This window comes from Bubalus bubalis, chromosome 23 (assembly GCF_019923935.1).
Source record: "Bubalus bubalis isolate 160015118507 breed Murrah chromosome 23, NDDB_SH_1, whole genome shotgun sequence".
In the NCBI taxonomy this organism is placed as follows: Eukaryota; Metazoa; Chordata; class Mammalia; order Artiodactyla; family Bovidae; genus Bubalus; species Bubalus bubalis.
The window spans coordinates 34,891,516-35,454,268 of NC_059179.1; the positions used below are offsets into that span (position 1 = coordinate 34,891,516).

At 41.8% G+C, this 562,753-nt stretch overlaps 3 protein-coding genes, 1 long non-coding RNA gene and 1 pseudogene across 29 annotated transcripts; 4 read left to right on the forward strand and 1 right to left on the reverse strand.

Annotated features, from left to right (window-relative positions):
* Positions 1–1,391: 1,391 nt before the first annotated feature.
* Positions 1,392–330,719, reverse strand: ABLIM1 (actin binding LIM protein 1). Of its 22 annotated transcripts, none has more exons than XM_044935300.2 (25): positions 330,501–330,719; positions 160,803–160,937; positions 136,083–136,266; positions 131,258–131,367; positions 107,724–107,850; positions 105,986–106,079; positions 55,812–55,899; positions 52,420–52,478; positions 48,840–48,923; positions 39,469–39,546; positions 38,292–38,447; positions 35,688–35,723; positions 33,200–33,329; positions 30,844–30,960; positions 21,791–21,895; positions 20,075–20,122; positions 16,931–17,077; positions 14,656–14,747; positions 13,325–13,436; positions 11,538–11,602; positions 10,543–10,603; positions 9,973–9,980; positions 9,073–9,147; positions 8,062–8,142; positions 1,392–6,530 (listed from the first exon to the last, which is right to left on the reverse strand). In XM_044935300.2, exons 1-25 carry the CDS (start codon positions 330,511–330,513, stop codon positions 6,417–6,419), a joined length of 2,319 nt encoding a protein of 772 aa, XP_044791235.1. In that variant the 5' UTR covers positions 330,514–330,719; the 3' UTR covers positions 1,392–6,416. The 22 variants fall into 22 exon arrangements, with proteins under 22 accessions (XP_044791235.1, XP_044791231.1, XP_044791233.1 ...); XM_044935296.2 differs by lacking the exon at positions 330,501–330,719 and adding an exon at positions 240,949–244,710; XM_044935298.2 differs by lacking the exon at positions 330,501–330,719 and adding an exon at positions 192,351–192,666.
* On the forward strand, positions 244,058–245,216 carry LOC102406692 (annotated as a pseudogene).
* Positions 330,720–375,877: 45,158 nt separating the features above from the next.
* Positions 375,878–413,421, forward strand: FHIP2A (FHF complex subunit HOOK interacting protein 2A). Of its 3 annotated transcripts, none has more exons than XM_006076968.4 (17): positions 375,878–376,208; positions 382,470–382,548; positions 389,579–389,748; positions 391,515–391,619; positions 392,069–392,191; positions 396,520–396,813; positions 396,991–397,187; positions 398,377–398,491; positions 399,103–399,179; positions 399,485–399,677; positions 399,851–400,020; positions 400,416–400,559; positions 401,787–401,877; positions 404,154–404,297; positions 409,226–409,366; positions 409,946–410,049; positions 410,150–413,421. In XM_006076968.4, exons 1-17 carry the CDS (start codon positions 376,164–376,166, stop codon positions 410,253–410,255), a joined length of 2,298 nt encoding a protein of 765 aa, XP_006077030.1. In that variant the 5' UTR covers positions 375,878–376,163; the 3' UTR covers positions 410,256–413,421. The 3 variants fall into 3 exon arrangements, with proteins under 3 accessions (XP_006077030.1, XP_044791423.1, XP_044791424.1); XM_044935488.2 differs by lacking the exon at positions 375,878–376,208 and adding an exon at positions 376,333–379,095; XM_044935489.2 differs by lacking the exon at positions 375,878–376,208 and adding an exon at positions 379,132–380,100.
* Positions 413,422–469,090: 55,669 nt separating this feature from the next.
* Positions 469,091–473,413, forward strand: LOC123331312. 2 transcript variants are annotated; one of them, XR_006547867.2, is made up of 2 exons: positions 469,091–469,343; positions 471,946–473,413. It is a non-coding gene; the product is annotated as an uncharacterized LOC123331312 (long non-coding RNA). The 2 variants fall into 2 exon arrangements; XR_006547868.2 differs by lacking the exon at positions 469,091–469,343 and adding an exon at positions 470,681–470,811.
* A 12,451-nt stretch (positions 473,414–485,864) lies between these two features.
* On the forward strand, positions 485,865–518,776 carry TRUB1 (TruB pseudouridine synthase family member 1). Of its 2 annotated transcripts, none has more exons than XM_025273889.3 (8): positions 485,865–486,204; positions 490,112–490,210; positions 496,419–496,474; positions 502,284–502,365; positions 510,674–510,746; positions 512,077–512,297; positions 515,449–515,505; positions 516,269–518,776. In XM_025273889.3, the coding sequence occupies exons 1-8, from the start codon at positions 485,916–485,918 to the stop codon at positions 516,526–516,528; spliced, it is 1,137 nt and encodes a 378-aa protein (XP_025129674.2). In that variant the 5' UTR covers positions 485,865–485,915; the 3' UTR covers positions 516,529–518,776. The 2 variants fall into 2 exon arrangements, with proteins under 2 accessions (XP_025129674.2, XP_006077031.3); XM_006076969.3 differs by having other exon boundaries at positions 485,866–486,204; positions 512,158–512,297.
* Positions 518,777–562,753: the final 43,977 nt, after the last annotated feature.

The window sequence follows — 562,753 nt, forward strand, 5'->3', positions numbered from 1 at the left end:
AGTGAGCAGAACACAGACCTTGAGCCCAGGCCTCCTGACCCGTGTTCCACAGTAGCCAACTAACCTGCCAACCGCCTTGAGAATAACCCATTTCCAGCTTCCAGGTGAGGATCCACATGAATGCTAGGGCAACGGGCCCCTGGGCCTGTGTTACAGACTGGGGACTGCATGTTTGTGTGCTCCCCAAATCCTTAGATTGAAGTCCTAACACCCAAGGGAATGGTATTAGGAGGCAGGGCCTTTGGGAGGTAATTCCATCACAAGGGTGGAGCCACCTGGTGGAATTAGTTCTCTTATAAGAAGAGATGTCAGAGAGATTGCTTCCTGTCTGCTCCTTACCATGTGAAGATGCAACTAAAGGATGGCTGTTTACAAAACCAAGAGGGTCCTGGCACAACCCTGGATCAGCCACCACCTTGATCTTGGACTTCCAGATTCTACAACGGTGAGATATAACTGCTGTTCAAGCCACCCTGTGTCTTGTGGTCTGTTACAGCAGCTGACGTGGAGTAAGACACCAGGCTTGTTAGACACATAGGAGGGAGGCTATAGTTGGAGAGGCCGTTGTGAGTATACATATATCCTTATGTCTTCCGGCAAGCCCCAAATCTTGGCAGTGAAGATAACTATCGAAATCCTGAAGATTTTCTTGGATAATGCAGTGGCGGTCAAAGATGTTTTGAACAATGTTTCCTTCCCACTGCACTCTAACTTCTTAGCAACGTGGTCAATTCCTGGAGGAACGTAAGCGCTTGTCCTCCAACCTCAAATCCCCAGCCTTTCTTCAGTGATGAGACCACTGCTGCTCTGTGTCTCAAGCAAAACTAAACAACAGCTAGACCAGCACAGAGCAGCAGCTCTATTACCTTCTTTTTTTCCTTTAGTTGACATGGTCAATATGGTCTGGGTTATTGGGCAAACATTCCTGTAACATACCACTGCTACTTCATGCATTTTCCCCTCTAACCTGCCTGCCTAGATGATAAAATTGCACTCCCAGGACTTTGATTCTGATTTTGTTTTGGTTTTGAGAAGTTGGAATGGCACTTTAAAAAAAAATTTTCTTGGTCAAAGGATATTAATTTTTGTTTATTTATGGCTGCACAACTTAGACGCTGAACTAGCTTTCTCTAGTTGCAGCAAGCAGGGGCTGCTTTCCAGCTGTGGTGTGAGGGATTCCCACTGCGGTGGCTTCTCTTGTTGCAGAGCATGGGCTTAGTTGTCTTGGCATGTCAGATCTTCCCGGACCAGGGACTGAACCCATGTCCCCTGCACCGGCACATGGATTCCTAACCACTGGGTCACCAGGGAAGTCCTTTGGCACTTTCTCAAATGGGACAGACCTTTAAAGGGAGCAAGGGAACCAGAAAGGAAACATGGCGTGGAGGCAGTTACGAATAAAGCACACACTTTATTCACTGAGTTGTGAGGATAACAGTGAGGCCAGACAGCGGCAGGGGAGGCAGGTGCTGATTTCAACAGGAGCGCGGAGCAGGTCAGCATCACAAGCATAGCAGCTCGGGCCCAGGGCCACCCCCGCCTCTGCGCACTGGCGCGCGGCACTCAGGACACCGACAGACACCCACACACTTTCACGGGGGACACGATACATCTTTTAAACAGCAGTTCTTCCAAATATTTGCTTTCATATTTCTGGAAGGGGAGGGGAGGCAGGAAGAACAGTATGCCTTCCAACACTTGAAAAAAAACTCCATTAAACCCAACTTCAAAATGAAAGAACTGCAAAAGCTTCAATGCAGGATTGTCGGCAACTCACAGAAACCACACATTTATTACTGGACAGGTCTGTACAGAACATCCCAAACGAACACCAACCCCTTGGACACTCCTCTTCTGTAGAGTAAAGAAACATACACGTATACGATCACTAAGTAGCTCCCTGCCTTTCTGAATGTTAGTGGATGCGGGCTTCTCCTCTACCTTTGCCAAAGGGGCTCGGAGAGCGACTCAGGGCTTGGGAGAGACTCTTTGGGGAAGAATTTTATTTAATGAGAGCAATTGCCACTCCATTACACTAAGCATCAGAAAAGATTGGCTTTAATTTTGCTGTGTACAAGCAGATTGTTTAGAGAGCTTTCCAGCTTAAACCGACCACTTCCCCCTTTCGAGTCTGTCATAAATGAAACTTGTCCCAAATGAAAAACACAAAGATTCACATGCAAAGTGTGTCAGTCACCATCTCCCCACTGCTTCTTGGCAGCAAACAGAAAGTGATTTTTTTTTTTTTTAATACCAAAGTTTCTCTTTCTTTCATTAAAACATAATTGGGAGGGGTATCCGGGAGGGAGGAGACATGGTTGTACCTATGGCTAGTTCTTGTTGATGTATGACAGAAAACCACAAAATTCTGAAAAGCAATTATCCTTTAAAAAAAAAAAAGCATAATTGGGTAGTGCCCTTAATGCACGTCAGCACTATAAGGTGTCATTGCAAATCTCAAGCCTGAAATAATCTGGTGTTTTTTTTTTTTATAGAACGTACTTCAAAAGGGAGTACTAATGAGTGAGTTTTAGGGCATCCTGACAAACACTTGTTTTATCAAAGGGAAATAATCTTAATAAGTCAGATAAAATCAAGTCTGGCCTAGGAAGTACAGATTAAACAGTGACTGGAAATACAGACAAGATGATTTGTAAAAACTGAGCTTCCTGCAGAGGACACAGAAGGGCTGATGGCACAAAGTTCATCTTCCTTCCACCGTCTTTCCCGGCGGTCAGAAAGAAGGCTCTGGGAGCCTACAGACAGGAGGGTCCCCTGCCCCTCAACACACAGGAGAACGCTAACACCAAGTTTGCCTTAAAGAGTTTTTAGAAAGACCTATCTAGTCAAAAGTGAATTTGAATTTTTAAACTTGCAAAAGCATATATATTTTATATAATCATCTGAGAAGCAGTTCTTTAGAAAAAGGTGTTTGCTTTAAAGTGTAAAGAAATTAGGTGAAAGTTTAAGAAACATTTCCAGCAAGACTTTTCCCAGTGGAGCTGATTGACATCACAGATGGAGGGGATGGAAGTTGAAAAAGGCATAGTTCTAGCCTCACCCTGGAAGAGGAAACTCAGCTTGGACACAACAGAACTGGAAGAAGAGGGGAGACTGAGGACTCGACAGGGAGAAGTTTTTTTTTTCTTTGCACCTTATTACCCACTGACGCTAGCTTTTCTGTTCAAGGTTTCTGAGAACAGGCAGTTTCTCTTTAGTGATTAAAGAAGTCACATTAAGAACATTTAGTAATGAACCCAAACCAAGAGATAGATGCCCAGCAAGATGGACAAATTTCCAAATGCTCTTTGTGTCTCGACATAAATCACACCCAAAGACTAAATGGTAACCTGGCTTTTCTGGAAGAAACTCTAAAGGAAGCGCTGACTTTCATGTAACTATAGAGGCCTCTTCATGCAATCAGCCTATGCTTCAAGAATCACTAGTCAGTCCAATGCTCAAAAATGTAGCCCTTTCTGTATGTACTAGGGAAGCTTGCCATGCATATACTTCCTTTTCCTAGAGTAAACAATTCTCATTAATTTGACAGTGTTAAGAACTGGAATTTTTTATGCAGGGCGGGATTCAGGCAGAGAACACTGATTTCCTGTGCAGTGACCTGGACGTTCTGGGGACAAGCATGCTGAGCTCAGTTCAACGAAACAGATAGGATGTTGTAGCCCCTTGATTTGATTTGATTCGGCAGTTGGGAGAACCCGGTTGTGCTGTGACCCATCACTCTGCCTGGAGCTTTCTGCTGGGGAGCGGGGCTGGGGAGCCCCCACTTCAGAAAGCAGCACTTCTCTGCTTACAGACAGGAAGCCATTGGCATTTCTGGCAAGGCAGTTTTTTGCATGGTATAGTTTAAATTAGCTAATACATTTGATATGGAAAGAAGCATTCCCCTTACCCAAGGAGGATGCTGAACTGAATTCAAAAGTAAGAAGAAAAGTAAAGTTTCATTAGTGGGGGCAAACTTAGGGCTCAGTTCTTTAACTATCATTGGGGTTTTTCTTCCACTGACATTTGATCTGCAAGTATGTGGGTTTTAACTCATTTGCCAGTGAAAAACACTGAGGGCCCTTCTTATCTCCACCATGAAAATCTCTCTCCTCCAGCTGAGCCCTGGGATCCATTCGGCCATCTGTGTCTTTGGTCAAGGCAGGGAAACACTGGGCCTACACTGTGGTCTCCCCACTCATACTTTGCCAAAGTGAAGCGAGGATCAGGACACACAGGTGCTGAGGGCTGCCCATGCAGGAGAGGTTAGAGAGAAGATGGGCCAGTGGATGTACTGAATGAAGCAAAAGGCAACAAACCAAACAGATGAAGGGACAGAACTGAAGGAGCCGTGGTCTGCCTTCAGTCCAAGGAGGAGCTGGTTTCCTCACATCAACCTCATCAGAACCATTTGCTAAATACATTAGTAGGTCCAGCACATGTTCACACACACACACAGTCCTTAAACATTCAGTGTCTAGCAAAGGTCAGGAAGAGCCCAGAATGCAATAATTAAGCAACTGTCATGTTCATTAAGACACCCAGTCTCTAGAGTGTGTCACAAGTTAGCTCTTCAGCACAAGGTCAGAAAGAATATTCTTGCTTTTTGCCACTGGTATCAGCTACTAACTCATTCTAATATTTGGCGCCAGCAGGAAGAACTTCTAAGCTTTTATAATTAGTGGCATATACAGGTTCTCTCCTTTGGCTTTAAAATCGAGTTTACAAATTCTGAAACAGAGCCCTCAAAGCATGAGGATTTATGTGACAACCTCCTATGCTTTCTCCTTTGGCTTTAAATAAGAGTTTAAATTCTTAAACAGCTCTCCAAAGCATGCAAATAAATGTGACAACCTCCTACGTGTATCTGACATCACCTTCAAGTCTCAGCCAGAGGCTTTCAGGAACCATGGTGGCGTCTTAAATGCAAGTTTGGGTGTAATCCTTGGCCCCAATGTGAATCTTGTGTTGCTGAGTTTGAGGACTCTGGTGGGATGTTCTGCTGTTGTCTCCTCCCAGCCTGATCCAAAGCTTCGGTCTTCAGTCTGATGCTGACTTGAGCTACATCTGTCATGGAATATGTTGGCTTCTAACCACCAGCATCTTTCCATGAGGGACCTGATGACCAGGATGCAGTTAGCCTCACTCTTGACCTTTGAGTCACATGCACCTGTGCAAATGTCCCCTAGAAACTGCAGCTGAGTAGGACAAACCTTCAAGCAGGAGTGAAATTTAAAAGCACATGCAGACTCCCCCAACTGTCATGGGTGAGTGAAAACACGAACACACACATACACACACACACGTATCAGGAAGTCAACAGAGCTAGGCAAGAAAGCTGAAAAGACCAAACTAAATCAGTTGGGGGCCGTCGCCCTTGAGTTTCAGAGCTTTCAAAGAGAAAAACATGCCTTTCCTTGGCCTACTACTGAAAAGACCTTAAAGAACTCAAAATCATCGAGGGCTTGGTGTGATATATAGGATGCTGGATAGAAAGAAGAGGAAGCTGGGCTGGGAAACTTGCATTGGGAAGACACAGAATTTTTTTTTTTTGGTCAAGAGGGCTATGGCCTTTGGACCAAACTCATCTAACAGTATCCAACTGGGCCAATCAGGAGACAATCTTTCCCTTTCCTTTCTTTGTGAGAGTGGAGGGCTGGGGGCTGAGACAGCTCTTGTCCTTGGTGGGGAGGAACATACTTCCTGAAGTAGAAAAGGGTTCAAGGAGAATTTTCATCCATTCCTTTTTCCTCTTAATTTTTTTTTTTTTTTTTTTAGCAACAGCTAAGTAACTTGCCAAGTTGGGTCCTAGCAAACAGTAGGGAATAAGGAGCTTGTTAAAAATGCCTTTGGTGGCTACTGAAACAGAGCTCCTGGGGAGCCTGACCCTGCTGTCCATCCCGCGGAGGACCAGGCAGCACTGCAGGAGGCCAGTGAGGAAAGAGGCAAAGGCTGCTGCCACGTGGACCTGTCCCCGGGCTCTTGCTTCTCAGCCAAGGCGCTACAAGATAAATATATTCATACTTTGGAATTATTACAACTGCTTGCCCATGCGGCATCTTAAGGGCACTTGCTGGCTCTTATTCATACAGACGCACTACTGTTGGATAACAGTTGAAAGAAAATGAAAGAAGTAGCTCCTGTTGTGGACACAAGGTGATGGAAAAAGGTCACAGGTGAACGCTAATGTCGAGCGTGGAAACACAGACATTTCTACCCCACTGCTTCTGGGCGAGTGTGGCCATGGGCTGGCCCCATATTTGGCTCATGGGTGTTTTAATCAGATTTTTCCCTTTCGGCTGTTGCTGAGGGACTATAGTTTGCAAATGCTCCAATCAAGTTTGGGCCTTAATTCAACATCCTATGTGTCCCCGCCGTGGTCAGGCCTTCTCCTAATGGCTGTCTACGTGTGGGACTCAGAAGAGTTTTGCTTTTTTCTTCATGTCGTTGCGTCTCCAAAGAGGTAACTTGTCAAACTCCTGGATGGACATTCCAAAGATTTCCCGAAACACTTCTGGGGCTAAGTGGCGCTGTGATGGGAGAAAAGAACAGTGGTCAGTCCTGCTGGCCACCTGGGTGGCCTCAAGAGCTGTTCTTCAGTTAACAAGTAATTGTTTTCAAGAGCAAGGCAGAGTGATGGAAGAGGAGTTTATCTCTGAGGCCTCCTAGCGGGCACTGGACCCAGCAGTTCTTACCTGGATGGGTCAGGTGAGGCACCCCTCCTACCAAAAAGAAGAGCTAGTGGAGTACTACTGATGATTATCATAACACTGAAAGCTGATGGGGCACGGAAAGCTAATTCATTATGCTGGAGGCGACTCTGTTTCAGGTCAGTGGAATGCTGAGTAGATGTGGAGAAAATGGACCAGAGCAATAAGAAAGTCAGAGAGAGACAGCCAGGGTGGTCCTTTGGGAGCCCTGGGGCTTTTTCCTGACTCAGCAACAGGAGTTCATGTGGATGCTTGGTCAACTGATAATGAAGATGTGTGTCTTCTGTCACGTCTGACTCTTTGTGACACCATGGGATTGTAACCCGCGAGACACTTCTGTCCATGGGGTTTTCCAGGCAAGAATACTGGAGTGGGTAGCCATTTCCTTCTCCAGGGGAATCTTCCCGACCCAGGGATCAAACCCATGGCCCCTGCTGCATCTCCTGCATTGCAGGCGGATTCTTTACCACTGAGCCACCGGGGAAGCCCTGGTTTATGGACTTCAATCTCTTGTGCCGTCTAGAAAAGTTCTCTTGGGATAGTGGATCCAGCCTTTCTCCTCTGTGCTAGCCTGAGCTCACATACAAAGGTACAACCTTTTGTCAGGGAAAATTAACGATACTTTATGAGACTGGCAGCCAGAGTTTTTCTTAAAAACCATTCAGATGGAAAAGTACAAAGATCAGTCTCCCATATCTAAGGAGGGCGGCTTAGGTATGTGTACCCTGCTTAGCCTTCATCCAGGAATGTGGAAACAGTCAAGATAGACACTTGTCTAGTACACATCTCTGTATCAAATGCTCCCTCCCTAATCTCAGCACTCAACTCAGGCTCAGGGAAAGATAAGGATTTGGGGGTATCTGAAATGTGGTGGAGACGCCATTCTACACCACCCACTAAATTCTGGCAACATTACATTTCTAAGGAAAGCGAACATGAAAGTCGCTCAGTCGTGTCCAACTCTTTGCAACCCCATGGACTATATACAGTCCATGGAATTCTCCAGGCCAGAATACTGGAGTGGGTAGCCTTTTCCTTCTCCAGGGGATCTTCCCAACCCAAGGATCAAACCCAGGTCTCCCGCACTGAAGGTGGATTCTTTACAGCTGAGCCACCAGGGAAGCCCACATTTCTAAGCAAAATGACTAAAATCATATTGCATTTCTTGGGCTGTTTTTCTGTATTTTACCATTTTTATGCTGATCTCCTAAATACAAATCTGGGTTTTCATCCAAAGTTAGTTTTACCTAGGTTGATCCTTTCTCATTTTTGCCTTAACTGGAACAATTCTTAGCAGAGAGTCACAGGAAATGCACAGGAATATACAGTTGGGACAAGTTTTGTTTTTTACCTCCAGCCTGGTTCTGTCCACATCTCTTAGGATTTTGTTGCGCCCCCTGTTGGTCACCATCAGCATTTCATATGGGAATATCTGCAAAGAAAAACACCTCTTCTAGAACACAGCTGTCTCTTTTATTAACAAGCAGAAGCTACCTAAAACCTAGGACTCCCTAAACAGAGCTTCTGAGACACTATGATTAGAGCATTGGAGTGATGGGTGTTCCTTGCTCGAGTTTCCAGTGGACAGGGACAGGTTCTTACACATTCCCAATCCCCACCAGTGTCTCTGTGGCATTGGGCCTCTGGAGGGCGTGGTTGAGTGAAAGGACCCCACTTTCTATATACTGGGTATGAAGGTAGAGATTAGAAGAGAATTGAAATGACAGGTACACGTTTGTATATGGCAGGACACCTTTGCTGGGCTCAACAATCTTGTTCCATGACCAGCTCGTGAAACCAGGGAGCCATGCAGCCCCAGCAGCGGTGATTTAGTGGGTGACATACTGAAATAACTCCCAGTTATGGTCACCAGGGGGCACAGCCCTTGGACACCTCTAGAGTCACAGAATGTTCTAGAGCTGGGGCGACCAATGATCCCAGTTTGCTGGGGATTGTGGAGGATCCCAGGATGCAAGACTTTCGGTGCTATAACCAGGAGAGTCCTGGGCAAGTTGGGACATGCTGGTCATCTTATCTGGGGTGGGCTGCAGCTGCTCCACGTGGTACTGGGCAGGCTTTGCTGTGCTCGTGGCAGGGGCTGAGTGAGTACCAAGGTCACAGGAGGGAAGTGCTGGCACCTCACTGTGAACATAGCACCAAACCCAGGGAGGGTTTAACCCTGCTGGCTTGGTGAGACAAAACCAAGGGGACAGAAGGATGCTTTATGATACAGCTTGACTAATGGACAAGGCTGGAGCCAGGCGGGTCTCAGCACTGAAAAAGATAGAAAATCAAGTCTTTCGGGGGTTTCGTATCAGTTTCATCTCCAGGTGAGAGGAAAGAGAAGAAGAGCCACGCTTGCCTTTGGTTCCAACATGTTGGGCATGGAAACCCCCCGGTCCATCCTCATTCCAGGCATGTGGCCATCTGGGAGGGTCTGCAACAGAGAAGCAGGTTTCAGGAGGAGCCCATGGCAGTGTGGGGAGCTGGGGGAGAGCTCGGCGGGCTCCCAGACCTCCCTGTCTGGGTCTCAAATCCTCACCGCCATTTTACAGCTGTGTCATCTTAATTACCATGGAGTTTTCCAAATGAGCTCCTTGCTGAACAAAAACAAGGATACTGGGAATACTGCCCTCTTATACTCCAGTTGATGAAAGATCCTGGCTTAATAACTATTCACTAATCCCTGAATGTAGACTGCATGCATGAAAGTATATGGTACATCAAAGAATTGCCAAGTCTATGACTATTTTTTTTTTTTAGTTTTAGTTTTCTTTGCACTTTTCCCCTTTTCTCACACTCCATCATCATTTTAGGTTTAGGTTCTAAGGGAAAACTACACACAGCAGCTCTTTCCTATTGGCCAAGACAGGGGTTTCATTTGTGACCACAAAGAGGAGGAGAGGGCCTCAAGGAGTGAGTGGTTATGATTAAAAGAAAAAACAGCTGTACATGTGTGAACCCTTGATGCTGGGCCACTTCCACCCTGGAGAAGACTCTCCAAGGCAGAGTGAGAGAGTCCTCAACATCTGGCCTGGTTCATGCCCTGTCCACAAAGCCTGCAGGACTGGCTTGATGTGGGTGCCAGGCATGCCTGCTGCTCATGGCTCCTCACATCTGTGGACTAATGATGAGATGGATCAACCAAAAATCAGGGTCTTCTCAAAAGAAACTCTTCTCTGGAGTAGCAGAAGAGCACGTCTGGATGGGAAAAAGGCTGTTTTGCCCATGTAGCCAACTTGAGAAACACAGGGGTCCATACCTGGTAGTCTGGAAAGGAAAGACAAAGAAAATCTCAGAAGGGGCAGAACCACAGAAAAATACAGAAACATAAACAGAGATTACATCCGATTGCAATTCTCCAAACATGCCCCCATGAGCCATGCTCTCCCCGGGCTCTGGGTCTCTGCCCATACTGCCCGGTTGCTCCCTAAAGCCAGGAAATGCCTGTCCCAGTTTTAGCTATCAGTTTAAATACCCTTTCTCATGGAAGCTGACACCCTGAAGATGTGGCTCCCTTTTCTTTGCATGTCCAATCATAGCATCTATCTCAGAGTTTCTCTTTCTCTCTCTGTCTCTGCAACATGCATTCTGAAGACAGACCCACGGCTTGCCTATCACTTTACTTCCAGTGCTCAGCACATAGTAGGGCCAGTGAATTCCTTCCTACACACTTGCTTCGTGTCGTCTCATGTCTGTAGAGATACTGACATGTTGGCTCACGAACAGACGTGGTCTGACTGCAGGATGTCACCCAGTCCAGCCCGTGCGCTGCGACAGCACGGCCCACCCCACCGGGGCGTGGTCAGCGGCACCCGCGCTGGGGCCTCACCTCGCGCTCCCCCGCTGACGTCCCCGTAGCTGTTGTACTGAGCGAAGTCTGTAGAAACGGGCTGAAAGGAGGGGAAACACACCATGAGAAAACCCGCTTCACAGTCCTCATTTTGGGGTCAGGTGAAAGGGAAGAAAGGATTTACAAAATCCTAAGAATTCCTTCCAAGCTGAGTTGCTGGACTGCCATTACTTTCCCTACATATTTCTTCTATGAAATCCTTGGGCTCTGTTGTGTATGTTCAATGCTACTGCTCAGACCCTCGGTAAGCAAGTATCTCTTGCTGATAAATAAAAACACATTTCTCCGCATCAGAGCTACACAATTTACACTTGTTCTATGCTTTGTGGGGAGCGAGGCTGAGACAAACTTTCCTGTATCATTTTATAGCAGAGATGGGGGCTCCAGTATATAATTACTTTTTACTTGATTGTAGAAATTTGCCACACAATCCAGTTTTCCCACAAGCTTCTATAGGCTATTTTAAAAAATTTTTAATATATTTTCCTGAAACCAAGGCTTCCAAAATATTATCATTCTAACATGCAATCAATATAAAAACTATTGGTGAGATTTACTTGTAAGAAGGTTTCTGTACTTCTGATATGTTTTGTCCTTACAGCATATCTTAATTCAGATGTTAAATTGTCATGGGATATACTTATCTCATAAAATACAAAGTTAAAAACATAGATTCACATGCATAAGTTGTTCCAAACATACTTAAAATTGGTGCCAATAACTTAACAAACCATCAAAAAGAATAATTTGTATAGCCTATTGTTTTATCTAAAGTCAATCTCCCTTTCTCTCAAAAGAAATATTTTATTTTGCCTGTAACTCAAAGTGATTTACCAGGAGACCAGAGAGATTACAATTTTCATTATATTCCAACGCTGAGATCATATTGTCAGATATATTCAGACAGTACGTCAACATTTCAACCAGAACTGAAGAGGGAAGAAACTCAGAAACGAGTCATTGAGAAATCTTACCCGGTGAAGCCCATTTCTTCCATAGCCAGGGAGAGATGCGGTTTTGGACGATAGAACATGTGAAGCTGAATAAGAGAAAGATTTAAAAAAGCAATTGTTAGGAACTGAAACTGTAATTCTTTCATGAAATTGCCAGTGTGTCTTCTACTCTGCAGAACAGAAGATTTAGACAAGGAAAAAAAAACAAAGACCCTCATCTCTTCTGTCTCTGCATCAGCAGGTGGGTTCTTTAACCCTACCACCACCTGAGAAGCCTCATATTGGGCTCAAATGTTGGCAAACCACCACCAGATTTGGGTGATACAGGGAATGGGCGGGCAGTGACATTATTAAGGAGGGGTTGGGAAGAAAGACATGCTTGGCACGCTTTATCTCTGACTCCTCAACACAATCCTAATAATGCTGATATTATTTCCATTTTACAGGAGAAGAAATAGGGACCAAGAGAAGTTAAGTACTTGCCTGAGATTGCTCAGCTTGTAAAGATCTGAGCAATGATTTGAACCCAGGGCTACTGGGATGCATAGACCCAAGCCCTGGCTGGTATGACAGTGAAAACTGATCTGGAGGCCAACATGTAAGTTACCAGGATCTACTGGGCAGCCACTGCTAGACACCTGGAAGGCCTGTGAAAAAAGGTGTCCCACCGATCAGCAGCATGGATGCCTCATACTGCTGGGTTTTGGAGGGAGCGGACCTGGGCTTGAATTCTGGCTCTGTGACTTAACACCACTGCATCTTCGGGCCTGGTATTCCATCTTTTAAGGTCTTCACTGCTTGACCCATGTAGATGCAGTGCTATTTACTCTTAGAGAACAGATCTGCAGAATTAGAAGGATTTACTCTAAAGATTAGAAAGCTACCTAATCTAAGATCAATACCAGTCAGCATCTATGAGAGGTAGGAGGGCATTCCAGCTAAGAGTGTGGGCTCTGGGGTTATAACACTTGGACTCCTAATCTTAGTTTTGTAGTTATCAGCAATGTGACACTGAGTAAGTAACTAAAACTTCCTGAATTTGTTTCCTGATCTACAAATTGGGGATGATAATATCATGTACTTCTTGGTATGTTGTGACAATTACATGAAGTAATGTTTAGCAGAAGTATTTGCATAGGAAAATACTAAACACATGTTTAAAGGAATCCTCAGGAGAGAAAATTACGCACTAGTTTAGAACATGAGAGAAGAAATTTTACAGCTTGAAAGAGATTTGGCTTATGATAAGTGTAAGCATGGGAAAATTACTGATAGACTATTTCAGCCCAGCAGATGAGTAATCTCTTTCAAAAGTATCAAAAAATCACTGTTAGCCCTCAGCTCTTACACTGAATATATTAGAAAATATAGAAAATATTTAGAAAATAGTGTTCATGCTCTCTACAGTTAGAAAGCACTCTGTGCTCAGACTTCTCTGGGACTCCAGTGGTTGAGACTCTGCACTCCCAAGGCAGGAGACATGGGTTTGATCCCTGGTCAGGGAATTAAAATCCTGCATGTTGCAGAGTGTGGACAAAAACATTGGGGAAAAAAAAAAAAAAGAATTCTGTTCTCTAAGAACTTCCTTTTGGCCACTTCCCTCTGAGATGGATTGAGATGTATGTTCTAGAAGGTAGACTCAGCACAAGGAACCTGACCCCTCCTGGTTCGTGACACCCTCCAAGGGTTCCTCCCCAAAGGACTGTCATGCTTCCTTTGCTGGAGCAGCGCTGGAACAGTCAAGATAGGTTCCCCACAGGCAGGTGGCCGGCTCCCAGCTCAGGGAAGGCAGTGGGTCTGCTGCTCACCTGAGTTGATGGGGGAATCATAGCGACTGGCGGCCAGGGAGGCCCTCTCCCGGCTCTCCCTCTCCTTCTCCATCTCTTCTTTCAGGATCAACTGGCCAAGGCCCGAGTTGAGCTATTCATGGAGAAAAAAAAATGAAAGTGGAGCCTGCAGTCACTTTCCGGGAGATGTAGTTTCTTTTTAGTGGATCCTGCAAGAAGGTCCTGACTCTAAAGAGGCCTGAAGCATAGTGTCCCCAAGCCTGGGGGTTCCCCCAAAAGTCAGCCAGGTTTTGGACCTTGAACCCCACTTGGCGTCTTCAATGTCAAGGCTTGGTTGTCCTCAGCCAGGCTCCACATCAGAAGAGTGTTCTCGTTTCTCTGCACCCTCCCCTTACCTCCAAAGTGCCATCAGGGAAACTCAAGAGGCAGTGTGCGAGGGTGTACATATTTTTGACGTGGGAAGGGAAGCTTAGGGATAGCAGCCTTTAAAAAGAAATTATACTGATTTGTTTAAAAAATAGGGGAAAAATAATGCATGCTCATTGTACAGATTCTAGAAAATCTGGAAGGAAAAAAGAACAGGCCATAATCCACCAGGGATAACCACTATTGCCATTTTGATCTACCCCATGCAATCTTTTCCTATGCACATAACATACAAAACAGGGATCACATAATACATGCAACTTTGTATCCCCATACAACTAGTGTATGTGCTTTCCCCAGATGATTAAGTATCTTTGGAAAATAATCTTTGTTGGTAGGAGTTTACAATTTCTCAGCTCCCCCAACCCCCGGCTACAACTGACTACCCTTCCTTTGGTCTTCTGGGATGCTGCAGGCCTATGCTAGAGACAGAGGCTATCATGAGGGTGCTTTGGTGAGAGTCCACTTTATCTCTCTCTCCTGGCCCAGATACACACACAAGGTCCTATGAGTCCAAAGAAAGACTTGGAGAAATGCTCTGTTCCAAGGGAATTCCTTCAGCACAGCTTGCGTGAGGGAAGGAAGGTTTTGTACCGCCTTGAAGTACACTTGGGCTGTGCCTGGCCTTTTAGCATCCTTTTAACACAGGTACCATACCCACACACCCCACACAGAGTCTCGTTCTCCTTGAAGAAGCACTAGTATTTATTCTATGCCCATCTGACCTCCAACCTCCACATGCTCTCTTCCAGAACCCACTAAATGTTCTGCCTTAAAGTCACTACGTGCCCATCTCGTCTCTCCTACCGGACAGCAAGAGGTCTGGGACTACCTCTTGCTCATCTTGGTGGCTCGCCCACAGTCATCATTCCGTAACAAGGATCCGCAGAACCGAAGGCTTCAGCAAAGTCGTTTAAGGGACAAACCTTCATTAACTGCTCCTCTTGAAGCTGCCGGCGTCTCAGAAGCTCTTCATCCTCTTCCTCTCGGCCACTAGATCTGCGTCTGGTGTCAGCTCCTAGTTCCACAGCAAACACAACTTCTCACGTTAGCCCCAGGGACGGGGGGTTGGGTCTCAAGGGATTAGGGCACCTGTGCTCAACTTGTCAGGTGAGCAAAGTCAGCAGTGGTCGTCAGCATTCGTGAACAACACGAGGGAAAAAAAAAAAAAAAAAGAGCCTGCCACCAATTCAGCACCCCTGCCTGGCTTCTTGAGACAGGGAGCCCTATTTGACAAGCCAGTGCAATGTGTGATTCAGTAAGGTGCGAATTTTGGCCTGGAACAAATCCGATCTGCTCACTTAGAACCTGGTTTGCGATTATGATTGGGTCTAAGTCATCCCATTGGCCAACGGCCAGAGTGTCCATAATAGGTGGGAGGGACATCGACAGTTATTATTTTGATGTCCCTGGGGTCCGTGTTCAAACACAGAGGAATCCAAATTCATCTAGCTACCATCAAATAGGTAAGATACTCACTTTCTTGTGAGGAGTTTGACAATCTTACAGTTTTCCCTTTTTCTGAATATTTACATTTGTCACCACACTATCACCCTGCCCTCTACTTTCAATAAATTTATTAAAAAGCATGCTTTATTTTTTCTTTTAAGGGATGGGTCTCTAATGTTTCCTTGCCTTCTATCTCTTAGAAAATGGTCCAAAAAAGTTTTATAAGAATGGATCCATAAAAAGGGTTACTGCAGCTATGAAGTTACTTATTTCAGTATAATATAGCAGATAATGTACAAATTTTAAGCTTCCTGGAAAGAAGGAGCTGGGGTAGAAAGGAGGAATCTGTCTGAATGGTTGGAAAAGTAAGATAATTACTGTTTTCCTACGTTGCCTGGATTAATCTGGCTGTGGGAGGAAACAGGAAAGCTTGCTAATCTAATCAAAATAAACTTTAATAGTTTGTCTTCATCCTTTTGATTAATGGACCAGAAGTTTTCTTCATTTTGGAAACCCAAAGAGCTTTAAACTATTTACTGATGACAGTTGATAACAATAAAATGTTAATTCTTCCCCAAAGTTTAGCTGTTTAATGTCCCCACTAAGCAACGTGACTGAACCAGGAATCTCAGTAGCCCTAAGAACTGCCTGAAGGATGTGGACTAGCAGAAAAAAGCTGATGATCGTTTTAGTTTTTAAATGGCAATGTGAATTTTCTCTCTTTCATCTACACTAGTAAAAGTCAGCAAGAACTAGCAATAGAGACACCTTAAGCCAACATAATGTATAAAATACATGTGAATAATGAACCAAGGAGGTAGATTTTTCCTTCAACCATTTCTATAACTATCAATTGCTTTAAAGTCCACTTATATTGCTTGTAAAAGTTATTCTAAAAATAACTTGATAACAAAATAGGATGAGGAAAATTTGGGAGTTTTGGAAAATTGAAGGCCTTTAGGTTGTCAACAGAAATATGATAATACAGTCATATCTTTGTAAAGTTGACTCACTAAATTTTCAGTAGCAGCTTATGAGTTTGCCGACACCATTTTTTAGGGTCAAGTGATGTAACTAATGACAAAACAGTAAAGACAGAGACACAACTTTAAAGCATAAATGTGCGGTTCAAAGCAAAGAATGAAACAGCTCAAATGTGACATTAGCACAGAAGTCATGGAAATGACAGATGTGAAATCATGTCACTTTGCACGAGCAATATTCCAGAACACCTGCTACTCCGTAACAGCCCTTCTTAGTAATGGAGAACGTGATCAGGCAAGAAAAATGAAAGTGCTTCAGTGTTACGACTGGTTGTTAAGAACTTTAATTACAACCCAGAAATCGTCTAAAACAAATTTAATTCAAAGAAGTCATGCTTCTGTGGACACTCAGTAAATTCACTCACTATAACTATAGAGAATAAAGTTCAAGGCAGGAGGCTTTGATTCAGCTACATTCAAAAGAGTTACTGATTTTACAACAACCACTGAGAGTCCACACAAAACACCTGTTTTAGACCAGTTCTGCCCCTTGCTGGGTTTGGTTAGCGTAAGGCTCTGGTGGTTGGGTTTTTGTAACTTGGAAGTATTCTGCACACATCTTAATACTACATTAGTTGTTTTCACTCTTCTACCTCTTGGTCATACTTTTCTTAAAATCTTTACACATTTCCCTGCATACTTTTTAAGCATTTCATTTTGAAATCTCCTAGCAATCCGTCCATTTGGCTTAGCTGCAACAGTGGCATACCTACGGCAGCAAGTGAGGGGGGACCAGGCCAGTGGTCCGTCTCAATCTTTGGAATCTCGCTGGGGTCTGGAGCCTGGGCTGCTGGGAACTTGGAAAACTTGATGATGTCTTCCGAAGATTTGCTCTGGGCTGCCAAGGCAGCTGCATCTGGATGGGAATCAGGGGCAGCTTAGCTCTCAGTCTGCAAGGCCACAGTGGTACAACCCTCTGACATTGCTTTTTTGTGCTCTGGCCAAAGTGTCAACTCCAGATAGCTGCTTATCACCATTATCAATCGCCCAGTCACTAACAGTGCCTAGGTGACAACTGATCTTCCTTGTGTTCTGCCAGAAGCAAAGCGTCACTCCACATCTATTCTACATCTGAGAAAACCTTGTTCTAGAGCTGTGCTGTCCAATACTAGCTTGAGCTACGTGTGGCTATTTACATTTAAATTAATGCAATTAAATAAACCAAATGATTCATAAAATTAAAATTCAGTTCCTCAGCTACACTAGCAACATTTTATGTGATCAACCTGTGATTAGTGGCCACTGTATTGGACAGCAAAATTAAAGAACATTTCCCATCATCACAGAATGTTCCATTGGACAGTACTCTTCTAGAGCAATTAGAAACTTGAATTAGTAATTTGAAATTAAAGAGGTAAGTAAAATGCCTGACACTGTCATTTGACTGTAGGTGTTGATTGTAAGAGAGTTGGTTTTGGATCTTTGTGGCTTCTTAGCCATAAAAAAATTGATCCGGTTCATTTTAATCCTTGCATATTATATATGTGTCCTTGAGTACCAGGTGAAATGGCAGCAGGAAGTTCACTATCAGTTTGCAGGAATTAGCCTTGAGACCTAGGTTTGCCATACCCATTTGGTCATTCTGTTCAAGGGTCTGCATATACAAGTGAGTCATCCAACTTTAAAACAACAAAGTCAGACTAGGAGCACCATTGGTTCACAGTGTGCTTAATGGCTGTGCTTACAGGACGGGTCACTGGCTTAGAGCCCCAAATGTAATCGCAGAAACAAGCCAGGCTAAATGGTCAGTCTCTGACTCTGGCTAATTTTGCAAACTGATCTGGGATGTTACTAAACATTTCTAAATGTATTAATAATATGTATTTATATACCATAGATACAACTGGGCCCCCTCCCGGAGCTTAAAGGTTTTTAAATCTGGAAGTAACTTTTTAAATTTTCAGCTCCAATTGGTCATTTTTAAAGTAACCTCTGAGTCTCATTTTGGTTAAGTAACTTGATCGAGGTTGCCATATATTAAAACGGGGTAAATTCTCAGTCAGGGATGGAACAGTGTTTTTCTTAATCTCTAATCTTATGAGGAAAAAAAATAAAATCAGCTTGGAAAACACTACCTTGTATATCCTCTTCTTAAAGAAGGATAATAGGTGTTAGCGTGTTAAAGAATGAGAAGTGTGACTTTATTTAAATCTAGCATTTTCGAAATGCACAGAGCACAGACATCAGCTTTTGGTGTGGTATGACATCTTTTTCTATCACACAGAACTGCTCTCTTGCAGAAAGTCCTTTGGATGTACCCCTCTGCTTGTGTTACTCTTAATTCCAATAGACTGATAGAAAGTAAAGCATAAAGTCAATGTCACAAAAAGAAGTCAATTCCTTCCAAATAAATAACCTAACATTATCCAATCTCTTTAAATCTTATTTGATTATTTTTGTCTGGAGAGGCAGGGTCTTAGAGATTTTAGTATTTAAAGAAAAAATCTCTAAATAAATGAAGTTTCTGATAAATCAAACTGGGAATCTTATTCTTAAATTAAAAAAAAAAAAAAAACAAAAAACCCAGACTTCAAACAGTACTTACGCATTAGAATTGGTGAAGTCAGTAAACATTCACATGTTAATGAGTGGGTGAGAAGACATTAAACCATAAAAAAGCAAACAAAAACAATGTTAACAAACTTAAAAAAGCAAGCACAAGGTGTAAACTCCTAAAAAAGAAAAACACAGATGAAGAAAAAAAAACCTAGTCCTAGAGTCATTACAATACCTATTTTCTCTTTTTTCCCCTATAATGCTGCCCTGAATTTTTTTTCCTCTTTGCATTTCAACTTTATTTGCTTTTCATGTCATCCTAAACCTTCAGGATACATTAATGTCAACTGGATTCTAAAGGCAGCCTTCAAATTTCCAGGCACAATTTGGGTACAATTTTCTGAAATCACCCAAAGTCTTGGCTTTCTACCTATTCATGAAGATTTACAGCAGCGGAATCCATAGAGACCTAAAAATGGTCGAGGGAATAGTGACTTGCAAAGGGTAATACTATTTCCTGGGTTTAAAAATTCTATATTCCCAGAAAAGGGAAACACAGTTCTAGATCCACGTCTGTGGTTCTTAGTTTGCAAGAATTTCAGAGACAAGCTGGCCTCATGCACTGGCTTTTGCAGATGAGGAGACTGAGGGACAGAAATTTCATCTGTGATATCTCGGAACGGTTTACATGACGAGCTGGGACCAAGGCCAGGGCCTGTGTCTCAGCGTGAGGCCGGTCCACTCTACCACAGGGTGCAGATGTCTGCATGCCCTATCAGAAACTGGGGAACTGGACAGTCAGGCTGATGGGGGCTTGGTCAAATTAATTAATTCATTTTCTCTCTTTTTTTTTTTTTTGGCTGTGAAGCTTGTGGGATCTTAGTTCCCCGACCAGGGACTGAGTCCATGCCCCCTGGAGCAGAAGCGTGGAATCCTAACCACTGGAACACCAGGGAGTTCCCTTGGTCAAATGAATTTTTTACATAGCTAGTGTTCACTAATTTTAATTAGTTAAACTGCAAGCTCATCAAAATTATCAGAGAGGTTGGTTAAGCTCTTTGATCCCCCACTCCCCCCAAAAAAGTCTTGTGAGGGTGTTTGTGAATGACTGTGTGACCATCCTTCCCCTCCTATATGAGTGAAATGATACATGTTGATGGGCTCAGAAAAAGGCTGTGTTTTCTGTCTAGGAAAACCAACTTTACAGTATTTGCATCTTAGCAGACCGTAAAAGCATAACATGCTGGACACCCCAATTTGATTCTCAAAAGCAACAGCAGATGAGCGTTTCAGAGGACAGCAAAGAGTTGAGCCGACGTTGCTACTTAAAAGCTACGTGGAGGAAAGTGGGTTTTACCATGCTGTTTGTAGATGGGTGGTTTTCGGTAAATGTTGATCCCTTGATCTGTGGAAATGAAAAGCAAAGGTGAGTGATTATGGGAACCTGTTCAGTGATGGGAAAAACAGATCAACCCAGAGGCAAACCGAACTGAAGACTCTTGAACAAAAATAACCCAGAAGGTTGACTTTTGTATTACAAAGATTGAGGTTACCAAAGAAGAAATTACAGAAATGAGTGAATTACTATAGGCATGTGACATGGAATCCTTTGTAATACATCTTAGGATACAGAGAGATGTCACTCACTCATGAGCCATTTATTTCAAATACACACTTCAGTAAAAGTGGAGTTAAAATGGGGAGAAATGCAAGCAGCGGAGATACTGTGATGGTGAGGAAGACATAACCAGTTTGGGGAAAATCCCCAAATTGCTACTGTCTAGAAATTGAGCTCCCAGTAGAGACTAGCAGCTCAATTTACTTTTCAACTAATGAGTGGAACAGTGGAAAGCGATGAAGTAAAATTAAGAGTACCTTTTTGTAAAACACAGAAACAGTTTTTACGTGCAAGGCTAATCTGATGTATTGACAAGATGTTGGACAAAATCCTAACGTGCACAGGCCAAATTTAAAAAAAAAAAGAAAGGAAAAGAGATGCCATATATTATTCACATTTTTATACAGAGCCACATTTGATTATACAACCATTTCACTTTGACTGCAAATACTTGGGAGGTTTCAAAAGGTTTCCCCAGGACCTTGGGTACTGGATTCTTGTGAAAAAGCCACAAATGTACAACACTGATTTTCAAGGTTTGATGAAGCTTTTTCTTTTTTAAAAAGGCAGTCGTATCTCAGTGGTATGAATCCTATTGAACTTTGTTTATTAAGTTTTTAAGTTTATTAAGTTTTTCTCAAAAGAGAAAAACTAATACGGATTTCAAATATGTATGCTAACATTAACATAGCGGTCATTTATTAGACTACTTTCAGTAGCTAAAAGAAGCAAAACAATATACTTGGGATGGAAAAATAATAACATGACCTCTGATGGCCAATCTTGCCTTCACAAATTGAGCTGACCCGAAACATGAAGATATTGATATGGGTTCTAACTTTTCCAGTTCCTGGTGGCAAATTACTGTTTGCATCATGACACTAAAGCTGAGTGCCAAGCCTAAATTGCAAGATCTCTCTGCGGGCTATGGAGGGTTAGTTAATTATACATTGCAGAAAGACCCTCCAAATGACTCAATTGTACAGCTCTCTGAAAAGCCCATAGAAAGAATCTTCACACTGAAGACAAACAGATAAAATAAAAGTACTTTCAAGAACGCTGTGGTTCAATGTTTACAATGAGAAGATAACCAGATTGCCATCGTGATAGTCAATGACAGTGAGCCACAGAGTGGTAGCTTAGAAGGTTCCAATATAAGGGTAAAATTAACATTTTAGTCACAACAAAATAAAGCGATTCAACCCTCCTTCCTTTACCTTCTGCCTCCCACCCTACTTTACAAATTTTAGAGAAAACTGAAACTTTCAATACAATCCTGGCATTTCCCATACACAGCTCCTGAAAGGCCCTCTAGGTCAGACACTGCAATTTAGCGGTTATCAGCTGTGTGCATCTCAATGAACAGAGCATGAGAGATGGAGACGAGACAGAAGCGACAAGGCTACATTCTACACCGTGACAGGACACCAAGACACAGACCGTGTCAGCTCCTACCTGGAACATGGAAATGTTTAGGGGCCTGAGCGTAAGTTGGAGTGAGAGGGCGGCTGTCTGGCCGGTAAGGGAGAGGGGAGTTCCGGCCGCTGGACGGCTCATTGCCTCCAATGAGAAGAATGGAGAGAACAACATGAGAGAAGGGAGAGCAAGAAAGAAAACAAAGCAAGCATAATAAAAATTCAAAACAACAAACCGGAAGGAGGTTCATCAAAAAGGAGAAATCAAAGCAACAAACTCAATTCATCAATTTGGCTCGCAAAGGTGACTGGAATAAGGTTGAATTTGTCCAAAAGAGAGACTCGAGTTCAAGTGGAACTAGGTTAAAAGCAGCTAGCAGTCAGATGCATCATTCCAATGGCATGCGGTTGAAGGCTGTGAGCTGGCAGCGAACCGATTAGATGGAAAGTACATTGAGGGGGATGGAGAGTCAATTGCTAATGATTTAGGGTCAGTATCAGATGGTTGCATCCCAAGCATGTAAAGGTGTGGGATATGCGAACCCAAATACAATCACTTCCAGGCATGATGGCAGAGGCTGGCAATCGGAATCTATTTCTTTGAAGGGAAGGCTGAGACTGGGAACCTGTGTAGTCACCCGGTCCTTTCCCTGAGCAACACAAAGTGCCTTTACTGCAGCCCACATTTCTGTTGCCTCACTTTGAAATGTACATGATACAGTCAGATCCCTTTCTTCCAGGTACTTTGGGACCACTTTCCCCACCTTTCTCTTAAAGACAAAGCTTCACCCAGTCTAACAGTTCAATCGGTAAGACATTTACTGAGCACCTACTGTGGCTGGGCAATGAGCTTCAGCTGAAGCTAAGGAGGTGAAGGAGATGTGGTGTCTGGCCGTAAGGGGCTCAGGGTCTACCTAAGGAGACAGACTTACAACAAACGAGAATATGTAACGCCATATAGGTGCTGACTCAGGGGTATACGAAAAATTCAAGGCACTCAGATGAAGGTGCCATTGATTTTTCAGAAAGGCTGTGGAAAGACGCTAGAATTGAGATGGTCTCTCTAGGTGGGTGGGTGGCTAGAGGGGTGAGAAGGGCAGAATCTAGGGAGCTGGAACATCGTGGGGAAGGAAGGGCTGCGGAGCATGGGAGCAAGAGGACAGGCCCCTGCGGCTGGGCAGCACAGGGTTCTTGGAGGAGGAGGCTGGAAGGGGCTGCTGGGCATGGCTGCAAAAGCCTAGAGACCCACTCCCATAGCCCCCACCGCTCTCTCTGATGAGAGCTGCAGGGGTGAACTGAGACTTGTGCAAAATCAGAAAGAGGTCAGCTCTTACCCTACTGTCTTCCTTCCACACGGCTGAGCAAACATCCATCCCAAGAAAACACCAAAAAATGTAGGACTATCAAAAGTCAATGAACCAGTAACATAATTACCAAGTGTTAGTTGCTCAGTCGTATCCTACTTGGTGACCTCAATAAACTGTAACCCACCAGGAGCCTCTGTCCATGGGGATTCTCCAGGCAAGAATACTGGAGTGTACTGCCATTTCCTCCTCTAAGGGATCTTCCCAACTTAGGGACTGAACCCAGGTCTCCCATGTTGCAGGCAGATTCTTTACCATCTGAGCCACCAGGGAAGCCCCATAATTATTGGGTTGGCCAAAAAGTTCATTTCGGTTTTTCCCATAAGATTTTATGGAAAAACCCCAAAATGAACTTTTTGGCCAATACAACACTTTTATGATTGAGTTGTAAGGGTTCTTCACATATTCTGGATGCAAGTCTCTTATCAGATACACAATTTGCAAATGTTTTCTTCCATTCTGTGGTTGTCTTTTAGTCTCTTGATAGTGTCCTTTGAAGCACAAAAGTTTTAAATTTTGATAAAGTCCAATTTATCTATCAATTAAGGCTAACAATTTTAAATAAATCACAGATCTTCAGAAAATAGAGCAGGAATAAATTTCTTTTTTTTTTTATCTTAAATTTTTAAGACTGAGATATAACTGACATATAACAGTATATTAGTTTTAGATGTACAAGAACCAATACTTCAAGTAAGTTAAACGGTTTTAAATCTGGCCAGCAACACATGAGAGATGTCAACTGCTGCAGTTTCAGAATAATATGTTTAATAGACTTTTTAGTTTTTCAAAATGTGTAGTTTTAGATAACCAGAGTACAGATCTGTACCAAATGGGCAGTAAGATATTCCAAATGTGAGATCTGAATTTGTTACTTGCTCTAATTTAGATTCCAGGTTTTTGATTACCATGTTCTAAAACTTTTGCCCCCCTCCCCTTTTTTCACCAAGAGTCAGTTGACCATCTAGTTCCCAGTATATTATATGCTGTCTTTACTAAAGTCAGATATTAGCTTTTGAAAATTAGGAAGCTTCACCCCAAATTACCAATATAGTAAAAAGTTCATTTAAAGAAAATGTTATCTCATTTACTATCACTCTCCTAAGGAGAAATAACCATGTCTGAAAAAAATGAGTATGGAAAACTCAGGTAGAGACAAGCAAAGGAAGGAAGGATACATACATTTAGTGGGAAATCTGGCTTCAAACCTGAGGCTGAATCAGAACAAGGTCTCTTTCATATTTGTGTGTTCAGCACAATGCCTGGCCAAGACTAAGCGCTGAATAAACGTCTGCGAATAATGACTGAAGTAGACCAACTAAATAATTCTATAGCAACGAATGACCTAATGTAGTGAGTACCACTCCAGGGTCAACCCCATCTTTCTGTCAATTAAAGGCAGCCAGATGCTAGGGCACAACGGGATCACAATAGCATCTTTTTTTTTTTAAATAGGTTTCCCTAGGGTTGATCCTCAATAACCCCAACTGAATTGTGCCACTTCAGAAGAATCTTTTACTCTTACACACATTAGAAATTACTCACAAGAATAATCCCTAACTGAAAAACAGAATAATTATTTGGGCTGTTCTCAAAGGAAGATGTAGAGAGACTCAACTTCCTTGCTTTGAGTGTTTTTTTGTTTTTTTGAAGACTCTGCATATCCGGAACACTGATGCTACTGCTCTAAATCTACATTGCTCTCTGCCCTTAATCCTGCACCTCTAACCTTCCTGTACCTGTAGAATATCAAATTTTCTGGTGGATATGTTCTCACAGGTTTTGGTTATGATATCCAAACAGATGAAACTCGATTAAGTTTGTTCTGATAGTTAATAGCCAGAGTCATTCACACACAAAAACAGATGCATCTACAGGACATCAAGATTTAAAGTCATTAGAATTGGCATTTTGCCCATGAATTAAGTCTTTCTATTATTAAGATGCTCTGGCCCATAACTTCTATGGCTGATGGCTCTCAAAGTCTACAGGGTGTGTGTGTGTGTGCTCAGTCATGTCGCTCTTTCGCAGCCCTTGGACTGTGGCTGACCAGGCTTCCCTGACCATGGAATTTTCCAGGCAAGGATACTAGAGTGAGTTGTTTTTTCCTTCTCCACGGGATCTTCTCGACCCAGGGATCAGACTCATGTCTCTTGCGTCTCCTGCATTGGCAGGTGGATTCTTTACCACTGTGCCACCTGGGAAGCCCTCAAGAGCGATGGTTTGACTGTCCAAATTCCCTGAATTTAGACAGCTGAATGCTGTCTCCAGTTGGGCAGAGGTTTTTCTGGCAGCGTATCTTCAGCAACCATTGCCCTTTCTAGTCGATAGAAAAAAAAAAAAAAAACAACACTACTCTGTTGAAGTCTCTGTAAGTAGATTTAACTTTATAATCATGTAAAGCCTGCCATAATGACATCTTAACACACTAGGCAAACAGACACTCAGCAACACAGCCACCTAAGTGCTCCTGAACAATATGATTTCTACATGTCACATGGCTTTTTGGGAATAAGGTCTTAGAATATATAACATTGCGAGGTACCAAATTCTTAGTCCTTAAAAGATGAAAGGCATTACAATTTTTGGCATTTTTAAAAGAAAGATATTCTCAAGATGAGGCCTTTTCTAAATCAAACACTCTATCTGTAAGTGATAAAACATTTCACTCTCTCCTGAATGGAAATACATGGTGAAGGCCCCAAAAGGTTATTTTTGTGTGCACTTCATTACTCAGGCATAAGGGATATATGGGGCATCAGATGAAATAATCATATATGGAAGGCATCATCATCAACATCAATCAGCCTGCAGTTAACGCTATTTAAAAACAATAGTATATATATATCATACTCAGCCATTTTGTTCTTTAAATAAGTCCTTATATTGGTTAAGTTGTTAGTGATCTTAGCTACTGGGATGAGGCGCTACCATGTATATAGATTTATATTTTCCTGGTCTTCACTTTTAGCTCTTTCCATGTCAGCTTAATGTGTCAATTTTTCAGTCCTTGAGAGATCATTCTTTGGCAGGATTCCCACCGTGCTTAACAAATTCAAATGCTCTGTCCTACTTCCACTCTTCTTTCTGGAACACTGAGAGCCTCAGTGACAAATCCTAAGACAAGTCAATCTAAACGGCAATGCTTGTGTCTGCTGTGGGAGTCTGCTGGCCTACCACTTAGCTTCCAAACTCTAAGTGCTTATGTCCTAAAATATAAATGCCAAGGGGACCTTAAAAATTGGCAGCTTCTAGAATTTCATGACAGAATTTAAAGATTACTGGTTCTTGTCTAAAGCTTCAGGAAGTGTGAGCGTTTCCTTCAGCAAGTGTCAAATACATATTTGCATCATAGCAACTCATATCTATGGCAAAACAGGGAAGATTCCTTTAAATGAGATTTAATATATGTAGCTCTCCTGTTTGCAAGCCTGATTCACAGACACAGAAAGTAATGTCTAATAGTATTTCAAAGAGAAAGGAAGAGAAACTCTGCAAACAGTATAAAGCCTAAGTGAAAGTGAAAGTCTCTCAGTCGTATCCGACTCTTTGCCACCCCATGAACTATACAGTCCATGGAATTCTCCAGGCCAGAATACTTGAGTGGGTAGCCTTTCCCTTTTCCAGGGCATCTTCCCAACTCAGGGATTAAACGCAGGTCTCTAGCATTGCAGGCAGATTGTTTACCAGCTGAGCCACAGGGGAAGCCCACAAAGCCCCAAACAAGGTGAAAACAGTTTCTCCAAATAGGCAAGCACTTGTCCAGATGGCCCAACAATGACATACTGATATAAAATGAAACTGCAAGGAAGGTCAGAGAACAGAAATAAAAACACAATGAGAAACAAGAAGGGCATTACGGAAAGTAGATGGGGAAGCCAATGAGAGAGAGAGACAGCTGGTGATGTGCATCTAGGCTCTACACCCATGCAGGCGTCCTCAGCTCAGTGGACCCTGGGGGCCTGGGCCACTTAAGTCTGAAATAAGGGCTAAGAATTAAACTAGGGCAGTGGAACGAGGGCTTATGGCTGCCAGAGTGGCAAGAGGACTCCTGCTTTCAGCTACATCTTCCTGAGATGGACATCCTACCCTAGAGTCCTCAAGTGCCTTGGTTTGTATTTGTTTTAAAAATAATTTCCTGGAGATTACAGAACAAACTCCAAGATACAGAGTGAATGTTCAAATGAAGAGCCATGGAAAACGCTGGGAGATTTTGCTCCTTTAAAGATATCTTAGATGTGTTTCTCCATGGTCATAAGTTCCTCTGTGCTGGAGAGGACTTCCATGTAGATACATGTGTTTCAGAATAAGAAAGATATAATTCCTTAGAGAATCTGCATTTAGCTATTCAACTAGACTAAACTTTAAAGCAATATCTTTAATATACAAATTCTGCACGATTGGTTTTGCAGTATAGCAAAAAGCTTTTATAACTAAGCATATACTGTTAGGTACTTCATATTTTATATCTGAAATACATAAACTATTTCACCTGAACAAACTGTAGACATATATCCAGTTTAAAGAAAATGGGAAAGAAACTATCAGATATTTTTAAAGTATAAGTATGAGACAAGCCAAGGCTTTTTAGGATTTAAACCTATACTATTTGACTGTATACTTTGAATTCAGACTGAAAACAGAAAAGAATGCATATCTGTATTTTTAATAAGGCACCATTTAAGTACATTGAAGTACTATAATTTTAATAACTATTTAGTGTTTCTATTGAAAAGCACACATTGTTAATTTTGTAATTTAAATGACTCAAATAACTGTTTTAGCCTCCATAAGAATGAAATTGCAGCATGAAATTAAAAGATGTTTACTCCTTGGAAGAAAAGTTAAGACCAACCTAGACAGCATATTAAAAAGCAGAGACATTACTTTGTCAACAAAGGTCCATCTAGTCAAGGCTATGGTTTTTCCAGTGGTCATGTATGGATGTAAGAGTTGGACTATAAAGAAAGCTGAGCGCAGAAGAATTGATGCTTTTGAACTGTGGTGTTGGAGAAGACTCTTGAGAGTCCCTTGGACTGCAAGGAGATCCAACCAGTCCATCCTAAAGGAGATCTCCTGGGTGTTCATTGGAAGGACTGATGTTGAAGCTGAAACTCCAATACTTTGGCAACCTGATGTGAAGAGCTGACTCATTGGAAAAGACCTTGATGTTGGGAAAGATTGAGGGCAGGAGGAGAAGGGGATGACATAGGATGAGATGGTCAGATGGCATCACCAACTTAATGGACATGGGTTTGGGTGGACTCCGGGAGTTGGTGATGGACCTGGCGTGCTGCAGGTCATGGGGTCGCAAAGAGTCAGATACGACTGAGTGACTGAACTGCACTGAACTGGAGGATGAAATTTTCTAGTTAAAAAGGGAATGGAAAGTAAAAATTTGCTTTAAAAATTATTCAAGTATATTTATACTGAAACACCCCTCTAATAGGAATGAAGGTTGAGAAGGTTGGGGGTCTCTCTAGTCCTGGTGCTGCTGCTTCCGAGCTGCGAGTCCTTGGCCGGGTCACTTAACCACGGCCGCAGCTGTTCATCTACCCCTAAGCCTCCCACCTGCTACTTTAATCACAGGATACTGTGAGGAGTGATGTAACCGGAAGTGTTCAAAGAGCATCATGCTGAGAGGGAAATCACAGATGCACAGAGCGGAGTACTCATTATGAGGAGGCGTGCGTGCTCATTCACGACCAACTCTTTGTGACCACATGGACTGTAGCCCACCAGGCTCCTCTGTCCATGGGATTTTTCAGGTGAGAATACTGGAATAGGTTGCCTTTTCCTTCTCCAAGGGATCTTCCTGACCCAGGGATTGAGCTCGCGTCTCCTGCATTGGCAGGCAAATGTTTTACCACCGTGCCACCTAGGAAGCCCGCCTATAATACACCAGGGCATTTCACCTTGCCAACTACAAACTGGCACTTGCCATCTACCTCTACAAGGATTAAACCATGAGCTGCTGCAGCTGCTGACCTTCAACACCCCCTGAATGGAGCTCAGGGTGGAGAACAGGAATGAGGCCCTCTGTGCTCTGGGAAAAACTGGCACAAATAACCTGTCAAGAATTTTAGAAAGTGCTGTGACTGCTGAAAAAGACAGATGTCTTTGCTAAAGGCAAGTGGTGTGTGTCTTCAATAGGCATATCAGCAATATTATTTTCACAGCCTAGAAAATACAAAAAAATAGCATGTTCACAAAGTAACTACTTACTGATAAGGGCAGGAAATTTATATTTTAGGACTCAACTGAGTTAGACTCAATTCAATTGATGCTTTTGAACTGTGGTGTTGGAGAAGACTCTTGAGAGTCCCTTGCACTGCAAGGAGATCAAACCAGACAATCCTAAAGGAAATCAGTCCTGAGTATTCATTGGAAGGACTGATGCTGAAGCTCAAACTCCAATACTTTGGCCATCTGATGCAAAGAACTGACTCATTTGAAAAGACTCTGATGCTGGGAAAGACTGAAGGCAGGAAGAGAAGGGGACGACAGAGGATGAGATGGTTGGATGGCATCACCCGACTTGGTGGACATGAGTTTGAGCAAACTCCTGGAGCTGGTGATGACAGGGAAGCCTGGCGTGCTGCAGTCCATGGAGTTGCAGAGTTGGACATGACTGAGCGACTGAACTGAACTGACTGAACAACTGAGTCCTAAAAATCCAGATGAGTAAAAAGGTTGGGTAGACTGCAAACAAAATTCAGTCAAAGAGCACAACGCTTAGGCTGTTCAAGAACGTGTTAGTGATGTGAGATCTTGGAGCTCAGGGTTAGAATCCTTCAGGTTTGTCTTAAGATCCATGACAACATCTGTGCTTGCCTGCAACTCTCTCCTTCAGCTCTTGGGTTGGTCAAAAAATTTGTTTGGGTTTTTCCATAACCGTTTATGAAAAATCCAAATGGACTTTTTGGCTAACTCAATATTCTCTTCAGTCACTTTGGTTAAAATCAAGGCTATGGAAGAAGTCAGCATCCTTTTGGGAGCTCCAAAGTATTTTAAATTATGGCCCCTTGGTGATCCCTCTGTGGCTCCTGGCTCCCCCACCAAGTAAGGAGAACTGAGAACTCCGATTGAGGACTGCTACCGAAGCACAATGAGAACAATGGGAACGACACAGAGGGAAGGGCAGAGATGGGCAGGAACAGAAAACAGAAGGCAAAGCCCCTCTTCTCCATCATGCAGACATTAGGACAAGTCAAAGGAAGATCACCCTAAGAGTTGGCTCAAAGAGAGAAATTTCAGTTACGTGGGCCTAGGTCTTTCGTACTGTCCAAACATCTAAGTGGTTACGTGGCTTATCATCATGAAGACAACTTTGGAATCCTTGTTGCTGAATACCGTTGGGTTTTGCTGAGCCATATCACATATCAAAACCAGGAAAATTCCCCAGATATATATTATATTTTGCTTCTAACACAGAGAAAAGCAAAATGATAATATATATTTTTTCCTAAGCAGGAGAGAAGCAATCTTAAGGTCTCCAACGTACTTCCTGTTACTTCATCTAGAGCCCTTAGAAATGACATATTTCTCCCAAGGAGAGATGCTATGCCAGTTCTAAGACATGGCCGGGTGTGAAGTCATGACGCACGCAGGCATGCTGAGAGGTCCAAAGCTGGGGGCTGACTCTTGGAGATGCACCTTATTAGCCTTCCCAGGGCGCTAATAAATCTCCGCTTTGCAGGGTGCTGCCTGGAGAAGCCTGCCTCCTTACCTTTCACATGGGGAAGGAAGTGGTGTCGGAATGGGGAGTTGGGGCGGGAGTCGCTGTGGGCGGAGCTGAGGCTGCTGGTGCGCAGGAAGGACCTCTGCACACCAGGAGACAGCAGCTCTGTGCAGCAAGGACCGGGGGCAGGGCAGGGTGGAGACAGAAAAGAAGAGCAGAAATTAACACAGGAGCAGGGACGCCGCCATCGTTCCAAGGGAGGGAAAAGGAAAAAAAAAAACAAAATAAAGAACATTAATCAGGAGTCTGAAAACGGAGGAAGGAAAAAGGGTTAAGAAGGCGCCTGCGAGGGGTTAGGCACAGTGGGGAGAGTCTGCCAACGGGTCCAGGTTAGTCCAGGGTCACTCTCCGAGGATAAATGGCTTTAGTGGAAGGGAACGGCCACCAGGACATTCTGGCAGGATGACACCCGCGACCGCTGAGTCGGGACCAGGCTTGCCACTTAGAGTCAACCATGGCTGTTTTTAAAAAGGCACCTAACAAAACAGAATCCTCTGACGTGTATGTTTAAAAGTTTCAAGAACCTTGCAAAGAACTATTGGGCTGGCCAAAAAAGTTCATTTGGGTTTTACACTAAGATGACAAACTCAAATGAACTTATTGGCTAACCCAATACCAATATGTCAGAGTCAGATTCTCTTTTTTTTCTGTTTAAGTGGTAAACTTCTACTAGAAGTTTAATTTTACTTTGTCCTTGTCTGTGTCCCCTAGGTGGCCAAGAGCTGCCTATGATGCTGAGAACTGGCCAGTGGAGGCACTGATGAGCTGGAAACTTAGTTACGGACCTTTAAGCTAAAGCAGACCGAGGGACGTGCATGACTCTCTGGCATCTAGAACTTACGGACTGGACACTTCAAGGTGCTCTGTGTTGACCATGACTGTGCTAGCAGACCCCCCACCTTGAAAAAATAATCTTAATAACTGGCATCACACAGTCCATAACGTATCATGGAAGGGGAGGAGAAGTGCTTAGGCTGCACAAAATGTTCTGAAGGTTCTTGGAATCAGAACTATGACGGGAACACAGGAACACTTTCTACTGCCCCATGAGGACATGGCCTTTTTGGGAAACCAAGTCGCTCACTGACCACTCCCTGGCTATCCAGTGGTCTCTCGGACAGTTTCCCGGCAACCCCATGTCATTCTGACAAGGTCATGGCTGCAGCCTCAGTGACCTTAGGGTATGCCCACACGTAGGGATGGTGGTATAAAGGATTTCTCGTCACCCAGGCAGATAAGGGCTTAAATCCAAACCCAGGAATAAAATGGATATAAATGTATATGACAAATAAAAGGAATTCCTTTCCTGAAAATTTTCCTTTAATGGAATTCAACAAATACTGAGTAAATGTTTAGGAGCCTAGAGAAAACTATATATTATTGAAGGATCTAAGAGTAAAAATTTAATCCTCTACAAGCACTAAATTTCTGGCTTTAAAGAGAAGATTGTAGCCTTTTTACATTCAGTTCATCCCTTTGGTTTTATTTTATAAAATAAGTTCCCATATGAATGGGCTTATGAGCCTGCACAAAAGCAAGAGGCTTAAAATGAAGTCTTTGTAGACATGCATTATCACCAAGTTTGTTTAAAAAGCCAAAATCTTCCTTGGTGAATGTATTTCTTCTGTGAATTTATTTATCTGTCTTCTGTGATAAGATTCTTCTTTTTGTATTCCACATAGGAGACACCCTCTAATATGAAAAAGGACTACATTTTGCAGAGATAAAGGTTGAATGAAGATCATTACTCTTAATAGTCTCCATCATAGCTCGTCTCCAGTGCTTGTATGTTTTCCAAGTCTGATTCAAACTTTTAGGTGGGAAGGCACCTTAAAATTGACCAAATACAGCCCATGCTTACATATGAGACTTCCTTCTAGTGGGTTCTTAACCAAGCACCCACAGTAATACCATGTGCCTGGATGGGGGAACATAACAAACCCATCCATAAATGACTGACACTGCATTTTAGATGATACTGGTAAGCCTAAAAGGCACATCACCATATTTTCTTTCAGAGATCTCCATTTTAAGTCTCAACATGCTGAGATTATCTTCAAGTCTTAAAAAAATAAATTCCTTTACTTTTTGTTGTCCACTGTCAAAATGTAACGATTCAGTAAATCACAATAAACATAATCATAAAATGCGTCTTATTTTAAGAAAAGAAATAACACAAACTGTAATGGGATAGGAGTTTTTGATTTTTCTTTTTTCCTGGGAGAAGGGAAGGTAGATTTGGCAGGCAGCCAGATTTTTAAACACACTACCAGTGGTGGGGGAAACGATCACACAGAAACACAGAGGTTTATCCGGAGTGCATCCAGGGAATAGGTGCCCTTACCGGGTCTGTGAAAATGCTGAGGAGAGCGGGATGTGGTTGGAGTGTAGCTGTGACGGCTGTACACCGGGGAGCTGATGGAGCCCTGGCTTGTGGACCGGCGGATCATCCGGTCCCGCCCATCCTGGTACCCCTGGAAGAAAGCGTGAGACGGCGGGTGCACGACACACGGTCAGGCTGTTGTCAGGCTCAAGTGAAGTCAAGCTGCACCCAAGTCCCCCAGGAACTATCCCGGCGACCCGCTCCTGTATACATTTTAGGGGCACGTTCCTTAAGCAGGTACGCAAACGAACACTCCACGGGTAACGCCTTTTGTTCAAAACCTGTAGTCCTTGCCTTTACCAAGATTTTAAGATGTTAAAGTGATAAACTCCAGTGTTGACAGAGGTCTGGGAAAAGAGGGAATAATCCAACGACCATGTTTATACGATGCTTTTCAGTTTTACAAAGTGCGTTCGCATAGGTTGTATCATTAGACCTGCATCAGAAGGAAGGTAGAACATGTGGTGTTCCCTCCCTTCTCCACAAATGCGGGATGTTCCAGAAGGTTCCAGGAAGCTGAGACCTGTGGGCAGGTGTGTAGCTCGTACAGTGGAACCTGTTTCAGAAACAGCCTCCTGACTCTAATCTCACCCCTGGATCCAACCACCTACTCATACCATCTATGCATGTTGATCTGGGGACATTCTAAGTTGATTTTCCCAGAGAATAAGCTTGTGGTGGCCTCAAATCCAATAATTCTATCTCTAAAGGGCAAACCTAAAAATACTTTTTAAAATGATCTTTAAATGGAAAAATTTCCTCAGATATTTATAATGTCACCATTTATAAAGACAAAGTTTTGCATTATGTGCTCAACAAATGGAGGGCACACTTAAGCTATGGCATATCAATTTAATGGAATACAGTAGCATCACACCATGTCCAAATCTAAAGAATACTGTACATATAAAGTTCAAAAAAAAATCATACACACAACCATAACTTAAAACTGTAAAAGAATTAGACGAGTACAGGGAATGTTTCACACTTTAGGAGTTTGCTGTCCTATGAAGTTTTTACTAGCACAATAAAAATAAAAGTTTGAAAAAATGCACAAAAATGATTTAAATTAAAATCTCAATTACCATGGGTATGTGAAATGCAAGAGCAAGAGGCAAAAAAGCTTTGGTTTGATCCTAGTTGGCTCTAACAATAAATTGAAACAACAACAAAACAAAATTCCTGCAAGAGTGTGCCTCAGTCTTGCAAGTGGTCAATTACAGAATGACTGCTTCATAATTTGTTATAAATGCCCATAGAAATTATTCATAGCGCTCAGTATAAACCATCACAATACTACAGAGATTGTACCATCTCAAATTACAGTGATTACCTAAGGTCAGTCCAGTTCTATATAGACTAGCCAGAAAGTTACTTGACTTTAAGACAAGACTACTGATTTTATTTATTATTATTATTATTCGTAGATGGGGATAGACCTAACCCCTGAGGAGTTTGCTCACTGGATGCATAAAGAAACGCAGAAGAAGAAGAAGCATGCTGGAACAAACAATCCCTTTGTTATTATCTGTAACAGCTTACGTGAAAGAAAGTGCTGGGCTGGACCTGGGTGCTGGAGCATGCTCAGATTTGAGTGGGTCTGAGCTTAGGCTGCTAGTTTCAAAGCTACCCTCCAAGAGAAAAATTACACAGGAACAACAGGAAGTACTTCTAAGGCTTCTGGTCACCATGTAGGTAAGTCAATGTGGATGAGGGCAAAACCAAGAATTTCTGGGACCAGGGCTATAGTGTGAAGGTGTTGTTCCATTTTGTAAATCAATATCACCACCTTCCTGAAGAAAGTTTAATAAAATGGGTTGGGAGTATAAATCATTTGGGAGCTGTGTCTTTGGTGTTGGATGCTACAGAAGGGAAGAGTATGTTTGGGTTGACATGGGACCCATAGCTTACTATGGAGCAATCACTGACCACTCTCTGTGATCCAGACACTCAGGAGGTTATTCCCAAGGGAACAGACAGGCTGGTGGACTTGGTAAAAGCTACTATACAGTCTGTCTACCTGAGAAGGGAGACAAGACTATTGATTTTAGACTAAGAAGGCTGGTCTTCCATGAAGATGGCTCTGCTGATAGAAACACCATGGCCACGGTTGGCCATTTCAGATAATCTAGTAGGTTGGGAATCAGATCAATTAATTATGGTTGATGAGAAAGAGCCCAACATAGGGACAAATGGCTCTACTCCCTGCAAACACTTTCCTACTATTCAGAGGTGCAATGTACAACTGGTTTTATTTCCTTGTCTCCATTTAAAAAGAAATGTGCTTCTTTGTCTTAGAGACATATCTTACACTAAGGAGTCCTACATTCATCATAATCCTGTGCAGTTTTTCTGTTCGTTTAATGTCCTTTTGCAAAAATGTGAGTCTAGGAAAGGTCCAAGAAATTCTCCAATTCCACCCATTTAAATTTTCAAAAATGGCACTTACTTCCGCTGATGGAGTAGGAGACAGAGTCCTTGGAGACTGGAAGAATAAGAGAGAAAGTCACAATGTTAACTCGCTTTAATTAGAGTTGCTTATCAGAATCATCTGGAAACACTATTCAAACCACACATGCCAACACCCTTGCCTGTCCTCCACCTTCTGATTTAGAAGATGAGAGTGGGGCTCAGACAGGTACACAATGACAAAGCCCTTGGGGGACTGGGGCGCACATGTCTGCCTGATAACCATGGGTTTTGACAAATATGCTGTAATGCTTTTAGGTAATTAAGTTAGAGAAATTGGAACTATTTCCTGTCTATATTCATGGTTTACCACAATGAGTTACAGTGTCTACTGAAACACAGAATTTGGTAAGCACAGTTGCTGACTAAGTTATAACCACAGTAATTAATCACGTAATATGTTATGGTGACCGCTTCGGTGGCATCTTCCCCAGGAGGCCTTGTCGACCTCATCACCATTCACCTTCCGGCTTCCATCTTTCTAGGATTCCTCGAGGCCGTCAGCCAACCAAGCCCTCTCCCACCTCAGGGCCTTTGCACGTGCTGTGTCACTGCCAGCAGTGCTTTCCACTCCGACACCTGCAGGGCGCACTCCCCATCTTTAGTGAGGCCTCTGCTCAAATGCATTACCACCCAGTCCCTTCTGTGATCCTCCCAGTTAAGGCAGCAACCCAGCACCCCGGACCCCCGTGTACTTTCTCCTTACTCTGTTTCACCTTCTGTCAAAGCAATATCACCCTGTAATATTATGTTCTGTATCTGTCTATTATATGTCTCCCTTTCCACTGCAAGCTCCATGAGGGCAAGAAATCCATTCATTTACAACTAAGTGTTCCCAGCGACTGGAGCAGCTCCTGGCACATATTAGGTACCCAATGAATATTTCCTAAATGAATGAATGAAATGTTCACAATTAAAAGTGCAAAAAAGCTTTCAAATAGAAATGAAATGCAAATGAAGTGTTCTGAAGAACACGGCCAGTGGCGGATTTCTCAGCTTCAGAATCTGCCCTTCTTTCCCAAGTGTACAAGAAGTCGCTGGCTGTCTGTACTCCAGACTTCCTCGAGCCCCGTGGTCTGTCTGATCTGTTTTCTGGAGGCACAGATGGCTACACAGAACTTCAAGCTTACTTCTCCAGTGTTTCTAAAACGGCAGTATATGGATTCTTTGGAAGTGCTAATGATCGAAAGGATAACGAAACAGCTTGCAAACTTGTCTAAGCTGCAAGCTTCATGGGTTGGAGACAGGTTCATGAACACATCTGATTTCTGACTGGAGGGCATCCACCTAGTCCAGACGCTGTGCTCAGAGAAACCTGTAGGCCATCATTCTAGGCTACTGTTGAGTGCTTATGTGCCAGAATCTAAATACTTACTTAATCCTTACAGAAAACACCTACGGTAGGTGTCCCTATTATCTTGAGTTTACAGATAAGGAGATGGAAATACGCAATTTTTCCAAAGTCACATGGAAAGTAAATATCAGATTCTGGTTCCAAACACAGAAATGTTCACTTCAAAGCTCAAACATCTGGGCCCATAACACCATAAAGCTCATAACACCATAAAGCAACTCGCCTCCTCTTGCTTGTACGGCTTGAACATTAGGCAATTCTCATTCACTTCCTGTAGGACCAGCTTCTGTGCATTCTGTTCAGGAACCTTCCTTTGCCCCTTATCCTCTGTGAAACTCTGCCCCACAAAGGCAACTGAACCACCCAAGCCAATCGATCAATCAACCTGCACTTCAAAGGCTGCAGATGCAGTTACAGCTATGTGACCACTAGGTGGCACTACATGTAAACGGACACCACTGACCACCCAAGGGATCATTTCAACCAGGAGCTATGCTCTGGAATACAAACCCAGACTGGAAAAATAAAAAAAATTAAAGATATATATATATATATATATATATATAAATATATACGCACATATGTAGGTATATACATAGATTTTGTCATTATCTGCTTTACAGACAAAGAAGTTAGGATTATAAAGGGTGTCTCATGGTCAAAGTCACATAACTAGTGAGTGGAGTCCCTGGGTTAAGCCCAGGTAACTCAATTCCAGAAGCCCATCTCATACCACTGTGCTGTACTGTGGCCCTATGCATTCTTTTCTTGCATATACTAATTACCTTACGATGCTGGAAGACACAGTTGTCAAAATTTAGGGGGTGTGCTCTCTCTCCTCACGATCCCCATGAATATATTTCAGCTCGCCCCAAGGCTACCCCCTCACCCCAGAGGACCCTTCCCCCGATCCCCTCTGCTCACAGACTCTCCCCGGTTTCGGCTCCCTTCCCAGCAAGTCAGCTCCTCTACCCTCTGGCTTGGTCCTGATACTCACTCCTCCTGCACTGTTGTTTCCTATGGTTGGTCTGCTTCCCCACCTCTCCACACCTGCCACGGGGAGGGGATGGTGCAATAGGCTTCTGACTACCTCAATGCACCTGCTACAGAAGCCTGCGAACAGTGAGCAATGAGAAGGACTCTCTGACTCATCTTGACTCTGATCAGTAGTTTTTATACAGGTGGCAAAAGAGAAAGAAGTGCCGTTCACGACTTCTGGGAATGTATTACCTCTCCCAGGCTCTGCCTCTCCTGCTTGTCATCATAGCCCGAAGAGTAGAAAGGCTCATAGGTAATAAGATCTGGACGTTCAATGTCATAAATTGCCTTGACTTTGGGAATGGCTGCTAAATCCTTGTAATCCAGGATTTCATTGTCCACTTTTGCCTGCCAAAGTTAAACAGAAAGAAAAATCATTCTGCCATCTTATCTTTGGGGAACTGTGGTTAGTGCATCTCATGTCTTATTTAAGACTGAAAATCTTAAAAATAAACAAATCCCAAAATACTTTGCTTAGCATGGTCACACTGTTTATAAAGTTGCCTGTTTAAGACTCACAGACATGGAGAACAGAATTGTGATTGCCTAGAGGGAGGGAGATTGGGGTGGGAAGAATTAGGAGTTTGAGACTAACAGATGCAAAATTTCTTATGTAGAATGGATAAACAAGAAGGTCTTACTGTACAGTATAGGAAACTATATTCAATATCCTGTGAAATAATGGCAAAGAATATGAAAAGTGATATGTGTACATATGTACAACTAAATTATTTTACTATACAGTAGAAATAGATACATTGTACATCAACTATATGTTAATAAAATAAATTTAAAAAATAAAGTTGCCCATTTATACCAGATATTCATATTTTCAAAAAAAGTCACCAAAAGCTTGGGAAAAAGTCTAAGTAGAATTCATCAAATAGAGAAGAATGCAAACCTTCAGGATTTCCTAAATTTATGACAGAGAAGGGAAAGCTCAAACAGATGGTCAAAAAATCCTCCCAGATGGCTAAAAACAAGAACTGCATATTTAATAAACTAAATATTTAAAGACCTTTGTGGCAGAATTTAAGGACACTCAGTACTGGAATTATAAAACATATAATTAATCTCCAAATATCTATATGTAAGTTAGGTGCAATAATTTTTCAAGTCCTGTATCACATTACTGCATTTTATAGGGTTATCTACTCAATCACTCTATACTGATGGTCACATCCAGAGAAACATTCGATTGCCTGGAGGAAAATGGGATTGAGATGGCTGATCTACAAGAATGAAAATTGGACCTCATAACAGAAATAGAAAGCATTCTGAATTATTCCCTTTCAGATTATCCAGTCCACACTTACCATCTGCTACCTTACCTGGCCTGGAAGTATCTCTTCCAGAAGCGGATACTTACATAGATAGTATGACCCGGGGAGCCAGGGATGCTGGAGCCTGGTCGAGAGTAAATGCTTTCAGAGGAAGTCCTGGTAGGCTGTAAAAGAAAGAATGTCATGTAAGATTTCAGACCATGGCTTCCGAATCACGACTGGCTGAAGTCCCTATACTTGCCTAAAGACTTAAGCTGATTAAAAAGAGAAAGACTTGTAACTTTTCTGAATAAGGGAAAATATAACCGAGGAAGAAAGGTCAACGAGAACGAACTGTGCCATCAGCCTTGAAAGTGCACCTGGGGGCTTCTTTTTTCTCCTTGTCCCCGACAACACCATCGAGCACATTCCATCTCCACGGCCACCACCCTAGCAACATCCAGTCACCACCCGTGCTCGCCTGGACTCCTGCCATGGCCTCACCTTTGGGTTTCCTGCCTTCAACCTGCCTTCCTTCGACCATCTTCAAATCCACTGGGCACCCAGTGGCCACAGAGATCTGTGAAGAATACAGTCTGAATGGTCACTACCCTTCTTTTGGCGTCAGCATCTGCAAAGAATGGAGTCACCGCTCCCAGGGCCTCGGGATCTCATCCCTGCCTGCCTTTCCTGCATTACTCACTGTCCGCTGTCACTCACAAGACAGGAACATGTCACTGCCTCAGGATCCTTGTCCTTGCTGCTTCCTTGACCTGAGAAGCGTGCCCTCATCCCCCGTTTCATTTTTCTTCCCTCCTTCAGTCTTGGCTTAAATATCACCTCCTCAAAGAAGTCTTGCCTGTTCTCTTCCTCCAGAGTTGGTGACTTTCTGTTTTCTCTCCTGGCATTAATCCTGCTTTCTCCTTCACGAATAAAAGGAAAAATGCCGTACTTGTTTGTTTCATCATCATGTCGATCTCGCTCATTACCTTTAGTTATGGCCTCTGCCGTCAGAGGGCTTCTTTTTTTACCACATACAGTGCCCACCGTTCTGCACAGGTACAGAGTAGGCATAAATATTTGTTGTGGGAATGAGAATTTATTATTTGCAAGCAACTACTCAGTTTGTGGATACTTGACTCATGTTAATTACATGATTTGAGCTTAACCACATGGAAGGTCACTGAGTTAAGGTCCGTGGTCTGCCACCAGGGAAAGTATAAAGTGGACTTTGTAACACAGACTGAGAGAACCCTGAGAGGGAGGGATGGTGACGGAAGATGGGGGAAATGCATGAACTGGGATTAACGGCCCCCCAACCCCTCCTTGGTATGTTCCGGAAAGCTCTGCAAAGACACCAAAGGCCTGGTCTTAGAAGGCTTCTTCCTTCCATGCTGCTATTTCTTAGAGAAGATGATTTATAGATCTGTGTTAGGAATACTGTTTCTGCTGATATTTCGGGATCCTGATGTGAGTATAACTGAGTCCCTAGAACCCCCTCTAAAAACAAGGATATTGTATCACTATGGACCTCACATCTGAAACAAGGAAAGCAAGCCCACCTGGTCACCTTGAGGCAGGCAGTGCTTGGACCTGCTTTGTCAGTAAGAATCCACTGGAGGGGTGGAATCAGTCATTCTCACCAGGGTCCCTGACATCTCTGAGACATACGGGTGGCAGGGGGTGGAGAAAATGCACAGGGCACAGTGGAGGCGAGCAGGCTTGACCCTTCTGGCCCTCCCTCCTTGTACAAGCACTTTCCTCCTCGAGTGACAATTTTCCAATCACAGGAGTATCTCAAGATGATAGAATCCCCACATCTGAATATATTACCAAAGAAAGGATTCATGTAATAACAGGACTCCCAAAATCCAACTCCTGGATCAATCTGCCAATCAAAACGTACAAGGGACACCACCAAAGTGCAGCCTTCCTATAAAGAGAGATGCGACGGCTTCAGAAAGCTGAGCCAGTAACCCTCTCTGTGGGATAACTGGGCTTTCCTGGTGGCTCAGTGGTAATGAATCTGCCTGCAATGCAGGAGACCCAGGTTCAATCCCTGGGTTGGGAAGACCCCCTGGAGAAGAAAACGGCAACCCACTCCAGTATTCTTGCCTGGAGAATTCCATGGACAGAGAAGACAATCATTTACTATAGGCAGTCCTTCAGCTTCAAGTTGCCAGGACCTAACATTTGCCAAACTCGATATAGTAATGCAGCCTCTTAGGCAACAACATGAGATTAGCAGTACTGAGCATTTCTTACTCACTTACTCTGTGGCAGGCCCTGTGCTGAGCACTCCCCAAGTATGCTCTCGTTTAATCTTCCCAATAACCCCAGGAAGGAGATTCTGCCAACACCCCTGTTTTCTAAATGACGGGAAAGTTGCACAGGTGGGCAAGGGTCAGGATTTGAAACCAGACGCTTTAAAGGCAGAGCTTGAGCTCTTAATCTCCGCGCTAAATTTTCTGCGCACATTGGAGGGCAAGGGTAGCCATGTACTTTTCATCACCATGGCTTTGGGACAAATGAGGTGAAAGTAAAAGAAAAATAAGGAGACGAACTAGCAGGAGAGAGTGCATGCTAACTGAAAGTGTTTTGACTGCCACTTGGAAGCTTCTAAGAAGCCTGTAATAGCTCACTGTTGGGGTGGGGTGGGAAAGGGTGTTCCCCAGGAGAGTCAGATGTTTTGGGTTGCTGGTGTTGCTATGGCAACGGCTTGTTTTCATTAACAAGCCTCACGGTGTGAATAGCCAAAGTGCACGCCGAGCTTCGGGGTCTCTCCCACGTTCCTCATCCTTATTTCTGCCAAAATGTGGGTCAGGTACCCTTTGTGTGTTTCCTGTTAACAATGGACCTGGGGGTGGCTCTGAAGTGTTTCTTTCTCTGATGTACTGTGCACCCTGATAGGAATACAGCTGGGGAAGAAGCCGTGCAGGGATCAGGAAAGGGCCCTGAGTGCTCCCTTCCAGAAATGGAGAAATACTCGGCTGGAAAAGATCTCTTGGCTGAACCAGCCTGTCCCCAGCTCAGTCTCTCTCTCTTCATTCTTCACAGGATTGAGCATCCTGTGAGTGACACAGGCTTTCTCTGAAGCATTTATCTTACTCATTTACTGTCTTAATATTGTTGGGCTAAAGGTATTAACATCCAAAAATTCTTCTCAAGTTCCATTGTTTTCAGATTGAAGTCACCTCCAATTTGCATCCAACTGCCCTGGCTTCTCTGATTGCAAAATAAAGATTTGCGAGTCTCATAGTCAATTTTTGAAGTCAAGCCAACGTTTAACAAATCCACCGCTGCTCTGGCTCTTTTTTGAGATCACCGTGCCCAGTGTATCTTCAGACCACTTGGTGTATTTCAGAAACAGTGACAACATGTTGGAGGTTCAGAACCTGCTGTCTTTCACTGCATTCGCCCCTGTTTGTTTTAGCTTCATTCTGGCCTCCTAACCTTACCGTCAATTTTACTTCCACAGACATCTTGCTTATGGGTTGAGTTACGCCCTTGCTTGCCTATTTTCTCATAGTGGTCCTAAGTTGTTTTCCTGTTTAAAATGAAATAATGGAATAAAATACAGCTCTGTATAGCATAATCTAGAGGGGTTCAAAGGCTGGCTTTGGAGTCTAATACCTTGACGCATATATTGGCTGTATTGATTGTATGACACTTCACGAGTGTCTTTTTTTCCCTTTCCTTCCCTTTCTCACTCTTTCATTGTTTCCCTTTAACTTCCTTAGGCTTCAGTTTATCTATGTATAGAATGGAGGAGAGGGTACATACAACACCTCCTTCCTAGCGAGAAATGAAACAAAACATACAAAGCTTCAAGCACCTTGCCCCGCACATGACGAAGACCCAGCATTTTCCGGACAACTGATGTGAGACTGGAGTTCTTTGCCAGCATCTCAAATAATGAAGGGCAGGACTCACTCTGTTCTGCTCCTCATGACTGGACGCTCATTTTGGATGTGAGCTCCAATGACCAGACTTCCCTCGAGTTCTCACCCTTGGAGACCTTCCCATCAGAACTCAGGTAAGTTAACTGTCTCAATAGTTAACTACTGTGGATGGGGCAGTGGTCCCACCAAGAGCTGACAAATGTCCTTCCCTTTCTTGAGAACTCCATGGAACGAATCTGTACCCTCCCAAGATAACTTCTCCAGCTGGCGTCTAGGCTCTAGTTACTATCACCCTTCCATGATGGATGGCAGAGAGCTTGCTCAAGCCTGTCTAATCTGCCAGGATAATTCCTATCTGCTCCCTTGTGAACTGTGCTCCAAGTTAAATGGTACACAGGGATGGCCCACTTACACCACAGCCCCTAACGGCTCCCCATGCTGGTGTGTTTGCTCAACCAGCAGAGGTTAGCGGTCTCTCTTCTGAAGATAAAAACTCTTACTCCTTAAAGTGGAACTATTATTTCTGAGTTTGAATCTTAAATATTTAGAATTTTACATTTCAATTCTAAACATCTAGCCTTCTAAACATGTTGCATTTCATTTTCTTTTTTTAAAAAGTGTTAATTTAAAAAGAGCCAATTCCTAATATTACATCATATGACAAAAGAAACCCAAACGGTTTAAGACCTAAAGGCAAATGTAATTTGAGAGTAGTTTAAAACAAGAAAGAAAAGAGACATGCTGAATTTTAAATGAACGTCTTATTTATCACTGAAGCCCCCCTTTTCTTCTTCTAGCTGTGTTTGCCCCCTAATTAATATACAACTTGCTAATAGTGTTTGATGGCCTTCAACATCAAAAGGCACAGAGCTGTCTTCTGACATGACAGCTCATATCCACACACTCAGAATTAAGGCTCATCTTAACCTCAAAAGCAACAGCTTCCTGACATGTTTTCCCTCTTTCAAATCCCACTGACAGTTTCTTCCTTATCATTAACTTAATTCTAAGTGTCACCTCTTCGGGTGGTAACAAAGTTACAGATAATCCATATTTCTACAGATGATCTTTACGTGCAATTATTTCATCTAAATTACTGTTTCATCCCATTCAGATAACCAAGTTCACAACAGTGATTCACCAAATTAAATCAAGAACCCAAATGAGTCAACAGGCTTTGTCTGTGGAATTCTCTCTGAGAGCTGTGATAGACACAATTACCTTCTTGCCTATATTATAAATGAAGATAATTCCAAATATTTATCCCCAAAGGTCTTCCCACTTCTGTTCTACAGAGGGAAAAAAAACCAAACCTATAGAGCTGTGATGAAGCTGTTAAAGCAGATACAATCTACTTGTTCTCACTTTTTCCTTCATGCCTTACAGAAAAAAACAACTTGAAAGCTCAGTGGGAAAAATTCAGTTTTTTCTTTTGATGCCATCTTTGGGGGGCGGGGAAGGTAGAGGAAAGCATGGGAAAAGCAAGGTAGATATAAGAAGGATTATAAACAGTCTGTGATCTTTCAAAGGACTTTGCCAACAAGATTAGCCTTTAATCCTCATTTTGGCAACAAGAGAAAAGGATCCTTCAGTAAGAACCTTCTAGTTGTATGTGGCTCATGCAAGAAAAGCACTTTCATAAAGAAAGTGTCTAAATTTACATTTATTTCTCCAGCACACCTTCACATACCTACTTTCAGTTTCAAAAAGGCTTTTTATTTTTCCTCGAAGGAAAGAAAGAAATCAACAAAGAGAGGTCTCACCAGACTAGTAGTTCATTTCAACAAGAAAGAGAAAAAAATGACATTGGATTGCTAATAGTAGATGCTTGAAAAATGCACATCTTTTTGTTTTCTGTACAAAACTTAAAAAACCTCTCTAACTATATTTCACTTGCTATTTCCCTTACCCCTTGACTTTGTCCACCTGTTCTACACTTCAGAAGGCACAATCACAGGATGAAAATTACACTGAAGAAATTCCCCAGTTCTCAAACATCTTTAAATGTTTACCATTAAAAACACTTACCGGAGCTTTGCCTGGAAATTAACCAGAGAAATGACATTTTCGCTTATTTCCAATTGTGGGCCGCCCCACACACGTGGTCCCTTCTTAGAAGCAGAGAGCTGGAGAGCCCTTTTGCCCCAGACCTCCCCTCACCCCACAGGAGCTGGGGAGTAACAGCTATGTTCATCTAGTCTGCATTCATCCTAAGCCATGCTCTAAGAAGGGAGAGAACTACAGGCAACTGGATCCCAGATCAGAGAGGTCGTATGAGGGCCTACGGGACCGCTACTCATATAAGGTAGTTGACACCTTATACGAAGTGCTACTAAGGTTGACAGTACCTGCCTTGGGTTTTTGTCGAAGTTCACCAGACAAGGAGGTGATAACAGCTGCAGAAGAAGGAATACTTTAAAAAATCTTAACACATATTAAATATTCACTGCTAAGTCAAAAGAGGAAATCCTTTCAGTTTTTTTGTTTGTTTTTGCTTTTATTTTTGGTTTAGTTTTGGCTGCACCACCAGCTTGCAGGATCTTAGTTCCCCGATCAGGGATCGAACCTGTGCCCTGAGTAGTGAAGGCACAGTATCTTCTCCAGAACCACGTGTGCAACCACCATTAGCCTTTACTATGGCCAAGAGTCCTCACTGTGCAGGATAAATCTTAACACCTGTACATTCTGATACACCAAAAAGAATAAAATATCTGAACACAGAGAAAGCTGGGAACACAGTGGTATGTCTGGTGGCAACATTAATAAAACAGTAACCAATAGCATAATTTCCTTATTCTAGGTATACTTACAGCCTCTAATTAGCTCCTTTGCAGAAATAGATACACAGTATTTGTTTGGTATATTATGGGTCTGCAAGTGCATACGTTATAATACAGTGTGTGTTAGTTTCAGAAGAGAAAAAAAACTCATGCCCACTTTGGATGGCAGCCATTCATGCTTTAACCTCCAAAGGCACAGCCCAGAAGCCCCTTTTTAGAACAAAAGCAAGTGATCCACTCCAGATTACTACAAACTTGGTCCTGGGAATATGGTGTGGTTTGTTTATAATGAATTACCGACCTTTCCCTGTAGACAAAATTTGCTTTTCTTATAGAACTCTTCCAAGTAAGTGAAACCAGAATATATTTTTCTTAGGTCATTCTATTGGGCTGGCCAAAAACTTTGTTTGGGTTTTTTCCCATAACATCTTGCAGAAAAACTTGAATGAACTTTTTGGCCAAATTAGTAATTTTTTTCCTCACCATTTTCTTTTACCTGTAATTCAGCAAGAGGAAATAAGAGGAGATTTCAGAAAATAAAAAATAAAATGACCTTCCTCCACAATAAAACCAGGCTTATTTCCAGGGCATGAAGTGCTGAAAGTCCCTGCAAGGGGTACAGTTTATCTAACACTAAAGGTACGTGATACTAATCTGGTGAAATGAACTGCTGTGTAGTCAACAGTATTTAAAAGACCAAAATATCTGGGTGGCTTGAGAATTGCTTTGGCATTTTCAGGCTTCTCAAAGATTTTGATAAGCCATGATGGCCAATGGGTGAAGCAAGAGCTTGTCAAATGGCTCATTTTCTCTGCCGGGTCCCAAGTGATTTATACCTTTCTGTGACAGGGTTACAGTTAACTTTACTGATATTTAAGGTTCGACAATGGGAATTAGATACCCATGCTTAACAACAGGGTAGGAAGAGAGAAGGTTTTCCAAAATAGACCTCTTTCTCTCTTTTCTTCTTTTTTCTATCTCTTCTCCAGCCGACCACATCTCTTAAATGTAAGGGTCTGGAGAAGACCAAAAAATTTCACAGTTGATGGTATTTTTCTTAAAGTCATGAAAGTGAATCACTTGGCAATAGCCTTAGGCTAACAAAATAAAACACTATTTGAGTTATAAAGCATACTTTCGGGAAAAGACCAAAAGCTATTGAAAAAGCAATTTCTTGCCAAGTAGGTACTAATTCTAAGAACTCACTTGCAATGGGAATAATTTCTGGCTGTTCCTCTGGATTTATGACACTGTATGTTAACTGTATGTTAAACTCTGCTGTTGGAGCCAAAGGTTTAAGATAGATGAAGATTATATGACAAATATAAGTTGAATGTAACCCAGCTTCACGGGCGAATGCAATACACTCAGGGCCTGGAATCTACAGATAAGTGTTGCTCCTTTTGACCTGCAACACCTTGGACTGACTTCACTCTGTAGGTGGAGAAACTTCAGGGGTTGATGTCTAAAAGGTTTCTTTCCCCTCTGAAACTCTGTACTTCTAACTATCTTTCAAATCATTTAAAGAAGGCAGGTACAGCTTTAATGAAAGTAGACCCAAACCCAAACTCTCCTGGGCCATCGTGCAGTTCTGGCAGGCAGAGAAAACAGGCACAGGCATCAAGCCCAGACAAAGAGCTGTGTCGCAACCCTGAGTGACAACAGAGCTACAGAATGGGTTTCATCTGGACAGAGCTGGGGCCGTGAAAGTCACTTGTACCTTAACAGGCCAAGGTTTCAACTGATTCTAAGAAACCCCGAAAGAAGGTCAAGCGTGTGCAGGGAACACAGTCTCCTGCCTCGCTGCTCATCTGGAGAGCTGGCTGAGGACTCTCCCAGGTTCCAGAGGATGCTCTGGAAAGATGGTGCTGCCCTTACAAACTGTCTCTTCCTTGGGCACCATCAGACTTTGCCAGTATTTCATGCTCTCCTCTTTGTGTCTTCCCAGGTCTCTCTCTCACTCTCACTCTCCCCTTGTAGGACAGTGGAAAGAACATGAGTTACCGGCTCCAATCTCAGCTCTTCCACTTACCGCTGGGAGAACTCTGGGGAAGTTAGTTCACTATGATGGTCTCAGTCTTTCCATCTGTAAGATGGGAATCAGGACAGCTACTTGGCAGGGATTCTTAAGGAGAGCCATTGAGAGAGTATGTCAGTTTCTCGCCTCTGCAGAGCTGTAGCTAGTCTTATTTGTTCTCTTTTCCACGTTGCCACTCCTTCCTCGAGCCAAACCTCTCCTTCCCCAAGTACTGCATTTCCCCAGCTCCACACTTCTGTTGCTCTTTTTGTCAGGCCCACCCCTTTCTCATCATCTCTATGTGTTCAAATCCCATCCATCCTCCAAAACTCAACTCAGAGACCACTTCTCCCAGGAAGCGCCCCTTGAGCCCCTTTCCCTCACCTGACCTGCCTTGATGTTTACGATCCATATGCTGTGATATGTTTCAGTACCTTTTAATAATTAGGTACCTGTCTTTTCTTCCTTACTGTACCTGGGTACTTGGCAAATATTTGTTCAGTGAACAAATGTGTGGGTACAGGACCGAAACAGTGGTGTCCAATGAGCTCGCTGTCCTGAAGACAATGCTTTAGCCACCACTCTAAATGAAAACATTGTCTAGAGCAGGAAACAGCCGGAATCAGAATGTGAGATGCACTCCGTGGGGTGAGAAAAAGCATCTGCCTCTATGGGAGCCCAGAAGTTATGTGGGGAAAGCAGCAAGGGGAGGAAAAGCGACAGAAGCCTGGGGCCCCTAGCACAGCGGCCCCGAGCCTCAGCTCAGACACGGTGCCAACCTGCAGACACGGGGACCGTCCTGTGCGTCGAATCAGACTTTTGGGATAAAAGAAATCAGACGGAGATCGACGGATGTTTGGGGGCTGTCGTGAAACATGAAAAAGGGAAGAGTGAAGAAAGAAATAGCCTCAATTCAGACACACTATCAACAAAAAAACCTTTAGGAAAACTAATTTGATAAGTGATAAGTGACATCAGGTTTTCCCTGGTGGCTCAGTGGCAAAGAACCCACCTGCCAATGCAGGAGACTGGGTCGGGAAGGTCCCCTGGGAAGAGAAAATGGCAGCCCACTCCAGTATTCTTGCCTGGAAAATCCCATGGACAGAGGAGCCTGGTGGGCTAGTGCTTGGGGTCACAAAGAGTTGCACATGACTGAGCAACTAAACAACAGCAACGATGTGGAATCACTTTAGTCGGGGGGGGGGGGGGGGGTGTGTGTGTGTATTTTTAAGGTCCATGTTGAAAGCATAGTAACTGGTCTTCATTTTCTTTCTCTTTTGGCCACCCCACATGGCTTATGGGATCTTAGTTCTCCAATCTGTGATTGAATCCATGCCTTCGGCAGTAAAAGTGCCAAGTCCTAACAATGAGACTTCCAGGGAATTCCCTAACTGGTCTTTACGTTACAGTATATTTACCTATGTTCCAACCTTCCCCACTCCCCATCATTCCTTTCCATTTATTTTGGCTGAAATATTCTTACATATGAAGAGTTAGAAGCCAATGAAGCCATTGACAGATGTTCTTGAGAGTCTGTTATTACAAACACCCCACAAGTTCTTGAAATCTGGAGAATGTGGATTACTCAGTGGGGTTGTTGAAAGATCCTTAAAACATTTTCATTTTGCTATGGTAACTGAACTGATGTGATACCGGGAAAAAGGCCTGAAAATCCTGGCTCAACGCTGTCCTCCATAGACACACCCTTAAGAGAGCACAAGAGTTGCTCCTTCTTCAAAATCTAGCCTCTTTTTTAAATCCCATCAGCATCAAAATGTGCCCCACTTGGGGTGCGTCAGAACCTCATCTCCTTAGAGGTACATCACCCATACTACCGGGTGAGTGAGCTGGGGGCCAGCCCGACCTCCCAAGTGGTAAATGCTGGCTTTAGGAGAAAAAAGTTTCATTAAAGGGAGAAAAAACTACAGCTCCTCTTGGCCAGAATGAGTGGAAGTATCTCACTAGTTGTTTTCATAATCTTATCCAAAGAGTTCCATCAAGATGCGATCAAGAGGGTTGATTTTTTTGAAACCATTTTAGTAGGACAATCTGCAAACTCAAGCAGTCCTTACAGAGAAAGGACACATTCCATTCAGTCTGGCCTCGTTAGCATTCCTCTCTTTGTCTCCCAGAAGACTTCATCAGGGATGGAATAAAAATGATTATTCAACCACCAAGGGCAACACTGTAAAGACAGTGCAGACCACTAGCTACTAGGCTGGTTTGGGGAGAGCATCTACAAGTTACACAGTGAATTCTGCATTCCTGTGATTAAAGTGACAGTAAGTACTATCTTTAAGGTGCCAGCATTTTATAACGATAACCCACTTCAAAGCATCCATGAGTCATCAAAAAGCCCAGAGTCTGGCAACTTCCAGTGTGCACCTGTCTGACTGACAGATGAGAGGGCTAGGTACACACGCTCAAGCTGAAGTTCTATGTTGAAACAGCGATCAAATCATCCTGCTGCTGCTGCTAAGTCACTTCAGTCATGTCTAACTCTGTGCGACCCCATAGATGGCAGCCCACCAGGCTACCCCATTCCTGGGATTAGCCAGGCAAGAACACTGGAGTGGGTTGCCATTTCCTTCTCCAATGCATGAAAGTGAAAAATGAAAGTGAGGTCGCTCAGTCGTGTCCGACTCTTAGCGACCCCATGGACTGCAGCCTACCAGGCTCCCCCGTCCATGGGATTTTCCAGGCAAAAGTACTGGAGGGGGTGCCATCGCCTTCTATGCAAATCATCCTAATATTGGTGAACAAGTTCCTCTCCAGTTTGTCTGGTCTTTACTCCATTATTTTGAGAAAAAGTGATTTTTTTTCCCCCTCCACTTAAAGTCTGCTCATGTTAACTGAATTTTAAGACATCCGTTTTTATTCAGGGTCACAGGCAAGGGACAAGTTTCTAAATTATGCAAATGACAAAATATCTCCATCTGATCTTACAGATGCCAGTTGAAAAAACAAAAGCAGAGGAAATAGAGCTTCTAGGCAGACAAGAGCTTCACTGAGAATAAAGAAAAGATATTGAAAAATGAAAATAAGAGCTGTCATTCCCAGGGGTGGCAGGCCAAAAAAAAATGGGGGGGGTTCTGATAATCATTTCTCTGAAGCCAAGTCACTCCTTCACAAACGACACGTTAGTAATCAGGGCAAAATGATGTAGCAGCTGTGTGACTGCTGGGGATCACATATATAGCTTCTTGCAACTGCTAACAAGCAGATCAAGAAGAAATGATTCCACATTCTAGAATATTGCTGTTCAGTTGCTAAGTTGTGTCCGACTCTTTGTGACCCCATGAATTGCAGCACACCAGGCTTCCCTGTCTTTCACTATCTCCCGCAGCTTGCTCAAACTCATGTCCATTAAGTTGGCCATGCTACCTAACCATCTCATCTATAGCATGGCTTTAAAAAATAAATTTGGTCCATTCTTTTCCCTGAAACACCAGGTGGTGTAGTCCAGCTGTTTCAAAGGGAACCACTAAGGTAGTTAAATGGAGGGACTGTGGACTGGGGTCTAGTCTGATTACTGCTCTGAAAAATACTTCACAGCCCAAGTGAAAGACTAGGGGCATCTGAGTAAGAAACAGATTATGATCACGGCCTTGCAGCTGTGTACAGCTCTTTGCTTCTGAATCAGGTAGAATATTGTCTCCTGGTGGTGATCTGAGAACAGAGTAAGATCAAGAGAAGGCTTTAGAATTGAGAGAAATGCTAAAAAACCAAAGGAAAGAAAGGAAAAACAGGTGAGAGATAGTGTCTATCCTCCGTGTGATCCATGTTCCAGGGAGTTTTGAAAATATTTTGATGCTACCTAAGGTTTCAGTTACAAAAACAATCAAGGACACTTGTTCCCACTGACTCGTCTGAGCTCATCATGATTTTCCCCAAAGGTTTTTTATCTAACAAATCATCAGCTTTTGGAGATGGAGGCTACTTGGTGAACTTGGATTTGAGAGGCCAATCAAATGCAGCAAGAGCTGAGCAATGGCTGCAGAGTTTGGATTGAGTGATGTGATGGATGAAGTACAAAAAACATCCTCCTCTGGTGAGGAAGTCACCAGATATTGGACCTAGAACTTGACTTTGCCCCTTGAATGCTTTCCTAAGAACCTGATTCATGAAGCGAGAGTTATTTTGTCTAACACAAGCACTTGAAACAAGAATCACCATCAATGGACGGTAGGAGGAAACCTCTTTTTCTGGCCAAATGGCCTTTCTACTTGGTCTGTGACAGAAGGGGAAAAAAAAGTCCTAAGAAGCAACTTCACCCAAACTGCAGTCCCAAGAATCAGTGACCACAGACACGATGGACAGCAAGTACCTCTGCGGTCACAGTGCCAAAGCCTTCCTTACCCGCAGCTTTTCCTCAGTCTTGGTTGATTGCTTACAGTCGGGATGCCAAACGGTAGAACCTGGAAAGACAATGCACATCTAAGAGTAAAGGAAATGGAAAGCAGCCACAGTCCTATTATATAGAACTTCTGAGAGAGGCCCTGTGCCCAAGTGAACTATGATAGCTCAAATTCCAGGTGAGTTTTCTGCGTCTAGTCTGAGCTTGTTCTATAACAGTTATAATCCTAGCCCACAGAGGCCCCTCATTTGGCACAAGAGTGTCTTGATGAAAGAGACATTTAGTTCTCAACTGGGCAGTGTTTTTTTTTTTCCAAATGTTATCATTGTCCTTTGGGGACTTCCCTGGTGGCTCAGATGGTAAAGAATCTGCCTGCAATGTGGGAGACCAGGGTTCAATCCCTGGGTTGGGAAGATCCCCTGGAGAAGGTCAGGCTACCCACTCCAGTACCTGGAGAATTCCATGGGCAGAGGAGCCTGGCAGGTACAGTCCATGGGGTCACAAAGAGTCCGTATTGAGCAACTAAGTTTCATTTTTCATTTTCATTATTCTTTAAAAGTAATGTCTGTGTACTTCCCAATATCTACTTTTACTTTCAGAAATATAAGCCATAAGCCATGTTTATATAACATCAAAACAACCAAGCAATTTAGATGAGGGCAATAAAGTCAAACCAGATCATCTATATCCAGAAGCAAAACGCACCAAATTTTTTTTGTTGCTTCAATTATACAGTTACCTACACAGACACAGGAAATCAATGCAACTAGCAGAAAGTTTGAAACTTACATTACAAATCCACAAGTTTTCCTTTAACTTTTTAACCTTTTAGTTAACTTTAAAAGGTCTTTACTTTTAAACTAGTGAAGTTACTACTTAAGTGTTGTTTTCTGGTCCTGGGTCAATGCCTCACTTTATAGGAATTTAAGGTGCTTTCTTAGATGGTACCAGTATCACAGAACTAAGCAAAACACTTATATCCAATAGAAAGCTCTTTTCTTATAAGAATTCAATGCCTGCCTATGCAATTTTTTTTTTTTTTGCCTAGGTATACAATGTATGTAATTCATGGCTAAGGTCTATATGTAAGTTCATGCAAGAATATATTCAAATGTGGGAATGGTGGAAGAATTTGAAGAGGGACTTAAAAAGACTTCAGCAAATAGTTACTAAGCTGAAAGCAGTTTTTTTGCCTAAATTTGTAAATTTATTCTGGCTACATTTAAATTGTTAAAAGAGTCATGAGGTTGTCTGTGCAGGACAATGTCAATGATATAAACTTAATATGAGTCTCTGTATGAATATTTTATGTTTTACATTTCACTGTTGAACTCTTTCTCTCCTGAAAAGCTATCAAATTAAAATAACTCTTGAATTATTTTATACCACTGAGCTAAAAATACTATTAAATTGATGACAGTGTAAATACATTTTATATCAGAATAATACTTTAATCCCTATTTAGCAGTCATTTCTATCTCGCTTAACCCAGGGCCAAAAAATCAAACCAAAGCCAGACAGACACATAGTCCATTCAGCACTGGCTTTTACTCTGAGGCTGGCTTCAAAGCACGGAAATCCTCTTAATGTGGAGAGCCGGGGGGAGGTAGGGTGGGCACAGGGCTGGAAGTGGAGCAGGGTGCACAGCAGAGGTTCTACTGAGTGGACATCCTGGCCCAGAACCCTGGGGGTGCACAAGGCATTGAACTGTCCTCCAGAGGTCCCACACACAGGGAATGCAAGCCAGAGAGAACATGAGATGCTGGGGAAGATGAAGCTGCTCATTGTTCAAGGATGTGCCGAGAGCACAGGCAAAGAACACCAGAGCCCAGCTCCAGCAAAGATTCATGATGCTCAAATGCGGAACATAGCCCAAATTCCCAGGGTTGTTTATCTATAGTATGAATGTGCTGTACTTGTGTACAGCCTGAAATCACCCTCTTTACTCAGCTTGCAGAACTCTGTGAACATACAGAGGTGCACCCAGAGCCCTGAGTCTCAGTTCTTAGCAGACACTCTTGGGGTGATGTACACTCTTGGGTCTTTGATGGTGAGTGCGGTGACTGACACATTAGGATCTAAAACAGAGCCTGGAGACCAACTGAAGAATAAATCTGCTCCATGCTGAACATGTAAAGTGACACCTGTCTATTGCTCCCAAGGATTCACAGTTTGTCCTGGGGGGAAACGTGTCATATCAAGCCCATATGAGACCACAGATTTGGGGCTTGTCACTTGCCTTCATCAGGCCCTTTAAAATTCAGTGAGATTTTCCACTGTAATTTTTTCAGAGAAAGCATTCTAAAGCTAAAAAGGATGTCTGGGTTGTCAATTTCTCATAGAGCTAGCGTTCTTTAAGGGGAGAGCAGCCAAAGCTTTGATCTAATACTCAAGAATCGTTTCTGGAGACTTTTCTTAATTTCGTAAAAACAAAAATCAAGAGCAAAGCAAACCATTCATTAAAACTACACATAGTGTTATGTGCAGAGATGAAGAAATGACATGCAAAGGCCAATGAGAACCAGTAATTAGCAAAATGAACAAGCAATAGCTCTTATATTCTTGCTAATTTTGCTGATCAGCCCTTGTCTATTTAATGACTCTTTCCAGCTAAAAATAGTAAAATGCTTGCACAGATGGTACTGTTTGACTGGAGGAGAATCCTTCCCTAAAACTCTCTGAAAAGCTTCAGAATTTTAGAGGAGATAAAAGCTAATCATAGCTGTACATAGGGAAAATTTCTCAAAATTATTTTCATTAAAAAAAAAATTGAATGGCCCTCTGGTAATGAGCATTTCCTTGGCATCAGAAACCTCTCAACTTCGCTGTCAGGAACTTTGGGTGTGTTCTCTCTCTCTCTCTGTCCTTCTCTCTTTCACTATGACAGCGATCTCATCTTCATGGGATGAAGAACATCTGTGATGTAATTCGCCAAATGTGAGATTTTCTTCTTCCTAAAAGCCTGGATAAGAGCATACTGGGAGGCCCCCCAAAATCCTTCTCCCAGGATAGTAAAGTGAGAAAAACCAAGTATTATAACCATCCAGTATGTAACATTTCTAGACATTCATTTCCTCTTTTGATCTTTGTTTTCCAAGCATATTCCTGGGGGTTGGGGGTTCCTGAGGCCTAGCTGATCTCTCCTCTTGCCTTATCTCCATGGCATCAAGTTCAGTCCATTCATCCATAAGCAATCCACTCGTTTGTTAACAGCCTCAGGGGCTCACCGCCAGCATGTCAATTGCTTGGCTGATTAATACTAACTGATGAGGTCACATTTGGCTACATTCATTTGGGATCTGGGTAGCCTTGCAGCTAATGAAATGCCTCCTTCTCTTCAAAACAAACAAACATAGATAGCCCAGTTTTCTCTCCCCCCTCCAGACCACCTTACCTTGCAGATACATTTCCTCTCCTTCTGTGAACATCTGGTTGCATCTGCTGCATCGTGCACAACTCGGGTGGTAATGTTTGTCACCCGCCTGCAAGAGAAGAGGTAGCAAATGTTCAGTCTATCGCTGGGCACTGTCCCAGCCTCTTCTCTGCACATGGCAATTTGAGGAAAAGAGAAAAAAGCTAAGGTGGGAAAGACAATTGTCTGACTGACCAAACTTCTCATACCAACAGCCCTAGCAGCTGAAGCCGATGGCACTGGCCCCACGAGGGGCTCAAAGATCAGTGCTCGTGTCTGCCACATGGGGCTGCCTTGCCTCTTGGGGTTTCTGGCATGCAGGTGTCTCTTGGCTTAGGCTCTCCTGGATAGTTGCCAATTATACACCACGTGCCTGACATGAGTCTACTCCATCTCCCCAAAAAGTTCACCTCGAAAACATTAACATCCAAATTGACATTGGAGACCAATGTTGGTTTGTACTGCTGCTGCTGCTGCTGCTAAGTTGCTTCAGTCATGTCCGACTCTGTGCGACCCCACAGATGGCAGCCCACCAGGCTACCCCATCCCTGGGATTCTCCAGGCAAGAACACTGGAGTGGGTTGCCATTTCCTTCTCCAATGCATGAAAAGTGAAAGTGAAGTCACTCAGTGGTGTCCGACTCTTAGCGACCCCATGGACTGCAGCCTACCAGGCTCCTCCATCCATGGGAGTTTCCAGGCAAGAGTACTGGAGTAGGGTGCCATTGCCTTCTCTGTGGTTTGTACTAAGCAATAGAAAGAAAGGATGCTATTTAGTAGGTCCTTTTCTAGCTAAGCTGGTTTTAGAAAAGGCAGAGGAACCAGAGATCAAATTGCCAACATCCGCTGGATCATGGAAAAAGCAAGAGAGTTCCAGAAAGGCATCTATTTCTGCTTTATTGACTATGCCAAAGCCTTTGACTGTGTGGATCACAATAAACTGTGGAAAATTCTGAAAGAGATGGGAATACCAGACCACCTGATCTGCCTCTTGAGAAATGTGTATGCAGGTCAGAAAGCAACAGTTAGAATTGGACATGGAACAACAGATTGGTTCCAAATAGGAAAAGGAGTTCGTCAAGGCTGTATATTGTCACCCTGTTTATTTAACTTATAAATGCAGAGTACATCATGAGAAATGCTGGACTGGAAGAAACACAAGCTGGAATCAAGATTGCCGGGAGAAATATCAATAACCTCAGATATGCAGATGACACCACCCTTATGACAGAAAGTGAAGAGGAACTCAAAAGCCTCTTGATGAAAGTGAAAGTGGAGAGTGAAAAAGTCGGCTTAAAGCTCAACATTCAGAAAACGAAGATCATGGCATCCGGTCCCATCACTTCATGGGAAATAGATGGGGAAACAGTGGAAACAGTGTCAGACTTTATTTTTCTGGGCTCCAAAATCACTACAGATGGTGACTGCAGCCATGAAATTAAAAGACACTTACTCCTTGGAAGGAAAGTTATGACCAACCTAGATAGCATATTCAAAAGCAGAGACATTACTTTGCCAACAAAGGTTCGTCTAGTCAAGGCTATGGTTTCTCCTGTGGTCATGTATGGATGTGAGAGTTGGACTGTAAAGAAGGCTGAGTGCTGAAGAATTGATGCTTTTGAACTGTGGTGTTGGAGAAGACTCTTGAGAGTCCCTTGGACTGCAAGGAGATCCAACCAGTCCCTTCTGAAGGAGATCAGCCCTGGGATTTCTTTGGAGGGAATGATGCTAAAGCTGAAACTCCAGTACTTTGGCCACCTCATGGGAAGAGTTGACTCACTGGAAAAGACTCTGATGCTGGGAGGGACTGGGGGCAGGAGGAGAAGGGGATGACAGAGGATGAGATGGCTGGATGGCATCACTGACTCAATGGACGTGAGTTTGAGTGAACTCTGGGAGTTGGTGATGGACAGGGAGGCCTGGCGTGCTGCGATTCATGGGGTGGCAAAGAGTCGGACACGACTGAGCGACTGATCTGATCTGATCTGATCTTTCTAGCTAAAGCAGGCTTCCCTGGTGGCTCAGATGGTAAAGCGTCTGCCCGCAATGCGGGAGACTTGGGTTTGACCCCTGGGTCAGGAAGATCCTCTGGAGAAGAAAATGGCAACCCACTCCAGTACTCTTACCTGAAAAACTCCATGGACTGAGGAGCCTGGTAGGCTACAGTCCACAGGGTCACAAAGAGTCGGACATGATTGAGCGAATTCACTTCACTTTCTAGCTAAACAGTATGAAAATAATGTAATCTGCCTAGCTTACTTCAAGATGAGAAAACCATAGTAAAAGATATCATCCACTGCTTTTTAATTTTGGAAAGAGCCCTAACTTGCCTCTCTGCTGCTTATAATAATCTTCTGCCAATGTCTCATTTTAATTGTTTTCTGAAGAAGGCATTTTATTGAGGCAGCTCTGCATTATTCATGGCCATGTCACTTTCTTAAATATGACAGATGCCACCATAGCAGGTGTTGACTTCCCCAAAGCGAAATGTCACTGGACCCAGGGACAATTCTCTAGACAGGTGCCAAGTCACATTAGAGTCATGCTCCAAATACATGCCTGACAAAATGAAATCCTTTCGTTCATAGTTCAGCAGAAAGTCTCACCACCTAAAAATTATCAAATGTACTCTGCAATTAAATCATGTCATCAGTCAACCGTGAAAACACTTCTTTTGCATTAGCTGTGCGCAAGGCAGTGCTGAGAGCCTCGAGTTAGAAGTGGCTTCACCCTGTGACTGCGTGAAATCTCCACAGGAAGTCAGAGGTCAGGTGGTGATTTCTTTCTCACACCCTCCTGTACAAACTATGAAACCACTTGGCCACTAGAGTGTGAAATGGTGGTCAGCTACTCAAGATAACCCAGTGGGGGAAAAAAAGTTGAAGTTATTTAAAACTAGAAGCCAGGAATGAATTCTTTTCAGTGGTGCCTGCCAGAAAATTCCAGACGTGGAATTTTGTTGTTATCCATACAGCATTATTTATTTATCTGGGTGGGGGAGGGGTATAGGATATGTTAACACAAAGTGGCTCTTTGCCTTAGGCCAGCCAGGGTCCAATGTGAGTGAAGGGAGGAAGACAGCAAATATTACTCAGTGTTCAACGCTGTTGAGTCAGCTGGGAGATTAATGCTGGGAGGTCCCAGGCAGCGAGGACAATCTCTGAATTCTCAAGGAAAATGTAGAGGAAACAGTTAAGGCCCCTTGACAGGAGTCTGGTGTAGTCTGCAGTGAAAGGCACACCCCTCACTAAGCTAGCAATAGAAGTTTCTGCTCGCTGATAAAATGGGTCCACCATACTTAATGCTGCAATGTTACAGACATTCTCATTAAAGACAGGAAGCAGGCAGAGAGGTACACTTTCACCAGTGTTTTCTTTACTGATTTTCCTAGCCAATGTGATAGATCAAGAGCAAGAAATAAGTACAAAGGTCAAGAGTTCAGTCGAGTAGCTAGATAAAAATTTAACACACATGTAAAAACCAATAGTTTTTCTATTCATTAGCAATACAAATTAAGCCTAGGTGATGAGAAAACAGGTCCCCATTTGTAAATAAATATTTCAATGCAAGATCTACACAAGGAAAACAGTTGAATTTAACTGATGGGCATGAAAGACTTAAATAAAGACATATGGTATTTATGGAAGGAAAAAGTAAATATCATGAAGTTGCCAAATTATGTAAAATGAGCCTATGAATGCAACAAATTCTCAATCAAAATATGAACAGGAGTTTCTTTTATGTAAACTGACAAGCCAATTTTATAAGTTTACATGGAAGACAAAAATGCAGAAAAATATAAAAGATTATTATCCAAAATATACAACAAGCATCTACAATGAAAACTAAATGGCAATATAGGCAAAAGGCAATTTCTGGAGGAAATATAGATTACCCTGAAAATAAAGAATTAGCTCAACCCCATCAGGAATCATGGAAACACAATTTAGAAAAAGAGTATTTTTCTTCAACAAATTGGCAAAGATAAAAAGAAGACTAAGGTGAGGGACTTCACTGGTGGTCCAGTGGTTAAGAATCCACCTGCCAATGCAGGGGACACGGGTTCAATCCCTGGTCTGAGAAGATTCCACATGCTATGGGGCAACCAAGCCTGTGCGCTGGAACTACTGAAATCCACGCGCTCTAGAGCCTGCTCTGCAACAAGGGAAGCCACCGCGATGAAAAGCCTGTGCACCCCAACTAGAGAGCAGCCCACACTCGCTGCAACTACAGAAAGTGCCCATAGCAACAAACCCCCAGTGTAGCCAAAAATAAATAAATAATTCAATTTAAAAAGGACTAATGTGAAACAGGCCTTCTCACATACTGTCAGTGAGCAAAATTCTTTTTGGAAAGCAATACTTAAATTTAATGTGTGCACACTACTCCCTGATGAACAATTCCACTTGTAAAAGCCACTCTACAGAAATTCTCACACCTGTGTCCAAAAGTATTAAGGTTATTTGGTGTTGGGTTATTTATAACGGCAAAGAACAAGGAAACAGAAGCCTAGATAAGAAAGTGGTGAAACAAAATAGTGACTCATATGTAGCCATTAAAAGGATGAAGCAAAGCTACATATCTTACATGGAAAGAGTTCAAACTAATAAGAGAAAAAACTCAAACAGAAAAACAATACCTATGATATAGCCACATATAGCTGTGGTCAAAAGTGTGGAGATACTGGGTAAGTCTGGCTGGATTGAAATCCAGTTTCAGCACTATGTGGTCCTATGAAGGCGACAATCTCTCTAACCTTCACTTCCACACCTGTAAAATGGGTAGAATAATAGCATTTATCTCATGGAGCCGATGAGAGAGGACTAGTGTATTTCCTGGCATGCCCCACTCTCGCCAACACTGACCACCAGTCCTGTAAGTCAGGCACAGTTACTATTGTTTAAGCCTAAGAAGACACACACACACACACACACACACACACACACACACATATTGATTTTATGTGTGTGTCCTGCCCAGAGAGAAGGTGGGGAGAAGGCACACCAATTAGTTTTCTGTGGTTCCTTGTGGAGAAAGAGGAATGAGTACAGGTGGGAACCTAACAACTTCCTTTATATGTTTCTGTATTGCTTTGATCTTTTACAAGAATTCATTTTTATGGTACTGTGTAATAAGGAAATAAAAACGAAGAAGAAAAAAGTCCATTGTCTCTTGGAGTCATTACGTGATCTTGGGCAAACCACAGACTCTTGGAAAAGCTGCTGGAGAGATGATGGAGTTGATAGCGGCAGCGACAGTGAAAGGGAACCTTTTTATTGTGATGATTCGGTGTCAGTCGCTGTTCTCCATGCTTCATCAACAGTCAGGCGTTCGTTTCACAAGAACCTACTGAGGTTATTACTCCCCACTCTCCAGATAAGGAAGCTGAGGCTTGGAGAGCTTTAGTAAACCTGTCCCTGGTCACACAACTAGAAAGTGGTAGGGCCAGGGTGCGAACCCAGGTGGTCTGACTCTGGAGCGCGAGTCCCTAAGTAGAATCACAGCTAATCGCCATAGAGTACCTCACGGCTGTATCCACCTCACAGGGATGCTAGGGTGACCGATCGGATGACATTGACAATGCCGTGATTCACTGCATACAACAATAATAGGAAGACAACGTAATGAGCTTCTGAACAGAGGTGGTTCTAGGACCATCCACATAAAGAAGGCTTGCTAGTGTGGTCTGGGATGCTGATAAAAGGCTCTCTGGATGCCACCCTTGCCCAAGGACAGGCACGGGGGAGTAGCTATTACATGAACTGTCACACAAGATGGGTGGAAGGTTCGGCCAGGGCCCCCCGGGCAAGGCTCTGCTCTGCAAATCATTAGTAAAAGCCCTGCTGAGAAACACTGCCAGTTTAACTCCAGGGGCGTCGGTCTAGACCTGTGTACCTGCTTCATCCCAAGATGCTGAACACGTCAGGAAATACAGTGAGCCAGATTCGAAGGGCAGTTGCACAGCTGTTCGAAAGTCTGTCTGTGCCACAGTGCAGGCCTGGGGGGGCAGGGGGAGGGCACAGGGTCGAGGGCTTGAGATAAGGGAGCCCCCCACCCCCGCACATGTTTCACTTCTTACATGACAGCTCTCAGACAAGCCCTGTGTGCAGGGCCAGGGAAAGTACCAGAGCTGAACACAGACAGGGTTATATGCAAACTAACCAGAGAGAAAAAAAAAAAAACGGATGTAGCTGAATCCAAGGCATTTAAATTACAGTCATTTTTAGAAGAAGGAAAAGAATTTCAGATAATGAGCAAAATGAAACTAAACAGCACCCATGGAAGAATGAAGAGGAACACACGATTCATGTGGACAGGAGGCTGTTGATTGCAAACTTTTAAAGCACTATGGGCTTTGTTGTGACAGGTGACTCCATAAATGATGGTTACCAAGTACCTGCCCCCAGACACATCCTGCAACTCCAGCTCTGCCCCAGCCTGACAAACCAGATGTGTCCTTGGGACTTCCTACAGTCCTGTGGTGAATGGTGACTTTTCATCCATCTTTGTACCCTGCTACTTAAAAAACTACAACCTTATTTATTGTCACACATTCAAAATGCATACGTTAAAAAGTCCACATTCGGACTGGCACTTAACTCTAGTTGAGTTTCATTAAAGCACCTGCATATACAAAGTGCTAGAAATTGCTTGCCTTTAATAGCACTGATGAAGTCACGCTTCTGCAGTTATTATTTCTGTTTAGTTGATCTCTAAATTGAAGTATAAACTTTATCACACAGGCGAGAATTCCATCTGGGGAAACACCATCTGCTACAAGGCAGAATTTGGTGCAAGGGACCAAATTTGTGAAACTTACTATCCGGAAGAGGAGAAAGGGGCTCTGAGCTCCTTGTGGACACTGGGTGCAGGAAAAGGGCTACAAGATTCAGAATTAGGAGACTGGGGTATCATTTCTTTATTTCTTATTCATGAGACCTCCATTATGTCACTATTTACCGTCTCCAAGGCCCTGGTTCTTCCTTTGTAGAAAGTGAAGGGCTGCTGCTGCTAAGTCGCTTCAGTCGTGTCTGACTCTGTGCGACCCTGGACTAGACAATTTCAAGTCCCAGCCTGCTGTAAGATTCTATGCTTCTGTGTAAAATCCCATCCCTCTCCAAGCTTACACGGCAGTGTTAACAAAAAAGCAATTTGGGTAGAGAAAGGACATTCTTGCTGGCAGAGATTGGAAATGAACCAAAGACCCCATGGTGTGTGAAAGCCAGGAGGAGTTCTGGTACCCTAAGCCCTGTGCTGGGAGGACAGACCACTGTGAGGAGAACAGAGCACTGCGAGTACAGACCCCATCCTTGGACAGGTAATTCTCGTAGCTCCGGGGTGGCTAACTGTCCTTTTCAGTTTCTCTCCCCCATTCTCCCCTCCACCCTTTCTCTTGTAGTACTTTACTCCTGATACAGCTCAGGAGATATGGAACAGGGTCCTTGAAGTCAGCCTTCAGCCATTTATAGCTCAGACCGCACCTCCTTCCCCAGAGGACTTCCGGATGCTTATCGGAGAAGGCTGTGATCTGAAAACAATGAAACAAAAGCCTCAGAGGAAAAGAAAAATCAAAAGGTTTCACTCTCAGGCCAACATGTTCGCCATGATGCGAGCTTCTCAGTAGATGAGGACAAAAGAGAAAATGGGCCACTTTGGTCTCACTGGGTTAAAAAATGGCCACATACAATTGTCACTAGAGAGGCAAGGTTTCCTGATGCTAAATTAGTCACAGGCTGTGAATCTCAACCATGTGCTGAGGTTCCATATGGGCTTGCTCTGTTTCAGGCGTGGCTCCCAGGGCTCTGAGTGACAGGTCTCACACAGCCCTGTGAGGGACGTGTTCTTTTACAACCGTGTTCCTCAAACAATGAAACGCTCGGAGAAATGAAAACTCAGAGCAAACAATTTCTCCAAAGCTCCCAGTGCTTCCACAAAGCAGTCCTAATTGCCTGACTCCAGGCCTCCTCTTGCATAAACTGCCTCCAAAAAGCCCCAAAGGAATTTTCACAGGGGGAACCTCAGTTCTGGAGCAGCTAACCAACTTCCACACTGATTTCACTAATGGCTGGAAACATCCAAGTAGTTTTTCTTCTATAAAGCCTTGAGAAAAACGGAGGGTGTAGACCAAAGGCCACTGAATGAAGTCATTTTCATAGGGGAAGTTAAACTATCAAGGTCTAGGGTGGTAGACCTTTTTAAAAAAGATCTAACTTGATTCAGAGATGGTGTTCAGAATACCCCAAAAAAGAAACAAAGTGCTTTTCTGTCCCTGCATGCTAAGTCACTTCAGTTTTGCCTAACTCTTTGCGACCCCATGGACTGTAGCCTGCCAGGCTCCTCTGTCCACGGGATTCTCCAGGCAAGAACCCTGGAGTGAGTTGCCATTTCCTCCTCCAGGGAATCTTCCTGACCCAGGGATCAAACCTGTGTCTCTTGCAGATCCTGCAGTGGCAGGCAGGTTACCAGCAGCGCCACCTGGGAAGCCCCCGAGACTGATGCAAACATGGCTCTGGTTGATGCTGCTTTCAGGTTTAAGGACACACAAGCATTTGGAGGCCAGTGTGTTGGCCTAGATCAGGGGTTTTCTAACTTTACTGCACATAAGCAACACCCGAGAGACTTTTAAAAATGGATTCGATGGCCCTAGGGCGGGGCACAGAGATCAGCTGCTTCTTTTATTTTGTAAGCACTGACCTAAGTCTATGCAGATCACCATGAACTGGGGAAACCTGATGGTAGATGAGGAAGCCAAAGGCAGTAACAAGGAGGTTGCTTCCCTGGCAGGTGTATGGGTGGGGAGAGAGGCAGAACCACACTAGCTCCTGGTATTGCTCCTAAGAAAGGCAAGGTGGGGCTAACTCAGCCTTCTTTGCATTTGCTGCGGTTTCCCTTGAAGTGGGAGAGGTTTCCGATGCAACCGGACTAGCTTGATCTCGAAGTTGCCACTCACCTGTTCCGGAAGGTTGTTTTTCCTGATTCAGCATTCTGATTGAGCAGGATAATGAGGGTGTGCCTTGGCCCAAAGTTTGGATCCTGGGCAAAGATGAATAAATCAGTCTGCCCAGGCAGCTTGCACGAAGCCCAGAGGGCTCTCCATAAGTCTGCAAAGCCAGTCTGCACAGAGACTAGCATGCTGCTGCCCCACTCCCTCAACAACTACAACCCCAACAGTGGCCCCTGCTCCAAATATCAGGGAGAGGGTTCCCCAGAAAAGATGCACAAAATGGTGTGAAGAGATATCCACAAGTGCACTCCAATGCTCTGGGTTCCCTTTGACCAGCTCAAAATATAAAAGGATAAAAAAGGCTGCAATATTCCAGTGGAAACGCATATTGGCCTTTGCAAGTGATTGCTGCTGTCTTTATCTCCTTCTAGATATCTCCTTCAAGGATCTTATCTCCTTCAAGGAGATAAAACCAGTCAATCCTAAAGGAAATCAATCCTGAATATTCATTGGAAGGACTGATACTGAAGCTGAATCTCCAATACTTTGGCCACCTGATGCCAAGAACTGACTCATTGGAAAAGATCTTGATGCTGGGTAAGATTGAAGGCAGGAGGAGAAGTGGACGACCAAGGATGACATGGTTGGATGGCATCACTGATTCGATGGATATGAGTTTGAGTAAGCTCTGGGAGCTGGATGGACAGAGAAGCCTGGTATACTGCGGTCTATGGGATTGCAAAGAGTAGAACACAACCGAGTGACTGAACTGAACTGAACTATCTCCTTCTAAGGAACTCAGTACAAAAATTTCTAAGTAGTCTTTGCAGTTTAACAGTACAAGATAAATGTTATCTTTAGATGTGTATATTCCTGTAAGACCTAACCAGTCTCTTTAAATTGATCAACAGGTTCAGTGTAATCGCTGCCAAAATCCCAGCCAGATTATTTGTACTTTGGGAAGCTGATCCTAAAATGTACATGGCAATGCAAAGGACCTTGGAGAGTTAACAATGTTGGAAAAAGAACAGGATAATGGTAGAGGACTTAAACTACCTGATTTCAAAACTTATAAAGCTACAAGTAATCAAAATGGCATGGTATCAGCACTGAGACAGACATGAAAGTCAATGCAATGGGAGAGACAATCCAAAATAAACTCACACATTTATGGTCAACTGATTTCCAATAAAATATCATCAGATCCTTACCTTGCACAATACACAAAAATTAACTTCTACTAGATTACAGACCTATATATAAAAGCTAAAACTATAAAACTACTAGACAAAAACATAAAATCTTTGTGACTGCGGGTCAGGCAAAGATTTCTTAGACATACAATAGCATAATTATAAATCAGATGTTGTCAAGATTAAAACCTTTTTCTCTTCAAAAGACATCAAGAAAATGGAAAGACTTGCCACAGACTGGAAGAAATTTCTGCAAATCATATTTCTAAAAAAGCAACAGCATCCAGAATATATAAAGAACTACTAGAGTGCAATAATAAGAGGCTGCACAACTCCGTTAAAAAGTGGGCAAAAGATTTAAATAACACTTCACCAAAGAAGATATCTGAGTGTGACACATGAAAATATTTTAAACATCATCAGTCAAGCTAATAAAAGTAAAGCTTCAATGAGATACTACAATGCAATGAGCCAACTACAAAGCAATGACTATAATGAAAAGACTTTTCCATAGCACATGTTAGGAGAACATGAAGAAAGCGGAATCCTCATCGATGGAGGTGAGAGTGAAAAGCGGTGCAGCTACTCTGGAAACCTCTTCAGCAGTTTCTCAAACAGCTGAACATAAATCTACCAAGTGATCCAGAACTTCCACTCCTAGGTTTCCAACTAAAAGAAATGGTAACTTAGGCCCACGCAAATTCTTATATGAGAAAGTTCACAGCAGTGTTCTTCATAACAATCCCAAACTGGAAATAATCCAAATGACTCTCAGCTAAACAGATAAACAAAACGTGGAAATTCACAAAAGAGAATACTGCAAAGCTACTGCTTTTAATTAAAAGAAACAAACTGCTGATACATACAACAACATAGATGACCCTCAGTAACATAATGTTCAGTGAAAGACGCCAGACATGGAAGACTACAGATTGCATGATTCCATTTTCTATGAAATTTCCAGAAAAGGCAAAAAGAAAGACATCAAGTAGATTGGTGGTTGCTGGGAAGGAGGATGGAATAAGACAGAGCAAGGTTAACTGTAAAGTCAAACTGAGGTGATGAAAAAGTTGTAAAACTGCATTGTGGTGAGGGCTGCACAAGTGCTTAGATGTAATAAAAATAAACTGTATACTCACAATGGGTCAATTTTATGGTATGTAAACTATTCTTTAATAAAGAATAAAGAGACAGGACAATTAAAAAACAAGAAAACATTGATGGGTTGGGGAAAGACCTAATGGGAAGACCCACTATTCACATCAAGGCGTGAGTGCACTCATTCCTTTGGTGGGGGCACAGATTCCTTTGGAGAGTTATTGAAAAATAAAGATTTTTTTTTTTTTTTTGCAGAGCAAAATACACCTGCATATGTGTGCAGTATTGAACTAAGAGCAGTTGTCCAAAGACTTGAACATTTTCAAAAGGATAAGAAAACAATTGTCTAATCTGCTAATCAAATCATTTCTCTTTCTTCAGAGGGATCACTATTATTCTGTATAAGAAGACAGAACCGCAGAGAGACTGAGTAACTTGCCCAGGACCTCACGAGCAGTCAGGATAAAAACCTGGGCTATGACATTAACCTTAAGTGTCGCTACTGGCTGGCTCTTTGGCTATGTGCTTTTATGCACAGTATTTAATTGCTGTTTTCTCTGAACTTTTGAAGTAGGTGACATCGTTCTTGTTTTATAGCGATGAAACCTAGGCTCAGAGGCCAAACGACTTGCTGTGCCAAAGCCAAGGTCACACAGCTAAGTGTCAGAACTAGGAAATATCCCAGGTCCTTGGACACAAGTTCAGTTCTCTTGTACCAATATCGCCACATCACAGATACACTGCTTCTCTTGTTTCGGAAATCCTAGGCAACTAGAAAAATAACTCATGTATGACACAAAAAGTTGGTCAAGATGATTGAGAATGTTTTGTTAACACGTGTTGTAGAAATTTTGCCAAATTTCAAGGAAGAGCAAATAACACTGGAGGCAAAACATAAATCGGAAACGCAAGGATCTCCGCATTTGAAACTGACCTCTTCTCCCTGGTATTCCTGCAGCCCTGGGCTTGGACTTTCCTACGTTTTTAACTTTGCCTCCCGTTGTTATGACGGGGCTGGCTACCCCATCCCACTGCCCACTATGGAGTGGAAGGAGATGGGCTCTGGAGCCCAGAGAACCCAGGGTCTGCATTCCAATTTTGCAAACGGTGTGGCCTTGGGCTCTTTTGGGGATTTATTTCTCCATCTGTAAAAGCTGGTATAAGAAAACCTGCCATGGAGGATTGTTATGAAAATTAAATGTGTGTATGTACTAAGTCACTTCAGTTGTGTCCAATTCTTTGTGACCCCATGGCCTGTAGCCCGCCAGGCTCCTGTGTCCACGGGAATTTCCAGGCAAGAATACTGGAGTGGGTGGTCAGGCCCTGTTCCAGGGGATCTTTCCGCCCCAGGGATCAAACCCACATCTCCTGCGGCTCCTGCATTGTAGACCCATTCTTTACCACTGAGCCACTGGGGAAGCCCAAAGGCAAGTTCAGTTCATACCAAAGGGAGTATCTGGTAGTCAGTGCAGGGGAGCTTGCTGCTTCTCTTTCACATTAGATTCTACATCCTTTTACAGATGTGGTCTACACCTGTGTCATGAGAACTCTAGGATCTCTCTTGCTTTCCATAGAGCAAGTTCTCTAGGAATGTCAGGTGAATTAACAGGCCAACAGAAGCCCTTACCCCCAAACCTCTAGATGGGTGAACAACTGTTTCCTGAATGATTATGGCCAAAAGAGAATTAGGTGGTGAACTTCTGTGCCCCAGCTCTCATGTCGGTATTTACTTGTTTCCAGACACTATGCTAAGCAAACCACATCCCACCTGACTCTCCCTGCAATCCTGTGAGGGAGGTATTATGTCCATTTAACAGATGAAGTTAAAGCTTCGGAAGATCAATCAATCACCTGAGGTTACTCAGTTGGCAAGGGCTGGAATCCTAGTCTGAACTCTGGTCTGTCCAAGCCCAGACTGCACTCAACCCCACCAGGCCCTCCAGCCTCCCCCGCTTAGCAGCTCCATTCATGAGAGGAGACCCTCACTGAGATCAACTCTAAAGAGGCGTATTTCCTATGACTGTAAGGCCTCATCTTTCAGCTTTTTCTTTTTTTAAAGAATACAAATAAAGACTTATTGCACCAAATCAAAGTCTTCATATTTTACTGTTTGCTAAGGCTTAAGGAAGACTATACCATGTAAGATCTTAACAAAAATTTTACTTTCACGATCCCTTCCACCTCCAACTATTCAAATTGTGTGCTCAAATGTTATGCTATGCTATGCTAAGTCGCTTCAGTCGTGTCCAACTCCGTGCGACCCCATAGTTATAAAACAAAATAAAAAACCCAAACCACAAATAATACCAAGTCCTTCAAAGACAACTCTCCCAAAGTTATTTCTTGACATAGGTGATCTTCGTGGCATGGGTAGTGTGATCCTAAACCCTTGTGAAGCAGCCCTGACAGTTCCAGCCTGCCCGTCATTTTCAAATCCAGTAACAGCCATGTCATGTGTCCCTGGTACTAAATGTACTTCCTTAAAACCAGGAACTGACTGATCCAAGCAGCATGGATTAAAATCATCTGACTAGTCTCTCTGATAAGTTATTAAGGAATACAACACAGTTTAGAGGGTAACCAGGGACCCAAGGATTTGGGGTTGAATTTCCTCTGATAGTAGCTGAACTTGGAATTCCCTGGTTTCATCTCATTACAGGTTCTCCTACAGTTTGGCTTTTGTTAGCAAAAATACCATGCATTTTACACATTGTATCACAACGTTCTCCCTTACAAGGCAGAAAGTCCTGAATGCACTTTCTTCCCTCCTTCTTTGGAGCAGGAAAGAGGTATGCTGTATTTGGAGCAGGAAAGAGGTATGCTGTATTTTTCTTAAGTATACTTCTTTGTTGAGGTAGAACACATACTGAGACAAACACATAAATGATACATTGCCAGCTCAATGAATTGTCATAAATGCAACACAACCCATAACTAGCACCCAAATCAGGTAAGAGAACGTTATCTGTACCCAGAAGCCCCTCCATGCCTTCTTCCAGCCACTGACTTCTCATCACTATGCCAACTTCTAACTTTTACCTCTCTCTGAAATTTACATAAGTGGAAGCAGATACGTCTGGCTCCTCTTACTTGACAAGGGCTTCCCTGGTGGCTTGGATGGTAAAGAATCTGCTTGCTATGGTGGTGACCCAGTTTCGATCCTTGGGTCAGGAAGATCCCCTGGAGAAGGAAATGGCAACCCATTTCAGTATTCTTGTCTGGAGACTTCCATGGACAGAGGAGCCTGGCACGTTATGGTCCAGGGGGGTTGCAAGGAGTCGGACACGACTGAGTGACTAACGCTTTCACTTTTCTCTGAATCAACACCATGAGAATTATTCACAATGCTGTGTGTACTTGTACTTCACCACGTCTCATGACTGCACAGTATTCCTTTGAGTAATTATACTACATCTTATTATCCATTCTTTTTTTTTTGGCCACACCATGTGGCTTGGGGGATCTCAGTTCCCCAACCAGGGATCGAACCCAGGCCTGAACTATTGGAACCACCGGGGAATTTCCTATCCATTCCATTCTTGATGAGCATGCTGGTAGCTTTTAAATATTGGCTGTTTTGAACTGTGTTGCTGTGAAAATTCCTGACTATGTCTTTTGGTGAATTACATACACATTTCAGTTGTACATATACATAAAAGTAGATATATGACAAGGTCATTGGGCATGTTTATGTTCAGATTGAGGCCTGCCAAACAGTTAACCCAAATGGCTTTTGCCTTTTATTACAATTTTAATCTGAGAGGAATTTGAAGGAATTAAATAAGAGGAATCAAATTAAGAGTGCTTTACTGACTAGATTCCCAAAGTGTTTTTCTAACCTCTGTGAAGTGAATGCTTTTTTTTTTTTTTTTAATAAAACGGTTTCTCAGTAAAAGCTCTGCAGTATAATCTCATCAGGTATCCATTATTCTGGGACCTCCAGAGTGCCACTGAAAAATTTCCAATTCTCCTTTTATCCCCATCTTTCTGTTGGTAGAATCCTTTGAACTGATGGATAGACGTGGATGAAATGCAAACAGTCCTCATGTTTAATTCTGAAATTGACTCAGAATCAGCAGGCGATGTCTGACACTGCCTGGATCTCTCTGCATAAGTCTTTGTCATGAAGCTTCAAAAGTGACTTCTAGTTAGGACCAAGGTCCACTGGAAAAGGTCAAAAAAGAATTGGGATTGGAAAGCTGAGAACTTTGGTGGCCACTAAAAGATTTCACTTTTCCTCTCGTGATTAAGCTTAAACATTTCATATCAACTGTTTTTACTGTTATCTTTTGCATTTGCTTTGTAATTGAATGTTAGTACCTTCCCGTTTAATCCCCCCAGAGATTTGGGGGCACACTTCTGCCTATCTATGGGCTAAGAAAAGTCTTCAAGGTTATAGAACTAGAGTTCAATCTAGAGTTTTAATTAAGTCCATTCTCCCTTTCCCCCACATCCAGCTACACGTTAAGGGTCAGAAAGAGTGGAAATTACTTTGGTGACTTGGACAGCTTAAAAATAATAAGCATTGTCTTTCCTTCTTCCATAAATTCTCATGAGGGAGTGCAGCAGCTAACCACCCAGGAAAGATTCAAGGGAATCTCTGAAGACAATCTCTTGTACAACAATAACTCACTTTGGGCAATAATTTTAGAAACTGTAGACAAGAAAAGGATCATCCATTCCTGGGGTTTCATCAGAAGTCAGCTGGGTAGGGTCCATTGGCTTGTTTTAGACTTTGGGTTGCCCCAGTTCATGAATGTGCAATGTCAGGCCTGGTGAAAGGTGGATCTTTGAGAAATCTGTTCAGTTGAACCCTCCACTGAACTTTCAGAATGATTGGATGCATTGGGACCTAACTGTTCATTTCCCCCAATCCTATGCACTTTCTGAAAAGGCTTGTATGTTCTAGAATTTTAAAATGGTGGAGAGGCACTGATTCTGCCTAGTGTACAGGACTGCTATGGAGGTAAGAGAGATATTAATTACAATAAATTCACCTTGAATAATATGATACAGGGAGACAATGAACTAGGTTGCAAAACCCCAGCTGATTCTAGGCCGTAGACCCGAGAAAGACAGATTCTGGGAATCCAAAGAGATATTCCTGTGAATATTGAGTAGAATGCCAGGTCAGCTGTTGCTCTGCAGGTGGTAACAACTATTATCATAACTCCAGGGAAGGAACAATAAGAAACTCTTCATGTTTCTGCTTTAATGCAACCTGTTTTTCGAACACAGACACCATCGTATAGTCAAGGTCAAAGGTTTGACATCTTTTCCTTTCTTAACACCAGGAGATAAATATTTGCCGTCAAGTTCAACATTCTTGAAAGTTCATCCCAATTGGATAATTATCTCTTGTGCAAGGGCAAACACTTACAGTTTCTTATTGCTCATGATCTCGTTCCTGGTCTCCTTACCAACCCAAGAGCATGTTGGAGTCAGAAATGCACAATAACAGCAATCCAACGGTCTCATCACTGCCTGATGCTCCAGGGAAAGCAACGATCAATACATGTCCTGCAGCCAAGTAGCACAAGTGCATGCTTAGGAGAGAGGGGACGGGAAACAGCATGCAGCTCCCATTTATTTATTACCTTAGTAATGACTTTGTAACTTATAGGAAACATATAGAAAGCAGGGCTTTTTAAAATTAAAAATATTTAAGCTTGTTATACAGTGTACAGGAAATGTCTTCCAACTCCATAAGATTCTAGTTTGTCAGCTGCTTTTCTTCATCAAGTTGCTATCTCTAAAGAAAATTCCAGTTCTGTGATTTTTACCCTTCTCCAGCAATTACAAACATTTTTCCATCCCATCTCATTCTTTTTCCTTCCTTGATATTTCTAGTTTAACATAACTCATAAAGGACTTCACAAGAGTCAGAAAAGACACAGGGCCTTGTACATAGCCCTTTCCTTGCTTTGGGGTCTTGGGTGATCCTAACAAGTTATTCCCACTGAAACCATGGCTCTGAGTTATCACCTCTTTTAGAGATGGGTCAGCTCTGGGTTGCCTACAGCCCACTATCAGACTAAAAATATTTTTTCTTCCCCAGGGTTAGAGAAGTCGTCAGGGTGGGAACCAATACCAGAGCAGTCAGAAAAACACAGCTTGCTTTTAAAAACATCCTTGTCTGATTTCCTCTCCCATTGTGGCTGGACTTTACCTCCTTTAACAAACAACTAAGCCTTTCAGCCCAGAACCTGTAAGGCCCAGCCTCTTACCATTTCCCTGGGAGTGGAGGGGAGGGGTGCTCTGGCCATCAATGAGTATCAGGGCTAACAGTCAGTAGGAGAAAGAAACAGAGGGCAAATTAAATTCTAAGACGGAGGGGGAGATATACGAAAGCACGCAGGAGCCCGGGTTTAACAAGACCCAAATCAAAATCCATTTCAAGCAAAGCTCATGCCCTTGGATGACAACCAAAATGTTCCTGTATCCTGCAGAGAGAAATACAATTCACATTCCACACTCTACACCCTGGGTGGGTGCCCGCCCTGTCCCTGGTCCTTTGGATTCCTCTAGAAGGGTAAGCCTCAAGGCTGGAGACAGGATAAGCAGGTGGTGCTGGGAGCCCTGCCAGTCGTATCTGCCACCCCTCCCACCCACCACGTCGGGTCACAGAGGGTCCTGGCAGAGGGGAGCCAATGACCTTGACGGGGCTGGATGCTGGGACCCAAATGACAGCCTGAGCCACAGACATCAAAGTGACTCTGTGCGGCCACACAGCTCTAACCTTCAAAGTACTAGACTGTGCAACCTAAGCCGATGTTAAGCCTGTACTTTTACCCAGGGCAGCAGACCAGCCTGAGTTCTGAGGTCGAGTCATCCAAGTGCTCCTTAGCAAAGCCCACTGAACTCAGTCACAGCCAGCTGGCTCCTTTGACAACAGACAGATGGACAGACAGACAGACAGGAAAAGCCCAGCTGCCTGGCAAAGTGGCCACACTACAGAGAAATGCTGGTCAGTTCTCCTTCCTAACCACCAAGCAGCTGGATCAGAGGTCCTTTACCGAGCGAAGGATGTTTAAATGCCAGGTGCATTTCTATTGAACACCACGTAGATCACAGTCCTCCCTGGACAAGAAGTCTTTAAAGTCATCCCATTACCTACTGATGAAAGGAGATCCAACCAGTCCATCCTAAGAGAGATCAGTCCTGAGTGTTCATTGGAAGGACTGATGTTGAAGCTGAAACTCGAATACTTTGGCCACCTGATGCAAAGAGCTGACTCACTGGAAAAGACCCTAATGCTGGGGAAGACTGAAGGTGGGAGAAGGGGACAGAGGATGAGATGGTTGGATGGGATCACCAACTCAATGGAGATGAGTTTGAGTAAACTCCGGGAGTTGGTGATGGACAGGGAGGCCTGGCGTGTTGCAGTCCGTGGGGGCACGAAGAGTTGGACACGACTGAGCAACTGAACTGTACTGGTGAAAGTTGAATTCCTACCCCTGGCATTCAACAGCCTCCACTATCTGGTCTCAACCTACCTGTTCAGCTTTAAAAAATTATAGGGGTCCCTTGAGAGAGGGGAGGAGTAGGTCTGAGACGGCTGGGGAGCCAGCAGTTTTAACCAGTTCCCCTTGTGATTCTCCACTGCAGCCCAGACTGAGAACTGCTAGACTGGAGTGAGTCTTTTCCAACTCCCCAGATTCAAGCATTCATTCCCTTTGACCTGCGTTTATTTCTTGTCCCAAATATATACTCCTTAAACGTTGATATAAAGTAAGCACCATTTATCCAAAGCAATAAATAACTGTTTGCTCAACAACTTTTCCCACTACACTTCTCATTTCTCAGAAGAAAGAACACTGTCTTACTCATTTTTGTATTCCAGAGTCTCACAGGTGTTGAGGAGATAGGTATTTTTCATAAAAATAGTCTGTTCATACCAACGCTCCAAGCACTGGGCCAAAAGCTGCCTTCTCAAGGGATCTTTTCTGATCATTTTGACCTGGGTAGGACCCAGGCCTCATCTGTACTCTTAAATAGCATTTACTTATCCCATTCATGTAGTGCCTCAAGTTTGTAGATATTTATGTGTTTTCGAACTTCCACTTTTAGATTTTGTGAAGGCAGGGACTGTGTCTCTTATCATTGTATATTATAATGATAATTATATAATCAGCTAGTAAGTATAAGCATTAAATGCTAAATTCTCGTTTAAAGAATGAATTATACATCAAATTAGTAGACGCAAAATATGTTAGTACGTATAGTGCTGAGAAAAATGATAATGCTGTAGAACAATGACAGAATACATTTCTGAGAGCAAATTGACATTAGGATTTTATTCTATCCCAGAGTACATCATGAGAAACGCTGGGCTGGAAGAAGCACAAGCTGGAATCAAGATTGCCGGGAGAAATATCAATAACCTCAGATATGCAGATGACACCACCCTTATGGCAGAAAGTGAAGAGGAACTAAAAAGCCTCTTGATGAAAGTGAAAGAGGAGAGTGAAAAAGTTGGCTTAAAGCTCAACATTCAGAAAATGAAGATCACGGCATCTGGTCCCATCACTTCATGGGAAATAGATGGGGAAACAGTGGAAACAGTGTCAGACTTTATTTTTTGGGCTCCAAAATCACTGCAGATGGTGACTGCAGCCATGAAATTAAAAGATGCTTACTCCTTGGAAGGAAAGGTATAACCAACCTAGATAGCATATTCAAAAGCAGAGACGTTACTTTGCCAACAAAGGTCCGTCTAGTCAAGGCTGTGGTTTTTCCAATAGTCATGTATGGATGTGAGAGTTGGACTGTGAAGGAAGCTGAGAGCCGAAGAATTGATGCTTTTGAACTGTGGTGTTGGAGAAGACTCTTGAGAGTCCCTTGGATTGCAAGGAGATCCAAGCAGTCCATTCTAAAGGAGATCAGTCCTGGGTGTTCCTTGGAAGGAATGATGCTAGAGCTGAAACTTCAGTACTTTGGCCACCTCATGCAAAGAGTTGACTCATTGGAAAAGACTCTGATGCTGGGAGAGATTGGGGGCAGAAGGAGAAGGGGACGACAGAGGATGAGATGGCTGGATGGCATCACCGACTTGATGCACATGAGTTTGGGTGAACTCCAGGAGTTGGTGATGGACAGGGAGGCCTGGCATGCTGTGATTCATGGGGTCGCAAAGAGTCGGACACGACTGAGCAACTGAACTGCATTGGAGCTAAGTTTTCTTTTTTAAAATTCTTTTTTAATCCTTTATTTCCTTCTAGAAGAGTCCTGTTTTTTGAAATTTTGCTCCTAGTACATTTCCTGGCAAAGAGGAATTCTACCTCTTTCAGTATAAAACAAATAAGTTACCTGCAAAAAATACTCCCAACTCTCAACAGAAAAACCAACTGTCTAGATTCTCCAGTATCATAAAGTTTAAAGGCCTCCCTTTCCTAAGGGACCAAACAGTTGTCCCTCTGCCACTCTCTCCAAGGGGAACACAGTGGCATCACTTCCTTATCAACAAGCTAGCTCAGGTGCACAGATGCACTCTCAGCATCCTCCTGGACAGACTGGTCCAGGCATGCCCCATCCAAGACAAGCCAACAGCCTTCTGTCCAACTCGGGCAGGAAAGCTGCTCCCACTTCCTTGCTGCAGGCCAGCCATGATGAGCACAAGATGACTTAGGTTGATAAACCTTGCAGGGGTACTTATTCCAAAAATAATGAGTCTATTAAAGGCTGGAGCCAGAACAAAATGCTGTTTTCTCCTATGCCTAAAGCAGCCCGAATTAGTTTCTGGAGAAAGGAAATCTGTTCCGCCCCAATGTAATGCACACGTGCAGACCACCTGGTATAAAGTGATGTCAGGCTGTGTCTTCCAGGCCCAGAGGCCTGCATGAGGCCAAGAGCTTTTAGGCAGCAGCCTTGGTCATTTCTGCATGCCCGGTTTGTGCAAATAGTAAGTGCTCAAGAAACATTCACTCAATCAAAGACTCTGCCCCGGGATCAAAGGGAGGGGACAGTGGTTAATGATGATTCAAGGAGTCAGAGAAGATGTCACTGAAAATGGCCCTGTAAATGGAGATTAGAAAGATAAGCAGAATCTCCTTTTCTTTTTTACATGTACCAACACTCAAGACTTTTCCCATCACTCACATTGTAGCCAAGAACATATCCACCTGGATCACTCCATTCACCTGCCAATTTCCCCAACACGCAAAAGCAAACCCAGAGAACCAGACATTTCTTTACTTTGAGTTACTTTTCTATGGAACGGCTGTGTATTGGGTTGGCCAAAAAGTTCATTCGGGCCCTTCCACAGCATCTTTTGGACAACCCCGAAAGCACTTTTTGGCCAATCCAACATAATGATCAGCTGAAAGTTCATTTCTTACCTCTTCTACATTTAACTGATAGATGGGATAAATTTAGAGAACAAAAATCGAAGAGGGAATAGAACGAGAAGAGACAAGAATATGGGTTCTTCACTGCAGAAAAGCAGTGATGTTAGAAAAATGTGTTTCAAACATCCCAACCATGTGACACAATGGCTCAGAACAGGAAGAAATTAGCTTTATTTCAGTGACAGCCAGGAGTCTACCACCTCTTAAATCAAGCAAAAATAATTACCATTCATACACACACACACACACACACACACACAGCCACTGGCAGGCAACATCCTACAGTAACGATTTCACACTCAATTTATCCGGAGCTGGCTTATACTACATCACAGCAATTTCACCAGGTCAACTTGCTTTTTGTTCACCTCTTCCTAAAGTAATGACCACCAATAAAATTCCAACTCAGCCTGCAGCACTAGTGGGCTTAGAGTCAATGTGAATGTAAAGTCTTTCACTAATTCTGATGACTGGTGAGAGCAAAGGGCGTCCCTCATTAACCAGAAATGAAAGAACAGCTAAATGATTCTTAGCATTCCTGTCTAGTCCAGAGGGTTGCAGACATAAGTGATTTTTTTCACGAAAGGTGATGAACTCAATGCTACCAAAAATATATCCTTTACCACAGAGATGGCGGGGATTCATACCATGGCGAGTCTAGTCAGAATCTAGTTGGCTACTGAGATCTGCCAAGTTTAGGTCATGTTTCAAATTTCCAAGACAGAAAGATTCTTGAACATGTCATCACAAGGCCGAATCTCCTGCATCACAGGCAGATTCTTTACTACTGTCTGAGCCACCAGGGAAGCCCTCTTTCAAACACTGCTATCCCTCAAATGATGATACTGTGCCTGGCCTCTAGGCTGTATGGGTATCTCTTCTTGGGGCATCTGCAGATTAATTATCTCAAGTGGTTTGCTCTATGCTACACAGTAGACTCAGAAAATACAAAGTTATTTTCCAATGTTAGTTAGAAGAAAACGTAATTAAGACATGAAACAGACATTTTGAATTATGAGCTGTTTGGATAATTTATGCAGTCATTCCCTTGAATTATTTTTATAGTTGAACTAGAATCCTACCTTCTCAGCAGAGACTGCATAAAAACACATACAAAAAGGCATTCAAAGTACAGGAAACAGGCATCCCTTGGGCCATTTAGTGGAGTTTAAAATTGTTTATACATTAGTGAATTTGAGTAAATTCTGGGAGATAGTGGAGGACAGAGGAGCCTGGTGTGCTACAGTTCGTGGGGTCACAAAGAGTTGGACAAGACTTAGTGACTGAACAGCAACAACAACACTAGGGTGATCCTGTTTAAAGAAGTTTAAAAGCATTAGTTTGAAAGCTAAAATAAGAAGCACCAGGCACTTGTCCTTGATAGCTACCGCCAACACATCCTTAGGGACTGAAGATTCAAGCAAGAGTCTCCATGTGCTTTTTGCCTGAATGCAAACACACTGGCCTTTCAGAGAAATGAAAAATCTCAAGCACATCTGAGAACATTGCCCAGGACCTGAAAGTGGGTTAGTCCAGATGACCACGCGGTGGATGTAAAAGAGCAAACTCGTGCATGAGATGTCATCAGTAGCAAGACAACACCAGGGTCACTAAAGAGTAACACGTGGCTGAGGCTACTCCACACTCATGATCCCCTAGTGAGTGTGTCAAGGCCACCCCACTCTGGGGAGCCTCACGCTTCCCGAGTGCAGTCACAGAACTGCCACCGTCTCCACAACCGGCCACTGGCCGTGGTGAACGATCCAGCCTGGACAGGGGACCACCCATGGCACTAGCACCTTCCCCAGGATTTCCTGATGTGAGCAGGGGAGAGAAAAGTCTTCTTCCACTAAGGCTGAGATGCTCAGAGCCCCTGCAGCTGTGCCCTGTTCATGCAGGGAGAGGAGGCTGGTGAGCATGAACATACCCGCAGAGACAAGCTGACAGCCCAGAGCACACCAACTGCATCCGAGGCCCCACTTCGGTCCCTCCAGCCCCTGTGAGCCTGGTCCTGTTAGTCCTGTCCTGCTTCAGCTGGTGTTAGAGGTTGAATTGTGTCCCCTAAGAAGATATGTTACAATTCTGATCCTCAACATCTCTGAATGTGCTCCGGTTTGGAAACGAGGTTGTTGCAGATGTAATTAGTTAAAATGAGGTCAGACCAGAGCTAGGTTGGCTCTTACTCCTGGATGGCTGGTGTTCTCATGAGAGGAGGAAAGGGAAACACACCCATTTAATATGCCAGGTCACAGGGAGGCAGAGACTGTAATTATGCTCCCCATTCCCGATGGCTCAGTGGTAAAGAATCCGCCTGCAATGCAGGAGACGCAAGTTCAATCCCTAGGTTGGCAAGATCCCCTGGAGAAAGAAATGGCAACTTCACTCCAGTAGTCTTCCCTGAAAAATCCCATGTACAGAGGAGCCTGGTGGACTACAGCCCGTGGGATTGAAAGAGCTGGACACGACTTAGTGACTAAACTACTAACCACAGCCAAGCCAAGGAGTGCCTGGGGCTCCCAGAATCTGGACCAGGCAGAAGGACCCTTCTCAGAGGTCTCAGAGAGCGCCTGGCCCTGCCAACACCTTGACTGCAGACGTCTAGCCTCCAGAACTCTGAGAGACTAAACTTCTGCTGTTTTAAAGCCTCCCACTTTGTAGTACTTTGTGACCACTGCCTCAGGGCACTAATTCCACTGGTTTGAGGTGAGTTTCTGTCACTTTTGAGCAAAGGTGCTGTCTCTAAATGTCAAATGGACTGGCCTTATTTTTCAGTTTTAGAAATTAAGACCTTTTTGTATCCAAATGCCTTGAGCAGCACAAATAAGTGCTGTTTCCTCAAACTATTAAGAACAGATGGCCTATCCAGCCATGGTCCTTTAGTTTTGCATTAATATAACTTTCTTCCAAAAAGTATACAAATAGATGGTGTTGGTAATCTGGATCTCACGCTGGATGCAGTCAAAGTTTGAAACTCTAACTCTTAGAGCTGGTTAATCTCAGAGCAAGGCCACCATTCAGCTGGCACCAACAGAACTAAAAACCTTTGGGGATTACAAAAGAGCATTTCCCTTCTGCTTCCTTTTCAATTAAAGTATCGGATATGCAAACACTTTTCTCATTAGCCTCTTATTTTGCTGAAGTCGGCAAGAAAATTCCTAGAAGCCTTGCAGTTCTGTGATTTCTACGACTCATCTTAGACTTGCAAAGAACTCTCAACAGATGCCATTCCTGGGGCTGCCAAGGTTCTCCTCAAAAAGCAGGGCTGCTGATTATGACAAGAATGAGGCAGGAGGGAAAACCTGAGAAGGAAGAAGACTGATGCTTAGACAGAGGACGTAGAGTGAGCTAGACTGAGACCCCTACAAAGTGTGTCTTCAGAATGTAACTGTGCTTGGAATAGTGGTTTTTGCAGATAGAATTAAGGTAAGGATCTTGAGATGAGGTTGTCCTGGGTTGGGGTGGGCCCTAAACCCAATGACAAGTCCTTAAAAGAAAAGAGAAGGGGAACCAGATCCAGAGACACAAAGAGGAAGGCCATGGGAAGATTGGCAAAGATTGGAGTGATGTGTCCACAAGCCAAGGAATGTTTGGGATTACCAGCCACCATACCTGGGACGGGGCTTCCCAGGTGGCACTAGTGCTAAAGAACCTGCCTGCCAGTGCAGGAGATGCACGAGATGCAGGTTTGATCCCTGAGTGGGAAAGATCACCTGGAGAAGAGCATGGCGACCCACTCCAGTTTTCTTGTCTGGATAATCCCAAGGACAGAGGAGCCTAACGGGCTATGGTCCATGCGGTTGCAAAAAGTCAGCCATGACTGCAGCGATTTAGCAGCAGCATACCTGGGATGGGTTCTTTGTCAGAGCCACACAGCCTTCTTGTGTTTTCTAGGTCTCAATGTCCTTAACATTAAGAAGATCAGACCAGATCAAATCTATGGCACTTGCCTGCCATGATATTTCTAGGAGTCTTGAGCAGGAATTACCTTTAACACAAAGAAGCAGGTAGAGAAGAAATCTTTCTGACTGGCACCAGGCCAGGTCCAAGAACAAGCCAACTACGAGGCAGCCCATGTCAGTGGAGTTCAGATTAGGCAAGGCCCCAATTACCAAATGGCTCTGGGCGGGAATAGCATATGTGATCTCAGTCAGAAATTCCTTTCCAATACTCTCATTGCAAAGTCAAATGCAAGCCATGAGACACAGTTATTATGAACACACCCAAGACCATTACGGGGCTTGAGAGTCGTGTTAAAAAGTCAAACACAGCTCCAGTTTTACTCAGGGATGGTTAAAGGGCCAGGAGTGGCTGTGATGAATGGAGAAGCTGGGTTCCATGTTGGGGTTCACGACAGGGCACCTCTCGGTGGTCTCATCCCCAGTGCTGGACAGACTTTTGATGTATCGCATCAATACATAGCACATGGACACCGTCTTCCTGATTATCCTCCCATCAAGGAAAATGGGAACCCGCTGGGTTGGCCCCAAGTCTGGGTGAAACTTGGTTATATGCCAAGGAAAGGTTTGATGGACCAGCCTGACGAGGCTGCAGGCTCTGCCCTGTTAGACTTGTCATCAGGGCTTGTCGCGTGCTAGAAAGTTGACGAGGCCAGACGATGAGGGACCTGCACCCAACACAGGCTGCCAAGTTCCCACCTGAACACTCACATTACCTGGCACACCACAGATATGAACACTCTGGGCATGAGTGCAGTAATCTATTTCCACATCAACTCTATGAAAACTCAGCAGTTTTATCATCTTAGAATGGGCTTAGAGAATTGCATTTATGTGTTAGCAAAGGCTTCTGATCTTGGCTTTCAACTTCAGCAACGAAACATCCTGTAGTCAACCAAAAAGACTGGTGGCAGCGATTCTTCCATATTTTTAATGTAACCAAGTGCTTCCAATTGCCTTCCCCTCCGCTTGGTTAAGGCTTCCCTGGTGGCTCAGTTGGTAAAGAATCCACCTGAAATGCAAGAGACCGTCTGCAATGCAGGAGACCTGGGTGCGAGCCCTGGGTTGGGAAGATCCCTTGGAGAAGCGATTGCAACCCACTCCTGTATTCTTGCCTGGAGAACTCCATGGATAGAGGAGCCTGGAAGGCTACAGTCCATGAGGTCGCAAGAATGAGATACAACTTAGCAACTAAACCACCACTACCACCACTTGGTTATGCTGAAAATATGGAAGAAAGGCTGATACATTTTACGATTTTAGGCTTTTGCCTAGTCTTTCTCACTTAAAACGTTTATGTATGGCTGCCATGGTGATGTTTTTTTTAAGTAGAAGCTTTATGCTTTAAGGAAAATCAAAGTAACACTGGGAGCTGAAGACAGGGAAACTGATTCCTAGGGCTGCCCAGGAACCACCTTGGTTAAAGTTCATTCGGGTGATTCAACAATAGCTGAGCTTTTTACTAATGGATTTGCTTACATGAAAAAAATGAGAGTTTAAAGAATCATTAAGCCCTGTCTGTTTAAAAAAAAAAAAAGTGACTTAAGATATACAAGCTGGTTGTCCTTAGTGATGAGCTTATAGACTCATTTTTATAATATTTATATAATATTGCAAGTAATATTATAAACAATGTTTATAGTATGCTATAAATAATGTTTATGAGCTCAAAGAATAAGGAACAGAGGGAGTACATGGGGTGAGGTCTTAGGTTTCATTCATTTGGCAAAAGCTGACGGCGGGCCTGCGAGTTAGGCGCCAGACACCTGAGGAGGAGACAAAGGCCATAGAATCTGGGTTTTGGAGACAGACATCCTGTATTCAAACCTAGGCTCTACCAGTAACCATTTGTATGCCATTGGGTGGCTGCTCTGAGCCTCAGTTTCCTTTTGTGAAATACAAAGGTGAGAGTTAATACACAGCAACGCACGCTGATGGAAGGACTTTAATGAGAAATGGTTATGAAGTGCAAAGGCAGGAAGAACTTTCAATAACTACAGCCCACACCACCCTTTATTAGATAGTCCTGCCCCAATGCTTAGCCTGCAGAAGTGTGCGTGCATGAAGGGTGGCTAATTCCAAAAGAAGGGCTTACAGCAGGTGACACTGTTCGTGTAATGTGCCAGGTCAGGAGGGGGTGGGGGAGAAAATCATGCAAGACCACTGTGCTGGGGAGCCGGGGGGCACCACAGAGGGGGAACACTTGGTTAGATTTAAAGGGAGTAAGAGATTACTAAGCAGGTAGTCCCCAATGCCTCCCTTCCTTGCTCCTCATGCATTCATCCATCTAGCCATCCACCATCCATTTATCAAGCATCTACCTACCTTCCACGAGATACCATTTCATTTTACTTTACCGAAGTAGAGTTGATTGACAATATGGTGTTAACCTCTGGTATACAGCAAAGTGATCGCTGTGCTAAAGTCGCTTCAGTCTGCGACCCTATGGACAGCAGCCCACCAGGTTCCTCCGTCCGTGGGATTCTCCAGGCAAGAATACTGGAGGGGGTGGCCATGCTCTCCTCCAGGGGATCTTCCCGACTCAGAGACTGAACCACATCTTTTATGTCTCCTGCACTGGCAGGCAGGTTCTTTACCACTAGAGCCGTTCTTCCGATTCTTTTCCGTTATAGGATTATAGGTTATTACAAGATATTCAATTTACTTCCCTGTGCTATGGGCTTCTCAGGTTGCTCAGTGATTAAGAATGTACCTGCCAATACAGGAGACACAGGTTCGATCCCTCGGTCGGGAAGATGCCCTGGAGGAGGAAATGGCAACCCACTCCAGTATTCTTGCCTGGAGAACCCATGGACAGAGGAGCCTAGTGGGCTACAGTTTATGGGGTCACAAAAAGTAGGACATGACTGAGTGACTGAGCATGCATGCCCTGTGCTACACAGTAGGACCTTGGTGTTTCTCTATTTTATATAAGGTAGGGTGTATCTGTTTCCCAAGCTCTTAATGTATCCCTCCCCTCCCCTTTCCCCTATGGTAACTATAAGTTTTCTTTCCTATGTCTGTGCATCTGTTTCTGTTTGTAGATCCAATTGCAGATCCTATTTTAGGTGCTGGAAACATGGCAACACCATCGAGCCACGGGTGACAGACAATGACGTGTATACAAAGAAGAATTTCAAATCATGGGGGGAAAGTGCCATGCAGGGCCAGGGGATACAAGATAACCCTGGGGAAGAATGTTCCAGGCAGAGGGAACAGTGAGTGCAAAGACTCTGAGACTGCAGGAGAGAGTGCCTAAGGGGCAGAAAGCAAGCTAGTGAGCTGGAGTGAATGGGGGAAGAGATGTAGGTCATCAAGAGCAAGGGAGCAAAAGCTTAATTGCAGAGGGCTGGCTAAGCCAAGATAAGGTTTTACAGTAGGTTTTTACAGTTCTGAGGTTAAAAGTCAAAACAAAAAGTCCACTCAGGCACATATTTTTTTTTTCCTTATGCTTTAAAACTCTTTTAAAAACACAAAGAAAGACTGGAAATCTGCACCACCACCACCCCCCTGACCCGGCCCAGTCCTTTGGCCCTAAACTTAGTTATATAAGAACCAACACCTTTTATCTGTTGCCAGAACCAGATACACTTTGCATCCTAAACAAGTTGCCAAAACAAAGCAGAACGCTGGGCTAAAACTCTCTGTTAGAGGATGTTTTAAACTGTTCAAAACACACTTCTCTACCTTTTCAAGTGTGTTTATTTGGACAAGGTATACGGATATAAGCACGGATGCAAGGAGCCAGCTGTGGGGCCCCAAGACAAACCAACACAATTATTATCTAGCAGGAGGGAGAGATAAAAGCAGTCTGAAGTGTAAGCAAGCATTTCTGCTTCATCTAATGTTTATGAGCCAAAAATGACCTCCGTGTGAACCAGCAATGCTGAGAAGGACACAGACACGTATTTGTCAAAGACAGATGGACTTGGTGAACAAGAAAAGCAGTGGGGTTTGTTTTCTCTTTTATTCAGGCCCTCTCGCTGTAAGGTCACAACTTAACCCTGGGCAGCTTAAGACAGTGGCTAGACTCATTCTTGCCCATTTAGACGCATACCAGAGGTTCTGCTTTAAAAAAGGGAGCTGGGCAATATTATGTGGTAGCTAGGGAGGGAAGGGAAAATGGATACATGTGTATGCATGGCTGAGTCTCTCTGCTGTGCATCTGAAACTATCACAACATTGTTAATCCACAATACTCCAATATAAAATAAAAAGTTAAAAAAAGAAAGAAAATGAAGCTGGGGACAGTCCTTGAATCTCAGTATTAAGAATATCTTGGGCTTTTTTACCTACCACCATTTACATCCTGCATATTCCAGACACATTTCAAGTTATTTGCCTCACCTGGACACCCCACAGCCTGATACCTAATTCAAGAAACGTGGGCTCTTTTAAGCAGCATCATTCTAACTTCCCAGTAGATATTTCTAACTCTCTAAGACGTCATGCTCCAACACATAGAGCATATAAGGCTTTTTTTTTTTTTTTTTTTTCATTTGTGATCTACATGCTCATTTGACTGGATAGTTTTCTTGAAAACAAAGAGAATGGCAATGCTTTGCCTTTGGATCAAGTCCTAGGGATAGTAATCTCTTACTGAAACCACAAGGCAGCTTTAGCATGTAGGGCTTTGAATATAAGAGCAGAAGTCTAATTTCTGGGCTTCATGAAGAAAAATTTATTAAGTTCTCCCCTTTAATTTTACAACCCCCAGAACCACTTTTTCTAAATCCTTAAAAGACTTCCTGGTAGTCCTTCAAACAGTAAAGGCTGCTTGGATGGGGACCGGATTTCTCCTTTTGAAAAAAATACATAGACCACTCGGACAGGACCCAGGTTGTAGACATGTGAGCTTTTTGCAGACCAAGCTCCCAGGTGGTCTTTTCAGGAGAATCACTGACATTCACTTGTTTATTCATCATCTACTGAGCAGACAACATTGGTTGGCACTGTTCTGTTAATACATCCTGGTGATAAAACGGGCCTAAATACTAATGTTCTCTGTATTCACAGATCTTAGGTCTAGTGAATGAGGGGGTGGATTTTTCAAATAAGGAAATGCTTTCAAGAGAGTACAAGGTGTTGGCTACATAGGTACCTCCAGGTAGAGCTAAATGAAGCTTTTGTTTTATAATGAAACGCAGACAACACCAGGGGCCGTTCCAACCCCATCACCAAGAATGACTCCAACAAGCAGAGGTGTTTCCTGATAAGCTCAACCAATGTCAGGCTCCACCCTTAGCCCAGACTGCGGGGGAGGTTCCCTCCCAGAGCGGCCTGTGGCAGCTACCTTGTAATGTACTATGGTGTTTAGAGCATCTCATGATGTTCTTAGAGTAATGCCAACAAAATGTGACATTATCACTTGTGTAGCAAAGCTGTTTAATAAGATTATAAAGGTATACTTATAAAATTTAAAACTATAATTGGAGCCTAAGTCCACCAAAAAAAGTGAAGTAGAACTAAGCAAAAATTTTGTTTTGTCCCAGTATTTGTTACAATTTCATTCATTTTTGTAATCTGTTGACTTCTGAGGGCAAACAAACAATAGCATATGCAGAAAGTGTAAGAAAACTTTTAAATGGAAAATGTTCCAGCCATTGACTTTTTTGTTATCTGTAAATTGGAAAAAGGCTGTGACTATTTTATTTCATTGACAAAATGAGACCCAACTCTCAGACAACCATGAAGTTTGAGACTCGCTGGTTCAGGGTGGGAAGAACAAAAGAAAAGGAAGCATTACAGGTTCCAGAAGAAACACCAAATAGGTGTGCCCAGATTTACACAAAGCTCACATATCAAAAAAAACCTGTATTTACAGACCTGATAAGTTCTGGGTAATTATTTGCCTTATAAAATGTGCTATGAGGTTCTTTTTTTTTTAAATAGTACATTCCTGGGATGCACTTTTAGAGAAGTTTGATCAGGAATTGTATCAGATGTATTTTTGTTGTTGTTTAGTCGCTAAGTTGTGTCCTACTCTGCGACCCCATCCATGAACTGCAGCATGCCAGGGTTCCCTGTCCTTCACCATCTCCCAGAGTTTGTTCAAACTCCTGTCCTTTGAATCAGTGATGCCATCCAACCATCTCATCCTCTGTCACTCCCCTCTCCTCCTGCCTTCAGTCTTTCCCAGCATCAAGGTCTTTTCCAGTGAGTCAGCTCTTTGCATGAGGTGGCCAAAGTACTGGAGTTTATGTGTGTGTTAATTGCTCAGTCATGTCTGACTCTTTGCAATCCCATGGACTGTAGCCCCTGTGGCTGATTCATGTTGATGTATAGCAGAAACAACACAATATTGTAAAGCAATTATCCTTCAAGTAAAAATAAATAAATTAAAAAAATAAGGCCTACAAAGGCCCATGAGGGGAGAGGCTGGGAGCAGAAGGATGTATACCCAGAACAGTGCTTACCCCAGCTCCCTGACCCAGCCCAGGATGTGACCTCAAACAAAAAGAAAACAAAGACCAAAATGCAGGACAAAATATTTGTTCTGTTCCTGTTCTTTTGATAAACACCCTCCCTTGGGGTCACGCCTCCCCATCATGGTCCTCCCAGTGGGTCTCAAAAGTGTTTACTTAATGGTTCTCAACTGGGGGGTGATTTTGCCCCACACAGAACATTTGGCAATGTCTGGAGACACTTTCAGTTGTTGAGCTGGGGAGGGAATTGCTACCATCATGGGTACCAGGGACGCTGCCAACAATGGACTCTTCCCCACAACAAAGAATCATCCTATCCAACATGTCAGTGGTGCTGACTTGAGAAACCTGGTACATAGGGGGCAAAATCATGATCGTCCCTCTAGACAGTTGGTGTGTGAGTCCTGAGTATTTTGGACTTTTCCATAAATTAGGCTTCCCTGGTGGCGCAGTGGTAAAGAACCTGCCTGCCAATGCAGGATACATGGGTTCGATTCCTGGGTCGGGAACATCCCCTGGAGGAGGAAATGGCAACTCACTCCAGTATTCTTGCCTGGAGAATCCCATGGACAGGGGAGCCTGCTGGGCTACAGCCCATGGGGTCACAAAGAGTCGGACACGACTTAGCAACTGAACAACAATCCTTTTAAATTAACTACTATTTATTTGGAGGGGAAATCTTGCAGACCTCTGCTGTCATGATATGATATTCCCTGAACCAGTTGGATAAGCCACTGATACAAGGGTTAAACTCAGTGACACAGGAAAACGCTGTAGGAACCCAACTGAAAACAGTCGGTAGAAATGGGCATTTGCATCTTGTTTCAAAGAGGCTGGGGCCAGGCCTCACACTTAGTCTTAAAACAGCCTTCTCAGAAGTAATTTATACCAATGAGCCGTGGCAAATTCACCTCTTCTGTAAGTCCATCATGACTCAACAAGCCTTTTGATCCATTGTAGAATGGCAACAGTATTTTAATTAGTTATTTTCACTTACTTGTCAGAACCTGTTTGGATAATCTAAATAACTTCACATCCTCTTAACATACCTCCAGAGACTGTCTCAGAGAAAACAGGCTCAATTTTCTCTTAAATCCCCAATACCAGTTAAGGGATAGACGAGGTTGCCATGGCAACCCCACTCCTGCTGACTTTTTGGCTAGACTCACTTTTTTTTTTTTTTAACCTTTCCCAAATCATAAATCTATTTCTTTCACGGTTAAGAAGATTCTTCTTGTCTCCTTCCTTCTTGCGCACTTTAAAACAGCTTTTTTTTTTTTTTTCCTCAAAAATAAACTTTGGAGCATGGTTTGATTAATAACTAGGTTTTCAGAAAAACTGTTTGCATTAGAATAAGGCAAGAATCTCTCGATTTCTAACATTTCCTGCCCAAAGATGGTCAAGAGAGACCACAACCAGGCTCTTTCAACCTGTAACAAAATGTGAATAATATCCAAATGTTTTACTTCCTCATATTCATTCATGGGAAATTTCTTAAAGAAAAAAAAAATACACATCTATAGTAACAGATAAATTGACTCAATTCCTCTCACTCCTTAGACCACCGGATCCTCTATGATTCTTAAATTCTTTCATCTCAAATATAAATTTCATGGAGCTCTACAACTACAGACAATCAAACAAAACACTCTGGAAAGCACAAACATTGTTTGTGCCTGAAAAAGCACAAACATTGTTTAAATGGTCAGTAAACTATTCCTCTTATTCAAATAACCCGCCTTTTCCTGCTCTTTATTACTAGATTTTTTTTTAAGCTCCGTAGTTTATTTTGCATCACAAGCAAAAAGTTAAAGCAAAATGTCCTTCAGACCAGTGCAAGTGGTCTCCAGGGCCGGCATCCTGCCCATCCCATCTGGAGGACCCTGGGGGTCTCCGATGTCACCCGGGAAGCCGGGCATTTCACGTCTGCCCTGCAAAGCCAAGGACACCTCCAGCAATGTCGCTTTACCTTAAGCCCGGGCTCCTTTTCTTCTACTTCGGTTCCTGGCTGTTCTGAGCAGGGAACTCCTCTGGGCTTCAAACCCACAACACTGCCAAGAGGCTTGTAAATGCCAGACCTCAGCCCGCGAGACCGGGGCTCCCTGCCCGCCTGGGGGACAGGAGCGAGCTCCCCTCTGAAGGGAGACGAACGAAACCTGTGCGTCTCCGGAGACACACACCGGAAAAAAGAACAGACTAAGCCAGGCGTTCCCACCCTCCCTCTCCCGCTGCACTTACTAGTTAAACACACACAGCCACCACTAACGGACCAGTCCATGTGCCTGAAAAAGGAGGGGGGTAGGTTTTCTTTCTTTTTTTTAAACTGCAGGTGGGGAAAGTACCATTTCTACACATTCACCCACACCTGTCTGCACCACTGATCTGACAGTGATTGTCCCCGAGGCAGAGGCTTGCACTAAAACTAGAGTCTTGTGATTTTTAAGTTTCTTTCTTAGATTTGAGAGGATGGAAAGATACACAACCATCAAAGAGCCTCTTCTCCCAAGTCACCGCAGCGGATACACACTGTATGGCACCCTTTACACAAGTGTAATAAAACACAGTGCAACTTGATTTTGGTTTCCACTTGTTATTCAGAATTTCAGAATGTTCTTTTTTTTTTTTTTTTTCAGAGAAATGTGATCCCTGCCCCCAAACTTCGCTTATCAAGTTTCCATGATTCATGTTGTCGGTACATTTCATCTTGTGTTCCCCATTGCAGCAAAAATTATTAGTACCTACATTCCTGGTACTTTACACACCTTACCTCACTGTCCAAAAAATCTACAGAAATCCCGGGTGAACCCAGCTCTGCATATTTGTAAAGGAACAGGTGGAGCCCGAAGCCTTCTACCAGGCTAGCCCAGCCCCTTTTCTGAAGCCTTTCCTTAGGAGTAAGGCAAGACTTGTTACGACTCTTGTCATTTTTAACAAGACTTAAGTGATTTAGGGGAATTTTTCATAGAGATTATTTGCTCGTAAAGATCAGCTAATAAAAAGACTTTTGCGTGGAATCTAAATTGGTTTGGAAATAATCCCAAACACTGATGAAGAAATGTAAAGATTTCAGCAATAAAACAGTGCTTCTAAAATGAAGAGGAAGCTACTGGGTTACACATTATAATAACTACAGGGGATTAGCTAAATTTCTAGTGCATTTTCCTTCCAAGAAGCCTTCAGGAATGTGCTTTCTCCACACCCTTGTCAGGCCAGTTTCTGTAAGTTTGATCTGTAGCCCCCTGGCCCTACCAGAATCACCAGAGCATGCTAACATGCAGGTTTCCAGCCCCAGCTTGGGCCCCTAGAATCACTGAGTGAGGTCTGGTCATCCATACTTTAAACAAGATATCCAGGTGATTCCAGAACATCAACGCTTGTTTGGGATATTAATAGGCAGTCCACTCTTTGTCAGAGGAGGGAAGGAGTCCTTCCTTACAAAGGAAAAAGGGAAACCCAGCCAGCCCCCCAGGCACAGGACTAGAAATACTGAAACCTAAGAACTGGGGTCACTGCCCCCCAGACTTCATCCTCGTCTACTCTCCCACATTTGGAGTATCATCTCCTCTTTCAGACTCTATTTCTTTAGCCATCTCTACATCTTCCAGGATGGAGAGAAAGAGGATGGTTCATCTGCAAATTGACCAAGCAAATTTCCAATTGAAAAGGGTTCCAAATCACCAGCAGATGGACTCAAAAGTTTCAAGAAGCCTGCCTGATTGGGTAGCCCTTAATGAGCAATAATGAGGTGCCTTTCCTGTCAACCTGACTAATCTACATTCACATGGATGTGATTACGGGAAAGAAAGTGAAGAGTAAAGAACTGAAAGGTGAGCAGAGGGGTCTGCTGGATGGAAATGTTCTCAGACTGGACTGTGATGATGGTTGGGCAACTCTGCGAATTTACTAAAGATGGTTGAATCGCTTCACCAGGGTGAACTGTAAGGGATGAAAACAAACGTGTTGCTAATCAAAGCGGCAGCTGGTTAACATGTGTTCCAAAGGGCCTCCGTTTATATAAAGGAGCTGATATTGGAGCACTTACAATTGCAGAGGCTAAGATGCCTCTTCCTCGTCATCCCAGATACTGTGTAGGGCCCCATCTAGGCAGATGTGCTGGGCATTATACAGAGCAGTTACACAGAAAAGACAAAAACCCCAGGAGGCTACAGACCACACTCAGGTGGATATAATAACCAACACTGACAGGAGAAAGACCGTGGGCATTTATTTCCCACTTGAGGGAAGAGAAACTGGTAATTGGTAAGATGGTGAGGAATGTATGTCCAAAGAGTATGTGAAGGCCACGACAAAAATCAATAACGGGAAAAACAAGCATTCATCAACAAATCTTTATTTCGTAGTTGTTGCTGCTGCTATGGCTAAGTCGCTTCAGTCGTGTCCGACTCTGTGCGACCCCACAGACGGCAGCCGACCAGGCTCCCCTGTCCCTGGGATTCTCCAGGCAAGAACACTGGAGTGGGTTGCCATTTCCTTCTCCAATGCATGAAAGTGAAAAGTGAAGTCGCTCAGTCGATGCTTTAAATGGAGCAGGAAATGGCAACCCACTCCAGTATTAAACAGGAATACAAAATACTTGCTAAAACAGTGGCAGGTTGAATTTACAGGCATGTAGATGTCAATAGGAGATTTAAGAAAATTTCAAAAGAAAGCATCAGCATTAGTATCAACTTGTGCATCTTAAATAATCACAGACTTAACTCCACCAGAGAGTAAATGATGGGGGTGAGCCTGAATCCATTCAGACAGGAAGTTATGAGCTAATTTAACGTACCATGTGTGTGAGTCGCTCAGTCGTGTCCAGTTCTTTGTGACCCCATGGACTGCAGCCCACCAGGCTCCTCTGACCATGGGATTCTCCAGGCAAGAATACTGGAGTGGGTTGCCATTTCCTTCTCCAGAGGATTTTCCTGATCCAGGGTTCGAACCCAGGTCGCCTGCATTGCAGGCAGATTCTCTACCATCTGAGCCACAGGGAAGCCAATTTAATGTTCAAGGCTTTTACAAAAACGTGTTTCTTTATAAAGGAAGAAAACAAGAAAAAATTCTTGAAGCACTGTATGTTAGACACAGGTGACTCATTTATAATCTGATTTAAGTCTTTAAGAGGTAAAGATTATCCATATTTTACAATATGAGCATGCTGAGGCTCAGAGAGTTTAAGCAACTGGCTACCCATTGCTCGGCTCTAAACGTAGGTCCTGTAATCAAATCCTGGTGTGTGTGGCAGTGGCAGTTCTTTCTACTAAGCACACTTCCTCTCTCACCTTACCTAAAGCCACTTCAAGCTCCAGAATTCCTCATCCTATGTTTCCAAGATGCCTCCAGCTTTGCGTTTACCTGCAGGGCCATGAAAAATTTTAGGTGGTTTATAAGCCGTTTTCATTTGCAAGGCCAGTCCAAAGTGTCCTTTTGGGAAAGGGATTAGTGAACCAGTTCATTTCTGCCAGGCTGGAGAGGCACCAGCCCTCACTGTCACTCCTCCTGGCACACTCCAAGCAGGTCCATCTGCTGGAATTGGCACAGCATCCCTCACAAGACAGGAAGCCGTGAGGTCCAGGAAGAAAGCACGTTCAGGTGGAAAACAAGAGAGGAGGAAGCCTGTTCCTAGTAGAACAGGCAGAAGGGCCACGTCACTGCCTGGGCCAAGGGGACTCAAGGCGCCCATCTGCCCTGGAGCACTCTCCATCTCCTGGACCACGTGGACTGTTTCACATCCTCACCTAGAGAGAACGGAAGTTGTCCTAGTGACCTGAAGATGGCACCATGCTTCTTTCTCTCTCTCTCCCTCTCTTTCCCTTCCTCTTTCTCTCTCTCTATAGCTGCTCAGGGTCTTAGTTGCCAGGACCCAGGATACTTAGTTGCAGCATGTGGGATCTAGTTCCCTGACCAGAGATTGAACCCAGACCCCCTGCACCTGGAGCGCAGAGGCTTAGGCACTGGACCACCAGGGAAACTCCAATGGTTCCATGTTTCAATATCTAACCATCCCCCACCTCCAGTTGTACATTTGCTACAAGAGACTAAATGGACAAAATATAAGGACACAATGGAGCCAAGGTAACTCAATATACTACCTTTTGCCTGAGTTTTCATGAATCCAGAAGCTAGTGATCATTTCTTGAGACCTGAAGGGTTGTCACACTCCTCCCCACCCCCACCCCCACACCCCCTAGAGACAAAACCTGGATTTCAGGAGAGGGGCTTGATCTGAGCATAGAAAGCCCATCTACCATCAGCCAGGTGGGTAGATCCAAGAGGGTTACAGGCATTTTCTAATAGGGATGACCTTTCAGATGGAGAAATGGATTCAGGTGAACCCACAAAAGTCAATGTACTTCATAATTAAATTAATAACGCTAGTCACAGATGGAAAAGATATAGTATTTTAATTTTTCAAGCTTACACCCTGACTGAATACAAAATTGATTTGAAGTGGAAAACGGCACACAATAAGGATGCAATTAAACCAAATGGTAACATGAAAATAAAAGAAACAAACAAGGTAGGAAAAAAGTGACCCAAGACGTCAGTCACAAGAGCAAATGGAGATAAACTGCTCGCTCTCACTTGCCTGTACCTACTCATTCCTCAAGATCCAAAGCTGACTTCTAACAATTGACAAGGATCTTTTAAACTCCAGGTCATTTGTGATGTGTGCCTCTTACTAGGCCCTCACACAACTGTGGGCCCCTAGTTATCCTGTGTACTGAGATATGTTGTCAAAGACTGAACTCTCTTGCTGCTCCGCCAAGAAAAGGTCATGACAATTACCTTGGAATTCACTGAAGGTCCCTGTGCAGGGCAGGTGAAGCACCTGGAATCGATCCCTTAGAAGAAGGGGTATAGTGGTGAAGGAGATATGAACAGAGCCAGGGATGGGAACAGGTGGGGAGCAGCAGGAAGGGGAAGGATGGGCGCTCTGAGTCCATGAGAACACAGACACATAAGCTTTCTGCGGCTCAGGATGTGCTGGGTCCTGGAGAGGAAAATGGACAATTCTGAGGGGTCATCACATCTGTGCTCAGAACAGTGGCCAGCCCAGAGACCCTTCCCATCACTGAACTTGCTGGCCACCTGTCTAGGCAGGCTGCCTCTCTGCTGTTGGGTTCTAGCTTTTTTTTTTTTTTTTAATTAGAGTATAATTGCTTTACAGTGTTATTAGTTTCTGCTGTACAATGAAGTGAATCAGCTACATGTATAAATCTATCCCCTCCTTCTTAGACCTCCTTCTCCCGCTCCCCAAGCCCACCCATCTAGGTCATCACAGAGCACCCAGCTGAGTTCCCTGTGCTATACAGCAGGTTCCCACTAGGGTCCTAGCTATTTCTAAAGTTCAATACCACCACTAAGAATTGTCCTCACACTAAAGATGCTGCAATAGCTTTGGGTACTCTTGGGCCCTAGGGGTGCCCTGGACCCTGATTCCTAATTTTGAACTCAGACACCCTATTACTTTTAGAAATGTATGCCTTATCTATCTGAGAATGAGTCCTGAATCTCACATCTTCTGTGGCCCCTAAGGCAGGGCCACCAGCACATGCTCAGTACTTCTTGCTGATTTCTCAGGAAGAGTCACGTTCCCCGACTTGGTTCAGCTGTCACCCCACCCCCACACTTCACCAGCAAGAAGCTAAACTCTCTGAAGTGGAATAACACTGAAAAACAAAACATCTTTTTAATTCAAAACACAAACTCTCTTCAAAATGTCATTTCCGGAGAAGAAAGCCCTTCCGTTTGTGCTGGCAGAAATGGGGTGACTTTTTAAAATAAATATCGAACCTTTACTGCCTGTGAAGAGTCTTCTGTTACCTTGGCAACATATTTCCTCTTATCATTAATGGAGGACAAAGTGGATAACTTTGGGTGAATCAGAGAAATTTTCCTCCAACCATTTGTCATGTCAGCATGCTTCTTGTGCTCTACTGGGCTGATTCCTAATCTATTAATGATGCAGGGAATCAAATATTAGCACCAGGTTATTATCTGCAAATAAGATATTGTGGCCAATGCATCAAAAACCATACTTCGAACTTGAGTTTCCTTTCCCACGCTGGGGAGATTATATGTTAATCAGGTCACACACTATGATCAAGGGCACAGTTCTGTGTAATGACAACCTATAAGCATGTGAAGGAATGAAAGTTTAAAGCCCACAAAGGAAAAAAGCTCACAGACACTCTGGCACGAAGACATTTATTGACTTGAATCTCTGTTCTTGTCCCTTGCACGCGTGTGTGCTAAGTTGCTTCAGTCATGTCTGACTCTTTGCGACCCTATGGACTGTAGCCAGCCAGGCTCCTCTGTCCATGGGATTCTCCAGGCAAGAATACTGGAGTGGGTAGCCATTCCCTTCTCCAGGGGATCTTCCTGACCCTGGAACTGAACCTGGGTCTCCTGCATTGCAGGCAGATTCTTAACTGTCTGAGCCACCAGGGAAGCCCATTCTTGGGCTTTACCCACTTTCTAATAAGTGAAACTATCAAAGACTGGAAGAAAGGACAGAGAGAGAGGAGAAGGGACTAACCTGGCTACTAATTATGCTAAAGATTTTCATGCCTTTATTTTCAAATCCTGCAGCTCTATGAGGGAACAATTAGCAGCCTCATCTTACAGATATGGAAACTGAGAAATACTGGATTCCAACTCTCTATCATCTTGTATATCTCTGCACAGATGGATAGATGTATGTGTATGTATATCTGTCTACTTACCTACCTACCTACACTGAGATATCCACATGCCATAAAATTCACCTTTTTAGAAAAAAGTGTACAATTCAGTAGTTTTTAGTATTGATTGATTCACAGACTTGTGCAACCATCACTACTAAGAACATTTCATCACCTCCAAACAAAACTCCAGACCCATTGACAGTCATTTCCTTCTCCCGCAAGACCCAGGCAACAGCCAGACGACTTTCTGTCTCTACAGATTTTCCCATTCTAGGAATCATCTAATTGGTGATCTTTTATGACTAGCTTCTTTTACTAAGGATATTTTCAAGGTTCATCCATTCTGTAGCAGGTAATCCGGACCTTGTTCTTTTTTATTGCTAAATAATATTCCATTGTATGAATATAGCATATCTTGCTTAACTCATATTTAAGATGAAGCCATTTCTGCAGTTTATTGTTAAGTTCTATTTTAAATTAGGAAAAGTGACCAGTGTTTGCCTATATTGTAATGGCCTCAAAGCTCTTCTTGACTCTCCATGGAGCTCTGGGGCATCCTCAACCAGAGCTCTGTAAACAAAATGTGTTCCCTTGCCTGAGACAGCACCATCCACCTACAATTGTCTCCATGGCCCAAGTTAGGTGCCCTTGTGGAGCCTCCAGCTGAGTAAAGAGGGCAAGACAGAATAAGGCGTGACTATGTAGAAACGCCACAGACTCTGTGCACAGGGTCCCTGACCTTCGGCAACATTTTACACAGGAATAAAGGAAACCAAAGCAGCAGCAAATGTTTACTGCCCTGAAAATAGATATAGCAAGGCCACTCATCAGATAGACTTTCCTCATCTCACCAGGAATTGGTCCTTCTGTAATTTATTTCAGGAGGCAATTTAGTTACTTGTTCTCTGTAATGATTACTGCCACACGGATCATGAATCAATGTGTGTGTACGTGTGTGTATGTGGGTGTGCATATATGTACATATGTGTTTCTATCTTCTGAGAATTGAGGCTTCTAATCATGGTTCAGTTACCAGTCAGCCTCCAGGTCTCCAGCTCAGCAGCCTCATCTGTAGATGGAGGTCAGTAGTAACTGCTTTCATCACTTTACAGGCCTATTGTGAGGATCAAATATTTACGAGATCACTTGTAGATGTTAACTAGTTTTATTATGCAAAAGCATGCTATTGTGGTGGTTCCCTCTCCACCAGGGCAGAGACCATCTGACTCAAAACGTCTAATATTACTTGATTCTTTTCCCTTCCGTGATCCAGAAAAATATTTGGGTCCACAATTAAGGGGAAGGAGGTACAAATTCCTGGGACCACAGTAGGAATGAGAAGAATGCAATTAGTTTTCTGCCTGAACATGGTTTATCAGCCTTGCTTGCATTTAAGGACATGCACAGAACAAGAAAGGAGGGACTTCACCGTTCAGTCTGTCTTTGCAAATTATATGTTCAATGGTGACAAAAAGACCGTCCGCCATGCAAGTGCCCTGGAACAGCTTATGTTTCCTCTCATTAGATAACAGGTGAGCCCAGACCAAGACCTACTCATTTCAGAACATGCTTAAAATACAGCAAAAGGAAGGAAGTGGATGGGACCTCCCGTTTGTAATGTATATTAGTTTTACAGGAACATCATAAACATTTGTCCTTGGGCTTTATGAAAAAGGAGTTTTAGTTGAAAAGTAAACAAAGTAAAAACAAAGCAAGATAAAATAAAGCCACCATTTTTAATCCTTCAGAGAATCAAGGGAAAGGATTTGCTGAATCACGTGGTGAGAACATTCGCTACACTGCCGGGATCCAGCAGGAAGGGTCTAAAGCCAGCCTAAGTCCTGTCCTTTCGTCCATCACTTCCAAGTTAACAGATAAAGACCGTGCTGCCCGTGGGTAGGGATGGAAAGGCACTAAGGACTGGCCACGGGCCACGTGTCAGGGTCTCTTACATCGTGAGACACTCGAATTGTAACAGACCCTGTCACACATTCTTCCCAGGAGAGCACAAGCGGCATAGTAGACACCCCACCCCAGCACAATGTGGGCCACCAGCCCTTCTGAAAAGACAGGAGGATTGATTTCCTGGGTGTGGTGACCTGAGGAAGAAAGCCAGGGAGAGACTCGGAGCCCTGCCCTCCTCTCCTGGGAAGAATGCAGACACACCACTTTCCTTTTGTCTCTGGGGTCTGAGCACAGAAGGCTCCGGTGCAGATGGCCAGGTGCCTGCTCAGGGTGGCCCTGTCTGCAGAGCCAGCCAATCCAGAGAGCACTGGTCTTGAAGGAATGTGAGAGAGCTTGGTAAACACTGAGCTCCCTGGGGGAGGGAGTTGTGCAAAGGGACAGACAAAGGGAACTCAAGACCACCCTCGGTCTGCAGATGGAACAGCCCTGGACAGGGAGGGGGTGGACAGGCTCTTTTCCTTTACCTTCCAGACTTCTGTGTCCAGTTTGACATTTGCTTGTTTTTTTTTTTGTTTTTTTTTTTTCTGTATTGCATTCATTTTGCAATGATTTTGTTGCTGCTTTCTTTCTTGGGAAAGTTGGCAGGTAACAACCTGAACCCAGGAAATGAAGTTTGTCGGAGTCAGAGATCTCCTAGGACCATCCAACAAAAAGATGGAAGGAAATTCACACCAAAGGGATGCCCCTAATGTCTACTGACATCCATGACCCAAGTCTGAAGGCTCACACTGAGTCCTGTTACCTCTGGGCTGCTAGAGCAGAAGCGAGCAGGGTGGGTGTAGGGAAGGGAAGTAGGACCAGGAGGAGGAAGGTTTCTCTGAGAAGAGTTTAGAGATGGAGATGGAGATAGCAGGCTGTTGGCTGTATCTCACGCAAGTCTGCTTTTGGACTTCTTAGTTAGGAGGCAGGTTGTCAGCATTTTCAGAACACGCCTGAATTTATGGGTTAATTAGCATAAGCTCTAAAAGATGTGCCACTTATAGCAAGATGACCCTCAAAAACAGAACTGAAAGCAAGCTAATGAGAAAACTACAGTTTGAGTGTATGCTATATGCTGAGTGTTCTAGAAACTCTCTCCAGAAAAAAAGAACTGCTGGCTCTGACCCCTTAGATCCAAAGACTATATCTAAGACAAGGAGAATTATAGAATTCAGATCCTTAGAACCAAAGGAAATTTAGAGGTCAAGTGGCCCAAGTCTTGGATTTACATATATATTTTAACATTTGTATATTAAAGAAAAAATCAAGGTTCAAAGAAATTGATTTGCCCAAGGTCACACAGCTGTGAATTCCAGAACCAAAAGTAGATCCTTGATTTCCTATCACTGAAGCCCTTTTCATTAAAACACATCAAGGCTCTCCTCCCCATCCCCTCAAGCCCACATCCCGGGAAGGGTTTATCCCAGCAATCCCACTACTGGGCACATGAGAAAACCATAATTCAAAAAGACACATGTACCCCAGTGTTCATAGAAGCACTATTTACAATAGCCAGGACAGGGAAGTAACCTAAGTATCCATCAACAGAGGAATGGGTAAAGGAGATGTCTTACATATACACAATGGAATATTACTCAGCCATTACAACGGAATCAAATAGGGTGGTTTGTAGAGACGTGAATAGACCTCGAGTCTGTCATACAGCGTGAAATAAGTCAGAACGAGAAAAACAAATATCATATTAACACACATATATGGAATCTAGAAAAATGGGACTGATGAACCTATCTGCAGGGCAGGAACAGAGACACAGACATAGACAATGGACTTGTGGACACAGTGGGGGAGGAGACGGTGTGATGCACTGAGAGAGTAGCACTGTCATATATACACGACCACGTGTAGGACAGACAGGTAGTGGGAAGCTGCCGTGCAGCACAGGGAGCTATACTGCTCGGTGCTCCGTGACAACCTAGAGGGGTGCAAGCAGGAGGTGGGAGGGAGGCTCAGGAGGGAGCAGATACATGTAAACATACAGCTGATTCACGTTGTACAGCAGAAACTGACATAACATTGTAAAACAATTACATTCCAAAAAAGAAAAAAATAACAGAGGGAGACAGAATTTTAGAACAGGAGAGGGAAGGGGGCAGCCATGGGACAGGTCCTCTTCCTTTACTTTCCACACTTCTATGTCCGGAAGTCCTTTTACCTATATATGAAGATAGTCTCAAAGAGGCTAAATGACCTGTCCCAAATTCCTCAGGAGTTACTGACATAGCTGAGCCTGGAGCTCCTTGATCACTATTCCAGGACCTTTCTCCTTAAAGCTCCTTCAGGTGTCTGGTGGTATCCTGGACGAAACATGTCCAGAGAAGCGGTCTCAGGACATCTCTGATGCTCAGTGAGGGTTCCATTAAAACCACATCAGAGCTTCAGCCCTCACTGGGATGAGACTTGTGTAAGTTTCCATGTTGACTGAAATGGTGCCCCCCTCCCTACCACCAAAGATATATCCACACAAAATCTCTGGAACCTTGGCATGTCTGAAAAAAGGGGCTTTGCAGATGTAATTAAGCTAAGGATCCTGGGATGAAGGAATCATCTTGGAAGAGCCTATGTGTGTGAAGTCTCTTCAGTCGTGTCTGACTCTTTGTGACCCTATGGACTGTAGCCTGCCAGGCTCCTCTGCCCACGAAACTCTCCAGGCAAGAATACTGAAGTGGGTTGCCATGCCCTCCTCCAGGGGATCCTCCCGACCCAGGGATCAAACCCGCATCTCTTACATCTCCTGCATTGGCAGATGGGTTCTTTATCACCAGCGCCACCTGGGATGCTGATGAACCTTAAATCCAATGACAAGGGACCTTCTAAAGAGAAAGGCAAAAGAGGTTTGACACAGATGGAAGACAGGGCACAGAGGGGAAGGCTCTGTGCAGACCAAGGCAGAGGTCAGGGTTATGTAGCCACAGCCACCCGAGTCTGGAAGAGGCAAAGAAAGATCCTCCCCTAGAGCCTTGTAAAGGAGCCCTGCCAACACTTCAGTTGTGGACTTCTGGCCCCAGAACTGTACGAGCAAGTTTCTGTGGTTCTAGGCCACCACTGTTACAGAAGACACAGGGAACTCACAATACATTCACAATCTCTACGGGTAAAATCAACCAGAAACAACAGCAACAACAAAACCAAACATCACAGACTGGAAAGGCAAAATGTGGTATGTCCATACAATGGAATATTATTCAGCCTGAAAAAGGAAGAAAAAACTGTCACACGCTACCACGTGGATGAAACTTGCGGACATTAGACTAAGTGAAAAAGTGAGAGTGAAAAGTGAAAGTCTCTCAGTCGTGTCCGACTCTTTGCAACCCCTGTATAGTCCACGTATAGTCCATGGAATTCTCCAGGCCAGAATACTGGAGTGGGTAGCTGTTCTCTTCTCCAGGAGATCTTCCCAACCCAGGGATCGAACTCAGGTATCCCACATTTGCAGGTGGATTCTTTACCAGCTGAGCCACCAGGGAAGCCCAAGTGAAAAAGGGCCATCACAAAAACAAACGAACAAACAAGACCCCACAAATACTGTATGACTCCATTTATATGAGATACCCAGAGCAGTCAAATGCAGAGAGACAAAGTGGAATGGTCACTGCCGAGAGCTGTGGGGAGAGGGGGATGGGGAGTTACAGTTTAATAAGCACAGATTTCAGTTTTATAAGACATAAAGGGCTACAGAGCTGGATGCTGGTGACGGTTTCACAACATCATAAATCTATGTAATACATGGAACTGTACTCTGAAGCATGGTTAAGACGTTACATTTTATGTCATGTGGCATATGCTCAGTTGTGTCCAACTCCCTGTGACTCCATGGACTGCAGTCTACCATGCTCCTCTCCATGGGATTCTGCAGGCAAGAATACTGGAGTGGGTTGCCATTTCCTACTCCAGGTATATTATGTGGATTTCACTGTAATTTAAAAAATGAGGAATACCCAAACCAAAACAAGGATTATAGTATTTACAACAAATCAGACCCATCCTGCTGCACCTACAGTGGATCAGAGAACAAAGGTGGAGGGAGGAGCTCAGGGTTTTCTGCTGGGAGCTGGGCCAGGCTGACTCACGAGCTGTCACATGTCGGCGTGCTCACAGCGCAGGATGATTTTCCAGATCACACACCCATCTGAGAGGGACAGCACGCCCACCGGGTGGGTCTTGACTCTGCCCGGAACCCCGCTGCAAACTGCTCCCAGAAGCCCCACCTCTGTGGGTCTGTGCGGAAAGGGTGCAAGGTTTCACCCCCACCATTGGCCCTCACGGAGGCCTGAAGCCAACGTGGTAAGGGGCCCTCACAGCCCCTACAAGCATCGAAGTACTTGGCCTCCAGGGAAAAAGCAGAGCGAGCAGATGTGTCTTCAACACGGCGTGTTCTTGGATCCAGTTTTCTTTTAGAGATTCCTTCCCACAGCAGTTGAACTAAATCTGAAGGTAATCAACACCCGCCCCCCTCAGTCCTTTTGTCTCCCCAACTCTTTTTTGGGGGGACACAGTCCCACATATGGCCTGAGGAGAGAGCTGCCTCCATACACGCTGTCTACAAACGTGGGGCCTCCAAGCTGGGGGCGGCATTCACCGTCTTCCTGCCCCTTTAGCTATAGCCAAACATCTGGGAAATAGTTCTGGTGTTTTATTTATTTGTTACTGAATTAGAATCAACGTACAATATTATATTAGCTTCAGGAGTACAGCATAGTGATTTGGTATTTTCATGCATGGATCACTCCAATAAGTTTAAACCCCATCTTCCTGCTGTTTTAAAATGAAAGTTCCTAACTGCTCCCACCTCAACAGGTTTATTTCAGCCCCATGTAGCAGATCAAACTTGGGAAGCTCAAAAGGAAATGCTGTTGAGTCTCTCACAGGGCTCCTTGCTCTGTGGAGGGATGAGGGACACATTCAGAGGACAGACAAGGACCACTGCACTTGTGTCTTGGGATGAGAGGTCTGGACTTGAAGCGACAACTCTGGATGCATCACACCCATCTTCTCCAATAGCTTTCTTAAGCATGTGCATGACCTTGGGCCCCAAACCCAGCCTTGAAGTATCTTTGGACTCGCAATAAAAGCCTTATTGGAAGGGCCATGAAAAATCCCCCTTACCGCAACTGTGTGTAGGTGGTGGGGTCCACTTCTCAGATGTCACTCCAGCCAGCAGCACCACTGTTTGCTGTCCAAAGCTCTCCTCTACGTGCCCTCCCTGTCTGCCCCCCACTCCATTTCCATCCATTAATGTGTTTCATTTGAGGTGAAATTCACATAACACCAGATACACCATTTTAAAGGGAACAACTCCATGACATCTAGGATATTCACAAGGTTGTGCAACCACTTCCTCTATTTCCGAAGCAGATTCATCACCCTAAGTGGGAACCAATAAGCAGTTACTCCCCACTCTCTCCCTGCCCTCAAGTTCAGGTAACTGCTTTCTCTGTGGATCTACCTGTTCTGGATATTTCATGCAAATAGAATCATGTAGTATGTGGTCTTCTGGGACTGCTTCTGCCACTTGGCATAATGTTTCCAAGGTACACGCATGCTCTAGCGTGTGTCAGAATGCCTTCCTAAGGCTGAGGGACAGGCTACTGTCTCTAAATACTACACTGTGTTTATCCATCCATCCATGTACTCGTGGGTTGTTTTCCCTTCTGCCTGGTGTGAGCAGAGCTGCTGTGAACAGGGGGGGCACACTCATTTGAGGACTCCCTCCCATTCTTCACACAGCAGTCTGATCCTATCACATGACGCTCCAGCTACAATCACTTCAATACTTCCCACCATCCTCAAGGTAAAGCCAAACTCCTGTGATTTCTGAGGTCCTCACACTCGGGCCCCTCCCTTCCTCCAGCATCCTCTCTCTCACCCATAGCCCTGCCCAAATGACTTGGTTTCTTGGGTATGCTGTACTTGTCCTTGCTGCTGAGCCTCTGCCATTGTGGTTTCCTCTTCCCGAAACACTGTTCCTCTGGGTCAGGAACTGCACTGACAACCTGGATCCCAAATCTAATTAGCTGGACTAGGTCCAGCACAGGGCCAGCACTGCCCCCTGCCCTGCATTTCACGGGCAGGAAGGCATCACAGGGCTTGCTGTGGGACTAGGAAGACTACACCCACAGAAGATGCCCAGGGACACCTCGGGTGCCACTCAGATTCATGTCCTGGGTCCCTGGACCACACCCTGCTGGGAAATTTGAATGTGGTGATGTGGATATAGTGACTGGTGTCTACAGAAGCAATGTGACAAGTTGCCCGGTCACGTTCCCAGGGCCCCATTGGGCGTCCTGACTCACCTCTGCTCAGCACACAGCCTCACCCTGAGACTTGGGGTGGGTGCGAGGCAATGCTTACTTTTCCTGTGTGTGTGTGTGCTCGGTGGTGTCCAACTCTTTGTGACCCTGTGGACTGTAGCCCTCCAGGCTCCTCTGTCCATGGAATTCTCCAGGCAAGAATACTGGAGTGGGTTGCCATCTCCTCCTGCAGGGGATCTTCCTGACCCAGGGATCGAACCCAGGTCTCTTGTATCTCCTGCACTAGCAGGCGGATTCTTTACCACTGAGCCACCTGGGAAGCTACCTGGGAAGCCCTTACTTTTTCCATGCGAGTGGGTTAGTATCTCACAGGCCTGTGGGCAGGCGGGCAGTGACTCTCTGACCTCTGGCCCCAAGTCTACAGATGGCACCAACTCAGGAGCTCAGTTCCGCCCAGAGGCAGAAGGTGGTGGGGCGACTGCTGAGAAAGCAGGAACCAAGCTTCCCGGTGCGAGGCAGGCAGTCACACCTGAACTTGACAGCCTTCTGTCAGCCTGGGCCACAGGACGTTCTGGGTCACACAGGATGTGGTTTTCTAAGGGTGAGGAAGCCTACGCCCTCAACTCTAACGACTTTTTTCTCTTAACTTCCATTCAGAGCCTCTGTTCCCTGAGTCTATATGCTCCCATGTGTACACACATGAGCACACACATATGTGCACACACAGATATGCGGGCACATATTGTAGCTCAGTTGGTAAAGAATCTGCCTGCAATGCAGGAAACTGGGGTTCGATCCCTAGGTTGGGAAGATCCCCTGGAGAAGGAAATGGCAACCCCCTCCAGTATCCTTGCCTGGAAAATCTCATGGACAGAGGAGCCTGGTGGGCTGCAGTCCATGGGGTCGCAAAGAGTCGGGTATGACTGAGCAACTAATACTCACTTACTTATACACACATTTGTACACACAGACACATGAGGCTCAAACACAGTCTTCATTTCCTCTTTTCTAACTTCTAAATAAAAAGAACAGTTTAATAAAACCGTTCCTCCTACATAATTCCTCATAGACTCTTTTCCATTCTTTTTTTCCCTCATATTCTCTATCCTTCCATTTCCAGCATGAAGTAGACACTGCCTGAGAAGACAGTGTTAAGATGTTCTCTAAGTGATCTGTCAGCTGCAACTACTTTCTTTCCTCTGCACGTGAGAAAAAGATGGAAAAAGAGATCCTTCCGAGAGCCTTGAGGACCGTGACGGTGGTTCTGAGGAAGGCTGTGCGTCACTTACCTCCAGGACTTTCCCTGTGATGAACTGGTGGCAGGCTTCACATTTTACCCCGAAGAGCCCCTGGTAGTCCTTTTCACAATATGGAGCACCATCCCTGCAGGACAAAGACAGCTCAGCTTCCGAGGGCAGGACAGATGCCCAGACCCCATCTCTCTCCGGCCAGTTGCACAGAAGGGGAGTAGAAGTTATTTCTCGCTCAACTACCATTCACATGCCTGGAGGAGACCTGGTGGGGCAGGGTCAAAACCCACAGGAGCAAACTCTCCAGAGAGTGCTGAGGTCCTCCAAGCCACATGGGATTAACAGCCAAATGGCTGTCGCTGCTCATTCCTCGACTGCCTCAGACCTCACTAGCAAAAACCATGGCGTCCCTCTCTTGCAGCACCAGGCCTGACGGGCTTCAGCTGTAGTCCCATGCTCCTCTTCCTTGTCTCCTCCCCCACACCTTGATTCACACACCAGAGCCTCCTAAGAGCGTGGCGACGCCTTCTCCTTGGCCCTGAGGGAGCCTGGGGGCCCAGGGCCTCTCAACCATCGTCCTGCAACTGCCTTCATTTACCTCTTGCATGTGTACTAAGTCGCTTCAGTCGTGTCAGACTCTTTGTGACCCTATGGACTGTAGCCCACCAGGCTCCTCTGTCCATGGCATTCTCTAGGCAAGAATACTGGAGTGGGTTGCCATGCCCCCCTCCTCCAGGGGATCATCCCCACCCGAGGATCGAACCTGCATCTCTTACGTCTCCTGCGTTGGCAGGCGGGTTCTTTACCACTAGCACCACCTGGGAAGCCCCTCATTTACCTCATGACACAGTTAAAAAATCATGTTCTAGGTGTCCCACCGCATGGGAGAGTTAAAACGTCTCCAGACAGCCCAGTTATCTAGCTCTGCACAGGCATCGGTGTTAAATGCGGAGCAGTTCTCTTTGGCTGTGCCTCAGAATCATCTGTGTGGTTTCTGCCTCCTGAATACCAGGGTTTGCTTTACCCCAGATCTGCAGAATTAGATTTCTAGGGGGTGGGGCCCAAGCTACTTATTTTGTTTCACTGTGTATATTCATACATTAAATTCATTAAAAAAAATTTTTTTTTTAATATATGCTGGTTGGAGAACATTTTTAAAAGTGGATAGGGGAAAATTATCCCTTACTGCCTCTAGGCCCTCTCCCCACCCCATGCTCATTCTTTCCTCAATTTAAAAGGTAACCACTGTAACTAGCTTTTCAAGGTCACATTAAACAAAACTCCCAAAACGTCACCTGCTCTAGCTCTTCTTTACACCAGCCTCTGACTCTAAGGAACCTACTCCAGAGTGGTCCTAATGGGCTCTGTGCCTGGACACTGAGTTTTTTAGGAGGGGGGGGAGGGGAGGGCCAGCAGACATGGCTGAGACCTGGAAGGAGGATAAAGGTTTATTATCAGTAGTTTCAAATGGGGGAGGGGGGATTAGCGAAAGTAAAATTACTAAATGCTTAACTGGTTGCAACATATAGCCTACCATTATGTCAGCTTCGTTAATTGTTACATTAGGCAACGATGAACATTTAATTAAATTTATATTGGGCAACAAGAGATGAATAAAATTCCTTTCCAAAGTTTCATAGCAAAAAGTTCATACGGATTGTGGAATGTCTTTCATTAGGTCTGATGGGCTGGGCTGGGGTGTATTTCGCGAGCGCAGGGCAGCCACGATGCCCCACCCCTGCTGAAGGATCCATCCGCGCCTGCGCCCCAGGCTTACTTGCTGATGTACTCGCCGGTGAGGACTTTTCCGCAGGACTTGCACTTAAAGCAACCCAAGTGCCACTGCTTTTCCAGCGCCAGCAGGGCCTGTCCATTCTTGATGTCTCGTCCGCAGCCAGCGCAATCTGGAAAAGAGCAGCCGCCGGCCCTTACTCCACGTTTGTTAAATCCATAGTTTTGCTAATCCAAGCAGGTGGGCCCCAGCATGCACCCACTACACACTCAATAACTATTTACTTAAGTGCCATTTCATTCCGCATTCTCGCCCTGCATAAAATCTTCCCCAGGAGACTCGCAGACCCCCATCCTCCCTTAGCGTGGGAACATCATGAGCCTCAGCAGATCCAAGGGCCTGGATGTCCTTCTGTTTATTTCCTTGGGGGTGATTTAAATAGCCTCTGAGCTCCAGCTGGCCCAGAGAATATTTAATTATAGTGTCCTGGCTGTGATTTTAAGAAGGCGCTCATCAGCCTTTATTAATTGAGGGCACCTGTGAGTAGCTAAGTACCAGCTCCCCCTCCCCATGCCATGCTGGCTGCCTCCCTAAAACTATATACTCGACTTCTGGAACAATGCCCATAAGTCTCATTTTTGTAAACAGGACTCTACTTCCTTATCACCCTAAACCAGACTTTCTAAAATTTGTGATCATCAATTCAATGGCTCTTAATTCCTCAGCTTTAAATTCTCCGTGGCAGGATCCTGTGAAGAAGATAAAGAAGAAAGTATTTCTTCACAGTCAAGAGTGTAGGCCCTGGAATGGGACACCCTGGTTCTGAACCCCAGCTCGCTGTTGGCTAACCACGTGACCCAGGCTAGTTCCCCCCTTTTCTAGCCTTGGGGTCCTCATATGAAAGCCAGGATGTTGTTAGTGCTTGTCTCAAGTTCTCTGATGAGGATTCAATGGAATAAAGGACTCAGGTCTTGATGAAAGTTTGCTATTATGTTGCTGTTATTCTGATTATTAGAAACATCATTATTAGGGAAGCTGAGTATTTAAAAGAACCCAGAAGAATGTATAGGCATACACCGTTTTATTGTGCTTCAAAGATAATACTTTTTTTTTTTTAAACAAATTCAAGATTTGTGGCAATGCTACCTCAATCAAGTTTATTGGCACCATCTTTTCAAAAACCTTTGCTCACTTCATGTCTCTGTGTCACATTTTGGTAATTCTCCCAATTTTTCAAACTTTTTCATTATTATTATATCTGTTATGGTGATCTGTGATCAGTCATATTTGATGTCACTACTATGACTTACTGAAGGCTCAGATGGTAGCATTTTTTTCAGCAATACTTTCTAATTCAGGTGCATACATTGCTGTTTTAGACATAATGCTATCGTACACTCAGCAGACTACAACATAGAGTAAATATAACTTTCATATGCACTGGGAAAGCAAAACATTTGTGTGGCTCATTTAACTGCTGTATTTGCCTTACTGTGGTGGTCTTGAACCAATCCACTGAGCATGTATTCTCTCTGAGGCTTGCATGTAAACTGGGCAACCTTTCTGGAAAGCAATTTAAATGTCTAGAGACATTTAAAATCAGTGTACCTGAGAAAGGGAAAGAAAGCATTGCTGGCAGCTTGCCCCTGATATCCCCAACTGATCACAAAAATCATTCAGAGAATAAAGAAATGTGCAGATAAGGCCTCTCGGAACACAAAGTGATTCAACACCCCCCTCTTCTGACCACATCTGTGGCTGCTGCTCCTGTACTAATGAGGACATTTCTAGGCCGACTTGAATTCTCTCTTCTTGTAGAAAAACTTCCCTATAGTGCCCGGCACGAGCTCAAGTCCCATAAAAATTCCTTCAAATGTCACCCAGCAGTGACTCACAATTATTCTGGTTTTCTTCCTTGCTGAGGTTTAAGTACACTTGACTTTTATTTTTTGACTGCAGATGTGTTTCTGGTGACCTTGGGTCACTTGGTATTTACATAACCTTTAGATCAGCAATCTCATGGCTAAAATTTCACTCTGCAAATAAATTTTGAAAAGGATGTGCATGTGAATGTATGTGTGTTTATCCCCTGAAAAATATATATTCGCTCCCTACTGCATTTTTGTAACAATAAAACTGAAAACAACATATGTGGACATTAATGAGAAAGTGGTTAAATTAATTATAGTATAGTCATTAATGGGATGCTATACACTGTTAAAAAGAATAAGGTAGATTTGTGTGCAGACATGGAAAGATGTCCAGAATAGATTGGGTAAAAAAATAAGCTGTAAAACAGTATGTACAATATAAGCTCATTTTTCTAAATCATGAGAACGTAAAAAGAATTGAGCAAATAAATATTTAAAAAGTTACAAGTATACTATACAAGTTATGAATATTGAAGATTAGAACTTCTTCAACTATAGCCCATTATAAGCTAGTGTATATTATATGGTCACAAAGCATGAATTTTTTGTTTTTAAGCTGGGATTTACATGATGTCCAGCATCTCACCAAAATCCTTTCAGAGGGAATCACACATCTGTTAGTTTACTATAAAGATAAAAATGGAAGACCATGATATTTGCTCGAATGCAATTTCTAAAGGATAAGAGCACAAGATGAATATAAGATGAATTGGTAGGTTTTAATTTAAGTGAACTGAAAATTTTTTTCATTCTTCTGATTGGATTATGCCCACTAGGTGGCAGTAAAGATTTAAAATAATGCAAGATGCCGGTTGGTTGAATTTTTTCAAGTAGAAAATAAACTTCAGAAATGGCTTTTCATTTCTACAGCAGAGGAGCTCAGGGAGGTAGGCGGGGCTGTTCATATCTCCCCTTCGCAACATTGGGGTCCAGGGAGATCAAAGTTGGGGAGACAGCGACAGGCAGGCTTTAGAATTAGAAAGACTTGGGCACTAACTAGGAAAAGTTACTCTCTCTGAATCCTCCTTTCTTCATCTCTGAAATGCGGGCCCACTTCTCAGGTTGCTGGAGGAAGAAGAAACACTCTGTATTGCGAAGTGTTTCATGTGACTTAGAACACTTGGTACCTGTTGGTTGTTCCACACAGTTCTCCTTTCCTTGATAGGGTCTGAGCTAGGACTAGAAACCAGGTTTCTTGACTCTGTCTTGCACTTTTTCTAAGCACATTAATGCCCAGATACCCAAGACCTCTAACAGCAGCAGAGACACAATCTTAGCACAGAAATGACCTCTCTGATTATTCTGCACCAATGGCTTTGGTAAACCAGGCATATTGTGAGGGCTTCATAGACATACTCTTCAGGAGTTATTCTCCACAATTTATTATTCTTCACAGTAATGGAGACAAAATCCTGGCCAGTTAGCTTGGTTAGAGCATGGTGCTAGTAACACCAAAGTCCCAGGTGTGATCCCCATACGGCCCATAAAGAAGGCTGAGCACTGAAGAACTGACGCTTTTGAACTATGGTGCTGGAGAAGACTCTTGAGAGTCCTTTGGTCAGCAAGAAGATCAAACCAGCCAATCCTAAAGGAAATCAACCCTGAATATTCTTTAGAAGGGCTGATGCTGAAACTGAAGCTCCAATACTGTGGCTACCTGATGCGAAGCGTTGACTCATTGGAAAAGACCCTGATGCTGGGAAAGACTGAGGGCAGGAGAAGAAGGGAGTGACAGAGGATGAGATGGTTGGATGGCATCCCGACTAGAGGACATGAGTTAGAGCAAACTCTGGCAGATAGTGAAGGATAGGGAAGCCTGGCATGCTGCATTCCATGGGGTTGAAGAGTCAGACATGACGTAGAGACTGAACAACAATGGAGTCAAAGTGCCTTGCAGTTTGGAAGCCTCTGACCTCACAGATGATGTCCTGAATCTCTCAGCTCCTCTGTACCCTGCAGTGCCCTGGGGAGGGCACATATTCTACAGCTGATATTTTTTTTAAATATTTATTTATTTGGCTGTGTTGAGCCTTAGTTGTAGCATGTGGGATCTCAGTAGCTGTGGTACACAGGCAAGTTGCTCCAAGGCATGTGGGATCTTATTTCCCTGACCAGGGATCGAACCTGAGTCCCCTGCATTGCAAGGCAGATTCTTAACCACTGGACCCCTAGGCAAATCCCATCTACAGTTGATCTTGATCATGTTTCATAGAGAAGCATTTACCAAATGTGAATGCCTGAGAGCCAGCCATCTGGTGAAACTGGGCGGGAAGGAGAGGTTGGGGATGAGCCTCTTTCATCCCAAACCGCAAGACATAAATTAAGCAAATCAACAAAGACGGCCTTCTGGCCCAGAACACTGGCCAAGCTGATTCAAAATATTCTAGTGTACTCCACAGAGGTTACACATTCGTTCCTCTCTGAACAAAACTGTATTCTCTCCTTAAACCTGACATCACGCTGGGGAAAATAGAAAAGATACAGAGATAAAAAGATTTGTGCTGATGGTTCACGCTTCCTATGCTCATTCCAACCAAGCTCTTTTATAAAGAACAAAATGTCCTCCTCTCTATCTTCATGTTTTTCAGCTGTTGAGAAAATTGTTTGCACGTCACTGGAGCAGCTGCTGATAAATATAGAAAGTCGGTTGATTGGCACTGGAATTATTGCCAAAGTCAGAAGTAGGTGAATATGAGGCAGCATCAAGGAAATCAAACCCTCCAGCAACTCGCTGGTCCTCCCCTGGGGATAAACAATGGCCAAATGCGAAAACAGAAGAAAGCTATAATAAGAAGGGGATGACAGAGGATGAGATGGTTGGATGGCATCATCGACTCAATGGACATGAGTTTGAGCAAGCTCTGAGAGTTGGTGATGGACAGGGAAGCCTGGCATGCTGCAGTCCATGGGGTTGCAAAGAGCTGGACAAAACTGAGCAACTGAACAACGTAATAACCTTAAACACTCCACCCGAAGCATTTCATTCTTGGCACCAGAAGCCAAGAGAAAAATAGGGATTTGGCTACTTACGTCCAAGTTAAACTCACATCCAAGTACACACCTGGCTTCATATTTATACCATTCTGTTCAAAGTCAATAAACATCCTCGAGGATAGGGATCCTGTCTGTCTCCTTTAATATATCTCTCTTTGCTTGGCATAGGGCCATGGACACCTGGGCTTCAAGAGTATTTAAGATGAAAAAGGTGACAAACGGCTCTCTGGAAGGTGACCTGTGTTCCCAAGCTAAGAAAGATGTCATCAGTTGGGCTGCCCTTAAAGTCCCGTCAGCCTAGATACCTATGTTCTTTTTGAGAACAATTTCAGCCTTCCTAGAGTTTCCCGTTTGGGAAGGGTAAGAGCTAAAAAGATATCTTACTCTGTGAAGACGGCTCTAGGAACAGAAGGCTGAGGAATGAAGCTACAGAAAAGGGACTATCATGGGACCTGAATTCCCGATCATCCCCACCTTCCCAGGCTTCTGTCAAGCCCAGAATCATCAGTGGAGGTGGAAGCTGCCACTCACAGTGGCTACCCGTCTGGGACTAAAGCTTCTAGAATATGGAATGTGCCTTTCCCCAGAGTCTTGAAAATTTTGGCTATTGTTTTAGAGCTGAAAACAATGATGATAAATATTCCATCTCCTAGAGCAGGTTGCTAGCAATACCCTGGCTGGACTTAGCAAAGGATTGTAGAATCTACCTGATGAGTCAACCCCTACTGCCTCCCTACATCTGAAATTATCTTATTAACATTTCTAGAATCCTTTAAAAACAAAATTCAAAAAGGCAGAGAGGAGAGTGGGCTGGGAGCTGTCTACACAGCAGGCTTGGGTGTTCGCTCCCCTATATTGTGAGAGGAATTAAAGGACCCTGGGAGAAGCGGGGACTGGCTCCCTGCTCCCCACCTAGATGTTTACCTGAGCACAGCTCAGGCCCTGGTGCTGCTGTGGGTCCATGAGAAGCTTGATGTTAGAGTCTTAGAACAAACTGCCTGGACTGTCCTGGAGCTTGGTGATGTTCATGAACAGAGTCTGGAGCCTGTGGGAGTCTGGAAGGTTTGGAAATTAGGAAGCTGGCTGGACGCCTTTCTGAAGGCAGGCGAAGGAGACACAGAAGGCAGAGAGGTGTGCGTGGCCACTGTTTGGCTCACTGAGGATGCCCGTGTGTCCTATGGCTGGTGCTCACATCCAAGCATCGTGAATGAACCCACCTGAGAAAGCTACCTGCTGAGCATGGGAGATTTCATTAGAAAGAGGCTATGAGGAGCAGGGGCTTCCCAGGTGGTGCTAGTGGTAAAGAACCTGCCTGATGGTGCAGGAGACATAAGAGACATGGGTTTGATCCCCGACTGGGGAAGAGCCCCTGAGAAGGGCATGGCAACCCACTCCAGAGTTCTTGCCTGGAGAATCCCATGGACGGAGGAGCCTGGCAGGCTGCAGTCCATAAGGTCGAAAAGAGTCGGACACAACTGAAGTGACTTAGCGTGCATGAGGAGTAGGACCTGAGGCTGGGGAGGTTGGAGGGGGTTTGTTGAAACAGCTTAGCCAGAAATTGCACACTTCTGTCAAGGAATTCAAAATGGGCCCTATTTTTTTTTTTTTTAATGTCTCCAGCCAGTGTTAGTTGAAAGTCAAGTATGACAATGCGAGTATAACATCTTGTCCCCTGTACCTGTCATTTCCCTCCCCTCTGCCTGGACTCTCAAGGAACCACAAGAAGAATAGGAAGGAGGTAATAAAAAGGGGTAGAAGAGGCTGTACCCCCTCCTTATTGCAGGTCTCCTATTTGGATCTGATCTGAACTGGGAAAAGGGTACAGATCTGATATGGATGTGAGAATAAAGGCTTCGACTGTACTGGACTTTTAAGAGCTGAAAGTGAGCAGAAAGCTATGGAACTGCCTAAGATATTAAGAGTGAGAAAGGGAGCTCTGATAGAGGATAATAAAAGTACCAACAACAAAAAAATAAGACCATTGTTTTGTCCCACGAGTGTTCTGGCCATTCTACATGCTGATTGTGCAACTCACAGGGATGAATAACTTCTGGGCAAAGAGACCCGGGGTCAAATTCCAGCTCTGACACAGAACAAGGGACCCTGCGCAAGCCAGGTAATTCAGGCTTCAGCTTCTTCATTTGTAAAATGGGCAGATGAACAGAACTTACCTTCTGGGGCTGTTGTGAGGATAGACAGAACATGTATAAGCCGCAAGCACGGTGTTGGACACACGGTAAACAATCCAAGTCTATCCTCACACCTGCAGTAACCTCACAAAACCAACACTGCATTTTTCACTTAACAAACAACTGAAGCAAGTTAGACAGAGAAGGAGAATATCCTATGACATCCCTTCTACTGTGGAATCCAAAAGGAAATGATACAAATGAACTTACTTACAAAACAGAGAGACTCAATGACATAGAGAACGACCTTATGGTTGCTGGTGGGAGGGATGGGGTGAAGGGATAATTAGGGAGCTTGGGATAGACATGTATAATCTGCCATATTTAAAACAGATAATCAACAAGGACCTACTGTATAGCAGGTGAAACTCTGCTCACTGTTATGTGGCAGCCTGGATGTGCCGGGAGTTTGGGGGAGAAAGGATACATGTATATGTACGGGTGAGTCCCCTCACTGTTCACCTGAAACCACCACAACATTGTTAATCAGCTCTATCCCAACACAAGGTAAAAGGTTCAAGAAGTAAAAAAAAAACAAAAAACCAAATAACCAAGACCCACTGTGAGCCTCTGGAAAAGGCATTTTGGTTTCTCTGATTCCACAGTCATCTTTCCATTAACATTACTATTGTTGTTATTGTTCACCCCTTAACTTTTATTTATTTATTATTCACCCCTTAACTTTTAAAAGATCTTGCATACTTCCTAAGTCCTCCCTTAGGGCTTCCACTAACCTGGAAGGACGGTGGTTATCCACATTTCACAGTTCACAGAACATCTGAGATCCAGAGAGACTTTGAAGATATTTGATGCAAAAGCTTCACTTTGCACACAGGAAAGTAAGGCCTGGGGTGGGCCAATGCTTTGCACAAGGTCACACAGATAGAGAGTGCCCTATTAACTGCAGAGTGGAAATCTTTATTCTCAAATGCTCTTGAACGTGAACCCAGGCCTTCATAGCTTACAGGGATTTTCTGGGCTTAAAGCTGTAATCATGCATTTGTTCCCTTGGTTATTGCCTCTTTTGCTGTCAACTGGCAAAAACATCCACCATGGAGCTGAAGCATGGTTTCACTTGTGGGTACAGAGAATTATTGTGAAAACAGTGTAAACTGTAAAGACCCTGATGCTGGGAAAATTGAGGGCAGGAGGAGAAGGATTGACGGAGGATGAGATGGTTGGATGGCATCACTGACTTAATGGACATGAGTTTGAGCAAACTCCAGGAGATGGCAAAGGACAGGGAAGCCTGGTGTGTTGCAGTCCATGGGGTCACAAAGAGTCAGACACAACTGAATGACTGAACAATAACGAATGTAAATCATAGAAGGGGCTAGAGAGAGACTTCACTCATTTAACTGATGTTTGCTGGGATGCTGAGAAGTTACGTCGATAGAGATTTTAAGTCAATTCAGAGTATTTCCTTCCTCTATTGTAAAGTCTTTAAAATTAAGAATAAAAAAATCACATTTCAGGATTGATACTGTTGCCTATATAAGTTCCAGAAAATTTAAGCTTTCCCTGGAATCCCTCTTTAAAAATGATAATAAAAAAGAAACTCTAGTTGTCATCAACAGAGATGAGCACAGAAGTTCATGGCTATACACGTGGATGAAGAATAAATAGACACCAAATCATTTCAGATTTAGGTCATTATTAATAGATAGCAGATAAGACTTTGGAAACCCTATAAAATATTCAAGTGGTGTCTTTTTAATAGACTGTTAACTAGGAGCACTTTATCCCTGGCCAGGAGTCAGAATAAGGCGCTTTAAGGAGAACAAACAAGCAAAATCCCCCGATTTAAGTTCTGGGTTTTGGCTAATGTGATTCCTGAATTTAATGACATCATATCTTGTCATTCAATGGCTCCTACAAGATGTGGATTTCCCGTGACCCTGTGTGATAAAATGGTGAATATGCAGAATGCCAGAGAGCAGTCATTCTTTCCAAAAGAGAGAAACCGGAGACAAGAGAAGAGTGACCCAAACACAGGTCAGATGCTGTGAGGTTAACAAGCTGCCTTTGACACAAGCTTTCAACACATCTGATGAGCCTCTGACATGTGGATCCCTCCATGGGAATAACTGTGGGAGGCACGTAGTGGCTGCCTGCTTTATACAGGACAGATATTTTTATTTTGCCAAGGTTTCCATCCTTTCCTAGGGTCGAAATGTCAACTGCCATCTGTCCTCACACTTGAACTGACCACATGCTCCTATGTTATTGGCCTGGCCCTTTTTTGTAGTCTATGAATTAAAAAAAAAAAAAAATCCAGACTTTTTAATGCTATTTTCTTGAAAAGACTTGGCTTACAATTTTAGCATCTTTAAGGTATAAGGGGTTTGGTGTTTGAAAACCTTCCTTTGATTAAAAAGACCACATCATTTAGTAGTGATAAGAGCATCCATCTAGCAGGTAGACAGTTAAATGCTGACCTCTGACCTTCACCTGTCCTGCTCAGTGCTGTCAGGCCCCAACCAGGCGTTTATGAGTCAGCCACTATCGACTGGCCACAGTCCATGTCAAGTCACTGACACGAATCGGCAGTTTCTTTCCTAGTATCTCACGGCAAATACCATGGGTATGAGGTCACCAAAAGAAAGGACACGTAGAGGGCGAAACGCAAATACATTCATGTGAAGCATTTATAAAGATTACTTTCTGGGACTTCCCTGGTGGTCCAGTGGTTAAGATTTCACCTCCCAATGCAAGGGACTCAGGTTGATCCCTGGTTGGGAAGCTAAGATCCTACATGCCTTAAACCAAAACATTAAAAACAGAAGCAATATTGTAACACAGTCAATAAAGATTTTTAAAAAGGCTCACATCAAAAAAAAAAAGGAATTCATTTTTAAAGTACTTTTTCACTTCTGAAATTCTATACTGTATTGGCCAAAAAGTAATTCATGGGGTCATAAGAAAATACTGGTTGGGGCTGAGGGGCAGATTGGAACATTCATATTTATTTATATTCAAATACATTGGTACAGTGTATTTGCCATGGCTCTAAATAATTTACATTCTCAAATTCACTAAGAACAAGGCAGAATTACTTTAAAACATTATGTGTTGCCTGAATACGTAACCTTGAACCAAACTTTGCAGTCACCCATGACCTCGCTTAGGTCAGTTGCTTCCTTTGCTATCTTGATGGCCATGATGGAAACGTCACAAGCCAGAGCAGCCTCTGACCTACTATTTTAGGTGAAGGATCTTGTTGTCTTGGGAAAACAATACTTTACAACAAACAAGTTTTCACGGGCCACAACAGCAGCACATTATCAGCCTCATTGAGAAAGCTGTAAGCAGGCCTGGGAACAGCTATTTTCTGAGACCTCTATTACAGAGTATTTGGCAATCAAGCCCCTTTCCTCCTTTTAAAGTGTATCTCAGGACTTCCTAGGTGGCGCTTCAGTTCAGCTCAGTTCAGTTCAGTCCAGTTGCTCAGTTGCGTCCGGCTCTTTGCAACCCCACGGACTGCAGCTCGCCAGGCCTCCCTGTCTATAACCAACTCCCAGAGTTTATTCAAACTTATGTCCACTGAGTCAGTGATGCCATCCAACTATCTCATCCTCTGTCGTCCCCTTCTCCTGCCTTCAATCTTTCCCAGCATCAGGGTCTTTTCAAATGAGTCAGTTCTTCACATCAGGTGGACAAAGTATTGGAGTTTCAGCTTCAGCATCAGTCCTTCCAATGAATATTCAGGACTGATTTCTTTGAGGATGGACTGGTTGGATCTTCTTGCAGTCCAAGGTACACTTCAGAGTCTTCTCCAACACCAGAGCTCAAAAGCATCAATTCTTCGGCGCTCAGCTTTCTTTATAGTCCAACTCTCACATCCGTACGTGACTACTGGAAAAACCATAACTTTGACTAGATGGACCTTTGTTGGCAAAGTAATGCCTCTGCTTTTTAATATGCTGTCTAGGTTGGTCATAACTTTTCTTCCAAGGAGCAAGCGTCTTTTAATTTCATGGCTGCAGTCACCATCTGCAGTGATTTTGGAGCACCCCAAAATAAAGTCTCTCACTGTTTCTAACGTTTCCCCATCTATTTGCCATGAAGCGATGGGACCAGATGCCATGATCTTAGTTTTATGAATGTTGAGTTTTAAGCCAACTTTTTCACTCTCTTCTTTCACTTTCAGTAAGAGACTCTTTAGTTCTTCTTTGCTTTCTGCCATAAGAGGTGGTATCATCTCCATATCTGAGGTTATTGATATTTCTCCCAGCAATCTTGATTCCAGCTTGTGCTTCATCCAGTCCAGCTTGTCTCTTGATGTACTCTGCATAGAAGTTAAATAAGCAGGGTGACAGTATACAGCCTTGATGTACTCCTTTCCTGATTTGGAACCAGTCTGTTGTTTCATGTCCAGTTCTAACTGTTGCTTCTTGACCTGCATACAGATTTCTCAGGAGGCAGCTCAAGTAGTCTGGTATTCCCATCTCTTGAAGAATTTTCCACAATTTGTTGTGATCCACACAGGCATAGTCAATAAAACAGAAGTAGATGTTTTTCTGGAACTCTCTTGCTTTTTCCATGATCCAGCGGATGTTGGCAATTTGCTCTCTGGCTCCTCTGCCTTTTCTAAATCCAGCTTGAACAGCTGGAAGTTCACATATTGCTGAAGCCTGGCTTGGAGAATTTTGAGCATTACTTTGCTAGTGTGTGAGATGAGTGCAAATGTGCAGTAGTTTGAGCATTCTTTGGCATTGCCTTTCTTTGGGATTGGAATGAAAACTGACCTTTTCTGGTCCTGTGGCCACTGCTGACTTTCCAAATTTGCTGGCATATTGAGTGCAGCACTTTCACAGCATCATCTTTTAGGATTTGAAATAGCTTAACTGGAATTCACCTCCACTAGCTTTGTTCGTAGTGATGCTTCCTAAGGCCCACTTGACTTCGCACTCCAGGATGTCTAACTCTAGGTGAGTGATCACACCATAGTGACTATCTGGGTTATGAAGATCTTTTTTGTATAGTTCTTCTGTGTATTCTTGCCACCTTTTCTTAATATCTTCTGCTTCTGTTAGGTCCATACCATTTCTGTCCTTTATTGTGCCCATCTTTGCATGAAAAGTTCCCTTGGTATCCCAGGTGGCACTAGTGGAAACGAATCCACCTGCCTGCGCAGGAGATACAAGAAAACACAGGTTTGATCCCTGGGTCAGAATACAAAAAGCCACATGTGTATGATTCCACTTATATGAAATGTCCAGAATAGGTAAATAGAAAGCAGATTGGTACTTCCTGGGGGGCGATGGCAACCCACTCCAGTACTCTTGCCTGGCAAATCCCACGGACGGAGGAGCCGGGAGGCTGCAGTCCATGGGGTCGCGAAGAGTCAGACACGACTGAGAGACTTCCCTTTCACTTTTCACTTTCATGCGTTGGAGAAGGAAATGGCAACCCACTCCAGTGTTCTTGCCTGGAGAATCCCAGAGACAGGGGAGCCTGGTGGGCTGCCGTCTATGGGGTCACACAGAGTCGGACACGACTGAAGTGACTTAGCAGCAGCAGCTAGCAGAAGGGGTGAATGTGGAGTAACTGTTTAATGGGTACAGAGTTTTCTTTTGGGGTGATGATAATGTTTTGGAACTATATAGAGGTGATGGTTGGATGATGTTGTGAATGTACTTATCATTTGCTTTAAAATGGTTAATTTTATGAATTTCAATTAAAAAAAAATCTGTACCAACAAGTTTTGTCCTGCACTTAATTAAGCTGTAAACTTTAACCTGGTGAGGAGGTTTATGATAAATCTTTAACTGGCTATGGTCAGCCAGTATACTGGGCTCTTGCCAAAGAGGAAATCATACTTGAGTTTTACGTCAGTTTCTCAGATCCTGTACTCATTAGCCAACATCAGCTCATTGACTCTATTCCAAAGATAGGAAGAAGAAAAGAAGGGGTAGAATGTCAGTTTCAGTCTTTTCATCATGTGACCAGTCACTTAATACACACACAACTGAAGGTCACAGCAAGGGCAAACTGCAAGGAGGCTGCAGTCTGGAATGGGCCTTTTAGTTTTTAAATTTAACATTATGCTATTTTTGAGGTGCTTTTGTTTTAAATAGGTAGTACCTACACATGATTAATTTTTTTTCATACAATAAAAATAATTCCTTTCCTTCTGCATCTCTCAGGGACTCCTGCCTCTCTTCTGGAGAAAAGTACTAAGAGTAATTTCTCAATATCCTTCTGAGAACAGACTATAGGAATATACAACTATACCTATACACAACAATCCTTTGAACAGCTAAATCATTACTGCTGCTGAAAAGTTAAACTGGGGAAAAACCACTCTTCAATCATTAAAATTCTAGTTTTATTGATGAGCTGCCATTTATAAGATGTCTTATTACATAAAAGTCATATCTAATGAAATGAAAATAGCAAATAACACAATACCAGTAACTTTCCAACCCCTGAAACATTTTTTGTACCCATGTTCACTTTTTGTCCTGAGTTGGACCCATTTCCTACAAGTCAGGAACTTTTCTTCTTTTCTTGCAACTGAGATAATCCAGGTTCGGGTTAAATGAAAAAATAATGTCACTCTGGGATCTTTATGTCTGACTCCTAATTCTAAGAGATTTCAGTCTGAAAAATCTAACCATTAATGCTCCGTTTTGCAACATACCTTGTCCTTCTGCAATGAATCTCTGGCTACTATGTAAATGTCCAACTCTCAGTAATACAATCCACACCCAATAGAGCAATACTGGAACTTCCATGCCAGGTTAGCCTCTGTCCCTCGAGGCCAGGGCTGGCACCCTCAGCTCTCAGAGAGGTGAGGCCTGTCTCAACCTCACACTCAAAGTTGGGAAATAATCCCCTGACACTTCTACTTAAAAAAAAACAAACACATGATACCTGCATCAGCCAAATTATCTAAAGCAATAACTCCTTTCCCTTTTATAAAATAAGAGGAAACATTTGTAAACAAGATGAGAAGATGAATGTTTAATTCTGCCAACACCCCTTGCCCTCATGCACCCAGGCTGTACTATGTAATTTTTACAAAACCACAAGAGCCATGTCACCATCATCATTCATGTAGCATGCAGAACTCAACATTGTGGACCTAGGAGCTGAGATTGACTGCCTCAAAGGCTCTCATGGGATGGCAACAATTTACCCACTAAATGAACATTCATGTACTTGCTACATGCACACTGCTATTCATAGGGACAAAAAAAAAAAAAAAAAAAAACAAAATAAAATCAACAGTCCTTGTCATTAGGTAGCTCATAATCTGGTTGGAGAGATAAATGTACAAAGAACCAGTTGGGCTATACAGTAATGACCACCTCAGTAGAAATGCACAGCACAGTTTTGACCAGAACACATGTGAGCTGGCCCTGTAGCCAGGGGCCTAAGCAAATTCAAAGCTTTCAGCCTTGTGTGTGAGACACTCAAAAGAACAAATGATTTTTGACAAGAATACACATGAACAAAATGTTATGGGAAGAATTTATTAGAAATTATACATGTGCCTATAGCACTTAGAGCTAAATCCAGAAGCATGTCACCAAAATGTTAACAGAGGTGATCTCACTGTGATGGGGTTTCAGGTGATTTTTAATCTCCTTTTTTGTATGTTTCTGTAATATTTGTATTGTTTTATGATGAATATTTAAACCCATTCTAGAAGAGAAGATTGTTATTAGCTCTGTTCAGACATTAAGATGGCTTTGATTCAATTTCCAGAATATTTGTCTGGGGCTTTATGTGCTAGACCTTGTATAAAAGAGAAACACAGCAGGGTCCTTATCTTTAATGAGTTCATTATCTTGGTGGTGGAGGTGGGCACACATCTAAATAGTTAAAATGCGACAGACCACACATCAGTGTTTATTTCTTAACTGTGACAAACATATCATCCTAATCCATGGTGCTGGCTGTGTAATGAAGAGTTTGGCTGGTGCCTGAAACACAACAGGTGCGCAAAGAAATGTTCATTGAATAGACGAGTAACATCCATATCTTTCTTTGACATCACCTTTTCATTCATCTTTCTCACCTTTTCTCATAGCCACTGCCACAATCAATGGTCTCCTCAGCTCTGATCACTGAGGCCAAATCACTGGTTTTGCACACCACCATTGCCGTCACTGGCTCAGCGGTAAAAAATCCACCTGCGATGCAGGAGGAGGCTTGGAGACATGGGTTTGATCCTTGGGTCAAGAAGATGCCCTGGAGAAGGAAACGGTAACCCACTCTGGTAAACTTGACTGGAAAATCCCATGGACGAAGGAGCCTGGCAGGCTACAGCCTATGGGGTCACAGAAGAGTTGGGAACGACTGAGTGACTAAGCAACAATTGCCATCACCACCTTAATCTTTCTGAAACATTGCTTTCCGCTGGTCATCCTCCAGGCTAAGCCAAGCTCCACATTGCCAAGCTCCTCAAGGCCTACAGAGGCCTGGTCCCCTCGCTCCAACTTTCCAACTTCTCTTCTCAGAAGGTGGAAGGACAAAGTCTTTGTCTGGGTCCCCCAAGTGCTGTTTTAATAAGTACCCTCCCCACATTAATACTGTTCACCCATGTAGTATCTTATTTAATTCTCATAACAACCCTTAAGAGTAACTATTATCCAATTTTCAGATGCGAACCTGAAGGTTCTGAGACAAAGAGTAACTTGCCCATGACTCCATGTCTAGGAGAAGGCAGGACCAGGAGTCCAAGCCAGGCTCTGGAATACAGAGGCCACATTCTAAACTGTTAGGTTATGCACTCTCTTTCTGTTCCATTCCGATTCTAAATTATCTCCAAGCTCAAGTTCTAGTCTCATAACTTCCTTAAGGGACGATGGTCAACATCTGGATGAGCTTATTAGGTGTCATGCATCTTTTAAGTACTTTCACTTATATAAATCCCCACAACAACCCAATGAGAAAGGAACCATTATTGTTTCCCATTTTATAGACAAAGAAATGCAGGTAGAGATTGAGTTCTCAAGGTCACACAGCATTGTAGAACAGGGATAAACACTATCAATCTGTCCAGAACCATACTCCTTAGCAGTGCCCTGCCAAGCCTCCTCTGCCACCCTATCCTCCAGCAAGAAAGTGTCTCAAGAAAGGGGGGCTGATCTGTTTTGGAGACTCTGCCATAAGACATATCACCATGAGCCAAAATCTAACAATCCATGGATTGTTTGTATGCATGTGTTCCTGCCTTCATTGGTTTCACATATTGATAGAAAATATCAGATGAACAGAAAAGCCAGCCACTGTGAACACAAGAGTGAAAAAAAAAAAGCACAGTCACAAAAAATTGAGACTGTCCTACACAAAAATTCATGTCATTGCCTAACTAGTAGTTCTTGTTTTATAAATATTCAGTACTTTTATCTGTTCACTTATTTAATCGCACAAGGTAGGTCCCTATCGCCATCCCATTGTACAAATGAGAGCCTGAAGGATGGAGAGGTAAGGAGATGACTAGAGTCAGAGCGTGACCCAGGCAGTCAGACGCCAGCATCAGATCATCACCACTCCACCTACAGTCTCAGCAGACAAGCCCGCTCAACCCACAGATGCTTTTTTGAGAAAGAACATAGATAGGAGAAAAATTATAGTGCAACTATTAAAAGCTATTGCACCAAATAGAAAAGTGAAATAATTGAAAAATTCATCCTCCCCTTTGAAAACATGTGCGTGACGGTTTATCTGAAAAGATTTCTATTCAGTCCGAGTAGACCATTGCTCCAATACCTGTGGGAGTTCCAACCACAGTCGGAACCATGACAGCGCTGTACAGGGTGGGTAAAGGGGAGGAAGATGGCTTTGGATGTGTATGTGTGTGGGTGCTCATCGCATCAATCTGCCAAACCCACACACAATCAGACACGAGTCAGCCACCCTCTGAAATGGAAAGGGTGATTGTAGACAGCAACCCACTTCTGCTCGGATGCCTGAAATAGACCGGAGCTGTGCAAGAAGCAACATCCAAACCCAATTCCCTGCCCTCTAGATCGTCACACGTCGACTCTCCCTCACATGGCTCCATAACCCATGAGAACCTGTCCCTCAATTACTGGGAGATACAGGAAAATGGAGTGGAGTTAGGCTTTACAGGAATGTCAATAACCTTCTGGAAGAGTGTCATGCTCTCTGGACATACATTTCCATTTCTAAAGTATGAATCAGCTAGACATGGGCAACTGATTTTTTTCCTTAACAGTAAAAGCAGTCTAATGAATGGTCATCATAACCCTGCGAGGCAACATTTACTATTATCTCCATGATATATAATGTTTGTTGCTTATTGCATTAGATTGTATGAAGCAAAAGTTTTAACTAATTCAAGGGCAATCATCTTTCAATGAAGGTAGTGTGTGTCTAGGAATCACTTCCTGATGGTTTTCATTCACCAAACCTTGCTACACCAGGGAGGCAACCGTGGCACACAGAAAGCGCATAGCCTTTGGAGGCAGACACTCAGGGAAATCTGCGGACAAGTCAGATCACTGCTCCAAAGCTCAGCAACTCATCTTTGGAAGTCAGAGAGATACCACACTGTGAGATAAATATCAGGGATGGTAACGTGGCATCTGGAGCCTGGGTTCATATCCCAGTATCACCATTGTGTGATCTTGGGCAAATTATTTAACCTCTAAAGAAGCTGAAGTTGAATGATTCTATGAAGACCTACAAGACCTTCTAGAACTAACACCCAAAAAAGATGTCCTTTTCATTACAGGGGACTGGAATGAAAAGTAGGAAATCAAGAAATACCTGGAGTAACAGGCAAATTTGGCCTTGGAGTACAGAATGAAGCAGGGCAAAGGCTAATAGAGTTTTGCCAAGAGAACATACTGGTCATAGCAAACACCCTCTTCCAACAGCACAAGAGAAGACTCTACACGTGGACATCACCAGATGGTCAATACTGAAATCAAATTGATTATATTCTTTACAGCCAAAGATGGAAAAGCTCTATACAGTCAGCAAAAAAAAAAAAAAAAAGACTGGGAGCTGACTATGGCTCAGATCATGAATTCCTTATTGCCAAATTCAGACTTAAATTGAAGAAAGTGGGGAAAACCACTAGACCATTCAGGTATGACCTAAATCAAATCCCTTACAATTATACAGTGGATGTGAGAAATAGATCCAAGGGATTAGATCTGATAGACAAGAGCACCTAAAGAACTATGGACGGAGGTTCCTGACATTGTACAGGAGGCAGGGATCAAGACCATCCCCATGGAAAAGAAATGCAAAAAAGCAAAATGGCTGTCTGGGGAGACCTTACAAATACCTGTGAAAAGAAGAGAAGTGAAAAGCAAAGGAGAAAAGGAAAGATATAAGCATCTGAATGCAGAGCTCCAAAGAATAACAAGGAGAGAAAGAAAGCCTTCCTCAGCGATCAATACAAAGAAATAGAGGAAAACAGCAGAATGGGAAAGACTAGAGATCTCTTTAAGAAAATTAGAGATACCAAGGGAACACTTCATGCCAAGATGGGCACAATAAAGGACAGAAATGGCAAGGACCAAACAGAAGCAGAAGATATTAAGAAGAGGTGGCAAGAATACACAGAAGAACTGTACAAAAAAGATCTTCACGACCAAGATAATCACGATGATGTGATCACTCACTCAGAGCCAGACATCCTGGAGTGCGAAGTCGAGTGGGCCTTAGGAAGCATCACTACGAACAAAGCTAGTGGAGGTAATGGAATTCCAGTTGAGCTATTTCAAATCCTAAAAGATGATGCTGTAAAAGTGCTGCATTCAATATGTCAGCAAATTTGGAAAGCTCAGCAGTGGCCACAGGACTGGAAAAGGTCAGTTTCATTCCAATGCCAAAGAAAGCTCAAACTACTGCACAATTGCACCCACCTCACATGCTGATAAAGTAATGCTCAAAATTCTCCAAGCCAGGCTTCAACAGTGTGTGAATCATGAACTTCCAGATGTTCAAGCTGGGTTTAGAAAAGGCAGAGGAACCAGAGATCAAATTGCCAACATCCCTTGGATCATCGAAAAAGCAAGAGAGTTCCAGAAAAACATCTATTTCTGCTTTATTGACTATGCCAAAGCCCTTGACTATGTGGATCACAACAAACTGTGGAAAATTCTGAAAGAGATGGGAATACCAGACCATCTGACCTGCCTCTTGAGAAACCTGTATGCAGGTCAGGAAGCAACAGTTAGAACTGGACATGAAACAACAGACTGGTTCCAAATAGGAAAAGGAGTACGTCAAGGCTGTATACTGTCACCCTGCTTATTTAACTTCTATGCAGAGTACATCACGAGAAATGCTGAGCTGGATAAAGCACAGCTGAAATCAAGATTGCCAGGAGGCATATCAATAACCTCAGATATGCAGATGACACCACCCTTATGGCAGAAAGGGAAGAGGAACTAAAGAGCCTCTTGATGAAAGTGAAAGAAGAGAGTGAAAAAGTTGGCTTAAAACTCAACATTCATAAAACTAAGATCATGGCATCTGGTCCCATCACTTCATGGCAAATAGATGGGGAAACAGTGGAAACAGTGAGAGATTTCATTTTGGGGAGCTCCCAAATCACTGCAGATGGTGACTGCAGCCATGAAATTAAAAGACACTTGCTCCTTGGAAGAAAAGTTATGACCAACCTAGACAGCATATTAAAAAGCAGAGACAGTACTTTGCCAATAAAGGTCCATCTAGTCCAAGCTACGGTTTTCCCAGTAGTCATGTATGGATGTGAGAGTTGGACCATAAAGAAGGCTGAACGCTGAAGAATTGATACTCTTGAACTGTAGTGCTGGAGAAGACTCTTGAGAGTCCCTTGGACAGCAAGGAGATCCAACCAGTCCATCCTAAAGGAAATCGGTCCTGAATATTCACTGGAAGGACTGATGCTGAAGCTGAAACTCCAATACTTTGCCCACCTGATGTGAAGAACTGACTCATTTGAAAAGACCCTGATGCTGGGAAAGATTGAGGGCAGGAGGAGAAGGGGATGACAGAGGATGAGATGGTTGGATGGCATCACTGACTCAATGGACATGAGTTTGAGTAAACTCTGGAAGTTGGTGATGGACAGGGAGGCCTGGCATGTCCATGGGGTTGCAAAGAGTCAGACACGACTGAGTGACTGAACTGAACTGTGGCCCTTTGTTTCTTCATCTGTGAAAAGAAGATAGTGCCAGCCTTTAGGGTGGTCATGAGAATTAAATAAGTTCAAATTTGTAGACCAGCTATGCAATGCCTGATCACATGAGTACTATGTGAATGTTTGAAGAAGACAATAAAATAAATATAAAAGTGAGAAGAATTATTATAATGTGGAAGGAAGCACCAAGCAGGGTGCACAAGATATCATAGGCATCCCACTGGGAGTTCTCCCTAAATCAGAGCAATACAGACATGGCAGCCCCTTACAGAGTAAGCACAAATGGAGGCTGTTTTGTGTAAATTCTCATCACATTATTAACTTGTCTTCTGTTGATCACTCTTTACTTCTTCTCTCCTTCTCTCACTGTCTTCGCCTCCTATTCAGTGACGATGGAAAACCAGCCACAGAATGTGAAATAAAATTTCAGTTCAGAAGTGCAAACATTTTTGAAAGAACATTTCAAAGCAAAAAGAAGACCTTGGCTCTCTAATTTCATCACCACTGTGAACATATCAAAGAAGGGTTTCTTTTTTTTTTTTGCTTTCCTTTAGGAAGCTTTGCCAAGTTAAGAAATTTAAAAAAAAATTAGAATCAAAGTAAAATCAGGATAGTTTTAAGGGCATTTCTTAAAGAATTGCGAAGAACCATGTACTGTAATTATGTTCCAATGAATTTTAGAAACTTGCTGAAAATTCCCTTGCTGTTGTATTTGTGTGCCTGTCTCTTTTGGGTATTTTTGCATGCGTGTATCCATATATAAGAGTTCTCTTTTTGACAGACACTCACACCCACATGTTCCAGAAATGCTATTTGAGTACTTATCTAAATAGATGAGTACTTGTTGAAAATAAAAATGTTCTGACCAAAAGAGCAGCACAGAGAAAAGGATTTCATCCATTGAGAGCAAAGGAGAAAAAAAAAAAAATAGGATTTGGACCAATAATTTGTATGTATACAATAAATGTCAAATATAACATTAGAAATGTAATGAATTTGAGTATGATACATTTTTACACTTAGAATTTTAATTGCTTTTTTATGTGCATAATGACTATTCATATAAAAGAAAATATAGGTAAAGCAAAACCAGGTTTAATAAAAATCAGAATAACCATTGTGGTGGAGTTATGATTAGAAATATGTTCCCAAAAACTACATGAAGGAAAAGGACCAAAAGCCTTCAAAAATATCTTGGTTCTATTTCTTAAACCGAACAAAGAGGAGTCTTGGATGAAACAAAGACAGCCCCAAGCCAGGAGTCAGGAGACCTGGCTCTAACAAGCTACCTATGATTGGGTAACTTGTGTGACTTTGGGCCCGAATTTCCTCACCTACCGGGACATACAGTTGGACTAAAGGACTGCACAGAGTCTGCGGACACAGTCGTCCCTATTCTAAGCCTCTCTTATAGCTGTCATCCGATCCTGGGACTCATGCAACCTTCTTTTTCTTTGCTTTTCTTTTTTAAAGTTTTTTTTTTTTTTTTCCAATGTGGACCATTTTTAAAGCCTTTATTGAATTTGTTACAATATGGCTTGTGTTTATGTTTAGATTCTTGGCCAAGAGGCATGTGGAATCTTAGCTCCCTGACCAGGGATTGAACCTGCACCCCCTGCATTGGAAGGTGAAGTGTTAACCACTGCACTGCCAGGCAAGTCCCAATCCTCTTTTCCTTAACCATACTGAAGAATTCCTTCAATGTTTACGGTAACATACTTTCAAAGCAAGCCCTCTCAATCAAGGGGGTCGGGGTGCCTGTTCTCACCCCAGGTCACCTTCCCGATGACCTTCATAGGCAGAGTAGGTAACAAGAGTGAAGGACCTGAGACTCTCTAGTGGTCTAGGACTGTGCTCTGTTTGGTGGCCCTTATCCTACCCAGGCTGCTGTTATTTAACCAGAGGGCAGATAAATCCACATGCTAAGGATCTGATCATGTGTATTGAATAAGATGCACTAATACATTTCTTTCTTTCTTTTTTCCCAATGGTCAAAATCCAATTTCTATGCAAATGCTTTTGGGTCATAACATTCTTATTTTTAACAGGTATAAATCTACTTTAACAGGAAGATTTGGAATCGCTGTTATAAATGACACAAAATTCCTCCAGAGCAGAAGAGGCTTATCTCATTCTTAGGTGCTGAGACTGGCAGGGCTTCAAGGCATGTGTTTCCAAGGACAGGCACAATCCACAGAAACGGCAAACCTCTAGTCCATGTCCTAATGCCCCAGGAAGGAGTGGGAAGGAGAGCTTGGTGCTCTGAGTTCAGAATCCCTCTCAGTTCATCGTGAAATGACCTACTCAATGTTATTTACTAGAAGAAATACTTCAATTGGCCACTGTTTTTACTTGGAGGGAAGTTGGTTTTCTTTGGATTCCTATAGGTCAGACAAGCCCTTGTCATCAAAAATCACAAATCCCATGGTGTATGGACAGCTTGTCCCCATATTTCTTCAGATCTATCCTTAGGTAACAAGAGAGGTTTCTCAGATTGCCCCATACAAACATAGACCCATTGCCCTGCTTTTTCTCCCTGTGTTAATCTTCTGTGCATACTAGATATATTTGTACCTCTATTTATTGTCTATCTAACCCACTAAAAAATAAACTTCCTAAGGATGTTGAGTACGTTTTGTTCACTCTATATCTCCAGTGCGAGCAACATGCATTGTACGTGCTCAGAAAATTATCCATTTGGTGAATAAATGTCAGAAACCCTCCAGGTGGGAGACTTCCCCAGCAGTCTAGTGGTTAAGACACCGCCTTCCAACGCAGGGGGAGTGGGTTTGATCCCTGGTCAAGGGTGTGGCCAAAAAATTAAAAAATACATAACCAACAAGGACTTACTGTAAATAAATAAATAAATAATTAAAAAAGGGAAAAAAAAATTCTCCAAGGGAATAAAGAATAGTTGAGGATGGCAAGGAATAATTTAAGAGTTAGCATAAACCACCACATTCACTCAAGGCACAGTGGGGATAACTTTTTAACACACAGCAATATCAGTCACATCATCACTAAATGCGCTCACAGTTTAACTTCATGCCCAGAGAGGGGCACTTTTGATGTAACACATTATAATTCTTTTTCCTTCATTTACCATCAAAATGCACAGTTGAATGTCCAATTCTCTTTCTTTTCTTTTGAAAGAAGGGAGACACCTCTCTCTGCATTGCCTTTAGTGAAGGCTTCTCCACACATCACATTTTACAATGAAAATGCCTTAAATAGGCCTACTCTTGACTCCGGCTACCAGAGTTTCTCAGAAGGGAAGGTACCTCCCTAAGCTGCCTTTGAGGAATGAAGGAATTCATGTCAACAGGTGGCTGGGGTACTTACTGCCAGAGCAGGAGGCTTCTTTAGGGCTGGAAGACATCGGCTGTGCGCAGAGCTGGCAAAGGCAGTCTCTCCCATTGAACGTGACTCGGTCTCCGGGTGGAAACGGGCGCCTGGAAAGACATTGCCCTCAAGGTTATTGTGGCAATTTCATCCCTTTCCCTCACTCCTTCTGCTTTGCTGTCCAGTGCCAATTCATTACTTGGAGGAGCACCAGCCAAAACGTCTGAAATGCAGTCTGAACCAAGCCGGCCAGCTGGATCCAGTCCAAACAAACAAACATGCCTCATTTTAAGAGGAAAGAAGAATGCACAGCTTCTACAGGCAACCAGATAGTAAATGAAACCATTTACCTCCACTCCTTAGTGGAGGGACGTTCTGGCAGGTCACCTAGCAGGGCACACACAGTAAAATTTTCCACTTCCAAATTGAAATACTACCATGAAGAAATGTTTGACATGTCATGAATTCCTATTCAAGCTTAAGGTGCCTCCAAGAGAACTGGTAATACAGGGCAAACATTAATTCTTCACATTCCCTAGACCTAAATGATAACGATGCTGAATTAGACATTGTCGTGCAGTGGGCAAAATGAATACCTCACATTGATAGGGACTCAGTCCCTTATAAACCTGGATTAAATATGAAAATGCTGTTAATATCTGTTTAAAAATTAGTATTCACTTCCTTTCAGAGAATATTTCCTTTCACATTAATGAAAGTGAAAGTCGCTCAGTCTTGTCTGACTCTTTGTGACTCCATAGACTATAGAGTCCATGGAATTCTCCAGGCCAGAATACTGGAGTGGGTAGCATTTCCCTTCTCCAGGGGATCTTCCCAACCCAGGAATCGAACTGGGGTCTCCTGCACTGCAGGCGATTCTTTACCAACTGTGCTATCATATTTGTTTAAAAATTAGTATTTGCTTCCTTTCAGAGACTATTTCCTTTCACATAAGACATTCATCAATAAATAACAGCACATTTTTTTCAAAAACATTGCCTTCTGCAGGTATGTTATGTTTCTTCTCCTCCCGGCAGGCAGATAACTTTAAAAAAATAAGTCATTAATTAATAGCCATACGACAGTTTCCATGCCGTCTCACTTGCCATTGGCCAATTTGCCAATGATCTTCAACATGAATTTTCATATGTGTGATTCTGTCAGTTAGGAAATTTAAAATTCATAAACATCCCCACCCATCTGAGTCAGAAGCAAATTCAGGCTTCTGGACATGAATTTTATGTTCACAGGTACTTTAAGTTGCCCTTCATCACCTAACAGTTGGTGATTAATCGTCCTGCACACAGAGGTTGTGAAACTGGGTTTAAAACAACTCCACAAATGTGCTTGGTGCCAGTCATCAAGGAGAGCTTTAAATCACACCCCTAAATTTTAGAAGTGCTGGGTTGAGGCGGTCTCCTGGTGCCATGTTATTTTCCATCGCTCAGATAAAGCCCAGAGAGGGTAAGTGACTAGGGAGAAACATGCCACAGGCAGGGGTGGGAGGTGTCCACCAACCCAGAACTTGCTCTCTCTTCAACAATCAAGGTCACACTCTGGTGGGTGCCAGCCAGCCTATCAATTCACACTCATGGGTTAAAGCCAAACAAACCTCCAGCCTCCTCTGTAACAAGGCCATCAGGAAGCGAAGGGTCTGTCGATATAATAAGCATAGTTTCTTTGCCTCTTCAGGGCCAGGGCCAGAAGGAGGCTAGCAAGGCACTCAGGATACAGCATTTAAAGAGGTCCCCACTCTCAGGAGGACCGCATGACCTGGGAGTGAGCACCCCATTTAAAGTGTGTGCCCAGGCACCTCCCTGGCCTCACCCTAGTCCGGCCCCTGTGTCTGATTTAGGCTTATATTTCTAGACTTGAACCCCATACAGATCCACCATAGAACAAACCAGAGTCCAGTTCTCAACAAGGGGCAAGATGCTCTGAATTTTGAATTCTGTTATTTCATAAAGGATCCCTTTCATTTTCCTAAGTCCTCTGCCTACATGAGTTCACTTCCTCCTGTTATTTGCATGAATGTTTGTGATAGAAAGAGAGTTGGATTTAGAGTCTGAACATGTGAGTTCAAATATTGGCTTTGTGATATGAAGGACTGGGAAAATCCCTTAGACTCTGGGTCTCAAAGTCACTCCTAAGTAGGGATAGGAATTGCTGATTGACCTCACAGAATTGTTGAAAGGGTTAAATTAATTTCTACATGAATGCAATTTGTAAGTTGTAAAGGTGGCCTCCCAAGTAGGAAGAATTGGTGTCATTAGGCAGCACCAGCAACTTAGACCATCAGTAGCAGGCACCTCTCTGTTGGCTCAAACCTCCAGAGACAGGGCTATAGCTGATGACTGTTTGTCCATCATTACCAACCTGAAGCAATGATCTCTCAGGGCCAAGATCAGGAAGGCTCTTAGAGTTTACCTGGGCCAGGGCCTTCTAACCTTTTAAAAAATTTTTTAATTGTAGGATAATTGCTCCATGATTTTGTGCTGGCTTCTGCCACACAATCACACAAATTAGCCACAAGCATACATACATATGTCCCCTCCCTCTTGAACCTCCCCCCACCCGCACCTCATCCCACCCCTCTAGGCTGTCACAGGGTACCCCATTGAGCTCCTTGTGTTAATACATAGAAACAGATATTTTTAAAAGACCCTTCCTAAGCTCCAACCTGGTGATCTGTGACAACCTAGAGGGGTGGGGTGAGCTGGAGTTGGGGAGTAGGAGGGAGGTTTAAGAGGGAGGGGACACATGTATACTTATGCTGGATTTGAGTTGCTGTATGACAGAAATCAATGTGACATTGTAAAGCAATTATCCTCCAATTAAGAAAGGAAAAAAAGAGACCCTCCCTTGGGGATTCCAGTGACCACCCAGGTTTGGGGAATCAGTTTTATCTAATCCACAGCCTCTCATCTTACAGACAAGACAACTGCCATGGAAAAGTTAGCTCACAGAGGTCTCAAACCAGCTCAGAAAAGAGGACCAGAAACAGGGCTTCCTGAATGCCAGCCCAGAGTTCTCAACCAGACTGTGGGCGGCAGCTTGAATAGGGAGAGGTCAAAAGGAAACTTTGCTGTTGATTAAATACAGAAAAAATTCAGCTCATTAACCCAGAATTTTAAAATTATGACTTAAAAATATATAATTGAGAAATGACCTAATAGCTACAAAAAGTTACTAAAGTAATTTGATTATGAATATTTCATCTAAATCTTATTATGATTCATCCAACGAGTATTATCTGGTTAATTAATTGTATAAAATCAAATTTACCATTCTAGAGTTTACATTTCTCTGGCCTAAAAACAGGAAATACTGGAAAATAAAATGAACTGAACTACAGTTTTTACAAAAGCATAGCAAAATTGAACACATATGATCAACATCATACCAAAAGGCATGGAATTACTCGATCAATATGGGTCAACTAGTTAAATTCCCTCTTCTCTCTGATTGACCATTTTAATCAAGCTGCTTTGTGAAATAAAGATTTAACCTTGGTTGATGATAGGTGCTTAGAGAGGAGGGGTTGACAACTTTTCCCCTGAAAGATCAGATTGTAAATATTTTTTTAGACTGTGCAGATCATAAGGTTTCTATCTCAACTACTCTACCACTGTCACTTGGAAGCAGTCATAGACAATATATATAAACACATGGGCATGGCTGTGTTCCAATAAAACTTTATTTACAAAACAGGTCTAATTTGATCCTTAGCTCTCCCTGGCTATAGAGCAAATGAGATAATTTTACACACCCACACCCACACACGTAAGAGCTGATACTTCCAAATAAGCTTCATCTTTCCAAGTATTTATGCCATCTCCTCCCATGTTTCCACTGCTCAAAATGTCTCAACACCTGGGGCTGCTTTCAGATTCGGCTCCCAGCCACTTAAGATCAGTCGCACTATTTAGTGGAGGACATTCCATATAAAGTTTCCTAACTAAATTACTTTTTAACTAAGCCTGATAATACAGTAGGAAAACAAAAACATCTAAAAGTGCATCAGAAAAAAATATATACAGAGAAATATACGATATCACTTATATGTAGAATCTAAAAAAAATGATACAAATGAATTTATTTACAAAAACAGAAACAGGCTCAGACACATACAGAACGAACATGGTTATCAAAGGGGAAAGGAGAGGGGAAAGATAAATTAGGAGTTTGCAATTAGCAGATACAAACTACTATATATAAAATAGATAAACATAAAGGTTCTACCATACAGCACAGGGAACTATATTCAATAACTTATAATAATCTATAATGGAAGAGAACATGAAAAATAATGCATATAATATAAATAATAAATATAGTGTATATATACAACATAAAAAATACATATATAATATAATATATATATATATATATATATATATGAAGAAAGTGTGTTAGTCACTCAGTCATGTCCAACTCTTTGTGACCCCATGGACTGTATGTAGCCTGCCAGGCTTCTCAGTCCATGGAATTCTCCAGGCAAGAATACTGCAGTGGGTTGCCATTTCCTTCTCCAAGGCATCTTCCTGACCCAGGGATTGAACCTGGGTCTCCACATTGCAGGCAGATTCTTTACCACCTGAGCCGCCAGATAAATAACATATATAATATATAGAGATATAACTGAAACATTTTGTTGTATACCTGAAACTAACACAACATTATAAATCAACTATACATCAGTAAACATAATTTTTTTAAAGGAAAAATATTAAGACTAAGTACAACTCAAGACCAAAGCGCAGATTCCATTCCAAGCTCTGAGAGCAGAATCCAACACTTCCCTGTTGGCAGAAGCCACACTTACTTGCAGATCGTGCAGGCAAAGCAGTTGGGATGGTAGGTCTTGCCCAGGGCGGTCACCACCTCTCCTTCCACAAACTCCCCGCAGCCATGGCATCGTGTGCCATACATCCTCTGGTAGTCCAGGGTGCAGAGATACTCCCCGTTCTTTATGAAGAAGCCCCCTTGGGCCAGGTCACAGCCGCACACTGTGGACAGACAAGTTCACATCTGGTCACAAGCTGCCAAGCTACTGGGCAGCATCGCCTTCTACCGCATGCTGCTAACTTACTCTATGATCTCAGCAGTATGGGGTTCGGGGTGGGGAGGACTGGTACAAAGAGCTATTTATTGTTGGGCTCCAAGTTCTCTCTTGCCTCCCTCCCCCTTTGTTTCCCTTCCCTTCGGGAGCTTTGCAATATCTCATGCAAGTAAAATCCATTGGCTAGGTCTCAACAGCCTTTGCGATACATCTAAGATTCAGAGATAATCAGTCTTTGATGGAAAGATACCTTTGGGTCATGCTGTCTCTAATAGGAACAAAACTGTCTCTGGCAGTGCTATTTAGGAAAGATAGACACTGCTTGCCCACACAACTGCTTGGTTTGGCCTAAACTGTTACTGAGCTGAGTAATAAATTCCCACTCTACCAAAAGCAGGAGCTGAAATGTCCAGTGTCTATTTTTTCACACTCTGGAAATACTTTCCCATAGTCGTAAAACATTCAGGCATTTAATTTTCTCTTGGTGCAGCAAATAGGATAAGTCCATTATTTATATATTAAAGACTGAGATAAAAATGAACAAGCCATAGAGGAAAGAAAAGGGAACATGTCCAAGATAAAACTGTCATTCCGGACCTCAGCACATGCAAAAGAGGCTGTTTTGCCATGTCTGGATTTTGGCACCTCTTTCAAACCTGCACAGCTGTGGAGCATGGAGATGGTGTGAAAAAGTAGGTCCTGAAATGCCAGGTCTGCATGTTCAGACAAGACCAGAGCAGGACTCAGCAGCTTGTCCAAGAACAAAGCCAAAGGCGGCTCCTGAGAGTAAAGACTTTCCACTGACAAATGACCGGGAAATAACACCAAAGCTGGAAATCTCTGTTCTTAACCTCTGTATTCCCAGGGTTGGTTGACTCCTATACAATTCAGATCCTTAGGCAAAGAATCCAGGATTCATCTTGATTATTCCTGCCAGCAGCTGGAATAGGCTTTTAGCTGGGGTAAGGATGAACTGAATTCAGTCACTAAATAGTTTTCCTAAGGACCTGCTAGAACATACCCAGGGTTCCTCTGGTAAGTTCCCATGACCCATGAAAGCATCTAGATGAACTAGTGTTGAGCACAGTAAGATTTTGATGCATTCGGATAGAATCTTACACTCCCACCCCAGCTCGCAGTCTCTACTAATTGCAACTACTGAAGATATTCAAGGCGACAGAGAAGTTACAACAAGCTTTCCACTGTGGGTTCATCTGTCTGTTTAGGTCCACACTCCACAGCTATGACCTTCTTCTTTGCAGTTTATAATCAAGTAACCCAAGATGATGGCCTGAGTCCATCATGCTGAAAATGGCCATATAAACTCTGCTGTGATCACATTACCTGGAAACCAGCTCGTTTACCACCTGCTGCCTCCCTAACTTGCCAGTGCCCCCACTGTTTCCATTCCTGCCTTTTCCTACAAAATGAGTCCTGTGGGTCAAGGCAACTGAAGTTAAGACTAACCTCGCTCTAACTGCAAATTCCTTCAACAACAATAAACACAATCCTGAGGGTCACAGGACACCTTAGAGATTTTTCTTCAATATTTTTCTATGTATTTTTTAATTTTCACACAAGACGACAAGGCACTTTATGGGTAAGAGTCTTCAGCTTCACTTCTTTTGATTTGTAGAAACCTCTAACTGAGGAATTTAACGTAAGGCTAGGAACCAATTTTTTAATTAAACTGAATCCACTTCAAATTTGGCAGACTCCTACCAATTTCACTCCTTAGTGGCATGAAGTAGTTCCAATGACTCAGTGGCTCTTCCAAACTCAGGTCTTTGTCAAAACCATGACAGGTGACAATATAATGCATTTGGACTGCTAATAATTTCCTTTAGTTTCTCCTCCAACCCCCTAAGGTAGACAGAATGTCAAAGTTCACAGATCCTTTATAAAAAGCTCTGGTGGCAACAGGGTCATCCTTATGTGCATGCAGATTGTAGGGATGGCTTCAAAGCTAATTCTAAATGTTTTAGACATCCCTGTACTCACCGCTTCCTTAGGGTATCTTTCCAGGCTCTCTAGTTCACAAGGATTTGTGAAATTGACACATGCTCTCCTTTAATAATAAAGTCTTAGTTTATATGAACATAATATAGCCTTAAAAGTGATTTTGTAATTACTGTTGAGAGATTCCAAACTGCAATCAAACTATGCCCTTTGCAATTTGATTTGGCTTGGTCCTTCAATTCAAGGCAGTGGCTCAAATGTGTTTACCAAACTGTACCATTGTTTATGGTGGTTTATACCCGAGGAAACTAGCATTTGAAAACAGACTCACAGAGGCAAGGGTCATGAAGGCATACACAGCGAGTAGTGGGAGGGGAGGTCTATACTGCTCAGACCTAAAAGTTCTTAACAACACATTACATTCCCAAAGAACGGACTAGTTGGGACGTAATCTCAGACCTTTCCCTCTTTCACTTCTCCAGGTATACTCGCCTATTCCTCCTCCTCCTTCTCCTCCTCTGGTCACAACTTCTTAGTCTCCTTGGCCACACCCTTATAGGCAGGTAACTCCCATGGACATTATCTTCTTCCTCTAAAACATAAGGCCTCCCTGGAAACAGGGCTTCCCAGGTGGCACTAGTGGTAAAGAACCCACCTGTCAACGTAGGAGACAAAAGAGATGCAAGTTCGATCCCTGTGTTGGGAAGATCCCCTGGAGAAGGGCATGGCAACCCACTCCAGTATTCTTGCCTAGAGTATCCCAAGGACAGAGGAGCCTGGCGGGCTACAGTCCATGGCGTCACAAAGAGTCAGACACAACTTAAGTGACTTAGCATGCACACACACTTTGGAAACAGATCTCATCCACTCTTAGAGCTTCAACTATGACTGCAAAGGATTCTCAAGTCAATGTCCATGTGACATCTTCCCCAACCTGGGCACAGACAGCACACTTATCTGAACATAGCATCAGCCAAAAATCTCTATTCTCTCAGCTTCTCTGCCATCTCTTTAAACGTTCTACTATTCCCTCTTCCAATAAAATGGTAGCGCTATGCATTCTCCCACTCTTAAACTCAAATTTTCAACTGGCCACTAAATCCGCTGTGTTTTCCCAGGAAAACATTTCTTTGATCCATTCCCTCCTTTGCCTTCTTATCACCTCTACTCTGATCCTGGCCTTTAGTATCTCTTGTACAAAAACAGTTTTGTTATAACAGTGTTTGTACTGGCAGAAAAAAAAGAAACAGACAAACCTGGGAATAACTCAACTTTCCATCAGTAAAGCAAGAGTTGGATAAATTATGATATATCCAGTCTGTGGAGATAGGTCAGATCAATATCTGTAACCTAGAGGTCTGTCCATGATAAATTGTTAAAAGAGAAAGTTTCACAAAGAACTTCAACAATCCCATTTTTCAAAAGTCTACCTATGTTTTTACAAACAAGGAAAAGTGAGTTAACACCAACATAGGATTATTAGTGGGTTATCTCAGCAGGATGAATAACTATTCACTTTTCATTCACATATCTATGTGTCGGCTCACTTTTTAAAGTTATGTAATTTTGCTAAACACACATAGCATAGAATGGACCGTCTCAACCATGTTTAAGTGTACAGTTCAGTGACAGCACATTCACCTGGCTGTGCAGCATCATCCCCATGTATCCACAGGACAGCTTTCATCCTGCAAAACTGAAACTCTAGACCCATAGAACAGTAACTCCCTAGTCTCCCTCCCTCCCCCAAGCCCCTGGAAACTGCCACTCTAGCTTCTATCTCTATGAATTTGACTGCCCTTGGTGTTTCATATAAGGAGAAACTCACTTTATGTTAAGAAAAATTATCAAAACCATGTCCGAAAGGTGGAGGAAAGAAGCATGTTTCTCCAGGGTCATGCTGGAATTCTAACAGCTTACGCAGAATTATTTCATGACCCAAGGCACTGGATCTGTATCTGACAAGATCTTTACCTGGGTTCAATCCATGGGTTGGAAAGATCCCCTGGAGAAGGGAGAGGCTACCCACTCCAGTATTCTGGCCTGGAGAATTTCATGGACTGTATAGTCCATGGGGTCGAAAAGAGTTGGACACGACTGAGTGACTTTCACTTTCATTTTACTACTAATTAAAAGTCCAGACTTTGAAAGTTAACTGTAACTTGTAGGTTCTTGTCCAATAGATGTGCAGATGATTTCAGTCCAGGTTTACTATCCCGTTCCCTGTTAGACTGCTGATCAGTTTTATATTTAACCCTGGCATCTTATCCTACATCCTTTCTTTTTCTTCTCTCTTTTGGCCACATTGCATGGTATATGGGATCTTAGTTCCCCCAGGGATCAAACCCACATACCCTGCATTGGAAGCACAGATCTTTAATCACTGAATCGCTAGAGAAGTCCCTGACATCCTTTCTTGAACACCTTTAAACCCATTCTTTTGGTTCTCCTTTGAGTTGGCTTTACATTCTACTAGTTCCCTCATTAATGAGTTGACTAAATCTCTGGTTAATGTTCATTCTATATTGGTGTGCTACTGCTGCTGCTAAGTCGCTTCAGTGGTGTCCAACTCTGTGCGACCCCATGGATGTCAGCCCACCAGGCTCCCTCGTCCCTGGGATTCTCCAGGCAAGAACACTGGAGTGGGTTGCCATTTCCTTCTCCAATGCATGAAAGTGAAAAGCGAAAGTGAAGTCGCTCAGTGGTGTCCGACTCTTAGCGACCCCATGGACTGCAGCCTACCAGGCTCCTCCGTCCATGGGATTTTCTAGGCAAAAGTACTGGAGTGGGGTGCCATTGCCTTCTCTGATATTGGTGTGAGAGTCATAAATTTAACTTTTTGAAAACTACACTTTGACAAAGTGTAATTAACCAAAAATGAAAACCAAAAATTAACCAAAAATATCTAAAGGTGAATCATATAAAAATTGTAAAAGGTGGGAGGGGTGCTTCCCTGGTGGCTCAGTGGTAAAGAATTCTCCTTCTAATGCAAGAGACACGGGTTCGATCCCTGATCCAGGAAGATTCCACATGCTGAGGAGCAACTAAGCCCATGTGCCACAGCTGTTGAGAATGGGAACCACAGCTCCTAGAGCCTGTGCTCCTCAACAAGAGAAGACACCGCAATGAGAAGCCTGAGCACTGCAACGAGTAGCCCATGCAGCAGTGAAGACCCAGCACAGCCAAAAATAAATTAAAAAACAATTTTTTTTAACTAGAGTTTAAAAATAAAAGTCACTGTAAAAAATGTTTTTAAAGTTCAATCAGTTTATATTAATGACTTAGCAAATACTTTTAACTGGTGGCACAAAGCAAAACTTCAAAACTTCCCACTCAAATGACCACACAATCCCAATTAGATCGAACTTTGGTAGGCTGTCTTTAGGTTTTTACCTTTGGATCTCTATTTGTCTCTCCTTTGATTAAAAGTTAACATATGCCCGGGGAAAAGAATAGATTCCTTTCATTTAAAAATAAAAAGAGCCGCCAGTGAAAGAGAACTAATTGCTTTCTTCTTGATGATCAATTATTTAAAACATGTCCCACTCAAGGCCTGCCTGAATCTTGCCTCCTCTGTTATCACTAAAGCATGGCCACAAACAGTCATATGTCTCATAAAAGTTACACTCTTGAATTCATTCTCTACATACCAATGAATACCATTAAGTATTTAACTAGGAACATGTACATCAAAACAATTTAATATAAAAGTTGTGAAATTAATAACAGCACATTTAAAAATCTTACATGTTAAAAAAAGAAAACTCAACAGGAGCTTGCCTGTGTTGTAAAAATACCACAGAACAGGAAGCGCACCAAGCACGGAGGTGTCAGATTAAGGGGGAAAACAGTGTCGTATTTTAGTGGCACAAACAGGGTTGTAGTAGCAATTATTTCTTCAACTTTCTAAAAACAGAAGTTACATTTTCAGTTCAGTCGCTCAGTCGTGTCTGACTCTTTGCGACCCCATGAAGTACAGCAAGCCAGGTCTCCCTGTCCATCACCAACTCCTGGAGTTCACTCAGACTCACGTCCATCGAGTTAGTAATTCCATCCAGCCATCTCATCCTCTGTCATCCTCTTCTCCTCCTGCCCCCAATCCCTCCCAGCATCAGAGTCTTTTCCAATGAGTCAACTCTTCACATGAGGTGGCCAAAGTACTGGAGTTTCAGCTTTAGCATCATTCCTTCCAAAGAAATCCCAGGGCTGATCTCCTTCAGAATGGACTGGTTGGATCTCCTTGCAGTCCAAGGGACTCTCAAGAGTCTTCTCCAACACCACACTTCAAAAGCATCAATTCTTCGGCACTCAGCCTTCTTCACAGTCCAACTCTCACATCCATACATGACCACAGGAAAAACCATAGCCTTGACTAGATGGACCTTTGTTGGCAAAGTAATGTCTCTGCTTTTGAATATGCTATCTAGGTTGGTCATAACTTTTCTTCCAAGGAGTAAGCGTCTTTTAATTTCATGGCTGCAGTCACCATCTGCAGTGATTTTGGAGCCCAGAAAAATAAAGTCTGACACTGTTTCCACTGTTTCCCCATCTATTTCCCATGAAGTGGTGGGACCGGATGCCATGATCTTCGTTTTCTGAATGTTGAGCTTTAAGCCAACTTTTTCACTCTCCACTTTCACTTTCATCAAGAGGCTCTTCAGTTCCTCTTCACTTTCTGCCATAAGGGTGGTGTCATCTGCATATCTGAGGTTATTGATATTTCTCCCGGCAATCTTGATTCCAGCTTGTGTTTCTTCCAGCCCAGCGTTTCTCATGATGTACTCTGCATGTAAGTTAAATAAGCAGGGTGACAATATACAGCCTTGACGTACTCCTTTTCCTATTTGGAACCAGTCTGTTTTTCCATGTCCAGTTCTAACTGTTGCTTCCTGACCTGCATACAGATTTCTCAAGAGGCAGGTCAGATGGTCTGGTATTCCCATCTCTTTCGGAATTTTCCACAGTTTATTGTGAGCCACACAGTCAAAGGCTTTGGCATAGTCAATAAAGCAGAAATAGATGTTTTTCTGGAACTCTCTTGCCTTTTCCATGATCCAGTGGATGTTGGCAATTTGATCTCTGGTTCCTCTGCCTTTTCTAAAACCAGCTTGAACATCAGGAAGTTCATGGTTCACATTCGAGGTCAGGGGCGATGGCCGAGAGGAGCTACCCCACACCCGAGACCAGGGGCAGCGGCCGGGAGGACCAAACTAGTTACATTTTAGGTTGCAACAAAACTCATTTCAGAGACATTCCGTCTGTCAACTAGTTCATACTGCCAGAAATTTAGGAGCATAGGTAATATTTCAAACTCCACCCAAAGGTTGCTTGGAGGTAAAACATGAGACATCTTCATCTAGATCCGGAGATTGGACATCTCTGCTGGTCTCATTGTTGTTTTAATCCATGAGTGAGAGAGGGAGGGATGTCAACTCAATGTGATCGTTTTCAATTTAGCTTTGAGCAACGTTAAGAATTCTTGCTGGGGGCCAGGAACCTAAGGTGGGTTCCTTCTTGTCTTTTGTAGGGCAGGCGCTGGCTTTGTGGTTTGGCACTTTGCCAGCCGGTCAGCTCATCACAGCTCTTCTGAATCTGCCCCAGGGAAGTGGAGGCCCTGCATGCCAGGACCTGGGTTTCACCCGCTCATTTCAGGCGTTAAGGACCATGTGTTTTCTGCCCCTGCCTTCCTTTCTCCCCCCTTCCCTCTCTCTCTCTCTCTTCTTTCTTATTTTTTACATTATCTTTTTTATTTTTTCTTTCAGTTTTATTGATTCAATTCACACACTCCACTATATAAGTTTAAGGTGTACAGCATAGTGATTTGACTGACATACATCATGAAACGTCTATCACAATAAGTTTAGTGGACATCCTGTATCTTATATAGATATAAAACTAAAGAAAGACATTTTTTTCTTGCGATGAGAACTCTTTACTCTTTTAACAACTTTCATATACAACACACAGCCATGTTGATTATATTTATCATGTTATGTTACATCACTGGGCTTCCCTTGTTATTCAGCAGTGAAGATCCACCTGCTAATGCAGGAGATGTGGGTTTGATCCCTGGGTCGGGAAGATCCCCTGGAGAAGGAAATGGCAACCCACTCCAGCATTCTTGCCTGGGAAATCCCATGGACAGAGAAGCTTGGTGGGCTATAGTCCACAGGGTCACACAGAGTTAGGCATGACTTAGTAACTGAGCCTGCATGCACGCACGAACATTGCATCACTGCTGCTGCTAAGTCGCTTCAGTCGTGTCCGACTCTGTGCGACCCCATAGGCGGCAGCCCACCAGGCTCCCCCGTCCCTGGGATTCTCCAGGCAAGAATACTGGAGTGGGTTGCCATTTCCTTCTCCAATGCATGAAAGTGAAAAGTGAAAGTGAAGTCGCTCGGTCGTGTCCGACTATAGTGACCCCATGGACTGCAGCCCACCAGGCTCCTCCGTCCATGGGATTCTCCAGGCAAGAGTACTGGAGTGGGTTGCAATTGCCTTCTCCAACATTGCATCACTAGTATTTGTCTTATAACTGAGACAATATAACTTGAGTGCCTTTGTCCAATTTCCCCCCATGCCCACCCCTCCCCTCCCCTCTGGTAACCACAAACCTGATCTCTTTCTCTATGAATGTGTTTGTTTCTGAAGCACAACTGACTTACACTATCTTAGTTCCTGGTACACAACACTGCGATTCGATACTTCTATACATTTCAAAACAATCATCACAGTAAGTCTAGTTACAAGCTGTCACCACACAAACGTATTACATAATTTTTGACTATATTCCCCTATACACTATACATTTCATACTGGTGACTCATTTATTTTGCAACTGGAAGTCTGTAATTCAATCTCCTTCACCTATTTATCTTCTCCCCTTCAACCCTCGCCACTAGCAACCACCTGTTTGTTTTCTGTATCTATTTATGACTGTTTCTGTTTTGTTATCTGCTATTTGTTCATTTGTTTTTCGAGTCCATGTAAAAGTGGAGTCATACAATATTTGTTTTCTCTGACTTATTTTGCTTAGCATAATGCTCTCAAAGTCCATCCACATTGTCACAAATGGCAAGATTTCAATCTTTTTATGGCCAAGTAATATTCCACTGTACATATATATACCACAGCTTCCTTATCCATTTATCTATTAATGGGCATTTAGATTACTTCTATATCTTGGCTACTGTAAATGCTGCTGCAATGAAAAGGGTACATGTATCTTTTCTTTTTTTAATTGACGTATAGTTGATTTACAACATTGTGTTAAGTATTGCTATACAGCAAAGTGATTCACTTATGGGTTCATGTATCTTTTCTAATCAGTGTGTTTGTTTCTTTAGATAAATACCCAGGAATAGGATTACTGGATTGTATGGTAGATCTATTGTTAATTTTTTGAGGAACCTCCATATTATTTTCCATCGTAGTCACACAGTGTACATTCCCATCAACAGCGTACAAAGGTTCCCTTTCTCCACATCCTAAAAGGGCTCTGTGCTCTAGAATTTCTACTTTACAGGTGAAAACCCTGCTCTGTGTCCCCTGGGCCGGCACTGCCTCCTCCTAGGCTGCCCTGTGCAGGAGCAGGGGGGTGGGATAGACACAGGGTACGGAATTCTCAAACTCCTCACGGGTGGATTTGCACCATATTCTTCCTCCATCTTCTACTCAAGCTAAATTTTTAAAAAAGATTATTTCACCTAAGATGTTATTCTATTCATGTCCTCAAACCCTTTCTTCATAGAAAATCCAAAGGTAGACTTTGACATAGCATCCTCTCAAGCCACCTCCAATGCTGCCTTACCGGGTGGGGTCTCACTGAATCAGACTTGGCCCTGAAATCCAGAGCAGTGTATTTGAAAGTACCATGCACTGTAGCTCCAAAGTATGACATGCTGTAGCCCAGAGCTCAAAATAGCTGAACAGAGACTCATAAACAATAATAAGAGGGGGCAGCTTCCACCAAAAATAACTATTAGCTAATGCATCATCCTGGAAGCAAATACTAAGCCTCAAAACATATTTAAGAGCTTTTCACACTCATTTCTAAATGTGCATCAAAATCTATGATTTTTCTGGGAAAGAAGATAGTTAGGAGTCCAACTAGATGACAAAATAAGACCCCAAGGTCAGACATTTGAGGTGTGGTATTAATCAGAGCTTGAATTTACAATAATAACTAAAGAGATTTGATTGAAAAGGAATCAATAGGACCCTCTTTTATTAATAAAATCTTTGATTACATAGTAAGTTTATTTTTAATGCTTGTCATAGAAATTCATGTGCAAATGACATTAATTATAACCAGCTCAAGTAACGAAGATATCATCCAGAATAATACCTCTTACTCAATGTATTATTTTGTTTTTGTTTGGGTCCATAACACAAAACAAGTATCAAAGTCTTCTCTGATAGCATAGATTACTTAATAAGCAGGAAGTACCATGTATAAATGCTGAAAATATACAAAAGGAAGAAATGAAAGGCTGGCCAGATTTAATAGGACCTTGCTTATCCCAGGTAAAACTACCTCAGGTAAGCCACTCATTGGAATTCTGGGCCCACAGGTAAATTTTCAGGTCTATATTCTGTCCTTTCCCTTTCCCTGTTCAGTCCCCAGAAAAAGTTGGGTCATGAATCTTTGCCTTTTAAAAGCTCCCAGACCCCAAGGACACAGCCTCAGTGAGAATTCTGAGTGTCTATAAGCTGACCCTCTAGGAAATAGAAAAAGATAAGGATGCATTGCTATTTTTACCAGCAACCACAATAAGTAATTAGCATGGGGTTTATTAATCCTCTTAATGGGCTCTTTTTCTCTGGCTTCTCCTGAATCTATCTGGCTTCTCACTCAATCTATCCTGCTCACATCCTCTAAATTAACATGGTAAACACCCTCCTTCTTCACTCTGCAAATACTTTGATCTTGCATCGAAGGCTCTGGCATCTACCAAACATTCATCTGACTCTTCCTGACCATCAGTGCTTTATTCCAGCCAAACTGACCCTCCCATCCCCCATGCCCGATAGACACCTCCTCCCACCTCCTGCCAATGCCCATGACAACCCCAACCAGCCTCCCTGGCCCCACTCAGGTTCGACCTTGTGATGAAGCTGCTGGCTTCTTCCAGTCCTGTCTGGCTCTGCTTTCTTAAGGCTCTGAACAATGATTAACATTCGATTCTTGATCTGTGTTACCTTATACTGCCACCAGGATTTTCTCCTTATCTCAATTGCAAACTTATTGAAGGCAAAACCCACTTCTTATCACGATACTTAGAGAGATGGAAACTTATTATTGTCCCTTTCCACCTATTCATACCGCTTTAAACCAGGCTGGCATCTGGACCGTGTGGGTGGAGCCAAGTTGTTCTGGCACAGCATAAAGAGAGCCAGTAATCCTGCCTTTGCTTCTGAAAGTACCTAATTGGCATCAAGATAGTGGTGCCAAGGTAGCAACTCTACCCTCTCTCAACTTCTTCAATCTCCTAAGACTCTTCCTTCACAATTGAAATTGACTACAACTCAAAACAACTCTAGAGATCATTTTAATTCGCAAGTGTAGGGTCAGACTATGCTCTGCTTTGTGCTTAGTAATAACCAAAAAGGTCTTGATCACAGAGAATAAGACTGCAGCTGGTTAAGTGCTCCATGATTTGAGGTGCATGAGAAGAAACTAGAATGAGATTACAGGGTAGCAACAAGAGTAATCCTGTCTCTAAGAGAGAGCACCTGAGGGGGGAAAAAAGTAGATGGAATTGGGATTATACCAAAGAGAAAGAAGGCAGGGTAATAACAGTCTTTAAGTGTATGGTAGGTTATTTTAAGGAAATAAGTAATCAGCTCTTTTCCATCTAAAGGAGAAACGGGGAATGTTTGCTTTACATGTATCAAGAGATGTAGGTTAGAGAAGCTTATAGCTATCACTATAGAGGTGATTACAAATGAGAACAAGCTCCTGAAAGACACTATCTTACATCTATGATTAAAAATATTTATGGCAGGTGAGATGAGATGTTAGTCACTCTTTGCGTGTCTGACTCTTTGCAACCCCATGGACTGTAGCCTGCCAGGCTCCTCTGTCCACAGAGTTCCCCAGGCAAGAATACTGGAGTGGGTTGCCATGCTCTTCTCCAGGGGATCTTCCCGATCCAGGCATCGAACCTGGGTCTCCCGCATTGCAGGCAGTTTTTTCTTTCTTTTTTTTTTTTTTTACCATTTGAGCCACCAGGGAAGCTATTTATGGTAGAATAAATGGCTTTTCCATTCAGGACAGAAGGGGACTTATCCTTTTGAATATAGACGAGGTGATAATGTGACATTCCTGACCTGTAAACCTACATCAAATCACAGGGATTACGGTGCAATGAAAAAAAGCATCAAATTTATTATTTTACCAACACCTAAAGTTCCATTTTGGAAATAAGATATAAACATAAAGAGTTAGTTCTTATAGCATATACATTATATAACACAATTTTACTTTTAAAAAACTATCTAAACACAGAAAACTCTTAATCTGTATATTCAACTCACCCACCCCTCAATTTTCATCCATTTTACTCCACAAAATCCTTGCATTTTATAAATACGCATTTTCTATGTAGAATGATCCTGATCTGGTAAACATCCTATAAACCCTAGGATGACAAAACTGGTATGGTTTTTCCCAAGCCCTTTCACAGAACCCAATCTTTAATTCTTGAAAGGTTCATTGTAATTCATTGGCATAAGTAGAAGCTGTAACCTGAATTTTCTAATAATTTTAGATAAACACTAAAAATAATTTTGATGTTCATGGGCTACCTTCATAGATTGAATGTTACAGAGGATAATGGACTTTTAGAAGCTGTCAAAAGATAGCATTTTTGACACCCTTTAAGTATTACAGTCTAACACACGGTTAAGACTCACATTTCAAAGTGGCAACAGTCTCTATTAAGACATAATTCTGTGCAAGGATTTCTGCCAATGCTATTTGGAGAGACGAGCTCACATGATCTGATTTTTAAAAATTTCCACAGACATTATCCAATGTTCAGAAATCTTTTTAAAACTATGTGGCTATAAATAACATATAACACTAGTTCCATTTTTGAAATGAAATAAAGTTACTCTAATGAATGTTTAAAATACCATCCTTCAAATGACAATAGGAATGTTATGGCTCCACTCATTTCTGGCAGGAAACTTGCTTCCCAAATGAAGGCCAGTGTCAACTCCAGCTACATCCCTGTCTCTACCGCTTTGAATAAGGCAGCCCCGACCCCTGACCACAACTAGCGTCCTCTTTTCAGTCCTGGGAAGATTTATTATGTTTTTATTGAGCATCTGTGCTTTATCTACCTTGGCCCCTTCTTGGTAACATCCCCAGACCATTCAGCTCTACGTGTTCTCTGCAGCCTCAGACTCGCTGCGCCTGTGCTCTGGGCCACTCACCGGCAGCATCCTGCTACTAGTCACGGCTCTCCTGTAAGCACATGCTTGCCAGCAGATCACTTGCTCTTCAGGGGTAGATACCATGTTATATATATATATCTTTCAAGCCTCCATAGCCTACCATGGTGAATGGAGAGATGATAGATGCTCTATAGACATTTCACATGGTAAACCTTTGAAGGTCATCAATTGTCCATATTCCCAGGTTGATTTATGCAAACACATTAAGTGACTTTTAGTAAGAAAAGAATATAAATCTGCTCTTAGGAATAATGAAGTCCATTTAGTTGACTTTTCATACAAGGAGAAATTAAGTAGTTATTATATTTTCATCCTTTACAGAATAGAAGAGAAGTTTGAGCTGCCCTCTATTCCCAGAGAGGTGGAGGTGGGGTAGGGAATCATTTCCTGACCACCTGTCCATCTCCCCCCAGCAAACACACCAAGAGATCCTTCTGTTACAAGCTCATTTTCGCTGGGGCAGATCTTTTTATTTTCCCTTCATTGCACCAATGACAGTTGGTAAGTCATAGTGATTTCATATGATTATTTCATTGTCTGACTAATATCCTGTCTTAATGCATTCAGGCTGCTGTAACAAAATACCACAGACTGGGTGGTTTATAAACAATAGAAATTTATTTCTCACAGTTCTAGGGATTGTGAAGTCTAAGATGAAGTTGCCAGCTGATTCAGTGTCTGGTGAGCGCCTGCTTCTTGGTTCAGATGAGATCGGGTACATTGAGGGTGGTATGGCTGTAGACCTGCTTCTTGGTTCAGAGAGCAGTCTTCTCACTGGGTTCTCTTGTGGCACAAGGGATGAGGGAGCTTTTGGGGTCTCTTAAAAAAGCACTAACCCCATTCACAAGGGCTCCACCTTCATGATATATCACTTTCCAAAGGCCATACTTCCTAATACCATTAGGCACTAGGTTTCAAAATATGAATTTGGGGGGAACACAAGCAAACAGTCTATGATCTATCTCTATGAAGGCGGGGATCGTGTCTAACTTATACCTATAGCTTGATTGTGTATGACTTATTCTTGAGTACCATGGCACTTGAAAACAAATATTTGTTGAATAAACAAATGTTACCATTTATCCTCAGAATTTATAGTACACCCTATAGGTTAGCCAGGGTTTTCATTATTCATAATCATTTGACTTCTGTCTTCTGCTTTGCACTTGTGGATGCTGGAAAACTGTGCAACAGGGAATTCTAGACGCTTGCTTCTTTCGCCCCATTCAGAATTTCTAAGACATATCTCAATACCATGACTTTTTCCATCTCCATATTACTAGTCAGGTATGTTTAGAACATACATTTTTATATCTACTTTTTAGTGGAGCACTTCATACCTAAATGAAGCTGCTCTAAAGAAAAGCCCAATTCCTGGGAGCATTATAGGCTGTGAAGGACCATGACCACAGAATCCTTATCTGGATGGTTCCCCACAGGCTACTAATATACTCCTCCCCCTGCCCATCATCACACCCCCAATTCCAAGCCCATGGGCAACAAAGCAGTGGTTATCAAATTTGGTGAGCTGGTTGAAAATGCTAGACCCTGATCACCAACATGCTGATCAGGGAGACTGGGGTGAGACCAGGAAACGGAATCATTCACCAGCATCAGAGCTACTCTGGTAGGTGCTCCTTGGACCACACTTAATCAACTCTGCTTTTATATGTTTAATGCTTTTATAAGTTTAATGCCTAAATGCTTTTATAAGTTTAATGCCTCTCCAGGTAGCTGCGTACCATACACATATCTCCTGAAAATTAATATATCGCAGGAGATTCTCCCTACTTCTCACTAAAGGTTCAATGAATATAGAGAAACTCAGAGTTTTAGAAGCTCCCAGACACAGCAGAAAAGCAATTACTGGCTCTTAGGTCCACTGTAAACACTCTTTCCTGGAGGAAAAGTAGGACCCACTCAGTTGCCCTGCACGGGCTATTCGAGGCAGATGATGGGAACCCCGTGGGGACCTACAGGGAAAGGCTAAGGACAAATTTGAATCACAGAGGACACTTGAAGTCACCTCACAAATGTCACTTCCATCACGGAGAAAGATGACTCAAATCTCTCTGCTTGGGTTTAATGTGGATTAGAAGGTTTCAGGGTACTTATCTCATTTGGGAATTGGTTATAAACCAAGGAAGAATTCCAAAAGGAATCCTGCTTTTTCTCTCCAGCTTTCACTCAGTAGATAATACCTCTCTGGTGTGTGTGCTTAGTCACTCAGTGATGTCTGACTCTTTGCGACCCCAAGGACTGTAGCCTGAGAGGCTCCTCTGTCCATGGGGATCTCCAGGCAAGAATACTGGAGTGGGTTGCCATGCTATCCTCCAGGGGATCTTCCCAACCCAAAGATCGAACTCAGGTCTCCTGCACTGCAGGCAGGTTCTTTACTGTCTGAGCCACCAAGGAAGCCCAATACCTTTCTAGACACTATCAAATCCCTTCTCAGATTAAATCAAAGAAAAAGAAATGACCAAGGTCGAGTCAATTCTTACAGGATACTTTTCAAACTGCAACCAAAATTTACTAATTCAATCTAATTAGTGGCAGGCAAATCTCACCGTAAAAGTTTAAAAGTTGAACTACATTTACCTAAGTGAAGTTTTTCTTCTTGAAGGCAAAAGAAGAAGGGAGTGACAGAGGATGAGATGGTTAGATAGCATCACCAACTCAATGGACGTGAATTTGAGCAAACTCCAGGAGATTGTGAAGGACAGAGAAGCCTGGCATGCCGCAGTCTATGGGGTCTCAAAGAGTTGGACATGACTTAGTGACTGAACAAGTTTTTCTTATTCGGTAAATGGCATGATTATAATATGGTATAACATTTGAGTCCCAAGACCACACTAAAAACAGCCTCATCACTTCAGATGCAATCCAAGCCCACTACCAGAATCAGTGTTTCCCAAACTTTTCCAATTTCACTCATGTTACCACCTTCACTATTTTTTAATTTGGTCGTAGTTTTTGAACTATCTATTCTGTTTCCTTTGTTGTTCTTTAGTCACTAAGTCATGTCCAACTCTTGTGACAAAATAATGTTCCAGAAGGATTTAGGTGATGATAGCAATTGTTTGGTCACTCAACCCCATAGATTGTAGCCTGCCAGGCCCTTTCTGTCCATGAGATTTCCCAGGCAAGAATACTGGAGTGGGTTGCCATTTCCTTTTCCAGGGTACCTTCCTGACCCAGGCATAGAACCTGCATTTCCTACACTGGCATCCAGTTCTTCACCACTGAGCCACTGGATAAGCCCATGACTTTTAAAACCTTCAGCGCTCTCTTAATAACTATAATTATTTTCAAAGGCAAAAACCATAAATCAAAACTTCCAGGGCCACTTCCCCTCTACATAAAGTATCTATAGAAGTAAATAATTAAATAATGCAATTCAGTTTGAGCTTTGATATCATTTCCTGAACAAGGCCCTGGGGCTGACAGCTATTCCCTCTTTGTTGTAAAGATCTTCTGCTTCATGAAATTAGAAGGTTGGAAAAAGGAATGAGAAAGAATAGTTCTTCACTGTGTGAGAGAAATGCTGTGTCTGAACCAAAAATAATTTTCTCCTTCCCACACTTAAAAAGACATTGATTGAAGTCAAGTCTGGGTGACCCGGATTTAATAATTTGGAAATAATAATCTGTAATTAGTATCAATCAATGATAAACATTTCATTCACTCATTCAACAACTATTATTGAGTGCTTAATGTAAGCTAGGTTTTCTCCTAAAGGCTGCTATACAAACCCTGTTGGTGTCTAGCAGAGGGAGACAGGCAACAAATAAACACTACATAATTTAAACCGTATATAAATACATATATATGTAAACACACACAGATACACATATACACATCTATACATGACAGATAGTGTCAAAGATGATCTCAATGATAAGTGACATTTGAGAAGAGACCCCAAGTAAGTTGGGGAGGACACCAGGCACATACCTAGATAAAAAGCTCATCAAGCAAAAGAAACAGGAAGTGGAAAGGTCCGGAGGTTGTTCAATGCTCGGTTTAAGAATGATCAAGCAGGCCAGGGTCGCTCAGCAGAGTGAGCCAGAGAGAAAGTGGTGGGAGATGAGGACAGGGAGTAACAATTGGGAGGGGCTTTGGAGGTCACATTAAGGTTTTTGGACTTCATTCTGAAAGATGAAGGAATCCTTTGGAAAAGGTGACAGGATCTGGCTTTATTTTTAAAGATCACCTTGGCTACTGCATTAAGAACAATCTGCAGCAGGGGTAAAGGCAGATGCCAGGAGGCCTGACACCATTATTAATCCAAGCAAGATATGGTAGCAGCTTGGAGCTGGAGCATTATCTTTGGGATGGTGTAAATGGCCAGATTTTTTATATACTATGAAGATAGGGCTGAAGGGATTTGTTGGTGGAATATTTGTGCCATGTGAAAGAAAAAAAGAAGTCAAAATAACTCTAAAGTTCTCAGCCTAAGCAACTGGGAAGATCCCCTGGAGGAGGGCCTGGCAACCCACTCCAGTATTCTTGCCTGGAGAATCCCCATGGACAGAGGAGCCTGGCAGGCTACGGTCCATAAGGTTGCAAAGAATCGGACACGACTGAAGCAACTTAGCATGCATGCAACTGGGAGGAAGGTCTTGACAATGGCTCAAATGAAAAGACTGGAGAAGGAGTGGGAATGGTGCTAGTAACCAAATAATCCATTACTAGTTAGGTTTGAGAGGCCAACCGGAGATGCTGAGAAGGCTTTTGAAGACACCAGTTTGAACCACAGGGCAGAACTTTGGAGCTGGTCATTTTCAAGGCACAGATGGTACTTCTAAACTATGAGACTGGAGGAAGTCACTAGAAAGCAGACATACAGATGAGGTCTGAGCATGTGGTGCTTCAAGGTTTCAGGGTCAGGATGTAGAAAGAACCAGCAATAGGATAGGTTCAATGCTTGCTTTAAAAATGTTTGAGGAACATTTCAGTTTTCTTTCCTGCTCTGTGCAACCCCATAGACGGCAGCCTACCAGGCTCCCCCATCCCTGGGATTCTCCAGGCAAGAACACTGGAGTGGGTTGCCATTTCCTTCTCCAATGCAGGAAAGTGAAAAGTGAAAGTCAAGTTGCTCAGCCGTTTCTGACTCTTCGCAACCCCATGGACTGCAACCTACCAGGCTCCTCCGTCCATGGGATTTTCTAAGCAAGAGTACTGGAGTGGGGTGCCATTGCCTTCTCCTAAACATTCCTATAACCTTTGCTAAATAAATCATTTTTCTTAGAAAATGTGCTCTTCCTTGATTAAGCTAGGTGAAATTCAGCATTCCCTTTCTCAAAATATAAGCTATCATTGGACTTCCCTGGTGGTCTAATGGTTGAGAATCTGCCCATTGAGCAGGGGACACAGGTTCAATCCCTGGTCTGGAAGGATCCTGCATGCCATGGGGCAACTAAGCCTGTGTGCCACAACTACTGAGTCCAAGCTCTAGAGCCCTCAAGCCACAAAAAGAGAAGCCACCACAGTGAGAAGCCCTAGTGATACAACTAGAGAGTAGCCCCGACTGGTCCCAATTAGAGAAAGAGCACACACCCAACAACAAAGACCCAAGGAAGCCAAAAATAACATTTTTAAAAATACATTTTGAAAAAAGCTTTCACGGACATGAAACTGAGAATTCTCAAGAACTATAAAGAATTGGAGATTTTACCTGAAAGCTGGCAAGTTAGCCTGCCCTGGTTTCATGGATGCTGGCAGAAGACATGAAACTCCAGGGTCAGAGCAAAAGACGGACTCAGGGCAGGTAACATGAGCTGCATATTTGTTATGCATTCCTCATGACCACGCTACATCGCGCAGAGGCAAGAGAAGCAGGTCACCAGGATGCTCCACGTGCAGTGGGTTTCTGTCCCACCAAGGAACCTGACTACGCTTAAGCCTTTCACTGTGTGGATCACAACAAACTGTGGAAAATTCTTAAAGAGATGGGAATATCAGACACCTTATCTGCCTCCTGAAAAACCTGTATGCAGGTCAAGAAGCAACAGTTAGAACTGGACATGAAACAACAAACTGGTTCCAAACTGGGAAAGGAGTACATCAAGGATGTATATTGTCACTCTGCTTATTTAAATTATATGCAGAGTACATCATGAGAAACACGGGACTGGATGAAACACAAGCTGGAATCAAGATTGCCAGGAGTAATCTCAACAACCTCAGATATGCAGATGATACCACCCTTATGGTGGTGAGAGGAACAGAAAGGGAAGAGGAACTAAAGAGCCTCTTGATGAAAGTGAAAGAGCAGAGTGAAAAAGTTGGCTTAAAACTCAACAGTCAGAAAACTAAGATCATGGCATCCGGTCCTATCACTTCATGGCAAATAGATGGGGAAACAATGGAAACAGTGACAGACTTTACTTTGGAGGGATCCAAAATCACTGTGGATGGTGACTGCAGCCATGAAATTAAGTCACTTGCACCTTGGAAGAAAAGCTAGGACAAACCTAGGCAGCATATTAAAAAGCAGAGACATTACTTTGCTGACAAAGGTCCGTCTAGTCAAAGCTATGGTTTTTCCAGTAGTCATGTATGGATGTGAGAGTTGGAGTATAAAGAAGGCTGAGTGCTGAAGAATTGATGCTTTTTAACTGTAGTGCTGGAAAAGATTCTTGAAGAGTCCCTTGGACTTCAAAGAGATGAAAATCAGTCTTGAATATTCATTGGAAGGCCTGATGCTGAAGCTCCAATACTTGGCCACTTGATTCGAAGAGTTGACTCATTGGAAATGATCCTGATGATGGGAAGGATTGAGGGCATGAAGAAAAGAGGGTGACAGAGGGTGAGATGGTTGGATGGCATCATTGACTCAATGGATATGAGCTTAAGCAAACTCTGGGAGATAGGGAAGGACAGGAAAGTCTAGTGTGCTGCAGTCCATGGCGTCGCAATGAGTTGGACACAACTGAACAACTAAACAACAACAAAAGGAACCTAAAGTTTAGAAAACCCCAGTCTTTTATAATGAGCAAATCAATCCAACCTTTGTTCCAGCGGGAGATATTATCTTTATTATACTAGACAGCAAACAAATCCATCCTCTAGTCCAGAGGGAAATGCTGTCTCTGTCTTGAGAATATTCACTATACAAACATCCTTGAAAGATAATGCAGAACAAAAAGTGCCCACACTAACGAGAGACCCGTGGATAATCATCTCCCAACAAAAGTCAAAACGGTGAAGCAGCATATTTTGAAGAATTTCTGAGTCCTTATCCTATTTCACTTTGGAATTCAAAATCTTAAATATTTTTTTAAAAAATATAAATTATATTTATTTAACTAGGTAACACTTTAACATGGCACAAAATTCAAAAGATAAGCTATACAGGATTATCCTTTTATCAGCAAAAGATGGCATCAAAGTGGTTTCTCATTTGCTGTGAGAAGGGAGTACATTTGTATCAGACTCATTTTCTTGCATCCTGTTTATTCTGCCTTGTACTCAATTTCCAAATGAGTCAGATTCTCTAAATAGATATTAAAAGCTGGAGCTCAGCACTTAGGGAATATAAGAAAGTGTTTCCATTTCACTACAGCTTTATCAATGTCCACCTGAACCCCAAATAACCCACATGCAGTGGGTTGTATCTAGTGGGTTAAGTGAAAGCTAAGGGTCTAAACTGGCATAAGGGTCTAAACAGCAGTGAAATCTCACCCAAGTGCTGCCTGACAGGGGCCTTTAGCACAGATTCTCTTATCTGTTCCATCTGCCAGGCAGAGACACCTCCCTCTGTAATCAATGACAGATAGCCTTACTTACACTCTTTTCAGCAGATAATGTTGCTGTCTAGTAAGCATGTGAGGGTATATATCATAGTAAGCACTTGATAAATCTTGTTGGCTAGCTATGCCATTAGAATCACTTACAAATATTCAAGTTCCAAAGAAATACATGGCCACTGTTCATTCATTTGTTCAGTCATCTTTCCCCTTATTGGGCACCTGATGCATCAGGCATTGTTTTAGGTACCAGGTACACAGTGATAAACAAGACAGACAAAAATCCCTGCCCTCAAGGGGAGCTTACTCTCTCGTGGAGGAGAGAGACATGTGAATAAAATATGCTAAATAATAATATATGTTAAGGGAAAAAGATACAGTGGAAAGAGATGTGATATCTGGAGAAGCTGACATCTTACACAGGATAGTCCAGGAAAACCTTAATGCAAACAGAATATTTGGCTAGGCAGCCCTTCTTAATCCTCTGGTCCCTGGTCTTTTCTAAATGCTCTAGAACATTCTGACAGAAAAAGGGATCTAAGGCATTATCCTGAAAAAAATGCTCAAGATAGACAACAATAATTATAATGAACAACATAACGTATCAATAAGATAAACCATATAATCATAATTAACTTAAATATATCAATTATTAAATATTAAATACATAATTATTAAACATCAAATTTTTACTACTTAATTTCTTATTCTCTTATAGAGTATGTATTACAATCATGATATAAACAAAGTGGTACATTAAAAAATGGTCATATCACTGAAACAAAATCTGAATGAACATATAGCATTAAAAAACAACAACAACAACCTTCTTTAAGTTAGTGGAATGGTTGCTGCTAATAGGCAAGAGTGAAAAACAAAGCTGCTGAGTACTGGAGACAAAAAGCAGCTCCATCGGAAGCCTGCAGCCATATTTTATCCCCACTGAGTTATTATAAATTCTTTAAATAGCAGAAGCTTTGGGGATCTCCTTTTCTTTTAATTATAGAATCCACCCAGTAATTAAACCACTTTTCTCATCTCATTACCAGATGGGTACATTTTCAAGGTTACAAATGGAAATCAGGTTCTACTTCCTTCAGATGCTGGCTTTGTTATGACTCAGTTCCTGTCCTTTCCCAGAGGAATTCCACACACAATCATATAGCTTTAGCCATTATCTGGATGCCGAACACTTTCAATCCTTATTCCCAACACAGACCAGTATCTCTTGAGTGCTCAGCCTACGAGACGTTGTATGGATCACGTATGCTCAGCCTCAGTGTATTATCTAAACTGAACTCCTCCCCCGCCTCTCCATAATAGCCTATCTAGTGCTCCTGTATTTTCTTATTTGGTGGCAACCTTATGTTCACCCAGGCAGTCCAGCTGGAACTCTGGATCTTTCTTCATTCCTCACATCCAATCAGTCATCAAATCCTAGCAACCTTAACTGGGTTAAGGTTAAATGTCTTAGGTCAAGGTAAGGTTAAGGTTAAGCTGGTTAAATGTCTCTTAAATCTGTCCCCGAGTCCCTACCACACTTGGTTCTGCGTTCCTTACATTATTTCCACCTGGACTACCATTGCATCCACCCCCTTTCTGGATCTATCTGCCTGCCTCCAGTCTACATCCTGTATTTCTCTCCATCATAGCATTTATTATTCAGTATCCTGTATGCACATGCTCAGTCGCTCAGTCGTGTTTGACTCTTTGAGACCCCATGGACTGTAACCCACCAGGCTCCTCTGTCCCTGAAATTTTCCAGGCAAGAATACCTGAGTGGGTTGCCATTTCCTACTCCAGAGGATCTTCCTGACCCAGGGACTGAACACAGGTCTCCTGCATTGCAGGCAAATTCTTTACCATCTGAGCCAGTATCTCTTGAAATACTCCCACAAGTTCCTTGACACATGGAGTATGTATTCCATTAACATTGACAAATTGGATATATAACTCTTGGACCAGTAGATTCCAAGATGCCAGACATTTTAGGAAGTAACAGAGGTTCACCAACAAAACTCCTGCCCACCAATCCTGATCTTGCTACAGCTAAACCTATGAAGTCCTGGACAGTTTACTGGTTTAAGTTTGTGCTGTGAACTCTAATTCCTCCACTGCAACCCTTTCCCACCTTCATACTTATCTAGCTCTCCTGTAAGATGTTCAGTGTCCTCTTTCTTCCTCCTCTTTCAAAATCCAAGAGTCCATCTCTTCTTTTTATTTCCACAGGCATTTGTATCTTAGGGCTTTCTTTCTAATTGTGGAAAGTCACCTCTGGTCCCATTCAAGGGCTTTGGGACATGGTTACTTTGGGGTCGGAGTCCTCATCACAGTTGAAAAGAAACATAAAGGACAGATAAATAAAGAGGTCCTACCATATAGCACAGGGAACTATACTCAACAGCCTGTGATAAACCGGAATGGAAAAGAAGATGACAAATAATGTATAACTGAATCATTTAGCTGTACAGCAGATATTAACGTCACATTGTAAATCAACTATGTCCTGTCTGAAAGGGACCCTTGAGAGCTCCTTGGACAGCAAGGAGACCAAACCAGTCAATTCTAAAAGAAATCAGTCCTGCATATTCATTGGAAGGACTGATGCTGAAGCTGAAACTCCAATACTTTGGCCCCCTGATGCAAAGAACTGACTCATTGGAAAAGACACCAATGCTGGGAAAGATTGAAGGTAGGAGGAGAAGGGGGCAACAGAGGATGAGATGGCTGGATAGCATCACCAGTTCAGTGGACATGACTTTGAGCAGACTTTGGGATATGGTGAAGGACAGGGACCTGACCCGCTGCAGTCCATGGGGTCGCAAAGAGTCATACACAACGTAGCGACTGAACAACAACATGCCGTGTCATGTCTGTGTCTCAGTCATGAAGTCATGTCAAACTCTTTTGCAACCCCCTGGACTGTAGTCTGCCAGGCTCCCTGTCCATGGAATTTTCCAGGCAATCAAATGTACTTCAGTCATATTTAAATTTTTTCAATTTTTTTAAAGAACTATAAAGCACAAAACACAAAACTTCATTTCATTGCTCTTTCACAGTTAATCTCCCCTCTCAGGATGAGGAACCTCAGTGAACACCCAAAGGCCTGTGTACCCCTGGTCTTGGGGCTGGGGAAAGCTCAGCATTCCCCTTAACTTCAGTCTATTCCTGAATTAGAGAAGGTGAACAACTTCAGGACTTGGGAGCACATTCAATTATCAACTGGTATGGAGTTAGGGAGATGGGGCTGCCTCCAAGACAAGCACTGACCGTGACACGCCACGTCTCCAGGAAGCCAGAGGTGCCTTACCTTTGCAGGTGAAACATTTGATGTGGAAATGCTTGGTCTGGACCCGAAGCACTTCCCCTTTGCACGGCTCTCCACATTTATGGCAGTGAATGACGGGCTTCTCTGATGGGTGGTGAGGGTCCTGAGGGTGGGCCACTGAAAGAAAAACAGGAAAGATCCATGTGAGTAGAAAGCATTCCTACAAAAGGAGTCATTGTGGGTGGGCATAAATATGCCCATAATTTTAGTATCAAATGAGCCACATATTGATTCAACAAGCACCAATGGACCCCTGCCGCCATGTCATAATCATGGGGATACACAAAGCAAAAAGAAAATTGTGGCTGTAACAGTCCACTGTTGGGGAAAATGCTTATTTCTCTGGGAGCCAGCACTCTTCTCTCTTCTTCCCAAACATCTCGAGGACTATGTATTAAATTTTTGAGTCATTAAGTACATAATCTTGCTTGGTTCAATATGGTGTGATATGTACCTATCTTGATTTAGAAAATGCCTTTGAGCCAGGAGTTCACTGCAGACTGTAAGTTCCCTGAGAATGGGGACTAGTTATTAATAAAGTTCATATATTGTTTCTCCCCACTGGGACTCCTCTTCCCTTCTCCTAGCTCCTCAGAACACAGCAGAGCACTCGTGCACCAAAGGGGCTCAGTCAACATTTATTTCCTTCTTAGCAGGCGCTGGCTAGTTCCTCGTCTACCAGACAGTCATTCCTCATCTTCATTTGGCAGCTCATGGAACCTGTTGGAGGTCTATTGTGAGCCTCCCATTGTGTGCACTGGAGAAGGAAATGGCAACCCACTCCAGTACTCTTGCCTGAAAAATCTCATGGACAGAGGAGCCTGGTGAACTAAAGTCCACGGGGTCACAAAGAGTTGAACATGACTAAAGTGACTTAGTACGCATCGTGCGCACGGTTCCCGGTACGCACACTGCAGGTAGTCATTAAAGAAAAAATCAATTAGAAACTGTGTGGACATCTCTGAACCTCAGACTCCTCTCCTGTAAAATAAGGGGGATTGGATCTGAGGCTCTTTCCAGGCTCTACAATCATATGATGGGGTTTACAGGGATTATTCTTTCAGTTTCCAGAGTGTAGCCTTCAGAGAATGGAAGTTGTTGTGACCGCCCCACCCCAGGATAGGATTGCAGGCTCCCCTGACAAAGGACCAAGAGAGAAGACAGCAAGAGGCCACCTGTGAATTGATGCTACCCAAGGGTCTTCACTGAACTTGCAGTTTGTTCAGCCAGAGACTGCAGAGAGGCATTTTTTGCTAGTAAATTCCTTTTCTGATTTGGGTCCTCAGAAGGAGGAATCATGCGATATATAAAAACGTATTGCATAAGTACCGACGTGAGCATGATAGGGGATAAGAAGAGTGAGCCTAAAATTAATCAACCAACACAAAGAACAAAGGTCATTTTTTTTCAAACAGTAAAACCAGGTTGGACGTGGTGAGAGAGGGGGGTGTGGGCAGGTATTGCTGAAACTGAACTGTGAAATCACCTCCCAGCAAGAAGCTCTCTGTAACACACCAAGTATAATAGTTCATTGTTTCTCTCAGACCACTGTAACGTTCACATTTCGCCTGGAAAGAGCTTGAGCAAGACAGTCCAAATAGTCCATTACTAGCTAGATTCTCAGGAACAAGGTTCTTCTTGTGAGACTGAGACTAGGAGCAGCTGTAGCTTCGGGTTCAGCACCTGATCTGAATTTTCTGCACTGGACCCTCAAGTGTTTGGCAAAGGTGCCAACATCATGATACCCCTGCATTTCCCTGCTGGGATCTCTCTTGGAAACCTATATTCACAACAGAAGTCAGTCCTGCCTGAAGGAATTAAGAAGGGACAGGCTTCCAAGATCTCTAAACAACCACTGACTTCTAAAGTGATGTGCAATAAGGCCAAAAATCGATTGATCTGGGCATTAAAAAAAAGTTTCTCATAACACTGTCTGCTTTATGCAAGGTTTTTCATGTGTTTGTTTCAAATTCTTGCTTCCAGTATGAATGGAGGAAAATAATATTTATTTAGCATCTGTGTCCAAGTGCCAGGCTCCCCTGTTGGTGAGGTGCTTACACATAAGTCATTTTATTCCGTCCTCACCACCCTCTCTCAGTAAGGTGGGTAATACTGTTCCCATTTGACAGATGTGGAAACCGAGCCTCAGAGAAGCTGAGCAGCCTGCTCAAAGAACAATAAGTGGAGGCTCAAAGATCCACACCCAGGCCTTTCTGACTCCCAAGTTCATGTTCTTCCTGGGCCATTTGTCTAAATCAGAAATTATTATAAGCCCAGCAATGACTGCTGCAAGTTGGGCAATAATTAATTTCGGAGGGCTCAAGAGCTGTTTCAAAGCCACAGCTAGGACTTGGCTTGTAAAGGCTTATACACTGTGTGTGGTAAAATATTGCTTGCTGGGCATGGTACCCAGATGGTGATCCTCAAGATAGTGCTGCTGAGCCCCTTTAACAGAACCCCCCGTGTCATGTATTAAAAATGCAGATTCCTCCATGCACCCCAGTGTTCGTTGCAGCACTATTTACAATAGGTGTGACATGGAAACAACCCATGTCAATCAACAGATGAATGGTTAAAGATGTGGTACATATACACAATGGAATATTACTCAGCCATTAGAAAGAATGAAATAATGCCATTTGCAGCATCATGAATGGACCTGGAGATTATCATATTAAGTGAAAGAAGTCAGACAGAGAAAGAGAAATAACATATGACATCCCTTACATGTGGAATCTGAACAGAAATGATACAAATGACTCACAGACTTATTTTCCTTAAAGAAACCAACTTATGATTCCCAGTGGGGAAGGATGGGGGAAAGGGATAGTTTGGGATGGACATGTACACACTGCTCTATTTTAAATGGATAACGTATAAAGTCCTGCCTCCCAGGTGGCTCAGTGGTAAAGAATCCACCTGCAATGCAGGAGACTCAGGTTCCATTTCTGAGTTAGGAAGATCCCTTGGAGAAGGAATTGGCAACCCACTCCAGTATTCTTGCCTGGGAAATCCCATGGACAGAGGAGCCTGGTGGGTTATAGTCCATGGGGTCTCAAAAGAGTCAGACATAGTTAGTGACTATGACAACAAGGTCCTACCAAAGGCACAGGGAACTCTGCTCAATGTTATGTGACAGCTGGGATGGAGGGGAGTTTGGGGAAGAATGTAAACATGTATGTGTGGCTGAGTGCCTTTTCTGTCCACGTGAAACTATCACAACATTGTTAATTAGCTATTAATTAGCTAATCAGCTATCACAACATTAATCAGCTATTACCAATATAAAATAAAAAGTTAAAAAATAAATAAAAATAAAAATGCAGATTCCTCAACCCCACTGAACTAGGGGTTAAAGTCAGGAGACCTAGCATTTTAGCAAGCTCCTCAGGTGATTCTACACACTACAGTTAAGAACGACTGTCCCCATAGAATTCAGACAACATTGGGAAGCAAGTTACAGAGTAGAGTTAGAGTGGAAAAAATTAACCCCCAAGACCATCCATCTCAGAAACAATATTAGAACACAGTGGATCTCTTGACCACGAGGGAGAATGCATTTTTGGATGAGAAACTGCAGTGCAGTTTCTCTTGACACTTGATTTTTTTATAACTAAGCAAGCTGGCTAGGCTTGCTGAGTAATGATGAGGGAAGGAAAATATCATTTCACTTCTTGGCTCTCCCCTTTGTCTCAACAAAGGTGCCAGGGCAAAGGCTGGCACCAGTCATAAAGTCAGAATTGGGATCAGCATCTGCATTTTGCAAGCATTTCCCTTTGGAAATATATATTACACTGCGAAATCCTCCATGCCCAGAGATGACCTCTGTTTTCACCCAGGGATGAGTGTAGACGTTATCATTTTACTTACTGCTCCATCCCACATCAGCCTAGGCAGACACATCTTAGAACCACCTACATGTGAAGAAATGGGCTTTGCTTGTTAGAGGACAGAATCCAAAGACCAAAAGAGACTCAGTATTGATTTCATCCCAACCCAAATCAGGGTAGAGAAAAGAATGTCTCTCCTTTTTCAAGCTCAATAAAGAGGCTTTACATAACTTCCTTTGGCAGTTTGGTTAATACCAAATGTATGTTCTTTGGCTCAATTCTACATTTTTGAAATATGCTGAGTCAGCTGCAATATAAAAATGACATTAATTCTGTACTCCTCTTATTTGCCAGCTGGCCCTGTTCCTACTTTTTCCTTGATTGCTTCATCTTTCAGAGCCTGGGTGGTCCCTCCTCACTCTACTGATAGGGAAAATGAGGAGCCAAGAGCTTACATTCCTTGCCCAAAGTCAGCCCCAAATTATCAGCAGAGGTACACTTAGCACTTGGACTTCCCAAATCTTTCTATTGTACCAAGTAGTCAGTGGTTCATCCCAGAATTTGGGCAGACATGGTTAAAATTTTCCATGGCTTATCAGTTTGTTGCTACAAAAAGAATAATACAATGGAAAACCTGAAGCATGGTTGTGGATCTCCTTAACAGTGAGGAAATGTGTATGAAGAACCAAGAGTCTGTTTGTCTGAAAAGGTAAAAGGATTCCTCCACTCCGGTTTGGAGGGATTCTGGAGACTCAGTGAAGGCAGCCTATTGCAAGCCTAACGTAAGTTTCACACTGCCTCTCACAGTCAAGCGAAGCAGGTTAGCCTTATCGCTGAGACTCTAGCATAGAACAGGAACCACAGTTCCATTAGGGGATGTTACTTCGGAAATGCCTACTGGAGATTACAGGCAATGAGACTGGGACAGGAAGTGGAGATCACTAAGGAAAACTGTCGCCTTCAGCGTCGTCAAACAGAGGAAATTACGGCCATAAGAGGAAAGCTAAAATGATTAGGTGGAGTCCTTCCTAATATTCCAGAACCAGCTTCACCTCATCTAAGTTCCTCCTTTTTAGGGGACAGACCATGAAACTAGACCACTAGAATCAGAACATCTGAGAAAGCATATTGGAAATAAAAATCTCTTTAGTGGGTGACTATCATGAGCCTATATGACAGCATTGTCGGTATGCATTATAATTGCCCCAGGCTATCGGAACTATTCACATCCGTTAAGATGGTGGAGTAGAAGGATGTGTGCTCATCTTTTCCTGCAAGAACTCCAAAATTGCAACTAACTGCTGAGAAATGATCGACAGCAGAATGTTGGATCCCACCAATAAAAGATATCCTTTTACTTTGCCCACAGAGGTATGTACGGTCAAAGCTAGGGTTTTTCCAGTAGTCATGTACGGATGTGAGAGTTGGACCATTAAGAAAGCTGAGCACTGAAGAATTGATGCTTCTGAACTGTGGTGTTGGAGAAGAATCTTGAGAGTCCCTTGGACTGCAAGGAGATCCAACCAGTCAATCCTAAAGGAAATGAGTCATGAATATTCATTGGAAGGATTGATGCTAAAGCTGAAGCTTCAGTACTTTGGCCACATGATGTTGACTCATTAGAAAAGACCCTGATGCTGGAAAAGATTGAAGACAGAAGGAGAAGGGGATAACAGAGGATAAGATGATTGGAAGGCATCATCAACTCAACTGACATGAGTTTGAGCAAGCTTCAGGAGCTGGTGATGGACAGGGAAGTCTGGCATGCTGCAATCCATAGGGTTGCAAAGAGTTGGACATAACTGAGCAGCTGAACTGAACTGATTTGAACTATTCAGAGTCTCCCAGGTAATATATTCCCCCTCCCAATTGCCCTTCCCTCTCATTAGCACCATCAGTCTCTCCACCGGCCTTTGAAACCACATCAGGCTTGATGGTTTTCAAAACCCTTCCATCTGCATTATCTCAAGTCACTCTCACAGGAGCCTTATGAGGTAGGAAGAGCAGTAACAGTCAAGCCCATTTTTAAAACAGGCAGACTGAGACTCAGAGGGACAACATGCCTCACCCAAGGTGACACAGCCATGAAACAGAGACTTGGCAATAAACCAATGCAGCGCTCTTTACACCCAAACAAGCCCCTAATCACTGATGCTTGGAACCTCTCAGTCATCCTGAGTCCACCCTCTCATTCATCCCCTATGAAATTCTGTCCACGCTCCCATCCTTTAGTCATCCCTTTGCTCACCACATAAATCCAGCCTTCAACCCCTTTCTCAAGATTGCTGAGAGTTCCCAGCACCTTGGCTCTTTCATCTTCAATGTGGCCTTGGAAGTGTAGGTCACTCAAAGAGGTGGACATCACTCCCTACTCCTTAAGCTCAGGCTGTGCTTGGTGACTTCATTCCAGAGGGGACAGTATGGAAGAGGGGTGGGAGAAAATCTTTACAGTGAACAAATCTGACAAGCACTACCTCACATGGGTGATCAAGGTCAACATCAACATCATGTTGAGAGTGTGTACCTCTGATATGATGTGATGACAGTTGGCACTTTGCCCCCACGACCTTCTTTCCCATAAATTTCATAACCCTAGTCTAATCATGAGAAAATCCCCCAGATGAGGGACTTTGCACAAAAACCTTATTAGTACTCTTCACAATCATCAAGATCATCAAAAACAAGAAGGAAAGTCACATTGTCGCAGCCAGGAGGAGCCAAAAATGATATGATGACTAAAGCAGTATGGTGTCCTGGATGGAATCCCAGAATAGGAAAAAGACATCAGAAAAAACCAAGAAAATACAAATAAAATACAGACTTAACAATGTGTCAATCTTGGTTCATTAACTATTACAAGAGAATTATGTTAATGCAAGATGTTACTCACATGGAAAACTAGTATATGGAAACTATTATTTTCTCAAATTTTCTGTAAGTCTAAGACTTCTCTAAAAATAAAATTTATTAAAATAAAAACAAAATAACTTCCATTATTTCTCTTAGTCCCAATCTATCAAATCTAAAGTTCTTGGTACTATTTCAGAGATCTTCAATAAATGACCCATGATAGCTATTTAGATATCTAAAAAGGGACTACATTTGTTAAGTACTTCTCACTGTGTTGATTGGTTCTGAACACTAAAGTCCTCTGCTGTCCATTTGTATGAATATACAAAGCCTCCTTTAATGGGGTCTCCTGACTACTTCCTGATCTTCATCTTCCTTGCCTTCACTCACATCATATGCCTCACTTAGAATAACTTCTCCTTTCCTCATTTGCTTGCTCCTTGGAAGAAAAGTTATGACCAACCTAGATAGCATATTAAAAAGCAGAGACATTACTTTGTCAACAAAGGTCCGTCTAGTCAAAGCTTTGGTTTTTCCAGTAGTCATGTATGGATGTGAGAGTTAGACCATAAAGAAAGCTGCTACTGAAGAACTGATGCTTTTGAACTGTGGTGTTGGAGAAGAATCTTGCGAGTCCCTTGGACAGCAAGGAGATCAAACCAGTTGTAACTATTCATCTAAAGAACTGATGCCGAAGCTCCAATACTTTGGCCACCTGATGTGAAAAGCTGACTCATTAGAAAAGACTGATGCTGGGAAAGATTGAAGGCAGGAGGAGAAGGGGACAACAGAGGATGCGATGGCTGGATGGCATCACCGACTCAATGGACATGAGTTTGAACAAGCTTCAGGAGATGGTGAAGATCAGGGAAGCCTGGTGTGCTGCAGTCCATGGGGTCACAAAGAATCGGACACGACTGAATGACTGAACAACAACTCATCCGCTCAAATCCAACCTGACACACAAGGCCTAGTCCACATCCTGGCTCTTATCTGAAGCTATCACTGTACTTCATATTCATAAAATATTTCATCCTCCTCCAAGTCCTAAAGCATTAAATACCCACACTGTCGTCCAGCACTTAATTGTCTCTTATTTTGTGTTTGCTTTTGCTTCGCAATGCATCAGTCCTGACCCTATAAAATCCCAAACATAGGGTTCAATTTCTCCAGATTTCTGGGATTCTTCTCATATCAAATAATCTAAGTTGTTCTCTCTGTGCTCAGTTCAATTTTTAGATCAGGGAAAACAAGGTTACCATTCAATACCACTACTGAGATACCTCCCCTATGAAGCTAGAGACTCCTGAACATATGACATTTCAAGGTCACTCTGTAACACTATTCTATTATTGCAACAAGAACAATTTATTGAACACTTACTATGTCTAAGGCCCTGTCACAACTGTTTTATCCCTGCAATCACAGATAATCTTACAACTGCCTTTTGGGGGGAGTTATTTCATTATTCCTGTTTTGCAGAGCAGAATACCAAAGCAAGGAGTTCAAAACCTTGTTCAAGATCACTCAGTGAGGATGTCTTCCGACTCCAAAGCCCAGGCTCTGAAGCACTGAGTAGGGGGTTTCCACAGGAAAGTCTTGTGCAGCCTAGAAGGAAACCACGCTAGTGTGATGTATTAGATTCTGATTACACAGTTCAGAAATGCTGAATACCCAGCTGCATGAGAGTCCCAAAGGTAACACCTGCTAGTAAATAAGCAGATGGGAAATAGCACTTCAAATACCAAAATTTATTCCAGGCTGCAGTGATTTACGGGAAAAGAACACTTGCAGGGGAAGGGGAATAGACTGAGGAAAAGCAACCCAACTTCAGGAGGACACTGCCTGCAGCTTCCGCTCTGAGCAGAGGTCTGGGCTGGAAAATTGTCTCTGGTTAGGACTGGCCTGGATTTGCAATCACAATGATATTCCGCTGGTGAGGTTGGTTTCTGCCTAAAGCCAGGAATTCTGTTCTCCTGGGAGTCTACATTTCAGAGAGACGTCTTTTCTACTAAGAATACTTTATAAGCTTCTACTGCCTTGTTCTGTTTAGTCACTAAGTCATGAAATGAAGTCGCTCAGTCGTGTCCGACTCTTTGCGACCCCCTGGACTGTAGCCCACCAGGCTCCTCGGTCCATGAAATTTTCCAGGCAAGAGTATTGGAGTGGGTTGCCATTTTCTTCTCCAGGGGATCTTCCTGACCCAGGGATCGAACCAAGGTCTCCCGCATTGCAGGCAGACTCTTTACCATCTGAGTCACCAGTTGCATCCGACTCTTTCACGACCCCATGGACTGTAGCCCACCAGGCTCCTCTGCTCATGGGATTTCCCAGGCAAGAATACTGGAGTGGGTTGCCATTTCCTTCTCCAAGGGATCTTCCTGACCCAGGGATCGAACCCGCATCTCCTGCATTGGCAGGTGGATTTTTTACCACTGAGCCACCAGGGAAGCCCTTCTACCCCAGTTCCCACTTAATTGTAAACACGTATCACACAGATGTGTTCTCCCCCTCCTACCACTTCTCTCCACCTCCTACTCCCTTTCTTTATGCTAGATTTCTTTATGCTAGCAATCAAGAAACTCAAGAGTTTAAATAAATGCATAGAGTGCTTAATTCATAGTTTGCCTAAAAGTCTGTTTCCTGCTGTGGCAAGTGGTAGTTATAGGAAGCTACCCGCGGTCACTGTGTCGTTAGTTACCCAAAATGATCCTTCTCTTGAATTGGCTTCCGTGACCTAATTTTCTCCCACCACGTTAGTCTGGTAATCAGGATTATTATTTGGCACAAAGCACAGGGCTGCCTTAGCACAAACACTCCCAGCGAGCAGTCAGACAGCTCTAACTTTCTGCCACTTTGGGCTTTCCACTTGTAAGAGGTCCCAGTATCTGACGTTTCTTTTCTGAGCCAATGCCATAGACCTCTGCTATTCCTCCCAACATAAAAGACACCGTCAGCCATGGGGCAGCTGGGATCCTGATTATAGAAACAGCCCAGGCTCTAATCCAGTTAATCTGATTCCCCTAAGGCAAAGAGGTGCTAGGATAATAAAAATTCAGCTAGAAAATTTCCTCTGTGTAAATCATAGGATGCTTCTACCCTGCCATGCTAGCCCTGCCTTTTACATATAAAGGTTAATCTTAGAAGGGGTTTAACATCAGCTTGGGTGTCTTATCCTCCTGCTTCTAAAAGACTGACTCCCTCGACACACCTTTTGGTTGAGATGACTCACTTAGGCAACACCCTTCTTTGACCTCTCCTAGTCCATCTCTGCGGAGGAGGCAATGGCATCCCACTCCAGTACTCTTGCCTGGAAAATCCCATGGACGGAGGAGCCTGGTGGGCTGCAGTCCATGGGGTCGCCAAGAGTCGGACACGACTGAGCAACTTCACTTTCACTGAGCGACTTCACTTTCACTTTTCACTCTCATGCATTGGAGAAGGAAATGGCAACCCACTCCAGTGTTCTTGCCTGGAGAACCCCAGGGATGGGGGAGCCTGGTGGGCTGCCATCTATGGGGTCGCACAGAGTCTGACACGACTGAAGTGACTTAGCAGCAGCAGCAGTACCAGTCCATCTCTGACAGCGCTGAGTGATTTCACTTTGAAGCACAGTCATGGGTATAAAGCCCCACCTCTCCTCTTGAACAGTAATTAGAAAGGACCTTGGGTTAGCAGTTAGGAGACTCCCAATCCTGCCTCACCTGCCATGTGCCTCCACTGCCCCGAGGCCACACAAAAGGGCTTAAGAATACCTCACAGGGTAGAAATGGAGACATGAGGTCATCTTCTCATGGGAGCCCCCACAGTGCCGGCCTGACACATCGATGCCCAAGTCAGCTGAATGTCGGGAGAGGCAGTCACCAATCCCTATGAGCAGGAATTTCTAAAGTATAATAAAATTCCCTGCTGAAATGTGATACAGCCTTTTAAGGTCACCCAGGGCTCTCAAATTGTCCCTGTACCAGCAATTCCATTTAGAAATGGATCAAGTTGAAAGATTGGGCTGTGACTTCAGCCTGAAGCCTGCTGCCACAACACCACATCTTTCTGGACTGCTGGAAGAGCCACCTCTGTGCTGACTCAGATTGGGATGGATGCTGGCCCCCCTGGGGCCATTGAGGGTACTCAGGTGAAGACTGAGGGTCATAGGCTATCAGCATTTAGGCCTCGGGTCCTGGGATGGGGTTTAACTTTAGGCCTGAAACCACCATGGCCTTCTCCTGCTAATTCCAAATCCAGACACTTAAGAGGGGTTTAAAAAAAACGAAGAACCAAGAAGTTGATTCAAAACCAGGATGCTTGATTTTTGGCTACTTCTACTTATTAGTGCATTCGGAATTACTAATTAATTAAACAGTATTTTAACAGCCACTATGGGGGTGGGACCTTTCTGTCTAGTTAGAAAAACACTTTTTTTGGACTTCCCTGGTGGCTCAGACAGTAAAGCGTCTGCCTACAATGTGGGAGACACGGTTTCAATCCCTGGGTGGGGAAGATGCCCTGGAGAAGGAAATGGCAACCCACTCCAGTATTCTTGCCTGGAAAATCCCATGGACGGGGGAGCCTGGTAGGCTACAGTCCATGGGGTCGCAAAGAGTTGGACACGTAGGGAAAACCACTAGACCATTCAGGTATGACCTAAATCAAATCCCTTATGATTATACAGTGGAAGTGAGAAATAGATTTAAGGGATTAGATCTGATAGACAGAGTGCATGAAGAACTATGGACAGAGGTTCGTGACATTGTACAGGAGGCAGGGATCAAGACCATCCCCAAGAAAAAGAAATGCAAAAAGGCAAAATGGTTGTCTTAGGAGGCCTTACAAATAGCTGTGAAAAGAAGAGAAGTGAAAGGCAAAGGAGAAAAGGAAAGATATAAGCATCTGAATGCAGAGTTCCAAAGAACAGCAAGGAGAGATAAGAAAGCCTTCATCAGCGATCAATGCAAAGAAACAGAGGAAAACAACAGAATGGGAAAGACTAGAAATCTCTTCAATAAAATTAGAGATACCAAGGGAACATTTCATGCAAAGATGGGCTCAATAAAGAACAGAAATGGTAGGGACCTAACAGAAGCAGAAGATATTAAGAAGAGGTAGCAAGAATACACAGAACTGTATGAAAAAGATCTTCATGACCTAAATAATCACGATGGTGTGATCACTCACCTAGAGCCAGACATCCTGGAATGTGAAGTCAAGTGGGTCTTAGGAAGCATCACTACGAACAAAGCTAGTGGAGGTGATAGAATTCCAATTGAGCTATTTCAAACCCTAAAAGATGATGCTGTGAAAGTGCTGCACTCAATATGCCAGCAAATTTGGAAAACTCAGCAGTGGCCACAGGAAAAGGTCAGTTTTCATTCCAATCCCAAAGAAAGGCAATGCCAAAGAATGCTCAAACTACCACACAATTGCACTCATCTCACACGCTAGTAAAGTAATGCTCAAAATTCTCCAAGCCAGGCTTCAGCAATACATGAACCATGAACTTCCAGATGTTCAAACTGGCTTTAGAAAAGGCAGAGAAACCAGAGATCAAATTGCCAACATCTGCTGGATCATTAAAAAAGCAAGAGAGTTCCAGAAAAACATCTATTTCTGCTTTATTGACTATGCCAAAGCCTTTGACTGTGTGGATCACAATAAACTGTGGAAAATTTTGAAAGAGATGGGAATACCAGATCACCTGACCTGCCTCTTGAGAAATCTGTATGCAGGTCAGGAAGCAACAGTTAGAACTCGACATGGATCAACAGACTGGTTCCAAATAGGAAAAGGGCTTCTCTGGTGGCTCAGATGGTAAAGCATCCGCCCGCAATGGGGGAGACCCGGGTTCAATCCCTGGTTTGGGAAGATCCCCTGGAGAAGGAAATGGCAACCCACTCCAGTATTCTTGCCAGGAGAATCCCATGGACAGAGGACCCTGATAGGCTATAGTCCATGGGGTTGCAAAGAGTCGGACACGACTGAGCGACTTTACTTTCTTTCACTTATTTAACTTATATGCGGAGTACATCATGAGAAACGATGGGCTGGGTGAAGCACAAGCTGGAATCAAGATTGCCAGTAGAAATATCAATAACCTCAGATATGCAGATGACATCACCCTTATGACAGAAAGTGAAGAAGAACTAAAGAGCCTCTTGATGAAAGTGAAAGAGCAGATTGAAAAAGTTGGCTTAAAGCTCACATTTGGAAAACTAAGATCATGGCATCTGGTCCCATCACTTCATGGCAAATAGATGGGGAAACAGTGGAAACAGTGGCTGACTTTATTTTTGGGGGGCTCCAAAATCACTGCAGATGGTGACTGCAGCCATGAAATTAAAAGATGCTTACTCCTTGGAAGAAAAGTTATGACCAACCTAGACAGCATATTAAAAAGCAAAGACATTACTTTGCCAACAAAGGTCCGTCTCATCAAGGGTATGGTTTTCCCAGTGGTCATGTATGGATATGAGAGTTGGACTATTATAAAGAAAGCTGAGTGCCAAAGAATTGATGCTTTTGACCTGTGGTGTTGGAGAAGACTCTTGCGAGTCCCTTGGACTGCAAGGAGATCCAACCAGTCTATCCTAAAGGAGATCAGTCCTGGGTGTTCATTGGAAGGACTGATGCTGAAGCTGAAACTCCAATACTTTGTCCACCTGATGCAAAGAACTGACTCATTGGAATAAAACTACCATGTGACCCGGCATTCCCACTACTGGGCATATATCCTGAGACAACCCTAATTGAAAAAGACACTTGTACCCTATTGTTCATTGCAGCACTATTTACAATAGCTGGAACATGGAAGCAACCTAGATGTCCACTGACAGATGAATGGATAAAGAAGCTGTTTTACAAATATACGATAGAACACTACTCAGCCATAAAAAGGAACATATCTGAGTCAGTTCTAATGAGGATGAACCTAGAGCCTATTATACAGAGTGAAGTAAGTCAGAAAGAGAAAAACAAATATCATATATTAATGTATATATATATATGGAATCTAGAAAGATGGTCCTGATGAACTTATTTGCAGGGCAGCAGTGGAAACACACACATAGAGACCAGACTTGTGGACACAGTGGGGAAGGGGAGGGTGGGACAGACTGAGAGAGTAGAATGGAAACATATACATTACCACATGTAAAACGGATAACCAGTGGGAATTTGCTATATGACTCAGGGAGCTCTAACTGGTGCTCCATGACAACCTAGTGGGGTGAGATGGGGTGGGAGGAGGGAGGGAGGTTCAAGAGGGAGGGGACATATGTATACCTGTGACTGACTCATGTTGATGTATGGCAGAGACCAACACAATATTGTAAAGAAATTATTCTCCAATTAAAAATAAATAATTTTTTTAAAATAGAAAAATAGTATTTTAGACAAACTAATGAATGTAGGTAATGTATGCATGCTTAGATTAACCTCACTGAGCCCTTGAGCACCAAGGGTGGTGAGCTGTTTGGCTCCTGCCTGCTGCAGAGAGCTGGGTGCACAAGGCTCTGCCAAGCTGTGTGCTCAGTGACTTCATCTTAGTAGCTTGAAGTCAGCCATGGGGAGGGTATTTACACCCCAGAAATCAGCACACTTAACAAATCAGGGCTTTGCCCTGTGCCCACTCCCAGAGTCTGCTGCTACACGTTTACTAACACAGCACTGTGCCCAAGGTTTACCTGCTAGGAAACAGCAACACGAGGCTTTCAATTCACGTGGCGGTAAATTTCAGAAACAAGATTTGAATCCTCTCTGAAGTGGCCTTCCCACTCCTGCTCTGTGTGAATAAACACACACCGTCACCTTTCCCTGGGTCTCTCGTGGGTCTGCACACCCAAGAGGAGGAGGAAAGCAAAGCACCTGAGTTCACAGCATCCAACGTGCAGAGTTAGACATGATCTTACAAACGCTGGGGCTGCTCTTTAGGTGTTTAGGCTCCTTCCAGAAATGAAGTTCTGACTTGTTCAGGCTTTCTGTACAATATAACTCTGCCCAGTGTTACCTTTGCAAGAAAAGGCAAACAGACATAATCTATACTTGTCACCTTGCCAGGTATTTTCCTAGGCACCCAGGTGACAGAGAACCTGACCCTGAGTGGTTTGATCATTCTCTCATTTAACTTCAGAGATTCATCCACAGGAGTGGGAGAAAAGAGATTATTTCCTGAAGTTTAGCAAAGCTCAGACCTAGTAAAATCTATCACTGGGAGAGAAAGAAATATATCTGAAGTTCAACATGGGACCAGGGAAGAGGACAGAGAGACATTAAATAAATACTTCCATTAAAACTCCTAAATTTCAACACTTGGGAAATAACTTCTTATCTACAGTCAACAAATAATGAGCATGTGAGAGCCGCTGTGTGTGCTGTGCTGTCCCAGGCCTTCTGGGGAACTGTGGAGACAGACCACCCAGGCCCTCCCCAGTGCTGTGCACAGCACACAGGAAGCTGATCAATGCAGAGAGAAAATGCTGTCCTGGGAGGTTAGGACAGCCTTCTGTCCTAGGCTAGGACTTCGGAGGGCTTCCCTGGTGGCTCGGCTGGTAAAGAATCCGTCTGCAGTGCGGGAGACCTGGGTTTGATCCCTGGGTTGGGAAGATCTCCTGGAGAAGGGAATGGCAACCCTCTCCAGTATTCTGGCCTGGAGAATTTCAGGGACTGTATAGTCTATGGGGTCGCAAAGAGTCGGACACGACTGAGGACTTCTGAAGAAAGAAGCATGCAATAGGCTGGGACACATGGTTGGAGTAAGTTTCAGGGAATTTGAGACCATGGTGTGGGCAGAAGGTGAATAGTGACAAGGGAGGATGTTTTAAGGCGGGGGAGAGTGGGAGCCAGGCCTGGAGGTGGGAGAGCCATGGCTTGCTGGGCAGCCTTCTGACCCAGAGGCTTCGTGGGCAAAAGCAATGGAAGGTGAAAATGGCAGCCCTTCTTCCAAGATATTCATGTAAATCCCAGAGACTGGCCTCAAAGAGTTTACAGTTTAATCAGGTAGGGTAGGTGGAAGGAGGTAGAGGAAAGGAGAGACAGACAGACAAGGAGACAGAGAGATGGAGAAAGAGAAAGAATGTGAATGGAAATACAAGGTAGAGAGTAAATCGTGTGCTGCAATAAAAGTGTAAATTGAGAGAGAAACCAGAAAGTATCCTCTCAGCTGGGCCTTTAAGAAAGGGTAGGTGGCAGGATTTGAGTGAGTAGGAAGGAAGAGTAAGGCATCGTAGACAGTGGAGGGGTGGGTTGGGGTACATTTGGGGACCATCAGGACACCTGGTTTGGCTTAAACATAGTGAGCAAAGGGCAACATGGAATAGAAGACAGCGAGCAAGGTCCATCCCGGACATCCTTGCAGGGAAGCTAAGGACCAGACTGCGGCTTCCTCATCTCCCCAGGAAGGAGGCAGAGCTGAGTGATAGTATCAGAGCACAGTTGGCCTGTTTCTTAGGTGCTGAGTTAGGACTATCTCGCAGCTCACAGTGCAGGTAAATTGGGAGCCATGCGCTATGACACGATGGCTCTCAGGGAGGGGTCCCCTCTAGCCGTGAGATGATCACAACCTGGATTCTGGTCAGACAGACCTCATGTGAATCCAGGTTCCATCCCTCTTAGCTCTGTGATCTTGAGACAAGTTACTTTTCTTCCCCAAGCCTTACTTTCCTCATCTGTAAAATGGGGATAAATTCTATTCAGACACTTAGGAGGATAAATGAGTTAATGTCAGGATAAATGAGTTAATGTCTGTAAAGTGCCTGGCACTTTTCCCAACAGACAGTGAGCATACCCCAAAGGGAAGCCATGATGGTTCCTACAGTGTTTCAGTGAGGGAATAAAGTGAGCTGCAGTTCAAGGTCCTTGATCATAAATAGATAACCATGTGCTCCACCTGAAACACAAATACGCTGAACTTCCAACTCTGCTTTTATGACTTTTAGCAACAGACACATGCTCTTCTGCTGGGTAACAACCAGCGAATATTCAGTGCGCTTAATGAATCTTATAACTTTCTGGATCATCATTTCAGTTTAACTTATAAAAACAAAATAGCAGACTTTGTTTTATCAGCATATAATTCACATATCCTAAAATCTAACAGCATATAATTCACATATCCTAAAATCTACCCATTTAAAGTGCACAACTCAATGTCTTTCAGAATATTCACAGTATTATGTGACCATAACCATAAGTCGTAATTTTGGTATTTTGGGGTACATTTTTATCACCCCGAAAAGAGACCCCATACCCATTAGCAGTCACACCCCACCCCTACTCTGCTTGTACATGTGTGCTAGGTCACTTCAGTTGTGTCTGACTATTTGTGACGCTATGACTGTAACCTGCCAGGCTCCTCCATCCATGGGATTCTCCAAGAATTAATACTGGAGTGGGTTGCCATGCCCTTCTCCAGGGAATCTTTCCGACCCAGGGATGGAACCCGCGTCCCTTACGTCTACTGCACTGGCAGGCAGGTTCTTTACCAGTATCACCACCTGGGAAGCCCCTCCCCTGTTCAAACCTGGACAACCACCAATCTATTTTATGTCTCTATCTATTTTAAAAAGCAGGTCTGACTTGCATCTGTTAGTCTCAGCTTCTCAACATTAGCACAGCAATCAGAAGGAAAAACTGTACATGCACAAACAAGGCTTTTCCAATCCCTCCACACACCCCACCCCTTACTGATGCATGGAATCCTCCCCGCTAAAGTATATCTTTGTTTTCCACCAACACATCCCCACTCTGACAAGTGTCCTCATCATCACTTCATTTCTGCTGCCCTCTTGAGAAAGAGCCCATTAGAAGAAAAAAAAAAAAATTGAATGAGATACCATCAGACCCAGTTCACATCTCATGTGGGAGTTTTCACAAACACAACTTGCCTAGAGGTATGTAAACACTGGAGATTTGCCAGAAAACTAGAAACAAGAGGATGTACGTCTGAGTAATTAGTTCCTCACCAAGTAGGGTGCTGCTAGGGGTTTAGGGGACAGTTGGGAAGAACGCACAGAGTCTATGTCTTCCAACAGTGTGGGCTTTTGACTCATGCATTCAATTCCTTTGCTACAGAGCAACTAGAGCGATCTTTTAAGGGCATAATTCAAGCAGATCATACCACCAACTAAGGCCTCTAGGCAGCTTCTGCTGCATTATCCAAGACGCCCTAGGGTAGCCCACAGAGCACTCCCACCAGTCTGGTCTCTTCTCACGCCCTCTTCACACTGCTCCCCAAGCTCCAGTTCCTGCTCCTTCAAGGTCTCCATCTGCCCTCTCCTTTCCCAGAAGGGGCTCGTCCCCCAGGTATTTGCAAACTGGCTCCTCCACTTCTGGTCTCATCTAAAGCAGCTCCCATGCCATCCTTCCGAGAACTCTGCTGGAACCACCCAAGTTGAATCAATCTGCTACTCCTCCCAACTCTTTACTTGCTTTATACTTAGCACTGTCTATACATTCTCATTCTTTCTTTCTTTTCTATCCTCTATTACGAGGTTACTGTCACTGCATTCCCAGGGTCTGGCACAGTTCCTGGCACAAGGTCTGTGCTCTATAAATGTGGGTTCAGTGTGTTCTTTCACGTAACACTAGCCTGGTTTTCTGTCTCTTTTCCATAGTAACAGCCTTTGGGTGACATAGAAATTTGGTTAAATGCCTTGGGTTCGCCAACAGTCTCTATCAATTAGGTAATTTGAAGATGTCAATAAACCCAACTAATGACATTAGAAGATACAAGACTTGCTTAAATTTCTGACTCAGAAAAAAAAAAAAGCTGCAGGAATGAGCTTACTGGTGGGCCAGTTTCAAACCCACGGTGGCCGAGCTTCTCTCTGAATGAGAACTACACAAAGGAGCACAATTTCCAGTTGAACTGACCTGAGGCAGGAGCAGAGGTGGCATCAGAGCCTTGGAAAAGCTAAACAAGGGCCTGTCCCCAGAGCATGACATGACAGGACACGATGATGGGAGGAGCCAGCAGGGGCTGCTGCAGAGCGGGTAAACAGCTTCCTCGGCGAGAATCCTGGGCACACCTGGCTTCGAGCCGCAAACTTTTCAGAACAACTGTTCTTACAAAATCCACACATTCCTGCACCAAATTATTATCAGACTTCTTGTTTCATCCCACAGGGTGAAGATGATCTAGGATGGGCATCTCGCTTGCCCAGAGGGTTTGGGGTTCAAGAACCCAGCTGGGAGAGGTCTTTAGTGATGTTTTATCCCAGGACAGTGGCCACGGGAAGCCACTCATGTGGTCCTGAGCAGGGTCTCATGACAAAGAGTTACAAATTCGTGCTCTGCTTGAGGTGAACTTTGAAGAGACTGCCCAACAGGAATGGGTGGTTCCTCAACTCACCCATCCAGCTTTGTTCACTTGCCTGCATCCTCAAACTAATCTGATCACTGAACTCCATCCCAGGGAAGACACTGGCCCCATCACACACAATTCCACTCAGTCCAGAAGGATAATAATAATAATGGCAGCAAGAGCATGCAACTACTGAGCTCTTGCTGTGGGTTTCCCTGGTGGCTTAGATGGTAAAGAATCTGTCTGCAATGCAGGAGACCTGGGTTCGATTCATGGGCCAGGCAGATCGTCTGTAGTATGAAGTGGCAACCCATCCCAGTATTCTTGCCTGGAGAATTCCATGGACAGAGGAGCCTGGGGAGCTACAGTCTATGGGGTTGCAAAGAGTTGGACACAACTGAGTGACTAACACTTTCACTTTTTAGGGTCCAGGCATTATTTTAAGACTTTTTGATGTGGACCAGTTTTTAAGTCTTTACTAAATTTGTTACAGTATTGCTTCTGTTTTCTTTTTCTATTTTTTGGCTGTGAGGCATGTGATATCTTAGTTCCCCAACCAGGGATCAAACCCACACACCCTGCATTGAAAAGTGAAGTCCAAACCACTGGACCACAGGGAAGTCCCCCTGGGCATTCCTTTATTATTTAATATATATTAATTATATATTAATATATAGAGAATATATATTCCTTTAATATTTAATATAAATATTAACTGATTCAATCCTCACAACACCCTATGAAGTTGGTACTACTGATATCATTATTTTCTGATGAGGAAACTGAGGCATGACGGAGCGGGCAAGGATTCAGTGGCTTGCTCCAGGTCACACAATTAGTAACAGTAGAGTTGGGATCCGAACCCTGGGCAGTGTAGCTGCAGACTCCCGGAAGCAGTCTGCTGCTTCCAGGCAAGCTTATAATATCTCGAAGGCTTTGAGGATAATCTTACAAAGTTATCAAGGTAAATGGAGCAATTGTACTGCAAGGGACAAACAAGAAAGAGATGAACGTATACAGGGAAGGGCTTTACCAGTTCAGCTCCAAACCTGTGTCTCCTGAAAACCCCAGCTGCTGGCAGTTTGACTGCCTCTCCACTCAGCTACAAGTTTAGTTCTCATTGCCTACATTCTAGGTTTATTTTTCTCTGCAAGGAATATTGGGCCATTCCCTTTGGCTCTGGGGTATACACCTACCCTACTATTCTCTACATATCAGTCAGTTCAATTCAGTCGCTCAGTCGTGTCTGACTCTTTGCGACCCCATGAACCACAGCATGCCAGGCCTCCCTGTCCATCACCAACTCCCAGAGTCCACCCAAACCCATCTCCATGGAGTCAGTGATGCCATCCAACCATCTCATCCTCTGTCATCCCCTTCTCTTCCTGCCCTCAATCTTTCCGAGCATCAAGGTCTTTTCCAATGAGTCAGCTCTTCGCATCAGGTGGCCAAAGTATTGGAGTTTCAGCTTCAACATCAGTCCTTCCAATGAACACCCAGGACTGGTCTCCTTTAGGATGGACTGGTTGGCTCTCCTTGCAGTCCAAGGGACTCTCAAGAGTCTTCTCCAACACCACAGTTCAAAAGCATCAATTCTTTGGCGCTTAGCTTTCTTCACAGTCCAACTCTCACATCCATACATGACCACTGGAAAAACCATAGCCTTGACTAGACAGACCTTTGTTGACAAAGTAATGTCTCTGCTTTTGAATATGCTATCTAGGTTGGTCATAACTTTCCTTCCAAGGAGTAAGCGTCTTTTAATTTCATGGCTGCAATCACCATCTGCAGTGATTTTGGAGCCCAGAAAAATAAAGTCAGCCACTGTTTCCACTGTTTCCCCATCTATTTGCCATGAAGTGATGGGACCAGATGCCATGATCTTCGTTTTCTGAATGTTGATCTTTAAGCCAACTTTTTCACTCTCCTCTGATCAACTGATCTTCAATTAGCATTTCTGAGCTTTTAACACATGTTACCTCATTGAAATGAATCTTGACAGTAAAGATACGAGATGGGTAGTCTGAGTTTTCTCCCTTATGTTTTGCTTTTACCGAAGTTTAAGACATTAAGAAGGCTTATATGCATAAAAAGCACAGAGACTGCATGATGGCAATTGCCTGCCTCACTGCACCTCCCAACCCTCCGTGCCCTCTGTAAGAGCATGTGTTCAACTTTAGGTGTTTTTCTTGGACTTCATCACTACATTTCTTGGTCTTAAGAAAGTCTTACTGCTATTCTTATTGCTAGATTCTTATACTAACTTAGCCACTACTTAGTAACATCTTATTCTTACTAATATGGCAAAACCACATTCTCAATTAACTGTGGTCAGTGCTTACACGTTGGGAATGTAATTATCATTGTACTAGAATTTGCAGTGCAATCTGTGAATAGTGTCTTTCTTGTACCTTTTTTTCTTCTTCTTCTAGATTTTATTATTTCCATGGGTAAAGAATCTGCCTGCAGTGCAGGAGACACAGGAGATGTGGGTTTGATCCCTGGGTCAGGAGTATACCCTGGAGAAGGAAATGGCAACCCACTCCAATATTCTTGCCTGAAAAATCCCATGGACAGAGGAACCTGGTGGGCTACAGTCCATAGGGTCTCAAAGAATCAGACATAACTGAGTGACTGAGCATACAGCTCATACTAGCCTAGTTTCTGATGAACAATCCATCACGGGCTTTTTTTTTTTTTTTTTTTTCTTTTGCAGATCTAACCAATAATTCTTTGCAGTGCTCACACTTCTCAGATAACTTATCAAACCTCCACACTCGGAGAGAAAAGTGGGTGTTCTCTGCTATTTTCACTGAAGAAAGAAACAGAATCTCACTCAGGTGAAGAGCTTGGCTCTACATCCTCTGGAAAGTGGGGAGTCGTGATTCAACTGATACCAACCCCAGCATTCGCTCCCTAGCATCACTGCCTCTGGGGAAGGAAGACGTGCAGGCCGTGGGCTGCACAACTCCAGAGGGGGCCGCTCGCCCATGTGAGGATGAGAATGCAGGGAGGCAACCCAGAGGTCCTGTAAAAACAAGGGGACTTCCCATCTCATCTTCAAACCTGCTCCTGATGGTCTGGCACCGCACAGGTAATATTGTATCGGATACTCTCTGGCCTAGCAGACTGCTGCTCTCTGTCTGGCCTTGCTTGTTTCATTCATGCTTGTCAGCTGCCTTTTTTTCTATCTGTCTTGCAAAGCTACCATATCCGTGCTGCCTCCCTATGGTCCTGGGCTTTCATAGTAAGCACGACCTTTCCCTAGGGGTCTCTCCATCATGGCTGCTCCTTTCAATGGCAAGAAGGCACTCTTGCACTCTTGCTTCATAGTCTGCGCTCTTTTTGAGTCCTGTTGGATCTTGCAGGAATGCCTCTGACTCAAGATAGGAGTGATGGCAGACACACTCGGAACTCAAAGGATGACCATCCCTTTCCTGCTGCACAGTAGCCTTGCAATGACAGATCACCTCTCAGATTTTCCAAGAGAGGGGTACATGCGTGCTAAGTCATTCAGTGGTGTCGGACTCTTTGAGACCCTATGGACTGTAGCCCACCAGGCTCCTCTGTCCGTGGGATTTCCCAGGCAAGAAAACCAGAGTGGGTTGTCATTTCCTGCTCCAGGGGATCTTCCCAACCCAGTGATTGAACCCAGATCTCTTAAGTCTCCTGCACTGGCAGGTAGATTCTTTACCACTGAGCCACATAATAAAAAAATAGAAGAGACTAGAAAAGAGCAGAGAGTGAAGGATGAGTATTGCTTCACATGACTTTTTCATTAGCCATCTATATGTGTAAGTGTAGAAGTCTTTAGTCTTTTTGTGTGAAAATGTGTTTCTTATTGTGGGTAGGCTTGGTGAGCACAGACCACAATTAGACCACAATCAGAAGGTCCTTGGGCTGAGTGCTGCCCACAGATATGTTTTGTTTGGCCTACATGAAGATTTTTTGAAGAGAAAGTTGAATCACTTGCCAACTTTAAGCATCTGGAGATTTTTACAGAAAAACCCGTTTCTAGTCACTCTTGAAAACTGGAAGGTCTGGCCCCATGGCCCACATCCCTCTGTTCCTAGTTTTGTGTGAACCAGGATAGAGCAATAGGGTGGCTTTTCCTGTAGAGAAGGCCCTGCCATCCTGTCTGGCCCCATCTCCACTCATCTAGATCATCTGTCTGATTCTTAGAGGCATCTGAATGTACAACCTCTGGTTCTGTCCATCCTCAACTCAACCTGACCTGCAAAGCCCTCCATTTACCCTTCCCCATGGTTACTGCAGTCCCTCATGACTAATGGTAGTTCCTGCCAAACTCAGCTGGCTGCATTTCCTTCTCTGCTTCTGTCTTGCCAATTCGAAACCTTTCTCTCATTTCCCCTTTATTCGTTTGTTGCACTCCTGTTCATCCTTCAAAGCCTAGTCTGCCATGACCTTCCAGGAGAATTAGCCAGCCCCCTGCACCGCAGTCCCACATTAAAGAGTTCCTTGTTGAATACATTTCACATGTATCATAATTATGTATTTTTGTGTTTATGTTTCTTGTTAGAATGTGAGTGCTTTTAGGTCAAGAATTGCATTTTGTTTCTGTACCCAGATTGCTAATCTCTTATTAGACTCTGAATAAACACTTATGAATACCCATCTCTCTACCCATACACATCCTTCATCCACTTTTCAGTTCATTCAACATTCACTGAATACTTACCATGGAGCAGACACTGTATAATGGGTTTGAACTGAATTAAACACCATCCCTAACAGGAAGAAATTAACAGAACCCTTCAAGGCCAATCATAAATGCTCCCTTTTCTGTAAAGCCTTTTCTGATTCATTTGAAACACTAACTCTTCCGTGGAAGCTCAGCAGAATACCATTTATATTCCTTCTGATCACCTTGTATTGCTTCTATTTTCAATCCGCACCCCTGCCACCACTGGTAATTCATTAACCTGCTGAAGGCAGGATCTTTTCCATGTATTAGGTTACCCTCAAAATGCCTTGCAGAGAGTAGACCTTTATAAATTTGTGATGCATTCAAGACACTGGTTGCTATGGGTCACTGCTTCAGGCTGGGCTCTTCACACGCGGCAGGACTGGCAACATCTTCCAGCTGAGCAGGAACAGCATCATTGAACCTAGTCCAGCAGATACCATTCCCACCAGTCAGCCCTAAAACTGTTCCCCAGTAGCTGTCCAGACAGGGCTCCCCCACGTGGCAATCCCCCAACACTCATCTAGCCCCACGTGCCACTTAGGGGACCCTCCACAGACCAGGGAGCCCACAGCGCCTGCCATTTTTCTGAGGGGTGTAGCCTCGCTCTTATGTCCTTCCAGAAACTCCGTGTGAAATAACCTTGCTATCTTTTTCTACCATTCTCTGCTTCTTTTAATTTTTCTTAAATTTCTCCCTTCACAGTGTTTCAAAGAGCACTGTGAATACAGATTGTTGAACAATCTGTGGTTCAACAACAACAGAATATAGACCAACAACAAGAATATAGACAATGCAATGGTCTCTATTAAAACTGCTTGAGGTTTCAATAACACATTTTAGCTCCTGAGACACTAAACAGTTGCAGCTCTTGTGAGCCAAGATAGCTCCTGAAACTGTCTCTAACCAAAGGATTCCAAAGAGGTCTACGACCTGCAGTAAAAATGCTCAACGAACCCTTCGGAATTGGGAGTGATGGTTACAGAATGGCACATTTGTGCCTTGACTCCCCCAAGCCAAGCTGAGCCCCAACTCACTCCCAGGAAAAGGTGCCCTGTAACTCCCCCGCAGCTCCCACCCTGCCCACCCCCTACACGTCCAGTGTCATATACTGACAGCAGCCTCTGGTCACTCAAGTCTCACAGAAGGTTTCCATTCTATGAATCGAAGCTTCATCCTATGCTGCAAGAGAATCAAAATGAAAACAATGCTCTTGACTTTGTCATCTGCATTATAAGCAAGATAAAACTGGCGAGAGAGCAAAGAGGCTACTTATATAAAAGTTCTCTCTTCTCTGCCTAGAACGCTGATCATTTTACGGACAAGAAACCATGATAGTGTCCAAGTATGGTCCCTGAACCGTGAGCATCAATATCACTTGGGAATTGCTAGAAGTGCAAAGTCTCAGGCCCTTTCTCAGATTTACTAAACCAGAACTCTGGGACCAGGGTCCAGAAATCCCCACTCTGACCAAACTCCCGGTGGCCCTCATGTCTGCTAACACTTGAGAACCACTGCCCTAGACAGTAATTTCTCTGAAAGCTTAAGAAAGCCAGCATCTTCACAGTTAAGTCTAAGTATTCAAAAAACTCAGCCTGTTTGATTGCAATGGGACACAGAAACTCACCCCTGGTGCCCCCCAGGGCACACTGGACCGTAATAGCATTAATCATGTCAGTGTGAACACAAATACAATGTTTCAGAGAAAAGAGGTCATGCCTACAAATATTCACCCTCCCCCACAGCTAACAAAATTTGCCCTTGAATACACAGCTCCTGCCAGTTTGGGATAAACATACCTCTCGGTATGAGTCACCATCAGACCAACACACAATGAAATAGGAAGCTGGGCTGGTTTCTACTGTGGTGTGCCCAGGGAAGGCTCAACCACAATGGGAAGAAATCCTGCACCACTCACCCATCACTGCACCTTCTGAAAAGTCTGCTGACGCTCCAATGCTGGCTCAGGAAAAGCCTCCGTGTTTTGGCTTTGGCATATGAGATGCCAGCAGTAAGAGGACCCTCCTGCTTGCCTCCCAGGGGCAGTGAATATGATGATGACATCAAGGGGCCCCTCCTCACAGAGAATCAGTGCCAAGATTTTGCTTTTAGTGGGCTGGGTTTCAGATCAGATCAGTCGCTCAGTCGTGTCCAACTCTGCAACCCCATGAATCGCAGCATGGTCTCACTTAGGACATCTTTTCTGCAGGACTTTGGAAAGTTAATTTCTTGTTCTTTAAAAGAGAGTTTCTATGAAACAGTACTGGGTGTTTCATCCTCCCTGGTCACCTGACCAGGTCATCAGAGAAGCAAGAGGCAGGATCACTTCTAAGTGGCCCAATCAGCTTAAGATTGCTCTCAAGAGCTCTGGGTAAATTTAAGTCAATGTATTCCTTCTCTCTGGATAAGGGAAAGGCTACCCACTCCAGTATTCTGGCCTGGAGAACTTCATGGACTGTATAGTCCATGGGTGACTCACTTCACTTCATTCCTTCTCTCAGATGTCTTTCCATAGTCAGCCGTAACTCTAATTGTGGAAACGAGGTCTTTTTCTTCTCTCTCTCTCTCTAGATAAGCATTTCTTTAGACATTAATGAGTAGGTGGCAGAGGGCAAGGATTTGTTGTGATTTTTTAAAATGTGAAGTTCTTTCCCTTAGCCTTAGAAATCCCATCATCTAGACAGCCCTTTGGTCCTGAAGACAAGTGGGGCAGAGTCATACTTCCTGGTGAGAGTAGTACTATTTCATTTATAAAACAGTAAGAGAAATTCACACTTGGGGTTTTTTTTTTCCCCTCTCCAGTGGAATATGGTGACAAAACTGGATCTCTGCTCCCTCTAAAGATGCAAAGTTCACAACTGAGATGTGTGTGTAAGTCGCTAATCCAGACAATGTATTCTGAAGCTTGTAGCATTGTGGTGTCTCTTTAAATCAATAGTTTTCCTTTAGACTTTACTTAGGAAATGTTCTTGCCATTGGTGTCCCCTTGAAAAACTTGGGGCTTTTCAAGTTAAGGAAAAATGAACAACCTAGACAGTTTCAAGAGCAGGTCAGGGTAGGATATGAAACACCCACCTGGGAAGCAGGGTTGGGAAACTGAATCTCAGAGGAGCTAGTCTACACCAACGGGGGGCCTGGGAGGCGACTCGAATGGATGATGAATTATCACACTGCAGAGAGCAATCTGTTCTCAGACTTCCCCAAGGATGGAACAGAAATGGGTTTCGATTACATTAGGCTGTGTGCATGCTCTTGAGTGGGGAGTGTTTGTGTGGGTGTGGGTGTTTGGGAGGAGTGGGATGGGGTGGAAGGACAGACACCGTTAGAGGCAGCAACACTTGGCAACTCTAAAGCTTGTTTCATAAGATGGTATATGAAGTCAGCAACTCCTGAGGGAGAGGGACACTCTTTCTTAAGTCGTACAAGTGATAGATTGTTGTTTAATTTCTCTGGTGTTGACTTAGGTGCTCAGAGTAATTCGAGAAGAATTTACAGAAGGGATGGGCCTTTGAAAACTATTGTAAGGAAGCAGAATTCTAGTTAGGTCATGGGCAAATATGCAAAAGGAGACAATATGTATTTCTTATGGGGCAGGAGGGGCCGAATGACACCATGATGGAGATGGAAAATATATCCATGATTATTCAAACAGTAAAAATTGGGGGTGGGGGGTAGTTGGAGCATAGGAACAATTAGTGCAGATTCTGCAGCCATAATGGCCTGGGTAGAAAATCAGCTCTTCTACTTTTTAAGTGATCTCTGGCAAGTGGCTGAACTCCCACTAACCTCCTCTTTCTCATTTACTAAAGGGGAGGAGTGCCACTGACCCTGATGGGCTCAAAGATTAGAGGTGATGTATGTAAAGGTGTCAATGCAAAGCCTGCCATTTCAACAACTGGCAGGTTTAATAATAATATTACAAATAAAACAAGACTGGCTTAGATGGGGGTAGGGAGGAGGTAATTTAAGGACTTGGAGAGAATCCTCAATGATTAGCAGGAAGTTGTGAAATTTACCTTGTCACTCATTTAGTGACATTTTTCGCCTGAAAATATGATGACATCAGCATCCTAAGAGGATTACTTTGGTGCCCGTCTGTAGGACACATTTGAGACCCAGTATACCACTGTTCTTAGAAGCTGCTAAGAAACAAGACTGCCCCATATGTGTGTGTCTGTGTCCTATACTCTGTGAGTGTGTGTGTCCCATATTGTGTGTGTGCATGCACGTGTGCATCCCATACACTGGAATGTCAGGTGGACAGTGAACATCTCTCCATCAAGGATGAACTAGAATGAGTCTCACTGGGTCCTGCTCTACTTAAAAGAGCTTCCCTGGTGGCTCAGATGGTAAAGAATCTGCTTACAATACAGGAGATCTGGGTTCAATCCCTGGGTCGGGAAGATCTCCCAGAGAAGGAAATGGCAACCCCCTCCAGTATTCCTGCCTGGAGAATTCCATGGATGGAGGAGCCTGGTGGGTGACAATCCATGGGGTCACAAAGAGTTGGACACAACTGAGCAACTAACACTTTCACTTTTCACTACCTTAAAAGCAAGTTGGGTCATCCAACAGTGGCAGAAAACTTCCGGGAAACACAACAAACAAAAAACGATGTGCTCAACTGTAGAATTGTTTTCTGTGATGTGCCTCCCTCACTGCTGAATTTTCATCCTTCTTACATGAAGGATCAAACCTTTTCCAAACCCTAAGCTCCCTTATTATTTAAACAAATGAATGTTTACATAACTTAATCTCTAATATTTGCTTATACTTGTTTCCTCTAACACTAAGAAATAATAAATCCCCTTCATGTTTATTTTTAAAACTTGCAGTAGGACACACATAAGCTAGAATTAAAGTTTATAATGAGTAGACTAGGCCACTGGAGTTTAGGGAGATGAAAGTGTATTCAGGAAGACAGATATTGACTGATAAACCCACAAAAATCTCTCCTGCTTCTTTGTTACAGGACACAGCAAGGTTAAGATGCCCTTGAAAGCATCAGAGAAACAACTATTTCATGAAGATTCCCAGATCAATAAGGGTCTACAACTGGAAGTGGGTGGGTGCCTGGTTGGGAGAACAGAAGAGGATGAGGGTCAAAGTTGGTTGGCCAATGTCATTCCACACTTGCAGACGTGTGATCTGCCAGCAGGCTTTCTTTCTGTCAGTGTCATGGAAACTTCATCCAGGAGAGAAAATGGCAGCACAGACCAGCGTGACCTAAACCATCTCCAAGTGATGAGCAACAGGGAACCTATGTCACTTCTTCAGAAGACTTCTCGTGCTCCTCAGGATGGATGCTACCATGACGCAAACTCGCTCCCGGCTGATTCGTGTCTGCCCCAAGAGGAAGGAAGAAGCTGGAACTCTCTGGAAGCAAGAGGAAGCAGAGCATACTGGAAAAGTCTAAGGATCAGAAGGGCACAGGTTCCAGATCTAGCTCTGACAATGGGCCAACCGGCCTCAACTCTGAGAATCTATGACGTGAGGTGTCAAGCTATGAACTGAAAAATTAAAGGTAGAGACACAGGGCTGCTTCGGAGAGGTTCACTGTCTAGTGATGGAGCTAGTGGGTGATAAATGCAGACACTGAGCCGTGTCCTCCTGTGATGGAACACAGAGGATGAGTCTCCTCTATGTTCTCCATCCACCCACTAGTATAATAAACCTGAACTTAGTCCAGTTACCTGCTGTGTGATTTTGAGCAATTTACTAACCCTTTCTGAAACCCAGTTTTCTCGGGTCTAGGATGAATGCCTGGACTGCAAGTGCTCCTGTGCCCTTCTGGCTTTAGAAGCTTTAATGAAATTCCTTTCTTTCCACTGAAGCCCTTGTGCACCCACCAAAAACCCTGCCTTTCCCTGCTGTTGACTGAGGTCAATGCAATCAGGGAGCTGGGAGGCAGAAGTGGAGACTGACATGGACCTCAAAATAGAAAAGGAACAGCCTTTAATCAGTGGCTAAGGGCTTAGATAAAACTAGTATGTGACCTCTCGGTGGCCTGTCCAAAGTGTTCTAGTCAGAAAGTGGTTACTGACTTGTAAAGCAAACATGAACCCAGGCAATCCAAGTTTTGGGAAGTCTCTAATGACTTAAGAAGAGTTGCTATTTGGGGACTACTGACCTATAAAACATTCACCACGAACAGCAAGTCCAGGGCTTCCATGGGCCCCTGGGGGATGGAATTGGGAAGTGACCTTTGCAATCCCCTTTCCCATTGCTCATAAATTACTCATATTGGGGAAACAAACTCAAAACCATTAGCAGTAGAGATCAGAGTCAGTTTGTTTCAGCTGTGGGGGAGGTAAAAATGAAGAGACCTGACCTTGATTAAATGTCAACGTCTTTATTTAGGGTTCCTGGTAGCACCCCAAAAAGAGAGGAAATATTATTAGAAGCACCTTTATTCTCACTAAATCATTTCATTCAATTACCCCTTAGTCCGTGTAAAACCAAAGCTAAACTCTGTGATTTATGAAAGATACATAGGAGCAGAATGGACTGACCAGAAGCTGTTTCTCTTTGTGCTAAGGTGCGGCCCTAACACGGTTAGCTGTTGTGATCCTATTCCTCCATCCATCCACTAGTATAATAAACCTGAATTGAGTTTCCAACAATAGGGATCAGCTTGAGTTCAGCACGTTCACCTCACATTTACTCCCTGTAGGGGCTTTAAGAGAAAGTAGACAAAGATAAATCACGGAAATGTTGAAGACAGCACCCAAAGAGCAGACATCTGTGTTTATGGAGAATAGTATGTCCACAGTCAGGAAATGTGGCAGAATACATCCAAGCTTACCAAAATGCAAAATTCAGTGGTGGTTACTCACACTCTCAAATGATGTAGTGAAGGTCCCAAAGACATATTATTAACAGAAAAGAATCGAGTCACGAAAAAATGATCAGAGAATGATCCTTTTTTAACACTTCTATCTATCTATCTTATTCCTTCTATAAGTTCTTGAAGGATACACACTATTAACAATTTTGCCTCAAGAGAAAAGGGGACATGAAAGTGAACCAGGTAAGGGCAAGATTTCATCTTTCACTCTCTAATCTCCTGTGACACTGCACTTTCTTAACATAAGACATATTTATATATGACTTGGATAACTAAAATCAAACATTGTTGTGCTCTTTTACATTTCCCAGACAAATGAATAAGTTAAATAACAATTCAATTCTGAAAAGTTTAACTTCCATTTCGGACCACGCCCAGTGCATAAATATGGTATGCCTGTGCAGAGCGTGACCATCCTCTCCCTTTTCACATTCTTAAGACATGATTTGCCGCCCTTGACATGTAACCCATCTTTTAAGGTGTTTGGAGGAGTGATTAGGGATGTCGCTGAAATGACAGGTTATTAGAGAGGCACACCTGGAATCTTAAAGACCAACCGCTTGGAACTTTGAGCTAAGCTTGGGCAGGTCCCAACACAGCCTAGACCTGGTAGAAGGGCCCTTTCATTACACTGCTTCATTAATTTATTGATTTCGGTGGGGGTGAGTGAGGAAGAGTGAAGGCTAGGATGAAGGCAGGAAGGCAAGTCTCAAACACAACCAAAAATTCCAAATGCAAGAGCGATCAAAAAAGACACACGCCCTGGGAGCTCGGCTGTGCAAACACTCCAGAAATAGGAATGCTCTTGGGACGCGCCGTGGCTAAATGAAAGGTTCTTAATGAAGTAAGTCTCTGCTCTATGCAAACCCGGACTTCACAATACAGATTCTCACACCCAGAACATGTCTGCCTGGCTTTCCATTGATCGTCCCCCATTAGGTGGCCCAGCCCCGCAGCACCAGTGCAACTTCTGCAGCCATGCACAGGGATCGATATTAATAATTACCTTTCTCCTTCACCATGGTAACCGGTGCCTTTGGCGAGCAGCGCGGGAGGAAACGGGAACAAAGTCTAGGAGTGGGAGCGCCGCTGGGCAGACAGATCGGCTGCTGCAGAGGCTGCGAGGAAGCGCCCGGCCATCCACTCGCCGAGTCCCGGCTTCTTTCTAAAATCCCGCCCCCATCTCTAGGGCCAAGCTCGGGTGCCGCCCCAGCGATCGCCGCCAAGTGGTGGCCGCGCCCTGCTAAGGGACGCTGCCCTTCGGCCGGCGCAGCCACTCGCTACAGCTGCTGCTGTAACAAATGCAAAATTCCAGTGTCCTAAGCTCTGGTCACTGACACCACGTAGCATTCCTCGCGCCGGCAGAACCGGCATCAAAATGATCCCCGAGCACCGGCACCTCCCGGGGTCTGATAAATGATTGCCAGGAGAGGGTGGGTGGGCCGGTGAGGGGCAGCCAGGGACTGTTCCAGTAAGTCAAACTAGTCGATTGGTAGCTTATTAGTTTCCTATAACTGCTGCTCTCTCAGATTCAGCTTCTCTCAGACCAACCGAATCAATAAAATTAGCCTTAGTAGAAAAATAATGCAAGTGACGACTTCCAGTTCATTTCCTTCAACTTTTAAGGTCATGGAGGCTCAGTAATAATGAAAAATGAATAATGATGTTTGACTTCCCTTGTCCCCCTTTACCTGAAACAGGGCGGGGGGAGGGGTGGGGAGAGAAGAGGGGAACAGACTGGGACAATGAGGAGCCTGGGAAGAGGCATTTTTCAGGCTTCAGTCCCTCATCCAGGATCAAATCCAGAATCAAAGTAAAAATCTGACTTATCCTGTTAGGTGGGGTTCTGACTTTCCCCTTCTCCCCGATTCTTGAGCATTTTCTAGACAAGCCCCCTTGGTTCCCTATGTGTCAGGGAGGAGCCCTCCCAGCCCACAAAGCAAAGGGTGAACAGTCACACCCACATCCCTCACCAGCCTAACCCTGATCCTGGCTTTCAATTTCTGACCCCCAGAAGCACAGGTCTGTCTGCAGGGAGCAGGTAACTTCCAGTGGGTGGAGTCACCAAGCCGCCTACCCACCCCTTTCCAGCACCTGTCTCCCAAACCCAGATCGTTCACAGGCTCCCCACCGTGTGGGAGAGATGTGATGAGCAAGAGACACAAAGGCAGATGCTGCTGCTCTGGGAGAACAGCAGATGGACCACGCATCTTTCAGAACCAGAACAGGCCAGGATTAGACTGTTTTAGTGCAAATATTGTACCGTGTTGGGTCTAAGACAGCCGCGGTAACAGAAAGGAATGAAGTCAGGCAACCTGCCTCATCGTGGCCTCCGAGCTTGTTTAGAGCTGAGATGACAGCAGGCGGGGCTGGTTTTCCGCGGGGTTAGAGTGGCAGAGCTCAAGCGGCTGTGACATTCCTACATCTGTGATTCAGGGCTTTTCTATTTAAAGCCTGGGCATCTCCGCCTATAAGAAAGGGCGAAGGCCCCTCCAACCCCTGGGTCGTCTTTCCTATGACACAAACTTCTCCCACAGCCCTCCCTGCCCCCATCGCAGCCCCACAGGGTCATGTTTTTCCTAAGTCAGCGGCCAGCTGGAGAGTAAGCGCTGAAGAGCCTTTAAGCGGCTTCTCTAACCTCCATTCATAAAGAAGAGCCTAGCATGAGAGCAGCGCGACCTCAGGGCTGGGCAGGGCTCAGGAGCAGGAAGAGAAGCCCTTTTCAACCCCCCAGATGTTCACGGCCAGCACTGCACAGTCTCCTTCCCCCATCCCTAACCCCGCCAGAGCCCTCGAGGAGATGCTGACAAGCTAAATGAAACTCAGGGAGCTAGAATTAGTTTGGCGCTGTGAGCCTCGCAGGTGAACTTATTTTATTATATTTTGGCGGCATCAATAGATTAGCACCTCACTGAGGCACTTCTCCCCAAGGCTTTCATGTTATTCGGTGCAAAGCTAAGGGAACAGAACTCTCTTTCTCTCCCCCTCTCCCTCCCTCTCTTCCTAATGGAATGCGACAGTAAAACACCGTTGGGTTTCTAGTCCAAACCAAATCATCATATAAATATTCCAGGTACTATGAATGCTGCTGCTGCTAAGTCGCTTCAGTCGTATCCGACTCTGTGTGACCCCATAGACGGTAGCCCACCAGCCTTCCCCCGTCCCTGGGATTCTCCAGGCAAGAACACTGGAGTGGGTTGCCATTTCCTTCTCCAACTATGAATGCAGTGAGTTCAATTTCTCTTTTATTCAGGTGACTGTTTTTAATCCCGAGATTTTAGTTTATTAACCAAACTGATCCCTTATTGTGGCTCTGAGCCTACCTGTATACCTTTGTGGATGAACTGCTCAGAAAGCCCAGTTGAGGAAGACTCTCCAGGAGCTTTGGGGACTAAGCCAGCCGAGTAGCAGCTGGTGCCTATTCATTTTCAGAGGAGCCTTTTCCAAAGGAAAATACTACACAGTGGTTCAGAGAGATTTCTGCCCCCCTCCCTTCTTGTGTTTTCCATGGAAAGAATTTTCCTGTACCACAGTCAGAGTGAATGAGTCACCAGCATTTAGTTGCTAAATAACAGTCATATAGCTAAGGTCCGCCCCCCCCACCCCCCAACAGTCAGACACTGCTACTTTGGGATAAAAGCCTCCACGCTATACTTTTAAGATAACCAAAGAGGATATTACTACAGTTATTTTTGGACTGTGGCAGAGTAAAACCAAATTGTTTTTGTCTCCTTGCCTCAGGGCCAAATAGTTAAGAGCTTTGAGAACAGAAGCAAAGCACAGATATTTTGTGCTTTATAGTTAGTTCAAGCTACAAGAAGCGCCGCAAAATAAATGAAACAAGTTAAAAACTGTACAGCTCATAAGACAACAGGACTTTTCATTATTATTTCTAGAGAAGACTTCCAAAGAGCTTATCTCAATCTCATTCCACTCAGATGAGATAAGACTTCATAATATAGACACCAACCCGTGGGTTCATCTGTTGTTTTATTCTCTCAAACTGACTGACTGCTGCCTTGTCATTCACTCACAAAATGAAGGCAGGGTTGTCCACAAGTGACCAAAGGACAGAAACCATTTTGCTGGAGAGAAAAGCTTGGTGAGCACACAGCCACTCTTGGCAAAACACTCGAGAGTACATCACGTCCACAGTGCCTGCCTGCATGCTGTCGCTTCAGTTGTGTCTGACTCTTTGCAACGCTATGGACTGTTGCCCACCAGGCTCTTCTGTCCTAGGGATTCTCCAGGCAAGAATGCTGGAGCGGGTTGCCATCTCCTCCTCCAGGGGATCTTTCCAACCCAGGGATCAAGCCCCCATCTCTTACGTCTCCTGTATTGACAGGTGGTTTCTTAACCACTGGCACCACCTGGGAAGCCCATGCCAATTAAGAGGGAAATGTGAAGACGAGAAAGCAAGCAGCTGGATGGAGTCCACGCCCTCACTGCTCTCTTCTCTACAGAGTCTTAGGTTTCCTGTGGCTTATGCATCCATAAGGCAGGAATTTCCAGACCCCTCCATCCTGGTCCCCAGGAGCCCAGGCTTCCAGATACCCCCTCAAAAGCTTTGGACTCATTGGCAAAAGAGTGCTCAAAATTCTTTCTAGCAGTATCTGGCTGAAAGAAAACTTGAGAATGAGTTTGTTATTAGCTTTCTACTTAATGTTTGCATCTACCAATCTCACAGCAGACATTTATGGGGCATCGATGGTACACCAGGTCCAGGGCTGGCTGTCCAATGCAGGAAGAGAGACATCACTGCGCAGGAGTTGCTTAACCATCAAGTGAAGGAGCTGCTCATGCACAAGGACTCAACACGATTAGGAAGGTGCTAAGACAGAAGCCGGTACACAGGACGCAGGGCAGCGCTGAGCCCAATCTGGGGGGGTCAGCAGAGGCTTCTAGGAGGAATGAAGGGGCAAGACAGGGCTGCCAAATGAACAAAGCAGGGAAGATCGTTCCAAGTGGAGTCACAGGGCAAGAAGGTATCAAGATCAGTGTTCACAAGGAGTAGGGAGAGCCTCAAGCTAAGGCCTCAGTGGCAGGTCATGGAAGGTTCAGAAGGCCACGGTAAGGAATTTGAGCCTTTGAAGGGATGTGATGAGAGCCTTGGACTGAGCTACCTATTTCTTTACAGATTAGGTTCAAAAGACCGTGGGTACATTTCAAAGTCTGCCATGATGTGTGTCCAATCATACTGCCTCCTTCCTACAAACTGGATTGTGTTGGTGTGGCATGTCCAGTGTTTACCAGATTGTGCCTATGTTTATTCATTTTTTTAAGAAAGAGCCAATTCATTGGAAAAGACTCTGATGTTGAGAAAGATTGAGTGCAGGAAGAGAAGGAGGCAACAGAGGATGAGATGGTTGGTTGGCATCACTAACTCTATGGATATGAGTTTGAGCAAACTCCAGGGGATATGAAGGACAGGGAAGCCTAGCACGCTGCAATCAGGGGGTCACAAAGAGTTGGACATGACTTAATGACTCAACAACAACAAATATTTCCCCGAAAAATAGAATAAAATGACAGTCACACAAATAGCTTTTTGAGTAGCGCAAACCATATGGGATTGACTTATCCTTCTGTAATAATGGCTTGATGTCCACAATGAGGCTGTGAGAGTTTCATACTTTTTCAGACTCCTGAGAGCGCAGTCTGCAGACCTCCAGGGAGAAAAACACTAGGGGTGCTTTAAATGCATACACCTGCTCCCATCCAAGGTCTGAAGATTCAGATTTTCTGGTTAAGACTTGAGCTGTACCACCAGCTCCTTAAGTAATGAAGGACCACTGACTGGCTTAGCACACTGGCCTGTATCATCAAAAGTGACTGAACATGTAATTCACAAACATAGCTATAGCCAATGCTGCCCCATCTAAAAAACAACCCCCATCTTCTCAGTGGGCTGAAATAATAACTGTCATGACATTCACTGTAGTCTTCATGAAAATTTATTGGTAGTGACGATTCCAAAGTTTCCTACTGTCGGACACAAATTCCTAAATGTCTGATCCCTCTTGATCCTGATCCTACTCTTAGGTCTTCAATGGAGAATTCTTAGGATTTTTTCCATGTGAATCTCACAGAATCGGTGCCCAGCAAAGTTCTTTTCCATGAGTTCTTCAAGTAGAATAATTTACATTTGTATCCAAAACTTCTCTGTGGTCTTTCTCAGAAGTCAATTCTGAGTTTGGATCTAAGCAACAGATTGCAGCTTAAGAAAAATCACTAATGCATGTTAGTCACTCAGTTGTGTCCGACTCTTTGCAACCCCATGGACTATAGCTCACCAAGCTTCTCTGTCCACGGGATTCTCCAAGCAAGAATACTGGAGTGGATTGCCATTTCCTTCTCCAGGAGATCTTCCCAATCTAGGGATCGAACCCGGGTCTCCTGCATTGCAGGCAGGTTTTTTAGCATCTGATCCACCAGGCAAGTGTATTTAAAACTTTCCATAAATAATTCACTATAGATATTAACTGCAGGGGAATGTAAAAATCAGTCACTTTCCTACAAGTGTACTGGAAATGATTACTGGAATTCAAAGGATCTTTTGATAGTACAGAGAGTTTCATGGATTTTAGCCTAATTTCAGGCACATGAGAAGCTCACGAGAAGTACAGAAATAGCCCTGAAGTACTTGGGAAAAAGTCTCTTTTTTCCCCAATTTACTAGTGAGTTGGCCAAAAAGTTTGTTCGGGCTTTCCATGCCTTCTTATGGAAAAATCAAAATAAACTTCTTGGCCAATCCAATATTATTAGCTTTTTCTTTTCCCCTAATATGTTCCAGGTAGAAATACAGTACTGGAAAAGAAAAATGGTTATTTACTATCATCTGAAGCTGGGATGCATTTCCTAGCAACACCCTCTTCTTTCTGGTACTTCATGTCACCAGTGGGGCTTCCCAGGTGGCACAACGGTAAAGAATCCACCTGCCAATGCAGCTTTGATCCCTGGGTCAAAAAGATCCACTGGAGTAGGAAATGGCAACCCACTCTAGTTTTCTTGCCTGGAAAAGTCCATGGATAGAGAAGCCTGGCAGACCATAGTAGTGCCTGGGATTACAAATAGTTGGACACGACGGAGACTGAGCATTGCACACGCCTGACATTTGTGTGAGCCTTGCACACGCATGTCATTAGTGCTCCAAATACGATGACACTGCAGTGAAGCAATTATGTGTCTATTTTTGCAAGAGCTGAGCTCTCTGAGGGCCGAGATCGCATGTGAATATCTGGATTCACATAGTGATAGGCGCAAAGTAGGCATGCGACATTTGATCAATTCTAAGGCACAAACGTCACTGACTTGCCACAGTAGGTCAAAATGCTGGCTAAGTGTTCACTTTTATATCAAAAAGACTGATTTTGAAATCTCACTCAAGTAAATTAAAAGTAAATTCAGTCTCATACATAAATCAATTTAGTGGCTGCTTGAAAGTAATTGCCAAGATGCAAACCAGTAATTCACTTTGGGAGAAACAAGTTGAAAGGAACTTAACCAGGTAGCATTTTATGAAATCTCCTTTATAACTACTCCTAAATACCACCTTTCCCCCTCTTTTAACACATTTATTATTGGGGTTAAATTATAGTAATTCCCAAACTCAACCCCCAAGAAACAGTTATCTATGCCAAGCTTACTTCATACTAATTTTCTTTTCTTGCTTTTTTTACAACTTGATTTTTTATTGGTGTATAACTGCTTTACAATGTTGTGTTAGTTTCCGCTGCACAACAACGTGAATCAGCTGTAAGTTAATTACGACTTTTGTTGTCATTTACAGGGAGCTTATTATGTGTCAGCCACCATTCTGGTCTCTTTACAATCATTTATCACCTCATTTAATCCTCCTAACAACTGGATAAAATAATATTTTCTTTACACTTGAGGAAACAGGTTTGTCAGAATCCAAAGCCATGGGCTCTCCCTTTGCTTTGTTGGGTCTTTTTTTCCACAGAGGTCACAAAAGAGTCACCCTTTCCCTATGCCCAGCTACACACACACAGACACACACACACACACACACACAAAAACACACATTTTTTTAGTCAAGATGCACTCAATGTGTATCAACTTCTTTGGCATTTCTAGAAGAAAATGATTTTGCATTTTGCCTCTATAAAATGATCTTCTCTCCTGATATTTTATCCTTCATTGGTGTTTTGACTTCTTATCATAGGGTCTGCAGATGAATGGCTTCATCTTGGCCTGTTGGGCTCATCTTTGGCTGGACAGGGAAAGATGTTGTACTCAGATCCACATTCTCAAGTCTTCTAGGATGCAGTTCCATCATCCACCCTCTCTGATCATCCTTAAGGAATAGCATTCCTGCGTGCATGCTCAGTTACTCAGTCATGTCCTATTCTTTGTGACCCCACAGACTATAGCCTGCCAGGCTTCTCTCTCCATGGGATTTTCCAAGCAAGAATACTAGGGTGGGTTGCCACTCCAGCATGCCCTAGAATGTGCATGCATCCAAACAGTAAAATTTGAGTTGAGTAAAAAACAGTTGAGCTAGTCGAGTGCAAAATTCCCACACTTCTGGAAAGATTAAAATACATATGCCTCTACAATCTATGAAATATAAATTGTGCAATTTCAGTGATTCCACAAATGAGTTCAGCCCTCTTATATTTGCAGTCAAAATGAGTAGGGCATAGCTTAAACACAAAAGCTCCAAATTCATGTCAACAATGTAAAATTTTACTTTATTTAGGACAACATTAGGTAGAATATAAAACACTTTGACAAGGTGAGAAAGAGTCTGCGGAATAATGGAAAAAAACTTGTAGAACTTTTAATGGAAGGGCTTCCCAGATGGCACAATGGTAAAGAATCTACCTACCAATGCAGGAGATGCAAAAGACGTGGGTTCAATCCCTGGGTTGAGAAGATTCCCTTGGAGGAGGAAATGGCAACCCACTCCAGCATTCTTGCCTGGAAAATCCCACAGATAGAGGCGCCTTTGCCCTCACCATTCCTCATCTGTCCCCTCTTTTGAGTGGGCACTGGGCAATATGACTTCATGCCTTGGCCATGGCTCACTGGATCACAGGTGGACACTGGATGAGCCAGGGGGACCCACACCTCAGCTGGCCAAGCACTTGCAAGGTATATCCTATCTTAAGAAAGAGGATCTGAGTCAATTAGGTTTTCACTTCTGAGGATCTGAACTCAGAGTCATATAGAAAAGTCCCAGGCAGGAGCCAGCATTGTATTAAAAAATCAAGTAAGACCAAGCAGCAATAGGCTTCCCAGAGACACGCAGATACCAAAATCCTGAGGGGTTAAAGAGGAAGCCAATGGGGAGGGAGGAGACTGGGACTGAACCGATGGTCCTGGGGCAGCCTAGAATCCTATGCTTCCTGAGGCCTGCCTGCTCGGCACTTTCTGGGTTCCTATGAGTCCTCCCTATGTTCTTACACATATGCATTCCTCCTTCTTTTATTTTTTATTGGGACCATTTTTAAAGTCTCTATTGAATTTGTTACAAAACTTTCTGTTTTACGTTTTGGTGTTTGGGCCACAAGGCATATAGGATCTTAGCTCCCTGACCAGGGATCAAACCTGCATCCCTTGCATTGGAAGGCAAAGTCTTAACCACTGGACCACCAGGGAAGTCCCCGATTCCTCCTTTTGAATGCCCATGTCTCCTTGGCATTCACTTCTAAAAGTCAAACCTGGTTCCTGGAAACATCGCAGTGAGTTAACGCCCCTGGAAGCAGCTTTCCATCAGTGACTGATGGGAAGATGGTAGACAAATACCCCAGCTTCCTTGTCCCTTGGCTGGACATCCATGGGGTGTATCTGCACTGTCTACCAGAGTTCCCAATCAATTAAGCCTTGGCTGCCCACACTGTTAACTAGCTTGATAATTCACCTTTCCCTGGCTTCACTCCCCTGTTATTGCTTCCTGGGATCATCTTTCAAATACATGATTTGTCCTTGAATCCTTGTCTCCAGGTTCGATTGGAGGGGGGAGAGTTTCAACATAAAAGAGAATCTAGGTTATCTATACTTTTATGCTTAAAAAGAGAAAAATTAGTCTTGATCCACTGATTACTTTCTAGTCCTTTGCTTTAAATGGTAGAGACAGATTCTAGAACAATACCCTGAAGAGACCAAATTTGCTCATCAGACAGAATGCATGATTTTTTTCTCAAGAGAACCAGTGATTAATTAGATCATTTTTTGTACAAACACAATGAATTTATATGCACACACACTGTGCTCAAGTGCTTCTTCCTTTAAATATGTAAACAAGGCTACTTGGATTAATTCAGGTTACAGGGATCAGAACTAAGAGCTGCCTCATAAATCAATATGCCCCTAAATGCCTTTTAAGCCTGCAGTTATATTTTACGGTGAAGGATGTGATTTATGAAATTTATCAAGTTCTGTAGGAATGAGTCATTTTATAATATTATTCTACTGTATTTCCATATATACTTGGGCTTTCATTTTAAAAATTTAAATAGTTTCACATTGCTACAATTCCACCAAAGACTGTGCTAGTACTATATGCCATATGCCACATTGGCTGTATTTCCGAAAGCAGTATAGAAGGTAGTTTTATTCCTTTCCTCCCCTCTCACCATCCCCCAGCAAAATAGAAACACTCTGCATATGCATGGGATTTGTTGGGGTTTGGGGAGATTGGAGGGAGGACAGGAAGGGAAATATTTAGAATTTAAATTTCCCTTGGTATTGGATCTGGATCCCACAATATATTTTTCCCTTCCTGAATAAAACATACTAAGAGTGCTGAACATTTGGCAACATGCTTCATTGACTATTGGGCTTCCCTTGTGGCTCAGCTGGTAAAGAATCTGCCTGCAATGCTGGAGACCAGGGTTCAGTCCCCATTGGAAAGATCCCCTAGAGAAGGGAAATGCTACCCTCTCCAGTAATCTGGCCTAGAGAATTCTATGGACTGTATAGTTCACGGGGTCACAAAGAGTCGGTCAGATACGACTGACTTTCATTTTCATTGACTATTAAATTTACACGTGGAAAAAAGTAAGGAAGCTATAAAAACAGTATGAAGTCATAGCATCATACAGTTGAAGGCAAAGCGGGCAAAATTCAGTGAAGAATGAAAAGAAATTATCACTGATTCACTAATTATGCTAAAAATATTTACTGAACATCTACAATACACAAAACTTCATAAAGTTGACAGTGATCAAAGATGACATAGATCAAAGATGCCTAGATTAAGCCCTCATTGAGCTTACATTCTAGTCAGACAAGTAGCGAAAGTACTGAAATAACTTTAAAAGGAGGTAGAAAGGGATGGGAATCAGAAATACTGAGAAAATGCTGTAAAGTTTTGAAAAATGCTTGCCATTTAGCAAAAAAGATAGAAAAAGTTTCAAGTATTAATAGAACGTGATCCTCCCAAAATACAGGAGGAGTTACAGAAAGTTGGTTGAGCCCTGCATCTTTTCACCAGTTGCTACAGATAGAAAATGAACTGGGATGACCCAGAGGGATGGTATGGGGAGGCAGGTAGGAGGGGGGTTCAGGATGGGGAACGCATGTACACCCGTGGTGGATTCATGTCAATGTATGGCAAAACCAATACAATATTGTAAAGTAAAAAAAATAAATAAGTAAATAAGAAGAAGAAAATGAACTGGACTACTCTTGGTATCCAGATAAAAGAGGAAACCAAGAAATTCGTTGAAAGTACCTACTTGCGTCCTCTTTAAACTCTTAAAATAGACCAACCAAACCATGATCTATGCAAGTTCAAGTTCAGTTGAAGTATTACTAAAAAAAAGTAACATCACATAGTATTTCCGCCAATGATAATATTGCAGCAATGGATGACCTCAACAACAGGGCAGTTATTTATTAAGTAGCCAGTATCCCTGCAACGGGGCTAGCTACCAAGCGGTTACAGATTTGCAGTGTTGCTCCGAGGACAAGTCTGGTCCGAGGAAAAGGTAACAGATGAACTTACGCAGCTGCATACTAGGGTCACATGATAGCTCTTCAGGGAAAACAGTGATAGCAAACAGACTGGGAAGTGTCCTGCACAAAGAGCAAAGGTCAACTAGCCTAGAATATTCTAGTGATGCCAAAAATGACCTGACAGCATGATCCGGGGCAGGCCAGGCAGAAAGGGAGAAAGCTGGTTGCTGGCAGTGGCTCTAACGATTTGACTTTCTTCCCATCTTTATCCCCGGGGGCCTCTTTCGTGTCATGAGAATGCTCCCTTTCCACCGCACCACATGCAAACCTCTGTGAGCGGGATGTTTCTGGGCATTGTGAGTCAGAACGTCTCTGACATCCTCTGATTCATTCTGGTTGCTATCTATGGCTACAGAACTTGGATGAGGAAAGATCTTTTAACAGCAACCAAACGCAATTTGGAGGCTATCCTAAGGCACCTGCAGAGGAATAGCAAAACCAGCTAACTAATATCATCGAGTAAAGAGCCTACCTTCCTTTACGTAATGTGTTTGCAGACCTTTGCGTTATAGGGATAGGAACTTAACTGGTGGCCCAGTGGCTAAGACTCTGTGCTCCCAATGCAGGGTCACTGGGGTTCTATCCCTGATCAAGAAGCTAGATCCCACATGCAGCAACTGAGAGTTCTATGACAAACTAAGGATCCTACACGCCACAATTAAGACACAACACAGCCAAATACATAAGTAAACATTTAAACAATTGTAGGGATATACAAGGATTTGAAGATTAAGGTACAGGGTACCAACAGGTATGAATGTAAAAATGAGATTTTTTACTTTAGAGAAAATTGGTTATTTCATATTGGGGGAAAATTCTGACTTAATTTGAAGTTATATTAAGGGCAATTTTAATGCAAAATAGTGTTTTCCCAATGGGGAAAACAGTCTGACAGTTCCTCAAAAAGTTAAACACAGAGTTAACAGGGACTTCCCTGGCGGTCCAGAGGTTAAGACTCTCTGCTCCCAACGCAGGCTGCATGGGTTTGATCCCGTCAGGAAACTAAGATCCTGCATACATATGACATGGCCAAAACAAACAAACAACAACAACAAAAAATAGTGATAACATATGACCCAGCAACCCCACTCTTAGGTATTCCAAGAAAATGGAAAACATACGTCTTATGTCCATACAAAAAGTTGTATACATGTGTTCATACCAGCATTATTCTTAATAGCCTAGAGCAGAAACAACCCAAATGTCCATCAGCTGGTGAATAAATACACTGTGGTGTATCCATACAATGGGATATTACTCATCCATAAAAAGGGATGAAGCAGTGATACACGCTAAACACCAGTGAAGTGTGAAAACATGATGCTAAGCAAAAGCAGCCACATACAAAAGGCCACTTGCTGTGTAATTCCAGTTACAGGAAATGTCCAGAACAGGCAAACCCAGAGCCAGAAAATAGACCAGGAGTTCCCAAGGGCTGGGCAGTGTTGGTAACAGGGGTAACTGCTAATGGTTCAGTTCAGTTCAGGTCAGGTCAGTCACTCAGTCGTGTCCGACTCTTTGCAACCCCATGAATCACAGCATGCTAGGCCTCCCTGTCCATCACCAACTCCCGGAGTTCACTCAGACTCACATCCATCGAGTCGGTGATGCCATCCAGCCATCTCATCCTCTGTTGCTCCCTTTTCCTCCTGCCCCCAATCCCTCCCAGGATCAGGGTCTTTTCCAATGAGTTAACTCTTCGCATGAGGTGGCCAAAGTACTGGAGTTTCAGCTTTAGCATCATTCCTTCCAAAGAACACCCAGGGCTGATCTCCTTTAGAATGTACTGGTTGGATCTCCTTGCAGTCCAAGGGACTCTCAAGAGTCTTCTCCAGAAAGAATGAAGGGATGGAGCTAATGGTTACAGGGTCGTTTTTCAGGGTGATGAACATGCTCTGGAATTAGATGGTGGTGATGTTTGCACAACTTTGTGACTATACTAAAACCCACAGAATTGTACATGATATAATGGTATATTTTTATGGCATGTGAATTATATCAATTTTTTAAATGTATGAAATGTGTTTATTCACCAAGCACAGTATGTATTATATACTAGAGAAACAAAGCCTGTTAAAACAATTTTCTTGCAAATAAGAACCTTACTACTTGGCAAAGAGAGATATGCAGACAGATAGATACAACCAAGCATTATGTTGTTGTTGTTCAGTCGCTAAGTCGTGTACAATTCTTTGTGACCCCATGGATTGTAGCATGGCAGGCTCCTCTCTCCATGGGAATTCCCAGGCAAGGATACTGGAGTGGGTTGCCAAGCATAAGAGTGCATAAATGTGTAAATACTTTTCCATAAATGGGGATTTGTGTGATATTCCCCAAAGAAGGGACGTCTTAAAAAGATTCAAAGGAAAGTTTCACCTGAGGTGAATCTCAAACTAAACTAAAACAATTTTTGATAACCCATTGGTCTTCTCTTTTGTAGTGTTAAGCAGAGAGAAAGAAGGCCAGTTCTTCATGTAATTCCACCACTAATTTATCTAACAGAACTGGCAAAAGTCATTTCACTTCTTTGGACCTCAGTCTTCCACTCCCGGTAGGAAGATGTTGATGTCAAACTTTTATTTCCATATTTACGAAACATCTAGAATTCTAAGGCATACCATAGTCCTTCTAGAGTTCTGACATATTAGTATGAAGGGCCCATGAATTCTGATTCTACAGAGGATTTCTCCAACATGTTGAATGTGGTACCTTCTGGAAGTACAAAAAAAAATCACCACTCTCCTGGCTACATCAAGAATAGTAAGCAGACTATGCAGCTGCCTTCCTATTGGCTGCCTTCATCATGCATCCAAGGGCCATTCCAGATTCATGGCTGATTTACCAAGGTAAAAGACATCTATAATGATAAGCCCTGGGTCATACCCCAGATTCACTAGAATCAAATGATGCTTAATCAGGGTTTCTATGAAGGTAGGCCACTCTTAGGAAGAATCAAATAAAATTTTAAGCCAGGAAAAAATATCTGAATGCTAAACAATAAAACAGATTGCCTTATTCTCTGACTTCCAATAAAATCAGTTTTTAAGTACATATAATTAAAACTAATGGGGGCATTTCAGCATATTCAGTTACTCAAGGAAGAAAATTAGATGGGGACATCTTCCTGTGAAAATAAATTACTCATCCATATTCCTAGACCAAAACTAAATAAATAAAAACAAAGAAACATATCAAAACATTAAGGCTAGACCAAGCAGAGAGAGGCCGTGAATGAAGTGAAAAATGCCTTCTTTTTTCCTTTCAATCTCATTTCACTGGAATATTTCTTTCTGCTCATACTCTGGGTATGTCTTTTCTATTTTGCAGCTCAAATCCTACTTTCTATTTCCCTGGCCACCCCCAGGTCCAGGTTATCTTGCCTTGCTTGGAAAACTAATCGCATTTATTACCTAAGAATTTATTTTGCTTCTCCCACATTTGAGCAGGAGAGAAGAGGAAAGAGGAAAAAAGTTCTTGAGAAGCTACTAATGCTAGTTTATCCTCTTCTTTCATATTTCTATTTTATTTCAGTCCTCACACCATTACAGCCATATGGTAGTATTATCTGCATTTGACAAGTGATAAAACTAAGCGAAGTATTGTATCTAAGTCACAACATCTAAAAGGAATGGTGCTGGGTTTTGAACTTGGCAGGTTAGCCTGACCCCACAGCCCCGGAACCGCGGCCACTGCACCAAACTGCTTCTTCCAACCTCGGCTACTTGAAGGGAGGGGATAATTTAAGCCCATTGTATTCTAACATAGTGATTTGATTTCTACAAGCATCAATTTATTCCTTTACTCATACACTTACAGTCTTTTTCCATGCCAGGTACTATCATAGAGTAAAAATTGAAATTTGACTCCCTCCACACTCTCAGAGAGGACCTCTGCTGCTGCTGCTGCTGCTGCTGCTAAGTCACTTCAGTCGTGTCTGACTCTGTTGTGACCCCATAGATGGCAGCCCACTAGGCTCCTCTGTCCCTGGGATTCTCCAGGCAAAAACACTGGAGTGGGTTGCCATTTCCTTCTCCAATGCATGAAAGTGAAAAGTGAAAGTGAAGTTGCTCAGTCGTGCCCAACTCTTAGTGACCCCATGGACTGCAGCCCACCAGGCTCCTCCATCCATGGGGTTTTCAGGCAAGAGTACTGGAGTGGGGTGCCACTGCCTTCTCCGAGAGAGGACCTCACAGTGTACTAAATAAGACAGGCCTATAAACAGGCAGGTCTAACAGAGTTCTCCCAGAGTTCATACATGGGATACTGTACATCATGGAGAGGATGAGGCAAGAAGTAAGACAAGCCTGCCCAGAGAAGGAAAAGCTTAAAGCAAATTCCACCTGAGAGTCAGAGGAACAAGGAAGGCTACACCAGGCAGCAGAACATAACACAGTGAGACCCATGGGGAAAGGCCCTTGAGACATCTGTGACAAAGACATCTGCTGTGAGTGTTGTTGGGGGTGGGGTAATGGTTGAACATGGTAGAAAGGCAAGGTCTGACCGTCAAGGGCTTGAAATTCTGATTCTGGGAAATATGATTAAACTAATGGAACAGGCAGGAGCTTTCGGAAGTTAACAGGGGTTATAGATAACTATAAATCAATGAAAAAATGCTGGCTGTCTAATGCTTTGCATGCATGCTAAGTCGCTTCAGTCAAGTCCGACCCTTTGCGACCCCATGGACTGTGTTGCCTGCCAGGCTCCTCTGTCCATGGGATCCTCCAGGCAAGAATACTGGAGTGGATTGTCATTTCCTCCTCCAGGGGATCTTCCCAACCCAGGGATCGAACCTGCATTACAGACAGAACTCCTCCAGCCCTAGCATTACAGACAGACTCTTCACCACTGAGCCTCTGTGGAAGCCCTGTCTAATGATTTACCACCTATTAACAGCTGAAAACCTAATCTCTCCTTCCATGCCCTCCCAAGATTTAGAAGAAACCACTCATTATCATTTCCCACCTCAAGAGACTAGGGAACCACTTCCCGTCAACAAACGATGAGGCCCTGGTGGCCGGGTGTGTGGAGGAACGAAGACCATGGCTGAGGGCATCGCCTCGCCAATGCCGGGTGCCTGTCACTGCTTTGTATCCAGCCAGCCACTCATGCAGCTGGCAGGGAAGATGGCAGGGCTGACGGGAGAAACCAGATATTGCTCCTTATCACAGCTTCTGGGAAACATTTTTTATGGCCAGAAGTCAAACACCGCTCTCCGATTTAAGGTGGGGTAGATAGGGGTCTTCACCATTGAGTCTGAGATTTGCCAAGTATTTAAAACATTTTCCAACACAGCATCTCAATAACACCAGGAAGATGCAATAGAAAAGCCCCACAGAGCTTTGGGAGATACACTCCTCAAACTGTGGACAACAGAGTCCCTTTTTAGTCTTTGACAGTGCCCAAGACTTTCCCTTGGAGAAGGCAATGGCACCCCACTCCAGTACTCTTGCCTGGAAAATCCCATGGATGGAGGAGCCTGGTAGGCTGCAGTCCATGGGGTGGCTAAGAGTTGGGCACGACTGAGTGACTTCACTTTCACTTTTCACTTTCATGCATTGGAGAAGGAAATGGCAACCCACTCCAGTGTTCTTGCCTGGAGAATCCCAGGGATAGGGGAGCCTAGTGGGTTGCCATCTATGGGGTCAGAGTCAGGCACGACTGAAGCGACTTAGCAGCAGCAGCAGCAGCAGCAAGACCTTCCCTTGGCCCTTTGACATCAATGTGTGACCCATGGGGATGGGACTGATGACAGCAGATGGGATGAGAAGGGACAGAAAGTTAGAGAACCACATGAGTTACATGCCATGAACATATAACAAAACAGGAAACAACAATGTATTAATCACCTATGATGTTCTCTCAGTTACACGGTAAATCTCAGTATACTGGAGTGGGTAGCCTTTCCCTTCTCCAGGGGATCTTCCCAACCCAGGGACTGAACCCAGGTCTGCTGCATTGCAGGTGGATTCTTTACCAGCTGAGCCACAAGAAAGTCCCTTAGGGAGACAGACCATTCCAAATGAAGACAGACCTAGGAGGGGTACAGACGATAATGGGGGGACACAGCAGGTCCCTGAACCAGAGCAAAATCACCTTCTATTTTAGGGGATATGAACTGCTTTACCAGGGAGGGGACTGTCAATTCTGTTTTGGTCACTGGTATTCAGTCCAGAACTTTCTGCTTTGGGATGTAGACTCAGCTGACAACATAATCATTGAATCCCTTCATTATAACCTTAGGGCTTTTGATAACAGTGCCAGTCTCTTCTTGTTTGTTTGCTGAGAAGGCAATTGCCCTAAATATGCCTCTTTCATTTGTACTGGACCCAAAAGCTCAGGAGGTCAGAGAAACACAGGTTCAGAAACTTACTCTAAGTTTCTACTGGAAGGTGATGAGAAAACCCCATACAGAGAGCTTGTAATCATGAACTAGGAAAAAGAAATGTTTGCTAATTTTCCTTGAAAAACCAATTTATTTGATAAGAGAATCTTCAGATCTGAGTTATTAAAGTACTTCATCAGCACTATTATTTACGAAATTAAAGTGTGCCAAAGATAAGCAATTTCTATGGATGACCTGACCTTAAGCTCCCAGGTTGAGGCCTTACAGCATCATGGTTTAAGACCATGAACTTGGGTGTCAAGCCAACCAGAGTCCAAATCTAGCTCTTTCACTTAGTACCTACATGACTTTTAGCACGTTTCTTAACTGCATATGCCTCACTCTCCTCATCTGTAAAATGAAAATGAAAGTAGGGCTTGCTTTGTTGAGTTTTTAAGAATGTTAAATGGGGGAGCTTATAAAGCACTTCGCACAACGTTGGACACACAGCAGGCCCTCAGTGAATGACCCTGGTTCTAGAATGGTATGGCATCCACGATCAGAGCTAACAATCAGATCCACACGCAGAAACTGTTTTTTATGTTCACTTATCTATTTGCTTTGTCTACACATCCAGTTTCTTGCCAATTCCTTTCCTGTTCTGAAATGGGGAAAACAGTTCCTTCTCTAGTGACTTCCAGGGGTTGTTTTGAGCATGACAAAGGAGAGAGACACATAGGTGCAGCCCTGCACAGCTCAAAACAGGAGTGAGTCCCAGACAAAAACAGGAAGTTGCGGCATCTTGAGGTCCTTCTGGCAGCTGCAGGAGGCCTCTGCCAAATATCTGAGTGTCCTGCCAGGAGCTGCCCCTGAGCACTGTGGGGCTTTGCTCACCCAGGAACACAGATGACTACAGGAGAAGGGGGCTTCCTTCAAGCACCTGTCCTAAAAAGGATACTTTAAGTTCACATAGTGGCTTCCTGGGAACCACACTTCCTGTGCTGTGTGTATACTCCTGGGCCCCGGCAGCCCTGGAAACTGGACTTCTATTGGTTTACAGCCATGGAAGACAAACAATAGAAATCATTGCTTGCAAAATAATGAATGATTTCATCGTACTTTTATTATAGTTAAAATTTAGTGGGTGCTTGTGTGTATCACTATAGCAAACACCTCTGATGCGCATGTTCTTGTTTAATCCTTATAATCAGTGCTGCCCTTAGACTCAAGCAAGCACAGTTCCTGGCCCTAAACCATACCTTCCTCAAAAATGTCTAAGTCCCCATCATGAAGCTGCAGAAACAACACTGGAACTGGAATTATTGTTATATAAACAATAAACATCCTTATGTTTTAAAAAAAACTAAGTCCCCAGAGAATGAACTTATGGTTGCTGGGTTGAGGGGGGAAGATGGAGGAAAGGCATAGCTAGGGACCTTGGGACAGACAAGTACACACCGCTACATTTAAAATGGACAACCAGAAAGAACCTAATGTAGAGCACATGGAACTCTGCTCAGTGTTATGCGGCAACCTGGAAGGGAGAGCAATTTGGGAGAGAATATATAAATGTATGTGTATGGTTTAGTCCCTTCGCTGTTCACCTGAAACTATCACTGCATTGTTAATTGGCTATATCCCAATACAGGGGCTTCCCTGGTGGCTCAGCTGGTAAAGAACCGGCCTGCCAATGCAGGAGAAGCAAAAGACAGGGGTGTGATCCCTGCATTGGGAAGATCCCCTGGAGAAGGAAATGGCAACTCCCTCCAGTATTCTTGCCTGGAAAGTTCCATGGACAGAGGAGCCTGATGGACTACAGTCCATGGGGTCGCAAAGAGCTGGACATGACTTAATGCACATGCACACACATATCCCAATACAAAATAAAAAGGTTTTTTTAAAAAATAAAGAGACAGGAGGAAAAATATATCTAAATCTCTTTCTGGTGCCTGGGCTGGAGCCAGCCGTGCTATCTAGGCCGGGCAGTCCAGCCTCCTCTTTGGAGCTCTCTCTGATGATCCTCTGTGTCCCTCCCATGCTGTGCAGGGGGTTGACCAGATGCCTAGAGGCACTCTAGCCAGCCAGGAGTTGGAGTCAGCTGGAGTCAGCTCAATTCCAGGAGGGGAGTTTGGTGAACAATCACTCTTTGAGGCTGGCATGGTGTTTTTTAACCTTGATTGAGCAGGCTTGCGCTGTTGACACATTGACTTGGAGTGACTAAAACTGTTTATATAAACAGGATCTCCACAAAAACTATTTGCCCAGGAACCCATATGCCCTGGGGATGGACCTGCTCCTAGCAATCATGTGAAGTGTGCATTCTTCTGCATACCTTACAGATGGGGAAATTGTCACTTGGAGACATTAATTTCCCAAAAACAACACATTGAATAAGTTGAAGAGTTGGAACTTAAATTCTGAAATGTCCAACCCCAAAGCCCACACACTGAACTAATTCCCCAGATTTCCTTATCTGCCCCCAATAAGATACCAATACCCTAGAGAAGGTTACATTTTCCTTTACCCAGGCTCTCTTTGATACTTTCTCTTCTCTTGTTCCCCTGTGATTGAAACTACTGACAAGCTATTGTCCAGCACACTCTCCTTCGGCCACAGGTTACCTAGTCTCCTCCTGACTTCCTGCGTTCTCTACTGGCAGACCTTATCTCTTTAATGAGCATCAACAGCTCATTCCAGAAACATTTTATTTGAATCTCTTTTAGTAGAGTCACTGAACAGAAGCACCAAATTCATTCATAATTGTTAGTTCCAGAGGAAAGTTAAATGTTTTGTTTTTACCCCTAATTGATGAATTAACTTTTTTAACTCAATAAAGGGACTTTAGGTATCCACCAGCATGGGAATCCAATATTTAAGAGAGGTGCCTTAAACTCCTGCAATATGCATGGTCAGCTGGCTCTGAACCAATTTCTCCTAGAGTGGCTTGTAAGAGGCCTGAGGGCAGAAGTCTTGGTTTTCCTATCCCTACCCATTGCTCGCCTGAAAAGGATGAGCCTGGAGTAGTGAAATGAAGACTGTTAAAGAGTGAGAGAGTCAAAGAGCTGTCAGCATCTGTCAGATCAGTATCCTGTCCTGCCTTAACACTGATCTCCTAGCCAGCCTCTCGGTGAACTGCATGATATATGAATTGTATCTCAATTTGTTGTTGTTCAGTCACCCAGTCGTGTCTGACTCTTTGCAACCCCATGGACTGCAGCACACCAGGCTTCCCTGTCCTTCACTATCTCCAGGAGTTTACTCAAACTCATGTGCATTAAGTCAATGATGCCATCCAACCATCTCATCCTCTGTTGTCCCTTTCTCCTCCTGACCTCAATCTTTCCCAGCAACAGGGTCTTTTCCAATGAGTCAGTTCTTCACATCAGGTGGCCAAAGTACTGGAGCTTCCGCTTCAGCATCAGTCCTTCCAGTGAATATTCAGGACTGATTTCCTTTAGGATTGATTGGTTTGATTTCCTTGCAGTCCAAGGGGCTTTCAATAGTTTTATCCAGCACTGCAGTTCAAAAACCTCAATTCTTCAGTGCTCAGTCTTCTTTATGGTCCGACTCTCACATCCGTACATGACTACTGGAAAAACCATAGCTTTGACTAGACAGACCTTTGTCAGCAAAGCGATGCCTCTGCTTTTTAATACACTGTCTAGGTTTGTCATAGCTTTCCTTCCAAGGAACAAGAATCTCAATAAAGCATCTCAATATCTCAATAAAGCTGTTCAAAAATTAATTGAAAACAGAACACCCTAGTATAAGTTAACTCCCTTCCCTGACCTAGCCTTAATCCAATCGTGCCATCCTCTCTAGCAAAGAATTATCCGGTATATATTCTGTTTTCTTGCTCTTTGGGGTCATCTTCACATGTTTATAGGGACCATGTCTAATAGCCTTCTGCTTCCTATACGAATTCTAGTACTGATTTTGACAAGGAGTGAGCATCTTCTCAATAAAGAAATCATAATTTCCAAGTCTGAGAACTCTTAAGTGTAATAACTCTTGTCCTCAGACTGGGCTTTCTCAACTTCTTTTCCAGGCTGATAGATAAGTGACCACTTTCTAATAAGCTTCACTGAAAAGAAGCCTCAACAAGTTCTCTCAACATTTTACATCCTTTCTTTTTCTTTTCTTTTTAAATATTTCATAAGTATACCTAAGGCAGTTAACACAATTTAGATCTCAACTTCACTTAGGTCCTTTTTTATTAGTAGCAATCTGTTGCCTTGACTATTTCTTTTCCATTCATCCTATATTATATGAAAGAAAATCATCTATCAATAGAGATCTTTCTTTTCCAACTCTTTGCAACCCCATGGACTGTAGCCTGCCAGTCTCCTCTGTCCATGGAATTTTCCAGGCAAGAATACTAGAGCCGGTTACCATTTCCTACTCCAGGGGATCTTCCCAACCCAAGGGATCGAACCCATATCTCTCACATCTCCTACCTTGGCAGGTGGATTCTATACCACTATGCCACCTGGGAAGCCCTCTTTCCCATCACACTTCCTGTTATAGACTGTTATTAGTACAAAGAGTACAAAGAGCTGACTCATTGGAAAAGACCCTGATGCTGGGAAAGACTGAGGGCAGGAGGAGAAGGGGACAACAGAGGATGAGATGGTTGGATGGCATCGCTGACTCAATGGACGTGAGTTTGAGCAAATTCCGGGAGCTAGTGAAGGACAGGGAAGCCTGGCATGCTGGAGTTCATGGGGTCACAAAGAGTCGGACAGGACTGAGTGACTGACCTACAACAAACTACCAAGTTTGGAAAGAGACATATTTGTTACTGAGATCGTAAAATCATGGACGAAAACACTCTCAGAATTTAGTTCCATGACTGTACTTATGTTACATTCTCCATTCCTCCCACCCTCACCCCATCAATTATGTATCCAGGATAGTGTTTCTTTTGAAGAATACATCATGGAAGAATGGTTCTAGACAGTACTTTATTACTTATGCCAATCACAAAACACAAAGCCGTATCAAGAGTGCGCTCTTTTACTTACCAAGAGGATCCAGGTTGCTCAACAAGTGCTCAAACGTGCAGCAGACATCAGGATGCAGATACAACAAATGAGTGATGGTGGCCCGCCTGCGAGCGGGGGTGGGGCGCCCGGGGAAACTCACATCCTCGACAACCAGTCTCCTTTTGCATGAGCCCCTGGTGCTGGTTTTCGCAGATGAGGTGGCTTTGCCTTTCCCCGAGTTGCACAATTTCCCCAGAGACTTTAAACCAAGGAAGCAAGGCATCTTGGCACAGATTGCAAACAAATGAGAAATAGATACCAGGCTCCCAAGAAGCTGTGCTTCTCCACAACTCTCCTGACTCCTTATTGTTTTTTTTCCTCTCACTGCCCAGCAAAGAAGATTAAGGAAGATGTATTTAAGTGATTACCTTCAAGGGCTTAGGTACAGCTCTGTATACACAGATGATCAGGTTAAAAAAAAAATAACTACCAGGAACTCAAGACTATTTTAGTCTGAAACATGAATGAATAGTTAAAAATCAGATTAATATCCAGAGCAAGAGAAAGGACATAGCTTCAATAGCGAAAAGGATTCACCCACAGACATTCCTAGGATATTCAATATCATCTGGTAAGAGTGCTGTGAATAGGCATATCTATTGATATGAATCTAAAAATGCATATCAGAAAAAATTCAGGATAGTAATTCCAAGTTCTCTAGTGTTTCAGCTCTCATGGAGGAGAGAGCTAAAGAAAAGTTCTTCAGTTACAACTAACAACCAAGCTAGCTCCAGGCCACAGTAAATAATCCTTCTCATTTTCTACCGGGAAACCCCTCCCCTCCCCCTGGTGTCATGAAAATCCTTCAGCCTCCTTCCATTAATCCAATGGCAATAATATTCTTAACATTGTTTCACATGTTTTCTGCTACTGCAGAATCTCTAGCAGAATCACATGATGAGTGAGAATTACCATGAAGGTGGCTGCATGAATTAATAAAGTTATAAGCGAACAGCAGCATCACACAATTAGGCTGCTGATGTACAAAGCAGCCAATGTACAAAGCCTGGTAATGACTTTTTACCCTTGACATCCACTCAGTCAGGTTAATAAGCACATGTGACCGAAATACCACACAAGAGTCACAAGTCAGCGGGAATAAAACCACACTCCTTCTCCTGTCATTGGGATATTATATTCTAATAGCATTTTCTTTTCAATAAAACCCTTACACACTTTAAACAGGATAGAATTATAGAGCTGGAAGGGTCTTCAAAGATAAGCTACTCCAATGGTTTACAAATATCACTGCATGCAAGAATTTTCTCTAGAACTTTTGAAAAATACAGAGACTGGGGCACCAGCTCAGACCTCTAAATGAGATTCTTTGGGGGTGAGGCCCAGTATTACTCAAAGTTCCCCAGATCAGGACCAACATTCAGGAAACAGGGATCTTCTCCAGCCCTTTAATTTTAAGGTGCAGAAGGTAAGCCTTAGGGATACTAACTGGCTTTCCCAGGACAACACAGCACACCCAGGATGGAGTCAGGTCTCCTGACTCATAAGCTATACCTGTTTCTATCACAGGCATCAGGTCTTTCCATAAAGCCATAGAGGGATGAAGCAGAGAAAAGAATTATTTGCTTCTTTTATTGAGGAGAGTGAAAAAGCTGACTTGAAATTCAACATTAAAAAAAAAAAAAAGATCATGGCATCTGGACCCATCACTTCATGGCAAAGATATAAGGAAAAAGTGGAAGCATTGACAGATTTTATTTTCTTGGGCTCCAAAATCACACAGCAGATGGTGACTGCAGCCACAAAATTAAAAGATGCTTGCTCCTTGAAAGGAAACCTATGACAAACCTAGACAGTATAATAAATAGCAGAGACATTACTTTGCTGACAAAGGTCCATATACTGAAAGCTATGGTTTTTCCAGTAGTTATGTACGGATGTGAGAGTTGGACCATAAAGAAGGCTGAGTGCTAAAGAACTGATGTTTTCGAATTGTGGTGCTGGAGAAGGCTCTGAGAGTCCCCTGGCCTGCAAGGAGATCAAACCAGTCAATCCTAAAGGAAATCAACCCCGAATATTCATTGGAAAGACTGATGCTGAAGCTGAAGTTCTAATACTTTGGCTACCTGATGCAGAGAACTGACTCATTGGAAAATCTCCTGATGCTGGGAAAGACTGAAAAGGAGAAGAGGATGGCAGAGGGTGAGATGGTTAGATAGCATCATCAACTCAATGGATATGAATTAGAGCAAACTCCAGGAGACAGCGGAGGATAGAGGAGCCTGGCGTGCTGCAGTCCGTGGGATCTCAAAAAGTTGAACACAACTTAACAACTGAATAACAATCTTTAATGCAGGATTTGGCAACAGAATTCAAGAACCAGAGAATTCAAATTTGCTAGAATGATTCTAAGCCAGTGGGAAGCACAGTGGGAATAGAGATAGACTGCCCCAGAGGCATCCAGATTGGGCCAGGGATACTGAGGGTGCAAGTGTGGAAGCTTCTAGTAGGGTAGTCACATGCTGAAATTTCTCTTCTTAAATTTGGAGGATTAAGTCCTATATCAACATTGCCCCAGAAAAAAATCCTTCCAAGATCTTCCTCTAAAAACAGCATTCGAAGTAGGTAAAACAGGGTGTTCTTCCCTGCTGGCTCAGCGGTAAAGAATCCACCTGTAATGCAGGAGACGTGGATTCAATCCCTGGGTTGGGAAGATCCCCTGGAGAAGGAAATGGCTGGCTACCCATTCCAGTATTCTTGGGCTTCCCTGGAGGCTCAGACAGTAAAGAATCCACCTGCAATACAAAAGACCTGGGTTCGATCCCTGAGTTGGCAAGATCCCCTGGAGGAGGAAATGGCAACCCACTCCAGTATTCTTGCCTGGAGAATCCCATGGACAGGGGAGCCTGGAGGGTTACAGTCCATGGGGTCACAAAGAGTCAGACACGACTGAGTGACTAAATGACAACAACAAAACACGCTGTATGTGTTCTATTTCTTGTTTATTTCAAAGAGCCTTAGGATGTACAATTAAGGTATTTTATCAAATTTTTCCAAAGTGTGGTTCCTAAACCAATCTGTTTAAAACACAGATGCCTGAGGCCCTATAGACTTACTCGGTTCTTTTATGTTTTTCTAATAAACATACTACATGTCAGAACCTCTGCCCTAAACCATTAATTCCTTCTTTCCTATAGGACTGCTCTTTGCAAACTGAGAACCTGAGAAGATCTATCTGCTTACATGTTTGTTCACATGGTCCATTTGTGAAACATATATACTTGCTTATATAGAGAAGCCAGACACAGTCACTCAAAACATAGGCTCTAGGATACACTAATGATTCACAAACACAGACTTTAGACGGATTTTTTTTTAATCCAGCATCTTTCTATAGCAAAAGTATAACTATTCTATAACAAAGCTGTCCTGCCTTCTTGGTCCCTGAATCTGTCAAGCATTGCCCCCTAAAACGAATCCTATAGCGCTGACTCCATCTCAGGGCTCAGCTGTTGTATCAGTAGAATCTAGTCAGCCCACTCCTCAAGTTTTGGACAAGTTTATAGATCCATATTGGAGAAGGCACTGGCACCCCACTCCAGTACTCTTGCCTGGAAAATCCCTTGGACGGAGGAGCCTGGTAGGCTGCAGTCCATGGGGTCGCTAGGAGTCGGACACGACTGAGCGACTTCACTTTGACTTTTCACTTTCATGCATTGGAGGAAATGGCAACCCACTCCAGTGTTCTTGCCTGGAGAATCCCAGGGACGGGGGAGCCTGGTGGGCTGCCATCTATGGGGTTGCACAGAGTTGGACACGACTGAAGCGACTTAGCAGCAGCAGCAGCATAGATCCATATACGTAGTTAAAAAGTGGCTATGTTCTGACAGACTACACAAGGGGAAAAAATTAAATTCTTCTTCAATAAAAGGATTATATATAAGAAGTTTTATCTACTTAATGAATTTTAGATCAGGATGAATCGTAAAGAAGGCTGATGAGAACACCAAAGGTTTTTTTGCTCTTAAAGACAGTCTGATTATATGTAAATGTGAGGCACTGACTTATTTTTCAGGTGGTGAAAAGAGAAGAATTCAGATACTGGCTGCTTGGGGGTTGGGGCCAGCTCTGACAGTGGGCACCCAGGAGCTACATTCTACTTTGTACAGGGCCTAGAGTTCTTAGCTTAACCTCTTCCATGTAGCTCATGGTAAACACCCAGCAGAGGCCACACCTCCAGTATTAAAAATATTTTTTTCAGTGGAACCCACACAACAGCCATGAAAACACAGTATAGAGAAGATCCTTAAAGAAGCGCCAGTGGACCCATGTCTTCCATTGCTGTACCAGCATCAGCCTCTTGCCACAGTTCATGTCAAATTACAGTCACAGCATTTACAAAGGAGTGGAGTGGCTTCTGGGACAGTTCATGCGGTTATAAAAGAAGGTATCACAAACTCTACACTATGAAGCTAATGCTAACTACAAATGCATAATTTGCTTGGGTGGCCTGCATATCTTATCAGATAGGCATTCCTAACACTGCTAGCAACAGTTCCATTGCTTCTAAACAAGCTCGTCTATGATAAGCAATGAAAAGAACTGTCAGTGGCAAAATTAACCAGGAGCTTCAACCCAGCCCTGAGAGACCCTGGGCATTCTGCCTTTACACACTGTAGAACCTCAATAGTGAGATGAACCCCAGCCTCAGAGCCAAGCACTTTGGGGGTTACACAGTGCTTAGAGGACAGATGCCTTAACTACTCTTAATTCACCAGTCACAGGTCAATCCCTGCAATTCTGTGCAAAGGAATTCTGACTTTATTCCATGTAATGATTTAAGTCTTTATATTTTTCCAGACAAATGTCCCTCCTCCACCTTTAAATCATCTGCTAAAATTTATCTGCTTTTTGATAAGAAAAAAAAATTTTAAGAGAGAAAATTACATTGGGAAGGAAATCCAAAGCAGAGAGGATATATGTAAACACGTAGCTGATTCACTTTGCTGTACAGCAGAAATTAACACAACATTGCAAAGCAACTCTACTCCAATAAAAAATTTTTTAAATGCCAATTTTTTTTAATGCTAATTTTTATGGGATTTAGTTTACAATGAATTTACCGCCTGTGGTTTCATCAGTGACAAGGAGGTCACCTGCTTTTCAGTTTGGGGTTTTGTTTTAATCAGAAGTGAGCAAACACAAGAGCTCAGCAAGTCCACTTAAAACACCTGCAGAAGCTCACAGTCTTTGGGATGGTCTTTGCTGCTGAGCAGAACAGAGTAAGCAGACAAACAGCAGTGTTTTAAGCGGGAGTACTCAGAAGAAGGGGCACCATCGAACTTCTAGACGGTGATGTCTCGACCCACGGAGCGTCTCTCGCTCCAGAAGTTACACCTGTTCCCTGCCACCAGCAAGTCTTAAGTTTAGTTCTCCTGCTGGCCTGCAATGTCAACCCTGTGCATCGCCTCCACAAAGCCCCATGCCTCAGGGGTCTTACCCATCCCGCCAAAGCAGGCTGTGATTTTCTGAGCATACTGGCACAGGATCCTGTCTGGGTAGGGCTCCTCTGGAAGACCTGCTTCATCCATCATTCTGCAAGCAGCTGCCTCTCTTCCCGTAATGCCACCCATCCAAGACCTGCTCAAAACAGAACACGCAGCCAAGCCCCCTCTTCCATATCGTGTCCATTAATAATTCAGATACTACATCAAATCTGCTGAGCATTCAGGATTGAGAACACCAAGGCACTCTGTGGACTGAAGCATAATTAGTTTAACAGACAGCAAGTGTCTCAGATTACCCTCTGACAATACACTTCATAGACAAGATTTCCAAACAGCCATGAGAGGCGGGCTTGGAATGCCTTCATGGAAGCAGCCACAGATGGGGATTGGCTTGGGAAGGGTCACACACATCCCCAGAGCTCAAAGCCCATATGGCTGCCGCATGCATCTGTTTCCTAGAACCAGAGCACTACGTTATGACCACAGATCCCAGCCCACCAGCCTGGGGTCTCCTTCAATTGCCAAACCTTCTGCTCTGAATACACCTCATACTCACCAACCTTTAACTATTTCTGTGCTTCTTCTCTTTTCCCAGCATACCTCAACCTTCTCCCACCTGATCTTTCTGAAAATCCACCTGTGCTTAAAAATGCAGCTCAACTGCTACCTTCTCCATCAAGGTTTCCCAAATCCCACCAGCTAGAATCAATTTCTTCCTGTCTTTGCTTCAAAAGCAGCTCTGCCGTGGCATTTTCTATACCCTGCTCTATAACACAATTACCTGTAGACTGTCTTATTCCTGTTAGCTGCTAAGCTTCTGGAGGGCAGGAGTTTTGCCTCTGTCATCCTGTTTCCTTCACACAGGACTCTACACATACTATCTGCTCCACGCGTGCTTAGTCGCTTCGGTAGCGTCCGACTCTGTGACCCTGTGGACTGTAGGCTGCCAGGCTCCTCTGTCCATGGGGTTTTCCAGGCAAGAATACTGGAGTGGGTTTCCATTTCCTTCTCCAGGGGATCAAACCCAGGGACTGAACCTGCGTCTCTTACATCTCCTGCATTGGCAGGCAGGTTCTTACCGTTCATCCCACTAGCTTCTTGGGATCCTATAAATAGAACTGGACAATTCTTGATAAGAAATCACTGTGACATACAAATATACCATACTTGGATAGAAGGCAGATATCTAGGATAAAACACACCATGGTCATCAGTAAGTGCTTTAGTGGTCTGAGAACTCCTGTTTCCACATGTGCGGCTGCAGGATGTGGTTATTTTCCTGCTGGTCAGAGCTTACCTAAGTGCCACTGGACTGGGACGCACTAGGCGACAGGCACATGCCTTAGAGGCAGCTGTCCCAGTGGTTGGTCATTAGGACACAGGCTGTCCTTGCCGGTGGGATAAATAGCTGAGCATAGGAACGAGAGAGCTCACTGTCAGCACTTCCCCGCGGCCCCGCTGACGGAGGTGCTGGCCCTGGAGCAGGTGTGCGGTGCCCACCTGTTTCTGCTTCCCCGCCAGGGCCCTCCCGGGAGGAAAGCTGCAGAGGGGAGTGATCCAGCGGCATGGTCTGAAGTATTCATAATTCATCCGTCTCGACACAGAGTAGCTCCGACTCACTCTGGCAAACCTCATGTTCACTGTCAAGTTACTAGAAAATGTCAATCTATTCCTCCCGAACAGTCTATTGCCTGACTATGTTGTAATCAGTGCCTCTTGCTCACCTCATTTTTTCTAAAGCTTATTCACCTCTGGACTTCAACTTTGACTTCCAAGAGGAACTCCCTGGAGTTCGTGGTCACAAGACAGACATAAGACAGGAGACCTGCTGGTGCAAAGCAGTGTCAGGCTTTTCTGCATCCTTTGTTTAAGGCAGCTATCTTCATTCCACAAACATGTACTGAGTGCCGCCAATGGGACATGCCAGGCGTTGGCTGCCTTAATGATGAGTACCACAGGGGCCTTCAGAGAGCACGTAAATTAGCAGGCGACATGGGTATGTAAATGCCAAACTATCCTGCAACTCGGTAAATCCACCCGAGTGTATGTGAAAAAATGAAAGTTGTTTTAGTTGCTCAGTTGTGTCCGATTCTGCGCAACTGTGGAGCCCACCAGGCTCCTCTGTCCATGGCATTCTCCAGGCAAAAACACTGGAGTGGGTTGCCATTCTATTCTCCAGGAAATCTCCCTGAGCCAATATAGTTTGTGAAATAAAAGATGGAGGAGGGGTTTGGTTTAGATATTTGAAATGCGGTTAGCGGTACCTTTTAATTTTCTGTCTTCAAATAATGTGTTTCAGAAAAAGAAGTGATTTATGGTTCAGGGTTTACACGGACAACTTTATGCATTTCTGTTACATTCCCAACAATAATATACACAAAAAGGCTTTCCCTCTAGGGAGTCCACAGGACGTGTGTGTCAAGCCTGTTCCCTCATCATACACTCAATGCCATGCTCTGAGGTTATGAAAGTGCCTGAGAAGGAAAGATTGAGTCAGCCTGGTGCTTTGGGATTCTGGAGAATAGGATGTTCAATCTGAAACCAACTTATGGCTGCTGGGGGGAAGGGACAGTTAGGGAGCTGGGGGTGGACATGTATACGCTGCTATATTTTAAATGGATCACCAACAAGGACCTACTGCATAGCACATGGAATGCTGCTCGATGTTATGTGGCAGCTTGGATGGGAGGAGAGTTTAGAGGACAATGAATACATTTATATGTATGGCTGAGTCCCTTCGCTATTAACCTAAAACTATCACTACATTGTTAATCAGATATATCCCAATACAAAATATAAAGATCTAAATTTAAAAAAAAAAAAAAAGGAAGGGGATTAGAATAAGACAGAAAAGAACAATCCAAACAGAATGCTCCAGAGAAAAGCTTTATTCAAGTCATACAAGTTGATGGAAAGAAGTTCAGGGAACACAGGTAGGGTCTTAGAAGGTAGAACCTACCCATCCACATATAAACAGCTTTATTCAGAGAAGTAACACGGCTAGCACAAGACTTATCTGCCAAACCCTGCTCATGCCATTCTTTAGTGTCAGAACTCTAAGAAAACTCCTAGAACATACCCACAAACGTACTTCACCCTGACTCATTCTTGCACTGCCTCTCTCAGCACTTGCTTTTCTCCAAGTCCTTTTTAACCACAGTTTTGTTAATCACGGCAGCGGTCCCATGAGACCCAAGGATGGCAAGCTCTCCAAGGAGCCCCCACAGCTCAGGCTGATAAACTGAGACCCGGGAGGGGAATTCCGCTTCTTGAGATTAAACTCACAGTCGCTATTAGAGGTCTGAAAAGAACCCATGCTGCTCAAAGGCCAGTCTGAGACCGTAATAGTAAGAAAAGATGCCACTGGCTATTTTGAAGTTCAGGGCTGTAAAAGGTTTTAGAGCACAGTGGCTACAGACGGACAACTGTTTTTCTAATGAAGGAGAATTTTGTTCTTTCCATAATCTGGACTGATGTGGTGACTGTCAACTGCACCCTTTATCTAGAAGGGACAATTTATTGGATACAAAATTGGGAGTCTCTGACATGAGAGATGTCTTCAGGCAGAATCATGGTCCAGGCATTGCTTCATGTACTGGTCAAAACAGGGTAGGCAATACCTAAGAGATAATTTATTGTGGTGTAGAAAGAAAATTCTTTCTGTATAAATATATACATAACATCTTACTCTTTAACAGTTTAGAAATACATATGCTTTAGACTATATATGATATTAACATAGATCAAAAGAGTATCATTTATTAGTAAATAATAAACATAAATAGGTAAGTTTTTTTTCACTGCTAAGGAGGCAGAATCAAGAGTTTGGAGACAGGGGTTACTCTGAAAACAAATCCTAAGGAAATGTACGAGAACTCAACCAGAGGTAGATACTAAATAATGGATGAAACCAAAGCTAAAAATAAACAAAGGAGAACAACATGATGGCTAAATGCATGGGCTCTGGATTAAGAAAACCTCACTCAGATCCTGGCTCTGCTGCTTCTGGTGGGCAACCTCAGGTAAGTTCTTCACTTATTTAAACCTTGGTTGCCTTGTGTGTAAAATGCATATAATAATAGTATCTCCCTTGTGTATCTGCTAAAGCTGGTAGTAGTCTCCTATACTTAGGAGGGGTTCTATACATGTTAATTCAAAGACTACATATTCAAACACTTACAGGACTGAAAATAGACATTAAAACAACAATTGAGGCAGTAGGTTGGTCCTGAGATATTATACTTGTGATACTTGTAACAATACTTGTGTATAAATTATGTTATCTACCTAAAGAAGGAGCCACAACTCAGATCCAGGCAATTACTGCTGTTTTAGAATGCTAGCTAAGGATTGCCAGGTGTTCAGATTTTTAGGGAGAAGGCAATGGCACCCCACTCCAGTACTCTTGCCTGGAAAATCCCATGGACAGGGAGCCTGGTGGGCTGCCATCTATGGGGTCACAAAGAGTCGGACACGACTGAGCGACTTCACTTTCCCTTTTCACTTTCATGCATCGGAGAAGGAAATGGCAACCCACTCCAGTGTTCTTGCCTGGAGAATCCCAGGGACGGGGGAGCCTGGTGGGCTGCCATCTATGGGGTCGCACAGAGTCAGACATGACTGAAGTGACTTAGCAGCAGCAGTAGCAGCAGATTTTTATGTGAACTCTCCCAATTTCAAACATTTGCAAGTAATTAAAAAAAAAAAAAAACTATCTGTATATCTCTGCCACAACCAAAAAAGAGAAAAAAAAAAAAAAATAGCACATGTTCACAGGCCTGTGGTAGCCTATGGTTACCAGTCTGGGATCTATGTATTAGTTATTACAAGCCTATGATGTAAACCCTCCTACTCACCAAACTTAAACCAAACAGTAACAGTTGCGATTGATTTCAGGTACTGCGGCTGCTGCTGCTGAGTCGCTTCAGTCGTGTCCGATTCTGTGCGACCCCATAGACGGCAGCCCACCAGGCTCCCCCATCCCTGGGATTCTCTAGGCAAGAACGCTGGAGTGGGTTGCCATTTCCTTCTCCAATGCATGAAAGTGAAAGTGAAGTCACTCAGTCGTGTACGACTCTGAGCGACCCCATGGACTGCAGCCCACCAGGCTCCTCCATCCATGGGATTTTCCAGGCAAGAGTACTGGAGTGGGGTGCCATCGCCTTCTCCAGATTTCAGGTACTAGAGAAAGGCAATGGGGCAGAAGACTTTTAGAAGCATCGGAACGTTTCACATACCAGACTCATACTTTCTTGTTTGCAGAACTGGATTTTAGTTATGGAATTTCTGTTATGAACCACCACAAAACAGCCATTATCCTCAGACTACTCAGCGTCTGATGCCAACAGCAGTGCTTCCAGAGCACATCTGACCAGCCTTTTCCTTGCCACAAAGGCAAGAGCGTGCCTTTTCTCTTACATTGCTTTCTTTATACCTACAATATACATTTATTTATCTTTAATCGCTAGTAAGATACTACTATGCATTTTACTCTATATTTTTCCCCTTAATTTTTTGTTTCTTTCATGAAATTAAGATTTATCTACAGTGAAAAGTATAGATCAATGAGTTTTGACAAATGCTTTTGCCCATGTAACTCATATCTCTGTCAACATAGAGAACTCATCCATCTCTTCAGAAAATGCCCTGTGCTCTGCTCCAGTCACTCTCCACCCCCACATCAGAACAACCACTGTTCTGTTTTCTATCACCACTTTTCTCATTCTAGCACTTCATATACATACAACTATCTAGTATGTACCCTTCTTCCCCCAGCTTCTTTGGATCAGCATGTTTTTGAGATTCATCCATGTTTCCCCATTACATTTTGCCTCTCACATTTCCCCCAGTGCAAAAATCATAGCTTCTCTCCAGTATGCTATAAATCATCGTCTGATGTTATTATCACAGGAGTGCTATGCATGCTAAGTTGCTTCAGTCATGTCCAACTCTGAGACCCTGTGGACTGTAGCCCACCAGGCTCCTCTGTCTATGGGATTCTCCAGGCAAGAGTACTGGAGTGGGTTGCATGCCCTCCTCCAGAGCAACTTCCCCATCCAGGGATCAAATCCACATCTTTTATGTCTCTTGCATTGGCAGGCGAATTCTTCACCACTTGTGCCACCTGGGAAGCCCCTATTATCCCACAGTAAACATCAGTTCATGAACTTTTGGAAATGGAAAGCAATGCAAAACTTACTTTTGGAGTCTTAAAACATACTAGTGTTGATATCATGTCACTGATTGGGGCAGGCCACGATCCAGGGGCCGCCTAAGTGGACGGTATTAGAGGATGGGAGAAGTACAGGCTATGCCAAATTGGAAGGGGCAGTGCTTGAGGGAGAGAATCTACTGGAAGAGCTACCTGTCTCTGCAAATACTGAATCAGAAAGAGGAGTGGGAATGGGGAAGTAGTCAATTATGCATGGGCATTTAGGAGGACAAAGGAAAGGGAAAGGACCCAGTCCAGGCTGAGATAAGGAAAACAAGATCGTTCTGCGATCTTCCCACAAATATAGGGTGTCCCACTAAGCCACTGCTCTCTTGCATGGATTCATACACCCAGTCACTCTGAGCATGGGCGTTGTTCACAGGCAGTGACTCCAATGGACAAGTGACCAGAATAAAAGGAGGGGGATGCTTAGTAAGGGGGAAGTAACTCTGTCATGTCAGGGGTTTGGTTAGAACCCCCAAAGATTAGAACTTGGGTGACTGGGAAAAAGTAGAGCCATTGAGAAAAGAGACATGGGGAAGAGAATGAGTTTGGGTGGAAAAGGTGATAATGAACTAATTTCAGATGTAATGAGTTTAAGATGTCATCAGAGCATCCATGGAGTGGTGACCAGTAGGAAACTGGGCATGCTGCTGTGGCTCCCAGGGGAGAAGTCAAAGCCAGAGATGTAGCTTTGCGGCATCCACCAAAGTGAGGGTTAAGGCCACGGGAATGAATGAAAGATGAAAGAACTCACTGGACTGTGAACTCCTTGAGAGCAAAAGTGGTCTCTCTCATTTCTGTGTCTGTTTCAAGGGAGATGCTTCACAGATATTTATGAACATTGGACCTTAAAATGAATACTACCTGGAAGTTACCTGGGAAAAATATTAAAATTCCCCATATATATTCAATTTACTGAAACTGACCCTCTGCACATAAATGCTCAAAACCTCTCAGCTCATTGCATTAACTAAATGATTCAACTCAGCAGTACTTCCCAGCATTCTAATTAAAGTCACATACATTTTATTGACTAAAGTTTCCAGTAAGAGCATAATGCTATTGCTTACCCTGCCAAGAAAAGAAGAGAAGCATATAAAAAAAAACTTAAAAAAGACTTCACTCCATCTTTCAATTCATCAGAGAGAATTTGAAAATGTAGTAATTAAACTCACGTAAGAAGATACAGGTTTGCAGAGAAGAGATTCAGAAAAACATTGGATTCTAAAGAATATGACCCCTTCCACAATCAACTTCATGATTATAAATGTGTACCCATCAGTAAAAATGTGCACGGAAAAACCTACACATGGCATAAACCATGATCTGTAAAAGGGCAATTAAATCAGCACTTACTGAGCATTTCTTTGCACACAGCCCGGCAATAGGTATAAAATAGAAAACCTCAGTGCTTTGTTTTTCATTTTTTGATGGAAACCAAAGTACTCTTTAAAAGATTCCAATATAGGAACTTGCAAGACATAGCAAACAAAAATAGCCTACACCAGGATGAAGTGAGTGGTGGATGTCTTCAGCAGATGGATCATTTGGAGCTCTGTTTGTGTGTGTGTGTGTGTGTGTGTGTGTGTGTGTGTGTGCGCGCGCGCACGTGCGTGCATGCGTTTCTGGGGTTCTTTTATTTATTTATTTTTTACAGAGGAGATAATGCCTTGGCACAATTAATTTTTAAACTTACATTGGCACATGGAGAAGCAGGGGGGAGGGGAGGGTGGGGAAGGGCAGGAAGTCTCAAGATAGAGAACAGAGCAAATGGTAATTCCAGAAGACTATAAAGGATGGGAAATGAGCTTTTTAGGAATAAGAATGACAAATGATGGCTTAAAAGATCAACATGTTAAGCATTAAAAATAAAGCAATTACACACTTGAAAGTGTGAACGTGAACGTCGCTCAGTTGTGTCTGAGTCTTTGCAACGCCATGGACTATACAGTCCATGGAATTCTCCAGGCCAGAATACTAAGGTGGGTAGCTATTCCCTTCTCCAGGGGATCTTCCCAACCCAGGGATCGAACCCAGGTCTCCCGCATAGAAGGTGGATTCTTTACCAGCTGAGCCACCACAGAATCCATGAAGAAGACAGAAACACAGTCAGCCAACACAGACTGAGGAACACAGGCCAAAGGCAACATCACACAAGGTCAGCTGTCCACCCCAACTCCTGCCTCCCACTGTGACCTTCCCTAAATGCTGTCTCAGCCCCTCTGAGGTCTTCTCCATGAAGCTTTCTCTAAGTCTACAACTCCTGAATTTGCCTGTCTCTAAATTGCTATTTTCCTTCCCAAAATATCAAAACGGATTTATGATCGAGGTTCAAGTTATCTCAAATATCTCCTTAGTTATACTTTTTACCACTTCAAGTTTTCTGTTATAGAAGGAATATACTGCATTAGAGAAAATTGGTAAGACAGACACTGAAAACTATTACTAACACAGTTTTACCATTTGGAAATCACTTATTCTTCAGTATACTTTCTTTCAATTTTCTTCCTTTGAATTTATGCCAGATCATATTTCATATACAAGTTATAACTTAGGCTTATCAAAACTTTCCCCATGTTATTCAAATCTATTAGTATGATTTTTAATGTTCAAATTTCAAGCATTCGGCTCAGTCAGTGAATTTTTTCATGTGTCCATGTAACCACCTCCAAGATCAAGGTCTAGATCTGTGCCTCTCTCTGTGTGTGAAAACAACAGTAAGAAAGGAAATTAACCAGAGAAAAGAGAACATCTCAAGAAGATATATATAACAAATTAAAAGACAACATAAGACCCAGAAATCCCACTGCTGAGCTATACCCTGAGAAAACTATAATTCAAAAAGACACATGTACTCCAGTTTTCATTGAAGCACTATTTACAACAGCCAGGGCATGGAAGCAACCTAGATGTCCACTGACAAGGAATGGATAAAGAAGATGTGGTACATTTATACACTGAAATGTTACTCAGCCATAAAAAGGAATGAAATTGAGTCAGTTGTAGTGATGTGGATGAACCTGGAGTCTATCACAGAGAGTGAAGTCAGAAAGAGAAAAACAAATATTGCATAGTAATGCACATATATGGAATCTAGGAAAATGGTACTGTTGAACCAATTTGTAGGGCAGAAATATAAATGCGGATGTAGAGTATGGACTCATGGACACACTGTGGGAAGGTGAGGGTGAGACAAATTGAAAGATTAGCATTGTCATATATATACTGCTGCTGCTGCTGCTGCTTCTGCTAAGTCACTTCAGTCGTGTCCGACTCTGTGCGACCCCAGAGACGGCAGCCCACCAGGCTCCCCTGTCCCTGGGATTCTCCAGGCAAGAATACTGGAGTGGGTTGCCATTTCCTTCTCCAATGCATGAAAGTGAAAAGTGAAAGTGAAGTCACTTAGTCGTGTCCGACTCCTAGCGACCCCATGGACTGCAGCCTACCAGGCTCCTCCGTCTATGGGATTTTCCAGGCAAGAGTACTGGAGTGGGGTGCCATTGCCTTCTCCCATATATACACTACCATGTGTAAAATAGCTAGCTAGTGGAAAGCTGCTGTATAACACAGGGAGCCCAGCTAAGTGCTCTGTGATGACCTAGAGGGGTGGGACGGGAGGGTGGGAGTTTCCAGAGGGAGCAGATATATGTATACATATAACTGATTCACACCATCATACAGCAAAAACTAACACAATATTATAAAGAAATTATACTCCAATTAAAATAAGACAATGTAAGATAATAATAAATAGCCGTGAGAGTGGATTTATATGATTATGCTACCTGGGAAAAAATGCATTTTTCCAAGAAACTCAGGGGACTTCAAATGATGTTCTTAAAACCTACCAGGAATTTGTTTTAATTTTATTGCTACCCTCAGGTATGATAGTCATAAATGCTGATGGTAAATGAATAAACAGGTATTAAAGATTCTAAGCAAAAAAAAATCTTTATTTTCTAATAGTATTCTGGGCTTTGTTCTATCTTCAAATATGAGGGGAGCATAATGATTGCTAAGGAAAATCTAAGTGAAATACAATTGAGGTGGAAAAATATCCACTTGAATCCTGCATATTGTTTCCTTTAAAAAAAGAAAAACCTTTATTTTTATTTTAATTATTTATTTATTTGGCTGTGCTGGGTCTTAGTTGTGGCTTGCAAATTCTTAGTTGTGACATGTGGGATCTAGTTCCTTGATCAGGAATCAAACCCAGGCCCCCTGCTTTGGGAGTTCTGTGTCTTAGCCACTAGACTACCTGGAAAGTTCCTGCAAACTGTTTCTTAAAAGTTAAAAATAAATCATTCATATTAATCCCTCTGGTTCCTTTATACAAATCTAGGTCACATTAGTCAAATGCAACTTTTTTAGTGGCATAAAATCAAATCACTTTAATTAGTTACTTCATTTTCAAATGCTTTCTTCCTCATCCACCAACTAAGCAAAAATATTAACACTCTTAATAAACATGTTTTCAAATAGGCATTCAGAAGCAGAAATCATTTGTAGCAAGTAATACTTTTGAAGAGTGATGAGTTCTCATTCTGACTGGACCACATTAACCTGTGGTAAAATCTACCTTACTTGCTCCTTGGAAGAAAAAAGACGCTTGCTCCTTTGAAAAGCTATGACAAACCTAGAGAGCATATTCAAAAGCAGTTGCATTACTCTGCAAACAAAGGTCCATCTAGTCAAAGCTATGGTTTTTCCAGTGGTCATGTATGGATGTGAGAGCTGGACTATAAAGAAAGCTGAGCACTGAAGCATTGATGCTTTTGAACTGTGGTGTTGGAGAAGACTCTTGAGAGTCCCTTGGACTGCAAGGAGATCAAACCAATCAATCCTAAAGAAATCAGTCCTGAATATTTGTTGGAAAGACAGATGCTGAAGCTGAAACTCCAATATTTTGGCCACCTGATGAGAAGAACTGACTCATTGGAAAAAACCCTGAGGCTGGGAAAGATTGAAGGCGGGAGGAGAAGGGGACGACAGAGGATGAGATGGTTGGATGGCATCACCAACTCAATGGACCTGAGTTTGAGCAAGCTCCAGGAGTTGGTGATGGATAGGGAAGCCTGACGTGCTGCAGTCCAAGAAGTCACAAAGAGTTGGACACTACTGAGTGACTGAACTGAAAATCTACCTGTTGAATGACCACAAGTTTTTTCTTACTTCATATTTAAAACAAATTTTGTTGAGCTAAATTAATCTTCACTGCCTTGGAAACTATTACTCCTTTTTCAACAAGTCTTCCACAACTGATCCTTTCTTATTTCTTTCAATATTCCAGTCCAGTGGTCTTTAAACTAATGCCTGAAGTCTGGTTTTGTATTATAAATAAAGATTTGCTGGGACACAGTCATGTCTATCCATTTGCGTATTGTCTATAGCTTCTTCTGTGCTGTAACTATAGTTGAATAGCTGCAACAGAGACCACTCAGCTGACAAAAGCTAAAATATTTACTATCTTGTCCTCCACAGCAAAAGTTTGCTTTAGGCTGCTGCTGCTGCTGCTGCTAAGTCGCTTCAGTTGTGTCCGACTCTGTGTGACCCCATAGACGGCAGCCCATCAGGCTCCACCGTCCCTGGGATTCTCCAGGAAAGAGTACTGGAATGAGGTGCCATTGCCTTCTCCTTGCTTTAGGCTAGTCACATACAAACTGTTAAAAATCTATTGCTTAGCTTTTTGCTCTATAACCACTTCATTCATTAATTTCATCTGTAGATCATTTTCTCAAGTATGGCTTAGTAAAGTCCTTGAGGGTTAGAATTCTCTTTTCTTAAATCCAAATGAAAGCCTGGCAAGGTTAACTGGACATAAGACTTTTATTTCTGTGAGTCTCAATAAGTGTCCTTTTATGCCGGGGCTGCTGCTACTGCCTAGAAGGCCAGATAGGTTGCCTCAGGGGCCCTAGTTTATCTTCCTCCCTTGTATCAAGCCTTTTGCCGTGTTATTTTGCAGTGCCCTCCCACTTTGACCATGTAACTTGCTCTGGCCTACAGAATAAAGAGGACAAAAGTGACCACGTGCTGGTTCCGAGCTTAGGTTCAAAGAGGTCAAGCATGTCTCTATTTGCTCTTTGTTCTGCTTCAGTGTGATGAGGGCATGATTGGGATAGTCTGCTGGTCCCAAGAGGAGGACGAGCAATGCACAGAGCAGAGCTACCTCCAAACATGTTAGCCTGCCAAACTGCCCCCTGATTCAGCAGAAAGCAGCTGACCCCCTGCCAACCCTGCAGACTCATGGAAAATGATGGATGATTACCGCTTTAAGTTTCCAAATTTTGGAATGGCTTATCAAGCAACAATAGCTAATTGATACAAGAGTATCCTGTCTGATCACGCTTACAGCTAGTACTGATTATTCCTTGGAATCTTAAAACCAAAAAAGAAAAAGTTGCAATATTTTTAGTGGCATGGTTTTCATGGGACCACACTAATAAAGGTAATATATATGATGCCCCTTTTTAGCCAAATATGAAAAGCAATCAACTACTCAACTAGAATTTAGTGACTATAAAGAACTCATGCAACTCAACAACAAAAACAAACAAATGGATTAAAAAATGAACAGAGGATCTGGATAGACATTTTTCCAAAGAAGATATATAAATGGGCAACAGGAAAATGAATCGCTAATCATCAGGGAAATGCAAATCAAAACCAGAAGGAGACATCAATTTACACTCATTAGAAGGGCTATTATCAAAAGACAAGAAATAATAAGTGTCGGAGAGACTGTTGAGAAAAAGAAATCTTCATACACTGTTGATAGGAATGTGAATTGGTACAGCCACTATGGAAAACAGAATGGAGATTTCTCAAAAAATTAAAAATAGAATTATCACACGATCAAAACTATTCCACTTCTGGGCATTTTCCAGAAATATAAAAACACTAATTCAAAATGATATATGCATCCCTATGTTTATCCCAGGATTATTTTTAATAGTCAAGATATGGAAACAACCTAAGTGGCCATCAACAGATGAATGAATAAAAAAGATGTGGTATGGCGGTGCTGGTGGCAAAGAATATGCCTGTCAATGCTAGAAATGGAAGAGACGTGGGTTTGATCCCTGGATTGGGAAGATCCCCTGGAGAAGGGAATGGCAACCCACTCTAGTATTATAGTCTGTAAAATTCCATGGACAGAGGAGCCTGACAGGCTACAGTCCATGGAGCTGCAAAGAGTTGTATGTGACTGAGCACACACACATATATACCATACTATAGTGTATTTGGAAGTCAAATTATAATATTGTACACGTGAAACTTATACAATGTCATATATCAATGTCATCTCAATTAAAAGAATTTAGTGAGCACACACCATGTATTCATTACTGAGATTTCTGAAAGATATAAAAACCACAGTTTCTAATATCAATGAACTCATAATTCTCTTGAAGGAGATTGAATGAAATGTGAGATAATTAGAGTATAAGATATTAACTGAGTGGGAAAATCTATGGAAACTTTGAGCTTCTGGTTAAACATGGTTCTGTGAACATGTGTTTATCTCTGTGTCTTCACAGAACCCCAAAAAGAACAAGAGAGGAGCAACATCAGCAGACAAATATTTGGAAGCTTCCAGTTTGGAAGCTGGAAAGTGAATGGATGACATAAGAAAAGAAGGAGGAGAAGCTGAAACTTAGCCTGGAGTGGGAACAACTCTTGGGGCAATCCAGGAAAGGCTGGTGTCCAAGGTACCAAGTAACGCTGAAGGCCAGGATGAAGAATGAGGATGAGATGAACAAGATGAGGTGAACAGGAAGATGGGATGTTGTCTTTATGAAAGAGTCAACCTCTACACCCCCTCCATTTCTTCTCTCTGCGGGAGACTGACCCTCACTGATAAAGATGAAAAACAAAACAGTCAAAAATCCCACCTCAAAGAGCCACATTCTGTTAATAGAAACGTCAGTTTTGATCACATTAGGAAGTCAGGCCAGAAAAACTCCAGAATCCTAGCCTCTTACTCCTTTGTCTCCAATTCTTGACAGAAGATACTATTTGACTTTCAAAACTAGGAACATGTACTACTTTGGTGAAAATAAAATGAATAAATAAAACTGATGATAGTAGTTACTGCCTAGGTTTGTCTTTCATAAAGTATTTGAAATTTTGACAGTGAAAGCTTACACTTGTATGTTTGTATAATTTAAAATAAATAAAACACACACATAAAAATAAAATAACCAAACTAGAATCAAGGCCTATGGATTCCAAAGCACTATTTAACAATAAAAATAATTTAGAAGCAGCTGAATTACTCAGTTGGTGCCATAATTGCTAATGCTAGAACCCATTCATTATTACAAATTAGACACCATGCCTTGGGTTTTATAAACATCCTCATTTAATCTCACAATCTCATAAAGCAGGTTGCCCTACTAGCTCCATTTTATAGATGAGGAAACTGAGGTTTGGAGAAATGCAGACACTTTCTCACGGTTACTTGGTGAGTAGGCATCAAAGCCATGATGTGAACAAAATCTTGCTGTTTCTAGAGTTCAAGAACTTAACGTTGCGTCCAGAAGGAACACAGTTTGCTTCTACAGGTCCCAAATCATATATTTACATTAGGAAAAAATAACTCTGAAATTCACCAAAGAATAGTCATTTTAGCAAGAGGAAAACAAATCCCCAATCATTGGGGCCCTGGCAGTGCGGGATGGCAGGTAAAGATGATTCCTGAGGACCAGAGGCATACTGATCCAATGCTGGGGCCATGGTGAGAGGTGACCTGTGGTCAGATTGCACCCTGATGAAATCAGTGGGGTCATTTATATCCCAAGGAGCCCTTGGGGGCTTTCCTAACTTTCATCCTAACCACTTTAGGTGACTACATCTTCTTTTTTAAAAAAGCAAAATATACTTGATTATAAAGATGTGTTACTTTCAGGTGTACAGCAAAGTGACTCAGTTACAAACATATATTTCTTCAGATTTTTTCAATTATAGGTTAAGATAATGAAAATAGTTCCCTTTGCTATACAGTAAATCCTTGTTGTTTATCTACTTTATATATAGTAGTGTGTATATGTTAATCTCCTATTCCTAAATTGTCCCTCCCTATGCTTCCCTCTTTGGTAACCATAAGTTTGTTTTCTATGTCTGTGAGTATGTTTTTGTTTTGTAAATAAATTCATTCTGTATCATTTTTTAGATTCCACGTATCAGTGATGTCATATGGTATTTGTCTTTTTCTTTCTGACTTATTTCACTTAGTATGACAATATTTGTGTTTATGCTTAGTCACATCCTTTATGCTTAGTCACATCCTACTCTTTGTGATCCCATGGACTGTAGCCCACCAGGCTCCTCTGTCTGTAGAATTTTCCAGGCAAGAATATTGGAGTGGGTTGCCATTTCCTACTCCAGGGGATCTTCCAGACTCAGGGATTGAACCTGTGTCTCTTGCATCTCCTATACTGGCAGGCAGATTTTTTACCACTGCACCAACTAGGAAGCCCACGATAATCTCTAGGTTCACTCATATTGCTGCATATGGCAAAACTTCATTCTTTTTAATGACTGAGTAATATTTCATTGTGTGTGTGTGTGTGTGTGTGTGTGTGTGTGCGTGTATGTATCAGCTCACTCAGTTGTGTCTGATTCTTTGTGACCCCATGGACTGCAGTACGCCAGGCTTCCCTGTCCATCACCAACTTCCAGAGCTTGTTCAAACTCAAGTCCATCAAGTCAGTGATGCCATCCAACCATCTCATTCTCTGTCTTTTTTATCCATTTATCTATTGATGGACACTTAGGTTGCTTCCAGGTTTTGGCAACTGTAAACAGTGGTGCTATGAACACTGGGGTGCCAGTATCTTTTCAAATTAGAGTTTTCATCATTTCCAGATATATGCCCAGACGTGGGATTGCTGGATCATATGGTAGTGGTATTTTTAGTTTTTTAAGGGCCCTCCATACTCTTTTTCATTCTGGCTACACTAATTTACATCCCTTAGGTAAGTACATCTCCTTACATTTTCTATTCCAATACTGATATTCTTCACCGGGCCCTGGTCCTTACTAACTTCTCATGCTGGTTAGCTGCCCAGCACATCTTTGGCACACACCTGCCAGTGGTACTTCCAAGACTACAAATCCTAAATGACAGAGATTTGTTCTGAACAATACCTAGCACAGTGCCTGCCGCCTGCTGAACGATGCCTAGTAAATTAATGATGACATACAGAAGGTTAATGGGCCACTCTAATGCCAAGGCAGGGGAGGGCTCTAGGACACATCTGCAGTCCTACCTGATGAAACTGCCAGTTAGAGGCAGACTGTTATGGCGAGAGTGCCTTTAAAGTCAGAGAGTAAGTAAAGACGTGGGTGAGGCCGGGAGCCTCCAAAGTGAAGTGACTAATGAAATCCATGAATCTGTATGTACATTTGAACTACACAGTATATATGAAAAACAGACAAAAGGGACCATTTAGACCATTTAAAAATAGTCCATGGAGGAACTTTCCTGGTGGTCCAGTGGCAAGACATCAAGCTCCCAATGTAGAGGGCATGGGTTCAATCCCTGGGTGGAGAACTAAGATCCCCCATCCCAACAGGGCATGGCCAAAAAATAAAAATACAAATGAAAAAATACTTTACAATTAAAAAACAATATAAAAATAATCCATAGAGATGTGTTTCCACTGAATAATACCACTCGCTAACACCCTGAGATTTTCCCAGGAGCACTGTATGTCCCACTTCACCTTGTATTTCTGCCACTTCCATTCATGCCTCACGTGAGGTATGGGTCCCCTGCAAAGTATTATAAAGAAAAGTAATACCAGGCTTGGGGAGATTCTATTCCACTCAGATCTTTGTGGTATGAGGTGTGATCACAAGCCCAGGGAGCCTGTCAACAGTGACTGCGGGGGAGGTGGGACTCAGACAGAAATCCTCAGGGCCCTGCTTGTCACTGAGAGCTTTATACAAACTCAACACTCAGAGCTCCTGGGCCTGCTCCTACTGCTCAGGCACATCTCTGGCAATGTCATGCTCTAATAGACCCACTGGCTAGTGACCTTGACAGAGCTCATTCATTATGGCAGCTATTGATTACCTCTTAAAGCAGAAAATGGGCTTCCCTGTTGGCTCAGATGGTAAAGACTCTGCCTGCAATGCCGGAGGCCTGGGTTCAATCCTTGGGTTGGGAAGATACCCTGGAGAAGGGAATGGCTACCCACTCCAGTATTCTTGCCTGGAGAATTTCATGGACAGAGGAGCCTGGTGGGTTACAGTCCAAGGGGGTCACAAAGAGTCAAATACAACTGAGCGACTAACACTTTCACTTTTTCATGTGACGCAGTAAAACCTGCCCAGCACTCCACTGTCTCAAAGGGAATCTAAAAGGAGGGCCAGTCAACACACTGTGTTTCCCTCCCCCCCCCGCCTTTTTTGGAAATGCATTATATTTAGAGTTGTCTTGTTAAATCTCGATATTCTGAATTAATATCCTTACTCTGACCCCAACCTTTGAAGTAGGTTAGTGATGGAGAGGTATGTGTCAGCAGTCAGATTTTAATATGAAAGAGAGGCTGGGTGGCTCAGATGCCTAAATGACTGTTAATTGTATGCAAACACTAGCTCTCAGCATATCCTTTAGTGCAGAAGATAGTAAATCGCTGTATCAAAGTCTTATATCAACAGTCCTCTAAGTAGTTAATGCTTTCAAGACGTTCCAGGAGAGGCCAGAGTGATGCACTCATTACAGAGGGATGGATGAGGAGTTGAAAACCTGGTTGTTTTAAAGCATCGGAACCCAGCTACCAGGTAAGATACCAAATTTAAGCATAGTCAAACAGGTTTATTAGTTATTCTTTCAAAACACCCTTCTATTTTTAAAAAGAGTCACTAAAAATATTGTCAATATTCTCTATGGAGAGTACTTTTAAAACAAAGCAGAGTAGTGAAACTCCTTGTTAGGAACATAATGTGTGCCTCTTTTTAAGCCTCAGAATAATTTGTCAACTTCCAATTTAATTATGACTGAGATTCAAGTCAACTGTTGAGGGTTCTGGGGATACACTCTCCATAGATTCCAGCCAGTAGCAAGTAGAAAGATTCCAAATGCACTAAAAATATACCATGGAAAGGAGGGGAGCAGGAAAAATGGAAAAAAAGAAAAAATGAAATTCTTTTAAAAGAAAAATTTCTTTTTCTTTCTGGTGACCACTAAATATATAATCTGACATGACTTACTCTGCTATAAACTTATTCTGTTTATAATCTCTCTGTCATGTAAGATTTTCCAAAACCTTCCTTATCTTTCCTGGAAATCAAAATTAAAACCTACCCATTTTACAGTGCAAGGAAAACAGAGGGTTTCAAATTTATTCAAATAGAGAAATATAGACATCTTGAGACAGTCTAGTTTTATCTCTAAGACCCGTTTCAGTTAAGAAAAGCCATCGAATCATAGTTTCCAACTCTAAATATCAGTACTCTGTTAATACTAATTAATATGTACAGTGTTATCATTAACATTCAGATTCTATCTTCAAAGAAAGCCCAGAGAGTGCCAAAGAATCCAGAGGCCTTTTGTAAACATCAGGTGATGTTACACTTTAGAATGAATTGGGGAAGAAAAAGCTGTGACTAAGTTGCTGGCTTCCTGCCCACCCAGGGCCATTGTCAGCTTTCAGTTTAATTATTCTGATGTTTGTCAACTTTTGCCTTCCCAGTAAATGTTGAAGGCGGATCATTAAAGAACATGATGCCACATTTCCAGATTTTTCAGTCAGCATTGTCTTTCAAAATAATATTCATTTACAGGAGGAAATTTTATGGCACAGAAAGCCCTCATGAATTATTCATCAGCTACAGAGCATGCCAACATACAATTTCTTTGTACCTCTCGGTGAGTGTGTACATGTGAAGTGGAGCATGCCTTGGCTGTCTAGTCCTACAGGAAGGCAAACTCGAGCTCACCGGAGGTCCTGGTAAACAGAGAAGAGCAGAGTCTTCAAAAGTAAAGGTGGGAGGTACAAAGTGTTTCTGCCTTACATGGGATTGATTACCTGATAGTCTACTCTCCAGAAACCAAAACAAGTTACGATCACTTGCTCTAAGGTCTAGTATCAAAAGAATCAGCATGAATTGATATGGTCTGCTGGTTTCAATACAGCAGCCTGAAAGATTGCCTTGGGATGCCTCTGAGGCTGTGGCGTTGGCTGTGGGTCCCTGGGGATGCTGAGCAAGGGAGCTGGGTCCCTCCTGAAGCCATTCTCCCCAGGGTACCAACTCTCTCATAAAGCACAACTGTAGGGGATGCATCCTAGGGACAGCATCCCTATGAAAATGGAATATTTCCTGCCACATCAGTAAATAAGGATGTCACAGTCATCAGTGATTATAGCCCTCCAATGTGAGTTGGTGAGCCCTCAGGGCACTCAGGAAGGAGAATACCTGCCATCGAGCAGCCACAAGACTGCAGCCACTCCCTGTGGTGAGCCCCAAGGGAGCTCAGGATGTGATAAACACAGGCTACTGGCCCCAGATAGCTGAGGTGCATATGAAAGGAATAAGTTCAGTGAGCCCAGACTCTTGTACCTTCCCATACAAACAAACGTGCTAAATTCCTTAAGCTGGGATATGTAGTTTTCTTTAATTAGCGATAATTTTTCACGTTCAGACTACCTGCTTTTTGTTGCAAAACTTCTATGTAACTTGGTTCCTCCTCTTGCCTCCTCAGAGACGTTCTCTCAGGGTTACTTGAGATGCTGCCTCCTGGTATTGAAGTCTTAAAATGTCCACTGAATAAACCATAACTCTCAGCTTTTAGGTTGTGAATATTTTTAAGCCAACCCCTAGCTCAAACAAAGTGTCCGTTGTACCCAATCTACGCAGACAAAAACAACATAACATAAGGAGATGGGAGAATTCACCTCAAAGCTATGTTAACACAGATATACTGGCATGGAGATGGGGGATATGAGGGAAAGAGTACATAAGCAAAATGCAGATCACAGATTCTCACTCGCAGTCACTGAGGACCCCCAGTGTGCTCCAACAGACCAACCTACCCAAATTTAACTTAATGGAGCTGGACTCCTGCTACATAATCGCCATATCCATTTTTTAAAACCCCATTCTAATGATATTTATAAATGTTTAAAGAGTAGTAAATAATAATATTTATAAATATGCTTAAATAGTGGTAAAAAACCCACCTGCAGTGGTAAGGAACCTGCCTGCCAATGCAGGAGACATAAAAGACTCAGGTTCGATCCCTGGGTCAGGAAGATCAAGGAAATGGCAACCCACTCCAGTAATCTTATCTGGAGAATCTCACGGACAGAGGAGCCTGGAGGGCTATAGTCCATAGGGGTGCAAAGAGTCGCACATGACTGAAGCAACTTAGCACAGCACATAAGTATGCTAGTATTAACATATGCATATTATACAAGCATGTGTTTGTATTAACTTCAAGGGTTAATATAATAAGTGCACAACTATTTTAACCAATGAAAAGTCCTTGCAGCTCTCCTTATCTTTAAATGCACAGCCCACCCCAGACAGCACACGTGACAAGTTTATGAAAAAGACAGCCAAACCTCGGTGGTCTTCGAGGATGTGATGAGGGTCCATGAGCTCAATGGGTTCCGAGGTCACGTGCACAAAGCTCTAAGGCTTCAGCTTTCCTTCCCGAGGTGGCTGACACACAGAAGTGCAGCATCCACTCCTCAAAGGGGAGGCCTGGGCCCTGGTTCTCCTTCCATGAGTCTGCGGGCTGAGCTGGACTCCAGGGAGGGTGTGCCACCCCGAGGGTGTGTCACAGAAGCTCAGGAAGAATGAGGAGTTTCCTGGAGTCTAGCTCCTTCCTCCAGCACACAGTCCTCATCTCCTGACCCTCCCCACTCTGTCTCCTGTGCTAATTCTAAAGACCACTCCAAACAGCACATCAGTTCACTGACATCACAGCTGCAGAACACCATCCTTGTTGCAAAGACACTATTAAAACATGCCCGGAACGTTCCATGGGTTTTCCGCTGCTCTGAATCCAGATTTATATCTCTGTGATTGCACAATAACTCAAACACAGGAGACAAAGAAAGAAAAGGATCGATTTTCCCAAGCCTTCTGCCTCCTCTTTTCACTTAATGAATTATCATCTCACCAGATGGGCTTTTAGTACTTTTTTTTTTTTGTACTAGGATTTAACAAAAATACTCCAACTTGGGGAGGCTCATTTTACTATCAGCCTGGTTGTTCATCATGGCTTTGGATGTTGTTCCCAGACAAAATGCTGGTCTGAGGCCAGTCATGGACTTTGAGTCCTTTTGTATTAGCTAAAGGCTGTATGAAAACAATGGCCCCATCCGGTAAGGTTCAGGAAAGAGGCCTTTTTTTCCTTTAGTAGTCAGTAATGCCCTGATGCAGGGCTGGATTACCCCCCACCCACAGTCCAATTTTTCTCCCAGTTATTTTTGAACACCAAGGCTTTTGCAAATTAGAAATGTTATGAAGACTGTTTAAATGGGAAAAGATACTTAGGACAAATATCCCCAGCTTCAGATGCATTTATAGGCTAAGACGCAGAAGGAAACTAGCATAACTGTTTTAAACGTGAGAGCAGATCGTTTGATTCCTGCAAGAGACACAAACTCCAGCAGCCATTCTGAAATAGTAATTTAACATAAGGCACATAATTTACCCAATGAAAAGGAAAGACTACATGATCACATTGTTTAAATATAAAGCTTGATTAATTGAACATTCTCAGCTTACTTTCTTCTCCGTCTAGGTGGGTTTTTTGATTTGTTTTGAAATGGCTTTGGGCCATACTCTGGGGTCACCCCACCCTCCCTTTCTTGAGTCCAGGCCACTGCCTGGAACTCTGTATCCCTGATAACATCCGCCTGACTTGGCCAAAGCACCAGGCGCCAGGCAAAAGATCACAACTGGACCACTCGTTGATAAAATGCTTGGCATTTGCAGAGCTGTTGTATGTTAGCTGCTGCCAAAGGCCAGTTGCATTTATTGAAATCTTCTGATTACACCTAATGCCCAACATGCTCACGACTGATTTCAGAGTTTAGCCCTAATGCTTTTTGTGTTAGTGTCTCAGGATTGTTACCATAAGGATAGAACAGAAGTCTTTTATAGTTGCATTTTTTTTCTCATTAGTTTTCATTTCAATTCTAATGGAAGCTAGTTTTTCCTATGTCTTTGAAATCTCATATTATAATCCCTAACTGATTTTAAATGAAAGGGAGGAGAAGAAGCCATGTGTAGTGTTGTAGCACTTTTCTGAGGCTAAAACAGGATTCTAGCTACTTGCCTGGGTTCCCTGCCTTTTATAAGGCAGGACAGCCCCGAGAGGGGGTGGGACATGATTCAACACGGAAACTTTGACTTTTTGATGAGTTAGACAATAAAGTAGTTCCTTCCTGCTTGTGGGCCTCCAAATTTGACTTCTGTTAGCTGAACCAGAGATACTCTGGCAGTTAATCAGAATGCAGACACCTATTGCTTAAAAACTGTTTACACAACTGTCTTCCAATTAAAAAGCAATGGTACACTTACATTGTCATTCTACAATCAGAGACACTGCTGTGTGTTCTTTACCTTACATAACTCAGTCACCTGAGGAAGCTGCAGCAGAAATCTTTCCCAAAAGATGCTCTTCGGAAGTCTTCCCAGGAAACCAAAATTAATCAATAAAAAATTACATATTCACCTATATTGGAGAAATGCTTCATTAAGCATTGTTCAACAGGGAGCTTCTCAGAGACCTTGATAAGCATGTGTGCCTTGTAACTCTTTGAGAGAAAAATAAAGTAAGAAGCATTTTCTAAATTTATTCGATGAGAGAATGCCCAACCCCAACACAAAGATTAACTGACCACAAAACTGAGTTTGGAAACTGTACTAACAAAGCAGAGGGCTAGCAAGGAATGTAAAGATCAAAGAGCAATCTTAGAGCCAGAGGAATTCAGGAACTTGCCAAGGCCACACAGAATGTATAAGGAGGAGAATTCTGACCAGCAACATTCAGTCCTGTTATCTGGATGGCTACCATAGGCCTCAGTGCCTGGTTCTGTTTGCAAGTCAAGTCTGGTCCCCAGTGATGCTAAGCTTGGAACATAGATACTGCGTGTTCCTAGGCAAACAACACATCTTAAGGCAAATTATGTTAAAAGACTGGGCCTAGGAGATGCCGCCTACCATAATACAATTTAACGACAGAGCTGAGAGTAAAAAATAGCAGATATCAATAACAAAACACCCACAGGGCCCTGGCCTCATCTTTTAAACTGAGCAGAAGAGACAGAAACTTGAAGCAAATTTAATTCCCTAAGAAGAATGATTCTATTGGGAAAGATGGAAACTAAATTTCTCAAAAGGTCATATTCAATAAGGATGAAGACCCCTCTAGACCCTAATGAGAAAAGCACAGGAAGGAAAAACGTTAAGACTGATTTGTCATTTCCCTTGAACTTGTGTTCCAATGTTATCTGGTTATACGCCTAGATAATTGCCCCAACCCAAGCTCAGCTACGTGACTCCATGAGAAAGAACAATGTCAAGCACTAAAAGAGGCCCCCTGGTCCCCAGGCAGGCCCTCGGGTGGCAGTAAGGCAGCACTGAAGCCGCGAAGAGAGGGTGATGAGGCCACCACGCAAAGGTGAGCGGGCCGGGCCGGGCCAGGAGACCACTGCCATGAGCAGCTCCTCGGGCACCCTGAACCTGGGCAGCAAGATCAGCATCATCTTCAAGGCGCAGATCCACTATGAGGGCATCCTCTACACCATCGACTGGGACAATGCCACTGTGGTACTCGCCAAAGTGAGGTCCTTTGGTACTGAAGACCATCCCACAGATAGGCCTGCCACCCACCTAGGGAGGAGATTTATGAGTACATCATCTTCTGGAGAAGTGATGTCAAAGATATTACTGTGTGTGAACCTCTGAAAGCTCAGCACGTGCTCCCTCAGGATCCTGCTGTCCTTCAATCTTCCCTGGGCTTGGTTTGGGCTCCTCCTTCCAGCCACAGGTGCCTTACAGCCCCTTCCGAGGGATGCCACCCTACAGCCAGTTGGTGGGCAGCTCCCTGCTTAGCCAGCAGTATGCCGGCCTCCTTGGGTTTAGGAGCTAGATTTCTGTCTGTCTCAGTCGGCAAGAGCCCCATGGTGGAGCAGGCCGTCCAGACTGGATCTCTTGATAACTTGAACTCCAAGAAGCTGTTACCTGGCTAGGGCACCGTGGGCATGCAGCTCAATAGGCACCCAGCCCCACCCACAGCAAGGCTGCCACCAATGTAGCTCAGAGGCAGCTGTGCAAACTCAATGGCAGGTGAACGACAGAGAACAGAAGACCTCAGAGGAGGCGCTCAGGGAACAGATGAACAAGGAACAGCTCCGGAGGGCAAAGCCGTCCAACTAACATCAAGGAAAACACAATCAAGTTTGAAGGCGACTTTGATATTGAGAGGGCAAATGCCCAGTTCAGCCGAGAAGAGCTGGACAAGGAATTTAAGAATAAACTGAATTTTCAAGATGACAAAGCCAAGAAAGGGGAAGAGAAGGACCTGGACGTGGTGACCCAGAGTGAAGAGGCCCCTGCTGAGGAGGACCACTCGGGGCTCTGGTGCTACTACGACAAGTCCAAGTCCTTCTTTGACAACATCTCTTCTGAACTCAAGACCAGTTCTAGGCGGACGATGTGGGCTGAGAAGAGGAAGCTCAACATGCAGACCTGCGGGGAGTCAGGGAGGTTCCTCCGAGTACATAGTTTCTGGGGTAGATTTCGAGGGGGCAGGGGCAACAGTGCAACCCACCATAACCCAACTTCCCACAGAGCTGAGACCGGCAGGGTGTAAGGAGGTGGCCGAAGTTTCTTGCTGAAGCGGCACCGGCGCCAGGCTGTGTCTAAGAGGACGATGGAGAATGAATGCTGCACTTACTGGGGGAGACATGGTCACTTCATTTACTGAATTTGGAAAGTCCATGCTACCACTTACGTTTTGAACGGAACTTGGACGTGGTCTGAGTTAGAACCTCTTGTTTGGGGAAGTGTACATGGGAAACAGCTTTGAGGTAGTCTAACTTATTTTTCCTTTTTGGTTGTGCACAGCCTGATTCTAAGGTTTTGGTGTTCCGCAGAAGGGTTCTAGAGTGAAAGTGTGATCCTCACTTTGTGACCTTTCTTGGACAGCTTTGACTTTGAATGCGGAACCAAATCTCATTTGGCAAATGCAAAAAAAAAAAAAAAAAAAAAAAAAGAACTAAAAGAACTTGCAGTTCACCACCACTTAAACAGAAAGCAATCTGATGGTGGCTTCATCCGGATTTGTATGGTCTTTATGGCATACAATGATCTCTGTGCTACTCGAGCCAGTTTCTGCCGATGATTTCCAAGTGGATCCCATGTCATTATTTTTGTGACTGGAAATGAAGTTTTATAGACTTTACTAAGATAATAACAATGCCTATAACATATGGATGTGATGTATCTCAGCTTCATAAACTGCAAATAGAACAGCCTTATTATAATTCACAGCTCACATTTACATGGGGCTCACTTTGTCTCTGCAAAGGCTGCAGTGAAGGACCACCATCATGGCAAACTGCTCCCCCAACCTCACGCCCACCGTGTACAACAGTTCCATGCTCATACTGGAGTTGCCATCTGACACTTACTTTAGACCCCACTTCTTCTTAACTTTTTATTTTGTATTAGGTTATAGCCAGTTAATAACACTGTAACAGTTGTAGGTGAACAGTGCAGGCATTCAGCCATACATATATATAAATCCATTCTCTCCCAGCATCCCCTCTCATCTAGGCTGCCACATAGCGTTGAGCAGAGTTTCATGTGCTATAAGTAGATCCTTGTTGGTTATCTGTTTTTATATGTCCATCCCAAACTCCTTAACTACCCCTGTCCCCCATCCTTCTGTCCAGCAACCATAAGTTCATTTAGGTCTGTGATAGACCCAACTCCTTTCTTGTTCTGGCCCTATTGTAACTCACCAGTGATCCTAGGCCAATCACCAAACTAACTTCTAAATCTGTTCAATGGGCAACTAATACCTGCTCTATCTACATCAGAAGAGTTAAGAGACAACAGGGCTACCCAAAATTTCTATCTTTTTCTTTTCTTTTTCTTTCTTCTCTTCTTTTTCTTTCTTCCTTCCTTCCTTCATTTTTTTCTTTCTTTTCCTTTCCTCTTTTATTGGTCAATACTTGCCAAAAAGGACTTTAAGTGAAATTTCAATAAACTGGACTCCCCACATCAAACAATAAGCTGGATAGAAATAGGGTAGCTGGTACATGGGAACCCATCACCTGAATTTAAGGTTATCCTCATCGCTGCCAGATGCTGACCCTTAATATTTGCCACCAGCACCCCAAAACTGGACTAATATTTTTCAAGCAGTTATTCTATACCAGGGACTAAGACAAGCATTCTTTTTTTTTTAATTAATTTTATTTTATTTAACTTTACAATATTGTATTGGTTTTGCCATATATCAAAATGAATCCGCCACAGGCATACATGTGTTCCCCATCCTGAATCCTCCTCCCTCCCCATACTATCCCTCTAGGTCGTCCCAGTGCACCAGCCCCAAGCATCCAGTATCGTGCATCGAACCTGGACTGGCGACTCATTTCATATATGATATTATACATATTTCAATGCCATTCTCCAAAATCATCCCACCCTCTCCCTCTCCCACAGAGTCCAAAAGACTGTTCTATACATCAGTGTCTCTTTTGCTGTCTCGTATACGGGGTTATTGTTACCATCTTTCTAAATTCCATATATATGTGTTAGTATACTGTATTGGTGTTTTTCTTTCTGGCTTACTTCACTCTGTATAATAGGCTCCAGTTTCATCCACCCCATTAGAACTGATTCAAATGTATTCTTTTTAATGGCTGAGTAATACTCCATTGTGTATATGTACCATAGCTTTCTTACCCATTCATCTGCTGATGGACATCTAGGTTGCTTCCATGTCCTGGCTATTATAAACAGTGCTGCGATGAACATTGGGGTACACGTGTAAGACAAGCATTCTTAAGTGTTGTGTTTCCTCATAACAGCCTTAGTAGGTAAGTGCTTGGAAGAAGGGTATTATCAACCTTTCTTTAACATATGCAAAGACTAAGCCTAGAGAGAAAGCAATTTTTCTCAAAGTTGCAGCTTGTGGTCAGGGGAACAGGGACTTGAACTCAGGTCTACCTGTTCATTACTGTGTTACAGTGAGGTGTGAATAAAGAGGCTAAACTGCAATATCCTTGAGCCTTCTCCACATCACTCTGTGTGCAATTAAGCAGTATCAATGCTGTTATTTGTGTGAACCTTTTCAAATAAAGAGGAACTAATTCAAAGCAGAATGTGCTTAGTGGTTGTCATCAGACACCTTCTACATCGCCTCTTCCACAGCCAAGAAGCGCACAGCCACGGATTTGCTATTTCCCTCCTCTCGCACTTTTGTCTATTTCATCTGCCCTCATTCTCAGTCTCACCCAGCCTACCGGGCTAGGCTAGAGGGGATTAAAAAATATTCCTTACTCTCTGCCAAAATACTAGGCATTTCTCTTTCCTGTCTCATTTGACACAAACTGCAGGAACTGGGGGATTCCAGTCTTTCTGCACCTTTGAAAAAGTTGCAATGATACAGTCTAAGATGAAAAAAAAAAATTACTGCAGAATGAGGAAATTCTACTTTGTCTCATTATAGGAGCACCAAACATTAAGTTAAATCATGATTGACCATAGTCTGGATTTTTATAATTTTCACATTAATTATCATTTGTCTCACAAGTGACGTATGACCAATGTGATGGCAAAACATTCCACTTGCAGCTTCACCCCTAGAGAAAGAAGGCTATTTACTGACTGTGTTATACACAGCAGACTACATTTTATATGGGATTTTTTGCTGTTAGAGGGTAGGAAAATGGATAAACACCTAGAATACTTGCCCTGGAGATGTTACCACACCATTCTGTATCAAATGCATCTTTCAGGGTGTACCACTAGCAACCGGTTTGAAAGCTGTATTCTCTTTGGAAGCTTTATTCAAAGTTAGTGAGAAGAGAATATGCCACAGTTTAATGAGAATGAGAATACTATTTCAAACCACTGTCTCTGATTCAAATCTCCAGCATAATTTGGGAAACTGTAAATTCAACTTAACATTCTGTACTATCCTGTCTAGTTAACAATTCACTGACAGTAAAACATTCATATCTAATCTTTAAGGAAAGGGATCATTTATTTATGGTCTCATGGAAGCCAATAATTCCAAAGACTTTTCTATTGACTTTTTTTTTTAAGATTTTTTTTTTGATGGAGACTATTTTTAAAGTCTTTATTGAATTTTTTACTGTTTTATGCTTCTGTTTTACATTTTAGTGTTTTGGCCAAGAGTCATGTGGGATCATAGCTCCCTGACCAGGGATTGAATCCACACTCCGTGTGTTGAAAGGCAAAGTCTTAACCATTGGGCCACCAGGGAAGTCCTCCCATTGACATTCGAAAATCTTAATGGTTTGTTTCTGCCCACTTTCAATTTTCATCTCTTCTAAAATCATTTGTTTACTTTGGCAAAGGGAGTTGGACTAGTCTGTAACTACATACATCACACCTCTATGCTGCTGCTGCTGCTAAGTCGCTTCAGTTGTGTCCGACTCTGTGCGACCCCATAGACGGCAGCCCACCAGGCTCCCCCATCCCTGGGATTCTCCAGGCAAGAACACTGGAGTGGGTTGCCATTTCCTTCTCCAATGCATGAAAGTGAAAAGTGAAAGTGAAGTCGCTCAGTCTTGTCTGACTCTTAGCAACCCCACAGACTGCAGCCTACCAGGCTCCTCCGGCCATGGGATTCTCCAAGCAAGAGTACTGGAGTGGGGTGCCTCTAAAAACCTAGTCAAAAATCAAAAGCCAAAAGAAAACAAAAATCTTTCTACTCTGTTCCAAATAAAAGAGGATAAGTCTAGTTTAAGGTATGTTTAATGACAGAGCAAAAAAATAAAACAACATGCATTTAAATCTTTCAAAATAACACTGAGGATGCCTACTTAAACCTTTTTAGGTTTCCTAATAACCAGCCACTTCCACTTTAAGAATGAGATGGCTGATGGCATCACCAGTGCAATGGACATGAACTTGGGCAAACTTTGGCAGATGGTAACTTTCCTTGGAAGGAAAGTTATGACCAACCTAGATAGCATATTCAAAAGCAGAGACATTACTTTGCCAACAAAGGTCCGTCTAGTCAAGGCTATGGTTTTTCCTGTGGTCATGAATGGATGTGAGAATTGGACTGTGAAGAAGGCTGAGCACCAAAGAATTGATGCTTTTGAACTGTGGTGTTGGAGAAGACTCTTGAGAGTCCCTTGGACTGCAAGGAGATCCAACCAGTCCATTCTGAAGGAGATCAGCCCTGGGATTTCTTTGGAAGGAATGATGCAAAAGCTGAAACTCCAGTACTTTGGCCACCTCATGCAAAGAGTTGACTCATTGGAAAAGACTCTGATGCTGGGAGGGATTGGGGGCAAGAGGAGAAGGAGACGACAGAGGATGAGATGGCTGGATGGCATCACTGACTCGATGGACGTGAGTCTCAGTGAACTCCGGGAGTTGGTGATGGACAGGGAGGCCTGGCGTGCTGCGATTCATGGGGTCGCAAAGAGTCAGACACGACTGAGCGACTGACCTGATCTGATCTGGTCTGAAGGGACAGAGGCCTGGCGTGCTGTAGTCCATGGGGTCGCAAAGAGTTGGACACAACTAGGAGACTGCACAATAACACAATAATCAACCATTGGGGTCAAAGACAAAATTGCCTTTAGCAGTCAAATGCTTCTCCCCAATGCCTTCTGATACTCCAAGCCCTATTCCCCTGAGAACTCAGGCACAGACTGTACGGAAGCTAGAGGGAGCCTTCAGATCATCATTAGTCCAGTTGTTTTCAAGTTCATACACAGAAAATTGAGGCTTCTTGGGGACTGGTGAGGGATTAGAAAAATAGGGCTGACTCTGGCTCTGCCCCAACTTCCACCAGAGAAATTTCAGTTCATCTAATTTATTTCCTGGGCTTCCAGACGAACTTTTCTTTGAAAGAGGATTTCATAGCTAAAAACATATGCTTTGAAAAATTCCCATTGTGTCCATTTCTTTCATGTTAGGAAGGAGGTAAATAAAGACCATGAAAATCTATGACTGATCCCAGGTTGCAGAATAAGTGACTGGCCCAGCCAGGGTTACGGCCAACCATGGGCTCTGAGTCACGTTCTCCAGAGTAAGCACTGTCCCCAGATTGCAGAGGACACAGCTCCTAACAGACACTGTCATTCAGGAACGCGCCCGGGTGTGTCTGTTACCACTCTTCAGGGAACTGCCCGCAGTTCTGGGGGCAGGCTCACAGATAAAGTAGTGATCTTACTCTGTTCTCAACATTTTAAAAACACTAAATTGAGAGGCCAGGAACAGGAAAGCAGCCAGAGCCCTGCTAATTAAGATGAAAAATAAAACCTTTCTGAAGTTGAGTGCAAATCCATAGAAAACAATGTTTGCTTGATAAAATTTGAATTTACCCTCAAATTAGCATGGAAGCAGGATCCACCCGGCTTGCTGTGATCTTCATTCTTAAAATCTTGTTACTTAGCCAGCCACAGCTGAGCTCACTGCGTGGGGTCCAGCCCCAGGGCCGCTCTAGTACTCATCAGGATAACAGCCTCTGCAGTCAGCCTGGGAGTGCATCCTGGGTAAATATCGCCGTCACCAGCTCCAGGAAGGTGGGCTCCACTTTTTGTAAAATGTGATGAAACCACAGTGTGAGCAACAAAAACTGATAAGTTAGACTGAACTATTCCAGCTATCCCTAGAGCCTCTGATTTACAAAGAATCCTTCAAATAACATTACATTACATCTTTCGTCACTCAGTCGTGTCTGACTGTTTTTGAGCCCATGGACTATAGCCCGCTATGGGCTTCTCAGTCCATGGAATTCTCCAGGCAAGGATACTGGAGTGGGTTGCCATTCCCTTCTCCAGTATTTAAATAGACTCCTAAAATAATCCTAGTTGCCACGCACTAGGTAAGTATCGAAACAAATTATCTTACCTATATGTTCCCCAGCTTTCTCACCTATAAAATGGAGATAAGTAAAGCATCTACCCTATGAGGTGTCGTAAGAATTGCAGTAAACAGTTCCTGGTGTGTACAGTAACCTCTATATAAACATTAGTCAATGTCATTGTTGTTACTCTTATTCTGTTTTTTTTTTTTTTAAATTAAGTGTTAGCAAGGCCAGGGATGGGAAAGAGGAGCCCCACCAATTTAAGATTAAAAATGAAATTGTTCCAAAGTTTAATGTAAAGCAATAGAAAATAATAATTGGTTGATAAAAGAATTGGAGTTGGAATTGACAGATTGGGGTGATAGTTCCACTGCTTTTCTGCTCAAACCTGACCTGGAGGGGCAGCTTCGCTATCACCTGGGAACTGGTTAGAAATGCAGAATCTATCTCACATCCAACTCTGCTCCCGCTTACTGGATTAGAATCTGTCTTCTAACAAGATCTCTAGGGAATTTATGTGCATGTTAACGTTAGAGAAAGGCTACCTTATGGCACATACTAAGGTTTTAGCACTTGTAGGTTAAAGGAATAAGACCTCATTCTGTAGTCATATGTCCACGTGAAAAGTGAAAGTGTTAGTTGCTCAGTTATGTCCAACTCTTCTGCGACCCCACTGACTATAGCCTACCAGGCTCCTCTTGTCCATGGCATTCTCCAGGCAAGAATACCAGAGTAGGTAGCCATTCCCTTTCCAGGAGATCTTCTCAACCCAGAGATCGAACCCAGGTCTTCCACATTGCAGGCAGGTTCTTTAATGAATGAGCCACCAGAGAAGCCCATACCTTCTCTTAAATCCTATACCTCCCATGTTAGATGGTTTTAACCAACCTAAGTCTTAAGGTAGATGCTCCTTTCATGAGCCAGAATAATAATATGTCAGGAGCGCATCAGAGCAGTGAAATCACCTCTTGTTAGTAATCTCATCATCAAGTCATCATCAGTGGCTAACACTTATCGAACTCTTAAAATATGCAAGGATTAACGCCAGGTGGTTTCTGAATGTTCTCAGTTAATACTCACAATACTCTTTCAAGTATTACTGTGCCCATTTTATAGATGAGGAAACTGAGGTTCAAAGAGGCTACATCACTTTCTCTTATCCAAGTTGAATGGAGGAAAAGGTCTTTCTGAAATTTACTCTCTTTCTCAAAATTGATCCCTAGAACATCATAATCAAGTGAAATGGGGAGCTGTAATTATCTCTCTTTTTAGGTAAAGAAAACTGAGACACAGAGAGGGTGAATGAATGATGTAAAGTCCACAACCTGAAACTTAGGTCAGAACGAGGTCCATCAGGATTCTAGTTTTTCAGATTAAAGAATTCTGCTGCTAGAAATGCCAACAATAATACAATGGCATTGAAGAGAGAGGGGGAACTAAATAAAATTTAAAGAAAGGTTTCCATACATGAAGCTCTGTACAGTCGAACCAAGGAGCTTCCAGTTTTAATACCTGAAGTCAAGGTCTCACTGGGGTGTCAGCCTCTTTGGCAAACCAGCACGTCCAGATTTGTATTGCTGCGGCTTGTGTCAACTAAGCCCTTATCAGCACATCTCAGCTAACGTCCTACACAGTGTTATTCTTACACACCTGTGAAACTCTCCTAATTACAGTCTCTCTGATTTCTTTCACCAGCTCTCCGTCCAAGTTTGATATCCAAAGAGTTCAGAATTCAGCAAGACTAGTCAAAACCGTTCTTAGACAGCAGTCGTGTCATAAAGTCAAATACACAGGTTCAGAATCGAGTGATCAGGACCACTTACCCAGGCCCCAGTGAATGCCTGCTTCCTCTGGCCCTGAGGGCAGCAGGGAAAGAATCAGGATTTATTGACTAAACATTCTGTATTAGTTTCTGAGAGCTGTCACCAAAAAAATACCAGACTAGGGTAACTTCAACAGATATTTATTTTCCCATGGTTCTGGAGGCTGGAAGTTCAAGCTCAAGGTGTTGGCAGGCTTGGCTTTTGAGGCCTCTCTCCTTGGCCTGCAGACAGACACCTTCTTACTGTGCCCCCACAGGGTTAGCTGTGTGTGCGCATGTCTTGTGTGTGTCTTTCTCTCTTTCTCTGTGTCCCAATGTCCTCTTCTTATAAGGACACCATTCATATTAGATGAGGGCCCACCTTAACAACCTCATTTTAATTTAATGACTTTTTTTTTTTTTTTTTTGTGCTGCACTGGTCTTTGTTGCTTTGTAAAGGCTCTTTCATTGAAGTGACTCATTGGAAAAGACCCTAATGCTGGGAAAGATTGAAGGCAGGAGAAGGGGATGACAGAGGATGAAATGGTTTGGATGGCATCACCAACTCAATGGACATGAGTTTGAGCAAGCTCTAGGAGATACTGAAGGACAGGGAAGCCTGGTGTACTGCAGTCCATGGGGTTGCAAAGAGTTGGACACGACTTAGCCACTGAACTGAACTGAACTGAACTGAGGGCTCTCTCTAGTTGCAGCAAGCAAGCAGGGGTGACTCCCTAGTTGTAGTACATGGGATTCTCATTGCGGTGCCTTCTCTTACTACAGCTCCCAGGCTCTAGAGCACAGGCTTCAGTAGCGGTGCACGGGCTTAGCTGCCCCATGGCATGTAAGACCTTCCAGGACCACAAATTGAACCTGTGTCCCCTATATTGGCAGGAGGATTCCTAACCAGTAGACACCAGAGAAGTCCCTAATGACATCTTCAAAGGCCCTATCTCCAAATTCACTTACATTCTGAGGTCCTGTGGGGGTGGAGGTAGGGTATCACAGTGTGAATATGGGGAGAACACAATTCAGTTCACAGCTGATCATGAATAGATCTTTTCCTCCACTGTCACTAAGCCCTAGAGCTGGGCTGAGGCCTTCTCATCCAGTTTGGGTTCAATAAGAAGCAAGAATCTGCAATAATCTGAATCTCTCACACCCGTGACCCAGACCACTCTGGAGGGAGACTGAAGACGAGGGATTCCAGATGAGACCCTTTCTTTTCAGTCTATGTAGCCTAGGTTCTTCCCTGACCCCACTAATCACGAGTTCAGATGGGGTCACTCTGAGGTGGCTTTTTAACAAAATTTAAATGGTACTTCTAAAACCGGCCTGAGTCAGGGACATGAACAATGACTACAGTACTAAAAAGTTAGAACTGGAAAGAACTGGAATCTGGCCGCCTGCGAGGCCTCTTGTGCCCAGAGGCACATGCTCCTGAGCGGTGAGGTGCTGAGTCCTGGGAGCTGGCACTGGACTTCCCAGGCAGCTGTCCTGTGCAGCAGGACCGCCCGGAGGCGAGAGCCAGCCCCGGCCAGCCCATTCAGCCCCCCGAGGCAGCACAGGAAATGTCAGAGACTGGGAGGGAGGGAGGGCAGCACAGAGCGAACACGTCAGGAGGTGCGGGCTTCACACAGGGTGTGTGCGAACGGTCCAAACAGCGAATCAGACATTAAGTTGCTGGGTGTCTAAACCAGGATACCCTAGGAACAGAACAAGACTGAAAGTGAGAGTGCCATTTGCTATGAAAATGAAAACCCACACATCGTCAATCTAATAAACCTCATTAATGTAGACTGCCCTAATTTTCAATTTTAGTAATTCAGCTATTCCTGACATCATTAACTTTTAAACGTAGATCTGAAAACCTTTCCATGTTGATATAAAATTCCATACTCTTTCTAGGGGTTTTAAAAGGTTGTTTTGCCATTTCATTTGGTATATGATACAGACTTGAAAGTAACTGTTATGTTAGATCAGTATATTACTAAATGTATTGAAGACTATAATGTAGAGATCTCTTGCATAGAGGCAATGCAGAATATGAAACTAGAGAAGAAAATGACACCAGCAAGAAAACACAGGGAAAAATTAATTCCCAAATAGAAATGTCCTTATTAATCCTCTATTAATTTATTAATACCTATGAAGAAACAACTAAGAATCACTAGACATTTGAGGAAAATGCACAGCACAAAATAGCACCAAGATGAAAATATAACCACATGATTCTAGAGAATATAAATAATTCATACAACAGACGAGGACCTAAATAAAAATTCAAATTCAATTCATATCCTCTGAGGGATTTGAGAACACACTGTATCCATGAAATAAAAGTGGGAAAAGATTAAAGGAGCAATTGGAAAAAAAGAGAGTTTGGGGAAATTAAAAATGATTGTGACAATAGAAAGAAATTTAATAGGCAGGCGAAGAGAAAACTTTCAGAAGATTTCCAAGAACATAGAACAATATATAAAAGAGATTGAAAATATGAAAGAAGAATTAAGAGAGATGAAGGATGCCCAGTATTCATTTAATAGAAATCTCAGAAAGATAATACAGACAAGAGGGGAAAAAATAATACAAAAAAACTCCCCAGATCCAAAGAAAGACACAGGTCTTCATATGGGCAAACCAGGTTCTGAAAAGAATGAAGAAGACAAATAGCAAGACATATCTCGGTAGAATTTCAAACCTCTGAAGATATAAAGAAGATCCTTAGAGCTATCAGAGTCCAAATCAGGTTACCAAGAAAGGATAAGGACTCAAGCTGCCATCAGACTTGGCAGACATTCTGAATTTCAGAAGACAGAGGAACAAAACCTTTAAAGTTTTGGGGGAAACGTGGCTTTGAATCTGTACATGTATACCAGGTCAATCAAGCATCTGGGCAAAATAAGCATTTTCAGATATGCAAGGATCCCATTTACCTCCCATGCCTCCTAACTGAAGAAAAGTTTAACTCCAAAGGAAAAATTTATCCTCAAACAAAAAACTATAGGTTTCAAGAAAATGTAGAAATCGTTTAAGAATAAAATGATGGTTGTGTTGGTAGGCCAGGGGAGGGCAATGGAATCCCACAATGACAGCTTTGCAATAGATCTAGAAATATGGTTAGAATATGGTCAGGAGTCCAAAAAAACATCTCCAAGAAAGTAAATCTCATTCAACAAGTTAGTGTAAGCAAGAAAATGGGGAATTTTAGTGATGATATTCATTTCACTTAGCAAGAATAAAACAGAATTAAGAGTAAAAGCTTTGTATAAATTAAACATCTGCATAAAAAATCATGGTGCAACTAAAGTAACATAATTTTGAGCAAAAAAAAGGATTATGGAAAAGAAGCCTTTGATGATGCTTGAACATCCTCTTAGAGCAAAACAGAATTGGTGCCCCAAGAATTCCTCCTCTACAGGTCCAATCACATTCCTGCTTTGCAGTGAAGAATATTTACATAATTTCAATGTTATAAATGCTTTCTATTGGTTTTTCAGAATTCAAAATCAACCTATAATAAACAGGAAAGCCTGAAAGTTAGAAGGTTTACAATATTATAAACCTTTACAATGTAAAAAGTAAGGTATAGAGGAGAGTAGTGAGAAGGCAGAAAAAAGTGGGTAAGAGAAGAAAAGTGAGGTGAAGGACTGGGAATTTCCTCCTTTCCCATCATAAGGAGTCAGGAGATAGGATCTAAACTCAGATAAAATATAGCAGTATATAATTTAGAGTTATAAAGACAACCAACTGTAGAATTAAAACTGATAAAACTCTAGAAGTGAGTAATAAGGTTCCTAGTTTAAGAGACATTGTTGAAAGAAATGCAAATGCTAACATATTACTTAGAATTATGCTTCCCTGGTGGCTCAGACAGGAAAGAATCAACCTGCAATGCAGGAGACCTGGGTTTGATCCCCGGCTTGGGAAGGTCCCCTGGAGGAGGGCATGGCAACCCACTTTAGTATTCTTGCCTGGAGAATCCCCATGGACAGAAGAGCCTGGTGGGCTACAGTCCATGGAGTCACAAAGAGTCAGACATGACTGAGCGACTAAGCACAGCACATTATTTAGAATTAAAGTAGTACTCATTAGAAGTAAAAAATAAACTTTAAAAAACAGTTATATCTTATAAAAGGGCAATACAAGAAATCCTTGTGGTAATGAAACTGCTTTATATCTTGGTTGAATCAATGTCAAAAATACTGCTTGTGATGGTGTACTGAAGCAAAAATTTATTTTAGTGATTATATTCTTAATCCTACCAAAGAATCCTATCAAGTTAATACATTTTTTTTCTTTTTCCAGCTTTACTGAGGTATAACTGACAAATAAAATTATAAATGTAAAACTTCAATAGATTTTCTACAAAGGTCCCAAGGCAATGCAACCAGGAAAGGAGACTTTTCAATAACTGGAACAACGGACTACCCATGTGGGAAAAAATTAAACCTCAGTCCCTCCCTCACAGTTTACACAAATTTATTTTGAGTAGAATGGCAGATGTAAACCTAAAACCAAACCTATAAAGCTTTTAAAAGAAAACATAGAATACCTTTCTTCCCTTGGATTAGGCAAAGATTTCTTGAATAGATAGGATACAAAAAAACACAAACCATAACAATTGATAAATTAAACTTCATTGAAATTAAAAATTCTGTTCATTAAAAGGGACTGTTAAAATAAGTAGGCAAATCTCAGGCTAGGGAAAAAAACACTTGCAAAACATAAAGTAGACAAAGAACTTGTATTCAGAATATATTTTTAGAAAGTACTACAACTCAATAAGGAGACAACACAATTTAATAGTGGGGGAAAAAAACTTGGCTGGCACTTCACAAAGAAAGATATGCAAATACCCATTAAGTACATGAAAAAGTTCTTAAATAATTAGCTATCAGGGAAATGCAAACTAAAATCACGATAAGATGCCTCTTTACCAAATTAAAATACTAAATGTTGATGATGTAAAACAACCGAAACTCTTAATAGGTTGCTAGTGAGAATATAACTTGGTACAACAACTTCAGGAAAAGGGTTGTCATTTTCTGATAAAGTTAAACATACACCTCCCCTTGGCCCAGCAATTCCACATCTAGATCCTTATTCAAAGGAAATGGAAAAAAAAAATCCACAAAAAGACTTTTTGGAGTATTTTCATAGAAGATTTAATCATATTAGTGAAAAGTCATAAAAAAAAGTCAAATCTCCTTTGATAGCATGAATAAACAAGTTGTGGTGTAGCTGTATAGTGGAATTCTGTGTTTAGCAGTAAAATGGAATGACTACTTCTACATACAAGGACATGGGTGAATCACATAGACCTTATACTGAGAAAAAAATGCTTTATACAAAAAGAGTACAAATCCTTTACATGAAATTCTAGAAGGGGGCAAATCTATTAGGACTATGGTTGTCTAGGGGTAAGAGAATCACCAACAGAAGACACAAGGGAATACCTGGGGATGTGGATATTGTGATAGAAATTATATGTGATAATATTGTGATAGGAATTATATGGATATATCCATTTAAAAAAATCTTATAGGTAAGATCTCCACATTTCAATGTATGCCAATTACACCTTTAAAAAGTAACTTAAAAAATAATACCGGGGGTGGAAATTTAGATCAAACAAGAATGGCAGAGTGTTGCTAACTGAGACTGGGTATGGACATGTGAGGTTCATTATACGATTTTATTTTTTTTTTATTATGAAATCTTCGAAAACATGCTGAGTAACAAAGGTACAATGAATTTTAACTTTGTATATGGCAACATGATCAGGTAGATGCTTAGAATTCTAATATTTAAGCGTAAACATTCAACTTTTACTACTTTTATTATTTTATTATTAATTTATCTTTTAATGGTAAGCTAAAAAGATAAGATTTCAGCCTGTTATTTCCTAGCTTTTCTCTCTAAATACCACATTATAAGTGAGGAAAATCTTTACTGCTAGTAAGCAAAAAAATAAATTGCAGATAATCATTCATTAATTATCCTTCTAAAACATTGACTTTTGAAACATAGGTAGTCCAGTGATTTACAGCAGAATTTTACTTAGATGAGTGAAATGCATGAACATGGTGAAGATCATAGAGTTTGCAGAATTTAAAAAGGTGTTAATTACAAAAGTGATTCACTTGTATTTTATCATCAATGTTTTCTATGTTTATCTTTACACAAAAGTCTATCATGACTATACATTAAACAATATATGAGTAAGAATAAAAACACTTCATAATGATAAAACATTTAATATCCCTAGAAGTTTTCATATAAATAAGAAGTCAAGTCCACCAATTAAAATTCACTTTCACTTTCTAGGCATTTAGCAACTCTCAAGCCATTTGTTCTTAAAAACAATATTTAATTATTTGTTGATTTTTTAATAGAAATTATATAGATACCATTGCTTTTAAATATATGGATTTCAGGAGTAGCTAAATAAACTAATTTAGATATTTGTAAACACTAACAAACTCTATTATATATAATTTATACTGAATGAAACAATAGTTATCCACAGAATAGCCTTTGTGAAGTACAGTATTATGAGTTTACAAACTTAGAAATAAAATAAAATTATCTATGCTCCTTCTGTTCATCCTTCATACTCCCTGCCTCACAGACATACTTTCCACCCAATGATCAAAAGAATTTTACTTGCCTTCAATGCTCAGCTTAAAGACCACTTCTCCCTTGAAGTTATCCCTTCCAATCCCTGACTACATTCATCACACTACCTTCTGCTGCTACAGCAGGTTGTCTAACCACTTTGCCTTATAGAATTGCTTCTCTATATATGTGTCTTCCAGTAGGTCTGTGTTTTAACTAGTAGTGGATGAAGTGGCAGGTATTATTGTACCCATTTTACGGATGAGAAACCAAGGACTGATCAAGATGAAAAAACTTTCCCTAAGGTTCCGTCACCTACAATGGCAGCCTCAGGATCCCAGTATACACTGTCTTGTCTCTCAAGCTTAAAGACTGCAAGAAACTGTCCTTTGGAACTCCTATGCCATTTAGGGTTTAATCATCTTTTTTGCCTCCAAAGTAACTGGTCTGTGCTTTACACATTACACATGCTATAAGTGCTGGTTGAATTTGATCTTAATTTACATTATGTACTGTGAGAGTAGACTTTATTTTGGGGGCTCCAAAATCACTACAGATAGTGATTGCAGCCATGAAATTAAAAGACGCTTGTTCCTTGGAAGAAAAGCTATGACCAACCTAAATAGCATATTAAAAAGCAGAGACATTACTTTGCCAACAAAGGTCCATCTAGTCAAGGCTATGGTTTTTCCAATGGTCATGTATGGATGTGAGAGTTGGACTATAAAGAAAGCTGAGTGCCAAAGAATTGATGCTTTTGAACTGTGGTGTTGGAGAAGACTCTTGAGAGCCCCTTGGACTGCAAGGAGATCCAACCAGTCCATCCTAAAGGAAATCAGTCCTGAACATTCATTGGAAGGACTGATGCTGAAGCTGAAACTTCATACTTTGGCCAATACTTTGGCCACCTGATGTGAAGAACTGACTCATTGGAAAAGACCCTGATGCTGGAAAAGATTGAAGGCAGGAGGAGAAGGGGACAACAGAGGATGAGATGGTTGGATGATATCACCGACTCAATGGACATGAGTTTGAGCAAGCTCTGGGAGTTGGTGATAGACAGGGAGGCCTGGAGTGCTGCAGTCCATGGGGTTGCAAAGAGTCGGACATGACTGAGCGACTGAACTGAACTGAACTGTGAGAATAAAGTATTGAATTAAAGGAGTTTTATCAGTTCACTCATTCAAACAGAGCGCAGAGGTTCCAAGCAGAGGGGCATGTCCACCGCTGCCCTCTGCTGGAGAGTCAGTTCTTGCACAAGAGTTGCCGGCCTTTTCACTAGAGTGAGCTTGACTCCTTTTCAGAGTCAGCATACCTGCTAAATTTTTACCCCTAGAGAAATCTGTGGATTTTCTTTGTAGAAATAGTAAGCACAGTGTACACTCACATGCCCAGGAATGCCATTTAAAAATATTTGACTTTTGCTCCCGTGAAACACAAACATCTTCTTGGTGTGGTTAGCATCAGCAAGGACCAACTTTTGAATGACATGAGTTCTATCTGTGAGCCTAAATTCAGGCTGCCATATGCCACCTGTACTTGGCTTTTCTGTTGTTTGGCTTTTGTAGTTACTCAGTGATTTAAACAATTTCTCTCTCCTTCCCTGCTTCTTCCTGCCACACATACTCTACCGCTTATAACATTGCATCTCTGGAGTACCTTGGAGTAACAAGAGCTTAAATCATGGCAACATAAACTGTAAAAAAGTACCTTAGAGTTCTCAGTAGAATATTTTCATGAGCAGGGATTATCTGTAAATCTGCTTTGGCCAGCTACTAAGCTAGAATTTAGATTATGCATTACCTACTGGCAGAGCTCTCCTAATGCCCAGTTTCAGGCTTTGCTTTAAATTGCTTCTAGCTCATTTATTTTTCATACCATTTTCAATAAAGTGATTCATAGGCAAAGCCTCCCTTTGGTCATTCTGAAAAGAAAAAAAAGTAGCAAGCAGGGCAAATCAGTCTCTCCCTTCCTGAGTGGGGGCCAGTGTCTTTTTTTTTTCTGGCATGCCTGGGAATGTGAAAGTACACTTTGTTAAAGGCTATTTCCACAAAGAGAATCCACAGATTGTTTCCAAGGATAACGATTTAGTGGATCATTGACCCTAATAAGGAGTCAAGTCCAATTTCAGTGAATTCTGGTTCTCAAAGACACACTCATGAATAGTTCATCTGCTGAAGTGGAAAAGCTGCTTTATAATTCCTTTCATGTATACCAGTCTTAAGGCTTTTTAAAAACACTGGGTAATTGTGCCAAAAATTTGCACCCTCACCAAAATACTTTAAACAAAATGAAATACTTAAACAAGTGAGGCAATAAGAAACAAAAATTTGACATTGCCTTTCTTTTTAATTAGTGTCAGGTCTAGTTCTTAAACTAAACACGTGCAGAATCAGCTGAGAAGTATCTGGTTCATGCCATGACCTCCAGGGAGAGATGCACTTAAACCACTGCAGATAAAAGGGTATGTGTGTGCATGCTTAAGACTTCTAGGTAAAAACATGGGGAATTTTTTTAAATGCTAAAACAAGACAGGCAGAATTCTGACTTGACTAGAACCAACCAGTCTGAGCTGTGTTTTAAAGCAGTTACCACATAAACTATACAATAAAATGAATGCAATTTATTGGTAAATAAATTGACTTTAAATTAGGGACTTCCCTGGTGGCTCAGTGGTAAAGAATCCACCTGCAGGGGAACCGCAGGAGACACAGGTTCAATCCCTGGGTCGGGAAGATCCCCTGGAAAAGGAAATGGCAACCCCCTCCAGTATTCTTGCTTGGAGATTTCCATGGACAGAGGAGCCTGGTGGGCTACCACCCATGGGGTCACAAAGAGTCTGACACGACTAAGCAACTGAGCATGCAAATTAGGATATTCTGGTTCTCAAAGACAACATGTGTACCTGCTGGACATGATCTTATATTCCAAAGTCAGATGTTAATGCCCAGGGTCCCTGAGGGGATGGGTCACCACCAGGAAAGGTATATATTAAGAGGGTAAGACAGACTTTGAGTAGCTGAAATGGGAGGAAATATTCTTTAAAAAAACCCTTTTCTTTTTTGCAGAGGTTGAACCTGTTGAATAAGGATGATGGAAAAGGGGGAGAACTAGAGATGGTTTGGGAAAAGCAAATATAGAAGACAGACAGAAAGAAAATGGAAGAAGTCTCTCAACAAAAATTTACTCAGACTCTGGATGAGAAAGTCTGGGTACAAGATAGGCACAGAAACAAAAGTAACTCCTTTAAGACTCAGTGCCAAGATAAAGCAGAAATGAAGCCACTGTATCTTCCAAAGACAATTATTTAAGACATCGTTGTAATTTATGCAGGGAACCTTAACACCAGCAAGTATAACACGAAGTTTGAAATTTTATGAGATGTTTTATGTGCAGAAATCTTCAGTGCAAGGGCAGGGTTGTGGGTAGAGGGATGGGGGTGCGGATTAATTATTTGTTAATACATTTCATTGGGTATTACCCTGAAACCTCTAATACAAGGCAGTCATCATTCTTATCATGAAGAACTGGATCCATTAAAAATCACCAAGTCAAATTCAAACCTTCAAACCTGAATCTCAAGTACAAGACTACACACCTTCTTGATCTCACCCTCAGAATCTGAAAATCAATCAACTAAAATCTGTTGAGTATCTACTACGTACAAAATAACAATCTATAATTAGATAAGGGGATGGAAAATGACATAAAGGAAGTCCAGCAAATTCAAAGGGTTAGGGAAACTTTGGGAATTGAATTGATTTAGGCACAAGACACTTCTAGGAAAGACCTGATCTTTTTTCTTTCCAAGATTCATTCTGTTGTCCAAGTTACATAAACTCCATTGGATTAGTAGCATCAGTACCAAATGATTGGCAGAGTTTTCTGGTACACCCTTATCAGTGGATAATCCTAACTATGAGTTATTATCACCACAAATGTTTACTGGTGAAAAGTTGACAAGTCAATGCATGTTCCAATGTGCTGGAGCCGAAAACAACAGGCAGTGACAAATCCCAAGGGATCCTTTTCACAGGAGGAGTACACCAAGTGTGGCTTGCCATCTAAAGGAGGAAAAGACTATTCTCTTTCTAGATGCCAATGTGATGAAGCTTGAGGCTAGAGACATACAACACAGTTGCTCACTTACGATAGGGAGAGGTAAGGTTATAAGAGATAACCTTTGGGGGAAATATTCTGTGAAAAGCAGAGAACTTGCTTTGTTGTTGAACTTGCTACATCCCCAAGGGGGTTTCGTTATCCTATTAACTCAATTACTATAAAGAGAATGGCCTACTCCTCTGATTCATTATGTTTCAGCGTTTAGTTCAACTTAAAAAAAAAATAAAAACCCTGCCCAATCCTGTGGGAAGCCAAAACAACCTCTCCCTGGACTTCCAATAAGTCGGTAAGGGACCAGTAATAAATTCTCAGTCACACAGAATGGCCTGTTAGAGAGCAGCATGTCAGTAGAAATACAGTGCGAACCACATGTGCCATTTGAATTTGTTTAGTAACTACATTACAAAAGTAAAAGGGGCTTCCCTGCTGGCTCAGTGGTAAAGAATCCGCCTGTCAATTCAGGAGACATAGGTTCAATCCCTGGTGCAGGAAGATCCTGCATGCCACAGAGCAATTAAGCCCGTGCACCACATCTACTGAGCCTGCTCTCTAGAACCCAGGAACCACAACTACTGAAGCCTGCGTGCCCTGGAGTCCATACTCTGCAACATGAGAAGCCATGGCAATGAGAAGTCTGCACACCACTAGTAAGAGAATAGCCCTTACTCTCTGCAACTAAAGAAAAGCCCACACAGCAACAAAGACCCAGCACACCCAAAAATAAATAAATAAATAAGTAAAATTATTTTTAAATGTAAAAGGAAACAAGTGAAATTAATTGTGATAATTATTTTATTTAAGCCAATATATCAAAATATATTTAGCCCAATATACTACCCCTTCAACAGAGCTCAAGAGCCATGTGCGGCTACCATCTGGACAGTGCAGTCAGAGGCCATAATATCCCACAGGGTTTTCACTGTTTTACTAAACTATTTTGCTAATTGCTACTTTTCAAAGCCTATGTTGGTGGCAGGTCTTTTATAATCAGATAGCAGTGAAGGCAAAATATGGACAACTCAAAAGTCTTGGTGATGGGAAATCTTATTAAAAGCTTCTTAACCATATGGAAAACAGCGTTTTAATAGAGGAACCACCACGAGAAGGATGCCAGGGTAAAGTGCACGCTGAGCTATCTCTAGATAAAGTGGTCCAGCTATTGGCACACATTCTGAAACAAAACCACCCCAACAGGCACTGGCCCAGGACTGTCACGTGACCGTCAAATAGCTACACCCTCTGAAGCCATCACGAAACTTCTTGATCTAACAGGAAGCCTTACCCTGAAAGTGCTTCCTCCTACCTGTCATGTCCTCTGCAGGTACCCTGTGCCACAAAAGGCTCCTTGTCAAGCATGAGGCAATATGGAGAGACCCTCCTTTCATGGGACCCCAAAACCACATGCAACTGGTAATTAGAGGCAGCAGCGACGCATATGAAAATAAATAGTATATTTCTGGAGAAGGAGGAGGTCAAGAAAGGGTAGAGGAACAAGTGGAGAGAATGAAACAAAAGTGAATGAGCTAATTTTAAAAAGAAGTACTTAGTCTCCCTCAACATTTGAAGAAAGGCGGGAGAGAGGGAAGAATGGAAGGAGGGAAGGAGGAAGGAACAAAGGAAGGAACGAAATAAAGGAATAAAATCTACCTATCCTAAAAGTCTACTCTGCTGCTGCTGCTAAGTCGCTTCAGTCGTGTCTGACTCTGTGCGACCCCATAGACGTTAGCCCACCAGGCTCCCCCATCCCTGGGATTCTCCAGGCAAGAACACTGGAGTGGGTTGCCATTTCCTTCTCCAATGCATGAAAGTGAAAAGTGAAAGTGAAGTCACTCAGTAAGTGTCCGACTCTTCGTGACCCCATGGACTGCAGCCTACCAGGCTCCTCCGTCCATGGGATTTTCCAGGCAAGAGTACTGGAGTGGGTTGCCACTGCCTTCTCCATCCTAAAAGTCTACTCTAGTTAGCGATAAAATCCAGCATCAGTGTCTTAATGCTTGAGTGAGGCAGCAGACAAGTTTTCCAATATAATTAACAGGAGTGGATTTACCATGAAGCTAATGACACTTAAGATACAAAGACTCTCACTTGCAGGGACCTTTCAAAGTCCTGGAAAGAACCCTCATATTTTTGGCCATAAGTCTGTTAAACTTCTGCACATGCATGCACACACACACACACACACACACACACACAAAGATATTTCAATCAGAATCTTTGAAGACTCTCTTCTTTCCATTTTGACTTCCCTTCTTGCAGGTCAGTGTTGAAGTGGTACAGAGTATATTTTAAGAATCTGGCTAAGGAGAAGTTGAGTTAGTCAACATTTAGTTTGGGGCTTTGTGGAATATATTGATGGGGTTCACAGTCACCTCTGCGTATTGTTACATTATTGCTAGCTGTCACCCGTAAAATTGACTACCATGGACACTCCTATCACATACAACACTGACTCAGTGTCATGACATAAAGACGTGAGACCAGAGGTCATGTGATAAGAATGTGTCTCACAGCATCCAACACAAGAATTATGCACGCACTAGAGGAGAAACAAGGTTTAAAATGTACAAAGGTCTATGGAAAAAACCTTCCAACCACCAGACATGTAAAATCAGAAGCAGAGATTCAGTTCTCATCAACACCGAAGTTCTCTCCTACCATAAATATACTTGATAATGAAACAGATATAATTACAAATGCACCATACATTTTCAAGTAGACACTATGTGAAATCAAAATTATCAAAATTCTGGTATTTGTAGATCCAAAACTATAGCAGCAAGTATAACTGTGCAAAATTGCTTGTTTCATGTATTCCTGCTAGCAATACAAAAAGTAAATTTTAATAAGCTATGCTAAAAAGAAAAAGCATTTTTCTTTTCCCTATACAGAAAATATTATAAAATTGTTGTTAAGTGAAGAAGCAATCCAAGAATATGCCATCTAAAATGTAGGGGGAGAAGTATTACAAAGTTTTATCATAATATGCTTACTACTTAACTGCCTGTTGCTCTGTATTGCATGATATTTGATATCTGTCACTTTTAAGAAAGAAATTTGACATTTCTTGTGATTTGTTTTCTCTTCCTAAACATTCATCTTTATACCTAACTTTGTAGTCATAATTTTTCATTATTTTACCTAAGGAGGACTCCTAAAATAATACAATCTTCAGGTTCCATAAAACCTTAGCAAAAAGTAACTAGACATACTACCATCCTCACCATGTGCACTCACACATACATGGGGATGCACACACACACATACATGGGGATGCACACACACACATACATGGGGATGCACACACACACACACATTTACTTGAGCAAGAACTGCCATGTTGACCCAGGTCAAGGATACCCACTGGACTTCCCATCCATTCCTCTCACTGGTTCAACTGCCAACATATCCACATCCAGAAGTGGAGTCATTTACAGAGCTTTGTCAACTATCAGAATTGTATTAACATGCAATCTTGACAGAATACACACTTTGGCTTTCCAGAAAGAAATATGTGGATCTACATTTGCATACCAAGTATCTGAATTCTACTATTTCACTAGAATAAGTGAGCCTCTGAATATTTGCTCACCTTTCACTCATTCCTTAAAATTCTAAAGACATTCTGACATGTCCCACTTAAAGTTGATCTATAAGCTCATACTTGCAGGAAAGTAGGTCTGAAAAAGGCCAGCCAATGATTACGATAATATCAAGCTATTCCTATTTCATTTGGTGTCTGTAGTCTCTATAAGGTATCTCTTTCTGCCACAAGGCACCATGAATTCACTTGCCACAAGAACAACTTGTAACAGAAGTCATCTTACTTCCAGTTGTCACAAGCAAGGCAATGAAGACTGCTGTCCAGCCTCTCCTTAGAAACTGGTTTCACTGAGAGTTTTGCAAAATTTTCTTTTGCTGATTGTCTTGCTTGCAGTCACCCCATTTCAACTTACCATGAGCTCTTCTGTTGATATATAATGGCTTTTTATAGGAACTGAGTCTATTCCCTATCTTTTAATGTTCAATTTATATGGTAACAATGTTGTAACCATTGAAAAAGCCACAAGGAAGGCTTAGGGTAGACTCCAGTTTCACAGTTACACATACCACTCTTAGCATCAGGAAAAGCCAGGGTCTTGGCAGGAAATAGGTAGAATATTCAAACCAGATCATTCGAAAAGAGTTGAACAAAGTGTGTATTTACAAAGGTATGGGAAGGGTTTAGGTAAACCTGCAAAGAACATGCCCCGCATGAGGCTAGCTAGTTGTAGAGCTATTATTAGTTATCCTCGGCCAACAGAGGTGAGGAGTAGAGAAGATACTGGAATCTGAAGTGGTTAGCTGAATGGGGAGGGCTACCTGGCAGGCACTGGGCCATTAATAGAGGGACAGACAGCCAACAGTGACCTGGCAGGGGAGGAGTCAGGGGAACAAACCCCCACCACATTCTCCTCCCACTCTCAGATGCCCTGCCAGAGCCCCTCACAGGCGGGACCCAACTCCAGGCAGAAGTCAAATGAGTTATTGATGAAGCTGTAGAGGTGAGCCTAGAGCACAGAACAAGAGCAAAGGGTAAAGAGAGTGGAGTCCAAGGAACATCAGGAAGATTTTCAGTGTGTCCTTGAGAATGAAAGGAAAAAATCTCATTACAAAGCGTACTAATGCTACAGTTAAAAGTTACAGTGGTCCCTTCATAAGACCTAAAAATTACAGCATAGAGGTATACAGTGGTTTTCAAACCACCATGCATGTGTGCTAAGTCGCTTCAGTCGTGTCTGACTCTTTGAGACCCCCTGCAGCCTCACAGGCTCGTCTGTCCATGGGATTCTCCAGGCAAGAATAATGGCGTGTGTTGCCGTACCCTTCTCCGGGGCATCTTCCCAATCCAGGCATTGAACCCATGTCTTTCTGTCTCTTTCATTCGCAGGCGTGTTGTTTAATGCTAGTGTCACTGGGGAAGCCCAAAACCACCATAATAAATGCATAAGATAGGAAATTAAAAAACAGAAAGGCTGCAGTGTATTATGGGCTACACTCAGACTGACTACATTTAGCCAAAGCTACCTTCTATTTGCCAGGCTCCCCAGTGCCATGCTGGCTCTCTTGGTTGAGTTTTCCAGTTTACTGTCAACACGTGGCTGAGACACACATGCTAAGTGGATAAAAGTTAAGTAGATGACAGCTCACACTCAGATGCCACTAGCGTAAAGTCTTAGCGATACATGCAACAAGCTGGTAGGGGCTGGTCAATGGTACAGGAATATTTGGGGCTTCTCAGGGCTAAGTTGAATCTGCTCAACAAAATTGTCATTGATATTATATGGGGTTTTGTTTGTTTTTCTCTAGGTCATGTCCAACTCTTTTGCAACCCCATGGACTATAGCCCACCAGCCTCCTCTGTCCATGGGATTTCTCAGACAAGAATAGTCGAGTGGGTTGCCTTTTCCTCCTCCAGGGGATCTTTTCAACCCAAGGATTGAACCCAAATCTCCTGCATTGGCAGGAGGAGTCATTACCACTGAGCCACCTGGGAAGACTCAGGATTTACTAAGGAAGAGGGGACACTGGTATAAGAAAATGCGGGCGAAGGAGGAAGCCAATTCCTACCGTGCTGGCCTTTTTCTGGGGCACGTGCGATACTTGCCAAGAACGGCAGAAGGGCAGGTTTCCATTCCAGAACTATTGCGTTGGCCAAAAAATTCATTCAGATTCTTGCATAAGATGGTCCAGAAAAACCTGAGTGAATCTTTTGGACAGCCCAGTAATACAGGCTAAGCCCCTTCATATGGAAAGCCCAAGATCCCACTAAAATCCCTGCATTTTGGGAGATGTTACAAAACTGTTACTCTGTTAGGAAGCAACAAGGGAGCTAGGTCCCCAGGGGACAGTGATTTTTAAGTACACAATAATAAGATCTGGCAGTAAACCACACATCCAAAGAAATAAACACGAAGCACAAGATGAAGGGACTGGGAAAATAGAAAACAGGCCTTGTCAAGAAGCCAAACCTCAATGTTTTTCTTACCCAATGAAAGGGATTACAAGGCTCCTAACCCCACATTTCTACCACTGGCATCTACTTAAAGTGCAGCCTTTTCATTTGTGTTAGTCTTTTTTTGGTAACACTAAAGAACTTTCAGCCAGCTTCATTCAACAGGATTGCTTCCCTTTAAGGGGCAGCTTTTAAGAAAACTTCCTCCTTTCGATAAAAGAATAAAAGAAGTGAGGAATTCACACTCATCTTTCTCTCAGTGCAAAGAGAGTAAGTGATAAATATCACTGTTACAGAAAACATGTGTCTTTGTACTTAAAAAACACACACAGTGGATGGAGTGACAGCTTAAAAGCGGCTCAACTGAGACCAAAATGAGACACTGACCTGGATCTACTGTGTGTTAACTGCATTCTGAAGGCGCTGTGTGCACGGGGCCTACACATGGACTTGAACTTGAAAACCATCTCCCAGAAACACCTAGAGAGGAACCTCGATAAATATATCAGACCTCACCAACATTTTACTTTCTGGAATATTCTTCCCCAAACAGCATCCTCTGAAGTGGCCCCCTCTGATGCTATTTAGCCTGGGATTAAGTACCTTCTCTTCCTGTTTACTCATCACAGGGCTGGAGCTGGTTTTTTAATTAGCTTCATCTAGATGGTGAAATCAGCTCTTTGGAACCTCTGACTTCACATCTCACTTTACAGATGAAAAAAAACTAAAGTTCACAGAAGTAAGTTAATTGGTGACCAGTCAGTCCTAAAGGAAATCAACCCTGAATATTCATTGGAAGGATTGATGCTGAGGCTCCAACACCTTGGCCACATGATGCGAAGAGCTGACTCATTGGAAGAGACCCTGATGCTGGGAAAGACTGAAGGCAAAAGGAGAGGGCGAGAGCAGAGAACGAGACGGTTAGATAGCATCATGGACTCAATGGACATGAATCTGAACAAACTCCAGGAGATAGTGGAGGACAGGGAAGCCTGGCGCGCTGCAGTCCTTGGGGTGGCAAAGGATCAAACACAGCTTAGTGACTGAACAACAACAAAAATGACTTACTGCAGATGAGACAACTAATCAAACTAAGCCTAGAATGAAGGTCTTTGGACATGGAGCCCGGGGCTCTTTGTGCTATAACACTTCTGGGTCTCCAGTCAAATGAAGCCTTTCAAAAATGGACTGTCAACCACCCGCATTGAAAGGAACCAGTGCTCCTGACACATCAAGTGGAAGGCTGCACTCGAAAAAGCTTTGGGAACTCTGGAGGGTTGACGTCCTTGTGACTAATGTTACCGAAAGATCCCCAAATCAGACCTGAACACATCCAGGCATGGCTCATGCTGAGCTGTCCTTCGACTGTAACCAAGAAGGCAAAGCCACAGAAGGCTGTAAACGATCCCTCTTGTATCTTGGGATCACACACACTCAGAATGGGTTGGTTTGTTTTGTTTTGCTGCAGCTTGCACACAAGTCCAGAACAGATTATTTCATGTAAACTATTTACAGATTCAGAAAACTAAAGAACTCTTTGCACAGCAGGAGATTCATTTCCCTTCCTGAGTGTACCAGGATATTTTGTCAGGACACTCAGTAGAATTCTACGTTTTAGAAATACAACAATGTGTCCACTCACATGTTGAGCATTGTTTACATTGTGGGGCTATTTTGAATAAAGCAGCTATAGATATTTACATGCAAATCTTCTGGTGGACATATATTCTTTTTTTAAATTTTTTGATTGAAGGATACCTGCTTTACAGAATTTTGTGGTTTTCTGTCATATATCAACAGTCATTAGACACACCCACGTCCCCTCCCTCCTGGACCTCCCTCCCATCTTCCTCCCCATCCCATCCTTCAGCCTGTCACAGAGCCCCTGTTTGAGTTCCCTGGGGCATACAGCAAATTCCCATTGGCTATCTATTTTACATATGGTATTGTAAACTTGGACGTATATTCTTATTTCTCTCAGAATGGGATTCTGGGTCTTAAGGTGAGAGAATGTGTAAACTGTTAAGGAACTGCTAAACTCAATACCAACATGGTTTGTGAATCATTTTTTAAAGTCTCTTATTTTCAAAAAATAAGAAAACTAAGCAAAAGCCTTAAGATAATTATCCATTCACTGTAAAAAGAACTAAATAAACTGACCCCATATTATGTCATTATATATAGAAGGATTGTCATCCTTCTGATTAAAAAAAAAAACAACACTTTATATTTTTCAAAAAAACACTTCGTATTCTCTTCTTCTTCCTTCCCCCACCTCCTTTTCTATTCCCTTTTAATGCCATGAGGACAGTAGTGATTTCAACATCGACTTTTGCATATTCTTAAAAAAAGAAGGAAAAGAAGAGAAAAACACAAAGCCCAAAGCTGATACCACATCTAAACTTTCAACACTTTGAAAAGTTACTTGTGTTTAATATAATATTGTTCTTAATAAACTTACTAGCTTTCATGGAAGCATGGACTTTCTTATTTGATGCAGGGGAAAAAAGGCAAAAAGATTTCCCAAACAGGCTGAGGGCCAAGGGAGTTGGAAGAGAGAGCCAAGAAAGAAAATTCCAGGCATCTTAGTTGCTCTACTTAGGGAGCATTGCCCTTTCCTCCTAATTAGCTAGCCAAACACCATTAGTTTTCGCAAACACACCTAGGATTAGTATTCAACCCTCTTCCTTCAATTCTTTCCCAGCAAAAATCAGCTGCAAGAAAGGGACAAGCCTGGGAATTCAGGAATCTTCTGCTTTTTTCCTAGTAAGAACACATTTAGTAAAACAAAACAAAAATCAAGTTACATTCCTGAAAAGACACGTATTTCCTCATAACACCTCCTCCCTGATAAGCGACCCAGGCTAACCTTGAGGCTGACTTGCTCTCCTTTCACTTAGCCCAGTGGATAAAAGTGCTCAGTGCCCACACACAAGTCAGTCCTCCAAGGAGGACAAAGTGCAGAGGGGTCCTTCCTGACCTCGGCTCTCACCGTGGCCTTTCCTTTCTAGAAGAAACCTACAGTACCATTTATTTTTATTAACAGCTTTATTTTGTATTGGAGTATAGCCAATTAACAGTGTTGTGATGGTTTCAGGGGGTCAGCAAAGGGCCTCATCCATAATATACATGCATCCATTCTCCCCAAATGCCCCTCCCATCCAGGCTGCCACGGAACATTGAGCAGAGTTCCCTATGAATAACAGATTTAAATCCTGGAGTTAGGGGGCTAGTTAAGGTTAAAATTGAAGTTCACTCATCCAAAAGGAAACATTTCTTCTAAACAATAAATTTCAATTTTCAACCAAATAGACTTCTGAATTCTTTCATTTGCATACTAATAAAAAGGAAAATGTGAACAGAGATATTGCATTGATCAAAAAATTAGTTCAGATTTCCCCATAAGATGTCATGGAAAAACTCAAACCCAACTTTTTGACCAACTCAATACAATGTGGAAAAAAGCATACATACAATGAGCATGTTATAGATTGCCCTTGAAATTCATCTTAAGAGCTAGGTACACAAGACAGAGCAGTCACCTTTGACTCCCATCGTGATATCGAGCCACCATCATGGAGCCAGGTCACAAAAGTTCCTATTTCTCCCTCTACTTACCAACCAGACCAATCAAGGATTTCTACAAAAGGGTGGCGTAAGGATAAAGCAGAAAAGCTCTCTGGTCCTATTGGAAGTGCATGTTCCATCCACCCCTGGAGTCACTCTTTCCTGTCTTAGGTTGTCTGCTGGAGACCTCCAGACCAGGAGAATAGCTCTCCAATAAGCAGAGAAAGGGCTTCCCAAGTGGCTCTAGTGGTAAAGAACCCACTTGCCAATGGAGGAGACATAAGAGATGCAGGGTTGATCCTTGGGTTGGGAAGATCCCCTGGAGGAGGGCATGGCAATCCACTCCAGTACTCTTGCCTGGAGAATCCCCTGGACAGAGGAGCCTGGTGGGCTACAGTCCACTGGGTCGCAAAGGGTCGGACACAACTGAAGCAACTTAGCACACAGCAAGCAGAGAAAACATAGAGTCTTTCGTCATCATGTGCCATGTCCCTCCACATAAAGAAAGTGATCCTTCCATCATTTATGCCCGGAATTGAGACCATTTCTCCAGCTCCAGCTGACACTCTTTAGTTAGAGTAACTAAGTAAAGTAGGTGTATATATATATATATATATATATATATATGCAAGTTCTGATGGTTTGCCATAGATAGGGGTCCAAAATTAGTAGAGAGAAAGAAAGAAGAAAAGAAAACACTTCCCCACAGCACCCAAAAGAAAAAAGAAACAAAGTCAATGTAAATATATTTTTCTGAGTTTCTTATGTGGGGACCACCACCTCCTGAACTTATAAGGGATATTTTCTTAAATATAATCACTTGTCTTCCTATTGATGGACTTCATCTTGAACATCAGATCAGATCAGTCGCTCAGTCATGTCCGACTCTTTGCGACCCCATGAATCGCAGCACGCCAGGCCTCCCTGTCCATCACCAACTCCCGGAGTTCACTCAGACTCACGTCCATCGAGTCAGTGATGCCATCCAGCCATCTCATCCTCTGTCGTCTCCTTCTCCTCCTGCCCCCAATCCCTCCCAGCATCAGAGTCTTTTCCAATGAGTCAACTCTTTGCATGAGGTGGCCAAAGTACTGGAGTTTCAGCTTTAGCATCAGTCCTTCCAAAGAAATCCCAGGGCTGATCTCCTTCAGAATGGACTGGTTGGATCTCCTTGCAGTCCCAGGGACTCTCAAGAGTCTTCTCCAACACCACAGTTCAAAAGCATCAATTCTTCGGCGCTCAGCCTTCTTCAGCGTCCAACTCTCACATCCATACATGACCACAGGAAAAACCATAGCCTTGACTAGACGAACCTTTGTTGGCAAAGTAATGTCTCTGCTTTTGAATATGCTATCTAGGTTGGTCATAACTTTCCTTCCAAGGAGTAAGCGTCTTTCATGCTATTAAGATCATGTAAACTTGCCACACCAGAAATCCTCCTATTTCAACGATGTCAATGATTTGGGAATCCAAAGTAAAATTAAGTCCTTTAAAGCTCCAAGAACAAATGATCCTCTGCCTGAGTGGTTTTTATGCAGATCTCCAAGGCTGAGTTCATTACACACTAGCTGTTTCTGCAGATGCCAGATACGTATAAATTTCTTCTGTAATTGCTTGCACTGATTGGAACTGCTCATCACAGGTGCAGCAGGAAAATACAGGGGAAATGGTGAGCTTCGTTAAGGAAAGCTGCCATGTGAACATGGAGCTGTCATGGTAGTCACGGTTACCATGAAGCAAAGTATATGCTGGCACCAGATTTCTGCTCACATCACGGCTGCAGGCTCACCAGCTAATGCCAAAGCATCACAGTATCTCATCCATTCAACTGCTGTCTGTTGAACTGCTACTTCTGGGGAGTAGGACGCTGGGGTTGGGGACACTATGGCAAGTGAGAGGCCTCATCTATGAATACCTGACCAATGGGTTAATTCTTGCCATTAGTGTTTGTTAGGAGCAAGTGAACTGTTCTGCGTGAATACCTTTATCTACTGATCTGAAGAGAGTCTGAGAATCTAACAGCTGGAAGGGATGTTTGAGGTCCTAAGAAATATACAAAAACCAGAAAATTGATATCCTGCAGAGAGTGTGCTGGACTCTAGATGAACCAGCTAGAATTCCTGAACCTCAACATCACTGACATTTGGAGTATAATAATTCTTTTGTCATGGGGGTGTCTATGCCTTGTAGGATGTAAAGCAACAAACATCCCTGGACTCTGCCTCCTGAATGCCAGCAGCATCTGCCCCCGAGATGTGACAACCAAAAATGTCTTCAGGACTCCCAAGTGGTACAGTGGGTAAGAATCTGCCTGCCAATGCAAGGGACACAGGTTTGTTCCCTGGTCTGGGAAGATTCCACTTGCCTCGGGCAACTGAAGCCCATGCTCTGCAAAAAGAGAGGCCACTGCAATGAGAAGCCCAAGCATAGCAACCAGAGAGTATCCCCCGACTCATCGCAACTAGAGAAAGTCCACACACAGCAACGAAGACCCAGTGCAACGAAAAATAAAAATAAATTGTTTAAAAATGTCTTCAGACATTGCCAAATGTTCCCTGGAGGATAAAACTCCCTCCAGTTGAGTACCACTGAAACAGATACCATGAATAAATCTTCAAACTAGGATTTTTTTCCTTCCAGTTTTATTGAGATATAATTGACACACAGCACTGTATAAGTTTAAGGTGTAATGAACTGACTAAGTAGAATTTTATTTAAAGAAGGCAGGACAATGGAAAGAGGGGAAATAAGTAGACACATAGTATCCCTTTGAATAAAACTTCCAAATTATCAACAGATGACCCCAAAGAGTCAAGTGATTTACGCCCTACCCTCAACACATACACACATACATCACACATACTCTTTTCTCCTATTTTACAATAGGAAATGCAGTATGGAAACACCTATATTATCACCTGCTATATGATTCTAAAAGAAATCACATGTGGCTCCATTTTGTAAGAAAATTTTCCTTCTCCTGAAGCTCCTGGTAATGAGGACACGGGATGAAGCATTCTCTCCTGGTTCGGGCTGGATGATTAATTACCTCTGTGGAACAGTGATGTAGCAGCCTGTCTGCCAAGTGTCCCTGGGACCCATAATTAACCCAGAAGGTCCTCCAGGGGGAACAGACAAGAAGCCAAAGGAATATAATTAAATCCCTTGCAGCTTTAAAGGTGCTCAAGTCCTAGATTCTTAAACCAAACACACTCTTGGTCTGGAATCACCAGTTCTCCTCCCATTTTGCCCATGATCTTCCAAATAATCTAGCTCTGTGTTAACCAATATTATGTGACGTCAAGTTATTAAAAAAACAAGGTGTAGAATAATGTGCTTGGGTTGCTCTCATATGAGTAAATAAGACGCATAGGCATGTACATGCAAGAAAAATGTGTGGAAGGAGACAAAAGAAACTTAACATTGGCTACCTCTGCAGAGTGTAAGTGGGGTCACAGGAAGCTCATTTCATTGAATATCCTTGCATGCTGCTTGAATTTTTTGTTCACATGTGTGTGCTATATAATAATGACCAGCCAGCAGGTAGCAAACTCGGCAAGAAAAGTCTGGAATATAATGAAAAGTAGGAAACATAATGAGAAGCCAATAGATTCTACACCTCCCCCTCAAAGAACATAGATTTCCTTGCTTTAAATGGCAGGATTTATGTTTGCTATAGTTTCACAGGGGCTGAAAATTTACTACATAGGCTCTCTCCATTAAAAAGTCCAGTAAACATTTTTTGACTGCCTACAATGCCCAAGATACTGTACAGGGCAGTTTACATCAATGATCTCAGCTGAACCTTCATAACCCTGAGAAGGAGAATCTCTGCTCTCTTATGAGCTGCAGGACATAGCCCAAGGTCACTGAGATAGTGAAAGGGCCATACGAGGCTCGAGCTTGAAACCCAGTCCTGTCCTTACCCTTCACTCCCATCTTCGGAGCCCTGGGTGAAGTGACCTGTCAAGGCCATTGACCTCACCCCTGCTTGGAGGATTGTGAGAGATCAGTGGTCTTCTCATCACCGGTGTCAGGCTCACAGGATAATTCTAGGTACGGCAGCAATAAGGATGTCCATCCTTGTATCAGAGTGTGTGTGGTATGGAAGGCCACAAGAAGCAGAAAAGAGATATTTGTGTCTGTTAGACTCTTATCTTCTGAAAACCCATTGGGCTGGCTGCTCTGGCTGAAGCGTGGGCCTTCTGGTGGCCTCTCTGAACAAATCACTTTTCAATGGTTAGACATTTTTAGAAACTCCATTCTTTAATCAAACATACCTGCCTTTTCTTCCATTCCTTTATAATAATTCTCAATAATTAATCCTATAAACTGCACCATGAAGAAAGACCTTTCTTTAGTAACATGTTTTCATAGGGCTTCTTGGAACCTCAAAGGGCACTCTGTCCAGTGAGCAAGAATGCAGAGACATCTTTAGGAAAGAACGGCTTCCAGTAGCCTTTGAATCACAATACTTATCCATCCTGAAAGTTCCTCAATTATCTCCTTTCTCCCAGGGTCCTTATGGATGTAGCAAGACCAGGGAAAACTCAAATGAAAAACAGCAAGCATGAAAACTTCAATCTTAAAACAAGAAACCAAATCTACTTTCCACACAACATGAACCATGAAACATCATCCCGCCCGCCCCTCCTCCGGCATTTACCTACTGTTTACCTTCAATCTTCACAACTCCAGCCATATAAGCAAACCAACAAGGACAATTAATAGCATGCCTCAATGAAAACCCCTCCCAGCACTGGCTGAAACCCAAACACAGAATGTCTGAGACCCCAATCCCTACTCTGAGCCGGGGCCAGCCCGCCCGATAAATCTGGCTCCCACTGAATGTCAGTTACTCTATAAGAGGTTGCTCTGCGAAGTGATGGGGAATTGTGCTTGGCTAAGATAAAGAGGGTGGCCACACTGTTTATTAATAGATCAAGTAGCTTTTCCAGGTCTGATTTGGTGGTAATGGGGATTAACTGTGCTCTTTTCCAAACACGTTCCTGGCTTGATCAGGGACTCCCTCACAGGTGACCTTCACTTCTCAGGACTGAAGGCAGCACAGGAAAATCTCCTGGACTTCAGAAATAAGCTCTTTTACATTCTTGGGAGGATGGTTTGTGGACTCCTTCCAGCCAGTGGGGCCCCACTGAGCACTTACTTCTAAGCAGATGCCCAGAGATGGCCCCCGGCTTTATGCAGATAGATCAGTCTGGAGGATGTCCTTGACAAACAGGCAGGTGGGCCTGGAGGGTAACTAAGTGCTCTGAGAGGATCATTTTAAACCTTAAAATCAGATCTCAAGGTTCAGTCACATTTTTGTGTGTGTTATAAAATTCCAGAGATCTAAACTTCTAAATCTATCCAATAGCCTAATTAAGAAATTAAAAAAATAATTGTCATTTACTCCCAGTTTCCAACTTATATTTACATACAGGCACACACACATTTTAGGGCTTCCCAAGTGGCACAGTAGTAAAGAATCCGCCTGCCAATGCAGGAGACACAGCAGACGAGAGTTTGATCCCTGGGTTGGGAAGATCCTCTGGAGGAGGAAATGGTAAGCCACTCCAGTATTCTTCCCTGGGAAATCTCATGGACAGAGGAGCCTGGCGGGCTATAGTCAATGGAGTCTCAAAGAGTCAGACACAGTGACTGAACACACACACGCTGTAAGGCACAAGCGGAAGAGGAAATTTTGCTTTCCTGGCATTTCTTTTACCCCAGATGATTTTGCTTACCGGATTTTGCTCCCACTGGTGCCAAAGACACTTTGTCCTTGCCTGGGCAGATGCAGAGCCGAAAGAGCAGAGAGGAAGAGTGGCCTGCTACATGGCTGGCCAGGAGAGGTGGGGGAGGAGGGGGGCAGCTCCCGGGTCAGTCCTTTTCCCCCAGAAAAATCCCGTTCATGCTTCAGACCCAGCTCAAACTGAGCTAACCTCTCCTTCTGTAATCATAGCTTGCGACGCACATACCTCGCCATAGCACTGAGCACATTGTACCGTAATGATTATTTACATGGCTGTCTCGCCAGCAGACCATGAACTCCTACCTAAGCTATTGTGCCTAGCACCTATCACAGTCATAGCCCCAGAGCTGCGGTAATGATGAAAATGCACCCTAATGAGATTTTCCTGTTCAGTCCTTTCTAAGTGTCTGACCGGATTTGGGTGAGGAAGACAAAGTGACAGATCCAAAGGACAGGGATACCCAGGGGAGGCAGGCTCAGAAGAGGACCAGAGCCCCATTGGACAGGGGACAGCTCTGCCGGGAGGGACACACAATGATAAAGACAGGCCCCTGTAAAAATATTCAGACTGTCTAAGAGAACAAAGTATAGCTTGGCCGAATGTGGGGGTCTCGGGAAATGGAATAAGGGGCAGGTAACCTTTAATGACTGAAACAGGAACAAATGAGAGCACAGATTGCGACCTGGGAGGGCAAGTTGGATGGAATTATTCCAGTGGGTTGAGCCAGGCCAGCACGAAAGGACTGCAGAGAAAGGTCAGTGTGCATCTTGACTTTTTCAAAACTTTGAGAAAAACCATTGATCTATCCTGGGCTGACTCTTACCCATCTTCCTCCTTACTACCCACCTACCATGGAGACAGCCTCTCTGCCCTTTCAGCTGGTCTGACAAGCCTACACAAATTGCGTAGAGACGAATTTGTGTTTCAGTGGAAAACTACGCATTGTCTATATACAACACACACTTAAGGGTTATCTGATTTTAGCCCACATTGTCTTTGAATCCTTTGCACCTCTTTGTTTATAGATTAAACTGAGAGATGCCATCGCTGTAGAGTCTGGTAGAGGGTCAATTGCCTTCCTTCCCACTGCGTGCAAAAATCAGTTTGCTTCCATTTACATATTTGTTTCAAAATTCCAGATCTAGAAGCGTATGTGGTTTTGATTCTCTTTTGAACTGGTTATAACACCTGCATGGTTCCTTTGTTGATTAATGAGTAAAACAAAACTGTCAACATGTGCTCATTTTGATACCTGTAGGAGAGCCAAGGTTTTATCTTTTTCTGAAAAGATTACCTTTTAACAATTCCGATTACCTCTTATCCAAACTTTCAATCACCTTTTAAAAGGAAGACCCCTCATTTCACAACTGGAAGGCTACTGTTGGTATTTAAGTTGCGTGTTCTTTATTAGTGTGCAGCGGAGAGAGCCCTTAACAAGAGACTCCTCGTGGCTCCCAGTTCTTACTAGCTGTGTGACTTGAGTACATTACTTGATTTCTTTGGGCTCAGTTTCCTCATCTGTAAAACAGAGTCACTGTGAGCACCCAGGGAAAATGTATACAACAGTACAAGCCTACAGATAAAGCACCTCAAATAGATCTATCGTCTCTGTCATTATCATCTATATGGAAGCAAGGAATTATTTTGTGTGTCTGTGTCTGTTAATCCCAAGCTCCTAATCTATCCCCCACCTTTCCCCTTTGGTAACCACAAATTTGTTTTCCATGTCTGTGAGTCTATTTCTGTTTTGTAAATAAGTTTACTCATATCATTTGTTTAGATTCTACTTACAAGTGATATCGTATAATATCTGTCGTTCTCAGTCTGACTTACTCAGTATGATAATCTCTAGGTCCATGTTGTTGGAAACAGCAAAATTTTATTCTTCTTTATGGCTGAGTACTATTCCACGGTATGTATGTAAGCATGTATGTATATATGTGTATATATACATGCACAATAAATATTTATACCACATCTTCTTTATCTGTTCATCTCTTGATGGACACTTAGGTTGCTTCTGTGTCTATGTTGTTGTAAATAGGGCTGCTATGAACATTGGCTGCATGGATCTTTTTAAATTAGAGTTTTTATCTTTTCCAGATATATGCCCATAGTGGAATTGCTGGATCATATGATAACTGTCTTTTTAGTTTTTTAAGGAATCTCCATACTGTTTTCCACAATGGTTGCACCATTTTACATTCTCATCAACAGTGTAGCAGGGTTTCCTTTTATCCACACTCTCTGCAGCATTTATTAATTGTAGACTTTTTGATGCTGGCCATTCTGACTGGTGTGAAGTGATACTTCACTGTAGTTTCGATTTACATTTCTCTAATAATCAGCGATGTTGAGCACCTTTTCATGCGCCTCTTGGCCATCTGTTTGTTTTCTTTGGAGAAATGTCTATTTAAGTATTCGGTCCATTTTTTGACTCAGTTGTTTGTTTTTGTGTTTTTTGTTTTGTTTTTTTGACATGGAGCTGTATAAGCTCTTTGTATATTTTGGAAGTTAAGCCCTTGTCAGCTGCATCATTTGCAAATATTTTCTCCCATTCTATAAGTTGTCTTTTCATTTTGTTGACGGTTTCCTTCGCTGAGCAAAAGCTTGTAAGTTTAATTAGGTCCTATTTATTTATTTTTGCTTTTATTTCTTTTGCCTTGGGAGACTGACCTAGGAAAGCACTGCTATGATCTATGTCAGAGAATGTTCTGTCTATGTTCTCTTCTAGGACGCTTCTAGGAGTTTTATGGTGTCTTGTCTTACATTGAAGTCTTTAAGCCAGGAATTCTTAAAACTGGAGAAACTCAGTTCCCCTCCTGCTTTCACCTAAACACAAAACAAGCAAAGCTGCCCTGGCAATAGACACTCCCTAGCACCGGACCTGAACTTTTCTCTTCTGTATCCCTTCTCTTACCCATCCTTTTCTAGAAGCTACACTGAAAGGTACTTATTTTGTACTGGCCTTTTCAAGGCCTTCCAAGGTAAAGAGTATCCCCACCCTAATAACAGAACAGGGATTGAGGAGCTCTAAGAAGCCCTGCCTTTCTCTCCTGAGCACAGCAGACACACTTCAGGAAGACGTCCTCGAGCTGGGCCCTCACCTGGACTGTCTAACCCTAAGCAGAGACTCAAGGTGCCAGTGAGGGCGGTCACCTGACCCAGCCCACTGGGTATCAGCCACCAGATCTCCAGTGTCTGCGAGTTAATGAGCCTGTGTGTTCTCTTAGAGCAAAGGAAGCATATTCCATTAAAAACACGCCCCACGTTTCCACATATTTAGATGCACCATGAGTAAAATCAAGTTTCTCTTTTTTCTCTCCACTCCCAGCCACACAAAATAACTCAATACTATTTTTTTGAAAAAAGATGAAATCTTCCTCAACTAGCATCAGGCCTTTACTCCAAAATTAGCATTTAGGAATATATTTTTAAAATCTCCAGTATTAAAACTGAAGAACTTGAAAAGGCACATAACTGGTGAACTCACAAATTGCCCCACTAGCGATTTACCCTACAGATGGTTAGTTAGTGTTAGTCACTCAGTCGTGTCCCACTATTTGCCACCCCATGGACTATAGCCCACCAGGCTCCTCTGCCCATGGAATTCTCCAGGCAAGAATACTCCAGTGGGTTTCCATTCCTTTCTCCAGTGGATTTTCAAAATCCAGGGGAAACCCAGGTTCAATCCCTGGGTCAGGAAGATCCCCTGGAGGAGGGCATGGCAACCCACTCCAGTATTCTTGCCTGGAGAATCCCATGGACAGAGGAGCCCGGTGGGCTACAGCCCATGGGGTCACAAAGAGTGGGACACAACAGAGTGACTAACACCCTATAGATACACCAGAACAAATGGGTCAAAGATACATGTATGAAGGTGTTTCCTATAGCATAACATGGAAAAAGCCAAACCAAAACAGAAATCAAAAAAAGCCTAGAAACATCTAAATACCCATTAATAGAGACTATGGCACTGGATTAAAAAAAAAAAATGCACACCAAGGACTTCCCTGGTGGTCCAGTGGCTAAGATTCCATGCTCCCAATGCAGGGGGCCCAGGCTTGATCCTTAGTCAGGGAACTAGATCCCACATGCCATAACAAAGACCCTGCACAGCCAAATAAATAAAGTATTTTTTAAAATGCAGACCACCCATATGATAAATCAGATACTGCCATTAATAAGGACTCCACATATCTACATGCTCAGGTGTGACAAAACCTCCATGTAGATTGTCAAGTGTAAAAATCTAAAGGGCAAGATGCTGTGTAGAAAATGACCCTTTAGGAGAAATGGAGTGCACTTCTTCTGGAAGAATACAAAGATACTCTTTTGGGGGAGATGTGTTGGGTGTCAGAAAAGTGACAAGTCTCGGCTCTTGGCATGTACTGGGCAGATGGAAGCCCTACTACTGCTGCTGCTGCTGCTAAGTCGCTTCAGTCGTGTCTGACTCTGTGCGACCCCATAGACGGAAGCCCTACATGTTATCACTTTTCTTGCCTATAAATGTCCACAGGCACTACCTGGATTGTAAGAATCGAATTCATTTTCTTTTCGTGCATTTCTACATTGAATCTGTTATTTTTTTACAGCTCCAAGGAATAGGAGTGTGTGATCTATAAAAAGTTTTAGGGATAGGCATAGAGATTTGTTGCTGTTACAAAATGAAATGAAACAGCTGTTGTAAGTATGTGGGAAAGCTATTTTCTGCAGTTTTCATAAAACTGCTTCATTTTGCCAGTGGGCAAAAAGGTTTTGTGACTTATAGCAACACTGTCTACCTTGCAGAAACAATGTTAAACATGAATTCATGTAAATAATAGCAATAAAGCAACCCTTCCAAATTCTCCAGGATCTCAAAAATGTCATCATCAAAGACATTTACCTCCCCTTGGGAGGCTGATGTGCCTCAGGACATAAACAAATCGATCGGCCCATTTCATCTCCTTGCCATCTTCTCTGAAGAGAATCTGCTAGCATACTGAGATAAATATGTGGTGTCACCCACCACAGAAAGCTAACAAATATTTTAAAAGTTTCCACTAAGAAAGAATAGTTTCACCTTAGGAACAAGATAAAACTTCAGGTGCAATTCAGAAGTTTCTATTTGTGTTTTGATACAAGATCAAGAAAGTAGAATACAGAATTGTAGGATACACAGCAAAATATCTTTCCTCTACCCATCTCAGGCTCTTGGTTAGGTCTCTGTAACAAAAGACAGATTAACAAAGGAAAACCATGCAGATGTACTTAATGTCAGTGTATGTGACACGGGAGCCACCATAAGAAAATGAAGACCTAAAGAAATGGCCAAACCTCAGCGTGGTTTTGTTTGTTTTAATTTATTGAAGTACAGTTGATTTAAAATGTTGTGTTAATTTCTCCTGCACAGCAAAGCAATTCAGTTACACACGCACACATACATGCGCGCACACACACACACACACACATACACACACGCACAGTCTCTCTTTTTTTTGGCATGCGGGATCTTAGTTCCCTGACCAGGGACGGAATTCATGTCCCCTGTAGTCGAAGCATGGAGTCCTAACCACTGGATCGCCAGGAATTCCCTATACATTCATACTCTTTTCTATATGGTTTATCATAGAATCTAGACTACGGTTCCGTGTGCTACCCTTGTTTAAATCTGAGGGATTTTTATGCTCGTTTGTTTTTCAGTTGAGATATAATTGATGTATTAGTTTCCAGTGTAGAACACAATGAATCAACATTCATATATGCTATGAAACGATCACTGCAGCAAGTCTAGTTAACATCCATCACCACACTCACAATTTTTTCTTGTGATAAGAACATTTAAAAACTACTCTCAGCAGCTTTCAAATATACAATAAGTATTATTAGCTAGAGTCTCCACGTTGTATATTACATCCTCAGGACCTGTTTTATAACTAGAAGTTTGTACTTTTTGACCCCTTTATGTACCCACTACCCCCCAGTCCCCGCCTCTGGTGACCGCCTGTCTGTTCTCTGAACTGGAGTTTGGTGTTCTCACGAGGTTTAATGAAGACTGGAAAGTTATGGGAAATGTGACAGGAGAGTGTGTGAACTAACTGTGGGAAACAGAGAGATTTGTAAAACTGTGATAGGGAAACAGTTATCCAGAATTTATAAACACCCATAAATCAGTAATACTAATTTTAAAAAGGCATAATAATCCATTGGAAACTGGGCCTCCCCAATGGCTCAGCGATAAATAATCCGCCTGCAATGCAGGAACCACAGAAGATGCAGGTTTGACCCCTGGGTCAGGAAGATCCCCTGGAGGAGGGCATGGCAACCCACTCCAGTATTCTTGCCTGGAGAATCCCATGGACAGAGAAGCCTCGTGGGCTATAGTCCACTGGGTGGCAAAGAGTCAGACACAGCTGAAGTAACTTAGCACGCACACACAAGGATATTGATAGGCAACTTACAACTGAGGAAAAACAAATGATTTTATACAAATGTATAAAAAGGTGCTGTTTATACTCATCAGTAATCAGAAAAATACAAATTAAAACTAAAGTAGGTTATCATTTTCATACTCAAACCTGACAGTGGCAAGCACTGACCAATTAGTGGAGAAATGGGGATGCTCTTACACTGCTGGTAAATTTGGAGAGCAAATTTTTAATAAATTAATAAATTTAATAAATTAATAAAAAAAATTTGGAGAGCAAATTTTTAATAAAATGGAAGATGCACAAGCCCAAAGCCCCAACAGCTCCTCTTCTGTTTATGCACCCTGCATCTGCTGCTGCTGCTAAGTCGCTTCAGTCGTGTCCGACTCTATGCGACCCCATAGAAGGCAGCCCACCAGGCTCCCCCGTCCCTGGGATTCTCCAGGCAAGAACACTGGAGTGGGTTGCCATTTCCTTCTCCAATGCATGAAAGTGAAAAGTCAAAGTGAAGTTGCTCAGTCGTGTCCGACTCTTAGCGACCTCATGGACTGCAGCCCACCAGGCTCCTCCGTCCATGGGGTTTTCCGCATCAGGAGGACATATAAAAATGTTTATTGCATAACTGTTATAATAGCAAGAAACTAGGGGGCACCTAAATATTCATCAATACTGGGAAAGGATAAATCGATATAGTCATAAAATACTTGCCTTAGATCCCCTGGAAAAGGTAATGGCAACCCACTCCAGTATTCTTGCCTGGAGAAGCCCATGAACAGAGGAGCCTGGTGGGCTACAGTCCATGGGGTCACAACGAGTTGAACACGAAGCGACTTGGCATGCATACATCACAAAATGCCTTATAATGCAGGGGGAAGAAAAATGAATGAACTACAGGAACCTGTAGCAACATGAATTAATCTCAAAGATATAATGGTGAGCAAAAAAAAAAAAAAAGCAAGTAGTACATAATGCCTTTATATAAAGATGGAAAGAAGCAAAGTGGTGCTGTATGTTTTTCATTTACATATATACGTGGGAATACTCTAAAAGCAGTGGTAACAGTTCATGATAGCAATTATCTCTGGGGAGAGGAGAGGAAAGAGATTCATGAGGGTTGCATAACGCCATCCCCCTATATTTATGACATTTTATTTCTTAAAAGAGCTGAAGCAAGTATAGCAAAATTGTAGAAGTATATCTGTGTCCATATTATGTTTTCCTCTATTCTTCTCACTTTTTAAAGTGTTCCTAAAGTAATGTTTCCAACCTGCAGTTAGGAGTCTGATCATTCATTCATTCATTCAACAATTAATTACTGAGCCCACGCAAGCACTGGTTCTAGGTACTGCAACACTGTCATTTACTCCGTGTAGCCACTGTAGTCAGCACCTTTAATGTTTTAGCTCCTTTAATCATCAGTCCAGGCTTCCCAAGTGGCACTAGTGGTAAAGAACCTGCCTACCAATGCCAATGCAGGAGATGTAAGAGACACAGGTTCGATCCCCGGGTCAGGAAGATCCCCTGGAGAAGGGTCATGGCAGCCTACTCCAGTATTCTTGCCTGGAGAATCCCATGGACAGAGGAGCCTGGTGGGCTACAGTCCATAGGGTAATCATCACTCCATTCCCCTGCTCCTATGTATATTGCCAGTGAGTAAAATGAGGTTTAGGAAAAGTATTTGAACAAGTTCTTGCAGCTAAAAAGTGGCAGAGTATGAAATCAGGATGACTCCAAAGTCAGTGTTCTTCCCAGGGTACTCACTGTCTGCCTCCAGAGGTTTCAATTTATAGGTATACCCTGAGCTCCAACACACTGGGGCATTCCATTCAACATGGCACCACCACCCTGGTCTCAAAGCTGATCATTCCATCAAACTCTGGGACAGGATCAAGGCCCCAGGGAAATGAGGACCTTTTTCAAAACAGGAAGGGTTTCTGGTCTAATATGTCCAGAGCTAATTATTATGACAGAAAGTGAAGAATAACTAAAGAGCCCCTTGATGAAACTGAAAGAGGAGAGTGAAAAAGTTGGCTTAAAACTCAACGTTCAGAAAACTAAGATCATGGCATCCAGTCCCATCACTTCATGGCAAATAGATGGGGAAACAGTGGAAACAGTGGCTGACTTTATTTTTCTGGGCTCCAAAATCACTGCAGATGGTGATTGCAGCCATGAAATTAAAAGACACTTACTCCTTGGAAGGAAAGTTATGACCAAACTAGACAGCATATTGAAAAGCAGAGACATTATTTTGTCAACAAAGGTCCGTCTAGTCAAGGCTATGGTTTTTCCATGGTCATGTATGGATGTGAGAGTTGGACTATAAAGCTGAGCACCAAAGAATCGATGCTTCTGAACTGTGGTGTTGGAGAAGACTCTTGAGAGTCCCTTGGACTGCAAAGACATCCAACCAGTCCATCCTAAAGGATACCAGTCCTGGGTGTTCATTGGAAGGACTGATATTGAAGCTGAAAGAAACTCCAATACTTTGGCCACCTGATGCAAAGAGCTGACTCATTTGAAAAGACCCTGAATGCTGGGAAAGATTGAGGGCAGGAGGAGAAGGGGACGACAGAGGATGAGATGGTTGGATGGCATCACTGACTCAATGGACATGGGTATGGGTGAACTCCGGGAGTTGGTGATGGACAGGGAGCCCTGGCGTGCTGTGATTCACGGGGTCACAAAGAGTCAGACACGACTGAGCAACTGAACTGAACTAAACTGAAGCATTCATGTGCAGGATTCTGCATTGACATCTGTTTTCAATCCTCTTGGTTCTATAGCTCAGAGTGAAATTTCTAGGTCATATGGTAATTCTATATTGAACTTTTTGATAAACTGCCAAACTGTTCTCCAAAATGACTGTACCATTTTACGTTCTTACTAGCAATGTATTAGAGTTCCAATGTTTCTACATCCTCACCAACACTTCTTACCTTTTTTTATAATAACCATACTAGGGGATGTGAAGTGGTGTCTGGTAATTTTGATTTTTATTTCCCTAATGACTAATGATTTTGAGCACATTTTCATGCACTTATTGTCCATTTATATATCTTCTTTGGAGAAAGATATTCAAACCCTTTGTACATTTTTAAATTAGGTTGTATATTTTTGTTTAGTTGTAAGAGTTATTTATTCTCACTAATAAATCCTTATCAGATATATGATTTGCATATATCTTCTCCCATTTTATTGGTGGTATTGTCACTTTCTCGATAAAGTCCTTTGAAACACAGAAAATTTTACTTTTGATGAAGTCTTTTTATTTATTTTTCTTTGGTTGCTTATGCTTATTGGAATATCTAAGAAATCATTCCCTAATCCAAGGTCATGAAGATGTACACATTTGACTTCTTCTATCTCACCTACTTTAAATTATGCTGCCTTGGCATATTTTATATATCACTATAAACTGCCATAAATTAATTCTAGAAAGAAAGCTAAGTATTAATAAATTAATTTCTTAAAAATTTATAGTCATTAAAAAGAATAGCTAAGCTGATTCCTTTCATACTCAGAAATCCTATAACAAATACACAAACAAAAAACTAAAAATTTGAAACTCAAAATATGAAAGTGAATTTTTTACATTGACCTGAAATTGAAATTCAGATTATATAACCTAGTTTAATGTTCAGATTCCCTAGTCTATATTGCTGTGTTCATTTAGTATAAATAAAATAATTAAAAATATGCTAGAATCATTGATTCCATATTATGAATCCTAAAACTAGATAGGACCATAAAGAAAGCTGAATACTGAAGAACTGATGCTTTCAAACTGTGGTGCTGGAGAGTGCTTTCAAACTGTGGTGCTGGAGAGTATTTTTGAGAGTCCCTTGGACAGCAAGGAGATCAAATCAGTCAATCCTAAAGGAAATCAATCCTGAATATTCATTAGAAGGACTGATGCTGAGGCTGAAACTCCAATACTTTGGCTACCTGATGCAAAGAGCCGACTCATTGAAAAAGACCCTGATTCTGGGAAAGATTGAGAGCAAGATGAGAAGGGGACAACAGAGGATGAGATGGTTGGATTGCATCATCAACTCAACGGACATGAGTTGGAGCAAACTCCAGGACAGAGTGAAGAACAGGGAAGCCTGGCGTGCTGCAGTCCATGGAGCCACAAAAGAGTCTGACACCACTCAGCGACTGAATAACAAAATTAGGATCATAGCATGCAGGACCACGAGTGTAAGGTTATAGAGTTTGGACTTTGCTACATAAACAAAACCACTGAGGAGGTTTTTGAACAAGTGAGGGACACAATCTCAGTGGTATTGGAGGAAGATTTGGTAGGGTGCCAGGTAAGTATGTGAATTAGACAAGTGATGGGATGAGGGTGGGGAATAGAGGAAAGAGAGCCCTAAACAAGGACAACAGGGAAAATTGTAACTATTCTGAATTCTTTGACTGAATGGTCTAGCAACACCAACCTGGTCCAAAAAATCACCCTTTAGAAAAAAAATACTGTAACCCACAGCTCATGTAGCTTGATCATATGTAATTCAGCCACTGTAACAAAGTACCCCAAGCGAAACCATGCCCTTTGAAGATCTAACGTTTAGTCTCTGGAATTAATTTAATCAGCCAAACTAAACAATTTAAAAGTCAGCCTTCTTGTAGCATGCTGGGCTAAAGTTATTTATTTATGTGGCAAATTGAACCCTGCTGAGGAAAAACTTAGAGATGTCACACCCCATTTTCTTCGGTACCCAAAGAGCAAAAGTGATGCGTGGGAAAACTGATTTACGACATCTAAATTCAGTCTCCTTATAATTAGGTAAAAGACTCATTTGTCCCCCGTAAGGAACAGTTATTTCTGCCCAGTACTACCTGTGTCAGAAACAGACTCCCTGCTGCTGTCATATTCAAGTAAAAGATGTTTGGCATCTCTTTCTTCCTTTGTATTTCCATCACTAACTCCCTATTTCAGGACCTTGAGACTTTAATAGGTGGACTCAGTCACCCTAACCGTTTTTTCTTGCCTCTGATCTTTGCCCAACTCCCTCCCAACTAATTTAATTCTTCCTGTACCTGGCTCCCCATCAACTCTTCCAAAACTACCACTGAGATTGTGTCATTCTCCTGCTCAAAAAGCTTCCAAATAGTTTTCTGTTTACGTAGCAAAGTCCAAACTGCATAACCTTACATTCATCATTCTCCACAATATGCTCCTAACCTACTTCCCAGCCTTATCTATAATGATTCGCTCTCTCAAATCACCATTCTAGTCAAACTGGTCTTCTTTGGTTTCTCCCCAAAACTCCCTGTAGTCTCCCCAACTCTCACACTCTGCTCCCCTCATCCTTCCTGAAAGGCCCTCCTCACACCTCTGTTTTCCAAAAGCCATCCAATCCACTGAGATTCAGCTCAGCTTCCCACGGGAGGAAGTCTTCCCCGACCACTGGGCACATAATGGGTAACGTCGTTTCCTGTCCATGACTTGACTTATCATGGCATCAAATCCTCAAAAGATTACTTTACATGGATTGTTGAGTTTTCAAAAGGTGAAGACTTCTCTTTACTACTGATGGGTAAGTTTCCTGAAGGTAAGCTTTCAGTATATCTTTCATCAAGTAAAAACAGTAAATACCTAATGATTATGAAATACACTCAAAAGGTTAAGAAAGTTCTTGCCTGGGATAGTTTTTAAGTGAAGATGAACTGCCTACACTAGTTGGAGAAAGGATTTAAAGCAGTTCACAAGACTGCCTGAAAGGAAGCAAGTTAGCAAGTACAACTTTGAAATCCTTTTTCCCCTACCACGCACACAACTTTCCTGAGGGTTCAGCAGTAAAGAATCTGCCTGCCAATGCAGGAGACATGGATTTGATCCCTGGGTCAAGAAGATCCCCTAGGGGAGGAAATGGCAACCCAGTGCAGTATTCTTGCCTGGGAAAGCTACAGTCCACAGGGTCACAAAGAGTGGGACATAACTTGGTGACTAAATAACAACTACACCGTGTATACAATGCAGTTGTAGGTACTGCAGAGGTTTTCAAAAATAAGATGAATCCTTGAGTCTCTGCCTTTGAGAGGTTCAAAATTTAGGAAGCTCACTCAAGGCCTCCAGTTACTTCCTATTATGTTTCCGGGAAAAGGAATGGTATGAAGAGAGGAAAGCAGGCTCCTACTTGGAATAATGCTGAAGGGTCTCTGTAAACACCAATGATTTCCCCAGGGAGCGAAGATGATTTATTTTGTTATCTGTAGAGCCAGTAAAGCACTGTCTGTAATTTCTTCTGGATGCAGATAAACAAAACAAAACAAATTTCCACTTTCAGTATGTTCCAGGGATTTGGATCCAGTTGGAATCCCATTTATTTTTTTCATTTATATTTTTATTATATTCAGAAATATAAATGATTGGTCTTATGATGGAAAAATGTTTTCGTAAAACTGCTGTTGTGGTCAAGCCCAAGTTGTATTTGCAAAGTTGTATTTGCAAAGTGTCTATTACAAAGAATCCAATAGACAAATATTACAACATAGCGTGTGTGTCTCTGTCCATATGGGGACTAGGTGTAGGAATGTGAATGAGTAATCAGAAATCTCTATAATACTCTCAAAATATCTAACAGCACATCCTTTACCAATGGAAAGCCAGTAGATCTCCCTGCCATGCCATGTGTGGAGCAGTGAGGCATTGAAGCTTGCTGGCAAAGGAATTGTTTTAGATTATGTACCTACAGAGAGAACTAGAGTTTCTGCAAAAGAGATTGTGACAGGTGGTGGTGTTTTTCTAGAACCATTTCCATAATCCTCAACTGTCCCCCCCAGGAACCAGGAGGCACTGGTTTTGAAATCCACTATTATGCCATCTGTCTTCTGTGAGGAGGAGCCTGATGCTGAGATAGGAGGTAAAGTACAGATACTGTTGGTATTAAGCAACAGCCTCATCAATAAGAATGTAATAAGTGAGCCATAGTGACTTAATTCTCACTGCCATTTGGGGTTTGATTATTAAGCCAAACAAAACAGACAGTTAGATGAGCATGTTGGCTGACTGATTTGTGTATTAAAAAACAACCACCCTAAGGTACATTTCAGTCCCTGGTTAAAAAGTAAAAAAACTGACAATTATTTATTGTAATAACTTTGTATGGTGACAGATGGTAACTAGACTTGTGGTCATCATTTAGTAATGTATAAAAATATCAAATCACTCTGCTATACATCAGTAACCAATATAATATAAGTCAATTATGCTTCCATAAAAAATTGACAATTACATATTCTCCTTAACCATTTTTAAATAATAAAGGAGACATTTGTGCTGGGAAAATATCAATAGTGTATCCAGTGACAGGTACCTAAACACGAATCCATGAAGCACGTTGAGATGAGCAGTACACACGACAGGGTTGACTATAACAACATACAATGCTCTGAAACCTAGTGACAGACATGCAGCTAGAAATATTACTTTACGACTTTGGGTGTTTAAAAAGCCAATGTAACACAATGATTTTAATGTGATGCTTAAAATATATTTATCTGAAATAGTTTCAGACTATAATGTTGGTGAAAATTCAGTGAAAACACCGAAAAATGAAGGTGTATTGGCATGTTCCAATGTGGCATGTGGCGTGTTTCACATCTGTGGGACTGTGGCAGCTAGCATCAGCAAGAGAGAAAACAGGCACAAAATAGATAGCACCTGCTCAATTTGGAAAAACCTCTTTTTCAAATCTTCTGATCTGTTGAATTCCAGGCACTGTTCCGCCTTGATCTTTGAAATTTGCATCATTCTTAGTGCTTCCTGACTTCCTGGTTTCAACACAATGGCAGTTATAATTCTAAATCCCCCTATCAGGAATCCTAGGCCTGTTCATCTCTTGCTTCATGCTTATCCAAATTGAAGGAAGATTCTAACCTTGTTTTATCAACAGGTACAAATATCACTAAAAAGTTTTTGTTTTTTTTTTTTTAAGAATTTTTATCACACACTTCAAACACTAAAGTAAAGTTCAAAGCCACCCAATAAAGAAACCTCTAAACTTGCTGCAACACAGCACAGAGAACATTCAGATAGGTCTGAATGATTATGGTCTTCAGAGATAGTGGCTAAAAGTGGAATGATTTCACACTTGCATATCCATGCAATAAAATACTTTGCATTTATAAAGTTAATATACTTCGCATATCTAACATTTCTTCAACATTAGTTCAGTCTCAGGAGCATTCTAGCAAAAAAAGTACCATTATATAAAGAAGATGTTGTGGATATATACAATGGAATATTACTTGGTCATGAAAAAGAAGAAAATTATACCATTTGTTAGCAATGTGGATGGACCTAGAGATTATCTAAGTGAAGTAAGTCAGACTGAGGAACAAATATCATATCACTTATATATGAAATCTAAAAAACAAAAAATGACACAAATGAACTTATTTACAAAATAGAAACAAACTCACAAACATATAGAACAAACTTATGGTTACTAAAGGGTAAAGGGGGAAGAGGGATAAGGTAGGAGTTTGGGATTAATAGATACAGACTACTGCTGCTGCTGCTGCTAAGTCACTTCAGTCGTGTCCGACTCTGTGCGACCCCATAGACAGCAGCCCACCAGGCTCTCACGTCCCTGGGATTCTCCAGGCAAGAACACTGGAGTGGGCTGCCATTTCCTTCTCCAATGCATCAAAGTGAAAAGTGAAAGTGAAGTCGCTCAGTTGTGTCCGACCCGTAGCGACCCCGTGGACTTCAGCCTACCAGGCTCCTCCGTCCATGGGATTTTCCAGGCAGGAGTACTGGAGTGGGGTGCCATTGCCTTCTATACATATATAAAATAGATAGCCAACAAGGACCTACTGTAGAGTATAGGGAACTATATTCAGTAACTCGTAATATCTATAATGGAAGAGAATCTGAAAAGGAAATTATATGTATGTATATTTATACAACATTGTAAATAACTATGCTTCAATTTTAAAAATTAAAAATAAAAATAAAAAATACATTTTTTTAAAGGTGCCATTATAGCCATTCATTCTGGGTAAAAGATACATGGGTTTTCATACTACAATTTTATCTACTTTTGTAGATATTAAAATAGTTTACTAAAAAAATTAAGTTGCACAATCTTTTGATTTTACTAAAAACAACTAAAATCTTCACTTTAAAAAGGTAAATTTTATGGTATGTGAATTATATCCCAATAAGATAAAAATGCAACCATTATGCTTTCCAAATTGGAGATGGAAGAAATTTGAAACAGCCAGGGAAACAGTCATTTGTTCAAAGCCAAATAAGATGTCCTTGGAAAAACACACAAATGTGGGCAAAAGCTAATGCAGCAGTTTATCCCCTCCAGTCATTAAATTAAAGACAGAATAATTACAAAATCCTTTTATTCTCTTGGCTTAAGGAGGGAAATGGCAGAGGAAATAGCCAACAGCTTTTGATGACTTTACATGAAAGATATGGGTCTTCTTTAGTCCAATTACCCTTTACTAGCTGTGTTTTACTTCAAAACTGAAAAGGGAAAAAAAATGACAATTTCAAGCATAAACTCTGAGCTGGATCTATAAGGGACAGAAACTGAAGCACGGCTGGGAAAATGAGGATTTCTGGATGACAAAGGAAAGGATGGTAGGTTTTTTATTTTTTATGGAGTGGTCAGGATGAGCAAGAACATACTCTGTTTAAGACAAACAAGAGGAATAATCCTCTTCAAATGATAGTGTGATTAAGAAGCTAAAAGATCTTTGTAACATGGGGAAAATATTAATGTCTCTTCTCTAATCACAAAAGAGAAAGGCCCCTATAGGTGCCTATTCTTCAGAATGGGCAGAGAAGCTACAATAAAGTCATTATCTGGAAAAATAATTTTAAGGTGATGTGATTGTGAGTAATTGTGGAATGTAAGAAAAGAGAAGCCATTTGACCTTAATGCTTTGAACATTCTCCTTAAAGAAGTACAGGTGTGGTTCTATAGCACTGCACTTCTTTTTCTAGTTTCTAATATTTAGAATAAGTTAACAGACAAAGAAGGGCAAGTTTATAATAACATCATATTGTGATAATAATAATAATGTGATAATAAAGAAACAGTGTGGAACTGACGGAACTCAGGGACTGGAGTGAAGGTGAGGTTGAGGGTAATTAGAGACCTTAGTTTCTCAGCTTACATCTTAGTGAGTCCATAGAGTCCAGAGGTGATAGAACAAGAAGCTGGGGTAAAAGTAAATTTTTAAAATTAAAAGACTTATAATAAAAATAATAAAACATTGGGTAGGACAAACAACTAGGCAGAGATACAGTAAGAATACTAAATCTTTTGTCTTTCATAGTGAACAGTCTAACAGTAATGGATGGAGAAACAGCAATGTAGTTTTTACATACATTTTATATATATATATATGTATATTTATATTATATATATGCATATAATATAATTCCATTCAGTACTGGTTGATTTTTTTTTCTTTTTACATTATAGATGCATTGCTTTTACCATGCTTTCTTGATCCTTTAAATCAAGGTCAAGGGGAAAATAATCTGCTTAACAAATAGGCACAGTAAAGACATTTTGGCTGCCATGAATGCACTGGATTGGCAATTTTTCACTTCAGATGGTCAAATGCCAAGTTAGTTGGCACTCAGGCAATGTCAGGTCCTTGCTTCAACACTAGCAAAACAACTGAATACAGCTAATGGAGGTAAAGGAAGCTCAACCAAGATCCTGTCTGGTTAGTGCACATTTCTACTAGCAAATTATCAAGTAAAAAGAGGGCATAAATGCACTGATCTTCAATCCACTGGATGAACTCCCTATTTTCAGCTAGGATACGGAGAGTCATTTCTGAAATAACAACAAACCTATCAGGGCCAATTTTTTAAGTCTTAAACTGAATATACAATATCCAATTATAGGACACAGAGAAAGAATGGTTACCAAAACAACTTGTGTTTCTAGGCAATCAGTGGAGACTCTCCCACAATGTAGTAGATGGTTGAATACACATTTCCACAGTTCTTCACTAAGTCTGGCACATGTTAGTATGGGTACCTCAAAATTTTATTAATACCCGTTTCGTTAGTTATTAGTAAGAACTCCTTTTAAGAATAGATGTGTTGTTTTTCATACATGTAGTACATACATGTACTGCATATCAGAAAAACAGGAATACTAACACAGACAGTCATAGATCTTTAGCAGAAGTTTTACCCCTTGCCTACATTCTCTTAGGGAAATTTGTTGCCTCTTTGCTTGGGACTGTATGAAAAGAAGTAGTCCTAAGGGACTTCCACTATGTCCCTTGGAAGTCTTTCTTATTCTACTGAGGAGGAAATCTGGGCATCATTAAATCCCAACTACTACACATGCTCCGAGGGGTGAGTGTTAAAATGGAAATTTGAGAGCATGGAAAGGAATAGCTGGGGGCTTCCCTGATACCTCAGTTGGTAAAGAATCCGCCTGCAATGTGGGAGACCCTAGTTCGATCCCTGGGTTGGGGAGATTCTCTGGAGAAGGGAAAGGCTACCCACTCCAGTATTCTGGAATGGAGAATTCCATGGACTGTATAGTCCATGGGGTTGCACAGAGTCAGACACAACTGAGCGACTTTCACTTCACTTCAAAGGAGTAGCTCAAGCCTCAAATTTAAAAGTACAGGCAAATAAATACCGTACCAATTGGAAGTAGTCACTTAGAGCTGATATGAAAACAAATCTTTGAAATAAAAACTTCTGCTTTTCTGAGGTGAAGTATAGACTGAAAATCAATGGCAATGTGGTCTTAGCACTCTGGAAACCACTTGTTAACAGTGATTCATGGCTTGCAAGTCATCGTAAAGAATTCTATTAGACAACAGCTTTGATAGCCTTATTCTTAGCAACAATCCATTAAAATAGTGAAAGTGTACTAGATTTAAAATCAAAAGACCTGTCAATAACTGGGAAGGTATATGTATCACATATATCAGGAAAATGGTTAAATGGCGAAATGGTTCTTTAGGGAAAAAAGTGGAGGGACATTCTTCTATCCACACCCCTCAACCTCCCACCATAAAATATCAGGCAATTCTCAAAAAGCAGCATATGGGAAAAGGTCAGAATCATTCCTAATCAAAAGCATGTAAGTTTGAATAAGATTCTTTTTCTTCCCCACAAATAACTGATAGAGATTATTTGAAATTAAAATCCAGAAACTGTGGGGACAATATTACAAACCGTTAGTAGAAGATTAAAATGATACAGCCTTTCAGGAAACCATATGCCCTCATGTCTTCAGCTTCATTCACTGGAATATTATGAGCTCATGAAGAGAATCCTGGAGAAGTTTTATAGCCACAGAAAGTTGTTTATGCAAAACTCTAACAAAAGAAAAATTACCTTTTTGTCAAACACATGAAACAGAACCTCGTGGACTTTCTATATTTAACAAGAATGTTTAGGGTTACTGGTAGGACAAAGGGCATTGCTTCTACCCTTTTTTTTTTTTTTTAATAATTTTACTTCTTTATTTTAGGCTGTGCTGGGTCTTTGTGGCTGTGTGGCCTTTTTCTCTAGTTGCGGTGACAGGGCTTCTCATTAAGGCAGCTTCTCTGGTTGAGGAGCATGGGCTCTGGCGTGTGAGGGTCTCAGCAGCTGGGGCACGTGGGATCTGTAGTTGTGGCTCCCGGGCTCTAGAGCACAGGCTCATTAGCTGTGACATGTGGGCTTAGTTGTGCTCCAAGGCATGAGGGATCGTCCCAGATCAGGGATCAAATCCGTGTCTCCTGCAATGGCAGGTGGATTTTTTTTTTTTTTACCACTGAGCCACCAGGGAAGTCCACTTCTACCCTTAAGTCTCACAGATCTCTCTAACTTTGGTAGTAAGCTAGCCTATCTTGAACTGATTCTCACCTCAGGAAATAGAAATGGTCTAAGACAAAATAAAACAGTACTTAATTTTTATATTTGGCATTATTTTTTAAAAGGCTTTACTAACAGTTCTTTGAAAGCCCTTGAAAAACGTATGGCTGTGTTTATTTTAAATATTATAAAATCAGTTAATTGCAAAGTGCCACTCAGACTGTTGTTGTTTAATTGCTCAGTTGCGTCTGACTCTTTGAAACCCTATGGACTGTAGCAAGCCAGGCTCCTCTGTCCATGGGATTTCCCAGGCAAGAATACTGGAGTGGGTTGCCATTTCCTTCTCCCAAGCCAGGAATCGAACCCGTGTCTCCTGCATTGGCAACCGGATTCTTTTTTTTTTTAATATAAATTTATTTAATTGGAGGCTAATTACTTTACAATATTGTATGGGTTTTGGCAATCGGATTCTTTACCACTGAGCCACCGGGGTGGCTTACTCAGCCTTACTCAGACTGTACTGTGTTGTTATAGCAGCTTAAACAGATTAAGATATACCTCAAAGATAATGATTAAGATATACCTCGGAGATAATGAATGCACTGATTTGTATAAACACCTTAGAACATTGCTTTGTACACAGTACCTCAACAAACCTTCAGTTCAGTTCAGTCTCTCAGTTATGTCCGACTCTTTGTGACCCCATGAACCGCAGCACGCCAGTCCTCCCTGTCCATCACCAACTCCTGGAATCCACCCAAACCCATGTCCACTGAGTCAGTGATGCCATCCAACCATCTCATCCTCTGTCATCCCCTTCTCCTCCTGCCTTCAGTCTTTCCCAGCATCAGGGTCTTCTCAAATGAGTCAGCTCTTTGCATCAGGTGGCCAAAGTATTGGAGTTTCAGCTTCAACATCAGTCCTTCCAATGAACACCCAGGACTGATCTCCTTGAAGACGGACTGGTTGGATCGAGTTTTTATAATTATTAGCATTACCACTACTACTACTAAAAAGTAATGTACTTAAATTATTATTACTGCTATTATTATATGTGAGGATATAAGCAGTAGCACTAATGTGGATAAATCAGAATTAAAGCAACTAGGAAAAGCAACTTCAAGGTAATTTTGCTGAGAAATGAAGATTTAGAACAGCTTCTAGAATTTAAAATTTCTTTTCTATTGATGTTGACTAGGGCACAATGAAACCTAGGTAGCATTAGGGTTATACCAAGTGTCCTGATGGTCTGTGTAGAAACATCCTCAGAGCAAGTGACTCAATGAGTTATTAAAGGTGTCATATATTTTAGAATGCAGAAAAACTAAAGGTCAGTAGTAGAACCACTTGTACTTTTTGAAGTTCAAATTACCAAATTCAGATACACTGCCAGATCTCTTGAATAAATTAGATATAACCATCTCAGATCTTTCTGTGAAATAATAATTTTTAAACTCAATTTTAAATCAGTACAAATGGTAAGATAGTAAATTTTTAGTTCTTTAGTTCTTTGTTTTCTCTTGACACTTTTTTATTTCCAAAGCATGAGAAAATTTTAAATCTCTAAAAATCGAATGAGTACTTTTCAAAGATATTCTAGGGAAGTAACTGTTCATCAGTAACACACTCGGGCTTCCCAGTGGTGCTAGTAAATAATCCAGCTGCCAATCACTGGCAGGAGAGACGAGAGACTCGAGTTCGATCCCAGGGTCATAAAGAGTCCACCTTCCCATGCAGGAGACATGGGTTCACTCCCTGATCCGGGAAGATCCCACATGCTGTGGGGCAACTAAGCCCCTGTGTCACAATTACTGAGCTTGCGCTCTGCAACAAGAGAAGCCGCCGCGATGAGAAGCCTGAGCACTGCCACAAGTGAGCAACCCCCACTTGCCGCAACTAGAGAAAGCCCATGCAGCGACAAAGACCCAGCATAGCCAAAAATAAATGAATAAATGAAATGGAAAAAAAAAAGATCAGGGCTGGCTGAGCAAGACTGCAGCTGTTTCTGCCTTCTGTTCCCCTATCATGGACCCTTACTCGTGGGGACTGATATGCAGGAAAGAGGATGAATCCTGGGAGATGGGATACAGAATGGCCCTGTTTCTTAGCTCTGCCACATAGGCAGGGTCTGACGTCTATAAAAAGAGGGGCTAATGCCCAAGAAGAAAAGACTGCTTTCTGTAGGGATGTTATAAACTATTTTTTAGAACCCTAATGTATAAATAGAGTTTCTCTGGGGACCCAAGTGACAAAGTGAGATGAGCACTTGAGGCAAAGACCCTTCTCATGCCCCTCCTGGCAACCTAGGTTGACCTCTTGGGAGACTGAAACTTTGTCTAGGATCACAGCTCTGTTGATGTTATATCATGGGCCTTGTGATGGTCACTGCTGAGGGAAGAAGGCAGTAATCATCATGGTGAAGGCCCTGTGCCTTGGAGTCAGATGAGGTTCCAACAAAAGGAAAATCAAAGTGTCCCTTCTACCTCACTGGCCATTTATTCTCAGGCTCTGTTTCCATCTCTTCCTCCCCTGTTTAACCTCTAAACCTCAGATCAGTGTTCCTCAACTGTCTGGGGAAAAGGGTCAGGTGTTTTTGTGTTAATTTGCAATCCCCTGCAGAACGATATTGTTGTAAAATGCAATAACAACATATTACCAAAACAACGGAATCAGAGGCATACAGAGTACAAGCTACTAATCAGGCGTTTGCTGTAACTAAAAGTTCCTGAAACTTACTATTCCATTTTTGTCTCACTGGGACCAGTAACAGGGGATGGGCAGGCACCACACTCAAAGGTGGACCACCTTTGAGCAGCATTGCTTCATCATCTACATCTCTTCCTAGGTGATGTCCCTGCACTTTACACTGAGAAATCCCCAGTGGAAAGTGCTTACCTTGACTGTCCCCTGGAATAGACTCAGATGTCCAGCTGCCTGCTTGTCTGTCCCTCGTGAACATTTCAGAGGCATCTCAAATTAACATGTGCTAACAGAACCCATGATGTTATTCCCACTCCTACACCTGTTCCCTCCATCCCCCCGACCATCTCCCTAAACAGAACCACAGTCCTCATTCCCCTCCAAGGTACTCTCCTTCCCTCACTGACTGACTCCACTCCATCAGTAATTCCTGTCAATCCCTCCTCTAAAATAGCCTGTGAGTCTGCCCACTTGTAACCCCTTCACTGCTCCACCTTCCTCCAAGCCACCATCCTTTCCCCCTACGTCTGTGAAGAGGCATCCCAGTTTCTCTTTTTGATGTCTCTCCTGCCAACTTGTAACTGATCATCTACAAAGCAGCAGAAGGGAAGTTTTAAAATGATCCCATCATGCCTCGGCTTAAAATCCTCCAGTGGGTGTTAGTAACTGTCAGAGTGAAACTAGGATGATTTGAGAGAAGAGCGCTGAAACATGTATATTACCATATGTGAAATAGATGACCAGTGCAAGTTTGATGCACAAAGCAGGGCACTAAATCCGGTGCCCTGGGACAACCCAGAGGGATGGTGTGGGGAGGGAGTTGGGAGCGGGGTTCAGGATGGGAGATGTATGTACACCTGTGGCTGATTCATGTCGATGTATGGCAAAAACCACCACAATATTGTAATTAGCCTCCAATTAAAATAAATTAAGTAATTAAAAACAAAAACAAAACTAAACTGTTACTACAGCGCAGGAGACTCTACCTGGCCAGGGCTTGGTCTCCCCTGCAGCTTCCTCTCTGATTTCATTCCCACTGGTAACTATATGTCAGCCGCACAGACTTTCTTTCTGTTCCTGAAACATACCAAGCTCCTTTTGGCTTCAGGATTTTTACATTTGCTGTTCCTTGTGCCAGTAACACTTGTTCTCCAGATCTGCAGGTGGCTGGCTCCCTTCCACTCTGATCTCAGCTCAAATATTACTTCTCTAAATGGCTTCCTGGGCACCCCCCAAGATGCCCACCCACACTCCAGTCACTCTGATTTCACACAACCCTAGTTTACTGCCATCAGAGCCCATTTGAAATAATCTTGTTTGTTTCTTGTTTTGTTTATTGTCTATCTCCACCTCCCCCAACAGATTACAAGCCTGAGAACAGTGAGCCTTGGGTGCACTGTTCACGGCTGCAGCCTAGCACTTGAACAGCACCTTGGTTGGTTTGCAAAAAAATATTGTAAAAGGCAATAAAAACGCATTATCGAAACAATGAAAGCAAAAGCATACAGAATACAAACTAGTGAGCAGGAGTTTGCTGTCATGACTATAAAAGCTCCTAAAACGTACTCTCAATTCTGTTTTTATCTCACTGGGACCAGGAACAGGGCATGAGCAGGCACCACGCTCAAAGGTGAATTACCTTTGAGCAGCAATTTGTTGATTTAATTAATGAGTGAGTCTGAAAAATGCCATTTAAGATCCCTGTCTTTTAATCTCAGGCCTCTGTTTCTTTGTCTGTAAAACTGGTGTTAATGCCTGTCCTGTCGGGTGGCTGGGAGAGTTCATTCATTCATAAATGAGGATATGTATGTTGAACACTGGACACCGGGCTTGACAGTAGCAATCTGTGAATGGTGGTTAAACAGTAAATGTGTGGAGTGGCCAGTAATAAGGAGCTTACACTGGACATAGTAAGCTCATTTGCAGCACATATGACATCCCTCCTGGGCTCTGCCAGAAAAGGTGGGGAAGAGACTTTCAGGGAGGAAAATGCTGAGGTCTTCCAGTTTTTTAGTTGAAGGTCACTGAGCCAGCAAAATGTGGATACTCACAAGGGTATGCCCTCATTTGTATTCACTGGCTGGTCGGCCCTAGGGAACTTGGTGTGCATTTGCATTTCTACACCTTCTGCACTAAAATACCAACCGAGGCTTGCAGATTTCAGAATAGAACCTGGAAATTTCATTTACTTTTATATTTAGAAGGAACCTTTGCCTGTCAACCCAGCATTTGTCTTAAATAAGCCTGTACAAAACTATGACTCCAGTTTTAGAATCGTTTTCAAAGGAAGCGGGTGATAAACAATCATACTGTTTTGTGTAACATCCAAATTATACTAAATTATGGAGAAAATAGGACATGTGTACTCTAAGCTCAGCATACCATCACTACGTCTAAACCAAGAGTGACAAATTCACTCTCCAGTGTTATTATTAACATTTTCCTCCTCAACCCACCTGATCCTGCATGCCTCTAAAAGTAAATCTGACCACAGGCCAGCCTATTGGATTCAGTGACACTCCAGCCTTAAAAAGATCTGTTTTTCCTTTGTGCTTTGATGTATTTTTATTTCCATCTTGTAAATCTGTGTTTAATCACCAATTTTTGTTGACTGAATAGGATGTTAAACTAGATTAGAAGTCCCTGGCTAATGTGGTTCCTTAAAATACATCAAGGATATTAGACAAGGGATGATAATTATAAACCAAAAATTCCCTGAAGGGCTGAAGCTTCTCCTATTTACCCCATCATTTGATAACTAGGGAGTTACAGTAGCATCAGAACACTCAAGGAAATGGGCATGCACCTGGCTGGGCAAGCTACTGTGTGGATCACAACAAACTGTGGAAAATTCTTAAAAAGATGGGAATACCAGACCACCTTACCTGCCTCCTGAGAAATCTGTATGCCAGTCAAGAAGCAACAGTTAGAACTGAACAGGGAACAACAGACTGGTTCCAAATCTAGAAAGGAGTACGTCAAGGCTGTATATTGTCACCCTGGCTTATTTAGCTTATATGCTGAGTACATCACGTGAAATGCCGGGTTGGATGAACCATGAGCTGGAATCAAGATTTCTGGGAGAAATATCAATAACCTCAGATACACAGATGACACCACACTTATGGCAGAAAGTGAAGAACTAAAGAGCCTCTTGATGCACGTGAAAGAGGAGAGTAAAAAATTTGGCTTAAAACTCAACATTCAGAAAACTAAGATCATGGCATCCAGTCCCATCACTTCATGGCAAATAGATGGGGAAACAATGGAAACAGTGACAGACTTTATATTTTGGGACTCCAAAATCACTGCAGATGGTGACTGCAGCCATGAAATTAAAAGACACTCTCTCCTTGGAAGAAAAGTTATGACCAACCTAGACAGCATATTAAAAAGCAGAGACATTACTTTGCCAACAGAGGTCTGTTCAGTCAAAGCTATGGTTTTTCCAGTAGTCATGTATGGATGTGAGAGTTGAACTATAAAGAAAGCTGAGCGCCAAAGAACTGATGCTTTTGAACTCTGGTATTGGAGAAGACTCTTGAGAGTCCCTTGGACTGCAAGGAGATCCAACCAGTCCATCTTAAAGACGATCAGTCCTGGGTGTTCATTGGAAGAACTGATGCTAAAGCTGAAACTCCAGTACTTTGGCCACCTGATGTGAAGAACTGACTTATTGGAAAAGACCCTGATGCTGGGAAAGATTGAAGGCAGGAGGAAAAGAGGACAACAGAGGATGAAATGGTTGGATGGCATCACCGACTCAATGGACGTGCGTTTGAGCAAGCGCCAAGAATTGGTGATGGACAGGGAAGCCTGGTGTGCTACAGTCCATGAGGTCACAAAGAGTCAGACACAACTGCGCGACTCAACTGAACTGAAAGAAAAGAGGGGCTTCCCAAGTGGCGCTAGTGGTAAAGAATCCTCCTCCCAATGCAGGAGAGGCAAGAGATGCTGGTTCAATCCTAGGGTCAGGAAGATCCCTTGGAATAGGAAATGGCATCCCATTCTAGTATTTTTGCCTGGAAAAGTCCATGGGCAGAGGAGCCTGATGGGGTACAATTCATGGGACCACAAAGTGTTGGATACAAATGAGCACTAGTACCAGCAGTAAATCAAAGAAAAGAGAATGTTAAACTATGAGCATTTGTAAGAATTGTCATTGCAGGGCTTATTATTTCAACAAATTGCATTTTGGCCTCCCAATCCTGGCAGTTAAACAGTTCCGTTCAATTAGATGGAATACTCAGAGAGCCAGGCACTGACCTTCTTTTTGTTTAATCTACAAGCACATCAGAAAGAGGGAAACACTGACTCCAGTGGGTCATGAAAGGTTAGCACTTGACATTTTAAATCAGAAGATATTTAATGAAATTTGAAGATGGGTATAATGCAATAGAATTGTTTACCAAATTCCAAGGAGAATTTGGGTGTATTCCAAGGAGAAGGTAGAAGAAATTGCCTAAACTCTTCCACTGCTATCTATTAGTTTCCTGAGAAGAAAACTGAAGTCTAGACTAAGGCATCAATGTATCATTGACTTCATGGTATGATTTTTTAGAAAGAAGCATAGTTTAATCACAAATACTTTATGATCCTATTATAAGAAGGAAAATTTTCTGTTAAATGGATTTGTCCCTTGAGATTAGGTCCAAGAAGGAAGTTGGTGCTGCTGTCAAATGTTATTTAAGAGTTAATTATCCAATCTGGGGATTGTTCAGACAGTGAATTCTCTCTCGTCTCTCTTACAGGCCCCCAGTTCCATGCTCCTATATGTTACTTAGTTCCTGCTCAAACCTATCTTCATAGTTTAAAAACATGCTTTTTGCTCATGCTTCCTCCTCTAAACCAAAGCTCCTTTTCTGCCCAATGTTGGCTGATTTAAATCAAGTCAGGAGAAAAACAATAAGATTAAACTAACTCATTTATAAGACCTTTCCATAACACTGCATTTTCAAAGAGGATATTGGTTAACACAACCCAATCTGGGATCAATATAGCTTCAGGCAACACAGCACAGTGAAAGTAAAAAGAGATATCTTCAAACTTCTAAATCAAGCGCACTAACATAAAGCTGCTCCCCTCATGGCATTACTAGAATAACAGTGATTAGCATTTTGGGGGGAAAGGTTGATATGGCTATTGTAATCAGAATCATGTCTCTCATAGTATTTTAACTTGGACTAATCCAGTGGTCATGTATGGATTTGAGAGTTGGACTGTAAAGAAGGCTGAGCACCGAAGAATTGATGCTTTTGAACTGTGGTGTTGGAGAAGACTCTTGAGAGTTCCCTTGGACTACAAGGAGATCCAACCAGTCCATCCTAAAGGAGATCAGCCCTAGATGTTCTTTGGAAGGAATGATTCTAAAGCTGAAACTCCACTACTTTGGCCACCTCAGGCAAAGAGTTGACTCATTGGAAAAGACTCTGATGCTGGGAGGGATTGGGGACAGGAGGAGAAGGGGACGACAGAGGATGAGATGGCTGTATGGCATCACCGACTCGATGGACGTGAGTCTGAGTGAACTCCGGGAGTTGGTGATGGACAGGGAGGCCTGGCGTGCTGCGATTCATGGGGTCACAAAGAGTCGGATACGACTGAGCGACTGAACTGAACTGAATACAATGATAATAATTTTAAAATAATAATAATAAGAGAAGTGAGAGAAGGAACTCATACTTATCCAGCACTTTCCATACATTAGGCAGTTGACATGGGTTAGCTCACTCCATCTGTATATTTACTTCCCTACCTCTCTGGCATGGTGATTACTATCATCCTCTTAAAGAAGGAAAATCTGAAGTCTGGAAGATTTAAGGATGTCCTGAAATTCACCAGTAAAAAGCAGAGGCAAAATCAGAACACATAAATGCCTACTTTTTTTATACTCATCATTTCACAAGAAATATGTGTTAAGCTCCTACTGGGTACATGGCACCATGCTAAAATTTTTTAAATAAGCAATACATAGGGCAGTCAAGCAGTGTTAGTCTCTCAGTCATGTCCAACTCTTTGCAACCCATGGACTGTAGCCCACCAGGCTCTTCTGTGCATGGAATTCTCCAGCCAAGAATACTGGAGTGGGTTGCCATTCCCTTCTCCAGGGGATCTTCCTGACCCAGGGCTCAAATCCGGGTCTCCTGCACTGCAGGCAGATTCTTTACATCTGAGCCACCAGTCAAGCCGACCAGGGTTCAAATCTCAGCTCTGCCATTATTAGTTGCACAGCCTTGGGCAAGTTGCTTAATTTCCCTGAGTTTCACTCTCCTCATTTTTAAAAGAGGGCAATTGATAAATCTCAAAGAGTTTTTCTTAGGATGAAATACTATGCTGTTTGCAAATAGTCATTGCCACTATTGAGAGTCTGCTGTGTGCCAAGCTCTGTCCTAAATATTTTTTTTTCTGTATGAACACAGGAAATTCTCTTAACGACCCTATAAGAAACTTGCCACTGATGAGGAAACAGGTAGAGACAGGTGAGGGCCCTTTTCCAGGGTTACATGACTGTAAGTGGCAGAGCTGGGCTTTGAACCCAGGCAATCTGCTTCTATACTCGTCTCAATTAGAGTTCTGTATGCCTCTCACTGCCTGGCACAAAGAAAGGGTTCAATAAATAGCAGCTTTAAAAATGTTTCTTTTCTAAGTACAAGAAATGCAATTCAAACAAGCACTTCAATCTCCATAATGCAAAGAGACTGTTACACAAGATGAGAGACTCCATAAAAGCAGAAGAGCTCGCTCTCTCACACACACAAAAGAAAAATCTTCATAGCATATCAGATGGGGCTTATAGACACAATTTTATCAGAAATTGCTGAAGAGAAGGGTATTCCAGGTGGAAATAGAGTCAAAAGTGTAGTTGTGTTTGGAAAAGATGAATAGTCTAGCTTGATCTAAGCAAAGGTTTCAAAGGCCAGAAAAGTGAAGCGGGACATCCAGTTCATGAAAGTGAAAGTGTTGGTCGCTCAGTCGTGCCAGACTCTTTGGGACCCCACGGACTCTAGCCCGCCAGGCTTCTCTGTCCATGGAAATCTCCAGGCAAGAACACTGGAGTTGGTTGCCATTCCCTTCTTCAGGGGATCTTCCTGACCTAGGGATCGAACTTGGATCTCTTGCATTTCAGGGAGATTCTTTATAATCTGAGCCATCTGAGGATAACCTGTTCATGAGGAGCCTTGAATACCAAATTAATCTGAAGGCAATTCAAGAGTCAACAGTAGCAGGTGGGGTGAGAGGCAGGGAAATTATGAAAGCTTTTGCAATCATGCAATCAAGCTGTAGAAAATTAATTAATTTGGAAGTCATTTCTGCTTTGTGTGCCTGTCTCTTCAGTCCACTCAATGTGTGTGCATGTCCAATGAAGTCATCTCTTCTCTCCAAAAAAATTAAAACATCCTGCTACTTGTCACAAAGGAGCCTTGAATGAAGTGCCAGAAGAATCTGAAGGTAATTCAAGAGACAATGGGGGGTCATGGAAGCTTTTTGAGAAGGGAGCCAGGCAATCAAGACCAAGCCGTAGAAAATTAATTTAGCAGTGATACATAGAAAGAAGTAGAAAGGGGATGTGAGTGGGCTTGATAACAACTGTCCATAAGTATAAATGACCTAGTTCACAATTTTTATTGCTTTCTTTTTTTAGAAACTTGTATTGAAGTATAATTGATTTAGGACGTTATGTTTAATTCCTGCTATACAGCAAAGTAATTCAGTTATACATATATTCTTTTCCATTATGGTTTATGACAGGATATTGAATATAGTTCTCGTGCTGTACAGTAGGATCTTATTGTTTATCTACCCCATATATAATAGTTTTCATCTGCTAATCCCAAACTCCCAATCCTTCCCCCCCATCGCTTTAATATATCCTTGAAATTTAAGAACAGCATTACCCACAATTGCTTGAAAGATTTTAACCAGGACGTGATCTCACTTGAGTGGCTGAATTGCCAAAATGATGGGAAAAAATTACAAACCGTGTAAAGTCCTATGCTTAAGAAATTCTCATTTTAATGGAAATCATGAACAAAGTTTGGAAAATTGGGCTGACCCTATTTTTAGCTATCATTAATCTTTACTAGTTTTCAGTTCTTAAGAAGCATAATAGTAAACAAACATGACATTAGATACTGTCTCAGGTTGCCCAGCTTACAAAATGCAATCTATCCAAAACATATCCAGAAGGAAAAGTGAAGCTCAATTCTGAATTTATATTTCTACTGTCAGATATGCAGAGACAGACACAAAACAACAACGAAAATGTTATCTCTGTGTGTTTTAATACAGCTCCGGGCCTTCAGAAATCATATCTGCTGTGTGTACCTGTCTCTTATTCTGTTCAGGGTGTGTGTCCAATAAATCCATCTCTTCCCTCCATTTTGTCTGCTTTCCAAAAAATAAAATAAAATATCCTGGTGCATATCATAAAAGATCAGGCAAGGATGGCAGCTGAGATTTTTGACAGCAGTCACATCTGCACATAATCTCTGTCCCAGGGGGACCTGCTTCTAGCTTGAATTGCATGCTATCCTTATGACTGCCTAATAACTTAATAGATGTACCATCCCAAAATTCATGGGTATACTTGAGAATATAATGATTTATCATCAGACATCTTGATTTCTAAGCTTGGTCACACCCTTTATGAGGTGGTTATCTGGCTTTACAGCTTTTCCTTTCTGAAACCACAGAAGGAAGGGTTTGCCTTCCTCCCCTGGCTATTCTTCTGGGCTGTATGAAGTGCTCTAAGCCAAATATAAGGCAATGACCATTACCCATTGGCTCCATTTGCTTCTTTCTTGTTCCAACAATGTCAGTGATCTGTGGTACAGGATATATGCTTTGTTTGCTCGCTACAATGGTAACAGTAGCCAGAGGTGAGTTTTATTCATACAGTTATTCACAAACAAAAATAATAAACACACAGGGCAGGACTAAGGTGAGGGGAACAAGGTGATTAGCGTGCAGAAATTAGGAGGCATCACGCTGAGGGTCAAGTCTTACTCCCTTCATCCTAGTCCTGGCCCTATACACACACATCACAAAGCCCAAAGATGATCGAATATTGCACAAATAAGCAAGCCATAGCCACTGGTCAGGGTCTTATGTTTTCTTTAAAGATATGTTTGGTTCAGATCAACATTTAACTGAGTGTGTTTGTCTGCTCAAAAAACTCAGTGGTGCCCATTTCACTCAAAGTCAAAGTCTTTCTGTTGGTTCACAAGGCAGCCCATGACTGGTCCCCAAACTGCTCTCTGACCTCCCTCTTCTACTAACCTCACTGTATCTGAAAAACTCCAAGCATGTTCCTGACTCAGGGTTCCAGTCACTGGTCCCTCCACCTAGAATTCTCTTACTCCAGGTATTACCTTCTCCTGCTTCTGTTTAAATGTCATCTCAAAGAAGCCTTCCTCGATCAAGCTCAACCTGCACTCTCCACTTCCTGCCCCTTCTTCATTTTCTCTAGAGCGTTCATCACCACCTGATATGCTAAATGTTTTACTTATATTTCACAAATGTAATTTTTACATAAATAAAATAACAGTGTATGCTCTCTAGAAAGCACCTACTAGAAAGGATTTTTTTTAGTCTGTTCTGTATACTGCTGCATCTACTGCTCCTAAGACAACAGATTAATAAATATTTTTAGAATGAAAGTACTAGATGCTAGACAGAATGTTAACTAAAATGTTGCTCCTCCTATTCAGATGATAACAGTATCCGTGAATTTTGCTTCTCAAGTAAAGTGAAGCCTATCAAATTATCTACATTAGGGTCCTCATCAGTGTGGTGATGTACCCAGCCTTTTTGAATCATTTCCAAAACTTCTTTCTTTTTTTTCAAAACTTCTTTTTTTAAATTGAAGTATAGTTGATTTAGAACATGATATTATTTTCAGGTATATGACATAGTGATTCACTATCTATTCACTATAGATTAAAATCTATAATCACTATAGATTATACTCCATTAAATGTTATTACAAGATACTGACTATAATTCCCTGTGCTATACAACATATACTTGTTACTTATCTGTTTGATACATGAAAGTGAAAGTGTCTGTTGCTCAGTTGGTTCCAACTCTTTGCAACCCCATGCACTGTAGCCCAACAGGGTCCTCTGTCCATGGAATTCTCCAAGCAAGAATGCTGAAATGGGTAGCCATTCCGTTCTCTAGGGGATCTTCTCAACCCAGGGATCAAACCCAGGCCTTCTGCATTGTGGGCAGTTTCTTTACCATCTGAGCCACCAGGGAAGCCCATGTGATACTTAGCTATTTGTATTTCTTAAACCCATACCCCTGTTACGCCCTTTCCCCCTTCCCTTGCCCTTCTGGTAACCATTAGTTTGCTTCCTATATCTGTGAGTCTGTTTCTGCTTTGCTTTATACATTCATATGTATTTTTTTTTTTTTAGATTCCACATATAAGTGTTATCATAAAGTTTTTGTCCTTTTCTGTCTGACTTATTTCCGTATCATAATATTTTCTAGCTCCATTCATGTTGTTGGAAATGGCAGAATCTCAATTCTTTTATGGCTAAGTAATATTCCATTGTATATTATTTATCCATCTTCTTTATCCATTCATCTGTTAATAAACACTCGAGTTGCTCCATATCTTGGCTACTGTAAATAATGCTGCTATGAATATTGGGATGCATGTATTTTTTCAAATCATTGTTTTCATTTTTTGTATATATTAGAAATGGATATGGTGGAATTTCTGGATCATATGGTAGTTCTATTTTTAATTTTCTGAGGAACCTCTGTACTGTTTTCCATAACAACTGAATCAATTTACATTCCCACCAACAGTGTACCAGGGTTCCCTTTTCTCCACATCCTCTCCAACATTAGACCAAAACTCCTTTAGAGAAGAAAATTTAAACACTCTCCTTAGGAAGTGCACTTACATCTATAGTTTAATTTAGACAGAATAAAAAACTCAAATGATGACTAGGAAATAAACTTGGAAAAAAAGCTTAGGAAAGTAAAAAATGTTGTTGATATTATTCTCAACAAAACCGAAGCCAGATAGAACACATCCCTCTTCTGCCAAAGCTTTATAGCATCAATATTCATAACATCTGAAAGCACTCTACTATATTTTAAACATATATTATATACAACAATTTCCTAGAAAACATTTTTCCTCTAGCATTCTATTAATGAAATATATTTCCACTGAATGTCATTCCTTTTTTATGACCTAGACAATAAGACAGTAAAATTTTTTTTTCAAAATAAAACTTGTCCTGACATTAAAGTCATATTTTATCGATTACATTTAGCATCCCAACTTCAGTTTCCTGTGGAATATTTTCTTCTGTAATGAATAATACTGAAGTAGAAATCATTGTGTATTCTAAAAACAGTCAATTAGTGTGTAAGAGCCTTTTCCCCGACTTTCTTTTCTTAATTGAGAAAGATGTTGCATAATTTGACCATCATGAGTCTAATGACAGAAGCGATTGATGGAGAAGCTACCTTAACAATCAAACTCATTCAAAAAGAGAAAATGAAAACACTCACTGATGCATCGCTGCAAAGCCAAAGAGCCATGTCAGGGAAGCAGGAGCTGCTCTGAACACGTACTCTAGTAGGTAACCCCCACTTCTTAAATTTGCATTTCCTCTTTTGTTGATATTGTTGGTGTTGTTCAGCCGCTAAATTGTCTCTGACTCTTGGTGACCCCATGGACTGTAGCATGCCAGGCTCCCCTGTCTTTCACTAACTCCCAGAGTTTGCTCAAAATTCACATCCATTGAGTCAGTGATGCTATCTAACCATCTCATCCTCTGCCATTCCCTTCTCCTTTTGCCTTTAATCTTTTCCCGCATCAGGGTCTTTTCCAATGAGTCAGTTGCATTTCCTCTTTACCAATAAATATTTGGTATTTTTTGTTTGATTGACTGGTACCAGAAATAACAAAAAGAGGCATGGAAAAAAAGAAGATACTGATATTTTTCTAATTCTTTCTACTCCATACAAAAGTTGGTATTTAAATTCTCTTGTAAGTTAGATATGATATTCTTATATTAAGCCTTATCTGTCAATTCCCAAATAAATTCATCCAACCAACCGAATGAATCACATATGATCATTTCAAAGAGTAAAGTAGGCTTTCTGTTAGTTTTAGGCTCTGGCTCCTTGATCAGAATATGCTATCAGCATCATTAAAAACATTTTACAACAACCAAACTAAAAAAACAATGCTCTCCTTTCACTAGCAAAATTTTCTCTCTCTTTTTTTTTTATTTGTTGGCTTCAGAACACCAAACCCACCACAGGCTTCCTGGAAATTCTGTCAGCTCTCCTAGGAAATCAGCAGTCACAGCTTGCAATGGCAAGAGCAGCCTAAAATTTTAATGCCATGACTTGAGATGGCAGCCAGCCCCTTCCCAACCCATTTGCCCAAGTAGCCTTACATAAGACACTGCTAATCTCTGCTCCTGCCTGCTGAAACTCCAGCCAAGAGTGAAGCCTCACAGGAATTTAATCAAAGCAAAACTGAATCATCTGATCTGGAAATTCATTTCTAATTTCAAGACTTGGTAGCAGAAGAGTCTTCTGAGGTCATGGAAGGAACAGGTGGGAACAGGAAATGGGGCTCCAAGGTCAGGGTCTATTGTATGGTGTGCCCACGACCAGACAGCTGGAGAACCAGAGCTGCAGTACAACTCCAATTTCCCAGCTCCTCCTCCAACTCTTTCCACTAGAATACACTGTCTCCTGTGGAGTGCCTGCCAATTTGATTATCTGTAAGTGGGGAGATTTGGACTCGGTCTTAAAGAGAATTTTCAGGTTTCATTTTTTAACTGAGGGTAACGAGTGATCATGAATAAGGATAAATAATCCAGCCTCTGTGAAATGTATCAGCACTGGACTGTTTTGTGAATATCTTATCCTAAAATCCATGGATCATTCTGGAGAAAATGAATCCTGCAAACAGGCAACAAGGTTGGCTTTAGATGAAGTAAGGAAAAATATATATTCTTATTTTTCCTCTAGGCTAGAAGTGGTCTGTTCCTTTATATAAATAAAGGAGATGTCTGTAACATTTTCTAGTGCTGGAGAAACAAGCTGTTCCTACTGGGCAGAGACTGAACAAGCACAAGGCAAGAGATACACACAGGAGAGAGCCCAGAGGAAGTCAGCCGCACAGGGGACCAGGCTCCCTCGCCATTTCCTCTGAACCATCAGTAAAGCCTCATTAAAAGTTATAGCTAACACCTGTGGCTATCTCCAAACGAATCCCCCTGCAATGCTGGACACCCAGGTTTGATCCCTGGGTCAGGAAGATCTCCTGGAGAAGGAAATGGCAACCCACTCCAGTATTCTTGCCTGGAAAAATCCCATGGATAGAGGAGACTGGCAGGTGATAGCCCACAGGGTCGCAAGAATCAGACACAACTTAGCGACTAAACCATAAACATGCTCTAAAAATCTCAATAAGATATATGCACAAAGATGCTCAGTGCAGCAGCATGTATAAAAGCCAACAAGCTATGTATCTATCAAAAAGGACTATCAAATCAGGTGTGGTACAACCTTCTGCATGAACACTGTGCAGTCATTAAAAAAATAAAAAATGAGCTCTATCTGTAGAAACCAAGGTAGAGCAACTTCAATACATTATGAGAAAAAAGGCAAACTGGGTTGTTGTTGTTTTTTTTTAAGTAAATAAGCAAGTAGATCATTGTTTTATAGGTAACAGGTTGATTTTAATGTCCTAGTACACACAAAACTTTTCTTAAGAAGAGAATCTCAAGAAACTGGTAATGATGGTTACTTCAGAGGATGAGGACCTTTCCATTCTCATTTATGCTACTTAAACTGTTATTTTAAATCTAAGCATATGTGTATGTTGTTAATGCTGTTCAGTCACTAAGTTGTGTCCAAGTCTTTGAACCCCATGGACTGCAGCACGCCAGGCTTCCCTGTCTGTCCTTCACTGTCTCCCAGAGTTTGCTCAAATTCATATCCATTGAGTTAGTGATACTATTTAACCATCTCATCCTCTGCTGCCCTCTTCTCTTGTTGCCTTCAGTCTTTCCCAGCATTAGAGTCTTCTCCAGTTGAGTCTACTCTTCCCATCAGGTGGCCAAAGTATTAGAGCTTCAGCTTCAGCATCAATCCTTCCAAGGAATATTCAGTGTTGATTTCCTTTAGGATTGACTGGTTTGATCTCCTTTCAGTCAAAAGAGTTTCCCTGGACAGTGATGCTATAGCTCTTAGGATTATGAAAGAAGCTTTTACCTTTTTGGTTTTCAGTTAGTTTTCTAAGTTACATCTCGGTCTCAGTTACACTCTGGCAAAGCACCTCTGGCAGTGCTTAGCTCAAACCAGTTCAAGGAAATCATGGCCAAGACTGGATGGGGGAGGAAGAGGCAACCAGAAGCCCCAGCAAAACAGCAGTGCTCAAGGACGTTGTCTACACCAAGGTAGCAGGGTTGCACCCAAGCTTGCTGTCCAAACATAAGACACGTGAGACAAAACCTTAGGAAACTCCTGGAAATAGCTGAAGGACACTTTGGAGGGGACTAATTTGTAGTGAAAGGTACAGTGGGCAACACAATAACATACCCAACCTACACCCCAGTATCCTTGCACATCCCACAGCCTCATGACAGGTGGGAATGAGGAGTAAAGGGAGGAGAGGGTCAGGGTCCCTGGGGTACACATTACCGTGTAGGAATACAAAACGTAGGGGCAAGAGGGGTGAAACTGCCCATCAGAGCAACCACATCAGAGTCTAGCTTCACTCCTCCCAGAACTCAGCCCACTGAAGAACACAAAGGACAGAGTTAGAATGTGCATGCCAAACACTCCTTTTCAAGTAGGAAAAACTGTGTCCTTGATCAGGCTTAAGAACAGAGGCATATGAGGAAATGAACTTTCAAGTCATGTCCAACTTAAGGGTTCAACCAAAAGGACTAAGAAATTCCTCTACCCTGCTTCATATGTCTGAGTATCCCACCAGACTTTGGATCTCATGGACAGTAAGCTTTCTTCTCCCAATCTCTCAGTAACTGTTCATTAAATATCTACTCAGCTTCCAGTTCTGGGGTGGAGCTAGGATCTGGGAATGCACTTACAACACTCGGTCTCTGGCTTCCTAGAATTCACAGCCTAGGAGAAGATACTGGGACCCTGACGCTGGGAAAGACTGAGGGCAGAAGGAGACGGGGGCTACGGGGGCTACAGAGGATGAGACGGTTAGATGGCATCACTGATTCAGTGGACATGAACTTGGGCAAACTCCGGGAGATAGTGAAGGACAGGGACGCCTGGCCTGCTGCAGTCCATGGGGTGGCAAAGAGTCAGACATGACTTGGTGAGTGAACAACACGAGAGGCTACAGCCACTCAGACAACTCTGCACAGTTCAGTGTCACTGGATTAGACACTAAAATGAAACGGTTTGGGGGGAAGAAGTGTAACTGTTAGAAGAAGAGTAGAGTTTACCACCAAGTTCAAAATGTGTTTATTAGCAGAGAAACCAGGGCAAAAGGATGCCTTCCAAGCAAGCGCTGATTTAATCAAAGGGATTCAGAGAAACAGGCCGGCTAATCTCTAAGAACCACTAACAGGAGGCTCACTTAAGTCAAATGTTCAGAACACCAGCAAGTAAATATTCTTTATCACCTTAGGCAGCTTGGCTCTGGGAGGAGAAAAGGCTGAGATAAATGAGTTCATTAGGCGGCCGGTTCTAGCCTGGCTCCGAGGGCTCCTCTGCCCCCTTTTCTGCAGGAGCGCAACCGACCCACCGTGTCCCCTCTTTTCTGTGGTAAGGGTGAGCCAGTGTCACTGGGCAGCCTAGTATTAACCTTCAAGTGGACGGCCACGTAGTGCCTTTCCTACAGCCGCCACTATCCTAAGGAAAGGCAACGTTCTGAAAAGCAGGAAGAGTGGGAGTGGCCGTGGCCTTCCGGTTCCGGTTATCAAGCCGACGTCCAGCATGGCCTCTGTGCGGCGGGGGTCTGCCGTCCGCGTCGCTGCACCCGTACATTTAGTACTGAAAACCCTCCCTCTGTGTTTGTGGAGCGGGGGGTGTCGGCCATCCTCAGAATCTGTCTAGCCTGCATTGTGCAGAGAGTAAAACTTCAGAGAGGTCCCCAGCTGAACCCCGACACTGACACTGTCCCAGCTCTTGGCCACGCTCTCTAAAGGCCCCAGGAGTACCCCCGCCTTGCCCATCTCAGCCTCTTCTTTGGCCCCTTCTGCTGTCTGGACTTCCTCAGTGTAGATGGCCAGGTCAATTCAGCCCTGCAGGGGCCGTGTGATACAAGACAGAAGGCTGGGCTCTTTCATATTTTCATGTAGTTAAATGTATCTATCTTTTCTTTAATGACTTTTAAGCCTTGTATCCTGTAGAAAAGGTCAAGAATCTTCTAACATCCTCGGGCTATAAATTCACCTGTTTTCTTCTAGGACCACTTATTGTTTCATTTACTTTCCACTTAATGATTTAATACATTAGGAATTGTGTGTGCCTGTATGTAAGAATTAAAGGGCCCAGATTTCTTTTTTCTAAATAGCCGGTTGTACCCATAGCATTTATTGAATCTTTCTTCTCACAATGATCTTAAATTGCCACTTTACTATAACTAAATTGCATATGTACATTCAGTGTACTCTATAATCTTTTTCCATTATTCTCTCTCCAATACTTAACTGTTTTAATTATTATAGTTTCATATTACATCTTAAGAGCTGGTAGGGTAGACTCCCTTAATTACACCTCTCTTTCAGAATTTCCTAAATGGTACAGTGGTAAAGAACCCACCTGCCAATGCAAGAGACATGGGTTCGATCCCTGGGTCAGGAAGATCCCCTGGAGGAGGAAGTGGCAACACACTCCAGAATTCTTGCTGGGAAAATCTCATAGACAGAGGAGCCTGGCGAGCTACAGTCTATGGGGTCACAAAGAGTTGGACACGATTGAGTATACACAGGCATCTTGCAAATGGATAATAGTATCACTTTGCCATGTCTCTAAAAAAAGATTCCATAGGCATTTTAATCAGGATTTCATTTCTTTTACAGAGAGATTTAGGGGAAATGCACATGCTTACAATATGGTGTCTTGCTATCCAAGAGCATAGTAGGTCTCTTCAATGACTTAAATCTTTACATCTCTTCTCAGGGTAGTTTTTCAGTTTCCTGATATTGCTCCTTTATGTTACATTTCACCTCAAATGTCTTGTTCTTAATGTTTCATATACTTAACTACTATTTTTAAAATTGTAAAAGCATGCTGTTTCCTATGTTTGAAATGCTTTTCCAGCACCTCTCCCATTTGGCACTCATTGGTTAAGGCCCCATTTCAGCATCACTTGCTTTGTAGTCTACTTTGGCCCCACCTCCAATCAAGATGGAGCCAGCTCCCTCCTCTGTGCTCCTGCAGCACCTTGTACATCCCTCCTTCACCACTGGGCACACAGTGTTGAACATTCTGTTCAGTTCAGTCGCTGAGTCATGTCCAACTCTTTGCAACCCCATGGACTGCAGCACGCCAGTCTTCCCTGTCCATCACCAACTCCCGGAGCTTGCTCAAACTTGTATCCATTGAGTTGGTGATGCCATCTAACCATCTCATCCTCTGTCGCCCCCTTCTCCTCCTGCCTTCAATCTCTCCCAGCAGCAGGGTCTTTTCTGTTGAGTCAGTGACACATGCCTTTAATCTCATTAGTCTGGGAGCTCTGTTAGTGGTTTAATGTTTAAAGTCTCTCAGTTGTGTCGGACTCTTTGCGACCCCGTGGACTCTAGCCCACCAGGCTCCTCCGTCCATGGGATTCTCCAGGCAAGCATACTGGAGTGGGTTGCCATTTCCTTCTCCAGGGGATCTTCCCAACCCAGGGATCGAACCCAGGTCTCCCACACTGCAGGCAGACGCTTTAACCTCTGAGCCACCAGGGAAGCCCCTGGTGGATGAGCCAGTTATTACCCTGAAGTCTGGCTTATCACAAGCACTCAATGATCAGATCAAATGAATGAATGAATGAATGCTGTAATATGCTTTTTCATATTTCAGTAGCATTTTTGCAATGCTAACAATAATAACACTAATAAATAGTAGAATTCAGGATAATGTGACTGATTTTTTTTTCCCCTCTTAAACATAAGCCATGTTTAAAAATGCAGAAAATTATAGAATGAGAAATCATAATTAGGAAGTAAAAACTAGATGCATTATTTTTCTGGCATGTATTTCAGCCTAATGTAAAGAGGCAGCATTGTGGTGGATAATACACACTCTGGCATGAACAAGACCTGAATTTAAATCCTGGATCAACCACTTACCAGCTAGATGGTATCAGGCAATTTCTTTGCTTCTCTAGGTCTCATTTTCTCTCTTTATAAAACGGACACAATAAATATCCTCAGAATACCTAAAAGAAACATCTCAAATTTAAATGTCCAAAATACTTGGTTCTCCCACCCCACAAACCTGCTTGTGTAACACTCTTCCCCATTCTATCCTTCCAGGGGCTGAGAAAAGAGAAGTACTCACAATTCTCCCCCTTCTTTTACTCCAAGCTTCCTCCTATCCACAAGTCCAAAAAGCACTTCCTTAGAAATATTCCCAGAATCCACTGACTTCTCAACAGCCACTTTCCTACCACCTGGTCTAAGTCATTATCTTCTCCTGTTCTGACCATTACAATAAGCTCCTAACTGGTCTTCCTGCATCTATATTTATTCACTGTCATCTATTCTGTATATTGTTGACCGAGTGATCCATTTAAACTATATCAAATCATGTCACAACTTTGCTCAGAACTATCCAAAGACCTCCTAACTCACTCAGTCTCACTCAGGGAAACTCAAGCCCTCACATGGCCTGCAAGGACCAATCTGACATACCACCCCCTGCCCAAATCTGTGACTTCATCTCTCCCCTTCAGTCCCTGATCCAGCCACACTGGCCTCCCTTGGTCCAAGGACACACACACAGTATAGACCTCAACACCTTTGCACTGCTTATCTCACTGCCTAGAAAACCCTTCCACCAGAATCTGCATGACCTCTCACTTCCTTCAGGTCTGCTCACCCATCACTTTATCAAAGATGCCTTCCATTATCATCCCAAATAAAATAGCACCTGCCTTGTCTCTCATCTCCCCAGCTTCCTCTCTCCTCCTTACTACTACTACTAAGTCACTTCAGTCATGTCCGACTCTGTGCGACCACAGAGACAGCAGCCCACCAGGCCCCCCAGTCCCTGGGACTCTCCAGGCAAGAACACTGGAGTGGGTTGCCATTTCCTTCTCCAATGCATGAAAGTGAAAAGTGAAAGGGAAGTCACTCAGTCGTGTCCAACTCTTAGCGACCCTATGGACTGCAACCTACCAGGCTCCTCCATCCATGGGATTTTCCAGGCAAGAGTACTGGAGTGGGGTGCCATTGCCTTCTCCGTCTCTCCTCCTTACTCTTCTTTTTATTTCTTCATGGCACTTTGTTACCACTTGTCCCATTACAGGTTTATTTGGTAAGGGACTATCCCACTCCAACACCTGGAATAACCTGAGCACTTAGCAGGTGTTCAGCTATACAGAAAGACCAGAAAAAATGAATACATTATTTACAACTCCAACTCTATAGTTTATGTAAAGTGTCTAATCACTGAATAGATTCTCCTAAAATAAACAGCAGCTACGGAACTGGTGCAAAAACTAAACCATCACTGGTGTTCATGTTCATTGCTCACCTGAATGCTCAAATGAATCCAAATAAAGATTCCCTTGTTCTACACAGAACAAGAAAAACAAACAAACAAAAAAAAACTCCCTAGAAGCCATTAGAGACTGCCAACCTAAACTTCTTTTCTACATTTTTTTAACTTTGAAAAATGATGGCTTTCCCCCTCCACCCTCCTTTCCCCAGACTCTGGGACTCCTCTCCTTCTGTTCATTCCTATTTGGAGCTAAAAGCCAGAAATAGCTGTTTACTTCATTGTCCTCATTTCCCTTCATTGTTAGCATTCAGTTCTCTGATGGCTACCCTGTTGTGGATGAGTTTTTTTTTTAAAGAATTCTCGATAAGTTGAGAAAGAAAAGCACGGGTAAAGACCTTAGACATGGTTTTAAGCAAAATGTATTAGAGGGTATTTTCTTTAGGAAAAACTATTTATAAATTGACTCCGACATGATTACATATACACCATCAAATATTATTCTCATATGCAATAAAGTTAAAGAGCTGGCGAAAAGAACACACAGCACAGAATAAAGCACTTTGATTTATTAAGATGTGAATAACAATAATTATGCATGTACAGTTCTTCCTCCTGCAAGCCTAAAGAAGAAATTTTCTAACAAAGGACCAAAATCATATGACCTCTAATCAATCAGCAAGTAATTTGGAGGTGCTTGACCCACAATTTCTGCTTCCATTTTTATCCTAATGTAGAACTGAATAATACAAAAGATTTTGTGGGTACATCTACTAAATAAGAACTTGCCCACCCAGTAATTATAAAACAAAATATGGACAATTTCTTTATACTGGAAAATGCATATTAGATAAATTTTCCAATAAAGCAATAGAATGTACTGGGTAAATAGATCTTAAATACATTGACTGAGAGCCATCAAATAGGTAGTGAGTCCAAGAACAACCACAGGTAGAGTTGACTACACATTCTAAAGATGCTTTGAAGTTGCACTAACTAGAAGAAACAGAGCCACTAATTTTACTATTTTTTAAAGATTATTTTTTATGTGAACCATTTTTAAAGTTTTTTATTGAAATTGTTACAATATTTCTTGTTTTATGCTTTGGTTTTTGGCCCTGAGGCATGTGGGATCTTAGCTTCCCAATCAGGGATCGAACCTGCACCCCCTGCATTGGAAGGTGAAGTCTCAACCACTGGACCACCAGGGAAATCCCCAGAGCCACTCATTTTAAATGACTATAGAGGATGAAAGGCACTCAACATTTCCTTCTCTAGATAATTTATCTCAGTAGAAGAAAACTATCATGTGAATTACTCTAAAAATTTGTAAAAATTCATTTGGGTTTAACTTCATACCAAATGTTATTGTTAGTCTATAATGGTAATTATGGACTTCCCTGGTAGCTCAGCTGGTAAAGAATCCACCTGCAATGCAGGAGACCCTGATTTGATTCTTGGGTCAGGAAGTTCCCCTGGAGAAGGGATAGGCTACCCACTCCAGTATCCTTGGGCTTCCCTGGTGGCTCAGATGGTAAGCAATCTACCTGCAATGCAGGAGACCTGGGTTGGGAAGATCCCCTGGAGAAGGGCATGGCAACCCACTCCGGTATTCTTGTCTGAAGAATCCTCATGGACAGAGGAGTCTGGTGGGCTACAGTCCATGGGGTCACAGAGAGTTGGACACCACTGAGTGACTAAGCACAATGGTAATTATACCTGATCATATCAACTTCCCATGAGAGAAAACTGCTCAGAAATGTGCTGGAATGATGGGGAAGAGATAACCAGTCTAGGAGTCAAGTTAAATTTTCATGTAGGTAATATACAACATAGTTAACACTATACACAGATAATCAGATATTGACAAAAATTCTATCCTTTGAGACTGAAGAACATGCTGACACCAAAACACATACTGGCTGGAAACTTTACTAGTTAGAAGGGCACAGGCCCAGTTTGCAGGACAGCAGCAGCAGCAGCCCCACTCTATATCTGTGTCCCAGTACTCCATCAGGTTTAGAATTTGTCTTAGATGGGAGTATCCCAATTTGGATGATAACTTATGTGATACACATACGTTAGATCAAACGTCAGCAACAGATATCTATCAGCCTTATTTGCTCCAGCCTCATTCAATCACAAATTCTAACACCTTGTAATATTTCTCTCCCTCAAACTCATGACAGTCCTCACTCCAGAGTGCTCAATAAATATTTGTTAAATGACTTCATTAATTTATTAGCATCATCAGTTCAGGAATAGATTTAGAATAAATCTGGCTGCTCTAGAAAAGAGGTTCAATAAACATTAACTGATTAAATATCAGTGGAGAAGGTTGAATGGGCATGAGTTAACCCTTCTTGCTTGCTGCCAAGAAATTTTCAGATAAATAGTTGGCATTTCTGTTCTTGGAGGAAGGGAGAGGGAAAAAAGTATGTATTTTCTTAATTGTGGAATCCTGTGTATATCTAACATAAATTTCAACTCCAATAGTTTCTATTTCATTTTCAATAAAGAAAAATGTGATAATTCAACTTACACTAGCAAATATCTGTTTTACTCAAACCTGATATCTCTATTCTCAATTTTTAATACTCTTGTTTAATCTACATCCATCCCCTATTGCTCTCATGTTCTCTGTCCCTCTCTCTCCTTCCCTCCTTCTCCATCTCCCCCTCCTACTCCCCCACTCTTTACTCTCACAGCAATTTCCTCTCCAGTTTGTAAGTGAATTGGTTTTCTCCTCAGGCTGCTGCCTGTGACAGAATGATGATGTTTGTGCTCTAAATCATGAGGTATTTACTAAGGCAGCAAAGAACATTCCCTAACTTGTAGAGGAGGAAACATGAGCTAAAAATGGAAGTGCCCCAGGAGAAGCTAAGGGAAACACAGGGATTGCTCTATCCATGGGGTAGAGTCATAGGAACCTTCTTAACCTTGCCACAATGTCACCAAGATGGGCTGCAGGAGAGGACCACAAAGCTTCAAAAAACATCAAGAAGTCTGTAGGGAAAATGAAGGAAATAGCTGCTATTTGGCATGAGCTGTTATAACTGGTTAGTGTTACACATTTAGAGAGAGAACAACCCCACAACACTAGGATAATGTAGGCAACATGTCAACTCCTAGTGACATCATAAACTTAAAATAGACATACAGCTGTTCATTTGATGATGTTTATAATGAACTCTAAGGAGGTTGAATAGATGTCTATAGGATGGATGGATGATATTCCAAGAGACTGCTGCTTTACCAGGGTGAAATACTAATCACTCACATTCTTTTTCATTTGGCTACTGAACAGTCAGAAACCAGGGATTAAGCAGATAATGGCACCACACAGTTCAGGACTTAAAAAGTAGCTTTCCCTTGTGAATGGAGCAACAAAATGTCTAGTTGTATCGAATGATCAGTACTACCTATGCTAATAGACTTTAAGGGTGAATTAAGTTAGAGAAGAACCTGAATCTACAGGCTCATAAAAAAAGAAACATTTCTCCCATAAAAGATGATGAAGACTAATTTACGATCTCAAAGAGATTATTTCATAAATTTTACAAAATTTCATCTCCCATTTTAAAGGGCACTCTGAATTAGTGCTGTTTTGTTCCCCTCTAGAACTGAGGGAACTAGTAATGTGCGTGTAAAAATAGGATCACTTAAGAATACACACCTCCTGGTCCTGGAAGACGCCACACACTGTGGAGCAACTAAGCCTGCCCATGTGCCACAACTACTGAGCCTGTGCTCCAGAGCCCTTGAGCTGCAACTCCTGAGCCCACGGCCACAGCGGAACCCCACACATCCTAGAACCCATGCTCCACAACAAGAGAAGCTACCGCAATGAGAAGCCTGCACACGGCAACTAGAGAGCAGTCCCTGCTCGCTGCAACTAGAGAAAGCCCATGTGCAGCAATGAAGACCCAGTGCAGCCAAAATAAATTATAAAAAACAAAAAACTAATTCTCTCATGTAAAAAAATATATATATTTATTGAGCTGGAACTCATTTAAGCGTGGAAAATGACTTCCAGAAGTGCAGTGTGCTGTTTTATTTTTTTGAATACCAAAATGTATAATGGCTAAACTTGGCTTTCAAATATATTGTCCTTTTATTTCAGTTCGATAAATTGCTGAGAGTTCTGGAACTCAAAGAGAGGAAAAGCTCTAGCTAATTCAGGCGAGAAAATCAGTCCCCCTATAACACCAAACAAGCCAGTGCACAAATCATCTTAGTGCATTAATCATTGCAACATCACCATGAAAGAAAGTGATAAAGGTTAGAGGGATGCAACTAGAGGTATAACAGAGAGAGAGAGAAACTTACAGAAAGAAGTAAGAGAAAGAAGAAATGCAATGGAAGTCTCCACTTCCATTACGGATTAGCAGATTCATGTTTGTTGAGCCTACTGTAGCGTGGAAGCTGAAGAAGACATCAGCAAAGGTGAGCACAGCTCTGATTCCTGGAGTCCCTCTGTGCCCCAGGCCTATGGAAGAGCCACTGTCCAGCAGAGGGCTTGGCTAGCATGCATACTCAGTCATGCCCGACTCTTTGCGACCCCATGTACTGTAGCCCACCAGGCTCCTCTGTCTGTGGGATTTCCCAGGCAAGAATACTGGAGTGGGCAGCCCTCACCACCTCTCTGCCTTTCAGCCGGGGCTGCCTGGGACTCGGCTCACTCTGCAGCCAGAGCTGCTCATGCCCAAATTAAGACATTTGAGGCCAACCATGCCCAACCATCTCTCTCATTCCCGCAGTCGCAGTTTTGGACAAGACAGAGAAGACTCAGCCTCCCTTATTTCCTCTTCTCCTCACTCCCCCTGCCCCGCACTTCTTCCCTCCTCCTGCACACCCCTCATCCACTGCTGACATCCCTCCACCGTGCTCCCTGGAACCACACTTCCGTAAATGAAAATGTCTTCCTCATCGACCTTTCCACAAAGTGCCCACCGCACCTCCTCACCCCACTGAGACCTGGCTCCCCTCTCCCTAGCAAACATGCCATCCTGCACCTATGTGCTTTCCAGGTTGGCACACATAGAACTGTTTCTTTCATGCTTGAGTCTCCCTGGAAAGACTTTCCCTCCACCCCATCCTTTTTCATCTGGCTATAGCCATTCTCCCAGGAAAATCCCTGCTTTCTTCAGGAAGCCTCACCTGATCTCATGGTCCTCACTATCCATGGCTACGTTTTATGTCACCCCTTCATTATCATCAGAACTCTCTCTCCAGCCCACTTTCTCTCTTTCTCCCTCACGCTCATCACATCCTTTTATAAATAGCGTGTATGTATTTGTCTCCCCCACAGAACTATGAGCTCCTTGAGGGTGCATGCTGTGTCCTAGTCACTGATCGCCTGCACATAACATCTGTTTGTTGAATAAATGAAAGCAGATCTACATCACTGACTTGAATAAATAAATGAATGAATAAATGAAATGAACATTTTTTATTTATTTGATGTTCCTCTCAGTGCTGGGAAAGATTGAGGGCAAGAGGAGAAGGGGGCGACAGAGGATGAGATGATTGGATAGCATCACTGACTCAATCAATAAACATGAGTTTGAGCAAACTCTGGGAGCTGGTGAAGGACAGGGAAGCCTGGCATCCTGAGGTCCATGGGGTTGCAAAGAGGAGGACATGACTTGACAACTGAACAACAGCTCAATCTTTTAAAGTTATATCTACTTGTTATCAAACAACACAAAGACATGTTCAAAGGAAAGCCAACTCTCTCCCCTCCCTCTCCTTGACTAATGTTTTTTATCCTTGACTTTTTTTAACCACTGTTAAATGCTTGGTGTGTACTGCTCTATGATTTTCTCTATGCTCCCGGCACACACTCATAGGCATAGTTAGAGATTTTTCACAATATATAGAACTGAGATCATATATTTTATATATATATATATATATAATCTTAAAACTGCTCTTTTCACTTATAATGTATTACAGCCATCACTTCAGACTGACACAAATGGACCTAACGCACCCTTTCTAATAGTTGCTTAACAGTTTACAATATGAATGAGCCATGATTTAGTCACGCATTCTCTGATGAGTGAGCATCCAGGTTGCTCCTAGTTTTAAGTTCTAAAAACAGATAGCAAAACTGATCTAACATTGCTAGAGCATACATACTGTGAGTTACTTCTCTGCCAGTGCTATGGACTCTGCCCTCACACACCTGGATCTATTTTCTCAAGACTCAAGCTTCTGCAAAACAAATAGACTCATGAGCAATCTCTTCTGTGTATAGTGCCTGCTGTTTGTCATGTGTCTTATACTGAATAAGTATTTCATATTTATCGAACTGAACCAAAATCTAATCAGATAGAAAATGCCAGAAAGGATACATAAGAGGCGCTGTTAGCCATGCTTAATTCTGAGGATTTTGTAGGGAATAAAAATAGTGAATTTTCATTTTTAACTTAATATATTTCTGCTTGAAATTTTACTAAAATACTTTATAATTTAAATACTTAATACATCCATTAATACATTGACATATTTTGATTATACTAATATATTGATAATTTTATTGTATTACTTTCATAACTCAAAAACAGCTTTTTCCAAAACTTGCTGGATGATACAAAACCCTGAGTTAAAAGGAACAAGCTTCAATTCAATAGCCCCCAAGATGGCTGGTACATAAGAATCAACTGGATGTTTGTTTAAAAATTCAGATTTCCAGGCCTGTCTCTGAATATTCCAATTCTGTAGATCTGAAGCAGAACCCTGGTAACAGCATGTTTAACAATAGTATACTCCAGATGATTCTTTGACCCTGTTCTATCTAATGATTTTTAGAATTACCAGGAGAGCTTTTCACATAGTTTATGGATGTTTGGCCTCTACCTCTAGACTTTATAACCCATTAGACCTGGAATGAGGCACGAGAATCTACACTTTTAAAAAAAGTTACCTGGATGATTCTTCCCAAATTTAGAAACACTATTCTAAGTGCTACAATTTTCTCCAGTTTGTCAATTCAAAAATGAAGACGTGATAGCTCCATTTTGGTCTCTAGTAGCAAAAATATGACACCAAGTTAAAAGTCTTTGATGATAATATTCTCAAAGACCACAAGATCTGGAATGTCTTAGCTGGCCTTCCATGGAATTTAGGAATATCTTTTGCTAGCTTAATTTAATGAATCAAATTTTAGTACTCACCTTATATCTTAAAGAGAAAATGAATTAAAAATATTTTTGACTCTTAAATATTTTAATAAAATTATTTATTTATTAGGTTCAATTCGTTTCAGTGTTTTCAATTAAAAAAATTTTTTTACCCTTACTATAACCTACAAGTCTAGATATTAGAAATAAGCTAATATATTTTTTAAATAAGATTTATCTTTCCCACTATCTAAAGACCTTCCTAATGATAAGTTAGGTATTTAAGTGGACATAACAAAACCATAAAAGCTTATCTCTACTTTCAGGATTAGAAATGAGAGCAGATACTGAATTACAAAAGCATAGTGAAATTCGGTTCTGAAAATATTTTTCATAAAAAATAAATGGCAAACAGACATTTTTCCACATGAGCTTAATTCAGTAGCTACTATACTAGACATTCCACTAATCAGAAGTCAGACAGACCTGGATAGAAATCAGGATCCTCCATCAACCAACCGTTTGAGCTCAGGCAAGTTACATAATCTCTCAAAACCTCAGTTTATTTCACCTTGAAATGGAGAGGTATCTCTTGATTATCAAGATTATCTCTTGATTCACTGTTTGAGAGGACTAACTGATGTAATACATGTGAAGCACCTAACACATACTAAGGATGCAGTTACTATAACTTATCATGTTTTTTTCTCCCTGTGCAATATGAGTCATACTTTTAAACTGTTAAGTACAAGATTATCAACATGGAGTTTGAAGTGGAAGCAAGACCGTTGAGTGAAGATTTATGTCCAACTCCAGATCATCATGTTTGAAACCAGGTTCAAAAACAAAATCATGAACCAGGACTCAAGCCAGAGCTCTAGACAGAGAGCTTGTAATAGATGGGGCCAGAGACAAGGTGAAACTGGGGTGTTACCTAATGAACCTGATGCTCTTTCTAGGACGCACCAAGGTTTGCAGTAGTGACTTGGCTCTTCTAGTGTGCAATGTTTTGTACACTAAGGGCTCTGAGTGGTACAAACTGCATCAGAGATGGACTCTGATCACAGAGAGTTTTACAACCTATGAGAACTAATCACATCTTCCTTGTACTTAGGACAGAACTCAGGACCAGAGGCTTCCATCTTAGAACACAATTCAGTGATTATACAGCTGGAATCACTTTGAAGATCCCGCATACACCCAGTCCCCTATAATCATATTTCCTCCACCCTCTTTTTTCCTTCTCTAACACACACAAATTTTAAGACATCACTAGGCAGGTAATTTCTCAGGGTCCCATATCACCTCTGTAGCCTGAGATCTACAAATGTAAATTCTATCACTCCACCCAGCTGGTACCACCCCATTTCCAGATACAGAACCAACCAACCATATTTAGCAAAGACCAGTGTGTTCAAAAAGGAGTTTAAACATCCTGGATAGAATTTATTTTATATATTATATGCCCCAGAATGAACCTTGAAAAACAGCACTGAGTTAAGCAACACATGTTATTAAATACCTAAACTCCCCTCAAAAAGCAAGGTTAACCCTTCAGTGTTTAAAAAAAAAAAAAAATTACCCTTCAACTCCTCTTAAAGCTTCAGGGTATCAAAAGGGGTGATAATTCTTGCTTTGCAAATATACTTTCTAAAAATAATCAGTATTTGCCTTAAAGGCTTACGGCAAAGCGACCGAGTCACTTCGTTTTCATTGCTGGCAAGCTGCACAATGACTTGATCTCTTTAATATTTCACTCATAGTAGCAGCCACTGAGCTATGACTAACCCACTCTCTCAGCATCACCACTGGCTCCAGATGGTAAGGAAGGAATACATTCCCTTCACTCTGGCCTGAAAAGCAATTCTGATTTTTTTTTTTTTTTTTTTTCGCCCAGTTTCACCTGCCATAAGCGTAATGGTTTCACTCCAGGAAGAAACTCTCTGGGGGTGAGGGGAGATGCATGTACAGAGGAGCACAGGTAGGGAATTTACTTTTTTTTAATAGGGTGTAAGCACTGCAGCTTTAAATCGTACTGCATCAAGCCCTGGATACCTTCCATAATCAAGCTGCAAAATGGTAACAAGAAAGGAGGAAAAAAAAAAACCTCTTCCTCCCTCCCGGCTAGCCCTCCAGGCCGCTGCGGGCAGCGGCGAGCCCATCCCCCAAGCCCTGCCAGCCCAGACGTGCAGCTAGTACAGGTGAGCCGGACACCGACCTTGGCCCTCAGACTTCGCCCACATCCGGGGATCAAGGTCAAGTGCGAGGGCTTCCTTCTACCCCCGCTTCACTCTCCCCCTCCCCAACACCCCCCCACCACCACCATCCCCCGCAGCCCAGAACCCAGGGATCCGATGCCAAAGTTTCACGCCGGGTTGGGGCCGGCGCGGCTCTCGCAGCCCCCAGCCCTCCTGCACCTGCTGGGCCCGGCTGTGGGGCTCTGTGGACGGCGCCCACCTGGTCCCCACTCACCCCTGGCGGACATGGTTCAAGCAGCAGGAGCCGGAGCCGGGAGGGCGGCGGAGACACCCACCAGGGGGTGGGGAGGAAAATTTCTCCGAGACGCACGAGGCGCACCCGCGGCCGCTCGCGAGCGGAGGCAGCTGGCCGCGCGGGGACGCCTCCCGCAGGACACCTGGGCGCCGGGCGGCCGGCGGGCGGGGACGCGGCGGACGCGGGGACCCGCGGGGCGCGGCAGCGCTGACAGCCCGCGGCCGGAGCTGGGCGGGGCCCGCCTCCCCGCCTCCCGGGCCCGCCCGGCCCGCCGGGTCCACCGGCCACGGGGACGCGCCGCCCGCTCCGCTGCGCCACCAGCCCGAGCTTTTGTCCCCGAGCGAGCGAGGTGCGGCGGCGTGCGGCGAGGGCTGCGGCTCCCGTCCCCGCCCCGAGCCCTTAGGAAAATAATAGTAGTAATAATAACAGTGTTGCTGTTCCAGTGCCGGTCCAGCCTCCCGCTTCGGTCTTTGAGAAAGCAAGCAGGAAAGAGCTGCTCTGCTCCCTCCCCTAAGTGATGCCCCGGACCAGAGGGGAAGACCACGGTCGCCCGCGGGGCTTGGCCCTCCGTAGGAGTAAGGCCTTGGGCGGTCGCCCTCAAAGCAAGATAAGCCATTAGTGAGCCCCTTCGAAGTCGCCCGGGTGGGATGGGCGGACTTTTCTTCCTGGGACCCTTGAGAGCAGGGCTGACTTAGCGCAAGGGCTTGAGTCAACACACCCAAGGAAGATCTGTACTCAACACATCTGCTTTACTAAACACTTCTGCTTTATTGTGTCAGGGCTGGGCTGGGCTGGGCTGTTTAGTCGCTGAGGGCTGAAGAGTAGGGTGAAACAAATGCACTTTTTCTATTTATCAGAGTACAATTGAAAAAATGCATAATAAAAGAACAATATCCTACTACCTGGAGGTTTATCGACTACAGCTTGATGCTGGTAAGCAACCTTACAACAGCCACCGTATCCAGAAGTTCTGAACTGAAGAAGTGGCTTTCTAAGCCTTGAGGAGAATGAGCACAGCAGCTTATTAGACCTCTGAGACTGATGGAAGAATTCCAAGTTTCAGGAATTCACACTCACTCCCTTATCTCTCTCTTCCTGGGTAAGCTCTCACAAAAGATATTCTAGGTATTTTCTATGGAGGCACTTCCCAAACCTATCCCATAATGGGAATTGTGTAATGGGTCTGATAATTCAGAAATGTTCCAAGAATAGTTGAACAAAATATCTCTATAGAAAAAAAATGATCGATGGATAATTAAGCATCATTGAAAAAAATAACCAAAAATAACCAAGCAAATAACCATGTCAGGAGGGAAATAGTAGGAAAAAGATAAGTAATGAGAGTAGAAATTCCAAAGTTCAGCTACCAACTGCAAAAATTAATCTATTACTTATCCATCTTGACAACATTCCTTTCACTATCTTCTAGGAGGCAAATTTACCAATAAACCACAGTTCAGTTGCTTCAGTTTCAAAACAATTCCTTTCCCAGCATCCTCGGTCTACTGCGAACCCTTCTCACCCAAAGGAGATTCCATGAAAGCTGCTGCTGTCCCAACATTCAGCCTCCACCCACTTTAGTTTGTTTTGCCTATTGCCTTGAGAACAGATTTCCTAAAACACTATTTATAATATGACATCTTCATACTTCATAATTTCCAGTGAATCCCCACCAATCTTTAGACAAAGCCTCAACATTTCAAAATGTCTTCATCCCTGCAGTTAATCCATTCAACAGAATCTTATTGAACATAAACTATATACCAGACTCTATGGTAGGTTTTTGTTGTTGGTACCAGCCTGTCCCCAATATTGCATGGGTCATGTTGTTGTTCAGTCACCAAGTCATGTCCAGTTCTTTGTGACCCCGTGGACTGCAGCTTGCCAGGCTTCCCTGTCCTCCACTATCTCCCGGAGTTTGCTCAAGTTCATGTCTATTGAATCGGTAATGCTATCTAACCATCTCATCCTCTGCCGCCCTCTTCTCCTTTTGCCTTGGTAAGTGCCAGACATAATGATGAACAAGATAGACGTTTTCCATGTCTATCTGGAGAAGGAAATGGCAAACCACTCCAGTGTTCTTGCCTGGAGAATCCCAGGGACGGGGGAGCCTGGTGGGCTGCCGTCTCTGGGGTCGCACAGAGTCGGACACAACTGAAGCGACTTAGTAGTATGGAGCTTAAGGTCTATGAAGATTGTGAGGCCTTCCACAGTCTGTGCTGTCTTACCTCTCCAGCATCATCTCTAGCTACTCCTCTAAGCAAATGCTTTGTTAGAGACAGAATAGCTTCCCCTCTGTTTCTCCATACCATAATATCCACTCTCCCTCTTCCTCGTGGCTCATTCCCACTGCTCTTCCCAAACGCCCTCCTCCTCACCACAATTAGTTTATACACTGCCTCCTCACGCAAAGCTCTCCAGCTACCTCAACTCACATGGATCTCTGCATTCTCTCAACTTGTGTTTTCAGAACCACCTATTTTTACTGAAGACACAGCTTTGTGTTGCCATTTAATGGTTTTGTTGTATGTGTTTCCTGCCTTTCTGGCTGATTTTCAGATCCTTAAAATGAAAGACTTGGATTGTCTTGAATTTTTTCTGGAAGTGTATTGCAAAGCACATACTGTATCAGACTCCATACTAGTAAAACAGGGAGGTCCCAGAATTATGTGGGTTTCTACTTTTATTCTTGTAATTGATGGTCAGCCTTTTCCTCTAACTGCCACAAAGTTCTCATCCTTTATAACCTCACTCCAGAATTATAGGTACAATGCAAAAGCCTAATAATGAACAGAGCTTACTCTTGTCCCTAAGATACTTATAATAGACTACACAGATGCTTATAAAATACAGTCCTATATTTAACTCTAAGTCTGGAATAAGTTAACTTACACAAAACTGTTAAGCACACACTAGTACTTAGTACCTGATTGATTGGCAGTTTAGAAAATGATAAGTTTATTGTCAGATTATTTTTGGCTAAAGAAAGTTTTCTACCAACAGGGACCTATTGTGTAGCACATGGAACTCTGCCCAGTGTTATGTGGCAGCCTGGATGGGAGGGGGTTTGGGGGAGAATGTGTATGTATGGCTGAGTCCCTTCGCTCTTCACCTGAAACTGCCACAGTGTTATTAATTGGCTATACCCCAATACAAAATAAAAAGTTTAAAGTTTGGGGAAAAAAAAGAAAGGTTTCTCCATGAATTTAACTTTAGTCTTCTTCAGCTTAAGTATCAGATTCGATTTTAAAATATATACGATTTGCTTATATTTTGGATTTATGATTAAAATGCCTATTAGGCTCAAACACATCATTCTATAATCTATTCCTATAATCTTACAAATCTAAAACTAATTCTTCCCACCACACAGGAACCAATTTCCTATTTGTAACCTGAGCATCCTAACAAATTCCTCATCTAAGATAACTGAGAATACTTTTGAAATCATCATAAAAGCAAATTGTGAGATGCAAGAATTCTGAGAGAAATGTTAAACGCCACTTTTTAAAGTCAGAAACTAAAGTATAATCTATTGGTTGAAACTATAAATAGCAATTTTATATAGACCAATGGGAAGACACACATTCTGGTCTGTGTTTGAAAAAAGATGTTACTATATGACTCTTGCCAAAAATACCCTTTCAGCTTCTAATAGAAGGAAAGTTAACATGCATTGGTAGTGTTTTCTATTCTTTATTGACTTTTAAAGTGATTAAATATGGATTCATACTCACACAACTTTCAACTGTGGATTTATCATCACTTCAATTCTGCTTTCTCTATACCTTCAAGTTTTAAAAAGGCAGGGGGTGGTAGAAAGGAGCACCAGCTGAGCTACGCAGTAATTTTTCAGCAAATCCTTTTGTAATACCTACTATGTAAGAGACAATGAAGAAGACATAGCAAACCAGTTAGATTAGTTCCTTGCCTTTGTGATATTTATGTTCTAGTAGGAGAAAATTAAACCATGTACAAGCTGGAGAAGCTAAACTTGAGACTCATCATGAAATCAAGCCACTAAAGGTGTCACCAGTATTCCTGGCTCCCTAGAGAAACAAACAAAAATTCTATTCTGATAAAATTTGACAGATGATCAACCAAAAATGAGGTCACAATCAAAGATTACTAAATATACAAGAAAACATGCCACTCTGAATGAGAGTTATCAAAAATAACAAATAGCATACATAAAGTACTTCAGATATTGTAACTCCTGGATTAAAATATAAAATGAGATGAAATATATAAAATATGATAATAAAGTAATATACACATCACACACACACACACAAAAAACCAACAAGGTATTACCAAAAATGACCAAGTAAATTTCTTAAAAATAAAAATTTTAAGCATCAACTGTTAAAAAATTGTTTTAATTCAATGAATAGGTAAAACAGAAATTCTTCTCTTGGAACCAGGGAAGAAATGGAAGGCAGACATTTTAAAAATTGCAAAGAACACAGCTGTTGACACTCCTGAACATACATGAATATGGTCTCAGGTAAACCGTAGCCTTCTATAGCCTGAACCATGAAGGGCTCTAGAACATAAGTCACATTGGGCTTCCCCGGTGGCTCAGTGGTCAAGAACCCGCCTGTCAATTCAAGAGATGCAGGTTCAATTCCTGGGTCAGGAAGATCCTCTGGAAAAGGAAATGGCAACCCACACCAGTACTCTTGCCTGGGAAATCCCATGGACAGGGGAACCTGGTGGGCTACAGTTCATGCTATCACAAATAGTTGGACATGACTTAGTGACTAAGCAACAACCATGAATGCAGCTGTGAAATAGTAGGAGATGGAAATATTTTTGTAAAAAAAAGAGGCTAAGTTATATAAAAGAAATTTTTAATTAGACCTTTGGATGAATGATAAGTATTTACTTGGCTAATAACTGAACGTGAAAGAATTGAGGCTTTTGAACTCTAGTGTTGGAAAAGACTCTTGAGAGTCCCTTGGACTGCAAGGAGATCAAACCAATCAATCCTAAAGGAAATCAGTCCTGAATATTCATTGAAAGGGCTGATGCCTAAGCTGAAACTCCAATACTTTGGCCACCTGATGCAAACATCCGACTCACTGGAAAAGATACTGATTTTGCAAAAGATTAAAGGCAGGAGGAGAAGGGGACGACAGAGGATGAGATGATTGGATAGCATTACCCACCTGGTAGACATGAGTTTGAGCAAGCTCTGAGAGTTGATGATGGATAGGGAAGCCTGGCGTGCTGCATGCAATACGTGGGGTCACAAATAGTTGTGACCTCGGTTGAACATGACCAAGCAACTGAACTGAACTTATCCCTCTAAGTCACCACTAGAGTCCTGCTTTTCATCTCAGGAGCTTCTGAGTTAAGTGTGGAGCCACCAGCCTAATTATCCACCACTTCCATTCTGAAACCTGTATTTAGTTCCTCTCAGCCTCCTAACTGTTCCCACATCTAAAAAATTTAAGTGATTTCACATTTAAAATGGCCATTTGGAAGTGGAGGATTGATATCACTTGGGAGGTTTAATGTCAGTTAACTTCTTGGGAATGATCTACTGAATGGTTTCTATTCTGTCCATTAGTAAATAGTAAATGCTTTACTTATTATTATGTGGAAGCCCTCACATAATGAAACTTAATTCAAAACAGAGGCTTAGAGGCTGGTCATGTAGCATACTGGAAAAGCTACACAGCATTTGGCAGTAACTTGGGGAAACAGAGAAAAATTGGACTGAAAGGGGAGAGAAAAAGTCAAAAACAGAGCAATGAGTAATTGAGACCAGATCCAGGCCAGAATGGGAAATTTTAAGGTTCTCTAATACAGGGCCAGGGGCTTCCCTGGTGGCTCAGAGGTTAAAGTGTCTGCCTGCAATGTGGGAGACCTGGGTTCGATCCCTGGGTCGGGAAGATCCCCTGGAGAAGGAAATGGCAACCCACTCCAGTATTCTTGACCAGAAAATCCCATGGACGGAGAAGCCTGGTGGGCTACAGTCCACAGGGTCGCAAAGAGTCGGACACGACTGAGCGACTTCACTTCACTTCACTTCAATACAGGGCCAGTAGCAGGGTTTGGTAGAACAGCATAGAGATCTTAAATATTTTAGATGTAGGCTTCTTTATTAAAAGAAATCAAGATAGAGTTAAGATCAGATTCTAGCTCCTACAGGAGTCAGGCAAAAATGGTGCCCAGTGGTGCCCAGGCAAGGAACAAGTGCCTGGGAAAGAAAAAGAAAGAAAGAAGGAAGGAAATGGAGGATGGGGGGAGGAGGAAGGAAAGGAAGGAGGGAGGAAAGGAAAAACACAAAGTGTTCAAGGGGCCTGAAAAGAACGTATCTGGATGGTCAATGGAGTGTTTGAGAAATGGGGAGTGGCAACTGGTTAATTCCAGTCATCAAGGATTACTCATCAGCTGCTGGTTGGTGTTGCTTTGGTCAGGAAAGAGGTCAGGCAGCCAAACAGTAAATAACTGGATATTCAAAGACAGGCCAGAGAGGATACATTAGCTAGAGGACATTCTCACTGTCCTGCTCCACTTATGATGAATGTATGAGAGTACTTTTTATTTTAGTATAATTGCTTTACACTGTTGTGTTAGTTTCTGCTGTACAACAGCGTCAATCAGCTATATGTATACCTATATCCCCTCTCCCTTGGACCTCCCTCCCACTTCATCCCCATCCAACCCATCTAGGTCATCATAGAGCACTGAGCTGAGCTCCCTGTGCCATACAGCAGGTCTCCACTAGCTACCTATTTTACACAGGGTAGTATATATATGTCAATACTAACCTCCCTATTCATCCCACCCTGCCCTTCTCCCGCTGTGTCTGCATGTCCATTCTCTACGTCTGAAGACACATATTTTACAAACTCTCTCAGTCATTATTTAGATGTGTTAAATCACACCAGAAGGAACCTCCAGCTCAATGATAGCACTGTTGCTTATATTATTGAACTGTTCCATCTGTCTCCATGCTGTGAATATAGGGAACTCTTAAGTGACATGAATAAAAATGACCTGGCCTATGGTTTGTGATTAAACTCTAAACCTGATGTTTATAATGGCCTTAAAAATGTCCCCAGTCACTGAGATCCAATGTTATATACTAGAAAACTTAGAATAAAAGCTACCAATACAAGCAAGATTCCTAATTTACAGCAGAAAGCTCTCACTAATAAAGTCAAAGCAATTTAAACTCTGTATGAGATTACATGGATGCTATGATTTGATTGCAGAGTCAAGTCAATGGAGCACAAAAGTAAATACCACCTTAAAGAAGTATAAAGCTCCAGTTTACACAAACTGGAATAGGTGATCTTTATGCCACACAATGACAAAGCCCCAATTATGTAAATAATATTAATGGAGTGTGAGGCCACACAACTCAGAGTGCTAAAGAGTGTTGAAAGGATGTAAAACTGGCTGTAGAGAGTTGGACTCTAAAGAGAGCTGAGCACTGAAGAATTGATGCTTTTGAACTGTGGTGTTGGAGAAGACTCTTGACAGTCCCTTGGACTGCAAGGAGATCAAACCAGTCAATCTTAAAGGAAAGCAGTCCCGAATATTCATTGGAAGGACTGATACTAAAGCTGAAACTCTAATACTTTGGCCACCTGTTGCAAAGAACTGACTCCTTGGAAAAGACCCTGATGCTGGGAAAGATTAAAGGCAGGAGGAGAAGGGAACAATAGAGGATGAGATGGTTGGATGGCATCACCAACTTGATGGACAAGAATTTGAGCAAGCTCCGGGAGCTGGTGATGACAGGAAAGCCTGGCATGCTGCAGTCCATGGGGTCACAAAGAGTTGGACATGACTGAGTGACTGAACTGAACCGAACTGATGAGACAGTGAAAAACACATCCATAATTGGTATAGGTAAAACATTTGCAATCAGGGACTTGCCTGGCAGTCCAGTGGTTGAGACTCCCCACTACCACTGCAGGGGGGAAAGGGTTTAATGCCCGGTTGGTGAACTAACATCCCACATACTACTATGTAGCAGAACCAAAATAAATAAATAAATAAACAACAAAGATACCTACATTTTTAAAAGATTGTGATCATTATAAGGTACATAGTTTGGTTTTTTCCCCAGCAATTTAAAGATGCCATTTCATCATCTTTTTCCATAGTTCCTGTTAAAGATTACAACTACTCTTACTTGTTCCTTGAAAGTAAAATGTCTTTTCACTTCTCTATTTTTAAGATTTACTTTTACCTTTGGTTTTCATCAGTTTGTGATATGGCTATGTGTGTGATTTTCATTTATTTAAGCCTGGTTGGAGTTCAGTAGTCATCTTTAAAAAAATATTTGGGTTAATGTTTCCATAAATTTCTTTTGTCCCATACTCTATTCTCTCTCTTTCAAGTAGTAAATAAGTTAAGACTGTGTTTAGACCATTTGTGTTCAGCACGTCTTTTATGTGCTGTTCTTTTTCTTCCATAATATTTCTCTGTCTATTTCAATTTGGATACTTTCTGTTGACCATCTGAAGTTCACTAGCTCTGACTATGCTGTGTTCTGTCAAACTCATCCAAAGTATTTCTAACTTCAGAGAGTATATTTTTTATTTCTAGAATATACACTTGGTTCTTTTTTATAGATTCTGATTCTCTGTTGGACTTTATCCTTTCCTCCATTTTCCCATATTTTCTTTACTATTAATCATATGTTATATTTACAATTTTTATCAGTTACCTGTAATATATAATCATCTGTGGTTTTGCTTGCACTATCTGTTCTTTCTCTTCATTATTGGCCACATTGTCATTTTGTCATTTCTCTTGTATGCCAGACATCATATATAAGAATTCAGAGGCTGCAAACGTGTCATCTTCCATCAAGTAGGCAGATCACTTTAGCACAAACAGGGATCTCTCTTCATCCCTATTTCCCATGTGTGGCCCTCCTGGCTCTTGATTGAGAGCCTGCTGGGTCTTTATGTCTTCAGTTCTTTAGAGTATTTTCTACCTATTAGACATTTTGAGTTTAGTTCTTTGCCTCTTACCCCATGCAGTTTCAATATTTAGCAAATGCCCTGAAGAAGTAACTGGAGATGTATTTGTGCCAGGACCTCTCCTTAGAGTGGGACTTTGTGTCCTAAGTATTGTGAAACAGATATTTCACTCTGCCTTTTTGAAGCTTTTATCTAAGTCTCCTAGTATCTTGCAACACCCAAGAATTAACAAATGGTCATTTGTGTGTGGTCCTATATGAGTTGACAATCTGTCAAGCCAGCCCCACACAACCACCCCAAATTCTGCTTGTATCTCTTTTCCCTAGAGCGGTCCCTCCCTCTTCTTAGTCCTCATTCAGAACTGGCAAATATCTCCAGGGAAGAAAATAGCCAGAGACTGTCAGTGCATCTAGGAAGGGGTCTTCCCTGTCTGGAATTTCAGCTCATAGAGTCTTGTCTCCACAACTCTCTGATAACCTTTTAAACGGTGACTTTTGTAAATTATCCTTTTTTCCCCTAAACGTTGCAGCAGAGCACTCCCATGCCGTGACCTATTACACTCCATATAGAAGCAGAAGTCAGAAATGGCCCTATAATATTTCTTTTCAAAAGGTTGTTTCTCAAAGTTGAGACCTGTTACATAGAATCCCCTGATCTATCAAGGCAGGTTATCTTTAGTAAGCTTTCCCCTATAGTCTTGCTTTCTGCTCTTATTACATCGTGGATACTATATGACTAATGTCGTCTTTGGTGTTACTATCTTTCCAGATTTGTTACTCTTTACTTCCTCCAACTTTTTCTTCGCCTTCCCCTCTATTTGCTACCAAACACACACACACACACACACACACACACACACACACACACATACTATATTTCAGCAATGCTGACCTCCAGTAGTCCCCTCACATAAATCATGATGTTTCCTCTGCCTGGAATGCCCGTTCCTTCCTTGTTGTCATAGCTAACTCTTCTCCATCTTTCCAGTGTCTTCACCTTTTGAGGAGCTTTCCTCATCCCAATCTACTCCTTTCTCTCTGACTATATTTATCATTTCTATTGGAGCCCCACATCGTGCTGAAATGACCTGTACATTGATTTGATTCTTCCCTCCACCACACCTTCCATCACACAATTCCTTAAAAGCAGAAAATTTACCCCACTAGTCTTTTTGCCCCTAGCATTCCAGTGTTTGATATTAATGTTGGTTGGACTGTACACTCCAATTTGCCATCCTGCTTTTTGTTCCAGGATGACTAGATAATAGCAAGACCATTAGAAGCTTCATCCCCAGGGCTTTTTGATATTGATTTTTTAAAGTACATTTCCTGAGGTCCCACTAGTGCCAAAATATAAATAAAAGCAATAATTATTCTGACTAAAGTGGAATCACCCATGATTCCTTCTTCCCTTAATCAATAACACTGCTGCTGCTAAGTCACTTCAGTCGTGTCCGACTCTGTGCAACCCCATAGACGGCAGCCCACCAGGCTCCCCCGTCCCTGGGATTCTCCGGGCAGGAACACTAGCTAACACTTATATAACTTATTCTATGTGCCCAGCACTTTACACATATCGTCTTCTTTCATCTTTCCAGCCATTTTCTGAGATGGGTACTATTGTTACTCCCACGTTACAGGGGAGAAAACTGAAGCACAGAAGGGTTAAATAAGTGGCAAGCTACAACCTGGATATAGGTTGTCTGGTTCCAGGGACCATGAAATTAACCACTCTGCTATATCGCATGTCTTCTTGCTTCCTTTGTTCCTTTGTCTTAAATGTCTAACTGTATAAGCAGTACATTGATACACATGGTAAAAAATTCAGAAACAAACCAAAGCCCAACTTAATCTAACGTCCACCCATATCCACCTTTCTTCCCCAGGGGTAATCATTTCTATTTGTTTGATGGGTAGGCTTCCGAACCTTTTTTCTTTGTTTACATACATGTATACATCATATATGTGTGTATACATATATACAGAGAAACATTTTTCTAAAGATAACTGTTTTCATTTAACAGTTTGTCTTGAAGGAGAGTTTGGGGAGAATGGATACATGTATATGTATGGTCAAGTCCCTTTGCTGTCCACCTGAAGCTATCACAACATTGTTAACTGACTGCATGCTAAGTCGCTTCAGTCGTGTCCAACTCTTTGCGACCCTATGGACTGTAGCCTGCCAGACTGCTCTGTCCATGGGATTTCCCAGCAACAATACTGGGGTAGATTGTCATGTCCTCCCCTAGGGGATCTTCCTGACCCAGGGTTTGAACTCAGATCTAAGTCTCCTGAATTGGCAGGCGGGTTCTTTACCACTCACACCACCTGTTGTTGTTCCATTGATCAGTCATGTCCAACTCTTTGCGACCCCAAGGTCTACAGCACACCAGTCTTCCCCGTCCTTCCTCATCTCCCAGAACTTGCTCAAATTCACATCCATTGAGTCAGTGATGCCGTCCAACCATCTCGTCCTCTGTCATCCTCTTCTCCTCCTGCCTTCAGTCTTTCCCAACATCAGAGTCTTTTTCCAATGAGTCAGCTCTTTGCATCAGGTGGCCATCTGGGAAGCTCAGAAATGGGAGTGTTGTGCTTAGTTGCTCAGCTGTGTCTGACTCTGTAATCCTGTGGGTTGTAGCCCACCAGGTTCCTCTGTCCACGGGGATTCTCCAGGCGAGAATACTGGAGTGGGTAGCCTTTCCCTCCTCCAGGGGATCTTCCCAACCCAGGTCTCCCACATTGCAGGCAGATTCCTTACCATCTGAGACACCAGGGAAGCAATGGCCAGTGCCACCTGGGAAGCCCATTAATCGGCTATACTCTAATATAAAATAAAAAGGGTTTTTTCTAAGAAAGATATCAATTTGTCTTAAGGATCCTTCCATGTATCTATCTATCTATCTATCTATCTATCTATATATATATATATATATAGAGAGAGAGAGAGAGAGAGATCTATTTTATTCTTTGGATGCTGCAATAGTATGGATATAGAGCATTATACTTCAGTTAACCATGTTTCCTTTGTTGGTCATTTATGTTGTCTTTTATTTCACCGTTACAAATGATGTTACACTGAGTATCATTGAACATGTCTCTATGATTATTTGTAAATATACATCTAGGAAAGACACTTAGAAATAAAATTGCTGGGGATGAAGCTTGTGTCCATTTTTTTAACGGTGACTCACAAGCTGAGGCTGTGACTTCTTTTCTTTGTCATTCACAGATTTAAGAAGGTTGAGGCTGTTATGTTTCCAGGAAATCAATTTTGTATTTAAGCACTTGAACACATGAAGGAAAACCAAGATCTTCTCTCTTTACCACTTTATCTTCAGAAAGGAGAAGTTTTGATATAATTTGCAGCACAAACAGAGTCCTTGAGAACACAGAATGGGATTCCCAACAAAAAAGGTGACAGGCCAGAAGGAAGTGAAACTTTCTGTAGGAAAATAATGAAGTGGGTCAAAGCTTTCCTTCTCTCTTGAGTCTCTCTGTTCTGTATGCTGTGACCTAAGAGGAGGAAGGGGGTCCCTGGGAATGTCCCTTTATGCCTGAAAGGAGCACTGGATAGTGTAAGATTCAGCGTCAAGACACCGTGGAGTCAAGAGTTCAGGAGAACTCTGCTTTAATACCTTAAGGAAAGCGAAAGCCGATCAGCCATGTCCTGCTCTTGGTGACCCCATGGACTGCGGTGGGATTCTCCAGGCCAGAGTACTGAAGTGGGTAGCCTTTCCCTTCTCCAGGGGATTCTTCCCAACCTAGGGATTGAACCCAGGTCTCCCACATTGCAGACAGATGGATTCTTTACCGTCTGGGCCACCAGGGAAGCCCAAGATTACCAGAGTGGGTAGCCTATCCCTTCTGCAGGGGATCTTCCCAACCAAGGAATCAAACCGGAGTCTCTTGCATTGCAGACAGATTCTTTACCAGTTGAGCTACCAGGGAGGACCAGTGAACAGAGAGGGTGAGGACTAAAGGTACAGCTAGAAATCCTGTGTAATTGCCTGGGTGTCTCTTGGGCATACATCCCTCCCGATTTCAGAAAGGTCATACTGGTTGTGGCTAGTGGTTCTTAGTGCATCAGAACCATGGTTCATGAGACAGCTAACAAGCATTTGAATAAATTTCTCTCCTTAAATGATTTTCAAGTTTGATCCAGGTACTAGCATTACTTCATATCAGTTATTTGTATCACTTAAAATGTTATTTACTTGTTATTTATAATGTTATTTTAAATATTATCTTACTTGAATGTATTCTTTAGAATAGCAAGTTGATGTTGGTCTCTAAGCCACCCACCTCTCTCTCTCTTTTTTTTTTAATGATAAAATGCAGCTCTACCCTTTCTCTTTCATTGGAAGCTCTAATGATAAATAAGCCGCATTTTTAATATCAGATTAAAATTTCAGAACTTTCTGATATCAAACTCAGTGACAAATTTAAAATCATACAACCAGAATATTATTAGCATCACAGTCTAACCTATTAAATTGTTGAACCAAAGGCAGTCTTTCCGTATGTATTTGATCAGGAAAAAACAAATGGAATGTATTGCTTAATAGGTTTAGTGGTGCTTTTCTTTCTTATTTTATTTGGATTAGCAGAAATATTTCAGTTCCTATTCTAGCTCTTCGTTTTACTAGTACATACTTAGTAATTCAAAGCATAAGTGCTAGAGATGTTCTGCTTAAGTGAAACTACCCATCTGTGAAACTAGAAAGTGAAAAGATACTGGGTTTTAATACTGCCACCTTCAGGGCACAAGTCTTAATTCTGGAACTCTGGAATGCTAAAAGTTAAATTTTAAAATAATTGTCCCCTTCCCCCCAAAGAGTTGCCATTTATTTAACACATTCTCTGTACTACAACTTACGCTGAGAAATTTTAAGTACTTTTTCTTTTGCTATTTATTCCTATACAATACATCCTTATTTATAGATTCATTCTTCATCCAACCAGGAAATAAACAGGGAACTGAGACAAAGAACAATGAAAACATAGACTTAAGTTGATTTGATAATTAAAGGAACAGAAATACCTAACCACAAAACGAAAAGGAAAAGGTCATTTCAGAGAAGGTGTGCCTATACAAAAGCTTTATATGGGGGAGAAATCTTGTCATACTCAAGGACCAAAAAAGCCAGCCACTGTGGGTTTGAGTAGAACATAAACAAGCTTGAATGATCACACTTCAAATTGGACAGATTAGCAGAAACCAGATCAAAAACCTGAAATCTGATTTACAAGCTGAATATAGTGAAAGACTGTTTAAGGGTTTTAAACAGGGAAATGCTGTGACCTGATTTACATTGCATCACTTTTTGCGGCTACATGGAGATGGATTGGAGAGAAGGAAGAATTGATATTCAGAGAGTAGTTTGGGGGCTGTCATAGTAATTGAGTTGAGAGATGATGGCAGTATAAAATGTGATGGCAACAGAAATAGAGAATAAAAATAACAGTCAAGAGGTATTTCAGAAGCATAATTAACAGGATTTGCTGCCAGGTTAGATACAAGGATGCAGGACAAGGAAGAACTGTGGATAATGCTCATGTGTTTGACTTTGGTAATCCAGTAGACTATGGTTCCCTTTACAGAAATGCAGAACATTGGGATGGAGGAGATAAGTAAGGGAAAGGGTTGTGGACTTAAAACTGGAACATTGTTTTGGCTGTTAGTCTGAGATGTCTGTGAGTTTAAATAAGTTTTGCTGCTAAGTCACTTCAGTCGTGTCCGACTCTGTGCGACCCCAGAGACGGCAGCCCACCAGGCTCCTCTGTCCCTGGGATTCTCCAGGCAAGAACACTGGAGTGGGTTGCCATTTCCTTCTCTAATGCATGAAAGTGAAAGTGAAAGTGAAGTCGTTCAGTCGTGCCCAACTCTTAGCGACCCCGGGGACTGCAGCCTACCAGGCTCCTCCATCCATGGGATTTTCCAGGCAAGAATACTGGAGTGGGTTGCCATTGCCTTCTCCAGTTTTAAACAAGTTTAAATAAGTATTTTGATGTTTGATTTTGGTTCTTGGGGCAGAGAAGGCTGCAGACATGAATCTGAAATCAGCATAATGGTAGTATTTAAATACCTGAAAATTAGTGAGATTATTTTTGAAGCCAGTATATAAAAGGAAGAAGAGAAGGCCCAGGACTGAGGAAGAGCCCGCAAAGGAGTAGATGGAGGAGCTACAATGGGAGAAAACCAAGAGAGTATGGGATTGCCTTTAAGAAAAAAGGCGGGGAGAGGGGTAGTTCTGTAAAAGGAAAAATGGTCACCTCTATCCAGCACTGTGTTGGTAAATGTTTGACAAATGGCTATTGGGGAGGTCGGAGGGCTCTGGTTTGTGGCGTTTCCTGATTTCTATGATGCAAATATTCTCACCATGCCTAATTTCAATCTACCAACATGTCTTCACTGAACTTGGAGTTGGAAAAATAATTCACATAATTAGCTGCCAAGTACCATTACCATCAGGCTCCAGAACAACACTGGTGCTGAGAGGGAGTAAGATAAAGACTGGAAAATGTACATTGAATCTGACAATGTGCAGGTCATTAGTGACCTTAATAAGAGTCATTTTTGGACTATGGGGACAGAAGCCAGGTTGAAGTGGGTTGAGTAGTGTAATAAAGGCAAGAAAGGAAAGACAATATACAACCTCCCTGGAGAAGCAGATTGCAGCTAGAGAGAGGAGTCAAGATTTAAAAAAAAAAAAAAAATTCAAACTCAATGTTACTAAGATTTTTGCCCTAAAATACATCAGAAAAGTACAAATGGCAGGGATAGGATTTGAACTCAATTTTCTTTGACCCTAAAGCTTACGCCTTATTCAGAGTTTCCTGAACCATAGAGAAAAAAATTTCATAATCCATCTAAACATAGAATTATAGATGATTTTTCTTTTTACACTTTTCTGGATTTTTCAACTTTTCATTAGAAGAATTTTAAAAGAGAATAAATTACTTTCATAATCATAAAAATATTTATATAAATATAATAGATTTTTTATTTGTCATGTAACGCTGGCATACAGTAAAGTATATGAAAATCATTAGCTAGTCAAGTTCAACATAAAAAGCTTATTACCAAACAGTGCCACCTGGTGCAAAGTTTACTTCTCGGATAAATATTTGAACTTCCTTTCCATTTTACAGCTTATAAGTCAACACACATTTAAATTTCTATGAACTAAACTGCCTTAAGATACTACCTTCAGAACACACAATTTAACAGATTCTAACTCTTAGATGGTTTCACAATATTACATGCAGGAAGGGTCCATGTCCTGCTTTCTGTGGCTCAAAAGACAGTAAATGGTGGTAGGAATCAGATAGTGGTATAACTTTTCTGTAAAAAGTTGAAGGCTCTTATATTGAAATTTAAAAGAAATTGAGGACCTTATTGAATTTTGTGGGTATGCTTTCCTTCCGTTGATAAGAAAACAGATCTTTGTGATGAGAATAAGCCTTCTTAGTAGAATGGGTGGCGATTAGGGGTATGGGTATAGATGCAATAGATAATTGAGGTTCCATTTTTACACACTTTTATATTAAATCATTTATGTGTAAATACAATTTTAAGGTTATGGCTGTATCTTTGGATTATAGTATTAAACTATTATAATGACAATATCTTTGAATGAATACAAAAGTTCATGCTAATGGAAATAATTTTCTTAAGAGCATAAATACAATTAATATATTTTCCTTCTTTATGCCTACATTTAATAGAATTATATTTAGTTTTTCTACATTATAAAAAGGGAGATTTACTGTTATTTTGAAAGAGAGAAATGTATATTATAAGCAGATATTTAATTGTATATTATAAAATTCAGAGTATTTATATTAATACTACTTGAACTATAGAGTATGGTCTAAAACAAAAAGAAACATACAATTAACCTTACAAGTAGTAAGAAGTAGTCTGTTAGAAAATACAAAGGGAAAAAATTACATTTACAATATCATCAAAGGCTACAAATTCTCAAAATACCTTTGGAAGTATAAGGGCACTGTAGTCCTCTAGAATTGGACCACACAGGGTTTCAATCCATTTGATGGTGGGTGTGGGAAAGATGAAGACTCAATCATACTTAGTTTTAAGTACCTTGAAAACTCTCTTTTGTGAACACTTCATTCTCTCCACATTTTTAAATAACTTTTTAAATATATGGATAAAATAGAGTATTAAATCTGGATTTGCTCAGCAGCCCCATAAAATCATTTGATCACACTGCCACCTACAGGTGGTGAAAAAGCAGAGCGGCACTAAAACCTATTTAGCATATCCCTGGTGGTTCAGAGGTTAAAGCGTCTGCCTCCAATGCAGGAGACCGGGGTTCGATCCCTGGGTCTGGAAGATCCCCTGGAGAAGGCGATGGCACCCCACTCCAGTACTCTTGCCTGGAAAATCCATGGACGGAGGAGCCTGGTAGGCTGCAGTCCATGGGGTCGCACAGAGTCGGACACGACTGAGCGACTTCACTTTCACTTTTTACTTTCATGCATTGGAGAAGGAAATGGCAACCCACTCCAGTGTTCTTGCCTGGAGAATCCCAGGGACGGGGAGCCTGGTGGGCTGCCGTCTCTGGGGTCGCACAGAGTCGGACATGACTGAAGTGACTTAGCAGCAGTAGCAGTAGCAGTAGCAGCAGGCAACACTTAAAAATGAAAATAATAATGTTGACCATATCCTGCTGCTTAAAAGGTTTCAATCATCCGTCATTGGCCTCAGGAGAATGGAGGAGCATCTTAACACAGCATCATAAGAATATTCACGTCTCTGCTCCCATCTTGTTCCTCTCTGCCTTAGCGCCAACATCCAGTCAACATCAGAATATTCCCTTTGCTTAGACATTTCTTTTGGCCTAGGTACAGAGGTTACCTTTACAAATTAAAAGTTTGTGTACCTTTTAATATTGTTTATGATAATTTGGGTTTTCCTTGATGGCTCAGCAGGTGAAAAATCTGCCTGCAATTAACCTGGGTTTGATTCCTGGGTCAGGAAGATCCCCTAGAGGAGGACACAGCAACCCACTCCAGTATGCTTGCCTGGAGAATCCCCATGGACAGAGGAGCCTGGGGGGCTACAGACCAAAGGTTCACAAGGAGTTTAACATGCTTGAGTGACTAACACTTTCACTTCATTCTGATAGTTTTATTACATGGTTACATCTTACCACTGGACTTAAGTGAGTATAAAAATTACAATAGCAGATTATAATTAAATTATTATTTCAAAGAGAAAAGACAAAAAAGAACTCATAACTCACATAAAAACATTACTTTGGAAAGACACACTGGAAAATATTTTATTTCCAGAGAATTTTGTGTTCTTATTTAGATGATGAAAGAAAAATCCTAGTGAACTTGAATTGTATGTGTGTGTGTGTCTGATTATACAATTTGCAATTCAGCATGCAATATGAAAACGTGGAACTTCTTGTTCAAAGAATTATTAAGAATTTCAAGATGGTACAGCACAGCATTAACCTGGGAACCTCCTAAGAATAGGATCCTGACTCCACAGTTTCCATGCTCTGTATAAACATTTTTTTTTTCACCAACCGAATTGATTTAGACTTTAAGTCTCTCTGAGAGAAGTTCCTTTTGTTTAAAAATAGAAGTATATGAGTGACTTAAAATTCATGATATTTTGACATCTTACTTGGTGAACCTACTGAACAATCAAGAAGAAAATAAAGTTAATAATATGGATTTTGCAGGCAACTCAAGACCTGGCTTCATGGCTGCATAAAGGGCTCATGGATTGGCTTTAGGAATTCTCAAACTCTCTAATTACAATCAAAAGTGTGTGTGTGTGTTTGCATATGCATTTTTCACAGAAGAGCTTTCACCTTATTCTGAAAGGGATCAATAGTTCCCAAACGCTTAAAACTGCTGTTGTATAAAATAATTCCTCTTTTTTTTGTCTTTGTTTCTCTGCCCAGCTATGCTCTGCTTAAGGAAGCCTCAGCAGGCAACTCATTTTAAAAAATATTAAATACAAGAAGTTGTGCAGATTTTTTAAACTACTTCTATTTCAAAATATTAAGGAGAAAACAAATATGAGGAACAAACAAATACATGAGGATCCCAGTCAGAGAAATGAAATCTGAAAGGATCTTACATCCTGCTGCTGCTGCTGTTGCTAACTCGCTTCAGTCGTGTCCGACTCCGTGCGACCCCATAGACGGCAGCCCATCAGGCTCCTTCATCCATGGGATTTTCCAGGCAAGAGTACTGGAGTGGGGTGCCATCGCCTTCTCCGATCTTACATCCTAGCTGCTGCTAATACTATGCACACTCAGTTGTGTCCAACACTTTGTGACCCGATGGACTGCAGCCCGCCAGGCTCCTCTGTCCATGGGATTTTTCAGGCAAGAATACTGGAGTGGGGTGCCATTTCCTCCTCCAGGGGATCTTCCCAGCCCACCCAAGGATCGAACCCACATCTCTCATGCCTCCTGCATTGCAGGAGAATTCTTTCCCACTGAGTCACCAGGGAACTCGTCCTAGCTGCTACCATCAGAAAACTTGAGAGAGTAAAATCCATCATTAATTGCAATAATTCTTATGTAATGATATACAACATTTATTGAACACTTGAACATGTGTCAGCCACTGTCTCAATAATCATTTACAAGTATTACACCATTCAATCCTCTTCACAACTCGATAATCCCCAGTATAGAAATGAGAAATCAGTAGCAAGAAGAAATTGAGAAGCTTGCCCGAGTGAATGAAGGAGACAGGTTTTGAATTGGTCACAAAGCCCATACTCTTATAAGCTTTATTTTCCTCTTTGTTATTTAGTAGATGCACTTAGAAAGCTATTAATACTTCATAGAACTTTCACTTAACAGATATCAAGATTATAGAAGAAAGTGTATCCTTCCAGAACATTTTCTCACTGGGCTTCCTGGACACCACCCCTCTGTGGGTCTTCTCCTACCTGCTATGGCGGCTCCTTCTTCAGTCTCTCGTGGGATGATCCTCTACTCCATTAGGCCTCCAACCTCTTGTAAAACCAATGCTTTTGGTTTTACCAAAAGCAAAACCAGTCCCATGCTTTTAACTGCTATCCACATGTTGATAATTTTCAAAGTTACATTTCTCGTTTGGAACACTCCTCCGAAATCTAGGTTCATCTATTCAGGTGCTTTTTCAATATCCCCATTTGAGGCTCAACTCAACGTCTCAAATTAAACATGGCCAAAATGAACTTCTGATCCCCCTCCTTCAAGATTTCCATGGTCTTCCCTGTCCCAGTAAATGGCAAGCCGTTTCTCCTGATACTCAGAACAAGAAACCTTGGAGGCATCTTTGTTTGTCTCTTCTCCCCGCCTCACACTCCATATCAAATCTATGGCAAAAGGGGTCAGCTTAACCTTCAACTACGTCCAGATTAATAAACAGCCAATATCCATCTACTTTCTGAACCCAAGCCATCATGATCTTTCATATCTAGACCATAGCAAAAGTCTCTGTGATGGCCATCTCAGATTTCCCAGTCAATGACTGATGGCCCCAGCTAATGTACTCTGAAATCCATCAGTGTTCACCCTGAGGCCATGTTTCCCAAGGCATAAAACATAGGGGAATGCCCACTCCTGGGAGACGGAGGACTTCTACAATGGGTGACTTTGACTCATGGGATCCCCATCAGCTTTGCCAAATATTCCTAGACGTGCACTGCAGTTTCAGACTCTTCCATCTAACCTTCCTGCCCTCCTTCTGTCCTTGACCTGGATCAGATCTGCCTTGCATCCTGAATGCTCTGCTTGTTCTGACACCTCTTTCCTTTTCCTTTCACAGGTGTTTCCTTAAAAAATCTCCTACATATCTAATCCCATCTTGGCTTCTCAGGGTACAGATCATCCTATAGTCTCTTGACACAGTAGCCAGAAGTGATTGCATTATAATCAAACTCTTCACCTTGGTCTGTGGACTTCACGAGGTCTGGCCCTTGCTTCCTCGTGGATCTCATTTCCTCTTTGCTGACTCCGCTATGGCCACACAAGTCTCCTGGTCATTTCTTGACCCACTGGTGAGGTTTGCTTGCCTTTGCACTTGTCTTCCCATCTGGAATGCTTTTGCTCCAGACTACATATTTTGATCGTTGTTCTCGTTCAGATCTGTCACTTTCTATCCTCTTATCCTGCTTTATTTTTTCTTCATAGCATTTAATCACCATTTCACACATTATATATTTATTTTGTTTATTTGCTTATTAGTTCTTCCTTCATTATAAAAACGCATTGTATGTTTTAGTCACTCAAATATTCCCGACACAAATAAAAGTACCTGGCACACAATAAGTACTCAATAGATTTTGTTGAATGAATGAACTCTTACTAAAATCCATGTTTAAGATCATAAAAATTAAAGGAATTTACAAACGTAAGTTTGATTAGAAACATATGGGTTTCCTGAAGAACAAGAACACAACTAGAAAAATTAGTACCATCAGTGATTAGAAACACATATTTTTGCATCCTTATTTTTTTCACTGATTATAAAAAATGATGAGTTTTTACAAAATTCAAAATACATCTTAATCATTAACCTATTACAAAATATGAAATAGTGTTTCTGCTCAAGGAAGCCCAGGCCACTACCTGAGCAAGTAAGCAAGTTAAGTAAGCAAGCTCACTTAACTACCTAACTTGGAACCAGGAAGGTGGTAAAATGTCAAGGGAGTGAAAATTGTCTTTCTACAACTCTCCAGAGAATTAGTGATGCTGGGATATAGCTGGCAAATCTATTTTTTTTTTCAAGCATAGTGAGAAAAAAATACAGGAAAGCATTCAAGAATCTCCAGACTGCTGAGAATATATGACAGCAAATTAACTTGCTGACTGTAATGAGGAGTAATTGGAAATACATCTGAATTTTTGTGAGATTTAATGAAACTGAAGCCTTGAACACACGAGATTTTTTTTTAACCCATGTTCTAGTGAAACCTAAATCTAATTTTCTACTCTGCCCCCATCTTTCTTAGCTATATTCTTAAGGGAGAAAAACATAAAGTAATGATATAAGCATATTTTTAAAAATTGAATTTCAAGCTCTAAGTCAAATGGTCACACAAAATTTCTCTGACATGACAGTCCTGTGCATGCAAATGGAAGGCTCTCATGGAAATAGAAGCCACAAAGTGTCTTTTTGGCAAGCTGCCCTTCTATGACTATGACATTTGGAGACAGAAGAGAAAAATGCAGACACTAGACTCTGAGCCACTGCACAGGAAGGGCAGAATTACTGAATTATTTAAATAAAATAACTAATACTGGTTTCTTTATTTATTCACGTCAAGTGATTAAAAGAAGCCAAGTAGAAACTACCTTTTAGTGGTTTTACCACTAAGCCATTGCACAAGCTTTGAAGAGTCCTTTTAATCTTTTCATAAATTATGGCAAAAAATTATGGGACGTTTTGGAAACGCTTCTGTGTTATACTCTGTATTGAGGACAAAGAAAACTTTACCTTAATGAATCTTATTCTGCATTCCATAAGGAAGCATGGCTCAGTTTTTATTTTATTTTGCCTAAAAAGGAGGAGAACTATGATCCATGAAACATTTTTAGTTATTTACCACTCCTGAGTACGTGTGTTTCAGCACAAAAGATAGTCCAAGATACACCAGAATACAGCATGATCTACAGGAACACTGAATTCAGAGTGAGGCGCCCTGTGTTCTCATTTTAAATTGGCCACTATCTAGCTTTGTGCCTTTGGGTGTGTGCTAAGTCACTTCAGTCGTGTCAGACTCTGTTTGACCCCATGGACTGTAGCCCGCCAGGCTCCTCTGTCCATGGGATTCTCCAGGCGAGAATCCTGGAGTGGATTGCCATTTCCTCCTTCAGGGGATCTTGCCCACCCAGGGATTGAACTCATGTCTCTTGCATCTCCTGCATTGGCATGGGGGTTCTTTTCCACTAGTGCCACCTGGGAAGCCCTGTGCCTTTGGGTAAGTTATCCAAATTCTCAGTGTTATTTATCTCTTGCTATTTGACAAACTACACCAAACCTAATGGCTTAAAACAGCAGACATATATTAATATTATCCCCCAGTTTTTGTAGACTAGGGATTCAGGAGTGACTTAATTGGTTCTGGCTCAGGGATTTTTCATGATGTCAAAATCAAGATGTCAGCGGCAGCTACCGTCATCTAAGGTTTGATGGGGGCTAAAGGATCTGCTTCTGAGCTCGCTCACACGGGTGTTGGCAGGAGGCTCTGAGCCTCACCATGTGGGTGTTTCCATGGTGTTGCTCATGATAAGGCAATTGGCTTCCCCCAAAGTGAGTGCTCCAAGAGTTAAGAGACTAGCCACGGATTCCCCTGGTGGTCTAGTGGTTAACGCTTTGCCTTCTAATACTGGGGGTTGGGTTCCATCCCTTACTGGGGAGCTGAGATCCCACATGCCCTGTGACCAAACAACCAGAACATAAGGGAAACAATACTGTAACAAATTCAATAAAGACTTTAACAATGGTCCACATTAAATATATATATATATATTCTTAAGAAAACAGACGAGTAGCTAGACAGGCTAGAATATTATTGCAAACCTAACCTTAGAAGTGAAAACCCATGTGTTCTCTGTTATATTGTACTATTCACGTGCACTAGCCCTGATGCACTGTGGGAGAGGTCTACACAAGATAGGGCTCCCCAGGGAACATCTTGGAGGCTGGCCACCATGCTCTCTGACCTCAGTTTCTTTATCTATGAAGTGAGATCTTTTAACTATACAAACTTTAATGTCCACGACCTCCTCTTTCCTCAATGCCTCCCAAACGCAACCTTCAGACCTTGCCTTTCACTCTCAAGTAGAAATTCCTATTCCTTTTAGCTTTAAGCCGTATGGTTATACCAAGCTTTCTCCCTCCATGTTGCTGTCATTTATAGACTTCCTGGTCACTGCCCCCCTCATCCCCCCATCACAGTGACTTAGCACCTGGCTTACTGTTGTCCTTCTTGCTCTAAGTCCCGCCATCATCCCAAGACTTCCACATCCCCATGGGTGACCCATCCTTCACCACGGCCTTCAGTTCCTTAACCTCCTCATCTCCAGTGTCCTTCCCATCCAGCCCCATTCAGACACCATTCCATACCAACACCTTGGACTTGTCATCACCAAAATTGTTCCACTTGGTGAAAGTGTTGGTCTTTCGGTTGTGTCCGACTCTTTTTGACCCCATGGCTTCTCTGTCCATTGAATTATCCAGGCAAGAATCCCGGAGTGGGTAACCATTCCCTTCTCCAGGGGATCTTTTGGACCCAGGGATCAAACTCAGGTCACCCACATTGCAGGCACATTCTTTACCGCTGAGCCACCAGGGAACTTGGTAAATAAACCCAGTCCTCTCACTCTCTCACTGCAACTTTCTATTTTTTCAACTCTCTAATCAACAAGCCCTGAGATGAATTCCCCAGACCTGGTTGGAACTTCCAGGAAACTCTCACGTCTACTTTTCCTGTATCGAATCTCTCGTCTTCATTTTCACTTTGAATTAGATTTTAAAGTTCATCCCTTGAATCCCTCTCTGCATAGATTCCTCACCTCCTTTGTCTTAGGCTTTCTTTCTCATCTGCCTGGAAACGCCTTCGTTTTGAGTGATTTCAACTGACAATCTTATACTTTTGCTACCACCTATGACCAGGTTAATGAAGGCTGCTGGAAAAAATAAAATTACAGTATAGACCAGATACATGGTCATGTTCACACTGGTTTCCAACATCGTTCATTAGTTCCATAACAAGTGTTTCCCAAGCCAGTTCTCTCTCTTTCCAGTCCCCATGGAGACTATTTCAAATATTCTCCACTTTTCTCAAAACTTCAAGTTCACCACCACCGCCACCCTCCATCTCTTCTGTCATTCCCATTTGCTTTTTAACTTCCCAATGAAAATACTAAATATCCTGCAATATGCAGGCTATTCCCATAAAAGAAAAAATTGTCTTTTGTCCCATAGAACTTTTGAATTTCTGGATGGATATTCACGCAGATGAAAAATTTGTTTACCACTAGTTGAACATTTAGTATGTAATAAAATTTCCAGGCATGCACTAATTTGTAAATTAAGGGAATGTGGAACATTTTGGGGAGCATTACCAACAGTGGCTCACCACACTGAAGGATCACATTATTCTTGGCAACACTATTTGTTATTTGCTTCACTAGTATAACATGCATGAGTTGATGTATAGACGTAATCTTTATGCTGGTTCCACATATGGATATAAACATCTATTTTATCATGTCCTCTCTGTAACTGAGTCTCTGTATTTATGTGTTAAAACACACAGGTCCAAAGTCACCCTCTTAAATTCCACTTTTCAGTCTGTGTCTGGATCTGTAAACTAGTTTCTCTTTTGAGGGTAACAAATAAATGGGGAAACAATGGAAACAGTGACAGACTTTATTTTGGGGAGCTCCAAAATCACTGCAGAGGGTAACTGCAGCCATGAAATTAAAAGACGCTTACTCCTTGGAAGGAAAGTTATGACCAAGAAGGCAATGGCACCCCACTCCAGTACTCTTGCCTGGAGAATCCCATGGGCAGAGGAGCCTGGTGGGCTGCAGTCCGCGGGGTCGCTAACAGTTGGACGCGACTGAGCGACTTCACTTTCACTTTTCACTTTCATGCATTGGAGAAGGAAATGGCAACCCACTCCAGTGTTCTTGCCTGGAGAATCCCAGGGATGGCGGAGCCTGGTGGGCTGCTGTCTGTGGGGTCGCACAGAGTCAGACATGATTGAAGCAACTTAGCAGCAGCAGACAGCATATTAAAAGCAGAGACATTACTTTGCCAACAAAGGTCCATCTAGTCAAAGCTTTGGTTTTTCCAGTAGTCATGTATGGATGTGAGAGTTAGACTATAAAGAAAGCTGAGCGCCAAAGAATTGATGCTTTTGAATTGTAGTGTTGGAGAGGACTCCTGAGAGTCCCTTGGACAGCGAGGAGATCCAACCAGTCCATCATAGAGGAAATCAGTCCTTAATACTCATTGGAAGGACCAGTGCTAAAGCTGAAACTCTAATATTTTGGCCACCTGATGTGAGAAGCTGACCCATTGGAAAAGATCCTGATGCTGGGAAAGATTGAGGACAGGAGGAGAAGGGGATGACAGAGGATGAGATGGTAGGATGGCATCACCAACTCAATAGACATGAGTTTGGTTATGGACCAGGAAGCCTGGCATACTATAGTCCAGTTCAGTTCAGTTCAGTTCAGTCGCTCAGTCATGTCCGACTCTTTGTGACCCCATGAATTGCAGCATGCTAGGCCTCCCTGTCCATCACCATCTCCTGGAGTTCACTCAAACTCACGTCCATCGAGTCGGTGATGCCATCCAGCCATCTCATCCTCTGTCGTCCCCTTCTCCTCTTGCCCCCAATCCCTCCCAGCATCAGAGTCTTTTCCAATGAGTCAACTCTTCGCATGAGGTGGCCAAAGTACTGGAGTTTCAGCTTTAGCATCATTCCTTCCAAAGAACACCCAGGGCTGATCTCCTTCAGAATGGACTGGTTGGATCTCCTTGCAGTCCAAGGGACTCTCAAGAGTCTTCTCCAACACCACAGTTCAAAAGCATCAATTCTTCGGCGCTCAGCCTTCTTCACAGTCCAACTCTCACATCCATACATGACCACTGGAAAAACCATAGCCTTGACTAGATGGACCTTTGCTGGCAAAGTAATGTCTCTGCTTTTCAATATGCTATCTAAGTTGGTCATAACTTTCCTTCCAAGGAGTAAGCGTCTTTTAATTTCATGGCTGCAGTCACCATCTGCAGTGATTTTGGAGCCCCCCAAAATAAGTCTGTCACTGTTTCCACTGTTTCCCCATCTATTTCCCATGAAGTGATGGGACCAGATGCCATGATCTTCGTTTTCTGAATGTTGAGCTTTAAGCCAACTTTTTCACTCTCCTCTTTCACTTTCATCAAGAGGCTTTTTAGTTCCTCTTCACTTTCTGCCATAAGGGTGGTGTCATCTGCATATCTGAGGTTATTGATATTTCTCCTGGCAATCTTGATTTCAGCTTGTGCTTCTTCCAGCCCAGTATTTCATGGGGTCTCAAATAGTTGGACAGGACTGAGGGACTGAAATGAACTGAACTGATGCAGTTTTGCCAGAAGGGGGTGCTAGAAGGAGCAGTGAAGTGGAAGAAAGCAGCAGAACTGCCTCTTGCCCTTGTGTGTTCTTATTATTATATACCTTGGCAACTGGGCAGCACTTCCCTCTGGTGACAGCAGTTAGTTCTAGTCTTTTTAAGACTTCCAAAATTGGCTTTATAGTGCCCCCTCTGAGGTACTGATATGAGCAAGGCAGCATCTTTATCTCAGGGGTCCAAGTCCTAGCCCTTCATCTCAAGGGTCCAAGTCCTAGCTCTGTGGGGCCCCTCTTCCAAGCCCCTGATTTTTGAAGGCACCAACCTTCTCCCTTTGTTCCACTGGCAGGTCATTATTTCTGGGCAACACATTTTTTATATTAAATTCTCTCTGCTGAAGTGACTGGTGTGGCCCCTGTCTTCCTGACTGCAGCCTAACAAGTACAGTACCTGGTGGCAGAGTGGTTCCAGGAAAAAGAGCCCCAGAGGTGGGATTTGGGATTGTTTGGTTATGTCCTTAACCTTGAAAGCAGTGCTGAGATCTTTGCTAATAGAAAATGGGAATCAAGCAGTCTGGTCATGCAGGTCTTCATGATTAACTAAAATATCTAAATTTTAGATATTCATAAATAACTAAAAATATCTCCTGTAGTTGATCATAAAGAAGTGTCTACTGAAACAAGTAGCCTGGAGGGCCAAGCGGCCTATGCCCTGGGCTGCTATAATAATGAAGTGTATGAGATCTGTGTGGTCATTGGCTGTTTCTGACTGCACTGGAGCGCTTACAGAAAGAAAACAGCAAGATCAAGGTTTTAGGGATTTCCCTAGCAGTCTAGTGGTTAGGACTCTGGTGTTTTCACAGCTGGTGCCCAATTTCAATCTTTGGTTGGGGAACTAAGATCCCACAATTCTCACAGTGTGGCCAAAAAAAGAAAAAACCTCAAGGTTTTAAACTTTCATCTCAAGTCACAAAGAACTAGAAAGTGTCTAGATTAACCCTAAGCTAATTTGCAATTTCTTATAGCTACAAGGCCAAACTCACTGAAAATCATACCCTAAATTTAGTTGTTTGGGGTGGGGGACAAAAACAAAAACCAAACCTTACAGTTGAATTCATAGACTGGCCATGTCTCATGGTAGAGTTACAGCACTGAGAGGGAGTGGACGAGACTTGGAGTGGGGACCTCCGGTGGAACTCAACAAAGATAACTTAGAATGCTCTGCTCTCTCTGAGCCTTTCTTGCCAGCACGAACAGCCTATCCTCCTGTGTCCGAGGAGACTAGATTTGCTTAAAGATCCTGTGTAAGCTCACCTAGGGAAGTTGCCTTGTGAAGAGGGTCATATCCTTCTCAAGACCCACCCTGACCACCTCTGAGTCAGTCTAGACTCGGATCTCAGTGTCCACCTGATAGAGCAGTGAATGGCTTCCTGAGGGCAGTTAGAAAAACGGTGTTAACATAACATTCTGTCCAAAGAAAACCCAGAGACAAAGGCACTCAGAAAAGAAAAATAGCTTGCAAAGGAGATTTTTAGAAACAACATTAACAAAAAAATACAATAGATTTTTTTAAATCCCACAAAGTTACCAATGTTACTGAGTTTATAGTTCATTTGTCCATGATGGAAAAACAGCAATTTTCTAATATTATCATATTCACAGAGGCCGTGACATCTTTTCTCAGGCGTTAGTACTACAAAAGTCAAGGACAAAGTTGGTTGTTTTCGTTAGGGAGTGAGAAATTTCCTGGGAAAAAAAGTGCTTAAGATTTCATTTATTTGTGGGAACCAGAATTACATGGGGACATTCTTTGTTTATCTCGGAGTGAACTAAACTAAAAACTAAACTAAAAACCATTTTCCCTTCTATTATCTTAGCTTCTAACAACCGTTCTGCAATAAAAGGAACCAGGGTGAAATATTTGATTCAACAGCTAAGATAGAGTACAAGACGAGGCAGGAACATCTTTTAGCAGAAAGCAAGAAAAGGCTCTAAGAATTATGGTAACAAGCTAAAAAGACACAGAAACCAGACTGGAGAGGTTCCTTTTGGCCAAAATCTGAGCATCAAATAGCATTTTTTTTTTAAAGACAAGAAAAAAAAAAGCAATGGATTATAACCCATTGATTGAAATTTAGGCAACTGTGAGTTTATCAGTTCACTTCAGTTCAGTCACTCAGTCATGTCCCCACTGTTTGCGACCACATAAACCGCAGCACACCAGGCCTCCCTGTCCGTCACCAACTGTAGGAGTTTATCCAAACTCATGTCCATTGAGTCGGTGACACCATTCAACCATCTCATCCTCTGTCGTCCCCTTCTCCTCCTGCCCTCAATCTTTCCCAGCATCAGGGTCTTTTCCAATGAGTCAGCTCTTTGCATCGAGTGGCCAAAGTATTGGAACTTCAGCTTCAACATCAGTCCTTCCAATGAACACCCAGGACTGATTTCCTTTAGGATGGACTGGTTGGATCTCCTTGCAGTCCAAGGGACTCTCAAGAGTCTTCTCCAACACCACAGTTCAAAAGCATCAATTCTTCCGCTCTCAGCTTTCTTTATAGTCCAACTCTCACATCCATACATGACTACTGGAAAAATCATAGCTTTGACTAGACAGACCTTTGTTGGCAAAGTAATGTCTCTGCTTTTCAATGTGCTATCTAGGTTGGTCATAACTTTCCTTCCAAGGAGTAAGCATCTTTTAATTCATGGCTGCAGTCACAATCTGCAGTGATTTTGGAGCCCGGAAAAATAAAGTCAGCCACTGTTTCCACTGTTTCCCCATCTATTTCCTATGAAGTGATGGGACTGGATGCCATGATCTTAGTTTTCTGAATGTTAAGCTTTAAGCCAACTTTTTCACTCTCCTCTTTCACTTTCATCAAGAGGCTCTTTAGTTCTTCTTCACTTTCTGCCATAAGGGTGGTGTCATCTGCATATCTGAGGTTATTGATATTTCCCCTGGAAAACCTGATTCCACCTTGTGCTTCTTCCAGCCCAGCGTTTCTCATGATGTACTCTGCATATATGTTAAATAAGCAGGGTGATAATATACAGCCTTGATGTACTCCTTTTCCTATTTGGAACCAGATGGCTGTTCCATGTCCAGTTCTTACTGTTGCTTCCTGACCTGTATACAGGTTTCTCAGGAGGCAGGTCAGGTGGTCTGGTATTTCCATCTCTTTCAGAATTTTCCACAATTTATTGTGATCCACACAGTCAAAGGCTTTGGCATAATCAATAAAACAGATAGATGTTTTTCTGGATGATCTTGCTTTTTCGATGATCCAGCGGATGTTGGCAATTTGATCTCTGGTTCATCTGCCTTTTCTAAAATCAGCTTGAACATCTGGAAGTTCACGGTTCACATATTGCTGAAGCCTGGCTTGGAGAATTTTGAGCATTACTTTACTAGTGTGTGAGATGAGTGCAACTGTGTGGTAGTTTGAGCATTCTTTGGCATTGCCTTTCTTTGAGATTGGAATGAAAATTGACCTTTCCCAGTCCTGTGGCCACTACTGAGTTTTCCAAATTTGCTGGCATATTGAGTGCAGCATCATCTTTCAGGATTTGAAATAGCTCAACTGGAATTCCATCACCTCCACTAGCTTTGTTCATAGTGATGCTTCCTAAGGCCCACTTGACTTCACATTCCAGTATGTCTGGCTCTAGTGAGTGATCACACCATCGTGATTATCTGGGTCATGAAGATCTTTTTTGTACAGTTCTTCTGTGTATTCTTGCCACCTCTTCTTAGTATCTTCTGCTTCTGTCAGGTCCATACCATTTCTGTCCTTTATTGAGCCCATCTTTGCATGAAATGTTCCCTTGATATCTCTAATTTTCTTGAAGAGATCTCTAGTCTTTCTCATTCTGTTGTTTTCCTCTATTTCTTTGCATTGATTGCTGAGAAAGGCTTTCGTATCTCTCCTTGCTATTCTTTGGAAGTCTTCATTTAAATGGGCACAGGTGGCGCAGGAGCCACGGGCAGCAGAGAGGCGATACGTCCAAGATCAGGAGCAGCGGCCAAGAGGAGCTACTGGAGCAGCTGTGAAGAGATACCCCACATCCAAGGAGCCACTAGCGGCAGTTGAACAGCAAGGAGATACCCCATGTCCAAGGTAAGAGAAACCCAAGTAAGACAGTAGGCACTGAGAGAGGGCATCAGAGGGCAGACAGACTGAAACCACAATCACAGACAACTAGCCAATCTGCTCACATGGACCATAGCCTTGTCTAGCTCAATGAAACTAGGCCATGCCATGTGGGACACCCCAAGACGGACAGGTCGTGATGGAGAGGTCTGACAGAATGTGGTCCATTGGAGAAGGGAATGGCAAACCACTTCAGTATTCTTGCCTTGAGAACCCCATGAACAGTATAAAAAGGCAAAAAGGTAAGACACTGAAAGATGAACTCCCCAGATCGGTAGGTGCCCAATATGCTACTGGAGATCAGTGGAGAAATAACTCCAGAAAGAATGAAGGGATGGAGCCAAAGCAAAAGCAACACCCAGTTGTGGAAGTGACTGGTGATGGAAGCAAGGTCCGATGCTGTAAAGAGCAATATTGCACAGGAACCTGGAATGTCAGGTCCATGAATCAAGGCAAACTGGAAGTGGTCAAACAGGAGATGGCAAGAGTGAACGTTGACATTTTAGGAATTAGCAAACTAAAATGGACTGGAATGGGTGAATTTAACTCAGATGACCATTATATCTATTACTGTGGGCAGGAATCCCTTAGAAGAAATAGAGTAGCCATCATGGTCAACAAAAGAGTCCGAAATGCAGTACTTGGATGCAATCTCATAAACGACAGAATGATCTCTGTTCGTTTCCAAGGCAAACCATTCAATATCACAGTAATCCAAGTCTATGCCCCAACCAGTAATGCTGAAGAAGCTGAAGTTGAACAGTTCTATGAAGACCTACAAGACCTTCTAGATCTAACACGCAAAACAGATGTCCTTTTCATTATAGGGGACTGGAATGCAGAAGTAGGAAGTCAAGTAACACCTGGAGTAACAGGCCAATTTGGCCTTGGAGTACAGAATGAAGCAGGGCAAAGGCTAATAGAGTTTTGCCAAGAGAACGCACTGGTCATAGCAAACACCTTCTTCCAACAACACAAGAGAAGACTCTACACATGGACATCACCAGGTGGCCAACACCGAAACATTGATTATATTCTTTGCAGCCAATGATGGAGAAGCTCTATACAGTCACCAAAAAAAAAAGACTGGGAGAAGACTGTTGTTCAGATCATGAACTCCTTATTCCCAAATTCAGACTTAAATTGAAGAAAGTGGGGAAAACCACTAAACCATTCAGGTATGACCTAAATCAAATCCCTTATGTTTATACAATGGGAGTGAGAAATAGATTTAAGGGACTAGATCTGATAGACAGAGTGCCTGATGAACTATGGACAGAGGTTCGTGACATTGTACAGGAGACAGGGATCAGGATTATCCCCATGGAAAAGAAATGCAAAAAAGCAAAATGGCTGTCTGAGGAGGCCTTACAAATAGCTGTGAAAAGAAGAGAAGCAAAGAGCAAAGGAGAAAAGGAAAGATATACCCATTTGAATGGGCAGAGTTCCAAAGAATAGCAAGGAGACATAAGAAAGCCTTTCTCAGTGATCAGTGCAAAGAAATAGAGGCAAACAATAGAATGGGAAAGACTAGAGATCTCTTCAAGAAAATTAGAGATACCAAGGGAACATTTCATGCAACGATGTGTTCATAGTGATACAATTAAATTAAAAGTTTGATGAAGAACAAGATCTTTACAAACATGAGAAGACTAATTTAACAGTAAAGTTTGGCATCACCAGTTTAACTAAAAGATCAAAGTGACACTGTTTGGTAATGGAACAAATTGAAAATATGTGTCACCTAATTGGACATATGGGAAGAAAATGTCTCTCTGTGATTTTCCTTCCAGAAAAGCATACCTGAACATAACCATGAACAAACATCAGAAATGCAAGTTAAGGGCCTGAATCTTCAAAACTGTCGGGTCAGAAAGACAATGAAAGACGAAGGAACTCTTCCAGACTGAAGGAGGATAAAGAGGCAACTCAATATACCACATGATTCTCAATAGGATTCTTTTACTATGAAGGACAGTCAGACAGAGGAAGACAAATATCATATGATGTCCCTTATGTGTGGAATTAATTTGGTTCCAAATTGGGAAAGGATATGTCAAGGCTGTATATTGTCACCCTGCTTATTTAACTCATATGCAGAGTACATCATGCAAAATGCTGGGCTGGATGAGGCACAAGATTGCCAGGAGAAATATTAATAACCTCAGATTCGCAGAAGACACCATCCTTATGGCAGAAAGTGAAGAAGAACTAAAGAGCCTCTTGATGAAAGTAAAAGACCAAAGTGAAAAAAGCTGGCTTAAAATTCAACATTCAAAAAACTAAGATCATGACATGACTAAGATTATTGCTATCACTCCATGGCAAATAGATGGAGAAACAATGGAAACAGTAAGAGACTATTTTCTTGGGCTCCAAAATCACTGCAGATGGTGACTGCAACCATAAAATTAAAAGACACTTGCTCCTTGGAAGAAAAACTATGACCAACATAGCATATTAAAAAACAGAGACATTACTTTGCCAACAAAGGTCTGTCTAGTCAAAGCTATGATTTTTCCAGTAGTCATGTGTGGATGTGAGAGTTGGACTATAAAGAAAGCTGAGCACCAAAGAATTGATGCTTTTGAACTGTGGTATTGGAGAAGACTCTTGAGAGTCCCTTGGACTGCAAGGAGAGCAAACCAGTCAATCCTAAAGTAAAGGAAATAAGTCCTGAATATTCTTGGAAGGACTGATGCTGAAGCTGAAACTCCAATACTTTGGCCACCTGTTGCAAGGAACTGACTCATTTGAAAAGACCCTGATGCTGGGAAAGATTGAAAGTGGGAGGAGAAGGGGGCAAGAGAGAATAAGATGGTTGGATGGCATCACTGACTCAATTGACATTAGTCTGAGCAAGGTCCAGAAGTTGGTGATGGACAGAGAAGCTTGGCACGTTGCAGTCCATGGGATCACAAGCAGTCAGACAAGACTGAGTGACTAAACTGAACTGATATGTGGAATTAAAAAAAAAAAAAAGATACAAATGAACTTAATTTATGAAACAGAAATAGTCTCACAGACTTAGAAAACAAACTCATGGAGGGGGGAAGGGATAGACTGTGGAACTGAAATATACACACTGCTAGGTAATCAACAAGGCTGACTTGTTGGTTAGTTGGCTTCCCAGATGGCGCAGTGGTAAAGAATCTGCTTGTCAGGGCAGAAGACGCAAGAGACGTGAGTTCAATCCCTGGGTTAGGAAGATAACTCCTGGAGTAGGAAATGGTAACCCACTCCAGTATTCTTGCCTGGAAAATTCTGTGGACAGAGGAGCCTGGTGGGCTATAGTCCATGGGATTGCAAAGAGTCAGACACAACTGAGTGACTGAGCACATACACACACAACCAATAGTGACCTATTGTATAGCAGAGATCTCTGCCCAATATTCTGTAATAACCGAAATGGGAAAAGAATTTGAAAAAGAATAGATATATATATATATGTATAACTGAGTCACTTTGCTGTACATCTGAAACTAAAAAGAAAAAAATTGTTGATCAACTATATTCCAATATGAAATAAAAATTTTTTTATTTACTTTTTTTTTTAAAGAAGGACATGATTGAGACAGCTGGTCAACTTTGGAGTGGGGTCTGTGGATTAGATGACAGTAATGTGTTCATTTCAATATCTAGATTTCTGGTTATTGTAGAGAGTTGAAAGGTGGTTCCCCAAAAGGTATACCCAGGTCCTAATTCCTGAATCCTGTGAATGTGACTTATTTGAAAAAAGAGTCTTTACAAACATTATTAAGTTAAGGATCTCGAGATAAGATCATCCGGATTACCTGGATGGGTCCTAAATCATGTGTCCTCAGATAAGACACACAGAGAAGAGAAGACACAAAGAGAAGAACTCCATGTGAAGATGGATGCGGGAATTGGAGTAATGAAGCCATAACTCCGGGAGTTGGTGATGCACAGGGAGGCCTGGCGTGCTGCAGTCCATGGGGTCACAGAGTCAGACATAACTGAGCGACTGAACTGAGCCATAAAACCAAGGAACTCCTGGAGCCATGAGGAACTGTAAAAAGCCTCCAGAGGAAGCACAGCTCTGCTGACACCTTGATTTCAGACTTCCAGCCTCCAGACCATGAGAAAATAAATTTCTGTTGCTTTAAGCCTTCCAGTTTGTGGTAACCTGTTATGACAGCCCTAGGAAATGGTTACACTGTATTGCGGTTCTGTTGAATGTTCTGTGTGTAGGAAATAGACACTAAAGTATTTGGCAGTGATGGGCATCATATCAGCAACCTAACCTCATACTTAAAAACCCTTATTTTTTCTGGAACTGTACTTGAACCTTTATTGTACTTTTGAGATTGTTTCAAATTTTTTTCATTGTTAAAATTAAAAAAAAAAAAAAACGTCTAGAGCACTTGACAGATCATGGAGGCTAGCAGGCTGGCAGCTCCCCCCAAAAATCTCAAGGTGCCCTGGAGGTGACACAGATTCTGAAAGATACGGGAATTCAGAGCATGAATAATAAAGAGTCATAAGTCAGATGTTGGCGTCTGCCTTCCAGTGTGTGCCTCTAATTCTGGAGGAAGCAAAATTTCATTCAAGCCCTCTTAAGAAAACTCCTCTTGAGGCAGATGGTATGAGACTAGAAATCCAGTCTTGTGGAGACCGGTCTCTTCCCCAAGGTATTCTTCACTGGGTATTTCTTATGGTAGGCGGTTCTCCATGGAGTTTCAACATTCCCAGGACTATCTTTTCAAGGATGTTTGTGCATCACGTGCTGTTTCTCTCTCTAAGTCAGAGGGCAGATTTGTTTATTGACCAGGAGAGCCTAGATAGAAAAACCCCAGAGGCATTCCAAGATGGAGAAGTTCCCTCTCCTAGGAAAGATTTGCTTATATTCCAGGATAATAAAGATAGAATCTCTTTCTAGAAAGGAGGATGGGCAGGTTGGTTAGCAGTCCCCTTATAAGACAGGGATTCCTACACTTAGCATTTCTCAGCTGTGACACGAACTTGTGTGTGCGGTATCTCCCTGGGCCTGCTCTACATTGCCTCCCTGGGGACTCAGGAGGCAAGGGGAGCTGATGTAAAGCATGAATTTTATGTTTCTCATGGGAAGTGAGGAATAAGCTTTCTAAATCCAACTGGACTCACTTCCTTCTCAGCCAAACCCATGCAAGTTCAGAATGAGGTAGAACCGGTCCATGGTGTTAAAAGTCAGAATAGTGATGGCTCATGCAAGGTTAGTGACCAGATGGGCATTTAGAAGCTTCTGAAGAAGTGGTTTTTTAAAAAAAAAAGATTAAAAAAATTATTTTTTATTTATTTATTTTTTGGCTGCACAGGGTCTTCGTTGCTGCATGCAGGCTTTTTCTAGTTGCAGTGAGTGGTGGCTTCTCTTGTTGCAGAGCACAGGCTCAGTAGTTGCGGCTCCTGGGCTCTAGGGCACAGGCTCAACACCCGTGGTGTACGGGCTTAGTTGCCCTGCGACAAGTGGGATCCTACCAGACCGGGGATCAAGCCGGTGTCTCCTGCATTACAAGGCGGATGCTTTACCCCTGGACCACCAGGGAAGCCCTCAGCTCTCTTTCTCGATCTGAGTACTGACTGCCCAGGTGGCTCACTAAGTGAAAATTCATTAAGATATGCACATATGACTTCTCTGTGTTTATAATAATTGCATTACCATTTTCACATTAAGGAAAGGGGCCCTTAGAACTTGACAGCATTGAGAATTACTGCTCTAGGTTATCTAACCTCTGGCTACTTCCCTAATTACATATTCAACTATTTTTTTTCCTCCTCAAACACCTACCTAATCCAGCTACCCCAGCCTTCCTCAGATATGCCAAACTCTTTCTCATATAAGAAGATATTTGCACTTGACGTTATCTCTGCCAGAACCACTCTATCTCCACAGCTAACTCCCTTGCTTCGACCTTATGGCACCTCCACAGGGAAGACTTCCTGGGCCACTGTATTTAAAATAGTGTTAGTTGCTCAGTCATGTCAGACTCTTAGCAACGCCATGGACTGTACGCTGCCAGGCTCCTCTGTCCATGAGATTTCCCAGGCAAGAATACTGGAGTGGGTTTGGGTTGCCACTTCCTCCTCCAGGGATTGAACGCACATCTCCTGCTTCTCCTGCATTGCAGGCAGATTCTTTACCTCTGAGTCACCTGGGAAGCCCCATGTAGTACTGTAATGCATATATATTTTTAAAAATCCACATATAATTGGATCCTTGAAATTCAAAGCCATATTGAAGTTTAAACCCAAGCAAGAGTCAAATTGTAGATACGTTTAAAAACCCCACGTATGATTTTCTAGCTTTCAATTGGTGGGTTTAGCCCACTGACATTAATTATAGTTAATAGACCTATTTTATGTTTTCTATTTTTCATACTTCTTTTTTACATATTTTTCTTCTTCCCTGCATTTCACTGGATTCAGAAAACTTTTGTGCTGAATTTGAAAGTTATACTCTGATTTTTATTTCCCAACTTTCGTTCACACACACACAACTAGATGTGATTATGTAAGCCAATAGAATGTAAGAAGTGTGGAACTTTCAGGAAAAAATTGTCCAAAAGAAGGAGGTAATCCTTTTTCTCTTTGTTTCTTCCTGTAACTGCCCTAAAATGAGTAACTGTGAGACCATGAAGTGATCTTGAGTATGGTAGAACTAGATGGAGTGCAGAAAGTTAAGAGTCCTGACAGCCTACCAGACAAACTTTTTTTACTTGAAAAAGAAAAAACTTCTTTAAAAGTCACTATTATTTAAAAAATGTTTTTTTAATTTTTTTTTTGGTTACATGCAGCTGGACCTAATGGGCACTGCTCATTTCCAAAACTGGCTTCCTTTATTATAATTCTCTAGCCTACAGGGTGAAGGTATCTCTCTCTTAGTCTAGACCCAATTTGTGGCACTTGGCCTCCCCTTCCAGACTTCCTCTACTCTAACTCCCAGTCACAGTTTTTGAGGTTTTCCTCAAAAGTCGACCCTGAGACAAAGACTTGACTAAGTAATTAATCAATAGTTCAGATCCCAGGAAGTGAGAAGGTGGGGAAAATAAGAAAGAAGAAGGAAAAGTATGAGAGCTATTGACATCGCCACTGTGGTCAGTGGGTACTTGACCCCACAGGACCTCCTGAGAATCGCTTCCTACCCGAGAGATAGGACGCTGGAGTGTTTATCCACCAGATTTCCGTCCCCACTGGCTGACAGTCATCCCAGTGGGTTCTAACTGTACCACAGGCTCTCCCACACAGAGATTTCCACGGCAGCAGTTCTGAAGAGGGCTGCATGGGACTGAGGTAAGATAATGTCCCCACGAAGTGAGTCTGAGCATGCACAGATCTGCAATCAGCTGCAGCTGGAGTCAGAAGAGGACCAAAGGATCATGACACTGGACACCAGCAGTATCTGCTATACTTGCCACAGAGTTTCCCAGCTTTAATGTAAGGACAATCTCATTATCTTTCTACATTTCCATATTCTGTATCTCAATGAATGGCATCTTCACCTAACTTCATCCAAGTTAGAAATGTCAACATCTGTGACTACTTTTTCTTCCTCACTCTTTGTAGTTAATCACTTGCAAAATATGGTGGATCTTGCTTCATCTTTCGAGTCTACTACCTCCTTCCTATCCCCACAGTTATTAACTTTCATAATCTCTTTTTTGAACTTTAAACACACACACACATACACACACACACACCAAAAAATGTGTTCTTGCCTTTAGTTTCTTCCTTTGCCAAACAAACTTTGGTCATATCAGTTACACCAGCATACAGTTTAGTCAAGACATTTTACAAGGTTTGTTATGAAAGTCCCAGCCTTTCCTCCAAAACTCCCAATTTCCTGCTTCGCAGAGGCAACCTCTTTCAACACTTTGGGTGGACTCTTTTGTTATTTACTTCCTTTCTTTAAATGACATGCTTATAGTGTTACTTCTTGATATTTCTACTTTAAACAATATCCAATATTTCCTGACTACTGATGATAGAGATTAAGCTTTCTTTCTCACACACACACACACCACCCCCACCATACATCCTTTCATCTTCCCTAAATACAGCAGCAATATTGTAATTTTTCATTAGATCAGTGTTTACATGATTATGGTTATATAAGCTCTATTTACAGTTGAGCCGTGTGTGTACTATGATTACACATTTCTACACAACATTTTTCCTGGTGTTAATAATGATCTAGCTTCTCCCCTGCCCGCCTTGTTTTCTTTGTATTTATTATTAATTCATTATCACTCTCCTAACTGATAAATCTGCTCAAACACATAAGTAGTCCATCCACCAGTTTCATCTTCTTGAGGACATCTCTTGTTTTTTTAAATTGAATTATAGTTGATTTAATTGGAAAAGGAAATGGCAACCCACTCCAGTGTTCTTGCCTGGAGAATCCCACGGGGGAGCCTGCTGCACTGCCGTCTCTGGGGTCGCACAGAGTCGGACAAGACTGAAGCGATTTAGCAGCAGCAGCAGCAGCATAGCTGATTTATAACATTTTATTAGTTTCTCATGTACAGCATAGCAATTCAGTAGTTTTACAGATTATACTTTGTTAAAAGTTATTATAAGATAATAGCTATAATTCCCAATGCTATACAATGTATCTTTGTTGCTTATTTATTTTAGACATAGTAGCTTGTACTTCTTAATCCCACACTCGTAATCTCCCCCTTCCCCCTTCCATCCCCACTTTGGTAAGCACTGGTTTGTCTTTTTTATCAGGTCTGTTTCTGTAGAAAATCGCTTCTGACTTGCTCCAGTTTGGAGAAGTTGGTTGTTAGCCCATCTTGATGTGTGGTTGTCATCCTGAGATTCTGCTTTACTATCATCCTGGCCATTTCGGTCACCACTTCTCATGGTGGGTTTTTTTAGCTGATTGTTGATCTTTTGTTCCTTTGGTTTACTCCCTGAGTTCTGATGGAGTACATCTTCTGAAGCTTCCTGAGAAAGACAGCAAGGTAGGAAAATTTTCAACACCTTGCACATCTGAAATGACTTATTTTACCCTCACTCTTGATTGACAGTTTCTTGGTATGGAATTCTAGATTGAAATTGGTTTACCTGGGAATTTTGAAGGCATTGCCCCAAAGTCTTCTGACATCCCATGCTGTTGTTGAAAAGCATCATGCCATTGAGATTTTTGATTATTTGCACAAACTTGTTTTCTTTTTTCTCTCATTGGAAGTTTCGTAGGCGCTTTCTTTGAACCCACTGTTTTGAAATTTCACAATAATGTCCTCTACAGTGAGTCTATTTCCATTCATTGTTTTGGTATTTAATGGACCCTCTCAATCCAGAGACAAATGTCTATCAAATCTATAAAATTATACCAAGTTATTAATATAGTCAATTATTCCCTCCCTCTATGCTCTCCAATTATTCAGATGTTGGATCCAATGGACTAGCCTTCTAATTTAAAAAACAAATTTCCCTGCTATTTTCCATTCTTTTTTTGCTCTAGTCTAAGCTTGCTAAACTTTTTTCAAGATTATTTTCTACCCTTTTAATGTTGTTTTTAAAAAATTTCTATCTTATACTTGATTTCTAAGTGTCTCTTTTTTGTTCCCCAAATGCTTTTTAAAAATAGCATACCATTCTTATTTTATACATGCAATATTAATGAGGATATTAAAATAGTTGTTTTATGGAAGTTTTCTTCCCATCTTTCCCTGTCTGTTCAATGTAAGCAACTCCGCTTCTTCCAAGTTTTCTTTTTGGTCCTGGTTTTCCTTTGGGCTCTAACTTGAATATTGCAGGTTTTCCTAGAACTGTTGATGATCCCAGACTGTGTGTTCCTATTTAAGAGAGGTGCACAAAGAATCTGACTGAAGCTCTGAGTAGGTGGACAGAGCTTGTCAACTGGGGGCTGCAATGTAAAGTTGTCTGGGTTTCCTCTGCAGGATCTTTGGGGCTATTCTCTTGGACAAAACAGATTCTCCAGAAAGGACCTTTCTATGTTCTACCTGGAGGGATCAGCCTGATGACTATATTTTGAGCAAAGAGGAGGATGAGGGTTGGGGACATGTGTCTCAACATTCACAAGGTTTATTTTCACTTTATCCTCCTTTTTATTTTTTTCTTTTCTCGGTCTGGAGCCCCTCCCTTTATGAATGAAGAAAGCCCCTCCCTTTCTAGGAAGACGTCCCTCATGTTATTTCAGGGTGGGAAGGAGGCAGCCAGGCAGTCTTGTGGAGTGGAGGTGCATCTACTGCTGCTAAGTCGCTTCAGTCATGTCGGACTCTTAGCGACCCCACGGACGGCAGCCTACCAGGCTCCTCCATCCATGGGATTTTCCAGGCAAGAGTACTGGAGTGGGGTGCCATTGCCTTCTCCAGAGGTGCATCTATCCAATTCTAAATAAACGTTCAAGCCATTCTGTTATCTTCAATTCCACTTTTACCTCTACCTCCAGAGGTACTTAATGTTACCATTTCTTGAGCCATTCAGAGGGTCTGTGAATGTGTTAACACATCACTTTGGTTCTTGTTTTACCTTGGGATTCAGCTTTCTTATGTCAGTCATATCAGTTATAGCCTTTACAGCTACTTTCCAGTTCTCAAATTTTTACTGCTGTCTCTTAATGTATTTGTACCATTTGGATTTGTATTTTTTTTTTTTAAATCCCTCTAATGTAATTTTAGTGAAATTTGGGAATGCAATGTCCAGAAATTTGCCAAATTTTGGAAGATGTCCTCCAACTCTATTTCTTCTTCAACTCCATTCCAATTGAGTTTCAGTTTTATAGATTTTTTTGTGTGTCCTTGCTGATTAAACTTCATTCATAAAAGAACTTAACAAATGTATTCACCCTGAGGAAGTGTAATGAATTAGAGTTTAATGTATTATCTATTTCCAAAGTGTTTTAATTTGCTGCTAAGTCACTTCAGTCGTGTCCGACTCTGTGCGACCCCATAGACAGCAGCCCACCAGGCTCCCCCGTCCCTGGGATTCTCCAGGCAAGAACACTGGAGTGGGTTGCCATTTCCCTCTCCAATGCATGAAAGTGAAAAGAGAAAGTCAAGTCGTTCAGTCGTGTCTGACTCTTAGCGACCCCATGGACTGCAGCCTACCAGGCTCCTCCGTCCATGGGATTTTCCAGGCAAGAGTATTGGAGTGGGGTGCCATTGCCTTCTCCGGTTTTAATTTGAGCAGGGACTAGATTTCTCATTTGTCTTAAGTCAAAGGAATAAAGAAATGAGGTTTTTTTTTTGGCTGTTCTAGGTCTTCATCGTAGCGTGCAGGCTTCTCTAGTTGGCATGCCAGCTTAGTTGCCCTGCAGCACGTGGGATCTTAGTTCCTTGACCAGGGATGGAACCCCGTCCCCTGCATTGGAAGGCAGGATTCTTAACCACTGGATCACCAGAGAAGTTCCTAAAGTTCTAATTGAATAATTTCAGGCACCCATATCTAAGTGTTTTGGAGACCCAGAGAAGCCTTTGTTATGCTTTCTTAAATTATAAGCTACTCTGTTGAGATGGGTCCAATTCTGCCCATGAATAAAGGCTTGTGATAATGTTAGTGTCATTCTAGGATAACAATAAGTAACAGTATCTGCTCAGTTATAGTTCTATCCCACTTGCATGTTTGGAACCTACATATTGAATAGATGAATCATCATCGTAAATACTGATATTAATCTAGAGCAAAACATACATTTTATTGTACTTACAATAAGTGTACAGAGACAGGCATCTTCAAATACAAACAACTCTAAGTAGGCCTGCTTTAAATAGACCTCTTCATACAATTAGTGGTTGTGAGGTATTATGAAAATACAAAATACCATATAAATGTATGACAATTAGGTCAGGAAAATAATTATAGTTAATAATATGACTAACCAGCTTAAACTGTTGAGTAATAATAATAATAATAAACAGCATGTACTCTTGGTTGAAGAAGACATGATTAGCTAGAATTTGATAAGGTGCATGTTTTGATTTTCAGTGAATGACAGAATTTGCCTCCAGCATTCTGGAGGCTACTGTACAAGAAATTAAGGTCAAATTCACCTGATATCCAAGGACAGAGGTAACAAAAATGGGAGAAAAGAAGACAAGACTAGTAAAAGTCTCCTTAAATCTTGATTTCTGGCCCTATTATTTTGTTAAATACTACACTATTACTAATAGTGAAAAAGAGTGAAAAAGTTGGCTTAAAACTCAGCATTCAGAAAACTAAGATCATGGCATCTGGTCCCATCACTTCATGGCAAATAGATGGGGGAAACAGTGGAAACAGTGACAGACTTTATTTTTGGGAGGCTCCAAAATCACTGCAGATGGTGACTGCAACCATGAAATTAAAAGACGCTTACTCCTTGGAAGAAAAGTTATGACCAACCTAGACAGCATATTAAAAAGTGGAGACATTACTCTGCCAACAAAGGTCCGTCTAGTCAAGGCTATGGTTTTTTTTTTCCCAGTAGTCAAGTATGGATGTGAGAGTTGGACTATAAAGAAAGTTGAGCACTGAAGAATTGATGCTTTTGAACTGTGGTGTTCGAGAAGACTCTTGAGAGTCCCTTGGACTGCGAGGAGATCCAACCAGTCCATCCTAAAGGAGATCAGTCCTGAATATTCATTGGAAGGACTGATGTTGAAGCTGAATCTCCAATATTGTGGCCACCTGATGTGAAGAACTGACTCATTTGAAAAGACCCTGATGCTGGAAAGATTGAAGGTGGGAGGAGAAGGGGACGACAGAGGATGAGATGGTTGGATGGCATCACCGACTGAACGGACATTAAGTTTGAGTAAACTCCAGGAGTTGGTGATGGACAGGGAGGCCGATGTGCTCCGGTCCATGGGGTCACAAAGAGTCGGACGTGACTAAGCGACTGAACTGAACTGTTACTAATAACAAATGTTCGTGCATTGCTTACTGCAGACTGGGCACGTTAAACTACTTTACATATATTAAAAAATTTTCATACAACTTCATGAAGGTAGGTATTACCACCACCCCCCAGGCCCTACACCCCCATCCCCGGCCCCCCGCTGGAATTTTACAGATGAGTAAACCAAAGCACAAAGAGGTTAAGCAACTTGCTGCAGTGAGTGGCAGAAATGAGATTATAAATCTAGGCTACCCAGTTCCAGAGACTGGCCCTAAACATCATTCTGCACTGCTGCTATCTTTTCTGCCTTTCCCCTGCTCAACTAATTCAATTACAAATATATATTTTCAGCACGGGCTGTCCAGCACTGACTCCACCCTCATCAAGAATTTAATGGTCCTTTTGATAAAATGGCAATCCTAGCAAAAACAAAGTTCTCCAGGATAAGAACATTTTCATAATTTGTATCAACCCAACCTAAAGTTTACTAGCCGGAGTGGTATTTCTTCAAGGTTTGCTGAATATACTGTTGCATACTATTTAAAAGAAGCCTCCATTCAAGTGCTTACACTGTAGCTCCACTTATCTGTCCTTTGCACTTCCTAGAATCCCTTTCAATTCTTTTCCCTCACTGATGTTTCCCAGAATCAACTGATGAACTGAATAGAAAATGCTATCCTGAATTCATTTTCCATCAAATGTTCCAAACTAATAACTGAATCATCTTACCATTCGTCAATCTGGGGCTTCCTGTTTTAATGTTGAATAAATAAATAATAATAATAATAAAGTTTTACGGTTAGCAAAGCCATTTCATCTGCTTTCGTTGATTTGTTCTCATTCTTAGCATCTAAACCCACCGTTCCTGTTTGCCTTGGGAATACTGTGTTTTTTCTTGCCGTCTTGCAAATCTGCCCTTAAAAGACGAAGCTCTGAATTTCACATACATATATGGCTTCGTTTTCCTACAAAATCGGCATTTACTTCCACTGGAGAAACAAGTCGCAGTGGGAACGGCTATATTTTTTAAACGTAAGCATGACGGTGTGTCGGCAGGAGACTGAGGCGGCAGCGCCCAGGCCCGACTCCCGACCCCAGGCCGGCCGCGGCCTCTGGGTGCCTCTCCTACCCCCGCGGCGTCCGGCCGCCCAGCCGCAGGGTCGGCCTGGCCTGGCGGGGGCCTCCCCAGGCCGCGGCGGCGCCCCCTGCAGGCCGCGGCGGGCAGAGCGGGCGGAAGGAACCCGAGTCGAGCTGCCACCGTGTCCAAGTCGGGGCCGGAGCCCGAGCCGGAGCCGAAGCCGGAGCCACCGCCGCCGGAGCGTCGCGGGCCCAGAGTCCGCGCGGAAGGCCCTCCTCGCCGCCCGCCACGTCGCCGCGCCCGCCGGAGCCGCCGCGCCGCCCGCTCACACCTGAAGCGGCCGGGCCGGGCCCGCCTCGGCCCTCTGCTCGTCCTCCCCGCCCCGCACCGGCCTTCACTCTGGAGCGGCCCCGGCAGCCGCAGCAGGGGCGGCGGCGGCGGATCGAGGAGCTCTCCAGGTCGTCCCGGGAGAAGCTGCTGCAGTCCCGGGACAAGATGTTCTCCAAGTTCACCTCCATCCTGCAGCACGCCGTGGAGGCGGTAAGGCCGCGGGGCTGCGGGCGCACGACAGGCCGGGGATGGCGGCGGCCTACGTTCCCCGCCGCCGGCCCCGGGCAGAGAGAGCCTGGCGGCCTCGGCGTCCCCGGCCCCGCGAAGGAGCGAGGCCCGGGGCGGGCGCTGCGGGGTCGTCGGGGCGCCTGGGGCCTCGGGCCTGGCTCTGAGCGGACCCCCTGCTCTCCTTCCTGCTCCGGGCCGGCCTGGAGCCCTTTTTCTCACTCTAAGAGGGCAGGCGGGAGTCCCCGGGAGGAGCGACCGCTCCCGGCCCGGATCGGGGGTCGTCCGATTCCTCCGATGGGACCAGGGGAGTCGGGGAGCACCTGGCAAGGTCTTGGGGCGCTCCCCCGGACTCCCTGACCGTTAACCTTCTCCCTCAAAAAGTGGTCAGCGTTGACCGAGACAAAAGAAACGGCCTAACACTATTTGGGTTTGTTTTGTTTTGTTTGGGGGGGCGGGCAGGACGGGGTGCTCTTGCCGGGGGGCGCGGCTCTGGCAGGGAGGCAGCCCACCCGACCGGTTTCGTAATCTAGCCAGGTTTTGCTCTCGCGGGCCGGGCGGCCGAACTCAGCTGGATCTCCTTGACCAGTGTGAAATGCATTTGGAAGGTCTGATCGAGTGTGATTTAGACATTTTCCAAGCCCTTACCCAGCACCAGGACCATCTGTTTCCTTTCTTCTCTTCCTTTCCTGGACGCTTTTCGTCTATCCTGCAGTTGTACCCCGTTTTGAGGATTTCAGACACCAGCATAGGGGGACAGCACTCAAATCGAACACTACTAAAAGAGAAGTAACTCATAAGAATGTGTCTTCCTGCTGATTCAGTGATAAGGGGTCGCGTTGCTTTACTTCGGTTGTTTTATTTTAGGCTGGCAGAATTGCCCAAATCGAAAAAGGCACCCTGAAGTTCATAACAAGTGCAGTTTTGCTAGACGTGCTACTTGGCTAGTTTTAAAAATGTCATTCTCTTTCTGTGTTCAGGTTTTGGGTGACATAGCACATTCAGATCTACATAACTTTAAGGGGGGAAAACACAGTTTGCAATAGAACAGTTTTTATGGCCAGATAAACATAAAATGGATCTTTAAAACTCAGTAATGGAAAACTTTTGTATAGTTCTTAAGCACTGTGTGGGAAATGTTTGAGTCATTTTAGATCTGCTACAGGTTCTTGAGAAAAGGAATGTATCAAATCAGGCAAGACAGGGTTTTTCATGAATGAAGAGCAGTATTGCTCTTGAGGGAGATGATAGCCTTAGACTCAAAGGCAATTTTTAATTTTTCTTTCTTGCTTATACACCAGCTACAGCACCTTACTTTTAGAATTCAATTAAAATTTATAAAAAACAGTGATATTTACATTTTATATTATTCCTTAACTTAAAATATCAAGAATCATTTACTTTTTTGACACTGAATACAGCTTCATACTGAGATAATTGGGGATAAGAATTTATTACATCATTTATATTCTATACTAATTCAGGCTGATATTTACAGAAATAAGCACTTAGAAAAAGAAAGATGGCTGTCAGTGCTCTCACAGTAAAGACTCATTTTTGTCCTGAGGCCTGTGTTTTCTGTCTGCATTATCTTCTTATAATTGTGTATGTTAGCATCTCCCAAATTATCCGTGTAAATTGTCTGACTCTGTCTCTGTAATATCCAGCTTGTCTGCTTTGCTGAGGTTAGAAAAAGAGTGGATTATATTCACCTGCCCCTGGGAGTTAATGCACTGCATTTAGAAAAGTAGTGTTTTTATTTACTTAGCATTAATGTTTTCAATTGTGATACTTACTAGTTTACCTTGATAGGCAGTTAAATGTGATGAAAAATTTTTGGTGTACTTTTTTTTCTTTTCCCTTTAACCATTGTCTTGGAAATGAACCCATATGTAATGCTGAATAAGCCATCTTTGTGTTATTTGAAGAATATCTTTTTTTTTCCCTAGCCCAAGATTGGTTTCCATTTATTCACTTCTGTTTATTTGCTTGACTTTTTTTCTATGGCCTAGTCTTACCATTCCTCAATGGCCTAGTCTTACCATTCCTCAGTTCATTTCATTAGCTTTTCTCTATCCTCCTTTTAATTTGTTTGCCCAATTAGTATTTTCTGATATAGCATTGCAATTATGATTATCAGGGTTCTACAGAGAAGGGAGATAATCCTGCAGACAGATGCTGACATGACCTTTTTTCAATTGTGTCACTGTATGAATCTCTATAATGTTTTCTCAACCATTTTGGTATTATTTTCTAGGTTTTTTGATTCAATTGGATCCACCTTCAAATGTGTTTTTTAGGGTCAATCAGATACACATTCATTTAAATAGGGTTTAGGTGTAGAGTTTTCCTTATTGTGTAATTAATGGTTTCTTCTCACTTCCTGTTAACTACTTAAAAGGATGAAATACAACTAAGATATTTTCAAAGATCAGTACTTGAAGATGTGTTATTAATCTGATAGGCTACATTTTGAGTTTAGGAGAGAAATTCACACCCTGAATGAAAACAAAAACTGTAATGTAACTCTTGCCTCCTTTTTCAGAAATGACAGCTTTCCTTCAGGATAGAAATGATTGGCTAGTAAGAGTCAGGAAATTAGCTAGTTGCCACAAGTCTGAAATCAGGCCTCTCGTGTAGTTAGTTCTGAGGTGGATCATTTTAGCCCAGCTTCTCCAAAGGATAAATAAAACACCTTCCATTAGTACAACTCAGTATTTGTTGAGGGCCTTAGTCTGGGTAAGGTAGTCTGCCAGGGACTAATATCTTGTAATTCTAGTCAGTTCCATCCTTGAAGGCAGATTTATTCCAGGAGGATAAAAGGGCAATGTCAGGAAAAAATGTTTTATCTGTCTTAACTAGTTAATTCAAGGTAAGTCATCTTTAAGAATTTGGATGCATTATTATTTTCTTGTAAAATTATAATTAAGATTTAATGATGATTGTTGAGACTAGCAGTTCCTTAAAAATCTACTCTACAGTATGAATTAAAATGTCAAATGAAACGTAGGTAGTGTTTTCTTAAATGTATTCTTTTCCAGCAAGTGCTCTTTAACTGTCATCCTTTAGTCACGCAGCATACGTTTTAGGAGCCCATCAAGAAAGCACAGTGCAAGTTCACGGTGAGACTGCATTGGTAGGCAAAACAGACGCACAGGTTGAAGTATAAGCCGTGCCCAAGCTTGTGGCCTAGCCCCTAGAGCCAGACAGAGCAGGGTTCTGGGCTTGCCTCTGCCCCCTGCTTCTTCACTGGACAACTTACTTAGTCTTTGTATGTTTCAGTTCCTCATTTTTGTTGTTCAGTCAGTGAGTCGTGTCCTACTCTTTGGGATCCCATGGGCTGCAGCACAGCTGGCTTCCCTCACAGTAAAATGGAAGTAATTAGACCTATCTGATAGAATTGTGAAAATTAGAATGACAAGTACTTAATGCAGTGCCTGGCACATAGTAAGTGCTTAAGAAATGTTAATCATTATTGTTATTATTTGGATAATTGTTCTGTTAGTACGTTCTGTAGGAGGAGGGGAGCAAGCACTTAGGACTGGAAGGCTCCCTGGAGGAAGTGAGACTTGAGCTGGACTTACAGAGGCAGAGGAGATAGGAGGGGGGGTGTCAGAAAATTGCCCGGAGGAAGAAGCAATTTAAAAGAGTTGGGCGTGGAATGTTGATGATGCCTGTGAGGCTGCAGGAGTGGCTCTGAGAACACTACTTCTCATCTGAGTTATCAGTTGCTGCTGCTGCTGCTAAGTCGCTTCAGTTGTGTCCCACTCTTCGAGACCCCATGGACTGCAGCCTACCAGGCTCCTCCGTCCATGGGCTTTTCCAGGCAAGAGTACTGGAGTGGGCTTCCATTGCCTCCTCTGGAGTTATCAGCTAGGTAGGTCCTTTTGTGTGGTAGGTATTTTGGGGAAAGACCTCCAGGTTTTTAATTACCAGTGGTGTTGCCTTCTGCAGATCAGTGAATGGCTCTAAGTCTTGACAAGACTTTGGGAAAAGTTGGAGTTCATTGTGAGAATTTAAGGCCACATGTAAGTGTAAACTTTGGCACTGTGCCTGGCACATAAAAGTGAAAGAAAAATGAAGTCGCTTAGTCGTGTCCTACTCTTTGCAACCCCATGGACTGTAGCCTACCAGGCTCCTCCATCCATGGAATTTTCCAGGCAAGAGTATTGGAGTGGGTTGCCATATCCTTCTCCAGGGGATCTTCCTGACCCAGGGATCGAACCCGGGTCTCCCGCATTGCAGGCTGATGCTTTACCAGCTGAGCCACCAGGGAAGCCCTGGCATGTACCTACTCACTAAATGGCAGCAGCTGCCCTGTATTCACTCAATAAACGTTACTCAGTGCTTACTATGCGCCATCATTGACTTGGAAACTGGGGGTTCAGTGATGAACAAGATGATATAATCTTTGTAAACTCGCTGAGTTCGCAGTCTAGTGGAGGAGATGGATAACTCAACAGTCACCAGCATGGGCTCAGGGCTGGGAGAGAGGGAGCCGGCAGTCAGGGAGAGGATGCCGCAAGCACGCGTGGAAAGGACTGTGCCCTCGGCAGGAAGTCTGGCCAGATTTCTCCGGGAAAGTGATATACCCTCAAATTCCCTTGGAAAAATTAAACAAAGTGTAATGTTTACACTTAACAAACTCAATACATTTTTTGAAACACCAAATTTCATTTGGGTTTGTCCCAATTGTTAATACAGAATTAATTGATTAATAACACTTGTTAATACTGCATAAAGCTAGTGTGTTAAAAGGTCTATAACACAAGAGAAATTCTATATATTTTGAGGAGGATTCTAAAAATAAGTAGCTGATTAAAACTGACTTTTTAATCTAAAAGTTTCAGGAAGATTATTTTCCCAAATTAATTCTTTCTTTCTTATTTCTCTAATTTTTTTCTCAGTCTCCCACGAGTTTTCTCTCTCCATGTTCCTGAAGTATAGTAACCCCAAAGATTTTTAACTCCATTGTTAAGGATCTTAAAGTCTTTAAAATTTTTTCATAGCCTTCTATTTGGAAATGAGATGAATATTTACATTTTCTTAATGCAGTACTATTCAGAGTGGTGTGAATAGGCACGGATGAAAAAGCTGGCAGAAAGATGTTGATGATTGCAGAAAAATTTTCAGGTCCATTTGTTTCCTGATTACGTTTCATCTTCTGGATTGAAACACTTAGGATATCATGACCAATGTTTATAATTTACTCAGTAGTTTGGAAATTGTTTTGAAAGGTTTTGAACTTTGAGGTCTTTATGGGAGAACCAATCAGAATGGAACAAGTAGAAGTTCAGAAGTAACATGACCTCTTAGGTCATCTGTTTAGATGAATCTGTGAAAATGGAAGATTACGCTGCCATAGTTGAGGTTCCCAAAACGGAAACCTATTTGCTATTACGAAAAGTGGGTCAGCTGTACTTTCTGATGAAAATTTATTGACAATGCTAAGACTGGGAGAGCATGCTCTCTCTGTCACTCATTTTAAAGAAAAGAAAATATTGTAAAGGTGCATCCAAATCTTTTTCTGTTTAATACCCATTTAAAATACTTTTAAGTTTGCAATGAGATGGTTGAAGGGATATAGTTTTGCCTTAAAACGTCTGAAGTAAATTTCAAAATCAAAAATGTGAGACATTTTTGACTTTGTGGAATTTAAATTGGTGGTATCTTGTTCCTGTGGTCATTTTGTTAAAAATATGCACTGCCTAATCTAGGCTTAAAAAGAAAAGGTTGACTTTTGTATGTCATTGAAAGTAGAGAACAGTTTTACTCTGATTACAGGGCTGACTTTGGTGTGTGTTTTAGTAGTGGTGATGTGGAACTAGTTACACAGCAGCTTTTTACTGTTTTGCATTTCAAAGTCCTAGGTACAAAGATCCCTGGTTATCAATAATTTCATTTTACTGATACTTTAGTAATAGAACAGTGTGTGTTTTCATTAAACTCTGTTACTTTTGAAGTCATTTATAGTAACTACTTTCAGGGAAGGAGAAAAAAATCCAATACTATAATTACTAATAACACTGATAAATGTGTTTTTCCTCTTTCTTAATAAATTATTTTACTTTCTTGGATTTGACATTGTTTTTGTTTCTCCTTGATATTTGACATACAGAATCAAATTAAAGCTCATTCCTTATTAATATGCTTGCTTTTGCATCATTACTAGAAAAATACAGTTATATTTAATACGAAGATTTTAATGCCATTTTCTTAATTGTTGTGGTCTTTTTGTTTGTGTAGCTTGCACCTTCTCTTCCTTTACAAGAAGATTTTGTTTACCACTGGAAGGCAATTACCCATTACTATATAGAGACTTCAGGTAAGAAACCATGCTGATGTTAATTAAACAGAAAATTTATGAAATATTAAAATACATACAAACTATTCTTCAAAGTTATTTTGCATGAAACTTATAAGCAATTTATTTTAATTCCTGTCATTTAAAAATACAGCTGTTGAACACCCACTATGTGTAAGTGTTGTTCTGGGCACTGGGTGGTATGCCACTCAAATAGACAAAAATATCTTCCCTAACAGAGCTTGTATGTTGATGGTTGTTGTTTAGTTGCTAAATTGTGTTTGACTCTTTGCACCTTCATGGGCTATATAGCCTGCCAGGCTCCACTGTCCATGAAATTTTCCAGGCAAGGATACTGGAGTGGGTTGCCATTTCCTTCTCCAGGGGATCTTCCCGACCCATGGATGGAACCCTGCGTCTCCTGCATTGACAGGCTGACTCTTTACCAGTGAGCCACTCAGGAAGCCCAGATATATTGATTGTATTAATCACTCTGTCATGTCCGACTCTTGCCACACCATGGACAATAGCTTGCCAGGCTCCTCTGTCCATGGGATTCTCCAGACAAGAATACTGGAGTGGGCTGCCATTCCCTTTTCCGAGATATATTGATTAGGAGGAAGCAAACAATAGACAAGTTCTCATAGTGTGTCAGATGATAAGTGCTAAGGAGAAAATGAAGCAGGCTGAAAGGGATGGAAGTGTTTGGGGACTGGGGACAGAGCCATCGGAGACAGACAGCTCTTTAAGATTAGAGAAATCCTCATTACCCCAGGTGACATCTGAGCCGAATCTGAAGGAAGGAGGAAGCAAGCCTGGAGGTGTCTAGGGAAAAGATCCAGGAGGGCGCACAGTGCACACACCCTGAGGCTGCAGGGTGCAGCCCTTGGCATGCGCTCGGGACCGCAGGAAGTGTGGCTGGAGCAGTGAACAAGGAGAGAAATGGGAGGAGATGACATCAACAGGGAGGGGCGCAGGTTCACCCAAGGCCTTGTAAGGCATTGTGAGGGCTTTGGCTTTTACTCTAAGATGGGGAGCCTTTAAAGGGTTTTGAGCAGAGGTGTAACATAATCGGCTTTAAAGAGATCACTCTGGCTTCTGCAAGAAACTTAGATTGCAAGTGTGCAGAGGTGAAGTTGGTAGAACAGGGGACTGTTGCAATGGTCTGAGCAATGTCAGTGGCTCAGACCAGGGTGGACGTGTGAGAAGTGGTTGTACTCTGGGTATATTTTAAAGAAACTTGTTAATGGATTGAATATTGGGTATGAAAGAATAAGAATCAAGGATAACTCCAAATGTTGGGGCTTAGGCAGTTGGAATAATAGAAGGAGCACTCATGGAGAATGGGATGAGGAGATTCCAGGAGGAGCAGGTTTGTGAGAACATTTTGGACTTGTTTAATTTGAGACACCCATTGTATGTGCAGCTGGATATTGTCAAGCAGACAGTAAGAAAAAGGCATCTGGGATTTAGGGTGGAGGAATAAACTGACATGGAATTGAGAATCATTAGCATGTAAGTGGAGAAGGCAATGGCACCCCACTCCAGTACTCTTGCCTGGAAAATCCCATGGGCGGAGGAGCCTGGTAGGCTGCAGACCATGGGGTCGCGAAGAGTCAGACACGACAGAGCAACTTCACTTTCACTTTTCCCTTTTATGCATTGGAGAAGGAAATGGCAACCCACTCCAGTGTTCTTGCCTGGAGAATCCCAGGGACAGGGGAGCCTGTGGGCCGCCGTCTATGGGGTCACACAGAGTCAGACACAACTGAAGCGACTTAGCAGCAGCAGCATGTAAGTGGAACTTCCCTGGTGGCTCAGAGGGTAAAGTGTCTGCCTGCAATGCGGGAGACCTGGGTTCGATCCCTGGGCCGGGAAGATCCCCTGGAGAAGGAAATGGCAACCCGCTCCAGTATTCTTGCCTGGAGAATCCCATGGACGGAGGAGCCTGGCGGGCTACAGTCCACGGGTCGGACACGACCAAAGAGTCCAAAGAGTTGGATACGACTGAGCAACTTCACTTTCACTTCACTTAATTAGGATTAAAGCCATGAGCCTGGCTGAGATTACCCGGGGATAGCTAGAGACAGATGGAAGAAAAAAAATATTCAGGAACTGAGCCCTCATACTCAGTGTTCAGCGATTAGGAAAATGAGAATGACAGCAAGCAAAGGAGATTTTGCTTTTGCCAGTGATGTGCCAGACTGCCAAGAGAGAATGGTGTTCTTGAAGCTGGAAGTAGAGAGAAGGATCACAGTGTCTAATGATGTCAAGTTGATGAAGGCTAGGAATGGATCATTGGATTCAGCCATGAGGAGCTCATCAGTGGCCTTGATAAGAGCCCTTTTAATAGCAAGAAAGAGAGAGGAGACCTGATTGGAGGAAGTGTAAGAGACAATGGACAGAGAACATATTTGGATGGTGTGTGAAGACCGCTCTCTTGAGGAGTGTTAGTGGAAAGGAGAGCTGAGAGACAGATCAACAGCCACAGGGAGAAGTGGCCTTGGGTGGGGGTAGGGGGGTTAATTTTTTTTTTTTAAGATGGAAGGTACTGCCATTTGTACTTTGGTGAGAATGAGCTGGTAGAGAAGGAAAGGTGGGACGAGAGTCATAGGAGATAATTTCTGAGCCATATCCTTAAGTTGGCAAGTGGGTTATGGGATCCTAGTGCATTAGCGAAGGCTTAGCCTTCATAGGCTTATGGACAGCTCACATCCATAAAATTAAGACAGAAAGGAAAACATATGGGTGTCAGTGCAGGAAAACAGTGGACATGGTGTGGACGGCTTTGGAAGTTATCTTCTTTGTGCTTCAGTCTTTCTTAGTGAATAGGCTGAAGAGCGAATATGGGGAAATGTGAATAAATTAGGTCAAAGTTTGGCAAAGTTTTTCTGTAAAGGGTCAGACAGTAAATATCTTAGGCTTTGTAGGCCATATAGTCTCTGTTGCAACTATTCAATTCTGTTGTTACAGTGCAAAAGCAACCTTCCACAATACATTAAAAGAAGAGCATTCCTTTGTTCCAGTACAACTTTATTAAAGCAGATGGCAAGGCTGGGTTTGTTCCATGAGCTGAAGTTTGGCAACCTCTGAAATAGGAAATAGAGTAGTAGCCTTGCTCCATAGCCCTGTGGGCTCCCTTAAGGAATATAGAGGTCAATGCTAGTGGATGTGCAGATTGAACACGTATTTTTTTAACTGAAAGAATACATGAAGAAAAAAAAACGTTGATTTGGCAGGCTGGTGGGGTCATAGATAATTCTTTAGAAGTAAGAAATTCCTCATTTTTATGTAATAAGTGATAGCAAACTATCTATATATACACCTTTAAATGTAAAGTGTAATTTTCACCTTAATTTGGATGTTTAGATGGCAGATCTATAGAAAAGGTTTTTGACAGGAGCAATCTTTTCAAAAAATGACTATTCTTAACCTTTGTGAGTTTTTCACCCCTCCACAGTCTTAAGGAAATGCTTTAAAGGAAGGCCTGTAAGTTCTTGCTATAAATGATTTTTTTTTTTTTTTGCAATCTCATAGCAAAATCAAGTGTATATGTTACAATAAAGTATGGGACAAAAAAGTGGGTCAGGCACAGAGAGAGAAGGAAGCAGGGAGAAAACTAGGAGGCGGCTCTGACCCTGGGCTTGAGGATGTGCAGTAAGTTTTGAGGTAGATAAGGAAGGCAAAGGCATTTCAGTAGAAGGAATAGCTTATGCAAAGGCGCTGGGGTCTAAACATGGGTTAGGATGGTGAGAGTGGACGGCAGAAACTAGATCTTCTAGGGAGCTCGGATTTTAATCCTGTCAAGTTGAGCTAATAGTTCATTTATTTCTCAAAAAAAAGGCCTTTTTGACTGTTTTTCTCCATAAATATGTGTAATCAAACCATGCTTAAATATTCATTCTTTCCTGGAATGTTTATATAAAACAGGTGAAAAAATACTTGTAAAAAGTAAATTTCAAATAAAATTACACACCATCTTTTATTAGCCCTAGGCTACTCATTTTAGAAGAAAATGAAGTGAGACATCATAAGTTAACATTCTTTGAATTCTTACTGTGTGCTGAGGCACTGGGCTTCACACACATTATTTCGTTGAAATCATACAGTAGCACTTACTGGTGTTGATCGGCTCCATTTCACAGATGTTGGTAGTGAGGCTTAAGTAGTTTGCCCAGGTCACCCAGCTAAAAGAGACAGAGCCAAAGCTTGAATCCAGGTTGTCCAAGTCCAGGAGACTCATGCTCTTAATACTATCCCATACTCAATCGTATTTGATATGTCCTCCTGGGAACAAAAGTGACTCTTCTCTTTGCCTTGTTTTCTCCATAAGGCTTTAGTATTATGGTTTAGTCTGTGTGTGTATATATACACATACATGTGTAAGTGTACAGACAGAGCTTTAGATCATCAGGTACATAGCATACCACGATTGTATTGCACAGACTATAGCAGTACTAAGTAAAGAACAATAGAGACATAAAAAACTTGTCATTCCCTAATACACTTTATATTTAAACATTTTATAACACTTCACATTTTATAAGAGTAATTTAACCCTTATAGAATAAATTTAGGTTGGTAAAACTATGTGTTTTTACTATGTTAAAAGTATTCATTAATTTTTACTTTAAAAAAATCAGTATTTTGTAAGAATTTTCCTGAGAAGTAGCTTTTACTTTGGGAGTAGATATCTGCTGATGAGAGGAGATGTCAGAATTTTCAGTAGAGGGTTTTTCTTTGGGCTCTTCATGTTTTCAGATCAGTTCAAGTCTTGACTTCCCAGTATTACAAAGCAATGTTCGTGCTAAGTCGCTTCAGTCGTGTCTGACTCTTTGCAGCTCTGTAGACTATAGCCCACCAGGCTCCTCTGTCCATGGGATTCTCCAGGTAAGACTATTGGAGTGGCTTGCCATGCCCTTCTCCAGGGGCTCTTCCTGACCCAGAGATCAAACCCATGTCCCTTAAGTCTCCTGCATTAGCAGGCAGGTTCTTTACCACTAGTGCCACCTGGGAAGCCCACAAAGCAATGTAGTAGTGATCAAAACCAAGCCTGTCCTCTCCGCATATCCTACATTATTCAGCTTAACATCAAGGCCAACTCATTTTTATATAAAGAGACCTAAAGTTTAGAGATGACAAGAATACACAGAACTGTACAAAAAAGATCTTCACCACCCAGATGATCACGAAGGTGTGATCGCTCACCTAGAGCCAGACATCCTGGAATGTGAAGTCAAGTGGGCCTTAGGAAGCATCACTGCGAACAAAGCTCGTGGAGGTGATGGAATTCCAGTTGAGCTATTTCAAATCCTAAAAGATGATCCTGTGAAAGTGCTGCACTCAATATGCCAGCAAATTTGGAAAACTCAGCAGTGGCCACAGGACTGGAAAAGGTCAGTTTTCATTCCAATCCCAAAGAAAGGCAATGCCAAAGAATGCTCAAACTACCGCACAATTGCACTCATCTCACACGCTAGTAAAGTAATGCTCAAAATTCTCCAAGCCAGGCTTCAACAATACGTGAACCATGAACTGCCAGATGTTCAAACTGATTTTAGAAAAGGCAGAGGAACCAGAGATCAAATTGCCAACATCCTCTGGATCATCGAAAAAGCAGGAGAGGTTCAGAAAAACATCTATTTCTGCTTTATTGACTATGCCAACACCTTTGACTGTGTGGATCACAAGAAACTGGAAAATTCTGAAAGAGATGGGAATACCAGACCACCTGACCTGCCTCTTGAGAAACCTATATGCAGGTCAGGAAGCAACAGTTAGAACTGGACATGGAACAACAGACTGGTTCTAAATAGGAAAAGGAGTACATCAAGGCTGTATAATGTCACCCTGCTTATTTAACTTATACACAGAGTACATCATGAGAAATGCTGGGCTGGATGAAGCACAAGCTGGAATCAAGATTGCTGGGAGAAATATCAATAGCTTCAGATATGCAGATGACACCACCCTTATGGCAGAAAGTGCAGAGGAACTAAAAAGCTTCTTGATGAAAGTGAAAGAAGAAAAGTGAAAAAGTTGGTTTAAACCTCAACATTCAGAAAACTAAGATCATGGCATCTGGTCCCATTACTTCATGGCAAATAGATGAGGAAACAGAGAGGCAGACTTTATTTTTTTGGGCTCCAAAATCACTGCAGATGGTGACTGCAGTCATGAAATTAAAAGATGCTTACTCCTTGGAAGAAAAGTTATGACCAACCTGGACAGCATATTTAAAAGCAGAGACATTACTTTGCCAACAAAGGTCCATCTAGTCAAGGCTATGGTTTTTCCAGTAGTCATGTATGGATGTGAGAGTTGAACTATAAAGAAAGCTGAGTGCCGAAGAATTGATTCTTTTGAACTGTGGTGTTAGAGAAGACTTTTGAGAGTCCCTCAGACAGCAAAGAGATCCAACCAGTCCATCCTAAAGATCAGTCCTGAGTGTTCATTGGAAGGATTGATGTTGAAGCTGAAACTCCAGTACTTTGGCCACGTGATGCAAAGAACTGACTCATTGGAAAAGACCCTGATGCTGGGAAAGATTGAAGGTGGGAGGAGAAGGGGACGACAGAGGATGAGATGGTTGGATGGCATCACTGACTCAAAGGACATGAGTTTGAGTAAACTCCAGGAGTTGGTGATGGACAGGGAGGCCTGGTGTGCTGCAGTCCATGGGGTCGCAGAGTTGGACACAACTGAGTGACTGAACTGAACTGAAAGTTTAGATCTTCTGAACTGGCTAATTGAAATAACATTTTTTAAATTATAAATGCATACAAAGTTCTGAGGTTATTTGTATTTTTTTCTGATCATGTTTCCATTTCCATACCCTATAAATGGTTCCTTTTCTGAATTATTATGCATGAGTATTAGCTTTAGAATATCTTTCAGAATATAGATTGTATTTGAATAAGATATAAACCTCACCTGTGTGAACAATTCAGATTTTTCTCTGAATAGAAACAGGGAAATACAAAGAGTATTGTAGGTGCAAATGTACAATTTAAAAATGTTTGAATATTTGATGAATGTCTTTATTTTTTAGATGATAAAGCCCCGGTGACAGATACAAATATTCCATCTCATCTGGAACAGATGTTAGTTATCTTAGTACAAGAAGAAAATGAACGGGAATTTGGAGAGACGGGGCCATGTATGGAATATTTACTTCATCACAAGATCTTGGAAACATTATATACCTTAGGGAAAGCTGATGTAAGTTCCTAATCCACATGATGTTCTTAGGCAAGTACATGTAATATATGTTTTCATGTCTTAGAGATACAGAAGCTGCCAAGCACTAAATTTAATTGTATAAGTATGTATTAAGCATGGAAGGATTCAAGTCAGTACATGAAAAAAAAAGAAAGTTGTATGGCCTGTATGAGTATGACTTTCCATAGAGGTAGCAAAGCTCCCAAATCCTCTAGACAACTGGTACTTAGGCTGCTTAGAATTACAGTGTAAACATTTATAAAAATCTACTCAAGTGCAAATGCTCAGAATCAAAGGAAATGAGAAGGATCCCATTGAATATTTCCCCCCCCTTTTTTTTTCTTTCTTTTTTTTTCCCATTGAATATTGGGTTACAAAAATTATTTTTCATAATCCTGAAAGAAAATGTCACTGATCATTCTGACATTAACACTTCTGATGAGTGGAACCAGTTCAAGTAAATCTCTTTGATGAATCTTCCTCTTCTTTAAAAATAAAGAGGTGATCAGCAACAGGCCTCCCCCAGCTCTAAAAATTGGTGCTTCTGTTCTGTGAATTTCTGTAATATATGTGAAAATCAAACTAAAGAAACCTCAAACAGATGTTTAAACAGCAAATAGAATTATGAAGTCGTATTGAAGACGATTTCCTTTTAATTAAGTCTGTAATTCTCCAATTCATTTTTAGGTTAGATTCATTCAGTTTATATTTTCTAGCTAAATATCTACTCACTAGTAACTTCCAATTCATTCCCTTCCTCCCTCCTTTTTCCTGTCCTTTATAGAGAGAGATTATGCAACATTATATTGAACAAATATTAATCAATTTCTGAGCAAATGTTAGTAATTATACTACTGGGAATTTTATTTTGATATTGGTGATTATAAATATTGTATTTTATCTGCATAATTTAAGGTATTTACTGTCTTCACATACTATTGTGCTTAAGATTATAGCTTATGCTATTTCCATATAATGTATCTATGTTGATGTTTTGGAAATGTTTTGTGACTATTTTAAATCTGAGTCAACATAAGCAGGTTAATTTTAGAGCGTGTAACCTTGCTAACTCATACTCTCTTAATTTACAGCATGCGTAATCGTCAGGTTTATCTGCCTTTCAGCAAATATTTAAAACAATTGGCATGTTGTCAAAACTTATTTATTAAATATTCATTGCCTATAATAATCATAATGTAAATAATTTTGTGACTAATTTAAAATAGCATTGTTAGATTAAATCATAGCCATTTATACATCAGATCAGATCAGTCGCTCAATCGTGTCCGACTCTTTGCGACCCCATGAATCGCAGGATTCCTTTATTTACATACATGTGTTAGACTTTATTTACTCCTCCATATATATGGTGAAAGGTTATTGATTACCTGTCATAAATGTAAGTGATAAGATGCTGCCTTTGCCTGGGCCAGGGAGTTTCCTTTTACCCTAGCATTTAGAACATTAACAGCTTGGCATTACCTGAACCAAACTCCAATCTCCATGGCACATTATCACCATGCTGTTTGTGATTACATCAGTCTGTGGTCTCACACACTCTTATAAATTTTATTTATAGAATACCAGTCAGTAATAATTTGATTCAGAATTTTATTTAGACAAAGTCATTAACTGTCTAATTGCATAGATTTTTGAAGGTGGAATATATTCACATACATTGTCTCTGATTTTTTTCAAGCTTTTGAGTAAATAAGTTTGCATTGTCTGTTTTTTTCTTGTTTGTGTTTTGTTTTTCCTGTACCCAGTGTCCTCCAGGAATGAAACAGCAAGTCTTGGTGTTCTATACCAAACTTCTGGGGAAAATCCGGCAGCCGCTACTCCCACATATTAACGTGCACAGGCCCGTGCAGGTAGCTTCTTCCCTTTACATCAAACTATTTGGTTCGCTGCTTTTTGCATAGAAATAATTTTATATGATTTTTCTAAGAGTAAAAATAACATGCAAAGTAGCACATGTTGATATTTGAGCTTTCTTGATGCATGACATTGTATTAAATGCACTTCATGTCTCTCTATTTCGCTCTTAAAATTTTATACATTAATTTTACCATTTACTTACTTCCATGACATCTCAAGAAGTTTATTAAATACCTCACTAATTTTTTAGAATAACATGTTTGAAAAACTTAATACTAGCACCTATTTGATACAGGTGATTGCAAATAGTGTTCTTTCTGGAAAATGCAATGTATTTGCATTATTTGAAAATTTTAAATATCCTGAAAGTGAATGAATGGCTGTTTAGATGTTTGTTAAAAAAATAGCCTAAGTTTAAATTTTGTTTTAAATTTTTTGACAGAAGTTGATTCGACTGTGTGGGGAAGTCCTTGCAACGCCAACAGAAAATGAAGAAATTCAGTTTCTCTGCATTGTGTGTGCAAAGCTGAAACAAGATCCCTATTTGGTTAATTTTTTCCTGGAGGTATAGTTTACTTCTTGTCAACCTTCAAAGTATGTGTGTATTAAAATTATCATGAGAATTGAATTCTCTAAATAATATTAGAAGAAATTACATTTTGTGAGTAACAGCCTGTTTTACTTCCCCAGAATTATTTTCATTTAGGAGCACTGTTTTATTTTAACCTGAAATCTCCTGAGAAAAACTGCTCTCAAAGAATGTGACTGAACCACATGTAGGGAGCAGAACAGGGGCTGGACAAATACAAAGCTACAGCTTAGGAGCACAGCTCGAAGGGCAAATGTGGAAGAGGGAAGTCATGGGAATTTTTAAGCTATCATATTTTCAGCCAGGCTTGCTCAAGCGTGGTGTGTGGGTAACCTGACCTAGGGTAAGAATGGTGTGTGCAGATTTGGACAAGATGTGAAACATCACGAGTCACCTCCCCACCCTGGTGTAGCATTGGGATTGCTCTGCTAACTGGCACTGTCTTTTCCTAGCCGTAGTCACCAAATTGTGGTTTACTTAAATCAGTTAATATTTGGATTTTATTTCCAGTTTTAAATTAGAAAATAACTCTTCTGTTTTTCCTGCTTTCATTTACTTTTTTTACTACTACTACTACTGAGTCACTTAAGTCGTGTCCGACTCTGTGTGACCCCATAGACGGCAGCCCATCAGGATGCTCCATCCCTGGGATTCTCCAGGCAAGAACACTGGAGTGGGTTGCCATTTCCTTCTCCAATGCATGAAAGTGAAAAGTGAAAATGAAGTCGCTTAGTCAGGTCCGACCCTCAGCGACCCCATGGACTGCAGCCTTCCAGGCTCCTCCATCCATGGGATTTTCCAGGCAAGAGTACTGGAGTGGGGTGCTTAGCAGTAGTCATTTAGAAATATATTAGGGAAAATGTTGGTGTTTTTTAGTTTTTAAAAAAAGGGTTTTTTAATCTTTTTTTTTTAGATTGAGGTGTGTTATACACAGTACAACTCAGTCTCTCTGATTCTGTGAGTTTGACAGACACAGTTTTATAACCACTGCGGCAGTCAAGATACACAGCAGCTCCATCACCTGACCTCATGTCCCTTCTTGGTCATCCTATTTCTGCCTCTGGCCCTAGCAATCATTGATCCGTTTTCATCCCAAGTTTTCTCTTTTTCAGAAAGTCATAAAAATATAGTCAGCCTTTTGAGTCTGGTATTTCTTATTTCACTTCCATGCATTTGAGAGTCTTCTGTGATTTTGATCACAAACAGATACTACTTTATACTACTGAGTAGTATTCTGTTGTATGGATGGACCACCGTTGTTTATCCATTCACCAGTTGAGGGATTTTGGGGCCAGTTTGAGATAATTACAAATGAGGCCATTGTAAACATTCACAGATTTTTGTGTGGACTTAGATTTTAATTTCACTTCGGGAAGTACCTAGGAGTAGGATTTCTGGATCATGTAGTAGTAAGTGTGTATTTGCAAAACTCTTTCCAAGTGGGTTTATCATTTTGCAGCCCGGGAGCAATGTATGAGAGTTGTTGTTCCACGTCCTGTCAGAGTGGGTGTTGTCAAGTTTTTTGTTGTTGTTGTTTTGTTTTTAAAACTTTTAGCCATTCTAATAGTTGGGTTCATTTTTTATTTCATTTTATTGAGTAAGTAATTCAGGATATTATTCTGCACTGTTACTGCGGGTAGGTAAGCACCTATCTTACCAAGATGCAAAATTGCGTGGATTTAAATTTCTAAGTTAGTGTTAAGGACTATGAATACCTGTTTTCCATGACATATATTTTGAAAATTTGCTTCAAAATGATTGTAATAGCCTTGTGATATAAACATATCAAATATCTTGATTTGGCTAACTGTGAGATTTTTCTTCTCAAAGTTCATTTTTAGTTAAGTTTGCTTAGGTAACCAAATTACTTTAGATGCATAGATTTTTTCCCAAGCTTAAGCTTTAAGGGGATTTTCTCAGAATCTCTGATACTTGTTTCAGAAGTACACAGCCATAGATCAGAAATTGAGAATTTGCAGGCATATGTATGTCTGCCTGTCTTCAGAGAAACATTTACAGGTAGACCTCAGCATAAAAACCAGCCTTCTGAATTAGTGTCATGTCTGCTGTAATCCCGCATTTTTATAACACCTACTTCTCCAAAGCCTGGGGTGGTAGGTGACTCCATTTTCTGAACTGACTTGACTATTCCTATGCTTTTAATATTAATGCTTTTAATGTCAGTTATTACAGTCTCCCTGGCATTAGAGTCATTTATGTGCATTTTATTTTCTCTTCCTTGTCAGTAAGCTCCTTGAGGACAAGGATTCTATTTTATTAATCTTTGGGTCCCCATAGCTTCTCTGGTATCTAGCACAATGCACAATAACTGTTTAATTAACACATTGAATGAATGAATCTTTTGAGACATGCAGCTTTATCACTAGTATGATAGCAATAGAGCTTCCCTTGTGGCTCAGCTGGTAAAGAATCCACCTGCAGTGCGGGAGACCTGGGTTTGATCCCTGGATTGGGAAGATCTCCTGGAGAAGAGAAAGACTACACACTCTAGTATTCTGGCCTAGAGAATTCCATGGACTGTGTAGTCACGGGGTCGCAAAGAGTCAGGCACAACTGAGCGACTTTCACTTTCACTAGTAATAGAAGTACTTTGCATTTCTCAAGCATATATCCCATGAGATCTAATCTCTCGCTTCATTTACATCAGCCAGTAGATGCGTTTGCTATGAGTTAAATGCAGATGGTACATAAGTTAGAAACATTCTTTGCTGTAAAGGAGTTGGTAGTCTGGTGATGAGCAAAGACTAACGTTCAAATACTGTAATCTGAACTGAACTGAACTGAAGGTAGAGTAAAGCGAGTATCATAAGAAAGATACAGAGTAAATGCCCCTAAAACTTCACAGGATAAAGAGATCACATCTGCCTTGGTCATTAGGAGGGAGCATGGAAGAAGTTGTCCTTGAAAGGAGCCCTGACAGATGTCTGAATAAGAATGGGCGAGCACAAGAAAAGGAGTGAAGATAGGAGGTCCGTGGTGTGATTCACAGTTTAATTAGGCTATGTGGTAAGAAAGGGACCCAGACAGGTAGATTGGAATTGTCAAAGGCTTTGAATTCGTGTTTGCAAGCAGAGCTTTTTTAAAATGCAGATCCCTTGGTTCCACCTCCAGATATTTTCATTCTGCATTTTCAGCAAGCCCCACAGAAAACCGTGAGCCAGCAGTCCTGAGTTGAGAAACACTAGTTCAGGGAGTGAGTGCTCCAAGTGAAAGTGTTAGTTGCTTAGTCATGTCCGACTCTTTGCGACCCCAGGATTGTTCTTCCTCTTGCCATTCTTATGCGCGATGCTCCTCCCAAAAACAGTATTAACATTTTAGATGGAATAAAATATTTGACATTCATAAAAACTATAATACACAGTTAACTTCATAGGAAATTGGGAAGTTGTTTGGAATATTCATTCAGTTCCATAGGATTGTTTTCTTCTAATATATGTGCTATGAGCTCAATTTCTCAATAAGATTGGTCTAAACTATACCTTTAATAGCAATAAAAGTGATTTATAATATCTATCATGTAATTTTGGAAGTGGAACTTTGACTTTATTCAGCATTTAATGCACTTCTCTGATGAAGCACTCTGATAGGTCCTGCAGAGAAGCTGATTTATGATGAATTCTAAATTGTGTGTGTGATTTGATTTTTTTGCTCTTGCGTTTAAATAGAAAGCAAGAAACCTTTGCCTGGAAACTAATGATTTGCTTCAAGTTAGGTTCTTTTTGTGTTTGGCTATGTACAGTGTGGGGAGGGGGGTCACAATATTTCAAGAAAATCTTCATTTTTATCCTCACAAACACTAACAAGAATGTCCTCAGGGTATTGAGTTATATTTACAGATCAGAGGTATACGGAAAAGCCTTAAAAAAATCATCTTAGAAACTTATTTTAGAAGAATCAGCATTAGGGCTATTTATTTTTAGTAGGCCAGTGATGAGAAAACAATTAACAGCAACTGAAACTTCCTGAATCTTATTTTTTCCTCACTAACATCAGTTGTTTTCAGTAGGAGTCAAATAATTATTACTAATATTGTTCATTGTTTACAGTCAGTATAAAACATTTTGTAGATCCTGTTGTGAAAACTATGATACACGCCTATGTAATTTTAAGACATCTAAAGCACAATTTGTTTAAGTCTGGGTATTTTCATTTGTCATAACAGTTTTATCTGTTGTGACAGTGGCCAGATATTGAGTGTTAATTACAGAAAAACGCATTAAAATATGATTTCTATTCTATAAGGTTTTTGACGTGAATCTTACAAAACATGTGTTCCTTTTCAGAACAAGTTTAAATCATTGGCTTCCCAAGGAGGCCCAAATGCAATTTCAGAAGATGTATTAAAAGGTCAAGATTCCTTGTCAACAGATACAGGCCAGTCCTGTCAGCCAGAGGAACCATCGGCTGCTTCTGGAACGGAGCACACAGACTTAGAAGATGAGCCTTCTCATCAGACGGGTGCCCTGTCCACGAGCTTGGAAAATCTCAGCACCACTGCACTGCCAGAGGCCACAGTTGTTCGTCCAAACCAGGATTACAACCTAGTGAATTCTTTGTTAAATCTTACTAGAAGTCCTGTGAGTCATCTTCTTTTCTTTTTTTTCCCCCTAACATAATCACCATTAAATGCATAGAAAAAAAAAATACTGTTTTTATTTTGGCATAAAACGTTAATCTGTTTAAGGGGAATTTTTCCAAACAACCTGAGGTATGTCTGACTCAAGCACTGAGAGGGTGTGTGTTTTTCCCCTCAGGATGGCCGAATAGCCGTGAAAGCCTGCGAGGGCTTGATGCTCCTAGTGAGCCTGCCGGAGCCAGCCGCCGCCAAGTGCCTCACGCAGAGCACGTGCTTGTGCGAACTGCTCACTGACAGGCTCGCCTCCCTGTACAAGGCCCTGCCTCAGTCAGTGGACCCCTTAGATATTGAAACAGTGGAAGCAGTTAACTGGGGGTAAGAGCCGCTTTTTGTGTTTTCCTATGAACGTGGCCTCTTAAACATACACTTTTAAATCCATTTGCGTTTTGCAGTGATAGACCTCTTTAGGTTTGAAAAATATAACATTGCTAGTCATCATTAAACCAGATTGTTTTGAAGCTTGCTTTGAACTCTGTTATCAGGAACGAATTGGCGTGGTAACAGTCTAGGTGCTACATTGTTAAGCTATTTCCCTTTGTCTCTTGTAGTGATCAGTTAATACCTTAAGATCAATAACTTTATCTGACTATATTTTTTTAAAAACCAAAAAACTTGTGTGGAACCTCACCTCCCACCTCTCTCACCTGTTTCCCCCAGCATTACGGCTACCCTCTTGATTCTCATATGAAAACAGGATTACTGCAGAACATTTATAAGTTATTAAAAGTGTGAAAGTAGTTCAGTCGTGTCCTGACTCTTTGTGACCCCATGGACTATACAGTCCATGGAATTCTCCAGGCCAGAATACTGGAGTGCATAGCCTATCCCTCCCCCAGTGGAGCTTCCCAACCCAGGAATTGAACCGGGGTCTCCTGCATTCCAGGCAATTGTTTACCAGCTGAGCCACAAGGGAAGCTCATTAAAAGTGTAAAGCAGCAAAAATAAAATTACTCGTAATCCCACCACTTGTAAGCAGCCTAACATTTTTGACATCAGAACCTGTTACTGTTTCCATGTGCATTTTTAACCCTTCTTTGGTTTATACTTGTTTTTTTTCCACCCTGTACTCTGGCAGCATCTGTAGGCCAGACCCACTTCTTAACTTCATTACTGAGTAGTATTTTAAGGCAGGAAGAGAAGCAGGCCAGTCGGTTCCTTTTGCCGTCCCTCCTTTACGCTCCTTTCCTTTCGTCCTAGAGGCTGAAAACTTCCAACTTTCCATTCCTGTTACTTGGTCAAATTTATGGTGGAAATATCAGGAGCTGTCTCAGTAGTTTTTCTGCTGCAGCTCCATTCTCCACTTAATGAGTGAAAATTATTTGCAACTTTTATCTAAAAAGTTTTATCTTTGGCTTTCATGTATAAAACCCTCTTCTGATTGTCATCCAGTCTCACCCGCCTGAATATATCATCCCGTGTGTTCATTCACGGGCCTTTATCTCCCCGTATGCATTGAATTGGATTAATGCTTTCGAATAACTCTGTGTTCTTCTGTGTCCTATAGCTTGGACTCGTATAGTCATAAAGAAGATGCTTCAGCATTTCCCGGAAAAAGAGCCTTAATTTCATTTCTCTCCTGGTTTGATTATTGTGATCAACTCATAAAGGAAGCACAAAAGGTTTGAATACTTTCGTTGTTTATTGATAACTTAAAAATGTAAATAACTACTGAGTGAATTTGAATACTCAATCTATATTCATAAATGTCTTAATTGTCTTAGGATAGATAGCACAGTTAGTGAAATAAATAAAATGAAATAACAAACCCTCCAAAAGTATACATGTGTTTGTGCATGTGTGTATGTATGTGTATTACAGCGTACACATCTGGTATGTATATGTGTATGGCATACACATCATGTATGTATGTATGATTTATCTGGAATAAATCACAGTTAAGTTCTGCCCTTATGTTTCTTTAAGTATTATAGCGCAACCCTTTACAAGGTAACATCGGCTTCCCTGCATTTCTCCTCTTTGGGGAGATGTTAATATAATAAGCGGTTGGGATAATATTTTTATCCTGTTTGTCTTTATTCTTGGAAATTTAAATAACATGTAAAGGAACCAGTAGCTAACATCTCATCTAGGTTTATATGCCATCAAGAAGATAAGCAATAGGCAAGTTTGTTTTTCTACATTAAATTAGATGGAGAGTGCAAATTGATTTGTTGGTGTTATAAATTAATCTCTCATTAAAAAAAATATGATACTTAATACTATGTTCTAGACTGCTGCTGTTGCTCTTGCCAAAGCTGTTCATGAAAGATTTTTTATTGGTGTTATGGAACCTCAGCTAATGCAAACGTGAGTGGCCTCTTTGTTGTTGTTTAGTAGCTAGGTCGTGTCTGACTCTTTGTGACCCCGTGGGCTGTAGCCTGCCAGGCTCCTCTGTCCATGGGATTTTCCAGGCAAGAATACTACAGTGGGTTGCTATTTCCTTCTCTGGGGGATCTTCCCAACCCAGGGGTCAAACCCATGTCTCCTGTACTGCAGGCAGATCCTTTACCTCTGAGCTACCAGGGATGCCCATGAGTGGCCTCTTTACTTTTTGAAAAAAAATCACTGTGTTCTTGATATTCTTGCCCCCTAATTACCTGTTTATTATGCAGTTCTGAGATGGGTATTCTGACATCAACTGCTCTGCTCCATCGCATTGTTCGGCAAGTAACCTCCGACATTTTGCTTCAAGAAATGGTGTTTTTTATCCTTGGAGAACAGAGGGAACCAGAAACTCTGGCAGAAATTAGCAGACATCCTTTAAGACATAGGTTAATTGAACACTGTGATCACATATCTGATGAGGTGAGCTATACAAGGATTTAGAATTGGACTTAGGTTCTTTGACGTACTGACTTTGATGTACTTGTCATGTTTTAAATACAGCCTTATTTTATGTGGCTTTCTATTTTGAAAATTGAAATCATGAAAAATAGTTTAAGTATTTTTCAGTGACCTTTTATCATTTTTGGTTTCAGATCAGCATAATGACATTAAGAATGTTCGAACATCTTTTACAAAAACCCAATGAGCACATTCTTTACAACTTGGTCCTAAGAAATCTTGAAGAAAGAAACTATACAGAATATAAACCTGTGTGCCCAGAAGATAAAGATGTAGTGGAGAATGGTTTAATAGCAGGAGCAGTGTAAGTTTCTATCCAGCTCTGAATTTAACATTTCATATTAAGTCATAATTTTCTCCCCTCTTAATTTCTCTTCTCTTCCTTCTTCTCTTAAAGTATTTAAAAAAATACTTTAACAGTTTAAAAGGTTTTTTTAAATAAAATTTAGATGTCCTGATACTATTGTCCCTTCAAATCACAAGCGGCAGTATCTATTCACTAAACCTAACAAAGTCAATATAACCTTGAGTTTGATGTTAGTAAAAAATGTTAATTTCTCTGTACAATATAAATACATTCATTATTCCTTAATTCCTTTATTAGCAAAATTATGTAAAGGTTTCTGAGAACATAGCAGAGAATCTTTTGGTTTAGAAAATATAATAAAATTTTTTTATGCATCATTAAATTAAACTTAGAGATCTGGAAGAAGATCCCTTATTTACTGACATTTCACCAGATAACACTTTGTCAAATCAAGAGTGGCTTAGTTCCTCACCTCCTGCTACTCCAGACCACCCCAAAACCGATGGGAAAACTGAAGTCCACAAAATTGTAAATAGGTGAGTTGCTGTATGTATTTGACTTACATCTCTTTCACTTGTTTTTACAACGTATAACAGCTCTGCTCTTTGATCATTATAGAGATGTCATGAACTCATCTTCCCTTTTTTAAAGATTATGTCATCTTTTTGAAATGCTGATGTAGCTAGTGAACAGCCTAGAGGCAACAATGGATACAAAAGAGGAAAAAAAAACCCTCTAGAGTGATAGTGATGAAAGTAATCTTCAGGGTACTCTTTCTTTCTTTTTTTTTTTTTTTTAAATGTAAATGATTTTAAGTAATTCCCAGTTGGAACAACATTGAGAATTTCCAGTTTGACGAATTGAACTTACTAGCCATGTACTCACATGTGCTAAGTGGAGGGCTATTTCTTCTCATTAGTTTGTGTTTTTATATATATTTTTAAACTAAATTAATTAGTTTATGTTTATTTATTTTTGGCTGTGCTGGGTCATTGTTGCCTTGCTCAGGCTCAGGCTTTCTCTAGTTGCGGAGAGCAGGGTCTCTTCTCTGCAGTGTGTGGGGGGCGGGTTCTCGTGTTGGAGCATGCGCTCTAGGTGTGCGAACTTCAGTAGTTGCGGCACATGGGCTCACTAGTTGCGGCACATGGGCTCACTAGTTGCGGCACATGGGCTCACTAGTTGCGGCGCAGGGACTTATTTACTCCGCGGCATGTGGAATCTTCAGGACCAGGGATCAAACCCCTGGCCCCTGCGTTGGCAGGTGGATTCTTATCCACTGCACCACCAGAGAAGTCCGTTATAAAGGGTTTTTTTTAAGTGCCTTTTCCCCAGTAATTTTCTTCTTTTTCTTCCTCTGCAATCCTATCAGTGACGTGCCAGGTGCTGCGAGGTGGCTTTAGAGAAAACTCCACACTAGTGCAAGATGCATAGTTAGGGTGCATGAGAATCTAAGGTTCTGTTACGTAAAAGCCAGTTTCCTGAGACTAACAATCATCAGGGCTCTCTGTCATTCCCTGTAATGTAGAAAAAGTCATCTTCTGCTTGATTTCTACTTTAAGTGGAATGAGTAATTTTTAAAGAAAACCTTTAAAATAATGACAGTATTTAATTAGTAAATTGTAGGACTGATTCAAGATAAATACTTTAAAAGTTTCCATCTGCATTTGGCTAAACAGAAGATACTGCTAGATATTTTAATACACATAGAGATATTGAATTGTGAGAGTATTTGTGTTACTGATGATGGCTGTTTTTCCTTTAAGTTTCCTCTGTCTGGTCCCAGATGAAGCAAAATCATCCTACCACGTGGAGGGCACTGGATATGACACCTACCTCCGAGACGCTCACAGGCAGGTAGGTGAAGTAATCTGACGCGAGATATAATAAGATGCACAGACACAGCCCTCTCACACGGGCCGCGGTTATTTCTCCAGAGGTTCCCCTTTCTTAACCACTTGAACTTTCTGTCAGTGACCTGACTGCCTTTCACTGAGTGTATGTCTCTGTCCCAAGATTTCTCTGTGCTTCCTCCCCACCCCCACCCCTTTTCTTCCTTTTCTTTCTGTCCTTGAAGTTATTTCTCCCCTAGATCCTTCTCCCTGCTGATCTAAACCATGACTTTTAAATGATTCTAGCATTACTCCCAACCCACAGGCTGCTTCCTTCCCTCTTCCCCACTGTTCTCACTCATCTGTACTTCCCAAGGACTGCCTCTTCAGCCTCTGCTTGCCAGCTTTCCACCTCCCTGAAACCACTTTCTCAAACGTCTCCTCTTAGTTATTAAGTGGACTTCTCTCAATCATCTTTTCCCTCTGCAGCATTGTGTGTGTGTGTGTGTGTGTGTGTGTGTGTGTGTGTGCGCGCGCGTGCATGCTCAGTCTCTTTAGCCCCGTGGACTGTAGCCCACCAAGCTCCTCTGTCCATGGGGTTTCCCAGGCAAGAATACTGGAGTGGGTAGCCATTTCCTTCTCCAGGGGATCTTCCCGACCCAGGGATTGAACCGGCATCTCCTGCACTGCAGGCGGATTCTTTACTGCTGAGTCACCAGGGAAGCCCCCTGTAGCATTTTACATTTTACCAAATTCCAAAGTTTTGAAATGCCTCACATCAGAAAAATATGCATTTAATTTTCATTTAAATCTTTTGGGTGGAAGTGTGCTTTTATTGATAATTAGCTTGCATGCCCTTACAGTTAATTCATGATGCTTTAAGCCTAAATTCAAGTCCCCATTACTATGTGAATAACTAGAGTACCAGGGTACCAAATACATTCATACAACAATAAAATAGAGACAATGAAAGCAGCCCCAACCTCAGTAGTACCGATTGGATTTTTAAACTACTGTGATTCTCTCTGAAACGTTTTATTTCCATATTCTGATAACAGAATTGTTTTAGGAATATTTGAAATGAAACAAAAAGAATAGAAAAAATTTAGACTTATTTTCTAGCTCAGAAATTCAAAAAATTTAATATAAAAATACTTTATTAAATATTGGGATGTGGTTTTATAAAGATAATTGTCTATTGAAAGAAATAGTTTAAAATTCACAAGATATTGAAGAAGTTGGGTTTTTAATCATTTTAAATATGTCTTTCTTTTAAAAGTTGAAGCTAGTGCTTTGTAGTAAGAATATATTTTAATCTCAACTAATTTGTAAACTACAGATGTCAAAGTAATTTTGCTTTATTTAATAAGGAGAATATGAAAAGGAAAAGAATATGGAAGAAAACTATGCTCCAAATTTTTTCTTTTAAATTCCAGTAGATTGCATGTCAGAGAAGACTTTTAAATTTTCTTTTTATTATAAGAGATATTCTTGTGCTTACAAAAATCCATATTGTGGTGTTCCTTACTGATAAAATGGATAGTAAGGGCCAGTTTCCACTTACTTTTAACCCATCATGGACCAATGCTTTTGTAAAATATAAAAATGAAATACCAGAAAAATGAAAAAACACTAAATACAAGCCCCAGTTATTTTATTAGATTGAACAGATGTAAAATTTCACTCAGTGAAATTGAAAAGTGTCTAAACCGGCTCTCCGTGTTTGTACTCGTCTCGTTGCGGTGGTAGTGAACAGTTTCAGACTGCGTGCAGCAGCCCTGTTTCTTCCCCTCGTAACAGTCACAGCGACGTGCCTGGGCGAGCACATGGCAGCAGAGTCAAGCTTGCCTCTCAGATGACATGCATCTGTTCACCTGTTATAGTCCATCTACGTTGTACATTACATGTGACATTTGAGAATAGATTGGGAAATGTGGCTAAGACTTACTTTGCTTTCTAAATACTCTACATCTGTGATGCGTATAAGGAAAGGGTTGAAGTCCTCCAAAGGGAAGGGCGTATGCTTATGCTTGCCCCAGCAGTGCGAGGGGTGCTTTGGTAAAGTTAGAATCTGCCTGCTTTCTCCCCAGCCTGTTGGTACTGGTGGCTGTAACCATACCTGTGCCTCTCTGCAGTCAGGGTGTCATCTATGCCATCTTCTCCCATCTCCCATGGTACCTGACACGGCAGACACTCAGCATTCGAGTGGATTGTTATGCTTATTTGGGGAAATTGTTTCTATTTAATCTCAATCTGTTTTTGCTCAGTTCTTCTTTAATGAGTCAAATGCTTTCTCCGCAGTTCCGGGACTACTGTGCTATCTGCTTAAGATGGGAGTGGCCTGGCTCTCCAAAAGCATTGGAAAGGTGCAATTTAGAAGCAGCTTTTTTTGAAGGTCATTTTCTGAAAGTCTTATTTGACAGGATGGGAAGAATTCTTGATCAGGTAATAAGTTTTAAAGTATTAATTTCGTATTATTTTGTTACCATTCACCGTGGGTTCTGTTTACATCTTAGTTTACATCTTCAGTAGTTTTATTGTTTTCTTTTTTCCACCAGATGACTTTTTCATAAAGCTTGATTGCCAACAATTGGTGGGTTTCTGATGCATTCATTATATTAAAACGTTGATCTGGCCTGAAGGTGTTACAGATTTGTGTGTTTACTTCTCATTGTAGGCCATTGTCTTATTAACAGTAGTCTTAACACCTTTTGGCAGTGACTAGAGTGCTTTCCTAGAAAGCCTTTTGGTTAGTACAGGTACAGATAGAGTGAAACTTGTTGAGTTGAAGAAGATCTTAAACGTCATTTCAAACCAAATCTTGAGTGCTCTGGTCTCGCTAAAATTACAGAACAGTATTAGGTGAACCTGCTTCTTCAGACAAAGAATTTGTGAATGATATTAATTTTCATAAGGGGAAGTGAAATATAAAAAGTCAATTTACTTATTTCAAGGGAAGTAAAAATCACTGGCAGCTGGTATGCTGCTGTGTCTCTTTCACCGACTGTCAGGAGAACTGAACTTGAGGTTAGAGAATCCCTCCCTCCCCTCTCTCCCTGACATATAGAGTAACAATAGAGCTTTGAAATGTTTTATATGTTGATATGGACACTTGAAGTGAAACTATGTGGCATTAAACTTGCCTCAGCATGAAAACTGAGTTAGCCAATTTAGAATTAATTTGAAATCCTATATTAAAGTGCTTGTTTTTTTTAGCATTTTAGTTAAATATTTATACGAGCCTAGGGAGTTACAAAAGAAATTTATTGTACAATCAGGCTGTCTTCAATAACCAGAAAGCCAAATAAAGAAATGATAATTAAGAAGTATTTCACTGGGTTGACTTCAGTCAGCCCTGTTTCTGATAATAATCAATAAAGACATAGAGTCAAGTCCTTTTTTTCTTTTAAAAACAATACTAAACACACTATATTTTTCAAAAATTAAGGCTGTGCCAACACAACAGTGTCATGAATACCTGATATCATAACTTCTCAGTTATACACACAGAAATTAGCTACTTTATTATTAATTATCCATAATAATGTTTAATCCCAGCCTGGTTAGCCTGATACTATTAGGGGTATCTATGTACTATGAACATACAAGCAAACATCATCTTTAGCAAAAGCAGTTAGAAAAGAGAGAAAATGAAATTAAACCAAGCACGTTAGACCCACCAGAACTTACGATTATCTTTGCAATCTGATTATAATGTTCTTATCTGAAAAGGCTTGAGAAGTCAAGGTTTTTAAAGATGGAAGGCTTGAGGCTAGGCTCCACAGTTCACTCACTAAGTCACATCACCTGATTTCTTTTAACATCCTAACAACATGTACTGAATTTCTGCTGTTTCATTTTTTGCTGATTGATATTTAATACTTAACAACCAAAGTATTCGGGTCCAATCCCTGATTTGGGAAGATAACCTAGAGAAGGGAATGACAACCCAGTCCAGTATTCTTGCCTGAAAATCCCATGGACAGAGAAGCCTGGTAGGCTACAGCCCATGGGGTCACAGAGTCAGTCAGGACTGAAGGGACTTTCACTTTCCCAGTAGGTATTATGCTGTATACCTCTTGGCACGTAACCCGCCCCTCCCCCCGCCCCACCCTCCCCCACCCCTCCCCCACCCCTCCCCCACCCCGCCCGCCAGTGGGGAGGTTTACAATAACCCTCCCAGTGTATTGTGCCTTTGTGCTGGTTCTCTAGACTTAGTTTGAATCTGATTAAACAAAACACCCAGGAGATGACAACAATTAGTACCAAGTCAGTAATCTATAGAAATTTTGACCAAAAGCACTCAAAAGGAATCTAAATATTAAAAAGTAGTTTCTGAATTGAGTGGAAAGATCCCCTTGGAATCCCCATCACACTTGAGCATTTTTCCTTCCATCTGTAGAGCACTGACACAGAGGATACACGGGAGACAATATCCTGAAATGTTTGCAGTTCTTTTTCTTTCACCAGATAGCTCTTCACCGTGCAAGTACAGTTCAGACAGCGTCCCACTCATTCTTCCTGGAACCCTGAGTGATAGGCACAACAGCTCCCTGTATTGTATAAATGACGAATCCTTAGTTTTAGTTAATGTGACTTAGTGAATGAACTGTGGAGCCTAGCCTCAAGCCTTCTGTCTTTAAAAACCTCGACTTCCCAAGCCTTTTCGAATAAGGACTTTATAATCAGATCGCAAAGATAATCGTAAGTTCTGGTGGGTCTAACGTGCTTGGTTTAATTTCATTTTCTCTCTTTTCTAACTGCTTTTGCTAAAGATGATGTTTGCTTATATGTTCATAGTACATAGATACCCCTAATAGTAATCAGGCTAACCAGGCTGGGATTAAACATTATTATGGGTAATTAATAATAAAGTAGCTGATTTCTGTGTATAATTGAGAAGTTACGACATCAGGTATTCATGACACTTGTGTTGTCACACCCTTAATTTTTGAAAAATATAGTGTGTTTGGTATTGTTTTTAACTGTAGTGATTTTAAAAAGATAGTAAAATGCTAAGGTCCACAACAGAATGTAAAGAATACCAGGAGAAATGTGGGGAAACCCAAGTTCAAAGGGAAAAATTTTAATTTGGGCAACTCAAGTGAGCTGTTCCTCACATTTTCTCATTGTTAAAGTGAAGTTGGCATTACTTGATTTGCTTAAAAGGACTATGGGGGGATAAAAGTAATTTAAATTGCTCTTAAAAATATAAAATCTTGTTAAATGCAGGTGTTATAAGAAATTTCAGAGACTACCAAGTTGTTGAGATTTATCAATTCTTATCATTTTGGCCATCCACATATTTGGCCTTTAGTAAAAGAGTTGAGTTAGCAGGTGACATCTAAGTCAAAGTTCATTGTCCTAAAATTCACACCTTGTATTTAGGGTGAGCTCATTTAAAAATGGGCCAAGTCCATTTAACATGTCAGAAAAATCTAGTTAACTTTGATTTCAGGTGAACACTCTATAAAGTACAACATAATCAAAATAACAGATGCAAACAGTTACTATTAAGAATCCCCTAAAAAGCCGGCTTGTTTTCAAGTTATTACCAATATGAAGTAGAAACCATTTCAGAGTATGATGGAACAGTTTCTATCTAGCTGAATTTTATTTTCATTTTCACAACATTAAAATATAATCTGAGCCAGCCTTAAGTTTCTTAAACAACCAAAGATATAGCTTCTTGTTTAAAAAAGCTTAAAACCAAAGTAACACCATATAGAGAAAATTAAGTAGTAATATATCATTGTTAAAAGCTAAGTTTTGTCAGTTTATTTACTTAAAGCACCTATAAATGGCAGAATTTAGTGACCTAAAAATCTGAACTGCCTGAAATGAAGTCACATACAATACTGTACTTAAGTTGTATTTTAAATGATTTTGTCCACGTTTTTTACCAAATGTTTTCTTCTTAAAGATTTTTTAAAGTGTTTCCTTTGTGCCTAAAATGCAATCTAATGTAAATTCATTGTTTTGAATTGAATCTTGGAGAAGGCTATTCTGTCGCCAATATTATCAAGTAGGAGAAGATGCCCTTCAGTCTATCCTTCAATGGGTGTTGTATCTGCTTTCACTTATCTTGCGTAAAGCTAGATTTTAAATAAGAGTGACTTAGGGGAAGTTTTCTTTCAGAAAATCTGTGTTCATGACTGAAATTAGACTTTAGCACAGGACTTGAATTTTTATTCATATAACAGTATCTTTGATATCTTCTGGCACATGCTCAAGCATTGGTCATCCTTTGAATGCCAAATATTTACTTCTTAATTGGTATTCATTATGATCAAGGGCTTAAAAGCTACTCAGTGAATGAGGGTAAACCATTCTGATTAACCATTTCTGGTTAATATTATCTTGGTCCTGATTCACTTTTCCCTTCCTCCTGCTGCAGCATCTGTTTCTCATTCATCCAGTCACTGAGGTTCTTTCCAGCCTTCTCACTGAAGTCAGTTTTGTTTTAGCCACTCCGTTGCCCCTGACTGCTTAGAAGAAGAAAACTGAAAGGGAGGAGAGATTTCTGTTGAAAGTTCTAGGCACAATAATAGCAACTCTTTTTGCATATCATGCATCCTGCTTTGATTTTGACACATACTCTGTAAAGCACCTCCAAGCTGCTTTCTATGAGGAATAAACAGATTAAGTATAAAAAACTAATAAAATTGTAATACTGTAATACAAAACGTGTATGAGGAACTTTACACAGATATATAGTCATTGTTTTGGAAGAGTTAATGCTGTTGCCCAGTAAAGGTGGTGATCCTTTCTGTAATCGTGATTTTTTTATCTTCTAATTCACTTTTAAGGCTTATGGTAGTTATTTCTACCCCTCAAGTACTTTTACTCTGTTGACAAGGTTCTGTGATATATATGACTTTATTGTATGTATGCTTTTGATAATTGGCAGCAGTTGAATAATTTAAAACAAGGATTGTCATTTCTAAAATTAGATTACTTAAAAGATTTTAATACCTTCCCTTTTGTCTTTTGTCTAATATTTAACGTGTCTTCTATTGTTTGTAGTATATGTCTTTTTGGGTTTTGATAACCTCTTGAACTATCTTACTAACTTAAAAAGCCTGCAAAAAGCAGAGACATTCTGTCAGTGTTACATATTTATTTTTCCTATATGTTTATGTGCATGCTTTTCTGCTTTTAAGGTTTCAGGACTGTGATGTATGCATTTTGAGACGGTAAGAGCTAGAGCTAATTTAGTTACAGATACTGTCATTGTAGAAGAGCATATAGAGAAGGATTAAGATGGTAGATTGTCCTTTCTTGAAAAGACAAACTGAAATGGTAAATTCAGTGCTCAGGTATATACATAGAGATAATGTCAAATATCTTTTTCCTTTCTCCCTCTCTTGTAGCCATATGATGTCAACTTACAAGTAACATCGGTGTTATCTAGACTTTCTCTCTTCCCTCATCCACACATACATGAGTACCTCTTGGACCCTTATGTGAACCTTGCGTCTGGCTGTAGATCTCTATTCTCTGTAATCGTCAGGGTGAGTTTTCAGTTTTGTTATATTCTCCAGGATTGATCAGCCTGACCAATTAACATCTTAATAACATTGTTTGTAATTAGTGTTATGTAATGAAAAATATCTAAAGAGCCAACTCATTAGAAAAGACTCTGATGCTGGGAAAGATTGAAGGCAGGAGGAGAAGGGGACGACAGAGGATGAGATGGGTGGATGGCATCACCGACTCAATGGACATGAGTTTGACCAAGTTCCGGGAGATGGTGAAGGACAGGGAAGCTTGGTGTGCTGCAGTCTATGGGGTCGCAAAGAGTCGGACACGACTGAGCCACTAAACAGCAATGATGAAAAATATCATGTATTTTCTGTTTAGAATTATCTTACTGCAGACTGTGGAGAAAAAAGGAAGATTCATTCTCTTAAATAATACGTGTAACTCTTGTATTTTAAGGGATAGCTGTGGGTCCTTTGTCCAAGATTGTTACGTGAATAGTGAAAAGTGACAGTCTTCATTTAGTAATAGGAAATGGAATTTTTTTTTTATCCTGAAAATCCCCCATGGAGTTGTTCAGGAACTGAGCCCCTTTCGTCCCTGTGACGCAGGTTGTTGGAGACCTCATGGTTCGAATCCAGCGTATTCAAGACTTTACTCCCAAGCTTCTACTAGTCAGAAAGCGATTACTTGGTCTGGAGCCTGAAGGACCTGTGTAAGTCAGTGTTTCTCACGTTGTTTGTCTAAAGCTTTTGCCTTCATTTGATGATCTGTTAATATCCTGAATTGATTAATTGCCTGCTTTCCCTTCCTAGGATTGACCACATCACCTTGTTGGAGGGTGTGATTGTGCTGGAAGAGTTCTGTAAGGAGCTGGCAGCCATTGCCTTTGTGAAATACCACGCAGCCTCCACACCCTAAACAGCATCTTTCAAGTAACCAAGGGAACAGAACTATCATGTACATTTCATCAAAAAAGCCTCAGTTCCACCCAGCCACGTGACAATAAAAAGCCTTTTTAAATGAAGCATTGCTGTAAACTGGACAGAACCATTCAGAACCCACTGAGTGGACGCTCTCAGTACAGTGTTGTGTGATGTTGTTTTCACTGGCTTTATCATAATGGTTCTGTATATAAAGTTGCACGTCCTTGAATCCAGGATACAATCAAAGGAACTTCAGGAAATAAGCATTTCTAATGCCTGTGTGAAAAGCTGCAAAATTTCTGATGTCATGACTTTGATGATATTTCTGTTAATCCAATATCCTTTTAGGTAGCAAGGCCTTTTGACATTCTTTGGGACTCAAGTGCTTACATTCTTTTGGATTAACAAGTAGCAAAAAATAAAAAACCAAAACCCTAATTTTATAACTTTTTAAGGTCAGAATTCTTATCAAACAAAATATTTAAAAGAACTGCAAATGAGAAAAAAAAATACAATTTAGAAACTATCAAATGAATTAATAATAGAAGATAAAAATGTGTAGAACACCATTAACTTTCTTCAGCTTTTCTAAGAATAACAGTTTAATATGGTAAATTCTTGATTAATATATATATATATTTTTAAAGAAACGTTCTTTTACTCTTTTGTGCACATAGCCAGGTTAGTGATTGATTTTCATGTATGGGTCCCAGTTAATTTAAACTTTGTCATTTTTGCAACAACATTGAATTTGTGCTCACCATTGGTATTGTTTACTAAAATAGTATTTTTTAAGCTGATTAACATGTATTGGGTTGAGACCCTTTTCTTTTTTTCTATCTCTGCGTCCCTCTCTGAAACTTGCTTTATAATTTGATTTTCATATTGAAACGCATTGTAGTATAGGTGGCAGCAATCAAAATGCCAATGGCGTCCTGAATGTTTACAGTTTTTTTTCTCAGTCTTTTGTTTTAAGTCATTCTAAAGAGATTTAAAAGCAAACCAACCAATCTGTCCTGTTTACATATGAAAGAACTTGGGTAAAGTGGTATCTGTGTGGGCACGGGTGCAGGAAGGAGTGGTGTGCTCAGCACGCGTGTCCTTGGCTTACACAGTGGGGTTTGCTGATCCACTTTCTATGCTTCCTTTTAAGTGACGCTTATCACTCAAATATGCTTTTGAGCTTTCTTGGGTTTTTGTTTTGTTTTTTTGGTTGATGTGTTAAGCAGCAGCACTTTGCTCCTTGCCTTCCCATGTACTGGCGTTTGTGGGAGCAGCAGTCTAGCGAGCCTTCCAGCCTGAAAGGGACCGAACTGCCCCTTGAGAACTTGTTTAGCGTATGTGCATCTCTACATCCTACAGCGTGTGCGTAGAAGCATATTTTACACCTACTGCTAATTTTGTTGTTTGTTTTCCGATTTATTTTGTAGTTAGTTTTTGCTATTTATTAAGAACAAAATGTCAAAAAAATTATGACTATTCTTGGCTTACTTACCACTGTTAAAAATGACAAAAAAGCTAAATTTCTAAATTCAATGCAAATCTTTTTTAGCTCACTCTAGGAGATTTATTAAGCGAAACAATGAAGAAATAAGCGGGAGATAGTTACTTTGTGCACGTTTTTCTTTAAATGATTTTTAACTGTGGGAAGGCATATTATTCTTTTTGCTGTATTTATTGATGTAAGGAACACTGCAACATCTTTATTTTAGATGTAATTGTAGTCTACTTTGATGTAGGTGTATTTAAAATAGAACATTAAGAGGTATTAGATATTTCTTAATGTTTTCATAGAGTTCAATAAGTGTAATGGCAATGTTACCTCGAAAGCCAAATACTATTTTATCCTTGATTTCACAATGGGACCTTTTGGCTAATCCATGAAACCAAGCTCAGAAAAGCTTTAACTCCTATTTGTGTGTGTGTGTGTGTGTATGCTGCTTCTTAAAAGATAATTATTTTCCTAAATTATTATAATGACTTTGATTTGTAATCAGCTAATGCTTAAGGTATAGTTTGCTTATCTTTTAAGTTGGTTTCTGTCCTTCTTTTCTTTTTCTTATTTAGTTCAGACCTAGAGCCAGCACAAGTTCTCAGAGTGAGTCTGTTTTGTCAGTGAAACATTTTGCTACGTGACTAGCCATATTGATACTTTCGGAAGTTGACTGTTTCTGTTCCTTAGCACGTGCAGAACAGTGACTGCCGCACACTGTGTTGGGTGGACAGTACCACCCTAGGGGTCGCTTGCCATAACAAGTTCCAAACTGAACTTTAGTCTTGCTTCACATTGGTGTATGGGTATAACTTTCTTTTTTAAACTTTCTCTCTTAACAGTATAGTCTTTGGCTTTTTTCTTTCTTTTTTTTTTTTTAGTAATGAGCCACATTCTTGACTCGATAGAACTCAAGATTTGTCCTTAGCCGGCCAATTATCATTGTAGTACTCACATTCTAACTCTGTAATGTTCTCATAATGTATCTGTCTGTGCAATATATAAGCTGTGAGTGAATTCATAGCTTTTTGGTTTAATTGTACATTATTGTATGTGTATATCTGTATATATATGTGTGTATATATCTATGAGGACCAAAATCCTTAGCTTGCTTACACTGTTGCTAGTGTAAAGATTATTACACTTAATTTTACGGGGCACAAATTATGGAATTACTTCATAATTCATGGTAACATATTTCCATAAATTATTGCATTAATATACAATTACCATTTAATTATGAAGTTTATAAGTATTGACAGAAGTTACAGTGAATTGCTAAACCCACAATTTATATGGTAATTATATTTTGGATTGTACAATTAATCAAAATATGCATGTCATCGTGACACTTGATGTGTTAAAACATGGTAGGTAATCATATTTCTGGGCCCTGTAAAATAGTGTTACTATAATATCTGTTTTGCCTCCTGCCTTGTTTACATTAAACAAAGGATATTTGGTAAATTTTTCTATTGAACATTGTATAGGTTACTGACAGTGTTATGATGGCCTGGAATTCTAGGTCGGTCATCTCTGAAGAAACTCTTCAGATGGTGATTGTGTACCTACTATCTCTTCAGTGGAGGTTGTAATCAAATTTTTGTGCTAACAATGCATGCAGGACTAAGAGGGATAATTAAAAATAAATAATGTAATTTAAACAAAATATTGTCTTATATTTTTGTAGAAGTCTAATTGGAAACATGTCATTCACTGATAAATATAAAACAATAATTCATAATATACAAAAGGATACGACACGTAACAGTCAGTGGTTCACTATAGCATTGATTCCAGAGAGAGAACAAAAAGGAATGTATCAGAATATTTGTGGAGGGAGAATGTATAGCTTTAAAAAAATCCCCCTGGGTGAGCTTTATATTTTCCACCCCACCTCCTTCATAATCACTTCCCTTAAGAAAGGATTGTTTATGCAATCTAAGAAATGTAATTCATTGTAAGCATTATTTCTTAACAGATTCATAACATAAAAACCCTTCTCTTTAACTGACATTTAAAACAATTTGACTCTAAGCTTACTCCATTCACTTAAGTATTTGCCAAGTCCCTTAATTGGAAACTGAAAGAAACATGTAATACATGGCCCAATGAGAAAAAAAACTGATAGAAGAACAGCACCCGAGCATTGTGAGAGCTCATGGTGTTGCAGATCAGCAAAAGGGAAAACCCCAGCCTCCAGTGTTGACTGAATGACATTCATACTTGTAAGTACACATAGGCCAGATATTCTGAGAAGTTATAATGATAAAGTCCACTCAGCAATTAACAGTCAGCTCTTGGGTATCCTGTTAGATTTACCATGGCTGTTTCCTTCCACCTTCTTCATTCTGAGACTGGTATATGGCACCAGCCCAAGTGATTGTTCCTTGTGCTTTAGTCACTAATTGTGTCCAACTCTTTCGATCCCATGGACTGTAGCGCAACCCGCTCCTCCATCCATGGGATTTTCCAGGCAAGAAGATTGGAGTGGGTTGCCATTTCCTTCTCCAGGGGATCCTCTGGACCCAGGAATTGAACCGGGATCTCCTGCATTGCAGGCGGATTTTTTAACCAACCGTTATGAGGAAAGCCCCAATTGTACTGGGTGGGGGGGCATATTTTCTCAATTGTTGAATAGTAGCAGTTCTGATTTGACTTATCTCTTTATAGAACTATTATTTATATATAGAGAAGGGCAAAAGTCAACTGAAATACTAAAACCAAAAGATAATCTGAACATTAGGAGTGAGATTTGGTTGAATAAATTTGTAGAACGAAACCTTTCTCCTGGCTTAAATTCAGTGCTCCCTTGGCCACATATCTTTATTTTCTGCTGGGCTGGGACACAGGTCAAAGCATATCCAATTAAGAGAGAACTAAATGGGCTGATGTAAACAGAACAGGTGAATTCAGAAACCTTGTGCTGGATATGTGTGGAGATAGAATCTGTAAACCTGTACTAGGTTCTCATAACTCCATCTGTTCCTGAAATGGAAGGCCAGGGTCAGTCTAGCAGGCAGCTGGACAGGTAAGGGATCATATCTGCCAGAACAAGAAGAGGAGACCTGACTTGTATCTCCCTTCCCATTCTCAGTCTTCTTAAGGTGTGTGTGTATACTCAGTCATGTCTGACTCTTTGCGACCCCACGGACTGTAGCCTGCTAAGCTCCTCTATCCAAGGGATTTTCCAGGCAAAAATACGGGAGTGGGTTGCCATTTTGTTCTCCAGGGGATCTTCCCAGACCAGGGATCAAACTCATGTCTCTTGCATCTCCTGCATTGGCAGGTGGATTCTTTACCATTGAGCCACCAGGCAAACCCAATATTCAGGTTAGAGGATCTAAATAAACCAAGAATACATCCTGGGTCTAACAGATGAATCTTTTTCAAAGCACATTTTTCGATTGAGAACTATAACAAGAATTGCAAACTTGAAGAGCTATCTGCAGCCCAGGAAAAAAGAAAAAGGAAAAAGAGCAAGTGACACACACAGCCTGTGAGATTAGAGGAGGCAAAGCAAAACCATCTTTAAGTCTGTTACTGCCTCAGGCCTGTAATTTATGAGAATCATAAAATCAATTTCATCATAATGCAGAAAGATGAGGGGGCATGCACATTCGCTATAGTCTGGATAATGTTATATTTCAAAGCCCTGAAATGAGATTCATTTATGTAATAACATGAGAAATGTATGCTTCATTCCACTCACAAATAGAATAGCATGTAGGGTTTTAATTGATTAGACTTCCCAAGAGACCCGTGTACAGCAGATTTCTAGAGGGAAACAAACTAGTCATTCCTCAAATATTATTTTTCTGTGTTTAAAATACACTTTCCTTCTTAAATCTCTTTATCCTGTTGCTCTTATCAACAGTGTAGCAAGTCGCAGAGCATTTCATTGTTCTGTGATCTTTGTTGGCTACTTCAATTATTAAAGTGTCCTGCAATCATCATATCAATTCCATTTTAGAGATGATTAGCAAATAGAACATCTTCTTCTTGAGTCGAATTGGTGTTGGGTTCCAATGGAAATGGAAGTTGAGAAGAAAACGTCTCCTTTTAGGATATAAACATTACCCCAATAGTCCATGTACCTTGGACTCCTTGACAATAAACAGGTTCTGTTTACAAAGACCTGAATTTTCCTTAAAAAGATCCAATGTGATGGAGTTTCAAGGAAGCTTTTCCCTTAAAATACTGTTGGCAAGAGCACATGACTCATTGGAATTTGGGTTCCAAACCACATCCCCAAAATAAAAAAAGCTGTAAATGTGAATGTGCATAGCAATTTCTGGGTGTTTTTCTTTGGAATTTGACATTGAAGTAAAATTCGCACCATTCTTAGTGGTGGGAGTCTTTTTATGCACAGCCTTTAATATAATTGATATTCATTGAGTTCTGAGTATTTCAAAGAAAAAGCTGATATATATCTTGCCAAGTAGTGTTTTGCTCATTTATTATCGTTTTTATTTCAGTAGGAAGAAAAAGACCAGGGAAGTGTAATTAGTTTGACATAGATAATTCTGGGCTGAGCATTTCAATATCAACACTGTTTTAAGGCCATTATGAAAAGTTATTCATCCTCATGATACAGTGTGCCATTTCTATACTTTCTGATACAAGACTATTGTATTCTGGCCCTTCCTCCAGGGAGCTGTGTGACCAGTCACTCAACTGTGCCATAAGGCCTTAAAACTGAAATCCTCACTATCAGCCTTTTTTGGATGAGAAAGACATTCAGTTCAGTTCAGTCAGTCAGTTATGTCCGACTCTCTGCAACCTCATGGACTGCATCACGCCAGGCATTGAACAGATATAAATGCTGAGTTTTCTGCTGTTTCTGAGGTTATTTTTAGAAAGATCTTGCAAATTTATCATACCCTGCATTACATTTTTAAAAAAAATCTGCGAACTCTTCAGAAATCCCCACATCACCATGGAAGCTGAGCTGATCCCTGTCTCTTACAATGATTTATTTTTTAAAAGAATAAGGTATTTTACAGAAGTAGTTAAGCTGCCTTCAGCATTTCGGTTCATCAAGACCACTGACATCAAAAGTCTATACCTCTTATATCAAAGGAAGGGCTCTGCTCTCCTGATGTGACTTTCCAAAATGATCCTGATTACAGTGGAAAGAATCTTCTAGCTAAATACATAACCGAGCTCTGTGTTTATAAATATGAGGATCTGAGGTCTAAAATGGACTGTGCCGTGTCGCAGGATTATAGTAACATCAGTGGTGATGCTCAGCCAGTATTTACTGATACCCTATCTAGCTTTCCCTGGAGAAGGAAATGGCAACCCACTCTAGTACTCTTGCCTAGAAAATCCCATGGACGGAGAAGCCTGGCAGGCTACAGTCCATGGGGTAGCAAAGAGTCAGACATGACTGAGCGACTTCACTTTTGCTTCACTTTTATCTGGTTTTGGCAAAGGGAGGGGAGTCCAGGAAAGTGTGTGTCTTTGAGAGATTTGCTTTTTAAAGAAGAGGGGATGAGGCGAGTTCTGTGCAGATGATGAAGACTTGCTCCTTCATCTTCAAATCCACTCTTCCCTATTCTTTAGGGTCCTAAGCTGGGATTCCACAAATTATATTTTTCCTTTACTAGCTGGCTTTCTACTAGGTTTTGTCAATCAAGGGTTCAAGAAGGAGACGGGGAAACCCGAGGGGAGAAGGAACTTCTTTGAGTTTACTTACTGATCCAGACATACCTGTTCAGAATTGGGTTCTCAGCAGTTGGTTTTGGCCTCTGTATTATGTCGGTCCTAGAGGAGGGCATGGCAACTTACTCCAGAATTGTTGCCTGGAGAGTCCCATGGACATAGGAGCCCGGGGGACTACAGTCCATGGGGTCGCGAAGTTGGACAGACTGAAGAGACTTAGTATGCATGCATTACTTAAGCTCTCCCAGAAACAGTTTCTTCAGGCTTCCCAGAGGCAGCAACAGCAGCGTAGTAATGCCCTCTCTCAGAGGCCTGAGCCCCGGCTTCCCAGGGCCCAACCTGGGTTATTACTTCTGGAGCACCACAGAGAATCACCCTTCTTCCTCACTCAGCCCTCCAACATTAGTGTAATGAATTCCCATATTAAATCCCCTCTGCTGACATCTCTATGGTATAATTTTTATTAGGGCTTCCCTGGTGGTTCAGAGAGTAAAGAATCCGCCTGCAATGCAGGAGACCCCAGTTCAACCTCTGAGTCGGGAAGATCCCTTGGAGAAAGGAATGGCTATCCATTCCAGTATTATTGCCTGGAGAATTCCATGGTTTCTATTGTCCTGATAGGACCCATCTCGATGGCAGTATCTTCCTGTCTGAGCCTCAGCCTCAAGAGGACAGCCCCACAGACATTTCTGATGATGCGGATGTTCTCCTCATGTTTCTTCATACCTTAGTGAGAACATGGCCATCTGGACCCCATCTGGAGATATTGTTGCGTACTCATGGCCCACATAAATCTACATTCCTGTCTCCCTAAGCTTTTGCATGCCTTTTCTACATTACACTGGGAAATTCTGGCATCTCAACTCTCTGGATATTGGCCATTATTGAGCCACCAGTAAGTCCAAGGATACTAGAGTGGGTTGCCATTCCCTTCTCCAGGGGATCTTCCTAACCCAGGGATTGAACCAGGGTCTTCTGCATTGAAGGCAGATTCTATACCATCTGAGCTACCAGAGAAGCCCCACCAATGAGAACACACATCATTAAATCTATCAAGAACACTGCTACAGCCATGTCCAGATGGGTGAGCTGACATTAAATCTAGACTCCCATAAATACATCCATACACTTGGCCTGATTTAATGACACATTTTTATCTTCCCTTGACTCTGTTCCCACAATAAATTTACTCCTGACCTCTTTCCACACTGCTGTCTTTGGAAGTGAGTTGCAATGCACAGTCTACGTTAAGAACTGGGGAGTTACATGCTATCTTGTTGAAGGTTGAGTGTCTACATAAATTATTTGCAGCTCTTCAAGGAAAATCTATGTCCCCTCCCCCATTTATTTATTTATTCAATCCTGCATATTGATAATACTCATGAATATTTATTATCTACTTCAGGCTATAAGCCAGTGCTGCTTGCTTGACTTGTCTGCTCAAATTGCCCCAGTTGCCCCACTGACACCACCATCAATGTACGGGTTTCTTTTGGTTGGTTTTTTAACATCTCCTTACTTTTTGGCATTGCAAGATGCTCCAGGCTCATCTTCTGTGTTTTCTGCCCTAATCCTAGAATCAGCAGTTTCTTCAAGCAGCACCAGGGCCATTAAAAAAAGAGAGAGAATTCTGCAGCAGTTCATTGACTTGACATGAAGCTTTGGGTCCAAATAGCCTAAGAAAGGCTATTGGACTAAACGTGTGTTATTTATAAAGCACTTCTGACCAGAGCATTCTTGAAACAGACCAGAGGACACTGATATACCATCTGATTCAGAATGGATGACAGAGTGAGAAGAACAGTAAGACTTATAGACAAGAGGGTCCGTGTTAACAGAAGGGAAACCTCCACAGTCACCAACACTGTTAGCTCGAACGTTGCCCCACAGAAGTATTCAATTTTAGACTTTCCTGTTATTTCCAAAGGAATCATATACGGACAGGATTGAAAGAAGTTTTTCAAAACACAGCTTTACACTGTGTCCATGAATTATATTACTTTATGCAAATCTGATAATTAGCTAGTAACTCATTATATATTTGCTATTAGAAATATTAACTTGCTAATGATAAGAACTGACAATCCACTAGAACTTTTAAAGCCTGATTTTGGCTTTTCTTCATTCTAAAGAAGGCTGAGCACTGAAGAACTGATGCTTTTGAACTGTGGTGCTGGAGAAGACTCTTGAGAGTCCCTTGGACTGCGAGGAGATCAAACACTCATTGGAAGGACTGATGATGAAGCTCCAATACTTTGGTCATCTGATGCGAAGAGCCAACTCAGTAGAGAAGACACTGATGCTGGGGAAGACTGAGGGCAGGAGGAGAAGCGGGCAACAGAGGATGAGATGGTTGCATGGCATCACCGACTCGATGGACTTGAGTTTGAGCAAGCTCCAGGAGATGGTGAAGGACCAGGGAAGCCTGGCATGCTGCAGTCACAAAGAGTCGTACACAACTTAGAGACTGAACAACAACGACATTCTAAAAACACCTGGAAGACTCAAAGGGTGGAGGGAACCTAGACCTCTCTGGGCCACAGAGGCTCTTGGGTAGATACATTTTCCTCTGACAGAACTGGTTTGCTTAAATCTGTACAGATGAGAATGCAATTATTCTAACCAACCCACATGGGTTGCGTATACTTCTGTGCGCTCTGGAAAGGGCAGCATTTGTGTATCTTAACCTGTATCTTGAAAGCTTTCCCGTCTCTGAAGCTGGCTTGCATTAAACATGAGACGCTGATAAGTGCTGTTGCCACATGGAATTGCAGGCAGCTCTTCCCAGCCCTGGGTGATCTCACCTCAGCGGGAAGGCGCCGGGGAGGAGGGCTCAGGCCAGCGAGGATGTGCGCGCTGTGGGAAGAAAGCTGGTGTGGGTTTTGATTACAGAGGGATGTTTTTCTTTACTCTAGCGATGGACTGTTCCCCTTGATATCCTGTGAGGAGTGTGTGACATGCTGGGAGGACACCCCGAGGATTTCTGAGGGAAGATAAAAACCTTCCTTTAATGTGGACAAGAAACAGGAAGAAAGGAGAAGAGAGGAACATGAGAAGATCCAGAAGGAAGAAAGAAGCTCAAGGAGAAAGGGCTGCAGGAGGGCGAGGGCACAGGGGAGACCCCCAGCCCTACCTTACAGCTGATCAGCGCTTGGCTCCTCACATCCACCGCCCTCCTGACTTCCTCAGTCCTCTGGTCTGGCTGGTCTCTGGGTCCTGCCTCCTCTTCCTCTTTCTACCTTTTCTTCCTCCATCCCTGCATCCCTACCTCACTCCAAGCTTCCCTTCACCACCTGGCATAGATTTGGCACCATTCAAGCTCTGGGACCACAGCTGTCCTCAAGGAAAGCAGAAGGTCCCCACGGAGCTCGCAGGTCTGGCATATTTCTGTGCGACCGCATGGGCTGTAGCCTACCAGGATCCTCCCTCTGTCCTTGGCATTCTCCAGGCAAGGATACTAGAGTGGATTGCCAGGCCCTCCTCCAAAGAATCTTCCCAACCCAGGGATCAAACCCACATATCTTATGTCACTGGCATTGGCAGGTGGCTTCTTTACCGCCAGCGCCCCCTTGGAAGCCCCAGCGTATCTCAGGTCCGGCTCTGACATTTGACTTTGCGCCTAGTAATGCAGAATTTGACTTACTCCCACGACTTGTTCCTGGGAACAGCTGCCTGCCAACTCCTTCCTACCTGGCATTGCCATCCATGCACCATTGTTGCCTGGCTGTGAGGCTTCGGGCACCCAACACTACCTCCCTGAGCCTCGGTTTCCTCATCGGTACAATGGGAACAGCACCATTTACCTCAGAGGGTTGATGTAAGGACTGGAGGAGAGAATGATGTCCTAGCACTGTGCCTGGGACCAAATGGGCACCAGGTGAGCAGTAGGTCCTTCTCTGCTTCTCAGTCCCCTCAGAGTCCTGGACTGATTGAATTAAACTGGTGGAAGCTTACATAGGAGCTTTCTGGACAAGTTTCCCAGGTGGCTTTGATATGCAATGAAGTTCTCTCCACCGAGGTTAGTCTTTCCCCACCTGCCAGCTCCAGGACCCAGGTCTGCAGACCCGCCCATTGTCACCCTGGTGACTCTTCCTCTCCTCAGCGGTCCTCTCCCCTGTCCCCCCTCAGGCTTCTGCCCCTACACGAGGGAAAGAGTTAAACCGAATATTCTGAAGAGTTTGTTTTGCTCAGTATTTACACTTTCCCTGTTTCCCTGACTATGTTGATGGCATTTTCCACCCCCATAAATGTACCCGAACATTCTGAGTCGGTTCAGCATTCCCAGTGTTAATAAGCAAGTCTGTAGCTTATATCAGCAACTGATGTCACTCCTGACAGCAAAGAATTAGACTGGAAACTTTGTCCCAGGTTTAGGGTTCCAAGTCCAGCTGCTGACATGTCGGGAAGGGGCACACACTGTTACTAATTCAAGGGAGCTTTCAAAGGGCAGCCCCACACCCCGCCAGTCAGTGGCTGAAAGGGAGGCCAACTCCATGGGAGGCTCTGCCAGGCAAGGTTCAGAGCAGACTTTGGAACGATTATTAAAGACACAATGAGAAAAAAGAGACAGAGACAAACAATGGGAAGAAGAGTGAACCCAAGCCCTGCTGAACAGTTACCAAGTGTTGCCACAGGAGGGCGATGTCGCCAAACAGTCTCTCTGGCCACCAGGCACGGCAGTGCCCAGGGAATGAATTCTGGCTGGAGTTTCTAATTCCATCAGTTAGTAGGGCATGTGAAAATTGTGATGCTCCTCCTGGAATCCTAATAAATATGTATATATTAATCTCAGACAACAAAATAAATGAAAGTAGAATTTTGCATACAACCAGATATACTAGGTCAGTGGTCCTCAATCCTGCTTGAAGATCAGAATCACTTAAAGAGATTTAAAAACTGTAACCATCTGGGCTCCAGAAGAAACTGATTAAGTCAGGGTTTCTGGAAAATGGAGCCATGGTATTTGCATATTTTTAAAGCTCCCCAGTGAGTCTAATGTTCACTCTGAGAGATTCTAATTGAGACAGGCATCAAGAGAAAATTTTAGGGAGAAAATTTTAATTTTGGTAAATGCTACCATGTTTTCTCCAACAAATTGGAAAATCACTATTGGTATTTGATTTTAGAGGTAGAACTGCTTACCTCTCGCAGAAGGGCTCCTCTAGAAGGGATCAACAGTTGAGAACTTCTTCATAAAATCACCTTGTCTGTGGAAGCCCATTTTCAATAATGCCTTTCCAGAGTGCAAATTATTTTCTCCAAGATCAAAATATCTAGGATTCTGACAAAACTGAGGTCAGAGGAGCTTTAATTTTTTTAAAGAAAAGGGAGAAGAAAACTTACATTGACTTTTCTTACCCCTGTATATAGACTTTTCTTGAAAAGCCAGAAAGTTATAAAAATCATCTACAATCCCTCTTTTGCTATTGACACTTTAATGTATTTCCAGTATTTTATGATTCTATGTATATTCTTAATCTGTGAGAGCTACATAATTTTGTTTCATCCTTTTTACCCTAATATTATGGTATGTACATTTTCCATACTTTAAAAAAACTTCTTTGGAAGTCTTACAAATAGCTAAAATCATACCATATGAATACCCTTCAAATTACAAAGTGACAGAGAAACATGAGAACATGTGTTTTATGTTCACACTCCAGTGTTGTTGCTGTTGTTTAGTCGCTAAGTCAGGTCCGACTCTTTGTGACCCTATGGACAGTAGCCCTCCAGACTCCTCTGTCCGTGGGATTTCTCAGGCAAGTGGAGCAAGTTACCGTTTCCTTCTCCAGAGGATCTTCCTGACCCAGGGACTGAATCTATATCTCCTGCTAGACAGGCAGATTCTTTACTGCAGAGCCACCTGGGAAGCTCTATCCCCCACTGCAGGCCTTGGTATTATGCTTCTAGTAGAAAGTAGCTGCATGTTGTTAGAGGTAATTTACATAGTCTCTTTCTAAGAGGCCTGGGGACACCAGCTGGAATCTCGGGCCCAGTAACATTTCCTGGAAAGGGACTCATTAACCAAGCTTGGGTTGGGAGTCCTCAGCTAATTCAATCAGCTGTGGCATAGGATGATTGAGGTGAGTTCACACCGTGAGAGACGCGGCTGGGAGTTCCCAGCTGTAACCTTGCAGGCAGTGGGATCAGGATCAGCCTAGGAGAGCGGAGGCTGGGCTGGCGGCCCATGGGTGTTTTCCACAATCTGTCCTTCCTTAAGTTTCTCTATGAGAGGAGCTGTGTGGGAGTCAAAGGACTGTACTCAAAGGAGCTTAGAATCCAAATGAGGAAACAGTATGCATGAAACAAGGAGTAAAACAACAGTAATACCTGCTTCTTTTTACTGAGCAGACACTTGGTGCCATCTTGTGTACATCAATTATTACATCATATACACTTCAGAATCATTCAAATCTATAGGCTAAAAGAGATAAGGCTTTCCCAGTGGCTCAAGGGTAAAGAATCCACAGCACAGGAGATACATAGATGAGGGTTTGATCCCTGGGTCAGGAAGATCCCCTGGAGAAGGAAATGGTGATCCAGTTCAGTATTCTTGCCTGTCCCATGGACAGAGGAGGCTGACGGGCTACAATCCACGGGATAGCAAGAGTCGACACAAGACTGAGTGAAGAAAAAAAAAAAAAAAAAAAAACAGGCTGGAAGGAATAAGATAATGGTTATTAAAGGCAGACCAGAATTTGAACTCAGGCAGCCAAAGCCCATACTATTGCCACAATGCCAAGCAATCTTGGGCAGCCCATAATTATGTAGTGACCTGAACTTAATGCAGGATTGAACTACTGAAGGACTCTTATAAAGTTGGATATTGTCTTAAGAAGTCTCAAAAAGCTCTCCAGCAAACCCCTTAATCCCCATTTTACCTCCTTCCCTTGGGACTTTGCTTAGGCAAGCCCCAAAATTGGAATAGAGAAAGGAACTGATCTCATATATAAAATGTAGAGTTATACCAGCCAGACTAAAGCATGTGTGAGTAAATCCATATGGAATGCTAACAGACAGACAGACAGACACACACAGGGGCATTTTTTTTTTTTTTTTTTTTTCAAAAAAGGCAGTGATACAAGAAAAATGGTCTCTGGAACAGAGCATTCTGTAGCAGTTCCCAAAGACCTGTGTGTATTCTTACTATATCAGAATCACCAGAAGTACTTGTTTAAAATACAAGTATTTGAGCCCTGCACAAGATTTACTGAATCTCTGAAAAGGGACTTTTCCCCTTCCCCCAGTAGCAATGAATGGCTACTCAGCTACCTTATAAGGAGAAGCCGGCATGGTTCACTGCAAGATTTTGGTTTTTCCTAGTAAACTTTAGTCTGTTTACTGAAAACAATTTTCTTAAGATGCAATTCACATACCATACAATTTACTCATTTAAAGTGCACAGTTCAGTGGCTTTCATCTGAGCTGTGTTTTCATCTCCCTAATCAATGTTAGAACGTTTTTGTTAACTCTCAAAGAAACCCTCCTTCCCATAGCCATCATCCCAACTGCCCCACCCCTACTCCCAGCCTTAGACAACCACAAATCTGCTTTCTGGCTCTATGGATTGTCTACTCTGGACGTTTTGTGTAACTGGAATCACACAGCACGTGGTAACTGAGTAACACTGGCAGGTTTGGGGCCAGAGCAGGTTTGCTGCAGGCAACAGAGGAGTCTTCCCCACTCAATACATATGTCTCTCCTCCAAATAGGTGTTGTGCTTGTGCTCAGTCGTTCAGTCATGTCTGACTCTTTGCAACCCATTTGGACTGTAGTCTGCTAGGCTCCTCTGTCCATGGGGTTATCCAAGCACGAATACTGGAGGGGGTTGCCATTTCCTACTCCAAGGGATCTTCCTGGCTCAGTGATTGGACACGCATCTCCTGCATTGCAGGCAGATTCTTTACTGCTGAGCCATCAGTTCAGTTCAGTTCAGTTCAGTCGCTCAGTCGTGTCCGACTCTTTGCGACCCCATGAACCGCAGCACCCCAGGCCTCCCTGTCCATCACCAACTCCCGGAGTTCACCCAAACTCATGTGCATCGAGTCGGTGATGCCATCCAGCCATCTCATCCTCTGTCGTCCCCTTCTCCTCCTGCCCCCAATCCCTCCCAGCATCAGGGTCTTTTCCAATGAGTCAACTCTTCACATGAGGTGGCCAAAGTATTAGAGTTTCACCTTCACCATCAGTCCTTCCAATGAACACCCAGGATTGGTCTCCTTAAGGATGGACTAGGTGGATCTTCTTGCAGTCCAAAGGACTCGCAAGAGTCTTCTCCAGCACCATAGCTCAAAAGCATCAATTCTTCGGCAGCCCAAATAGGTGTTAAGTATGTATTTAAAGAACATTTGCTTGAAGGAGGTCAAACGGTCAGTCTTCCCAGGACCCCTGCAGGTGCAGCCCTGGATCACAAGTAGTCACCAGGGCCCTCTATGCACTGAACATGGAGGGAAAGCTCCCACCCACTTTCCTGGGCCCAGCTGGGCAACTGACTACCTGAAGGGTTTGTTTAAAACACAGAATCCCGTGTCCTTTCTCTGGGATTCAGGTATCTGTAGGGGCTTTCCAGGTGGCACTAGTGGTAAAGAACCCATCTGCCGATGCAGGAGACATAAGATACACAGGTTTGATCCCTGGGTCGGGGAAGATCCCCTGAGGAGGGCATGGCGACCCACTTCAGTTTCCTTGGCTGGAGAAAATCATGGACCGATGAGCCTGGCAGGCTATGGTCCATGGAGTCGCAAAAATTTGGACATGACTGAAATGACTTAGCATGCACGCACACCAGGTATCTGTAATTTAAGAAAGCACTCTGGTGAGTCTGAGTGAAGAGCATGAGACAAGCACTCAGGAAGCACTAGAAAAGGCTCTGCTTCAGAGACAAGATAAAAGCTTCCTCTTCTTCCTTTCTTTGCTGAAGCTGCAACAGGGGCTTGGCTTCTGCGCAAGGCCAGCTCCGTTATTATAGGGAAATTCCATTCTTCCAGAGACCGGGAGAAACTTTCAAGTGTAAAAATAACAGAAATGCCCGGAAACAATTTCAAACTGCTGAGAGGCTGGACATCACTGATCTAGAGGAGAATGGCTCAGGGACTTCAGATAATCACGGTGCCCTAACCAATGTGGGCTAGTTTAGTGAGGCAAATACGCCTGCAAGCTCTCCTCAGCCTCCCAGCTCTCCTTCCTGGGCCTGAAGCTCATTTTCTCAGCGAGCAGAAATACTTCCGTAGCCCAGTCCCTTTTTAAAACCTTGATTTACAGAAGCCTCCCTGCAAATAAATACAGGTTGATTACAAGGTCACAGCCTCTGGAGAGCTTTCCAAAAGCCTTCCAAGGTAAGGCAGAGAAACTGGAACAACACTTGGGAAAGAAACTTCTGTTAGGACTTCCTTGGTGGTCTAGTAGTTAAGATCATGCCTTCAAATGCAAGGGGTGCAGGTTTGATCCCTGGTCAGGGAACTAAGATTCCATGTTCCCCAACTAAGAAGCCAAAAAAAAAACAAAAACAAAAACATAAAACAGAAGCAATATTATAACAACTTCAATAAAGAGTAAAAATGGTCCACATAAAAAAAAAATTTTGGAAAACAAAAAGAATCTGTGTTGCTTGTCTATCATCTGCCCATGAGCTGAGATGCTGTTTAGTATGCGTCTCCTCACCATCACCCTGTAAGGTACACAGGGATTTTTAAGTTTCTTTTTGCAGGTAAAGAGAGGAGATTCAGAGAAGTTGAGAGATTTGCCCAAGATTACCCTGCAGGCTTTGTTCCGGGCCTTTGCCCTAGATCTCCAAGCTCCTGGGCTTACCACGTTGCCTCCCCCAATAAATATTTTAGAGATGCCTGCCAGGATGTAAGAGACTTTAGAGACTTTTGTCCCTACTGTTTAGCCAGAGAGGCTGGGTTTACAGAGCCACTAATTCAGCCTGACAGGTAGGTCCGCGTTGTCTGCCAAGCCTCAAAAATGAGGAAGAGCTACACATTTCAAGGATGACTAGCCTGATGGTTCTCCCTGAATGCCCATTCTAGGGCATCTCAGAGCTCTGCTAGACACACACACACACACACATATACACACACGCAGAGTTCTCTCTTTGTCTCCCTCCCTCTTGGGGAAGCCAAACATGACCTGGTTTATTTGTAGGTTTACTTAGCCCAGTGGCCAATCTATTTCAAAGACAGTCAAGACCTAGTTATTAAATCATACTTGTGAGCATGTGCATGGACATGTGTGTGTGTGTGTCTGTGTATGTAATTTGCTTGCTTGTCATCTCTTTGCTCTAATGAGGCCACGTGCGGTCCTTCCTGTTTGGCCTGACATGAGCAGAGAGCTTGGGCTTGCTGACCCGAATCAGCACCCTGTGCGGCCGTGTGCACACGTCAGCTCACCAGGGAGCCGAACAGATGCTCACAGGCTTTCTCTGAGCAGCCTTCACCGGGCGGCCACTACTCACCACCTCCCGGGAGCCTGAAAACCTCCAGCAGGAACCTCAGGGAGGCACCTCTAAGTGGAGGAGGAGGCGTTTCAGGTCCTTTCACAGGACAAGAGGAGGCTCCTGGTTGAAGAATCTAATCTGTGCCACAGGCTTTGCTGGCATTATCTCCATCCCTACAACCCCACATGGTGCACACTCCATCATGCAGATGGGGACACAGGCTCAGAGGAGACAGAAATAAAATAAACTCTTACAAAACAGTTGTGGTTGTTCAGTCACTAAGTCGTATCTGACTGTTAGCGACCCGTGAACTGCAGCACACCAAGCTTCCCTGTCCTTCACCATCTCCTGGAGCTTGCTCAAATAATTCATGTCCATTGAGTCAGTGATGCCATCCAACCATCTCATCCTCTCTCGCCCCCTTCTCCTCTTGCCCTCACTCTTTCCCAGCATCTGGATCTTTTCCAGTGAGTCAGCTCTTTGCATCAGGGACCCAAAGTATTGAAGCTTCATCTTCCATCCAGTCCTTTCAATGAATATTCAGGGTTGATTTTCTTTAGGATTGACTGGTTTGATGTCCTTGCATTCCGAGGGACTCTCAAGAGTCTTCCCCAGCACCACAGTTCGAAAGCATCAGTTCTTCGGCGCTCAGAACTAATGGTGCAACTCTCACATCTGAACATGACTGCCAGAAAAACCATAGCTTTGACTAGATGGACCTTGTTGGCAAAGGGATGTGTCTGCTTTTTAATAGGCTGTCTAGCTGTGTCATAGCTTCTTCTAAGGAGCAAGTAAGGATCACAAAAGACATGCCAAGAGGAGCTGTGGTGGTGTTAGTGTTTCGAAGGAAGATTTGGTCTGCAGGTCAGGAGACACCTCCTGAGTAAGTCATGTTGAAGCCAGAGCCAGAAGGATACAGAGACATAGGGGTAGTGAAGGTAAGTCAGGGATGGGGAGAAAACTGCGGTCCAGGAGAAGGACCAGGCAGTGTGAAAGTATTTCAACAGAGCGGAGCATTGGAGTCACTTAAAAAGGTCAGAGACACATGACTGGGGACAAAGTAAGGAGGAAAGTTGAGAGATTGGGAGGGAAAGCAGGAGCCAGACTGGGGAAGGGCTTGGAGGCTAAGGATTTTGGCTCATTTTGTGATATGACAGGGTTCAATCATTTCTATAGATGACACCTAGAACTGCAGGACATTCTATCACATTCTTCCTATGGGGAAATATTCCAAGTTGCACAAATCAATTTTCTAAGGGACTTCTGGAATACAACCAACTAACTGATAAGATAAGTGGGGCTCTACCAATTGTTTTAATCCTCATTTTTAAAATATCTTTGTATCTTCTCATCAGTAACAGGCAAATTTGGCCTTGGAATATGGAATGAAGCAGGGCAAAGACTAAGAGTTTTGCCAAGAAAATGCACTGGTCATAACAAACACCCTCTTCCAACAACACAAGAGAAGACTCTATACATGGACATCACCAGATGGTCAACACCGAAATCAGATTGATTATATTCTTTGTAGCCAAAGATGGAGAAGCTCTATACAGTCAGCAAAAACAAGACCAGGAGCTGACGGTGGCTCAGACCATGAACTCCTTATTGCCAAATTCAGTCTTAAATTGAAGAAAGTAGGGAAAACCACTAGACCATTCAGGTATCAGATCAGATCAGATCAGATCAGTCATTCAGTTGTGTCCGACTCTCTGAGACCCCATGAATTGCAGCACGCCAGGCCTCCCTGTCCATCACCAACTCCCGGAGTTCACTCAGACTCACGTCCATCGAGTCCAAATCAAATCCCTCATGATTATACAGTGGAAGTGAGAAATAGATTTAAGGGCCTAGATCTGATAGATAGAGTGCCTGATGAACTATGGACAGAGGTTCGTGACATTGTACGGGAGACAGGGATCAAGAACATCCCCATGGAAAAGAAATGCAAAAAAGCAAAATGGCTGTCTGGGGCGGCCTTACAAATAGCTGTGAAAAGAAGAGAAGCAAAAAGCAAAGGAGAAAAGGAAAGATATAAACATCTGAATGCAGAGTTCCAAAGAATAGCAAGAAGAGATAAGAAAGCCTTCTTCAGTGATCAATGCAAAGAAATAGAGGAAAACAACAGAATGGGAAAGACTAGGGATCTCTTCAAGAAAATCAGAGATATCAAAGGAACATTTCATGCAAAGATGGGCTCGATAAAGGACAGAAATGGTATGGACCTAACAGAAGCAGAAGATATTAAGAAGAGATGGCAAGAATACACAGAAGAACTGTACAGAAAAGAACTTCATGACCCAGATAATCACGATGGTGTGATCACTGACCTAGAGCCAGACATCCTGGAATGTGAAGTCAAGTGGGCCTTAGAAAGCATCACTACGAACAAAGCTAGTGGAGGTGATGGAATTCCAGTTGAGCTATTCCAAATCCTGAAAGATGATGCTGTGAAAGTGCTGCACTCAATATGCCAGCAAATTTGGAAAACTCAGCAGTGGCCACAGGACTGGAAAAGGTCAGTTTTCATTCCAATCCCAAAGAAAGGCAATGCCAAAGAATGCTCAAACTACTGCACAATTGCACTCATCTCACACGCTAGTAAAGTAATGCTCAAAATTCTCCAAGCCAGGCTTCAGCAATACGTGAACTATGAACTTCCAGATGTTCAAGCTGGTTTTAGAAAATGCAGAGGAACCAGAGATCAAATTGCCAACATCTGCTGGATCATGGAAAAAGCAAGAGAGTTCCAGAAAAACATCTATTTCTGCTTTATTGACTATGCCAAAGCCTTTGACTGTGTGGATCACAATAAACTGTGGAAAATTCTGAAAGAGATGGGAATACCAGACCACCTGATCTGCCTCTTGAGAAATGTGTATGCAGGTCAGGAAGCAACAGTTAGAACTGGACATGGAACAACAGACTGGTTCCAAATAGGAAAAGGAGTACATCAAGGCTGTATAATGTCACCCTGCTTATTTAACTTATATGCAGAGTACATCATGAGAAACGCTGGGCTGGATGAAGCACAAGCTGGAATCAAGATTGCCAGGAGAAATATCAATAACCTCAGATATGCAGATGACACCCCCCTTATGGCAGAGAGTGAAGAGGAACTAAAAAGCCTCTTGATGAAAGTGAAAGTGGAGAGTGAAAAAGTGGGCTTAAAGCTGAACATTCAGAAAACGAAGATCATGGCATCCGGTCCCATCACTTCATGGGAAATAGATGGGGAAACAGTGGAAACAGTGTCACTTTATTTTTCTGGGCTCCAAAATCACTGCAGATGGTGACTGCAGCTATGAAATTAAAAGACGCTTACTCCTTGGAAGGAAAGTTATGACCAACCTAGACAGCATATTGAAAAGCAGAGACATTACTTTGCCAACAAAGGTTCGTCTAGTCAAGGCTATGGTTTTTCCTGTGGTCATGTATGGATGTGAGAGTTGGACTGTGAAGAAGGCTGAGCGTCGAAGAACTGATGCTTTTGAAGTGTGGTGTTGGAGAAGACTCTTGATAGTCCCTTGGATTGCAAGGAGATCCAACCAGTCCATTCTGAAGGAGATCAGCCCTGGGATTTCTTTGGAAGGAATGATGCTAAAGCTGAAATTCCAGTACCTAGTCCACCTCATGTGAAGAGTTGATTCATTGGAAAAGACTCTGATGCTGGGAGGGATTGGGGGCAGGAGGAGAAGGGGACTACAGAGGATGAGATGGCTGGATGGCATCCCTGACTCAATGGACGTGAGTCTGAGTGAACTCTGGGAGTTGGTGATGGACAGGGAGGCCTGGCGTGCTGCGATTCATGGGGTGGCAAAGAGTCGGACAGGACTGAGGGACTGATCTGATCTGATCTTCTCATCTACATCATAAATTCCTTGAATTCAAAGATATCATGCATTTTAGAACACTCCCCCCACCAACACATACCTTTATGGCCCTAATTATTTGCTATTAGAAGAAACAACTTTTGCTTATGCCTTTATTTGAGAGTAAAAAAGATAGGGCATCAGATTGTTTTGTACTGAAGGAATATAAATGCAATATTTCATTCCAGTTTAAAATGATACACAATAGATTTTCTTATATGACAGATTAAATCATGCTTCCCTCATAAAAGGTGTGATTAGACAGCAAGAGTCCAGTTTTCCATCCTTCACACACAAAGATCCATTTGATTTTGATTCCATTATATACAGCATAATACATCCATCTCACAATGTGATCTTCCAATAATGAATTAATGTCCTGCCACATCCTTGAGGTTGCAGTGGGGATTGAATTGGTTACATGAGGTTGCAAGTGTCAGAAACTCAACTTGAATTAGCTCAAGAAAATGGCTGATTGATGGAACTTTCATGAAATGATGAGGAGGGTCAGGGAGTAGAACAGGGAGTAAAGATGGTGCCTTCCACTCGGTTAGGATGGTCCCGCCCCAAGAGAAAGGAGATAGTCCCTGGACAAAATGTTAATGGTAGACACCTACTGTTTAAACTCTGAAACTTGTTCAATAATGTCATAAGAATACAGTTATTGTGATAAAAAAAAAAAAAGACGACGACTATGGCTTTTGAGGGTTAGGAAAACCTAATTTAAACCACTAATCTGCAACAGTGGAGAAGGCAATGGCACCCCACTCCAGTACTCTTGCCTGGAAAATCCCATGGACGGAGGAGCCTGGTAGGCTGCAGTCCATGGGGTCGCTAAGAGTCGGACATGACTGAGTGACTTCACTTTCACTTTTCACTTGCATGCATTGGAGAAGGAAATGGCAACCCACTCCAGTGTTCTTGCCTGGAGAACCCCACAGACGGGGGAGCCTGGTGGGCTGCCATTTATGGGGTCGCACAGAGTTGGACACGACTGAAGTGACTTAGCAGCAGCAGCAGCAACAGGAGCAATCTGCAACTGATTAGTGCTGAGACCTTAGCAAAGAACATACCTCTCTGAACCTGTTTTGCTTCAGCTGAAAAAAATGACCATTTAAGCATTTAATGAGAATGGGTATAAAAGAACGCAGTACAGTGCCAAACACTTACTAAGCCCTTAGATGTTAGCCCGTTCTCTCTTCATTCATTAGGGAAAAAGGATTAAACACCTGCATTAAATGACTCAGCATGTGTAAAGTACAAGGACAGTGCCTGATGCATAGCAAGAACTCAGTAAATGTACCTGCAATTATCATCATTTGGATGATGGTTTCCATTTCACTGTAAGAATATCCTTAAATGAATGGTTTCCCATCCTGCCTACTTTCCTGGGGAAACAAACATGAAAAGATGGTGACTTTTTTCTCTACGCTCCTTTTATCTTAATGCTAGGAATTGTTCTTGCTCTGCCGTACCCAGCAGACTTTGGACACTTAGTCAATATTAATTCATGATGTTGGTGTTTGGTGTGCCAGCTCTTTGACACGAAGAATTTTTGTGCCAACAAAGCAAGGTAGAATTAAGCAGCTGTGCTGTAAGCTTGTCTCAGATGTAATCACCATTTGCTTTGTTCATATTCCCCATGCTGTTTACACCACTCAGGCCAGTTTTGTTGCCTTTACTGATTGTATTGATGTAGCCTCAAGTCCCTTCAGGGATAAACCTTCCCCTGCCTTTTTTTCCTTCTGTATCTGTGTCTTGTAGTAACAAGACCAGCTTGCATGCATACCAAGTAGCTTCAGTCATGTCTGACTCTTCACAATTCCCGGGACTGTAGCCCACCAGGCTCCTCTGTCCATAGGATTCTAGAAGCAAGAATACTGGGGTGGGTTGCCATGCCCTCCTTCAGGGGATCGTCCTGACCCAGAGATCGAACCATGTCTCTTATGTCTCCTGCATTGGCAGGTGGGTTCTTTACCACTCATGCCACCTGGGAAGCCCCAGCAAGACCAGTCTATCCCTCAGCTGGGACCCGAATACAACCTGCAGCAAAGAGTAAAGCGGAATCACTAGGTTTTACTATCATGCTGCATTAAGCATCCTGGGGCTTCATCTGTCTTTACGGGTTTTGAAGAAAACCTTCCCAGCAACATAAAAGGATGGCATGGATGTGGTTCCATAAAAGAGGCTTCTGAATTGAAGACGACAATCTTCTTGATGGCAGCGGCATTGTACAAAGCATCTTAGTGTCTCTTCCAGTGATCAAATATTAATAACAACCATAATAGGAGGAGCAGCCAACACTTAGTAAGTGCTTGCAGGTATGAGACATTATTCTAAGCAGATGTGTAGAATAATGTCTCAATTATTTAATTTTAATTAATTATTATTAATTAATTAATTTTGTTCTCAGTTATTTAATTTTCAAAACTACTCCGAGGGATGGTTACTATTATTACTCTCATTTTACAGACGAGGAAACTGAACACCAAGAGTTTAAGTAACTTGCTGAAGGTCAGCCCGCTATTACTGGGGTGGTCCTGATTTGCCAACATCAGCCAGATGCTTCAGAGTTGGTGATAGTAAATGCCCAGTAAACACTTACTAGCTGCTTTTTTGGAGAAGGCAATGGCACCCCACTCTAGTACTTTTGCCTAGAAAATCCCATGGATGGAGGAGCCTGGTGGGCTGCAGTCCATGGGGTCGCTAGAGTCGGACACAACTGAGCAACTTCACTTTCACTTTTCACTTTCATGAGTTGGAGAAGGAAATGGCAACCCACTCCAGTGTTCTTGCCTGGAGAATCCCAGGGATGGGAAGCCTGGTGGGCTGCCATCTATGGGTCGCACAGAGTCGGACATGACTGAAGCGACTTAGCAGCAGCAGCTGCTTTTAAATTTTACAGTGTCCTTTTAAGTGCTCTCTTTTTAAAAAAAAAAAAAAAAAGAAAAGAAATATTTATTGAATATCTACAGTAGTCCAAACAAAGCATTAGGTGTTAGCATATGCATTACCTCCTTTACTTTTCGAATAACCCTATGAAGCAGATGCTGTTTTCTCTGTTTTTACACATGGGGACTCCAAGGATGAGAGAAGTAAAGAATTGTCTTAAGACTGTACGGTTAGTAAGTGGAAAGATGGGATTTGAATCTTCATAAATCTGTTTGACCTGAAGGCCATAATTCCATGCATTTCCTATAGCTGCCAGCTTTCTACCACAGATGGAAACCACAGAGTCGTTTTCTGTTCTTTTGAGGTATATTTACCAGATGAAGTAGATACTTTTATATATGTGCACATTTACCAGGATTGTTATATTGTACAAATATTGACCAAAACATCCACAGGCACCACAATACTCAAAAAGCAGCTCCTTTCCAAGATGGAGCACAACTGCAACCACAAATAACAAGACCAATAATTGCAGTATTTTTCATTTTTACATTATAATTTCATTAATAATAGGCACCTTACAATTTTATGATGCTTACTATGTGCCTGATATTGTTCCAAGCATTTCACATGTATTAAATCATTGACTCCTCACTCAAAACCTATGAAGTAGGTCTGTTATTACTTCTGTTTTATAATGGGAAACTGAGGCACAGAGAGTCAAGCACCCAGCCCAGAGTCACCCTGTTAGGAAGTGATGGAACCAGAGCCAAACCTAGGTAGTGGGGCTCCAGAGTCTGGGCTGTCAGCTGTGCCGGTGCCCCGAGATGCCTCTCACTAATTATTGCAGAAATGGTATCAATAGTTCCATTCTTCTCCGCATACTTGGAGCAACGGGGTTAATAGGAGAATTAATCATGTGTATTACCTGACCTAATATGTGTATTGAATTCGCTAAATATATATTTATCAAGTATTTACATATATGTGACATAGCACGGAGGATGTAGCACCTGACTCCGAAGAGCTGAAATAAACAAATCAGCAAATACATCAATACACCAAGTGAAAAAGGACTGCAATAGAGCTATGGCAGCTGTTGCCACTTTCCATCTCTTTGCCACCCGACCCTAAGTCAAACCTGATGCCCAGGAGACTGACTCGGGGTTTCTTGCCCTCTGATTTCTGCTTAAGTATAATACCTCTGGGCAGATACTGGAGTGAGGGAGGAGACAGAGGGAAGTTAGGGTATTATTCACAAGCACCTCGGCCTTGCTGAGCCTCAGTTCTAGCAGAGATTTTGATTCTTCCAGGGCTTCAATTTCTGTTGGTGACTCCTCTTCTGCGGCCCCAGCTCTTGCAAGGATGTCCCATTCCCTCTCTTTGCTTTTTTTAGGTTCTGGGGCGGGAGTGACTTCCAGATGCTTCGTCATCCCTTGTGGGTTCTCTTGACTCTTGAGTGTATGTCTGTTTCCGGCAGGGATCCTGACTGATATAAGTGTAAGCAGAGGAGGTTGTGGGGGAGGGTCAGGAAGGATGTCTTACCTAGACTTGGGCGGAGGGGAGGCTGCTGAAAGGCAGTGAAATCTAAGATGACTTCTAAAGGAGGAGCAGGAATTATCCAGATGGGGAAAGGAGAATGGGAAAGGGAATGCTCAGAGGAAAACAAAGCAGCTGGTCCTCAAATGCTACAAAGGAACGCTTGTTCTACACCTGCCGTTGCATGTGTGCATGCTGTTGTTCAGTCATGTCTGACTCTTTGCAACCCCATGGACTGTAGCCCACCTTCTTAGCAAAATACACGGCAATTAGTGGCAAATACTTAAAAAAAAAAACTAACATTCAGTCCTGATGAGGAGCCGTGAGACAAGCACTTTCTTGTACTGTGCCTCTGTTCCTGTTCTTTGGTGGTTATAGATGTTAAACACCACCATTGCTGGCTTCTTGTCCATTTTGTACCAAAGAATGTTATTCTTTACTGGTTATCTCCATAACTCCTTGTGGGTCAAGCCCCCTTGTCTGCCCTTTCTATAGAGTTAGTCTTTACAGTAATCATGGCCTGGCTTCTGGTGGGTAAACACTACTACCTAGTCAAAATTATTTTGAGGCCCCTCATCCCTATGGATATTAACAAGCCCAACTTTGAGGCCATCCTTTCAACCATCAGAGAAGTGTCATCACTGAACTTGCTGGAATTCTGGCTCCTCTCACCAGCCACATTCCTAAAAATCTTTAGTAAAGGGCATGTCATTGGGCTCTCTGAGGATCAGAATGTTTTGATGGGTCTTCCAGCCTCATATTAAATATCCATTTCAATATGCTTACTCCTCTTAGCTAGCAGTCTTTCTCCAGCATCTGTCAGGGCATCCCAGGCATTTCCACTTTCCTGAGAGTTGGCCATTGCTTTTGCCAGGCTCCCAGGAGTTTGGAAGGGCACTGAGTTCTTCTTCCAATGCTTTTGAACGCAAAAGCAGTGAGTTCAGAGAGGCTCCAGGTTATAGATTCATGGTTTTGACTTCCTGGACAATGTCATGTAAACTGAAAAATGGATGCTTTACATTCTAAACACTTTCTGGGGTGAAAATCTTCCAACTTAACTTTGAGACTTAGTTCTCTTTAGGTCAGAGATTTGTCTATTCTAGGAATGAAGGACCTAAGAAACTTTCTCCTGCTGTCCCAGACCTCTTCATATTTTTCTGATTCTCTTGATTGCCTGTATTATTGCAATTACTTGTGCAGCTGGATCCTGAGTAAGACCTTTGATTGTGTGAGTCTAACTTCACAATCCAGTGCTTACATGATACATAGTCATGTAAACTATGAATACTGACTGGATATTTTAAAACATTAAGGAATTATTGTAGCACTTTTTGATGTGGTATTGTAGTATTTTTTGATGTGGTACTGTTATGCTTTTAAATATATACATATACAACAATATTTACAGGCAAAACTATTTTATGTCTCAGATTCATTTACAAATAATCAGGAGTGTAAGAGAGTACAAAAGTATAGAAAACATAAAATGGGTCATGATAATCATTCAAATGGAGTAGAGAGTTCACAGAAGTTCTTTACACTATTCTGTCTAATATCGAATACAGAATATGAAAAACATGAAAGTTTCCATAAAAGAGATTCTTTTAAACACTAAAAACAAAATTTAAAGGAAACCATAAGATACCTGAAATGCAACAAGGGTGGATATGTTTCATGTAAAGATTTCTAACAACCGTATATGAAAATGCAAGCCTGCCTGCAGGGAAAAGCACAATTTATGAACAAAAGAGTTGATAGAAGAAAAAAACCTAAAATTTTAATAAAAATGTAAATAGCTTTTAACCCCTTCTCACTGAAATACAAATTAGTATAATATTAATTATTTCAATTAATTGGCAAAGAGCAGGAAAAAATATCAAAACAGAGTACTTTTGGGAATTACCTGGTGGTCCAGTGGTTAGGACTCTGGGCTTTCAGTGCCCAAGTTGGATCCCTGGTCAGGGATCTAAGAACCCACAAGCCGGGAGGTGTAGCCAAAAAAAGAAAGTACTTCCAACGGTACAGAAAAATAGACATGTATACATACTACACTGTTGGTGGTATCCTAAAATTTTTAATCTTTCTGGAAATTAATTTTGCACCTTGTTTATCAAAAGTCTTAAAACTCTAGCCTGCTAATTGACCCAGAAATTCAACTTTTATGACTTTGTCCTAAAACAATAAACATAGATATATGCAAACATTTAGGTACAGGTATATGCAATGTCATTGCTTATAATAGCATTTAAAATAATATAATAATAATTATAACAAAATAAGGAAAGAAAAAAGAAAGCAGGTCCACAGGCAGGCCTGGGCAGAAAGAAAGAGGAAGGGATATTTGAAGATTCAACAATAGAAAAAAGTTAAATAAACTGTATTATGTGCAGATATAGACACACACATTATTATTCACCCATTAAAAGGGGCTGTATGATGACAATGAAAGATATAATTAGGTGAAAAAGCAAACTGAAAAAAGTGCTACCAGCATTTATTTGTATTTTTTTGTGTAGATCTAAAGACACAGAGGAGAAGGCAATGGCACCCCACTCCAGTACTCTTGCCTGGAAAATCCCACGGACGGAGGAGCGTGGTAGGCTGCAGTCCATGGGGTTGCTAAGAGTCGGACACGACTGAGCGACTTCCCTTTCACTTTCATGCATTGGAGAAGGAAATGGCAACCCACTCCAGTGTTCGTGCCTGGAGAATCCCAAGGACGGGGAGCCTGGTAGGCTGCTGTCTATGGGGTTGCACAGAGTCGGACACGACTGAAGCGACTTAGCAGCAGCAGCAAAGACACAGAAAATGGACTAGAAAATAAGCACTAAACATTAAACAATGATTATATGGTGGGTAGGAGGGTGGCTTATAGATGGTTTTAATTTTCTTTTTTAATGCATCTATATTTCTTAAATGTTCTGTAATGAACCTGCATTACTATTATAAAATTTTTCTTTTAACTCTTCTATTGTATCAACAACCATTCTAGGAATCTTTCCTAAGAAAATACCCAGAGATAGGCTCAAAGAGTACAGAGAAGGCAATGGCACCCCACTCCAGTACTCTTGCCTGGAAAATCCCATGGGCGGAGGAGCCTGGTAGGCTGCAGTCCATGGGGTCGCTAAGAGTCGGACACGACTGAGCGACTTCACTTTCACTTTTCACTTTCACTTTTCACTTTCATGCATTGGAGAAGGAAATGGCAACCCACTCCAGTGTTCTTGCCTGGAGAATCCCAGGGACAGGGGAGCCTGATGGGCTGCCATCTTTGGGGTCGCACAGAGTCGGACATGACTTAACTGACTTAGCAGCAGTAACAGGCTCAAAGAGTGCTGAGGATGGTCACTGCAGCATTAATTATAATAGTTGGAAAATTGTAAATAATCCAATTACCCCACAGGGCTTCCCTGATAGCTCAGTTGATAAAAAATCCACCTGCAATGGAGGAGACCCTGGTTGGATTCCTGGGTGGGGAAGATCTGTTGGTGGTGAAGGCAGGCTACTCACTCCAGTATTCTTGGGCTTCCCTTGTGGCTTAGCTGGTAAAGAAACCACCTGCAATGCAGGAGACCTGCGTTTAATCCCTAGGTTGAGAAGATCCCCTGGAAAAGGGAAAGGCTACCTACTCCATTATTCTGGCCTGGAGAATTCCACAGACTGTATAGTCCATGGGGTCACAAAGAGTCGGACAGAACTGAGCGACTTTCACTTCCACTTTAGAGAATGATTAAATAAATTATGGTAAGTTGAAATAAAACTTTTTCATATTCTTAGGAAACTACAGATTGTTCTGTAATCCTAGTAACAAGTACCACCACAACTGGGATTTAGACCTTTTCTATCCACTGACTTGCTTTGGTGAACATGCTTTGGCAAACCAACCAATAAGAGACAGTCTCTTACATCCCAAAAGTCAGCCAATCAAGAATGAAGTTGGTCCAATATGCTTTTCAATGCCAGCCAGTCAGCAGAAGTCTCACTAGACTAACCACATTTCTTGAGAAGAGGTCAATCTACTTTTATTCTTGAAAAACTGCCAATCAGTTGAACTCCATACTCCCCCAAACCCTGCATGTGATGATCAGTGTGTTCTGCTTGATGAGGCTGGTTGACCAGCATATTGCTCCCTTACTACAGTCAGCAATACATTCAGCTTTTGGGGTAAGCAATAGTGTGTGTGTGTGTGTGTGTGTGTGTGTGTGTACACACCTATTGAACATACATAAATACAAATCTATTATGAGATATCATGCATTTATTAAAATGTTTATTTTCAAATACTATAAAAAAGGCTTCCTCAGTGATCAGTGCAAAGAAATAGAGGAAAACAACAGAATGAGAAAGAAGTAGAGATATCGTCAAGAAAATCAGAGATATCAAAGGAACATTTCATGCAAAGATGGGCTCGATAAAGGACAGAAATGGTATGGACCTAACAGAAGCAGAAGATATTAAGAAGAGATGGCAAGAATACACAGAAGAACTGAACAAAAAAGATCTTCACAACCCAGATAATCACGAAGGTGTGATCACTGACCTAGAGCCAGACATCCTGGAATGTGAAGTCAAGTGGGCCTTAGAAAGCATCTCTATGAACAAAGCTAGTGGAGGTGATGGAATTCCAGTTGAGCTATTTCAAATCCTGAAAGGTGATGCTGTGAAAGTGCTGCACTCAATATGCCAGTAAATTTGGAAAACTCAGCAGCGGCCACAGGACTGGAAAAGGTCAGTTTTCATTCCAATCCCAAAGAAAGGCAATGCCAAAGAATGCTCAAACTACCACACAGTTGCACTCATCTCACACGCTAGTAAAGTCATGCTCAAAATTCTCCAAGCCAGGCTTCAGCAATATGTGAACCATGAACTTCCAGATGTTCAAGCTGGTTTTAGAAAAGGCAGAGGAACCAGAGATCAAATTGCCAACATCCGCTGGATCATGGAAAAAGCAAGAGAGTTCCAGAAAAACATCTATTTCTGCTTTATTGACTATGCCAAAGCCTTTGACTGTGTGAATCACAATCAACTGTGGAAAATTCTGAAACAGATGGGGATACCAGACCATCTGACCTGTCTCTTGAGAAACCTGTATGCAGGTCAGGAAGCAACAGTTAGAACTGAACATGAAACAACAGACTGGTTCCAAATAGGAAAAGGAGTATGTCAAGGCTGTATATTGTCACCCTGCTTATTTAACTTATATGCAGAGTACATCATGAGAAACGCTGGGCTGGAAGAAGCACAAGCTGGAATCAAGATTGCTGGGAGAAATACCAATAACCTCAGATATGCAGATAACACCACCCTTGTGGCAGAAAGTGAAGAGGAACTAAAAAGCCTCTTGATGAAAGTGAAAGAGGAGTGTGAAAAGTTGGCTTAAAGCTCAATATTCAGAAAATGAAGATCATGGCATCTGGTCCCATCACTTCATGGGAAATAGATGGTGAAACAGTGGAAACAGTGTCAGACTTTATTTTTGGGGGCTCCAAAATCACTGCACATGGTGATTGCAGCCATGAAATTAAAAGACGCTTACTCCTTGGAAGAAAAGTTAGCATCAACCTAGATAGCATATTGAAAAGCAGAGATAGTACTTTGCCAACAAAGGTCCATCTAGTCAAGGCTATGGTTTTTCCACTTGTCATGTATGGATGTGAGAGTTGGACGGTGAAGAAAGCTAAGCACCGAAGAATTGATGCTTTTGAACTGTGGTGTTGGAGAAGACTCTTGAGAGTCCCTTGGACTTCAAGGAGATCCAACCAGTCCATCCTAAAGGAGATCAGTCCTGGGTGTTCATTGGAAGGACTGATGTTAAAGCTGAAACTCCAATACTTTGGCCACCTCATGCAAAGAGCTGACTCATTGGAAAAGACCCTAATGTTGGGAAGGATTGGGGGCAGTAGGAGAAGGGGATGACAGAGGATGAGATGGCTGGGTGGCATCACTGACTCAATGGACATGGGTTTAAGCAGACTCCGGGAGTTGGTGATGGACAGGGAGGCCTGGTGTGCTGCGGTTCATGGGGTCGCCAAGAGTCGGACACGACTAGGCGACTGAACTGAACTGAACTGATATAATAGCAAGATTTTTAAAACATGTAATATGAGAAAACTGAATACTGAACTATTCAGTATTGTATGATCCTAATCAGAGATACCTGAATGTTCATTGCAAGGACTGAAGCTGAAGCTCCAATACTTTGGCCATGTGATGTGAAGAGTGGACTCACTGGAAAAGACCCTGATGCTGGGAAAGATTGAAGGCAGGGGGAGAAGGGGACAACAGAGGATGAGATGGTTGGACGGCATCACTGACTCAATGGACATGAATTTGAGCAAGCTCTGAGAGTTAGTGAAGGACAGAGAAACCTGGTATGCTGCAATCCATGGGGTCACAAAGAGTCAGAGGCAACTGAGCGACTGAACAAGAACAAATCAGAGAGACAGAGAGATGGGGGCGGGGGGCGGTGGCAAGAGAGAGAAACTAGGAAGAAAATGCACAAAAATGTTAAAAATAATTCCATCTGTATTTTGAGACTATGGGTGATTTTTATCTTTTTATTTATTTATTTATTTTCAAAAAGAAAAATCCTGTAATAACCATTTATCACTTTGATAATGAGGGCGGAAGACTGTTTCTAAAAACAACCATGCTTTAGCATTAACCAGTTATTTTAAATGACATCTGAGATCCCCTGTGAGTCTTCTTATAATAGTCTTTCATTGAGGAAGTAAGCCACGATATGACTGCAAAGACTGACATTCAATACATGTTTATTGTGAACCGGACACCAGGTTAGGCTCTCAGATGGTATAAGAGAGTGGTCCCACTTTAGTGATGTAACAATTCCCTGAAAAACAGGTGGAAAAGGACACTTTCATCAGTTGCACTGAGCTTCTGAAATTATGCTTTTCCCTTCAGACATGTTCAAGTGCTTATTATTAGCGAGGACCATCAGTGTAAGAGGTAAAGGCAAGTAGCAAATTATAGGGAATTCCCTGTGGTCCAATGGCTAAGACTTCATGCTCCCAAAGTGGGGGGCCCAGGTTCAATCCCTGGTCAGGAAACTAGATTCCACAGGCCAAAACTAAGAGCTTGTATGGGGCAACTAAAGATTCTGCATGCCACAATTAAGACCTGAAACAGCCAAATAAATAAGTAAAAGTTAATATAAATAAATAAATTTTTAAAAGAAATCACTCCTTGGTATCTAAAAATATGCAGGAGTGCTGAGAACAAGCAAGAGAAAGAAGCTGGGGTAACACATGCGGCAACTAAGCCCCAGCCAAATAAATAATTTTTTTTTTTAAAGCAAATACAGGTGTTTGTGGCAGGACTATAAATAATGATCTATGAAATGTGGGACAACTGAAAAATAGGAGCAGCCAGGACTGGATGTTAGAGAGCAGAATATAAATTTTAAACCTCCTATCTTTTCCCATATTTGGGGGAGAGAGAAGCTTTAAGTTGTGTCACTGTTTTAATTGCATTTAATTAAGCCATATTTCTAGTGCTGAGGATGTGGAAAGATGCCCTGGAGCCTGCTGGGTCTCCACTTCCTAATTCTGTGCAGCAGCTCTTAAATGGGTAAGAAATGATGATTGAATATTGTGAACCAGCACAATAGTTAATCTCATATGAATAGGCAGTGGGAGGGGAATGTGTTTGTCTTGGGTTCCTTAGAAAGGTTTCATGATCAAACACTGAATGAGGATTTTCCCCATTTTCTGCCTGCTGACAATGCATCACTGATAGTTTGACTTAATGAGGTTCTTAAATTTAATAAAACAGAAAAAGGCAGTGAGCCATTTCCCAAAATGACTTGAAAGAAATATTTGACAAAAATAATTGAGATTCAGAGATTACTGGTACAAAGAACTCTGTCAGTTTCTTCCGCCAGACTATGCTCACTTGCTCTGTGTTCTCCGCTGATTTTAGAATTTACCCCATTTGCTGCCCAAGGTAGCAGCAACTCCCCTTAACAGAGACCATTATTCATAAACTACGAGGTGCTAAGGAATTAATCAAAATTTTCAGTGGGTAAGCAGTAAATGGAGAGTTGTACAATCCTTAATAATGATACCTTTGTGAAGTCTGCCAAGTTTACAGAGTGCTTTCATACACTGTTAACACTTTCAATTCTCATTCTAATCCTCTGAGTTGGGAACTATCACCCCGGCTTTACAGCTGAGGAAACTGAGGCTAAACCAGTTAAGTGAGTTGCCCCAGGTCTCACAGTGAGTAAATGCTAGAGTTCAGACCCAGGTCTGGGGGTTGATCCAGTCTAGCTGAACCACCACATTTAAAAGAGCAGAAAAGAATATTCGAATCTAAAGTTTGAGGATCAGGAATATTGCTTCTTGTTAATAGGTGCCATGAGACACACCAATCAACCTCCCTGAACCATAGTTTTCTCACTGGAAAAACAGATAATCATGCCAGTGATCAATTTATTATTATCTCTCAGCTTCAAATCCAGCCTTCTCTGCCACGCTTTGTGATACTGCAGCTTCCTGGAAGATGGGACTGCCATCTGGCCATTTTGGGATTCTTATGCCACTGAGTCAATAGGCAGATAATGATGCGACTCTAATGACTAGAATAACTGATCCCAATCACCCAGGGGAAATTAAGTTGCTGCTACACAACAGAAGCAAGAAAGACTATGTCTGGAACACAGAGGACTCTCCCGAGTTCCTCTTAGTACTTTCATGCCAATAGTAAAGGTTAATAAGAAAATTAGAGGAGCAAAAAAATAAAGCAGGATGATGGAGGACTCAGACTCTTGGGGAATGAAAATTTAGGGCATTTCACCAGTGGTCAGCAGGGCGGCATGCCTTCTGGAAGCTCTAGGGGAGAATCAGCTTCCTGGCCTTTTCCAATTACTAAAAACTGAGTATTTGTTGACTCAGAATTCCCAGGTGGAGCTAGTGGTAAAAACCTGTTTGCCAACGCAGGAGAAAAGAGATGCGGGTTCGACCCCTGGGTTGGACAGATCCCCTGGACAAGGGCCTGGCAACCGACTCCAGTATTCTTTCCTGGAAATCCCATGCACAGAGGAGCCTGGTGAGCTACAGTCCATACTGTCGAAAAGAATCAGACTGAAGCAACTTACACACACACACTCATTGACTCATGCCCCTCTTCTAGAAATGTCATCACTCTAACCTCTGCTTTCATCATCTATTATCTTTTTAGACTCTGGCTTTCCTTTTACAGGCTTCCCTGGTGGCTCAGACTGTAAAGCGTCTGCCTGTAATGTGGGAGACCAGGGTTTGATTCCTGGGTTGGGAAGATCCCCTGGAGAAGGAAATGGCAATTCATTCCAGCACTCTTGCCTGGAAAATCCCATGGATGGATGAGCCTGATAGGCTACAGTCCATGGGGTCGCAAAGAGTCGGACACGACTGAGTGACTTCACTTTTTCTTTCACAAGGACCTTTGTAATTACATTGGTCTCACCCAGATTATCCAAGATAATCTCCTCATCTTAAACTCCTTAGCTTAATCACATCTGCAAAATTCCTTGGCCATGTAAGGTAGCAAATTCAGATCCCAAGGTTTAGGACATGGACATCTTTAGGGAAGCCGTTACTTAGCATACGGTTGAACCAGTGTATTCACTCATTAAAACAAGCAAACCTGTGCTGCCTGCCCAAATAATATTGTAATAATAATAATGGGAATTTTGAAGTCACCCATTTAAAGGAAATGATTGTCTTCTAAACAAAAGTATCTCGAATTCAGGTGTTTTTCATTCTTTATCTTGGGTGAAGAACACTGGGATTTCAAGAACACTTGCTTCCTCTGCAGAAATGAAATGGTTCATCATTTTCTTAAAACATACTCATTTTAATTTTTACACTGCCCACATGTGGGAAAGTAAAATAAAGATAAGAAAAAGAAAAGATAGAAAAGTTTGAGCAAGATGCAGAGTAGAAAGTAGGCAAAAATTCAGAAGCAGCTTCTTAGCATGACTTCAGAAAGGGAGAAAAATGCAAAGCATATGAAAAATATTTCCCATTTTCATAAAATGGAACTCAACTGAGAGGAAGGTGTAAACTCTGACTCAAAGGACACTGAAGGCCAGGGAAGGCGTCTTTCCTTTGACCATATTTCAAAACAGTGCAAACCAAAGCAAGGGAGTGTGTCTTGGAGTAAATGGCGGAGGGATTGATTTTAACATTATTTTTAAATCAAAACATCCCACAATTGTAAAGCATTTGGGGTAGTCATCCGGTAGTATACCAGGAACTTTGTTGGAGAAAAAATCCAGGAAAACACTTAATGAGAAGCACTAATAAATGTGTGTCTCTGTTGTATTGAAGCTGTCTGTTCTCCTTACTAATTGAGTTTTCATCCTAGGAAAGAATTATTTACGAAAGGTGAGCATTTGAACAGTCTATCCTGAAAGTCTAGCAAAAAATATGACATTTTATAAGTTTCATAAAAGTCAGATATAAAGAGATGCCTGCCTAGGAGTGGGCTAAAAGGTTTTCTGCAACTTTGATGATTTTGATCTTTAAAAACTACCAATTTATTTCTCTAGGCAGGCTGTGTTTCTCTCAAAAGGTAGAGACTTGAGTTCAATATACATTTTCCACATTATGTCAGTGTTCTTTATTCTCTAATGGAAATTGAATCACTTTTGAGTGAATTATCTGAAAATCAATTTGCCTAATGTCAGTTTACAGAAATTCAATTCATCCAATGACAATTTACCAAATGAACAAATCTCCAAATTTATTGAATTTATTGATTTATTAAAAAACAGTTTCTAAAAAAATTTTTTATACTATTTTCGACTTTTCAAACATTAAAGAGTCTCCCAAACAGAAGAAAACCTGCCATGTATTAAATGCTAAAAATTTTATTTCTCACCAAGAGATTTTTCCAGTAGTCATGTATGGATGTGAGAGTTGGACCATAAAGAAGGCTGAGTGCTGAAGAATTGATGCTTTTGAACTGTGCTGTTGGAGAAGACTCTTGAGAGTCCCATGCACTGCAAGGAGACCAAACCAGTCAATCTGAAAGGAAATCAGTCCTGAACATTTATTAGAAGGACTGATGATGAAGCTGAAGCTCTAATACTTTGGCCACCTAATGTAAAGAGCCAAATCATTGGAAAAGACCCTAATGCTGGGAAAGATAGAAGGCAGGAGGAGAAGGGGACAACAGAGGATGAGATGGTTGGATGGCATCACTGACTCAATGGACATGAGTCTGAGCAAACTCTGGGAGATGGTGAAGGACAGGGAAGACTGGCATGCTGCCGTCCAGGGGTCACAAAGGGTCAGACACAACTGAGTGCCTGAACAACATCTACAACAAGCCAGAAGATATGCTATACACTGATTCTGTAGCAGTTTGAAGAAAGACTCAATGTAAAAAGGGGAAAATTATTTAGCTGAGTGGAAAGAATGTCTGGAAGGGGCTAGCATAATGTACTGTAGGATTAGTACTTCAAACTTGGGTTGCCTTAACCATAAACATGAAATTGTAAAGGAAGAATTAAAAAAACAAAAAGGTTTAAAAACCCTTAAAAGTCTAAGTCAAGAAATGAACCAGAAAGTGACAAAGGCAATCACATCACATAAGAAATTCAAGCTACAAATAGCTGAAAATAACAAACATTGATTTGTTACTTGGAAAGATAAAGTGTCTTAAAAGTGCTAAAATATTAGAAAAGCACAGGTAATTCCCTGGCGATCCAGTGGTTAGGACTCTGTCCTTTGACTGTTGAGCTCTGAGGTCAGGGAACTAAGGCAAAAAAATAAAGGCACGGCCAAAAAATAAAAATAAAATATTAAGAAAACAGAAAATTCTACTCTTAAAAGGACATTTGAAAGAGTTAGAAATAAGCGCAAACATAAAAATTCCTAAGTAAAATGTTAAAGTGTCAGTTACAGTTGATATTTGATATAAAATATAATCATAGAAGACTAAACCACTCTATAATCCAGAGTGGTTGGCTATCTGGTCATTCCTAAATGTGCTGCTATGGAGACAAAACAGAAAACCAGGCAACTACAACTTCACAGGACTCTTCAGATGCTGTTAAAACAGTTACATTCAATTTGAGATGCTTCAAAACGGGGCTGGTAAAATCCACTATGCTCTAAATAATCATAATGATTATACATGACTATAAAAACAAGGTTTTTGTCAATGGGTAAATGTATTGAACAGGTCACCTTACAGTTGGACTGTGTGACTCACATGATTGAAATCCCAGTGGCTCCTCATTGCCTTAGAAAAATCCAGACTCTTGACTTTAATGTACCAGGTCTCTGTCAGTAAAGCTCCTGCTTACTTCTCTGTTCTCACCTAACTTCCATCAGGCATGGTGACTGCTTCTGTTCTAAAATTCTACTTCTCTTATTTCTGACTTCATGATCTTTGCTCTCCATCGTCCCTCTGCCTTGAAAGACTCTTCTTTCACTTCTCACGTCTGTCTCCTTCTCTTATCTTTGCTCACTCTTTCTCTGTCTTCCTCTCCAGAATGTAAACTCTATGAAAATTGAAATTGTATTTTAAACCAAGCATAATTTCCCGACACACAGTAGGTACAAAGGAAATATTTGTTGAATAAAACAGAGGATTTATCAAATTAAAATAAAATAAATTTATCTTTTAAGACAGACCTCTTTTTAATTAAAAAAAAAAAAAAAAAATCACCTGACTGGGTCTTTTAGCAACGTGAAAACAGAGTAAAGAACTTCTTTTGAAATGAAGGTATTTGAGACAATGACTCTTCTGCCAGTTAGCCTTACCCCACATCCAAATGAATGGAAGGCCCCCTTTCCACTTGAGGAACAGTTCTGTACCTAGTAGGAAAGTGCTTGACTCCAGAGTGTACTGACTACAAGGAATGAAGGATCTGAAAGGTTTTCTATGAAGAGTCCATGTAAGAATGACTCATCTTGTAAGAGCTGTGATTGAAGACAAACCCGTGAAAGTGTAGATGCATGGATGAACATAAATCAAGCAATGGCCGATACTGGAATTTGTATCTGCTCGTATATTTCAATACCTTCTTTGGGAGGTTTAGCTTCAAAGCAGACTTTAAAGACAACAATATTAATGCCTGAAACTGCTTCAGAGGAAGAGAAGAAAGAGTTCCATTACTTCTGCAACCTGTGTGCCTCAGGCAACCTCTGTGACTTTTCACTTCCCACTGAACTCTTGTTATTAAAAAAAAGCTGATTAGAAGTCAGAGGAGGTTAAAGTTCCCCCAAAGACAGACTTTCGAACAGAAAATTGGGGGAAGTTTTCCAAACTTGACAATAAGAGTTTTGATAGCTGTTAAGGTGACCTCAAGTTCACCTTCAAGAAAAATTTTGAGGAAACTGGTATAAGCCTCAATCTATTTTTACTCAATGAAGTGAAGGAAAAAGGGAAAGACTCTAGACATTGTCTTGCCCGTTCTGGGTAAATCAATAAGGAGGCTGCTCTATTTTGAAGGCTTGTGTGGACTTGCTGCTAAGTTGCTTCAGTCATGTCCTGCCGGGGTCCAGCCCCGGCTGATCCAGGGTATTCGAAGCGGGGACGGCGTCGGCAACCTATTTAATTATTTATTCATCAAAGATATAAAGAGTAATAGAATGAGGATAGCTCAGTAGGAAAATTCAGTGGAGAAAAGAGGCTGAGTAGCTTGGTTTACACGGGAGACCAATAAAACTTCAAGACAAGAAGTTTGCACCACTTACGTAGGCTGCAGGCGTCCTTCCGTTCTCCCGAAGGAGAAGAGACACTGAGGCCTTCCCGGTCGGATCGTAGAAGCCCAGGCATAATTAGCAAGCATGGTGGGTTCCGCGCTCCAGATGGAGACTCAGCCAGAATTTGAAAGAGAGAGCGACATGGGGAGACCAAGTTTCAGTGAACAAGGCCCGCACTTTATTTTCCAAAGTACTTTTTATACCTAAAGTTGTGCATAGAGGATAATGGGGGAAGGGGTGGAGTCATGCAAGGACAGCAGTTCCTGGTCCTAATCGAAGCCAGGCTTTCAAACTTATCATATGCAAAAGTTCAGGTGAATTACATCATCTTCTGGCCAGGAGGCCTGTTAACATTTTAAGAAACTCATCTTTCTCTAAAGGTGATTATTCCAAAGTCAGGCACCAGCCTCCAAAAAAGCATTGGACAAAGCTGCATTCCTATAGGGCAAAGGTGAGGTGGGCTCAATCAAGAAAAGAATTAACTCTAGGGTCCAACGTTACAAACACTGAGGCTACTACTTACATTTCTATACACCCATTATATCAATCAATACACTGCCAAGGACACAGTAGGTACGGAGTATGGAGACTTAGCAGCAAACATTGGCTCAATAAGTGAAAAACCCTTCACCAATACAATTTCTAATCAATCTTTTAACTACTCAAAGGAATCTGTGTTTAGACAGTTTAGAACATCTCCTGCCTCTCACAGTTGGGAGGCTCTGAACAATCACATGTGGCCAGAAAAACCTATTCAGGCAGGCTAAAGGATTTCCAAAGGAGTTTGTAGGTTAAACACTGTCACACCCAGGAATTATTAACTGGAGCTGTAAGCTAACTCTTTTTTCAGAGAGAGGTAGTGGGGGACAGCCCCCCGTAAAGTCAGAGGTGTAGGTGAAAGCACAAAGCAGAAAGTAGGCAGACTCTGGTTTGGGGAGTAGATGCTCGAGAATTTCCAGGGGGACTCCTGAGGCTCTATCCCACCTTTGCGTATGCTGAGCCTCCTTCCTCATGACCTTTGTCATGGGTGGAATTCCTCACGCTGGCTCCCGGCAGTGATAGAATTCCAGTTGAGCTATTCCAGATCCTGAAAGATGATGCTGTGGAAAGTGCTGCACTCAATATGCAATATGCATTCAATATGCAATATGCCGGCTCCCGGCAATGTCCGACTCTGTGCGACCCCAGAGACGGCAGCCCACCAGGCTCCCCTGTCCCTGGGATTCTCCAGGCAAGAACACTTAATGATCCTCAAATCCTGAGTTCAGAATTCAAAATTTATATGTATGTAATTACTGCAAATCTCACTCTGAAGCACTAGTTCAAAATAAAAGAGTCAATGAAAATGCATGTGGAATGCTGACTCCAAATTATCATCCATATTATCATCATCTATTCAAATATTTATCTTTTCTGGAGACTCTATGCCTGTGGGGATTGGTAATGAGATACTGAGCCTTTTGCCGTTGATATTCTGTTTCAAATTGAGCCCAGCTTTACAAGAAAAAAAAACAAACCCATAACTGTTGTCATCTCAGTTTTCACTGGCTGCTCTCTGTGGAGAAGAAGGAGGATACGGTCTGAACAGACTCTGGGGCAAAATTGCAAGTCAAGTTTGGCTTTCGCTCTCGTTTCCTCAGGGTCTTCCTTTTATCGCCACCCCGCTCCCAGCAGCCACCCAGCCTCACCATTCCTGAGAGTTCACAGTGCTCTGTCCTAACAAGGCAGCCCTTGCCTGGACCTCCATCTTCCTTGTCTCCCTCCTTCCATCAGAATATGCTCTCTCTGTTATTTTTTATTTTGTTTTTAAAATAATGCTTAACAAAAGAAAGAGATAGACTTCCCTGGTGGCTCAAACGGTAAAGCATCTGTCTACAATATGGGAGACCTGGGTTTGATCCCTGGGTCAGGAAGATTCCCTGGAGAAGGAAATGGCAACCCACTCCAGTACTCTTGCCTAGAAAATCCCATGGACAGAGGAGCCTGGTGTCTGTGGGGTCGCAAAGAGTCAGACACGACTGAGTGACTTCACTTTCACTTAACAAAAGCAATCAAGACCTAGCAATGAGTGCCAGGCCACCTCTTAGCACAACAAGACTTATCATACCAGGCCAATTGGATGTCAGGAGCTCCTAGCTAGCTAGCTATTATCTATAGCTATCGTCTATTTTTCTATAGTTCTATCTACATCTATATATGTATTATTATAATTTGTGAATATATAAGGAGAAGGCAATGGCACCCCACTCCAGTACTCTTGCCTGGAAAATCCCATGGACGGAGGAGCCTGGTAGGCTGCAGTCCATGGGGTCACTAAGAGTCGGACATGACTGAGCGACTTCACTTTCACTTTTCACTTTCCTGCATTGGAGAAGGAAATGGCAACCCACTCCAGTGTTCTTGCCTGGAGAATCCCAGGGACGGGGGAGCCTGGTGGGCTGCCGTCTATGGGGTCTCACAGAGTCGGACACGACTGAAGTGACTTAGCAGCAGCAGCGGCAGCAGCAGCAGTGAATATATAAAGTCTTAGATATATACGTATACATATATATAATCTTATACAGGACGTGAGTCTCAGTGAACTCCGGGAGTTGGTGATGGACAGGGAGGCCTGGCGTGCTGCGATTCATGGGGTCACAAGAGTCGGACATGACTGAACGACTGATCTGATCTGATCTGATCTGATACATATACATGTATGTGTGTACGTGCATTTTTTGGTATCTACTTCTATATGATACATGATGTAAATATGACATGGGTATAAATATGGTATGGCTATATAATAGATAGATAGACAGACAGACACAAAGTACCAGTGATTCCTAACTGGAGGTGATTCTGCTCCTACTCTCCCCCTGGCCAAGGATACTGCTAAATATCCCATAAGGCATATAATAAATTTACACAACAAAGAGTTAGCTGGTCCAAAAATGTCAATGTCTGTTCTTTTTGAAGCCAAGAAACTGAGGAAAAACAAAATATTTTTAATGTGGCTGTCACTGTGTCCCTCAAAACCTTAGAAATGAAGCTGCTTTCTCAGAGTTAAACTATACCTGAATTCCTAATGGATCAGAGCAGAGATTACTAAGTACCTTATCAGGACTAAATGGTTCCCAAGGCAGTAAGAATGGACATTAATCAGATGGAAACCAGGAAAGTGTATCTAAATGAGGACAAGGGAAGGTTTGGTCAGCCAAGGAGTTAGAAATCACTTGCCAGAGACAAGACTAACAGTGCCCATCTGAGTACTAGTCGCATATGGGGACCCTTCTTCTTACTGTGATCCTGCATGGATGCCACCAAATATCCAAATTGTAAAACTCCTGCCTCCCACATGTATGTATGCTAAGTCACTTCAGTCGTGTCTGAGTATTTGTGACCCTATGGACTGTAGCCTGCCAGAGCCTTGTCCATGGGATTCTCCAGGCAAGAATACTGGAATGGGTTATCACACCCTCCTCCAGGAGATCTTCCCAACCCAGGGATCGAAACAGTGTCTCTTACGTCTCTTGCATCAACAAGCAGGTTCTTTACCACTAGTGCCATATGGGAAGCCCCTCCCACTCGTACACCTCCGGCTTATCCCATCCTTTGCAAACAAATGGCGGATAACTTGTGGCTATGTGGCTTGTCCCTATGTGGCTTGTCTACATGGAAAAAAATTCATTGATCAGTCTGACACAAATATTCAGCATGAAAGTGAAAGTGAGAGTCACTCAGTGGTGTCCAACTCTTTGGGACCCCATGGACTACACACTCCATGGAATTCTCCAGGCCAGAATACTAAAGTGGGTAGCCTTTCCCTTCTCCAGGGGATCTTCCCAACCCAGGGATCAAACCCAGGTCTCCCACATTGCAGGCAGATTCTTCACCAGCTGAGCCACCAGGGAAGCCCAAGAATACTGGAGTGAGTAGCCTATCCCTTCTCCAGCATATCTTCCCAACCCAGGAATCAAACTGGGGTCTCTTGAATTACAGGTGGATTCTTTACCAACTGAGCTATCAGGGAAGCCCTACATTCAGCATGTCTCATGCAGGTACCCTAATTATAGGGCTTCCCTGGTGGCTCAGAATCTGCCTGCAATGCAGAAGACACAGGTTTGAATTCTGGGTCAGGAAGATCCCCTGGAGAAGGAAATGGCAACCCACTCTAGTATTCTTGCCTGGAGAATTCCATGGACAGAGGAGCCTGGTAGGCTACAGTCCTTAGGGTTGCAAACAGCTGGACGTGACTGAATGCCTGAGCACAGCACAGCACGCCCTAATGATATGACCGTGCAGGGTAAGCTATGGAGGTGCATCACCTCTGGGGTCCCAGGAAGCTTCTGAGAGTACAGGCTGGTATGGAAGGGATACCCCAGGGGCACCAGTCCACAGGGGTCACATGGTCTGGAATTAAAGGAAATTCAGATTGTATGCTGTTATGATTTGAACTGAGTTCCCGAGAGAGATATGTTGAAGCCCTAGTCCCCCCCGACCAGTACCTCAAAATGTGATCTTATTTGGAAAGAAGATCACTGTAGATGGAATTAGTTCAGTTAAAATGAGGACATAAAGAAATAGGGCTGGGCTTCAATTCAGCATGCCTGGAGGCGAGATTGGAGAGATGCTGTCACAAGCCATGGACCATCTGGGGCTACCAGAAGCCGAAGCAGCAAGGAAGGATTCTCCCCCATGGGAGGAACATGGCCCTTGATTTCAGATGTTCAGCCTTTAGAACTGTGGGAGAACGAGATTCTTTTGTGTAAAGCCCCTCCCCAGCCCAGGTTGTGGTCACTTGTTATGGAAGCCCTAAGAAAAGTACACCTATTTAAGGAGGGAGGGAACATGATGGCTTCACAAACCCACGGTGCATGAAGTGATTTTGTTCCTGGAGGAAATAGCCCATCAGGTCTGGAGCTGGGTTCTAGAGGAAGTTTGAGAACAAGAGGGCTTGAGATGGAGAAGTAGGTGAAAGAAGTAAAATCTCAAAGCATGGAACTCAACTGGGCTTACATTTACCATGACTGAATACAAAACAAGAACCAGAAATTGGAATTTTTTTTTTAATTGGAGTGTAATTGATTTACAATGTTGTGTTAGTTTCTGCTGCACAATGACGTGAATCAGCAGTAAGTATATATATCCCTTCCCTCTGGGACCTCCCTCCCATCACCCCCATCCCACTCATCTAGGTCATCACAGAACAATGAGCTGAACTCCCTGTGCTATACAGCAGCCTCCCTTTAGCTTCTCTAATAGGTATTAGCTATTTAATACACTACACATGGTAGTGTATTTACAAAGTTCCTAATATCTATTTTCCCTTTGTAATTAGCAGTAAAATCCTTCAGAGCTACAGAAGTAGCAAGAAAAGTAGGAGGGGCTATGGTCTTGAGAGTTAGGTAACTAGAAAGACTATTGCATCCTGTAGCCTGTTTTGAGGGGAAGAATTCCAAACAAAAGAGATCATTTGAGATAGGAAGGGAAAATTAGGTACCCATCTCAGTCTGCCCCTCAGCTGACTTCCCTAGCAGGGCATCATGGAAAACCACTCAACAATCACCACTTCATGTGCCTCATAGGCAATCTTTCCCTAACTTCACAGATCTTACATAGGCCTCTAAGTTGCGTGACTACTCCCTCCATCTCTGAGAAATCTAGGAGTCATCCTTGATTCCTTCCTGTCCTTCCCTATCTCATCCCCATTTTTCATGAAATCCCAGAGTTTACCTCCGTTTCCTTTACTTATCGTCTGTCCTTTAATCAAAATTTCCACAACCCCACTTTTGTCTGATTTGTAACATTATTTGCCTGAACACCACAATGACCTTGTCCCCATTTCTACCCTTCCTCCTCTAACTCTGCACACAACAGCAAAAGTGATCTGCTTTAAACAAAAATCTGATTATATAATTCCCCTGCTTAAAACCATCCATGTCATTAAGAATAAAAATCCCAGTTTTTCACAAGGGTTTACAAAGCCTTTTACTATTGAAGCATGCATCTCTCACCACTGTTCCCTTGGTCCTGGATGTCCTGTTCTTTCTTCAGTTTCTCCACCTAAAAGTCTTTTCCACCCCAAGGCCTTTCACATGCAATGTGCAGAATGTTCTACCTGCAGTTGCATGGCTAGCTACTACCTATCCTCGTTTGAGCGTAAATGACTCCTTGGAGAGGCCTTCCTCAGTGATCATTCATGTCTGTTAGTCTTTATCTCAGCACCCTATTTGTTTCTTTATAGTAGGTATTGTAACTTGCAATTACTTCCTCTCTCTCTCTTCTTTGTCTGTCTCTAAAACAATGTAAGCTCCATAAAATTAGGGATTATGATTGTTTTGTCCATCACTGTATTTCTGTCATCTAGCTCAGAACTATAGTAGGTACTCAGTAACTATGGTAGCTGAAGGAGGTGGAGAATGGTCAGAAGCATTCTCTGGGAAGAGGATATTTTATAAGGTGCATGTGGTAACTCGTTTTATGTGTCAACGTCACTGGATCAGAGAATGTGCAGATATCTGTTTGAACATTATTTCTGGGTGAATCTATGAGAGTGTTTCTGGATGGGATTGGCATTTGAATCAGTAGACTGATTCAAGTAGATGATCCTCCCCAGTGTGGCTGGGCATTGTCCGTCCAATCAGTTGAAGACCTGAAAAGAACAAAAGTTGGAGGAAGGAGGAATTTGTTTCTTTTTCTCATTGCTTGAGCTAGAATTTCTCATTTCCTTCTACCCATCAGCTCCCCTGTTTCTCAAGACTTCGGACTCAGATTGAATTACACCATTGGCTTTCCTGGACCCAGCTTGCAGTTGGCAGACCCTGGGACTTTTCAGTCTCTGTAACTGCATGAACCAATTACTCTTAATAAATTTCCTTTACATCCTATTGGTTTTGTTCCTCTGGAGAACCCAGGATAATAAAGTACATGAAGTGTAATTTTGCTCAGTATGACAATAGCTATATTTGTAATCCAAAATTCTGTGAAAAATATTATACCCAAATATATTCACTGAGGCATTACTCATAATAGCAAAATGTTAAATAGTCTCCTGGCTACAATGTAGAAAAGGGCATATTTATGAATAGTCAACATATAGGACTTTGAAAACTGTCAAAGGAGATATATAGAAGCATATCTCAGTGTGATCTTTATTTATGATACAATTTGTCAAATAAAAGATCAAGTTTTGTGGGGTTTTTTTTTATAGCTTAATAGAATAACATTTGACTTTGGTTAACAAAAATATTGTACTTTTATCCTGATGAAACCTAAAGAATGGACTTGTCTTTTACAAAGAATACAGGTGGACTCAGAAGTTTTCAAAGGATATTATCAGATCAGATCAGTCGCTCAGTTGTGTCCGACTCTTTGCGACCCCATGAATCACAGCACGCCAGGCCTCCCTGTCCATCACCAACTCCCGGAGTTCACTGAGACTCACATCCATCCAGTCAGTGATGCCATCCAGCCATCTCATCCTCTGTCGTCCCCTTCTCCTCTTGCCCCCAATCCCTCCCAGCATCAGAGTCTTCTCCAATGAGTCAACTCTTCGCATGAGGTGGCCAAAGTACTGGAGTTTCAGCTTTAGCATCATTCCTTCCAAGGAAATCCCAGGGCTGATCTCCTTCAGAATGGACTGGTTGGATCTCCTTGCAGTCCAAGGGACTCTCAAGAGTCTTCTCCAACACCACACTTCAAAAGCATCAATTCTTCGGTGCTCAGCCTTCTTCACAGTCCAACTCTCACAACCATACATGACCACAGGAAAAACCATAGCCTTGACTAGATGAACCTTTGTTGGCAAAGTAATGTCTCTGCTTTTGAATATGCTATCTAGGTTGGTCATAACTTTCTTTCCAAGGAGTAAGTGTCTTTTAATTTCATGGCTGCAGTCAACATCTGTAGTGATTTTGGAGCCCATAAAAATAAAGTCTGACACTGTTTCCACTGTTTCCCCATCTATTTCCCATGAAGTGATGGGACCGGATGCCATGATCTTCATTTTCTGAATGTTCAGCTTTAAGCCCACTTTTTCACTCTCCACTTCCACTTTCATCAAGAGGCTTTTGAGTTCCTCTGCACTTTCTGCCATAAGGGTGGTGTCATCTGCATATCTGAGGCTATTGATATTTCTCCCAGCAATCTTGATTCCAGCTTGTGCTTCATCCAGCCCAGCGTTTCTCATGATGTACTCTGCATATAAGTTAAATAAGCAGGGTGACAGTATATAGCCTTGACGTACCCCTTTTCCTATTTGGAACCAGTCTGTTGTTCCATGTCCAGTTCTAACTGTTGCTTCCTGACCTGCATACAAATTTCTCAAGAGGCAGATCAGGTGGTCTGGTATTCCCATCTCTTTCAGAATTTTCCACAGTTTATTGTGATCCCCACAGTCAAAGGCTTTGGCATAGTAGACCAAAAACATTGCAACTCATTTATTAATATAAAAGGGAGAGCCTCATGGCTCTTTCTAAGATAATTTAAAGTAGAGATTCTTACCAGCAAAACAGTACATTGTTAGGCCCCCTTTCACACAAAAACTCTAGGTGGGGGAGGTCAGTAACCTGGGTTTTAACATTTCCTCTGAGTCATTCTGATGCATGCTAAAATTTGTGCACCTGTGGTAAAGTATCAGTCCAATGACCAGTTTTCTGTTTACTGATATCTGACAAAGCAGTGAAATTCTGATCTTGAGCAAAGAACAGGCCAGTTTCCCCGTGCATCCTGATTGAGTGCATCCACATGCCCTTCTTCACCTTTAGCAGACCCCCAATTCACCAAGAGTGGGGAGAGTCTCTGCCCTTTAAACCTCTTTTAGTCAGGGATCCTCTGCTTTCTTCCTCATCAGGTCTTAGAAGGATGATTGGAAGCAATACAACCAGCAGTGCGTTCTCCTTGTTCTGTGAATCTGTGTGTGTGTGTGTGTGTGTGTGTGAGTTGCTCAGTTGTGTCTGTCTTGGAGTAAAAAGTCCTGCCTTGGAGTAAAAAGCCACTTATTTAGGGGAGAAATCTGCTTTTAACGCCTCCTCTGGAACTAGAAAACACATTCTTAATCTAACACACACCCCACACCTATATTTGGATTAAATTGAACAAAATCAGCTCAAGAGTTCCCCAGAGCTGAAACAGAAACCCAACTCACTCCCCCTGTGCTTTGTAACAGAGGAGGGCACAGCGATCCAGAGAGCTGGAGTCTCTAAGATCACAGAGCTTGTAAGAGAGAGACCTCAGACTAACTCCTGCGGTTGCTGCTTGTAACTCCAGATTTTTGTGGCTCTACTCAGTCTAGTTCTCTTCTATTTCCAGACTTACCTTTGGGTTTACTTTCTTTCCACATCTGTGGAGTAGGACTTTAGAAGCAGAGCAACTGTGAATACTCATACAGTTCTGTACGGATCCAAAAAGGCCCTGCTGAGAAGTAGGAGGCAGAGCACAACTGGAGCCAAACCCTACCCCTGGCTGGGGGCTGCATCCACCTAGTGAAGACCCTTTACACAGCTGGAGATCTCTTCAAATCCTAATGTCTGAGCCACACCTTGGACCAATTAGATGAAAACTTCTGGAAATGAGGACTGTCACATATGCAGTATTTAAAAACTCATCAGGGGACTCTAATGTGCAGTCAGAGCTGAGAACCACTGTTCAAAATCTCCAAGCTTCCTTTGCGTGCGTAGACATGTCCAAATCTCTGTGACCCTATGGACTGTAGCCCGCCAGGCTTCTCTGTCCATGGGTTCTCTAGACAAGGATACTGGAATGAGTTGCCATGCCCTCCTCCAGGGGATTTTCCTGAGCTTGGGGTCGAACTTGTGTCTCTTATGTCTACTGCATTGGCAGGTGGGTTCTTTTACCACTTGCGCCATCTGGGAAACCCAAGTCTAGCTTTATTAGCAATAAATTCATATTTTGATCATCATTTGACTTCTGAGTCTGCTTCTGAACTAATTCAGCAAAAGGATGTGACTAATAAGCCCCATCCTAGCAGTTTCATCTACATCACCGAAATAACCCGTTTGACTCTGATTTTTTGCTTTTCCATAAAAGCCATGCTGTGAAGTGGCACTACAAAGCCCTTGCTGTAGCTTTATTACTCCAGCTTGCAGTCAAGCCAATTGGTTTTGGCTGAGAGACATGATAGTGGATTACTAGAGACTGGGAAGAATTGGTCATCCGCATTGTACTCCTGTGTTGATGATCTGAGGTTGATTAATTCAGTGGAATGCTTCCTTTGTAGTTTTTGTAATGTTTCTAGACTGAACACATGAACACAGCCTGAATTGATTTGTAGTTCCCATGAACTGACAGAATTAGTTTGCTGTTTTTGGTTTGTTTTGGGGGGGTTTTTTTGGCATGGGGTAGATAGGACTGATATAGTCAGGAATATATAGGAGCCTTCATAACCTTTATGATCTGACTTTCATTATTCTTGCTCTATTGAAAGAAATGGTTGCTACCATTCTTAGAAAAGGGCTAGGATACAGAAGTTCTAGGTTTATTGACTAAAATAACTAATTCAACCTTTTTTGTGCTGAGATGTTTGCAATTGTAAAATGAATTTTTATTGGCCAAGTAATCTTATAATCATGGCTACCATGGGACTTAAATTACTCATAGATGCAAAATTAGTAGAATATTAATAAAACTTTGTGCCCCAAATTCAAAGGAATTTTAAAACAATGTACAATACACTTAGATGCTCTAGGTACTGAAAAAGATTGAAGCTACTACCTGGATTCTAGAGAAATCATAAATTAATATTTAAAATAACAATTCACTTTCATTTTTAAGAAACTGATGAGATCATAATGTTTCTAAATGGTAGTAGGCTCAAATTTGAATCTTACAGTGAAGTTCAATTTCTCAGATTTTTATTTCTGAGGATTTCATTCTGGAGAAAATTGGATGTTTTCAGCCACAATAATTGATCAAAAGAAATTTCTGGGAAGAGAATATATTATAGAAATTATGTAGCCAAAGATTTGGGTAAATTAATGGGCAAAAGACTCTTTAATGTCCCCAGCCTACATGATTAATAATTGAGAGTCAAATTTAGGGCACTCCACCCGGAAAGAATTACATTATCCAATTTCTGTTCTATTATCCTGAAGTGTAAGCAGCAAACTCATTAAAAATTAATGATGTAATCAGACAAATTCTATGACTATGCGTGAGCTTCTCATTAATGTTTCACTAGACAGCATTAAGAAAGACTAAATAGACTGCACCAGATTTAGAAGTAATAAATGGACTTCAAAAGCAAAGCAACTTAATGACCTTCCAGTAAACACAGACTTGAAACAGAAAGGATGAAGGATTTTAGCAACCTATCAGCTTCGCTTTTTGGCAGCATCCACAATGGAAAAAGGGAAATAGAGCAAGATCAATTACCTGCTTAATTTGGTAAATCAAGAGGCCAGGTTTAAATATTACTCTGGAGCCTGAAGTAACCGATTGGACTATCATTAACCGTTTAAAGCGCCCAATTTTCCCTTCACTAAGTACCGTTGGACTAGAGCACGGTTTCTCAACAGCAACACAATTGACATTTTGGCTTGGATAATTCTTTGTTGGGGGAGCTGTCCTGTGCTTTGCAGGATATTTAGCAGCAGACCGGCGTCTATCCTCTAGATGCCAATAACAACACCCAGTTGTGATAACCAAAAACGTCTCCAGACATTGCCAAAGGTCCCCTGAAGACACTTGTACTCCACGCTTGGTAAAGGGAGTCAAGCCTGTTAGATAGAGGCTGAAAGCTCTGAGAATACAAACAGCATGTTTCCAATCAGAGTGGGAGGATCTACACAGCATTAAGTGAAAGGATTAACGTGCAATTATTTGGTCAATTTGGATTTCGCAGACAATTAAACTGGTTAATTCAGATCAAAATTTCTTCTTCAGATTCTGACTTATCAGGATTGGCACCTACATTAATTTAATTAGTGGACCAATGGCTAGGCATATTTTTTATTTGAGCTTCAGATTTCAAGCTCAGAAATACTTTGAGTGTAACAATCAGGGCTAAAAAGCAAATGGAACAGTACTCATCAGTTTGATGATATTTCCTGGGCCTTGTAACTGCATACACATACACACATTCCTCTCCAAGGGTTCTTCCCCCTAGCTTCTGGCTACCTAGTTTTTGCTCTGGTATTTGCACAGACTGCTTCCTAACCTCAACTATCCTAGCTTGATTTACCAGATAGCATGATACTTAAAAGTATGTGGTTTATAGACAGACAAAACTGGGTTTGAATTCTGGTTCCATGATTTATCAGTCCCTCATCATGTAAAAAAATGGGACTGGGGACCTCTCTGGAGGTCTGGTGGTTGGAACTTTGCCTTCCAAGGCAGGTGTAGGTTCTATCCTTGATCAGGAAGCTAGGACTCCACGTGCCTTGAGGCCAAAAAAAAAAAAAAAAAAAATCAAAACATAAAACAGAAGCAATATTGTAACAAATTCAATAATGAGTTTAAAAATGGCTCACATAAAAAAATCTTTAAAAAAAATGGGATCAGTCATAGTAATACTTCCAAGGCTGTTCTGACAGTGACATAAATTGATTAGGAGATTAATACTTCTGCCAATAAGAAACCTGAGGCACTTAATTTGTCATGTAGAATTCCCATGGAGGCAGCCTGAACTGGTATAGATGCCCCAGGAAGTCACTAGGAACCAAGTCTCTTTTCTGTATTTCTTCCCTTTTTTGGGAAAAAAAAATTCTTTTTTTTATTTGTTTATTTATTTTTAGTTGCACTGGGTCTTCATTGCTGGGTGCAGGCTTTCTCTAACTGTGGTGAGTGGGGGCTACTCTTCGTGGCTGTGCATGGGCTTCTCGTCGAGATGGTTTCTCTTGCAGAGCACAGGCTCTAGCCATGCAGGCTTCAGTAGTTGCAACACATAAGCTTCAGTAGTTCCAGCACATGGGTCCCGTACTTGTGGCTCGAGGGCTCTAGAGCACAGGCTCATGGGCATAGTTGCTCCTTGGCATGTGGAATCCTCCTGGATCAAGGATCGAACCCATGTCCCCCACATCAGCAGGCAGACTTCCATCCGCTGTGCCACCAGAAAAGCCCAACTTCCTGTATTTCTGCACAGCAATCTTTAGTAACCTTCTGGGTTAAAAGATGCTTGTCGGATTTCCAGATGTCATTCCTGGAAAGAAGAAGGAAAAGTCTTAGAACAAAGGAAATTTTTCAAAAGTGTTTCTCAGCTTCTCTTTAGTCTCATCAGCCATACACGTGTGAGAAAGATCAGATAATGTATTTTTTTCAGGCCAGGTACAATTGCCTTCAATAGCACAGTTTTGCTAGCGAGAAAGAATGAATATTAGATAGACACAATCATACTCCCTCCCTCTCTTCATTGGATCATAAGAATCCAAGAATGTATTTAACTCTGGGAAAACAAGAAAGTCCCTGATTTTATGATAATTGCCATCTTTCCTGAGGCTTCTTTAACTACATGCTCTGCTACCAAGCAACAGTGTTCTGGATGGGATCCAAGACTGCTGCCACAGAAATCCATCGGCCAGAGGCAGTTCTCCAGACTACGGTGCTAGAGATCCAGTCTCCATAGGGGCATCCATCACGTCCTAAGTCACCCCCAGAACTCTGGGTAGGAGTGGATCCCACACTTTGTAGAAGTTGCAATCCCATCCCACCACCCTACTCAGTCTGATGGAATTTAACTCTCCCAGGTAGGTTCACTTGTCTCTCCCTGAACCCCCAGAAACCTCTCTTTCCCCAATCCAGGATAATCTAAGTCTGAAACCCTTACCAGTTTAAGACTTTGAGAATTCAGCTCAAATATTTCTTCTTGAAGCTAAGGAAATTAAAACCTTCAACACAGGAGGCTGAGTTGCTTAATTTGAGGTGAGTGGAGTGATGCTTACAACAGAGAACACAAATGTTATGATTGGGGGGAAAACAAAGGGTAATTTTACATTGACCTATTCATGTCCTTAGCAGTTTAAATGGAACATCCAGTGAAAATATATCTTCATCTATGTGGGAGAAATGCACATTATTTTATGATTATTTGAATTTTAGAATAATTGGGATTTTTGGTCCTTTCCCTCACCACCATTGTAATGCTAACTGTCTAACACTTAAAGAATACTGATACAATCCTTTTATTTCCTACAACTATAGATATAGAATGAGATGGTTATATAGCATCACCGACCTGAAGACATGAATTTGCACAAACACCCGAAGACAGTGGAGGACAGAGGAGCCTGGCATGCCGCAGTCCATGGGATCACAAAGAGTCAGACATGACTTAACCAACGAACAACAACAAATAGAAACAGAAATGTGTCTCTGTGTTAATGCTTAATGATTCATTGTCCAATCTCAGGCTTGTCTTTTGCCCTTTAGAAAGAAAATTCTATTTAAGTAATGAGTCGGATATCATGGAATTTCCTAAGTTTTCACTACTCAGGAAAGCAGTTGTAAATCACTGTGTTTCGTAAAACAGAAAAAGGATGGCAGATGCAAACCTTTATCTATCCAATAGCCATTTCCCACCGCCTGACTGCCTCCTTTCTTCCTTAGTAGCAGAACCCCCCAATCTTGTAGAATTACCTTCCCACACACTCAGCCCCAGAAAAGAATCACTTTAAACCACTTGATGTAGTTCCATCACTCTTGCTAATGATTGGTTTAAGCATGGACATGTGACACCCCATGAGTCATGTAGGTGGCTTCTACCCTGAACGGACACAAATAAGAATTTACCCTTCGAATGTTTGGATGTTGTAATGTGAAGTCATGGTGCAGCCATCTTTTGAAAATAAAGAAAGATGTCCACTCAGTCGTGACTCTTTTGTGACCCCATGGACTGTAGCCTCGGAGAAGGCAATGGCACCCCACTCCAGTACTCTTGCCTGAAAAATCCCATGGACGGAGGAGCCTAGTAGGCTACAGTCCATGGGGTCACGAAGAGTCAGACACGACTGAGTGACTTCACTTTGACTTTTCACTTTCATGCATTGGAGAAGGAAATGGCAACCCACTCCAGTGTTCTTGCCTGGAGAATCCCAGGGACAGGGGAGCCTGGTGGGCTGACGTCTATGGGGTCGCACAGAGTTGGACATGACTGAAGCGACTTAGCAGCAGCAGCAGGACTGTAGCCCGCCAGGCTCCTCTGTCCATAGAATTTTCCGGCAAGAATAATGTAGTGGGTTGCCATTTCCTACTCTAAGGGATCTTCCTGACCCAGGGATTGAACCCATGTTTCTTGTGTGCCCTGCATTGGCAGGCAAATTCTTTTACCACTTTGCCACCTGGAAGCCTTAAAGAAAGATACTGTTGATGTATTACAAATGGCATAGCAGAATAATGGAAGGTGTTTGGGCTTTGACAACATCCATGAGCTTCTCAACCAGCTTGACTTAGTTTTTAAGACAAAATTTACTGTTTAAGCCATTTCAGTTCAGTCATTCAGTGGTGTCCAACTCTTTGCAACCCCATGGACTTCAGCACACCAGGCTGTTAAGCCACTTACTGTTAGATATTTTGTTATTTGTGGCCACAAACATAACCGATAAATGGCATAAACGGCTATGCTGTGGAAGGGAGACTGCTAGCTGCCTGTATGGTATCTGTGGTCCATTTTTGTTTCATATGAATAGAACCCTGATTATATTCTCAGTAACAATTTCACACATTTCCCAGCTTCTCTTGAGGCTAGGGCTTAACTGAGAAGTCAACAGAAATTGATGGGCATGTCTTCTGAGATAGCTCCCTAAAGAGCACTAACTTGGACAAGATGCTCTCTTTACTTGCCTGGAATATACATGTAAATTGTACTCCAACAGCCATTTTTGACTGTGAGGAGACTTTAAAGATGGAAGTGACTCACGAAGGTGGTAGAGCAGAAGGAAAGAAGGAGCTTAGTCTCCAATTGACCATGGAACCACCATGCCAGCACTGAACTGTCTGTCCCTTTACTTTTTCTTGTTTCACCTGCTGCTGCTACCGCTGCTGCTAAGTCGCTTCAGTCGTGTCCGACTCCATGCGACCCCACAGAAGCCCACCTGATTATTTGCCATTACTGATGTATGCAACCAAACCCAATTGTGACTGTTGCCGCTGCTTACAGGCATTAAAAGTGATACTTTTGGGAAGAAACTAAGTTAGCAGAAGAAGCCTTGTTTCTTAGGAGACAGTTCAGTTCAGTTCAGTCGCTCAGTCGTGTCCAACTCTTTGCGACCTCATGAACTGCAAAATACCAGGCCTCCCTGTCTATCACCAACTCCCAGAGTTTACCCAAACTCATGTCCATTGAGTCAGTGATGCCATCCAACCATCTCACCGTCTGTCGTCCCCTCCTCCTCCTTCCTTCAATCTTTCCCAGCATCAGGGTCCTTTGAAATGAGTCAGCTTTTCGCATCAGGTGGCCAAAGTATTGGCGTTTCAGCTTCGACATCAGTCCTTCCAATGAACACCCAGGACTGATCTTTAGAATGGAGTGGTTGGATCTCCTCTCAGTCCAAGGGACTCTCAAGAGTCTTCTTTAACACCACAGTTCAAAAGCATCAATTCTTCTGTACTCAGCTTTATTAGGAGACAGATTCTTTTCAAATTTAAATGTTGCTGTTGAGTTATTTTGAAAAAGTAAAGAGCTATTCAATTTTTATTTAATAATTCTATTTTGTGTTTTTTGCACAATCATCCTAAAAAATGATTATCTTTTGAAGTTGATTGAGAAGGCAAGAAATAGAAATTATTATAATTTGTCACTATCTTTCTGTGAAAACCTAGAAAGGAATCCAAAACTGGGCCCCTGAACTCATTTAGTCTGCACATATTTATTGAGTAAATAAAATATTAGAGGTGCTATATGTTAGGCACTGTGTGTATGTGTGTCTGTGTTTGTGAAAGAGAGGGAGAAAGAGAAAATTATGTATAGATCCTACATCCATCAAACAGACTGTTTTCTGACAGGAAACAATATGCAAAAGATAAGGCCAATTTTATAAAAAACAAAAATTTTAAAAATACAAATAGTTGCCTAAAGAATAGAAAGATAGAAGACAAAATGTTGAGTTTATGTCTTATGAACATAGTTTTTTTTTTCCCCTTTATATATTCTTCACGTTTTCTATAAAGAATATGCAGGTTTTGGTCATAAAAAAGTTTATTAAAATTTTTATTGTAAAGGCAAAGAATTTAGAGCCAAAGTCCTCCACCCATTTTGTCCTGGGAATTCTTGGCTTTTTGCAGTTCACTTCCACAGCTGCTTAAAATTCTTCAGTTGATCATAGTGACTTTAGTTGCCAGTTTGAACCAATTATAGGGCAGATACAACAGAAGGCCAATATTTCTTGATCAACAATGTTTATGGGCTTTTACAAAATAAAAACTCCTGGTGCGCATTCCTAACGATTCTGATTCAGTAAGACTGGAGTAGAACCAAACCACGTGAAACGTTACTCCCCCTGTGATTCTGATGTGCACTCTGGTATGAGAACTATTACTTTAGGTCGTAATCAGTTATTTGAACCTTAGTATAAGTGAGAATCCAAAGAAAAGTTTGAGAGGGGGTGAGGGGGTGTAAAAGGATAGTAGCAGATGTGAGGCAGTCAGCTTTGGAGAGAAGCACACAAACCTGACACCTCACCATTCTCCCAGGACCCTGTATGCAGAGATTATAAAGGAACAACATGCATGAAAATATACCTTTATGGTATTTCAGCTTATTGGAACAATGAAACAGCCAGGCTCAGAGAGGAAGAGTACAATAAAGAGAAAGAGAAATAGTTTTGATCTTCTGATGAAAAATGTGGAATCATCTCAACTGTGTCTCAATTCTGAAAGCTTAAATCATGACCAAAGGCCGGGAGAGGGTCACTGGAGACACATCCAGAAGGTGTGATCTGGGTGTCTCTAGATACTACTAAAGAATTGGGAGATGATGTTAAACACAGGACACTGCTTCCTAGGCAATTTAGGGGACTCAGCTGGGGTTCATTACAGTTTCAGTGTGGAGCCAAATTCTGCTCCAAGCTTTTCATAAATGACTTTTGCCATGACTGGTGTGTTCACATGCCAGGATGGGTCCTAATATTTGTTTTTATCACTGACAGAGGATGAAAACTATAGAAATAATTTTTCTCTCATGTCTTACCAGAACAAAAGAAGATCCATCATCGACCCTAAATAACCAGTTGTTTATACTGATAATTTTTTGAAAGCTCTTAATGTTTTACATTCCACTGTGTTATAGTCATTTCTTCCTTAACTATTAATTAGAGTATTCCTGCTTGAAAAATGAGAATATTTTTATTGCAAGTAGAATGATCATAAATCTTATAAATTTAAACCAGGAATAAAAGCCCCATTGAGTTAGGAGGAAATCAAAGGACTGTAAAATATATATCATTCATTTTCCCCTGGGTGGCCTGATTCTTCCAATGTCAGGATCTGCCTGCTATCTTGTCATAATATGAAGAACTGTGCTGATATTCGAGATGAGATATTACAATGTTCATTACTAATTATACACATAGATTCCTGATGATCACAAATGTTTAATGCATTGAAAGGGAAGAGACTTTATTAAAGACCTTATTGTTCATGCACTTTTAGAACTTATCTTTTGGGGTTTAGTTTGGAAGGACTTATACAATTAAAGAATTGTTTTCTTTTTTAAATAAAGGAAACTAAAGAACTTGGCAAATTCCACATAATGAAAATGAGAATTCCTTGTAGGAATGGAAACTGATTCCTTAGCGCCCTGGTAAGCCTACACATTTTCCTTTACACATCCCTAGAAATAAAAGAGAATCATTTCAGAAAAAAGCAGTCATTATCCATTCTATCCAGAGAAGTAATTGCCACAGTGAGTATTCTCACAGCATAGAGCATCACAGTATTGCTGATGGGTGAATATTTTATTTTAGCCTCAGTAAAAACTAAAATCTTTCTCTTACCAGAAGTACCAGGCGAAGTACTTAAAAACAATCACAGAAAAGCTTGTCTTATAAGTGCAAGAAAAAGAACATTGTGTTATAGATTTCTAGGCCATCCTGAAAATGGTGATTCTTTCTCAGGAAGAACAAAATGTAGTTTCTCCACTGACAGCCCTTCCCTAGAAAGAGGGGCAAAGCAAAGGCGGCGGTCTTAAAATGAATCATTGAACACTAATACCCAATTACAGGTTTTATTACTGTAAGAGCAAAAGGCCAAAGACCAAGATCATTTCCTATCACAGCTGAAGCCAGTTAGCAACCTTTTAGAAAAGAACACACACCAAAATAATTGACGTCATCTGCGAAAAGGACTCATACTCCGAAGCTTCCATCAGCATTGCCGAAGCTGCGGCAGGTTATAAATAATCCCACTCAGCCTACACTGCCACTTTTGTCTGTGAAGCAAACTCGGCTCCACTAGATCGACCTTCTGAATAATGATACTCAACTTCACTTACATGTTAGCAACCACTGACACACTTTAATTGTTCATCAAAAACTGCTAAGTATGTTTCTTTTTGGAGCTATGGACAATTTCTAATTTTCAAGGTGATATTGAATTATGGAATTCTGTGCCCCCCTTCCCCAATTAAATAGGTGTGTCCCAAGGTCACCCAACCTCATGCTCTATAGGCCTAGCAGAGGGCTGGGTACCTTGTTCAATAAATACCACTGACTGATGGATTGTTCCATGGCTGCACATGGATTAACCCGAGTGGACGTCTAATGCCAGATGAAAGATAGTGACCCTACTTTGAACCCTCATTGGCAGCTCACCAAGGAATTTCCGTTTCATCCATTCCGATTTCTGCAAGTTATAATGAAGCACTTTCTGAAACTCATTAAAGGGAAAAAATCCTTGATTTACCATGGCTAGCAATCTCTTCCTCCTCTGCTTTCTTTTCTCTTCCCTTCCTTCTTTTGCACTCCCTTCCCTTTCCCTTTCTATTTACACCCAGAAGCATTTATTGCTGGCTACTGAGCTAGGAGCTGGGAGACATTCCAAGAGATGCACTTTTTCCTCCAACCTGCTTCAGAGGAGCTCCCAGTTTAGTGGGCTACGTTATTGTACATCTGCTTCATTTCAGATGCATTTAATCTATTGTCATGTTTTTTCTTTTTCTTTTTTGTAATTTATTTTAATTGGAGGCTAATTACTTTACAATATTGTGGTGGCTTTTGCTATACATTCACATGAATCAGCCATGGGTGTACATGTGTTCCCCATCCCGACCCTCCCCATCCCATCCCTTGGCCATCCCAGTGCACCAGCCCTGAGCACCCTGTCTCATGCATCAAACCTGGACTGGCAATTGCTATCTTTAACCTTTGTAACAATCTGGAGAGAAAGTCATTTGCCCACTGCATTTTACAGATAGGGAAGAAGCTTAGAGTGGTTAATTAACTTGCCAAAGGTCACATAGCTAGTAAAAGACAGATTTGGGATTCAAATCTTGATTTATGTGGACCCAAAGTCAATGTTTATTCCCTGATAATATTCTGTTCCTAGAAAGGGAAAGATAAGCCCCCCATTGCAGGATTGTTACCACCACATTGAAGAGGGATTTCTCCTCTCCTGAGGTTTCTTTGAAAATGTTTACATCTCAGTTTGATTATAATTCATAAAGGCACACATTTAAAACACATTAGGTATTTCAAGCACAAAGGCTATGACTTGGGTCAGTGCCAGCGTAAGCCTGATTTACAGACCAGCGGTGATGCTGGGAAAAGATTGAAAGCAGAAGGAGAAGGGGGCAACAGAGGATGAGATAGTTAGATAGCATCACCGACTCAGTGGACATGAATTTGAGCAAACTCCAGGAGACAGTGGGAGACCGAGGACCTGACGGGCTGCAGTCCATGGGGTCACAGAGAGTCGGACACGACTTAGTGACTGAACAACAGCAAAAGCAGACCTGTGCTAGGTGACCTATGTCTTATCAGTCTGTGATGAGCTAAACACAGAAATCGAAAGTAAGCATTTAGGAACTTTTATAGCAGTTTGACAGAGTGATAATAATTTTATAATAATATAAAATAACATAATAATGAATAATACCAAGTAATAAATCACATGGCATATTTGGTGGATTTTTTAAATTTAATTTTTCTTGTAGTTCATTTTTTAAAATATTTTACAAAAGTATAAGTCTCCACACATTGGGTGTGTGTGCTTAGTCCCTCGATCATATCCAACTGTTTGCGACTCCATGGACCTTAGCCCCCACCAGGCTCCTCTGTCCATGGGATTCTCCACTGGAGTGGGTAACCATTTCCTTCTCCAGGGAATCTTCCTATTTCAGGGATAGAACCCATGTCTCCTGTGTTGCAGGCAGGTTATTTACCATCTGAGCCACCAGGGAAGCCCCCAGTATGATTTTTCTGTAAGCACCTCTAGGATACCCAGAAATAGATCTTTTCTCCTTCCTGTACTGATAGACTGCGACCAATTCCTGGGTCTGTTTCTGAGGGATTTGGGAGCACTGGGCCACTCCAGGGAGCACATGTATGCCCCTAAGCTCCTCTGGCCTGGTGCCTGGAACAAAGGGAGTTGCAGGAAGTGCTTGATGAATGTTAAATGGAACAATTAGTGACCAGTGACCCATGAGGTAACGTTGCTTCTGAGTTTTAATTCATGGTGCTTGGTGAAAAAAGAATGAAGTGTGGACATATCAGTGAACCTTCCAGTCATTTTGATCATGGGCCTTAGTGACAGACGTTGAAGATGCTTTTAAGTGGGGCGATTTACACACAGTGTTGATTGAGAGCGGTGCTCTTTACCCTGCCTCGCTGGAGCATTCCAGTGAATAATGCAGGGCTGTAAGATAAGCTCAGCGCTCTTCTGTGGGCAGAAGATAGACATATAATCTGGCACTTGGAAGAGACATCCTGGACAATTTATGTACCCAGCAATCAGAATTGGCTTATTCATGACTTCCAAGGGAAGATATGCATTTAAGGAGTGGGTTATTGCAACTGGTGATAAAATGCTGCTGCTGGCAGAAAAATGTTATTTTTATGAAAGCTTTTAAAAGAAATCTTTTCCCCACACCCTCAAGGATAATGTATTTAAGATTTCAATGGCATGTGTCATTTCCTTATTTTCAGAGCTGTGTCCAGGCCATGAAAACATCTTCTGCTTATAGTGACACCTTAACTGACGTTGATTTTCTGCTAGTTGGTGACAAGCATGAATCCTTCGTGGAAAAATTGCAGGAATCGAGCTGTGTGGCTGGCTCTGCCCCCAGAGACCTGCTGCGTGAGCACAAGACTGCTCTTTTATCTGTGACCGAAGAAGCTAACAGGATGATTCGGAGGCCAGGGGAAAACATGCTCTAGGGATTTCTCCTTTCAGACACTAAAACGGGAGGAAGATTAATGGCTGGCAAAGTCACACTGCAGATTATAATTCTCTTCAGGCAGGTTATAAAGGTGCCCTGACACCCTCTGTGAGGTGGGGGAGATGAGTAAGGGGAGGGCCACACAGCTGCTTTCAAAGCCATTTATCAGCAAAGAATGTATCGCTCAGTAAAATGACACCATGTCTAAATATTCTTGCCTGGCAACCCTATCTGTTTTATGTTGGAGTGTGAACTAAATGTGTCTTCATGGTAATCAGAAAATAGAATTTATGCATGTGAAATACTTAAATATTAGACACATATGTTTAATAAAACAAGCTGGCTTGTTCTAAACTCTGAAAGGAATCAAGGTTAAAATTTCATATGTGGGTTTGCTCATCTAGTTGATGAATTACACAGACTGGCAGCTTTATGAATGTCATAAGGACCCCAGCTTTCTGATAAAATATGGAATATTTATTTTGTTAGATGGCAGGATCTCCATATTATTTTAAAAACTATATGTATCAGAGAGAAAGATACTGAGAGAGAGATGTTCCCCTGGAAGAGGTATTTATTAACAAAGATACATGTATTTGTTGGTTATAATGGGGCTCAGGATATGCTACTCCAAAATTTGTCACCTTGCTATGTTGAATATCTTAAGCAGAAGGAATGTGAGAAAAGGGCAGAAGCGAGAAGGTCACTCTGACCTCACCCCCTTGTTTTTCTTCCCTGAAAGCAGGAGATAAAGCTCCCAAGTGAAAGGTACCCTCTCTGTGCCAGGAGGAAAGAAGGCTTTCTTATCACACTAGAGCCAAGAATTTGGGGCCTAGATATCTGTACAAAACAAACCTTGTTAAACTAACCCTTATTAGTTATTTCTTCACCATTTACCACCCCAATACCAAATCCCTTTGCCTTGTCAATTATCTATTGCATCTTTGTTTAACAGGAGTCCCCAGCCTTCAGGATCTAATGCCTGATGATCTGAGATGGAGCTGATGTAATAATAATAGAAATAAAGTGCATAATACGTGTAACATGCTTGAATCATCCCCAAACCATCGCCCCCACCCCCACCCCCCAGTCCATTGAAAAATTGTTTCCCATGAAATTGGTCCCTGGTGCCAAAAAGGTTGGATAACGCTTGTCTGAAAGGTATAAAAGTCTCCTCTTCTGGTCACTTTTTGGGTCTTCATTGTTTTGTGAAGTCTCCCACGTATATATAAAAATTCAGTAAAATGTATATGCTTTTCTCCCATTAATCTGCCAGCTTAATTTTCTGACCCTGTGAGGGAACCTAAGGGAGTGAAGGAAAACTTTTTCCTCCCCTACAGGTAGGATATAAACTTTAGCAGGATAGTTCCACCATTAGCTGAGCCGGCACGATTCTTTCACAAACCAAACATAAATTTGAAGTTCCCATCTTACAGCTTAAGAAACACTGAGTTTGAAAGTGATCTTCACTAAACTGAGAGAAAATTGTTTTGTTTCCTTCTGTTACTGACCCTCCAGAGTCAGCCCCCAGCTGCAGTCCTGCTGCCCGCTGTCGTTCAGTTCAGCAGAAAAATATCGAATAGTGTTCAGGAGCAAAGAAAAGCTTTAGTCTTTTTAACAAAACAAAACAAAATGGAGAGGTGCCAGCCATAGTCCCAGGGCACACACTCTCCGGACAGGCCATGGATGTCCATGGGGCTGCTTTATGGGGATTTCATCTGTGAGGGGAGGGATGAAGGTCTTGTGGGCAGGGCATGCGCAGGTGTGTTGCTCAGGGCTCCAGATTGCCCCGCCAAGTGCAGCATCTCTGCACACCGCTCCCTGTTGCCATGGTGACTGAAGGGTCAGGTACATCACCTCTGCAGTCATGTGCCAGGTGCATCAATTCTGCACTAAGAATGCTGATCCCACGTGTGAGAATGCTGATCCCATGTGTTAGGCGCAAGATTACTGTAGGTGCCGCATGTAGGTTAGTGAAACTAGACTAAGCACAAAAGAAGAGGTTAGCCCTTATCCTATACCCCCACCCCTACGCCAGTGGGCTTTGCCCGTGATACTTACGGAAACCCTGTGAAGTAGACCCAAATTTTATTTCTGGGGAAAATGACCAGTGTGTTCATAGAGAGTTAGTGCTTATTCAAAGTGGGAGAGTCCAATAGAAAAAAAAGAAAAGAAAAAAAAGAAAAATTATTATGGGCTAAGGTCTTATTCCAGAGAAGGCAATGACACCCCACTCCAGTACTCTTGCCTGGAAAATCCCATGGATGGAGGAGCCTGGTAGGCTGCAGTCCATGGGGTCGCTGAGAGTCAGACATGACTGAGCGACTTCACTTTCATTTTTCACTTTCCTGCATTGTAGAAGGAAATGGCAACCCACTCCAGTGTTCTTGCCTGGAGAATCCCAGGGACGGGGGAGCCTGGTGGGCTGCCGTCTTTGGGGTTGCACAGAGTCGGACATGACTGAAGCGACTTGGCAGCAAGGTCTTATTCTTGAGATTCCTATTATGAAGTCTATAGGGTAATGTCAACAAAAAAAATCAATCGATCCAAGAAACAAACAGAAAAAATTTTTTAGGAGTGTAAGTTTTTCCAGTTTTACTAAGAAATAATCAACTTAGATCACTGTATAACTTTAAGGTATACAGCACAATGGTTTGATTTACAAAGATTGTGAAATGATTATCTCAATAGGTTCAGCTAACATCTATCTTTTCATATAGATTATAATTAAAAAAGAAGAGAAGAAAAAGGACTTTCCTGGTGGTCCAGTGACTAAGTTCCTGAGCTCCCAATGCTGGGGGCCTGGATTTGATTCCTAGTCAGGGAACTAGATCCAGCATGTCACAACCAAGACTGGGCACAGCCAAATAAATATTTTTTTTTTAAAAGAAGAAAAGAATAAAGGAAAACAATTTTCTCCTGTGATAAGAACTCTTAGGATTTACTCTCTTGTTTATTTACTTATTTTATTGAAGTATAGTTGATTTTACAATGCTGTCTCAGCTTCAGGAGTACAGCAAAGTGTACTATATATAAATATATATATATATCAGATTCTTTTTCCATATAAGTTATTATCAAATATTGAGTATATTTCCCTGTGATTTACAGTAGGTCCTTGTTGGTTATCTATTTTATGTATCATACAGCATATGTGTGTACTGTATATAACATTGTATATATGTTACTCCAAAATTCCTGATTTATCCCTCCCCTCACCTTCCCTCTTTGGTAACCTTAAATTTGTTTCTATGTCTGTGAGTCTCTATTTTGTAAATAAGTTCATGAAATGGAAAGTATTATTTGAGCCAAACTGAGGATTGTTTGGGAACAGCCACTCAGAAAGGTCTAAGAACTGTTTCTCAGAACCTAAGAACAAGTTTGGGGCCAAAGAACAGTTGTATAAGGTTTTGAGACAGAGGGCTGTACATTAAGTGATATATTATTGACAGTTTATACAGTCTAGTGAGTAGTGGGTCATTGGGACCCCTTACAAGATCAAGAAGAAGTGTTATCTTTTAAGGAGTTGTCTTACTAATAATGGAGAAGGAAACGGCTACCCACTCTAGTATTTTGGTTTGGAGAATTCCATGGACTGTGTAGTCCATGGGGTTGCAAAAAGTCACACGTGACTTATTAATAGCTGGCCTGGAAAATCCTATGGACAGAGGAGTTTGGCAGGCTATGGTCCACAGGGTCACAAAGAATTGGACATGACTGAGCAGCTGAGCACACACACATACTTGCTGATACTAGGAGAATGCTGCTCTTTATGTTGAGCAGGTATTTCTGCTGATGGGGAGATTTGGTCAATACGTGATATAGATACACAGTGCACAGTAGCGTGGAGAGAGGAGGTCAAAGAGAAGAGAACATTTTTTCACATTTAAGTTTTTAGGGCCTTCCCCCGTGGCTCAGTGGCTAAGACTTTATGCTCCCAATGCAGGGGGCCCAGGTTCAGTCCCTGGTTAGGGAGCTAGAGCCAGCATGCTGCCACTAAGAGCTCACATGCTGCAGCTCAAGATCTGGCACAGCGAAACACATTTTTCTTAAAGTTAATAGTTTTTTAAAAAATTTGTTTCTCATTGACATAAAATGTTAATTTTATTTCATAGTGATAAATGTAAAACATACTATATGTTATCCAATGTTTAATAGTAAGAAATAATTTTGGGATTTCATACTCAAGCTTTGCTTTTTTTGAAATAGTTTTCCATACTTCAAGCTAACCACAAAAATCAAGAACTTTTTTTTTTCATCTACATAATCAAGAAACTTAAGCAGTTGTGCTTTGGCTCCAAAATATGAGAACATACTTTTATTTTCCAACTTAACCAAAACATTATAATGTTTTAAAACTGTGGAATAGATAACAAATCACAGATTAGAAGGAACATATCCAAACCTTCTCCAGGCCAAAAAAAAAAAAAAAAAATCCAGTTTTACATGCAAAAATATGTAAAATATTTAAAAGGAAGAAATCATAATTATCTAAATTCAATTAAGTAGTAAAAGAACAGGTTGAATCCTTCAGGAGTTTTGAGATAACAAATGACCAGTTGAAGCTTTCTTGTTCAGCTAGCCTCTAGGCATAGTCCATGCTAAATAAGAGGCTTTTCATTCAACCTAGTAATGGGAATCATCCATCACCTTTGTCTCTGAGTCCAGCCTTAAACGTTCTTCCTCTAGTGGAGAACATTATTAAACGTTTAAAGAAAACTGAAGTCATAGAAGGACATTTCCCAGCTTATGATAGCATCGTTAATCAATGAAGACAATTTATACATTATCTTTGGAACGTGAAAGTAGAACCGGTTTAAATATTTCAAATCCTCAGAGCCTACTTAAAAACAGATACTGATAACATTTTCTCCAAGCTGTTTATAAATGACTTTATTTGCAGCAGTGGTCAATATGAAAGTTATTTCACATGCCTACCACAGAGCGAGTGCATAATAAACATTTGTTGTACAAATAAGTGTTAAATAACATACGAACAATCAGATCTGCTGTGTCACTTCTGCAGCATTAAAGACAACATTTAACCAACCCCAGAGTAATCCGTTCTTTTGTATTTGTAATTTGCTTAATATAAAAGTGAAAGTGAAAGGGCTTCCCTTGTGGCTCAGCTAGTAAAGAATCCACCTGCAATGCGGGGAACCTGGATTCGATCCTGAGTTGGGAAGATCCCCTGGAGAAGGAAAAGGCTACCCACTCCAGTATTCTGACCTGGAGAATTCCATGAACTGCGTAGTCCATGGAGTCTCAAAGAGTTGGACACGACTGAGCGACTTTCACTTTAATATATATATAAAAGCACATGTATTTAGCTTACATTAAACTATCAACTTTATATTATTCATACCATTTAATAAATTTTAATATTTACAATTGTGTATATTGATTTAATTTGAGAGTTTATTAAATGTCCTTAATGTACCTTGATAAGATTGTATACATTGTAGGGAATCAGTTGTGCCCTTTGAATGAAAATTCTGAGAGCTCAGAAGTAGTTACAATCATCTTTTTATAGACCTAAAAACATAACATATTAAGTACTCTTATTTTATACATTGTAAGATATCTGTATCATCCCAGGTCTTTCTGCATTGTCTCATCTTTTCCATTCCTTTGCCCTTTACATTTTTCACATTTGTTTAAATTGAACTACTACATTGGGCAAGAAAGGGTATATTGCTCCTTCTTGCTTATTGCTGTGAAAACATGCCTTTTTTGATAGAGAGGTCATATGAGCCAGCTAATGCATTGGCATGTGAACTAGCTTTTACTGCCAAATGAGTCAGCTGAGATAGGAACATTAATTTATTTGAATGGACGTGAGTTGACAGGGCCATAAAGAGATATTGGTATAGCTTAATGGAACAAACTGTAAAGAAAACATAGGTTGGGTATGGTGTACTTTGGCAAGCATCAGAATGTTTCCAAGTTCACGAGTATCTGCCTCTCTTGATTTGAAATGTTGTCTCATGGATTTCTACACTAAAATGCAAATACCCCTGGAGAAATGACACATTAAATTATTATTAGGTGTTTATATTAGACGGAAATTGCTGATATTCAAACATTTTGACCTACATAGGTAGTACTTGTATCTGATTCAACATCATACCTTCATAGGAAGATTTTATGAGATTGCCTTGTTATTGAACTAAAACTGAGGAAGGAGAGGGCAGAGATCTTTGCTAAAGGGAAAGGCTTGGAGTATGAAACACTACCTAGAGTCTGCCATATTATCAGGGCCCGATAATACCTCCCTCATTCCAGACATATTAATTCTGTTATTGCTTCCAAGATTACATTAGTTGTTCTGGTGGCCATTTAATATTCATATAAAGTTTATAATGCACTGGTGTAAGGCTCACAGTAGACAGAACTCCCTCCAACTTTTTCATTTAGGTTGATTCCATATCATGTTTTCTATGACTTGCCCTTGAAAATTGATTTTTGGCATCTATATTCTAGGACTTAATGTTCATCTCTGTAAAAATTCATTTGAATTCAGCTATCCATTCTGATCGGAGAAGGCAATGGCACCCCACTCCAGTACTCTTGCCTGGAAAATCCCATGGATGGAGGAGCCTGGTGGGCTGCAGTCCATGGGGTCGCTAAGAGTCGGACACGACTGAGCGACTTCACTTTCACTTTTCACTTGCATGCATTGGAGAAGGAAATGGCAACCCACTCCTGTATTCTTGCCTGGAGGATCCCAGGGACAGGGGAGCCTGGTGGGCTGCTGTCTATGGGGTCGCTCAGAGTCGGACACGACTGAAGCGACTTAGCAGCAGCAGCATCCATTCTGATTACAGGTCACTGATAACTGGTTAAGATTATGGATTTTGGAGTCAGGCAAACCTGAATTCTACTAAATCTAACTGCCTTTTATTAGCTGTTGGAACTTCAACAAGTTGTTTAATCTTTTTGAGCCTCAGTTCCTCATGTTTACCTTGCAATAATACTGCTCAGGGTTGTTTAATGAGTGGGTCAGATTTAATGAGTGTGGGTCAGATGAATTATTGTGCTAATTCTGCACATTCAAAGGAAAGACTAGCCCTTGTCAAGCTACTGGGAGATAACCTCTGAGCCCTTGGTTATCTTGCCTGACAAGGATGCTTCCCTGTACCTGAGACCTTAGGCTACACTGCCTCTGGAAGGCCAGAGACTGAGCCCCTAAGTTTAGTCATACTGGCACTGCATGTGTGTGTTAGTTGCTCAGTCATGTCCAACTCTTTGCAACACCAAGGACTGTGAAGCAACCCCCAGGCTCCTCTGTCCATGGGATTCTCCAGGCAAGAATACCGGAGTGGGTTTCGATTCCCTTCTCCAGGGGATCTTCTTGACCCAGGGATTGAATCCCTGTCTCCTGCCTTGCAGGCAGGCTCTTAACCGAGCTCTTAACCAGGGTAGCCCACAGGCACTGTATCCCTACATAATTGATCCCCAATTAAACTCTGGTACCAAGTCTCAGATGAGCTTCCCTGATGGGCAACACTTGACACATATTGTCACTTTTCCCTGATGGGAGAGTTAAGAGCTGTCCTTGGGACTGCACTAAGTGAGGACATCCGGAAGCTCGCACCCGCTTTCTCCTGGTGCCTTCCTCCCATGTGCTTTTTCTTTTCGCTTATTTTAATCTGTATCCTTTGCTATAATAAACCATAATCATGAGCATTAAAGCTCTTCTGAATTCTGCTGGTCCTTCAAGCAAATCCAGTGTAAGATTGGTCTTGGGGACCCTGGCCCATTCACTTTATGCAAGCTATATACCCTCAATGAAATTATCTAACCTCATTTAGTTTCAATTTCCTCATCTGTAAAATAATAATAATAATACCTGCTTTACAGTGAAATTCTGGCAGCCAGCGTACACTGTATTTTCTTTGTAAGCATAACTTGAAGAGTTACTATAGAAACTCCAGGAAAATGTAAAGTACCAGCACAAAGCATAGGTATTCAACAAAAGTTAGTTCTCTTAAACAATCTTGTTTGTGAGTTCTTATATCTCCCCTCTCTCCCCACCCCTGGATGCAACTGTCTGGACTAGGAGATTTAACTTCAATGAGTACAGTGATGTCCTCTTCCAACCTTTCTGTCCCCCATGGACATCCTCCTCCTATCAACTGATTACTCTTTATTTTCATCCAAAAAGCATTCTCCTCGATAGAGAAGACAGGCAAAGTAGAAGCTTTGCTTGACCTTTATTATTTCTTGGCCTCAAGCAGTAAATATATCTCTTTCTTGATCTTCTTTAAAAGTTCCATTTTATTTTCCTGTCTCTGGTATTTTCTTCCTGTTCCCAATAAAACTTTTCTGGCCTTACTCCTACATATTTGTGGCACTTTCTCGTATTCATCTTTTATTATCTACCCTTTTAAAAAAATTCTTTGCCTAATTAAAAAAATACTTTATTGCTACATGTTTTTCCCAGTTACAAAGAAATGTATAGTCAAAATTAAAACAATTAAAATACTTATTTAAACTTTCTTAGAAGTTCTGCTCTAAAGAAATCACAATGTATTTCTTTTATCTACTTCAGCTCACAGTAGAGACCCTTGTGCTACTGGTTTCTTTAATTATCTTACCATATTCCTCCCTATTAAGACAATTCTCGATTCAATACACAGAAGGGTTTCTTTCTGGAGAGTTTCTGGCTCTCTCAAATTTCAGGCAATGAAACATATCCAACTTTTCTCTAAACTTTAAAAATCTATGCTTTTGTCAAGTCCATGGTATAGATTTGAGCTTTCTCTTTTGGGTATCAGGAGCACATTTTAAACTGAAAGACTCAGGTTATATCCTCTGTAAGTCCTCATCAAGTACTATTTTCTATGATTCTATGTCTATAGAAAGTGGCACAGATGACCAACAACTGGAGAAACTTTTGTAAAGAATAGCTCTCTCAGGCATCTGTGCCTATAGCAAGAACCAGAGAAATGCCCCAGCGATGCAGCCACAGCAGAGCCAGGGACAGATTTGGAATAAAACCTGAACGTCTTGTCAATTTTTAATTGCTGTTAATTAACAATTCTTCAAGACACATACGTAGGTGAGGACAGCATGGAAGCTTGTCTAGAAAGTTGAAGTTTTATATAGCATTAAGTAATCTTATTTTTTTTTTTTTGCTTCAGTTCCACACATATAAAATGGAGATTGAAAAATTGAAGCCACATGAGATAAGCTGCAGTGGGAATATACATATTTTTTGTCTCCAGCACTCTACTTTTCTGGAAACTGGTGCTAATTCTCCTCTATCTACATGGTTTCTGCTGAAGCTGTCATGTTTATTCATTCCTTTCTTCAACTACTATTTATTGAGTGCTACATCTGACACTAGCTCAGGTCCTGGAGATAGAGCAAGGAATAAAACATGCAAACGTTTCTCACAGAGCTTATGTTCTGATGCAGGAAATAAGACAGTAAGCAAAATAAGTAAATATTTGGTATGTCAGATAAAACATGCTATGGAGAAAAAGCAAGCAGGAAAAGAAGCAAGGAAAGTGCTGTAGTTGAGGAATGAAATCAGTGAAGTGCTATGTTTGATAGTGGCCAGAAGTGGCTTCATCCAGGGTATTTTTGGAACTGGATCAAAACAGGATGGTCTGAACTAAGAATGTAGAGTAAGGAGTAGGGGGAAAAAGTCTGTTAGAAGCAAAAGTTCAGTTCAGTTCAGTTCAGTCGCTCAGTTGTGTCCGACTCTTTGTGACCCCATGATCCGCAGCACGCCAGGCCTCCCTGACCATCACCAACTCCTGGAGTCCACCCAGACCCATGTCCATTGAGTCGGTGATGCCATCCAACCATCTCATCCTCTGTCATTCCCTTCTCCTCCTGCCCTCAATCTTTCCCAGCATCAGGGTCTTTTCCAATGAATCAGCTCTTTGCATCAGGTTGCCAAAGTATTGGAGTTTCAGCTTCAGCATCAATCCTTCCAATGAGCACCCAGGACTGATCTCCTTTAGGATGGTCTGGTTGGATCTCCTTGCAGTCTAAGGGATGCTCAAGAGTCTTGTCCAACACCACAGTTCAAAAGCATCAATTCTTCAGTGCTCAGCTTTCTTTATAGTCCAACTCTCACATCCATACACGACCACTGGAAAAACCATAGCCTCGACTAGACGGAACTTTGTTGGCAAAGTAATGTCTCTGCTTTTTAATATGCTGTCTAGGTTGGCAAAAGAGAAGAACGAAAAAGATACAAGAGAGTATCATGAAAAGAGAATGAGGGGAGAGAGGGACAAAAAGAACCTCCAAGGTTCTGCATAATATTCTGTAGACTTCTGATAAACTTTTCCAAAACAAATCCTTCTGATAAATTCCAAGCTGAAATGAATCAGTTTTGGTCACTCTCAACCAAAGAATCCTAACTCACACATATATTAGAATAACATATAAAGGCAATGCTCACCCAAAGTGGGAGATGCTGGTTACTTCAGAAAATTAGAAGTTGGTGCTTCTGATGACAAGAATGAAGATGTGATGCAGAGTTGAATTAATTCTCCTGTTCCCTGCATATGCAAAGTCACTTCAGTCGTGTGCAACTCTGTGTGACCCCGTGGACTGTAGCCCACCAGGCTCCTCTGTAATGGGATTCTCCAGGCAAGAATACTGGAGTGGGTTGCCATGCCCTTCTCCAGGGGATCTTCCTGACCCAGGGATCAAACCTGTGTCTCTTAGGACTCTGGCACTGATAGGCAGGTTCTTTACCACTAGCACCACCTGGGAAGCCCTCTCCTGTTCCCTAGCATCCAGGAAATAAAATGTACAAGAAATACTTATTTCTTTGTTTTCTTTGAATCAAATTACCTCTGATCCTGCACTGGGCCTGTGGAAAATTCAAATGAAAGTGTTATTTTTCACCCCCAGTTAAGACCTCCCTCCACTCCCCCAACCCTAGAGTCATGACAGAATTAGAGAAGCTTACTGATGTCTAGACGACCAGTATAGGCTCTCTAATCTCCACGTCATTGTTGTACAAGCCTGCTTTATATCTTCTCTTAAAGTCCCTGCCTCTCTGCTTCTACGCCAAGAGAGCAAAAGTCGAAGGATGCTTTGCTCCCTAGGGTGCAGTCATCCCATCTGAAGTCGAGCCACCTTCCTGAAAAAAGGAACATCCTGAAGGAGGCTCAGATGTTCACTAATTATGGGACCTGTCAATCTCAGTTTCTCTTTTCTGATTTTCAAAACAATTCTCTTTTCTTCTGGCATCCAAGGTAGACTGCATACAATGTTTTCATTTAGCTTAGGTTTTTATAATAGACCACAAGAGTAAGTAAATTCCTTCTAGGAATTTCAGCTTTCCACCCTACAAAAACTCTCCTTCTTTCTCCACTCCTCTTCAGATATTGGGTTTTTTTTCCTCCTTTCTTTTTATGGTATAATATATATCATAAAATCTCCCATTTAACCATTTAAAAGTGTACAGTTGTGTGGCTAGGTTACATTTTTGGGCACCCCAAAGATTTACTGAGGGTCTAGGGATCTGACTGAAGCAGGGGAAGGCTGGAAATACAGGAAGAAAGAACTATTGTATTTAAAACATTTTTTTTTCCTGTTCTTGAAGGAATGGAGTAAATTCAAATGGGATCCCATAATGGGTGATTCTGAGTAGCTAAGAGGCATCATTAGGATTCTAGACACCAATGGGAAAAAAGATGATGCAGACAAAGGGTGATTGTGAGGAATTTTCTAAGAACAGTGAACACAAACTTGGTCTGTCTCACAGTACTCATAATACCATTTAATGAATCTGGGGAAGTAAAATGAAGAATTTTTCTTCATTTTGCCTTCTACCAGGATCAGAACAGTGTTCTTGAATCTTGTTTGGGAGTGAATAACTTCGATAGGTCTCAAATCAAAAGGAAAAGTTTAATTTTATGAACTGCAATAATGCCTAAGCAATGTGTTACTAAAGAATGCAATCCATAGAAGAATTACTATTAAATGTCTTAGAATTCTTAAGAATTGCATGTGAGTTTCAGGATTTAAGGGGTGGAAAGGCCTGCATGAAGGGCATCAAAATAAGCCCACAAGATTTAGCACTGGCTTGGCCTAGAGGTTTCTTTTAGGAATTTGAAGAATTCGTATCCATTTACGTGTTCCCAAATGTTTAAGTGCCTACTCTGTGTGAGGCACCAAAATACAACAGTGAACTAGGTAAAACAGATTCTTTGCTCTAATAGAGCTACGTTTAGGTGTATTTTAATTCTGAATCATGAATCCAAGCCCACAATACATTGAATAAAGCAGTCAACCATGGGAACCGTAGTTTTTCACAAGCTGCACCAGAAGTCAGCATTTTATTAGTAAATTTGCTTTTTAGTTCCTCTTCACTTTCTGCATATCTGAGGTTATTGATATTTCTCCCCGCAATCTTGATTCCAGCTTGTGTTTCTTCCAGTCCAGCGTTTCTCATGATGTACTCTGCATATAAGTTAAATAAGCAGGGTGACAATATACAGCCTTGACGTACTCCTTTTCCTATTTGGAACCAGTCTGTTGTTCCATGTCCAGTTCTAACTGTTGCTTCCTGACCTGCATACAGATTTCTCAAGAGGCAGGTCAGGTGGTCTGGTATTCCCATCTCTTTCAGAATTTTCCACAGTCTTATGGCAGAAAAGCCTCTTGATGAAAGTGAAAGTGGAGAGTGAAAAAATTAGCTTAAAGCTCAACATTCAGAAAACAAAGATCATGGCATCTGGTCCCATCACTTCATGGGAAGTAGATGGGGAAACAGTGGAAACAGTGGCAGACTTTATTTTTTTGGACTCCAAAATCACTGCAGATAGTGACTGCAGCCATGAAATTAAAAGACTCTTACTCTTTGGAAGGAAAGTTATGACCAACCTAGATAGCACATTCAAAAGCAGAGACATTACTTTGCCAACAAAGGTCCGTCTAGTCAAGGCTATGGTTTTTCCTGTGGTCATATATGGATGTGCGAGTTGGACTGTGAAGAAGGCTGTGCACCAAAGAATTGATGCTTTTGAACTGTGGGGTTGGAGAAGACTCTTGTTCCTTGGACTGCAAGGAGATCCAACCAGTCCATTCTGAAGGAGATCAGCCCTGGGATTTCTTTGGAAGGAATGATGCTAAAGCTGAAACTCCAGTACTTTGGCCACCTCATGCCAAGAGTTGACTCATTGGAGAAAACTCTGATGCTGGGAGGGATTGGGGGCAGGAGAAGAAGGGGACGACAGAGGATGAGATGGCTGGATGGCATCACCGACTCGATGGATGTGAGTCTGGGTGAACTCTGGGAGTTGGCAGGGAGGCCTGGCGTGCTGCGATTCATGGGGTCACAAAGAGTCGGACACGACTGAGCGACTGAACTGAACTGAACTTTCTGTTCTTGGATGCTGGGTCTTCTTAATTCTTAAAAGGGATGGGGGAGAGATGTGAATATATTTATCGCCGAAAATCTACACAGCCTTGGCGTTTGGGTTCGAAACTGTGAATTACACGTGCGACACCGAATTAACCCTACTTAACAAGCAAAAAGGATGATAGAAGAAAAACTACTTCATCAGAGCCCTCAGAAGGGTCAGAGACTCTCAGCCAGCACGAGAAAAATCAAAGACTACAACTCCCAGAAGCCCTTGCGATTCCACCCACCCGGGTAACTTCGAAGCAAGGGAAAGGCAGGAGGGATGTCGGGCGCACTCCTTGTTACGTCATTAGCGTGCGACTCCAAGATAAAAAACCGGTCTGGGCTACAAAAGCATGGCAGCTGTTGAGGCGGCGGCGGTGGTGGTGTCGTCCTGTTTGAAACCAGACCCAGTCCCAGTCCCCGAAAGTGCAGGGACAGCTGCAGCAACGGCCGCCACATCCTCAGCGATGGCTGCAGCCGCGGTCGTTGCGGCCGCGGCCAGGACCGGATCCGAAGCCAGGGTCTCCAAGCCCGCGTTGGCTACTAAGCTGCTGTCCCTGAGCGGCGTGTTCGCTGTGCACAAGCCCAAAGGGCCCACTTCAGCCGAGTTGCTGAATCGGCTGAAGGAGAAGCTGCTGGCAGGTACTGCAGCCGGGTGGGGACCAGGCGGAGGCCATGCGGTCGCCGTGAGAGCGGAAGCCGCACGGAGCATGCTAGGCTTTTTGCCCTTTCAAGGCTCAAGTGATAAAAGGAAGGGAAAGGGAGAACGACCACTGTATAAACTCTGGACCGAAATCTGGAGCATCTCCGGCTAGGACTTGTCCTAACGTGAACTCCTGTAGCCTAGTTGGCAGTTGTCGTTCTCAAGGGAAAAAAACAAGCAAAAAAAAACCAAAAAACAAAACCTACACACCCACAAATAAACTTCTGCTCTTGGGCATGCAGACCAATTTTCTGTAATCTAATCCCTCAGAAACCTTTTGTTTGGCTCACATAAGTGAACTGTACCCAAATGAATCACTGGCTCTCTACACTCCAAAGCTGCTTTCTTAAAAATATGTTGGAAATGTAGCTATTACTTAACCAAGTCTTAACACTGTTTTTCACAGAATGGACATAAGAATTATTTAAAGTCTCTTGCACAGATGCAGATTCTAATCCTTACGCTTTCAGAGATAGTGATTCTGAGGGTATGGGGTGTTTTTAGGAAAGTCCATCTTTAAACTGTTGCTCCCAATGATTTTGGTGTAAGCAGTCTATGGACCACATTTTGTTGAACACTATAACTTGGTCACTTCTAAGAGCATTCTTTTTGTTTGTTTCTTTCTTTATATACACTGGGAGAATATTAGAAAATTCTAAAGGATCTCTCAGTTTGTCAATCCAGTAGTTCGTTTCATACACTGAAATCAAGGAACTTTTAGGTTTTTTTTTGACACCTGCAGTAAGCCAGATCTGAAAGACGCCAACTCCTCCTTAACTGAGCTCATAGCAGTAATTTCTGTAGCCTTTGGTGATAAAACTATTTAACTAGCTTTTTAAGGCCTCCAGAGTCTGGCCCTGCCTTATTTTTCCATCAAATCAGTACAGGAGATTTCTTCTTTGAATAGTGTCCCCTGACAAATGTTACTGCTTCCCTTTTTATTGCAAAAACAAAGTATTCTGGTAGGCATTTGTTAATTAAAACTGACATATTACAGGTTCAGGTGTTTGTTGGTAAATTCCTGAAGATATTTAATACCTGTGTTATATCTGCTCATTCTTTTGTTATACTTTCATTATACTTTGTTACCTGTAAGAATGTTGAAGGAAGTAATTACATCAGGGACAAGTTTTGTGGTGTCATCATGGAGTTGATTCCTTCATAGAATTGCTTTCCTTTGGCCTTATTTGTTAGCTAAGCTATGGCTTTTTTGTTCCTCAAAGTAATAATTTCTGTTCTTTCTTTCAGATGGGTTTCTCATAGGATTTCTCATAGGATTAAAGCCATAGCCTGGCTTTCTGGTTAATCGGTCTCCAGGAACTGAAATTTCTTGTTGAAACTTAGTTAAAATTGATTGTTTCCGTGCTGTTGCTGAACTGTCTTCTGGAAGCCACTCACTGAGAAGTAGACATTCTCATTACTCTCCATTTCTATATTGCTTGTGATTGGCCAATTCTATATTTATGTTAGCTAGACCAGGGCTTTCTAAATGCTGTTCTGTCAGAATTTACCTGGACGGTTCTCTTGATTCCACAACACAACATTCTAATGCCAGCCAGGTTTGACAGTTGCTGATTTAGGCCACAGTCAGTTGTCATGGCCCTTATTAATATTCCTTGCCTTTCCTTACATTGATTCATCTGGCACTAAAATCTTGGCTCTTCTGTCTTTCTGAATCCTTCAAGGCCTAAAACATAGCAGAATTTTATAACTAGAAAAGATCTTAGTAAATATTCATCCTTGATGCCAGTGGGGTGAACCAGATTCCAACATAGTACAGGTCAGGTATCTTCAAACTTGGAAAAAGGGAAAAGCACAAAGGGAGGACAGTAAACTTTAGGGCCTCCATTCTCCAAGCACTGTTAAGTTAAAAATACAAAGAGTTCCCAAAATGTTTCTATAAATACAGTATGAGAGAGTCATAATGGGTTACAGGTCAAGATGAAGGGTTTGAAGTCTAGGCCTAGCCTTACAGGTTCATGTTAAAGCATATCCTCATCTCTTTCCAAGCATGGTGATGTAATCAGAGAGTAACATTAGGATCGTGTTCCAGACACCGCAGTTCTAACTCACTGCTGCTGCTGCTGCTAAGTCGCCTCAGTCATGTCCAACTCTGTGCGACCCCATAGATGCAGCCCACCAGGCTCCCCCGTCCGTGGGATTCTCCAGGCAAGAACACTGGAGTGGGTTGCCATTTCCTTCTCCAGTGCATGAAAGTGAAAAGTCAAAGTGAAGTCGCTCAGTCGTGTCCGACTCTTAGCGACCCCATGGATTGCAGCCTACCAGGCTCCTCCGTCCATGGAAGTTTCCAGGCAAGAGTACTGGAGTGGGCTGCCATTGCTTTCTCCTCTAACTCAATAAGGTGGTAATTAAGTGGTGATTATAGCCCAGCACATCCTTTTGGCCTTTTCACCTTGCTTCTCCCTTGTTGCTCTGCCTTCTCTCCTTACCTTGCTCTGTTCTTGCTTTTCAGTTTCTTGTACTCTGTTTCCCATATTCTCTCTGTCAGTGGTAATGCATGCATGCTGTGTCGCTTCAGTTGTGTTGGACTCTCTGCAACCCTATGGACCGTAGCCCACCAGGCTCCTCTGTCCATAGGTTTTCCAGGCAAGAATGCTGGAGTGGGTAGCCATTTCCTCCTCTAGTGGATCTTCCCAACCCAGGGATCGAACCCTGGTCTTTTACATCTCCTGCGTTGGCAGGCAAGTTCTTTATCACTAGTGTTGCCTGGGAAGTAAGGAAAGTTTATGGGTTTGGAAGGATACAGATCAATACAGCTCTTCCTGCTTCTCTCTCCATTCTCATTTGAAGTCCAGTAGCCAGTATTCTCTCAATATATTGTTGTATACCATGATGATGATGATAACAGCATATTGGTATAGAGCTTGTGTTTTTAAAGCACGTTCAGGTAGCATTATTTCATTTTATTCTTTACAATGGGAATATGAGATAGGCCAGGCTGGCATCTTTTGTTTTTTTCCTTGTCTCTATTTAAAATCTAAATGCTTTGGCGTATAAGTGGCATCTTAAACTGTTACCTTCTTCCCATGTAACCTTTTGTTGAGATTAACTTCTTTAAGGAATTGGTGACTTTTGATTAGGAGAGGAGGGCAGATATACAGATAGTTTGGGGACTTAGTGTTCTCAGAAGTAACCCTGTATGAAATATACTCCAGATGTGTAGGTAGCTGGAGTGACCAGCAGAGAACACCAGGGAACAAGAGAGATTTTAGAGGTAGAATTGAGGACTTTTAAAACTAGCTGCCTGTGTAAAAACTTCTTCTCATCATCCTCCATCTACCAGCCCACTACTGCCAGGAATTTACTGGATCTTTATGGATTAGTGTGGATATTTACCCAGTTAAAAAAAATTTTTTTCCCTTACAAAATGAGTTTTCGACAACTAATTTGGGAATACTGTTTCTTTGTAATTTAGATAGTGTCTGTATAGTTTAAAGTCTGTTCTTTGTCAGTAATGTTGTTATCAGTTCAGTCACTCAGTCATGTCCAACTCTTTGCGGCCCCATGGACTGCAGCACGCCAGGCCTCCCTGTCCATCACCAACTCCCGGAGCTTACTCAAACTCAAGCCCATCGAGTTGGTAATACCATCCAACCATCTCATCCTCTGTTGTCCCTTTCTTCTCCTGCTTTCAATCTTTCCCAGCATCAGGGTCTTTTCAAATGAGTCAGTTCCTATAACCTTAATATATTAAGTTTGTACAATACTTTTTATTTGTTTTGAGTACTCCATCCACACTGCCTCATCCCATAGTAATGGAGATTCTACTTCATTTCTCTAAGTAATTACCTTTTTTTTTTTTTTAAATCCCAATTACTCTTAAAGAAGCTGGAATGCCTTCTCCAGAATGGACCAAGAGGAAAAAGCAGACTTTGAAAATTGGGCATGGAGGGACCCTAGACAGTGCAGCCCGAGGAGTCCTGGGTAAGAGATATGCATGGAAATTTGATATAACTGCTACTTATATTAGAAAGAAATATTGATTAAGAACAGACAAAATTGACTAAAGCCATGTCATTTTCAGTCTACTTGGAATATTTCAAATCTACTAGATTTACAGGGCCAGCTTCTCAAGATGCCCTTCTACAAGGTATGGAAGGCTATTAGAAATAGCCACTTGCATGTGTGGAGTGTGGTTGGACCTTGAGAAAGGGTTTGTATCTTTGCAGAAAAGAATTAACACAGCAGGCCTGAGTTTACTATCTTTCTGAAGGCCTGCCTGCATCTGGGGACCTGGATTTGGGGTTGAACCCACCCTTCCCCATCCGATAAGCGCAGTGTGGTGTGCCTCCATGGTTTGTGTAAACAGTGTGGTTTATGCTGGACACCTGCTGTCTGTCTTGGAGTCTGAGATTTTGGTCCCAGCATGCAGTGAGAGGGTGCCTGGATGACCATTCCTCTCATCCCCTCCAATAAAAACTTTGGATGCTGGCTTTCCAATGGGCTCCCTTGAGCAGCAACATTGTACACATGTTATTCCTTTTTCAGTTATGGAAGGAAAGAGGATCCAGCTGTGTAACCTTAGGATATCACTGAAGGTAAATCTTAGCCATGGGTGAATCTTTCAGTGTGGGAGATTCTTGGGGACTCCTGACACAGTATATGACTCTTTTTGGTTTTTTGCCTGTATCTTCAGGAACCTTATAGTTCCTCAGAGGAAGTCACTTTCTCTTGGGGACATTAGTTAATTGTCTTACTGCATGTGGAAGAAGATTGATAGAATTGATGGAGGGAAAAAGAGTCATTTGCCCTTTTTTCTTCGACCTTTTTAATTTGTTGTGTTCTTTTTTTGCATCTAGTAGAGGTTCTGAGGGAACACCCCAGTGGCTCTGTGATGAAGAATCCGCCTGCAATGCAGGATCTGCAGGAGATGCAGGTTCAGTCTCTGGGTGGGGAAGACCCTCTGGAGGAGAGAATGGCAGCCCACTCCTGTATTCTGGGCTGGAGAATCCCATGGACAGAGGAGCCTGGCAGGCAACAGTCCATAGGGTCGCAGAGTCAGACATGACTGAAATGACTTAGCACACATGCAGAGATCCTGAAGTCTTTCTTTTTAGACTGCCAAAGTGTGTATCCGCAGGATGGGGTATGTTTTTAGACACCTTTTTATAACTATCCATAGTCACAGAAATACACATTTGGAATTCTTCCTATTTCCCCCTGCCCCACATACTAGAAACAAACTTTTATGAAACAAGCCTACCTTTTTACATGCCCTGGTATTTTTTATTTTACTCTATTCTATTTTTTTTTTTTTTTTACAATTTCGATCATAATCCCCTAAATTGATTTCATGCTGCCCTAATGGAATGTGACTCATGCTTTGAAAAATACTGTGCTACAGCATCCAATCCATTTTATTAGAGCTAAAATTAGATGCAAATAAAAACAAACCTGATCTAAGCCATCCCAAAGAAATGGATGCTTATTTAGAAGAAAAGGATAAAATTGGTGAATAAAATTATATTTTTCAAGAAAATTGGAAACAGTATATGATTTGCATTTTCTAAAATTTACAGATTTTATGTGATGCATGTTGGCAGAAACATCTTTACTTGAGGTTAAAACAGGAAAAAACACATGAAAATTCATTTTCCTGAGTTAGAAGACTTGAATAGGCAAATTCTGACACCCTAACTACTGTTTCTGACCATAATAATTGATAATCATTTATTGAGCACTTACTGTATGTGAGGTCCCGTGGTTAGTGAGTGGTGAGATCAAGAGTTGAACCTGCAGGTGCTGAGTGTTAAAGTCTCTGCCCTAACCTGGGATGGCAAATAGCTGGCACTCCTGCCTTTGTTCCCCATGTCCACAGCAGAGATTACTAATCAACCACAGCATTCTTTACCATTGCTTCCAGAAGTGGGTTCATGATTCTTACCAGTTCAGCTCTTCTTGAGTTGACACCTGTTACAGTCTTCCATTTCCTAAGGCGTCCATGCATCCTCAGTCGCTCAGTGGTGTCTGACTGTGACCCCATGGACTGTAGCCCCCCAGGCTCCTCTGTCCATGGGATTCTCCAAGCAAGAATACTGGAGTGGGTTGTCATTTTCTCCTCCAGGGGATCTTCCCAACCCAGGGATTGAACTTGTGTCTCCTGTGTCTCCTGCACTGGCAGGTGGATTTGTTACCACCGAGCTACCTGGGAAGTCCCTTTCTAGGGCAAGAACAGAAGTCCAAGAAGAAAGGGGATAAAATGTGCACTTATTTATGAATAGACCAGTTGTGTTAATTTATGATTGTTGTTATTCATTGGCATGCAGAAAATAGTGATATTCAGGGCACTGAGTAAAAAAGTTTATTTTTTACCCTAAATCTAAAGGATCTTGTTGAAAGCTTCCATTTTAATATTGTGAAGGAGTGGCATTGGCAGAGATTTGTGTAAGTGGAAGAAATTGCATTGGAAATAATTTTCTATTTGGAGGCTTAATTTACATTTGATCACACATGTCCTTCAGTGATGATATAGTGTGTTCATATGTCAAAATTATTAACTTTTTTCCTAATACCTGTGATTTCTATTGAAAATAGTTTTTTAAAAAGTAGACATTTAGTCACAGAATAAGAGAAGTTTGTTGTCTAAATTCTACAGACTGTTAAGCAAAGTTGATTTTTGTCGTATGGTGAAATGAACACTGGTCTGTAACCATCAAGAGTTGTATACTGGCTACTTTATTTACTAAGTACATACACCCTGAGCAAATCCTGTAACCTCCCAGAATTTCAGTTTATCTCTTAAAAAGTAATAACATCTACTGTAATTCTCAGAAGGTTTATTGAAATATCTTAGGAAATGTCTATAGTATACTGATATATACTCTACCCTGTGAAGAGCTTTGTAAAAGGGCTTTTTTGTATTGTTGTTTTTAACAAAACTGGACCTAGTGGAAAAATATACTTTTACTTTCAACATTTTAGGCTGTTTTTGCTGTTTTGAGGGGGAAATATTGATGGTAAAGATTTAAGAATTTAGCTGACAATTTAAAATATCTGAAATTCAGGTTGATAATTCTGTTAATCTATATTTTATATAAGTACTAGAAATATTTATAAAATGTTTTCAAATATTAAATAATTATTACATATAATACATATATATTATATAAAGCATATATAATTCTATAAAGAGGGCTTACAAAATTCTGAAAAATGCTGTGGTAAGGAGAATAATGACTTTGCTAAAGACGTCCGTGTCCCAGTCTCCAGAACTATAAATATGTTGGGTTACATATCAAGGATGCGTTGAAGTTGCACATGGAATTAATGTTGTTCATCAGTTGACTTTAAGAGATATCCTGGAATATCCTGGTGGATCCAGCGTAATCACATGGGTCTTTAAATTGGAAGAGAAGGCAGAAGAGTGTCAGAGAAGATGTGGCAATGGAAGCAGAGATTGCAGTGATGCGATTGCTGGCCTTGATGAGGAAGGGGGTCCTGAGCCAAGGAAGATAAAGAGCCTCCAGAAACTGGAAAAGGCAAGGAACTTCCTCCGGGAAGCCTCTAGATAAAGGTTCTCCCCTCGGGCCTCCAGAAAAGAAGGCAGTGTGTTGACCCTGTGATTTTTACCATAGTAAAAGCCACCTCAGACTTCTGACCTCCAAAACTGTAGGATAATAAGTTTGTGTTGTTTTAAACCACTCTGTTGGTAATTTGTTGCACAAGCAGTAGGAAGGTGATATTCAGTATAAATTACTTAAAACGGAACTAAGTTTTGATATACTATTTTGAAGTTTAACTTTAAAACTTAGAAAATTATGGTGAAAAAGGTTAGAAAATACAAGAAAACATCAAGTTGAAAGTAAAAATTATCCACCTTCCAGCAATAATTATTGTCAACATTGTGGTTATATTTCTCCCTAGCTTTTTGTCTATGTAGATTTTTTTTAATTCAGCTCTTTTATATATACTCTGGGCTTTCCCGGTAGCTCAGCGGGTAAAGAATCCACCTACAGTTCAGGAGACACAGGAGACATGGCTTCAGTCCCTGGGTTGGGAAAATCCTTTGGAGGAGGAAATGGCAAGCCACTCCAGCATTCTTGCCTGGAGAATCCCCACGGACAGAGGAGCCTGGCGGGGTCGCAAAGAGTCAGAAGCAACTGAGCGCGTGACACAGGAGACTGTATACGTGTACGAGCTGGGTTACTCTCAGATGCCTTCTTGTTTACTGTGGATCACTGAACCAGCAGAGAAATCGTCATCAGTCCAGCCTTCTAACTATGATAGAGTCAGACACATCAGCCTGCTCTTAAGACACCCTGCATTCTGGTTGATAAACCCACTGTGCCCATCCTTGTGTCTGAGAATTTGTCAATTTGTTCCTTCTTTAGAACATGCTTCTGTCTGCATGTTCAAATCCTGTACGTCCTTTAAGGGCTAACTCTGAAGGCCTCAATGAAGCATTCTCTGGACTCCGTTGCCATTTAGAGTGACCTCCTACAGTAGTTATCATCCCTGTGTTCATTTTGACACAATCATGTACTGTTGTATTGTTATTTAATGTTATTCTTTGATTAAATCAGGGAACCTTTTTTTTTTTTTTTTTTTGAGCACTTGCAGTTTCCCTCGTCTGTATTGTATTTTGCCCACGAGATTATAAGCCCTTTCAAAGTCAGGATATGTGCTATTCCATTAAAAGTGTTCTTGGGATGGAGTGCCTGGTAGTTGCTTGCAAAATATTGATTGGGGTTTCTTGAATGGAATAAAATTGAATCGAATCTTTGTTGTTATTATACAAAGTTTTTGCCTCAGCAGCAGGTGCTCTTATTTGAAGAGTGCTCTGCTCAACAGAGGATCCCCAAGGCAGACCGTTTTTATGTTAGTCCTTGAACCACTATGACTATCAAAGAAGCTGAGAGGGGCTTTGGGATAGACTTTATGAAGGAATGGGGATGTGTGCTGTTTCAAAGGACACAGTTTGAATACTTTACTAAGAAGTTGGTACTGTAGGCATTGGGACCCTATTGAGGATGGTTCAGGAGCTTTGTGCAGTGGAGTTTTCAGAAATGGTAATGAAATGGTATGAATTGGGAGAAGAAGAGATAGGATGTAGAACAGAGAGGTTGATTTAGGCTGGTGGCGGTGAGAGGAAAGCCTGGATGAGTAAGTTGGCAGGGGGCTGAAAGGAAGGAGGTCTGCTGTTAGTCTGGTTGGAATTTTAATTCCAGCATTTACTGGTTGTGAGATACTGGGCAAAGTTCTGAGACTCTTATGCCTCAGTTTCCTCAGCTATCATATAGGGATAATCGTATCCTCTTGTTTTAAGGATTAAATGAGCTAATGAATCGAAAGCACTTAGAGTAGAATTTGATACTTGGTAAACTCACTGGATGATATCCATGATAATTCATTCAACTTGCCAGTCATTTCTCTTTGTTTCTTATAGTTCTGAATTGTGACGGTTGTATTGTGTGTGTTCTTTTACAAAATTGTATCCACTAATGAGAAATACTTCAATTCTTATGAAACTTTGCTTGCTGTTAAGTGAAGAAATGATTACATCCTCTCATCTTTGGCTGGTGAAATGTGTTGTCACAAGGATAATGTTTGAAATTAAGGAGACAAGTGGGCCATTGTACTTTTTATGTGGTCCATGCAAACATATACTCTCCAGACTCACATTTTACCCTGTATTATTCTTTGTGTTGGGTTGATTTGTTATGTTTCTATTTTCTTGATTGTATACTGCTGGGCACTAATCATCTTTAAATGGTTCATTAGTTACGATAATAGCTTTTGCTTTGTTTAATAGTGAACTCTGTCAGAGACTTTATCATACCAAGGTTAACTGTAGCATTTTTTTTTCACTGATGCCCATATAAAATTCCAGTGAGGCCTTGGAGATTTTTTCAAAACTTTTTGTTATCTAATTGTCTGGATTGAGGTTTCTAATATTATGTTTCACACTTAGAGAAAGAAAGAAGGTCTCCTCCCCACCCCCACTTCAGAATTTCGTACTTGCATGACAAGTTCAACTGATTGGAGTAATAGGAGCCCTGACTTTAAGCTAAATAAGTGCTTTTTCTAACTTTACATATGCCAGTAAACTGTGCCCAGTGTATGTCATAAAGCATATTTTTAAAACCTAGTTTTCACAATAGGATGTCATAATATCTCTTTCTTTGATTTGTAGTGGTTGGAATTGGAAGGGGAACAAAAATGTTGACCAGTATGTTATCAGGGTCCAAGGTAAGAATACTGGAATGGTTCTGTTTTCCTTGAATGTTTTCTTAATGACCTATGTGTTGGATTTTATCAGTTAAAAAATAAACTGTATAACTTGCTTGAATGAGTGTCAACCCTGGGTATTAATCACAGTGTCTATAATCATGAAATCTCAGATTCAAAATATTGAGACTGTAAAATCATCATTGAAAAATAAATTTGACTTATAGAAGCAATACTTTGTGGTACCTATAATTTTAAAATATATGTGTTTAGTTTTTGTGAGGGTGTTTTTTGTATGTTTCTTTTTGTTTGTTTGTATAGTTATATTTCTTAAAGAAAACTTAAAGATCATAAATTCTATTAGATTTTTTTTAAACCTTAGAATTTTTGTAGAAACAATATCATTTGGTAAGCCATGCAGTTTCCAGCAAAAGACATGTTTTGTTCAGTGTTTACAAAATGTTTACTAACTAAAAGAATGGGGCTTCTTAAAGATGATGTTACATCATTCCTTGACTGCATGCAAAAGCATCTTTAAGGCTTTGAATAGGAGAGGGAGGAGGGATTAAGTGGGGACAGGAGGGGTTCTAAACCTGGGCTTTAGGCCTTGAGTGAGAACCCTCACTGAACTGGCAAGGTGGAAGGAGCCCTGAGACGAGTCTAGATGTCAGTGTTTCTCCTCTCTGGGCCTCTTCCAGCTTTAAAAGAGATAATAATATCTGTATTCTAATTAGCAGCTAGATGCTGGTTATAATAGCTTGGACTTGGGACCAGTGAAAATGGGGAATATAGGAAATGTGGAAAATGTGGAAGGAAGATTAATATGCCATTAGGAAGGGGAGAATTTCAGCAAGTTCCTGGACTAAACTTTTTACTTGTTTTAAAACCCTTGTTGCAAGTGGGTTATAAATAGTTGGTAAAGTGCTTTCTCGGAGAAGGCAATGCCACCCCACTCAGGTACTCTTGCCTGGAAAATCCCATGGAAGGAGGAGCCTGGTAGGCTGCAGTCCATGGGGTCGCGAAGAGTCGGACACGACTGAGCAACGTCACTTTCACTTTTCACTTTCCTGCATTGGAGAAGGAAATGGCAACCCACTCCAGTGTTCTTGCCTGGAGAATCCCAGGGACGGCGGAGCCTGGTGGGCTGCTGTCTGTGGGGTCGCAGAGAGTCAGACATGACTGAAGCGACTTAGCAGCAGCAAGCAGCAAGGTGCTTTCTGTCTAAATTTTTTCTTAGAAAAGAAAATGTGGTCAAAGACCATTTAAAAAATTTACCATTTCACTGCAGACTTTTATAAAAATATAATTAATATCAAATTGCTAAATAAGTTTCTAAGCACCTTCATTTTCTGAACTTATTTCATGGTGGGTACTGGCCCTTGGGCCAGACTCTGAGGGCCAGAGGTCTAAGTAAGTGTTTCTTAAAATGAAAAGCCCTGGAAAGCCTATTGCCTTTAACATCCCATTTTAGTTATTAATTGGCATAAAAAGCCTGTCTTTCAGTTGGGAAGGATCTTCATACCTTAGATAAATGGAAGAATCTCCAAAATCATAGAATAAAACAATCGTGTCAAAATGGAGGAATTTGACAGTTGTACAGTAATTTGAACAGTGTATTTAAATACTGACATGTGGAGGTTAGAATCTGTTTCTGGTACAGAATTTTCCAATTGCTTAATATATGTTTAATTTTAAAATATAAACCGTGGTTATTTTGATACAAGATTATGGATGATTTTATTTTCTTTTTTCATACTATTTGGTATTCTTCAAAATCTTTACAATGAAAAGTAACTTTTTAATAAAAACAAAAGATATATTTTACATTAAGGCATTTGTTCATTTGTTTTCCCCACCAAGATAAAATATGTTAGGTTCACTGAAATATTCATTATCCACCCTCCTAAAAAAAAACCCATAAGTACATGTAACACATTATATGTTTTTGAAAGGTTTTACATGTAAATTCCAGACACATTTCCAGAAGTATGATGACTGGAAAAATACATACATCATTGGCTGTTGTTTAAATTTCATGTATCACAAATCATTTTGGTATTCAGCTAGGAAAGCTGAGTGTCATACAGTGAAATCACTGATCTTCAGATGACTGTAATGTAAGTAGAAAACTCCAGGTGCGTCTTATTATAGAGACCTAGTTCTTGGGTACTTCACCTTTACAAAATAAGAGTTATTATTATCTTGGTAGCTATTTGTATTTCTTATACTTTTAATTTTAGATTATGTACCTGTGGCTCAGCTGGTAAAGAATCAGCCTGCAATGCAGAAGACCTGGGTTCGATCCCTGGTTTGGGAAGATCCCCTGGAGAAGGGAAAGGCTACCCACTCCAGTATTCTGGCCTAGAGAATTCCATGGGCTATATAATCCATGGGGTTGCAAAGAGTTGAACACGACTAAGTGACTTTTACTTACTTTTTGAAAAAATTAAATCTTTTACATTTTACCTTTAAGTATCAGCGCTCCTGGTGGCTCAGAGGGTAAAGCATCTGCCTGCAATGTGGGAAACTTGGTTTGATCCTGGCTTGGGAAGATCCCCTGGAGAAGGAAATGGCAAACCACTCCAGTACTCTTGCCTGGAAAATCCCATGGACAGAGGAGCCTGGTAGGCTACAGTCCATGCGGTCACAAAGAGTCAGACACAACTTTCACTTTCATGTTGAAGGTGACACCTTTATCAAAGTAGTTAGAAGCTGTTAATGAATTTTTAAAAATAGCCTTTGTTTTTCACACTGGCTAGAATCTTGGAGATCTTTTTTCTTAAGCAGTGACTTTAAAAAATTTTTTGACCAGGACCCATAATATGTCTTGGTATATTTAGAGGGGAGTTACCACAAGAGTAGAGATATCTAGTTCCAGGATGGCAGATACTCATTGTTCGGGTAACAACTGTATCATATACCCCATTGCCTTACCATCCAGTCCTAATGAAAGAGGTTGCTAATGGAACAGGGCCTAACACTCTTTCCTGCTGAACCAAGAGACAACCTTAGAATCCTGTTCAGTGTGCTAAATACCAGTTCATGCAACTCTATCAATTAATAAGTAGAGAACTAACCTCTTCATTAAAATCTTTAGGCCATTGGATTAATTCGCCTTCATTTTGTAAAGACCACAGATTATTTAGAGCACCCTGGTGGCTGGGAGGTAAAGAATCCGCCTGCAATGCAGGAGACTCGGGTTTGATCCCTGGGTCTGGAAGATCCCTTGGAGAAGGAAATGGCAACCCACTCCAGTATTCTTGCTTGGGAAATCCCATGGACAGAGGAGGCTGGTGGGCTACAGTCCACGGGGTGGCAAGAGTCAGATGCAACTTAGCAACTAAACCACCACCACCACCACTCCTTATATGCATTCCTACCCAGTCAGATCAGAGCAAGGTTTAAGAAAAGAGCCTTTCCTGTCTTTATCATTAGCTTTTTCTCCTGTCTGTCAGGCTTTGCTGTGCCAATGATCAACTTTCTCTTAAGTCATTTTTTTCTCGCTGCATTCTCTTTTGGGGTTCTGAGTGTATTATGTAAAAAAGCACATAGGTTTTCTGTACAGGGCCTGTTATACAAAAGTTGCTCAGTAAATACTGTTATTACTGTTTCCATGTGTTTCATCTATCCCCAAATCTCTCTCTCCTGAGTTACAGGCCTGTTGGATCGCTCTGACTACAGATGCCATAGACATTAATTTTATTCAAGCAATTTCTGTTGGAAATCTTGAATGCAGTTAATTGTATTCCTTTTACTTCTACCTCTGACTTTTTGATGGCCTAGGCAAAAACCTGACATTGATGAAAAAGAGGAAGTATGCCAGTTATTTAAGGAAGAAACTTTACTCTGGGTATTAAAGTCAAAAGGAAATTTTTTACAGTAAGGGAGATTGAATGATAGATAGTGGTTCTCAAAAATAGTTCTACAACATGTGTAGAAGTGGCTCTGCATGAAACACAACAGGTAAAATGATTCTATGGGGTTAGGTGAACACATTCCTTTGACTTAACTTGATCTAAGCATGGAATATAGCTCACTCAGAAGAAAGCAATAGATTCACAGTCCCTTTACTGTCTTCCCTAAATTGCACTTTCTTTGAGCCAGTCATTCCGGAGAATCTGGATGGCAGATGAACCTTGAAGTAACAGGCTTTGATGAGGTTTTGGAGTGTTATCTTTATTAGCTTCCTATATTGCTGATTAAAAGTTGGTTATTTATATGTGCTTTTGAAACCAGATGAGCCATGGAAGGGTTGATGTTCTGTTACGAGATTGCTGGTGCCATGAAAATGCTCTTAACTAGCATTTCCCAGGTATAAGGCTACTCTCGTGTCCACGTGGAGAAAAACCATAGCGCCGGTAGGCAAAACCAATATTTCAGTAGAAAGCAGCCTTTGTATCCCCTCCAACCATTGAACGGGTATCATCACTGGGGTCTACAGATGTTCCCCCCCAGATGTGTTCAGAGGAGAGTAATTTCCCCCAGGTGTGCACAAACATTTTTAGGTTAACTAATAAGTGTCAACTGCGAAGTGTGACTTGAATAAAGCTCCTCCTGTGAAACTTAGCAACTCTCTAAGATTGGAGCATTTCTAATCCACTTTCTCCAGAGGTTCGTCCAATTTGTACCTTTTCTTTACACTCTATTAATATTCATTATATTTCATAAGTACTATATTGAAAATTTTGAAGGACTTACATTTTATGCACTGTATAGAGCTGTTCCTTGTTAATGAAGACATTCAAAACCATGTTTCAGTGTGGTAGCATAATAAGCTTATCATTAATAAACTCATATTTCTGCAAAGTACTCCAGCTTAAATTGCTCACATAACTGCCGATTCTTTTCAGTGAGAATTCTGTTCCTTGCGTTTTTCTTGCTAATTCCTGTGATCCTTGAAATGAAATTTGAATTTGACCAAACGAGAGGAGAATAAAGAATATGTAGTACCAGTCTGACCCAAGACAGAAAGCAGAACCATCCTCTGTTAACTAGGAGTGATCTAATTCTTCACTTGTGAGTAATGAGCAGTTCTGAGAAGTGACTTTTATCCTTTCAGAGAGCTTAAGACATAGCCATTTCTCCTTACAAGAAACACATATGTACATTATCTCTGCTATACTAGTTTTTACATATTTAGCTTTTGTTTAAATCCATAATCAAGTTCCTAAGACTGAGCTTGGTATTTCATATAAGAAATAATAATTAAAAATTAATTTTAGTTGCATGTGGAGTAATACTATTGCAGTCCATGGGGTCACAGAATCGGACACGACTTAGCGACTGAATAACAACATAATACTGAATCTTGTGATGACTAAGTAGGGGGTTATTGTACCATTATCTCTACTCCTAGGTGTATTTAAAATTTTTCCTTCACAGTCTACACTACCCAGTAGAAAACTGATTTTTAAAACTTTTTGTACAGTGTTGGATGGCATCACCAGCTCAATGGACATGAGTTTGAGCAAACTCCGGGAGATAGTGAAGGACAGGGAAGCCTGGCATGCTGCAGTCCATGGGGTAGCAAAGAGTTGGACACAACTTAGTGACTGAACAACAACAACAACTGTATATTTATAAGTGATGATTATTAATAAAATCAGATTTTTCCTTGTCATGTTGGCTGGTTTGGAAAGTTTGTGAATGTTCCTCACTCTATACAATGCTTCCCACATATCAACAACTAACCAAGCAGTTACAGTCCATTGATTTTGCCTTTATTTTGTATCAGTTAGGTTTATTAGTAAGGTTCTGTATAAGCTTTAAGACATACATAACAGTTCTTTACCTTATGGCCTGTTTCCCTCTCTTGTGTCTCTTCCTCTAGAGATATGTTGCCATTGGGGAACTGGGGAAGGCTACTGACACGCTAGATTCTACAGGGAACGTAACAGAAGAAAAACCTTATGGTATGAAACTCATAATATGTAGTCCTTATTTCTAATATTTAAAGGAAGTTTCTCTGAATTTGGAATTTAAATATAAGCCTCTTATGTTTCCGGTGATTTTAATTGTCAGTACATTTCTTTAGGTTAAAAAGGTTGGAAATTGTTTATCACATTGTTGCTAATATGGTATGCCTATTAGTAAAGAATTGCAGTAATTGCCTTTTCCTATAATCAATATTTTTTTTAACATGCAGAATTCTTCTGAATAACTCCCTTGGCAAAAACCACTTATACAATAGATAGGATTTAGGACATTTTTCCTAGTCTTCGGTGAAACAAAGCAGGGAAATTCTCTTGCTCGATTTTACCTGCATGTTATCATTGTTGTTGTTTTGGTTTTGGTATATATAATTATCTCATAGCTGTTGAAATAAATGTACTAGGTTTAATACTTTAAAATTGATCATATTCCTGTGCTTTTCGAGCATGCACAAAGATATAACAAAAGGAAAGCTATTTCTCTGGAAATAAAGAGAACTCACTGGGGTGCACTTTAATTTTTCTACCATCCCTTCTTTCACTTCTTTAAGAAAGGATAGATAAATGAAATGGTTTCCTAGCAACTCTCATAGTGCTTATGCTATTTATAATGCAGCAGTTGTGGTTTTTGTACAGTCAGTTCACCTACATTATTATGTCATCAGCTGAATTATTTGTAAGCCTTCTGTTTTGTTTTGTTCTTTGCCTGTGCTTAATGTTACCTTTTTTAATGTAGCTTTAGGCAGTCTAACATCTGCTTCCCTATGTTTTTGTGTTGAGTGGTCTTACTGTATATTACATATTCCCCCAGTAGAGAGACCAACCTTCTCCTTGTTCATAATGGCTTCTCTTGTCCTGTTAACATTTATATGTGGCTTAGTATCTTGCATGATTAATCAAGCACCATAATGAAGAGAAAAATCACCGATTTATTTTTAGTCTTTTAAAAAATAAATGTTGAATTAACCTTGAAATCATTATTATTATTATGGAATAACAGCATATGCCCACTTAATGGAAAGCCAACCATAATCTTCAGCCAGAATGCTCGTAAGATTAAAGAGGCCTAGGAGGATGTCAGAGATTTCCAGCGTATCCTACATTATGTGTCAGTTTATATATAGTTAGAAGAATGGTGAGGCGGTAAAATTGGTGAGACTCGTTGGTTGGATGGGGACAGAGAGGAAGTTGTTAAAAAAGATCTAGGTTTCTGGGTTTTAAAACTGTTACGTGATGGTGCAGTTCTTTGAGTAGGGAATATTACAAGAGGACCAGGGGAATGAACTACTTCAACATACACTGGTAGGAAGGACTACCCCGAAGCATTTTGGAATTTTTAAAAACTCTCCTTTGTATTGTATCATTTACGACCTTACTTACCTTAAGGAAAGTATGTTAGTGTGTTAAAATCATCTCATTATAGTCTTGAAATCTGAGAATCTAAGAAACGAAACACCTTTCTTTAGGCCCTCAAAAGGAGAGCTCTCTGTAGTTGACGGAACACTGTTTGTAGTCCCAGAAAATGAGAGCTCAGAGAGTTTTGCTGATTGACATGATTTTTCTGTATAATTTTGGTAAGTGAGCATAGTTTGTCATCTGTTTAAGCTGCACAGCAGGTACCAAGGGGGAAATAAATATAAAACCTACCTTATGAAGAAACTTGTGTCATATGGAGAACTAGGACCTGTGTTTTCAACCCTCTGAGACTTAATCCTAAGACCTGTAACCGGTATTTTGTAATGCCTTCTTTATTATGCTGAAATAAAACTCAGAGGTTTTCTCCCCTACCTACACATTAAAAGAAAAAAATCAATGTATTATAGTAAATGGACTATAAAGAAGAAATAAAGGTAATTTATAGTAAAATAGTCACATCAGTATGTAAATGCACAGATATGACTACACCGAAACTCTTGATGAAGTAATCAGATACAAATATGTAACAGATACTTACACATCGATCACTGTGAATGCCACAAGTCAAATGCAGACAGACAGGTGTGTTGTGTTCATGACTCAGTACTGAGAAGTTCAGTATCTCCTTGTGGGAGCAACTGAAGAAGAGAATGATTTGGGGGCTTCCCCAGTGGCTCAGTGGTAAAGAATCCGCCTGCAGTGCAGGAGATGCAGGTTCCATCCCTGGGTCTGGAAGATTCCCTGGAGAAGGAAAGGCAACTCTCTCCAGTATTCTTGCCTGGGAAATCCCATGGACAGAGGAGGCAGGTGGGCTACAGTCCATGGGGTCGCAAAAGAGTCAGACGCAACTTGGCAACTAAACAAGACTGTACAAAAAATTCTGTATTTAAGTGGAAAATGGACTTAGATTCTAGCCTAAATGAAGTGAAAGTCGCTCAGTCGTGTCTGACTCTTTGCGACCCCATGGACTATACAAGCCAAGGAATTCTCCAGGCCAGAATACTGGAGTGGGCAGCCTTTCCCTTCCCTGGGGGATCTTCCCAACCCAGGGATCGAACCCCGGTCTCCTGCATTACAGGTGGATTTTCTTTACCAGCTGAGCCACAAGGGAAGCCCGGTTCTAGCCTAAAGTAATTCTAAACAGAAGGTCGCCCACTTGAGCATCTGGCAGCTGTCCAGCACTCGTGCGGAGCGTGGACAGCTCCTTGCTGTGCCGCACCGTGCACGCCATGGGACGTCTGGCGTCCCTGGGCCTCCTATTAAGTGCTGCTGCTGATGCCACCCACCAGTCATCACAGCAATGAAAAATACAGCTTTTAATTGACCTGTTGAAAACAGCCACCATCTGGGTCAAACAAGGGGTTATGCAGTAAATGGCACGTGAATGACCTCAGGTCACTTTATCCTATCTAGACAAATTACTATTTTTAGCCATACAAAATGAGTCTCTAGCTCAGACTCAACGTTCAAACCCTATTAATAGGGCCCTTTTATTCTCTATCCTGACACCTTCTGTTATTTCTAAATAGTATTTTTTGCCATTTATTTAATATATTTTTATATGTTAATTCCTAAGCTGGGCTGAGACCATGTCTCTCTTGGTTTTTGGTGCTTAGAGCAATGGATGGCATATAGAATAAAGTATTTAGCAGGTATGAATAAACCAGGCTGGTGATAGAGGCGTTGAAAAGACTGCAGGGAAGTCCCAGGAAAGGCAAAACATCTTCATACCTTCTGCTGCTCTTTTCTCATCCACAGTGAGGTATTTCGTTTCAGGTACAGCTCCCCGTGTCTCTGAGGATACACGGCTCCAGTGTGCTCATCTGTTCTTTAGGGAGCTCAGGACATTGAGGCTGCGGCTTCCCAGGCTGTCTTGGATATGAGCCAAGCTTCTGGGAAGGCCTTACTGCTCTGGTGATGGGAATAGCTTTTTTCTCTGCCTCCTGTGGCTTTGTTACTGGGAGGCAAGATATGTAACCTGTAAGTGCCATCTCTTGCTAATCCTCTGTTCTAAACACCACCACCTCTTGGTCCCGTAAGAGAATGTTGCCAAGTCTTCTCGAATGGATGCCGCTAATGTTGTATCTGATGCAAGTAGCTCCTCCTAGATTGTGGTCTGGCTTGCCCACATTTCCTAGAGGAAGCTGAAAAGTTGAACTTGGTCTCCAGTTGTCATTTAAACAAATAAGGCACACACTATATTGGGGCTAGGGTGTAGCTGGGCATCAGTCATCCCATGGTACCTTTTATTTATACTGAAACTTTTTTCTTATAAAGTATTATGCAAATAAAGGAAAGTGAAGAAAGTGTAAGTTTACAACTTAATGAACTATCACAAAACAAATATCCATGCAGCTCCCAGTCTAGTCAAGAAATAGAGGGGCTGCCCTGGTGGTCCAGTTGTTAAGAACCCGCCTTGTGGTGAGGGATGACCTGTTCGATCCCTGGTCTGGGAAGAGTCCACATGGCATGGGGCAGCTAAGCCCTTGTGACACAAGTACTGAGCCCACACTCCAGAGCCCACGAGCCGCAACTACTGAACCTGCGTGCCTCAGCCACTGAAGCCCACTCGCCCTCGGGCCCATGCAACAAGAGAAGCCACCACAGTAGGAAATCCACACACCGCAACTAGAGAGTCGCCTCCATTTGCCACAACTAAAGAAAGCCCGTGTGCAGCAATGAAGACCCGGCACAGCAAAAATATAAATAAATATTTTAAATCCTTAAAAAAAAAAGAAAAATTCTTAGAAGCCCCCTTCCTGCCTCATCCCAATGACTGTAACATCTCTCTTTTCTAAATATAACTACTATTCTAATGTCCAACGCTTTGCTGATAATCCTAAAACTATAGTATAGCTTTGCCTATGCTCCTGTGTGAAAAAAAGTATGTATATGTACATGTGCTAAGTTGCTTTAATCGTGTCTGACTCTGTGACCCTTTGGACGGTAGTCCAGCAAAGCCTCTGTGCATGGGATTCTCCAGGCAAGAATACTAGAGTGGGTTGCCATGCCCTCCTCCAGGGGATCTTTCTAGCCCAGGGATCGAACCTGCCTCTCTTACATCTCCTGCATTGGTAGGTGAGTTCTTATACCACTAGCGCCACCTGGGAAGCCCATATATGTACATGTACACTTATGTGGGTTTCCAGGTAGCATTAGTGGTAAAGAAGCCACCTGTGAATTCAGGAGATGTAAGAGACGCAGGTTCGGTCCCTGGGTTGGGAAGATCCCCTGGAGGAGGGCTTGGCAACCCACTCCAATATTCTTGCCTGGAGGATCCCCATGGACAGAGAACGCTGGCAAGCTACAGTCCATAGGGTTGCAAACAGTTGGACCTGACTAAAGTAACTTAGCACTCACACACTCATACATTTATGTGCATCTGTATAAAATACGTAGAGAGATGTGTGTGTGTATACATACATATTCTTCTGTCCTGAGATATTTGTGTTGACTCCAGGTTGAGACTTTATGAATAAAGCTGCAATGTGTATTTTATGCCTGTCTTTTGATACACATGTGCAATAATTTCTCCCTGATACATACCCAAGTGGAATTGCTGGGTCATGGGGTAAGTGCATATTTTACTGTACCAGAAATTGTCAGGTAATTTTTTTTTTTTTTTAAACTTTACAACATTGTATTAGTTATGCCAAATATCATAATGAATCCGCCACAGGTATACATGTGTTCCCCATCCTGAACCCTCAAAAAGTGGTTGTACAGCCTTGCATTTCTACCAGCAGTGTAAGCGTTCTACTTGTACCACATCCTTGGCAGCACATGGTAATGAGTAGTGTTTTTCGTTTTGGCCATTCTGGTCAGTAGGTCATGGTGTTTCATTGTGGTTTTAAATTCCATTACTAATGAGATTCAGCTCAAACCGTAAAGAATCTGCCTGCAATGCAGGAGACCAGGGTTTGATTCCTGGGTCAGAAAGATTCTCTGGAGAAGGAATGGCAACCCACTCCAATATTCTTGCCTGGAGAATCCCATGGACAGAGAAGCCTGGCAGGCTACAGTCCGTGGGGTTGCAAAGAGTCAGACACGACTGAGCAACTAACACACACAGTGAGATACAGCAGTATTATCATATGTTTTTTGGGTACTAAGCCATCTTTGTTTATTGTCCAGGTCTCTTGCCCACTTCTTTGTTTTGTTTCTTCTTTCCCTCGCTATTGAGTCACTTTTTTTTTTTTTTAAGATTGATTTGTATGAGTTTTATGGGGAAAAAACCCCAAAACTCTGGATATGTGCTCTTCTGTTTGATCATGTGTGTTACAGATACTATCTTCTCTATAGCTTGTCTTTTACAAAACTCTCTTAGCTGTGTCTTTTGGAAAACAAGTTGCCGGTTTTACTTTAGTCTATGGTTAATTTTTTAGCGTCCTGTTTAAGAAAACTTTTCCCATGCCAAAAGCATTAAGATATTTTTCTACATTCTGGCAGCTTTATTGCTTTGCCTTTCACATTACATCTACAGTCTACCGTTTTTTTCTGTATGGATATCCAGTTCACTCAGCACTTTTCCCGCTACCTTGTTTCTTGGATCACAAATCAAGCATCTTATAAGTGTGGGTTTGTTTGGAATCTATCTTGTTGCATTTGGTCTGTTTATCCTTGTGTTAACACTAAACTATGTTAATTGCTGTAGTTTTAGAATAAGTCTTGTTATCTGAAAGAGCAAATTTTGTACCTTATTTTTATAGATTTTTTTCTATAGGCTTTTTAGTTTTCTTATCAAAGTAAGGAAATTGCTTTCTATTCCTAATTTGCCATTTGTTTGTTTTTTTTTAATCATGAGCAACCATTGAATTTTATAAAAAAATTTTTTTGTTGCATAGGCTTTCTGTCTGGTGATTCAAGCATCAAATAAATGATTCCTAGGTGACTAGAATGCTCCTTTGACCTTGAGATTCTATTATTCCTCAGCAAATTAAATTCAACAAGAATGTCTCAAGCACCATCTTAATTGTGTGCATTATATAAGAAGAAAAGCTATCTTTGCTTTTTAGGAGATTAGAATTCCATTGGTGAGATAATACCTACATATATATATGTGTGTGTGTGTGTGTGTGTATAATAAATAGCTGTTAAAAATTGTGAGTGATTAATTGCAGGATGAACAGCAAAACCATACCTGCCTAGGATGTTAAGTCAGAGAAGGCGACACCATGGCAGAAGTAGAATGAGAAAGAATACATCTCATCACCTTGTGTGGGAAAATATCAGTAAAAGAGTCACCCAGGCAGGACAGGGGAATTGGCCTTGGCAGAAATGTCAGTAAAGAGACCAGCTTGGTGGAACTAGGAAGCTGTTTGGTCTTATTTTTAAAATGTATGGATGACTAAATTATGAACTGGAGCGGTCTTATCAGCAGTGGCACTTCTTTCAGCAATTGCCAGCATGGTGGTGGCATTGGCTCTCTAGATTTGGAAGTCTTGCATAACCTAAATATCAACAATAATTATGTCTTAATGTTTCAAGAGAGGAAACATTTTTCATGGAAAAAAATCCTCATTCATATCATGAGATACATCTGTTTGTAAAACAATTTGAACAAAATGGGCATTTCAGCTCTACCTTTTTGGAGCTTCTAGGTGCTATTCTTTTGAGTTTTATAGGTGTTTTCTATTTGAGTCTTGTAGATTCTGGTCTTTTGTTCATATTTAGCTCATAAGGATCAAGGTCACACAGAGATTAAAGCTCTCTTGCTGCACTGATATTAAAATCTGGACAGTGTTCCTTGCTGTCTTTTAATTTTTATTCTGGTGTTAGTACAGTTGATTCAAAACACAATAATTAGTTTTTGTTTAATATTGTTCAAATAAGAAGATCAAATGCAACACGTATATATCAGGATAAAAAGTTCAAGTAAATTTCCTACAGAGTGAAAATAGAAGACTAATTTCTTTCCATTGACTATAATTTATAGAAGTTATAGAATATTTCTGTAACCTAGTTTTTTTAACTGAATATGAAATTTGTATAGTTATATGTGAAAATCCCAAATGTTGAGTTTCAGTTGTTAGTTTCCAGTTGTTAAATTATAGAACAGTATTTTAATATTGCATCATTTTGTTTGAAAGAGTATCAAACAAAAGCTGAAAACATGACTTAAGACAGATAAAATCTTTGTTATGTATTGGGATGGCCAAAAAGTTCATTCAGATTTTCCATTAACATCAAAACCCGAACCCACCCAGTATATTTCCTTTCTTACACTGGCTTAGTTTTGAGACCAGACTCCTGACTGAAATTCTAAGAGCAGTGAAGGGAGGGAAGGAGACAGATAAATGCAGCTTTATTTGGGGACAGAGTTAACATGTGAGTGTAGAAAATTCATACCATGCCATACATACAACAGTTTTGAAATCTGTCAGGTAAAATTTTAAATGTGATTGGTATTTGATAGCTTTCAATAACTTATTTAGTTATTTATAATATCTGAACTCTGGAGAACCTTAGATATAACTTTGTGGGTATTTTTCTACTTACTTTGTGATCACATTATTTTTGATCACTGCAGGACCATTTCTATAGCTAATGCAGCATTTTTCGACGGTCTTCTGAAGGCCCTAGTGAGTATGTAGTAAATGCACATAAAATGATGATTCTTTTTAATGGGGAAAAAAATGAAGCATAGGAAGTTGAAGTTAGTCTTAATATTGGACAGTATAAGAGTTTCCCCCTTTTATCTCATTATTTTGTATTTTATCTCAACAAGGTAGACTATGACCTACAAAATGTATACTGTAATAAGTGCTTTGTTGAAATTTTTTTTTTTAATTTTCGGAGTTGTCAGGACTGTGAAAATAGCACATGTACTTCTATGATTGTTTTAGTGTCACTTTTTTGGGTTCATTTTTGGCAGATAAAATAACACAAGAAGATATTGAAAGCATTCTACAGAAATTCACTGGGAATATAATGCAAGTACCTCCCCTGTAAGTTCAATTGTTGGATTTGAATAAATGTTTAATTTTATTTTCCAGTGGCTGACATCGCGTTAATGAAGAAAAAGGAGAGGGGCTTCCTTTTACTTTACGGCAAGGCACGTTTTAGACCTAGCAACTGATCAAGTGAGGTGACCCTGATTCAGATAGGATACAGAGCCTCTGATGTCTTTAAGAGGAGCCTGGTGGGCTCCAGTCCATGGGGTCACAAAGAGTCAGACACGACAGAGCACAGCGCATACACACATGGGATGTAGTCTCCTTTGTCCCTGGATATTGCCCCAGCCTAACATCTGTGCTCGTCCAGGGTTTGTTGGTTTTTCTGATTCTACCTGTAGTCATCAGGGCAGTTATGGAGAGCAGAAGACATGTTGCTTTCCTCAGAATAGCAGGAAAAGAGACCAGTCCCGTCTGGTACAGGCATCAGAGTTATGCTTTAGAGTCCAGTTGACACTTCCTGTCAGGTGTTGGGACCATTCTTTTTGGGCCCAGAATCTTATATTTCACAATTCTCTGTGCAACAAATGAAACAGATGAGAATTATAACTTATTAAAAGTATAAGTATATTGATTTACCACTTAAGCCATATTTTTGTGCACATTATAATTTCAAGCAAATTGCTTCCTTTTTTTTTTAAATGGCATATAGAATGTGTCAGGATATGTTACTAAAAATTCTTTTAGAATTTTGTTTTTTTTTTAAATCTTAGTTTTTTTTTAAGAACATGAAATATCTGTGGGGAAATGTTTCTTTATAATTTTGCCTCAAATGGGAAGACTTAAAAATTGTAGCAGGATCTGAACAAACATTATTTTGGATCATTATTGTTAAGATATAGTAAACATTTATATATTTAAGAATCATCTTACGATTTTCTTCCCTGTGATTGTTCCAAGGATTTTTGTGGACTAATCACACTTAATAACACAAAGTTAAGTGCTACTAAGTAGATTATTTGCTTATTTTTTCTTTGGAAACATTTTGGTAACTTTTATGTGAAAATGAATATAATTACAATGGAAATACATTGTTTCAAGGAAATATAGCTGAGATCATTGTTACTGGATGCCTTGTACCCTTTACCCAGAATGAGGACTAGTGAAAACATGAATAGACCATCTCCAGGAATATGGTTAAAGAGGAATATTGACATCATTGCTCACTGAGTGCCAGAATGAACTGTATTAGCCTCAAAGATATTTAGGAACTCTATCCCTGACATCAGTGTGGAGTAGATTAGAAGAAAAAAAAGTTCATTCTTAGAAGGATTTTCAGTTGAAAAGGCTGCTAATCATCTTTTCTTTCCATGCTGTAATCTAGAATTATTCTCTCTCGCTTTCTCAATCTCTCTTTATTCTTGCTCCCTTCTTCTCTCTTTGTCTCCCTCTTCTACTTTGCAAGCTATTCTGCATTAAAGAAAGATGGCCAGAGACTTTCAACTTTGATGAAGAGAGGTGAAGTAGTAGAAGCAAAGCCTGCCAGGCCAGTTACTGTATACAGTCTCTCCCTTCAGAAATTCCAGCCACCATTTTTCACACTAGGTAAGATGGAGAAATCTGAAATCATTTGTATTTACATGTGCCTTTATTTTATAGTTGGCTGCTTTTCTGTAATTTTAATGGATCCCAAGAATATTGGAAATTTTTTAAAATTTGAATTTAAAGGTTAGAATTTGTTAATAACTTTTTGACAACACCTATTGACTATGCCAAAGCCTTTGACTATGTGGATCACAATAAACTGTGGAAAATTCTGAAAGAGATGGGAATACCAGACCACCTGATCTGCCTCTTGAAAAATTTGTATGAAGGTCAGGAAGCAACAGTTAGAACTGGACATGGAACAACAGACTGGTTCCAAATAGGAAAAGGAGTACGTCAAAGCTGTATATTGTCACCCTGTTTATTTAACTTATATGCAGAGTTCATCATGAGAAACGCTGGACTGGAAGAAACACAAGCTGGAATCAAGATTGCCGGGAGAAATATCAATAACCTCAGATATGCAGATGACACCACCCTTATGGCAGAAAGTGAAGAGGAACTAAAAAGCCTCTTGATGAAAGTGAAAGTGGAGAGTGAAAAAGTGGGCTTAAAGCTCAACATTCAGAAAACGAAGATCATGGCATCCAGTCCCATCACTTCATGGGAAATAGATGGGGAAACAGTGGAAACAGTGTCAGACTTTATTTTTGGGGGCTCCAAAATCACTGCAGATGGTGACTGCAGCCATGAAATTAAAAGACACTTACTCCTTAGAAGGAAAGTTATGACCAACCTAGACAGCATATTGAAAAGCAGAGATAGTACTTTGCCAACAAAGGTCTGTCTAGTCAAGGCTATGGTTTTTCCCGTGGTCATGTATGGATGTGAGAGTTGGACTGTGAAGAAGGCTGAGCACCGAAGAATTGATGCTTTTGACCTGTGGTGTTGGAGAAGACTCTTGCGAGTCCCTTGGACTGCAAGGAGATCCAACCAGTCCATTGTGAAGGAGATCAGCCCTGGGATTTCTTTGGAAGGACTGATGCTAAAGCTGAAACTCCAGTACTTTGGCCACCTCATGCGAAGAGTTGACTCATTGGAAAAGACTCTGATGCTGGGAGGGATTGGGGGCAAGAGGAGAAGGGGATGACAGAGGATGAGATGGCTGGATGGCATCACTGACTCGATGGACGTGAGTCTGAGTGAACTCCGGGAGTTGGTGATGGACAGGGAGGCCTGGCGTGCTGCGATTCATGGGGTCGCAAAGAGTTGGACATGACTGAGCGACTGATCTGATCTAATCTGATCTGATGGTTATATAGGGGTTCAGAGTTGTCCTAAATCATCTGAGTTTCTTATATTATCTTACTATAAAGTTGTAAGTAACATACTTTGGATCTCTATAGAGAAGAGTAGGTAAGGAATACATATTTTCAAAATTTTGTATTTTCTATTTTATTGTCTTATGAATACTTGCTTCCCATTTTGGCTAGTACCTGATAGTCTATACTCAGTTTTTTTATTAACATATATTTGTCCTTTTAAAACAATGCTTTTTCAGTTTTTGAACAAGAAATGATAAAAGTTGAGTGATTTTTCTTTCTCTTTGTCACCAGCAAATTACTGCTAAAGATCATGAAAATATAGGAATAATGGGTAATGCAGAAATGTATTCCTGGACATGTGGTAAAGTTTAATTCAAATGAACAATTTGAATTTATCTATAATCCATATTTGAAATAAATTTAAAACCCACAAAGGCTTTTTCTATTGTTTGAAAATTTTATGATCTCCTAGCTAAAGCCCTGCATGTGTAAGAGTTGTTAAAAATCAAAAGCTATAGTTCTTCTTAATCTTCAGTCTCCCTGAAATTGAACCTGCTCCCTGAAATTGACCCTGCTCCCTGAAATTGACCCCGCTCTTAATTTCATGGTGCATTCCGAATAGGTTGACTTTTAGAAATAATTTCCCAAATCTTTTTTTCTAAACTTTGTTGCTCTTTTTTTCTCCTTTTGAGATTATTATTTAGTGTAAGTTCCTGTAGATTGTGGGTTTTGTACAGTTTTTTTAGGAAGTCACTCCTTAAGTTTCCTGATTCTAAAACATTAGACAAACAATAAAACAAATATGCTAAAAAGTGTTTTACTATGTTCCATGAAAAAGCAGCAGCTGTGTTGGCAAAGCAGATATTATCTATGAAAGTAAAAAAAAAACCCTCAAATTCTTCGAGTTGCGTTTGTTCATTGGAGTTTATAGTAGGCCACATTTGACTCTTTTCATCCAAGTCAAATATAGTGCAAGAACGTAGCACACCTCTGTTTGGTCCTAGTGCTCTTTATTTTTTTTTTTAATCTCAGCAGTGGCTCCCAACCTTGAGCTGATGGGGAGAAAAAGAAATTAAAATACTTAGGTGGGGAGTTTTGATTAATTCCCTCAAATAACTTTAGTGTATGCTAAGCTAGAAACAGGTGGAATGTGGTCTTTTCGTGTGGAAATACAGTTCTTTTCAGGATGTCTTGTGGATGAATAAAAATAATCCAGAGTCTTGCTCTTAACCAATAAACTTGTATTATACTGGCTAAGCTAAGAAGCTGTTTAGACATGCAGTCAGTTCTGGTACATTGTGTAATTTTAAGTTATTTCATGATTTTTTTCAGGAATATTTCCAAAAGAACATTTAAATATGCTGAGTTCTCTCTGTAATATATTACCCCAAACATAATTCCTGCCACTGAAAAGGGAATTTTTGTTTGTTTGTTGTATTTTTCGAGTATGTAAATCTGGAAATATTTTAAAAATCTACAGCTTATGATAGCAAGGCTGAGATGTCTAACCATTTGAAACCTATTAAATGAACAAGATGTGCAAATCTGAAAAAAATTTTTTTAAGTCTGCAGCTCATGATAGCAAAGCTGAGATTTCTAACTATTTAAAACCTATTAAATGAACAAGGCTGAAGTATTAAAGTGGTATGACTTGCCATGTAATTTAAAACATGCTCATGAGTTTCTGCTATTTGCTTTCTCCACACTCTGACTTTTCAGTCTCACACATATGCTACTAGATGAATAATTTATGTTATGGCACATAAATATTTTATCACTCGATTGTTTGCATAGTGCATTTTTACATTTGTTTAGGGGCATCATTTCTATGTAAAGTGGATTTCATAGGAGCTTAGCAATTCACCATGTCACTATTAACATTCCAGATGTCGAATGTGGAGGAGGTTTTTATATCAGAAGCTTGGTCAGTGACATTGGCAAAGGTAAGCATAAAGATGAATTATGAATTACCATTTAGAGAGTAATATTCCTTTTTGATGGGAAGAAGGAATTTTCCGTTTTTCATGTCTCTGAGTACTGGCCTTAGGAACTGTGCCAGTACTGAAGGCTGTGCTTTCAGCCTTAAAAGCATTCTAGGTTTATGGCAGACAGTTATCAGCATCCGCAGCTGCAGGGGAATGCTTGTAATGGGAGAGAGGAGAAAAAGAGGAACAGAAAATGAAGATGTGAATAGTGAATCTAAGGACTGACATTTTTTTTCAAGCATAAAATGTTTTAACTCAAAAGTAGGGACAAAAAGAAAAGATTACTCCTTTAAAAAAAAAAGTTGTTTTCATTGCTACACGTCAAATTTTTTAAAGCAACCTAGACGCCATCGTCTTCCTAACAACCGGGAAGTTGGAGGTCTGGCCCTGCCATTGGCTGGCTGTGGTGACACGGGGCAGGCCTCGTTACCTCATCTGCAAAGTGAGAGTAGTATTACCTCAGGAGGTTGCTTCATGGGTTAAGTAAGAAAAGTGAATGCCCGTTCCTTCTAGACTTTAAACCAGTTTATTAAATATTATTTGGCTACTTAATCATTTCATAATCTCAAGGCTTCTGGTTATTATTTTGGATGATTACAACTTTACATTTAGGGTAGTTTTGAAAGGTTTGAATTGAGTCCCTCAGTCATTTGAAAAATGATAGACTATGAAATACTAAATCATTTATCATGCATTTTCTTTTCCCCTTTTGTTGCCACAGAACTCTCTTCCTGTGCCAATGTGCTAGAGCTGACGCGAACCAAACAGGGACCATTCACCCTGGAGGAGCATGCCCTGCCCGAAGACAAATGGACGATTGATGACATTGCACAGTCTCTCGAGCGGTGCTCATCTCTTCTCCCAGCAGAGCTGGCACTTAAAAAATCAAAACCTGAGGAGTCTAATGAGCAAGTTTTGAGCTGTGAGTATATAACTCTGAATGAGACAAAGGGAGAAGACGATGTAATTAAGACACTTTAAGACTGGCTTGGGATTGTTATCATTTCCTCATTGACATTTGAATCCTGTGTGCAGAATGACAGGCTTCGTGCAAAAGACAAATGATACCTATGGGTTTTTTTCTTTTTTTGCATGAAGAAAAATGTCCATCATTTATGGTTTCTATGGTGCACAATTTATCTGCTGTACATTATAAATAGCCCTGCAGTTGTTCATTTCTTGTTGTACTATAGAATATTGTCATGCTGTTAGATCGGATTCAGGAGAAGCAACTTTCTGATTTTGATCTCTCTTAAAAGTCTTCTCCTATGAAAAAGTTGACCATATTTTCTAATCAGAGGGGAATAACAATGAGCTACATGTTTCTTTGGTGTCATGAAGTGAATGTATATTTGTTTCTTTGACTTTATTTTGGCTTCCTGGTGGCTCTGGTTATTGAAACTCCATAACTATGTTTGAAAAAGCCATTATTTAACTCTTATGTTTTAGAGAGTTTATGATTATTAAGAACATTTCTTTAATAATGTTATACTTATCTTGGTAATAGCTGTGTTTGTTTAGATCTTGGACACTAATAAACTTTTATAACAAATATTTGTAAATGAACCAAATTGTTGCTGCTTCCACTAATGGAATGTAAAGAGAAGACTAAATGTTTAATTAAATTCACCTCTACTCCACCATTAGCATAGGACAGCTCCTATGGCTTATGTTTTGGCAGCTATGAGATGTTTTCCTGGTAATCAATACAGTCGACCACCCCGTGCCAATATACTAAATAACCTAATTTTTAAAAATTAAGCTAAAGAATGTGTCTTCAATTAAAAACTTCTTTTCTTTATTTTTTAGTATTTATTTATACCTTTTTCTAGGGTATCAAGCCCCTGGTATTTTTTCAGTTTGCCTTTTCAAGTGATGTTTACAAACGCTGAGGTTTGCCGTGTATTTGCAGTTATTCCCTTCTCTTTAAATGTTGAAAAACAGTTGTTCTCAAACATTTTCATTCAAGTGGCCTACTGACAGGTCCCTGTCCCTCTTCACCATAGTTTTGAAAACAGTCACATTCCAAAAGAATAAATTTCATGTATAATGAGTGCTTCATAATTTTGTTATGGGAAAGCAATATATAATGCAGCCAGTCTGTTCAAATCCCACTGCATTTATTCAAATAAATATAGTTTCAAAGGGAAGAGCTGTTAAATTTTCATCAAATAAGAATTTTTAGATTTTTATGGATTGTCTTTCTTGCAAAGGTAATTGTTTTGTAACCTCTAACCTCGAAATTTTAAATATGTAAAGAAAAATGATCGTATTTGTGGTGAACCTCATATAAACTCAGTCTAAAAAGTTACATGCTTCAGTAGAGCACTTGCAGCGTATTGTCAACATTTTAAAAACGGAACTTTCTTAAATGACACAGAAAATGATAAGGAAAAGAGCTAGTTATCATAATGCCTTAAATAAAACTTCAGACATACAGAGTTGTAAGTTGAGACTTTTACAGCTTTGCTTGTTTGTGTCCAGTGCCCTGCGTTTGTGTAACCAAAGGTGGTGGTGGTTGCCTCTTCCTGTTGGAAAGGGACAGGTCACAGCACGCCTTCGTACATCGCCTGGTACGGAATAGCAAGCACCTGGGGCATCTTGGCTCTGTTTCTCAACTTAAATTTTGGCATGTATAGTTTGCTAATGGTAAAGAGTGTAAATGTTTTGAAAAGACAAGTGACTTTCTGAAATGGTAACCGATCTTTTTCTTTTACTGAAACACTGAAGAAAATTTTGCCAAATGGAAAAGTTACCCATAATCGTCACCACCCTGCTGCAGTGACTTCAGAACGTTCATTTTTGTATTACTCTTTTTTTAACTATTTTTTATTTCATATTATTTGACTATTTGTATTTAGTTTTGATAATGATTATTTAATCTTTTTACTTTATTTAAACCATTTCCCTATTGCTAAATTCTTAGTTTATTTTCAGTTTTATTAGGATAAGTTCCTGGAAGTAGAAGTATTAAATGAAGTAATATAAACAGTTTTATGGTTCTTAATAAGTTTGCCTTATTGCTTTCCCAGAGAGTTGTAACATTTTACAGTGTTACCATTTGAGTATATCAGTTCACCAGAAGTTTACAGCTTTGGGTGGGGGTTTTATATGTTATTGTTGCTAATTTAGTAAGTTAAAAGAGTTCAAAATTGCCAGTTTACCTCTGTGTGACTTTTTCATATACTTTGTCACTTGTATAAATAAATGTCTTAATGGTTTCTTTATACATTTGTGTGAGTTATTTGTGCAGTAAATACTTGGTAGAAGTATTTTCATGGTCTGTTGTCTTTTATTTTAGTTTCATTTTTCATTTTTACTGACTAAATTTGCTAACTAATTTTAAGAATTCCTTTATAGTTGCTAGATTTATGAGTATGAATAGTTAAAATTTATTGAAAATTAAAAACATTATTAACTTTCATAAGCAGCTGTAACTGATCAAGATGCTCTAAAAAGTTTGACTTGTCCATAAAACAAATTACTTTTCTCCTGAGTCTGGTATTTATGTACCAGTTGCTTTGTTTTGTTCACTTTAGTCAAAATATTAAAGAAATATCTGTGCCTATGTATTTCATGTCATAATAAAGTTGTCTTATTTGTAAGAAAACATGTGTTAGAAATTTCTGAAAATGCTTCTACCTGGAATATATAGATCATTTCATTTTGACATTTAATTTTTTTATATTTCTGGAAAATATTGTCTGAAAAGTCAGCAGACTTGGCCATAGAATTATTTTGTTATAGATTTAAGACCCATGATCATTAAAATAATATAATTTTTTCTCTGATTATTCAAAATTATAAAATTTGAATAAGAACTAAACTTAACACTTTCCTATCCTAACTAGATCTTTTCTTCTTTAATACTTGAATTAATACCTATTCCAGATCCACCATCAGAAATTACTCATTGTACTACATAAGAAAAGAATGCTTTATAACAAGTCTTTAGTACATTTTCTATCTCCAGACCAGTTTGAAATTTGTATCAGACTTACAGTGGGCATTTAGAGGTTTAATTGGTTCTGTTTCAGAGGAAGAAAGTAATTTACCTTATATGTTGATGCATATAACAGAAAAATTGTAATTCAAAATCACTCTAAAATGTTGAAACATTTAAATAGAGGAATATGAAAAATGTAAGTTTTTTGGGTTGAAATGATTTTAATGGTCTTGTAGTTAAATTGAAATAGGAAATTTATCTTGAAACTATTTCTTTAAGGTATGTGTGGGCAGCAGTAGCCTGGCCTAATCACTGATTGAGTATCCCTTGTTAAACACTAACTGCATGCACTTGAATCCATAATCTCTTCATAGTTTCAACTTGAGTTAAATTCTCTCTGTGAACAGTAATGTCTCATATTGCTATTATAAATGATGATACCAGTAGGAAAGTTGAAGTCAGAAATGACTATTTTGTTCCTCTTATCTGTAAGTAAGCCTTAAACTGTAACATATTAAGATTATTTCCATCTCTACTATTAGCTTTTTGATTGAGACAAATCACTTAATCTTTTTAGGCCTCAATATTCTTTTTTTTAAATTTAAATTTATTTATTTTAGTTGGAGGCTAATTACTTTACAATATTGTACTGGTTTTGCCATACATCAACATGAATCCGCCACGGGTGTACACATGCTCCCCATTCTGAACCCCCCTCCCGACCCTCCCCATACTATCCCTCTGGGTCATCCCAGTGCACCAGCCCCAATCATCCTGTATCCTGCATCAGACCTGGACTGGCGATTCGTTTCTTATATGGTATTATACATGTTTCAGTGCCATTCTTCCAAATCATTCCCCCGCTCCCTCTCACACAGAGTCCAAAAGACTTTAAAACAAAGGAGACAGCTAGTCTATCTTTAAGAATTTTTGCAGCACTAACATAGGCTTCTGAATATAGATGATTTGTGTTTATTCTGTTCAGAGCACGTTCTTTTTGAGCCTGAACTTTCATGTTGTTCGTCAATTTTGGGAAGTTCTCATCCTTTATCTCTTTGAATATCACATCTGTTGCATCTAGCAGTCCTGTTAGATTTATGTCTTTTCATTTTATTCTGTATCTAATTACTGTTTCATATTTTCCAGCTCTTTATCTCAGTGCTTCTTCTTAGAGAATTTCCTTTAATCTTTTTCCCAGATAATGAATTCATTCTTCTGCTATTTTAATTTACTGTTTACTTATATATTTATTTCAAAATTACTGTGACTTTTTAAAGTTTATAGAACATCAACTTTTTTTTCAAAATCCCTCTTTTGGTGTGTGTTGTCAAATTCTTTCATCAGGGTTTTAGTTTAAGTATATATCATATATATTTATATAGGTATCAGTAAAAGTTAATATATGTATATTTATGATTTTTACAGATATTTAATATCCACACAGAAAATTGCATATGTCATAAATGTATCACCCAATAAATTTTCATAAAGCAAGCATATGTAACCAACAACTAAATTAAAAAAAACAGAAGGTTACTAATTCACTGGAGGTTCTCCAGAGAGTTCTTTCCAGTCACTAGCCCTCTAACCCCACCCCACTGCCAAGGGTAACCACATCTAACATTACAGATTGTTATTGTGTCTGCCTTTGTGCTTTCTATAAATAAAATGAACAGTATATACTCTTTTTTGTCTGGCTTCTCTTGCTCACAATTACATGTGTGAGGTTCTTCCATTGCCTTGTATACAGTCATAAATCATTCTCATTATTGTTTAGCATTCCATTGTGTAAATATACCTACATTTATCCATTTTTCTGAATGATGGGCACTTGATTAGCTTTCAGTTTTAAATATTTTTAGTATTCCATTATATCTCCCTATTGACTTGTTAATATTACCTCTTTAAAATTTTTTTATGTTTATGATACATGTCCTTATCACAGATTACCTTCAAATATCTTCTATATTTTGGGCTATTTTCATACTTTTACATTATAAGCTTTTACATTACATACTTTACATTATAAACTTTGTAATATATTGGGTTTTTTAAATTGTTCTTTATCTTTACTTTGGTGCTTTAGACCAGGGGTCGCAGCTCTTGACACTACACATAAATGAATGGATGTGGTTATGTTTCAATAAAACTATATTTACCTTCATATTGTAGCTTGCCGACCCCTGACTGTTAGTTATCTTCTGCTGCTGCTGCTGCTAAGTCGCTTCAGTCGTGTCCGACTCTGTGCGACCGCAGAGACGGCAGCCCACCAGGCTCCCCCGTCCCTGGGATTCTCCAGGCAAGGACACTGGAGTGGGTTGCCATTTCCTTCTAAACACTTCTAAATCTAAAAAGGTTTTTAAAACTTTTATATTTATCTACATCCTGGTGTTTTTCATTTTTTTAATGTAGATCTAAATTTCTATCTGGTATCATACTCCTTTCTGAATAATTTCCTTTAACATTTCTTATAACACAAGTCTGAGAGCAGTGAATTTTCTTTACTCTTGTTTGTCTGAACAGTGTTTATTTTGCCTTTTGTTTTGAATACAGTTTTTCTGGATATTTAAATCTAGATTCATTAACTTTTTTTCTTTCCATTCAGCACTTTTGTGTCATTCAATTGTCTACTGGCTTGTATAGTTTTCTGTAGCTACCTTCAAGGTTTTATCTTTGATTTGCAGCAGTTTGTCTCTGATGTGTCTAGGTGTTTTCCTTTGCATTTATCCTTTTGAGGGCATCTGAATTTCTTGCATTTTCAGTTTATTTTCATCAGCTCTAAATTAATGCATTAGTAAGGCTAAGATTTAGAGGCCAGATATCTTAAGTCGTGACTGTTCTTTTGGCCTGCCGAACTGGCTATATTATCTAAACGTGTTGACTAGGTGATTTTATTCCATATTGTTTAAGTATTTGTTGTTGTTTAGTCACTAAGTTGTGTCTGACTCTTTGCAGTCCCATGGACTGCAGCACGCCATGCTTCCCTGTCCTTAACCATCTCCTGGAGTTTGCTCAAACTCATATTCATTGAGTCAGTGATGCCATCCAACCAGCTCATCCTCTGTTGCCCCCTTCTTCTCCTGCCTTTAATCTTTCCCAGCATCAGAGTCAGTTAAACTGTATGTCAGTTTAAGTAGACCATGCCTTTGCCTGGGGAACAGTATATGGCATACAAAAGAAGTCTTGAAGACACGGTTCAGGCCTTTAAGAAGCTTTCACTTTACTTCAAATAGGAACTCAAGAAATGTACATATAGAAAGTTAAGTAGCACCACTGAGCTTCCCAGGTGGCTCAGTGGGAAAGAATCCGCCTATCAATGCAGGAGACCCAGCTACGATCCCAGGGTTGGGAAGATCCTCTGGAGAAGAAAATGGCAACCCACTGCAGTATTCTTGACTGGAAAATTCCGTGGAGAGAAGGGACTGGCATGCTACAACCCACAGGGTTACAAACAGGCAGACATGACTGGGCGTCTGAGCACACATGATGTGGTACCATACGTACATACATACATAATTTTGTATCAGTGAGTGATATTGCCAAAAAAAAATGCTATTGATGTTCAGTGGAGCTATAATTAATATCTGCAAACACTTGCTGGGCTCCTCCTGAGAACAGAGGAAGGAGAACATGGACGTTCAGTGACCAGGACAGCTACCTCAAGAAGGAAGACCTGAGTTGGGCCTTGAACAATAGATACTATTCAAAGAGGAGACAAGTCAGATGGAGGGGAGAAGAGTTCCAGCAAAGACGGTGGTATATAAGGCACATTCAATCAGCAAAGACGAGGATGGTCTGTGTGGAGAGGAGAATTTATGTTGTGGTTGGAAAAGCAAATTGTCACGATATCATTTGGAGCCTTGAAAGGCAGAACTGAGTAAAGCTTCAGAGGAGGGACTGGTTCATATGGAAGCTTTATTTTAAGGAGGTTTACCTGGCAGTGGTGTCTGGCAGGAACTAATTGAAATGTTGTTTAATTGCGAAGTCGTGTCCACCTCTTTTGAAACCCACAGACTGTAGCCCTCCAGGCATATCTGTCCATGGGATTTCCTAGGTAAGAATACTGGAGTGTGTTGGCATTTCCTTCTCCAGCAGATCTTTTCAACCCAGGGATTGAACCTGTATCTCCTGCATTGGCAGGGGAATTCTTTACCACTGAGCCACCAGGGAAGCCCAAAGTAGGTAGAAATAGGCAGAAAGTCAGTTGGAACTGAGTTTAATGCAGTAATCCAGGACTGAGGTAATAAAAAGTCTGAACTAGAGCCTTCTCAGATAATAGAAAAAAAGAAAAAGATTTTATTCAGTGATTTATTAGATAATTGACAGCCAGAGAATTGGAGGAAAAATGATTAGCAGTAGTCATCAAATAGATTTTATTAAAAGAAACTAATCTGATATTTTGCATAAGAGTGTGGCTCAGATGGTAATGAATCTGCCTGTAGTGCAGGAGACCCATGTTCAATCCCAGATCAGAAAGACCCCCTGGAGAAGGGAATGGCTACCCACTTCAGTATTCTTGCCTGGAGAATCCCATGAACAGAGGAGCTTGCAGGTTACAGTCCATGGGATGGCAAAGAGTTGGCCATGACTGAGGGACTAACACTTTCACTTTCAAGCGTTTTCTTAGGCAGTGGATAGTTGGTACAGTTGCCTCTGATAACGATGGCCATGAATCATCATCATAACAGCCATGATTACTTGTTCCTTTATAACAGCCGTGAGTTCAGTGATCAAACAATAAGCCTCCTGAAAAGAATTACTCCTTTTCACTTCTCTAAGTGTCTGGCATATAGTAGGTTTGTTGAATTTCATCTGTAGTTAGGGGTTCCTAATTATTATTTGAAATATTAACTCATGCCCATTGTTGAAGCAAGGGCTCTGGAGGTGTTAGGTTTACCAAGCTCTACTGCTTATCTTCAGCTATTCACCTTAAGAAAGTTACTTAACTTTCCTGAGCCCCAGTTCCCTCATATGTAAATTGGGGATATCAGTGGTGACTATTTCATGAAATTTTGAGGTCTAAATTAGGTCATTTTTCAGGTAAAGTGTTTAGCATACTTCCCTTGAACTCAGTAAGTAGTAGACAGAAGCCAATGTCCTGTATCTGATTTACATGTAAGTGAAGGATAAACCTGAAATTCTCATGCTTGTGTAGTCCAGGCATATGAGATGCTTTATACGATTCTGTTTTGATGAGAAGAACAGGGCTGAAAGAAAAAAATTCCTGATGCCAGAGATTATTAAATGGTACAATAGGCTATTGATACAAGTAGAAAAAGTCTTTAGCGAATGTCAGTGTTCACCTTTTCTATATTTCATGTACTAATATAGACAGATACACACACACACACATAAACACATATGCCATTAAAGTTATTAATAGTAAACCTTGGACTTCCCTGGTGGCACAGTGGATAGAAATCTGCCTGCCAATGCAGGGGACGTGGGTTCAATCCCTGGAAGATTCCACGTGCTGCAGAGCAGCTGAGCCCGTGCACTGCAACTGCTGAAGCCTGCATGCTCTAGGGCCCGTGAGCCACAACTAATGCGCCCCTGTGCTGCAATTGATGAAGCCCATGCTTTGCAGCCAACAAGCCGCAACTGCTGACCCTGGGTGCTGTTGAAGCCCATGCACCTAGAACCTGCGCTCCACAATAAGAAGCCACCGCAGTGAGAAGCCCATGCGCTGCAGGTGGAGAGTAGCCTCTGCTCCACAACTAACGAAAGCCTGCATGCAGCAACGAAGACCCAACACAGCTATAAATAAATTATTTAATTTTAAAAAAAATGGTTAGTAAACATTTTTCATTTACATCATCTCATTTGACCCTCCAGCAATCCTGTGAATTAGGAAGAATGTCTTTATCTGTTATTTAGGTGAAGGACCTGAAGTGGCCCTGAGTGACTTGCCGGAGTCGCATCGCTAGAGTGGCAGAGCTCGGTCTCTGTATTCTCTTGATTCCCAGATGCTGTTTGTGTTACATCTGGAGGAAAGTGAGCTGAAGCACAGATGTTTAGTGGGAGGAATGAAACACATGCTGTAATGCCAAAAAATAACTGGGAATAAAAGCAGAAAATAAAACATTTGTTTCTGTTACAATAGGACAGAGCACGGCTCTTGTGGTTTGGGATTGAACATTCAGGGGGGAAAATGGGGAGCAGTGTCATCTGGGTGCAAACACTCTTGGAACACTGCATCTGGTTCTGGGCTACTCATCACCGGGCTTATGGAAACCAGGTGGACGAGGTTCAAAGCAAAGCACTGAAATGATTAAGGGGCTGAGGGCATCAATGAATAAGAGAAGATTAGAATTAAATATGTATAGCTTAGTTAAGTACAGACTAAGGAAAAACCAGCTAACTATATACAAATACTCGAAATGTGTAGACATTAAAAGGGTAGATTAATTAACATGATACATGAGGATATATAGTGATTGGATACAAATTTAAGCTGAGTATAAAGGGAAATATCCTGATAATCTAAGAAAGCTCTGTGGCATAGTCTTTCCCTTAGAGAAGCAACAGAGATTGCAAGGCTTCTTCTAAAACTTTCCTGTGAACTAGATCCTAGATGGTTTTAAAGACTGATCATTAATTTGGTCAGGTGTAATAGTGAATTTGGTCAGTGTGTTTATATAAGAAAATGTCTTTTTTTTTTTTTTTTGGCTGTGGGGTGTGGGATCTTAGTTCTTTGATGAGGGATCAAACCTGTGCCCAGAGGCTTAACCACTGGACAGCCAGGGAAGTCCCTAGAAAGTATGTTTTAGAGTTACTCTGACATATAGGGATAGAACAACATAATGTGAGAGATTTGCTTAACAATACTATACAAAAGAAAGGAGGGGGGAAGAAAAAAGGAAGTCAAAAAAGAGGGGGAAAGAAAAAGGATGAAAAGGATAAATGAAGCAAGAGGGGAAGATGATGGTAATGTTAAATCTGAAGGAAGGTCATATGTGAGTTTGTTTTATATATATTTGAAAACTTTCATAATTAAAAAATCTCTGTTTCCCTGAACAAAACTCAGTAGTATATTAATTCCTGGCCTCCCTGAATAGAAGACCTTACCGACGACACACACAGAGACCTGTTTGACCAGGGCCTCTGCTCACCATCTTGCTCTGGGAGGTAGATTGGGCTGGGCTGAAGGACTCTCTTTCTAAAACTGCGGAGGGAAATCCAGGACAATTCTTAGAATTGTAGGCTTCTAGTGGTAGCTTCAGCACGTTGAATTTCTGCAGTGAAAGTGCAGAGAGCAGGGTTGTAGAACCATGAATGACCTCTCCTGCGCTCCTCATTCATATAAAGTACTGGCCTTTGATCAGAGAAGCAGGTGCCTTCAGAATGGCCATGTCCTATTCTCTTGAATGAAGAACCTCATTTGTAGAGTCTGTAAAGCAAGGAGAGGGGTAACTCGTAAGGTGAATGAGTTCAAAACCCAGCAAACATCTATGAAGCTGAAGTTTGTTGGGGTTTTTTTAAAAAAGATTTTAAAAAACCAACTGCTCTACTTTGTCTCAGAGCAGATCTCAGCTTACCTGAAGGTAAATGTTTAGGGCAGGAGATTTAGGACACATTTGAAATGTATGTCCCGACTCTGCTGTTTTGTTAGTTAGAAGAATATAAATATTTTATCTGAATTTCACTGATGGCAATCAAGCATGAACACAGAGCCAGCATTTGAGGATCTATCATGTCTGAACTTCCCCAGAGTGCACGACTAGTCCAGCAAATGGTAGCTGGAGTGAGATTGATTCCAGCTCAGTGTAAGAGTGGATCCTGTAGCCACTGGCGCTCTCTGGACATGTAGCTGAGGCTCAGTGGTGGACACGTTTGGTTGATCTTGTGTCTAGACATCCTTTCTCCAGGCCCAGCATCATTCTATTAGCTCACACCCTTGTCATCTCTTACCTGGGCTATGCAGCTACCACAATTAGACTTCTTCAACTAGCCTCTTCCCTATGCTACTATACTCCACTTTGCCTCCAGAGTGGCTGTTTTGTAACACAACCGATCATGTCATTTCTCTGTTTAAACTCTTAGGAAATACACTCAGCGATTTTTCAAATCTCGAAGCGTATAGTCCGTGAATGCTCAGTTGCTCAGTTATGTCTGACTCTTTGTGTCCCCGTGAACTGTAGCCCACCAGGCTCCTCTACCCAAGAATACTGGAGTGAGTTGCCATTTCCTACTTCAAGGGGATCTTCTGACCCAGGGATCAAACCCACGTCTCTTGCATCTCCTGCATTGGCAGGTGGATTCTTTACCACTGCACCACCCAAGAAAGCCCAAGTGTATAGTAATAAAGTCTTTTTTCATGTCCCAGTCAGAATCAATCCATCCTCATCTCATTTGCTATGGTACCTCATATACATTCATTACCATACTTAGCACCCCATTTAAATCATGTATTTATTTACTTGTCTTCCCCATGAGACTGAGGACAATTACTATGTTTTCATCATATTTCCTCAGTGCCTGGTACGTTCTAGGCACTCAATATCATCAAATAAGCCCTGGGAGCCATTATATTCCAAGTATAGGAAAACAGTAAGCACTCAACAACTTTAAGTGAATAAAGTAAGATGGCATTCATTCAGCCCTTATTTGTTGACCAGAGATCTAGCTGATCTCTGACCTTTAGACTCTCAGTGGTCCTTGAATGGGGAAGCATTTCCCCCCATTTCTGTGTTTTAGGGACAGGAAGATGAGTAATGCAGTGAATGATATAGTCGGGAAATATTTATTCCTCTACCCTAAGCTGCCTTTCAGCTTTTGGATTCTATAAAAGAAACAAGATGACATAAAGCTTATTCTAATTTGTGGTAGCATTGTTTATTTGTTTCCTTTTTAAGGAGGAGGTGGAATTGGATTGTTTGTTTGGTTTCTTCTTCAATAAACAACATCTTAATATAACTAGTCTGGACATCTGTCCCATTTTCAAAAATTACAAGTTTCGATCATTGCTAAATTGTACAGATCCCAATCTGTCTGCTCTGCATATATTTGCATTTATAAAAGCAGAAGCAGGCTAAGAGTCTTTCTAATGCAGTCCCCTAAATGCATGAAGTATTAGATTGCTTTTCCCCATTGGTTCATGCATTGCTAAAGGCTTAAAAGGATCATTGATTTGAGTTATTTAATGTGTACAGCAGGTTGAGTTTCTTTTCTTTTTTTTTTTTAAGGACCTTAAGGGGCATTGCCTTATTTTTTTCATGTTAAATCTCATTTTTCTTTGAAAATAAGTTAAAGCTGTATTCACGTAAGGTTTCAAAGTGCCAAATTTTCACTGTGTTTTTAAACCATCTAGGAAATCTTTGATTCTAGTGAAACATTGCTGCTGAAAATTGAGCTGAAATTGCTAGGCTTAAAATTTAGTTATAACTACATTTTACTCTAATGTTGTATGATTTTTCCTTTTTTGAAGTTGATGCAGATGAAATAAAAGAGATCATTTTTCTAATAAAAAGCCATCCTGGATCTTTGTTGTTGTTTTTGAAACAACAACAATTTAAGCTGGTTTTGACTTAAATTCTGTAACCACAGTCCTAGACTTTAAATGTTGGACATTTTTACTGTGTAATTTAAGTTTCAGTTCCTACTGTTTTTTGACGCTTTGCTCTTTCCCTGTGGAAAGGCAGTTGTGCCGTGTCGGCACAATTTGTGATGGAAACATCTGGGTGAACGGATTTATTTCAGTTTGTGTTCTGTTCAGAAAGCTTGCCAAAAATAGGCTTGTTTGTGATGTCTAGCGTGGCTTCCTAAAACAAAGCAAAAAGTCTTATTTAATCCATTTTTCAGGACAATGCATAAATAAAAAAAAATGGAAGCCTCATTCACATATGGCAGTCATGTGATGTAAAAAGTTTAGGTAAAAATTGATAGGGTGACCAGATAATTTATTTTCTCAACCCAGATGCTTTTGAGAGTGACATGGGATTCCTAATAACAAATGAGACATTATTGATCTACAACAGGTCTAAACTGAGATTATCCAGGACGACCAGATGCCATTGTCACCCTAACTACTTGCCACGGCTATAAAAGTCTCATTTACCGTGGAATATAGCAAGTTCTTCCGGGAATTCTGGTAAGTCACTGATGTAGCTCTGTGTCAAGGAGCGCAGTGGAAGGTTCTAATGTATCAGTCAGTACCACACTTTTCCTGAATGTGTAGGAGGTAAAAGACATATTAGGGCAGAAGACACAGCCACTGGGACTTGACAAAACCTTTCACATTGCCTAACGGTAAACCCGCCATAGCTGATAGTCAATTGTGGCCATGTTACCTGCCTAAACATCTTTCTTAATAAATCAAATATACTTAGCATTTGTAGGAGGGCACAGATACTGAAAGCCTACAGGGGAAGGTTGAGATTTGGGTTACCTGTGCCTTTGATTCCAGAGTAAGAAATGTTAGCCCAGGATGTCAGCAAATGAAATACATTTTCTTAGTTTTATGTCATGAGATGCAGCTACTGCCCCATTTTCTCTTACAGCCTTCCTTCTGAATTAATATCTCTTAAAAATAGCTGCAGGTTCTCAAACCTGTAAGAATAGTACACGCTGCTTGCCACAATTTTTTTTTCCCTGAAGATCCCTTCAAGGTCTTTCAAGAATTCAGTTTAACTGAGCAAAGATTAGAAGACCTACTGTGTGTGTGAGGCATCAGGTAAGATGCCTCTGAGATACAAGGAGGAGGGTGAGCCTCTGCCCTCAAGGCATTTTCTATAATACAAGAAAATAAAGTGAATGCATAACAGCACAATAATACTACAGAGGCAAGTGCCATTAAAAAGACACTTAGCCCTTCAGTTGTGTCTGACTGTTTGTGACCCTACGGACTGCAGCCCCTCAGGCTCCTCTGTCCATGGGATTCTTCAGGCAAGAATACTGGAATGGGTTGCCATTTCCTTCTCCAGGGGATCTTCCCAGGGATCAAACTAGCATCTCTTATGTCTTCTGCATTGGCAGGTAGGTTCTTTATCACTAGCACCACCCTGGGAAGCCCAAAAAGATATATAGATTACATCTTACACCTGATAGTGTATATTTGTTGATAGCTGGTAAGAAGTTGCCGTGTTGCACAGGGATCCCAGTCTGGCACTGGAGAGATGGGGTGTGGAGAAGGAAGGGGATGTATGTATAATTAAGGCTGATTTGCATTGTTTTTTGGCAGAAACCAATACAACATTGTAAAAAAATTTTAATATATTTAAATTAAAAAATTGAAAAATGTATATATACATCACAACAGAGTGGTGGGTATAAGGATATTTATAACACAAGTCTATAGTTTCCTGCATGTTTGAAATGTCATTTAAAAGTTGTGTTTTTTTTTTAATGTATATAACATTGTATATAGTACTGGGAGAATTAATTTAGGGAACTGGGCAATTATATCTGGTTATAAGGATCTGTTGGAGAAGGCAATGGCACCCCACTCCAGTACTCTTGCCTGGAAAATCCCATGGATGGAGGAGCCTAGTAGGTTGCAGTCCATGGGGTCTCTAAGAGTCGGACACGACTGAGCGACTTCCCTTTCACTTTCATGCATTGGAGAAAGAAATGGCAACCCACTCCAGTGTTCTCGCCTGGAGAATCCCAGGGATGGGGGAGCCTGGTGGGCTGCCGTCTATGGGGTCGCACAGAGTTGGACACGACTGAAGTGACTTAGCAGCATAAGCATCTGTGTTGCCTTTATCTACCCTTTTCTGCAACATTCCGTTCCCTTTAGCTGTAACTTAGCGTCCCTAAAAATTCTCTCATGAAACGAGTCTCGTTTCTCCCGCGCCTATCCAACGGTAGGCAGCACAGCGCATGTTCTTTCCGGTTCCCAGAACATGCCTTGTCCTTTGCCTCGAACTGTCTTTGATGTGAAGTTCACTCTCTCTCGACCTTGCCCGTCTCACATACACTGCGTGTTGGCATCTGCCTCCAAGGCTTCTCCTCTCCTCACCCCATCCTTTGCCAAGGCAAGCTGGTACATGCCCACCGCTCACCTTCCCCATAGCACAGCTCCAGTCCAAGTCACACGCCGCTCTTGCCTGGATTCCGCAGTGGGTTCCTTTCTCTCCCTACGCAGGTCTCCTCTCTGAGCACCTGGGAGAGGTGAGAGTGAGGGATAAGCAAGTGTGGAAGTCTGGAGGACAGTGAGACCCCACTGCACTGCTTTGAGAAGCGTCTGATATTCAGGAGCTGGCAGGTGGCTTGGTCTCAAAGGAGAGACGGAGGCTGAGGAGCGGAGTTTCTTCAGTGTATGACAGGTGCTCAAAACCATGGGGTAGGACCAGTCATCCTTCTAAGGAGGGTGCAGATGGAGAAGCTAAATGACTCCTGGGTCCTTAGGCATCCCAAATCAGGCCAGTGGGTAGGAGGAAGCCCGGGGAGACTGAAGATGGGACTGGTTGGTGCTGCTGAGGGAACTAGTCAGATCAGGACCAGTGATCACTGAACCTGGAGCCCCTTAGTTTGTTGGTGATCTTGAAAAGAGTAGGTTCAGAGGCCATTCAAAATCATCTGTAAGACTTAATTGGGTGTGTGCATTACTCCAGACCAAGGGACCAGAAAAACAACCAGTAGTCACTGCAGGCCCTGCTCCCAGCAGCCCTCTAAGGTAAGTACCATGTGCCCATCTTACAGATGACAACGTTGAGGCATAGAGAAATTAAGTAGCTTGCCTGTTATACCAGTTGATTAGTGCAGAGCAAAGATTTCGATTCAGGCACTGTGACCCCAGAGCCCCTGCTCTTAGTTACTGGGCTGATACTCATAGAAGATTGTGAGAGAGAGAGGGAGAGAAAGAGAGAAGAGAAAGGAAGGGAAGGGAAGGAGGCAGGGGAGGGGGAGGCAGAGAGGGAGCACCTATGGGCTAGAGAATCAGCAGTTGTTTACATAGAAATAAAAATTAAAGCTGCAACAGTAAATGAGGCCAGTGAGGAGAGTGAAATTAAGTATATGGAAGAGAGAGGGACACTCCAGGAACAGGGGCAGGGACGGTGAGCTGATCACTGGCTGGTGCTTAGACCCTTGAAAATATCTACCGATGGAGTCAGGTTTCTTAGACTCTCAAAAATTCACATCCCCCTGCGATGAGCATAAGAACTCCATATCCACCCGTGATGTTATTTATAATGCCCTGTGTTAGTTGCTCCAGTCGTGTCTGACTCTTTGCGACCCCATGGACTGTAGCCTGCCAGGCTCCTTTGTCTATGGAATTCTCTAGGCAAAAATACTGGAGTGCATTGCCATTTCCTTCTCCAGGGGATCTTCCCAACCCAGGGATCGAACCCAGGTCTCCTGTGTTGCAGGCAGATTCTTTACCGTCTAAGCCAGCAAGTCCCATTAAATACGGTGAACGAAATCAAAACAACAGGACAAAATGCCACTTTGTTTTCAAACTCAGCCCTTACTCCCAGACTCTGAAACGTGTCTTTACACGGGCTGACAACACGCACACATGTGTGCATCCCTGACTTGGCAGATGGGAAGAGAAAGTTGAACAGAATGAGCCATCTGAGAGAGGATCAGTCAGCGCCAAGGCAGGAGAACTGGACCAGACTTCATAGTGAAGGCTGGGGACGGGGTGAGACGTCTCATATAAGAAGAGGGTGGCAGTCCTGGCGGAGCTGCGAAAACGGGGTTCCTTCTGGGACTGCTGAGACCTGTTCGCCTTCGTAAAAACACTTGTGCACCTGCAGTAGTGTGTTTACGAGCAGACACTTGATGGGAAAACATGTTTTCAGTCCTATTATGGATAATAAAACAACGAACCGAACTCCCCCTTCCCCGGTCCATTTTCTTGCTTTCTTGAGAGAACTGATCATTAGAATTGGGGGAACCTTGAAAAAGGAAGAAAAACAGCTGCACTAAAGCTGGGTTCACTCTCAGCTGTCAGCAGAAAAATACAGTCCCGCACCAGCCTCCACCAGAGCTCTCAGGCTTGGCCAGCAGTTGTTTCCCAACTACTCTCTGTTACCTCTAAAATCCAAACATTTCCCTATCCATTCTTTTCTGCTGCGCCAGCACTGATCAAGCTAAGTGCAAGTCTGCACCATCAAGATGCCACGATTATTCACTGTGCAACTGGCCGTGCAGATGGGGACAGCACAGCTCCTGATCAGGCTGTGGGTTTTTGGTTTCTTTCTCTTTTTTTGTAGAAGTTCTCTATATATTTGGGATGCTAGCCCCTTGTCAAATACATGGTTTGCAATTGTTTTTTTTTTTTTTCCATTCCGTAGGTTTTCTTTTCCTACTTCAAAAAAATTTTTATTGAATTAATTTACCATGTAACATTGTATAGTGTTAGTCACTCAGTCGAGTTTGAATCTTTGTGACCCGAGGACTGTAGCCCCCCAGACTCCCTCCTCTGTCCATGGAATTCTCTAGGCAAGAATACTGGAGTGAGTTGCCGTTCCCTTCTCCAGGGGATCTTCCTGACCCAGGGATCAAGCCTGGGTCTCCTGCATTGCAGGCAAACTCTTATCATCTGAGCCACCAGGGATGCCTAATATTGTGTATGCTGAAGGTATACCATGTGCTAATTTGATACATTTATGTATTGTCATATAATGTTGAGTGATATTTATCACATTGCATAATTACAGCACATTATTGTCTGCATCCGTTATACTGTGCATTAGATCTCTATGCTACTTGTTGTTATAAGTTTGTACCTTTAAATACCGTAAATCTTACCCACTCCCCATCTGCCTAGTAACCAGCATTTTACTCTATTTTTTTTTTTACAGGTTTGACTTTTTTAGATTCCATGTATAAGTGATACCATACAACACTTGTCTTTTGATTTATCTTACTTAGCATAATATACTCAAGGTCCATCCACGTCATCACAACCAGCAGGATATCCTCCTTTCTTGTGACTAAACTGTTATGTATGTGTACCACATGTGTTTTTTCCATGCATCTGTTGATGGGCATTTGAGCTGTTTCCATTTTTGGCCAATGTGAATATGCACTCCCATATTTGCTGAAGCGTTATTCACAGGCTGTGCTTCTGAAGGGATGCTATAGCAGCCACATTCAGTCAATCTTGCCTTGAACTAATGGAAAAAAAAGAGGCAGCTGACCTTCCACTGAAACGGATAGCAACACTATAAGAAATCTTTTTTCCTTTTTTCTCTGTGTCAGTTTCCTACCTTGCCCTAATTTCATAGATGAAACCACATGTGTAGAACTGACTTTGCAATTTAGCTCTGAGGTCCAGAAATGGCTACACGGGAGCTCCATGTCTTTTCAGATACTTATTCCCCGATGTGTTAAATCACCCAGAAAGCTGGAGGAAAACGCTTTCCTTCCTGAGCAGGGGCAATAAGGATGCTGTCTGAGGGTATTCCGATGTTTTACAGTTGAAAGGATGTGGGAGGTCTGAGAGTATTAATAATAACTATTATCATCTTTTTTATTTTTAACCTCAGATGCAGGGAATAGAGTCAATTATACTGCTCAGTTCACAGCACACTTTCTTTTTTTTTTTTTTAATTTATTTTTGGCTGTGCTGGGTCTTCGTTGCTTCACAGGCTTTTCTGTAGTTTCAGTGAGTGGGAACTACTCTCTAGCTGTGCGTGGGCTTCTCATTGAGGTGGCTGCTCTTGTTGCAGAGCACGGGCTCTAGGGCGCACAGGCTCAGTAGTTGTGGCACACAGGCTTAGTTGCCCTGCGGCACGTGGAATCTTCCCAGACCAGGGATCGAACCCATGTCCCCTGAATTGACAAGCAGATTCTTAACCACTGGACCACTGGAGAAGTCCCATGGCACTTTTAGTGCCAATTTTCCAGCGCCTGCTCTTCCTTCATGTATTTGTTCCACCTTCCTGTTCTCTCCTAACCAGTCCCTGCTTGCCCCCATTGCTCTAATGTATTTACTGTGTATTTGTTTATTTGTGTGCATTCTTACAAATGGTGTAAACCTGTACTCTCAATCTATATAATGATACTGCGTTATGTATCTTTTTCTTTTTTTACTTCACTAGGTTTCTAAGATTTATCCTTGTTGCTGTGTGCATATCACATTTATTGATTCTAATTGCTGCAGAATATTCCACAGTTCTTATCTCTCCATTTGGTTCTTACTATATACTAGGTTCTATATTAAGTGTTTTAAATGCATGATCTCATTTGATCTTACCAACAGCCCAGGAGCAGGGTACTGTAATTTTGACCAGATCCTCAAACTGAGTGGAACAAATCAGAATCACGACAGGGGATTCAATAGTGAGGCCAGTGTGCCTGGAGCCGGTAGCATTTGCTCAGCATAACTCAGGGGCTGCAAACTCTAGCAGCCTCAGCTTGGTTCATCTCTTCTATTGGCCTCAAAATACTGCTGATTTCAACTCATGATTTCAGCAAATAATTTTTGGGAACCACCTAATACCCGGGACATACACTATATTCCATTAAAAGGAAAAACAGCTTGGTCCCTTTTATCTAAACATGGATCCACACAGGCATAGCAGAAGAGACTGGAAATGCCAACAGCCATCTCTGGGAGAGAAAACTACAGGTAAGTTTTCTTGTCTTCCTTTTGTTTATTTGAAGTTTTGCCCTTGAAAGTCACTTCAATTTCCTGAGTTAAGACGGGAACTTTAAAGAGATGCATGGCTTTCTGGTTCTCTAGCTGGTGGGTGCGGGGCTGTGACTCTGGACCATGTGACAGATATGGTGATACCTCCATGAGTCAGTCCACCATCCACCTCCCTGACAGGTGATGCACTGACCCTAGCTGAGTTCTCAGACAGGACACTCTTGGGGAACCTGTGGGGATCCTACAGACCCTGGGCCAACCCAAGGGAAGGGGAGGTGTGGGGGCAGGGCTGGGCCTTCCAGGCAGCCAGGACATGAATGGTCAGCATCCATGGGGTAGGGCCCTCGTGTGCCCAGCCCTGCATCACAGCTCACCTCACACAGTCTTCCTTTGTGTCCCCAGCAACCTAATCTGGAGGATACTGTTGTCCCCACTTTACAGATGAGGAAACTGAGGTTCAAAGGAGCTATAACAAGCACTGAAATCCATGTAAATTCTCTGGGAAGAATAAGTTTATGGAAGCTGAGGGTGGCTTTCATGCCCCTTAAACACAGTGTGCTCAGCCCAGGCTCAAGCCTAGTGTTCCAATAGGAAATTATGGAGATTTTGATGTGCATCTTCAGTGGTGGAACCAGCTGGGTAAACAGACTATTGTTTGTGATCTCAGTTGCCTCTTTTTCTAAGGTGGGATGGAGAGAGGTGGCGTGTGTCACTGCGTGTTGTCTAACAATCTCATACAGGAGGCCAGAGGCTGTGACTTCAGATCCTAAGTGTGTAAAAATTAAGAGCCTCTTTATGCGGGATATGGACTCTTGCATGGATATGGTCAAAGGGTTGTCTTTATGTCTCGATTCCCACGTGAATCTGCTAGAACAAACAATTGCACTATATCCAGTGTAACTCCCAAATCAAACTCCATGAAAATGCTCCAGAACCCCAGTATAGGGAGATCTTTAACCATGTGTGACAAAAGAGAACTTACTTCAGTGTTGAAATTCTTCAGAGAAGTATTTAATTATGTTTTATCAGATCTTATATTTTGTTTCTCAAGCCTTCATTTCTACCTTATTGTTCATTTTGAAAGTAATGCATTGAAGTAAAACTTCCAAAGATGGAATTTTAGAAAATTCTCTGGTTCCTTTAGTATTTCTGCAAAAATAATACTGATATTGTATTTCTTTCAAATTATTTGTTTCTTTAACCAAGGATTTAAAGAATACCTCTAATTTGGTACTGTCTAATTTTCACTTCTGGTCATCAAACTTCAGGTCTCTTATTACCTTGTAGATCAAATTGGCTAATAGAATAAAGAGCTTCTAACAGATTCTTTTTTCCTGTATGTCTTATCTTTCAACTGAATGCTAGTAATAAACTCCACTGTTATGATTCTTTATAATATTTCACAGACCACACCAACTACTTCCCTTTTCTGAAAGTAATGCCACTGTGATGTGATAAGAATGTGTACCAGCATGGACATAGAAAAAATTGGAAGGAAAGAGACCCCTGTGGGCTTGAGCCATAGATGATAGGGTCATGGGTCTAGGCTTTGAAAGGCCTTGAGGTGAAACTGAAACTGTGCCCATGAAGCACAGGCATGCAAGAGACACACCCGATGAAGCTTGATCCATATTGGGGAAGAGTTTGGAGCTGGCCTGTGTAGCCCAGGGCTCAGGGAGGGCTCCTGTAGAGAGCAGCCTGTGAGCAGCCTGTGCTCTCGGTCAGCTGTTCTGGCTTCCTAGGGCTGCTTTCTCGCATCCACTCGCTGACACTGGGGTGTGACCTCCTTCAGGGACCCACAAGTCTGCTGGGTCCTCTTCTCTGCAGAGCAGTCACACTAACACAGAACCAGGCCCTAGGAAAGGGCTGTCACCACATCCTACTCAGAAACTGGTTCACTGGTAGGACCTGTGAGCCACTCAGTCCATCCTGATCATTCTTACGAGAAGACTCTGAGGCCAGAGGCCCATGGGCATTCCCATCGCCAGGTCTCCTTTTCTCCTTCTCTTCCTTCGAATCAGAGTTTGGAGCACATGACATGCCAGAAAGTCATCCCATCCTTGCAGGGCAAGACTTAAGGGCCTTTCCCAGCAGAAAGAAGTGTGAATGGAAGATTCTTCTTTGTGTGGATAGGCTCTCTGGCAGCCTGGAAGAAGTTGACACCCCGTCCGGCAGCCAGCGCAACAAGAAAAACATAAACTGGCTTTCTTCCTTCCTCTTTGTCTTCCCCTTCTTTCCCTTTTCTGAGTTCTGTGTCTTCAGAGTCCATTCTGATTATGTTGTGGTGTCTCCTTCTCCCTCTTCTCTGTTAGAGATGGAAAGACAAGGAAGCTGCTTACCTTTTGCTGAACAAAGAATGAAAGTATAAGAACTGATGGTAAAAATGAAAGCATAAATTAGGCAGTATACTAACAACAAGGAGAAGATACTTGACTCAGTTAGAAACTGACAGGGAGGGAAAAAGAAAAGAGGGAAGAGAGAACCAAAATAATAACCTAAATGACGTATTTGTTAGGAAAATAACATCAAAGAAGGTTGACATTGCTTATACTCATGTATATTTCTATAGAGTAAAATTTATGGAGATCATATCTGATCCTTTCTGAGTAAAGAGACCTGCAAGTAGAATCAAAAAGAGATTCAAAGAAATTAAAACCATAGCAGATGCTCTATCTACCCAGAATGGTTATTCATCTCTTCTAAGCTATGTTGTATTTAGGACTCAGCTTTAATGTAATTAATATACATAAACTGTATTTACATGGAAGTTTATATACTATGTAAATTTCAAAATGTAAACTGGTGCAGCCACTGTGGAAAATAGTATGGTGTTTCCTCAAAAAATTAAAAATAGAACTAACCATATGATCCACCAATCTCACTTCTGTGTGTTTATCCAAAGGAAATTAGATCACTGTCTCAGAGAAATACCTACACCTCCATGTTCACTGCAGCATTATTTACAATATTCAAGACATGGAGACAACCTAAGTGTCCATCGATGGATGAACGGACAAAGAAAATGTGGTACATACACAATGAAATGTGATTCAACCATAGAAAGGAGGAAATCCTTCCATTTGCAACAACATGAATGGACTTCTAGAGCATTATGCTAAGTGAAAGGAGTCAGACAGAAAGACGAATAGTGGCAAAATACTTATCTCACTTACACATGGAACACTGAAAGACTGAACTCATGGAAACAGAACAGATTAGTGGTTCTCAGAGGCAGGCGTGGGAGGCAGAAGAAATGGATAAAAGTAACAAAAGGTATGAAGTTTTAGTTATACAATAAATAAGTTCTGCAGGTTTAATGTGAAGCATCATGGTGACTACAGTTAACAATACTGCATTGTATATTTGAATGCCACTAAGTACATTTTAAAAGTTCTCATCATAAGAAGAAACATCTGTAACTGTGTGACGTGCTAGGTGTTAATTGTTGTAATCATTTTGCAAAACATACAAATAACATCATTATACTACATTCCTTCAAAGAATATGATGTTAAATGTCGATTATATCTCAATAAAACTGGAGGAAACGACTATAAACAGAGAATGAGAGCAAGAGGGAGCAGGCAGTTCCCTGGCAGAACACCCGGGATTTCTTACTACTCAGTCTCTGAAATCACAAGTGTCAGATGAAAAAGAAAAAAGCAGCTCTGTGACAGAGAAGTGTGGTGTTCTAAGAGGTTTACAATGTGCCGCTGACCCATCTCCACCACTGAAAACCTTCCCAGTGTTACACAGCAAAGGATCCTGGTCCCAGGAAGTGTTAAATTACATATCTGTGACATAAAATACAGGATATCAAAATGGGCTATGAAGCCACAAGCCATAGTTATTAAATCTGAACTGGTGCAGGGAAAAAAAAAAAAAAACAGATCAATGAGGCAGACATCAAGTCCAGGAATAGACTCACATGCATAAAGTAATTTAATATAAAATAGAGCTAATATGGTGAACCAGTGGAAGAAAATTGACCATGGAATAATTGATATTGAGATAATTGCCTTGTCACTAGGAGAGAAGTAAACTTATTCTCTACCTCATCCCTTATACTAAATGAATTGGAGATGGAGAAAAGACATCTATAAGGAGGGCATGGCTACCCACTCCAGTATTCCTGCCTGGAGAATCCCATGGACAGAGGAGCCTGGCAGACTATAGTTTATGGGTTTGCAGAGAGTTGGACACACTGAGCGACTAAGCATGTACGCAAAAGACACCTGCTGCTGCTGCTAAGTCGCTTCAGTCGTGTCCGACTCTGTGCGACCCCATAGACGGCAGCCCACCAGGCTCCCCCGTCCCTGGGATTCTCCAGGCAAGAGTACTGGAGTGGGGTGCCATTTCCTTCTCCAATGTATGAAAGTGAAAAGTGAAAGTGAAGTCGCTCAGTCATGTCCCACTCTTCACGACCCCATGGACTGCAGCCCACAAGGCTCCTCTGTCCATGGGATTTTCCAGGCAAGAGTACTAGAGTGGGGTGCCATTGCCTTCTCTGGCAAAAGACACCTATATAAGCTAAATACATTGAAAATATATATTTTTTAATATCTTCTGGACCCAACCATGCCACTGATGAACTACAGTTGCAGAACTGTAAAACAGATCCAGTTTATCAAAGCATTTTTACGAAAATTTTTTAGAAGGTCTGGATGTCATTTATTGATAGTTTACACACGTTTGTCTTTAAAATTTTTTTAAGTAAATTTTTTTTACTTTAAAAATTATTGAGGTATAGTTGATTTATAATATTATATAGGTTTCAGGTGTACAACATAGTAACTCACAGTTTTTAAAGCTTATACTCCATTTATGAAAGTGAGAAAGTGAAAGTCTTAGTCGCTTAGTCGTGTCTGACTCTTTGTGACCCCGTGGACTGTAGCCCACCAGGCTTCTCTGTCCATGGAATTCTCCAGGTGAGAATACTGGAGTGGTTAGCCATTCCCTTCTCTAGAGGATCTTCCTGGCCCAGGGATCGAAGCCACATCTCCTGGATTTCAGGCAGATTCTTTACTGTCAGACCAACAGGAGAAGCCCCATACTCCATTTATAGTTATAAAATATTAGCTGTATTTTCTGTGTTATACAATATATTCATATGGCTTATTTATTTTATACATAGTAGATTGTATCTCTCAATCCTCTACCCCTATCTTACCTCTCCATCCTTCCCTCTCCCTAAAAAGAATTTTATTTTTAACATTCTGCACTGACTCCCTGATTGAGCATTAATACGGAAGTTGGCTTATCATATGATGAGTTCAATCATCCCATTAAATATAGGAGCCTCTTATATTTTAAAAAACAAGTGATGGACCAGTTTCTCTTTTTTCAACCCTGTTAAAAATAAACATTATATACCTGAAGGACCAGGAGACTGACAGTTCTTTGCATATGGGGGGGACAGAGTTAAAGTTGAGCTAATTCTGACATCTATTAACACCAGGCAAAATTAGTTGAGTATACTGCTTAGACGCTTTTATGATTAAATTTATTTACTGAACCAACAGATGCAGTTTATATTGGGAATTTTTAGCATATCAAAATGATCTTGGCTTAGCTTCACAAAATAATACATTTCATTTGTTAACTATTTCCCTCAACAGACTGATTTTAGTTGCTTAGATAAAATACACAGAAACACAGACATTTAGAAATTATATTAAAATTCAGTCGTAAATGTCAATCAACCTAAATCCTAACAACTGACATGCATATAAAATTTGTACTTTTGTGTTTCAAAAATTACTCATAATGTGATAATGATTTCCTGGACATGACACCAAAGGCACAGGCAACAGAAGAAATAAGAAGACAAGCAGGACTTCATTAAAGTTTTTTTAAATTTTTTGCAGTACAACACTTTCAACAAAATAAAAAGTCATCCCACAGAATGGGAAAGAATGTTTGAAAATCATACACTTGATAAGAAATTAATATCCAAAATATGCAGAGAATTCCTAAAGCTCAGCGCCAAAGAAATAACCCAATTCAAAAATGGGCAAAGGACTTGAAGACTCCAAAGAAGGCAGTCAAATGACCAATAAACACATGAAAAGATGTTCAATATCACTAACAGCAAGGGAAATGTAAATCAAAACTACAATGACATGCCATCTCATATCCATTAGGATAGGCATAATATATCCTCTCGGATATATAGACATCCTATATCCTTATATCCATAAAGATATCCTTATATCCATAAAGATATCCTTATATCCATAAGGATCCATCTTATATCCGTAAGCCATCTCATATCCTCTAGGATTTTTGTTGTTGTTAAGTCACTTCAGTCGTGTCCGACTCTGTGCGATCCCATAGACGGCAGCCCACCAGGCTCCCCAGTCCCTGGGATTCTCCAGGCAAGAACACTGGAGTGGGTTGCCATTTCCTTCTCCAAAGCATGAAAGTGAAAAGCGAAAGTGAAGTCGCTCAGTCGTGTTCGACTCTTTGCGACCCCATGGACTGCAGCTTACCAGGCTCCTCCATCCATGAGATTTTCCAGGCAAGGGTACTGGAGTGGGGTGCCATCGCCTTCTCTGATCCTCTAGGATAGACAAAGGCAAAACCAGAAAATAGCAAGTGTTGGCTAGTATATGGAGGAACTAGCTCCCTTGTGCACTGTTGGATGGGAATGTAAAATAGTATAGTTTCCGTGGAAGAGAGTGTAGAGGTAGCTCAAAAAAACTGAAAATAGAGCTCCCATATGATCCAGGAATTCCACATCTAGGTATATACACAAAAGAATCGAAAACAGAATCTTGAAGAGATATCCATGTACCTGTGTTCATAGCAGCATTATTCACAATACATAGCTAAAGTGTGGAGGCAATCCAAGTGTCTGTTGACAGATGAATAGATAAGGAAGTGAAGCAAAAGTGTTAAGTCACTCGGTCATGTTCAACTCTTTTCGACTCATGGACTATAGCCACCAGGCTCCTCTGTCCATGGAATTCTCCAGGCAAGAATACTGGAATGGGTTGCCATTCCCTTCTCCAGGGGATCTTCCCAACCCAGGGATCAAACCCATATCTCCCACATTTCAGGTGGATTCTTTACGTCTGAGCCACTGGGGAAGCCTCCCTAATATATGCCACCACATGGGTGAAACGTGAAGGATATTATACTAAGTGAAACAAGCTAGTCACAAAACACAAGTGCCATATGATTCCCCTTATTTGAGGGACTTGGCATAGTCAAAATTATAACAGAGGCAGAAAGTGGGATGGTAGTCACTTGAGGCTGTGGGGAGGGGAAAAGCAGAAATTAGTTTAGTGGCTAGAGTTTCAGTTTTACAAGATGAAAAAGTTCTGAAGATGGATGGTGGTAATGATTGCACAATGTGCTTAACATCACTGAACTGTATACTTGAAACACACTAAGATAAATTCTATGTGTATTTTGCAATTTTGAAAATTGTAAAAAAAAATGCTAGTAAGAAAAATATCAGTAGCTCCACAATCAACCCTGTTACCTAAAGGAAAATTAATGTGGTTAAAGACTCAAAATGACATGATGAAATATACTCAAAAGGATGGAATAAAGTAATAAAGAATAATAAATGAAGGATTTCCCTGGCAGTCCAGTGGTTAAGACACCATGTTCCCAGTGCAGGGGGCACGAGTTCGACCCCTGGTCAGTTAAGATCCAGCATGCTGCCTGCTGCTGCTGCTAAGTCGCTTCTGCTGCTGCTGCTGCTGCTAAGTCGCTTCAGTCGTGTCCAACTCTGTGCGACCCCAGAGACGGCAGCCCACCAGGCTCCCCAGTCCCTGGGATTCTCCAGGCAAGAACACTGCAGTGGGTTGCCATTTCCTTCTCCAATGCATGAAAGTGAAAAGTGAAAGTGAAGTCGCTCAGTTGTGTCCGACTCTTTGCGACCCCATGGACTGCAGCCTACCAGGCTCCTCCGTCCATGGGATTTTCCAGGCAAGAGTACTGGAGTGGGGTGCCATTGCCTTCTCCCTACATCAGTAAAAAAAAAAAAAAGTAATAAATGAGGACGTTGGGGCACAGGCCCCATGAGGGCTGGGAAATAAATTTGCTTTTGAATGAAAGAAAAGGATAAGACGAACACACAAAAGTACCACTAATAGATAGCTAAGGTCCTACATTCTGATCTCTTGGCATTCATTAACTCATTTCATTGCCCCTCTGGGGGAGGCATTATCATCCCCATTTAATAGATGAGGAACAGACCCAAAGTGGCTGAGCAACTGACCCAGTTTTCATAGCTGATGTGTGGTGGAGGCAGGATTTGATCCTGAGAGTTGACTGGGTTCCATGTTTTCAATCACTGGACTAACGTGAGTATCAAGCTTGGCAGAAGCGGCCCAAATCTGCCCCTGTGCTTTCCAGTAGCCAAAACAGAAAGTGTGATCAGATCTCACTTTAATTAAAAAAAAAAAAAAAAAGACTCTCAAGGCAGAGAGCTAGTGTCCTGATGAACTCTCCCTGCTAGTGTGTGTTTGTGCACACTAACCTCACTGATATTTTCCAGCTGGCCCATGCGTGTATGCTCTAATGTCTTACAGATTTAAAACGGCCAGAGTTAAGGTGTGGTTTCCAGGCCCTGAGGTTGAGTGAGTTTTGTTTTGTTTTTTCCTTTAGACTTTATTTCTTAGAACAGTTTTAGAATACCGGAAAATTGAGACAACAATACAGAGTTCCCATGAACCCCATCAGTGTCCACAATTATTGACATTTTACCTTAGTGTGCTACATTTATTACGATTAATGAACCGATACTGATACATTATTATTAGCTCAAGACTATCCTTCATTCAGGCTTCTCTGGTGGCTCAGATGGTAAGGAATCTGCCTGCAATGCAGGAGACCTGGTTTCGATCCTGGGTTTGAAAGATCCCCTGGAGGAGGAAATGGCAACCTACTTGAGTATTCTTGCCTGGGAAATCCCATGGACAGAGGAGCCTGGCAGGCTACAGTCCATTGGGTTGCAAAGAGTCAGACATGACTGAGTGACTAACACACACATCCTTCATTCACATTTCCTTATTTTTCACCTAATGTCCGTTTCTCTTCCAAGAACCCACAGGATGCCATATGACGTTTGATTTTCATGGCTCCCTAGGCTCCTCTTGGCTTGGACTGAGTTTTAATCCGCCTTAGGCAAAGTATGAGGACGTTAGCTTAGTTTCTTTGAAGCATCACAGCTCCATATTTTCATGCAGTGAACAAACAGCCTCACGTTATGATGGTCATAACAGTGTTTAAAGGTACTAAACATCTCTGTTTTCTGGGCCAACTGAAAACAATGCTGCTTATTCTCTGGCCAGATGACTAATTGGGTATGCTAGAGCATTTTTCCAGGTAAAGTATATTTCCTGGGATTTCTTAAGATGCAGCTGTAATATGCAATAAGTATCCAATTACAAGACTTACGTCCACATTTCATCCATTCTCTTCTCATTGTATCTCCAAATTTGGAAAGTATGGTTTTAATCACTTAGAAAATTTAACGTGATTGTAATTTTCTTTTTTTTCCCATCAGCTTCCCCTCCATCAACTCTTTCTCTTTTGCCAATGTGCTTATAAACACACTCAGGATTCTCCAAGCTTTAAAAAGCAAAGAAAAATTTCTCTTACTATCCAGTTACTGTCTGATTCCCTTCTTCCATTCATTGCTGGAATTCTTGAAAGTCGGGCCTATATCATTGTTTTCATTTTGTTCCATCATTTTTTATTCCTTAATCTAGGATAATCAGGCCTCCTTTCTCACTGCTTGAACTTTCTCTCTGAGGGTGACTAATACGCTCCACATCCAGTGGCCTTTTCTCAGCTCTCTTCCTTCTTACGCTCTTGGAGCATCTGACCGTATTGTTTATTTTCTCCTTTAAAGCGTCTCTCACTTGGTTTTCAGGATATGAAGTGATGAGGTTTTTTTCATTCCCTCTCCAGCCACGCCATTATCTTTTCAGCTTCCCTTTCCCTCCTCTTGTCCTCAATGTCATTTTTTCCCAGGATCAGCCTCACCTCTTTGACTTCCCAAGCCCATCCTGTCCACACGTGTCTTTATCACATTATTCTATCTATGTCAATTACCCTGGTCTTTCTCTAAAGCCCCAGTCTCCCATTATTTTCCATTACAAAAGTCCTTAGGCGTTTCCAATTGAGTATCTCTCTAATATATTCAGCATTTAGCCTGTGGAATACTTAACAGATAATCTTTCCCATCAAATCAGTTCTGCTTAAGCTTTCCCTGTCCTATTCACGATACCACACTTCTAGGAACGCAGACCTGGAACTGTGAATGTTTTCACAACTTCCCTCTTGTCTTCCATAATCAATCTGCCAATGTGGTCGATTTCCTTGAAAAAAATCTGTATTTCCTTTCCTATTATAATTCACTCATTCAGCAAACATTTATTGAGTGCTTCAGTTTAGTTCAGTCACTCAGTCATGTCTGACTCTTTGCAACCCCATGAATCGTAGAATGCAAGGCCTCCCTGTCCATCACCAACTCCCGGAGTTCACGCAGACTCATGTCCATCGAGTCGGTGATGCCATCCAGCCATCTCATCCTCTGTCGTCCCCTTCTCCTCCTACCCCCAATCCCTCCCAGCATCAGAGTCTTTTCCAGTGAGTCAACTCTTCACATGAGGTGGCCAAAGTATTGCAGTTTCAGCTTTAGTATCAGTCCTTCCAAAGAACACCCAGGACTGATCTCCTTTAGGATGAACTAGTTGGATCTCCTTGCAGTCCAAGGGACTCTCAAGAGTCTTCTCCAACACCTACTATATACCAAACATTCTGCCAGCATATTTTTATTTTGTTTTGTTTTTCCTGTCTCTAGTCCATCCCCTGTCAATTAATTAAAAAGTCCTACCAGGTGTATATTCAGAATATTCTGTTCTGATTATGCCATCTCCATGCTTAGAACAGATGAACCTATTTGCAAAGCAGAAACAGAGAAGCAGACATAGAGGATAAACATATGGATACTAAGGAGGGAAAGTGGGGGTGGGATGAATTGGCAGATTGGTGTTGACATATATACACTGCTAAGTATAAAGTAGATAACTCGTGAGAGCCTACTGCATAGCACAGGGAACTCTACTCAACACTCTGTGATGATCTAAAAGGGAGGGTAATATGAAAAAGAGGAGATACATGTATACATATGGCTGATTCACTTTGCTGTACAGCAGAAACTAACACAACATTGTAAAGCAACTACACTCCAATAAAAATTTTAAAAAAGAAAAACATTTAATGACTGCCCTTTGCCCACTGCAAAGTACAAAGGTACTCTGAGTTCCATGGGACTCCTTAAAGGCACCAAAGTATGTGAGTGTGATGAGAAGAAGCACTTCAGCCATAGCAGCTCCATCTGCCCCAATTAGTAATAATTTATAATAATAAATAATGAAATAATAATCCCAATACTATTAATAATCCTTAAAAGCTCAAAAAAATGTTCTTAACACTGTTTTAGACTCATCCTGACACTTAGTTCCCTCTTCAGTCGAACTCTAAATGACCTTGCAGCTTAATACAGGACTAGCCACCCACGGAAAACCCACTTTTTAACCAAACTAGACTACTGAGTTGTCACCTGTGGAATCAAGTCATCCACCAACCGTCCAAGGCTTCATTCCACCATTGCCTTTTCCTGGAACGTCCTGTGCTCATCTTCCCATGCTGAATTCCATACCTGACTTTTAAATGCTAGCTCAAATTTCAAGAAGAGTTTTCCTTTTTCCAAAAATCCATAAACTTGGTTTTACAAATCTTTTTGGCACAATACTTGCTTGATTTTGTTCTTTGTAAATTCATGCCTTACTTGCCCTTATGATTTTAGACTCCTCAAAGGGTTTTCAACCCCTTGAAGGCAAAAGCGATGTTCTAGCTTCCCTGGTAGCTAACATACTATACTTTATCTATCAAAAGCAAGGGATAGATGTTTATAGAATGAACAAATCTATTTCCCTGTGGTCTTGCCGTGAAGGATCCTGTCAAAAAGAAGAAAATTGTAGTCTGTCTTATGTGTTTTCATGTAAAGGAGACCAAGAGAAAAGAAAAAGAGGAACCATGAAAATGGGGGTCAAGTAAGAATAATATGCAGAAAAATCATCCTTTCTTATTCAGTAGTATCCAAGAAGCTTAACTGGGTACATTATAATCTTTCTTCACTTTTTATTTAGTTCACTTTTTTTGCACCTTAGTTTTGGTGAATTAACATAGGAGCCATTGGCTCATCAAACTTTCTTTTTCTTTTTTTTTTTTTTTATTCAAACTTTCTAGTATCCCTGTAGATGAGAAAGGCTTCTGTGTCCACTATATAGATGGGATGGCTCATCATCACTGACTTAAATAGGGACTTGCAACATGGAAATGAAGTATAAACCTCCAGGTACTGGTGATAGGACTCAGATTCCCAGCTTGTAACCCGTCACCTTTTGTCTCTCTCCAAAGTTATGATTGTCTCTTGTGCAGCAGAAAATCATGTTTGTTTCCCTTAATCCTTAGGATTATAACAGCCCTGTAAAGTCCCCTTTATACATTCAGTAACATCAGCAGTCATGTTCTTTGAGCACTTCCTAACTGTTTATCATTATGTGCACACACAGTTCCCACTTTAACACAGCACTGTACTCTCAGCAGGTCCCACCAAGACCCCACTGAAGCAGGTGGCAGGAATAGCTAGCCACTACCATGCTAATCTTGAGCACTCAGAGGGTGCACATGCTTCCTTTCATCATTTTTTGCCAACTTATTTATTTTGCCCATGGAGGAGGGGCTCTTGCATCTATGTTATATCCATGTAATGTCAGACTGTGAGCATTACTTGGCTTTTTCCAAGTGGAACTCATAGCTGATGACAAGCTGGTGTGGAGAAAATGAAAATTTTTCTGAATTCGGTTCTGCGTGGAAACAGTTGACCAATTTTCACTGCTGTAATGTGGCTCTTTTGCTCTTGGTTGATTGTGAGTAATAGCTTCACTTCTGCAGAAAGGAGATTTTATTTGAAGTCCATTCAGAGATTTGGTTCAACAAGCTGGACTACAGTTCTCACAAAATGTCTTTTGAACCTTCCAATAATAGACTTTCTCATCTATTATTCCTGGAACACTTTATCCTTCACAGCCAAGCATGTGGCTAGCTTTGTTGTTCACTGTGTTCTGTGTTTGCCATTATGACCTACATTTTCAACTTGGGATACAAAAGAATACAATTTCTTTTTATTTTTCTAAGTAATTACTTGATTTCCCACTTTCCCTCCTCAGCAGAAAGTTCAGTATCTTCTTGAGAATGTCCTTTTCTCAATCCAGGAACGTACTTGTTCTGTAAAGTGTCAGTCTTATTTCTAAATACCCAGGGGGGAAGAACTGTGGCCATTGTCATCCACAAAGGCTCACTTTGGAAAACTGCTCCTATGTCGACCTGTGGACCCATGTCCTCTTGATAATGGCATGCTGACCAGGCAAGGTTCCTGTTCGAGCTGCAGCCGTGCTCCTGTTGAACTTACAAGTTATAACAGACATTGAATAATCAACCATCAGCCACTGGTAGAGCAACGTGTGTGTGTTAGTCGCTCAGTCGTGTCCATCTCTTTGCAACCTCATGGACTGTAGCTTGCCAGGTTCCTCTGTCCATGGGATTCTCCAGGCAAGAATACTGGAGTGGGCTGCCATGCCCTCCTCCAAGGGATCTTCTCAATCCAGGGATCGAGCCCAGGTCTCCCACATTGCAGGCGGAGTCTTTACTGTCTGAGCCACCAGGGAAGTCCTGTTTAGTTGCTAAGTCGTGTCCAACTCTTTCATGGCTCCATGAACTATAGCCCACCAAGCTCCTCTGTTCATGGGATTTTCCAGGCAACACTACTGTAATGGGTTGCATTTTCTTCTCCAAGAGATCTTCCCAACCCAGAAACTGAACCCACGTCTTTTGCATTGGCAGGTGGATTCTTTACCACTGAGCCACTAATGAAGCCCTTGGTAGAGACTAGCAGCTTTTTATTAGTCCTGAGTAACAGCCCTTTCCAGTCCCTATGCACATGGTCAGTCCTTTTATCCCCGAGAACCCCCACCACACTGAAGTGGCTGAATCTGGAAGAGCCTCCTGCCTGGACCACAATGCTGTACCAGAACCTGCCTACCTCCAGAGCTGTGGAAAAGCTGGGTCGCTGCTCCCAATACCCTCTTTCTTCAAGGTCTTTTATTTCACCAACATTTTTACTTTATCAGCCATGGGATTATTTAGAATCTCAGGGAGCGGAAATCAAGTTCCTTTACCTCCAGAATGCCCTGTACTAGTGCTGCGAGGCTGCCACAACAAAGCACCACTGGGTGGCTTAAAACAACTGACATTTATTCTTTCACAGTTCTGGAGGTTAGAAGTCCAAAGTCAAGGTGTTGGCAGTGCCACATTCCCTCTGAAACCTGTAGAGGAGAATCCTTCCTGGCATCTGGTAGTTTGCTGGCAATCCTTGGAATGTCTTGCCTGCAGCCCTTTAATCTTTGTCTCCATCATCATGGTGTTCTCCTCTCCAGTGTCTCTGTGTCTCTCCTAAACTTCTTATAAGAACAATTGCTATGTTGGATTAAGGACCCACCCTACTCCTGTATGACTTCATTTTAATAATCCCCTCTGTGATGATGCTATTTTTCAATATGGTCACATTCTTACTGAAGTTACAACTTCAACATATCTTCTGGAAAGACACAATCCAACCCATAGGAGCTCCTGTACTAGTTTGAAAATACATACACCTCCCCTTCCCAAAGTTCTTCATAATTGGAAGAAACACCTATTAGTTCAGTTCAGTTCAGTCACTCAGTCGTGTCCAGCTCTTTGCGACCCCATGAATTGCAGCACGCCAGGCCTCCCTGTCCATCACCAACTCCCGGAGTTCACTCAGACTCACGTCCATCGAGTCAGTGATGCCATCCAGCCATCTCATCCTCTGTCATCCCCTTCTCCTCCTGCCCCCAATCCCTCCCAGCATCAGAGTCTTCCAATGAATCAACTCTTCACATGACTAAGAGGCAAAAACACCATGTTATATAATCCTTACCTAAGATAATAGGTCGCTGCTTGGCTGCACTTTCATAAGCCACAGAACCACCCAAGAAACTCAATATAAGACAAGGAAAGTCCTCCCCACTGGGACTTTCTGTTACTGCCTGTACAAAGAATTTCTCTTGGGAGAAAACGAAGTAAATTTTACCCCAGTATCATAAATAGACTTGGTTGACCAAAGAAACTAGCTATATGAATGCAAGGCCTCTCATACCAAATGGGAGCTTTTCCTTGCTTTTCTGCCCCAATAGCATCCAGGAAAACTGTCAGAACTCTGGTTTTTAATTAAGAAAATTAAGATTCAGAGAAGTGAAGTGGCTGTCCAGGTCACTCAAACAGTAAGTGATAGAACCGTGGTTAAGAATCTTCACATCTTCATAGCTCTGATCACCAGACCACGTTGAATTTCATCCATCTTTTCCAAAACCCAGATGAAGACTGAAGTTTGAAGACAGTATTTTTTGCCTTCCATTGATGGATCATTGATCTAGGAAAGTGAGGTTAGCGTAAGATCATAAAAGGCTTGAATGAGAGCTGGAGGAGCTTAGATCATATTTAGTAAGCCATGAGGACTTTTCTTTTAAAAGAAGAATGACACAATTGGGATTGAACTTTTGGAAGATTAATCTGTAGGGTATATTCAAAGGTGATAGAGGAGAATCAGAGGCCCATTAGAAAACCAGTAGGAAAGTTCAAGAAAGAATGAGATAAGGACATTGGTAGGAGCCAGAGGGTTCCAAGGTTTAAGCCTTCAGAAGACAGTGTGTCTTTAAAAAAAGGAAAAAAAAAAAAAAAAATGTCAGGTCTGGGAGGGAAAGTGAGTTCAGCATTGGAAATATAGGGCATGGTGTCCTGATTATGTATTTTAAAGAGATATCCCATTGAAAGTATCTGTCTTTTAAAATGAGGAGATAGAGGGACTTCCCTGATGGTCCGGTGGTTAACACTCCACCCTTCCACTGCAGGGGGTGTAGGTTCTTGAGGGTTTGATCCCTGGTCCTGGGATCCCTGGTCTTGCATGTTGCACAGCCAAAAAAAAAAGAGGGGAGGATAGAGGTTCTAATTTTGGTCTTTCTTTAGTAGGCACATCCCACAGCACATGTCCAAGTGGCACATAAACCCTCACTGGTGTGCTGGGATCTCTTCACTTGCTGAGTGGCAGTTCACCAAGTACTGTGTACTTTAGGAACTGAGGATATGAAAATGACTAATACCATCCTAGGTCTCAAAGTGTAATAGATGATCTTATGGCACAAGGGCTCTCATGGAGATGAACAGTAGGTTCTGTGGAGATGGGTAGAAAGTGGTGGGACAAGGGTGTCCAGAGAAGCTTCCAGGGAGGAGGTGACCCTGAGCCAGATTGTAAAGGGGGACTCAGAGCTTTTTTGGAGAAGAAGTGAGTGAGGGTCTCCCAGGAAATAGCATCAGAAAATGCAGAGAAGGAGATGGGATGGATACCTGGGAAATTGCAGGTATCCAAACAATGAGGAGACTGTTGTTGTTTAATTGCTCAGTCATGTCCAACTCTTTGCAACCCCATGGACTGTTGCCCACCAGGCTCCTCTGTCCATGGGAGTTCCCAGGCAAGAGAACTGGAGTGGGTTGCCATTTCCTTATCCAGGAGATCTTCCCAATCCAGGAACTGAACCCATGTCTCCTGCATTGGCAGAAGGGTTCTTTACTGCTGAGCCACCAGGATTCCTGGTGAGGGGACTGGGAGGGTACAAAGGCCAAGGTGAAGGCTGGACAATAATGAGAACAAAAAAACGGCTCCAGATGAAGTGAGGAAGTGGGAGACCAGGAGGAAAGGAGGGAATCAGAAATGGAATTTCGGTCTTAGAGAACATAAAGTTTTCATGCTTATAGTAGCCATCAAAGGCCATTCTTCTCCAGCCACCTTGATTTACGGATAAATAAATAAAGCCCAGAAAATTTAGTTGGTTTGCTCAAGGTCACACAGAAAAGCTACAACTAAAGTTCCCAGATTAATGTCCAAGTTCCCATGTCCTCAGTGAAGAAAACTAAGACTCAGAAAAGGAGAGTGACTTGCTCGAGTCACCCAGTCTGTTAGCATGTTTAGATTCTTGGTACTCTTTCCTCCACTCCACAGATCACTGCTGCAGACTAAATCTGTCCCCCCAGTATCCATATGTTGAAACCTAATCAATGTGAGAGTATTTGAAAGTGGTGTCTTTGCGGGGTGGTTAGGCCACGAGGACAGATACTGAAGTTTAAACTCGAATACTTTGGCCACCTGATGTGAAGAGTAGATTCATTGGAAAAGACCCTGAGGCTGGGAAAGATTGAGGGTAAGAGGAGAAGGGGGCGGCAGAGGATGAGATGGTTGGATGGCATCACCGACTCAATGGATATGAATTTGAGCAAACTCTGGGAGACAGTGAAGGACAGAGAAGTCTGGCATCATGCTACAGTCCCTGGGGTCACAAAGAGTCGGACACAACAACTGAACAACAGGTAGGTCATGAGGGCACAGTGTCATGAATGGGTTCATGCCCTTAAAAGAGAGGCCCCAGGCGCTCCCTCCCCCCTTCAACCACATGAGGATCCAATGAGGTCTTAGTCATCTATGAACCAGGGAACGGGGTCTCATCAGACACCAAACATGCAGACACTTTGATCTTAGACTTCTTAGTCTCCAAAACTGTGAGAAATAAATTTCTGTTGTTCATAAGCCTATGGAATTCTGTTAAAACAGCCCAAACAGAACTAACATAATCACAGAGGTGGAATGGCTGAGAAGTCATGAGAACTACATCACAGGCATGTGACTGACAGAAAAGTGAAAGAGTAGCTCAGTCATGTCCAACTTTGTGTGATCCCATGGATATAGAGTCCATGGAATTCTCCAGGCCAGAAAATTGGAGTGGGTAGCCATTCCCTTCTCCAAGGGATCTTCCCAATCCAGGGAATCCCTGGGATCAAACCCAGGTCTCCCACATTGCAGGTGGATTCTTTACCAGCTGAGCCACCAGGGAAGCCCAAGAATACTGGAGTGGGTAGCCTATCCCTTCTCCAGCAGATTCTTCCTGACCCAGGAATCAAATCAGGGTCTCCTGCATTGCAGTGACCGACAGAAGGGCAAGCTAAAGGTGCTGAAAGTGAAGAGTCTGAAGAACTATGAGCCCAGGGTGTTTGGGAAACACGATTAGCACCGATGTTGGAAAGTCTTCTAGAAAAACAGTAGAGAAAAAGACTGTGAGCCATGCTCTGGGAATCATCCAGGAAGATGAGAAAGGATTCCAGAGGTGGAAGAGAACAGGGAATGGGTGGAATATGCTGATGCGGATGATGACTAAGAGCAGTCGTGATTGCAAACCGGAGGTGGGAGGAGAGCCTGGAAGCGGGGGTGGGAAACCAGGTCCCTGAGGTCTCCTAAGGCGAAATTGACAAGGTTGTCACAGAGAGGAGTTAGAAACACCAAGAGGGAAAACTCAGGACACAGAGCATGCGGTTAGAAGCTCTGACTGGGAGGACATGAGGAAAGGTGCTGATGAGCCCAGAAGGAAGAGAATGTGGCTGGAGGTGGCAAGGGAGAGGGGGCTAAGTGTAGGATGGTACTTTCTTGAGTGCAGAAGAGAAGGAGGCAGAATTCGGGGAGTCACTGGATGCCTGTGCTTATGGCCAGTGTGACATGACTATGTGGCCGTTACTGGGCTAAAGTGCCTGAGAGGCTTGTCCCTTCCCCCTCGCCAGGTCCCTCTGAAGCCAGTACAGTTCTCCTCATTTTTCAGATGAGGAAATAGAGGCACAGAGAGGTTAAATTACTTATTCAATATTGTAGAGCTGGTAAGTGGCATAGCCAGCTTTTGAACCCCATCTGACTCCAGAGTCCAAGCTTGTGACTCTATGCTCTATATCCTCTACCAAAGGGGTCAGCCCAAGAAGAACTGAGGTGATAGGAGTGACCAGCCCGAAAGTTATGGTCGTGTGTTTAAGTGTCTGTAAAACTGACTCCTTAAGACTTGAAAAGCTAATGAGGGTTTGCATCCCATCTCTGCTATTAGTAGTTTAGTGACAGCATACATTTTTTAACCTTACCAAACTGACCTTTGCTTTCTACAGAGATGCTATAATGAAGATACTAATCAAGGTACCAGTTTTAGCAGAGCGCCTGGAGTGTTTCTATTCAAACATAAATCACATCCTGGCATTACTCTGCTCAAAACCATCCAGTAGCTTCTGAACTCAGAGTGAAAACTGATCTTTACCATGGCCAGCAAGACCCTAGACTGTCTAGTCTTTGACCTCACCTGCTGTTTCTAGTTCTCTCCCTTACTTGCTCCAGTCACATTTGGATCTCCTAGCTGTTCCTTGAAGACACCAGGCACTGTCTTTACCTGGGATGCTTTCCCTCAGATATCTTAGTTTGTTCCCTCACTCCCCAGTTCATTGACTGAGTGCCTCAGTGAAGTCTTCTCTCTCTCTCCCCCACGTGAAATTGTACTCGAGTCCTTTATCCACCACTCTAGTTCTCTTTTGCCATGTAACAAATCTTCCTCCAAATTTAGTGGGTTAAAATGTCAACAAACATTTTATTCTCATGGTTTCTGAGGATCAGGAATTCTGGAAGGGTTCAGTTATAGGTTCTGGTTTGGGAATCCCTTATATGGTTGTAGTCAGATGGTGGTTGGGGCTTCCCTGATGGCTCAGCAGGTAAAGAATCTGCCTACAGTGCAGGAGACACAAGAGACACAGGTTCAATTCCCGGGAGGACCCCTGGAGGAGGAAAATGGCAACCCACTCTGATATTCTTGCCTGGAGAATCCCATAGACAGAGGAGCCTGGTGGGCTACACTCCAAAGGGGTGCAAAGAGTCAGACACAACTGAGCCACAAAGCACACACAAATGGTGGTTAGAACTGGAACAAAGCAGGGTGCAAGTAGCAGGGGACATCTGCCTATCTCTGTCTCTCTCTCTCTCTCCATACAGTCTCAGCGCCCTTCCGTGGGGTCTTTCCATGTGGGCTAGTTTTAACTACCTTGCCTCATGGTGGTCTCATGGCAGTGGACTGTTTATATGGTGTCTGAGGCTTTGTAGGTGAGTATTCCAGCAAGTGAGGTAGGGGCTGCATTGTCTTTTATCATCTAGCCTCTAGCCTCGAAATTCACATAGCATCACTGCCACATCTTCTATTCTATTGGTTGAAAAGACAGAAACCCCCATCCAGTTTCAAGGGGAGAAAACAAAGAAGCCATCATTTTATTGGAGAAGAGTTCGAGTAGCATTGTAATAAAAGCCTGTGGGATGGGAGATATTGTTGACGCCGCCTATCAACAATTCAACTGGCCACCTCTCCTTTGCTTTTTCTTTCTCACTTAGCATACTACTTAATTGACTTATTTGTCCTCTACGTTGCCTGTCTTCGTACACCAAAATGCCAGCCTGTTTTGTTCAGAGCTCTAATCCTGGAGCCAAGAACAGTGCCTGGCACACAGTATTCAGTAAGTGCTTATCGAATGAATGAACTGATGTCTACCAACCCTAACAATAGGTCTCCAAATTAGATGTTAATGCAACTATTTTACAGATGAGCAATATGAAGTTCAGGAAGGCTTGGTAAATTTGGCAGGATCACTCAGCTATAAAAAGCTGGCATTCAAATGATGTCTGGCTCTTTCCACTGTTTCAGGCTGCCCATCACTCAATAGCATCTCTTTGGATTCTTCTTCACCCTCTACCCACCACCCCTGCAGGAGACACACATGTCCACAGTCCACCACCAAAATTCAATTTGTCCCCAGTTGGTTGCACTCAAGCTGAGAGCAAAGCAATTGCACTTTAAATCCTCTTATAGCAGGTATTTCAGAGCATATTCTGGGCAACCAGAACACGTTGTGTTTGAATCTGATGTCTGGTTTGCTGCAAAAAGGCAATTAAATGAAAGGTTAGGTGGCTTTTTAAATGGCCAACTCAAACTTTTGGCTTATTTTTTGCCTTGCTGTCTTTATAGGCATTTTACCAATATTTATCATGATTTCCCTCAGGGAGCCCTCAGATCTGTGATATTTGAAATACTAACGCCTCTCCGTTGGCCCTTTAAAAGGTTCGTGGTAAAACTGCACCATTAACATTCACAGTTCCTCATTTATGAGGCTGGATTGCACTTATTTCCATATTCCTCACTGTTTCTCCAAAGAGAATTTCACATAATAGTGTTTGAAGGCTAAGGACTTCAAAGCAAATTCTTTACCATTTTTATCTTGAAAAATATTCAATATTTGTATAATTAAAGTTAAGTCTTCTTAGAGAAAATGACAACTCGAATAATCTTAAATGTACCTCCAAGAAAGAAACTGTCAAAATGACATTTACTTGTACAGTCACGTTCTCTAAGGCCTTCGCTTCTCCTCCTGATTTCTTGTAATCTTTGAAGGTTATGTCATGGCTGACTTAGATCCCTTTTTAAATTATAGTGACCTCCTTTCAGTGTGAGTTCTAAGGGTGAGGGGCTCTGTCTTCCTTTTGTTTCAGATTTTGTCTATTGCATTGTCACCAAGCAGTAAAAACAAAAGCCGAAAGCAAACCGAATCCTCCATGCTAATTTCCCCACTAGCTACCACACTATTTCTCTTTTCCTTGGCACTGAAGATTTTTAGCAAGTCTGTGCACACTCTGTCTCCATTTTCTCATGTCTGAAATTATATGATAAAGATTTGCCAATGACCTCCAATCTCACTGGCAAATTTAAAGGAATTTTTCAAGTTTTCTTTCTAATTGATTGTCTCCTGTCTATGTTCCCAGTTTTTATGCCATGCTTTTCACTTTGCACTCTCATCAGTGCTCAAGAATCCCTTCATCTAGGATGTCTTCAGATTAGTTGGACATTTAGTATCATAATTCATGTATTCTTGTATATGGGCTTGTTAAGACATTGATGGAGAAGAGGAAGCTGAAGTTGGTCAAACCAAAGCTAGGGAAATTGACTCACCTCCCAGGCTGGGGACCTGGCAGCTTAACACTTTGTATTCAAAAGGTCTTGAAAAACTTGTGCTGGACCGGGGCCAATACTCATTCTGGGGGTCCAATCCAGTCAGTGTCCAGTAGGCATTTCCAGGCAATACCTCTATTCGTTCAATGAGAATTTACCACATGTCAATTCCATGTTAGGCATTGTGCTAGGCACAGGGGATGCTAGGAGAAGTAAACTCAGTGGCTTTCCCAAAGTTCCTAACAGGGGAAGTAAAGAGATGGAAAAGTGACCAGAAAAATGCAAAAAATATATACAGAAAAATGCAATGCGTCAATGGTGTTTATGTCACCGGCCATGGAGGTCAACATTGTTAACTTTTTAAAATCAAATGTTCTTTCGAGGGTTTGATATGGGACTTACTAGATATTTTATTGGAGAAGTGTTATTGCTTTTCACAAACACATGAATAAATAAATTAAATGTTTGGCATTTTTGTAAATAGCTGTTAAGAGCTACTAGAAACCTAGAAACTCTTAGAATCCTGCCTCACTGCTTCTTTTAAAACCTTTTATTTTATTTTGCACATTTCTTTACCGACACAAACACTGTTGTTTTCTTTACTGCTTAGTTTTTTTTAAACCTCACATCCTTCCATCATCTCTTAATTATTCATTCCTATCCATTAATTCTCCTGACCAGAATGAAACAAAAATAGCAGAATGTCCAACTACGGAGAGTAGATTTTTGATAGACAGTATTCAGAGGTAGAAGGAAATAGTCAAGACATATATGGTGAACAACAACAAAAAGCTAATAATTTTATAGTATGACAACTTCCACCCATACATGTAAAAACATTTTATGACTTCAAGAGATGTGTCTGAAAAGGAAAAAATAAAAACTATAATAATTTAGAAAATAACAAGAACAGTGAATGTTTAACTTACTGGATGTGGTCAAAGCTGTGCTTATTGTCAAACTCATAATCTTAAATGCTTTTATAATTTAAAGCATTAGTGGTAGGATTAGTTAGACCTGGATTCAAATCCTAATAAAGCCACTTGCTGAATGACCTCAGATGACTTTGCCTCTCTCAGCATCTGTTTCTCCACATGTAAGATAGAATAGTCATGGTTTGTATTGAGGAGCAAACTTATGAAGTGTCAAGATAGAGTCTAATATGAAATAGGTACTTAACACTAACAGCTGCTATTGAAGGTTTATTTAAGAGTTACTGTTTTGTACTACAAATTATTAAATATTTAAAAACTAAAACCCGTAAATATTGTTAATGATTCAAAAGCTTTGCATTGATTTAAATGTGCATCTTGGTCTTCATCTAAGAAATTCATCTTTGTTCATTTATTTTGACTTGATACGAGTGCTTCTGGCAGTTCTTAATTAAGCCCCTATAGATTTTATATCATTGTTTATGTGATAAGCACATTATTTGGTGAAATAACATTCTTGTTTCCTTTTGGGGAATGCCCTCCACTGAGACAGTTTGTACACAGCAATATTAAGCATCAAATCTAATTGGCAACAGTTTGAGATGCTTTAAAAGGATTTTAACTTGTGAAGGGGTCCATTTGGGCTATTTCGATTCTAAGAACTGAAAGTGCTTTGTGAGTTCTGTTTTTCTAGCATCTGGGAGAGGAAGAGATATGAATTCAATTAGCACCTTGGTGTTTTCTTTATCCTTCATTTCAATACCAGAGATGCGTCACAGGCACAGTGGTGTCAGGTTACATCAAAACAGGGGGGAACAGTTTCTTGGTTTTTAATTTTCAACCGAGAAGGAGAGGCACCCATTTTGTTCTGCTTTAAACTAGTATGAGAGCCAGGGCATGACTTTTTTGAGAGCCGGCAGATGCTTTGAAGGCAGTGTGACACAGGTCTTCATTAATCTCCGTGCAGGATTTTTGCTTCTAAACTTTGAGGCTGGAGGTAACAACTCTCAGGAAGACAAGAACTCTCGAAGCCCCCACCAACCCACCCAGGGTTTAAAAAGAACAAGTCAAGATGGTTAGAAAATAGCATTCTTACCATCTCCCACTTCCTTATACATCAGAAAAACAACACTGATGATTTTAATTGGAATTCAGAAATTTTTAAAAATTTATTTTAAAGTCATTGTGTGCTAAGTCACTTCAGTAGTGTCTGACTACTTGAGACCAAATGGACTGTAGCCCGCCGGGCTCCTCTGTCCTTGGGGATTCCCCAGGCCAGAATACTGGAGTGAGTAGCTGTTCCCTTCTGCAGGGGATCTTCCCAACCCAGGGATTGAACCTAGGTCTCCTGCATTGCAGGTGGATTCTTTACTGTCTAAGCCACCAGGGAAGCCCTTAACATCAGTAACAAGCTTAATTATAAAGATGTTTACTGTGAAGACACTGAGATTAACTAGTTCACCAATCCCTCTTCTGGAGGAAGCCAGAAATGGAATCAGGTAGAAGTTCACTCCACCATCAAACGCTTGCTTCTCTAATGAGGAAACAGAGGTCAAGGCTCACAGTGGTAAACTGTGGATTAAATGAGTAGGTAGAGCTCTGGTCCTTATATTAAGCACTGAAGTCTTGACTCGGTAATAAATTTGTTTATTGAAAGAAGCTCCCCTACCCTATTGGTTCTAACTGGTGTTCTCCCAAAGGCTTACACATTTTATGCACACATCTGGAGAGAATTTCACCTCCACTGCTCAGAGTTGTAGTTGTTCAGTCGATAAGTTTTGTCCGACTCTTTGCGACCCCATGGATTGCAGCACACCAGGCTCCCCTATCTCCTAGAGTTTCATCAAATTCATGTCCATTGAGTCGGTGATGCCATTCAAGCATCTCATCCTCTGTTGCCCCTTTATCATCTTGCCTTCAATCTTTCCCAGCATCAGAGTCTTTTCCAGTGAGTGGGCTCTTCGCATCAGGTGGCCAAAGTATTAGAGCTTCAGCTTCAGCATCAATCCTTCCAATGAATATTCAGGGTTGATTTCCTTTAGATTGACTGGTTTGATCTCCTTGCAGTTCAAGGAACTCTCAAGAGTCTTCTATAGCACCATAATTTAAAAGCAACAACTGCCAAGAGAGCAAAGCCTACAAAATTATGGGTGACATTCTGTGGCTCTGGGTGACATTCTGTGGCTCTTATCCCAGGCGTACTCATGTAACTGAGCTTCAGCAAGGCCACCTGGGGTCTGTCTTGCTCCAATGTTCCATCCCTCTCATTCACTGACTACTTCATTCTAGTTAACTGGGCACCTGCTTTATCTATAAGCTGCCACGCTTCCCTTGTGGTTCAGCTGGTAAAGAATCCACCTGCAATGTGGGACACCTGGGTTCGATCCCATGGTTGGGAAGATCCCCTGGAGAAGGGAAAGGCTACCCACTCTAGTATTCTGGCCTGGAGAATTCTATGGACTGTAGAACCCATGGGGTCACAAAGAGTCAGACACAAGTGAGCAACTTTCACTTTCACTGAGATGCACAGATTCATCAGAGATGAATGAAGTCCTGAGATTCCACTGTATTCTATAAACCAACATGTTGGGAAATTTGTAAAATGTGCATAAGCTCCAGGGCTTCTTTAGGCTGCTGCTGCTGCTGCTCCTAAGTCGCTTCAGTTGTGTCTGACTCTGCTAGAAGTCACCAACTCACATGCCTGCAGAGGCCCAGCTGACAACAGAAACGAGTGATTTGGGCTGGATGTAAAACAATTATGGGCCAGTGGGTGGGGCGTGAGGGCTGATTCCAGCTGGAGAGCACGCCTGCTTTAAAGGGGCAGCCGCTTCTCATTTTCCAGCCAATTGTCTTCCCACGTAGAAATACTGGCTGGGGATGGCCAGTACTGACGATTTCTCAAGAAAAGCCAGAAATCTTGATCTGTGTGTAAAATCTCTTAAATTTCCAAAAGGACTGTGCAGGCCAAATGCACCCAGCTCCGTCTTCAGCCTCTCACTTAGCCGCGTGCAGGATGGTCACAGATGGCAGTGCACAAAGCCCTTGTAAGCATTCCCCTTCCTTCCTCCCTCCTCCCGCTCTGTAACCTTTCTTCTCCCTCCAGCCCCCTGAGGGCTCCTGTCCAGTGAGCATTCCAGAGAGGAACACTGGGTGTTATTTGCGGGAGCAGTATAAACAACACTGAGATGCATGACTTATGGTAAGCACCGCACTGTAGATTTTTAGTTTTATAAAAGGCAATATTTATGATTTGTTTCTTTCAAGGAAGAGCTCTATCAGTTTTGATAAACACTTCAAGGCGAAGATGCACTGAGAGAGTTGTGCAAGGATCCACAGTAACAAATTCCATTTTGAAATGAATGAAAAAAAAGCATCAAATGCCACATGAAAGTCACTGCCTGAAGGGTTACATTAGTATTAAAACAGGGTTTAAAAACATTCTAAAGGGACTTATGGGCCAGCCATGAAAAGACCGGCATATGACCTCTTTTCTCTCTCTCCCTCCCCCTCTGTTTCTCAAAAAGATGAGACTATCAGAATGATGAGTAAGAGTGCAGACAGACAGTTGTCTATCATATTTAAAATTATACAGGTATCAGGAGTTGAGGGCTTCCTGCTGCTGCTAAGTCGCTTCAGTCGTGTCCGACTCTGTGCGACCCCATAGACGGCAGCCCACCAGGCTCCCCCGTCCCTGGGATTCTCCAGGCAAGAGTTCTGGAGTGGGTTGCCATTTCCTTCTCCAATGCATGAAAGTGAGAAGCGAAAGTGAATTCGCTAGGTCA

Coding starts and splice junctions, on each gene's coding strand:
- TRUB1 (XM_025273889.3), top strand. CDS start 485,916: ATGGCAGCTGTTGAGGCGGCGGCGGTGGTGGTGTCGTCCTGTTTGAAA. Junction 502,366..510,673: donor AACAGAAGAAAAACCTTATG/GTATGAAACTCA, acceptor CATTTTTGGCAG/ATAAAATAACACAAGAAGAT. Junction 510,747..512,076: donor ATAATGCAAGTACCTCCCCT/GTAAGTTCAATT, acceptor GCTGTAATCTAG/AATTATTCTCTCTCGCTTTC.
- ABLIM1 (XM_044935296.2), bottom strand. CDS start 240,982: ATGGACCCTCATCACATCCTCGAAGACCACCGAG. Junction 35,724..38,291: donor AGAGGCAGAGCCTGGGAGAG/GTAATACATTCC, acceptor TTATTCTTCCAG/TCTCCAAGGACTCTGTCTCC. Junction 21,896..30,843: donor CTTCCTTCCCCATGTGAAAG/GTAAGGAGGCAG, acceptor TTCTCATTGGAG/GCAATGAGCCGTCCAGCGGC.
- FHIP2A (XM_006076968.4), top strand. CDS start 376,164: ATGTTCTCCAAGTTCACCTCCATCCTGCAGCACGCCGTGGAGGCG. Junction 392,192..396,519: donor TGGTTAATTTTTTCCTGGAG/GTATAGTTTACT, acceptor GTTCCTTTTCAG/AACAAGTTTAAATCATTGGC. Junction 397,188..398,376: donor GTGGAAGCAGTTAACTGGGG/GTAAGAGCCGCT, acceptor TGTGTCCTATAG/CTTGGACTCGTATAGTCATA.